This window comes from Odontesthes bonariensis, chromosome 22 (genome assembly GCF_027942865.1).
Source record: "Odontesthes bonariensis isolate fOdoBon6 chromosome 22, fOdoBon6.hap1, whole genome shotgun sequence".
NCBI lineage: Eukaryota > Metazoa > Chordata > Actinopteri > Atheriniformes > Atherinopsidae > Odontesthes > Odontesthes bonariensis.
Window position 1 is genome coordinate 6,769,386 of NC_134527.1, and position 576,716 is coordinate 7,346,101.

At 41.3% G+C, this 576,716-nt stretch overlaps 7 protein-coding genes across 31 annotated transcripts; 3 read left to right on the forward strand and 4 right to left on the reverse strand.

The window, feature by feature from the left end:
• Positions 1 to 3,863: 3,863 nt before the first annotated feature.
• On the forward strand, positions 3,864 to 73,591 carry lrrtm4l1 (leucine rich repeat transmembrane neuronal 4 like 1). Of its 4 annotated transcripts, XM_075456158.1 has the most exons (4): positions 3,864 to 4,676; positions 28,322 to 29,952; positions 35,088 to 35,141; positions 71,933 to 73,591. In XM_075456158.1, exons 1-4 carry the CDS (start codon positions 4,673 to 4,675, stop codon positions 71,996 to 71,998), a joined length of 1,755 nt encoding a protein of 584 aa, XP_075312273.1. In that variant the 5' UTR covers positions 3,864 to 4,672; the 3' UTR covers positions 71,999 to 73,591. The 4 variants fall into 4 exon arrangements, 2 of the variants coding, with proteins under 2 accessions (XP_075312273.1, XP_075312274.1); XR_012768394.1 differs by lacking the exon at positions 35,088 to 35,141 and having other exon boundaries at positions 28,322 to 30,017; positions 71,933 to 72,014; XR_012768395.1 differs by lacking the exon at positions 71,933 to 73,591 and having other exon boundaries at positions 28,322 to 30,017.
• A 20,093-nt stretch (positions 73,592 to 93,684) lies between these two features.
• Positions 93,685 to 146,094, reverse strand: LOC142373086 (putative flavin-containing monoamine oxidase A). The gene is made up of 12 exons (XM_075456154.1): positions 145,683 to 146,094; positions 145,506 to 145,593; positions 143,914 to 144,094; positions 143,353 to 143,467; positions 142,600 to 142,757; positions 141,707 to 141,796; positions 135,967 to 136,051; positions 125,495 to 125,595; positions 116,602 to 116,760; positions 111,185 to 111,271; positions 107,910 to 108,010; positions 93,685 to 97,552 (listed from the first exon to the last, which is right to left on the reverse strand). Exons 1-12 carry the CDS (start codon positions 145,798 to 145,800, stop codon positions 97,204 to 97,206), a joined length of 1,632 nt encoding a protein of 543 aa, XP_075312269.1. The 5' UTR covers positions 145,801 to 146,094; the 3' UTR covers positions 93,685 to 97,203.
• A 3,966-nt stretch (positions 146,095 to 150,060) lies between these two features.
• On the forward strand, positions 150,061 to 172,217 carry vsig8a (V-set and immunoglobulin domain containing 8a). 2 transcript variants are annotated; one of them, XM_075455562.1, is made up of 9 exons: positions 150,061 to 150,104; positions 151,818 to 151,969; positions 152,067 to 152,173; positions 154,463 to 154,638; positions 158,080 to 158,293; positions 159,613 to 159,765; positions 160,910 to 161,032; positions 164,582 to 164,723; positions 170,239 to 172,217. In XM_075455562.1, the coding sequence occupies exons 3-9, from the start codon at positions 152,074 to 152,076 to the stop codon at positions 170,417 to 170,419; spliced, it is 1,089 nt and encodes a 362-aa protein (XP_075311677.1). In that variant the 5' UTR covers positions 150,061 to 150,104; positions 151,818 to 151,969; positions 152,067 to 152,073; the 3' UTR covers positions 170,420 to 172,217. The 2 variants fall into 2 exon arrangements, with proteins under 2 accessions (XP_075311677.1, XP_075311678.1); XM_075455563.1 differs by lacking the exon at positions 150,061 to 150,104 and having other exon boundaries at positions 151,689 to 151,969.
• A 1,127-nt stretch (positions 172,218 to 173,344) lies between these two features.
• Positions 173,345 to 360,526, reverse strand: vav2 (vav 2 guanine nucleotide exchange factor). Of its 14 annotated transcripts, XM_075455542.1 has the most exons (31): positions 359,658 to 360,526; positions 359,198 to 359,548; positions 300,310 to 300,426; positions 226,232 to 226,290; positions 214,152 to 214,220; positions 205,472 to 205,577; positions 205,069 to 205,083; positions 202,546 to 202,644; positions 200,534 to 200,602; positions 200,013 to 200,113; positions 194,510 to 194,609; positions 193,170 to 193,265; positions 187,945 to 188,013; positions 187,703 to 187,789; positions 186,999 to 187,087; positions 186,779 to 186,911; positions 186,366 to 186,380; positions 185,950 to 186,059; positions 185,595 to 185,696; positions 183,943 to 184,031; positions 182,984 to 183,036; positions 182,799 to 182,817; positions 182,202 to 182,329; positions 180,561 to 180,632; positions 180,327 to 180,388; positions 179,957 to 180,073; positions 179,410 to 179,497; positions 179,195 to 179,318; positions 175,846 to 175,935; positions 175,268 to 175,422; positions 173,345 to 173,767 (listed from the first exon to the last, which is right to left on the reverse strand). In XM_075455542.1, the coding sequence occupies exons 2-31, from the start codon at positions 359,534 to 359,536 to the stop codon at positions 173,720 to 173,722; spliced, it is 2,820 nt and encodes a 939-aa protein (XP_075311657.1). In that variant the 5' UTR covers positions 359,537 to 359,548; positions 359,658 to 360,526; the 3' UTR covers positions 173,345 to 173,719. The 14 variants fall into 14 exon arrangements, with proteins under 14 accessions (XP_075311657.1, XP_075311667.1, XP_075311658.1 ...); XM_075455552.1 differs by having other exon boundaries at positions 175,846 to 175,932; positions 186,999 to 187,084; positions 359,198 to 360,526; XM_075455543.1 differs by having other exon boundaries at positions 186,999 to 187,084; positions 359,198 to 360,526.
• A 7,476-nt stretch (positions 360,527 to 368,002) lies between these two features.
• Positions 368,003 to 374,026, reverse strand: LOC142372609 (bromodomain-containing protein 3-like). 7 transcript variants are annotated; one of them, XM_075455556.1, is made up of 10 exons: positions 373,937 to 374,026; positions 371,809 to 372,141; positions 370,656 to 370,793; positions 370,433 to 370,568; positions 370,057 to 370,325; positions 369,840 to 369,968; positions 369,535 to 369,717; positions 368,751 to 368,884; positions 368,387 to 368,661; positions 368,003 to 368,251 (listed from the first exon to the last, which is right to left on the reverse strand). In XM_075455556.1, exons 2-10 carry the CDS (start codon positions 372,004 to 372,006, stop codon positions 368,142 to 368,144), a joined length of 1,572 nt encoding a protein of 523 aa, XP_075311671.1. In that variant the 5' UTR covers positions 372,007 to 372,141; positions 373,937 to 374,026; the 3' UTR covers positions 368,003 to 368,141. The 7 variants fall into 7 exon arrangements, with proteins under 7 accessions (XP_075311671.1, XP_075311675.1, XP_075311674.1 ...); XM_075455560.1 differs by having other exon boundaries at positions 371,809 to 372,138; positions 373,937 to 374,001; XM_075455559.1 differs by lacking the exon at positions 373,937 to 374,026 and adding an exon at positions 373,784 to 373,929.
• A 555-nt stretch (positions 374,027 to 374,581) lies between these two features.
• wdr5 (WD repeat domain 5) lies at positions 374,582 to 380,746 on the forward strand. Its single transcript, XM_075456177.1, has 14 exons — positions 374,582 to 374,766; positions 375,625 to 375,735; positions 375,979 to 376,087; positions 377,220 to 377,293; positions 377,389 to 377,478; positions 377,590 to 377,679; positions 377,824 to 377,907; positions 377,992 to 378,047; positions 378,293 to 378,339; positions 378,440 to 378,515; positions 378,645 to 378,678; positions 379,225 to 379,299; positions 379,407 to 379,494; positions 379,591 to 380,746. The coding sequence occupies exons 2-14, from the start codon at positions 375,658 to 375,660 to the stop codon at positions 379,689 to 379,691; spliced, it is 1,002 nt and encodes a 333-aa protein (XP_075312292.1). The 5' UTR covers positions 374,582 to 374,766; positions 375,625 to 375,657; the 3' UTR covers positions 379,692 to 380,746.
• A 54-nt stretch (positions 380,747 to 380,800) lies between these two features.
• Positions 380,801 to 479,270, reverse strand: rxraa (retinoid X receptor, alpha a). Of its 2 annotated transcripts, none has more exons than XM_075456175.1 (11): positions 478,808 to 479,270; positions 452,166 to 452,279; positions 419,470 to 419,708; positions 404,699 to 404,849; positions 401,693 to 401,872; positions 396,660 to 396,829; positions 391,766 to 391,895; positions 389,530 to 389,662; positions 387,051 to 387,142; positions 385,351 to 385,456; positions 380,801 to 385,237 (listed from the first exon to the last, which is right to left on the reverse strand). In XM_075456175.1, exons 1-11 carry the CDS (start codon positions 478,833 to 478,835, stop codon positions 385,090 to 385,092), a joined length of 1,491 nt encoding a protein of 496 aa, XP_075312290.1. In that variant the 5' UTR covers positions 478,836 to 479,270; the 3' UTR covers positions 380,801 to 385,089. The 2 variants fall into 2 exon arrangements, with proteins under 2 accessions (XP_075312290.1, XP_075312291.1); XM_075456176.1 differs by having other exon boundaries at positions 396,660 to 396,844; positions 478,808 to 479,245.
• Positions 479,271 to 576,716: the final 97,446 nt, after the last annotated feature.

Below are 576,716 nucleotides of genomic sequence, written 5' to 3' on the forward strand. Positions count from 1 at the left end.
CCACAGTATTTATGCCTCAAGCAAATACAGAACAGCACTGACCTTTTAAAACCATTTAGAATGGTTCTGGCCTCCTGATGAATGGCATTGTCCATTATGCACCATCTTTCTTAGCAAAAGTTAGTTGATTTACATCTAGAGGACTCATTTTCAGGACTTTTTCATGAAAGGTCTGAAGCTGATCTTAAAATGCAAACAGCCTCATATGTGTGCCTTTAGGAAAATCATCATTTTGCCCTCATTTGTTGTTTCCCCTGTAATTTCCCTCTGTCACAATGGTCAGCCTCCTTCTCTTCTTCTATTGCCTGACTTGTATTAACACTTACTACCAGCATCAATGTCTTGCCTACAGTCAATAGCCAAGCCTCCATTAGGGTTTTTGATTTTGCATTTAGAAGAAATGAATGAGGAAAGATGAATGAAACTGGTAAAGATGAAAAAATAAGATGCACACAAAAAAAATCTATTTTTGCTTGAGGTGGTTTTTGGCTGTTTCAAAGAAAGACTTCATGGACATCAGGGGGAAGGCAAACACTTAAAGATTAAAATTACATGAATTATCAAGTGTTTTCTGATCTGAGCTAGCAAACAATAAACGTATACGACTGGCCGAAGTCTTCCCTGATAATCCCAGAAATTAAAGTCATTCTTTAAGAAGGGCTCTCTCCATTTTCCTCTATTTCAACTGCACGTGTAATTTTTTAACAACTACTTCTTCTGCTGTCAGTCTTTAAAAACGTAACAGCATTACCTCTTTAGAAGTTGTTGTACATCATCTTCACAACCTAAGCCTTAAGCACTAGCTAGTGCAAAGCAAAAAAGAAAATAAATAAAAAAGAACTCCTGACAAATTATTTCTCAGATACACTTCCCTCGTCTGAGAGTTCAAACTGATCCCTCTTTGCGGCTCAGTTTCTTCAGTCCAGCGTTGGATTCGATCAAGTTGTTAAAACAGTCCGATAAAAAGTGGTTGCTACACATATACAGTCTCTGGTAACTCTTGTTTATCTAGCGGGCTCTTACATCCTCTGAGGCTGAGGGCGGATGTCAGATGCATGCTCTTCAGTACAGCTGACAACAAGACATTTCTAAGCAAAGCTGTTTCATCCGTCTAGCAGGCGGGGCTCAGAGGTTGAGGCTTCGAAGAGGAGGTGTAGTGGACTTCAGCAATAATGTAATTTTGTTCTAAAAATCAGAATGGCTCATTAAATGAGGAACTTTCAAACAAAGGGAGCACTAAAACAATGCCAGGGTTGTGTTTTGGGGGAGTTTCACACTTGCTGGTGACTTTGGACAACCTAATATATGCTCCCAAGGACAAAAAGAAAAGGGATTTTACCATTTTACCATAGCATGTCACCTTTAAAGGAAAGTGGACTACCACGTTCAGGAGGAGGCATCTGCTTAGCCACAATGCTTTAAAGCCCCGCCTCCTTGGGACCACGGCTCTGGTGAACATCTTCGAACATCCAAACACGCTCTGCCTCAACGTGATTTCATAGCAATGTGTAGAACTAGAGTGCAACTATGGGCCTGTCATTTATAAGAAAATACCATCGTAATTGTCAGTGTTAGGGTACAACTCCAGGGCAAGGTGTCATACCTCTCACTATATAGCATGAAATGAGACTCCTAACTACAAAAGTGAACAAATAACACATGACAAATGTCAAAATACTATTTTGACATTTCTCATATCTTTCAAAAGGACCAAGCTTGTCACTCCTCGACCAAAGTGTCTTTTCTGACAGAGGAAGGCAAAATGTTATGTTATGAAAAGAATATATATATATATAGATATATATATATATAAATTCGAAAAGCCCTTTTCACAAGCTGCATGCCTTGTGAAAATTGTGTGGTAGTTTGAGAGCTGAGAGGTTGAACCTGGAGCATTGTCTGGGAGACTTGGTCAGCTTGTTAGGGGACATCCATCCATAAATGAAGAAGTGATGCTGTTAGTGTGTGACTGCCTCAGACCAGATCTTACATTCAAAGGAGTTTTGACCCTGTAACGATTACGGTTCTGTCAGTTTGGCCATGTGATGCAAGATACTGCAGATGTCTCGCCCTCTGCGGGAAAACCACTAATAAGGTTGGAAAACATGCTGCTTTGTATCTCAGTTGCTCAGCCTTTACTGAGATTGGTTTAGTTCTCTTATTATATATCACACATGCACTCTGACATATATATATATATATACTTCTTATATATTTGTTTATACATATATATATATATACACACACACATATTTTAAATTCCATTACAGCGAATAATCTATTTTCGTAAAGAAAGCATTTTAGGCTCTTAAAGGAATAGTTTGAATTTTAAACAGCTTCCAGTAAGGTGCCTGTCTGGTGTGTTGCAGAAAATGCAATAAAGTTAATCGCAATGCCCAACATGCCAAAAAATTGGACAAGCAAATCTATGCTCTAAGTGCAAAGCCCTTCTGAGTCAGTATTTGTTCACTTTTATCTTCGCTCTTTTAGTTTCATACTGTTAGAAAACCCTCAGTAAATAATCAATTAATGTGACAACATAAAGTCAGCTCAGGAGCCGTTCTAACACATTACTCATAGAAGTCTTAGGCCACCTCTCATTTATCAAAGTATTGCCTGGAAAACGGGAAAACAAGTGCAACTATTCATTAGAACATGTGCAAACTGAAATGATATTACAGTATATGAGGGAAATATTGTAGAATTGTATTCTTCAACACAGTCTGAACTCTCTTAGACAAGTTGTCTTTGTAATTCCTTTCAAGTAGTCAGGCTTCTTGAAGGACATCCCAAATGCCTTTTGTTCCGTTCTCTGTCAGGATGATCCCACACTGCTTCAACAATGTTGAGGTCTCATTTCTCATTTCTTAAGGACATCACTTTCAGATACTGTTCATCTGCTGTAAATAGTATTTTAGACTTGTCATTTCTGCTTTTTCCCTCCACTTGTCCAGTTTCCTCAAACTTTTAAGCACACTCTGCACGCCATGCCTGGTTTTTAAGCTAATTACACTTGGGGAAATCACCTTGTTGGTTCAAAAATATTATTTTATGTTATCATGTTATCATAAAACAGATAACATGTTATGTCATCTTTGGTATTACTCATAAATGCAACAAAACAAAAGAGAACTAATTATTTGTCTCTCCAACAGGCTGCTAGTAAGAAAGTTTCTTAAAGTGTTATGTGTAAACACAACACTGGTTCAGCCCTTGAGTTAGGTTCCTTTTTTATGATTGTATGATGCATAGGTCAGAGTAAGGTGACTTAACAAAACCATTCCTCTGAAAACAGTCAGGTCAATGGACTGGGCAGAAAATTAGCAAGAAAGCAGCCAAAGTTCATAGAAAAACTTTAAATGAACTTCAGAAAACCTGGAGAACTTTTGTTCTGAGGTGAGGGTGAGGGTGAAGACTTTTGCACAGCACTGTATACCTATCTGAATCATTTATAATAACTAAGCACCAATCTGAAGACTAAACTTAAACACCTGGAACTGATCACACTATCATGTGCTTATAGAAGGTCAAACTTAATCAGGAAAGATTATGAACTGGGGACATAACTCTCATTGTTTTAGCCCACATTAGAAAGAATCGTCCCTGCAGAAGGTATGTTATGACAAAAAAAAAAAGACTTAATTAGTTGTCTACAATTACCCACATATTCTCTCTTAATTAAATCTGTCAGAAAATATTATTTTCGAAAGTGGCTGTGAAAGCATGTCGAACAGTAGCTCTGCTCTGACAGGCACGCGTGGATTGAGCCCTCCCATCTGCAATAATTATGCAACACAAGGTGGGATCAGGCAGGCTACCCACTCACGATATAATGATGACCACATATAGCCCGTAGCATATCCTCCACAACACCTGCATAACAGAGTTACATAGGGGCGACATAGGTGGGGACGGCTGCTGCTGTTGGAGGAGTAGGTCCACGAGAAAGCAAAAACAAACCTCGCGTTTGGCCGCATCTGCTCGAAGCTGTTCAACGTTGCGTTGAATCGAAAAGCTTGCTCTTTTTTTTTCTTTTCGTTTTCTATATCTCACGCGCGCGCGCGTGCACATACGCGTGCTCGTTTCCTAAGGGCGCGCACACGTCGCCAACCTGCTACCCCAGAGCGCAGCGCAGCGCAGCAGCCGTCGACAGTGCCCGCGTCTGCCGTCGGTGCTCCCTGCTCTGCGCCCCTGCCGCTCCGCTGGACGTTTGCGCAGAGGATATTAACCTCCGCTGCTGACTTCCACCCATCCCCAGCAGCTCCACCGGCTCGTCCTCACTTCTCAACTTGTACGGCTTGCAACTGTTGTTGTTGAGGGCACTTGCTCCTTCACTATGATTCTGACGGGTTGAAGGAAACCTGAACTGCTTGGCTTTCGACATCCAACAGGGGCTTATTTGCGTATGGAAAGTTGCGCTGCGTCATGGAGCATGAGCCCAAACTTTAAAAGCTATTTTATTTCTTTATCGAGATAAATTTCCTTTCTTTCCCTACCCCCTTCCCCTCAAATTTTATTTTAAAATGAAGGCAGGTGAGTCACCCGTGGCGTGAAAGGCGCGAAGAGCTCCACGGCTCCTCAGGTTTTGCAAGAAACGGCGACACGGAAGGAAGTCGTGATCTGTGCGAAGGATTGCGCTGCGAGGACGGAAGAAACGCACCGATGAGAGAACATGGGTAAGTGATACGGGGACTGTGTCATTAAAGAAGAAGAATAAAAGATTGTCGCCATCCTTGAGTGTGTGGAGCTCAGAAAAGATTTCCCAAATCTTTTGAGGCTTATCCATGCGCAGTAACCTGGCATCTGCAGTAGTAGTTCTATATTTTTCTGAAATTAATTTGGCTTGGTTTTCTGTTTATAATTTCAAAAGAAAGAAAAGAGGGGAAAATGCAGTCCTAAATCTTAATCAGTCGTTGTGGCAGCGCAGAATGAGCTCAGTGTAAATACCGACCAATCTGTCCTTGGTAATGAAGCTGCAATGACAGGTTTACTCACAGAGTCTAAACCTGACCTTAAAAATGGTCAAAATGTTGAGATGTGACCCTCAAAATCCCTCCTGCTTCTCCCCTCTAGAGCCCTGACATGTTTTGACTCCATCCCCCCCCCCCCCCCCCCCCCCCCCCCCTCCCGCCTCTCCTCACCCCTCTCCTGACAGCTCTGGGCACCTACAATCACATCCCACACTGCCTATCACCTCCTCCATTTTACTGAGAGTTAAATTCCCCACTCAGCCTTGCAAACCCACACTCCTCGTCAGTGTTTCAGGGGCTTTGGGCTCCGATTAATGCAGGAGGAAAAGTGACTGGTGCCACGGAGGTTCTCAAACGAACTGCGGGAGTTCAGAAATGTCACTGAATATGCGGTGAAATGATGCTGCCACTTTTAAGCAGTCTGGAGCTGCTCTAATAGGAAGTCTGCGTTTCTTTTAAAGCAACTTTTGAAAATCTCAGTGAAAGACTATTAACCGCACCTCAGCAGACTGTCTGCACATGCACACACATAAAACACGAGTAGCCTACGTTTGGCTGCAGAGGTAGCACTACATTTTGTCTTAATCCTTAAATCAAATGCAAAGCTGACACAGGCTGGAGGAGGGATGCATGCAGCCCACACATCTGCTCAGAATTGGAGCATTTTCCCAAGTAATAAGCAGCTTGATGTGGCTAATGAGCACATGCTATTACAGTTTTAATTATGTCACCACAATTACTGTAACTTGAAGTAAGTGGCTGCATTCGTCAGGATATCCACACTTCTGACTGTGGCGCTCTCACATTATCCATCCCATGCTCATAAATAGCCTTGTTTTCATAGAGCCAGATTAGTCATCATTACTGAGGTTGTCCCCCTGAATTAATCAGTAAAACTAGCAAAACGGGATCTCTCATGTCATGTGCACAGTCTGCAGTTGATTGTGTATTTAGTCCAGTTAGCTGTTCAGTAGCTGTTGTGTCTTTCCTCAAATGTCAGATTTCAACGTTTCTTTTGACAACTCATTTCCGTTCAAAAACAGTGGCATGCAACAACATCATTTTTATTAAATCAATAACCAAGGCAAGTGTGCATGTCTAATTTGTGCCCTATGCTGTGACATTTGTATTCACCCCAGCCTCCCACAACAACAAAACAACTCAAAATGCAACATTTTCAGATGGACGTACTGTAAGTAAGAGCATAAATAATGCAGCAGTTGCAAAGCTGGCCTGATGGTCTCCAGCATGCTCCTCTGCTGGACTGGAACTGCTCTCGTTAGAGCAGCGAGGCAAATAATCACAGATAACGTTGCATTCATTCAGTAAGCCATCTGTTTCCCAGAGCAGACAGAGACACTAATTAAACACACGTCATAAAGCTTATAATAGTTAATTAGTAGTTCTAGGATGTTTTGTAAGTTGCCTTTGGCACAAAATCATTCACTTCTCCATTGCTCAGTCCAGATTGTGTTTCTTAGCTTTATTGTCATTATCATGATTAGACTGCTAAGTCTTAATTATGATCTTAGTATGCAGGGCGGAAATCAAGGTCTCTCTGTCTTCCAGATTAAGCATTGACACAACTTGTTGCTGTAAAGTAAGAAGTCAAACTGACAGTCAGTGGCTGCATCTGCAGCTGCTTCAGGCAACAGGGATTGTTCCGTCAGCGTGCAGAATGTTTTCTTATCATGGATCTGACTCAACCCCATCAGCCATTATTTCCTGAGGTTTAGTAATATATTCTCTCCATACCAATCTCTTCGTGCCACCCAACTGTTATAGCGCAGCACTTCACAGTCATTTGCCGCACCTCAAGTTTGAAGGGTTTTGTCCCTGCTGTGGAGAGGGTGCGTTTTCCTTCAAATGTTGAAGTGGACAACAGCAGATAAGGACTTCCCCCAAACAATGTGTCTTGCACATTGAATTTGTGCACTTGAATACAGGCAGAGAGCAAAGTGTGAGCTGGAGCTCAGGGAGCTGGGCTCGCACAATGAAAAAGACTGCAGCAAGAGGCATATGGTGATGTATTGTATGTCTGTGTGACTGAGGCACACCAGAGCCTGCATTTGGTTGCCATGGTTATATATATTCGACCACTGGCTTGTAAAAGTTTTGCTCCATTTGCTGATCTGCCAGCCTGACCATTTGCTAAGATCATTTAGTAGTATTTCTAAAAATGATAACGGTTGTCTGCTTTTCCATCTGCAACTGAATTACAGTCAGTAGAGATCTTAATACAGCTTAAAGGTAATGGTCTCTGACATGGATGTAACCCAACTTTTACTGCTTAGTGACCACAGATGATAGTAGTCACATAGCCACAAGAGGTCACTTGTCAGAGGAATTGAAAAACAGACTATATACAGAGTTAAAACTTGGTTTATTTCTCTGTCACAATAAAGTAAAACAATAAATAAGATAAGCACGGTAAGTCTCCTTGAATTCCAATAGCAAAATTGCTTAGATATAAACATGACAGAGGCCATATTGCATTTTTATATCAATGTATTGAGGAAATAAAGTTGGGAGTCACAGAGGATTTCATACGGAGCCTCTAAGGGAATTAAAGTTAATTTTTTTTCTCAGAATTCTCAGAACTTCAGAAAATGTGATTTTAAAATACTTCATGCAGCTATAGTAACTCCAGCTATATTCAGATGTAATCATTATGCCTAAGCACTTGCTGAACTTTAATTAAGTGCTTGAGAACAGTCGACAACCTCTGGTGCTAAAAAGAAAAAGAAATGCTCGAGCCTGGTTCTAAAACTCCCATAATCCCATAATGTAGACCCCCTTTGAAATTCCTGACTTAACAGCTGAAATAAACATATTTACACCCGAGTACAAAACATTTTTGGTTTCTATAGCTACTTTCCCATTTCGTGACAATTTGAGGGTAAATCTTGTTATATAACTAAGCAGTTACAGCCGAACAACAATTTTTTCTTGACGTTCAACTTTTGCTGTATAATTGGGTTTGGTGTACAACACACCAGGGGAGCATCCATGCTGTGAATCTGACTGGGGGGCCGTCATTGTTGATGCTTTCATCAGGAGTGAGGCTATTTTCTCAAGGAGACTGAACATCCTGAGAGGAGTCCTGTGCAAGCAGAGAGGCGGTTGGTTCATGAGTCACACTGAACAGGTGGTTCCACTCAAAAAAGATAAATAAATTGACTAAGCACTCAGTTGGACTGTCTTTATCTTCGTGACCAGATTTTCTCTTTTTGTGTGTTTTAGTTCACGCACATATTTCTTCACTCATTTCACCATCTGCATGCAAAGCCTGTATATGCACACAGATCCAGTAGGTAGTTCAAATATAGAAATACCCTTAAAATACGACCCATAGAGCAGTATTCTAAAAGAACCTCTAAACTTCCATCCAAGGCTTGCCAGCGGGGGAAAGAGAGATTTAGTCCAGCAGCCACCTCAGTGTATCAGTTAATACAAGCTGTCTAAATGAAAAATTAGTTGAGTTTTGGTCGTGATTTTTAACTCTCTATCACCGTAGCTTTGCACAAAATCAATCCACTGTCTGTAGTTCCTGAAATTTTGTTTCCCTCAGTAGGTGTGCAGCCCTAAAACCTCCACAGTGCAGCCCTGGCTCTTTATAAAAAATGAATCCACTGTGTGTTATAGTTCCAGCAAGTTCATGCACATAAAGTTGTGTAACGACTATTGTATGAGACAATTACCTTGGCCCTTCAGTTCCCCAAGCATTAATCTGATTCTCCAGTGGTGTGTTGCCAGATCTGTGGTGGAGCTGCATTTCAGCTATATGCTTAAGGAGACAACCTTAACCTTTTCTGTGATGACGGCAGAGCAGTTAGCGAGCTAGTTGCTAGTCCGAAGCTAATACATCTCAGCAGGCCTTTTTATGACGTTCTTTTGTTCGGGGCGGGGTCAGCCTTCCCTCACCCTAAATATTCAATCCCGCCATGTTGTGGAAATGTGAATTTAGACCAATCCTTTAGTAAAAAAAACATTTGAGCGTCCAACTTTGCAACCTTTTAACATGTTTTAAGCAACTATATTCTGATGCATGTAAAGTGCTTTCTTGCAAATGTCAGATTTTTCTTTCTCAAACATGATGCGATCGAACTTCTATTAGTTAGGACCATTTTGGGCATCAAAATGGTTGTCGCTGCAGAATTTAGAGAGAATTTTCTCTGTCTTTGAGTGAGTTGCCTCGCCCACACATTGAGTGGAAGACAACCTCTAAGAGAACACCTGTCAGTGCTATCAAAAAGTTGAACTATTTAGCAGGTGAGAGGACGTCACTCATGACAGAGAATGACTTTGGTTTGCAAAGACATGTGGTTTAGGAAAACTAAGAAGTATGAACTTGCACTCCATGCATGTAATTCAGCTGTCACAGGGGAACTTTATTTTGGTTGTATTATAAGTCTCTATATAATATATAAACAGTGCTATTTGGACCTGATTTTTATATATTTATAATTGTGTATTTTTTCAAATGACCTTTTGAGCAGGAAGGAGATAAAAACTCAGTCTGTTTGTATACCTGTGTGTGTACCAAAGTGATTCTGTGAACTTAACATGAGTCTGAAATGGAACTTTTTTGTGTGAATGTTATGTTTCACTACCCCAGCCATCTTTCATCGCAATGTGGTTTTTTTAATGCAACACTTAATTCTCAATAAAGTAAATGCGATCAGTAGCTATTTGTACCAGAATTTAGATTCTGGGTGATGGGGTTGGATTTACAGTACATTGGCATCCTTAACTAAACAACACAGCATCAGCAAGTTGAAATCATATTACTGTTGAAATTCGGTAGTGTACGAAATCACCTTTTTTTTTTTTTTATCTTATCTCCAACGTGTCTTATTTTTGGCCACACTAGAAAAAGTTTTTCAAAAATTCACAAATAGTGAACAGCAAATAGTTGTTTTGGATTCGAAGAAAAATCACATTTTTATTTTTGGATAGAAATGACGTATGACCTTCCTTTAGCCTTTACTGATTAGCCGCATACAAACATGCGCATCCTCCATGATGTCAGCTCCTCGGCATTTACAGCAGCCTTGCCTCACAGTGGCCAGCTTAATCGGCTCAGTTTGTGCTGATCTTTTGGCATCAGCTCTCATAATCGATCAGCAGAGCTCTCTGCCTCACTGCACACATATGGAAACCAGCAACTGGTGTGTGTGTGTGTGTGTGAGGCGGTGGAAAGGCAGTGTCAGTAAAGTTGCAAAAGGTGTGTGTTGTGGGCCTGTGAAGAGGTTCAGCTGTCGCTTTTTGAGAGGCCAAGCCTGGATAGTTAGGACTGAGAGTGTGAAACCTTTCACACAGCTTGTCACCCCATTAAATAGTGCTTTAATGATGCTTTTATATAGTGCTACAATTTCACATCATGAATTGATTTCCGTCAGGCACATCAAAACATAGCAGCTAAATGATGATTTATTCGAGTTTTGGTTGGACTGGCATTTCCAGTAATTGTTTTCAATGTTCCGACAGCATGTATGGCATTTTGTGGATTGCCTATTTTTAAGAGACAGAAAGTTGCACGGACATACATAAACAAAAGGTTCGGAGTCACTCTGTTATCAGGCCAGCCGTGTGGTGAGACAAAACTCAAGCTGAACTCTTCTAACAAGTCACATTTCCAAGTGGACTTCCATGTTTTAGTGAAGGGGGGCTTTTTCTGAAATGGGCAACCTCCACAGACACACAAAATTTACTCATGTATATATTAGTGTTGGCCTTCGAGATACCCAATTGGCCAATGTAAATGTCTTCTTTTGTGCAAATAATTTTTTTACACTCCTGACAACTAGAATATGTGGCTTTTGCAAACAGGCAATAGTAGGTTGTGACTTCTGTGTGTTTTTCCAAGTGGTCTTGCATCCAACCCTTCTCATTAAAGCTGACTTTTCCCACAGCAGGCGGCCTTCGCAGCCTCGCGAAAGATGGTGCAGAACAAATGTTGACATTCAAAATAACCAATTAGCCTTTTTAGAATAAAAGAAGATGTTATCGTCACTACACCGTGACCGCTTGCCAACAAAAGGCCAAATGTGTCCCATTTAAATCAGACCTTTGATCACGCAGATTTGTGACCTGTTCTTTAATCGACCATTTTTCCTTTTTGAAAACTAATGAAATATGGTAGATGGGAGCAAAATACAAGCTGTCTGGGCTCATAGATTTAAAACTAAAAGCTGATCAAGTCATCTGTTTGGCTCATTAACATGATATGAATTGGGCCAACTGGCACACAGTCTGAGCAGCATCTGAGTCACACACCAACATAAAGCCATTGTTTGTTAAGCGTTTCAGGCTCTCTGTTCACCTGAACGATTGTCAGGCATTACAAAAATCTTAAATGCCACCACTGAGCTGTCATCTATCTCCCTTTTCTTGCTCCAAACTGGTGTTATTATATTGTCCTTTAAAAATGTATGAGCAGTCAAACCCGTATAAATTTTTAAATAAAAAGAAAATTTCACCATACGCCCTGAGCCTTAAATGATGCACCTCTTTTTGATGAATACATGAAGCTACCTCCCTCTTTCCCCATACCTCCATCTCTCATACAGACATTCAGAAAAAGCATGAAACATCATCATACCAACAGTTGTGATTAATTCCACTGAATTCCCTTTATTCATGTTGCGCCATTTCACAATAAAAGTCATTTTTAAGGCACTTAAAATAAACAGTAAACACTTTCACTTACCAATTAGACACAGTTTGATTCAGTCTTCATTCAAAATGTATTTATTTGTCATAAAAAGTTGCCTTGCAAAGGAAACCAGTGGATCACACCGGATCTTTGGTTTCATTTAGTCCTCTGTGATGAGCAGGCGACAGCAGAGTGGAAAAGCTCCCTTTTAGGAGGAGATCTCCAGCAGAACCAAGCTAAGGAAGGGCGGCCATCTACCTCAGCTGGTTGCGGGGATTAATGGTGTAATTGTATTTTTTTCTGTTCTTTTTGTTCCACTATTAGCTCTACATTTTTGTAATTAGAGCCCTCTTTTTGTTTCTATTGCAACAAATCACTACAAGTTATCTGTTTCTCCTATTCAGTCGCCTGAAACTCAATTTGTGCCCACAGCAAACGCTGCTGTTGATTAGAGCAGCAAAGCCCGGCTGTCCCGGAAACAAAGATATAGATTTGTCATAATATTTTGTATTTTGTGTCCTTTTTGTTTGCATTTTTGTGTCTTATCGCTTTTTATTGAATGACCATTGTTAAATCGCAAGACCTTACTTGACTTGTTTGGACTTGCAAAGCAGGTCGAGAGTTGCCATTAGTTTAAGCCAGCAAACATTTCCTGAACCTAATCAAATTTCTTACAGTCTCAATGTCATTGCAACACTCGACAACCAGGGCAGCTGGCCGAGGACCTGAAATTGAGTGTCAGAGATGACTTCAAAGCAAAAAAAAGGCTATAAAATCACACTGAAGTGCTTCGTGCCCACTGGTTCGATGATGTGAAATGTCATTAAGAAGTGTCAGTTTGTGCAACTAGTAAAAACGAAACCTGCAAGACCGAGAAACCTTTCAGAGAAAACTGCACGACTGCTGGATGAAAAAGTTTACGCAACCCTACCTTGGAATGAGGGAACTGACCCATAAACAGTGTCCACATGGAAGGGTAATCAAACATTAACATCACTTTAGTTCATGACACAGTCATGATGTAAAAGCACATATGTGAGTGAGTGAAGGTGCATGTGTGTGCTGCAGAGACGGCTTTTTCCTTTTGAGTTTGCTTGAACTCTTACATGATGATGTATGCAGTGTCCCAGCAAGAGCAGCTCTGTCCGTTCTCTTTCTCTTCTTTCCATTATGCCTGAGTAGATGTAGTTGACCATGGTCACCACATCCCCCTCCACTACTCAGAAACTGAGCTAAAAGAATTTACTTCTCATTTCATTTCAATTTTTAATGGCTGCTGCCCCATCAGAGCAGTATTTTGCCATTACTTCAGTGATTAACCAGCCATGCTCCACTTTTCCCCATCTTGTTCCCAAAGTACAGTGCGGCGTGTATTTAGGACTGGCTGCTCCTCCTGTGTGCGTGTGAGTAAAAAAAGCTTTTATCGTAAATCAGCTGTTTTATACTGCTTCATGCTTTCTTTGCTGTGAGTCAATATTACCGCTGACTCCAGTCGTCGTTTTAAATTATGTAAAATAATACGTTTTAAGTGTGATAAAGGTGCTCCATTTCAATATTGTAATGGCAGGGAGCCCAATTAATCACTGCTGCATGATGGGCCCAGTGCCTGCTAATATGTCATGTACTTCTGAGCCCTGAAAGTATTTTTAATTTTATATGCCTTAAACCTGCGTGAACTTACTCAGTAATGTAATATATCACATATGGTGTTGTCCCCCTCAATTATTGCTTACCTAAGCACGCGAATCACACACTTTTAAGCCATTTGGCGTCTGTGTCAGAGAGCACGAGAGTCTCGAAGGGACGGAGAGGCAGGAAGAAATGCTCTAAATTACAGAATCTTACATGAGATAGCACATAATACTGATTTTCCTGCAAACTTGAGCTTCCAGTAATCTTTCTATTCTCATCTTGTTGATTATTCCAGACACTTGTCAGCTGTGACATTTCAGCTCTTAGATAATCAGAATACATCATCTACACATTTTTATGAAGAGGTGATGATAAAGACAAAAGAGAGGCAGGCAAATAAATAATCATAAACAGGGGGCATGATGTCTTTTTTTCCCTAGAGGAGCAAAGACGCAATAAGACAATCTAAAAAGTTAATTCTACTTTTTTTTTGCCAGACATTAACCTTTAAAATCCACCTCTCTTGTTAAAATGTGTAAAACCTGTGCTACAGTAGACATCTTCTTTGTCTAATAAGACAAAGAAGATATATTTTGTTTTCTTGCACATTTTTCATTTCTTTGAAGTGCCCCCAATGTGCAGCCTGAGCGCTGTTGGCCAGCCTACTTGGGCACTCTGGGTAATAGCCTTTGCATCAGTGCTCAGAGCGCCGTGCATTCAAATGAAATATCAACTTGTCGCACGGCCAAAGCAGACGACAGCTGACTCCACTGGGCCTGCCAGGACCCACTCTGTCCTTAGGGGAGGAGCAGTCACACTTTTATGGGGTTTCAAAAAGTTTGCCATCAGAGGCTGACCTTAAGAGATGCAGCTAGGGAAAAGATGTGTTTCATGATATTATGAAATATCTTTAGATGTTATTGTGTATTTGTAAGCACGTTCTAGCTGACATTTGCTGTGTAAATTTAAATCTAACTTGAGCAAACTTCTTTCTTTCTGGGGAGAGGTTGAGCTTTGTATTATACTGAAAAAGAAAGAAAACAACAGTTCTTTAATTGATAAGTAAATTTTAACTAGATTCTAATTGTGTTCAAGCATTAGTTACTGCACACAAGAGAAACAGTTTCCAGTTTGCTTTCTTATTCAGTTAAATTCAATTCAGTTTTATTTATATCGCGCCAAATCACAACAAATGTCATCTCACGGCACTTCAATAATACAGTCCAATTCAAGCCAATTGGAGTCCAATTCATTATAATCATAATCCAATCAAATCCAATTAATTAAATTCAAAATTAGTCCAATTTATACATACAGAGCCAATTCAGAAACAATTTCCCAGCTAAGGACACCAACAGATTGCTCCGATACTTCTCTTCGGTCCAATCTCCCGTCCTGACTGTGCCTGAGGCGACTGTGGGGAGAAACAACTCCCTTTTAACAGGAAGAAACCTCTGACAGAACCAGACTCAGGAAGGGTGGCCATCCACCTGGACCAGCTGGGGTTTGAGAGGACAGACCAACAGATTGAGGAAGATTCTTCATTAACAAGAACAAACTGGAATCTCCCAGATAAATATGACTTAAACCAGCCTGATGCAGTTTCTTTATTCCCAGCAACATATTCAAGCTGCTGTGACCGATTGTATCAAATGCATCTTGTTCTTCATTAAAAGTGCCACTCCACTGGATGAACTGCAAAGCAGTGTTTTTATTAGCAAGAATTACAGCCTTAAATCAGCTTTTAAATGAAGTTCTGAGAATGGCATAAGAAAAAACTACTTGGCATGTAATTCTGATTTAGTCTTTCATTTGCATAATCAACAAAAATGAGCCATTTCAGTTTTGTATCCCATTTCTCTTACAGTTTTATTTCTTTATGCCTTTCAAGGCCTAAATGCTTCCATACTGAGAAACGCGCCGTTACCATCTTTACAGAGTACATTTTACAGGTGTTATTTCCATATATCTCAAGGTTGGTGGTTCATTTCTTTCGTTCTCAAACAGAGTCCATGTCACTCTGCTCTGCAGCAGTAGTGTAAATCCGGTCGACTCCTGTATAAAGTGACCTGCTCTCTCCACTGCAGAGCAGCAAATATTTCAGAAACTGAGCTAATGGACTCAGTCACTAAAATTTAGATAGATAAATTAGATTAATTATTTATTGTCATGTAGATGCATGTAAATACACGAAATTACTCCTCTGCATTTAACCCATCCAGGTTGGCACCTGTTGAACATGCACAGGGTCACACACTCAGAGAGACAGCTGCCGTACACTGGAGCGGTGGGCAGCCATTCACAGCGCCCGGGGAGCATGGAGGTACGGTGCCTTGCTCAAGGCACCTCGGCCGTGGCAAGGAGGTGGACTGCCACCCCTCCAGCGGTCAGTTCCCCAATCTGAGCCACGGCCGCCCAAAAAAATGACTCGCCGTCTAGATTTAAGCTGAAAGGTAAAGCTACAGCTACCAAATAATATTGAGTTTGCTGAAGAGAAAGAAAATAGAAAGATTTACATTCTTGACTACTAACGTCAATCCTGGGACTTACTCATTCCATCTTATATCAACTTAAAAGATCACCAGAAGAGAGAAGCGTTACACCCACGATGCTTTATGACACTCTGTGGACTCACTCAAAGACGTTGTATTCCATTAGTTTTATGTAGGGCTGGGCAACGATTCAAATTTTTAATCTAATTAATCACATGATTTCCCTGATTAATCACGATTTATCGCATTTGTACGCAAAATCCAAAAATGAATCCAAAAGTAGTGTATAGCTTTTAGCATTTAGTTTTATTTTAAATGTGCTGCCATATGAATGAAAGTGCCATAACATTTGTTGTGCAAACACACTTTTAACATCAGCATCTTTCTGTAGTTTTTATGTAGAAGCCTCGCTCCACTGTCTGTTTCCTTGAATGACTTGCTGCTATCAGTTGTGTGTTTAGCCTTTAAGTGATATTTTAGACTGGAACTACTACGCTGAGAAGACAATTCAACTTGGCAGTGTTTACAGATGACTTTGGTTCTGTCGACTCCGCCGTCTGGAAGAACTTTAAAATGAAAATGGCCGAGTAAAAGTTCCGTACCCTTCTCCATGTTTGGTGGATCCGCCGATTACTTTCTTTTCCGGTTCCGCAGCAGACAGCAACAGACTTTTAAAAAATAAAATCCTGTGAGCAACAGACTTTTACAATGATAAAAAAAATAATAAAACGGGTGGTCTGTGGCGTAGTGGGTTGAGCAGGCGCCCCATGTACAGAGGCTATAGTCCTCGCTGCAGCTGGCCCCGGTTCGAGTCCCGCATCGGATGGCCCTGTGCTGCGTGTCGTTCCCCCTCTCTCTGCCCCCTGCTTCCTGTCTCTCTGAACTTTCCATTAAAGGCACAAAAGCCTCTTTTTAATAAAAAAAAAAAACTGCATTAATGCGCGATAAAATATTTATCGCCGTTAAATAATAAACGAGTTGACGCGATGATAACGAGTTAACTTGCCCAGCCCTAGTTTTATGTAAAACTAAATGTAACACGTCTCCATGTTTGGTAGTTTGTCGCGGTAATTAAGTCACTCTGAACACATCACGCCAGCTTTAAAATCTTTACTCTGGCTTCCAGTCAGTCACAGAATAGATTTTAAAAGCCTGCTGATGGTTTACAAATCCCAGAACGGTTTAGGCCCAAAATACATCTGTGATCTGTTCAGAGAATATAAACCTAGCAGAGCTCTTAGATCCAAGGACTCAGGTCAGCTGGTCCAGTCCAGTTTCCAGACTAAACATGGAGAAGCAGCATTTAGCTGTTATGCTGCAAACAAGTGGAACAAACTGCCAGTGGAGATTAAACTAGGTCATTAATTCACTTGTCAACCTCTCATGTTAGTTTTTATTTCATTAGTAAAACAAAAAAAAAACCTCTCTATAGCTCTTCTATATAGCTCCAAGGCTGTTTAAGGATTAATAATAGCATCGTAAACACATTTAATTAAGATGATGAAACCACATTAGCACTCAGCAAAAACATTAACTGCTTAAATATGCGTCTGCTGTGCTAAACTAATCAAGCTAAGACGTCAGTAGTAAATCTTTGCTTTTTACAGCAACCAGATCTAAAACAATAGCCCTGTTTAGTCAAGGTTAATAAATTCTGTACTTTGTAAGTGCGGAAAACTTCCTTGAAACTTGAGCAGCTTTACGTCTGCAATGATTGTACTCGTGTCAGTTTTGTCCTTGTTTTACTTTGCTGTTGTTGCTCAAATCTCCAAGATTTAACAAGATATGAAATCTCCAGAACCCTCTGGCTGTGATTGGCCACGCTCTACTAAGAAGAAGGTGCCAGGTAAACAGATGTGTCTAGCTTACCTCATGAGATCAAATCTGTTCGGAGGGGGGGTGGGAGGTGGGGGCAGATTTAATAACAATGTCTGCCTGTGGCTGAAATGTTTTATTTATAGTGAAGGTTTGCCATTTGTCTTCTCAATTTGCTGAATGTTTTTCCTTTTTTTCTTTTAATTGTGATGTCAAGACTGACATCTTTTTGATAGTAAGATAGAAAAGAAAGAAATTCCTATGAAGGAATATGATGAGTTAAGATTTAAGACAGAATTCACAAGACACTGAAGCTGTTTGCTCATCAAATGCATGAAAGCAGTGGAAGACCTGAGCCATGCCGGTACATAACACTAGATTTAATGATTGGTTCATCAATCTGCGTTGAGTAAATGTCTTGCTTCATTCACCTGCCTCCCAAGGGAGCCCAGCGTGCACATGTCCGGTTGGTATTCATTACTGATCTGTCTGCTCAGAATTCCACAGTGAACCAACATGCTAATTTAAGATGCTGTCATGTGGAGAGAAGCAGTGCTGAATATTGTAGCTGTGAGTGCAAAGCCTGGAGTTTCCTATCATCTGAAATCCGAATAACCCCCTCACTGTCATTTTCTAGGGGCAGAAGCATGCAAAATTTACAAAGTTCTTTTTGCGGTTTGACATAGTGAATCTTCCCTGAGGGTTTAGGTTAGACCTATGGAATGATCCAATTGGAGTGGCATTTGGGGGAAACTGATGGCTGTGTGTGGTTCTGTGGATCCTGGGTGTGTTCCCAGAGTACTTATTAAAGGTGATGGAAGTGGCGGTGCATCTATTGCTTGGAGGACTCAAGGGATTTATTTATAGCACATGTGCTCACATTGGGTTCATCTTCACCCATCTCATATACTTGCCATCGGACTTAATTTACCTCTAATCCTTGTTTTGCTCCTTCTGTTGCTCATGTTTTTGTTCACATGTTCATTAAAATATTCACTCATTAAAATTTCTTCTCTTTATTTGTGTTTGGTTTTAACTGAGTACTGTATTTGATGTATATCTATTTAATTTCCAGTTACAGAACCCATCAGTAGGCTACACTGCTGGGGTATTGGTGCATATATTAAAACCAGACAGTTTAATTGAAAGAACACATGTGCTTTTTGCAATCTGGGACTGTCTGTCATCTGTTGAGCCAACAGCAACCTTGCCTGCAGCTATTTATTTTGAGGTCGTTATATCTGTATTAAAATCTGATTATTTTGTAATCTCAGAACCATATAATGACCTTCTGTCATGAAAAAAAAAACTTTTGTTTCTCGAGATCACAACACGATAATGGCGAGCTCGACAACGAGTGGTTCCTGTGTTTAGATCTGATTTCATTGCTCGTTTTCGCTGTTGCTGTAACATTAAGTCAAGGCAAGCTTGTGTAATACTGTTTGATGTACTCAGTTTAGTATATATCTGCTTTAAAACATTGACGTTGACAATGAGTATGCATAAGAAGTCAACCAGCTCTGCTTCGTGTTAGCCAGTAGCTGCCCTGCAGCAGATCAGAGTTTATTGTGACGGAAAAACACATCTTTCGCTGCTGAACCTGTTTTCTCAAGAAAAAAGCTTTGTTGTGTTGAGAAAATAAGAGAAATTACTTGTGATCTTGAGATAATATCATTAAAAAAAAACATTTTCAAGCACGGCCTCTTTTGGCTTCTATAGTCACCTGTCCAAAGGTAAATTAAACCCCAGAAGAGCATGTGCTCTGCATAACAGAGCTGTGAAAATGCGCAGTGTCATGCTCTGGTGCTCACGCCCTACTTTACACAACAGCTGTGTAATATGCATTAGGGCTATAGCGGTTTACTTCATGGATCTTCCATTCATGCAATTTTGAGAAAAGTAATGGTGTAATCTAACATAAGCTGTAAACCAAGTTTATCAGACTGTAAATTTGGCTCCATGTAAAGGTACATATTTTTTTTCATAAACATGATTCCTAAGTTCTAAAATAACAGGAAACCACATTTGCTACAGGTGAAACAGCATGTCCTGGACATAAAACACACATTAAAGCTAGTTTTGTACAATTTAATTTCACAGTACTTTATATACTCTTCATTAAAGTCCCACTCCACTGGTTATCAATCGTCTAAAAACTCAAAAACTCCTCAATAATTGGCCCATTTAACATTTTTTTGCCATGAAAAACTTCTTAAAATGGTTTGTGTATGAGAAATCTTTCTTCATTCAGTGAATTTGAGTTTTATGAATATGCTAATCTGGCACCACCCACATAGGGTACACAGCGCTTTGGCAGCTTACCAAGGAACCCACTGCTTGACTGCAGGTGCTGCAAAGGAGAGCGGGAAAGACAGAAAACGCAAAGCTATATTCAGGAAGCAGCTGCCTTAAGAATAAAGACTGCAGTATTTTTGATAGGACATGCCAATGTCTCCAAATAAACTTAATCCACTTCTGTGGTAGTTTAGCATCTTTGGGTTGGGCACGGAGGCTTACAGAACCCGCTTCTGTGCTATCACAGCCATATACTGAACATGTCAGGTCTCCAAAAGTAAAACACACTAATTAGTTTCTCTTCCTCGCTTCTACTGTCTTTTCCACCTGACTTATGGTAACTTCTATGATCTGCACTCACCTCTCACTTCATCAGTTCCTCACAGCACATGCAAATTATTTTTAACAGCATGCGCTGTGCTCTGGAATGGTTCCTCCAATCTTCAAGGAGGGGCACATGGGCCGTCGAACCTCGTCTCCTCCGACGCTGTCGGTGCTGCTCTGCAGATTCAGAACAGAATTCCACAGCAGTAGCATTGATGGCTGATTTTTCTCATGATAAAAACAAGATTAATTAAAAGAACAAGACTAAAACTGCTCATTGAGGGCTTCTCTGTGTTCATTTATTAAAAGATATTGTTATGTACATTATTTGCGTGTTAAAACATTTAGATCTTGACTGCACAGGATTTTTCATGATAGTCTTTCATGAATTTGTCCATGTTTCTGACCACTGTCATCTGGAATGCTATCATAATCATATGTACATCACATCCTCCATGAAATACAATGCTCTTGGTTTTTAGGTATTCATGTCATGCACATGACGCATTTTATAACCCTTGTCCAACAGTAAATTATACATGTGCATACCAAATACCATCATTTGGAATCTTTCTGCTCTAGTATTTCTGATTTTTAAATGAGATTATGTGAGTTAGGGTGCTTTCAGAAAGTGAGTTATACGTATGCTACAGTTTTTTTTCCCCACGATGGAATGGATTGTTTTATTGAGTCACTAGTAGAATATATGTGTTTGCTGGACATGTGATTGTTTGCGTTTTAGGTCAGTTCTGTGGTTAGCACACATTAGGTAATAAAATCATATGTAAGAAAACATTCCTTTAAGCATGATGAAAATGACTTTCTTGCTCATTGTCTTTTCATATGAGTAGCCCATGTTCGTTGAAGAATTCTCTTTGTGTGCAAAAATGGGGAACAAATACCTTGAAAGAAGACAAAGAGGTCTGACAACCTCGATCTAATCATGTTATAAAAATACCATAAAGTATACGAGCAACTTGAAGGGCTTTCTGACTGGGAATCTTTAGAATTTTAAGGAAAATTATCTGTACCCTGACAAAAATTGAATGGGTTTTCTCCACAGTCCACCTCTCCACCAGGTGTCATAGAATTTATCTTGGAAGTTGTTGTGGAAGATGGACCAACTGCAATAAAAGAGAAAAAAGATAAAATACTTTGTTAAAGCACTGCTGAGACTCTCCGCCTCGGTGAAGGGCAAATAGCGTTAGCTCCCTGCTGAAATCCCGAACATTTCCTCATTGTTGCCTGTTATATAACACACTACCAAGGTGATAACATATTTGAGAGCACATCTGTTGTGAGAGATGAATGTGCTGGATCTGAGCAGTTCACTCAGAGGTAGAACAGAAGAGAGCCCTGGGTCCAACATGTGTCCCTTGACATCGTCAGACTGTGTTAGGACAGTGGTGCATTTTTGAACATGTTGGCTTTGTACTGCATTATGTAGAATCTGAATCAAACAAGCCTCTAAGGTAAAGGGGGTGGCTGTCAACTTCAATTTAAAGGTTGACAGCCAGGATCATTCCACACTTCGGCCATAAAACTTCTGCTTGCCTTGCCTGTAAGGCTGCGCCGTGCTGTGTCATGCTGCTGCCTCAGACTTTTACAGTTGGGCTTGATGAGAAGCAGGATATTTACTGAGATCATACACATTGTTGTTGTGTCAAAAAGTGCACACGGCTTTTACTCATCAGGACATTAAACAAATCATCTGGTCTTTACCGGGTATGAACAACACATCAGATATTGCATAGTGACATTATTCATTTAAGAAAGAAACTGAGCCAGAGTTTGAAAATTACAACCTTACTGTTTCCACTGTAATTAAGAGGATAAGCAGCAGGCAAGTGCTGCTGATTGAGTGAATGTGATTAAGTGAGCATCAGCATCTGTGAGAACCTCTATAAAAGCAGAAGTTTTGGCAGTTTCTGAAATATTCAGATGTGTGTTGAGACAAGGCAGTGGTTTTATTATGATAAAGTGATTATTCACAAGGGGAAAACATTCAAGGCATTTGTCAATCTTCTCAGAGGTGCATATCAGAAAAAAAAGAAAACTTCAGACTTTTAAATGTTAAGGTTTGTTACGGTATAAATGGAAACGGACTCTTCTCTCAGAAAAGAAAATGGCGGCGCAACGTAGGTTTGCAAAGTTTAATCTGAGCAAAACTACGGAAGCCCAGAGCGGATGTGGTAGGTATAAACTTTTTTTTGATCGTTTTCTCGAGATAACAAGTTAATTTACCGATGGTTTTCGAGGCCACTTTTTTTCCCCAGTCCGCCCCTGTTTATATGTGTTTTATGTATTCGCAATTTTTTTGTCTTGTAGAGATAACTTTCATATCAGCCCGCGTCATTTAAGGAGACGGCTGGCTCGACTGCAGCTCAACAGGCGTTTACACCTCAGTGATCCTGCTGATATAGTCGACTTCATCAGTGACCAGCTGAGGGGACCGGGCCGTCTCCATGGTTACCGAATGATGCACGAGAGGTGCCGTTATCGTTTTCTCGAGATAACGAAATGCTTGTCACACCGGCAGGATTCGCTTTGTGCATTTTCACAGCAGAATTGTCACACAAACGCTCCACATTCCATGTTTGATTCATTGGCTACTTTATTCAGTTTTCAATGATAGGGGGGTAAAAATGGGTACACCTTTGCCAGAAATACATATAAACACATATAAACAGGGGCGGACTGGGGAGAAAAAGTGGCCTCGAAAACCATCGGTAAATTAACTCGTTATCTCGAGAAAACGATCAGAAAAAAGTTTATACGTACCACATCCGCTCTGGGCTTCCGTACAAAACACAAAACTTCCAGAACAATGTCCTTTAGATAGACAAGAACAACCTGGAGATGTTTGGTCCTAATGCACAACTCCAGGCACGACATCTCAGCACGAACTCCGCACACCAACTGTTCAGCCTGGTGGTGGAGGAGGAATGATTTGAGCTTTTGTTGTTGTGCTCATAGAGCAATTTTTTTAAAACACAAAATGCAGCGGAAAGTACATTACAGAGCAAAAGCAGACGTGTAAATGAAGATTATTTTTTTTAAAAAGCATAAAAGAATGACAGAAAAGAGACAAACAGAGCATGAGAGATAAGGTAAATTGGCCTGGTATCAAAAAGAAAATGATTACTGAAGTTATTGCCTCAAAATAGATCTTTGATATAGCGTTGATCAGATAATGGTCAAGTCTAGAAATGCTTATTGCTAATAGTTTATTTGAAGTCTTTTGTTCATAATACATAGGTTCTGGTCCTTTTTGATGAGTTTTTTGTATTCAGATGTATTATTCAGGGGTGGATACGTTGGTGGATACTTTAAACTTGGAATTAGAAACATATGGGATCTTAAGCTATGAGTCCGCCGATATCCTAACCTTAACAGATGCGTAGAATATTTATCCAGATGTGCATCGTCCTTGAGAAGTCTATTTGAAGAATATTTATCTGTTTGAGAAGAGCTACATGTCGGTTAGTAAACTTGAACAGACTCAAGGCTTATGACCTTGGGACTGAAAAGCATGCAGAGAGATTAAACAAAGTAGAGATTTTACTGATAGCGGCTTTAAAGTGAAGTGCATTTGTGTGTAGGAAATTGATGCAAGAACTAGATTTGGGAAGAAATAAAACTTGACGTGCACAAAGGTAACATTTAAAGATGTTTTTATTTACAAAGTCTTAAACCCACCTCAAATATCTTGTTCTTGGCTTGGCAGCATATGGACAGTATCTTTTGCCACTCAGGAAAATGAAAAAGGTGAGCTTGAACTTCTGTCATAATTCTGAGTTCATACATTTTTCCCCAGAAGTCATTATAGGGCCATAAGCTGGAGTCACTCATTCATGTAAGTGTGCTAAGTTTACCTCCATCTTTTTTTGCCAACATGGCAATGGCTGAAGGCTGGATGGCAGTTTGTGAGCCAGTTAGGGAAATCTCTCGGTTTCAGTGAGTGAGCAACATTTGAAAATAATAGTTAAAATAAATATAAGCATATGTTTAAAATATGGGTAATGTTGGCTTGACGCTGTTTTGTTGAACTGCTCTCCACCGCAGTTCTTGTTGGTTTAAACACTAACACCGTTGACCCTCTAAAGAGGTAATTCTACACGAAAACGGTGACTAAAACGGTTAGTCTCAAGTTTCCTTCATACCAAGGTTCAGGGAGTTGTGACCCTCTGCTTAATTCAGACAAAGCACAGTTCATGTTGTGGGAGATTGCTGCAGAGAACACAGAGTGATACTCGTTGGTGTCTGGATAAATACAGAAAAACAGTTTGAAAACTTTCAGAGAGAGGCCAGATGCTGAACACACAAGCCCTTTAAGCTCCTGGCAAAGATATAGGCTCTTCTGGGTGAAAACTAGCCCAACTTCCACTTCATGCAACTCTTCACATGAGAGCTGTTATCCCAGGTATATATGGGCTGTCTGTTTGGCCACCATTTCCATCACTGACCTTTGAAAAAAAAAATAAGAAAAATACTTTCTTCTTTTGGCCCGCTTCTTAGCAGCTTTTAACTTTGGTTTGCCCCTCAGGAAACCTGATTTTCAAAACTAAGGGCACTCTGCTGTCTACTGCCGGTAATACACTGACAGCTGATAAGAACTTCACAGAACCCCACTTAAGAAAGAAAAGGAAATAAGAAGAAAAATTGCCTTTAAGGCACTCTGCCACAGCAAAAGCCATGTTTTTCACTCATATCTTTTTCAGTGCTTTGTTGACATTGAGGTCTGATCGTCTATTCTGATCTTCAAATGCGATTTGTTTACTTGAGGCTGTGTGTTGCTGGACAGATGTTTGCTGTTCTGTGGAGCTAAATGTCACCAACAGATTTGCTACAGCATCCATTTCAGAACTGTTCATGCGTCTTAATCTAATCTATGATGCTTCAATGTTTTCTTGTTGTTGGAATAAATAACACAGGCCAATAATGTGCAAGCCTATGCATGCCGTGTAAGTGGGCAGTTCACAATAAAGTAAGATGCAACACATTTCCATTTATGACTGTAGACTGTCAAATCTGATCAAAGTTGAATGGGAATAGAAGAATGTGGCTGGTAGTGTGAAAGTAGCCAAACTTCTGGATGCTCAGAAAAAAGTTCGACCAAATGAATGTAGTTTCCTGTCACTCCTCACCATGGTGGATACAACCACTCGAAGGCCAGAGACATGGCTGGTTCAACACCCCCCAGAGTGGTTCTTCGCCCACTACATTGGCTCGGTGGTACTACAAGGTCCCCACAGACTTGCACTTGAGCTGTTCTGGCCAAACCATCCACACTGTGCATTTGAAACTTTTCCATTGTGATTGAGTCCAGGACAGCATTTATCAGACTTTAATGAACCTAAATCAGCATCATCGGGGGTTATATTACAGTCACATTGCATGGACATTTCTATGCTTGGGAGACACTTTCCCTGTAAGACAGAGAGCTCTCTGATTATACATTTCAGTTTCTCTGTTCTGCATTTCCACTCCATTGTTTCTGCAAAGTAAAAATAACTCACACGTACTTTCGTGTAGTCAAATAAATCATACGTTCAATCTTTCTCCGCTCTTGCGTGTATACATCTAGATGAAATTAAACTTGTTTGTCAACAGAAACTAATGTGCAAAGAAGGTCAGCTGGTGTCACTCATAAAGGTCATTTTCTAGCCGAAATGTACTGTTTTACAGTGCACCGTGCGCGCGTGAGAGAGGGGAGACGGAAACGGAAAAGATGATTTTTTTTTTTTTCGATGATTCATACAGAAGGTGCTTGTGAGGGATATGCCAGTTTATGGCCTCAGCTGTGGAGAGTATGTACTGTGGGGAGGTGGATGCCTTTGGGCCATGGTGGAGAGCAACGACTCCAGACTTAACTTGCCTGACACCACATCAGGGCTTTGAAGCATATTGTCTAAATCCCTTTGTGCTACAGATACACTAACCTAAATATACTTTGGGCAAGAGCAAAGGTTTTCCACGTCAGCAGACCGAGGAATTTTAGGAAGAAATTTATTATCTTGATGTCCTAAGATTTTTTCTACATTCATCACAACAGTGAAGCTGATCGAAGATTATAAGCTGCATTGTGATGAGTGCTCAGGAGGCAACTAAACACAGACAGAAGTCACAGGTTTGAGATATGTGGCCTTGATTAAATAGAAAGAAAAAAAATTACGTAATGTTAAAAGAAAATTTGTCATTTAGAAGCTTTTTTTAAACATCAGAAACTGATTTTAAATTTGTACTGGTTCTGGACCAGTTAGTAAAAACATTTTAATCCAAGCGAACGATGATGAAGCAGGTTATTCATTGAACTACTGAATAATTTCACATTTATACATTTCATGGCTTTTATTTTTATTCTAATTCATTGAAAGTTAACTATTAATATGAGTATAGATGAGAATCATACTCAATAAGCCTTGTTGATGCTGGTATTGGGGAAAAAAAGCCAAATGTTATCTATTTCTAATAACAAGCGGCACATGTTTACAGTACAGCCCACTGTCTGTACTATAAACAATGGCAAAAGTTTCACATATTTAAAATCTTACTAAAGATACCTTAAAAAGAATGGTATTGTACTGCATTCTTACTACAGAGCGCAGTCTCTCCATAGGCCCATATGTTCTGTGTTGTTGCCGCCATAAAGGCTGCGCATGCATGTTGGGCCATGACATGCAGTCTGGAACGAGCAAACTTTCATGTCATCCTCCACTGAATAAAGTACATTCCTCTGGTTAAAAAGCCTCCCACCCAGAGGCATAACTCTAACCTGCTGTAAGGGCTGCCTGTTAGGTTTCTCTTTCTGTTTTTCTCTCTTTTTCTTTCGGACTTTTCAAGGTTCTGCTGCACTATTTCTTCCTTTTTGTAACAGCCTAATTCTAAGCATTACCAGTGTGAACTTAAGCATGACTGTATGATCACCATCAGCTTTGTTCAACATTTAGATGTGTTCAAATGTTTTGACTGGCAGATGAAGTATTATTTGTATTCGATATATTACCCTGTTGCTTTATAAACAGATGCTAAAGCCTTCCTTCTGAGTTGAATTGCGATGCCAAACGATTCTGAGAAACAGAATATAATTTGTAATGCCAGAAGATCTGTATCTGGAGGATTTAACCTCCAGATACAGAAACAGGGGATTTCATCGGCCCCTGAGGTTGATAATATGTTGAATACCCAACTTGTGTCACGTGTGTCATGAACAGTGCATTTCAAAAAGCCCATTTTGCTGCTGTACACTGCTGCAAACAAGGAGACGCGCACGTGCAAAGTCTCTGCTGTGTGCACCCAAGTAACCTCACCACTTATCAGTTTCACACAGTCCACAAACAAAGTGCTTTTCTCTTTTTAGTTACCTTAACAGAGGGAAAGTTCTTACTTTACCATTTACACTGTGCTCATAGCAGCTCTGTTCCTTTTCCTGTTAGGAAAAAAGAAAACAGTGTCCTCACAATGTGCACTTTGCGCTGCCTGCATAAACACACAAATTACTCAGAAAGAAACTAAAATAAAAAGCCCCCATGCATAAATGACAACTCACTAAATCACAACTCTCCAGACTCACTACCACCCACCATTGCATCTATGGCAGAGGCAGGAATTGGTGTAAAACAAAATATTGAATCATTTAAAGGTTTTAAGAATGGCACCCTGTGAAATTCTGACGGCTTGCCTCTTAAAGCATAGGATTTTGTAGTATTTCAAGCTATTTTCTGAGAAATGTTCTACATAAACACTGAAGTATTCAACCAATTCCTCTTAAAAATGAAAAACAGTTATTAGGCTGAAAATTTTAGGCAACAGACATCGTTCCGTTTCCATCAGGGGCAAACAGTAAATATGACAATAAAATACTTTTATTGGAAGATGCTGGTATGAATTGATCCTTTCAGCAAATAACTTTGAATGTGGGATCTGTGTCTTTTAACAGATTTCATATGCGGGTCCATTTTCAAGACATGCATCAAACTTTAATGATATTTTCTTAGTATTTCTCATTTTAAATCTAGCTTCTATCATTCAGCTGTTTGTAGTATCCTTTAAAAAAGCAACTAAATAACTCTGAAAACGTCATTCACTCAGTTCCCTAATTTGTTTGTCTTTATCTCATTTATATTCCCTCACAGGTCCGCTGCTGTGTGATGGACGTCTGACATACATCCTCTTTCCTCTGCTCCTCCTCTTGCGAGCTCCCCTGTTATTCAGCTTTGGTGAGCGCACCTGCCCCAATAGCTGCCGGTGTGAGGGAAAAACTGTCCATTGTGACTCATCTGGATTTTTAGATGTCCCAGAAAACATCTCAGTTGGCTGTCAGGGCCTCTCCCTGCGCTACAATGAACTTCACACCCTGCTACCCTATCAGTTTGCTCACCTCAGCCAGCTTCTTTGGATATACTTAGACCACAATCTGGTTTCTGCTGTTGACAGTCGAGCATTCCAGGGAGTTCGCAGGCTGAAAGAGCTAATACTTAGCTCCAACAGGATCACATCCCTTCACAACTCAACATTCCATGGCGTTCCAAATCTTCGCAGTCTGGACTTGTCCTACAACAAACTGGAAGTCCTGCAACCTGGTCAATTCCATGGCTTACGAAAACTACAAAACCTTCACCTACGCTCAAATGGTCTCTCCAATATTCCTATTCGAGCATTTTTGGAGTGCCGAAGTTTGGAGTTTCTAGATTTGGGCTACAATCGAATCAAGGCCCTTACCCGCACCACCTTCTTAGGGTTACAGAGGCTGATGGAGTTGCACCTGGAGCACAACCAGTTCTCGCGGATCAACTTTTTTCTGTTTCCACGATTAGCCAATCTGCGATCACTGTATCTGCAGTGGAATCGCATCAGAGTGGTCAACCAGGGCCTTCCATGGACTTGGTATACACTGCAAAAACTGGACCTTTCTGGAAATGAAATTCAAACTCTGGACCCAGCTGTGTTTCACTGTTTACCCAATCTTCAAGTCCTAAACCTGGAATCCAACAAACTGTCCAATGTGTCCCAGGAGGCTGTGTCTGCATGGATCTCCCTGACCTCCATAAGCCTTGCTGGCAACGTATGGGATTGCGGAACTGGTGTTTGTCCACTCGTTGCTTGGTTGAGGAATTTTCGGGGGAGTAAAGACACCACTATGATATGCAGCAGCCCAAAGTATCTCCAGGGAGAGAAAATCATGGAAGCTACACGGACCCATGGTATTTGTGAGGAAACTGACTACTTTCTGACTGAGACGCCTTCACCAACGTCAGAGCTCATTTCTGAAGCCACTGCCGAACCAACATTCGCCCCAACCAGTGGGTCTCCACCTATGGCACCAACCAGCACCTTTGGCCCTCACCTGCCACTCAGACCTCGACCTATTCCTCATCCTACCTTTCCAGGACATATGAGCAAAGAGCCTAAAGACTCAGTGGTACACACTCGACCCACTCACATAACACCCCCAGACGTCGAGCACATGACTCTGCACAAGGTGGTGGTGGGCAGCGTGGCGCTCTTCTTCACCATGTCCCTAATCTTAACAATTGCCTATGTGCTGTGGCGGCGCTACCCAGGTGCAACGAGGCTGCTGCAGCAGCGCTCCATGGTGGGGCGGAAGCGTCGCAAAAAGAGCCCCGAGCCAGAGCAAAACCTCAGCTCCCAGCTCCAAGAGTATTACATGAGCTACAACCCTGCTGCCACAACAGAGGCATTGGAGGTGCTGGGCAATGGCACTGGTTCCTGCACTTGCACAATTTCTGGCTCCAGGGAGTGTGAGGTATGATCCATCGCATCTGCCTAAAAATAAAAACTCTAAATCAAAATACAAGACTCCACAGAGAGGTAAATACTTTATCAAGTATGCCCTGTGAAAAGTCACTTTTGTATCACACTCCAGCACCTTTGAATCCTCCTTCTTTAAACCTCGACTTCAATTGTTAGATGTCTCCAATTATTCCAATTTTTACTATTGAATTGCTAAGTGAAAAAAATTGAAAGCTTTTACGATCCAGCATGAAAAATCAATACACAACATGGCCTCAGAAAACTACATAATAATGACACAAAATAGATTTTTGTGCTCTTTGAGGTTAATGGGGAAGTTAGTTTTTTTTAAACCTGGACCTTATTCCTTATGGACCTTATAACGGGAGAGAACAGGTCAGACACAATACAGCCTCTAAATAAGGCATTATCTGTAGATGTACGTATTTTATGCAAGAAATAAGGTCCAGGTTTAAAAACAACGAACTTCCCCCTTTAAGAGTGCTGCTTTCAAGCAGTACATAACCATGTATTATTTGTTAAATGGGCTCCATTGTCTGCTAACCTTTCGGTGTCATGAATAATTGGACACGGTCTAACTGATTAGGGGACACACTCCACTTCGGCATGTTTCTTCTTTTGTTTTTCATGTGTGTATGTGTGTGTGTGTGTGTGCGTGTGTGTGTAAAAACTGGTACATTGATGTCAGCCAGTATTTGATGTATATCATCCATTGAAACTTTCCAGAGTACAGTATATTCCCTCAGCATGTTGTACAGTGTTACAATCTAAACAGCAAAACTATATGAAGGGATATTTACTAAATTCTTTCAGTTGGAATTCTTTTTACTTATTGAGCTTAGCTGCTTGGGATAAAAGGGTTAAAAGGGAAATGCATTAACTTGCTTATCACAGGTTTGATATTATCTATAGATGTTTCAGGTTTGTGGTCTCCATGGTCTTGTCTATCAGTGCACTATAACTGGCACAGTGGCACAGTGCAAGAATTCTCACTTAGGAAGGTTTATGGGAATTTGCACAGAGGGAAGGCAGTAAAGTGATCTCTATGATATAGCTTGAATGTGGATCCCTCTGCTGTGGTAAGGACTTTATTTATAAAGCAAAGTATTTACACTCCTTAAAACTTGTCAAATCTCTGGATGCAAATCCAGTCTTTAAAGAATAGTGTTCAAACTTATTTTATGTTCACCAATACAGAGATTACAAAAGATTAAAAAATACAGAGATTCAAAAATAATTTAACTTAAAAACTAACATGTATGAATAAACAAATCAAAAAGCATTTACAACAATAACCTGCCATAAGAAATGAACATATCACCTCAAACAGTAAGTTCTCTTTAGCCTACAGACGTGTTTAATTAAAGTGGAAATGCAACTTAATCCACATGTTTTCACTGCATGGCACAGTTTAGCAGTTAACATTCAATCAAGCTCTGTAGCGTGTATTAAGATGTTTTAGAGATCCACCAGATTCTGATTTTGTGTCTACATGGCAAGAAAAAAAGATCTAAGTGACTTTGATACAGGGCTGTTGTTTGGACACGGATGGCAGGAGCTTCAGTCACAAAGACCGGTGAACTGTCATGTTTTTGAAACAGACTTAACTGAGACCTGCATTTTGATTACAACATCAATGAATAGGTTGGAAATCTTGGCTGAAAGTAAATATTTAAAGGCATACTGAATGGTTACTGTCATAGTTTAAAGCCGTTATTTTCTTAAGCTAATATACATGCCCATGTTCCACTCGATGTCGTAAGAAAGTGCTGTATGTGTTAGTGTGTCTGATATAAAAGTCAACAGTTTCACCATCCACGGCTAGCAATTGTGACATGGCCAGGTATCCCTGTTTTGTTGTTTAGTGTAGGAAAATATACATGTAAGTTGATGAGAAACCGGAACCGTTAATAGCAAAATGTGTTAACCCAAACCACCTTTAATTTTCTAAACCTAACCGTACATTTTTAACATCTAATGCAAACCATTATAGGGTAGAGCTAAGAAAAAAAGTTAAAGTAGCATAAAAAATGTTGTGTGGGATGGGTGTTCAACTTGAATGTGCGTGGGATTCAGCAACATGATCCCTTTATTCCCCCTCTTCAGATCCTTGCAAGCATTTCGGGTCAATTTACCATATCAAACATGGTGACAGGATGTCAAACATCGCTGTTATCATCAACATCATTGCATAGCGAGACGTTCGTTTACGTTGGAGTCCTTTAGAAAGGTAAAGGTGTCAGGAAAACATAGAAAATGCTGAATGGTGTCTACACAACCTCTGCCCAAAGCTTGTAGGCCAAAAATGACACAAAACTCAACTAATAAGGAGAAATCCAAGAGACTCTAACATGGATCCATCTTTCTGCAGACAAATAGAGGACCATTCACATCTATTGGGTCATGAGACCGATTGAGAGGGATTGGAACAAGTATATATGTCGGTGGTTTTTTATGTAATATTTTTCTTAGTATGCCTTTTAGTGACCATGAAGCTCATTTATTAGTCCAATGTGTGGGGAGGAGCAGAAGTGCAGCTCTTTCTCAGGTAACTGAGAACTGCCAGTGCAGGACGGGAACAGACTGTGTCAGCAAGAACTGTCTGTTGACACTTACACAGAAAGGAATGTTATAGTAGGGCGGTAGTGCATAAACCCTGCATTACAAAGATTAATGAACATTTGAGAGCTTAGTGGTGCATAAACCATAGTTGCCGGACTACAGTGATGTGAAAAAGTGACACAGTCAATGAATCATCTGTCACCATATTTTTGACAAGTGGGCTACTGCACACTGCTTGGTCCCCATTGTGAGTGAATGGGATTCTTATATGCTGTGGAGGGCTGTTTTGCTGGTACAACAGAGCAATCAAAAATTGGTGGTCAAGCATTGAAAGTAATGGCGTACACTAATACGAGCACGATGCAGAGACATAAACAGCACCACCACAGCTAGGTAATATTCTTAAAAAAGAACATGGCTGTGTAGTTGGAGTTTTTCAAGTTGTCAGTGACATACTTGGTCAGGCTCTGTTTGCACTATTTGCACTCTGTATTGACAGAGTAGAACTTTGATTTGTTTTTTTTTGCACATAATATTGTTTGCACTTGAAAAAAAGAAAGAAATATTTTATTTATTTTATTTTAACTTTTATAAATTTTTAGTTTTAGTTTCAATTTGTGGAAGAAGAAGTTCATTAAAAGCTCATGCTTACATCATGCATGTAAAGAGTTATAATAAAACATTTCAAAATGCAACTGGGTTAAATAAAAGTCTGTTGGTCCAGTCATATAATTTGTCAATGTAGTTTTCTTAAAATCTCATCTCGTCTTGTTCTCGTGAACCCAATGTCGTGTCTCGTCTCGTGAGCTGAGTGTATGATCATTTCCTTTGGAATCACCAGTCACTCTCCACCAAATGATCAAAACAACAAATGAAGGAATATATAATAGAAAATGGTGTTTCATATCTCTGTTAAACAAGTTACAGACTTGTAAAGTCAATGCCAAGATAAAGTAAAGCTCTTTGAGAGGCCCCACAGCTTACTGTTGGTTTCTCCTTTTTGACTTCCACATGCACTGTATGTTCTAATTCGCATTTATTCTTTCATTGGGGCTACAGCAAATGATTATTTAGGTAAACAAGTATTCCATTGATTATTCCATTGATTATCTGAGTTCTCAAATAAGAAATACTGTCAGCATTTAAGTGCCATATTAGAACAGTTTTAATGACACTACTCACTAGCCTAGCAAGCCAGACCCGTACAGCTAAAAGCTGTACAGGAGTCTAGTGACGCTGGATAGCAGTGTGGGCGGGATAAACGGCTGTCTGTTAAGTTCAACGCCACGCAATAGGATGGCGCAACAACCAATCAGAGCGATGAAGAAGTTTTACGTAGTCAACGCGACGGAATGGTTTGTAGTCTTTGGCCTGAAAAGCTGATTTATCTTAAGATCTAAACTCTGTAAATATATAACTTTAGCAACATTTGAAACATTTTCAGGCGAGAAAGTAGTCGTTTAGACCCCCAAGGTGTTGAAAATCTGACAAAATACCGGCTATTTACAATTTTGTTCCCACGAATTCAGCGGTACTAAAGCTAGCCACAGTGAGTAACGCACTTCCGGTTTTGCCGTTTTGACTGCTCTCGTCCCGTTAACGGAATTTCACCGTTCAAATGCCTTACCGGAGAGTTTTGTCAGCTCTGAGACGAAGATCGGCCCGCCATCTTCGGTACATCATGCTCGCAATCGACTGGGGAAAGCCTGTTCGCCGGGCGCAGCCATTGTTTACCTCTCTCTGGAACTTTTTTTTTTTTTTTTTTAACCTCTCTCTGGAACTACACACTGAAACGTCGCACCTCTGTCATCACTAGGTAGCCTGGCATCCGACCCCGCTCCTCACGATTTGATTGGCTCGATTAAGTTTTGATTTGGAACCTCGCAAAACGACCACAAGTGACTAGACTAGCCCCGGAGCAAATTCCATTTGCGGCCGCTAGGGGCGTCTAAATTTCTAGGCTAACTACTCATTGCAATCAAATAAAATGTATATTATCATAAGCTTTTAGATATAGCCACCGAGTTTGCAGGTTCTCCCAGTGTATACGCAAGTTCTCTGCGGTTACTCCAGCTTCCTCCCATCACCGCAAAACATGGAGATTTGGTTAATTGGTGACTTTAAATTGTCCCTAGAAGTGAGTATGAGTGTGCATGGTTGTTTGTCTCTATGTGGCCCTGTGATGGACTGGAGATCCCCGCCAAGCGCCCAATGACAGCTGACATAGGCTCCAGCACACCTGCAACCCTGAGTTTAAATAAGCAGGTATAGAAAAATGATGGATGGATGTAGTGTCAGCATTTAACATCGGTTTGCCTCTTTCCTATCGTCTCTGCTTTAATATTCTGTATTTTCAAGCAACTGAATTCCCAATAAAGCCTCTTTATAACAAAAGTAAAGACGTAAAGACAACTTAAGCGTCAGTCACTGATATTAAATTTGCTATTGTGGTGAGCTAATTTGGCTTTGCAGTGGAGTGTTTTCACTTTTCTTTGTTTTAACTTTACCCAGACTTCAGACAATTCACGCCTTCTTCCCTTATGTTGATGCTTGTTGTTTCCTCAGTTTTCCTCCATGGAACCGCTAAATCAAGCCTGTTGTGCGACAGATGTAATAATTGTGAGTTCAATTTTTCATTATTTCACTACTGTGCTTTTCTGGTACATAAATCGAATTGCAGTTTAAATCTGCTATTTTAATGCTTTGAGACTTTTTAACTGACAAGCGAAAATTCCCTTTCATACTTTGAGTTTCATTAAATCTTTGTACTTCATTATGTAGTGAAACATTTGTAAACTTTACTATTTGTGAAAGTAAATGAACTTGTAATTGCTTTTTTTTTTTTTAAATCAGCTAAAAACTTTATTCATTTCTACAGGGATATTCAATCATGTTGCACAAGCCATATTCAACCCAGATCCTTGCTGTGGGAAAGTAAAGTGAACAAGCAAGTAAAATAATCTGAGGCAACAATAACTTTCCTTACACTGTGTGTATAGAGGGTCAGGCTGACTCTTACAATGCATCTTTATGTACTTTCATAAGTCCTGACATTGGAACCGAACGAGGAATTTTCGTGTTGAGGATTCTGATTCTGATTAAAAATGCTGTGAAAGTAGTTTTAGAAGACAATGATAAACAGTTGTATTGTGAGACCAGATTTGTTTTTGAGGCTTGCACAGCTGAAAGAAGATGAGTGTAGAAATCCTGCCTCCAATCCTGAAAGCAATTTGTGCTTTCAGTCTGGATGTGAAGCATTTCATAAGGTAGACAGTAATCAAATAATCAGTGACTGGGACCGGCTTCCATGTGCTCTCTGAATGAAGGAGAGCTTCAAAGGTATTCAGTGGTGGTTAAAGGGCACGGCCAATGTTAAACCTAAAGCCAATTAGGATGCTATTCCACCGGAGGGTTTTGACTTCTTTCAGAACTTGCAACCTACAGCTCAGTGGCCTGTCTGAGAGTCTGAGATTCCTATCAGTGAAATCATATTTGCTGTGGGAAAACATTTTTACGCAATGAGATGAGCCACAGAACCACAGAACTTCACCTTCATCCAAAATAAAAACCCATTAAAGAAACCATACTTTTGTTCTACTACTATCATGTCTGACTTCAGCCAAGCTGTTTCTCTGAAATGAAAAGCAGAAATATGGTATTTGCTCATCAAATATAGGCGTGAGGGTTGTGAATGAAATCCAGACCAACCAAACATCTGCCATTGCCTGCCTTCCAGCTTGTGCTTATGCATTTGTGCAGTGCAAGGATATTATTTTAATGTCCAGGTCTTCCTAAATGACGTACAACTTGTCTTTAAGAAGTTTGCTATTGAGTCCATCTTGTGAAACTCCAGTGGCCACGGCACAGATAGCACATATAGCTTGGATATTAGTGTAGATGCTTATAGTGTTAGTTGTATCCATATTTCTCAACTTAAAGAAGACACTGAAGGTTTTTATTGGTACAAAAGGTATTTTTACACTTTGTTGATCAGACTTGTTTATACTAGCCTGTAGAAGCTTCGTAAAGGATGGTTTGGTAGGGTAGGATCTTCCTAATCATGTCCTTTGGATGAAAAAAGAGAAGAAAGACTGCTTTCTGCTGCTTTTTCTTTTTAAGGTTTTGTTGGCTGTTGTGGCCTTTATTTGAAAGTAGCTAGACTGAAAACAAGACCAAGAGAGAGGGGGAAACAGGACAAGGAGCCTCAGTACATGGGCCGGCCACTCATCCCTGTGAGCTGAACGGAAGACTGCTTTGTTGTATTCGGAAAACAAATAATAAAACAGTTTGAACAAGCTGGCTTAGGTCATGAAAACAATTTTTCATCACCCCACACACAACAGATAAAAAAGCGCATATGGCCTTTAAATTGGAAGTAGCTGGCTACGTAGCAGCAATTCATACTGACAGTTTGTTCTTTGCTGTGCTTAGATGGAACACATGAGGCTAACAGCTTTATGGCGGAAACAAATACAGTGAAAATAAACTCATCCAAAAGTTTAAAAGCATATTGTGCCGGTGTCAACCCAAGGATTTGAGGTGTTTTGAGAAGCACGATATAAACAATTTTGTTTTTATCATTTAAAGAAAGGTTAAAGAAAGAAATATGTGCTTTAAAAGAATGTCACATTAATGTATAACATATATATATTTCAAGCTTATTTCCAACAATTCACACAAGCAGCAAATTAAATGAAAATCAAGTAAGACCATTTTTAAAAAGGGAAGTGTTCCAATCAAATAATAGAAATAAAAATCAGTCAAGAAAAGCTGTCCAGTGAGGGTCTGTCATAAATAAGGAGAGTTTTGAAAAAAGGTCACCGACTTGCTGACCTGATTTCCTCAGTTTAAAGGATAAGACCGGTTTTTTGACATTGGGCCCTTGATTTCACATTATAGCATGATGTTCTACTCACCCCTGCTTGTTGTTTGTCATTTGGAGCTGTTCCGAAGATATTCGAGAGGCGTCTGGCTGCTCTCTTGAGATATTCGGCCATGAAACGGTTTCCTATGGGCAAGCTCATACAGGCACAAACTATGCTGTTTATAATTTATTAATTACTCTACACTAGAACTTTTAACGTGGAGGTGCGTCGCTTACTTAAAAAAATCCGGGTTATTGTAATTTTGATTTTTTTGTCGTAAAGTGGGTGTTACTGACGTCATCGTCGTGCTACTGCCACAGGCAGCCCACAGACCTGCTGCCTATTTATTCATTCGGCTAAAATTCAAAATTAGTAACCCGGATTTTTTTAAGTAAGCGACGCACCTCCACGTTATCAGTGCTAGTGTAGAGTAATTAATAAATTATAAACAGCATAGTTTGTGCCTGTATGAACTTGCCCATAGGAAACCGTTTCATGGCCGAATATCTCAAGAGAGCAGCCAGACGCCTCGCGAATATCTTCGGAACAGCTCCAAATGACAAACAACAAGCAGGGGTGAGTAGAACATCATGTTATAATGTGAAATCAGGGCCCAATGTCAAAAAACCGGTCTTATCCTTTAAGAATAAATAAATGTCCTCCGTTTTCATTCAGGCTCATATAGTACTAAAATGTCAGATACACTAGGAAGTGAGAGGCCATGAAGAACCTTAAAACTCGACAGTAAGATCTTAAAATCGATTCTAAAACATACTCGGAGAAGGCTAAAACAGAAGCAACATGCTCACTCGTCTTGGTTCTTGTTAAAAGTCTGGCAGCTTAGTTTTGTACCATTCATGGATTTCCGGTACAGACAACTGAAGAGGCTTGTGCAGTAATCAATGTGGGAGGAGATTAAAGTGTTTAAGATGGTCTCTAATTACCACTCTGAAGAGATTAGGAGAACCAGGTTTAGGCAGTGGTCTGTACAGTTTTGTGCCTGATGTGTTCCTCACCACTTTGCCGTTTGACAGCCGGTCTCTGGAGGACAAAAGCTAATTCTCTCAAACACCGCAAATATTTCAGCAGCAATCAGCGTTGGAGTATTGTCTCTCTCTACACAACCCCTAATCCAAATCTCATCATCTCAAAAAACAGGCCTAGCTTTTTCAGCATCGCTGATGTGTGTCACACTCGTTTATTCAGAAGTGTGCCACACTGTTGCTTGTTTCAAGCGTTAAATAATTGAGGAGTTGGCATCAGCCTGGTTTAGTTTGATGAAAGCTCCATCTCGCTGGTGTGCTCAGCTGGCTGTGTGGCTTTTCATTACAGCTGTGTGCAGCACCAGCAGTCTCTGTGGATGGCAATGTGGAGGAACAAAAGGCAGCAGAACATATTTACTGCTATGGCTGGAATTCTGGGAGGTGAAACAACGAACAGAGGAGGCTTTTTCAGCACATGGGGAAACTGTCTCTTTCACTCCAGTCCTAAAGATTCGGGCGCAGATATGTGCTCCTGTGCTGAAAGTTTGATGACCTGATAAAAATCCTCACACTAATGCCACATTCACATCATGTTGTACTTAATATAAATGCGAGCCGTTGTCTTCTGTTGGGGATTTTGGGGAGTTTTTAGCATGTATATCAGAGAGAACTATAAGTGCAACGCTGCTGCCTGGGCAATGTAACACTAATACATTCAACTAATTAAAATGAACACAGTGGTTCCTCAATTAAATCAGACCTCGTGGGGCTAATCATTAATTGTTTTTAAATCGCAATAGTAATTTCAATGTGATTTCAAATTTCAATTTGTAAAACCATAATCTTAATTGTGGTTTACATAATTAACTTTGTCCTAATGGGCTGCAGCAAGTTAAAGTTTAACCCGGTGACCATTTCAAAGGCTATCATGACAACTTTTGCTAGCAAATGAGCCTTTGTTGTTGGTCGTGTTCATTTTTAAAGCTGCAGAGGAGGCAGGTAACTTTTGTTAGTAGATTTAAGTACACATACTGGAAGTACTTCATATAAATTAGCTTTCTGGTCCAGTACACTTCAGATCAAATTTAGCTCTCATCCACATTTTGTAGCAGCTTTTAGCAGCAGAGTTCTGATAAAATGAAGATGTTACACAATGGACTATATAATATATAATATATAACCTGTGATTTTGCTTTTTGGCTTCTTGGACAAAGGAATGTGTCAGCTCTTTATTTTTCATCAAAGCACAAATGACCCATAATCTCTAAAAAAAAAAACAACAACAACAGAATTATTCTAAATTATTGAATAATGAAATTCGCATTCATTTATTTATGTTGAGTGAGTTTGTTGAGTAGTCAGTGTCTTGTTTGTAACAGACAGCACTCAGAGCACTCTCAGTTTGGAGAAGTAGGGAGGAATTTTGACGTGACCCCCAAACAATCAGTTCAGACAGATCATTATTTTGAAAATTGGTACACAAATGCTGCATTTTAAATTCTGGCTCACCCTCTACACATTGTCTGTGCTGCTAACATCCCTGACCTAGATCACATCCACCATAATGCTGAATCACGTCTGGATAAGCAGGGCTCATCACCCTGGTCTACATGCTGGGTGTCTGCTGCGTATGTGTGTAGGGATTCACAAACTGTTCTGTAACTTTAAATCAATTCAGTTTAACTATATAGTGCCAATTCACAATAAAGTAATCTGAGAGAAAGTTCACAAAGTCAATTTAAAATCCAATTCTAAATCAGTCCCCTGAAATACATTGTAAGCGAATTTAAATTTAGTTCAATTAAATCTTCATTATAACTGTAATCACATAATGACAGTTCATAAAAACGCAGCCTTGCTAATGAAACCAGCGGGTTGCATTAAAATGTTCACTTTGATTCCATCTACTGCGCTGAGAATTCACAGGACAGTGGACGACAGTGGGGAGGAAAAACTCTTTCAACAGAAAGAGACCTCCATCAGAATCTGCCACAACTGGTTGGAGTGTGAAAGGACAGGAAAGAGACATTAAAAAACCACAATAACACATCTACTGTGGGAAGGGGGGCTAAAGCTAATTACTGACAACAATAATGGCACATACATACATAAGTAAAGAGGGTGAGGAGAGGCGTTGAGTGGGAGGGAGGAATGGGAGGTCCCCCAGCTGCCTTCAGCATAACTGAAGGGATGGCTCAGGGTCACCAGAACCATCTGTGTAGTCTGAGAGCAAAGTGCTCTGTTGGGAAATTATGGAACAAGGAAGTCTTTAATTAAGATCCAACCGGGCCATTAAGGGCTTTTTTTTATGTAAGGAGAAGGACTTTAAATTCTATCCTGGATTTAACAGGGAGCCATGAGTAGAAACTTAAAACTGGAGATTTCTATTCTCTTCAGCGAATTCACACCAGAACTCTCACAGCAGTGTTTTTGATCAGCTGCAATTTTAAGCCTGATGATAAGGAACTTTATCTTGAAATAACAACTGTATGGAAGCATATTCCTGCATCATTTTGAGAGAACACGGGCACTAATTTGAGCTAAATTACATTGCAATTTGTTCACGTTTTATGTCAGCTCGAACACAAACCTGTTGCTTGATTGCTTTTTGTTTTACCCTTTTTAAAAGAGCAACAGTACTCAGCACAAACACCGGTGTTTTATTCACAACAGAGCCTGTGAGGAGATAATTGCTTTGATTTGATTTAATTTGATTTAAAGTACATTTAATTAAATTGAATGGCTGTACTTTTAACTCCATGTGTGGGCGCTAGGTTGTTGGTATGCATGCATGTCAGGTTAATTGTTGACTCTAAATTGACCAGAGGAGTGAGTGTAAGTGTGGATCGTTGTTTGTCTCATTTGTCTATGTGTGGCCCTGTGATGAACTGGGGACCCGTCCAAGGTGTACCACCCCAAGTATAAAAAAATGGATAGATGAATGGATGAGAGAGTGAGAGCAAAGCGGAAAAATTCCTGAAATTGCAGTGGAAAAGTTGAAAGGACTGTGGGAATGTTTGTGCAGCACAGGGTTTGAACATGGGGACCCTCTCTTTAAGGTAAGGAGTTGAGCAACCTTCTTGCCTGCTTATGTGACATTTCTATTCCAGTCTAGAGTGGCACTGGCACCTGTCGACATCATTTCATCCGTGATCATCGGTGCTGTCACGGTGAAACATCAGTAGCACAGCGGGAGTGAGGAACAGAAGTGAGGAAGGAAAACATATATTTACAATTTTTGAGCCTTTATGCGAAACCGCTCTGTATTTTTCTGTGGACACACTTGTTTTACAATCTGTCATGAGATCACATTGCAGAGTGGTTGCTCACTGGGCAACCATGTTATTTGGTCTCTCGGTCATGGACGGATGGGTTTTTAAAGCGGTGCCTTAGCAGCCCAACCGAATACTTCCTCTGATTTAAAAAGGACAAAATGTTTTCTATTCATCATAATTTGTAGGAAATGTTGCAAACTTCTCAGAGATGGCATCTCACACTGTAGATCCCACTGGGAAAAGATGCCACACACAACAGTAGTGACAGCATTTTTAATCTGTTGTGTACCTCTGCAGCCCATTTGAATTCTTTCTATCCTTTGTGTTTGTAGTTCCCAACGCACAAAAGCTATCACCAGTTCTTCTGCTGTCATTCATTCTGTTTCATGTCTTCAAAGTCTGTCAAATTATGGATTTCAAAGAACAATTAAAATTAAAAAATGGCTGATTTATCCGTTGCCAAATCAGACTGCAAAGTTTAATATGATGCACCGTGTTATGCAGCTGGGTTCTGTTTTCACCACCATGGTGAGTTTCAAGCCATTTCTTTTGAGGCCAAAACACAGCAGTTTGGAACACCTTGTAGTGCTTTGTTGATCTGATCAGTTGAACTTTGCTTCAGACTGTATTTCAGAGACATTCTCAGATGGTTGCTTTTAACAACCCATCTGGTGCGTTGGGTTATAATTTGATTCGGACATCCACTGCCAGCATCTACAGCAAGTGTCTGTCCGACCGATAAGGCTCAACAAAAGGCTTTTTCTTGACATCTTTCATGTTAGATATCTTTATCTCTTTTTCCCCTCTGAAGTGTTTTATCAGAAGGAGGTTCTTTTGAATAAAAACACTATTTTCTTTTTGTGGCCTTTTTGATGCATCACTGCAATAAACAGCAGTGGAAAATTAGGTGTTAACCTATTTTTTTTTGTCAAATCTAGACGCTTGCTAGCCAGTAGCTATGCAGCTGTCCAGTGTAAATGACAAACAGCTGGTGAACATAGATGTCAGGATGCCCCACTTAAACATTCAAGCACGTTATGTTGCGTTATGCTAATGCACAGCTTCGAATCTGAGCCTCAAGGTCTCATCCTGCCAGTCTGTGAGACTTAGCCTACATGAAAGTTACCTCAAGCAGCTGCACTGTGGAGCTGTTAGCAGCAGCTGTCGCATAAAACTCAGTGTGACAGGAAATCATGTTTGTTACAAAACAGTTTCAAGGACCAGAAGTATGAAATTAAATGAAATGAAGTTAAATGAAAAAGTACTGTTATTCCCAATAATGTTGCAGTCAGTGACTTACTTATAATTGACTCATTATCTTAAATAATCAGTCATTGTGTATGGCTTTTGCTGCTTGCACTATTATCCTTTAGAATTTGAGCAGTGGAGATGTCTTTCCTTTTCTGCAAACTAGATTAAGAAAATTAATAATGACTGTAATAGTATAATAATAAAGCAAAATGAAAGACCTTCAACACAAGCAGCAGTATTATTTGATTAGATTCTTTACAGGCCAGTTGTTTCTCCTAATGCCAATCATGTTTAAATTAAAAAGCACATTAACTGACAGGAAAATCCCCAATTCTGTATTAAATCTTTCTCTGTTGTCTGGTTTGACTTTTTAACAAAATAATAAATTAATGAAATGCCTATCTTGGGCAAAGCTTCCTTTTATATCATAGGTCTTCAGTGCTACTACAGTCAACAACTACCTTAAAAAGAACACTTTACTTGATTTACTGCCAAACCGTAACGGACAGCTGCATTCTTGTTTATTCCCCTTTTCTTCTGTCAGAAAAATGTCAACATAGCATTGTCTGCTGACACCCACACATTCATCAGAAAACTAAGTGAATTCACAGATGTGGGTGGACAGTGCTGAGCTTTAAAATATGCAATCTGTGCCAGAGTATGGCTACAACATGAACATTAGGTGACACTATTTACGATGGCTATAATGTTGCTTTAAAAATATGGAGCTAATAACCAGAAAAGTGGTCAGAAAAGCTTTAGTAGATTTGGAACATATCCTCACTGTGCGTTTTCACTCACATGCAATTTCAGGATGGAGCAGTTAAAGGGCTACAGAGGTGCTTCAAATGTTAAATGATCTAAAACACCATTAGATTTTCACTGTAATCGTAAAAGAAGTTAAATAACCCAAGTGAACCAATACAAGGTCTTTTATTTATTTGGGAAATGATACAATGCTTCATATGAGTGTCAAAAGTGTGTAAATATTTCTGGTAAGTGCTGATCACTACTGCACATCGAATTGGAGGAATTTTAATATATTTCTCTGTACAAAACAGCTTTGTTTTCTCACATGGACTGCTTACTTGTGGCATACTTGCTTGTAGCACTTTGATTTGGTAATTTTAAAACATTCACTTGTGTTGCTACGTGACCAAATTTCTCTTGACATGCAGTTCAGGGACATTTTCCTTAGGAATTAGCTTCACTTTGTATAATTCAGAATTCATTGCTCCATCAAGCTTTTTATTGCCCGGATGCAGCAAAACAAGCCCAAGTTATGATACTACCACAGCCAGATTCCACAGACGATATAAGATTTTAATGCTAAAAGTCAGTGTTTATCTCTCTTCAACCATAACCATTCATTTCCTAACCACAAAGTTTTATTTTGCTCTCAGGGGCCCATAAAATAGAGTTTTTTTTTCATCCCTCTGGCAAAATCTTAAGCAAGCCATGAATGGGTGCAATTTCCTGTTTGGAGTGGAGTGGCAGGACATTTTAGATGTTAGTGACCTTTAGTTGTCCAAACAGTTATCCTTGGTTCCCTTATGAGCTATTACATTTACATGTCTTGTTCTTGGAGTGACCTTTGTTGGTCGACCATTCCTTGGAGGGGGAATAATGATCATTTATTTCCTCAGTGTGCACACAGTTTGTCAGTCTGTGGATTAGTGCAGTCAAAACTCTTTAGATGCCGTGTCCTAATATCTTTTGGTTTTTATCATGTCTTTAAGTGTGATCACGTTCTTTAAGGCAGACATTATCAGAAATTAACGCTACACAAGCTGCAGTATGTGACCAGATGTCGGGTCATAGGGTTGGCAGTGGTAAAAAGTTTTGAAGACATGCTTTTAGAGAAAGTCTGCATTCTTACCTGTATCTTAACGGTGTATCTCTGCCACTGCACAGTGACAAATCTGCTTGTAAAAATAGTCGGTGAGAGATGAGCCCCATTTTGGAAGCATCCATGCACATGCATGGAGGAAAATGTTGGCGATACGGAGTGGGGACTGTGCCGATGATGTGTTTTTTTTCCCAGTCTGAGTCATCAAGTGTGCTCCGAGTGGAATCCTCAGGTGGCAGGTGTAGTTTACAGGAAAGTGTGTAAACAATTACAGCCAAGACGGCAAACCGCTTACGTGACTGTTATGCTCTATGTAGATATAGAGATGAATTTGTTTTATTTTATTTATTTCATAGTTTTAAAAAGACTCCATCCGCTATGGCTCCCCACGGCAAGGAGGGGTCGTACTTGTGCCCCCTACCATCTTCCCCAGACAGTTTTGAAGACTGAAGAATGTCACACATCCAGCCCAAGTGCTCACTTTGCATGTCCCCAGCTAATTTACCCTTCAGTCCTATTCCACTTGACAGGCATTTTGCTTAAAACCATTTAGAAGTATACTTTCATTTCCTGCTCCCCCTCCCCTCTACTTCATCAGTACTATTAGGAGATTAAGTGGAAGGAGCCATTCACTGTGGAGGAAGAGCTGGATGAATATACAGTAAGTCTCACACTCCAGTTTCCAGTCAGTTCAGTTGCTCTCAAACTCTTTCTCCCCAGTTCTCCCTCGCAGGCACAGAAACAGCTTTTAATGTGTGCATCGTGAAATCCACTCTGGTCATAAATTATTAAATTCATCGTTTCTATGATCAAGCAGACAGGGTTTTAAAGATTGAATAATTAAAAGCTTTTTATGTTCAATAGAATCCCCTCTGTGTCTGTTAAATGCGGATTTTAAAGTTTCAAGAGCGATCAAGCCACTTTTCGTCAGGCAATCACTAAACAGCTGCTAATAACGACGGAGTGCTTATGAGGGCAAGACACGTTTTCACTGATTGGCCCAAGAGTTTCTAAAGCTGAAAAAAACCTAAAAATATCCTTGTTTATCATCATTTAAAACTGTGGAGGGTTAGAACAGCTACTGGACAACAAGGCCAGCAAAGCCCTCGTGGGAAGTATTTACACTTCTTCAATGTAAAAACCTTTGCCCTTTCTCAATTTCATTGAGACACAATGACAATTTCATGCCCTTCTCCCTTGACTGCTGGGTCGTCCTCAAAAAGAAATCCGCCGAGGGTGTGCTGGATTGTGATGCGTGTACTGAAAAGTTGTAAGCGTGGCTTTTTACCCTAGGTGCTCCACCCTATCGCTCACACAGAAATGCACTCGTATGTTCCCAACACAAAACTCCAGTGTGCGGTGTATTATTATTAGCATCGTCAGAAGCTTGGTTGGGCCCTGCAGCGAAGACAAAAAGGGTTCCTCTGTTTTACCGGACAACCCGACCAAGGCAGGGAAAGGAGATTCTCCAGCAGATTTTTTTTTAGAGTGCATGTGTGTTTGTGTCTTTGACAGAATAAGGGGAAACATTTCCCGATATAAAAGATCCGCCCACTCTTTTGCCCTGAATTGAATTTTCTAATCTGCTACTTGCCCCCCTCCCTCTCTTTGTTCCTCTTGCCGCAGGCGTTGGACTGCATCCTGAGATAACGGTAGCATCAACCCCCCCCAACCTCACTTGTTGTGTCGTAACATTTTCCTGAGTTGAAATTCCATTATCATTCATTTGCTAGTCCTGTGGCATGTTTTGTTTTTTCTCTTTGCTAAAGACTTTTTCAGCTTCCTCCACTAATGAATGCAGGGACACTGTAGCGTCAAACATTCGGTTGATTCATTTAAATGGAGATTTCTTTTTCCCCGATACATCATAGACTATTTCGGAACAACATGCATCTTATGGCGCTTTTCCACTAGCTCGGCACGGCTCGCCACGGCTCGGTTTGGTTGTGTTTCCATTACACTTCGTGCCTCCTCGACGTGGGCAGGGTCGTCGTAACACGGCTGCGCGTGTTGCTGCTCACCCTGTGGCTTTTTGTCGCACAGAAGGCAAGAGAAGAGAGCCAGAGAAGACTCCTGGCCGCCAGACAAAACAGTATTGAAAAGTACCAGAGAGTTTTGTTACACATAGAGCAGTGTGACGCTCAAGATCAAAGACGAGCTTCAAAAAGATGAAGATTGGAGGTAAGCTAACGGTTGCTAACGCTAGCTTTTATTATCTGCGTTATGACGCTTCCAGTGACGACACTCATAGCCCAATCAGTGGAAGGCAGTCGGCTGACGTCACATTTTAGTAACGACTCGGCCCGCTTGGAACCAGGGCTGAGATGATACGGAAAATCGTCCCAGTTGCAGGTACGGTGTGCAAGTGGAAACACGCTATAGCGCACCGAGCCGAGCCGAGCTAGTGGAAAAGCGCCATTAGTTTTTTTTTGAAAAAAAAACAGTTTATTTTTTTTACATTTCAACCGCATTTCTACATCAAACATTCTCCAACTACTGGTCAAGAAACAAGGGAGAATCTTGTTTTTTCATTTAAACAATGAAGCAGTTAAAGATTAATCATGGCCTGACAGCAAAATCCCAAATTATTAGTGGTTGTTTTCAGCTTCAGAAATAATAACAAAAGTTCTCTGTCACATATGTCTTTAGAATATTAAACCCCTACCCTTTAGTCAAAGCTTTAAAGAATCCTCATCACATAAGCCACCGTGCTTTGAGCCAATGCTCACATTTGTATGACAGCATACTTCCAATGACACCATGCACATTTATGGCACATGTTAAGTTTCTTTACCAACTTAGTTTTCTGTAGCTTGCTTATTATTGTAGCACACAAAAGTACGGCTTAAAGGGGAACTCCGATATTTTCAACATTAAGCCTCTTTTCTGAGACGTCTGCAATGTTTTAGAACCCCCCTCACCGCTTTTTTGATGTTTACTGCTGTCTCCGGTATTTGCCTAATTTTGATTCTTCTCAACCTGCTTCAGAACGGCAAGTCATGCGCATGTCTAGAAAGGTCCGTAAAAGCACCATAAACGTCCGTTTTCAAAATAATCAACTCACCGGAGTGGTTACTGGTGTGCACTGGTAATCCAAATCAAATTTCGTGGCGAAAAGTTGCTTCTGTCGTGTTTTATTTGGCAGCTCGTTCATGCTCGCACTATTTTCTTAGCGGTGGCGGAGTAATATCAACGAACATCCAGTACAAAATGTCAAATAAAACACGACAGAAGCAACTTTTCGCCACGAAATTTGATATGGATTACCAGTGCACACCAGTAACCACTCCGGTGAGTTGATTATTTTGAAAACGGACGTTTATGGTGCTTTTACGGACCTTTCTAGACATGCGCATGACTTGCCGCTCTGAAGCAGGTTGAGAAGAATCAAAATTAGGCAAATACCGGAGACAGCAGTAAACATCAAAAAAGCGGTGAGGGGGGTTCTAAAACATTGCAGACGTCTCAGAAAAGAGGCTTAATGTTGAAAATATCGGAGTTCCCCTTTAAGGCTTTGTGTATGATTACTGCGTCACTGCCCACATACTCCCATGCATGCTTTATGTTGCCGTGGTTGTTAGGCAATACATCCACCAGGTGACAGTGTAGAGCTCAGAGTTCACTTCCGACAGTGGAGAAGCTCATGATAATGCACCTTCATAGAAAGGGACGTAAAAATACATCGCGGCATGTGGACGGAGTTGCTAAACTAGCAACCAGCAACTAAACTATACTGCAACAACTATACTGCCCCCACTATTTCCGGTGGTACTGCTCTGTTTGGGTATTTGGATGCAAGGTCACTGAAAATGTACCAAAATATTCACGAAACGAACACAGATGATTGTCGAAGTCTCCGTCTGTATACGTTGAGCATAAATGAGCCAAAAAAATCGAATTGGAATGTGACCCAATGTTGTGGTAAGAGATAGTAATTGATAGTATTTGACTTTTTCTACAAAGTGCGCTGACTTCATCTTTGTAATTTATAGGTGCCGTTTAAATTAATTGAATTTGAATTGAGTTATGACAGCAAAATATTATCTGCTTGTTAAGCTCAATTTTTTTTGTTTTCAACTGATCCCATTACTTATCTTGTAATTATATAATATGAACCCTGGTCCAATTTTTCAACAATATATCCAACTTAAAACGTTCCTTGTTTTACTTTTGCATGATGTATTGTTTTATTGACAATTGAGTTTTGACAACAAGAGAAAATACTGTAAAAGCTGTAATGAGTCATTTGGTCTGAAAGTGGGGAGTCATTTCGAGGGCTATTTAAATCATTTGGAGGTTTGTGACTCATCATTGCAGACAAAAAGTGCCATGAGTCACTAAAAGAAACTTCATGACATTTATTCACAGTAGCTCCTGATGAGGTGCAAATAGCAATGACAGTCTCCCGCAACTATGAAGAGGCCTTGACAAAGTGTAGTGGCACACAGGAAACACTTAATGTTGCCCCGTTATTCTCTGGAACAGCGAAGGGTGTTCAGAAGGGATTTCGTCGAAGCTGATCCGAGTTCACGACTTCCGTCAGCCGTGTGTAGTTGTGTAAACTGTAATGGCACAGGTCATTGTTTGATGCTCCAAGGACTGGTTGATAAAAGAATCCTTCACAATGTTTTAAAGATGTTCAACTGGGTGACTATTTGCATGTGGTATTTTTTTCAAATATTTAAACTATTAAAGATGACAGAATAACTGCGGAATAAAATATCAAGAGAAAACCACAAAGGCTAAATAACATGCATTAAATATCTACATATTGACTTGCAAAAGATAGATCAATTGATTGTGCACATGAAACACAGGTCCTGAATAATGAAGGAGTTTAAAAAAAGATGGGGAAAGTGTTAATTAGCACTGATGGTTTACGTAGATCTGTGAAAGTTATAAAAATAAAAAAATCTCATGCTTCCCACACAGTGAAATACGCAAGAAGTCGTGCCTTAATGTGTCAACATGCAATAATATTTACTAGTAAATACAAAAAGTGTTCAAAAAGTTACATTCTCGATCATCATATCATTATATTCAACTTTCAGCTCCTTGTCACATTGCTGCAATCATTTATTAACAGCGGCATATGACACTGTCACGAGTTGTTGCAATAAGAGCACTAATTGTGCTATGCCACCCTCTGGCTAGTGTCAACAGCCACTCCTGCAGAAAGAGGAGGGAAATGAAAAGGATTTTCCTGCAGCTCTTTGGCAGTTCTTTGGTTTCTTGTCTTATTATGTCAGACAGTCACAACTGATTTGGAACACAGGAAAAAATATTGCATTCGAAACTACGAACATTATAACTGCATGTCTTGCAGTTTGGTCCTCAAAGACATTAAGCAAGGGCAATGCATGTTGGTCACTACACCGTGGCAGTATCATTATTTATATCAACAAACAGTTTTTAAATAAGAAAAGAAATGGTAAAAATAGAACAGGGTCCGCTGTGGTTTGATTCCATTAAAGCAAGTATTTTAAAGAGAACGGCAGAGCAACAAAACCCCTCCAGCAAAGAGAGAAGTTAAGAGAATTGTCTCCAAAGATTAGTAGAACACGTCCCCCATGTTGAGCAGGACTGACTCCCTCGTCAAAAACACATGTGGCACTGAGAAAATGAAAGACTTGTAATATCAGCAACGAAAGGCATATTAACCTCTGCTGAATTGAGTTCTAGCTAAAGAGCCTGTAATTTAATCTTAGCGATTCTGTGTTGTTAGTTTTTAAATAACTTGCAATTCCTGGGCGACATAATCCTTTGTTTAAATGACATTGCACTGACCTCTGTTTGTTGCAATGCAGCTCTATAAATCATACGTCATCATAGGCTGCTAGATTCCTAAAAAGAACGAAAAAAAAAAAAAACTGATTATTGTCAGAACAAAAGAAATCCTCTGACGAGAAGGCTTTTTATCTGAAGCTCGGAGCTGTTTTACGAATAATGCTTTCCTCTTTCAACAGGTACCAAAAATAAAACTGAATGACACAGAATTCACTCAGAGCCAGGCCTGCTGCGATTTGACTCAGTCTGCACTATTGTCTTCAAATGCAAACGCCTTGTTCACAATGTGTGAGAAAATAGTTTTTCCGGAGTGGATTGAACGAATAAGATGAGTAGATACAGCTTGGTGTGAATGGGTACAAATTGGATATTTTGACTCTATTACAGCAGTCATTTCTACTTGTCTTGAAAAGGGAAAATGGATATTTTTTACACCTACATTCACAATGAGAGTGTGGGCCTTAGAGTGTAGAATACCAATCAAAACAGCTCAATTCAGGTTTATTTGTGTAGTTATCCTCGGGTACATTGCAAGACTCTGTGGTATAATAGACAAATATGATAATCATATGTTTGCAAAATAGCAATTATTCTTAAGTTAATAATAAATGGATGAATCAAATTTAAAAACTACAAGTGAAGAAAAAAATTAAATTTTTACTGACATTTGATGTATTTTCTTAACAAAACAGGCTGATCAGCTACATGCTGCAACACCTTTGTGCACCCTTTATTTCACTGAAATGTGATGTCATTGGTGTTTTCTAATAAAAAGAGTCAAGCTAATGTATGTGTCTTGGAGATATTGATGGTAGTAATTCATGTGTTGTTCTCAACATCTAGCTGAAACAGATCATAAAGTACCTTAGTTCCAATACATACTGATATATAGTGTCGCGATCTGCATCTAAGGTTTTTGTCACAGTTGTGTTTTTGTCTTGCCATTTTCTGTCACAGAAAGCACTGTAAACGTGGAGATGAGAGGACCCGAATGCAGATTTATAAAGTAAAACTTGATTTATTAAATAAAAAAAACTGTAACACAAGGCCGGAATTCCAAACAGCAACACAGAGCAAACAAAACCCGAGGAACAAACAACCTGACTGACTGACTGACTGACTGACTGACTGACTGATGTGAACAACAACTTGACTTGAACAAAGAAAAACCTGACTTGGAAACATAGGCGATGAGAGGCTGACAATGAGTTTTAAATGCAGAGGAGGCTGATTAGTGAGTGAAGGCAGCTGAGGGAAGAAGCACAGGTGAAGTGAGTGGTGCTGCTGACGACTGGACAGAAGAGAGACTGAAGAAAGTGAGGAAAATGGCAAGACGACAACACCAACCTGACAAAAACCTAAGATGCAGATCGTGGCATATAGGATATCACTTGGATCCACCAGCACTAAATCAAAAGGCTCAATCGCATCTTGAGTCTATTTATTTCTTGGCCTCTGAAAGATGTGAAAGCTATCCCGTCTGCCCAGTACACATGGGGAGACTGGGAGATCATGTCGGGACTCTTGAGCAATGACAAAAGAACCAAAAAAAGTTTAATGAAGGCAGGCAAATTTAGTAGTGAAAATAAGAATAGCCCAAAAGTAATACTTATTCCAATGGATCGTGTATCGTTAACCAAAACATGGTGCTAAAGGAGGGTCATCGCATCGAGACCTGAAATGAACCCTAATATAGGTAAATGTTCTTCGGTTTCTTAATGTCCATTGATTTATTCTAGGTGCACAACACAATTAGCTTTGAGTTGTTAAGTGTTTACTAATGTTTGCACTGAAACATTTCGAAGCAATGTTATCATTCTGGTGTCGTCCGGCAAGCTCTGACAATCTGCTGAACTCATGAAGAAACAGGGACAGCCACCAGAGCAGCATGCTGTAGCACCTGTCAAACACGGTGGTGGTTCTTTAATGACATATTGGCTCCTAATGGAACTGGCTCAGTGGCATTTTTGAGGATTTCACTCCTGAAGGGCTGCAACACAATGAAAGCAGTAGCTTTAGTAGTAGTCAGATTCAGCCAAGTGCGTCTGAATGTTTTGGCCACATTTCAACCTTCAGACATCCAAGACAACCAAGGGAGTTTTCAGGTTGAAGACGGGAACAGATTAATGATCTAATCACCATCTGCAATTCAGTTGTTTAAGTTCACAACTAAAGGCTTAGACTCCATACCAGACAAAACGATGACCCGAGCTGAGTATCACTAGGGGAAACACTGTCACTTCTGAAGTGACATATTGTGATGTTTTTCCACTGAAAATCAATAGAACGCCAGAGAAAATGTTGTTTATCTGAGTCTGTATTACCCAATTTTAAGGTGCAAAGTATGTTTTATCAAAACTTTAGTATAAAAAAGGTTGTGCTTTCTTTTTCAAATTACTGGAGATGTGGGATTCTAAGCCGTAGATCTACTGCAGACACCACTTTGAGTTGTTGGATACAACACCTTCATTTCAAAAGTAGTAACAAAGGGTCTGAGTACAGAATGTTAAAATTTTATATTTCAGTCTTGTATTCTTATGAATCAACAAAATTCTAGGAATCTGTTTCAAGTCTGAAATATAACACAATTTTCCATCATTTCCTACATTTTGGGCTCCTGAAATTGCAACTCAGAGTTAGCGGTTTTATGTTGAATCCTTCTTTTCCTCCCGACAAAACGTGCTGTTTCACAGAGCCTTCAGAACAGAATATGTACAGTCTGAAGTGGCGGTCAGGCCAAATCCTCACCAAGTTTTCCAAGCATGGTCAAGATCAATGACTGAAGACACTAAATATCCAGCATATAAACCAGAGCGGGACGACATTATGGATAAACAATGACCTATTTTAGAGGCTTAAGTTTCCATTTTACCTCTAATACAATAAGACTGTACCAATAGCTACACAGAAAGTAATTCATTTTCCAAAAAGGTTTTTATCATGATCGTTACATTATGAAATACCCCATTTCAATTTGCATCTTTCTTCCCCCCAGTTGCCAAAATCTCCCTCCAGTAACTTCAGGCCAAAATACTGTCCAAGTGAAATGAACAAATACCAAAAGTGTTTACAACATATCTGTCTTACTTAACCATTTTAAAATTGCATTGCATCATGGCAGGACTGAATTGAATATTATTGAGTCAACGAGTACTGATTTCGACTCCCTGTTAAGATTTAATGAGCCAACCTCTGGAGGAATCATACAAATCCCAAAATATAAATATATTATTATATATATGCATATATATAAGTCACATCATCGTGTTTAGAAATATTCTGTGGGGACGAACACATGCCCAAATGCTCACTGCCACACAGTTTTCCACCATATTACAAAAAAAAATCTCAGATCAGAGTGTTGGTTCCCTTGTGCAACTTTGGTTAATGCGTTATTCATGCTCGTAAAACATTGATTAATTAGGTTGTCTCTGGCTTCAGAAATACAACCCATGAACTCTAATTTGGGGTGACTTTCTCCTCCCTTGATATCTTATTATTTAATTCCATAATTATATTCCATACAGCAAGTAATTGCATTTCATCATAGCAGTTTAATTCCCCATGTGCATATAAAAGTCACTAATAGAAAGTTAGGAAATACAATTGATATAGTTTTGAGGATTGGCAAATGCCTTTTCAAAGAAGTACATAAATCCGGCTGTACAATCTGAGCACTCATTGCCGAGAAGTGCAGAGGAAATGTCTCAAGCTGCTATAAGAGGATCTGCAGAGAGTCAACATCAGCAAAGAAGACCCACTACAAGCTTTTAATCTGAACACAGACACTCTCCTTGTATTAGTACAGCACACTGTGGACAATATAATACAGTACTATTCACTCTGAGAGAAAAAGGAAATTGTTGTATTATATAGTGTGGTTAAAGTAGTATGCTAGAGGTTTATGGTGTAAGACCTGCAATAAGAAAAAGTCCTGCAACATATGAATGGTCTGAGCTGACCTAAAGAGACTGATCTCAACATTATTGAGTCTATCTGAGATCACATGAAAAGACAGATGCAACGGAGATAAGATGGTATCCTCTGAGAACTGAGGCGAGTTCTCCAAGAGCAGGAACAAGATATGTGTTCTGCACCTTGAAGCTGCTTGAAATAACTGAATGCACAAGTACTCATGTGAAGAGCTCTTTGAAGACAAGAGGTGCAAACACAAAACATTAACTTGCTGTTCTTTATATATATATATATATATTAGGGCTGGGCAACGATTAAAATTTTTAATCTAATTAATCACATGATTTCCCTGATTAATCACGATTAATCGCATTTGTTCGCAAAATCCAAAAATGAATTCAAAAGTAGTGTATAGCTTTTAGCATTTAGTTTTATTTTAAATGTGCTGCCATATAAATGAAAGTGCCATAACATTTGTTGTGCAAACACACTTTTAACATCAGCATCTTTCTGTAGTTTTTATGTAGAAGCCTCGCTCCACTGTCTGTTTCCTTGAATGACTTGCTGCTATCAGTTGTGTGTTTTGCCTTTAAGTGATATTTTAGACTGGAACTACTACGAGGAGAAGACAATTCAACTTGGCAGTGTTTACAGATGACTTTGGTTCTGTCGACTCCGCCGTCTGGAAGAACTTTAAAATTAAAATGGCCGAGTAAACGCTCCGTACCCTTCTCCATGTTTGGTGGATCCGCTGATTACTTTCTTTTCCGGTTCCGCAGCAGACTTTTACAAAATAAAAGCCTGTGAGCAACAGACTTTAACAAAATAAAAGCCTATGAGCAACAGACTTATACAATAAGCTGCAGCTGGCCCCGGATCGAGTTCCGCATTGGACGGCCCTGTGCTGCATGTCGTTCCCCCTCTCTCTGCCAAACATGTTTTTTTGTTGTTTTTTTTTATTTTAAAAAATTTGAATTTAAACTTTTTTTAAATAAATAAATAAAACCTGCGTTAATGCGCGATAAAATATATATCTAACAAGTTAACGCGATAATAACGAGTTAACTCGCCCAGCCCTAATATATATATATATATAAATGTAATAAAATGTTGTGCTCTATGAACTCAAGTAATGGGTGTAAAGTATTCATGATCCCAATGAGGGTACCTTTCTGTTAGCTCAGAGTGCAAAATTAATTTTTAAAAATAAACCAGTCTGGTTGGCACCATATGTTTAATGACTGCTTTTCACCAACGCTGGGAACAATATCTGTTTGTCAGGCAAGTCGACTCACACTGTAAGTGTGTGTTCATGGAACTTTAATGACTGTTCATCAGGCTCTGTGTTTGACATGCCTTTTGAGTTTCAGCGTGGGAATATTTGACACGGGATAAAGGAGCGTTGCACGGGAAATGTATCTTGCTGTTGTGCAAAGACCTTTTCAGGGGAAAATCTGAAAGTCTTGTGATCTCTTTCGTGAACCTATGCAACTAAATCCTGTTTTGTCACTTGTGAAGCTCTACCCGTTTACTCGACAGTCAAGTCTTGTTAGAGTTTTGCATTAAAGTAGTGCATTTGGCACAGAGAATTTAAGTATCGAACGGCTCCTAATTTTAGCAGCAGTGTGCTGCTCGGCTTTTTTTTTTCATACAAACATGAGGGGACTTCAATGCTTTTAATTCATACTGTCAGTTGACATTTTTGTTCAAACTTAGGCAATCTCTCTCTGCTATAATGGCTTCCATGATGATGTATTGCAATGCTTGAACATGTTATAACCTTTGAGAGTTTTTCGGCCGTGTCTCAAATCACAGATCTCATTGACTACATGCAGCGAGTCATGAGTGCCAGAATGTTGATTTCATTAGTCAGAAAGTTGAGTGTGGCAGTGGTGGCGAAAGAGGAAAGTGTTTAATATTTCAAATAGAATGTTGTTTAAGTCTGATTAAAAGATAATAATAATGACTAACCAAATATATAATGAGCATAATTAGCATACAGTATTTGTGACACAGCTCTGTCATTCCAGCCAAATCTCTGATTCACACATATTTTAATGTCTCTCTTCTTAGACGATGAAAAAAGTGTGACTAGAAAAGTGGCCAGTTGTGATTGCGTGTGTACCAACGGTCCCTTTCAAGTCTTTGCAAGGCTGCTTGCTGTGCTCTGATTAACCTGAGACTTTTTTAAGACCTAGGTCCTGCTTTCAAAGGCCAATTTGACGACTCTTTTTTTCTATGAGGTAGCTAAGGTTTGCCCAAAAAGTCCCACGGTTTGTTGCTCGTTACATTTTTGGGGGAAAAAAAGACAAAAAAAAACACGGAAGGAGTCAAAAATGTAGCTAAATGCCTGCCAATTAGGAAACACTTAAAAGGATGAACCATCAAATAAAACCAGCTTTAGCTTTACTGTTGTTTATGTGGTCAGTTCCATGACTGCTCATAGCTTGAACACCTTTATTCTATTGCAGTTGTTATCTACAGTAAGTGTTAATCTTCCCAAGTTTGAATGGAGACGACCCAAAATCCATGCACTTTGGAAGAAAGAACCTGTGTACTACCAGACAGAAGTTAGCAGAAGAATCTGAAATACTGTAAAACACAGACTAAATGTATTCATTCATAAGGAAACAGAAACACATTTATTCACAAGTCTTAAAAGTCGATAATGAGATCACAATAAATCACGAGGCATATTGCTAACAGCTATGAGCAATTTTAACAGATTCCTCAGTACAGAGCAACATCTGGTCGGGGTCGGTGGTTTACCTACAGGTTCTGCAATGACATTTTTTGAAGGCAGGCCTCCGATTTTATCAGTTTAATCTCTAAATGATCTTTTTGTAAAGATTTAGTTACGGATACCTCACATTTACTTTGAGAGTTCAGTAGTATAATTCAGATGTCATTGTTCTATCAACAATGAAAATGTGCCTGTGTTGCTTGCAAAAAGACCCAGATTATGATACTGTCACTCCCGTGTTTCAGAGAGGGTATGAGGCTCTTACACTGGAACGCGAAGTTTTGCTTCTTAGTTTCACAAAAAAAGGTTTAATCTCGGTTTCAAAACATTTTTCCAGCCTTCTAGCTTGTCCGCAGGATCTTTATCCAACATTGGAGAAAAGCTTGCTACTCACTACCTGCTCCCTTAGCATACCTGTATCCACATTCCTCATCAGCTAAAGTTATCCACTTTTGTTTGCAAATATGTATCTGTTTAGCTGACTTACAATCCTATTTTAGTTGGAGATTTTAGCTTTCTCTTAGTTTCTTTGGCACCTCGTGGACTGGTAATGTCTTGCCCTTGGAGGAATCTTTGTTGGATGACCTCTTCTGGGGAGGATGACGTTTTCAGCCTGATCTCCTTTTTCTGTACCATCATAAACTTCAGACTGATGGATTCCTCTTATTTTAATAAAACTAGGCACGCACTTACACCTGATTGTTATCCCATTCACTGAAGAAAACTACATTATATATCACTTGCTCTTGCCAGACTCATGCTTTTAATAATCAGAGACATGGAGTGCTGTATAATTCTCCTGGGTAAACACGAATTCCAACGTCTACATGCACTGAGCATTCATAATGGAGACTCTTTAAAGCTTCTTTGAATTGGAGTAGGGAGGTACTTCCCTCTTCAGGTCTATCCAGTGATGTATGATGGGGTTTAAGGTTTTTAGTTAGTACTATAGTAAGAGACTAGTACTCTCAGCTGTATTCTTTGGGCTACCTTTGGGTTAACAGATCAACCATCATCCCGCTCTCAGATCGCTACATTCTGGACTAGGTTTCCTCATGACATCCTTTTACTTATCAGTAGGCAAATATTTATGTATGAATATTGAGAGAATGTAGTGAATAGAAGTCAGCTGAGGTGTTTTTTTTGGTCTCATGAGAGGAGAGGCAGACCCAGAACATGTTGGAACGATTATGCTTCCCTTTTAGCCTGGGAACACCTTGGGATCCTCCAAGAAGAGCTGGGCAGTTTTACCAGAGATAGGTATATCTCCCAAGCAACACTCTGGACCCGTTGCCTTGGTGACCAGGCCAGGGATGAGCAGAAGAAGATATTTGGATGAATGGTTTACTGCTGGTAACTAAATGATCCTTCACAATCCTTGTGGCTCTCTGGTGAATTCCAGGTGCAAAGCGAGTGTAGAGTTCATTGCATTCTATCCTTAGCAACAAGTCCTCCAACTGATTTCAACAAGTGAGGGACTGAGTAGCAAAACACAACAATCGCTCACTCAATGCCAACAAAATCCAGGAGCAGAACCCTGTCGGCCTCTGCGCTGACAAGTTGATGGATGACAGTGCAACAACTGGACTCACATTTTCTGTGTTTGTATTTCTTCACAGCCATCAGACGAGTTTAGCTGTTTTCATCGGATTTCTTTGACAGAAAATGATATATTATTGTGTGTGTGTGTGTGTGTGGGGGGGGGGGGGGGGGGGGTATAAGAATGGAAATTCAATCAAATAGGTCATACAATTGTTGAGTGTCCAGCTGGTGGTTGAAGCAGTGTGTAGAGGATGAAAATGTCAGCCAGAAATACCCGTTTTACCAAAATTCTTTCAACTCTACTATATTTCTAACCCATGTTATGACAGACGCTCAAGTCAAATTTATAGTATTGTATTTATATATAATATATATGTTATATTTCCAGCTACAATCATGTTACTGAATATGTAATTACATCACTCTGATGTTGACGGTTGCCACCCTTGAGTAGGAAAAACAATTCCACACAAAGCTAAAAGGTAGGTTGGTGAGTGGTGTGAAACCACTCAGCCTTGAAGCGTGAGATTGTTGATTCAAATCCCAACCTAAACAATCTTTTTCCACAGTCCTTTCACTTTCCTACGTCCACTGTATTTCAGTGATTACTTACATTTCTACTTCGCTCTCACCCGTTATTATGTAGTTCAGGACAGTTCAGCTCACATGACATGGCGCCATCTGACACAATAGTTGGCTATAAAACATTCCTATTTCACATTTTCTGCTAAGGCTCGACTGGAAATACATTGTCCTCTTTACTTTATTTCATTTAACTGACAACTTCAGTCACTTGTTTTTTTTTTCTTGTTGAACATTTTGACATCAGGAATAAGAGAAGGTTCTGAAATGTTGTGCAATTTAGTGATGATTAAATCTCAGAGAGAAGTTGAGCTGAAATACTTGGTTTCACTTCACCTTGTAAGACACCATCTTTGATAATCCTTTTAGTCATTTTTTTGCACGTAGAATATGCAAGAACAGTGCCGAAAACATTTGACAGAATCCCATTTTTTATTATGTGTGAACTAGCTGCCATTTCTCTCATTTTTTGCAGGACAAATCAAACCATCCATCTGTTGCAGAGAGCTATTTCTCAGTTTTATGTACATCTCTACATACATAATAGGCTCTGATATTAATGCAATGGTGCAAGAGTCACAGTGTGCAGGCTTTAGAGAGCATGTGGAGGTTTAGTACTTTTGCATTAGTAAAGCCTCTGAAGACTTCTTTCATCACCAACACGTTAAGATTCAAAACCATGACACTGAGTTGATTGACAGGAGCTGCAGATTACTTCCACTGTCTGCTAAATGATGCCTCCTAAGAGCTTTCCTGGTCTATGGACTCTAGCCTCACCACTGAAACAAACCCATTACTAGTAGTTCAGCTTTGCTGGAGATAAAGACGTTATATGAATTCATCATTTATTACCGTGATCTTTTAAGTTTGAATAACTGTAAATTGCTAAGGGAACTGAGAACATGTATAACAATCTGATTGGTCCAAAATCCTGTCAATCAACTGTACAGGAGCGCGCAGGGATAAGTATATTTGATTCATAATAGGGAAGCAGTGCTTCATAACTTGTGACGAAACATGAGTTACTGATCACAAAAACAGATCCCTCCATTAGAAAAGAAATGGAAAGATGACGCAGAAAACTTTTGCTGCTTCAAATTAAACTAAACTGAAGGGGAACTATCTGAAAAAGGGGAACTATTTTGCAGCATAAAGAATTTATACAGTTTATAGTCATTAGTAATTGTAAAAAAAAAAAGTTAAATCTGTTAAATGATTTAGTGGCCCCTGGAAGACGACAGATATCTTGGTCAAAAAACCAGACACTAACATGTCTTCGACTAAAGAGATAGATGTAGAGATGGTGAAAGTTTAAACAGCTGAAAGCGTGTAAAGGCAGAAACGGTGGAGAAACAGGGAGTGAAAAATAGCCTGTTAAGATGAGGGAGAAAAAGTTCTTTATGTTGCAGTATTAATGATTTTAGGTGAAATAATCGCTGAACCTTTGTGGCATTAAACCTATTTTGAATTGGGTCTAAATTTATAATTTAAGCCCAGGCACAGTTGTCAGGTAGAATTAATCCTGATTTCCATGCTGTACTCCAAGCACAACAATGCTAACACCTTAAAGTCAATCAAGCTCACCCTTTTTTTTTTTTTAAATTCATCGACACCACAGTTTGTTAGTAAATAATATGCCATTATATGGATGACACGGTGGCACTCGCAGAATGTTCCCTTTTGCTTATAATTTCTCCGATAATACATGTAAAAAGTAATTGCTTGCCCTCCTTATTTATGTTGTTGTTTTTTTTTTTTTTTAAAGACAGTAAACACAATTTACTGCGCGCAAGATGATAAATGTAGAGAAGGGAAAATCTGCTGCTCCTAATGGTGTCATCCATCACCGACATAAATCACAGCCATCATAAATCATAACACTCAAGCACAGATAAACATGCACTCCCACAAATATGCGCACACACTGAGACATTTCATCAGGGATGTGCTCACTTTGCTTCCAGCCACAACTCACTGGACCAGATTTCCTCTGGGACATCTCAGAGCGCTACCTTTAGACCACCGTTTTCATGTCTCACTTAATGCGGACACACAGGAAATTGCTCACTTCATAACTTCAAACGCTGAGAGAGCAGCCTACTCTCACTGGCCCACTTAGCTGTGGTTCAGTTTCTCGCCTCTGCTGAAACATATTTTGTGTTGCTGGAGACGAGGAGTAAAGTGCAAACCTACTGAACGTCAGCTAACCTTCTTGTTTTCGATCCAATGTACAGCATTTAAACGAGAGGGCTGACATGTTCACATAATCGAGCATGAAGACTCGCCATCACGAGCTAATCTTCACCATCCAAAATGCAGGTGGAACTGGAATGGAGTGAATAGACTTCCATCTTAATAAGTGTTATTCACCCCTCACTGTGCTTAACATAAAGGAGCTCCATGCACATTGTAAACTATGGACACTGTAATAACATATTTGTGGAATTTCACTCTTACTATACTATCTGTTTTTTCTTTATTATTGATACCCAGAAATTTTCTGAATGCTCTCATTGCAGAGTTAACATTTTAACTCTAAGTTATAAAGTACGGCTGGAGGCGAAATAGCACACATACTGTCAAGATTATGTATTCATGTATTCATGCCCTCAGCACAGCTATTAATCTGGGTACATATTATTTATGCATTTAAAGCGAAATGGAAATGCAGTCAGAGAACAGCATCTAGCATATTACATTGTATATTATTCTGCACCTTGTCCTTCAAGATGTTTGTAGAAATAAACTCTTAGAGCCTCAAGTCACATTTAAAAAGGCAATTATGATAAGATATTTTCCCGTGATACATTTACACTATCAACAATACGGTGTAATATGCAAGTTAATAGACCGGTGCGACTTTTTTGACCTTTCTCTAAAGGACATTTAAAGGCCTTGGTGAAATAATTTTCTCTGACAACAAGCATTGAGTCTGGTATTCTAAGTTGTATCTCATTGTTTTGAGTTGGCTTTTTTTTTAAGCAGAAGTGAATTAATAAGCTTTATAAACAAAGAAAATTGTCAGGATTGAACATGTTTGTGTATTTCAGGGGGAATCTCAGATAAACAAATAAAGAAAATAAAACTAAGAGATGGATGTCTTGTGGAGACCAAGAGCTTAAGAAGGCACCAGTTGAATTTTTCAATAGTTTTTCTCTTGAGGCACGAATCAGCCTAAATGGGGCACTTTGACTTGCCATTCCTATGTCTGTTTGTGCAGATTAGGGCTGCTCCACTGACATTCATGAGCTTTAAAAAGCATCTGTGTTCAGACATGTACCTCAATACGTTAATCTTACACAACCACACACCTTGTTATATTAACAAAATCCATTCAAGTGCTATTTTGCTTGTCTCTTAAACCATATTTCCAGGAGGAATTTACACATTCGTTCTGGCTTGTGTTGTGTCTTTTCATGATCCCTGGGGAACAAAGTTAACATCCACCTTCAGGTGAACTGGGTGAGAATTCAGAGTGAGCTAATTGGAGCGCTGAGTGGAGTAAGAAGCTTGTGATCCCTTTAAGAGCGTCAGCCTTACAGGATGTCTGTGTTAGTTCCAGCTGTCCTGAATCGGAGCAGACTAATTACACCATGTTTGCACCAATTAGTATCGTAATTAAAAACCTGTGAAGTCATCAGACCAGACTCACTCTTAAAAGTGCCTATTTACTGCGTTTATTATTAAGCACCTTTCAGTTGTCATTATTAATATATTGTTTGTATGCTCCTGGATCAAAGCTATCCCTGCTTTGATCATCTTTTCAGTTTCTGAAGATATTCATGTAGGATACATGCATATTTTAAGTGAAGCAGATATCTGAATTGTTTTCAAACCAGCCCGATGTGTTGCTGTAAATCAGACATCCTCACCAGAATTTATAGTAAGAGAGTTCCAAACGTGCCAACTCGTCCATGGATCTGATAGATGATGCAATTTACAATTTTCTGGCTGTTACTCTGTTATATTGCCAGCACTAATTGGGCTGGTATAAATAAGAAAAAAAAGGAGTGCCTGATATCAGACAGAACTGTCAGTTCTTCACACCCTGTTACCACATGCAGTCTGATACTTCTTTTGCTTTAACGAATAACTGTGAGGGAAGAGATTTGAATTTCCTGAGCCAATAAGTTCAGACACCAGCGTATCCTACTAGAATTCCAACATCTAAAGTTGTCAACTGAAGCGTGTCAACATACTGCTTTTGCAACAGATACAACAAACTGCCATGTTGGGGGAATAGAGAGAACACAAATCATCCAAGTAAGATAAATTTGTTTATCAAGGAGATGATCCACTTTCTATAGCTCCCCAATCTAACTCAGGGTTGTGGGGGGGGGGCTGTCATTGGGCAAGAGGCAGAGTACACCCTGGACAAAACAACCATCCATGTGACCTAACATGAATGTTTTTTGGGCATTTAGAGGAAGCTGGAGCACCCAGAAAGAACCCACACATGCACAGGGAGAACACGCACACTCCACACAGAACGGCCCCAGCAGGGATTTAAACCAGGAGTCCTCATTGCTGTGAGGCAACGGTGCTAACCACAACAGTACCGAGCAGCCCCAAGTAGATGATATCACTCCTAATGGCTCCAGCACACAGTTTAACGGCAAGATTGATCTCACCCTTGGCCCAGAATGGCTACTTGTTAGTCCTCACTGTGCGCTCAGCAGACTGAATAACTTTGGGTCGCTACACCGGTCCAAGGTATGGACCCAGATAGATAATCCCTGTCACAACTTTTCAAACTTTGTCTTAAACTTCACTTTTGTTTCCTTTACCACAAATAGGAATGAAAAAAAAACCTTCCAACTGCACAACACGTGCACTGAAAGTCATCCTACGTGTCATTATAAAATGTAGAATTTATGACAATCTGCACAAAATGAATGATTTTCATTTTGTCCCTATTTTAGGTTTTATCTAGAGACCAGGCAGCCTTGTTAAGCTCAGCTGAGTTTTTAAATTATCCTTTTTTTTCCTTTTTCCTATAAACAGACTGCACCTGAAATACATCATTTTGCATTAGATATTGTAAGCACCCAGTATCCACACCCACCTAAAAACCTTTTTATTTAGCTTTTTCCTATCTTATACAGCAGGGCTTCTGGCTCACGACTTGACTTTGGATTGCTGCTAATTTCATTTTTTTTAAATGAGACGTTTTGGAAACCCAGGGACAGAAATGCTCAATGCTTGACATCTAATAAGCTTCTTGAGTGTTGATTTGAGCATTTTACCCAACCTGAACTCAGTGTTAAGTTACCTTACCTGGTCTAAACCATTTCACACCTCCAAGTGAATCATTACGTTTGCTGGTCAAATTAGGGGGTAATATTCTAATTATTTATGACTAATTATTTCGTATTGTTCAAAATCTGCTGGCACAGTCCTGACATCGGATAGTACTGAATTATTTTTGTGCCTAAGGTGCAAGGTATATTACACATAGAGTAATCAGAAGGTATAGAATATTGATTTGATATGTATTTACTGGTGGGCTTCACAGTGGTGTGGTGGTTAGCACAGTCACCTCACAGCAACAGGGTTCCAGGTTCAACTCCCTGCTGGGGCCTTTCTGTGTGGAGTTTGCATGTTCAAACATACATGCATTGATTTACTGCCTAAAACAACTGACTGAGTTTGGTAAACATTGTTTCTCGATACTTACCGGATCAGAGCATGTGAAGCACTCACTGAGAGGAAAAAGCTGATCCACCAAATCAGCAACATTATTTTGAATTGAAGGTACATCTTGATAAATGGTCATTTATCAAAATGATATACCATGTAATCATACGTCACATTCCTGTAAAAGGTAAATTTGAAAATGACTCGTAATACTGAATGAGATTATCGGGCAGATGCCAGTGATAGAATCCACAACTTGTAACGATATAAGACCTCTATTCATGATAATTAGGTCCTTCTGGACTTCAAATAACTAACTCTTAGAAGGAAATAGCTTCTGATTTGCACTTCTTGCGAGGCCATCTCCAATTGGACTGGTGTTCATGACTGTCCCCTTTGAGAATTCGTTAGGGGACTGATGACAGTAGCCCAACATCAGCCAAGTCATCTCCGAGAACTAAGGGGGATTTGTCTAGTTTGAAACTATCAGGTTCAATGCCAAATGCAGTTTGCTTTTGCTTTTTTCTAATAACAAGTAGCAATGTGCAAAGTTGACTTAAAAAAAAGTATACTGAACACACTGGGCAATGGTCCTGAAGGCGAACACAGTTTTTTCATCTCTTGGCCCTTTTTTGAATAATTAACTTTGGTAACTTGAATATGTGGAGCTGTTCTTTGCTTTGAGGGTAAAGTTGATTCGTTATGACGCAGCATGATAGGTTCTTATATGATCTTCAACAGCAAAAAGCCAACAGCCATTCTACTTCCACATACAATGCTGGCGTTCTGCACTGGTGGTAGCAAGAACCCCTGACCAGAAAATGGGATCATTACTTGTCATTACTTCCGTATTGCAAAGCGTTCTCAGTCAGTAATGTTTAAAGGGACACTATGTAATTTCTTCCCCCATCTAGTGGTGCAATTTTATTTTGCAAAGTCGAAAGAATTTGCTCTCTAGCACCTCACGTTTTCAAATGTGCGTTGCAACTTCTTGAACTACGGCAAGCAGAATGTGTCAAGATTCAAGAAGCTATAGCTTCAGACTCAAGGTCCATACAAACAAAAAGAAATCAAGACACACAATACAAAGGATTACACAATACACACACAACAACACTATAAATACAGGTGACAGATAACATGTCAGATAACATAACATCTCCTTTGGTGTGCAAACAAGGCAATTAGTCATATTCCGGGAGTTACCGGAAGTGACGTCGACGCAGCGTTAGCATTAGCAGCGTTAGCATTAAGCAGCATTAGCAGTGGTAAATAAACTCCCGGTAAACTTACAAACTTTCTAATGCCTCGTTTTGTGAGTTAAGAGCCTGTGTATACTACGGCAGAAGTTTGGAAACGATCAATGCATTATTAGTGGGATAATTTACCAGATAAAATCTATTTAGCATTAGTGGCTGTAATAAGCCATTCGGCGGAAATGACATCACAATGACGTCATTTCCGCTTGCAGGCCTGGCGGAGAAATCGCGATTCGAAGTGCTTTATGTCCCTCTCGGCACTTGGTCGTTTTTCATAGACCGGAAGGACATGGCAGCCTCCATAGAGCTTACCTGCTCTATGTAGATACAGACAAGTTATTCTTCACTCAGGAGGATAAGTGAGATTTTTGAGAGAGATCATATTATACCAATGAGGACTAACTTATGAATGAATATGTTGATTTGAGCTAATAAATGACTTAATTTATTACATAGTGTCCCTTTAACAGTCATGTTGGTCCCCAAAAAAATCATATCGGTTCAACAATGAAGGCCCAGAATGTGTAAAATTGCTATACTTTTTAGGCTCCAAAATGGTTGTGGGCCTTCTTCTTTCTTTTGAAATCGTTACATGACGACGTTAATGTATGACATGAAACTCTTACACATGATCAAAAATTGTAAATTCATCCTATTTTTTATGGCTCTAGCAATGTTTCATTTTTAGAAATGTAAACACAATCTCAACAGATCAGAGAAATATGACAATGGACAACTTTTCCGCTGTGGTCAGCTATGGTTAGGTGTTTTTAAAGAGATGGACGGTTTAGGTCTAACATCAGTAAATACAATCGAACCCTGGCTGGGGGCCTTTCTGTGTGGAATCTGCATGTTCTCCCTGCATATGCATGGGTTCCTCCTACCACCCAAAAACTTGCATGTTAGGTTCATTGGTGTCTCTAAATTGACCCTAGGAGTGAGTGTGAGTGTGCACGGTTGTCTGAGGTCTGGCCCTGTGATAGACTGGCAACCTGTCCTGCCTCTTGCCCGGTTACAGCTGGGATAGGCTCCATTGACCCTGGGTTGGATTAAGCAGGTATAGAAAATGGATGAATGTAGATTGGCATTGCATGGATGCTGCCTTAATAAACGCAACATGCAAAGTAAAAAGTTAGAGTTTCTGCACCTACTTTTTGAGCAATGAGCAACGTTATTTTGAATTGAAGGTACATCTTGATAAATGGTCATTTATCAAAATGATATACCATGTAATCATACGTCACATTACTGTAAAAGGTACATTTGAAAATGACTCGTAATACTGAATGAGATTATCGGGCAGATGCCAGTGATAGAATCCACAACTTGTAACGATATAAGACCTCTATTCATGATAATTAGGTCCTTCTGGACTTCAAATAACTAACTCTTAGAAGAAAATAGCTTCTGATTTGCACTTCTTGCGAGGCCATCTCCAATTGGACTGCTGTTCATGACTATCCCCTTTGAGAATTCATTAGGGGACTGATGACAGTAGCCCAACATCAGCCAAGTCATCTCTGAGAACTAAGGGGGAAGTTTCTGCACCTACTTTTTGGTGACACTCTAACTTTTGGACATGTGGACACGTCTTCTTGAGTAGAATAAATCCTGTTTTTGTTTCTTTTTTGCTTCCAGTACCAATACTTTCAAAGCCTGTCACTGGCAGGTATAGAGAACATCATTTCTCCCTGAAATACACTATAAATGTTTCATTATTGTGAAAGCCCTCATGTGGCATCAGTTTGTACGGTTAAAAATGCAGCGGAACTAGCAGTTGAGAATCGTAGTTCATTTTCTGCCAATGGTACGCTTCTCCTGAGGGAATGTGTGCAGAAGTGAAGCCAATGTCCCTGATGACTAAAGACAAGACGTTCTCATTGCTGTTTAGCATCACATCCTCTTCTCACTGTGGAGTGACCATTCACTTCCTGCAGCTGAGATCAGTAGAGTCTGGGGACAAAAACATCCTTAACCATCCAGTGCATGTAGATGTAAAAAAGTACCAACTGCAATTTATGGCTGAAAACAATTTACCAAGTGATGGGGTTTCGCAAAAGTGTCTGAAGAGGTGTGTATTAAATGACTCCTTATTCACCCGAACACTTGTAGAAAATTACGTTGAAGGAGCAAAATGAGTTTAGCAAATTACAGCTCTGATGTCTGTCAGTGAGGAAAAAGTCTGAGCCGTGCTGAAAGAAATATCCATTATTACAATAACATCCATTAATCATCTGTACCTGCATTATTAAGTAAAAAGGCCACGGGGTAATGGCGCCTTTCCCAGTTGACAATAGCGGAGAGGGAGAGTACAACTTGGACATGTCATCACTGTCACATGGTTAAGACAAAGAAATAGGTGTGAGAATAACTGAACTACAGATAATTAAAAAAAAGGGAACTCCGATGGGAAGACTGGAACTAATTACTTTCAAATAAAGAATGATAAGCTACGTACAGTTATAGTTGGTCTTGTGACCATAACAGAAGAAATACACGTTTGCTGTTACTCAGCAAGATATGGAAAAGAGCAGCTGTTAATATCGACATGAGAGATGTGACTGAATTAATTCGTAATGGTAGCTGTGTGATTGTGTTTGACTTCTTGCTGGAATGTTTCACAAAGCAGAGCATACAAAATTTGAGCTGATCGATCAGTTGATTTCCATAGTTATAGAACATAAACGATTTGTCAATACCACTGCCTGCTGCATTAGCAGCTGCAATGTGATAAAGGCTGTTTATAATACTGATTATACTGTGAAAAGACTTAAATTACCAGGTAGAGGATGCTACGTTTTCTTGTGCCTTCACAGAGAGCTGTGCACTTAAGCGTGTGTGCCTGTTTTCTTGTGCATGTGTTCACTGCACAAACTGAGCTTTGACTGTGATTTGTTTCTGTTTTTCTCCTCTGTTGAAACCATCAAAGGACGGGGTTTTCAAAGTGCGAGATATGCCACAGAACTTCAGGGGTGGCAACAAAAAAAGAAAAAGATTATCTCAAACATTGGTGTTTGATGGCTTGATTTCTTATACCCACAGCAAATGAGAATCATGGCCATGATTATATAGTTTGAATTTACTGGCCCATCTGATGAGACACTTTAACAGACCACACATTATTTGCAAAGAGGTTTTCGCTAATGACAGTACGAGTTCCGGTAAATTTTGTGATCATTTTGTTACGAAGCACCTATGTTTAGTGACCAAGCCTAGAGAAATGTCCGATAGGAAATGAAAGGAATCGCTACAGAATGGTGCTAGGCATAGATAAGGCAGGTTAACCCCACATTGGAGATATATTACTCCATGCTAGCTCATTTCTGAAAGCCCCATACAGGACCACATCTCAGACTTGGCATCTGATGTGGAGGGACAGGTGCTGAGTGGTATTTGGGAGAGCGCTTCTTCAGCTGGACAAGCCTACGTGAAATGTAGAAATGTCTATGTGAAATGTAAACCTGATAAAATCACTTGCCACGAATGCCCATCTCTTCTCAATCTACTATGATGAGATATGCGTTCAGTTCAGCAGCTGCCTCAGTACTCTGAGTTCCAGTTACCATCCTGGGGCAAAATCCTCGCTCGTTTGTAGGATTTGCTTTAGGAGGGTTTTCTCTCCCTCTACGAAATTAAATCTCCACAGGACACAGCACATTGGAGGCATCAACTGGGTGGCAATGTTCGCCTATGTCTCTGACATCTTTGGCCAGATAAACATACAGGATACCTCTCTGCAGAGAAAAGGGGAACATGTTTTGGGGCACATGAAAATCAAGTCTTTGCATTCAGGAAAAAGGTGGAACTGTGGCGGGAACTTGGGAAATTGTTGTGGGGAGAGCAGGTCTACAAAACTGGGTGGTCATCGTAAATCTGACCGGTTTAGAGAGTATTTAGGAGAAGAGATCTTGACAAATCAGTGGTAGGGGATTCCATTCTCTTTCCCAGCGATGGACTGACCTTGCAAGATAACGTTTAAATCAAAGTTCTGCTCCGAGCACACGTGTCTAAGTCTCTGTGTTACAGAGCTCTGCCTCTCGATGACAACAACTGCAACTCAAGCAGGAAAAAAGAAAGGCAGAGATAGTTTTGAGCAGGTTCAAATCAATTAGATTGAAAAGCTTTAGAAATTGCTTAGCCTGGCATAACTCAGAGCATTTGTGTTACTAAGTTAGCACAGATTTACCTGTAGCCATGTCACAATCTTTTAAAGGTCAAGTTGAAAATGGGAGGGTTTCAGGGCACCGGTACTCGGTGTATGCCACTCAGAGGGCTGAGTGTGTGTCTACCTAATTTAGTTTATTGAGGAATGTCACACTAATTTGCAAACAAAATTTAACAAGCCTGGCTTGACCTGTGGGAAAGCCCTGATATTTTAAGGTCCCCGCTTATACATTTACTATAATTTGCAATTTACACTCTGGTGAATCAAATATGCTGTTTGATTAAAAACAAACCTGTCAAATCAATGCATCTTTAATGGCTACAGAGGAGTGACGATAAATTACACTAAGAATGAATTACCTCTTCAATATATTTTCTTATTTAATGAAATGTTTGTTAATTGCAATGCATGTGTATGATAGGGGGAAAAAAGTCAATGCTATTTTGTTAATCATTATTATCATCTTGAAAAATCCTACTCTGAAGTTGAAATATGCCTTTAGATATCTATAAATACAGGTTACTGCTTATTCATGAAAAATAATTTCCAGAAAAGTTGGGAAATTTACTACAATGGCATTTGTTGAAATCTTTAACCGACTCAGGACTATCAGCACAGCCAGTATAGCGTAGAAGTAGAAGTAGCTTGGAAAACTATTTTGGCATTACGCTGGTAGGTCCCCACATATCAGCTCCCCACAAAAACAAAGCTGATTTCTCTGGACACCAGCTCATCTCAGACGGACAGAAAGAATGGATGCATGTTCTGTGCTCAGAGGAGTCCATGTTTCAGATGGGTTTAGGGGGAAAAGGTACCTTGTATTTTACAGTGACAGTATAATGGTCCATGGCCTGGATGACCTGCATGTGTGACAGTACCAATGATGCACAGCCATATGTTGGAATTTTAGATAGATGTATGCTACCATTTAGATGACATCTTTTCCAGGGAGGTCCATGAATATTTCAGCAAGACCATGGCCAGGACTCATTCTGCATGACTTGCAACGGCGTGGCTTCTGAGAGTATAGAGTAGTGTATGTATGCTTGACTGGCATGCCTGGAGTCCAGATCTATCTCCTATTTCAAATGTGTGGCTCATTATGAGAACAACCATGGATTAAGTGGACAGTAAAATCACTTTTATAGCTAACTCTCACTCTCACACCCTTTATTTACTTAAACACACTAATGTAGTTGTAGTTTGCACTCCAGCCATTCAAGGTTTATTGAAAAATCCCCAGTACCAAACAAAACACGAGTAAAAAGACAATGTTTTGTCTGATTCATTCAGATTTTAATAAAAACAATAATTTGAGCTGTGTGTTGGCTTTTCTTTTAGTGTCTATAAGGCATCAGGAGAGCAACTCCACTTCAGGCTTGCAAGATTTCATCATCTCCTTAATTGCTTATCCTAATTTGCTTTTCTGGCACTGTCACAACCCCACTGTACTGTTATTAAATCACATTGTAACCACCTCCTGTGTTAACTGGCACAACCAGCTGTTAAACAGCGTTAACTCCATTGACTTGTTTTCTGTTTATTCCTCTCTTGCAGAATGAGTATACGTGTCCACGCCCCCTTCCCGGTGCCTGGCTGGGAGACGTACCGACTATCCACTAAAAAAAAGGAACAGTTTCGGATGGTGCACAGGCCAAACTGAAACAAGAGGAGTGACTGATGCAGAGAGCCCACCAGGATCCTACTCCCATAAATCAAATTCAAGGATACATTCAAATTCTATCCCACACCAACAAAGGCAACTAATACTGTCTGTATCTTTTTCTCCTAAGATTTTATAGTGTCTTTATTTTTTTTGGCCTGTGGTCTTTGGTTCTCAGCTTTGATGCATCCATCCTGCTTTATCCCACGGCAAATGACGGTTGAGATATGGAGCGCAGCAAAGCCTTTGGGGAAGACTCCTAAGAACTAAAGGATGGTTACAATCAACATGGAAGCTTACTTTAAAGACTAAGGGCCTATTTTCTCCTTCAGGACATTGAGGCATTGTACATATTGTGTTAAGCGTTGAATCATTTATGAAAATGCACAGGACAGGTAGCTCTGACTGCTCTGCTAACACAGCTGTGTATAATTAAAGTGGGTTTGCATATTGGGATTTTCCTTATAAAGCACCATTCTATGATATTTCTTTATACTTTTTTAAAGAAAGACTAATGATACGCTGTGATGGTGCCTCACTGGAGCAGAGAATTTATTTCTGAGCATCATTTGGTGGAAATCAAAATTGTATGAAGCTAACTGTCCCCCAGCCAGCGAATGTTGGCAAAGTTTTTTTTTGTTTTCTTTTATTTTCTCAGTCAATTTGCAATCAGACCTCGACTATCAAGTTTGACTTTAGAGGGCGATAAATTACCATCGAGGGTAAAGTGTAATTTTATGAAATTCTACTGTTGTTAATGTTGTACTTTATGAAGTTGTGTTTCAGCCGGTTTTAGCACCAAATACCAAAAAGAGCCAAATGGATATCTCTTGGCTTTTGGCTCACCCAAATGACAGATCCAGGATTTGTTCTCCTTAAAGAAATCCATGAAAAATCTAAAGAAGCCTCAACTCCTTTCTCGTCCAGCAGTGCTATTTTTTCATCTGTGTAATGTGTGTGTCTTTGTGAACTTGCAATGGCAGGAAGATCTTATCTGAAAGAGAGCTCTGAGCACTGCTTTATATTGTGTAACTTCTGTTGAATACATGCTTCACTTTCCTTAAACAAAAAAAAAAAAAATCAGCCCGCCTCCTTTCCCCTGAAAAGACTGCACATTTTGCCGTGCTTGTGTTGTTTGTTTTTAATTACATTCGAGACCCACTGAGTTGTGGATTGTTGGTTTGAACCTTTAAACATAATCTTTCTACACAGGAAAATGATCATTTTCTATTGTAAATTTCTGCTTTCCCCCTTGAATTTCTTGATATTTAGTAAGCAGCTGTAGTCTTTGTTCACTTTCAACAGTATGTTTTATAATGAAAATAAGGACTTTGCTGTTGAGCAATATCAGTTGGTCAAATTAAAACATTCATTAATCATTTTTTTGTGTTCCAGCGCTATGTGGGTATGTTCTCTGCTGTCCACTGTGATTTAATAAGCTTGTTCTTCGGTTCGTGTCTCCATTCTATCCTGCTGAAATGTGTCGTGTTCCCCACAGATCTCCTGTGATGAACCTGTCACATCAACATTAGCCTCATTAATTTAGAGAGCAGAGCATTGATCTCTGTTCGACCGTTCTGCTCACAGTGACGCTCACTGCGGGCCCCAGCAGCCCTCTAATTATGCTTCCTGTGTAATGTGTTACATATCGCAAGAGGGGAACATGCTTAGTGAATTTGCTCCATATTCGCTGCTTTGGAACACGTCAAGCTGTCAGGGGTCCAGATGGCCGATCAACCCGGCACTAGCTGTGGTATTTTCAAATACTCTTCTACCTATTTTCCTCTCTTAATTCATATCTCCCTCGCTCATCCTGTCTTTCTCTCTATAGGGTTCCCACAACCCACTCAATTTGGGTTTCTCCCCATTATTAGGACATCTCTGCCTGGTCTGACTCCTATTCACTGCCTCTTGCCCATCCGTCATAAAGGGTCAGTTCACTCTGCCCTCTGAAATAGATTTTTCATCTATCTAGCGTTGCAGATGGCTGCACTTCTAATGTCAGCTGCCAATAAAGTAGTAGTAGACATTTTCAACCAAAATTTATCCTTCACAAAAAAGTACTGCAAGGCCGCGGCATGAGACTGGAGTCATAAAGCCAACCTCGACAACCTTGCGTCAAGGTTGTTGGATTTCTGCTCCTAACACAGTGTTAATGAAAGGAATTTTGTATCTCTTAGAGCAAAGAAAGAGAGAATAAAAGAAAGAAATCCAATTTCTCTAAAAGTGTTCGCAAAAAACTGAAACTAAATGTTTCCAGTTGAAGTACAGTGCTGTGCAGACACATTTGGCCAGCCTGCATTTATACAGATATTGCCAGGAAAACAGGAATAAGGTGAAGCAGTTTGTTTAAACATGTGCAAACACGAATGGAAAAAATAAGTCTATGAGGCAACAATACTATCTAATGAAATGGGCACAAATGATGGGTCTTTGTTCAAAGCTGCAAGTAACAAAGTGTCTAAAGATGTGATTTAAAATTGGTTCTTTGCTAAGTTTTCTCCACACATCAGTGTTTCAGCCCTTGAATAAGGTGTCTTCTTTTATGCATGAAATTATGCTAACCCCGAACCCAAAATCTTTGAAAAGCCTTCATAGAACTATTGTTCAAGACCACTTTAGATTACAAGAAAGTCTGGCTGCTTGGAAGCAAAAAGAAATTAGAGGTGGCTCGAGTCTTTTGCACAGTACTGTACTCAAAGTCACTTCTGTATAAAAATGTGGATAATTGGGGGTGGTCAGTGGCATAGTGGGTTAAGCAGGCGCCCTATGTACAGAGGCTACAGTCCTCACTGCAGCTGGCCCCGGTTCGAGTCCCGCATCAGATGGCCCTTTGCTGCATGTCTTTCCCCCTCTCTCTGCCCCCTGCTTCCTGTCACTCTTGAACTGTCCTGTCCATTAAAGGCATAAAAGCCCCCAAAAAATAAAATAATTTTAAAAAATTGGATAATTGGCTCTCTGAGATACCAGTTTCTTATATTAACATGAAACCAATCATACAAAGTAATTATCAGATTTGTAGTGTTTATAAGAAATAGCTTCCAGAATATGAGTGAACTGACCCTTAAAATATAAAGAGTACATTACCCTAAATATATCACCCATATCTTTACCTTTCTCCTCCACGCTCCCTTCCTCTGTATTTGTCCCGTCCACCACTGTTCTCCATGATCTCCACAACTTGGTCAGCATAAGCATTGCCAGCACAGACAGGCCTGTTTGCCTGAGAGCAGATACCATGCATTATTCATGACTTACTCTCCCTGTTGACCTGAGTCCAAACAGTTGGCAGTCTACAATACTTGCACAGAAAGGCCCCAGGAAGAGGAAGTTAAACTATAATGAAAATAAACTGATGTAAGATTCATCAAGCAACTCCCGTGACAGTGTTAACAAAGCAACTTTCAGAAATCATCTCCATCCAGAATCACAGAGGGGAACGAGGAAAGTGTGCTTTGAAGCAAACACAAGCATGGACAGGCACAAAGGTTTGATTAAAACACTTTAAAGACGCTCAGATTCTACTGCACATTACAGAAAACCTCACAGTAAATGAAACAACAGATAGAGACATTGCATAAAAGGCCAACTTTTAGACAGACATGCTTTGTTGGAGTCAGAGAAAAAGAAAAACAGAATCAGCAACCGTTGTGCCTTGATGTTTCTTGTTTCATCCCCTTGAAGGCTTTTTTTTTTATTCCCATATTCCACCACCTCCTCCTCTTGATCTTCACTTCAAACAGATGTTCCACTAATAACTTTGTCTAACCTCACAGCGAGCTGAACCACACGCAAATTGTTCTTTTTATGGGAGGTGTGACCATATGACAGGACATTCCATCTTTTCTTTTCTTTAAATTTGTACAGGAATGTTTATACCTTTCTTTTTTTTTTTTTTTTTTTTTAAAAAAGCTCTTAATCACACCCTATGATGGACTGGCGATCTGTCCAGGGTGTACCCCGCCTCTCGCCCGATGACTCCTGGGATAGGCTCCAGCCCCCCCGCGACCCGACCGACGGATTAAGCGGGTATAGAAAATGGATGCATGGATGGCTCTTAATCATTCACTAGCTCACACAATCTCAGACAAAAGAGTGAGGATTCTAATTTGATGAAGACTTTTGCAACAATTAGTCAGTAACAACTAGGGTGCAGTGGGTTAGAAGCTGAAACACACACGTCCATCAGCAAACAAATTCTTGATGTAAGCACCAGCCCCATGCTCAACAGCTCATCTGTTCCAGCCATCTGCTCTTATCATTGAGGACTGTAAGGTTCACGTTGAGATCATCTCTGATAGTGTCACTGCCAACTGCTGGTCTGATGCTGTCATCTATTTTTGCCACCTTTTTTAAATTTTTATTTCATATCTTCAAACAGGATTAGCCAACACTGTCACAGAAACTACACACCTGTTTGCTTTTGGCTCAGTGACCCTCAGAAAGCCGCCTGCAAACATGTGAGAGTACTCACCCTCTATCACACTGCAAATCTGCTTCCCCACAAACACATGCATCTACTTCGTGAACCTAACTTTCTAAACTACGCTACCATAAAGCAAGAACTCCATCTAAAATGTGTTTTAAAGCAACTGAAAATGAACATAACAGCTGCTAAGAATGTCATATTAATTGCTGTGTTTCAACAAGCAGACTCTGAATGAAAAGATTTGGTTGATGGAACATGTAAGCTTGGTATTTGGTTATGAACAAGGAAGGATAAAATGTACAATGAGATTATTTATTGAACAAGAACTAACCCAACATGCAGAAGTTGTGTTTGAGAAACTGAGTGTACTCTATGATTCATTAGCTTGCCGAAACCATCTTTTGCACCAACAACTTGGATCCTTTTCTGTATGATGTAATCAGTCCCTCACATTGTTTGGAAGAATTTAGGCCCACTCGTCTTGACAACATTGCTTTAGTTAATCAAGGGTTGCAGCCATTTGATAATGCACAGCTTTCTGAAGGTCAAATCTTCAGGTTGAGGCCTGGCCTTTGACTTGGTCATTGCAACAAGTTGATTCTTTTCTTTTTCAGCCATTTTGTTGCCGTGCCTGGGATATTTGTTCCGTTACATAACTTTATTTGAGACTAATTTTAACTGTCACACAAACCTCATATTTGACTCTTTGGTATACTTTAGTGTACAGGAGTTCATCGTCACCTTAATGACAACAAGGTGTCCAGGTCCTGTGACTGCAAAACAAGCCCAAATCATCATCCCTCCACCACCGTGCTTGACAGTCAGTATGAGGTGTTTGTGCTGATATGCTGTGTTAGTTTTTGCTGTGTTTGGCTGTGCATTACATCTCCACTGTGGTCTGTCCAAAGGACACTGTTCCAGAAGTCTTGTGGTTTGTTCAGATGTATATTTGCAAACCAAAGCTGTGCTGCCATGTTATTTGCAGATGGAAGAAGCTGTCTCCTGACAACCCTTCCAAACAAGCTATACTTGACAGTCTCACGAACTCTAACGTTCAACATGCTAACTGAGGTCCGTAGAGTCAGATGTAGCTCGAGTTTCTCTGAGCATTTTACAGTCTGGCCTAGGGTGAACTGCTGGGAAGATTGTAAAAAAATCTTTCTCTTTGTAGAATGATGGACTCCAAATAGTTTGTAAATGGCTTTACTACCCTCCCTGCTGGTCATTGCTGATGTCTTTTCTCCTTGGCATGACACACCTGAAATCTTCTGCTTTTATAGAGGTGCTCACAATTACTGATGATCAGTTAACCAAGTACAGTCTATTAGTACCTCTTGCCAGCTAATTACCCCCTAATCAACTGAACACAGTCAGGGTGGACTCTGAATTTTGGCTTGGTCTTTGTTCAGTAAATATTGAAACAGAGTTGTTTATCTGAGACTGTATTTACCTAACTTTAAGACCTGAAAGGGACCAGAGAATTTGTTTTATTGTTTGATACATAAAACCTTTGAACTGAAGTCTTCACATAAAAGTAAATTGAATCTGTTATCTGTTGGACAGCATCACAAACCTCCAAGTGACCATTCCCAAACAAAGCAACTCCACGCACTGTAGGGAAAATCCTATCTGTATCATCTAACGCTGGAGGAGATAAATACAAACCAAATAATCCACCTGATAAGCAGCAGCGGGGTAAGGCTTGTCAGTAGCTGATAATTATCACGTTACGGATATCTGCAACTCATGCCCTGCTGCAGAAAATCTCTTTTTATGAAATTGCTTGTACTGTACCAATAACAAGCTGCAGATGACTCTGAGCATCCAAGCATGAGTCCAGGGTTGGTCATGACTGCGCCTGAGTGGAGCAGCCACGTAAGTTTCAAGGGATTTATGAAGAAAACAAAAGAAAGCCCTCTCATGACCACATCATTTGGTATGGATACGGTATGTTGTTGTCATGTTTCACAGAACATGGATGAGCAGAAAATGTGAATGTCTGTAGCTCTCCTTTGAGAAGCATATTGATTTTTCCCAGAATCCTTTTCCACAGGGAAATGATTATGTGCAAGACTGCAGTCGGGTTTACATTCAGCCATCGCACAACTTTGCACTGAGCCAAGAGAGAAGAACATTCAGCAAAAACAATATGCAACCCTGTTTCCAAACGCGCTGTGTAAAATGTTGATTAAAAACAGAGTTTAGGAAAACAGCACAATATAATATCAAATATTAAACCGTAATGTTTTTGTTATAAATACATACTCATTTCAATTTAGTGCCAACAGCGCATCGTCAAAGACCTGGAACAGGAATGTTGTGAAAAGCAGAAATCCTTTTATTTTGGTTTATGCAAAGTATTCCATGATACAGTGACCACTGTGGGTAAAACAGTTGGACAGGCCACCTGTCTACTGTGCACAGCCGCTCACCTTTTGGCAGATGGTGCTCCAGTCCTGGTGAAACGGGGAAAATAAATAAATAAATAAATAAAATTTAAAAAAATCGATAGCCACTCAACACCTTTGTCATATTTAGGTTTCATAATGTGACAAATGTTTTCAGTGGCTGACGCATCTGGACAGGCAGCAGGTCAGTTTAGCACCAGGCCCCATATAATACAGAGCCATGTTGTTGTAATTTAGCTACATTTCTATCGGTTTGGTAAAATGAGAAAGGCCCTGAAGAGAATACAGTACTGCGTGAATAGCAACATAATTTTCTCCCATGTCCGTATTTCATTCAACATTAATGGTGCATTCACAGATGTGTATGTTAACCACACCATGTGCCCCAATGCACCCCCATACCATCACAGATGCTGATTTTTTTTTTTTACTTTGCAAGGATAACAAGCCAGATGGTTCCATTCGTATTTAGCCCAGAGGACGTGGCATCCATGAGTCCAAGAAATTCAGTTTTTGAGTCATCAGACCACAGGACAGTTTTCCACTTCCCCTCACTTCATCTTAAATAAGATCAACCCATGCGAAGGAGTCGGGCAAAAGCACGACTGAGTTACTACGGAAGGAAAATGCAGAAATGCCTCATTATGAACAATATTGTACTTAAAAAAGGGGACTACAAATTCAATTTTGTAACATCTGTGCACCAAACAATAAGGAGGAAAATGTCTTCCATAATATGCAAGTATTCTTATTTTGGCACATAGAACCATAGGTAAGCTTCCACAGAATATGTGTCCACTGTCTTTCTGTCTATCTGAGATGAGCTCATGTATGGCTTAATTTCAGTGTCATACAGTTTCAGGTTCCATTTTTCTATAAAGCGGAGGACTGTGTTGAATGAAAATGGTTTCACTCCTGAACCCAGATGGCTATATGTGTGAGGGTTTCTCATGGAGGGACACCTGAGGACTTGAAAGTCGTGTGGATCCAACAGCAGTTTCTGACATGAGCCTGTGCCCGCTGAGATTTCCCCAGACTCCCTGAATCTTTTCACAATGTTACGCTCTGCAGATGTCCAAAGACCTTAGTTCCTTCAATTTTGCTCTAATCAATACTTTCTTTCTTTAAACTGATCAATGACTCTCAGAAATTGGTTAGCCGTGACCAATCCTTGCCCAGAAAAACTAAGCCCTTGGTGAATACTCCCTTTTATAGCCAATCCTGACACCCTTACTTGTCACCAAAATGGTTGTACCATTTTTCTCTTTCCTTGTCTCGATCCCAGCTATTTTTACTATGTTGCTGGTTTCAAATGAAACCAGTTTGATTTTTGCAAACACAACGATCTAGGTCTGTGCGGACACAGAAAACCATTTATTTTAAACTTGTGTCTGTTAAATAAAGGTTCAAATTAATTAACAAATGATAGATTTGAGTTTTCTTGTTTTTAAAAACTTCAGAATTCTTCTGTAAATGTCATTTGCACATACCTCTCCCACAAATGCTTTGCTGTTTATTTTTACAGACGTTGCAAATCTCCTCATTAGTTTGTGGCAGAAATAGATGACAGCATCACAGCAGTTGGCAGTGACACTATCAGAGATAATCTCAACATGAACCTTACAGTCCCCAATGATAAGAGCAGATGGTTGGAACAAATGATCTGTTGAACAGCACTCTTGCGATATGGCGCTTTTTAAAGGGAATGCACCTTCCACCAAGAATTTGTTTGCTGATGGACGTGTGTGTATTAGTTGTTAATGACTAATTGTTTGTGGCCTGAGAAGGGATTTACCACTACAGACCACCCAACAGTAGACCTATGCTTCAATGCAGAACTGAATGATGTAGTAGTCGGACAACGAACACCTCATTCCTGCAACATAAATCTTTCAAAGTGCTACTGGATGAAGATCTAAGATCCTTGAACTAAATCTTAGTAGCACACAGGAAATTACAGTTGTCAGGGAGTCTTCTGAGGCTTACATGAGGGAAAAGTTAATTGCAAATGCTGCTCAGGAGAAAAGTTGATTGTAATTTACCTGGAAGCAAAATGGATCTGGAAATGACAGATGTCATACATTTCAACTGTATAGTGATGATGCTGCTACTCACAATGTCACTATTCAGGATTATTTTAAGCCAACTGTGTGTTCTGCAGGAAAGTATTGAGGCTTAGCAGGTAGGTTGAAAATGACAAAGACGAAAAAAGATAAAGAACAGTGACAGAATGGGATGAGAATATACTCTCCATTTAATCTGGGGAAGAGTTTCTCTCAGAGGCAACACAACAAATCCAATTCTTTTACGCTCAGGGAGGTATAGCCTTCCCTACATCAGATTTAATAGTTGTCACATTATGTGCAGAAATATGCTCCAATATGGCACATTCTGGTCATTTGTATTGGAAAAACATCCCTAAGCTTGAAGTAGTGGTATTAAAGTGACACACACACACACACACACACACACACACACAACTGTGTAAAAAGAGTAATTCCATCCAACCTTATTATCGTGCCATTCTATATGATGTTATTTGTGGTCATTCTTATAGTTCACATCAGCCATTAATGGCCTACTGGTTATGCATTTATTCTGATGGTAATGCATCATACAATCAATCAACAAAACTGTATCTCAACGAGCTACTTTTTATTCCTAACCTTAAACCGTCACTTTTAGTGTATTAACCTTATTGGGAAACCATGTGAATTAAGACAAACAAAGAAGTTGTGATGTGGAAACACCAGGTGAAACCACCTGTTATACTGTGGTGTCAAACTAGTGTCCAATGGTTTAAATGCGATGCATACTGGTGCTGTCTGCCTACCTCCTTCTGCCTCCAGAGGGCTTTGTTTCTTTTTCATTTTTATAGCTGATTATTTTATGGAAAGTCATGGAAAGGCAAAAACACCTGATAGTAGACTGTCATTCATTTTCAAAACCCACTTCAGCTTATTCAGCATTTAGGGGAAGGAGCTTAAGCTTATGCCTGCTGCCACTGGGTGAGAGGCAGGGTACACCCTGGACAGTTTGCTGGTCCATCACAGGACCCAAAATAGAGACAATTTAGAATCACCACTTAACATGCAGGCTTTTCAGACAGTGGAAGAAAGCCACAGTAGATAACCGATGCAAACGTAACACAGGAAGTGCCTGGGCTAAGATTCCAACCAGGAATCTTCATATTGTTAGGCAACAGCACCACACTACCATGTAACCACCACAAAAGTATTTGATCTCGTCTATTAAAATGTCTGACAGTGAGAAATATGAAGTAGAAGCTAGAGGAAAGTTACTGCAATATAGGCTCATACACAAATAAAACCACACTTAAACAAGACTTCATAAGTAAGATGTATATCAGAATGTATGTAAGTAAAACCTCTCTGAAATGTCAAAGATACGGAAAATCAGTCAATATTTTGTTACCATCTCAAAGGCAGCTTTTTCCTATTATATCCTCTATCTCAGCTGCAGCGTCGCAGCAGCAACAGTGTCTTTGTGGATGCCACACACCTGCAAGCCACATCAATCCAGTAAGATATCAGTGAGCATACAGAAACAAAGTTATCAGATTGGTTTACAATGAAAAAGAATGAGGGAATTATTATTTAAAAAAAAAACTGTGACACATGTATCACACCACCAATATCAAGTAAAACCCTCTGCCTCTGCTACCAGCTTGGAAAGCAGGGGTTGCTTTTCTTTGCACCAACCCTGCTGAGGTGGGATTAAAAGCCGATGTTGCGACATACTTTGGTTATGTTAAGCAAGATGCGGGTTTAGATTTTAGATTTTGTTTGCATTTGTGTTTGGAGTGAATCCAACATTAGTTTGTAAGCTACAAATAAATAGGTAGAAACACACTTTACATCAGACATGATTTCTAAACTGCCACTGTGCTATCAAGATGCTTTACTTCTTTTAGAAATGATCACCCTGGACTCATCCTAAAAGTAATACAAAGCTGTTTGTGTTCATGGTCATCTGTGAATATACCCTTTGCTTATCATTGTGCCATGGAAGCATGAACACAATGTAGAAGAGGATTGGAGAAAAACTGAAAGACATTTTTTCTTTGTTTTTTGACAATTATGAAAACATTTATATGCAGTATTTTGCTAAAGATGTTCCTCATGAGGCCCAGCGGTGAACCATCAGTCATGGACGATGACTTTGTTGCTTTTTCGCTTCTCTGGAAATGAGTTCAGCTAATTTGTATGCTTCCTCCTTGACATGAGCATGGCCTCGTGTTCCATGATGGTCCAGAAGCTGTTCTAATCCAGTTTTTCACAAGCCCGTAGGTCAGTCTTGGACTTGGACTTCTTGTGACTGCCCCATTTTTTGGCAATTCTATCAGCAACCTCGTAAGCTTCTTGCTTCAGGTGTGTGTACACGGCTTCATCTTCCATGATGGACCAGAAGCCGTCCTCATCAAGTTTTTCACAACTCTGCACATCGGTCTTGGACTTGGGGTTCTTGTGACCCCCCCATTTTTTCACAATTTGATCAGCGACCTTGTAAGCTTCGTGCTTCAGGTGAGTGTACACAGCTTCATCTTCCATGATGGACCAGAAGCCGTCCTCATCAAGCCTTTCAGTCTGCAGATCAGTCTTGGTCTTGTGCTGCCTTTGACTGCCCCATTCTACGGCAATTTGATCAGAGACCTTGTAAGCTTTGGTGTCATCTTCCATGACAGTCCAAAGATTTTTCTCACCAAAGGTTTCACATGCCCGTTGATCAACCTTGGACTTTCTGGAACTCAGATCAGCCAGTTCACAGAGTTCCTGTTCGAGACACATAACCTCAGACCTGAATCTGTCCTCATCAAGGTTTTTCGAAGTCATCTGGTCCATCTTGAATCCAAGAGTCTTCCTATTGTCCAAAGAGTTCTCAAAACTAGTGGCTACAATATAAGTTTTAAGTTTTACATGACCTCTAGTAGTCTCAGGTACCTTGGTAGGCCAGCAGCTGTCGAACTCAAAGATTTCCATAGTTTCTGTAGCTCTGTTGACTTGAAATGAAAGTTCTGTGTTGCTGGTTACAAGAACAAATAAAAAGCTGAATAGAGCAATGACTCTGTGTGGTTCCAGATGAGACATTCTATGCGATGTCATAATGGCAGAACACGAGCACAGAATGTTCAACTAACTAATGTTCTGGTTCTCCCAAGGTTAGATTTACAACAACGAACTACTGTTTCAGGAACATTTGCTGAAGGTCATTCTGTGGCAGAGCATTTCCTAAATGTTTTGGGTAGTTAAAAAGTCCAGAATGCCAGACTAAGTCCACTTGTGGATTCTTAAACAATATCCACTACAACATCCACTTAAAATCTCAAAGACGCAAGCACAATTTCAAGCACAAGAAAAAAATATGCACATTTGAATGAACACACACATACACAGAAAGGGAACCATAGCCAATTAGTAAAATTGAGAGGGCTAGTCAGCAAAACCAATAAGATGCTTGTTTCCAGCATTCATGCTGTCTGCATATATTGCATATGTGTGTGTGTGTGTGTGTGTGTGTCAATTTGAGGTGTGTGTTTGCTTGAGTGCTCCAGATGTCCTATGAAATTCTTTCTGTTCTTAAGTAATTACAGTTTGAATTATTTTTCCACAGTAAAGTGGTTTGAATATCGACTCAATTAACTTTAGGCCAGGTTTTCTCTCAGGAGAACTAATTGTTTTGAATGAGAATGTAAAGATTCAATTATTCATTAAAAAATATATTAAAAAAACACCTAAAATATTACACATTTCAACAAAAGGAAAAAAAAAAAGCCATATGGAGGTTAACTGATGTTTGTTAGGATCTATAACAGCCATGAGCAATCAAAATGTTGCTAAATAAGCTACATACAGGTAGTCATGAACCGACTTATCATACATGTGCAACACAAACAGGAATTAATTCACAGCCATGACTACTTGCATGAAAAGGCTTCAGAACAACATGAGTTTTTCTTTTTTTATTTCATCAAGGACTCTTCAACAGCTTAGGGTTTAGATCCGTGTAAGCCTGAGCTCACTGTTCACTTTTAGCCTTCAATGTATTGATTTAATTGCCTCCCAAGCTTTCCTTTTCGCATGAAATATAAATTAGTGAGTCATTTCAGTTTAAGCAACTTTGCGCTATTGTAAAACGGCATAAATCAGTCGGACTAATGCTCCCAAAAAAACAAATTATAGGAAATTGCCCTCATTTGCCAGTAGATATTATGAAAGATGCAAGGTTGGAAATCAAGTGATGTTTTCACAGAGTACTCGAGTATAGGGAGGAAGTTAGGGGGGATGGCTGGGCTGACACCTCATGCTTAAAGCTAAAACTGAATAGAAACACTGCAAGTGATCAACCAACGTGTTATGTTTGGTGGACTGAAGCTCCTGCTGTCAGAGGACTGCATCTACTTTGTGGAGTTACACTGGATGGAGTCAAGTTTAAGTGTTGTAAAACACATGGAAGTGGGTTGAGTATTCTCAAAAAGATGTAGCGGCTGAAGACTCAGTCACAACGAAGAAAACACGCTCTTTTTCCATTCTACAGTTTTTAAATCTCAAGGCATCGCAAAAATCATCTGGTCCTTTCCAGGTCTCAAAATCAAGAAGTTTCAACCATACAGAAAAATTTCACTGTGTCATCATTTATTCAACGAGTACCATGAAAAATGCAGAAGCACTGCGTGAAAAACGATGTACACCCCATGATTCAATAGCTCATAGAAGTCCTTTAAGCGGTAATAACATGAAGTTATCATTTTCTGTGCAATGTTATCAGGCTCTCACATCGCTGAGGAGGAATATTGGACCATTCTTCACAGCATTGCTTCAGTTCATTGAGGTTTGTGGGAATTCACTCATGCATAGCCCTCTCAAGGTCACACTAAGGGGTTTAAATTAGGCTGAGAGTTCTGGGCTTTGACTTTGGGTAATCTTTGGTGACTTGACTCTTTGATTTTTCAGTCATTCCGTTCTACATTTGCTGCTGTCACACGACCTAGATCTTTCCTGAATATCTTGTATTGCGTTTAAGGTGGTTGTAGAGATTGTGGGTGTTACCTTGAGGTACTTCTACAATGCATTTGCAGCCTCAATTACAAATATTGACATTTGCCTCATCAAATAGGCGATCTCCTCCTTTTTCCAGTACAAGTATAGGTAAGTTGTTGCTGTTGCCACCTGCATTTTCTGTGTCGGTTCTCTTTTTCTTTGATAATTCTTTTGCTTTTCTTTTTTTTTCTGCGTACGTCTTATAACTGTAAACTGGCTGCTCTGTTGAGGTCTGCCTACATTGCATGTCACTTTAGTGACAGCAGAAGGACATGTCAATGAGGAGGAGAGATGAGGGAAGGGATCAAGTTTTAAGACTGCGTTATATTTAAAGACGGGGGAAAACGGCTAATGTGTCAATTAGATTCGAATTTATCAAGAAGTTTTAGACAAATAATTACATTTAGAAAATGATCTAAAAGAAAAGATTGAACCTTGAACCTACTGTGAAAATCTTTTTCATCTAACTCTCAGTATATTAAAATTTGTATACGGGATTTATAAAACTGATTATCAGCAAAAATACGTAGGTTCCAAGCAAGCTGGGTATTATGCATAGTGCCATCTTTCATCTGGCTTTTTAAAAGGGCACGGGCAGTGAGCGGTGTTCAGAAAACAGATTTCTGTCTTATTTCTATCATAATTTAACAACTGAAAATAATATCCTTACAAAATCAGTGTGCACTACTCGAACAACAATGAATAAATAGATAATGGGTGACTTTATAAAATCTTACTGTGCCTTTGTTGTGCTTTAGAAGCACTGATTCAACCTTGGACCAAAGTGAAAAGAAATGATTATAAATTATCAAATGTCACCTACCCATTATTGATGTATCATTTGGAGTATTCAAAGCAGCCATGTTTTAAGAACGCCACACAGGGCTGAGTGAGTATGAATATATAAATAAAAAGCTGGTATAGTCATTGTGGAGAGTACAGCGAGGCTTTTTAGAAATAATTTTCATTTCAATAAAAAGGGCATGTTTTTACAAAGTGTGCTTGCAATTCACACTCGTATCAATTCGTGTGACAATACAGGGTCGCTGTGGTTAACTGTTGTTCAACTTTGGCATCAGAGTTCATACTGGTAATAACCTTTTTGGTGATTGTAATAGCTGAACAAAGGGTTGCTTGCTGTTAGGGAGTCTAGTCAGCATGCCATGAAAAATTTAAATCTGAAGGAGAGAGGAACACATTTATCAATGTTCCAAAGGCACCAAGAGTATTTATATGCAGTCAGTTATCTTCCAAGGACAGAGCAATTTGTTTACATTGTTTGTTTACATCTGTCAGTCAACGGTACACACAACCTAACAGAGACATAAGGGTCCCGTCTCAGTTTGCTGTACTTCCAAGTTTCTCCTGAGCAGAGTACTAGCTGTGATGAAGAGGTATTTTCTTTAACTGACTCCAGAGTTTGACATAATTGTGGAACCAACAAAGATTGGTCAAAATTCAGGGGTAACAAGTCATATGAAAGAATGGATACATATGACCGGGAAAAATACCGTCGGCCATCTTGTGAGCCGCTACGCCAAGAACATTTTGGACAACGTCTGCTTGGGATCTTAGCCGTCCTTTTGCTTACAAATAGATCTTTAATTAGAGGAGGGAACTAAAGACCAGAGTGAAGCCTCATAACCTAAAGACCTGGGGCCATACCCATAAACGATGCTCACACACAAAAACCTTTTCATGTACGCCTTTTCCAACAAATGAATAATGTGTGCACCTAACGCATTCTACAGACAATGTATTAACACTCAGTGTAACCCTGGCTCGAGGTGGGATTAGAAAGGGGGCCACATCATTTAGAATAAGACTGAACAGTTTTAAGGAGCTTGGATAGTTTGATAACAAGTTTTTTTTTATTCATTCTGATTTTCATTGTCATAATGTTCCTATATTTATCAAATGGATCATGAACCATGCTGTGATGTGTGAGCTGATTCGATCATTTCCATTTTCCTTTGCTCTGAAATTACAGAGCTTATTGTTTGTCGCTTTTTGAATTCAGCAGTTCTGTTCTGTTTGGGATTCAAGAAGTGAGACATCAAATAAAACCGATTTAATTTTCTCTGCTTCACTGATTGTCTAGGTTTAACATTTGGTAAAACTGCCTCTTCAGCTGTTGTGCAAATGATGTCTTGATATGCAAAAACTAATTAGGAGAATGGGGAGTTTCTGCATCCATTCTTGGTAAACCAACCGAACTAAGTTCATGCTAGTTTCCTTAAATTCAACAAAGAGAATACATGTGCACTTTTCTGCCCTTGTACATAAAGATTTTGACTTCTAACTTTTGAATTCATTGGTATATTGGATGTTGTCTAAAATCTACACCAGATAAGAAGCACTGGCAATACTTGAGAGAAGTCAGAAGCTAGGCTAATGCAAAAAGTGAAATAAAGACAGCATTTTTAGCAATAATTTAAAGACACATGATGCATCTAATGTAACCTTATAGGACAGAGATCAGAACAGAAAATCTAAAAGCATTCAGGGTAACTGTATCTCCACTGTTATCATAAACAGTTATGCAGTTGACTTTAGTTTAGTTCCAAATTGCCATCCTTTGCAGAACCTTTGCAGAAGTTTCAGTTAAGCTATCAGCTAAGCAGCTAGCACTGGAAAGGTGCAGCTCAACAACTTTCTCCCTCCTTTGGCTCGCTGGTTCTGTAAGGTCCTGGTGTGGTTGTTAGATTAGGAAGCCAAAATATGTGTTTCTACAAAGTCCATCTCAAATTTCAAAGTTCAAATTTTTCAGAGAAAATTTATATATATTTTTTATTTTCTGTACACGGGTGCAAGCAGACACTTTCGCCCTACCGTGGAAAAAAATAATAATTGGCAGTCACACTGAATGAACATAATTGAGCCATATTGCACTCTCTGAATGCCCAGTCACTGCAGCTGGCCTTCCTCTGAGAACTTACCGCAAGCGCACTAAGGAGTGGGAAGATGCTATCTTCACACAGCTCAGCTCAGTGATTTTCTGCCTTTAGCTATTTTAAGGGCGAGTGAGGCTTATTTTTAACCGATGCCATAAACTGTGCCTCTTTTTTGTTGTAGCATGACTTACACAAAGCTCACATACAAACTGCCTTTTTAGTCCACCAGAAAACAGATGGTGTCCATAATGGCCCTGGATTTGTAAAGGTACACAATACACAATATTGTGTATTGTGCTGTGCTGCAATTGTGCAGGCAGAGTATTTTTATTCTCTTAATTATGTTTGGTCTGAATTCATTTGAATTCCTAGCAGGATATAATCTTGTTTACCAGACTCAGAGGCTACTGCATCTGTACACGGTTGCTCATCAGCTGTTTATTTTCCAACCTCTGTGAATCAGATTTTTCAAATTTGTACTGACCATGGCAAGGCACTTTACATAAATACAGTATGTCTGGGTTTTTTCTCCCTCTTACCCTGCCTTGATAGCCTTACATATAAAAGGAGGGAAAAGAGGCAATGTTAATAAAAAACAAATCTAACAATAGAGTTACTGATCAGTTCATGCTTGGGAACCTCTTCAGGAGGGATAATGGGACTGAATAAAATCCTTTCAGTCATTCAAGTGATGACAAAACTATCACTTTCCCTGTTTTTTTTTTTTTTTATTGCTTCATTGATAAATGTAGGTTTATCTTGAAAAAACTACCCAATGTAGAATAGAAACAACCAATATTGAAACAACAGTGCATTTTAAGTAGAAGATCATAAAGGTTTGATGATGCTTTGACATTGAGAAATACTGTCGGGTTAAGCCGTGCGGATCCACACTGCATTGAGCGTGGCGGTGGGTAAAAAGTGTCAGCATGGCAGGTGAAATCCTCATCCACGGTCGAAAAACAAACCGTGCTCCGGATGAAGGCAGGTGCATGTTCAGCAGCATGTGGGATCAAAAACTTCCTGCCATTGTCACAATGACCTGATCTGAAGAGTGATTCCTGTCACAGCAGGGTTCGCTCCTGGCAGCAGAGTGACAAGAATCGAAAGTTATCAATCAGATACAGCTGAACACACCCCAGTCTTCATCCAGAGCACGATTCGTTTCCAGCCATGAATAGGGATTTTCACCCACCAGGATACTGACATTTTCACTCCACAGTGTGGAGGAGGACGAAGACTTCAAGACGAAAAACAAAAATATGCTGAGCAGTGGGGAGAGGAACAAGCTTCCAGATCTTTTAGACTGTTCGTCATCCAAATGCATACATATGAATTTTTTTTTCTTTTTTTGACTGTCCACTAAGAGTAAGACAATATTAAATGAGTCAAACGCTACACTGGCAACATGCTTTAATATGCTGAGTCAGACAGATGGTGCTGTTATTTTTTATATACTATACTACGGTGATAAGACAATTCAACTTGGCAGTGTTTACAGATGACTTTGGTTCTGTCGACTCCGCCGCCTGGAAGAACTTTAAAATGAAAATGGCCGAGTAAAAGTTCCGTACCCTTCTCCATGTTTGGTGGATCCGCCGATTACTTTCTTTTCCGGTTCCGCAGCAGACAGCAACAGACTTTTACAAAATAAAAGCCTGTGAGCAACAGACTTTTACCAAAAAAAATTAAATAATAAAACATGCGTTAATGCGCAATAAAATATGTATCGGTGTTAAATAATTAGCGAGTTAACGCGATAATAACGAGTTAACTCGCCCTGCCCTAATATATATATATATATATATATATATATATATATGTTCAGTCATAAACCTTTTTCCTTTCATTATTTTTATATACTTTTTGATTAACTAATCAATTTCTTTGTTTTAATCCCCTTTACATTGATTCATTTCTTACCTTTATCTGGCATCCCTGTGCCTTTGTAATGTACCAGGGTTGAGCCATCTACAGTCTACAGAACTATAGCCATTTTGATGTACACTGGCAATATAAGTTCAAGGTCAAAGAAATTGTATTCATATGTTGACCAAATTTTGAAAGGGTGTTGGGTAAACTCACAGTTCATGTTAAAAGTAGTAGTAGACGAGTAGTAGACTCTGGTCCGAAGTGCTGGGGAGGCCTGTGAAAAGGTCACGCAAAAGTCTACAGTTGATTCACAGTGTACAAGTAGTCAATTGCAAATATTTTCTTACGGACATGTCACTGACAAAACAAACTTTACATAATGTATTAATTTATAAGCATATTTCAACTTATCATCTAATGCAGCATCAATGTGACCTGAGCAGATTACAGAAACTAATATATCAAAATGCTCAATTGCTACGAATCAGAGGCTTAAAAAAAAGAAAGGTGAACAGAAAAATAGACCAAGAAATGAAAGAAGCAGAGAGGCAGTAGCCATATATCTGGCCAATAAAGACACCACCAATGAGGGGGCAAAGCCAAAAGTGACAAGACTGAGTAACAAATAATATTTCTGAACCTCGACAAAACAGCAGCATTTGAACACCCTAGAGTGAGAACTATTTGCTGTTGGGGCTACACTGAACTGGAGTACACAGGAGACATGCTCTGGGGGTTGTTTCCTGTCTGAGATCTATCTATTTCAGTACCACAACATCCCAAACTCACTCAAATCTTCTGGAATCTTTCAGACGCTGTCTCATGCTCAACAAATAAACAATAAAACTCGACTTCTATGTCTTTGTTAAATAACTGCTGCATCATGCAAAAGCAGAATTAGTAATTATTGTTTATATCACTGAACATATTGTTGGGATTTCACATAGCTAAAACATTTGCTAAAAAAAAAAAGATAAAACAGCTGTGCTGCTGCTCTTTAGGTAATAAAGAGTCAACAGTGCCACTATTATTGGCTTCAGAAAAATGCAATATTTTCTTTTCAAGCATAGAAGTGGGTTATTACTGAGTTTTGTTGCAGCAATAATATTTCCACATTATTTCAAACTGCTGAAGATGGCTTATTTGAAATTGGGTCAAACCCTCGACCCTACACTGGATTAAGGGGGTATAGAAAATGGACGGATGGATGTAAATTGAGTTCAAAAGGTGGAAAAGTCCCCCTCCCCTGCATGAATACTACCTGCTGGACTGAATTTGGTAGTAAACTTTCAGTTTACATTTCACAGCACAATAGTTGCAGTATAAAATGCTAAGATTAAAAAATAGTTGTGTACAACTGTAAGTTTAACACTGAGGTTTTCAGTAAACTTAAAGGAACATTTATACATTATGACAGTGTACACATACATGCATAACCATCGTGTATAGATGTAGATGTATCACCATGTCTGTCAAAAAATTTTTTGTGTGGCTTCCGGTAGGCTTTTGCAGTGTATCAAGAATTTGGGACTTCTTGGAGACAGTTTCCTACTAATGGTCCTGGATTCATCCATCAATCCATTATCTTGCACTTATATGAGGTTACAAAATACAGTAACAAAACCACAAGTTAAAAGTTTATCCAAAACCAGGTTTGATGTCTTTGAAAACCGTACCAGAAAGTTCCTAAGTAGCATTATCAACTTGACCAGATACAGGGCTGTGTTGAAATTGTCCAATCCTTCGTTTTATCGTCCACTATGTACAGTAGTTAGTCAGCCATTTTGTATTGCTGTTAAACTCACTAAAAGTAATGTACAGAAACTGTACTATGCTAGGTAGCACCAGTCGCATTTATTTAGAAAATCCTAGGCCAAGAACAGACCTCGTCGATGTTGATAATACGATCTGGTGACACGTGTTCAGTTACCTGCTTTTCAATAAACTGTCGCCCTTGGCTTGGAATTTGCTGGTAGTTTCTGACACACCATTGTCCATGCTCTGATAGAGAGGCTGTTGCCTTGCATGAAGCGGTAACATTAAGAAGGCCTGCTTCCAAAGTCATTTATATTCCTCTCCTTGGCAAGTTGTAACTGCACCATTGACAAGTCTCTCCCTGCAGTACATTGTTCAAGCACCCACCTGTGGACTCCTTCCTCCAGCTCTGGCCATCTTGCTTTCAGCCCGCGATGAGCTTTCTTTGTTAGCATATAGTGGTCACAAGCCTAGAGTTTCCTCTCCCGGCTGTAGATAGCAATGTTTACTCCTTGGTTTATGTCAGTCAGTATGAATTAACATTTAAAAACATGTTAGACTTTATATATTTTGATATATAAATCACACTGGACTATAAGTCGCAGGACCAGCCAAACTATGAAAAAAGTGCGACTTATACTCCGGAAAATACGGTAATACTCCTCTGACATTTCAACGGGGAAGTAGATTTTTCTTTTTCTGCCCAAAATGTAGGATTTATTAGAAAAGATTCACTAAATCAATAAACTAAAGTTTTATTAGTGTATTGAAGATAACCACAATTAGTCATGTTTTTGTGGGTGAATAAACTACATTGAAAAAATATATATACATACATATACATATTTAAACCTTGTTCTTAACCAAAAAAAAACTGTAAAAACCATCTATCACCTCAGATTTTGTGTACATGGCATGTAATTGTGAAGATATGGCGCAAAATCCTGAAGCACTGTTGCCTTCAAGTAGTATTTGAAATATGGATACAGCTGCCTGCCCAAATTCCCAAAAGAGTCTACTAAATAGTAGATGACTGAACAAGTGGACAATGTGAAGCCACAGCCAAAATCTTAACGGCAAGAGTTAATTTCTGACATAATCTATACAAGAGGTTTTTAAGAGGCAATATTTTGTCAAGTGTTAAAAGATTATATAATTTTACTCTTCTTAGAAAACACCCGTATTCCCAGATATAAATCAGAACTCAAGGATAGCACAACAGCAAGAAAATCTGGTTAGAGAAATGGGCTCTGGTTTATTTCTCTGAAAAAGAGTTGTTTATGGTCACAAACACTGATTGCACAGCAAATTCTTTAAACTTGGTGTTATGGCCTGAAGGCAAACACTAACACAAGTGCAGGTCTTTACAGAGGCCTCGGTAACTTTAACAACATTACTTAGAGGCTTTTCTGTGGATATTTTTTGGGACAAAAAGAAACGGGCACATAAACAGAAAGCCCACTGTGCAGAGTACAGTTTCATAACAGAAAATGCTAAACTGTCTTTTCTGTTTTTAACTCCTGTACTGTACTTTGGGCTTTGAAACTTTCGTGGCCTGAAAAATTCATTATTGCATTTCATTCCTAATCTTCTTAGCATCAGCATATCAACAAAACAATCTTTGTTCCGGATTTTATATGAATCACATATCTTTCCTTTGGTTTCATGACTCGGGGCTATGGCATCTATATCAGCGTGCTTCTTTGCACAGTGAAATGAACAAAAACATAAAGCCTAAAAAATAGTTTGTTTGCGAGAAGTCAGAAGTCATCGATTTAATTGTGGTCAACTGTACTGACCTCAGCTTTTGTATCTCTCAGAAAATGGTATCTACATTCCCCTCTACCCTTTTACCGTTTATCCTTACATACGTATGGTGCATACCGAGTCTGGCTTTCAGAACCTTAAGCAAGGTTCATGTCATGCTTCTGTTACAATCCATGCGCACAGTAATTTGGCCGAGTTTTTCTCTTAAATGCTCACTATTTCACACTGCTCATGTGTTCGTCATTGACACTAGAAGTGGATCGCACTGGGTGATGAAAAAATAGCAACTGAAAAGGCAAGCTGCCAGTCTCCCATATGGTACATTAACTACATGTGTGCCTTGAGCTTGCACTGATATGTGGGAACCTCTGAACAGAGCTGTGAAGTCCCTAAATAGCACATCAGTCGACTCTACTCTCCCTCTTAGTAGGGACTTGTTAGAAAAAGAGATGCATTCCATTTTTGTATGTTACATTTAACTATGATCTGCAAGAGAGCTATTACTCAAATGTTTCAAAAAATTCAAGCAAGTTTTCAGATATTGGCTTGTTGGCCATGTTTTAGTCTGGACTGGCTTAGGGAGAAACCAGGGAGAACAAGCAGTTGATCCAGTGCAAGCTGGTGATAACAAATAGCAAGGCATGGCACCAGTGGAGTTGTAGACATCCAGAGATTAGTGAGCTTTTGAGATCCTATCTGTAGGAGACACTAGGGCCAACAAAAGTCCTTTGAATCAACTGAAATTTATTGATATAGATTCGATCACTTAATCTGGTATGTTATTGTGTGACCGGTTAATCCATCTTAGACTCATTCAAATATCTGGTTGTGGCTTTGTGGGTGCACAAATGTGGTTGTACCTCTGCTCAAAGCTTTTTACGCAGGTTTTATGGCAATTTAGGAAACAGTGCGAGGCACAGATTATAGAAGCTCGATTTTTTTTCTCTGGCAAACTGTTAAAACACAACTTGATTGCTATAAAGCCTTGAGCTTTCAAACACAAAGTGAAAACTGCCAAAAAAACAAAGAGCTAATACGTGATATTTGTATTATTCATGACAAAAAAATTTAATCATTTCAGGAATTCCTATAACTGATTGAACTGGTTTACACCCTCAATTACAGATGGGAATACAATGATTTACATGCCTCATAAACCGATATGTGAAAATGTGTCAAATTGTGAAAGTGAGACATTTTACTGTTTCATGAAAAATGTATGATCACCTCGGAAAAGTTGGAAAGGTAAGAGGAACTCAGAAGAAACAGCTTGAGGAACATGTTACAAGCAATTAGCAAAACTGTGATCAGGTTAGTAACATGAGTGAGTTTAAAAAGAGCACCTTAGAGAGGCAGAGTTTTTCTGAAGCAAAGATGGGCAGAGGTTCAGCACTCTGGACAAGTTGTGGCAAATTGTCGAGCAAATTTACAATCATGTTCCTCAATTTAAAATTGTGAAGACTTTAAATATTCCATCATCTACTGTACAAAACACTATAAAAAGATTTGGAGAATCTCTCTGCAAGAAATATGGCTCAAAATCAATAACGGATTAATCATGGATCCATGTGATCAAACAAAGACATGATTCTGTCATGGAAACACATCCAGAAATCATTATATGTAGAGAGGAGAGGGACCATCTGGTTTGTTATCAGCAGTCAGCTCAAAAACCTGCATCCCTGAAATGAGGGTGCATCAGTGCGTATAGAACTGACAACTTGTACGTCTAAAAAGGCCCCATTAATACTAAAAGGTATCTACAGGCTTTAGAGTTACATATGCTCCAATCCAGATTACATCTTTTTCAGGGAAGGTCTTGCATATTTCAGCAAAATTCATCTACGCCATCTATTATACCAGCATGACTTCAGAGAACACAAATTTGGCTGCTGGACTGACCTGCCTGCAGTCCAGACATTTCACCATTTACATTTTTTTGCTGCTATCAAATTCAAGTTAAAGGTGGGGTAGGGGTTCTTTTTCTGGAGCATCTTTTTACATATTGCTTGAAATACTCTTCACACCCCCATTGCAACCAATTAATTAAAAGTTTTGACACAAAAATGAAAAGTTTTTAGTACAATCTAGGAAAAACACTATCCAATCATACTGAATGGACCGTTAACAATGATTGGATTCTGATGCCGTCTATCAAACTGCAATCTGCTCCTCCCTCCCCCTCCTTCCCCCTGTGCCCGTACCCTGCTCCGTGAACGAATTACGCGTCCAGAAGCTTGGCAGGAAGCTAAACTAGAGCCAGCTTGGCTAGCACCTAGCATTATTAAACGTATAGTTAGCATATACTAAATACTAAATACGGCAACGATCGATGCTTGCTGTCAGAACAGCGCTCGTGCACCTTCGTGCTCGTGCGCGTTCATGTACTATAGAGGAGTGGCTTCGGGGGGAAAGTGAAGAAAAGGGTTGGGACTTTTGACCTGTGTACTGTATTTTCAAAATGCAGCTTCGCTGGACTCAAAATCCAGGATCTCCTACCCTACCTTTAAGCAAATATTTTTCATGAAATAACAAAATGTCTCACTTTTAAGATTTGATCTTTTTTTTTTTTTTCCGCTCCATTGTGAAAGCATGTGGGTTTATGAGATTTGCAAATCATTGAATTCTGTTTTCCTTTACATTTTACAACTATTACATTTAAACTTTACGACTCCTTTGGGCCACAGATGACACAGTTTGCACATTCATTAAGATGTTTATTATTGATTTGCACAGTTTCATATTGGTTTGCACCAATCATATCGGTTTAGTTTCATAGTCATAATTACTTAATTCTGTGAATACATATTTATTTTTATTAATTTTATGATGTATCTCTTCATTTTATTCTATATTTTTGTCGCTATAGTATAACTTGGTTTATGTGTGCTTACTGTTTGCTGCTGCATCAAAAGAATTTCCAGTTGCGGGATTAATAAAGTACTTCGATTTGATTTGATATAACTCTTTTATAGGTTTTTGTTACAGTTTAAGTATATCAAGCTTGCTTGTCGAGAAAGTGTTTGTCAAGTAAGTTTTGATTGTCATCAATGTATTTTGACGCTGAACCAGGAGTAGAACAGCACTTGTTGTCAGCATTGCTAAAAGCACAGATTTTCTTGTGAACAGGAACATGAGTTTGGATGAGGGTGTATGCTTTGCAGGGCTCTCAACAGTTTGACTGTGCTGCAGAGCCTCCTGATCCTCCACAGTCAGAGCCATGTGGCAGACTTCAGCCAGTACTTCCAGAGCTGCTCGCTGACCAGCTTGTACTGCGCCGCTCATGTAGCCACACCACTGGGTGGCTGTCTCTGTGCCTGCCCAGTGGATCCTGTAAATCCAGAAAAAAAAATTGTCACACAAAGCCACACACTAGGATTAAAGTTGCTTTTGTCTTTGCCTTCACATACAGACCAGCATCTTTACAGTCAGATGCATTGGTATCCCTGAATTGTAAGTTAAGAATTTACTATATCTTTAGAAATAAATTCAAATGTACCAATTTTGTGTGAAAACATGTGACAATGTATCAAACCTTAATCAGGAACAACACAAAAACATTTTACTGTATGTAGTGAAATACAAATGCAGTCATAAATTACACGAGGCTAAATTCTTGGCACTCTCTCGGATTTAAATCAGTTTTTCATAAATAAAAATAAAATCTCCTATACTTTCCATTGATCACGTGACAGGATGTCAGCAATGAATAATAGTTTTTTCATATAAATAAAGGGGCTAATTGTTTCCTGTTTCTTTTTCACGTGGGCGAAGCATAAAACAGCTTTATAAAGGCATCTGAAAGGCCAAATGAATTGATTGTCCTATTAAAGAAGAGATTTTTAGTGAATAGATCAGTCATTTTATTGTTAAAAAAATGTAAGCCCAAAAAATAAAAAATAAATAACCTACCAACACCAAGACACGGTGGAGGTACTGTCATACTGTGGGCCTGCACGTGAGGAAAAAAATATATATCTGGAGATCACCGAGACATTTAAAAAAAAAAAAAAAAAAAAAGGGTTTTAACAGGACAACAACCTAAAGCAAACAGCCAGCAGCACAAAATAATGGCTTCATTTGAAAAGTTGGACTTTTCTAAACTGTCAAACGAGTCCAGACTAAAAGTGATACTCTGGAGTAGATTCAACCTGGGGTCATTTGAACCGTGATATCCAGCCAAGTAGCCCACCCGCAGTTTTTTCGATATTGGCTGAACATCAGCTGAGTTACTGAGTTATCCCGAATAGCTTCGTACAAGGGTTAATGGATCCTGGCAGTATCTCCAAAATTACCACACTAAAATCACATGCCATGACACCAAACTTCTACAGTAGTACAAATATGGTCTGTACTCACAAAACGATGCATTTGGAAGTTTGAAAATAGTCCAGGAGTTTATTATTATCAACACAAGCCTGATAGCTTCTCTGCTGCTAAAGCTGCGTCGACGTCACTTCTGGGAGCTGGGAGCTTCAAAGTAAGATGAGGGTTGATCTACTACTGTAGACAACAAAGCAAGGCTGCTCAATTTCTCCATTGATAAAATAATTTCACAACTCTACAACATAAAAATTCATAAAAAAAACATGTAGAATATAGCATTTACTTTGTTGTCTACAGTAGTAGATCAACCCTCATCTTACTTTGAAGCTCCCAGCTCCCTGAAGTGACGTCGACGCAGCTTTAGCAGCAGAAAAGCTATCAGGCTTGTGTTGATAATAATAAACTCCTGGACTATTTTCAAACTTCCAAATGCATCGTTTTGTGAGTACAGACCATATTTGTACTACTGTAGAAGTTTGGTGTCATGGCATGTGATTTTAGTGCGGTAATTTTGGAGATACTGCCAGGGTCCGTCAGCGCTTGTATGAAGCTATTCGGGATAACTCAGTAACTCAGCTGATATTCAGCCAATATCGGAAAAACTGCGGGTGGGCTACTTGGCTGGATGTCACGGTTCAAATGACCCCAGGTTGAATCTACTCCGGAGTATCACTTTAAATCCCACTCAGTGAACTCGAATCTTTGAGCTTGAATGTAAAGTAATGGCAGAAACTACCAGCGGACTGGTTCAATAATCTTTTAGATTGCTACAAGAGAGGTTGTTAATGTTGCCAAAGGTTGTGTAATAATATTCAAACAAATATTAGGCACATGGGCATATGCATATATTTTGAATTTATATTACATTGTTTCACTATTGTGCATTATTGTATTTGTCTTTTGACAGAGGGTATGTTACTAACATATTGCGACCATACAAAATTGATTCATTCACATTTATTTATGCCCTATAGTTTCCTTTAAATTCAGCGGTGCTCATTTTTGTACCAGGTCTGTATAAATGCTGTCTCAATCTATCAACACACATTTGCATTATCGACTTTACAGAGTACACATGTGATGGTGTTCAGCGATAAGATTTCCTGCCTGATACCATTTTAAATTCACCCTTCAGCAAGTTTGTGTTGGCTTAGGGGATCCATGTCTTGCATCTCCATGTTCAACAAATTAGGTTAAGCCTTTTCAGCCCTGCATGGGTTGTTCACTACAGAAAAATGCTGCCATTCATCCCCCTTTTTTCCAGGTCGAGTGACAACATTAGTCCACTTCATGCACAACAGACTTTAATATACTGCTTTAGTCGGACTTGGTAGACTGCCAGACTTTATCATCGGTAAGATTTCAGCTTCGTTAGTACTGACTTTATGAGACTGCTCTGTGTTGTATGAGGTCTTGCAATCAAGTCAAATGAAAATAACTGTGGGGGGAAAAAAAAGCTGGCAGCTGCTGATCCCAGAGCGGGAGGAGACAATGAATTTGAGACAATTCGTGATCTCCGGGTCAGCCTGGCAGCTGGCATTCTGCTGGATCCACGTGGCATAAATTTTATCATCTGCCGTGCCTGTATGGGTCCAGCTGGATCACTCTGTAGACAACTGTATGCAACCCAAAACATGTGCTGCATGCACTGCCAGTGCACAAACTGTGCATAAGTGAGGAAAACAGCGAGAGAGGTTGTATGCAAAAAAAGACTCCACACTTTTATCATTTACTGCATACCTATTAAGCTTCTTTCTGCGCTCTTGGGATAGAACGCTAATCAGAAATCATTCAGGTCTGCATTTCCACACTCCCAGCAATGCCCATATGTATGTTAGACACGTAGACATGGCTGCTTATTCTTATCATTCTTATATAATTCTCTCTTTTTTTTTTAAAGAATAAACTCAACTCTGCAACAGCCAATAGGCTTCCACACTCGGTAAGCACTGATTGGTGTGATTCAGAGTTGAGATGCTGGAACTGTACATGATGGCTACCCTGTGATCAGCTGCAGCTTGTTGTGCATAGCAACTCAATAATGTGTAATTAATGCAATATGTGTTAGATGTTTTCAGAGAATAATGGTTCAAAACATACAACCCATCGTTCTTGGAATCACATCTCTGTGCTGCTAACAACAGGACATTCTTGTGGAGCATTATTCAAAGGATGGTGTGTCTACATGTCCAGACATATGTTATGTATTCACATCACTCTAGCCTCTAGGTTTCTCTGAAATTACACCAGCTCCCACCTCTGTCCACCAATCACAGTAATGGAGAAAGGCTCCCCCCTTAGCACCTGTGCACTGGCCAGCATCCTTGATGTGTTTTCTGAACAAGGAGTTGGGAATGTGAGCAGCAAACAGGTTTCCTCTAGATACCAAATACAGCGTGCTCCAGTGTAGTAAAGCAGGATGCATTAACCAACCCCATAAATGCGAGCTATAAGGAACAGGCTTCAGATGAATACGACACCAGAGTAACCGGGTAAACGAAAGGTCAGCGTGTCCCAAAGCTGTTGTGAGAATGTTGGGAAGCGTGTTCATTTTATGAAATGCCTAATAACAAACTTCATCACTAGAATCTATAATGCCTTGAAGCCTGACTGAGATGTCAACAAGCTTGGTGTTGACATTCACTTTACCCGCCTCAGCTGAGAGGTGGACTGCAAATTAAAGTCTAAATCATTACCCGATGGAGGTTACCTGATGTCATATGGGAACTTTCTTTATTATGCACTAGTATTCGGGTGATTTGTAATAGATTCATTCATATCACTGAAAACAAAAGATATACACATGACAATACAAAGTGAAAAACATGCATCCAGCACGTACGAAAAAACATTTACAAGTAGCAGTGGAGAAGAAAGAAATCAGTAAACCCAACCATGGCAGCATGCGTAACAAAAGGTTGGGAAACAATATAATGAGCTGCAGCATTAAGATGAGAAGACTGAGAGCTTGTCACATGAAAAAGACCATCTTCAAACTGATTGGTGTCCAATTTAAGCCAGTGAGCATACCAGAAGAGTTTACTAAAACTGATCTTCTTACAGCTGGGATAACTTTATGGCTGTATAGATCTCCGGGATAAAATGGAGGCGACTCGCTCAAAAAGTTCCTGGTAAACCACTGATTTATATTTTACGGACCAAAATGTTTTTTTTTTTTTTTTTTTTTATTAACAGGGGTCCTGACTATCTAGTTCAGTTAGACTTTTAGCAAAAAAAAAAACAAAAAAACAGATCTTCAACATTTTCCCGCAAATTGCTGCCACATCTTCATGTAGCCGACATCTTTCGCTTCTTCTCTTTAACCCTGATTAGTCTGGAATATAAATGTCTTCTATTGCTATATCTACTTATAATCGCCTTTTAAAGCGCTTCTTATAACCTGATACCCCATGTGTTGTGTATCCAAATGCGCAGAATAATCTCAGCTATCGCACAGAAAGCGCAAACCAAGAACTTGGTGCCTGCCAACTTTGTGGACCGATAGTTCAGTGAATCTCAAAACCCACCGCATACCGACGGATGTCTTTAATATAAAAAAAATAATAATAATCTATGTAAATTATGTGACTCAATTGCTGGAAAATCAATAAAATGTGCAAAGCCCGCAAATTCTAACTTGGACAGAAGATGGGATGGAAATAAGAAGTAAATTTTCATCGTGTTCAAACTCTGTCCCAGTAAAAGTTGGAGGGATTCTGACTATTTGGGAAAAATGTTAAGTGTAACCTTTCAAAAAGAGACCAAAATTCATCCATTTACTACATGTGATTCTAGAAAAGTTCAGTTTACTTTGGGTATGCGAAGAATATGCATTTCAGACAAATTTCCCCTGAATGGAAAGGTTGTTCATTTGAAGTTGACGTCACTTGCATGGCTTTCCATAAGAATGTGAGGAAAGCAAACAATACAAACAAAAAAGATTTAGTCTTAAAGTCTGTAAAATGGTCTTATTTGATTCCTCCACCTAACTGATATCAGTTTTCAACAAAAACATTTCCATCGCTGGTTCTGAGCTGGTGCTACAGCTATTTGACTCTTAAAAACCAGCAAAGGTTGGGTTTTCCACAGCCAATAAGCCACCATGGAGTCACACTATTATGTCACATTAAATGAAAAAAACGTAGCTGTAAAAACTGTTTAAAAGCTCACCGCTAATTCGACTTACGTCCATGTTGGAGCTCAGCTTTCCATAGTTCTCTCTTGATCTCGGCAGATTTAACTCTCTGTTTTTTTTATAAATGTTTGGTCGCAACATGGTCTGGTCTGGTTGGTTTCTGTCATCCAGCCAGCCAATCCAGATGAAAGCAGTTCAGTACATATCTCCACAGATTGAATGTGTATTCTTGGAGTTTTCTGGCCCACGCTGAACTGAACCGCTCATGTTGAGATGTGTCTGCCACTTGAACCATGTAAAGTACTCGATTCTAGTCTGAGGTGCTGTAGTTTTCATAAAACTCTGCAGTGGAGTGAGACTCGGTCTTCCTGTCCTCTGGAGAGCCATTTCAGTCATACTATTTGTTTTAGCAACTTCACTTAAAGACACATTCAAAGTTGTTGCAATTTTCTTAACTGAGGGGCCATAATATCTTTTATGCCATTTTTACACATGAAAATGTTCATTTTCAGGAGATACTGCAAATAATTTGTACCCGTTTTTACTGCAGTTGCTGTTCACACAGAGCAGGACGCTTTGTGCTGGAGATGTACTCTCCCAGGGAGAGTTGTCGAGGAGAGCACAGGAGGCAATACATGATGCAGAAATTACAGTATGGAAATTGCTGTGTTTTTTTTACAAGATGTTGAGAACAGCAGATGTGTTTAGGCGAGTGCTGCGTGTATCTCTGCATATCCATTATAGCTGAGAGCAAGATGAAAACACCATACAGGAGAGCAGATAAGGCTAACGAACAAGCACACGCACACTCCCGCCCTCGCACACCAGCATTAAATGCTCCGGGACGTTTCCTCACATGTTCATACACCGTCTCACCTACTGATGTTTCGAAGATTTTACAAAAACTCTGGGTGGAAAGTCTTCACAAAAGTCCGGAGTGAATGTTGCAAACATTTACATCCTCACATGTTGGGCTGTAGCAATACACGAATCTCACGATACGATACGATACGATACACAATATTCAGCCAACGATTCGATACGAGTCGATAGACTTACATCATTTTCTGAAAAAAAGGGACAGTAGGATTTGACATGAATCGTCGCTGATTGGACTGGTGGTCCGTCCCTTGAAGCGGAAGGACAACACCGCCAGACAAACAGAAACAAACTTGAGAGCTATGCACTTTATATAACATTTTTAAGAACTAGTTTATCACCATTTTGTAGAATGTGACCCCCTGGCATTGTATTGTATTATATTAATGTTCTGTGTTTTCACTAATTGGAACGTCTGACTTTTCAATAAAGTTTGCTTTAAAACAAATAAATAAATTTTAAAAAAATTTTAAAAAAATTTAAAATCGATACTCATGGCCGAAAAATCAATACTTTATCGGGAAACAAAATATCGATATATATCGCAGTATTGATAAAATTCCTCAGCCCTACTCACATGCCACTGCTCCGGAACATCTCATGAGTGTGTGAAAACTGCTGTATTTTCTTTTCCTAAGTTGACCTGTACTTGACATAAAATGAATCACTACAGCTACTGAACGCATGTTCTCAGAAACAAAGTTCAACGAAGGAACACGGCACACCTTTTCATTGAAAAGGATTCCGAGGTGAGTTTGCAATCAAAGCACAAGGTGCCTACTTTAAGGAATGCAAAACATGAAACATGTTTTTTAACACATGCCATGTTTCCATATGGGTTATTTCATAGTTTAAATGTCCTCTGTGCATTATTTTGACATCTTTTACATTGTAAAACAATTCAGAGTAAAAGTTAACATACTTTTGTCCTTAACAGACATGCAGTATTGAATCATTTTACGCCAGCAATGATATCCAAGTATAATATTGGTGTGTCATTGGTTTAATTGTCCTCTTAGTACTTTAACAGCCAAAATGTGAAATTCATTTAATCAATTATTCAATGTTGTTTTCATAAAAAACTAAAGGAGAGTGTACTGCTATGGGATTGAAGTCAGTCAGTGAAACCAGGAAGGGCAATTGAAGACTCCCTCTGGGCTAGTGGAACATTGTTCTGCCCTTCGCTATAATCAAACTGCCCCGCTTTATTCACTTTCATTACATTTCTAAGTAGGCCGGCTCAAATCATATACTAGCTGATGGACTAAATACTTTTTTTTAAAATTTTATTTTTTTTAAGGTTCCACATCATGCCATTGAGCACAAAAAGAGACTTTAATATTTTTTTTTCTATTCAACTAATGACGAATATAAGCTGTGTGAAAGGAAGAATTGTAGCAACGACAGAGAAACTCAAGGCTGCTTAAGTCTCCTCCATTCTGTTTTTTTCATTAATTATAAATAAGTGAACCCGACTGTCTGGACTTTAACTGAAAAAGAATCCAAAAGATGAAAACATTTCTGTTAGAAATGTGCTGCAGTGCTTGGGCACATTGTTAGCTGACCCAATTTCATCCAAGCTGTGGCTGTCAGACCAAGACCTCACACTGGACTTCATGGGAGTTCATGGCTGACTTAATGACTGCAAGGTGTCCAGGTCCTGAGGCTACAAAACAAGCTCAAATCATCAGCCTTCCACCTCCGTGCTTGACAGTTGATACGAGGGGTTTGTGCTGCTGTGCTTTTTTTCCCAAATGTATTGGTGTGAATTCTGGCCAAACATCTCTATTTTAGTCTCGTCTGTCCTCTCTTTCTTTATTTTCTTTCTGTGACACCCCTGAAAGAATGGTGCTAAATTGCAATAATTGGGTTGTCCTTGTATAAACAGATGATTTGCTCTTGGCTTTGTGTTGTCAAATAAAAATCTCATTGTATGTGTGATTAAGGGTCCTTTCATTCAAATTCTTGGATTCTGTTAGTACTGCATTTTCCCACTATAGTGTATTCACTCGTATTGTATTTATCTTTTTCCATTTATTTTATTTAATCCATTTACTCCATAATACCTCACTGTGTAACTCATTGTAATTATTCCAATCTACCTTTTCATCTACATTTGTATTTATTCACCACCTCACTTTACATGCACATACTCTGCACTTTAACTGCTTGCATTTATTCACTGCTACACTTTACATATGCACATACTCTGCACTTTAACTGCTTTTTTTTGCACTTCTGGTTAGATGCTAAACTGCATTTCGTTGTCTCAGTACCTGTACTCTGTGCAATGACAATAAAGTTGAATCTAATCTAATTCTAAGGATGGAATGAGTCGTTTTTCGTTGAGGATCTGTGGAAGATATCTGTGCAACTATTTTGCAGCTAGTGCCGCTTCATCCCATTAAATGTATGTTTATTTCTTATCTACTTCATGTCACATTGCTAAACATGTGTTGACCACTTAAGGGACCTTAAAAGGGCTTCTTAAATGTTTGATGCATCATATAGACCTGAACATATTCTGTAACCCAGTAGGGCTGATGTTCTTGGCATTGAAAGTGCTGCACTGCAACTTTGTGCAAAGCAGGACGAACTATTTGTGATAATCATTTCTTTCAAAGCTTTGCTGCAAAATATGAGTTGACAAATACACTTTTGATGTTTGGGTACAGACACCGGCCATTGTACTATACGAGACAGAAGAATCTATAAACATGCCGACACTGTCATAGCTAATACCTTCCCCTTAAAAATCTGGAGTTGGACAAACAAGTGTAAAAACTTTAGATGACAGTTTGTGTTCCTATTCCCAGCCATATAATATTTGAGAGCTCGATTAGTGGGTACTCAGGAGCATTTGATGAGTAGCTAACAACCCCTTTATTATTCCAAGCATGTAGCTAGGAACCCTGTTGCTGATGAAAGCTTAAATGTAGCTTAAACAAGTGTTTTAGACAAGAGTTGGATCAAATTTGAACTCCTAACACCAGGAATAAGTTTAATCTTAAATTAACTTAGTTTAGAGTTACAACTAACTCTTTATGTAATATATTGCATCACCATGGAGAGTTCACTTTTTATTCTAGAAAAAGTAGTAAAAAAGATTAATTCTGTGAGCAATATGTTAATTTGCCATGCATATAAACTCAGATTGAACAGATTTTAACTCACAGAAAGTTCATTGTTGAGGCCAGAACAGGACTTCCTAAGGAATCTTTATGGTATTTCAAGATGAAGGCTAGTGTTGCTAATCCTGACATGGCTGAGTGGATACCGTCCTCATTGTATGAACATACAGATGTACTCTTAATTCTAAGGGTAGTTCTGATGCAGAGCAGTACCTCAATAGTTAGGTATGTATTATATGCACATATATGCAAGTCTAATTCATAAGAAGTATATCAAAACACACACTGTTGCATACTGATGAGAACCTCAAAGCTTGACGTCTGAAATGAACCGTAAATAAACAGTTACACCACTATTGGTTACTCATTCTCTCTACTCACTCTGTAGACATCTCACATGTTGACCAGTCAAGCGTAATGTTCAGCTCAGACAATTATGCTTATTATAAAACCCACAATGTAGTCAGTAATGAATTCAAAGAATGTTAAATCTAATCCCACAATCTACAGTCAATTTGTTCTGCAATTAAACACAGTATGTTTGAAAAACATGCCGCCTTTTTTTTTTTTTATGTGTGTGTCAAGGTCATAGCGTGTCTTCGGGGATCCATTTCATATATGAGAAAAGAATGTGAATAAGGGGCTGCCATCCGCTTGCTGCTGTTTGAGTCACGCTATCTAATAAGCTTTCTCTGCTCCCCACAGACTCAATGTCATTATGGAGATGCATTACCTGAATCCCCTTACCCTCCTCTCGCTTGCTTCTGTTCTTCTTTGTGCATCTCTGAACAGGCCATTAGAAATGGATTATAGGACATTTTCCCAAAAGAAAAAAAACCCTGATGACCTCCTGCCAATCTTTATAACTAGACTTTTATGTATCATTCAAAGGCATAATACCTCCCATGACTCCTGTCAATGATCTGAAGGCACTGTGTGCAAGTGAGCAATGCCTCGTCTGCACAGAGTGGTACAAATATTGTTTCTGTGGTATAAAAAGAGAATAAATACCTTGCATTTAATCTACACTTCAACCAACACTTTTCAAAAAACTAAACTCTTAAATTTTGAAAGATTTTGAAGTCTAACACCAACCAAAATACAGGACTGCATCCCATTACATGGCTATTAATTCTGGTGAAAAGGCAGAGTAAAAGGGACTTGATGATGATGGAGGAGAAAGTGTGATGTGTGTTTGTCAGCAGCAGGATGATTACCTGCCACAGGGCTTTCTCAGGCTAGGATGGTAATATGTTAGCAGGCCCGGTGCCATGACATTGACGGGGCAGCCACCACTGTAGTCCTCCTTCGCCCAGTCCTTCAAAACAAAATAGGCTGATGATAAAAGACTGAATTATTTCACGGCACAGAACAGAAAAGCAAAACGAGAAAGTAAACAAGTTGAATAAAAGGTCCGAATAGATACAGTACAATTTATTGTAATCCAGTTCAATCAAATTAATTTTAATTGTATTCGTAAAATGCAATTTTTCAAAAATTTGCCCATCTTAGGATAGCAACAGATTTTAAGTCTATGAGCCAATCCCTCGTCCCATGCAGAAACCGAACAAAGGGAACAAAAACAGCAATAAATTAATGTAGTGTGCTCTAAGTATGATTCTAAAATGAGGCCAAAGACTTTAAGATTCGGAGGGTCATTTTTTGCTTTCCTTTCCTTTTCTAACTTTGATTTACAAACGCACTTTCAGACAGTGCTAGGAAGTAGACCGTCTCTTTGATTGGCGAGGAACTGTAAAGACAGATTAAATTCATTTAAAGTAGTACTGCATCAAATCTGCACTCTCAAACTGGTAGCCACAATGGGATTAAGTGTAAATATCATGTCTTACTACTCTACACTTATTTACTGCACACTCCCACGCAGCAATCAAACACAGATTTTAAAGAGACATCATAACTACTTAGGGTCGGAGTTGTCCTGCAAAGCACACCAAAGATTAAAGTGATTGTCTTGAAGATGTAATTTCTTTTATTTTTTGACTGGATGGGAAGGAGGTATTAAATAGTAATAATAAAAAGGATTAAGTATGCAGGAGACACAGAGAAGGACAGTAGAGATGAAGATATCAGAGAAATAGAAGAAAGAGACCAAACGAGTGTGAGGGAGGAAGATGGGCATCAATCAAGCACAGAAAGGCTGCAGTTGAGTATGATGAGGAAACGGATGATGAGAGGGAGACAGATGATCCCACTGCAGGAGCTAATGCATGGCGTAATATGAGGTCTGTAACTCCAGTGCAGCAAAGTACCCTTTCACTTAGCAAAATCTAATACTTTTAAGCTATTGTCCAGTTCCCTCGAGTTGAAAATGCATATAATATCTTGCTTTATCTGTTATTATGATCAAACAAAAAAAAAATTGACAGATCTGTTTAGCAATTTCTTCTTTTTTTTTTTTTAGGTACATCAACATTCAGAGGTGATGCAGCAGTGCAGCGTTTGTTACCCGACCACACAGTACGGGGCACCAAAGAGAAGCTTGCACTCTAATTGCAACTGTTGTTGGCTTCTGCTTCAGTATTCCCTGTAATGACCTGATTAATTTAGCCATTAGCTTTGAGAATCCTGAACTAGACTTGTTTGAAGCACTTTGCTGCACATCTTAACAACCATCGCATAGTGTTTCCTTTAAAGTAATTCTGCTCAGATGTGACAGACGTGAACACTGTTTTTTTCCATTACTGAGAAAAAGGAGGGACTCTGTATCAACGTGAAGTGAAGTTTTTTTGTGGATTTGTTCTTGTTGAACCCATTTACCCATAGAATGTTAATATGGGGATGCCACCTGTGTGAACTGTTCAGGATCCAGCCCCTGCCCCTCACAGCATAACCATCCCCCTCCAAAGCAGTCCACCTACGGGAAAATCTCTACTTCGTAAATATTCTATTGCTCTGTGGTAATATTCGCAAACATCAACCTGCACTTTTCTTTTTTAATGGAGATGAAGGGAATTAAAACCCCCTCAGCCTGTTAAGCAGACAAGATAAGATAAGGAGGAGAAATTAAAGTCATGTTTCAAACTTGTGGGTTTCCTCATCTGTCGCCTGAAATAAATCTGGACATGAGTAATTAGCACAAAAGAAAAGACAAAATGGCTACCATTAAATCCAACCAAAGCTTTTACCAATTTGACTTAATTCAGTATTCTGTCATCACTCAGCTTTGAGTTACTGTACCTTAAAATTGTGATTTTTTTTTTAGTTTTAGTATATTGAGTAGATAAAGTAAAAGCATGATGTCACTCAATGTTGCTGCCTCGAGTTTCTTTGAGATAAATTCCCATTGCCTTTCAACAGCACAGAGTATACAAAACAGCTGAGGACTCATAATCGTATTTCTGCATGATTAATGCCGTGTTTCACATTCTATCAATGCATGCTGCATTTCACATAATGGAGCTAAATAGCTACTCTGTTTTAAATGTGACACAACATGATTGCCAACATTGATGGCTCATGTGTGTGCATAAAGTTCAGATTTTGAGGCCCCACCACCCTTTGATGGATTTATCATGACTTATTTCATTTGGTCGTATGTTTTGATGTAAAAAGATTTTCTGTGCTTGAGTCTGCCTCAGTGAACTGATTCTTCTGCTCTACCAGTTTAATAATAAATCAATCACTGCAGATATCATCAAAATGCATCAACATCCTCTCCTTTTTCAATTACATGCATTGACAGAAACAAACTATCTGGAAAATTGGCTAGTAGGTCATGTAGTGAAATTGGATCATCTCAGCTTACAACTCGTATTTAGCTAAATTAGACCCCTTTCGCGTTTTGTCCTCCTTCCAAAATTGACCTTATGGGTCTTTTGTTACTAGAGGCAGAAACTACCAATAGTTATGTTAACAAAATATGGGACCTCTGCTGATCATGAGAGCAACTACATGTGAAGTGTAAGGATGGACCTCCACTAAGAAGACAGTGGCATAAAACGAGGCTCGTATTTTTGTCTTAACCTAACCAAGTAACTCGAACCATAACCTGTTGTTTTGTTTACGAGCAACTAAAACAAAGAGCAAAACGATGTCCATGAAGGTGACTGGTGCGTTGTAAAAAGAATGTATTTTAAATCAAACCATTGTTTTCTAACCATCACCAACTCAGGCTATTGTCCAAAACCCAACCAGGAAGTGGCTAAAGTGTTTAGTAAAGGACTGCCATGTTATATAGAACCAAAAAAAAAGTTGACATATGGTGGTCTTGTGCACACTTCCCACACTTCTTCTTGAAGAATCATTTGAGAAAGACATGCTCATATTTTCCTCCTGCTACTTGTATGGGGTCACAGATTAAAGGACGCCATTGTGTCTTATTTAGGGGTACAAACAAACAACGTATTTAGTGTTTTCAGTTGAGGGCTATTTCTGCTGTACCACACTATGATTTTTCAAATATTTTACTTTATTTTAGTTTTGCACACATAGACATGGAAGTAGAAAACACTTCTACCACTGAAGAACTTACTTTCTCTTCATAATGGATTAAAGATGCAGCCTCGGGACCAAGATATTTGACCAGACTGGAAAGCACGGCTTCTCTTCTTTCTCCAGCCTGCAAACGGTGAGAACAGGCAGTCCAAATTTAGTATCTTCAATGCACATATATTCAATATTCACCACTGAAAACTTCAGAAGCACACTGCTGAGTCATGAATGCATATCATGGTGTAGCAATAGCAGCCCTTGGACTAAAACGGTTGAGAATCTCGACTGATGCGCAAGGTTTCTTTAAATAAAATCCACCAGGTAGCAGAATGACGTTGATCAGCAACTTTATTCCCTTAAATCCTTACAGCACCATGAAAACTGCATTAAAGACATAAACACAAACATTTCATGATTTCGTTCTCACGGTACGTGCAAATAATATGGTGATAAATAAAATCTTGATTACTCACAAAATACAAAAAAATATATATATACACAAATATGGGACTTCCAGTTTAAATCTCATTGACAAACACACCTCGCTGCGCTCTCCAAGGAATGCAAACAATAGATACGATGGTCATTTCAGTCATTAAATGGGCAAATTGGCAAATCCAATAGTCCTTTCTTCAGTCATCAAACGCCTAAGACAAAAGTCAACATTGTGCAAATTAAATACCACGTGGCGATAATAGTCCGACAATCACCAGTATTGTTCACCTGCCGGATGGCTCGAAGGATGTGCCAAAATACGTAGGCGCTACTGTGGCTTTAGAGGAATCTGTTGTTTCTCAGCGTTCCTCTTATTTCATTTGTTTGTTTGAAAGACAACAATGAACAGGAACTAAATACACAAGGACAAAATAGAAAAAAATAACTCCCAAGTTCCCACTCAGTTCACATTTGAGAGAATATATAAAGTGATCAAGTGGCATCTCATGGAGGGATTAAATAGTTCACTAAAACCAACAGAAAAACAGGTATAATCACTGCAAACAAGATTGGAGGATGGACTTCAGAGGCATTTGTTATATGGCCAATTCACTCATTTCACCCAGTGGCTCTGAAGAAGAGAGCCCCCTTCCATATCCTCCGTCGATCCTGCAATGGTCAGCTTCTCTTACAATCCTTTTAGTGAAATACTGTACAAAGAAAGGATTAGTGGTTGCTTGTCTCTCGCAAAATCTGACGACAGTGGTTGGGAGAGGGGTGGATGTTTATCGCAGAAGCCACATCCTCCTTCAGAGCATTTTACCCTCTTGTTTTTGACGACACAGACACAGAGTTCAGGGTGGTCAAAGTTTTTAGCTTTTTGTCAGCCTGCAGCACACATAAGGGACACATAGCTGTATGTGTTCCTCAGAGCTGGACTGCCTAACATTAAATACGGCCAATACAATTACCAGCAGAATCTGGAACAGTCTTTACTGTAGGTAGTAAAACTCAGATTCCATTAGGGCTCGCTTCACAGCAGAGCCTACAAGGCCTGTCAAAACAATACCGCTTAGCTCGCATATCCAGCTTTTTGCAGGCTTTGGTGAGGGGTTAATTGCTGGAAGAATTGCTTGTTCTACAGATATTTCATTTATATAGAACACACACATCTTAATAACTTGTTACTAAGGGCTGGATAAAACAGTGCCAAAACATGAAAAGAGTTCTACTGCAGACCTTTTCAACAAGGGGCATCAGTTCGCTGTCAGTTTGGATAAGTTGTCTGATGCTAGCTATGTAAACTCATTTCATCTTAGCATTCCACATCACTCAGATAACATAACTGCCACTGATGCTAACCTTGCTAACAAGACATTTAACATGTGTCCACATAAATGTACAGTTACAAGCCTGACCTGTCAAAAAAAGTTCCATACACAGCACGACCATTCGTGTTGGTTGTGCATTAGGCGGGAAAAAACTCCTTTTTAAAAGCACACGTGTTCGTATGTACTTAGGCTCACTGGCAAGGAGAAGATGGACAAATACTAAATACTCTACAGTGCCGGTGGGTAATGAGACAGTTGGAAACAATTACAAGAGTGAGAACAAGACAAAAACAAGAACGAAGATAAGAAATGTTCCAAATAAAACAATGAAGAGTTAAAACTGCTGGCTAAAACTTGACACCATGACATAAATGAGAAATCCTGTTTTGAAGTCTCATTTTAGATCTACAAGGCCCATGGCCGCTAACGCATGTCGGTTATATTGCTCTTCACAGAGCCACCAAGGTCGTTTGCAAAAAAGGCTTTTTTACCTCACAGAACAAGGGAGTTGCGAATCTAGCGTGGCCGTAGTCGTAAGCTCAAAAATGGTAATTGAAAAGAGCCTGGTGGCTTTGAAGAGAGCATAGATGGGTTCAGTTCTCCATCGGAAATGGGTATCAGCAAAGAATGATTGCCTTGATGAAATATTTCTGAGTGCCATCTAATCAATTTATATTTCATCTCATTGTACTCTTAACAACCTGATGTTCTTGGTATCATTATTTATGAAAAAGCTAGCTCTCAAGTCATGCAATTTGCTTCTTTTTTTTTTTTCTAGTGATAATCTGATACATCATTCAGCCAGCGAGGGTGATAATACCCAAACAGAACATTTCAGTAAAATATTTACATATTCTAGAAATAAATATTCCAGGACAGACACAAGAGGCAGGAGTCAATCTGAATAACTGCTTGTGACAGCTTACATCAGGGCTACCCAAATCCGGTCCTCGAGGGCAGACGTCCTGCAGGTTTTGGATGTTTCCCTGCTCCATCACACCTGATTCAGATCGATGCTTCATCAGCTGGTTTAACGACCTTTTGAAGAGCTCCATTTCATCTGAATCAGCTGTGTTGAAGCAGGGAAACATCTGAAACCTGCAGGACGTCGGCCCTCGAAGACCGGATTTGGGTAGCCCTGGCTTACATCTTTCAGTACGTAAGAGCAGTGGTCTGAGACTTAGGGAACCCCCAAAAAAAAGACGGATCACCATAAAGCATGTTGACAGATGTCTATCTAGACATCTACATGCCGCTTCAGCTGCCCTCACAGCGCTGCCTTGGAGCCTTGAGCTGGAGCTAAAAGCCTCCATATGCAAATATCTGTGGATTTGGGTGAAGTTGAAAAGCTAATAGGCTTTAAACATTTTTACGTAAGATTAATTTTAGCAATGCAAAGTCTGCAATCCCCAAAAAGGAATCCAAGAAAGTACATGAGAACATAAAAAGGGAAAATCATATGGACTATTAACAGCGGCATTATGTTTTAATGGCCTACACTGTGCATGACTGTAACCTTTATGTCCACTCACATCACATGCTGCCATGCTTTTCTTCTGTGCAGAAGTGGAGCAGAAAGTTGTGGTTAATTATTTAGCACGCTGTGCAGCACGGCCCTGCAGGGTGACAGCCACGCCAGAGCTTTGTAGCAGGTCAAGATAATGACTAAAATGTCAAACAACGCCAGGGGCAGTGCTGGATTTTAACTATTTAAATTTTTGTTATTTTTTTATTTTTTTTATGTTTATCTAATTTTTCAAGAATTGAAAGCACAAGGACTAAACTGACGTGTCAATACAAAAGCAGAGGAGGGAAAAGAAAATGATCTTTGAAGGTAGCGTGTGCAAAAAGTGTGAAAAGTTTACAGCTGTAAACACTAGTAGATTTTATTAAAGGCAAATGTAACCACAGGCATGAAGGGATTTTAAGCGTGAACAACCAACGTCAACAAAGCTGCAGAGAATAATTACAGGAAGTGAAGTATCACACGTCCTAGAATTTCTAGGCAAAACTGTTGTCGACTCCAAACTGTGGAAAAAAAACACACAACTCATGCACTGCTTCTCTTTTGGACCGCTTAAAAATGCTGTTACGTCCAATCATTTTCTTAATCATTGCGAGCTGGCAGCAGCCCGCCTCGATCGCAAATGCAATTTTCTTAATGCTGCTCTCAAGAAACATCATTTCGACAATGCAAATTATGTAGCCTTTGTCTGCACACATAATGGAAAAGAGGCTTAACCTTAAACATGCAAAATAATCAAACGAAAGACTGATAAGGATAGCATTCAGCCGCAGCTTATCCAGATTTCTGTGCTCGTGGGAAACGTTTGAAGACTTCATTTACCTAGCACTCATGACTTCGTCCAAACACAAAGCACGTTGTTTCCAAGAACATGAATAGCTCTCTCCTTTGAAATGTGCCATGCTTGTCCAAAATTTAATGCACCGCAAACCAGTTTCTGTTTCAATTTTTAGATTGAATGCAATAAAGATGTCCATTATTTTGCTCATTTCCGATTGGTTTGCATCATGACTTTAGAACTCCAATTCCAAAAAGGTTGAGATGTTTTCTATTCATTTCATTAAAATAAGATCAGAGCGCAATGATTTACAATTCTCATAAACCAATATTCTACTTTTAAAAGAGCATGTGCAGAACATGTGAGACATCTTACAATTTATTGGAAAACATAATCTCAGATTTGATTTGACTGCAGCAACACATCACAAAAAGGTTTTACAGGGGCAACAAAAGGCTGGAAGAGTAAGATGTATTAAAAGGGAGACAGTTGGAGGAACATGTTGTAATTTATTTAGGTTAAATGGTATCAGGAAAGCAACACAACTGAGTATAAAAAGAGGCAGAGTCTCTTAGAACATAAGCAAAGGTTCAACAATCTGCCACAAACTACAAACTGTTTAACCATTTCCCAATAATGTTCCTCAACGTAAAATTGTGAAGACTTAATTTTAAATGGCTGCAATCTTTGGGCTTTAAAAATAATGGTCTGAGCCAAGAGGAAAACTGTTCTGTGGTAGAACAAAAAGCTAAATTTAAAAACAAGATTGAAAACTAGATCATGGACGCTGCATCCTTCGGACAAAAGAGAATAAGGAGCATCTTGCTCTTTTATCAGCGCTCACTTCAAAAGTCTGCCTTTCTGGTGGTAAAGGGGTGCATTAGTGCCTACAGAACTGACAACCTGCACATCTGGAAAGGTACCCTCCATAATGAAAGGTATATACAGCTTTTACAGCAGCATATGCTTCCATCCAGATGCTGTCTTTTTCAGGGAAGGAGTTGCATGTTTCAGCAAAACAATACTGAACTGACCCGCCTGCAGTCCAAACTTCTCCCTGAGATGTTACACAGTGGTGAGCGAAGCTCTGTCCCAACTTTTTTTGAGATGTGCTGCTGGCAACATATTCAAGATTAAGTCTCAATTTCAGTATTTGACATGTTTTTCTATGTTCTTTTGTGAACACAATATTGCTTTGTGAGATTCACAAGTCATTGGATTCTGTTTTCAAATACATTTTACACAACATCCCAACTTTTTAAAAACCCAGGTTGTACACGAGATCATATCGAACTGCAATAAAAGTAATGTCCTAAGCAATAACGGCATACAAGCTGAGAGCAAATGTGTTTAAAGTTAGGGTAAAAATAAACAGATATTTCCATTACCTCTTTAGTACACCAGTGAGAGGCCTGCTCAGCAGAGATGAAGCCTACAAGAGCAGCATTACCCTGAGGGCTGGTGGCGTCAAAGGTAACACAGAATGGGCAGTCAGCTGAGGATCCTGCCACTATTTCTCCTGAATAGCCCTTCTCCTTCCAAAAAGCCTGCAAAAAGTAAATGCCAAAGTTTACACAAACGCAACACTAAAATAAGTCATTAACTTGTTAATAACAAATCCCCCTCATTAAAGAACTCTTTTTGAACTGAGATTAAGTTTTTATTTTCTTGGTTTTCCTCCTGTTCCCGGCTTCCTGGAGCGGCCAATTATTGATGCAGCTCACCTGTGACGGTCTGATTGCCTACTGCTCTTAAGCCTGGGTCTGTTTCTCCAGTTGGTGCCAGTTTGTCTGCTCTCATGTGGTCTAGTTTGGTCAAACTGATTTGGTCTTGTGGTCAGTGAAGAGCTTTTGTGTGAACTTTTTCTTTTGTTTTTGCATCAGGAAGAGGACTGTCAAACTTGGATTGTTTTCACTGAGTGCTTTTCTCTTCACGACTGGAGTCAACAACCCAGAGCCTGGATGAGGAGCATTTCTCAGTTGTTGTTTTTTTCCTTCAAATCAGTCATCACTTACCTTTTTCAAGCCAGTCTGCACAACCAATTTATATTTACTGACTCAGCCCAGCCTGGTCAGTAAATATTTTCTTTGATGGAAACTTTCACCTGGAGATTTACATGTGCTCTTCCTCTCCGTAGACCATCTCAGCCCTTCGTTATTTTCATTTTTTTACCTATCCGCACTGTGGACCAACACATCTTTTGGACCGTTGCATCTAAATAATTCAATTGAGTCGATCTCCAATTAGGTTCCTGCCATAGAAGAAACCCTAAGAATTCCAGCTTTGTGACAAAGTTTAACACCAAACCCAAACAGAAAAAACAGTGGCTTAAAATTTTGCTCGCCACCGGAGGAGGGCTTGTTTTTTTTTGTTTTGTTTTGTTTTGTTTTGTTTAGTTTCTTAGCTGATGACATCTGGGAGAGGCCTCCTGCAACACTATGTCTATACAACCATAACATCTGTGAGACTGGTGTCCATGTAATGCTAACTGCTTGGCTAAGTACTCTTGCCCGGACTTCTGTCAGAACAAATTGAATTTTTTCAAAGCTCATTCGAGCCTTTTTTTTTTTTTTTTTTTTTTCACTCATTCAACAGTATGCTCGTACAACATATTTCGCTCAAGGGCCTATCACCTCCCATAAGCTGGTAATGTATTCGATTTGCGAGTGTGTGTGGCTTTCAGCCAATGAAACATTTCAGGTCCTTCAAAAATCACTTGACACACATATTGGGGTTTTACTCCGAGGAGAAACATCATGTGCTATGGAGCCACATGGGTTGATGTGGTGCGAGTTGTGATGCATGCTAGCTGAATGGCTTGAACAAGTCATGGAAGAGAATTCAATTCAATTCAAATTCAAAAATACTTTATTTATCCCAGAGGGAAATTAAATGTTGATGTAACTCAATTAAATCAAAGAGTTATTATAGATGCTGATGGCTGTGGGCAGGAAAGATTTCCTGTAGCGGTCCGTTTTGCATCCAAACTGAAGAAGCCTTTGACTGAAGAGACTCTGTTTTCTGATAACAGTCTCATGGAGAGGATGTTCAGGGTTGTCCATAATTCTCTTGATTTTATGCAAAATCCTTCTTTGCATTATTGTCTCCAGAGGTTCCACAGTCGTCCCCAGAACAGAACCAGCCTTCCTTATCAGGTTGTTGAGTCTTTTTAGGTCCCTGGTTCTGATGCTGCTGCCCCAACAGATGACGCAAGAGGAAATGACGCTCTCAACAACAGACTTGTAGAAGATCTGCAACATCTTGTTGCAAACCTTGAAGGACCTTAGCTTCCTCAAGAAGTACAGTCTGCTCTGTCCTTTCTTGTAGATTGCTTCACTGTTGTGTCTCCAGTCCAGTCTGTTGTCCACATGAACACCAAGGTATTTATATTCCTCAACCACCTCCACTTCTTCTCCCATGATGGAAACAGGGTTTGATCTGACCTTGTTTCTCCTGAAATCTACAATCATCTCCTTTGTTTTGTTAACATTCAAGATGAGATGATTGTTCCCACACCATGCCACAAAGCGGTCCACCAGCTCTCTGTACTCAGCTTCTTGTCCATCTCTGATACACCCGACAACTGCAGAGTCATCTGAATATTTCTGTAGATGACAGGAGTCTGACTTGTACTGGAAGTCTGAAGTGTACAGAGTGAAAAGGAATGGTGAGAGTACAGTCCCCTGTGGTGCTCCTGTGCTGCTGATCACCTGGTTAGACACACAATTCTTCAGTCTGACAAACTGTGGTCTGTTTGTCAGGTAGTCATTAATCCAGGTGATTGTTGAGGCCTCCACCTGAGTCTTCTGGAGTTTCAGACTAAGCAGATCAGGCTGGATTGTGTTAAATGCACTGGAGAAATCAAAGAACATGATCCTCACAGTGCTGCCTGCTTTATCCAGATGACAGTGGGTTTGTTGAAGCAGGTGTATGATAGCGTCTTCAACTCCAACTCCATGGCGATAAGCAAACTGCAGGGGGTCCTGATATGTGCTGGTTTGCTTACACAGGTGGGTCAACAGGAGTCTCTCCAGGACCTTCATGATGTGGGATGTCAGTGCAACAGGTCTGTAGTCATTGATATCTGAAGGGTGAGTTTTCTTTGGTACCGGAACCAGACAGGATGTCTTCCACAACAGTGGTACCTTCTCTTGGGTCAAGCTAAGGTTGAAAAGGTGTTGCAGAATCCCACAGAGCTGCTCTGCACAGGCCTTCAGGACTCGGGGGCTGACACCATCTGGACCTGCAGCCTTGTTCCGGTTCAGTCTTTCCAACTGCCTCTTCACCTGACTTCTAGAAACAGAAAAGTGGGAGGGGGAGGCAAAGGGGGCAGCAGCATCTCCTGATTGGGTTGATGACAAACTAGTGGAAGCAGAAGAATCCATGACTGAGGTGGAGGTGGAGATGTTACAGGAAAGCTGTGGGTCAGAGGAGGATGGGATGTCTCTTTGGCTGGGAACAGGATGGGAGGATGGTGAGCTTGTTCCTGAACTGAACCTGTTGAAGAATGTGTTCAGCTCATTTGCTCTGTCCAGACTTCCATCCATCCGATCCTCCCTCTGCTTGAGGCCTGTGATCTTCTTCATTCCTGACCACACATCTCTGATATTGTTCCTCTGCAGTTTACTCTCAAGCTTCTTTCTATACACCTCCTTGCTCTCTCTGATCTTGACTTTGAGCTGCTTCTGTATACTCCTCAGTAACTCCCTGTCTCGCTCCCTAAAGGCTCTTTTTTTCCTGTTCAATAGTTCCTTTAGCTCACTGGTGATCCAGGGTTTGTTATTAGCGAAGCATCTCACTGTTCTGGTGGGGATGGTGTTGTCCACACAGAAGTTTATATAGTCAGTCACACACTCAGTCATGGCATTAATGTCCTCTCCATGTGGCTTACAAAGAGAAATCCAATCGGTTGCATCAAAACAACCCTGTAAGGCTTCTTCAGCTTCCTCTGACCACTTTCTAACAGTCCTTTTTGTGACAGGTAGTCTCTGGACAAGGGGTTTATATGCTGAACAGAGAAAAACAAGGTTGTGATCTGATTTACCCAGGGGAGGTCTTGATTTGGAAATGTATGAATCCTTGACATTTGTGTAAAACAAATCCAATGTCTTGTTTTCTCTGGTAGAGCAGCTGACAAACTGTTGAAAAGTTGGCAGTGTAGCAGAGAGTGAGGCATGATTAAAATCACCAGATATTGCCACAAAAGAATTGGGGTGTTGAGTCTGTATCTTAGCAACAACGGAACTGATGACATCACATGCAGTGTCGGCAACAGCTGAGGGTGGAATGTAAACAGCCACCAAAACAACACTGGTGAACTCTCTTGGCAAATAATATGGACGAAAACTTACTGCCAATAGTTCAATGTCAGGACTGCAGATACGACTCTTCACAGTAACATGTCCTGGGTGACACCATCTGTTGTTGACAAGCATTGCCAATCCACCCCCTTTCCTTTTCCTGAAGCAGGCAGTCGTTCTCTGGTTTGGCAAGGAGGGGTGCTTTAACACGAATGCAGATTTCAATACAGAGGAGAGCAACTGCCCTGTCAGCAGCAAATAAGAATTTGGCTCTCTTGCACATGCAATGTGTAGCCTGCTGGCATTCTCATGTAATAGTAAGTGCCTTAAACAAACCACCCACAGTGGCTTTTGCGCAGTGCACTGCTTTGTTTCCGCATCAAATGGCACTTCGTTTGAGTTCTTTTGTTCAAGCATTTTTATTTCATAAAGATAAATTTCATCCATTAAAAATTTGTAGTTTTTGCATGACTTCAGACTCCGTTTAAATGTGAGCCAAGATGTGCCTTCGTTATGCACATACATTGCTACACAACTACAGCATACATGACACGTTAATGAGTTGTTTTGGCCATATTTCATGCTGTTGTAATGTTCGAATCTGTAAAGGCATTTGATGTTATGTTATGTTAATCTTGCTTGAATGGCAAATGTATGTGCTCCCAGGCTTTTCCCTTTTCAGTGTTGTAAGTAAATAGGACTTATATCTGAATGACTGAATGCAAATACTTTAAAAGGTTGGATAAGCCAGTAATGCAACCGATCTAATGTCTTCATTCCTGCATGAGCATCAAAAGCGCTGGACTCAACTTATATCTTTCCTAAATTAAGAAGCTTTAGTGCCTAAACCTGATGGGGGTATTTAGTTTCCTCAGCCTAACCATTTGATGCTTAAATTTTCCAATCAGCGACTGAAACCGAACATAAACTGTGAGTGAATGAACTCATGTATGTGGGTCATACATACATACTCCACCTCCATCTCCTTTGCTGTCACTTGCTCACCTTTAAGTAAAACTCCAAATCTGCTGCGCTCGTGTCTGATATTTTTGCCACCCACATTCCCGTGCACATAGAAACTTTCTGCTTATGTCAGAGACATCGCAAGTTTATTTTTATCAATAGATCAATTGAAGATGGCGTTGTTGCTCTAATGCTAAAAGTTGAATCCAAAGTGGAGGTTCCAAAAAACTGCAGTTTCTCATATTGCCACTTGAAGCAGGCTCCAGAAGCAAGGCAAACTCAACAGATCCGTTATGCATCAGAGAAGGGTGTGGTCACTTTGATGGACTGGTGTGTACCGTGGGTAAAACCTAACAGTTGTTCAATGTGCCATCTTGTTCTCTCTTTTAAATGTCATCACTTATCACGTCTGTCTTCAAAAACCCTGCGTGGCAACATCCATTCCAAACCTGAGGCTTTAAAGTGGTAGTTCAAAACCTTTTGGGTGATGTCACAGCGGCTATGCACATAGGTCTTGCCCTAGCAAATAAGCTACCACTGGGGAGTGTTGTCAAAGGTCATGGAAGAGACAGATGCAATTGCCAGCCTAAGGCTGATCCAAGGACTCAGATCTTGAGAGGGACAAGCTGGTGCCTCAAAAATTTCCCCCCAATGTGGAGATTATCCAAAGCAAGAATGCAGACTTGACTATTCATGCCGAAAATGCAAAATCCAGAGAATCCCAGGGGGCTGCTCAGCAGTACTCTGAGAAAGAATTCTCCAGCAATCTGTTATCAAAGAGTCTATGATTTCTTCTGGTCATGGGTTTTAATGTGAGATTCACTGAAATGTTTCTGCCAGGGAGTCAGGAAGTAAGACGGGAGTGTTATACAGTAAACTCACTTTTTCGCTCCCATCAGTGAGGGTCGCTGATGGTTTTTGATGCCCTTTTTAAAAGGGCAGCTGGAAATTCTTTCAGCACTTCCTTTCAAGCTGTTCGCAGTGAAAACGGTAATGCTTTTTTCCAAATACCTCCTGGAAAAGGGTGACCAAAATAAGTTTATAACACCAACGACCCTAAAATACTACAACGGATTCAGCCTATTGTCGGCAACTCTATAAAAACATGAATATTTCTTTGAAGACTATATTTCCATTATATTCATCATTAAAAAAAGGGCTTGATAAACTCTACAGTCATAGAGCAATTAATGACTAATTAATGTTTTATCCTGTATAGTCTTGTTTGGTTTGAGAAACCAGTCCCATCTGATCTCAGATTTCATAACATAAAAGTGATTCAGTATATATTACAGGTAAAGGAGCACCTTAAGTTCACATATCTTTGCACAACCCTTTATCCTTTGAAACAAGCACATTTTACAAAAATATATCAACAAAATGTTCGTGATAATACAAGGTCTACAGCAGATATAAGCTTTCACGCCACTGTTGAGCTATTTGGCTCCCTCTCTAGTGTAAAGGGGTTCACATTCAATGCCATGTCTGTATTTTCAAGCATTAATGGCTTTTTTTTCTCAGGTCTTGAAAGTACATCTCAAGGACACCAACCAAGGTGAGAAGCATGCAAATTAGCAGCCCTTGCACTATTCCATCACATTTTTTAATAAGTTAGCATTGATCATGGCCAGTGTCCTACTTCATCTAAAATACTGACACCATGGATTGTGTCAAGGGCACATTTATAAGATGATGTATATTAGCTATTGGAACTGGCTGAGATCAGATCTTACTGCTGATCGGTGTATGCAAACAGCCACAGCAGCACTAATGATCTTTAGCATGGTTGAAAAAAAAAATGATAAAAAAAAGCATTTTGCTTTATTTTTCTCTTGTAAAAATTGCATGTCTCAAATGTTTTGAACATCAAACAAATGGAGAATACAATGACAAAAGATGAGGAGGCTAGAGTTAATTAGAAAATAAACTAAATCAACAGAAAGGACTAGAAATTACAGTAAAAGCTGAGATAGTGTTTTGTGGCTTCTTAAGACATCCGAAGCTCTTTAAAGTTTAAAGTAGTGCAGAAATGCACGTCTATTTCATCCAAAACCACACAACAGCAGACAACACTGGCGAGGCACCACCTGAAGAAAGTACATGCAAGGCTAAATATGGATCCACACCCACAGGAATCTGCACTGCTTTTTCTTTTTCTCTAAAAAAAACCCAACTTAAGGCATTTTGCCTGTATTTGACAGGCAGTGGAGACTGACAGAAGACATGGAGCGACAAGGGTGTGACACACAACAAGCACCTCGCAGCTTTGTTTCGAATTGTGGAAGCTGCTGTCGTGTTGTCTGTGCCCCAAACATCAGGCCACCAGGGAGTTTTGTCAGCACCTGTTTTAATCGATATTCAAGCTTTTGTCAGTCTTGATTCCATTTAACCAGAGTATCAGATGCCAGTTTGTATTATAAAGTCAGCTTTATGTTATTTCTGCTTGTATTTCTATTTTCATGCACTACACTTTACCTTTCTACCCTAAAATTTTACATCTATCTCAGTCAAGAGGGGCCTGCCCACTGGGCTGCATCACATAACTGTAATTAGTAAAAGTATGCTCTTCAATCATGCGTGCGACTGCTGACTCCATGCAGAAACACAGCAAGGAGATGAGAGTATTAAATAAACCTTATCCTCAATCAGGGGACAATATTTAATGTGTTTATCAGAATCTAAATGCATCCTGCCAAGCCACCAAGGCACAGATCGAATAAATGTTTGCATGAGCACTCATGATACTGCTTTCATTACACTTGACAAATTCATTCTCGCCAACAAGGTGCACAGGCATTTTGTTAATTAACTGTGTGGTTGTAAAGTGCAAAATGAAGATGAAACAAATCAAACAGCATGTGCTCAAAGCTCTGTTGTGCAAACTATTGAGATCTATAAATGTGTGTCGAGCCATTTATTTGTTGTCCGAAGCTGTTGCTTACCAAGTCACTGCCACTGCTGTAAAAAGCTGTCCTGTGAGTACTGATGATTTAAATTCAGTGGAGCCGTGTCACCACATTTCTGCATAATGTGGGGCTGTTAATGCAAACCAACTGCAAACTTAGCAACCCTGGCACCACACAGGAGACCTTCGGGACTCGCATATCTATCTGCAATATGCAAGCACTAGTCTAATGTGACTCTTTCCACGACTTTTGGATCATATCGAACTGCTTGCATTAACTTTAACATTAGTGACCATGAGTTTGGTTAATTCCCAGTCACATGAATGAAGAATCATGTCATACAATGGTGATGAAGAAGGCCATACGCTTAGCTTTGCATGTTTCAAGCTACAGAAACTAGCCATTAGTGCAATGGTACAGCTGTCTGTGTTCACACCCGTCGCAACTGTGCTAAAGTCATTGTCAAGCTCAGTATTAAACAGGATTCAACTACAGGGAAGGTGACTGGTAGGGTTAAAAATTAAAGATCAATAAAGAAATCCAAAACGCTCAGTTTAACTGTAAAGGAAAGCTATCCAGCAGGTTAAGTGTAGGGTAGTTCATGGATTAGGTTTCTGTGAATCGAAACATCGACACAGTATTAGACGATGAACCATGTACAGCTAAAAGCTTCTGTAGATGTTTAATACGATACACAAAATATAATAGTTAGTTACGTAAGTAAGTAGATGTGGATCAAAAATTCCCATTGAATCGTTTGAAGATAAACTGAGCTGCATAATGCCACCAGAGGGCGGAAAAAAAACAGGGTCCATCAGTCATGGACGTAATTCAGTAAGAGAAGTAATTATCCTGACTGGAAACAAATCCTCACAAAGAAAAGAAAAAAAACAGCTACTGCCTTATGCATGTGGCCTATTCTACTGCGTTTAGACTTATCCTCTTTCAAATGCCACCAAAACTGGATAACCAATATTGACTGTAATCTATAACTACAACATTATTTGAGAAGTGTGCAAAACTAAACTGTTGACAAATGTATTCTATCAAATGAAACTTTCTTCATAACTTTAATCACATCCGAGTCCGATGAATTATCTTGTGCTACTTACCGTCTGGTAGGTAATAATGAATTTGATCATATGGCCCACTGGCATGTTCTGGGTGAGGTATTCCCTCATGCTGGGCAGGGCTGGCTGGTAGTGGATCTTTGCTGGTGGGAAAACAACAGCAGAGCACAAATTTCAACAGGAGCATTTGTGTGTGTATGTGTGTGTGTGTGTGTGTGGTGCAATATATACCACCATAATATGTGAGGCAAACCTAAACTTTATTTGAGAGACAGAGTAAAAAAAGAGAAAAAAAATTGAAGGATAGCACACTTGAGCTAATCCCTCTATTGATCAGGATGACATTAATGGTTTTGTGAATAAATCCCCTTGAGCTAAAGCTACTCTGCCTGTTGCCTGGCTCCAGAGAACTAATCATAGCACTAACTTCAGTAAAAGCTCCATCTCAGTGATTTGAGAGCAGTTAAGTGCCTTCCTCTGTATCTTATTGAGGTAGTGTACTGCATGTCACGCATGAGGAAAAGCCATGCCGTTTCTGTACCTCTGGCAGATGAAGCAACATCTGGCCAAAAGCCAGGCTTTTAACAAATGAAGCAGCAGAAGATGTGAAACGTAATTTTGAAACTGTCAAGGGCCTGTCAGCAACCTCAAAATAATGTCCTTAATGCTAAACAAAATTCATGACCCTGAGGCAGTAAAAGTGAAAAACAGTGACATGATAAGTAGCACCAAACTAATTTGACACGCTCGCCTCGATATTCAAATAGCAACACTGCATCCTTCCCATAAGACCTGTCAAGTGGTGTCATATCCTTAATCTTACAAGTATTATCAGCTGATGGTAAGAATTGCCTTCTATTTCATTATTTTACAAGCAGCTGTTTACTAAATAAGATGTATTCTTGCATCATTTGCTTTTGCGCACGAAAGTGCACAAATTGGCTTTGTAACTTTTGTGGAACTTCCTCACAAATCGACATCACAGTCATATCATCGAGGCATTAATAATCAGCTACAGATGGATGGCAACTCATGCAACCTAATAGCAAAAGATTAAAGACACAAATCTGACATAGACCAACAGCCGCCGTCTACCATGGCACCTGCTGCATGAAGCGAGGGAGAAAGAAAGCCCGCCAACAGAGCATGGCCTCGGGCCCTGAACAAGAGGGAGCTCCAGAGGAAGTATGACCATCAAGGATTCAACAGGACATTGGTGAACGGTTAGTTGTTGTATGTTTGTAACTTTTCTTAGGATACTGCAGCACTGTCATGCTGGCTGACATACAACCAAAACACGTGTGACAAGAGAAATCTTGATGACGTTACCTGTTATCAAAACCCGGGCCCCTGGTGCGCAACTTAAAGGTAGGGTAGGAGATCCTAGATTTTGAGTCCAGCAAAGCTGCATTTTGAAAAAACACAGGTAAAAATTCCCAACCCTTTTCTTCACTTTCCCCCCGAAGGCACGCCTCTAGAGTACATTAACGCGCACGAGCACAAAGGTGCACGAGCGCTGTTCTGACAGCAAGCATCGATCGTTGCCGTATTTAGTATTTAGTTTATGCTAACTATACGTTTAATAATGCTAGGTGCTAGCCAAGCTGGCTCTAGTTTAGCTTCCTGCCAAGCTTCTGGACGTTCACGGAGCAGGGTACGCGCACGAGGGGGGAGGGGGGGGGGGGGGGGGGGGGGGGGGCAGATTGCAGTTTGATAGACGGCATCCTAGATTGTACGTTCTAGAGGCCACTAAAACTTTTCATATTTGTGTCAAAACTTTTAATTAATTGGTTGCAATGAGGGTGTGAAGAGTATTTCAAGCAATATGTAAAAAAATGTTCCAGAAAAAGATCCCCTACCCCGCCTTTAATGCAATAAACTCAAACATCATACAATATATATAAATACATACTTCCTTTTAGAGACAGTGTTAACCACTCCAGTGTTTTTTTTTTCATTATTTTTCATTTTTTAATGATTTTATTGCCTTCTTGTGATTTTATGTAGCTGTGAAGCACTTTGAATTACCTTGTGTACGAATTGTGCTCTATAAATAAAATTGCCTTGCCTTGCCTTGCTTACTGCAAGTTAGCAACAGATGCTGGTAAACAATACTTTCTCTTTAGTAGTAATTGACAAAGAAGAAGATGTTCACATCATAACTCAATGTGTTTGATTTGTTTTTGGGTTTAAAGACTTTGTACCTATTTATTTGATCAAATAGGAATATGAGCACTTTCATTCGGAATCATTTTAAAACAGTATGAGAGCAGAAACAGTGGAGAAGCAAACGGTTATTAAGTGCTTACACTGATAAAGATGAGTGCAAGTATTCAGGATGACTGAAGTCAGTGAGCCTGCCCCTGCTCTATACTTTGACAAAAGATGACGGTCAAGACAGAAGTTTGCACTGGAACCAGACATGGAGAAGAATATTAGGTTGCGTGTACAGCATGCTGACACAATCCAAATCACCTGCTGTTTTCTGAAGTGCTTTCCTTCCAAAGCTCATCCTTGCAAAACAGCTGCACTTTCATGTGTCTGCACAGATGCTAGTTCCTACCAGGTAACACAAACATATTCCCCCTCAGAGTGCTTGTTCATGGTTTCCATGTCTGTTTTTATATTACTTTCTCAATTCAACCCCCCCTCCCAGCACTTGTTCCTCCCTGAATTCATTTGGGTTTTTTTGGGTGTGTGAACGCACCACTGGAAATCCTCGACGCTCCTGTCTCAATTTCCCATCGCTGACATCCAAGTCAAGTCTCAGCAAGGTTCTCAGAGAGGGGCAAGAAAATTTACATTAATGTCTCACTCGAAACCTTTAGCATCGCACACTTTGAGGGTCTTTGACTGTCAGAAAGACGAGGAGAGTGAAACACGAAAAGCCACTTGAATCGAGATGTAACATCAAAGAGATGATGATTCATAGTTGCAGCTTCCGAATGGTAATTTACAAAAAAAACAACTTTAAAAAGTATGGAAATAGCTACAGCCTTTAGTTTCTAGCTGTGTATGTGCATGCTGTGAAATTAGAATCATTTCTTTCATGCTGAAAAACCAACAGAGCAGTGCCTGTCATAGGACTGTTGTGGAGAAAAGGAAGAAGTAATGACATGCCCAGAATTAATTTTATCTTTTTTAATGTGTGCGCCCAGGATAGTTCTACGTGTAGAAGCCCCCCATCTTCTACAACTCCTGTGAATCAGCCATTTAATCAAAACAAAGATACAAAGAAGAACCTTTCAGATCACAATTCTGGGCCCGCATCCATACCCAGGGCCAAATCTAAAGAAGCGGGTAATAATGACAAATAGATACCATTTTCAATCAATCAATTATACTTTATTAATCCCCGAGGGGAAATTCCAGTTTCGGTCAAGACAGACAGACAACACAGAAACAGACAGGGGAGAGAGAGTGTGACCAAGGCATCGCAGCCCGCTTTGCAGGCGCCGCCAGATAAGAAGGAAGGGGAACAACATTGGGTGAGGGGAGGGAAAAAAATCATACTTCACACTGTACCCTTATTAGGATCTCAAAAAAAAAAAACCTCAGCAAAAAAAAAAAAAAAAAAACCTCAAAAAAAGAAAAAGCTGTCACAAACCATCAGAAACAAGCAGCACTCTTCATCAAGTATTTAATTCAAACGTTAAAGACAAGAGTCTGTGTCTACGAGCACCTTACATCACAGACCCTTTATTGGATTAGCTATACAGCCACAGACACTTACTGAAATTGAAGGCTGTGTAGCTTAAGCAAACGCCCTCTAATTCTCTACACACACTGTCCTTCCAACATTACCTTATAGTATCTGTTGCTGCTCTCAACAAAAAACAGGCTCGGGAGGAAGATGACCTTTTTGGCTTTGGTTTCGAAATTAATTCAACCATATGGGCTTTCGTATTTATGAATCAGATAGCTGATTAAATGTTTCTGGTGGAATAAACAAAAGTGATGTGCTCTGACTGCACATGAAAAACACTACCGTTGCCTGTCTAAGCTACATCTGTTCTGGTCGTTCCGCTTTAGGGAGTTTGTGTCTTGTCTTAATAAGGTCAGTTCCAGAAGAGGAGGATCTTGGGGTAATTCAGCTCTTTAAATGAATCCTAGTTTCAATGACTGTGACAGAAACAGAGCGGTTTGCTTTGGTCAACACATTCAAACTCTAATGACACCCACTGTGAAGTTTCCATCATGTGCCCAAAGTCTATCTATTTTAACTGATGAAGGCATGCCAGTCGCAGAAGCTCTGTAAAATGCTTTGGGAGCAAAGAACTGTTTGTTGGAGGCAAGTCATGTGATGCGTGCGACTTGGAGGATGCGTCTGCCAGAATCTGATCAAACCGCACGACAAACAGTTTGGGTTGCTAACAGAAGCAGCTGTGTGTTTGTTATGCACAAACGCTTGCGGCGGTGCGAGAAAGTTTGCGAAAAGTCTTTGCAGACATTTGGCCCAGAAACACCCATTATGCTCGTCAGGCTGACAAAGAAGGCCAAATCATCTGAAAGAACGTGCAGTCGGTCAAGCAGACGGAGCCCAAATGGAGAAAGTTGTCAAGCGCCGTTACCCAGAGAAAAATGGCCTTAAACATGTAAAACATGTTCATAAGGTCATTTTTTTTTTTTTATCTATGAAGTGATTAAGAAGAAGAGGGTCTCCATTCAGTCATTCAGTTAGTCTGGATAGGATCAATTTGGCTTCCAGTTCTACTGTGTGGAATCTTGGCTTTTAGTTCTCATGTCAAATGTATCAGGATGACTTTCATTCATTTGCTAGACATGATGAAAATAGGGCGCATTCTGTCCTAAAATGAACCTGGAAAACTGATCCAAGCACTCATCACCTCACGGCTGGAGTACTGTAATACCATTTCAGCAGGATGCCCAAATATGCCCCATAAAACGCTTCAGCTGATCCAAAATGCTGCTGCCAGAGGTCTGACTGGCACCGCCGATAGAGAGAGAGAGATACATTTCTCCTGCGTTTGCCTCTCCGCACTGGCTCCCTGTAAAATTCTGAATACATTTCAAAATCCCCCTGATAAAATTCATAGCCAGAAATATCTAAATTCCACCTTATCTGAAAGATCTTTCTGTTCCTTAACACCTAGAATATTGCTCGCTTGTGTTTCCAAGCTTTTAGCTTTCAAGTCCCTGTCGAACAAAATGCCAACAAACATATTCATATAAATGTGATCCAGATTTTTAATTTCCTACTTTTTCTCTTTTACGTTTTTATATCACTGCTATTTACAGATTTTTTAAATTTTTTTAAATGTTTGTTAATGCAATACATTCCTAACTTAAAATAACAGCTTGAAAAAAATTGTGCGGCTTGAATGAGTTTTAATATTACGATTGGCCTGTCTCCTATGCCCTTCGGGGGTCTGAGTTGGAAAAACTGCGCTATGTAACTTTGCTGAAGCGGCCCGGGAGCTGAGCGGAAGTTCTTCGACTTGCTTTCTGGCACACCTACCGCAAAAACAAATAGACCCCTCTCACGCTCCCAGGTACATTTGATTACTCTTACCTTCTCGGTCGACATAGCTTGCACCTTCTGACTCCTCGCCGGTTCGTCAACAAACGTGAAACGTGAAAGCGAAAGGGTGTTGTATTTACGACAGTGTAACCGTACATTACCTCCAAGCCTGTAGGGGGAGCTCCATAGTGGGCTTTTTGAGAAGTTACATTGTATTGCTTTAAAAGGATTAAAGAGCCTTAATCCTTACATCGTCTTTTTTAAAATTCTATTACTATCCTTCATCTCTTGTTTTATTTCAACGTCTCAAAAGAACGACAAAAGACGACAAATGTTAGCACAAAAGTCATACTATTGGAGGATGGTGAGAGAAAAATTAAGTTAATGTTTTCCAATAACAGATTCTAGCCATGGAATGGGAGGATGCAGAAAAGGCATAAAACCCTCCAAAATGTGCAGGGATGATCACAGGTACCTGTAAATGTTTTGCCTGTGTGGATTTCATCCAAGTAGGTTTGGCTTTTTCCCCCACTAACGTGACTATTCAGGCGTATCCTGCCTCCTGTCATAAAAACAATCCCATGGGTCATTCGTACAAGGCAAACACAACCTATAATTAAGAACATGCGACATCTGGTGGTTGTGAGAGCAAATGCCTGTGAAATGTAGAAATGGCATCCATTAGGGTGATGATGGGGATGCAAAAAAGAATGTACTTTAAGTGTATTGAATGCATTTTGTATTTTAATTAAGATTGTTTTCTAACCCCAGCTGAGTTGTTTTGACTCGTCAACCTAACCACACTTGGTTAGGTTACTGCTTAAACCCAACCAGGACATCAGAAAAATGCTTTTGTGATGTGTTGTTGTGTTCTTAACTTAATGTAAAAAAAAACATTTGTCAAAGTCCCCTCCCTTGGGTGAATAATAATACTCCCCTGGGTATAATTGGGCCATCCACCTGCTCCTCCTTAAAAGGATTTTGGGCTCATTAAAGAGAAAGAAAAAGACTGGAGAATGCTCTGAGGTGGAAACACTCAGGCTACGGCTACACGGAAACGAAACGAGTTTTTTTTTTTTTTTAAAACGGGTACGAAAATTCTTGCAACCACACGGCAACGCTGCGGTAAAGACTCAGGTCCAGACGAAAACGGATGAAAACGATGAAATGATGCAGTACACACGCCACTGTGTCACGCCTCACTGTGAGACAATAGAGAAGTCTCACAGCGTCAACACTTGACTGACGCAAAAACGTTTTCGCTGTAATAATGGAAACGAAACGACCTCGTTTTCAAACTTTCCCACTCTGGAACCCATTCTCAAAAACTATCGTTTTGGGGTAGTGGGAACGCCGGCTCTGTCTGGCCGCGACAGCGAAACGATAAGAAAAAGTATCGTTTACAGTGAAAAACGTTTTCGTGTCGCCGCAGACTCAGATAAACTGGCTTTCCCTCCTGCTGGCTGTAGGATGATGATGAGCATTGACAAAAGACCCTTCAGGACCGTTTGATTGGAGGACTTGTTGGTGGGATGTGCTCCTACCAGGCCATAAATTGCCCCCCCACAACACTGAACAGGGTAAGTGGACCAGAGAAAATGGATGGATATCCAACTCTGTATGTAATCTTTAAGATTTTGCATCAAGTGTGAAATTCAGTGGTTGGGTACGTACTCTTGTTTGGCTGAATTGATGAGCGGAACCTTCTAAACCTTTTAAATAACACATTTAACAATGGGACGGCAATTGCATGCCATTACAGTGAAAAAGGTAACTTGTAATTGTGTCAGTGTCTATCTAGGTGCTTTTGAAAACTCATTTCTTCTTATTTTTCCAATCACCAATGGCTATAGGCCCTTTGTTTGTCTCAGTTTCAGACAGAATCATAAAGTATCATATCCACGAATAATACTCATTTCACCATTGACCTCAAAAGGAAGCTCTGGCATTAGCTCTAAAGTTAAGATCTGTCCAGTCTTTTTTCAACGTGTTTTTAATGGTCAACGAAGCTTTACTAAACCACATTTACCACATTTATCTGCCCTTCAGCACTTGCTATATTGCTCATGAGAGAAGCAAAATGCACAGTGAAAGCCCAAATTCTTTTTTCCCTGTGTTTAACCTCGTTCAGATAAGAATCACACTGTATTAATCATCTTCACAACCCTTTAGCTCTCGGTTCATGTTTAATCCCAACATTAGGCACCATTAGTTTCCCTGAGAGCACAGCATGCGCTGACCCAGAATTCTGTCTCACACAGTGTCAGTCGACAAATGAATGCTAATGCACTGCTTACCTGTTACTCACAAGTTTAAACAAGGCTCTGGACCAAAGCGGGAGTGGCAGATACAATCACTTCCCCACCACTGCCCAAGCTTGGTTTCACATCCAAGCAGCTCCTCCTCCACGAAAAGAAAAAAAACAGCACTGGATGGATGTCGCTTGTCCGATTGTCACGTTCAGTCACGATTAATTTTAAAATCCTCTTTAGTCAGGCACAGCGAATCTTTGCGAGAGTTGTCAAGAACTTCAGCGTTACCCACTCGACAATAGACACGCACACACAAACACGCGTGACACAGCCAGACAGCACGCTCTGCCCAGGACGCACTACGTGACAAACAACGACAGGAAAACACTTTGAGACGAACTGCTAAATCAGCGCGCCTAATTGCATCATAGACCAAATGCATGCTGCGAAAGGCTGTCGTAGGAGTCACTGCTTGAAGTCTCAGAACGGGTAAACATGGTAAACTAACATCTTCTCCATGCAAAGCAATCTCAAAAGGCGGGGAGACCAAACAGCTCGTAAATCATTCAGGCGAGTAAGAGAAGTGGCAAGAAAAAAAGAAGAGACGACGAAGCAAGTGGCAGAAGTCAAGATAAATGATGGATGAATTGATGAATGGTGAGCTATATACTGGAGCCAAGAACAGGGCAGACATGATATATTGGGAACACACAGCTCATATCCAGAATTTTGCTCTGATGCCAGCTGACCTATAAAGTATCTCTTCCTCTTTTGTTTGTTTGGTCATCCAACTAACCGTTAATTCATTCAAAAGCAAACGCATGGAGAACTCATTTTAACATTTGCTTTTGATTTTTACTGTCCAACAGAGGCTTGGAAACCACAAAGTCATTGCTGCCGTGCCAATCTGTCTTGTTTCTTCACCTCCTATCAAAGAATATCAAAAATTGAACAAGTCACTCTGACAACTTTCAGCAGCAATCCTTCAATCCTGCTTTAATGTATCCGCAACTTCTTTTGGGAGAGGTGAAATCTCAATTGCTGGCCCGATTTTGGCTTTTTTTTTTTTTGAGAGTTCTTGTCAACCTTCCCTCACTGATTTAAGGCCAAAGTGGCATACGAGCTAAAGCAATCCGAGCTGCATAATTCAACACTGCTCTCAGACCTGTCTCATTAAGGATCCTGGCCATGGTCCATGGCTTGGAGTTTGAGGTTTGACTGACAGATCTGTTGCCAGCTCAGTACAAAAAGGCCCAGAAACAGCCTCAGCCCCAGCCTCTTCCAAACCTGGCAAACCAGCTCTGACTCCACTTTCAACTTTGATCCCTTTATCTCATTCCCCAATTTGTGCATCCTCTACTCCTTTGGTCCCCTCTTTGTTTCTAAGTTTTTCCTACTTGCGATGCTAGCAAAGGAGGTGAAGAGGAGACGGGGAGGAAGAAAAGCTGAGGTAACAGGCATTTAACAAGATGAGACATCCTTGCTTCAGACTGTTTTGGAGCCCCTCGTCACTCCAGCTAAATGTTGCACATGAACACATTAAAGCAGTTCTTGAGCAGTGCACAAACTTTTGGAGTGAGTGTTTCATTTTGGCTTTTTTTTTCTTTCTTTTTTTTTTAAAGGGAAAACTCCAAAATCATTCACCCAGTTCACTTTAAGTGTAAAAAGCACTGACTAAAAGATATCAAAATTCACTAAAAGATCAGAGCCTGATGCCTGACAACAAATTCAAGAAGAAGGTACACAAAACACACGTTCAAAAATGACATTTCCACTCCGTTGATCCAAAACACCTAAAAAGCTGAACTAAAAACCTCTTTCTGAGCGAACATTTGGTCAGTTAATGTCTTTTTTTCCCCCTGTATGAATGAACTTGAACCCCAGTGCAGTTAAACCAGGGAAAGAAAAAAGAAAAAAGACAGTCTATCAACACCAGAGTGAAGATACAGCAATACAGGTGGTTGATGAGAATTACTACCATGGTAAAATGGCTGACATTCCAGAAACTTGTGTAAAATGGTTGGAAATTAAGGACAGTCTTTTGTCACCGTGTATGGAAACGTCCTAAATGAATAAAATACTTGTTATTGAGAGCACCAGCATCCAATTCCCACCTAAATCCCGGTCAAATCTGTTGTAGCTTGTGGTTAATTAGAAGCCGAAGTGTCGGATGCCAGTTCATGCAGGAGGAAATGTCTGAATCAAGGTACATTCTGCTCAGGGGCCGTTTCAAATCATGTTCTCAGTTTGCATGCCAGGCCTTCAACAGAAGCACGCACATTTTTATTTGCAGTAATATGTTCTGTGAATAGCTTCGAAGTGGATTTTCATCATGCCAAACCTTTAAATATTATGTTAGCTAGCTCAGAAAAGACTTTCAGGTCCAAGCCAAAAACTACACCTGTGCTGGGGCCCGTATCTTTCCCTCCCTCGTAGCTTGACTGCAGATAAATTGGTAGTGACGTGTTTACCCACAGCTGACCATAGCAAATGTCCCATTAGCCCCCGTTTAAAGTTTTGGCCTTAACTCTTGCACCGATTTTCAAATCAAATCCAAGCAATTCCCGAGCCCTGGACCTGAACTCCGTCAGAATGTACATAAGCCAAAGTGAGTCCCACATCCTGGAGGTAAAAAAAGATTTAGGAAATTCATCAATTTATCTGCATGGATGCACAGTTTGCCACGTTTGACAGACCTGATGAGAGAGCGGGATATTTGCCTTCTGCACCAGTGAGAATTTCATTTAGCGACTCGACAGAGGTGGGAGACGCACACTGACCTGCCAAATGAGGGGGGCAAGTGACGATCACGGCTCTGCACAAGAAAGTGTCGCTGCTCGTCATCACCCGGGCCCACTCTGCATCCTGTGCAAACATTCAAACACAGAGGAGGTTGTATTTAATAAGCTAAATGCTCAGATTTTCCAGTAAATCCCACCATGTTAGGAGTGGTGGAGCAGTTTCTGAGTGTTATTCAAAATAATGTGTCACAAATATACCACGCACATTTTCTAGGTTTATATTTGAAATTACATTTGCTAAATTATCGCCTTTCTTTAATCGAAATGACTCATTTTAGCCTAACACTGAGGTTAAAAAGGCATTCTTTGTCAGCGTTGATGCATAAACGTAAGCTCAGTCCAAGGAGAATGTGTTCATGACGAGCTTTCGCTGCTCATTAGTCGTGCAGTAAAGAACAGCAAAGAGGAAAAAAAAGTGTGTTTGAAAAGACGTTTTCCAATGGGGCATCATTTATAAACCAAGTTAACATCTCCGTTCTGTTTTTTCCTGTACTGAATGTCACTTCTTGTAAGAGACGCATTGTAAAATCAACTTTAGATGGCAGTTAAGCATTTCAGTTGCATTACACACTTTGTTTCATAATTGGTTAGGAAACCTTGCCCTCACAGTTGCAGAGCACTTAACTGCTTGCTGCCCCATCCTCCTCAGTAATTTAAAGGGAACAGAACATGGGCATTTCCAGGTCTCTCGTTTTGGTCTGAAGCCCTACTGACAGACCTCATGTGTGGGTTACAGGACAGAAAAAGGCTGCCTGGTTCAGACTACGCAGAATTTTTTATGTCAAGAGAGCCACTTTGTCAGATCATACAGCCACAGTCATACATTTTTGCTGTGGCTTAGACATTCTACATGGCAGATAGGACTTTTTTTTGATACTGTGAAGTCATGGATGGAAATTCTTGTGGGGAAAAAAAGCCAAAGCCAAAAAAAAAAAAACACCACACAACAGAAAACAGAAGAACAGTAAGAAAACAATGGCCTCTGAAGTGGTGTGTTCAGATCAAGCTGTGCAGACTGAGCTGCATGAAGATGAGAATATGCATTTGTATGTTTTTTTTTCCCTCCTCATTGTTTGTGGAGATTGCCCCCAGACTGGGTGGAAAGAACATGTGACATGTCAGTGTCCGTGCTCAACACAAAGCAGCTATCGACATCACGTGTAACACACTGAAAAGGAGAAAACTCTGCCAAAAGGACGTGCTCGGCCCATGAACCCTGATAATAGATAGTCTGAACCTGTCCCTCACAAAACCCCTCTGATTGGCCCTTGTATAACTATATATTGGCCCCTGCATAATCAGTGTTTCCCGCAGCGCATTATACTCAAAGCGGCCGCCTTAGCACACTCGCACTGCCGCCTTGCCAACGTTCGCAAAAAAAAAAAAAAAAAAACATTTTTTTTTTTTTTTTTTTAAAACCGAAGTAATAATGCTTTGCCAGGCTCAGACATTAAAAGACAGCATTGATAACATTGAATTGCGACACCTACTGGTTGTTAATGTAAATAGTTAATAATGTAAATAAAAAATAAAAAAGTGTTACAGCTCTTAAACCGCTTCGTTATTGCTCTAACAGCCCCCCCCCCCGTTCCAAGTAACCCCCCGGCCCATTCCAAGTACACCCCCCCCCTCCCACCAACGACTCACCACCTTGACTAAGCAATTTCCTGCGGGAAACACTGTTAATGGATTACAAGGTGACTCTTCATTCTTTTGAATCTAAATGGCTCAGTAGTGGACATGCTGAAACACATTTTCTGAGCTGCCAGTCCTTTTTCATTTAATAATTGAGACTAAAAACATTCATCGGGTCAGTGTGCATCTGACAAGTTGTAGTAACTTACTTTGGTCACTACATCAGCATCGCTGTGCAGGCCTGCTGTAGCACTTCCCCCTTTCAGGAAGATTCCAGGCTGCTGCAGCTGCCGCTAAAGACCGTGGTGAAGTTGGTTTGATATTGGTTTGAAAAAAAAGACACCTTATTTCCTTATTGTGAATATCTGTCGAATTTCCAATATCAAACCAACTTCACCATGGTCTTAGCGGCAGGTGCAGCAGACACATTTCAGTGCATAAAGGTACTGGCTTGATTAAATTCATTCTGGACTCTATATCCGACCACATGAAGACCTCGGGACACTTCGGTTTGGCTTTAGGGACCCTCTACTCACTACCACGTAAGTGTTATGTTGTTTGGAGCTGTAGAAGAGGTACAAAAATAGCGTTTTGTAGCGGTGACATGATATGCCCCTCTGACTTCCAGGCTAACGACTTTTGGCTAAAAACGGTCAAATCGAAATTCTCAAAACACATCCGAATGACATGATTTTGATGTCAACTCAACGTATGTACTCCCAACATCCCGTAAATTGATCTAAAGTGCATTTTACTCCGGATTATCCCTTTAAGGCCCTTCTTGCCTTCTCCCTGAGTTTTGGTGAACTGACCTTTTCTTTTCATGTTGTAAAAATGAATTGGATAGTGCTCTGATGGATATTCTGAGTTTCAGGCCCTTCGTTTTATTCATGTGACTAATATTCACTTCTCCAGAACTTTGTCCCAGAACTTTTCATTTTAAAGAGCTCATTTGTCAAGGCGCTGGATGAGTTTGAAGTGTGTCGGAGCTAAAAAGGTTTTAGATGTGATAGATGTGTCGCTGCGAGGTGGAGAAAAAGCACCGAATGGCTTTCTCTGAGGAAAACAAACTCTCCTGACAAAATTCAGATTTTACCAAGTGGCTTGACTCTGCTCTTCTGAAAGGCTAGGCCGTGATAGGAGGTAATTGATGGTTTATCCGAACACCTTCCAAACACATTTTGCAGTTTTCCTACACTTTCGAACAAAGGCTTCTCAGATGGCTCTTGCACAACAAACCATCTAATGCATTAGAATAGCTTTTTGAAGAGGACACCTGGTGGCTCCTGGGACATTGAAAACAATCTTTTACTTTCACTTCTTTTTTGCACAAACTGAATCTGACATCACACAGAGTAAGATTTGTTGCAGCTGGTCTGATGAGGAACAATTGGAAATGCTGCAAATACAGCATTCAGATTTGGCCGAAGCCAGGTATTGTTCACACTCTGGAGTCTAAAACCCGCCGGCGGGATTTTTGACACTTCTCCAAAGATACATCTGTAACTCTGTGAGTTTTTGTTATTCAAACATATAAGTGACACCATTAAAAACCTTGAAACTTCTAGTTTTCAAATATATATATATATATATATATACCGTATATTAAAATAAATTATATAGCTGGCCCTTTTTAAAGAGAGTGAACAGAAATCTTTGGATTTTCTGTAGTCTCAGACTGCAGCAGCTTCCTAGGCCACACCTATCGCTATTCACATGTAAAGTACCAGGTGATTGAGTGGCTATTCACAGGTGAGAACACGCCCCATTCAGCCAGCATGTGGGGGAAGGCAGCAATGTCCTGCCAGTGACAGACAATTATCACATGGAGAGTGACAGGGGGGTGGGGGCAATCAGGGGTGTTACACACCCATCTAATTAGTATTCAACTAACAGAGACACTGCCTGGAGTTACAATGACTTTTTTACAGTTTGTGTGAAAACAGAAAAACATTTCTGACTGCACTTTTTACTTTTATGCAGCCAACACTTTTGTTTACAAGGTTCAACCTTCAACTGTACAAAAAAACTGTACAGTTGTGTTTCCCCTCAATTTAAATAAAACTTGTTTGTATTACATTCACTTCACTCTCATATTGTTTTTTATAGGCTTTTCAGAATACAACCATATGTGTCACTTTTGCATAGATGTTTACAGTTAGTTGAAATACTTGAAAATGTCAAGGTGGTGACAACTGCCTCAAAGTCTCTGAAAAGGCCAGAGGATTAACTTGAACATAATACACCTTTTCCCATGAGGACTGAAATCATGACGGCTTATAAATGACAGAAAACCAAAAGCACATGTCTGTTTTAAGTCAGCAACGTACCTCGGTGCTTAAGAGTTCATATTCTCCTGAATTATTGCAATAACCTTCAACTTTTTAAGGAGACTTTTTTGCCATCTCAAAGTCAAGACCGACATCTGAAGACTTCCAAGCTCTCAGAGTGGAGAGGGAGAGCTTTCCTTAAATAGCCAAGAATTGCACATTCACCAACATTCTCATGGGACAGGGATGTTGACTTGGTTTTTAGTGTTTCACGGCCCCATCTCCTTTCAACTAGAACATCCTGGGTGTGAAAGCAACCTCACCAACTGGGACATCTGTGTGGGTTTTTGCCTGAGCTGTGCTTCAGCTGAGGTGAAGTGGAAACTCTAAATTGCCCATAGCTGTGAATGCCACTGTGAATGTGTTTGTCTGTCAGTAAGTGTAAGCACTTTGACAGACTGGCAAAATGTCAAGGATGTGCCGTGTTCCTCTCTCAGTGAGACAGCTACGTGAAACCTTATAATTTCCTGTAATTCAGCACGTGATAAACAGGTACAGACAACATCCAGTATTTCTTTGACTCGTTCTTATTCTAAGTCAGCGTATTAGAAAGTAAAGCTGAAAGTGATTATGATCAGTATCTTATTACTCGTAAAGTGTATGTATATAGGCATGTATATAAAAGCTATATTTATCAAGTAAATTGAATTGAATACATTTGGATTTAATAGAAGATGTTTTTACTTGTTTGCTTTCTGTTAAATGTGCCTTAACATGACTCTTGGTGTGAATTGGCGCAATACAAATAACTTGAGTAAAAGGTTCGATTTATCTGCACATATAAAAAAAAAAACTAAAGTGACCTCTTAAATTGCTTCCCCCCCACTAAGCCCCCAGAGATATTAACCCTGCTATCACAGAAGTCTGAAAAAAATAAGCAAATCATCACTTTTAAAAAGGCCAAAACCAAGTTTATGAGCCAAATTATTTTTAAAAGACCAATTAGCGAGGTGGGAACAAGCTCATTTAGACTCCATCAACAATTCATTGATAATTAACTGAATAATTGTCTTGCCTCTAATGAGGAGTCGAACAATTCTAGAGTGTGATGTCCTCAAAATACAACCAAAAGCGCCTACTCATAGATGTTTAACTGACTATGATATACTCCATAAAAAGGCATTAGTTTTGATCACTCTGTAAAGCAACACAATTGATCATTGTAATAAGAAAAAAGTCAAACGTGTGCTGAAATTTAAACTCAATTATACATGCTGGGATTCTAATCTCAGAAAATTTTAATCTATTGACAAGTTATTTCTTAGCTTGTGAACAATAGCTTTCATTATGGTATCCAAGTGTTTTGGGGTTTTTCTTTCCAATTCTTTTGTGTTTGATGGTCTCAGTGAAAAGTTAAAATTAAGACAGCATGACATGTATGTAACTTGTGAGATTGAGATCGTTTGTTATGATGTGTATAGAAACTGGAATAAACTCTTATGAATTCATTTTACACGATGCAGCCATTTACTTCTATCCATTTTTGCCTTGAATGAATAACCCTTACGGCAGACTGTTGGAGTTCGATATTACATCCTCTTATAATCAATTTGTGCACATGCAGTATAGCCACATGGTGAGCAGAAAGAACACTATATTGATAAGGAACACTGCACTTTCAGCTATGGATAAGGGAGACGTTCAGCCGGAACAGACTGTGCGTTCACAGGAGACGGCCTTGCATCCCCGTGAGGAAGCTGTTATCTTAGCGTCGCACCTCATCAGTCCCCGAGTGAGACGCTACTGTACTCTACCTGCCATATGGCCGTCACAGCAGAGCCAAGCCGGACATTCTTCCATCCAACACCTTCTGCCAGGCACTCTGAAAGCTGTTGGGTGCCTCCCTGTGGAGAGACAGATATGACACAGCAGATTGGGCTTAAAACAAACTGATGACCTCCTTTGTATACATCATTGTTATTTTTGCAAAACATACCCTGGTTATTCTGTATTGTCACTAAAAATCCTTTAGTGTAACATTATAGATAAATATGCAAAGATTGAATAAGTGCTAACTGGGGAGCATCTTTTTTTTTTCCAAAGCTGGCAAAGGACAAAGACAAATGGATTAACAGACTAAAGATGTAAGCTGCGTGAGCGTCTTTCAGTCTTGACTTGTTTAAGCCGAGCGACGACAAAGACTTTATCCATTCCAGTTCACATTTAATGTAATTCTGTTGCTGCATCTGTGATTTTGCCATGTTTACAGTAATTCCTCCGGGACGTATCTGAAATACAATCATAAGAAAGCCACTGTGGTTGAAAAATTGGAACAAAAAAAAAAAAAAGTGCTTTGATGCAGGATCAAACCAAAAGCTTCGTTGCCGGTTTCTGAATGGCCTTGTTAGCCCCCCCCCCTGTTCTGAAGGTTCAGATGCAATTGAATGAGAGCAAATCAGTCTGGAAACATGGTTTTCATGCTGAGAGAGGACACAGAAAAGCAGGAAAATCCAATACAAGACCAGAGCCTCAGGTGCCGAGATAGTCGAAATCAATGTTTCAGGGACCAAGACACGCAGCGCTGATACATGACTGTGCTGGCTGCCAACTATGAGTGAAGAGAGGAGGAAATCTTCCGTGGTTTACAGTTCCGAACTAACACTCCACTTAACAATATTCAGTCATGAGAATGATAGGAGATGTGTACCTTTATCTTGAACTCCTGAGCACCACCTGGAGTGCTCTCCAGAAGTGCCAGTAGCCCTCCAGCTGCTGCAGCATACATGAGGAAGAACAAGAAGGACATCTGGGATGGCTCCATGCCAAAGACAGCTCTGCTGCACACTCCGATTTGCTCTTTTATTTCTGCCACAGAAGGGATGGACACATATTGTAGCTCTGAGACACGCAGTAATCATACACATTTCCCTGAAAGGTCAGCTTTCTGCAAAGTTCCTCCTCGAACACCACAAAAAACGCCTGTCTGTTCTCCCACAAAGAGAGCAACTGTTCCACCTGAGAGGATGATCATTATCTGTAATCATCCTGTCAAATGTAGATTCCTCTTTACGGAGGAAGTCAATAAATCTTGCACAGCAGCGAGTCATTTCATTTGGAATAAAAATCTGACCACGTCTAAGAATGCCAGAGTTCCCTGTCAATGCTGCATATTTACTCAAAATGTTGACTGGCCGGTACATGCATGCATGGATGGATGGATGGATGTCTTTTAACATTACCTGAGACAGTGAGCATTATGCCTGCTAAACATCAGCAAGTTAGCACTTCAAACAATTTGTTTGATAATGATAATATTTGACTCGAATCTCTCTTCATTTCCTCTATTTTTCCTCCAGGACACCATGTTCGATCCCTTTCCTCCGAGCAGGAGAAACTCTGGGTTTTCATTTTGAGGAAGAGAGTGTGGAGGAGGTAAAATGTGGCAAATTTAAAAACTGACCTGCGGTCCAAGCATGTTGCTCAAGGTACGAGTGCAGGGTCATGCCGTCCAGTTCGGCAGCACGCGGGGTCTTCGACGGATCCCCGACGCACACTGTTCCACTCAACCTGCCAATCTGAGAGCAGAAAGTAATCGATCACCCCATCGCACCCGCACAGGATGACCTACCACTATGAACTGAAAGCATCCCATTGATACAGGCAACAACAGAAGCATTCGGAGCATTTATGCGTCACTGGAGACTTTGAAGTGCTTTGTTGCGTGAAAAATGTGGTCCATCGATCCACGGGCACGCTTTCAAAAACATAATTGCCATATCAGTGAGTGAGTGAAATATTAGAGAGCACAGGTGTTTGTGAAAATATATGTCTTACAAAACCGACTATCTGAACTGAATATCATCTTGATGCAAATGCAGAAGTCTGCAGAAAATACACAGTTTTTACACAGAGAGCCGAGGCCGTTTAGCTAATCCTTATCAGACAGTTCCAGTTCTGAGAAAGGCAGCTCTGACCGAACAAAGTCCAAAGGGCACAACACTGACACCAGCTGTTGTCTCACCTTCCACAGCAGCTGGGTGAAGTCCAGGAGCACCAGCGGGGACAGAGCAGGGATGCTGGTCCTGTAGACGCGAACTTTGGAAGTCGGCGCACCCACGTGGAGCACCTTGCTCCCGACGTTGTATTGCGGGTAGAGCTCTAGGCCCAGCTCTTTGATAAGATCCAAAAGATGCGTTTGGGTGCTGTGAGAGAAAGTAGGCTATTCTTTAAAAAGCTTTATGATGCTTACAGCACTGTGCAAAAGTCTCCAGACACCCCGTGTTTCAAAATGTGTACTTAGTTTGTTGTCACTTAACACTGACTGATAAATCATTCAAACACAAAGCCACCTAACTTAAGGAATGCACCAGTGTTGCATCTTCACAAAGCAGGAAACTTTGCGACTAGTAGTCTGCCAAATGACATATTATTTACATTTACACAAGAAGAGGACTGAAAATCAGTGGCAGCAGGTCTGATGGAGGGATGAATCCTCCCCAGAGCCCGGAGCTCAACATTACTGAAGCAGTGTGGGATCATCCTGGCAGAGAACGGAACAAAAGACAGCCCACATCCAAAGAAGAGCTTTGGGATGTCCTTCAAGAAGCCTGGAGAACTATTCCCGAAGACTCCTTAAAGAAATTATTAGAAAGTATGGTACATTTATGAGGCCATAAGAATACAGTGGGGCTATAACATTTCATGTTTATGTAGAATTTTCCCTGCATTCCACAGCATAAAAAGAGACTTCAGACTTCACTAAAGTGAATTTTTGAACAAACAGAGACGTGTTTGTGACGGGTTAAGTGAGACTATGCGAAACCACATTCTGTACAAAAGCATAGCCGAGGAGGAAGAGGGTACTGGTATTGATACTGGACTGGTCTGCCTGACCTATCCTCAATGGAGAATGTCAAGAGTTTTTGAGGCAGGAAAAAAAATCCAAAAATGACAACCCTAAAATGATCTGCAACTTGAGCTGTGTTTCCAGGAAGAAAAGGGATGACATAACAACTGGAGCTCTTCTTCCCTTGGCATCTTCAGCACAAGAGCATCCTTTAAGTGTTGTGAAAAGGAATGGCTGCATTACAAAGGCTTCACTGTCGCTACTTTTTTGGGGGGAAAAGTAGCAGGATGTGTGTAGTGTTTTTATTTTTTCTTTATTTTTTCCCCAGCAGCAATCAAAGTCCTTCCACCAGCCCGCAAGCTCTGTGTAGAAAAATGCGCACAAAGAACCATTTCCATCCAGCTATATTGGTCAAGTGTTCTCTAATAGAGGGGCAATTGAGTCCCTAAGCTGTTTGTCTGATTGATATTGACATTCTTAATCCTCACTGAGTCTTAAAGATGGGGTGTTCGTATTGAATTGCTTGTTTCTTGCATAGCTGAATGAGTTGCGGGCAGTCAAGTAACTCCTATAACCTGGATTTAAGCTCACTTTTCTATTTAAGGTGTTTATTTGCTGTCTGAGACTGAACACCTTGTCTCTGAATCGCTCATTTATATTGTCTATCACTGTTTAAGTAACTACAATGATCCACTTAATGAAATTCATGTCACAAGAAAAAAAAATCTTATTAAACAGATAACCATAAGTATATCTTTTTATCTCACCTTCCGACCCACTGCCCCCCAAAGTCCCAGCGATCAACACCATTGGCTGCTGGTATTTCAGAGGACACTGTGCGACCTCCCACTCGATCTGCGGCGCAGAGCAATGCGGTGTGCTTTTACTCTTTAAAATATGCTTACATGTCACAGTTGCTTTCGTTCTTAATCGCTGCAACCCACCCTTTCCTTCCAGAATCAGTATTCTCAGCTTGGCATCCCTTTTTCTGAGCAAATGAGCCGCACTCAGCCCCGACAGTCCCGCGCCGACAATAACGACGTCCCAGATGTCCGCAGTCATGTTGCACTCATCAGTGAACGGGATCACGAAGGGCCCAGCAGGTTGTAATAACAACTGCGTGCAGGCCGACAGGTGGTGACGTAATGTGAAGGCCGAATGCTGATTGGTTGAAAGTGGGCCGCGCTGATAGCAAGGTAGAGTTCACCGCGAAGACAAAAGGCCCATTTATGCCCTATGTTAACTACGGAAACGGACGCTTTCACCCGGTTCCGGAGGCCGTTTCATCAGTCAGTTTGTCCGTAGGTCAAGAGCTTGGCAATCCGGTGAGCACCGGGCGAAACGGAGCAATACCAGAGGAAGTCGTGGGGGCAGTAGAGAGTCAGGAGCGTGTTGGCTCCGGCAGGTATAAAGGAAGAAGAAGAACGAGTAGGAGATTTAAACATGGCGGGAATGGAGGAGCGGTTATGTGAGATGGTCAGGGCACCGTGACAAACAACGCTGTCGAAACAGTTGGGAGGAGATAGGCACTGTGGTGGGTCTGTCGGCGAAGGATGTGCAGACGAAGTGGAATTTGGCGAGGGATAAATTTGTGCGGGCGCACAGGGATGCGTCATCGAAAAGGAGCGGGGATGCTGCAGGGGGACCAGAACATCCAAAATTGCGCCGGCTGGCATGGTTAAAGGTCCACATCAAACACAGGAAGACCTCGAGCAACTTTGACGTAAGTGTTCTTTTTGTGTGCTTTGAGATCCTTTCCGTCCAGACGTCTGTCCAATTTGCATTCATGTCATTCATAGCGTGAAGTTGTTACCAATGCACCCAACTACAAATTTTGCGCACACTTTGCAAGTTGCTCTCAGAGCAGCCCCTGGACATGACAGATCAGCCAGATCAATGAAAGCTCTGCAAGGTGCTGTAAGAGCATTATCACATATGCAAAGCGGCCCTCAGAGCAGCCAGTTAATGTTACACGAAAGGCCAGCAAGCATGCCGCAACTGTATGTCATTTATTTGGTCAGTGTGTGTGTGTGTGTGTGTGTGTGTGTGTTAAATACAGCACAGTCTGTAACTCCACCCGTTTGTTCACTCTACTGTACTCCAGTGTGTAACTGCACCTGTGTGTGTGTGTGTGTGTTTTAAACACCCCACAGTCTCTACGTTGGTTGCTGTCCTTTTTGTGCAACGTATGATTAGAAGCTTCACTGCATTTCATTACTCTGTGTATACTCTGATATTACTTTATTCATGAGTATTGACAGTATAGTGTAACCCTCTATTATTGTTTACTTCTAGGGTGACGTGCATGAGGAGGTGCTATTGGAGAGGGAGGAGCAGCAGGAGGATGATGCTGATGCGGAAGATGACACTCCACAGCCTGAGGGGTCACAACAGCTCTCTGCACCACCCGCACCAACACCACACCCACCCACACCAACACATAGACCCGGACCAAGTAGAGCATCCCACCATTGTAGCACCACACCAAGAGCACCATCACCAGCAGCTGCGAAAAGGAGTAAGGAGAACACAGAGATGGATCCAGTTGGCGCGGCCCTGCTCGGCAGGCTCGACGAGCTGCGGCAGGAGTCCCGCCAAAAGGACCTGTTTACCTCTTTCACCAGCTACCTCAACACGTTTCTGCACGACCTTCCACCAGCTGATGGCAAGAGACTGAAGGAAATCCAACAGTTGATGCTATCTTACAATTAATCCATTTTAGGATTAATTGTAAGATAGCATCAACTGTTGGTTTCTGAGTTCATCACTTTGTGTTCACTCGCCATATTCAGTTGCTGTATTCACTTGTTGGCACTTATTGTTATGTTGCACTTTTTTTAGAAAAAATTTTGTTTTGGTCCCGTTCTGTATTTCGTTACATATGACATTACTTTGTTTTTGCACTTTAACCATGCCAGCCCCTGCCAGGTGGGGTGTTCTGGTCCCCTTGCAGCATCCTTGCTCCTTTTGGAAAAGGTATCCCTTTAATAAATACACTTTCATAACAGTTGTTTGTTGTCATTGAAGTATCATCACACAGTAGACAGGTATTGTAATCACTGCTCAGTGATTTATTAACAGAAAGATCAATACATAAAGAATAAAGTAGCAATAGTGTGAATGACTTTCACAAATTGTGAAGTGTGCCGCGTCGGACATGCTGGTCCTGCCACTCCAGCCTTCCTTCATCTGTCTGGAAGTACTCTTTGAAGATCTCCCTGACAGCCAACCCATCCTGTGTCGACCTCGCAGATGTGATGCGACGGGCAGGTCTGAGGCTGGTGTCTGCCTGCACAATTGCCCTCCACTCTCTCGGCACCCCATCCCTGTCAGCCATTCCCGGGGGGGATGTACTGCCTCTCCTCTGGCAGCTCCTCATCTGTTCTGGCCAGGAAATTGTGGAGAGCAATGCAGGCCTTGGTCACCACTTCTGCAGTCTCCACGGAACACTCCATGTCATGGGCCATTACTCGCCACCTGGCAGCTAGAATGCCGAACGAGTTCTCAATGACCCGCCTCGCTCTGCTGTGCCTGTAATTGTAGACTTTTTGGTCATGGTTGAGCTGTTGAGATCTTATAAACAGAATATATTTGTATTAGAACAACCTAGCCCCTCTACAATAATACAACGCATGTCCAAGACAGACATTGTAAAGTCTCCTTCAGGTTGTGTTGAGGCTTGAACTGGATAAGGTAGCCATGCAATGGATTAGATATTTTCACAAGATATATTGTAGAGTTCTTGCAAGAATGCATTACAATGTAGGCCTATAGCCTATTTTCATAGCATTGAGGCTGAAATTCAATTATGTGTGTGCTTACATAGGTAGATGCCTTTTCTTGCCGTTTGGGTAATAAATGACACGGGTTTACATAAACATTGACGCGCAATAGCGCACGCATACGCACCTGGATAAGGGCGCATGAGATTGATCTTCTGCGGGAAGGCCTCATCCGCCACGAACACAGAAGGGGTCAGGACATCTGTCCCTGGCAGAGGTGCGCACGGCAGCACTGGGAGTAGGGAGCCTTGAAGGAGTTCCTTTCCAAACTTGCTCCTGGAGAGGACGCCGCCATCGCTCTCCTTACCGTGGGCCCCAATGTCGACATAAGTGAATCTGTACTTTGCGTCGCAAGCCGCCATAAGAATGAAGCTGAAGAAGCCGCGGTAGTTAAAGAAACTTGTACCACTATTGGCTGGCGCTTTAATTCTGACATGTTTCCCGTCGATGGCCCCGACGCAGTTGGAATAGTTCCACTGCTCCCAAAAGCCATCAATGATGGGTTGCCAGTGGGTAGGGAATTTGACCTCCTCTTCCAAAGCCACCCACAAAGACACACACACCTCCTTTATTATTGTGGACACCGTCGCTATGCCCAATTTATAGCTGGCAGCCAAAGCGGTGTCATCCCAGTGGACAGGTGGGTCACTGCCAGACGCTCACTCGCACTCACCGGTGCCCTGTGACATTCCTCGTGAAGGATGAGGGGCGTGACCCGGGCGAGGAGGCTGTCGAAGGTCGCGACTGACATCCTAAAATATATTAAATGCTTCTCTGGATCCAATTCACGCATTGGCAAAACTAGCGCCACAAATTCCCCGTCTTCCAGCCTTGTCGCATTGAGAGGGCGCACACTCCATCTTCTTGTGCGCCGACTTTTACGCGTTTTCTTTGTGTGCTGCCATAATAAATACAGAACTGCAACTTCCTCGATTGAGGCCATGTGTCTCAAACCCGCTGCCACCAATGACTCTATATTGCAGGGCTGTCAAACTGGTCCCTGAAAGGGCCGTGTGGGTGCAGGTTTTTATTCCAACCCTGCGACAGCACAGTTGAATTGTTTCATTCAATCAACTGAACTGTCTGCACTGAAGGTCTTACCACTTCAGTTGATTGAAGGACACAAGTCAGCTGTGCTGTCCCAGGATTGGAACAAAAACCTGCACCCACACGGCCCTTTCATGGACCAGTTTGACAGCCCTGCTATATTGACACATTGTCGGCCGCGGGTTTGAGAAACATGGCCTCAATACCGCCCTCTAGAGGATTTCTTACGGAAGTGCGCCATACGGACGGAGGCGTAATAAACAGAAGCTCCGGGAGCAATATGGACCGGACAGACGTATTTCGTCCGGTTCCGTAGGGCATAAATCGGGCTTAAGACTTTTCTTTAAGCGTTTGTTTCACTCCTCTTCAAAGCAGTTCTTTGTCCTATATGACCCCGGCCTTTCCCACCGGGGGGCAAAGCTAAGGAAACAGCAACACACACACAAACACTAGTAGGCTTCATTTCCGGTTGTTTCCTGTCAGTTTCCCGGTGACAGCAGACGGTTACAGAGGCGGGAGTGTGCCTGCAGTGTGTCGGTAAACTATGGACTCGGACTCGGACTCACACCCACCTAATCTTCCATATCTTCTCGAACATCGTCCAGGTTTTCATAATGGTGCACTTTGCTACTGAAACAGCTGAGCCTGTGAGCCTACTGTGCAGAGAGGAGTGTGTGTGTGTGTGTGTGTGTGTGTGTGAACTCCCAGCAAACAAAGCCAAGAAAGACTGGATAATTTTTTAATAGTGGAAGCATATCAGACTTGAAGTGTCTCCAAAACTAATGAATACAGTTTTTTTTTTTATTTTTTTTTTTAAATTTCTGTTTTACCTTCAACACAGGCATTTTTTAAAAGACTAACTTTCTCTTTACCTCTTTTTCTGACAACCAAAATAACTTCAAATTCACGATATCAGTGACAGTATACGCTTGTGAAAATCCACCATCCAATGAACAAGTAATCAACAAATTACTCAGGGAATGTAGTCATTGGCAGAAGATCATGGGGCTGCTATGGCACCAGAGAGCGCATGCAAGTCAAAGAAATATGTTGGCGGAAACTAACCGATGGCGTTCTGAAAAGCAGTGCTTTGGTCCTAGAACTCCCCTTGAATGTTAAGCAGTTTGGAGGAGTGAATACTGTGGATGTGACTATATACATTTTCATTTAGAAAAGTAAAGAGTATGAGTCGGGTCCCTTTAAAGGCTTTAAATATCATTTCTTCCAGCAAAATCCATCCGAGTCCTACACAAATGCCTCCTTAAAGGCAGTTATTCAGAAAACTGCACTGGAATGTGCTCAAGCTTGAAACCAGTGGGAGTGCGGGGTCAGTGAGGGGTTTGGTAGATTTACAGATCTCTCCTACATTGTTCCTTTTATCGGCTGGTAGCGATAAATGAAAATAGTTCCGAAAATTGCCAGAAGCTCGTGGAAAACACGAACTGAAGCCTGGAGAAAATTCACATGAAGGTGTAAAAGAAATGCCTGATATTTCATATACAACTGGAGTGCAGATAAAGCTCTTTATCCTTTGCTTCTAATCCATTTTCTCCGTGTGTCTTCCAGAAGATATCCCACTGTATCTGATTTATAAAGGCTCTTTCCCTGTAGATGTGGCACAGAGATAAACCCTGCAGTTTTCCTTTTCTTTCTTCTCTCAAACATCCTGGTTATGCAGCCCAGACAAAGCTCGCTGTCTCGTGTTTTTGGTTGAATAACCAGTTTTGCGTCACTCTATACCTTGTTCTCTTTATTTCGTCCTTTATTTGTCAGACAAAAGACAACCATATACAACTATACACTGTGTGGTGCATAGTGTAAGCTACAAATTAGAGGGAGTGTTGAGGGGTTTTTTGTTCCCCCATCATTTTTCATTTGGATTAACAAAACGAATAATGGGAGCTCAAACGAATAGAGACACACCTCAGTAAGCTGGCAAAAAATCAGTTGTATTGATTCCAGATAAAGCAGCTGCATGTTGCATGCGCTGTCCTTTCAGCAGAGGAGAGTTCTCATCACATTCTGCACGTTTTGTCTAATCGCGTCTCACTTGTTTGCAAAGATGCTCCTTGGGACACTCATTCAGCTGCAAAGGAGGCTTGTTTCCTCAGGGACACTTTTGTTGATTTTACATTAGTTCCTCCTTTGGTTGGGAGATGGCAAATCCAAAGCATTGCGGAAGGTGTTAAAGGGTGTGAAAGTAGATTTAGCAGCTTAATAGCAGTATCAAGTAAACTCTTTGGCAAACAGGTAAAACTGGTGGTGTCACCATCCAATCAGAAGGCCTCATTTTTAATGAGGAAGAAGTAAAAGGAGGAGCTGCCTGTGAAGCTGGAGCATCAGGTGCTGTTTGTGCCTGTGTTTTCCACGGACAACTCTGTGGGTGTAGTAGCTGCGTTCAGGTGATATCTGCGGCATGGAACTGAACCGTCAGCAGTTTGATATGCCGTGATATGTTGTGTTTTAACGTGATTGCTGGACTAACTTTATTCCATATAGGAGCAGTATGTTCGGGCTCTACGCTGATTTGAGGAGATCTTTCAGCCTTCGCCGCCCACCCTGCATCTTTGTCTTGTTAGCATGCACCGCAGCGCTCCTGAGCACAGGTACCACTACAGGCACACGCACATCTGAATTCAAGCTGACATGACTGCACAGAACTCCCGAGCCATCCCTCATTTCTTTATGTATTAACAGGAAAAGGGAGAGGTAGACCCTGCAGTTTATTGAAACGTGCAAACGGAAATGGAAGAACGGTTTATAAGGCAAACAAACAGGCTTTGTATAATTCTAACGAGCTTCAAAGTCATTGTTCTGTATGAGCATCTTTACTCTTCAACACAGCCTGAACCCTCTTAGACAAGCTTTCTTGCCATTTCTTTTAATAGTCTTTAGGAATAGTTCTCCAGGCTTCTTGAAGGACATCCCAAAGCTCTTCTTTGGATGTGGGCTGCCTTTTGTTCCGTTCTCTGTCAACATGATCCCACACTGCTTCAACAATGGGGAGGATCCCTCCATCAGACCTGTTGCCACTGATTTTCATTCCAGTTCCTGTATCATTTGGCACAGCTCAGCCTTTTCTCCCTGTTTCCCTTCCTTAAAAAGGCCTTCTTGACAGCCGCCCTTCCATGGAGACCATTCCTGATGAGGCTTGGGCCAACAGCAGATGGATCAGCTGAAGGTCCAGATGCATCTCTCAGCTCCTGTGTCAGGTCTTTGCTGGATGTTTTCCTCTTTCTTAAGGACATCACTTTCAGATTCTGTTCATCTGCTGTAGATGATTTTTAGATGATTATTGGGTTTTCCACTTGCCCAGTTTCCTGAAGGACACACTGCACACAATGCTGAGATATACCACATTTTTAGCTAATAGCTCTTTGGGAATCACCTTGTTGGTGCAAAATTCTATTTTATGTCTTTCAGACTGTGTCACTTTGGTATTTCTCATAAATGCAAAGGAAGAAATTAGTCTCTGCAACAGGCTGCTGGTAGCAAACAGTAAAGTTACAATTCAAAATTGATTTGGAATTGTAACTTTGTACCTCTCCCTACACCTCTCCATGGCTGAAGTGCCCTTGAGCAAGGCACCTAACCCCACATTGCTCCAGGGGCTGTAACCAATACCCTGTATCTAAATAGCTGTAAGTCGCTTTGGATAAAAAGCGTCAGCTAAGTGTAATGTAATGTAAAAAAATGTAATGATTCTGTTGTCTGCGCCTGTATGCATAGAAACAACACGTCATTCCTTGACCTAGGTGCCTTATTTATGCTTGAATAATTGATCGGTCAGTGTGAAGTGGCTTCACAGACAGACACAAATAGTATTATAATGAAAAAAAAAAAACAGAAGACAGAAATACACATACTTCAGAAAACGTCCATCTTCAAGGACTTCAGAACATCACTTTCAGATTAGTAAATGAATAAAAATGTCAATGTCAAAAGAAAATGTTTAAAAGCCCTCAGAAAACCTGGAGGGAAGCATGGCTTAGAGTCAAAATATAAAGAAATGAGTGTTGGGCCAAGACTTCTGCGAAATACAGATTGTGTTATATCCTGTGCTTCTTTGTGAGATTGTTCTTCGAGACGACTGTTTACTCCCTGATTTTTCAGGAATTTGTGCTTGTTTTGTCATTATTGTTGTTTATTATTATTATTCCCTGCGATGAGCAGCTCATCTCAAACTCCAGCTCACTAAACAGTCTGTACTATGAACCAACAGCGTTATTTAAAATGCTGTTTCATTTCACACACATTAAGACAGAAGTGTTGGGGTGAGACGGGGAATGAAAGGATTCCACAGATTGTTCTAATAAAACAAAACAGAACACTCAAACCCCAGAAAAGCACAATTATTGTTTTGCATCACATTCCGCTGGAAGGCAATTTGGACTCTTAATTCCATCTTTTCTTATTATGCATGCACATTGATTTATAATAAAAAAATAAGTGTTTTGTGTTTTTTTATGCTGCCTTAAGAGTTAGTCTGCCTCTACAATCCAAGTTAATGCAGAAAAAAAATTCAGTTTTTCCTCTACATCGTTGATTCAGTTTGTTTGCAAACTGCAGAAGTTAGTTACTGTTGTTGAGATTAATGTGCTGTGGGGGGCTCTTGTTGCAGAAGCAATACAGTGTCTAAAGATAGGATTTGCCAAGAGTTACATTAATGCTTGCCCTCTGAGTCTAGGCTTTTTTTTTGGAGTGCTGTAATGAGTATTCGCCTTGAAAAGCTCTTGTTTGTGTTAGTTCAAAACCGCAATTCCTTTAAGAAAAGACCCTGAATTAACATTGATTGTCCACAAAACTGTGCACATTGCACTGGCAATTAAATGAAAGAGATTAGCTGATTCTTGTGTGTTTTTAATTGATTTGAAGAATGCTCTGATTTTCCTCAGAAGTTAAACCTGCACAAGGGATGGCGGTGATGTCCACGGGCCCACAGACTATCCAGAAGGCCGAGGGAGAGAGTGTGACTTTGGGCTGTGCCTACACACCGAGTCCTTTTGACACTGGAGAACTTGACATCGAGTGGTCTGTGGTCAGCCCAGACACCACGCAGAAGGACTACATGGTAAGCAGCGCTTCAGGGAGAATAGAAAATAATCTTCCCCCTACCAGGTGTTGAAATCGGGTCAATCCAACCTCAGATGAACAGCAACGCCTGAGCTATTGCATCTATTGCAGTGTCATTATGTTTTCAGAAAAAAAGAGCCGAAGCAGTGTTTGAAAAACTAAGTGCACCGTTGCACACATACTGCTTCCACAGGAATTGAGAGGAGAGGTAGCATCCAGGTGCTGCTAATTAAATGCACTTGATTTTTGATCATCAGTAAGTGTGAGCACCTCTGTAAAAGCACACGTTTTGGCAGTTTGCTGCTCTGGAGCGTTGCGGTGTGTGTTCACACGATTCCAAGGAGGAATGACATCAGCAATGATCTTAGAGTAGCAATTGTTGCTGCCCATCAATCTGGGAAGGGTTAAAAGGACATTTGCAAACTATGAGAAGTCCATCATTCTACAGCAGAGATACTCATTGCGTGGCTCCTCAAGCTCTAATTGGTGGCTCGCAGTCGCATAGTAGCTTATAACAATACGATAACAATAACAATATTTTTTTCCAAATAAAACACAGCGAATACTGCACAGTATTAAGTATTTTTATTAAGTTTGTGTTTTTGTAGTATTAAGTATTAATTAAGACTTAATGGTGTTTCCTAAAGGGGGCACACTGTTAAACCTGGCAACGCAGCCCGCTTAAACCACCGTCACACTTGACCGCAGTGCATGCTAGCTCCTTTAGCCAGCGCGAGATGCAGGCAAAATGGATCAGTTTTTAATTAAAAAAGGGCAAAAACCAGCACAAAAAACATGCTCATCCTGAATGTCTCACTATGATTACAACAACAAACTACAAATACAACATGAAGAAAGTCAGGGACATGCATGCCAGCTTCCGCTCATCCCAGTATTAAGGGAAATGTGGTCTTAATTGAAAATGCATTGGCTGTGTTGTTTCTTTTTTTGTGGGATGTTTTATATGTAGAAATGCATGTTTGCAAAAGGGGACTTTAGTATGTTGTCATAAAAGTGGCTCTTCCAATGTGGCTCTTGTGAAAAAAATAGTGAGTATCACTGATCTACAGAGAGAAAGATTATTCAACAAGTGGAAAACACTCCAGACAGTGGCTAATCTTTCCAACTCTCCAGCTCAGACTCCACAGGCCTCATTTAGCATAGAAGATGTTAGGGCTGATGAGTTTGGCTCGCTTTGCCGCCACCAGACCTTGAGGCCTTGCAGTCACCGAGTTGACCATCACTTCCTCTGTATGACAAAGTAGAACTCTTGGCCAAAACTAGGTAATGTAATGTGGTCCAAAGAACAGCAGCAAGTCTGTAACAGAATGACTGAAAAACGACCCCGTCAAAGTCCAGACCTCAGCCTGATTTAGGTTCTTTGGTGGGTCATAACAGAGCAGTGCATTACCAAGTACCCGTAAACCTTAACGAACTGAAGCATGATTGGGATGATCAGTGGGCCAAACATCACGCAGAAAACTCACGTCAGTGCTGCTGAAGGCGGTTCTACAAGCTTATGAATCATTCTCTCTCTCCTGAGTTTTTCTCACGCTGCTTCTGCGTTTTCACTTTGCTGATTCTTTAACAAATGATAGGTGTTGTTGTTCATCCGCGGCTGTGCTTACCTGATTCTACAACCTGTAATTACCAGAGTTTTCATTATTTCCTTATACATAAAAACTTTATGCTTTCTTTTTTCAAATGACCGTACTGTAAATAAATAAACGTGTCTGCGCTAAAAAGTTTTTCCTCGTGTCCTTGAGGAGTTTAAAAAGTGATTTTCATGGGTAGACGTTGTGTCTATAAAAAGATCCCTGATATGGAATCTCCAAGCATTCTCCCACTATTCAGTGACTTGTTGAGACTTTGAACTTTATACATGTCTTGTCTGTACCTTTGTGCATCCGGCTGCCTTCATGTGCACTCACTGCAGATATGTGTGTTACTTTATTTGGATGAAATGAATGTTGATTCCACTTCTCCCTTGAAGTAGAACTGGGTTCTATCTGGAAAGAGATGTTTGAAATTATAAGCAAATCATTTGAAAAGCGTGTACCCACGAAATGAAGGAACTCTTTGATCTGCATCGTATGTTTTAGGGAATCGGGATTCAGAAGACAATCAGGCCAGCTAAACGGTTATACAAATCACTACTTAGATCAGTGATACTCACTATTTTTTTCATAAGAGCCACATTGGCAGAGCAAAATCAAGGGAAGAGCCACTTTTACGACAACAAACTAAAGTCCCCTTTTGCAAATTTGCATTTCTACATATAAAACATCCCACAAAAAAGAAACAGCAAACTACTTAATACTTAATACTACAAAAACGCAAACTTAATAAAAAAAATACTGCAGTATACGTGCAGTATTCGCTGTGTGTTTTTTGAAAAAAATTATTGTTATTGTTACCATATTGTTATAAGCTACCATGCGACTGCGAGCCACCAATCAAAGCTTGAGGAGCTGCATGTGGCTTGCGAGCCGTGCAATGAGTATCTCTGGAAGTGATCCTGAAAAACTTCAAAATCTGCCTCCATTCCTCATCTTCTTGTAAAACTCTTAACCTTGTGGTTTACCCATTTTTTCTTTAGAATGATCCTTTTCACTTTTTAAAGGTTTTAAATTAAAACTTCAGGGTTTGAAGGGATTTTTTTTTCCTCTTTGTGGGAAAACAGGGTTTTCCCTGTCCATACGAACGTTAATCACTTCCTGCTACTTTAGAGACGTTACCAAAGTGTGCTAATGGCTCTGGTGCCGGACAAATGTGATAGACAGCGAAAGGTATGCTTTCTTAATGGCGTCTTACAGTAAATTCATCAAAAATATTTGAGGAAGTAAAAAAAAAGAAGCTGCCAAATGCACAGTTTTGTCAATAAGTGAGCGAACAGGTACCCATTTGCATATTCACAAGACAAGGAAATAACACAATTATCATCATAAGGCGCAGATCCAGTAGGAAACCTTTAGGGATTGTGTTTCTGATCTGCAGCTGGTTTCAGCTTATAATTAGAAATATCTCTCTGCATTGTTCTCTGGCTGGTTTCTCACCGCATTGGTCTGCCTGGTGGCGCTTGGCAGGAGGCACACGCCGAGTCTTGTATCTCTGGCTGAGTCTATCTCTGTTTTGTTTTTTTTTGGGTGGAGGGGGGGGGGGTGTTAAATAGCTCCCTGCTGCTGATGGAAAAGAGCCAGTGGGAGTGCAGAGACCGAACTTCACAGTAAATGTCCTGTTAAACTAAAACAATGAGCTACCAGAGATTAGAAAAGACTTCCATAAAGCTCCAGAGCCGGGAGCTGATCCTCAGTCACGGCTAAAAACTTTGCATTTGGTCCTCTAATTTAGCAATTGTGCTTTTTTTTTTTTAATCAATTTGGAGCCGTTTAGAGTCATTTGTGCAACTCTGCTTTGTTTGTCTTTATTTCCCCGTCAGCTCGTGTCGTACAGCGGCGGCGCCGAGTACCACCACGGTCACCACGGTGACCACGCTTTCGCAGAAGGGCTCAGCTTTGCTGCAGGCGACCCCTCCAAGGGGGACGCTTCTCTCTCGATCCGGCAGCTGTCACCTGCTCATAGTGCTACTTACCAGTGTAAAGTGAAGAAGTCACCAGGGGTGGACGCTCGGAAGATGTCACTGGTGGTAATGGGTGAGACTGGGCATCGGGTTGCAACCTGGGGTTAACACCTGTCACCTGGCTGCATTATTTATGTCAGTCACTTTTAACAACCACAGAGTTCAGGAGAATCCGCATGCCACTGTCACCTGCTGGTCCACAGATATTGGGACATTGACACTTTTGGTGGTTTTAGCTGTTCACTGACATATTCGTGAATAATTTGTCCCACTTATATCACCTTTGGTTCCACCATCTGTTTGTGTCGTTCCTACAGCCTCTGATACCTCTCAGTTCCCTTCCTGAGGTCACTGTCACCTGGGATTTCCAATATTATCCCAACTGCTGTCTTCTGCTCCTTGTTAACCACCACTGCTGTGCGACTGGTTGGTTGGCCGGCAGCTGCTTGTTTGTCTGGAACTCACGGTCCCTCAGGATCTTAGTTGTGTTGTTGTCAGCCTCTCTCATGGGATGTGTCCCAGCGGGATTAGGGAGTACGAGCACAAGTGCGGCACAGATGCTCCTGTACACCGTACCAGCCACTTGGCTATGCCTGTTGCTGTGTCCTGTTTAATCTGGCAGTTTCTACCCCTTTACTGCGTGTTGGACAGTCCACAGCTTGAGTTTGCATATTTTGCCATCTGCTTTGACCAGTCAGAGCACGGACAACGGAGATCTGAGGGTGTCTCGGAGTGTCTGCAACCTAAACTATGATCAAACCTCCAGTCAGAGGGAGGGATTTCACACACTTTTTGTTGCGTTGACATGTTGACGTGCTAAGATGTTGGAGGCCTTGAGTTTGGAGCTGTGCGACTGCCTTTATGCTGTTTCCACTGAAGTGCTCCTCTCTAACTGACTTGCATTCCCAATTTGAAATAAAAGATTAATCAGATGAAATCACCTCTCACTTGAAACAAGCACATCACTGAATGAATATTAATGGTGGACCCCTCGCGTCGGCCTGGAACAGCTGCTTTTCATACCGACAACAACACAGGCTGTGCAGAGAAGCAGCACGTCACTTTAAAAACTGTTCTTGGTTTTGTTGTGTGGACAAAAGTTGTTTGGAGAATGCCTCCAGCCTTTGCCTTTTCTTCTTTTCTTCTTTAATCTTTTTTAAATTAGGACTGCGTTTGTACCTTTATGTTTCAACCCTGTGAGTTTAGCACTCGTTTTCATTCCTCCTTTTGCAGAACATCTCTTTTTCAGCTGAGAATACATGGAGATATAGAACTCGAAACGTTGTGTGTGCCCCCTCTCCCTCCAGTTTTCTTTCTTTCTCTCTTTTCTGTTCTTAGATATGGAATCGAAATGGCAATGTTAAAAAAAATCCATTTGCTGTGTGATTGCAGTGAAGCCATCTGTACCTAAGTGCTGGGTGGAAGGTGGGGAGCTTGTTGGCGAAGCTGCGTCTCTGCACTGCCTGTCAGCTGAAGGCTCCCCCCCATTAAAATACACGTGGAGGAGACAGAGTGCAGAGCCCCTGCCTTCTGCTGCCACACAGAGTAAGTCTGACCTCTGTTGACGTCATAATGTTACTACACATCAAAGTGTGTGTGTGCTGGGAGTGTGTGTTGGGTTAGAGGAATGGGGAAGAAGGCTGCTGTGCGCAGAATACGAATGTCTTTCTGACTGTTCGTGTGCTTATTGAGTGCAAAGAAAGCAAAAATTAATTTCTTGTTTTTTTATTTATTTAATCCAGGAGAAAATGAGAAATAAGGACTTTAAGCATTAGGTTTAAAATGGTACTTTTTACTTGCCCAGATGGATCAACAACATATAATTTCCATTTCCTGAATTATTGTTTACTGCAGACTGCATTGATCAGAGTCGCCTCGCAGCGGGGAACGGCACAAAACCCAAACTGCATGCATATATAATGGGGAGAAATCTACAAGCCCCATTTCCATAAGAAGGTTGGGAAATGTTCTACAATGCAGTAAAAACTTTAATATAGGTTTAACTGGTGAGAGGTTAGGGTGTCAGGATTAGGTATAAAAGGGGCATCCACCAAATGATGTGCCAAACTCAGAGAATCAATGTAAGATTGCAAAGACTTTTGGTGCTGTAACATCTACAGCACAATATATTGAGAAAATGATTCAGGGAGTCCGTCCATAAAGGCCAAGTACAGAACATGTACTGACGTTGCCTGACATTAGAAGCTGTTGTGTTACCATGATCTAAACAGCCCGGTGAGCTCAGGGGTACCTTGGAAAGTGAAACAGTATTACACAAGAAGGAGGCCATTAATCAGAGATGTCTGGGCCTGAACTCATCTCAGATGGACAGAAAGACAGTGGACACGTGTTCTGTGAGCCAAATATTAGAGAAACTATCCAGCCTGGACACAGATTCCCCTGGAAAACCTCAACAATTAGTGTTCTGAATTCCCAGGTAATTAATTAGTGGAACTGAAAGGAAGAGTGATATAACCTGATGGTACAGATGCCTTTACGCCAGCCTTTTCAGTGCTATGCTGGCATCATATTTTCAAATCGACGTGAACAAATTACAGATTGATTGAAACTCTTAGAAAAGTTCTCACATTTGCTGGAAATGGAAAAAGTGTGAATATTTAGAGCACCTCATAACGAAGGTACAGCATGTTTTGCTCCAATTAATCGCCTGATGTGCACTCTCTGTCAGACAGTGTGACAGGAGAGCTGAAGATCAGCAACCACTCTCAAAGCTTTGCCGGGATCTACCTTTGTGAGGTGAACAATGCTGTTGGAGCCGAACACTGCCGGATCAACCTGAAAGCCAACAAGCGTAAGATAATACACCCTCACACAGAATGCTCCTGTTCACACACCACGCATGACGCACACATGCGATCATGAGAGAGCCAGATTTTAGATTTCATCCTCTTTACTCTCCTCTCTTTGTAGCTGTGCCACAATCTCCTCGTTGCTCCACTTTGTACACACAGGATTTCAGCTGCAGTGCTCAGTGACATGAGCGCGTCATTCTCGAAGATGACAGGATCTCATTCAACGGCTAGAAATAACCTTATTCGTGTAGGGGTATTGCTTTCTGCTCCTCGTGACTGCCGCAAAGTCCCATAAGAGTAAATCAGAACACGACTCTGTTTGCTTTCGAACGAGCAAATGAAGCGAGAGAAAGAGAATATCAGAGGTAAAGTGAAAATACAGAGACAGAATTCACGAAAAAAGAGCAGTTTATTATTAATGTCCAATCAGCTCTTACCGAGACAGGAAGCAGATGTATAGCAGAGCTGCATCATGTGGAATGAATGTGGCGACTGTGACACAGGCAGCAGAGAGTACAGTCAGTGATTCAGCATGCTATTACAGAGCAAATCATCGCTTAGGTTTAGACTCAAAGAAGCAGACCGCAGTCTTCGGCTCCATAAAATGAGTTTGTCTCCGTGTGCCTCGTGATCTGTGGAGCGGGCCCCTGAACGTTCATCTTATTGAGTCCATAGTGCCTTGACTCAGCGCTCAGATTTTTTGCTTTGGGCACCGAATAATTAATTTTCATTTCAAATGCAGGCTGTCGTTCCAGAACAGGGGTTCCAACCCCGAGGCTCAGGAACTCAGCCAGGAGTTTGCGAGATAATTAACAGGACATTATAGAATACGTTTGCTGCACAATAGTATTTTTGTTTTGTTGTTTTCTCTTGTCCTATATACAATGCTTCTACATTTTTATGCCTATAACAGAAATTTGCAGCTGAACATTGCTGATAAGGTAGCACTGTGAAACTGATAGGCCATGTTGGAACCCAGTGAAAGTGTTAGAGGTCAAATTGTTATTCCATGCAAAGAGAGGCTTTTTCAGCCCCAGATCATAGCTGGGAGTTGTTTACAGGGGCTTTGTGTCTATCAACTGTAAAATACTTTCAGTAGATTAGATCACAAATTTGTGTAAGCAATTTATTCATACAATTTTCTTACATTTTAAGGGCAAATTAGGGTTCCTGTGCCCATGGCAACCCATCTCATACCCACTGATCCACAGTCCAGAATGTTGCAGTTTCACAATCAAGGCTCAGTAATTGTACAGGCGCTACATTTTTTTTCACTGTTCTGTGAATAGATGCAGTTTTATTTTCTATTGGTCAGCATGTCTAACATCTGTCCAGCATACCTCTTATACCTCTTCATACATGACGTCCACTTACCATGTCTTGTTAGTGTTTACTTGGCTACACGAGCTTTAAAGGTGGTTGCAGAGACTGGTGGAAGAAGCTAATCCATGGACTTTTTAAATACCTGTAAATGGTAAGGGTTTTTAAAGGTGACATACTGTAGTTATATATGTTACAGCAAATGCATACCCTGGTGAAAAATAAATGTGGTAGGTAATTTAAAATTTTAGCATTGTACTTGAGTGTACTTGTAGTCAGATTAAGCCTTAATATACTAAAAGACAATGATTTGGTAACTTGCATATTTACTATTTTGGAACAACTAGTTTTGTGCCAACTACATTTTATATTAAAATATAGTATTAGTATATTAAATTTTAGCAAAGCTGAGTGAGAAACCAAAGTTCTTAGCTAGCCGAGCTAGCAGCGGAAGCCTGGAGCTGGCCAAGAAGCTAGCTGACTTAGGTTCACTCAGCTGAGAGCTCGCTAGCCACAATTTGCACCAAGAACTAGCTGCGAGATTGTTTGGTCATAAGGTTGGGCTAGCCAAAGTGTTTCTCAAGTGAATGTACCTAGGGAGCTTGTACCTAGGGAGCTTGTACCTAGGGAGCTTGTACCAAGGGAGCTTGTACCTAGGGAGCTTGAACCAAGGGAACTTGTACCAAGGGAGTTTGAAGCTAGCAGACCCCATACCCCCAGCGCTCAGGCAGGAACTCGGGCAAATGAGAGGGACTTCTGGAGCCACAAGCACGCCAAGTCAGCTCATGTTTGAAAGAGCTTGGATATCTAGAACAATGGGGATAGCTTGGCAGGGATCCACTCTGTTAACCGAGTTCCTGGTTGATCAACCCTTTTGGCTAGCCTTGGGCCGGACAAGTCGGGAGTTCCGGAGCGGTGGGACCTTGAGCCCCCCTTAAGTACTCAGCCAGGAAGTCATGAGCCAGAGCTGGCTGGGAGCCAAGAGTTTGCAAGGAGTACATTTTGATAACTATACTTTTGAGTCTTGTATAATTAATTTAGTTTCCTCTTCTTGAGAATTGCAATCTGATTCAAACATTTACGGATAAATTAGAAGTCCTAAACAGAGTGTAGTAAACTGAGTCAGAGAAACAGGGAGGGCAAGTGAAGCCAACTTTGTGATAGAATAATTATTTCTTTGAGGTGGAGTTGTGGTAAGTATTAAGGGACTACCTGCAGAATACAGCAATCAAACTCTTATATTTTGGAGAATCAGAAATTGCTCCTAAGCTAAAGTTAACTACTCAGAAGGATGCTATGAAAATAAGATTTTCTCAATCTAAAACAACTCAAACTTATAAAATGTTTTCCTCTAACCACAGAAGGTCCTAAAGGCTAAATGCTACCACGTATAACTGTTTGAAATGAGACCGTGGAAAAACGGTAAAGGATTTGCTGAAACTGCGATGAAATTTCTGTTTGAGGTGAGAAATTTGGTTTTCTCGTGGCCCCCTTCTGAGTAGCTTTGAGCTTTAGTTCGCACATGAGCGTTCTGACTGTCTACTACATGTAAGACGCCGACTCCACACGATTACTTCAGACAAATCCCACTTCAGAAGATGCTTCCCTTTCTCTCAGTAACAATGCTTGACGTATTAATCTTTTGATGTTGCTCACTTTAAGTCCTTGTGGATGTGCTTTGGATAAGAGTGATCTAATCTACTGAAAGTATTTTACACTTGATGGACACAAAGCCCCTGTAAACAACTCCCAGCTATGATCTGGGGCTGAAAAAGCCTCTCTTTGCTTGGGATAACAATTTGACCTCTAACACTTTCACTGGGTTCCAACATGGCCTATCAGTTTCACAGTGCTACCTTATCAGCAATGTTCAGCTGGAAATGTATTTCTAACAAGTGAAAAATGGCTGCAGGTTGATCCACTTAAACCGGCCTCCGATGACTTGATGAAATCCATTTGAGTTTGACCTTAACGCTGCTTCTCAAAGAACTCTGACCTTTTGTTCAAGGATTGAATTTGGTGGAGTGATCTTATGTTTAATTGGCTAGCTTCAAAGCTCTCAGTTTCACCTAACTGTTAACACACACTCTATATCCCATAATGTTGAACACTACACAAGCGACAAATGTCAGGAGTGTCTCAGCGACAAGAGCATCGCACTGATTTGGGTTCTTTGCTCTTTACTGTCTTAGAGCTGAGTGACTAATTCCTCATTTTTCATTCTGCAGCCCCGAACAGAGCAGCGGTCATAGTGGGCACCACTGTGGGTTCGCTGCTCCTCATCTTCATCCTGCTGGTCTTCCTTGGGCTTCTTTTTGGGAAGTTAAGCAACAGACATGACTATGAGAAGGAGTTCTCCAATGAGATCAGGTACAACCGTGCATCTCCCGCAGATAAAGCAGAGTAAAGATTAAAGGCGATAAGAGGTCTGAAACTCGAGTCGATGACGTGACCACACTCTTTCTCCCAGTCCCCTTGTGTTGGTGTAGACCAGTTATAAACCAGACATGTTAAAGCTGTTTGGAAATGTAGAGAATGAAAATGCCGGACTTGATTTTGAGCCTGTCAAGAAGCACGTGAATACAACAAAAATGCATAGTGAGAAAAGCGTGTTGAACAAACAAACAGAAAACCTTATTCAGTCATTCAAACCTTGAATATAAGTTTAAGCAATATATTTAAGTAATGTGAGCTTTCACTTGTAGATTTTCTCTGTCTTTCATGGAAGTTGGCAGGCTCCATCGTCTTTACAAACCATCCCCGAGTGTTTCTGCCTGAGACCTACATCATACTGCTCTATTAAATATTGGAACTAGATTTGAATGGGAGGAGCAAAATCCCCCAGAGAGCAATGAGAAAATGCTTCCAGGTGCTGAGAAGTAATTGGGGGCTGGGCAGCAAATTTGTGCAGACATCCCTGCCCTTCCTTTTCCTCCTTCTGTTGCCTCTCCACTGCAGTCTATATGTCAGCCTCCAGAACCAAACTGATTAGATACAGCACCTTGTTTTTATCTAGCTTTGTGTCTGCAGCGCGATCACTCTTGTGTCACCACTGGGTTAAACTTTAATGTGTACTATGCATGGTACATTTCAACCAGGTGTCAGAATGATTTTTTTTTTTCAGTTCTCAAAGCATCAATATCCAACTAGATTTTATTTCCCTTATTTTGAAGGGCTTGCCACTCAAAGCCAATCCAAATTGGCTGTAAAGCTGCCAAACAGGAAAGACCAAATTAAACCTAACTTGGCGCACACACTCAACATCCCATTTATAGAGGAAGCATTTTACTTCTACGCAATGCCGCAATCAACAAAAATGCATTTTGCTCATAACCAATAATTCATGGGTCTAATAAAAGGTGTTGCAACATCTCAACTTGTCATGCAGATGCATTTGAAGCTATTACATTATTGAAGGTAATTTAAAGTTAAACCAAAAAAACGACAACATTCTGAACCATTTGTCACATATTCATGTGAAATAACCACAAACTTGACTACAGCTGATAAAACTGAAAAGTTATGGTGAGATTCCACCAGGAAATCTGAATACCAGTCTTTAAAATTAAGGATATTTCTCTCACAGTAGCTCTGAGAGTCACCATTCTCATCCGTTATCTCTGCTAACTGTTTTGTAGTGCTAACCAGCAAAGGTGGCTAATTAGCATCCAACATGTTGAAAATAAGACAGTGAGCATCTTCAATCTGAAAAATATATATAAAAAATTAATTACTCGTTAAATATTAGCATGTTAACTTCATCATTATAAACCATCCACTGTATATACACCCTATAAGCGATTTAGTGTGCTAATGCTAACCTATAAGCGATTTAACATGCTAATGCTAACCTTTAAGTTCACCTAATACGTTTATCATTAATGCAGAAATGTTCGCTGAGATTTAAGAGCAACATATGCTGCCCTCAAAAGTGACATCTTTTCCAGGAATGTCCATGCATTTTTCAACATGAGAATGCAAACCCAGATTCTGCTCACGTTGCAGAGGCCTGGCTGAGGAGGTCACAAGTACTCGACTGGCTGCAGTCGTGACCAAGAGGGAATTTGTGAAAGCTTTTGAAAGCTTGGAGTCCTCAGTGCAGAGTGTCTGAAGTGTTGTGAGAGGAAATGGCAACTTTACAGAGTGGTAAAACCTTTGCTGACCAAAAAAAATTATGCAAAAACCGGTGCATTTCTTATATTACCGATAAAATGATGAGACAGAACTATTACAAAACTTATTACGATAGGTTTGTACTGTCTGCAATGAAATAAAAGTGAAAAACTGCATTTCTATGTGCTGTTTTGACAACAACCCAACTTTTTCTTATTTTGGGAAGTTTAAAAAAGGCATTTGTGTTGAATGCAGAGGTGCGCGGGGGCGAAGATCTGTGACTGACCCCCTATTCTGACATCTCCGGAAGGACTTGTCCTTTTTAAATAAACATTGTTTCTCAAAAATATATACAGTTCTGTTTCAACTGTGGAAAACAGCCCACATGCTTTCAGAGTAGACATTGACATGTGAGCGGTCTCAGTGTGGGAGGCCAGTGTTGTGTACAGGAGACCAAGAAGCACAATGCTGATGTGGACTTTTCCATTTCTATGACGTACAGAGGTTCAACTCTCCTCATATCAATATAATATACAAAGTCTGTAGGGCAGAGACGGTGAAGTTATTAGTTTGAGCCACGGCAACATTGAAATCTTTTAGGTAGGCGTCTGCTCAAGGTAAAAAAAAAGAAACAAAGAAGAGAAAGACAAAAAACCCATTGCTGGTGAAAAAGTTCAGATGATTAATACTCAGTCAAGGGACTCAAAACACAGGAGCTGCAGTACAGTTTATTTTAAATCAATTAATATGAATGTAACAATCTAAATTGAGTACGACTGGGAAAACAATGACACCGTAACAGATGTGTGAAATGGTAGATTGCTTAGATTGACTTGAACCTGGAAGCCAACAGATGGTTATGTACACCACAGTTGACAAATCCTCTGTATGAACATTTTACATGTCGTCTTTGTTCCCTTTTCAATTAAATATAAAGTTTAAATAATTTCTGGTAAAGCCCATCGGTAAAATCTAGTAAATACAAGCCAAATTCCAAAGAAACTGTGGTACACTGTGTAATAATGTGAATAAAACAGAATGCAATGATTTGCAAAACTCAGAAACCAATATTTCGTTCACAAGAGAAAAATAGAAAGCATATAATACGCTGAAAGTGAGACATTTTATGGTCTCGTGAAAAACGCTGGACCATCTTGAATTTGAGGCAGCAAGATGTTGGGGGAAAAAAAAAATGGAACAGCATCATGTTTCCTATTGTGTTATAGCCAATCTTCTTTTAACAGCAGTCTGTAAATGTCTGAGGACTGAGGAGGCCAGTTGCTGGACCTTCGGGAGAAACATTGTCCCATTCTTGTTTGGACAGGATTTTAGCTCCTTAACAGTCCTGCATCGTCTTTGACGTACTTTGCATTTCATGATGCTCCGAATGCTCTGAGCAGTCGAGCATCCGAAGTCTTCTACTATGAGGCCATGCTGCTGTAATAGATGCAGTTTGATGTTGTCTTGCTGAAATATGCAAGACCTTCCCTGAAAAAGACGTCATTTGGATGAGGGCAGCACCTTTCAGCACCGATGGGGCCTTTTTTAGATGTGGAAATCGCCAGTTCTATGACACCGATGGACCCCCATTTCAAAGATGGCAGGCTTTTGATATGAGTGCCGATACCAAGCCAGATGCTCCCTGTCCTCATTAGTCTGGAGGCCGAGACATCCATAATTTCCTAAAAAGAAATAAAAATTTCGACTTATGTGACCACAGAACGGTTTTCCACTTTGCCTCAGTCCATTTAAAAGGGTTTTGGCTCAAAGAAGACGGCAGCGTCTCTGGATCATGTTCACATATGGCTTCTTCTGTAGAGGGTAGAGCTTTAACCTGCATGGCTCAGTGTTCACAGACAATGATTTCTGGATGTGTTCCTGAGCCTGTGCAGTGCCTCCATGACAGAATCATATAAAATATATGTAAATATATAAATGTATAAATTCCCTTGTGTCCCCCGTGCAAACAGCCACCTGTCTTGTGTACAGTATTGATCCTTACTTCTGAGAGGCTGCTTCTCTAAGGTGCTCTTTTTATACCCAATCATGCCTCTGCCCTGCTGTCAATGACCCTAATCAGTTGCAACACTTTCCTCCAGCTGTTTCTTCATAGCACTCTTTTCTTCAGCTTTTATTTCAACCTTTTTGTGTGGCTTCCATCAAATTCAAGATGAGCTTATGTGCTAATATTTTTCATGCACTTTTTGATATGCTTCCTATGTTCTATTGTGTTTCAAGTAGATTTGTAAATCATTGCACGACGCAGTGTCCCAACTTTTGTGGAATTTGGGTAACATATAGGATGAACGTAATGGTGGCATGTTTCAGTCCACCTCATGAATAAATCATAAACTGTACAACAGTGGATTCTTCGCCGGCTAATCGATGACTTTGTCTGTCTGCTGTTCGATGGTGTCGGGTGGCGGTGGGTTTATCGTGGCTGTCGGAACGGAAGCAGCCGCTTCTTGGGGCACCGCTGATAAGAGCAGAGAGACTGAGCTAAGACGGGGGCTGCAGAACCAAAACAATGAGCTTCCGAAAGACTCTGAAGCTTTGAACATGCATAGCTGAAGGGAAACTATGGAGATAATTAAAGTTTCTGTGGAGAGCTTTTCATGGAACATTTCATGTTACAGCAGATTTAATTAGGTCATTTAATAACAGGTACAAATTACAGGCTTATAAAAGGAGGATTCTTTCCTTGAGTGGTGATAAAATGTTTAAAATCTATTTTTATTATTATTATATTGAGCTACAAGTGCAAATGAAAAGGCATAAAATTCCAAATCCAGTTCATATTGCATGCGTGTTTAATATTTTCAGCTTTTATAGGAAACAATGAGGCAAATAACTTCCCCAGCAGAACAAAACAAATGTGGAAATAGCCTGGAAGTGAGATAACTAATTGCCATTTAATTGAATTTACTGCATTTGGGGTTTCTACAGCAGCTTTTTCCATCTCAGCTCCACAAGAGGAAATGTATTTCTCTCACCAGCAAATTTAGAAAACAAAAGAAAAAAAGACTTCCACAGCAGAAAAAAAACTGCAAAATTCAATAGTGAGTGTTTTCTTTGACGGAAGAGCAGATACCAGCTGGTATTCCAACATTACATAAATGCAAAATCCAATCTAGCATCTGCACTTGAAAGTTGGCAGCATTGTTGACGAGGGAAGAGAAGGCTGCTCGTCAAGTGTTGGTGGTTGAAAGAACCAGCAGCGTGAATATTCTGCTTTGGAAGAAGAGAAAGGTAAAGCCGGTTCTCTGTTAAAGTAGGCACCCATGGGAAGAATCTTCAAATAGGTATACACAAAGATTCCTCTCATACCTACAGGGCAGCATTATTTTGCATAGTAAATACTGTATGCCCACTGTGGGAAGTGTGTGTGTGTGCGTGGGGGGGTTACACGCATACAGAAACAACCAGGGGGTCAACTATCTTTTAGAAATACCTGCAGTGTCAGGAGCGAGCAGGGAAAGGAACCTTGGACACTATAATCTTTAAAAACAGAACCTTATTAATTGGGATGATTTGGTGCTTCATATTACTCTTTGAAATATCTTTTAATGTTTTGGAAAACAAAAAGAAAATGAGTCTTGACTTGATATTAAGAGTGACTACTCAGAACTCTAATGATTAACTTGCAGTGAGCAACTTTGGGTTAAGGTTCCTACAATAAATCAATGAACTACATCAAATTAAATCATGTCCTGGACGATAAAATGATTATTATTTTTTTTTAAACCATCTTTTCTGCTTTGATGTCAAACAGGGAGGACGCGCCGCCTCCTGACAGCCGCCCGGTCAGTCGGCACACAGGCCGGAGCTCCGGTCAGCACCCGCAGGTGACTTACTGTCAGGTGGGCTCCTTAAACGAGGGCCACAGCCGAGGACACACACCGGTCAAATACGCACCAGTCCAATATGATGGCGAGTACGGATATGCAGTGTGACACCCAGAAGATTTCAGCTCCTGCAGGTGTGTCTGAACGTGGGACACAGAATGACAGATAACGCAGTCTCCAAACTGAATCAAAAGAGATATTTATTTCATGATAGACCTCATTTGGAAATAGTCAACCATTAAAAAAAAAAAAAAAAAAAAAAAAAAAAAAATTGTACACAAGTAGGTACGTATTTTTTCCAAGATGAACTGACAAGAGTTGACAGCAATAGTCACATGCAATGGGTTTTTGTCCACTACATAAAAAAAACAACTACACGGTCCATTAACACCCTCCCCCAGTTCCAGCCGACCTCAGTGCTGGGAGTTTGTGGTCCTCGGGGTGAGGGGCCTTCTCAATGGCACACGTCATAGACAGTCAAAAGTTTAGAAGCTAAACATATCAGCATCTTCTGCTCCGTAATTCATTGTGAACCAGCCGGAGCTGACGTGCTCAGTGTTTGCACTGAGAGTGTGACGGCATCTCAACTTGTTTAGATGACTGAACTGTTTCTCGATCCTTTTGCAGCATGACGGTAGTCTTTAATTTAGCTGTTGTTTCAGCAACACACCTTGCTGAGACAGACGTGTTTGTGGAAAATCTTAAAGGGGACATATTATGAGCGGGCCAACCAAACTTTTTCCTGTGTTTGAGAGCATGTGTTGAACTACCGACCTCAAAAGCTCCATAAAACAAGTTGTATGGGGATGTGTAGATGTGAAAATATCTCATTCAGTGATTTCATTCTGTTTTGATTTGCTGGGTAATGCCATACCACAACCCCCCCAGCTCAGAGTAGTAATACCCAACCTGCTCATCTTTATCGCCATACAACTTCAAATCATGCTGCATTAGCTGTACCTCAGAGGTAGAAAGTGGAGCACTTTTGTTCTTGCTTTTTGTTGTGCTACAGCAAATTCCCATCAGCAGTTAAGCAGTTCACTTAAAAGAGGACCCAGCTAATAATGCTCCACCAGCACTTTCTATATCGTTTTAAATCCTGTCTAGGAAATCCAAATTCTTGGTGTTCTTTCTTTCTTTTTTCTTTGTCAGAAGTTGGCGATTCTGATTGCCCACTTGAATGCAGCATCAGTAGCCCGCCATCAGAAGTCGACATTACAAAAATAAATCTAAACATAGGTTGCTTATATAAGCATTATAAGCCAAATTTTTTTTTAACATTTACCTCTTAAACAAAACGCAGAGAAATGACGGACGGTGAAACCGGAGTTTACCGAGCCTAGATGCAGGTTGAGTGGTCCTATCTGAGGTGTGGGCTTTTAAAAACCTGGGCCAGTTCAATGTGTGACTGTAGCTAAAAAAAATAAAAGGTATTAGTTCCGACTGACCAGTAAATGAGAAAAAATGCAAATATCTGAGAAGAAAATGACCAGTTTGGTGTGTGGTAGTCTGAGCTTGGTTTGTTATGTACTGAATGCTCTCTCATACAGCAGTAATGTGGAATAAGGCACACCCCGTGGATAAGAGGGGTGGGGTGAAGTGGCTCACTCCACGCCCTGAGACCGTCTGCTAAGTACAGGGCTCTGTAAAGAGGACCCAGGAGGGTGCGGTTGTATTATCTCTCTGTGGTACTTTGACATTTCATTAAGATCTCAGGAAATGGTGTCTTGTAGAAAAAAAAAGGGGCATAATATGTCTCCTTTAAGGTTGGTTCTAAGGCCAAGAATTGGTCAAGAGACTTAATGTCTGTGAAGGTTTCATGTAATCAAAAATGTATCTCCCCTTTAAAGAGAACCGAGACAACAAAGTTAACAAAAATCTCAGTTTCAGTAAAACCCAAAGTTGAGAGTCAGCCGATTCCTTGATGCTTCCGACAGAAAGCTGCACGCCAGCACTCTGCATTGCATATGTCTGTACATCTGAGAAGTATTTCTGGCACCGGGAAAGGAGTAGGAATAAAAGGAAACACTAAGCACCGCAACGGCAGGAAAATCACAAATGTGATTACGAGCTCCTTCTGTGGATTCGTGTCCTGCAGACAAAGTTTTCCTTCAGATTAAAAATATTCCGACACAGCACCAAAATGGATTTCACACATGAGAAATGATTGACATTAAAGGGGCGGGGATCCCGTCACCTGATCACCTGTTGACAGAAAAAAAAAAGTAAGGCAAGATACAGAAACCGTTACGACCAAACCTCATGCAGACACTGAATTTTGGCTTCAGATGATTAAAAAGAAAGCTGCTGGTTTCAGCTCTCCGGCTTGAAAAGGAATCATGACTGTGTGCAGGAAACGATGAACAAACAATGAACACGGATTTAAAAAGTGTGACATGGCCTTTGGAGTTGAATGTCTTGATGTTTCCCTTTCGCATCCAGCTGATTGCACCCACAGGCTTATGACACCAAGACGGATGTGAACCGTCTGTGCGATTGCTGTGGCTATAAAAACCCTCCAGCTGTCTCTGCGAGTCCCCCCCATCTCCAGTTCGGAGGGGCCGCCGTTTCATGGGCTCCCCTCCTTCCACCAAGTCCTTTCTTTTCCCGTCTTTTTGGGGATGGCGATGTTCTTTTACTGGCTGATGCTGAGGTTCAGTAAGCAACGACCATACTTCGAAGGCACCGTACTGTACATTGGCATGTATGTGTGTGTGTGTGTGTGTGTGTGTGTGTATGGGCATGTGTTTATGTGGGCCACACACGGGCACATGCATACATGGAGAAGTAAAACCAGTCCACAAAGTCAGTTCTCTTCATTGGTGTCAGCCCACAAGGCATCACCATGACAACTAAGGCAATATCTCTCGACATGAAAACACAGCATCGTCTTCTTCTTTTTTTTCCTTTTTAGTTTTTCTCATCCGATTCCCCACAATAATCATTAGCAACGATAATAATCTCTATTCAATAAATTATCTATACTGTACAATTAATTCACCTCGCACAGAACTGCAACGAAGGGGGGGGGGGGGGGGGGTGCTTTCTTTTTTCTTTTTTTAAAGTAAAGCTATGAACAGTCTGCCTCTGCTGTGTCCTCAGTGCAAACGCGTCTGCACACAGCACGCAGAGATAGGCAGACAGCAACAGGTTTTTTTCCTCCTCTTTCCTGTACAGAAATTAAAAAAAAACACGCAAAAAACTGATGCATTATTAAAGGCGGGGCAATGGGAGTAAAAAGTCTCGCTGAAAAGTGAGAATCCAGCAAAAAAAAGAAAAAAAAGTCCTTCCTTTCCTTGCTTTGCTTTCCTTTCCTGGAGAGAGTGAGTCATTTCCTCCGAGGACAGCGGACAGAAGATGGTGCCTGATTTAAAAAAAAAAAGGAGCTGGGCCACCACTTCCCGAGCCTTACTGCACTCCTTCTTCATCCACGTAGGTGGAGGGAAACCATCCAATCTGCAACATGAAATGACAATCATCACACAGGCGCTCGCTTTGATATTAGCCAGAGCAAACACGGAGTGTTAATTGGGTTCATTCGTGTCCCTTTCTGAATGCCGGGCCTGCAGTAAGATAAATATTTCCCCTCACCGCACTGAACGTGCCGGCATGAATACATTAAACTGAGGCCACCCCGGATGCTTCGGTCCGCATCAATTTGCCAGGGGACGTGAATTATTATCACAGATGGCAACTGCCTCACCTCAGTTCGAAAAAAAAATAAAAACACTTTAAGGCTACTTCAAACACTACTTCAGCTGTTGCCAGGCAACAACTTTTTCTGACGGTGAAGCAAACACTGAACTAACAGAGGTAATAACAGGCTGTATTTATGGCAACGCTTTAACCTCCACTTACACCTGTTGGGATCACGGATCCGAGTTTCCTTGAATTTCAGGCAAGTGTTAAAATTGAGGAGCTGGAGCCGCTGGAGATCTTAACGAGTGCAGCATAAAGCAGGCCCCCCACCTTACAAGTGCCCCGCACAAAGAACACAATACCAGGAAGAAATGTGGAGCCGCTGCTTCAGTGGAATTGTAATTGCTGTGACGTGGTCTGCGTTTGTTCGCTGTGAATCTCCTGCCGGATCACATTTTCAGTCCCTGTTGTTGGGATTGAACAGCCTGGTTTTAACTAACCATCACTGAACCTTTGTCCCAGAAACCAGAGTTCGACTCTTGAGTGAAAATTTCTAGTTTTACAGCCTCTTTGAAAAAGTGTTCCGAGTGTCATATCTGTGGGCGACAGCAGTGGAATTCTGCAGGGGGACTAAGAACGTCCGTGTGCACCAGTGACGGGGGATTATTCTGCCAAACTCTGCCGGTCTCAGCTGACCAGCGGAAGGATACGCTGGACAGCTGAGACACGGAGCAAACGACGAGGTTAGGCACAGGGATGTTTTTATCTGACAGCTGATGAAGATGTTTTCCACCTGCGTGCTTAAAGGAGTCAAAGCAAAGGTGGAAACGCACCGCCACAGAATCTAAATGAGCACTTTAACACCAGAGTGCAGAAAAGTTTGGGGAGTGGATGCGCTCTCTGGCTCCACAGCAATGCAGTAACATTGCCAAATTTATAGGCTAATGGGGAATATTCCTAAAATAAAAAGCTGATATCACATCCAGTTTTACAGCCAGCATATAGAGCTGGCGTATCTCCAGGTTTCCCTTTTTCCCTCTAACCACCTGCTTTTAGGGTTTTTTTAATGGTTTCATTGTAAAATGTAATCTCCCCGGTTCCCAGAAAGCCCACATCAGTGCTGCTTCTTTTTCTTTTTTTTTTTTTTTAAATATGATAGCTTGATATATAAGCTACTCAAGCTGAGAGGATGTTTATTTTCGCCTCCTCTTTTTTCTTTTTCCTCTTTCAAACTCAACCTGAAGGTGAAGCTAAATGGGATCAAAACATCCGAAGCCTCTGCTTTCAATCCGGGCTTCTCGGTCACGCCACACTTACTCTCCCATTGGCCTCTCCTTTCCACCAGCCCTGGTCTCCGCCGATCTTGCTGTAGATCTTGACAATGTCTCCTTCCCGCAGAGACAGCTCTCTCATGTCCCGCGCTGCAAAGTTGTACCTTGCCACGGCGGTGCTGACCACCCGAGGAGTGAAGACTGAAAATGGAAGCAGTGACAGCTCAGTCCTTTTCAGCTTTATGCACGATGCGCTTACAGAGATGATGACCAACACCTGGGCTCTGCATATCTGCTCATAATTAGTAACGAAAAACTGTAGAGGGGGGAGAATGGTCGGGACGTTGTTCAACAAGACTGTCGACACAAAACGGCAAATGAGGATGTTAGGAAAGAACAGCAAATGGTTGGTTCACAGGAGAGGAAATTGGTTTCCTTTTATCGGTTTCATAAGGAAATATGATCCCGGCATCCTGCGCAGAACTGAAATGCTGTTCATGAACACAGTGCCACGGAGAAGAAGTAATGAGCATGAGAGCATGAGAGCATGAGAGCATGAGAGCACGTGTCAGTAGGTGCAAGAGGATGGCAGCAGGGAGCGAAGAGGAGAGAAGAAGAGAGTACCTGACCAGAAGGGAGCTGAGCTCTGAGAGGAGGAGAAGTTGAGGCCCTGCGGACTGAGGAAGGAGAAGTTGTAGGAGGCGCAGGTGGCTGCTGAGAGGAGGAGAGACAGAGAGGGAGAAGGATATAAAGGGAGAAAATGTTTGAGGCGCGAGCATGCAGAGCTGGAGACAGAGAAGCAGAGTTCAAAAGAAGAACGCTCTGACGCTATATTTAGTTTGTTGTTCTCACAGAGTGATTTAACAACGGTCCCGTTGTTTTTACACAATCTATGTGTGGCTTTCAAAGAGAATCCGTTCGGGAGCAGTCATTTTATCTAAAAAGCATGAAAAGAGCACTAATCGCTTTCCAGTGGAAGCAGCAATTATTTAATGCCGATGTGTCAAACCAACGTGCAAAAAAACTAGAATGAAACCTCATCACTGGGACAGTGTGCGGCTTAGAATTAATAATACAATGATTTTATGCCACGGTCATCCAAAATGCCCTTCACTATTGACAATAGAAAACACATCAGATGTTAAAAGTGAGACATTTTATTGTTTTCATACCAATATTAGCTCACACCAGTAAAAGGGAGATAAATGGATGATTCTGGGTCATCTCTGCTGTGTTTTTGTTTTCAGCTGATTAAAGACAGAAAACAGAAAGGGCTTGGCGAGCTCATCCCAACATCGATTCTCGTCTCTGTCCCACACAAAGGTGTCTCCGGATTCTCTGGATCTTTGGATGATATTACGTACAGCAGAATATTCAAAGTTTTCACAGTTTTGTGTTCAGGATCATTATTCCGAAATTGTCGCTCGATTTCTTGTTTTTAGCAGGTTGTTGAATTTACGCCCATCTTCCAAGAGACTCTGCCTCTTTGAGGTGCTCTTTTTGTCTAGTTACTTGTTACTAACCTGTTGCCATTCAATCGGCAACACTGACCTTTTTGAGATGGGCTGCTGCCATCCCATTCAGGACCTCGTAATGTCTCACTTTCAACATCTGCTAAGTTCTCGGTGTCCGGTTGGGAAGAAGATAATGGTTTATTTCACCTTTTTGGAATTTGCGTTACATTATCATATTAGAATTTCTCGTCTCATCATTTATTGTCTTGTTTAAACAATCTACCAACAGATGTGAACATGACTGACAAATGACATGACTCACTCCCAACGCGTCGAATGGAACAGAAAGTTTTGCTTTTAAATGGAAAGAGAGAGCGGGCAATGCACAGAGAAATAACAACAAAGCCAAGAAATGCATCTCAGACCCTACAGGCAGATGTAACCGGCCCCCCCTAAACAAACCCGCCTCTACAATCTGGTACGGTCATAGATCCTGCCGACTGTAGATTGTTTTCCTTCATTCCACAGCTGTTTCTGTGTACGACTGCAGGTGTGATACAGCTGCAGCCAGGAAAATGCCACACTGTGCTCCTTTCAGACAGTCGAGATTAAGAGCGGTCGCCATCCGATTCAGCTGAAGCAGGAGGGAAACGGTCTGCCTGGAGTGGCCGTTTTTCTCTTTATGCAAAGCGAACAGAGACAGAGCAGAGTGGGACAGAAGCCAGCGCACAGCCACAGCCAGCATTCATACAGTTTAACACACAGACAGGGCAGCCAATTCAGAGGCTGCACAAACCTCTCACTTAGCCCACTTCCCCTTTGTCACTCTGCATCATTTAACCTTGCTGTCCTCTGTCCTCTCTGAGTTTCTCTTTTTATGGGTAAAGAGAACCACTGGGCCTGGCAGGAACAGGCGACCAGGGAGTCATTTTACCCTCACGTTACACAGCCAAGATGGCAAAGGGGCTGGGTCTGTAAGCTGGACCTGCACATTCTAACATCTCTGATTCAAATGAGCACAGTCATAATCCGTCATCGAGGCAGGCGGATATATTAGGACAGAGAGCAGTCGGCTCAGGGCTAAAACATCGGTGAGAGCATTTCCCTGCCACTTGTTCAGCTCCCGTTCATAATGGCAGCGGGCCTATCGAGGAAGCCTGTTAGTTGGAACATGTGTATGGGTTGGCCGGGTCTGCCTCGTGGAATTCCCAAACCTCTTCTTTCAACCGATTTATTGATTTATTTTCAAATCAAAGAAAGATCCACCCAGAGAGAGTCTCTTGAAGCTCTTCACCTTTCCTCCACTCCCACGGGGTGATGCATGGAAAGAAAACCCAAATCACCCAAAGCTCATGACCAATGTTCCCTCTAATTTTTCATGTGTCTGGGCATACACACAAGCTCCCTGAGCACACTGAGGACCACTGTGAGCAACATCAGATGTGCACGCTGTGGCCACACACCTGTTTCACACCAGTTCAACACCTTGGATCATAGCAAGTTACATGGCTTATTAAAAGAATCAAATCACAGCAGCAAGTTTCATTTGTTTACTTTTAATATAAGCGATTTGGCCCACTTAAAATGAAAAAGACAAAAATTTTGTTGTTCATGAGATGTGTAGTATGTTATCTGTTATATGTGAGAGTCATGCTTGCAGTCTGCTTGCAGCCTGCATGCAGCCTGCATGTTTTGCAGAGTAGACCTTTCTCACTCGAAAAAGAAAAAAATTTCTCCCAGTTTCACCGCTTGTTCTTCTGTTTGCACATACTCAGACAGCCATTCCATCCTAAAAGAACCGCATTCCTTTTTTTTACTTTGGCTTGGTGAGTGGGTGTGTCGCTGGCGCTGCCCGTCCGTTTCGCCATGATAAGGGGTTGGGTCTCTTAACTCCGCCGCACTGTTGTTAGCTAGCTAACCTGCACGGCGCGTATGGGCAGGGCACATATGCAAGCACCATCAATGCTAAGTAAACCGTATCCTATCATTGGCTGAACACCTGTCACTCACTGCGTTATATTGAAAAATGGTACAGAAAAACACATTATTGGTCTAATTAATTAGATTAGATTAGGTCTAGTATTAGATAATAATTAATACGTTTATGGTGAATTTTATTTTATGCGCTGCATAGAGTTTCTTGTGCGCTGAGAAAGTGCGAGCAGCTTAGAGGGAACATTGCTCTTGACCATAAGTCGGAGTCACAACATATGCAAAACAACCACTTCATCAAAAGCAAGACTTTCTATGGAATGACTGGAGGCCGGATGTACTTCAACGGGGGGGGGAGTATTTATTGGTTTTTTTTTTTTTTTTAAAGGAGCAGCTTGATTATAGGAAAGCGCTGAGATTTGATGAGGGGCAGCGCGTCATAAAGGGGTAATACTCGGAGCCGTTGTGCTGTGACTTTGAGGAGAGGAGCTCACCTGCAAGTTAAAGCCATAACCCAAAGAGACTGTTGTTTGCAGCATCATTAACCTGCTTCGTTTGGCTGAAAGTGATTTCTAAGAGAGGTTTACCTGGTGAGCGGGTGCTGGCCCGTGTTAGCGATCGCTCTCTCGACTTGTAGGGGTAGCGCAGTGTCGTGTCTAACAACTTGAAGCTTTCTTTGAGCGAATGGGACTGATAGTACTCCACCAGCTCCTGTTGAATTTGAGGACAAAGAAAAATGGAGGTTTTTTTCTGCTTGGAAAAGTCTTTTTGTTTTTGCAGTTGAATCCTGTATATTTCTTACCAGAAGGCTCTCAAACTTCTTCGCCTCAGTGATGTGAATCCAGCTGTCTTTCTCGATGACTTTGATGTGTTTTACTTCATCATTGAATCTGTGAAGAGAACCCCCCCGAGAGGAGAAGCCATTTATGGCTGCTTCGTGGTGTTCAGCAGTTTATATTTTTGCTTGGATCGTGGAACAGACTAAAATAAAGTAACTTTCAAACATTAAGGCCGACTGTCAGGTTTGTTTACTCAATCATATGGTCCATGCAGGCCTGCTGCACCCGTGTTAAAGCCCTGAATACAAATGTGCAAATGTATTCCCTTCCTTAATACATCACCATAACACAGCTCCAGTAGGAGCTCAAGCATTATTTATCTGTGGGATGAATTCTCTCAGAGGAGAAGCACAAAAAAATAGAGAAAAAAAGAAGGCAATTACTGAATGATAATTAGTTGGAGCTAAGAAATGCTACAGAAAAGGCTGAATGAGGCTCCCTGTTAGAACTTGATGGGGATAAAAACCTTCCCATGACATTTCTCCGCCCTGTGAGTGGTGAAACGCTCACTTGATGCTGATGGCGAACCTCTCCGCCTCGGCTGTCCTCTCTCTGATAAGGTAGGTCCCGCTGCTGTGCGACTTTAAAAGGTTGTCCGCCTGCTGGCGCTCCATGTTCCCCGCAAACCTACAAAGGAGCAAGGAATTAAAATCTGCAGCCTCGAGTTTAGGCTCTATTATTGAGCGACAGAGTGAAGGCTACCCAGATGTAATTCATTATTTTTTTGCTTGGGGTCAGCCTGCTGTTGCCCTGAGTTAACAGAACCCGTCTTTAATATTAACAGATCTAAACTAATTATAAGATAGCAACCTTGGGCTAATGGCAGTGCGGCATGTACAGGGCCATTAAATCTACAACATTTAGAAGTTAATAGTCTTACCAAGGATATCCATAGTAGTCTGCTTCCCTGGAGGACTGCCGGCTGGATAACGACTGGAAGGGCTGTCACGTGTACAACACACCACACGTTAAAGGATGTTGCAAAAATCCGAGCTTTGAGGTGATTCATCTAAACATGCTGTATGCGCCACACAGGCAGTAAAGTGATAACTTCAGAGGAATGAGGGGACTCTGTGAGCTGTAATGACTGAATCCCTGCTGTTTACGGTCTTACCTTTGGGTCCAGGCAGGGTTTAACACAGGAACTGGGGAAGAAGCCGCTCTTCTGTGTTTGTATCAGCTTCCCCTGCAGGATCAAGGCAGGGCAAGTTTATTAGTAGACACCAGGCAAAGGATTGCCTCAGGGCAGTGGATAGATGTACATGAAGAAAAATGGAAGAAACAAAGAAATCTCTGCCATCGTTAGGAGAAATCATTGTACAACACTGCTATGTGTGGAGTCAAATGTGAATCTTTGGTGCCCTCTAGTGGTCACATCACAAGCAGCACTGTGGCACCAGTTCCTTCCAAAACTACCTTACATTTCTGAGGCAAAAGCAACCTGGAAGTATGCCAATTATAGGAAAAAATGGAAAAATTAAAAAAACTGAAAGACGCCATCTTCACATGGCACTGAAAATAGATTCTGTACATCACATTATATACCGATGCAATATGATGTACTCGCTAAGAAGGAACACATCTGTCAAGATTACCCATCAGTGTCAAGCCGGTAGCTGAAGTGCCTTCACTGTCTGCTGCCTGAAGCCATCGATACTGAGCGCTGTGCACCCTCTGACATCGCACGGGGAGATTAAGCTGCCACGCTGTCGAGGGATAGCCAAGTGTAATAGCCAAGATAAATTCCTGGCACCAGAGAGTTGCCCTGAGTCACTTTGTGGAAAAGCTCGTCCAATATTAGCGTGTGCAACTCAATGATTCAGCCGGGACATCAAATGACCCCACAGCGAATTGTGCCACAGCTCCCCATCATCCGCACAAATAACTTATATTAAAGGACCCCCCCCCCCAGGTCTGCAGCTGCTGCACCGCTAAAGTTCAGCGAGAAGACAATTAATACCATCGGTAATGGTGCATGGAGCTTTTCAACTTGCTCATTCCAGATATAATGCTCAGGCATGCTGAATCACTCTCTGTGTGGACACTCCAGGCGTGTTGGTGACCGACTTCACCACACTGAGAATGACAGGGGGGCCTCCGTTTCCTGTGGTTTCCAGGTAACCGATAAAGACCTTTTATTTTCTATTTTGAAAGTTGTCTCTTCTTCAGCAATTTGGGCTTGACATGCTGGAAAATGTTATGACTTCATGTTTGTGCACGAAATAGAACGCTACAGTTAGCTTAGCAAACACAGCCCGCCTCAAGCACCGCAATCCATCTCCCAACAACTCTGAAGCCCAGAGCGAAATCTCGTTAGTTTAATCTACAGGAAAACTAAACGAAAAACATCAAGTTGTTGTCTTTTTTCTTTCATATGCCAGGGTAGTTCTTGGCCATGCTACTGACTTTCAGGAGTCTCTGCTGGATTCTTTCTGGCATCCTCACAGAGAAAACAAGGCTGCAGGAACTCACAGCAAGAAATCACTTTCGCAAAGATTAAGCAAACGAGAACGATTGTGTTAATTAGCTGGCTCGGGAGGTGCCACAAAGTTGGATTTTGGTCTGTGGGGACATGTAACGTGAGCAGCAGCTGTAAGTTTGCAGCTGAGCCTCGGACTCATCGATCATTTCAAATCCAATAAACCTGGTTTCTCAATGTGCCGAAGTAGAGAACCAACATCTGCCGTTGACATGGCAACACGCACACTTTCTGTATCAAAGGGGTGATTGAGTTTTAAATGATCGTCTGAGGTACCTCCCACCACGCTGTATCCGGATCTCCCTTCAGGAGCTCGATAAAATCTCCCGTTTGGAAACAGAGAGGGGTCTTCCCCTGAGGGGCTGGTGTGCCGTGGTAGTTCCTCACCGCCACCATCTTAGGACCTGAAGACACAGCAGAGGTAAGAGGGAGCAACAGATACAGGTTAACGAGGAGGTCAGACGTTGTCTGAAAAGAGTGTCGTTAGCAAACATTAGCAAACGGCAGGTTGGTGCTTGCATTATTATCCTGTACACTTGTAAGATGTACACAATAAAACCACAACATTCAGAGTTCAAAGTCGTGACGAAAGTCTTATCTTACAGCGAGAAACTTTACCGGAGGTATATTTTCTCATAATCACACATATTTGCTTTTATTTTAAAGGACTACAAACAAACCAGGATATCCATCACTGTCACAGATCTGCTTTGTCACCCACTCTGCATGGCTGCTGGTGTTAAAATAGAGCCATCCACTAGATGGCAATAGAGAGCTGTACTGTTCAAAAGCAGCTGCAGTCAAAACAAAGTTCACAGCTGACAGAACATCTGGCATCACATCTAAGTGTTGAGTGATGGGAAGCATTCTTACCTGGTGACATTCCAGGCTCCTGTAAATGAAAAAAAAAAAAAAAAGGTATAAACAATTGATAAAATGCCTTTAAAATGCTTGAATAGTTGTGTGTAAAAGTGTGTGTGTGTGTTAACTGGGATTCTTTTACAAGGGGAGACAATGTCAGTGAGAGCATGTTGTTAATGGACAGAGGCTCTACTCACCAAGTCGAGAGGATCTGAAACAATAAACAAAACACATGGGCTGTTAGAGAGGACTGGCGACAAAACTGATTATCATTATTCATAATAAAGCTTAAGACTCGATGTTAAAATTCCACAGAGAGAGCCTCACGTGGTCTACATTTTTGAGTGTTTTACGTCAAACAAGAACGCAGTTTCTCATACATAATTTGCTCTTGAGTGTGGCTGAGGGAGGCAAACTGCATGCTAACTTTCCACCTGTGGTCATATTATTTCCTCCTTCAGTCACTCTGCCGTATTTGCGCTTTCAGCTCTGCCCTCTAGAGTGATGATATTTAGCTCGGCCAACTACAGTATGTCAGGATTCTGATCTAAAGAACCAGGGGAGGTGTTGAAAGGCTTTGGAACATTAAATATTTAAAGTCTGGCCACACTCAGCTGTGCTGGCTGCGGCGGATGCTTTGATGATCACCAGTACAGGAAAATTTCAGAGAAAAATTTTGACGAACATACATCATTTCCACGTCTATAAATTAACTGTAGAACATAGTCATGCCAGTTTTAGATATACTGAACCTTCAGTTTAAAGTGCTCCAATGCTAAAAGGTTACAAACAACTGGAGCAAATAATCCTAACTATACTATACTCACAATATTAAGAAAAAAAGAACACTGCAGGGTGTGAAATGACAGTCACGGGATTCCTCTCGACTCCCAGATGTTTCCCTCTTTGACACCAAACCGAATGACACAATGAATTAGTCCCATCTTCCCATCCCCCGTGGCGCCCTGCTGGGTGACGTAGGGCTGTGCTCCGTAACAGCAGGTTAACTTTGTGTGAATTAGGGCGGTCGTTGTTCGTGTCATGCACATCTGTGACATACGGCCTCGCTGCTCACATCTAAATGTTGCACGAACCCGCTCGGCCAGGCCAAAACCTTCATCTGAGTAACATTTTGCTTTAAAAGGGAAACACCTACTGATTTTACAGATGGTGATCACTTCCAGACACTCTTTGTGAGCTCCTGTTCCACAGCGAGAGCAGTAGTAGCCCTGATAGAAAATGCCCCTGGAGAACACACACACACACATCAGTAATGCAAACAGGAAGTGTCTCAGACACACATTAACCTCCTGTAAGAGCAAACCATGAGGGGGGCCTGCAGCTTCTTCCTCCATTCTGTAAATGTGGCTGCAGATCCCTCATCGTTTCCTACTGTGTAATTCTTTAAAATCACAAAGCCAACTCGCCTCATTTAAGCCCATGTTCTCAAGAGGTGCGTTTGTTATGGGCGCTGTTACAGTGCATGCGCCGCACGCAGCCATGTAGAGTAGTAAGTGCCATAAATCACGATTGGATCCACTGGGGCTGCAGCACTAATTAGCATCTAGAGCTCTGGTCCCTGCCTCCACCAGCTCTGTGAATTTAGGTCAGCAAAACCATGAAATTTGTGGGTCAATACACTGAGTGGAGTTTAGCCAGCTTACTGTAATAGAGGTGAAAGTGGTGGGTTTGTCCCCGCTGCACAGCGCTCCCACACCAGAGGAAGCGTGTTGCCGCATACAGTGGGTGGTGTTGGATGTTTAAAAATACCCATCAGCCACAGTCACACCAAAGACTGGTATGGCACTAATGAAGGACTGTTAGCAAATGGCAGCTTCTCTCTTGAGTTGTAATTCTGCGGGTTGCTTTTTTTTTTTTTTTAAGCTTGACACCAATTTTATAGGAGATACAATAAATACTACATTCATCAATGATGTACAGCACTCAGATACTGCTGCATATAAGCAGTGATGGAACATAGCAAACACATTAATTCAAGGACAGTAAGTATACTTAGTGAGGTAATATTGTGTTTTTCACTCATTAAACTTCTAAAGCTACCACTAAGTTAGCATCTTCTTGCTCATTAAAAAAAACGAAACAAACAAACAAACAAACAAAAAACATGCTGAACAATTTCATGCCGAATTGTCCCGACAGGACATAAATAATTACAATTAAGTTTTACTTGCTTTGCACCTTTTAGCTAAATAACAGAGTCTTCATCGGCAGAGACAACAGAACAAGCGGAGGACAAATTTCGTGTGTATGCATGACAATAAATCTGATCTTAATCTTAATTTTAACAAACTTCTGCCATTTTGTTAGCTAAAGTTAGCTCCACCAAGACTTTCTACATTTTAACAAGACAAATGATCACATCACAAAAAGCATGACACAAATCAAGTAAGCTTTGTGATGATCAGATATTGGGTATATATTTGTTGGATAGGGCACGGCTAGCCGTTTCCTCCGGGTCTCCATTATGGCACTAAGCTAAGTTAGCTAGTGGTAGCATCATATTTGTGGTCCGATTCTATAAATCGTAAATATAAACGCTTTCCAAACTTTCAAATGTTTTCTCTTAAAATGATTCCGCCGCTGTATCAAACATAAAAATAATGTATTTGCCTCTGTGTTGCATAAAGTTGGCCCGCCTACATAGCCTATTGAATGAAAAATACAGGGAAATCTAGGCTCCTACTGAAGACTTTATATCTTACAGCCTGTTGGAAAGTCTGCATAAAGCTGTATTCATTGTGGGATATTAGGTGCAGATACATCCACATGAGTACTGGAGTTTGTTACCTCAAGAGCATCTTGCAGGCTCGACAGTTGGTGTTCTTATCGAATGTGTGCATTTGGAAGTTATGCTGATTGGCCGTGGCCCTCTCTGGCTTGATGTTGGACCTGGAAGAGTCAATAGTTCTACGTGAAATCAGCTAATCGGGCAAAGCAGCTGATAGGATTTCCATTCAGATATAACTGAAGTTGAATGATAAAAAACATGACAGATTAAGAATTGTTTTTTTTTTTTAAATGCATGAAGCTAAAAGGAAAACTGAAAAAAAAAAAAAATTGAATTTGAAGAAAATCTACTGCACCGCAATCCAAATCTCATTACAGCGCCTAAAAGGGATTTCCTCCATGTGACCATACTTACATTGCCATTTCAAACTGCTCCATCCACTTCCTCTTTGTGTCCTCAGTTTTACAAAAAAACTGGAAGCCCTGCTTCCCTTGCAGGTGGATCAGATAGAAGCCGTACGACCACTGGGGAGAAAAAGTGAGCGTAGAACAGATGGCAGAGAGATGTGTGGATGGCAGAGACAGAGACAGAGACAGAGACGGGCAAAGAAGCATGTGATAACGGCACTTTCAAACGGCTACATTCGTCACTGTAAATGTGATAAGTTCAAGGCAAGACCAGAAGGTATTCTACATGCTATGGCGAGGCGTATGAGCAGAAGCCGGAGAGCCAGCCACAGAGCCGGAAGGTACATGTGCAATCACGGCATGACATCCAAAAGTAGGCCTCTATGTGAGAATGAGTTAAATAAAGGGATCACTTGAGCTTACCATTTTTCCACTTGACTGGTAAGCATGCAAAAAGAAAGACACCAGAGAAAGACCCAGTTACACATGCAAACATGGTCAGACACATGCAGATTCAAAACAAAAAAAGCCATGTTAGACTGGTGGCGCAATGCACTGCTGTATGACTTCATGAATCCCAAATGAGCTTCACTGCATTTACACCGTCTTTCAAGCATTGATGAGCACAAAGCACGTTTGGTACTTCGATGCATTACGCACACGTTCCATATCTGAAATTACCAGCAACGAGCTCCTTCAGCTCAAGGGCAACATATGCAACGATCATACAGGCTGTTTCATCATGTGCACTTGCAAGGCCACCTTTGGACACATGTGTAAGGAAGCGTTCAGCTCCATCTCATTTCAGGTCAAACCGAAGCAAATCGTTTTCTTACCTTTTTCATGTCTCTGTTGTTCGTGGGGTCGTCCGACATTTTATAAGACTGCAGTTCAATAATCTCTTTCAGCTCATAGCAATAGCCTTTCCTCTTGCAGACAATAACCACTTTGTCAAACAGGAAGATATACCTGGAGATACACACACACAAATTCACTGATCAAATTCCCCGATCAGTCGGGGATTACTTACGCTTTTCTCTTCTAATTCAGACTCACCGGTCTTGTTTTGTTCTATTGACGATGGAGCACACTTTCAGCTCTCCGTCTATCTTTGGCCTGCCGTACTCCTCCAGCTTCACCTGCTGCTTCGGTCACAAAGATACACGACACAGGGTGTCAAACAACTGCATTCTGTAACTTCATCGCCCTTAAAGTGAACGTTTAACAGGCTGTCTTTAATCTGGGTTCTATGGCTGTGGTTAGGATGCAAATGGACTGAACTGAAGCACATGAACTAGACTGTGGAAGATCACCTGGGGATGGACATGCAGGTTACGTTGCTAATTTAAAAAGAAAGAAAAAAACAACTACTGTGGTGGACATCCACAGGAGAAAAACGAAGAGCTGCTATTTCTTTGGGAACATGCTAGTCGTTCATATAAATTCATTGCCGGCTGTTGAGTCATTTTTTTCAGCTTTAATGTTTCCCTTCACCTTTTCTCATCTACATTTTCTAAATGCAAGAGGAAGCCCTTGTAATTACGGCCTCTCCCACTTCAAACCACTGACAACAGCTTAAAAGCCCACAATGGATGAATGCCTCTGCTACTAAATAATATCTGAACACGGCATCCCATCTCCTATAATATGATGAAACGACAGTTAGGCAAGTTTAAGGCCTTCAAACATGAATGGATTCAAATCGTCTTTAGCATGTACGTCTTTTGTTCTCAAAGAAGAAGTGAAAGAGGAGTACTTACGAGATTTTCTATTGAACTTTGGAATTCACTGATTTTTTTCAGAGTCTCATTGTCCCTCTTGACTTCGTTGATGTACATGGCCAGGTCCTGAAAGTGTGGATCAAAACTTCTTTTAGCTTTCGGGTTCAAATCTCGATGGTGTCCGCCACATCGTGCTCGTCTTAGACACAGCCTGGGCTTCGGCGTTGTTATGTAACGTTTTCAAATGGCCACTCAGAGAAATGCACACATAGAACTCAAACCTGCATAGCCTCCAGAGCCTCCTTGAGTTGTTGTCTCTCTGGTCGGTCAGTTGAGTGACTCAGAAGTTCCTGCGGAGGGAGAGTGCTATCACTGTTTCGTAGAAAAAAATGTAAAAACACGATGCAAACACTGGTGGTAATGTGTAGCAGTTCTTTCCAGATGCGACACTGATGTGGCAGACAATGAGTTGCTGCTGAGCACCATCAACAGCAACGTCAATAAAGACGACACCTTGGAGCTGAAGCGAGTGGTAACTGGACTCCATGTCCGATGTCCTTTATAGTAACAAGATAATTGTAGTTTTGTTTTCCCCAGCAAATCACGCCGTCCTCCCAGCCGATCAATAACAAATATGTTTAATCGCTTTGAATTTCCTCGCTTATCCTCCACGGGCTTATTGGAGTGATTTATAAAATGCTGGCGAGCAGCAACACCCTGTTTCAGGGAAGAAAGACGCAGTCAGTCTTTTTTTTTAATAAGGAACAATAACATTTTGCCAGCTGCCCGGCAACCTGACAAACCCGTTCAGCACTTTCTGAAATCATATGCAAGTCAGTGCGCAGCAGCTAGTTTTTTTAGACTGCTATGAAAGTGGGGTAGATCAGAATAGTCTGGACTCATTTTTTATCTCAAAGGCAGAGTTATCAACAGTCGAACTGCCCTTAATGAACAGTTAACCCTGACCGAGGCGGGTAAAGCTGGGTGCATATTCGTTTGGACCGAGAGTATCCATCAGCCGCCTTAAATCAGACCCACTTAAGGTGACGCCCGCTCTGAGTTTAAAAAGAGACAATACGGCGAAAGAGACAATCGATCTCATTACACCTCCAGGTTTCAAAACAGCAACTTTACGGATTTACTGGAAAAACTAAAAAACAAAAAGCTGGCAGGTGTTCTGATCCTACATCTCGCCTGTTAACCACTAACTTTACTTCCTAACCTACAGAGCAGTTCAGCCCCTACGACAAACACCCCACATCTTTTTGCCTTTAAATTAAAGTTTTAATGAGCACAACTGCTCCCCTTATACGAGGTGTTCCACACCTCAGTGAGATCAATATGACTGCCTCACAGGTGATTGAAGCTTTTTGTTACCAGAACAATTCATGACACGAAACATTAAAAAGCGATCAAACCACATCTGTGTGTTCCTCATGCCGCTTATCAGCGTAAAATAGCTTTTTAATACCTGTACACTGATCAGTTCTAGTTTGTCTTTTAGCACACAGACATGACAAGCTGAGACTGTAACATGTAACATTTTAAATTCATATCACGTCCCTCCCAGTCGGGTTGTGCCCATCTTGGGCCTTCCAATGACAAACGCCCTCTCATTTGAACTGGAGGTGGAGCGGATGTAGCAATGACAGAGAAGCTCTCGGATTCCCCTGGTTCCAAGGTTCCTGTGCAGCACCAACCATGTTCAGCCAGACTTTTTGTTGATCAATGTCTGACTTCACATGTGCCATGAAACAAAGAAATACGAGGAGAAAAAAAAGGGGCTCATACCGAACAAAGGGTCAATACTACTGTTCCTGGATTTGTGCAGCGGCTTCCATGTTTTTGATACTTTAACAGAGCTGTGCATGCAGAGCCGTTCAGGAAGCTGAATAATTTATCTGTGTCCGAATCTAAAAATAATCAGTCAATAGCAACGACAGCAAATAGAGTTTTAACAAGCCTATTTAAAGCAGACTTTCATCTGGTTCATTTGGTGACTCAGCGAGCAAAAAATCACAAGGGTAAACCAGAAAAGAAAGGACGTATGTAATTCAAGCTGTCTGATACGTTCATAGTTAGTGCATACACTGATCAGCCATAACTGCATTTCCCCCCCAATATCATAACTAGGACGTCACCTCATGACTTTCCAAATAGAAAGGTCTTTAATGAACATCTGCAGCTCATCCAGAACGCTGCTGCTGGAGTTTTAACCCGGACTAAGAGATCTGAACACATCACACCAGCTTTAAAATCTTTACTCTGGCTTCCAGTCAGTCACAGAATAGATTTTAAAAGCCTGCTGATGGTTTACAAATCCCAGAACGGTTTAGGCCCAAAATACATCTGTGATATGTTCAGAGAATATAAACCCAGCAGAGCTCTTAGATCCAAGGACTCAGGCCAGCTGGTCCAGTCCAGAGTCCAGACTAAACATGGAGAAGCAGCATTTAGCTGTTATGCTGCAAACAAGTGGAACAAACTGCCAGTGGAGATTAAACTTTCACCAAATGGAGACATTTTTAAATCCAGGTTAAAAACATTTCTGTTCTCATGTGTCTATGCATGAAATCTGCACGCTAGCTTTAAACTTATCTATACTGTAGCTTGTTTTTAAATTCATTTAAATTATTTTATTTGTTTCCCTTTATATTCTTTTATGTATTTTAATGCTTCTTCCACTCCCTGCTGCAATGCTTTTATTTTATGTAAAGCACTTTGAATTGTTTGTACATGAAATGTGCTATATAAATAAATTTGATTTGATTTGATTTGATTTGATTTTGATAATGCACAGCGTGTCTTGATGCTGCTGAGCCTGATTCAGCAGATCTGTTGAACACTAAGATTTCTTACTTTTGCACGAGCCACACTCATATTAAAGAAACGGCAGTATTTACCTGCTTTCACCTAAAAGCTGGGACGAAAGATACTGCATGATTACACGGCTTTACAAAAATACAGCACATTCATCAAAAATTCAAACTCTGCTGGAGGGGAATTACATCTCAGATGACTGTGCTGAATTCACTTTATTTAGAGTGCGGTACATGAAAGAATGAAGAGTGCTATTCACACCATGACCGAAACAGTGAACACTGCTGCGATGATATCTATGCAACATCAAGTGAAGAAGTGCCTCTGGGCACGATTGGACACGCACAAACACACACACACATAAACACATAGAAAAGCAGGACTTGTCAGTCTGACGTGCCCCGAGGCCGCAGCACACACCACAGTCCTACTGAAATGTGGCGTGTTTAATCTGATTAGTGCACGATTGATTTGACCTGAGAGACTCGCTGCGACTCATGCAGGGGTTCGATTCCAGCGGCACTCTGTGGACCAGCGATCACCTGACGCAAACACGTGCCTCCACCTCAGTCCATTACCCACCGCAGCGTAAACTCATATGCTCATCCATAATTGAGATCCAGAGTTATTTAATCATAGGGAATATTACAGTGGCCAGCTTGTTTTGTAAACCAACACGAGGAGCAGAGCTTCAGTATGAAATACTGGCTGCTCCATCAACTGGAGAGGCCACCTGCTCAGATGCAGCTGTGTATGAATGCATATTCTGTTTACTGTGATATGGATGATCTGATTTTAACTCCACACTTATCATGGCCAAAAGCAGTGACGATAGATCGTGATACATATTTTAATTTTAATTTTTAATCAATAATGTTTTGGTCTAACCAGCAGACCAAATAATTTTTATTAAATGTTTATCATCCCACAACAATGGTATTTCATTCTTTTAATATCACAATTATCGTCCAAACTATCACATCATAACAGTCCTATTTTTTCCTTCCTCCCTAAAGGCCCCATGTGTGCGGGCGTAGCGGTGTGGGACAACAGCCTTTTGGGGTCAGTTCTGGGGTCCCTCGTGTTCTCTCAAAGTCTTCTGGGTACTCCAGCTTCATCTTGATCATTACTGTTCCAGATAAGCGACATTTCTTAATTACATTACAAGCTGACGAACAGCTATTCTCTAACAGACTTCTCCTGTTAGTGGCGATAAATTCTTTTCATTTCTAAGATTACTAAGATCTAAGATAATTACTTGCTTAGAGGAGGCTGCCACTTGCTGGGACGAGTTTTGTGAACCAAACACAGCAGCGACAATCGACGTCTTTCTCTAGGTGCTGATGCAATGGCTAAGTGTAACTGATGCACAGCAGCTTGCACATCGCAGGGCTGCTGACACACCGGGTCTAATGAATAGCAGTTTTTTTTCAACAGGAAATGTTACAGCGGTGTCGCAATGAAAAAAAAAAACGAAACCTTGCAGCCTGCGTGCCTTTCATCTGGCATGAATGTTTGTTTTCAAATGTAACTCCAGACTTTTGTTGAGGGAATTCACGACTGTGCAAAAAAAAAAAAAAAAGCCCTTCCCACTCTGAGTCTGTTGCTCTGACGAGTGGAACGCAATGTTAAAGAACACACAGGAGACTCTGCTTGGGTTGTTTACCTCTTTTTTTTTTGCAATAACTTGACATGCTCTTCCACTGAGGAGGAGTCATGACTCCACTTTTTGTGGCAGTCAGGTGGAGGCACTGAACTGCGTTGACTGGGGCAGACAGAGCTCACAGCTGAGCCTACAGTCTGAGACACTGTTGCACACAAATCCAAGCCAAGAACCAGCTACTGGAACTCACCGTGAGCTGAAGTGAAAGGTCTGCACAAAGACTAAATGAGCCTTCCACCTGACTGCGTTAGTACAGAGGTAGCATCGTGCTGCCAAATGCTAACAGTAGCTAAATCCTGATTGCTAGCTCTGACCAAGCAGTTCCACCCTGAAAAACCAACACGGTTGGCATCTTAGGTTTGTTACATTCTTTGTGAACGCTTGGCTGTTCGTCTTTATGTCTGTGCTGCACTGCAGCCACAACCATGGTGCTGGCGGCCCGCAGACATTTAAAACACAACGACGTGGTTAAAACAGAAAGGTTATGAGGGCTGAAATCCCTCGGGGGTGTCCAAAACGTTTTGCATGGTTCTCCTACACCTTTTTCAAACAAATCGGCGGAACAAATTTATCCAACAATTTGACTTAAAGGTTCATGAGAACGCTGCATCTTTTTTTGGGGGTTCACATTCTACCCACGTTCACAGTAACACACATTTTAAATGTCTGACCATGTGTGGCGCCCCCTCCTCCTCCTGCATGAGAATTAGAGGGCAGAGCAAACATACTGGAAATGATAGGTGAAAACATGCTCGAGCTGAAACAAAGCACATGTAGGCAGACACACGCAAGCGGTTTTAAGTTAAATTTCAGGTGGCACCGTATCGCAGCAGTGCATTTAGAAATGTTATTCTTTCAGCAGTGAAACTGGGACACTTCTGGGGGGGTGGGTTTGATGTTCTTTTTTAAAGGGTGGAAAGAGAAAACTCATACTTCTTTAAGACATGCACAGTATCCACTCAGAAAAATCAGAGTTTTAAAAGACTGTACTGTAAAGCTCTTAAAGAGTGAGATGGTTCCTACCTTCAGTAGTAGGTGATACTTCAGCACCCTCTGCATGGGAACCACCAGCAGGTCCTGCAGCTTGAACTTCCCTTCTTGCACCTTCAGAGTACATTCCTGCGGAACACAAGCAGCAGAATATGAGCTGTAACTTTTCCACTAACAAGCGTTTATTTGTTGTTTAATAATTCATGGCTGCTTTTCTGCTGTTGCTTCCACATATTTACAAGGCGCGCCAAAACAACAACAAGGCCAGTTTTTCTTTTTTTTTTTACTGATAGGGCCCAAAGGCTCTGGCTGTGCCAGAATTTGTGACACGATTATTCTGCATGCTGACAGAGAAATTCCTCCGAGCTGAACTGAGCACATTTCTACAAACTCTGCGTTATGGAAGAAGAAAGAGTCTCTTGTGTCATCCAGTGAGGTACTTCTCGCAGTGGTTGGAGTCCCACTCTACAAACAAGGTGGCTTTTTTTGGGTGTTTTTTTCCTTATAAAGAGTCCGTGAAAAGCCGATTTACCCCGTTACAAAGCTCTGCTATTTTGAGAAGAGAGCATCTGAGCAACTAAGCAACGCTGTGATCATCTCATTATGTTGTCAATAGCACCCAAGGCCATTTGGTTGCACTTGCTAACTGCTGATGTTCCTCCATGCCGCTGTTACATCAGAATTCTGCGATGAGTTCAGCTTCCTCTAAAGCTCGCTGGTTACAGAGCGGTGTGGAAGGAGGAAGCTCTTCACATAGATTCCCATTTAAAAAACATATTGCCCATATTCAAAGTTAACTACAGCTGCTACAATAGAAACATCTAATGTTAAGGTTAAGTTTTTTGCAATTTTTCCCCTTACTGTACAGTAAGAATTGTGTTGGGACTAATGGGGATAATAACAGAAAAAATATGCAAATACACCAGTTTACTACGAGTTTGAATATTTCTGATATACATTGTGAAGAAGTATGTCATAAAAATGAAATAAAGCCTTGTTTACATGACAGGCAAGACAAAGAAATGTATTGATTTCACCACAGAGAAGGAATTGGTCAGATTAGCATAAGTCGTGTAGCCGTGATATAATGTGCTCTGATATCATGCTCAAACAGTGCCGAGAGATTACAAGGTAGCTTTGAGCTTAACATGAGCAGCGAGCACCATTCAACAGATCAAACAAATCTCGACTTTAAGTCTAAAGATTGTTTAAGATGGATATCAGCAAATTTGCACTGTGTTTACACAAGTTTATGTTCACATACAGTCACAGAAAACTGTGGCTTTGAGTGCCTTTAAACCTGAAAAAAGCACAAATGAGGAAAAAAAGTCTAACTTGCACAGATGTGCTTTCAATCACAGGAGGGACCTTACCTCTACTTTAATCTTGACGTCTTCTCGTGTTGCTATTAGCTCATCCAGTGTCTTCTGAGCGTTCTCCATGTGGCTGCAGTACTGACCATAGATCAATAACCTGAAGAGGAGCAGAAGCCAAACATTAACCCGACAAACTGTCACCGCTCATTCTCCCACAGAAACTCAAGGGGAAGGGACACATTTAAGACCGTAAATTGGGGTAATGTTTCATCCTTCTGTCAGTTCTGTTCACATTAAATATCATACAAGGATCTTTAAGTTTACTGTACATGTAGGTGATTACAGTCTGGTGACCTCACTTCCCATTATTAAGCTTTCTTTGAGACATTTTTCCCATCACTGGATGAATAAAATCCCAACATACTCCGCAGCCGAGGCTGTGATTGATATTTGTGCTTGTTGTCTGACAAAGTGGGCTCATAAAACATGTCCAAGCTTGGCGTACCACACGCTTAACCCAAAATTAGGCTTAATAAGAACTAATAAGGCCCCCCTGACTGTCTGAATTGTTAAAGATATACAATCTCTCTTTTTTTTTTCCCCAATACAGATCCTGGGCAAAAAAAAGAAGCGTCCACAATTAGCTGTGAACTGCTTAGTGGTTTGAAGCCTTTAGGCAACATTAATTCCAAGATTAATAACACAATTTGAGGGGTCAAAGTGAGAGTCATTCCGCACCACAGGGGGCAGATAAAGGATCGTGTGAATAAAAGTATGGTCATTAAGAATGTGCAGCAGCCCCAGCCCCCAGGCAATATTTGTTGAGGTGGCATCTTCCTGCCAATAAGTTGTAATCACAGAGTGCTAATGAAAGACAGTGCTTCGTATCAGTTGCTTTGCAGAGGTCCTCTTATCAGTATGGGAGGGGAAAAAAAGTCTCTTAATTTCAAGCAGAGACGATATGAGAGCTGTGTTCATTAGATATTGTATTGGGACGCCGGCACAGATCTTTGGGTTCAGCTGGGAGGGAGTTCAAAGTCATCTTGCCCGGGGGATGCCACTGCACGTGGCACGCATTCCTCTCACTCACTCATCGAGTCAAAGTAGGGCATTGGCACGGCTGGTATAGTGCTACCCTCCCCCTTCACAGAGTTGGCACATCTCTTAATCTGAGTCTTGAGTTGGTGGGGAGAGCTGGCACGCTGAAGTCTAATCAAGCTCCTGATAGATCTGTAAGGCAGGCAAGAGCAGCACTGCCAAGCGACGAGGCGGAGGAAGTTGGTGGACCACAGGTTTTCACGTGCACAATAAGAGCGTAGACATTTCTGGATTATCGCCTAAACTAAAACTGAAGATAAACTGCCTCCTGTTGGCTCATTAAATCAGTTTTAAAAATATCAAACTGCTTCGAACATGCTGCTCCAGAAACAGCAGAAACAAACTAAAGAATCTCTAAACTGACACAGGAGCACATCTTTAAATGAGCTGCTCTACTCTGGAAATGTCCCAAAAATATCAAAAGCCGTGCAACTCCGACTGAGCTGCCAGAGGTGGAACCAAAATGTCCCCCTAAAGAGTTGCCTTTCTGTCAGATCTGTTCATCAGATGACCATCCTGAGATCTGCTGATGATCACCAGAGCTTCACCGTAACCCAAACAGATGTTTGAGCCTCCTCCCCCCCCCCGAAGCGAGGCTCCTGCTTTGCTTAAGCCCTGGGCTAACAAGGCCCTGATTAAGACTTGATCCACACTCAGAGAGACAGCTCCCCCAGCTCCCGCTCCGCTAAGACGACAAAGTGATTGAGATTAATGGCCGTCTTGATCGATTATAAGACAGCAGACGGGCCGTGCAGTGCAGAGAAGACGTAGCGGCACATACCAAAGACGCAAATCATACAGTATAATGAGTTATCAGGACACAATGTGGCATGAAGGTCTTCTTTTGAGAAGCTGCTCCAAGACACGAACGATAAGGGCTCCGAATTTGATTGTGAAAGTTGAAACTGTTGAGATGGACGACACACACACACAAACACACGAAAAAAAAAAAAAACAACCTTGGAAAGGATGTGCTGAATGAGAGTGAAGCAAACAATGTCACACAGTGTTTTGAAGGCATTTAGTGTGTGATGGCTACATCTTATGGAGCTGATTTACACGGTCAGTTAGTTTCTTAAAACAGTCCCACCCCCACAGGGACAGAATTACCTTGCACTTAAAAAACAGTGACAGGACGCTGATGAATGAAAAGGATTCGACCCATCCTCACAGCTTTGGTTTTTAACCACATTTAATTAGTTTTTTTGTTTTGTTTCTTTGTTTTTGCTGCAGCACCAGGCAGCTCTTTGCAAGCTCGAATAAAACACTTTGTATGCGACTAATTAATATGAAGCCAAAGAGACTATAACATCAGGTGCTGGTGGAGACCAAGCCTGAATTTGAAAATGCATTCATCAGGTGGAGATGCACACAAACTCAAATGAAAGCATATTTAGCTACATCCTGGCTGGGTGTCCTAATAGACACCTGGTAGGGGTAAAACACTGCATATAAATGGAAAATCTAAGTATTTAGAGCAGGAAATGCTCTTCAAAACAGGGGGCTGATCCAGTTTCCCCACCGAGTCAGCGATGATTACTGCATTAATAAGCACACGCCTCCCTTACATTTAACTATGGGCAAATGGCAATGGGAGCTAAGCGCGCATCCCTTTCTTCTGCATTCTGATATGGTTTCTTCCCAGTTTTACAACATACCTCGTTTTTGAGTCTTTTTTTTTTCATGGAGCTGAGAAAATAAACTTTTATTTTTATTTCTTATAGTGAGCCAGAAATCAGGGACCGAATATAAGCAAACTTAGAAGCTGATGAGAGGGGATTTAATGAACATTCAGGGAGACAACAAAGACAAAACTTTCCTCACGTGGCCAATTTGGCAAGTGTTCACAAGTGCCATTAGATATCATTGAGCTTTCCATCTGGCAAAGTTAGTCTGTAGGACCACAAAGAAAAAAGAGAAGCAAAGCAGCTTTATCTAAGCAGCAGAGATGTTTGAGAGCATTTCCCTTCGGGTTGGAGAGTAAAAGTTTCTATCCTTCTCAGAGCTGCTGATATTGCCCTTATGTGCTGGCCTCTTCCATAATGAGGATGCTGCCTTGCGTATCATTTCACTGAAAATGCAATTCTGGGCAACTGAGCTCTGGGTGTCCACCCCAACCATGTTGGAGCCCAGCAGGCTGACTCAGGCGACGCAGGAAATCTCCAAGCAAACCAGAAGTGACAGGCCGTGGAGCCAGCTAATATTCTCTGACACACGGCATTGGGACCTCCTCACCTCCACTCAAAGTATCCCGCACACAGCAAATGGAGGAGAACAAAGAGCAAAGACCCTTTCTAAAGTGGCCCACAGCGCGACTATGATTAGGCACCGCCTGGATATCTGGGAGCCAGATTACTCCGGAAATGAGTTGAGAAATGTTGCAAATGACTATATCAACAAGAGGGCACTTAGATGCCCATTTAGTTTATGGAGCTGCCTCTGAGTGCACTTTTCCATCCGGTCTGGGTCCGTCTGTTTAAGAATCGAGAAGATAAACCGGTGACATTTTCAGCATGGCTTTCAGTTCAATGTCAAATACAAAAAAAAAGGGCTTTTCATCCACTGCGGCGACGTGAGAAGAACGGATACAAGCACATTGTTGTAAAGGTCACTGGGACTTACAAGCACAGATACCCAAATTAATTATGCCGAGCCGGGTCCTCAGGAAAAGTGCAGATGCCTGAGGAGAGCTTTGCTGTGTGAGTCCAAATCCCCTGGTTACAGTTGTTTATCACCACAGAGAGACAAGACGCTGCGGCGGCTCATAATGAGGAAGCTATACGTGTCAATCACACACAGGCAGTGAAAGCCTGCGATGCAGAGAATCTGCAAATCTAATGAATCATTGGCTTTAAATAACCCTGCCTCGCATTCGGGAGAATGTCACCAAAAGGTAAATAGCAACAATGAGCTGTGTGTCATCAGCAAATTTGTTTATGAATGGAGGTGTAAATGTTAAGCTGTTTGCACACGTGAACCAAAGTCTGGAAATTTTTCTGCGCATTTTCCACAGGAAGTGCACGTGAGAAGCGCAGCGCTGGCTCATGTTCTCATGCAGAGTCTTCCCAGCCAACCTCCCAGTCCTCTGCAGTGACCTTTGGTTATCTGGATCTCATCTGGGGCTGCGTGCAAGAGAGGATTTTTCAACCACTGCTCAATGAGATTTGGGAGTCAGATGAGCTTAACAAGGAAGGAGATACAATTTGTAGTGCGTGTGCCAGCCTCTGTGTATTAGTTGGAACGTAGTCTCTTATGTCACTCCAGCTTTGTGTGACACGGCCCTCTAGGCTTCCGGAAGAGGCCTGCAATGAGCTTATTACCTATGCAAACTTACATTGCCTAAAGGAACCCCGACTGTTTCAGGGTGGAAGTGTCAGGAAAAGAGGGGCGGGCTATCAGGATCACTGTGCAAAGAAAAATGATGTGTACTTATGTAATGCCAGGGATGGTACACACACACACAAGCAGTGAAGTGTGTGACTCACTATTCCGGTATAAGCTGCATTATTCGAGGAGACTGGGGTTTGGAATCATGACCGAACTCAGCACCTATCATCACCATCATTACCATTACCTAAGAAGCAGTCGCACTTAGCACAGCAGGGAGGCAAATCACTGCTCCCGCCAGAGATGCAAATGATCCGCATGTCGCTCTGCAGCTGGGCAAAACCGAGAGCATTTGAGAGAAATCTTTTCCCCCCTTCTCCGTGTTCTCCGAACTCCACTCTGCTCCTTCCTTTCTGTTCATAATGTCTTTTTTTAAAATTATTATCAAACACGTAAAACATCTCGACATTTTGTTTCCAATTAATTGTGCTGGTTTCAAGAATCTTTCTACCGCAAGTTGACGAAAGGAGGCGAGTGGAAGCTCTGGAGCTTTTATGTTTTCTGCACTTTAAGAGGATTTCTGTTTCCTTCATTTAGACAGTAACAGTGAAGTTAGACAGAAAATTGGAGATAAAGCAGAAGAGGGAAACGCAAGGAAAAGGCCCTACTGGGTGGGATCCAAACTCAAAATACAACACTTGTGGAATGCACCCAAACAACTCTGCTATTAGATCCCATCTTTGTTAATTCCTTTCACAAAATAAGATCTAATATTACAGACAAAACATGCTGTGTAGAGAGGGAGTTATTTTAATTAACAATGAACAACAAATGAAAATTATATCGTGCAAAAACGTATGTGGTGGAGAAAAAGGAGAGACAAAGGGAACAAGACAAGATAATGCAGTCTTGAGCGTATGTACTTTGTTGGTTTTGGTTGAATGGAGAACAATCGGCTGTGTGCTCTCTTTTATTTTAATCGACTTATTCTTTGAGAGCTAATCCCATCAATCCTGATCTGCTGGTACTCAACTCCATGTGGCCTCTTGTAGTCTAAAGGGGGCACAAAAATGTCTCTGCCTTCAAATCCTAACTGGATTTTAGGGCTTTTGGTCAACAAATGCAGGGTACTTACCTTTCCTTAAAGTCAATGAAGATCTTCCCGAGGCCACTTCCTCCACTGACCATGCTCAGGTCGATGGCTCGCAGGAGGGCAAAGTGGACTCTGATAACGTCCTGAGTAAACGTCACAAGAAATATTAGAGCGAGTAACAACATTCAGGGAACATTCAGTTAACAAAGTGTCTTTCACCATCATCCTTCTAATTTCTCTTTGGGAATCACCAGCTATGAAGTGAAATATAAAGAAAAGAGGGACATGAGACCTTTGCACATTACTTTACTAAAGTTATGTCCCTCTGAGAGGCATGAGAAGATGTGGAATCATCAGTTTTCTGTCGGAGCTGAGCCATGACACCAAAATTTCTCCACAGATAACCACCATTAATTATGCAAGCCGTTACAACAAGTGTGTACAGTGTGTAATATGTCACTCATTCAGTTATCCATACACACAGTGAATTCTTCAGTGGGTGTGTGAGGCACATCGAGCCACGGTTAATAAACACAATCTTCTCTGCTTGACCGGTTACTCACCTCAAGGTTGACAAAAATAGCCTCCATTTCTTGTGGAGTCAAGACTTGCTTTAACGGGATCATGTAATTCTTGGGGGGAAGAAAGAAGCAAATTTGGTGACTTGTTGAAGAAGAAAAACAATCATTTTCCTGGCCTACACGATACGAGAAAGACTAAGAGTCCACGATTTCCACGATAAAAAAACGTTTGCATAAAATGACATAATGCTCCGTTTAAGCTTTTGGCAGAAAGCAGTGACAGGCGGCACTGTGAAGGGAAGGGAACGTGCATCAGGTCACAGGCTTCAACACTTGGTGTGCCATAACTACACACAGCTGCTGTGTTAGTTGCACTTGACGGGGGGAAAAAAAACAACAACAAAAAAAACATGCCCGTTTATTTCTCTAACGCCGCTTTAAGGCTGTCACATTTCATCATCATCATCATAACAAATAGATCAACTAAGAAGCAAGAAAAAGATGGCAGGCTTTATCAACCCCAACTCAATTAAGCTTTACGAGTCTTCTGATCATAAGAGGCACATTCATTCTCATTTACTCCCGCGTTCATTCGATGTGGGAATCACAGGACGCACATTTGGTTTAATGAAATTAGCAAAGCGGATGATTTGTGGCGCTCCATCAGACGGCAGATGAACTCTGCCAACACTGAAATTGATGTGTTAGCAGCACTCATCTTTGTTTGTGCATTTGTTTTTCTATTACAAGAAAGCTGGTTGGTATGCATGCATCTGCACGTCGGTGTGTGCGTGAGACTGCCGGCGTTGAGCATGAGCTGTAATCACACTACTTTTCTCAACAATACAGAAAAGTAACGATAACTGTAAAGTCTGCCATACGCTCTGAGGTGGGGGTGGATTATACTGCAGAAGAGCTTCTAACTTTAAGAAAATAAATTTAGTAAATTCTTCAGAAAATGCGATATCATATGCACAGTTTTCCATCTGATGACCTTAACGTGCGCGTAAGGCTTCAGGGATCAGGGCCTCCCATGGGAGCTCAAGCCAATGACAACCGTATCGATCAGCTCCTGTGACATTTGTACTCCCAAATGAACCTGCCGATACTTGACATTTCCATGGCACAGTCAAAAGACTTGAGACAAGGACAACGATGAGGTGGCAAAAGGTAACTCAACATTATATGCTTCTGCATGGATAATAATGCACACTCCCTGTCAAAGGTAAGCATCACCATCTGAGTACTCAGAGCTGATGGGGGTGCGTTTTCAGCCTGGGACTTCTGGGTCAAAGACCCGCCAACTCTTTTGATGCAGAAGATATTTCACAAATCTAACAACTGTGTAACTCTATGGCGTAGTTTCTTCTACGCCTGTGTGTTCTTCACAGGCAGCTCATGCTCTACAGTTTTTAAGATCTGGTTTGTGTTCAGACTGTCCACAGAGTATTTAATCTTTGTTCGATAGGAGATGCAGTATGTGATAGGAGTGGCCAGCTGATGCATTTTGAACAATGCTTGAAAACAACGGTGCTTTATAACAATGTGCTGAATATTCACAGTTATGCGTTTTTAGTTTAGAATATATTGTAACTGACACCTCTCTCCATAACACTGATATACAACTTTGTGGCACAAGCTATGTATACCCGTAACCATTTTTTTTTACAGCCAAATTAAATTAAATTTCAAATAGCACCTAAAATGGCCGACTCCTCACATAGTTGACATATGGACACAAGGACACAGTCCTTTCTCAACTGTTTTTTAAATTCTGTGAATGGTGATTTCATATTTTGATTGGTAAAATGTAACATAATAAAAGAATGTATTTCTTTACTTGGAGTAGCAAGGTCTGTGCTCCTTTGTCCTCTTGAAAAATAAAAAAATCTCACAGCAAAATCTCACATTTTGCTGCGTCAGCCCCTAACATCTATGGCCTTTTAACCCTCAACTTCAGCATCTTTTATCAGCAATTGTCATACTTTTCTAAACATTTTTTTAAATGTTCATGTCAGGAGATGAATTAGAAATAAAATCATTCAGAAGCTCACCTTCTCAATGTCCTCTAAAGTCTTGTAGTACTTGGCTTCAGTCTCCTGGATCTCAACTAGGCAGCAGTTCCTCTTGTCCTCCTCCGTCATACCCATTTTCTACAGTGAGAATTTAGAAAACAAATATTCAAATGAAATTACCTCTTTATAAAACAGGAGGTAACTGTCTAACTATTTAGGGAGTAACACTGCCAGGGTTAGGGTTAGTAGTTAACCATACCCTGGTATTTTACTTCTCAAACTAAGTTCATTGCAGTTCAATGTCATCTAAATTGTTTGACACATTTCAAACAGTATGACCATCTTTTAGCACACTTGGTTTGGTAGTGCAATCCATCAAAGCCGTCAAGTTACATTATGAGCATGAGATGACGCAGTACAGCCTTCCAATGTAATCACCTCCTGTCAATTTACTCTTAAACTGCTTTCAAATGCAACCTTAATATCATCCTGTCATACCGACTTGTTGACTGTGACAGATTACACGAGTCAAGCAGGTTTCAGCATTCAGCTGCAATTTGTTTGATGACATTACCTCACTGGTTATTATCGATGGGTTTTTTTCTATGCAGTCTTGGTAACATTGGATTAGAGTGCTGATTTTTATACTGTTAGGAAATTAATAGAATATTGACTTTAAAGAGAATGAGAGGCATGTAAGTAAGTGTTCGAGTGTGACTATTTGTGGAGGGTAGCTGCTTCAACAAGGCATGTGTATTTACAGTATATGTCAGAAAATCTAAGGTTGATAAGTCAGAATCATGTGACAGGCAAATTGAGAGGTGATGTAGAAGATGCAGAAACTTCTACTTAAAGCATTTCCGATTTCAAACTAGGTCTCCATGTTGGAAGGTGTATATTATGTATTCACAGTGCAGTGGTTTTAGACTCTTTAGACTAGCAGAATTAGGTTGGAAAAAATTGTTATAAAAATTGAAAAGAAAAAAGTCAAATATCCTGTTTTCTTAAATTTTCAGACCATTTCAGTTATTCAAAGCACCTTTGGCAGTAACAGCAGCCCCAAAACCTTTTTTGGAATTATCCTACAGGCGTGGCACACATTTTCTTTGGAAGAGTCTCTCATTCTTCTTTGCAGAATGGCAAAAGTTGAACCAGGTTAGAGCATCCGCACACAGCTCGCCGCTCTGTTAGGTTCAGGCTCATACTCATGCCGGCACAAGAAAACATGGGGGATTCTTGATTCAGGAATGCTGCGGGTTTGCTATCTTGTTGAATTGTACATTCTTACCCCAGTCTGTGATCCTGCACAACATGGGGAAAGTCTAAACTTTCATGAATCTCTCTTCCTCTCTGTCCTGACAAGTCTCCCAGCCACTTTCAGAGAAAAACAACCCCACAAAATGATGCCGCGATTATGGGGTTTGACTGTAGGGATGGTGTTAACGAAGTGATGCTTAGTGCCGCGTTTCTCCCACAAACGCCATTGGGAATTGTGGCCAATTAGTTAATCCTTTGATTCATCATTATCAGAGAATATTCCTTCTTAAGCTGTTCTCACACAGGATGCTAAAGATAAGGGTGAACATGTGCAAATCTCATTCGAGTTTGACACCGATTGCTCGGCAGCCAATAAGATATCCAGGAAGTGGATTGATTTTCCAGCTATGGACTATTAACTATTGGCTAGTTGCTCACCTGAGGTTTTTTTCAGCCTTTATTTAAGTTTGGCAGGTCTGCCTAAAGTAGGAAGTCTGTTTGTGGTTCAAAGTAGCCACAGGTATACTGCAGTCAAGTTGGAAAAGCATTGCAAGGACCAGAGATAAAATTACAATGCAACAGAATTCTTTGATGAGGGTCTGAAAACCTCTGGAAACAGGACATTTCAGTTTCTTACTCTCAATAATGTCACGGCATAATAGATAAATGATAACTAAACCCATGTAACAGTACTGAAGCAAATTAATACAAGTAAGTAAATCCATTCTATTATGAGTCAGAAGCATAACAAAATGTGAAAAACTGAGAAATGTCTGAAAATGTAACATACACATTGTTTGCAGTGGAACAAAAAAAAAAGAAACGGGAACATACAAAGGCTTAATATTGCAACACATCTGCTATGGTGTGACGTTGATATGAGCAGTATAACTAAGGAACAAGTACGTAAGCCATCTGGAGCAGATTTGGCAGCTGATAACCAGTGCGGATAACACATAAACTGGAGCTAACAATGGAAAAATGGAAGTCCAGTCATGGCTTCTTTTCAGCATGTGATTAACAGAGAAGAAGATGTCCGAGAAGTGGGTCAGCCTGACAAAAGTTTATTCGTCATAGGCTTCGTTGTGGCAGCGGGTAGAGCTCACTGACATCAGCTGACACTCAAGTCATCGAGCTGAAGTCACAACTTTGAACCAGATGGGGTCTCTGCTCTGTCACCATGCGCGGGTCACTAAACTAATCGGCGGGCCATTCTCTTGGGATGTTATGAATTTGTTTAAAATTAAGAGGTGAGGGGGCGTTAGCTGACAGAGTGGTGTGAGTCACAAGCACAGCAGCACTCACCTGCATGTATCTGATCTGCAGCATGAGGAGAGCAAAGCAAGTGAGAAGTCAAGTTTATCACAGAGTATGTAATAGACAACTGGTTGGAAGTGTGCTTCGAGATCTCCTGTAATGTAGGAACTGTATGACAATGTGGATCACAGACATAATGTACAGGAAGGTACATTAAAAGTGAATGGAGATGCTTCCTCTAGTGCTATCAATCCATTGCATTCTCATAATGCAATAATAGGTTTTATGGTAAAATGAAATCATGCAAAAGAAACACATTCAGCACAGTCTACGGAGAAGTCAGCGCTTGAGTCGAACATCCAGGCTTCACATTTGTTCAGGCAAACACCTGAGACGATCAAATCATCACCAACTTATAAAAAGGCCGGAAAGTGCAACGCAAAGTCCTCACCATGGGTTGTCGTACTTCCACCTTAATGATGTCCTCATAGATGTCATCGCCGTCGTCCTCGCACGGCACACAGTCGTAGATGTCATCTTCACCCAAGTCGTGTTCACTGCAGCAGAATGAGAGGGTACATCTTAGAACAAACTAATAAAAAACATCATCTTTAAATGTCCTTAACAGCTGAAAGGGCCTTAACTGTCAAACGAATGCAGGCTCATTAACGGGTGACATGGCGAGGTGTTCCGAGCTCTAACAAACCTGAGATGTGTTATGCTATTTAGTGGCATTTTCCTTTAATCTGTTTATTGCTTTGGCTCCCACCAAGCTAAGTGACCTTTAATTAGGCGAGTGGCATGCAAAGCACAGACGGTGAGGAACGATTTCCAGCGCTCATGCTCTGCGAGCTCACGCCGTATGTCGCCCCGCACTGTAAGAGCCATACTTGTTTGGGAAAAGGATTTTGACAAAGAGGAACCCCAGCAGGAAAACACTTTTTGATCCATGTTGATGAAGCATGTCAGAAAAGGTTGCTTTAAGTCCAACAAAGGAAAATGAATTACTGAATAATGTAAATAAAAAAGTTTGAGATGCCTGCTAAATAATGAAGAACAAAGGTTTCTGCTAGATAACAGGATGCCAGTTTTTTTTTTTTTTTTAAACAAAAAAACCCCAAAACACTTTTTACAAAAAAATGTTTAATTGCAATTTGGAAACTGGCACATGGACAGACAATTATCAAAGGATTACTGGAGATAAAACAGTCTTCTTTCTGATTCCTAAGCAAATTGACTGATATTAATTAATAAGTGAACACTAGAGATGAAAAATAGTTATTAGCTTTTAATGTCCAGAGATTAGCAGTTGTATAAGCCCTGGTAAAGAAACAATATGGAATCATCACTCTTGGGAGGATGTTAATTCAGACGTTTTATTCCATTTTTAAGAACAAACGAAATCACAGATTTGAAACAAACATCTTTATTTAACAGCTAAAGATCATGGATTCGTAAAATACAAATCAAAAGAAGAAAAAAAAAAAAGATAAAGTCTCTTTAGATAATGGAATTGTTGGCTCACTAAACCTAAACCCTAACAGGCTGTTGTAGCTGGCAGTTTGACAGGATACAGAGCAGCCAGTGGAAACAATGGAAAAACTGATGAAAGTCCTTCAAGAATGTTATTCAGCTCAGACTGTGGCAAAAGATGTTGGCTGTTCCCGGTCAGCTGTGGCAAAAAATTAGATGCCTTTGCAACCGACGTACAGGTCAGAGAAGACATAAAAAAACTGAAACCAATGTGGCTGAAACTAAAGAATGCACAACAAAATTAATGAAAAACAAAGTGATAGGAAAAGGGGTTGATGTTTGTGACGCACGTCAGGTAAAGGACCAGGGAAGATGGCACCCATTACCTCTACGGTAAACGCACAGACGGGCATTGATATTTTGGACACGAGCCATAAATGTTATCTAATGATTTTGAAGCAGTTGTTGAATAGAATTCTTTTGCGTCACATCTGTGATATTGGCTTTAACTCCAAAATCAATTATTTACTGCCTGCAAGCTCAAGGTATGCAGTTTTGCTCTCTAACCTGTCTGCGTAAGAGCCGATTTCTCTTCTTGAAAGAATAATGCATTCTCCAAACATACCCCCAGGAAAATGAACCCAGCTCTTTGAGCATTCCTGAGACGGATAACTCACTCCTTACAGTCGAATGGGGGCTGTCCTTCCACCATACCGACCAAACTGAGACCGAGAAAACTCGTATTTCACTTTATTGTGCCTGAAATAGGCTATTTTGTGTTTGTTGTTTCAATGCAATATTAATTCTAAATATTTCAAGACAAGATTTATAGGCAGAAGTAGGTTTGCCAGACTTCACGTGACCTACTACATATGCTATCAAAGCTGAAACACTGGCAGTTTGAATAGGGAATGAAAAAAATAAGAGAACACACCGATTGCCCTTAATCAGGTTTTCTGTATTGCAATGCAAAGCTTGTTTGAAGTTTTAATTGAGGTGGCTGGGTTCACCCTCAGTATTGTGCTTCGTTCTTCATTAAGTAAAAGTGGCTCGTGTTGAACACTGAGACATCTGTGTGGGAGGACGGCAACTAACTGATGCAGCCCCATCGGTATCTCGTCTCTAAGTTGCAGGGCTACAGCGTGCTCCTCAGAGTCTTATATGTGTTGGATGGTACAGAGGTTACGGTTAAGCAGATGCTGAACTTAGTTTTCGGTCTAATTCTTCAAAGACAGTATTATATAAGGAAGGTCTAGAGACCCATGGAGATGCAAGACGCGCAGCTTCTCTGCAGATTATATGGCGGAGGAGTCTGAGAAGGTTCTCCTTTGTACAGCAGGATATACAGTCATGTGGAAAAGGAAGTATTTCCTTTTCAAATTTCAAGGTTTTATGTATGAGGATATGACCAGGGTCTTAAAACCAGGCAGACCCCAGATGGTCAACAACACATGACATATTACAATATGTCATAATTCATTTAATAAGTCTGAGATAAAATGCTAAGGAAGGGTGTAAAAAAAAGACTTAAGCACATCCCATGATTCAGTAGCGTGGAGAACCACCTTTAGCGTTAATGACTTGAAGTAATGAAGTTCTGTATGATGTTATCGGTCTCACGTCGTCATATATTTGACAGATGGCCTCACATTTGACTCTGGAATTCTTTGGTACAAAGGAGTCCACGATCGACTCAATGACTGCAGGTCCTGTGGCTGCAACACAAGCCCAGATCATCACCCCTCCACCACTGTGCTTCACAGTTGATATGAGGTGTTTGGTTTTCAGTTATGCTGTGAACAATCTTTCTCTCTGTAGAATGATGGACTCCAAATTGTTTGAAAACAGCCTTCTAACCCTTTCCCAGATTGATGGACAACAACAATATCTTCTCTGATATCATTGCTGATGTCTTTCCTCCTTGACCTGAATGCTCCAGACCTGAAAGCTGACAAAACCTCTTGCTTTTATAGCAATGGTCATGCTTGTAGATGTTTAATTGATCAAGTGCATTCCATTAGTTTGGCTGCTATTTATTTATTTTTTTACATATTTACACTCTTAATACTTATGAAAGCAGAAAGGATCCGTCATAATAATGACATGTAATGTAATATGAAATTTGCTGTAGTTTATCTGAGGTTTCATTTAGCTAGTTTTCAGCCCTGGTAAGGATCATATTTCTTTTTATTCTAATTCATTGTCGGGTCCTCTGAAGTGATAGAAGCAGAACTCTCAGCGTGTGAATGTGTTTTTGTTTTTGAAATAAGAAAGAAGAAGAAAACAGAGATTTATTTCAAGCCAATGATGCAACTAAATGACACCATCTTTCATACTCTCTTTGTCTCTTGGGCTTTGGTGGATATCATCAAATTACTGAAATGCATTTAGGCGTGCATGTTTATATGTGTAAGTGTGTGCTTTTGTATCTCTGAGAGTCATAGAGCATCAATGGGACAGAGAGTGAGAGTCGAGGACCTCCGGACTTGTGATTTAGATCAAATCTTTTGTCTAATGACTAATAAATGACGCAGCGACAGGCCAGAGGGTGTCCAGCATGCTTGCACGCAATCATAGTCTGCGCTCCCGGGCCACGATGACAGAGAGCCACATCAGCGAGGAGGAGAAAGGGAGAATGACTAACTGCATCGGGGTTAGAAAGCGTATGCTATAGAGACTCAGTGACCTTACTGATTCTGTGGAAATATTATCATATATTCTTCAAAAGAACACAAAGCAGTTTTTGTTACTTGACGTGACATCAGGTGTGAAAATATACAGAGGGAAGACTGATGACAAGGAGTAAACATCTCTGCATTTATTTTCACTAGGCTGAGCTTGAAAAATGTGGAATACATCATTTTTGGGTAATGTTTTCTCATGTCAAATGGAGGAAAAGCAATTCAGTTGCTTTCGAAAAGGAGCAAAAACAGGATTAAAACAGAGCTTTTTCACGCTGTAAATGACAGCTTCCAGTAGCTCCAACACGGCACAACACAAGGTGGGAAAATAAATAAATAAGAGAAATAATCCTGAATTAATTAAGAAAATGGGAAATTAAAAGTGGAGGTGCATAAGGATGATTAACACAAAGCTAAATTAAAACAGAGGATGATGGAGAGCATTTACTGGGACACAAAAGTATCTGCTCAGTCACTGTGTTTCATTCAGGCAGTTTGAGGATGTTGCAGTTTCATGTCATCAAGGTGCAACAAACTATTTTCGAATACTAAATTTAAAGATTTATTTATTTAATTGATTGTTTTTCTATGTGATCTGGACTACGAGTCTTTAATAAATCTATCTATCTATCTATCTATCTATCTATCTATAGGTGTAAAGAAATGCAATTCAATGTGACACGTGTATGGCACAAAAATACAATAAAAAGGGGGGCCAAGAACCTTGATCTGATCGTATAAAAAGAGTGGATGGGGAGAACTTTTTCAAACTGCAACACACAATGCACTCGGTTACTTTTTGGGACACATTGCTAATTCCATCCTCTGGCATCAGTACCGGAAAAACGTTCTGTTTTGCACCATTTCACATTTTTAAAGTGAAAGTTGACTTTTGTCTTGTATTAAATAAAATAACGTTCCAGATATCATGCCCAGTGCTCAACTGCAAACTCCCCTCGCCTCAGCTTTTAGTTACCTATTGCGGTCAGTAACAAAAATGATCCGAGGGGAGTTTACAAGCTGTTGACTTTTCTTGGCAAAAAAAACAGTGATGCAAAGAGCTTGTGACAGTGCCTGCTTCAGAATGGAAATCTATGTGTGCTTTTCGCAAAGGAAGAAGTCCCCTGGCAACAGTGCACGATCCACCCCATTTCATGCTTTGTCAACTCCAGGATGGAGTTATTCCAGACGGAGAAGACTTAGAGTTAAACGAGGTGAAAACTTGACATCTGAAGGCCGGAGGGAGGAAGTACGGACCAGGTTTGGCATATTAACCTGTGAGACCTCAATTAGATAGAGAAACGGATACCGTCTAAAAGAAACCAAAGTGTGCTCCACTGATTTTTACTTCCACCGGAACAGCTATGCCACACATTTACAGCGAGCTTTTCCAGGTGAGCTCATAATGACAGATTTCAGGCACCAATCCACCATGCCTGACATGAGCATTTCTGACATAATATTGTAAATATGGAAATCCTCCCACTACCGGAGTGACTTCTACTTAACCTTTAAAATGATACGCATTTAGGCAAAACGCAATCTCTCCCATACTTCAGACAGTGTGCTGGATGCAGAGCAGCCGCACAGGGCCCATCATCTACGGAGGTTTTCGTCAAAATATATGGCCAATTGGAAGTATCATTCAAGTCGTAGCAATGAAAACTTGCGAAATTTGCGTTCCGAGTTTGTCACACCACAGGAAAATGTAGAACTTGATCATGAGATTATAAGGAAATGAGCATTGTCACCTGCTACGAGATGCTGGGGACATATCCACTGACTCACAGATATCAGACCAGCTCATCTGAAGCACACTTACTCAACAAAAGCAAAAAAAAACAACAACTATCAGGCATGCCCCGCTGATGATGTTGCAGAAGATGTTGTTGGCACAACGGGAGAATCTGTATAGAAGTAACAGAGGGTTATCTGTGAACCGGATCCTGCAGAGGCACATGCATTGATCCTCAGCTCTATACGAGCATAAAAATCAGCCCACCAACTGCCCACTGACCGCAGGTTTAAACATCCACAGACACGCTTTTTTTCCTCATTGGCTCTGCAAAAAAAAAAAAAAAATCCACAATCAAATAAAACGTCGGTGAACCTATTCTCCGCATGGCCTTGTGAACCAGTCCTCTAACATTTGATCAGCTAGCATTGGATCCACTTTCAAACCCTCAAGTCAAAATCCATTTTTATAGACTTGCAGTTTCTTGCAGCTGATGTGTTCTGTTTTCACGCCACAAAACGTAATGATCCAATTTCAATACATTTCTATTGTTTAGCTGTAAAATTGCTTTTGTACTCTTCCACACGCTTTTTTTCTCTGTACTCAATATTTGTGAGTACAATAAATGCCGTTCCATTTCTTGCATGCTGCTTTTTTATGACACCACATGCCCTATCATGGCACTATTTCCCACCTCGGGGAAAAGGGATGCTTTTACATCCATAAAACATGACTATTATTACTGTGTTAAGGTTATCATTGTCCCCACCCTCACCCCTGCAGTTCAGTCACGCGCTCATCATAAATCACTCATGCATCAATATTTCAGGCTAATTAATAAGTCTTGGAGAGCAGAGTTTTTGCTAGCGTGACCTATGTTCTAAGTGTGTCCACGTGTATTAAGTGCAGGGCCTGTTGATGAATCAATTATGCTTCTGTCCACCGGTGAAACAAAATGCTCCTCGTAAAAGGTCAAGAGCTGCCCTACTGCAAAACAGCATGATTAATTTAACAGGACCCTGCCCTCTGCACCTACAGGTTACACCAGAGTGCTGTGCCGTGACACCGTGGACCATTTTAAAGAAACAGATGAACTCAACGCGCTGGCTCACTGAACCTGCTGCCATGGTTACAGAGGTTAACCTCAATCAGGGGAAAGGTTGTGAAAACTATAGGATAAAACACAGCAAGCATCAGAGCCTCACGTGCTCACTTCACGTGCTCGTACACATACTGTAGCTGCGGGACTCAATGACACTTGTTGCCGTGGATACAAGCACTCTTTTACATCCACACACAGACCACCTGCTTACATTTCTGGTACTGTTGACAGTTAGGTGAAAAAGAAGTTTAGACTCATGTTTTAGGCATGACTGGTATCATGTTTTTTTGGGGGTTTTTTTGTGCAATTGACAGGCAAGTTATTGGATGTTTTGGGGCTTTTTTACGGCTGAGGGTTGTTCACGTCTCACAATAAATTCTAACAAAACTCAACTCCGTAAGTAGCCAGCTTCCGGGGCTTCTTTAAGTAGTGGCCCGGCCGTCTCTGAATATCAAAGTGACCACAAAGTCAGAAAAAGTATTTTCAGGGCTCATCCTTAGGGACAAATGTAAATGTAAATGTAAATGTACTTTATCTATACAGCCTATTACAGACAATCCTTATGGTGTACCAAGGTGCTTTACAGCAGGTAATAAATAAAGAGAAGAATAAGTCAAAACAAATAAAAACAGTGAAAGCAATAAAATACAATAAAATCGATTAAGATAAAAGTGTCATCATACTACTGGGTATTAAAAGCAATCCTAAATAAGTAGGTTTTTAGCCTAGATTTGAAGAGGCCCAGGTCAGAAATAAGACGCAGCTCGATGGAGACCTTATTCCAGAGCCTGGGGGCAGTTACAGAAAAGGCTCGGTCACCCCAGGGTTTGTATTCTGACCTGGGCACTTCCAGCAAAAATCGATTTGTTGACCTCAGAGCTCTACCAGGATTGCGGACTGTTAAAAGCTCAGATAAATACGATGGGCGAGGCCGTTAAGAGCTTTAAAAACAAAGGTGATGATAAAGTGATGAATTTGGTCATCTGGAAGAGGATTGGAGTAAAGTTGCTATCTCTCCCTTTTGAAAGGAGCCAGTTGAGGTGGTTTGGGCGTTAGAGCCCAAAATAATGTTCTCTTTTCATCCAGTATACTATTATCGTATAGGCCCACGTTCAAAGCTTGCAGGGTCGAATATTTGGGCTTTAATCCAGCATTAGATATCTTGGCAGCAACCGTCGCCGACAGCTTCCGCTAAAGAAGACGATCATGTGTTCAGATGGCATATATCTATATCTATACATATAAATATATGTTCTGTTCTTTCTATTCCAGGCTCTCCTCCTTCCTATCGGTCCGTGATGGACGACATCCATCTCAGAGCGGTTAACTAATTATTCTCCATTAATCTGAGTCAGGCAGCTGCTGTCACCACCCTGAGAGTCTTCCACTCTTTCACACACAGCAAAACCTATCAGACAGTCACCAAAGCAGGCGGCAAGCCACAAAGGCAGGCTGAGAGGAGAGAGTCAGGCCAAAGTCCTGAGCAGTGCCGTTGTCACCATGGCAACAGGCAGAGTGACACAGGCCTTCGTGCTTATGTAATCAAACAATTAGCAAATATTGGGAGGAGAGGCAATCGCAGTTTTTCTTCTAAACACCTCGAGATGCGGTATGTACTGTCCATACAGAGAAACTCCAGAGGATCTCTTCATATATATACACAGATCGCATGTGTGCAGTTATATATATTAAATCCCACATAAGACCAGATAAAACCTTTAAGAAGCACTGCAAACACAAATATTCAGCTTCTCATCATTGCGGTGGGACCCTGTCTCGTGTAAAATGCACCAAACTGTGTCTGTTTGCAGAAAGAAAATAATGTTTCTAATATTTCTAAATGTGATATAACAGCATTCAGAGCTTGTTGATAGTTTCAGCATCTCAGCTGGAGAAAATCCTGAAGAAAATGAAAATCCTCTGAGGTTTCTGGGAACAAACTGAGATCATTCAAGTCAACTTTGGTAAACTGTTTGATATCAGGGTTTAGATCTACTTGTTTATGATCAGAATCCTGTTAGGAAGAGACCAGAGTTGCATATGGTTAAAATTAGGGGAAGCCTCCAGAGAAATGAAGCAATGCCCCCCTTGGTGATAAAAACCAGCCTGCGTGGGTGTTTTTGGTAGAATGCACACTTACTCTGCCAACTCCTCCAGGCTCCGGTACACATCATCCTCATTCAGGGCAGTGTCCTCAGATGGAAAAGGCCTGGTAGACACACAGAAGCACACACACAGTTAAGAGAGGATTACAAAGCACTTCATCACTGCAGAGGCCACGCTGTCCCAGGTAGAGAAATAGCCGGTCGGAAACGTTCACGTTCCATCTGTCGGCTTGTCACTTTTTGCTCCATCACTTCAACTGCAAAATAGCAGGATGTATTCAACAGAGAGACCCCATCATCAGTCACAAACAATGCTGTCAAAACACAGCGAGTGACATAAAAAGGAGCCATTTTTCCCCTCAACAACTTTGCTGGGATTAAGGAAAGAAAACATTTTTTTAGATAAATGAGAAGGTGTCGTATCAATCGACTTTCAAGGATCCTTTGGGACATTGTAAAGTCATGAAAAATAAATGTAGGAAAAAAGGTGATTGCGGTGTTTACAGTTGTAATTCTTCTGCAGCGGAGCGTGACCTCCACTGCTTGCATGAAGCGAGCCGGATGAGCGCAAGACGAACTGAAAACAACAAAAGCATAAACAAGAGTTTTATGTCAGCTCGTTGAGCAGCAATCGATTTCTCATTCCTGCCCCTCACCGCGGCAACAAACGACGACTCCCGAGGAGCAGCAGAGCAGAGAAAAATGGATGATTAATCAATTAGCTCATTACATAGAGGGGAATCATCTCTAATCTATTCAAAGATATCAAATGTCTGAAGCATTATTCAGAAGTGCAGGATTAGTTTTCAAATGGCCAGTAGTGTTAATGATACTTTTTACTTACTTTTTTTTTTCCCAATAGATGGATGATTGCTACAAATTAAAGCCTATTAGCTTAATGCCATGTAGTATTAGAAACAGCTATCAAATTCTGCTAGGTCACAGCCAACGAGGGCAGGAAGTTAGACGAAGACCGTCACGCAACGAAATGAAGAAGCAACCCAGACGTGTAAAAAAGACGTTTTTTTTCATTTAGTGTACAATTAGAGCGCCGCTTACGTTAACGTTCCGCTTTCATTGACCTTTTAATGAATGCTTTTGATGACGGGTCAGCGCAAAATCCTCCAACTCTAAGGATCCTAAGACTACAACAGCTTTGGAGTTGAATAAGTAATCAGTTACAAAGTCATTGTCTATAACATTTTACAGTCAAAGCTGGTGCTTTGGTCCTGAATGGCTGAATTATTAACTGCAATGGCTAAGTCATGCTTCATCATTTAGAGGACATATTTTAATTGTCTGACTTAGAATATTCTGGAAACCCAAGAGAATTTGTGAAAAAAGTAACAACCCTAACCCTTTGGTAGTAATACTATGAAATACTATTGAATATAATGTGTTTCAATATGCAGTAAAGAGTGACATGATACTGATAAACCATCTTCCACTGAAAGGAAAGCTTGTTGTCTGGGGCGCCTGGCCCTCTCGGGTGTTGGGCGGGGCCCCTGCGGGGGGGTTTTGGTGGCGCTCGGGCTCGCGGGGGCCGGTTCCGGCACGCGGCCCATGTCTGGGTGGCGGGGGCCTGGCGGGGCTGGTAGGCTGCTGCCGCCTCTGGTCGCCGAGGGGGGGGCTCTGCCCGATGCTTGTGGGGGCTCTGTTTTTTTGTTTGTGTGTTTGTTCTCTGCTTGTCTGCTTACAGGTGCTCCTGGTGCTTCTAAGGTTGGATTCCCCACAAAAGCCGTGAATCGTCTTCAGTTTTGTCTTTACAGGTGTAGCAGCTGGTTGTCGGATTTTTCATTGTTTTTCATGTTTGTCTCTTCTTGTTTCTGTTCTTTTTTTCTCTTCTTCGCTTTCCCTCTCTCTCTGTCCCCCGGTCCGGTTCGGCACTATTATCATATCATGTTAAATATTGTAACAAAAATAAATAAATAAAAATGAGAAGTTGATGGGCGTCAAGGGGAGCTTTACATTCATAAAGCTTCCCTTGGCATAGCAAATGTGTTTCACATAAACGGTATTCAGATTACAATTCTGCTGCCATATTGCTGGACAGGACAAGGAAAAAAAAAAAGAAAAAAAAAAAAAGAAAGGAAAGCTTGTTCGCCCGTGGTACACGAATGAAAGAAAACAAAGGGGAGATCATGCGCAGACAGAAGCGAAACAAAACCTCCAAGTCTGTTAAACAGAAAGGACACCATTGTGCTCACTATGTCGGGAATGCATAATAACCCAATATATTCAACCGACGACACGACTCATTGTGTAAGATGGAGCACAGCGTATCCAAGAGCTCAATTTTGTCACGAAATCTTAAGTTTCCAGGATTTCAGCTGATACATGTAGGACCTGCCTCTACAGCAAAGTCAATTCCTTATAATAGGAAATTAAATCTTCAGTGTTGGATCCCTTCACTCATAGATAAAAGATGATTACCCTTCTACCTCATTATTAAACTGGGCTCCAGACTGCGACTTCATTTTCGAACTAAGTGCACAAGTGTGATTTGGTTCCGCATACCCCATTTTGTTTTGTCTGTTGTCTTTTCTTTTATCGTGAGCATATAATAACTGAAACAGCAGGATGGAATGAGGCGAAGGTGCTTTAAAAAAAAGACAATCATTTAGATCCTCCTGCATCCCTGCAGCTACAAATTTCTGTGGACAGGACGAAGAGCATCACACTGATTGGGGCAAATATCTGTTTCTTCCACCATAAAACATGGTTTATAAGTTTATGAGCTAAAGTCACTGCAAAGAAAGAATCACCGTGTGTTTTTCATGCAGTGCTCTCTGTGCAACCCCAACATTTGTGGGAAAAACAGGTCTGTGGACTGGACCAGAAAATTTAAACATCTTGTAAAGCAGAGCAACAGCATGGCACAAACTGTCCAGGGACAGCTGCACTAAACAGCAGTGTGTCTGCCTGCAGTCATTTCTCAAAACCAAATGTATCAACTGCCCTGCAGAATATATTGAGCCAAGAATACAACTCCAAATATCTCATTCAGTCAGGAGCAGCAAAAAGTTAGCCCGGAGGAGCCTGTAGTATGAATTTGATTCCCTGTTATAATTTGAATCGATGTTCTTCTAGGTGAATTAGGTGTTGAATTTAGGCTTCTTTGGAAGTTCTGTACCAGCTTCTGTACTAACAATACTGTTTGCAGGTTGCCTTGTATTTTTTTTTACATTCTGGGTCTATATCGTTACCTCGTGCATTCAGTAACTGATGCTTTTTATTGACAATTATGTGCCCGGCGTCGCCATGTGGAAAGAAAATAAGAAATATAATATAGCAGGAAAACGAGCATAGAAACATGCACATCTGTAGCTTTGATGTAGCTGCCTCAGTGGGGCAGTCAGCGGGGAGTTGATGGGGACAGTTTAGTGTCACAGACAAGACCTTCAAAGCTCTCATGGCTCTGAAAGCCTTTACTGTGTTTGATCTTAGTCACTTCCCCGCAGCCTGCATCCTCCTAAAGAGGCAACTGAAGTGGCCCGTAAGAGAGAAAAGGCCAATTGCTGCAGCTCATTGTAAAAGTACAGTGAAAGCATAAAAACAGTGTGCGTGTGTGTGTGTGTGTGTTTGTGAGTGGTATCTATCAGCCGCTGCATAATTAAAGCAGCGGTCACAGAGTGTGTCTGTCTTCGGGTTAATGAATGGTCAGCTAAATAGTCAAAGGTCAGCTCACACACACACACACACACACACACACACATACATACACACAAACACACACACAAACACGCTGAATCCTGTGGTCTCCACATTCTTCTCTCATACATTCACTCTGCGGCACTTTCTCTTGTTCAACAGCTGCAACTTCATTAAAACTTTTATTTCGAAAAGCTAATTACGAGCAATACTTTTACAAAATCTGCCTCGTCTGATTTCTGTTAACTTCTCCCTCACACTTATGAAGCGCAGAAGGGGCCTCCTCCAGAGCGTAGTAACCCATCCACATTTGATGGCCCCCTCCAATGAAGTGTGCATTATATTTTAAGTTATTAATGGAGTCCCACAGGGCAAAATCTAATTACAAAGTAGTTTGTGGAGCAACGTGCACGTATCTATCATCTCGGTGTTGTTTTGTGGAGCCAGGCAGCATCCAGATCGGCAGTTTTCATTTTCCTGAAATGATGCTATGGGGGGTAATTGAACTACGTTCATAATTTCATCAGCACACCTCTGATGAGCCGTCTCCTGGCATTTAATCTCTGCTCTATGGTCTTTCCCTCATGCATGATTAAATCTGTATTGTGTAAACCAGGGAGGATATTGGGCTACAAAGTGATTAGTTTTCTATTTGGAGAATTTGTTGTTTCTTTACAACACTTGTGAATTCCCCAATATTGACGTTATTGACATGACCCCTGATTTAATTTACTTTTATTGGTTGTCAGTATATTTGACAGGAAACTATTCTTGTACAGTAAATAAAGAGAATTTAGGCCTTCCAGAGGTGCGTCGATTGCAAATTTCTTGACCGGTTCAGAGTTCCACTTTCTTAAAACGACAGTCTGCAGATGCTTTAGGTGACAGTAGGTTGGCACAATGTAACGTTGGAAATGCGTGGAACCTGGGAGCATGTGCAGAGAACCTAGGCCCATTTGGTTTAGCATAAACTTTATAAATAATTAAACTTTGAAATGCCTTATCTGGCTGTGTTGGTTCAGCTTTGAGAAGCTCAAACACAGAAAAAAAATGTCCTGGTTACAGGACATTCTCCTCACTTAGGTAGAGCAGTCTTTGTTACTGGATTATTTTGTTTATTTACGTTAAAAAAAAATTCCAATATATCCCACCAACATGAGCTACCATGCTAGCATGAGAGATGGCGAAGGCTACTCCTCTGTCACAGTGCTGGTCGTTCATATCTGAGAACAGCTCACTGTTCTGAAAGAAGCTTGCAGCTCATTTTTTGCCTTATCATAATTACTACTGTTGTAAATTAGAATGGATGTAAATCCTTAAGTAGGTGGAGTGCACATCATGAAGTGACAAGATTGCTTGGTTGTGTTGGCTCTGGGTATGTACACCGAGTATGAATTAACAAAAATGTCACAACAACCTGCAACCTTTGGCCCTGCCAATTGGCAATACCCGTTTATTTTTCAGCCATAAGGTGCTTTTTGTCTTTTCGGGACCACGGAGTAGTGATCATCTAAACCTTAGTTTTCGCAAGCCTTAGTTTTCATACGATGCAGTTTTTAGCAGAATTTTTTGTTTTGGTTCATCCGCTCGGTTTTCGTACAGTTGAAAATTATTTCCTGGAATCAAGCGCCCACACAAAGCAGTGACTTTGTTTCACATTGAGTGAGGATCACCCCGCACGTTCGTCAAAAATAAGACAAAGAAGGGAAGTAACCCCAGATCGGGTCCTTATGGAGGGGGATTCCCCTTCCAAATAATAACCTCTCCCCCGCAGTCTTCCATACGCCAACAAGAGTCTTTAAAAAAGGTAAAAGTGATGTTAAATGTTCATTTATCCATTTCATTAATCATTGATTTATGTATGTAAAACTATAGTTATTCTCTATAAAAATGAATATTTTGTTAATATTTTTGGGTGTCTAGAATGGATTAATTGGATTTCCATTTTTTCTTATGGGAAATATTGCTTCAGTTTTCATACATTTGTTTATTTTTGTCAGACGGATTGATCACGAAAACCGAGGTTCCACTGTATCCCCTAATGCCCCAGTTAAATGGTTAGATGACCACTACTTCTAAAGAACAGCAAAAAAAAAAAAACAAGAGGCAACTTATTCCTGATAAACAGAAGGGTAGGGCCAAGTGGGGAAATTAAGATTGGGCTTTTATGTCCTCTAAACCCATGGTAATGTGTCAGTGACTGCGATATTAGCATTATGGTGCTGTAGGAGGACAATGAACCATCCTGACACTCATTCATGCACATCTAATTGGCAAAGCATCAGATGGATCTGAGAGTGATCGGCTGGTAAAGATGAAATCCGGCCAATTGATGAGTGCCTCTCTCTTACTTTCAATTTTTACTTAGAAAAGGTTCAGAGAGAATCTATCGCTTTGGTTTCTTTTTAAAGCCCTCTTCTTCTGGATATGTTATCCATCTTTCTTCCTGTTACTTAACTCTTACTTTAAGGCCAGGACAATGGACAATAGTGTACATCTCTACAGGTGAAACCTTCCTAAACAAGCAAGCTTAAAATGGAGAAAAAACTTTAAAAGTTTTTTTTCTCAAATTTCACTGCACTGTACCATTTAATCGCTCTTCTCCTCCTCCTGCTTTCAAGATTAAACTGCCTTATAGTAAAGCACCCCAATCCGTCTGTGATCATGTCTGCACGCCCTCCTGGTGTTGGGAGAATTGTTGGCATATGTGTGCTGTACAAAGCCGCAGTGAGCTGGTCCCATTGATCAACTATTGTCGAACAGCAGAACAACACTGTAGCTGTTATGTGTGAAGGCGGCTCAAATAGTCAGCAGTGGAAGGAGTATCATGTCCCAGGACACGACTTCGTTGCTGCAGGGGTCGATAAATTGCTGGAGCTGGAGAAAGAGAGTGCACTTTGCCACTTATTGTGCCATTCCTGTCCATAAAGCTGCTCTGCCAGGGGAGGGGGAGTGCAGGCCATGTAATATATGAGTGCTGCACTTTCTTTTTGTTGCAGGTTTGAGTCATATTAACAATTTTATGTGTGAAATGATCACACAGCATGCTTTCATATGGCCTAAGTGAAAACTAAAGACTAGATGTGCCATGTGATACCTGCATACTAATGTGTGGAATGTGGAATGGAACAGGAGGGCAGGGCGCTAACTAAATTAAGCCGCATATCTACCCATCTATATATATCAAATTAATATGTTTTAATTATATTTTTCACAAGACGAAGACTTCTGTCATTAATCAATGTGTAGATCAACAGTTAGCCGGCGACATTTGATTAGCACCCTAATATTTCTTTATTGTGTCAATTCTATTCAAGCTATTCAAGCTGGGAGTTTTTTTTCCCACCATTTTCTTTCTTTTCTAGCACTAATTAATCTCATTTATTGTTTGCGTTTTTATCATCAAGAGTGATCCAGCAAACTGAAGTGTGCCACTTATGGTATTTGTAAGTCCAGTTGGGTGGTACCATCTAACGGTATACAAATAATTTAAAGCCAGGATCACATGGTGTATCCAGTTCCTGAGGTTTTATTGATTTATTTAACATTATTTATGCTCATGTGTATAAATAAGGGAAACATATAAAGAAATCCTTCCTTGAAATATGCGTATCATTTCAAGCACTCTTTTGTTGTATTTTAATGTGCATTGTGCCAAATATGGGTGTCCACAGGGACTGCAGGCTGGCCCATTTAGAGCCTCCTTTACCATGGGTCCATGCTGCTGTACACACAGAGTGGGATTTGGCAATGTCTTGTTTAAATAAGCAAAGGTTTCCCTGAAAAAAAGATGACATTTTGATCGCAACATATGTTGCACCAAAAACCTCTGTAGTTCAGCAGTAGCAACCTCTTCAGATATGCGCCACCCATGTCACATTTCATTGCGCCCCCACACAACGTCGCATATGTTGGCTGCTGGACTGTTCTTCGATGACACCATGCACAGTATGACAACATGAAGCAGATGGATCCGCTGTAAACTCCCTTTTCAAATCTCGATGCAAGCTTAAGTCAACGAAACAGCAGGGATGTGACAGAAGGGTTGAGGGTTAAAGTGGGGTCTGCTGAGGAAAGCAAAGATAAGCAGCAGGAAAAAAGGTCGGTCGGAAAAACAGGACAAAGGATGACACACTAATACTGAGGAGGAACAGTGAGAAACACAAGGTCGGCTCATGAGAGACACAGAGAGATGGGAACATACAGACTCAAGTCCTGTTTCTGATAGACAGTTGATGCTTTGCTAATAAAATGTAAGCATCAATAGTTCAAACTTTTTTGTAATACCCCCTCTTGCTATGTCCAAAATGAATCCATACATAATATGTACAGATCCCCCTGCCTCGTATAATTCAGTGAGTTTTTTTCAGTGGTGCAAAGCTTTCTGTCTGTTGCTCAGAGGAGAAAAATAAGCCTAAAGAAAAACCCCAGCAAACAAATTTAGAGGGACCTTTTGCCATTTCACACTCATCTGTTTAACATTAATTTGAAAGTTTGAGGACATCGTACAACAAGATTCAGTCAGAATTATGTACATGAAGCAGGTAACGTAAAAGAAGAAATTAAGAGGAGTGCATACTATACAGTAAATATTTGTGGTCATGCAACTGTGTGAACTACTGAGGTGTGATCACAGTGAACAGACAAGATCAATGATAAATCCTGAGGCAATGAATGCACTGAGGAATTTTCAGGGTTACTTTAAAGCTGAATGGATAGTCTGACACGGTGTGTGACTGACAGCATCATGATCCTGGGGTCATTGTCTGAAGCTCCACTCTGAGGTGCAGGGAAAGTTCCTTTAAATCGCTTTCTCAAAAGAAAAAAAAAAAATCTATCATCTGACATGGTCTTCTCATTTGGCCTTTTAGAGAATGTTTTAACATGATGAAAGACTAGAGTCGAATCTGACTTAAAGATCTCTATTTAGAGCTTCACAGCCTTAAATCTTTTTTTAATAAAATATATATATATATAGATAGATATATAGATAGATAGATAGATAGATAGATAGATAGATAGAGAGAGAGAGAGAGAGAGAGAGAGAGAGATTTAATTGATTAAAAACAGAAATATGCTTTTACAAGGTGGGATTTGTCCCTTTTTTAAAATCGAATGACCGAAAAAGGTTGAAGATGAGCTGAAGCATTTTAATAATCTTCTGATCACACCGTTTTGAAGCACGGAGGGCAACTCAGTGATAGACAGATGCACCTGCTTCTTCTGACTCATGAACCATGTCTTTCATTATTGCCTCGGAGGAGCCAGATGATTTCAGAGAAGACCTTGACGACTCCCTCCTTAATAATTCACTGCACAGCCCACCTGACCACGGTCAACATTTGTAACATTGACTGCATGGCTAGAAATATGAAATTAAATGTCAAGATACTCTTTATTTGAACAGCATTTCAATGAATCTGTAGGGCGCTGCACCACAGTAGACGGCTTAGTTCTCCTTGTTCTGGCTTTCCTTCGTGTTTATTTATGAGCTGATCTGAAAACTTTATTGTAAATCTTTTGTATTTTTCGATGCTGCTTTGCTCTGAGTAATGAAACATGAAGAGATGTGCATAGATCTGTTGAGATTGAAAGAATTCAGCTTTTATTCCTCAGCTCTGATGCTGAAGAAACAGCATATCGAACTTAGTTTAATTACTAAAAAAAATGTTCTTGTGTTTCTTTGGTTTTTCTGATTTTCTTCTGCTCTACATTTTAATGCTGTTATCTTGTTTTAGCCTAACTTTGCCTTAATGCCTTCATAACAGTGACAAGGGAACTTTGTGTAACTGCCCTCTTCACATCCTGCTGTTCGTGGCCTTGGATTTGTATTCATCATATGCTCCTCTGTAAATCTGTAAAGCCTTAAGTGGGAATGGTAAGAGGCAAGAAATATCTTAAGGCTATATTAGGTATTAAAATGAGTGTGTGGTTGGCCCCTGTTGGAAATAAGTGTTGAATAACCAGCACTTTTACTGAATTTACTGTAATTGAGAAAGGAGGGAAAATGTTGGAATCATGCAACTCCCACTGAATGGCACAGCTATGAAAACAATATTGCTTCACACTAAAGCAACATAACATGCAAACATGACAAATTACGGCGTATTGATTTGTTTACTTTACATACCGAACGGACCAATCACAGAGTGGCCCAACGCGTAGCTACATTTCCAGGAAGGTGCATATCATTCTAACACAGAGTACCCAGCTGTGCCAGCTCATATTTTATAGGTTTAAATCAAGCTAAACATGAAGCATATGGTTTCCAATTTTCACCTGTGTCAATATCACAGAACTAATTTGCAATTATGAGCTCATTGTTTTAGATAATTGTTTCTTCACCCTTTACAAAAACCCCAATACGCACACATGTATATGCATACATTCATATATTTATAAGCTTCTTTCAGCACATCAGCTCTAACTCATTCAGAGTTATTTTTTCTAACCTCGTCAGCAAGAGGAAGGAAACAGAAACTTGTGTTTTGTTTTCCTTGAAAGGTTTTCCACATGCAACGTTTTCAATAATTATGGCTGATCATTTGCAAACAGAATGCACACGATTGTGTGTTAGATTCATCTTAGCCAAGATAACCATTACCCTTAATGACATGTTCCCTGAGGATTTAGTCCAGTGTAGCATTTAATAAGCTACAGTAATTCAATGTTTTCTTTTTCAGGCCCAGAATCGAATGTGACCTTAGTTCATCGTCATCTCTGATTGAAAATTTGTTCTCTTGGTGTGTTGTGACCAGCTCCCCGCCTCGAGGCATATTCCTTTTTTCTTCTCTTAGAGTGAGGTTGTGTGAGGTCCTTTATGGCAGTCATTCACAGGCGAGCTAAGTTAAAACCTACTCAGAGGGGTAGAAGAAGATCTTTTTTTTCCAATCTAAAACAACTCATGTAACAACTCATTTGTGTGAATGTTGCATTGCGGATTTTTACACCGTGTCACGTGTACAGGAGACAGATGTGTACATTTTGTCATCCACAGAACATCCTGCTTATTTACGGTCCAGGTTGTGAAACACTGCGTGGCAACCCAGACCATGTCTGTCTGATGCAAAAGTAACGTGTTGTAAAAATCCACAATACAGTTTTCGCTTGAAATACAATAACATTTTTTTTATCTTTTTAGATGGAAATATGAAAACATTTCCTTCTCAAAGTCACTTTCTGAATCATTTTCAACCTTAAAGCGCCTACTAGAAATCCGCCCTGAGTCACCAAACTGAGAGCACTGTGACCGCTGTGCACTGCAGGTAAGACACTGACAACTCAAATGTACTTGACACGACCTCACATAAAAAAAAAAGAAAAGGCATATTGGTGTTTTCCTTTAAGTGTGAAAGGAATTTAGTCAGATATATGAATATGCATTTCATACAAATGTATTCTTCTTCGTCAAACTTCCCTTTTTTCTCACACAATGTTAGTCATTGGGCGGGCGGGCATTCCCTTCATGTACACACACCTGGAATTGGTAAATAATCTCTTGCTTCACTTGATCACTGAATCATTTGCTTACACTGTTCAAACAAAGTGTTTTTGTTGCAACTTTTCCGACACTTCGTGAGTTTTTCTTTTGTTCGAATGAATTCGAAATAAACGGGGAACCGAATGTATTCGAATTTTATTTTTGTGGTGAACTTTACTGAATTAACATTGGCTAATTCATCAGGTGTTGGATTACAAAGCAAAAAGTAACAGTTTGAAGCATCTGCCTGTACGGTTTGTGGTCTGTACTATTTACGGACAGCAACTTTTGAATTCTAACGGGTCACTGATCAAACATTTTGTGCCATAGCATTAATTTCACCCTCATTTATGTATCTGTGCATTACCAGGGTCCTGACTTGGGTTCTGAGTGTCCCGATGGAGTATGGATTCTGACACCACACAGCAAAACAGTCAGCAAGGAAAGGCAGCAATAAACTAGCAGTCTGCAAGCTGTGTTGTCTTTATTAATCGCAGGGGACCTGCTCTGTCTCGTGCTTTTTTTTCTCCTTTCATTTCCTGGCACGGCTCCTAATGGGCAGGCACCATCAACGTATTAAGACAGATAAAATGGCTTTTTATGTGGCGTCTGCGAGACACCACGCTCCAAGCACATTGAGCAGATGAAGAGAGATCAGACGCCCATTCCTGCCCAGATAAAGCTGTGTGAAAGATTTCCTCAGCCTCTCCACAATTAGTAAAAAACAGAAATGACCATCCCTGCATACAAAGAGGTAGTCTGACTCATAATGACGCAGTGCTGCTTGAGTGACAGATGGAAATGTGGTGTGGATTAATTTACTCTGTAAGATAGTGTAGGCTAAAAGCTGCGGCTAATTGCTTAAAATGTAAATTTGCTTTTAAATGAGTTAATAGCATCGCCAATTTTAATACGGGCCTACAAAGTGTCTGTATTCAGCTGAACTGAATGGATGAATGGGTGACTCGCACATTAGACACATACCTGATGCCTTTGATTTGTGCGATGCTGTGGTGGGAGATCCTGGACAGAGCAGAGATGACCTGAAATGACAAATATTAAACAGTCAACTATAGACTTACACATTTCTAACATTAACTTCTGCACTTAATAGGAAGACGGGACTATATTCAGATAGTCAGAATGTGATATTAACACCTCAAATCGATAGAAATGGCAACATAAAGATAAAAACTGTGACCGATGTCATGAAATTGTAAGTCATAGGCATTAGTTAACTTCAACTGACAAAAAAAAAAAGCTGTTGCAAAAGGCAACTTTTGGTTGTGCCACTCTCCAACTGTTTTGGACGTTTGACAGTTAAAAGCTAAGATCCTGGTTGCAGTTCCACATGTCCTTAAACAGGGGAACATTACTTGTGTGTCTCTTAGCAACCCCTCTCAGTCATATGCAGCTGCACACACATCTGTGTCTGCACATAATGCAGTCCACAATGTTAATGGTGACATTGAAACACATGATATGGACGGCTGGGTGCCACTTTAGTTTTTATACCACCGTGTAAATGCATTTGACGATTCCTTGTTTGACCTTGTTCTACTTAATTTATTTGTTTGCCTGAACGTGTTTTCAGCACCATTTGTTTGTCCCTATTTTGAATTGATTTGCCAAAGAAAGAAGGAAAGAAATTCTATAGTGATCTGCATTACTTTCTTTATTATGCTAAAGAGTCCGTTGGGCTCGGTCGAAAATGCAAGCTCCGAGTTCCCTTTCAGACTTCTTTATCATTTCTTTACAACCACACTGTACTCGGTTTTTAGAACTGAAAGGTTTAGACTCAATACTACTCACGAGACACACACTGAGTGGGTTTATGGTTCAGTAATACAGATGGCGTGCTTGCAAGCTAATTCAGGAAGACGAGGGAATCACCGACCACAAAACACACCCACACAACACACAAACATTTGACAAAACACAAACCCAGTCTCCCACGCCTCATTACCCACTCCTGGGTGTGTTTCAGGCTGCGACACTGTGGCAGGGCCAGATGTCTCCTCGGCAGGGAGGAGTAAAAGTGTTATCTCAACCTCTTTATGGGCAGGTGTGTCATCCACAGCCTCTCATCCAACTCCCGCTTCTCTAAGCACACAATAACGACGGCTCTGAACCAGTGGTATTTATCATTCAAGTTGAGCCTGCGCTAATGGCTGCCACGACAAGAAAACCAGCACTTTAGGCCCGTAGAGCACTTCTGTTTAAGTGTTGTTGACCAAACCCTAAATCTCTCGGAAAGTTAAGGGGCTGCATAGAGTGTGAGAAGTCCTATTCCTCCTTAATGGGTCCAATATGAAGTTAGTGTACTACCATTACCGTGCAGATGGGCAGCAAAAAGAGACACAAAGATGGAGAGAAAAGCAGAGAAGGGAGGGGAGATGCGAACGAAGCTTGGTGTCTTGGTTTAGCCAGTGGTCAGTGTGTTTAAGAAATCCCTGTGGATCAATCCCATTGTGCTGCTTGGTGGCACTCTGCCCACCTGGCCACGCTGTCGGGAGGGATTGCATATGGCAGACAGCAGTGTCGTCAAATTATTCGGCTCTCATCAGCCTAAATCATCTTTGTGCAAGTGAGACACTAAGATCAATTCGCAGGCATCGTAAGCATGAAATTGCTTCAAAAGCGTGAATTAAACTTGTCAGATGGATGGCAAAATTTGGTATTTAAGAGCAATTAATATTTAATGCCGCCTGGAGTGGGATTTGGATAAACACAGCTGCCCTCAGCTCAGGATAGTCCAGGTTCAAAGGACGGCAGATCGGCTGGCTTCCAGCCAGATGGGTCACAGGGGGAACCAAAGCCTGGCTGGCCTGGAGAGACAAAACACGCGTGTGCCAGCATTGCCAGTGTTAGCGTGACTTTCACACATCACAGGGTAAGGCCTATTAATATCACCTCTCAAATTTCATCAACATTAGGAGTTTGCTCTCGGTTTTTAGTTCATGTTAGCCCTCTATGCCGTGAAGAGGAAGAAAATGCCCTAAAAAACTGGCATGTGAGAAACGCTCATTTATGATGACATTTTTCAGGACAGCTGAGCAAATGAGAAAAAATGCCGAGTCATGCTTTCACTGTCAGTATCAATAAAAGACTGAGTTGGTTGAAAGCTTGAATAAAAAATACGGGAGCTGCAAGAGATATCGTCAGGACTTTTAAATGGAGTGTCCTCTTTAGAGCCGGTCTTCTTAAAAGGCTTTTTTTTTTGTAAACAGACTTCTTTTATGTGTGTCTTAACGTCACTCCTCTTACCTTCCAGCCTTTGCTCAAAGGTGGTCCGAGTGTCTGTATGTGCTTTCTTCTCTCTGCCCATGTTTTCAGCTCTCCTTTCTGCCTCCAATCCACCCCCGCCCCCTTTTGATCCTTTGATGCAGTCAGAGCCTTTGGATCCCTACACATTATTAATTTCCCTCTCATCTCGTACTCCCCGGGGAGTCTTAACTCAGGGCTAGCCAGAAAATAAAGCCTCTCCAACTCCATTAGGAATAGGGAAAAGACAAGTCACATGGTGGGGTGATAACTTTGTTTCCATCGCCCTTAACCATTATCTTACCTTAATCACAACCCCATAGCTCCTGGCGTATCCTTGTACACTTCTGATACTTTTTTGTCAGTTCTGCATGACACTGAAATACAATAATTTGCAGTCTAGTTACCACTAAACAAGCAGAATCTACGGAAGCCAAAGCCCCGTGTTTGCAAACACACGCCAACCTTACACGCCTTCTAGCTCACCACATGTGGCCCCTGTCCCAGCTGGACACTAAGTTGCCCTGCATGTGACTGCCCTGCAGCCAATAAAGAGACCTGCAGGCAGGACGTGGTTCCCCCTGGCAACTGTGACTTGACTGAATATGCACTGTCATAAATTACAAAAACAAACCTGCAGCCATATGCTATTAAGAGTCGGAGGGTGTGGCTGTGATCTGATTAAGATCTGAAAACATAAAGAAGGACGATCCATCCCAAAACAAACCGATTCTGTTTAAATCCGATGCGATCACTCATGGCATGACATTTGTCTTGCACTGCAAATCAATTTGTTGGAAGCCCTCCAACGGAGAGGTAAACCTGAAGTTCATCCTGTTCGCTCTTGAATTTTTTTTCTCATTTTTTTGCCTTCTCCTGGTTCTTTATCCAACAGCTAGCTCCCTAATACTGGGATATATTTATGAGGTGTTCACACATTGATAAGGCAGCATTGCTCTGCTTATGCCAGCCTGTGAAAGCGAAAGCCACGAAGCAATGGGGCACTGAGTGGGAGAGCTGAGAGCAGATGGCCGAGAGGGAACCCTGCATGTCCATCAATAATAGAGGAACGGCTGAGTCTCTGTGTTCGTGCGTCTGTGTCCCACTGCCTCCAGGAGTTTTTTTTGCCCACCCCTTAACATGTTTCTTTTTCTTTTCCGTGTATTACGTACCGAGTGAACACACAAATACACACTTTCATTACACAGCCTGTTTAATATACACAAATCCACTGTATATCATAAATGACACTGCATATTAACATCCACTCTTTCATCTTTCGGGGTGGTCCAAGAGAGCTGTATACCTCTTTTAGTGTTCCACATAGATGCGACAATAAAAGCAGAATTACTAGACAGCAGCAAAACAAAAGAAATAAATAACTTTTTACTTTAAGGGGAAATGGAAAAATGGGAGAAAAGAGCATTAGACCAGCTAGAAATTAACCTGAATACAAAAACACTTGCTCACGCCATGAATAACTGGAATAAAAAGAAAAGCAAAAAGCTAAGTCACGCTTAAACACAGAAGAGCAGCTGTATGGATGTACCATACAGCTGCTCTTCGCCTCCCAGCCCGTTGATGATGTGACCATGTCGCCATGTTTTCCTGAAAGATGACATTTAAAAAGCCTCTTCAGTGTATATGACGGGGTGGAACACTTTTGGGCTTTGGAAGAACTGGGGACTGGTCACACGAAGAATGTTTCCAATATCCCGTTGAATACGTTGAACGCGGAGGACCGAAGCTGTTTGGAGTGTCCCTAATCAAATGTTCGATAAGTGTAAATACAAAAACAAACGCTGAGCCACAGGTGCACTTTCATCCTTCCAGATAGAAGTGCAGGACAAAGACACAACCCAAATCTCATAAACTTTGTTTGACTGCACACACAGTGGCACATCTTTGAACAATGAGCACCGTGCACAAAACCTCTTGAATGACTGCTCTTAGTCTCCAAGGAAATTGCTGAATACTATCAGGAGCCGGGCCTGCGTAAATCCTTATTGCAGTCAGATTGGCACCTGCCACACGGCACTAAATCCCCTCAAAGAGGACCTTGCAGCTGCTTGATTACACGGATTTCACTGCATACGTGCAGAAAGGTTTGCGAGGGGCTGAGAGATCGCCGCTGTTGACCTTTAACACACCCGTGCACTATCAGTGCCAAACTAAACGGCTGGGAGCTTACGTAGCACATTTGTCCCACACACAACTTTATGCACACTTCTGGCTTACATTGACGAATGTGTGTTAGCTGAACATAATGCAGATGATGCGGAGGGTTTTTAAGCCTTTCAGTAATGCATTTCCTTCATCCATCGATACCGTATCGATGCGAATATGTACCAGCGGATCAATTTAAGAGCTTATTTAGCTTCAGGACCTTGGGTATTGATTCGATCTGAACCTGTGCTGCTTGAGGGGAAAAAGGGCAACAGTGGCCAACATGTGCAAATTGCTCTCCAAAGATCGGTTCAGCATGGTCAACACCTGCCAATGTACTGTAGTCAGGTCCATGACCTGTCCCATTTCACGCTAAATCACCAGACATGGGCTTGCTCACTTATGCGTGGAAACGCCTGTATGTCAGAGCATGTCTGCACGTGTGTGCATCAACACACACTCACAAGGTAGCAACATGGGATTGTGCAGGTGCGCACACCTCTGTAGTAGCTCACCGAGATCAATGAAGCAGAGGGCTACAGAGCATGCGAAAGGCAGAGATGGTGCTGAGGGGGAGCTGAGGAGAGCCGCTGAGGACCGGGTATGAGACTGAAACTAAAAAGGAGGACTTATTTTATCAGTTCTTCTTCCGTTTCATCTGAAAGGTGGGAAGTGCCAGACTTATAAGGTGTTAAGAAACTGAAAACATTTCATCTCTCATGTAAAGATGCCTTTGAGATGAGAGATGAAATGTCTTCAAGTAGCAAGAAAAGAAATCTGCACCAACATCAGGACTAAAGATTCTCATGCATATGATTGGCAGAAAAAGTTGAGTTGGACCACAAGTGCCCACAAAGCCACCACTTATGCTGTATGATGACGCAAGTCTCCAATGTTGATGAGTGTAAACATCTAAAAAAATGTATCCGGCATGGACGTAAACATGTCGAAAATCAAACTAAACCTCCTGGACATTGCTTCAAAATGGCAAAAAGCAGTTTTTTAAGTTTATTTTTTTTTGCTGTGGGTTTCTGTTGAATTCACTCTCTTTGCTTGCAGGATTTTCTTTCACCACAGATCAAGCTAAACGGTTTAGACACGAGCGAGACAGAATTGTTGCCACAATAGTTCCCTACCACTGAGTAAATCCACATTCTGAACCAAGCAGCGTTACTAATGACTCCAGATCATGCAACAACGGCACAGAATGATGCAGTTGCACTCAAAAGCACTTTGGGAATTGTTATTCTTACAGCAAATTTGGACCATTGATGACACACTAGGAGCTGCTGAGTTTGGGATGTGGGAGTGTTGGAAACGCTGGCATTTTGGTGACTCAGCAGCAAGAGTTGAAGAAAGATCCCGAGCAGCTTCTAAAATGTGAGCATTGGCTGTTTTCTATCAATAGCTGGATTTCATTGAGAAGGGCTATCTCTGTTTTCTACTTATGTTGAAAGTATGTTTTTGAAAAAATTGTACTTCTAGGAGTAGTTTTAAATGACTATACTTTTTACTTTTACTTGAGTAGATTTGTGAAGATGAAACTGTCCTCTTCCTCCGCTACATTAGGCTACAATGAGCTGGTTACTTTTCTTCTCACCTCTTTGGTATTCTACGCCTCATTATTTTTATCCCCCCGCGTACGCCTCATTTTAATGTTTTATTCTGACAGAGAGAGAGACTTCCGCCAAAGGCTCTACCACCTGACTGTGTTTCACCAATCAGACGTAGCCGTGCAGTCTGGTCACGTGACCGTACTCAATCTCAGCGGCGGGACGGGTTAGCTTTACAGTTTACAGTCGTAGCGCAAAAAAAAAGAAACAGATGAAAAATCAAATCAACGGTGGGAAATGAAGACGCAGACGAGGCCTCATACTGAAAGCATGTTTACCTTACAAAGAGTGAGAAACAGCAGCTACATTATGTGTCTTCTGTGTTTACCAAAATAAACGGACATTTCAGCATTCAGAAACTCAACATCTAACTTGAGGAAACAAGCTTTTTTGTAATTAATTAATTCATTTTAATTTATTGTATCAATTGGATGAACTCTAATTTGCCTAAAGATGATTATTTAGTATTTTTGTCTGTGTGATTGAATGCTTGTGTTAACAAATAAATCAGACGTTACTCAACAGTTACTCAGTACTTGAGTAGTTTTTTCACCAAGCACTTTTTTACTCTTACTCAAGTAATTATTTGGATGACTACTTTTTACTTTTACTTGAGTCATATTATTCTGAAGTAACAGTACTTTAACTTGAGTACAATTTTTGGCTGCTCTACCCACGCCTCCATTTGGTCTGGTTAATCTGGTTCAATACAGTCCATGAAAATGTGACTGATTTCAGTACAACGATTACAACAAGGACTGGATAAATGTCAACGGTGAAGAAAGGAACGCTGATCACAGTTTGGATTGCCATTCACTGAAGGGATAACAGTCCCTTGAAGCACTGAGGCTTCCCACACACCACTCGTACACAGTCAACCAGAGGGGAAACTCAGAGGGATGTCAGTTAAAGTGATAACCAAGAGTTGATGCATTTATGTCCACCCCTCCTTGTGGATGTCAAAATGAATTCCTAAAGATTTCTGAGGTGGGAGTTCAATTAAAGGTCAATAGAGGACTGCTATGTGGTGTGATAAATGTGGCTGAAGGAAGCCTGGATCACTTCAAACGCAGAGGGTTCAATCAAAGAGGTGAGTACAGAAAATCCTCCAATGCCCTCACACCCTGACACACCTCCAGGCAGGAGCACCATGGCGAGCAGGATGGCAACAGGGGCCGCTCCGCGCTCTATCGATCATGCCTGCATTTACACATGTTTTAGCAAAACAGCTCTTCGGGAACATGGCGTCAGCCGACAAAACAAGCGCGGCGAGCGAGCGAGCGATGCAGAACAACCTTTCACCTGCCAATAAATTCTTGAGTCAAACTGTGCTGATGCATCTCCAAAAACAGGGCGCATGAAATTATCTCACAACGAGCTGGTATGCAGCTGCGACTGAAAGAGAGGAATGAATATTATATATTTCAGCCACATTTTCATTATAGAGCAACAGCACAGGGAGCATTCTCAGTTCTGAGTCTTCTCTTGTTTTTGGCAACAAGTTTTCTTAAGATAGACAAGAACTTAGGATAGAATTCAATAATGCTTCCAGTGCAAACCATTAGGCCGACTGCCTTGCTCTTCTGCCGATGCGCTGAGCCTGAAAAGACTCCATTGAAGCAAACCAAAAAAAAAAAGAGAGAGAGAAGGAAGTGAGAAAACGTGCATGTGAGTGCACATGTGGACGACTTTTCAGCGGCCCACTTTCAGCCTCTTCCTAAACATGTCTCACATTGGCTTTTCTGGGTTACAAACAGTCCGGCCGGGTTTCACACCAGCTCTGAATGATGAAACTGTGTCTCTCACGGCTAAGTTGAGCCTTGCAACACACAGCAGTGATGCTGAGAGGCAATTTTGTGCAGCGAAGCAAATTGTGTCGATTAGGTCTGAGTCACAGAATCCAAAAATCTTTCTAATGCGGCTTTGATGCTCAGAGAGGAAACCGGGATCAGCCACCGATGGGCTGATACTGGGTAACTGTGTGTACTGTATGAAGGCAGATATACACAACAAGCAGGCATTACAATTTCAAGATGAATGAAGTTCTCTCTGAATATTCATTTTCAAACATTCCCCAGTTCCTTTTTTATTGAGTTACATTTAGAAGCTAAGCTAACTGTAAGTATCGACTGCGTCAGACTGCACGTCCCTATCGCCGTGGTTTGACATCCGAATATGCTCAGATGTTAAGTTCAGATGGCAGTGGCAGACCTTCGCTTAAGATTGTGCAGTTACTCGCCGACTATATAGCGCAGCGCTACTTAAAGCAACACTCCAACAACACAAAACCCAACTGCAACATTTATGGTTTTGGACCAGACCAAAAATAGTATCCTACTTCCTAAACTTCCTACTATCCTAATCCTAATTTAGTAGGATCTAAAGTCGGTGGGACAACTTTCAAAACGAGGTGGTTTTGACTTAAGAACGACAAGAAAATGTTCTTATGTTGAGGACATCGCTGTCGCATTTGGCTGAGCTTGATAACTTGCGTGCATACTGTGAATTTTGGACAGGCTGTTTTTGTAGACAGCGCTGCCTGCGTGGGGCCACATTTTAAGAAACACCTCTATTCATGTGTACCTGTGGGTAAAGTGGAAGACAATTCTCTGGGTTGTTGATGTTTCTACAGTTGGGTGTGCTGTGCATCTGTGAGTCCTTCTGTTGCAAACTTCTTTTTTTTTTTTTTTTTTTAGCTTGTCAGACTTTAATCTGTTTTGTCTTGCAGCTGTTTGCAGAGCGCTCCCAGTCAGGCAGCTTTACGGAATTGTCTGGTTCGTTTCTGAACAGTAAACAGCTGCTACTGTCATCCATTAGTAGCTACACTCAGCGTTTCTTTTGGTGGCGCGATAACAATACTTTGCATAGCTAAAAAGGTAAAAGTAAAAAGCATTGTGATTTTCACTGTTCTTCTTTAGTCCCACAGACAAAAACCTCATCTTTTTTAGTTTAACTTGACTAATAAGTAATATCATAGTGCTGAATCAGGTAAATGTGTAAAGCAAGCAGACATAGACCCAAAGTGAGCAGCCGTGTGCTGGCCCCACCAGGGCTTGGCTTCTTTTGATGTTTCAAAGTGAGCGGATTCATTCCTAAATTCATCCAGAAAACACTGCTGCCGACTGAAGACATTTTGTCACATAAAACAATATTTTCAAGTTTATCTGCCCTATGTGTACATCAGAGAAGATCCCCGACACAAAGCTGCTAAGGGTGTGTAGTGACACAAGGGTTTAGGGCTTTGAAGCAGGTTGTGGCGATAAGAGCAAACTGGGGATCATGGGAGGAAACAGGATTTTGTTGGGGCTTATACTTCCACACGCTCCTTATCAGACACAGGCACCTGAGCCGGCATATACGTGCACGGATGTCGACGTGCGTGTTTGTGTGTACGTGGTGGTCCAGGACATGTCACTCTGACACATGAGAGAATGAATGGGATTAGACCAACATGCGTAATCCAGCTGGCCTGTGGGAGGAAGGTCTACCCACACCCCTCTGCAGGAGGAGATAAGGAAGTTGGTGAAGGGGGGGTCCAGAATGTGTTTGGAGTAATTGACAATAAATTGGGGGGGGGGTTGGGGGTCTCTGCTGCTTTGATGTTGGCCATCACTTTCCACCACATGGAAGTACAATTCCAAATAAATGTAGAGACCCTTGAAGACCCTTTATAATATTTCAGGATTTGATCCAATTTGGAACTCCATTATATTAAGCAAAGGATGCAACAAACATCCATAAGCCTGGCTGAATTACTGAGCCTGATACAATGACCTCAGCATTTTTGATCTGCGTGGATCTGAGATCTGATCCCCAGCTGATTTTGAGCAACTTTTTGGCACAACTATTAAAGAAATGATAAAACTTCAGGTATGTTTGTTTCAGTGGGTGAAACGTCGTGTGTTTTATCAGTTAGGGCTGTAAAGATGAACCAACAACAATTCTAACCCGATTTCGACATTAAAGATGTAATTACACTGGTACACAGACACCTGGGACCATTAAAAACTCCCATAAACTGGTCGATGGCTCAATTCTACCATTAAATCCAAGACTTAAACTTCCGCTTTCGGTCCACACCACCACACCCAAGTTTTCCCACCAACATGTCCATGCTGAACTTGTCACAAAATAAAGAACGAAGGGAGCAAAGAACTATCAACAAATGCATTTATTCCTTTTGTTGTGAAGCAACAACCAACGATAGGATGCTTCCAATAAAACCAAACCAAAACAACGAATCAGTAATCACAACAAAAACCACATTACAACGAAATTCAACAAGGCGTAACGTCGTTATTTACCGATGAACAAATAACACCCGTTTTAGTCTTTTATTGGAGGAACAATAGAATTTATACGCTCTAATACCGTGGTGCATGTCAAAGCTCCTGCTTTTTGATCATGCATTTTAGATACCTCCCCCACAAACAGAATAAAATCCTGTGCATCTACCTCACCACACACTTGGGATGAGGTGATAACCAATACAATCTAGTTTAGAGCCATAAAAAAGGTAATAGAGTGGAGTTTATGGCCATCATTGATATTTCACTAATGATCTCGATGAATCAAACATAATTCTGGCAAGTGTGCGCTGGCCTGCAGTGGGAGCTCATTCGCAGTTACGGTGTCATTTCTTGTTTCAGTCCCCGTCTTTGTCTGTTCATGCAAGTGGACGGCTTGTTTTTTTGGGTTTTTCTTTTTAACAGAAGATGAATCCTATCCGCTCATGCTTGGAATTCAAATTGGCAGCAGAGATACACGTGATCCTTTTGTCACCCTTGCCTTCAACTCTGCCTCTGTCCGCCTCTCTGTAAAACCCTTATCACACGCCACAGCGCTGACCCGGTGGGAGAGACGCACGTAGCCGTGGCCACCAAATATCGATGAAATAGAAAGTCAAGAGGGAGGCTTTCATGACCACTTGAGGGAGGGGATAAGCTGTGAACTCTGGTATCCAAAACATGAGTAAATAAAGCTTTTACGCTTCACTTTACAAAGCGTATCCTTACATTCCAATAATACACTTTTATCATTAACTTCTATCTGTTATAAATGCTCTTTTTTATTTTATATGCATGTATGAGAACAGCATGTCTTTCATACATGTTTCGAAAAAAATGTCACACAAGATTACTGGGAGGCAAAATGAGCTGAGTGGAGGAGAGAAAGCCGGGTAAGGGAGGAAAAAAAGGAAAAAATAATCACCCTGAAGATAGTTTGGTGTGATAGATGGATTTAGTCAAACAGTGACACAAGGACAGCAGCCACTACCTGGAGGACCGGTCTGATTGGCCAGCAGGGTGTCTCCATGGGAGCGGCGAAAGTGACAACTGAACAAAGGGCTTCCATTAGAGGCTCTGTCCCCATCGCTCTGCCACTATTAAGACCCTGTCTGTGGGACCCCTAATACTCCTGACAGATGAAGAGGAGAACAAGGCAACCGGGAGCAATCTCAACTATCACAGCCGATTCCATTCACACGTCCAAATAATATCAGGAGCAAAAATAGCTACAGCGCAGGCTTTGAGAGCCGTACAACACTGTTACCCTCACATTTGCAGTAACTTCATTAGATGGGCAGATAACTTCAGAGTAAACTAACAGAGTCCATCCAGTGCTGCCACCAGGCTGTGCTGCGCGTAGAAATGGGAAACATCGTCTAATGAAAGAAGGAAACGCTTTGTCGAAAACCCTATAATATAAACCCAAGCATGTCGTTCGTGATGACAAGCAGATAAGCTCATTCAGGAAACCGAAATCCCTTTTTCACGGGAACTTCCTCACTACCTCGAACAATCCCGTACTCGTCAGTGAGAATCGTCACCTTCCGCACTTGAAGGACTTTGAAGAAACGGCAACTTTAAAAAAAAAAGAGAAAACAACATTGCATCAAAAAACATAATGAAAAAGTAATCTGATGATATTCTGAAAGAACATTGCTGTTTCAGAATATCATTAGTCATTTAAGTCATTAAAGCGCTTAATTAAAAGAACCAGACTCCATGCAACAACTGCCTGAGAGCTGATAAAAGCTTAAGACACCGTCTAATATCCACAGAACCTCACGTTTACATTATTCACAGGATCACAATACGTCTGCCTCGTGGCAGCCAACCCCGTCCGCCTTCTGCTTCCGGCTGCGTATAAACCGTGTCCACAGACTGCAGCCATGAACCTCAGAAGTTACATGGGCTTTTTGTTTGTGAGGTCAGCTGTACACGAATCCCTCTCCCCGCTGAAAAAGCCCTCGACACGCCGAATGGAACATGAAGAATGCGTCGATCACAGCCAGAACCAGAACCAAGGCGCTTCAAGTACAAAAGGTCCCCGACTGAGCCTGCGGGGGGGGGGGGGTCAGTTGGATCGGGGGAACATTTCCAACATGCCTGGAAGTTGTTTCAATCTCAGACAAAAAACAAAAAGAGCCAATCCTGTCCTCTACCAAGAAGGTAGAGGACAGTGTTAACAACATGTGAGCATACCAAAAGGTTAAAGTGGACTTTGCACTGGTAACGGTTGAGTTTTGAGTATTTCAAAGTGGTCTTTTTTCTGGTGTGAGGGAGTGTGTGGGCTGGTTAACCCATCTGCGCCCACAGATGGGCATGTTCACATGCTGTGTAGAAGTGTACTCGTAAGAAATCGGCATTGGAACAACAACCATTTGCTTGTAAGATAAATACTCATCGTCATGGTGACATTATCAGCAGGCAAAGGGCACGCTGATAATTTGCGGGTTTGCACGGTGCAACAGGTGGAGCGAGCAGGGGAAAATGAAGCTTAAAGCTGATGTATGGGGCGGGAGGAGGCACGTCTTTCCAACTGGTGTAAGATACGCCTGGCAGAGAGGAAGGGAAGTCGAAGAGTGTGAAAAGAGCCCGGGGTATGAGGGTAGAGGGGTGAGACGCCAAGTCCCACTTTATCCAACAGACTGATGGAGTGGTGTGACATGGTATGGACACAAAATGTATATCTTGGGGCGCATCCTGATCTTGTTTTTACACTTGCATTGACATCAGTTTATAGTACGCAACATCCTCCAGGAACACAGAGAGCTCAATGCTGTTGATCAAATCTGAGAGAAATCGCAATTTTCGATGCGACTCGTTTCAAAACCTTCATAAATCTAAAGTCTTCCCCACATTCAAATGGATTCTCAAACTTCAAATAAAAAACTGAGAGTCGTGATCGACAGTGCGCACCAAAACTGATGTGAGACTACTTTTTGCTGTAGTTTCGGCTGCTTGAGCACCTTTGGATTTGGCATCTGCGCAACCCTACAAAACAAAAGAAGGTGCAATTATTTCAAGATGTGACGTATTACATTTAAAAGTAAAGCAGCCAAGTTAAATCTGTGCAGTTGTGCTTGTGTAGGAATGATGTACTTCCTGTAAGACTGCGGAGTAGCGGCATCATTCTCCCAATAGTGACACCTACTGATTTGGACAATGACTGCAGCACGTCCAGTGCAGTTCAAGCACAGGTACGAACCGTTGGGCAGTGTTTCAGGAGCTTACAGCCTTATATCACATTCACTCACAATGGGGTGGCGTCTTACGTTGCATAAATGAACTGCAGTAGCTTGCAAAGTATTTTCCATGTACTGTAGAAGCGCAAGCTCCAGCCAATCAAACTGCTTGAAGATAGCATGTCTGATTTCTGCAGAATTCCAAAAGTCACACCGCTGAGCGCAAATCTCAGCAAGAGGTCCATATGCCACCGCTCTGGAACATTTCCAGAACATTTCAGGAGTTCAGTGCATGTACGAAAGTGACTTAAGTGAGTCAGTATTAAAACAAATACAACAAAAGATCACGATGCTGTATTTGAATGCCTTTTTGCATAAAAGTTACTGAATATTTAATTAGTGATAGTTTTGCAGTGACAGAACACTCTCACCCCCTTATGACACACCAAGGATGCGTCAAAAAAAAGAAGTGTGAGGGGCAGTAACTACTGTGTCTGCCCAGAGCATGCTACTGAGAACCAAGAGAGAGCATGGAGTTGGGAGGGGGCTGTTTAGGGTGACGGAGAGGGCACTGGATGCTCCACATTACCAGAGTTACAGCCCTGAACTCAGACAAGCTGAGACGCATGCTGGGCAGGGATAATAAACTGGGGTGGGCTAAACACTTCATTCATGTCGACTGTAACCAACAGCAGCTGAATGGGAAATATTCACGTCACTGTTCAGATGAAGTTACAAGAAGGAGAAGAAAGTGTTACTACCTTGCATTTCCACCAACAACACGGGTGCAGTGTGAGAGAAAAAAGAAAAAAAGGAAAAGAGAAGCGTGGGTGTGCAGCGTGTTTACAGGAACTGGATGAAGGCCATTTGGACTAAGAAGACGCTCTTCTTACAGTGTTCCGTATGCACGGAGGGAGGCTGAACATGTGGGAGGGTCCCTCACAGGGCAGGAGGAGGTTTTTCTCGGTTAGATGATGTCACTTTAGTTGAAACGGCCAAAAGCCAGACTTCAAAAGGATCCATTTCTTATTCAATATCCTCTCTACAGTATGCTGTGTGTGTAGGGCACGTGCATGAAAGTGCGGTCGCAGTCAAATGCATGTTACTGTGTGTGTGTGTGTGTGTGTGTGTGTGCGTGTGTGTGTGTGTGTGTGTGTGTGTGTGTTTTCCGTCATGCATTCAGAGTGTCTGATTCTGACAGATCAAAAGGGGCAAAAATCCAGAAACTAATTAATTGGGTTCTCTTTGTGCTGCCACCCCGTATGATGTCCCACAACAGAAAGTGAAAGATTCTTCCCATGGCCTCTGACTTGATGAACTGTGAGAGACAGACACATCAAACCCGGGTGACGGGAGCGTCATGTCACATTGGACGGAGGGGAGGTTGGGGCCCGTTAACCTTTAAGGATGGCCAGAAGCGTCGGCCAACACTGGCAAGTCTGTGTGGGAGTCTCACTTCCAAGTCCCCCACCCCCTTCCCCTTTTCTCCTCAGTTCCACCCCCCACCAACCCCCGCCGCCACCACCACTTCTCACTGAATATTTTCACATTCCCTGACTCCGAAAACACTGTTAACAGCCTGCGCGACAGTGAGAAAGTGCAGAAAATATGTGCGTTGTATGTGTGATGCAGTCGGAGCTCCAGGCTACGCCAGCTCATGAGCCAACATGAACAGACACGTCAAAAAAAAGGAAGAAAAAAGAATAATGCATGCTGATGAGGGACGGGGGCTGAGGCTTGGAAGTTAGGTGGCCACAAAAGTGTGGCTCTTCACCAGTGAATAATTCCCTCTCATGGGGCTGGTTAATGTCTCTGCCGCTGGCGACGTGTCACTCAGGAGCTCCGTGGCCTTTTGCTGTTGCCACTGTTGAGTTCAGATCTCCATCCCACAACACAAATAAAAAACAAAAGTCAATCCTGATCAACTGAGAGCTGTAAATGCGTCTCGTTGAGACTTTTATTTGACAATGTTAACGACATATATCGCACGTTTTCCTGTTATGCCCCCCCGAGTGGTAATTTGGAGTTATATCCGGGTGCGACTCATGTTCTGTAGTGCTGTTTTCTCACCCTGCCTGAGGTGAGGTGGGTCCATTCACCCTTGTCTTTAACAGCTTTGTATGTCCAATATGTGTTAAAATAAAGTTCACAGACTCACTCCCAAAAAAGAATAAATAAACTTTGGATTAGAATTTAATGGCCAGATACTTCTATTAAATGTCTAAATAACAAAGGAACCCTTCTTCGCTGTTTATGGGAATGTCCAAAGATTCAAAAGTTCTGGAAAGATATTGTCAATTGTCTGTCAGCAGTCTTTCATATCAACATCCCTTTAAATGCTAAACTGTGTGTACTTGGAACCTATCCACTGAACTTCAAACAAACAAAGAAACAGACTAAACTACTGGACTTTGGGCTTCTACAAGCTAGGAGAGTGATTGTACTTCATTGGAAGAATACAGAGGCTCCTTCCATGAAATAGTGGATAAAAGAACTTTCAGAGTGCATTGGTCTAGAAAGACTAACATATATTGCTAAGGGAAAACTGAAAGAGTTTGTTCATCTTTGGGAACCATACATGAGCATTATAGAATATGGAATGTAATGTATTTATTTATGTTTGTTTATATACTTATTTATTTTAAGGCAGATTGTTATGACATTGAAATGTATCTGTATTTCAGTTCAAAATGTTGTACTTTGAGTTATTGATATTAGGATTGTGCAAGTTTAGGCATGTGTGTGCGTGCATATGTGTGTGTGAGTGATACTGGTTCTGTGACATGTTGTAGTCACAGTTCAAGTGTTCTGTAAAGTAATAAAACCCAATAAAGATATTTGAAAAAAAAAAGAATTTAATGGCCATCTCCTACAAAGCTGAAAATCCGTGAATTTTCTGCCTCTCGTCCAAACAGAAGCTGGCGTTTATTTATTTTCGACAAAGCAGACGAAACTCGGTGTTAGCTGCAAATGACGGATTCAAAAAAAGATGGACAACACATTTAAGTCTTTAACTTTGTACGGCTGCACTTTCTGACCAAGGCTGAATTCAAATTAAAGTTTTCAAAGGGCCTTTAATGGCAGTGAATATTACAAGACTGTCCATGTTTGAGTACAAAAGAACCGATAAATGATTTCAATTCTTTTTTCTACTTTCTTTAAATATACAGAATATATTCGTATCCAGAGTCAGTGCAATTCCGGTCTACTAAATGCATTCTAATTCAGCATGATAGCATTAATAAAAGGAGCCCAAATGATTGCATCACATCTTGAATCGATCCACCTCAACCTTACTGTCAATTTCTGATGGGTTGAGCCAACTAAGAAAAATAAAAATGAAAAACGTTATGTTTGCTCTAAAATGACGGGGAAATGATTTGCACGTGTAACTTCTATTTATTTTGCTCCATTGCAATATGTCCCACCACTCTCTGACTAAATCCCCCCCCAGTAATTACTGCACAGACAGTCGGCTTTAGACAGTGTTGGTATTCCACACAGCACAATTGGCAAAAAGGTCTCAGTAGACAAAAGATCCAATGCATAAGAACATGCTATTCAAACCTAAAAATCCATTCTCTATACATTCGGGTTCCCCGGGATGCCATTCATCTGTATCCGATCAATAAACGCTGTATAATTCTGTACATCATACAGCACATTCAGAGTATAAAGACAGTATAAACAGTCTTCCTGGTCGATAATCGCAGCTCGGGGAAAAAGACTCACGGCGGCAAAAATCCCCAAAAGATCCTCTCGGCGTCTGAGACAATATTTCAAGCCAGGCTACAGATGTGTGCAATGTGGTGTCGATGCTTGGTGCCGTTTAGTTGTGGGGTGGGTTACAAAAGGAAAAAAAACAAAAAAAAAAAACAGCTCAGCACAGTGACAGATGGCACCAATTTGCCACAATCAGTTCCTATAAGCCTCATTTCGTGGAAGATTTTAAAGTGGCTCTGTGGATCGCACGAGTTCAACGTCAGTTTGCACTCTTCAAACGTGTGAAAACATCGGATGACTTCACATAGATGAGTGCGCTCCCTGTGATGTAAAGGCAGACGCTGTCCTTCCAGGCAGAGGCTGCCAGCGTGTCGGCCCTGCTGTGGCTGCCACGCGCGCCGCCAACTGCCTCACTCACCCGAATGGCACACGTGTTGAAGAGATTGAATTAGGCGATTTGGGATGATGCAGACACAGCAAAGCAAATCATTTGAAGCATTTGTTACAAACGGCGCACGAGCTCTTAATTAAGTCCCCGTGTGGTCCTGAGATGAGGCCCAGACACAGGAGTGAGGATGTGAAACGGGTTTCTTGCCATCGTCTTTGTTATAGAAGAGAATATTTATGTCTCCACAATCTTGACCTTGATGCAGACAGGGTGTGTGTGTCACCAGTCCAGAGGTCTGACATCTTCCAGCCCCTCAAACTGGAAGCATTTCTGGGGAGGGATCCCTTTGTTCTGCACACAGAGAGAGAAGCCCCGCACAAGTGACACATCACAGCCTCAGACAGCTCCCTGTGTGGAACAGACAGAGGCTCATTATGGCTCTCCATTCAGCATGACCCACCAGGGACAGCTCGGAAGAGAATGGGGGAGGGGACACGGAGAAGGGGATCCACCATCAGGCCTCTTTTTTTCCTCGCCAGTTTGAAAAGAGGATGTAGAGATTCCTTAATGGATTAGAAACTGTACAACCAAACCTCACGTCTCACGCTTCAAAGAGCAAAACTTCTGAAAACTGGTCCTGATACCTCGGTTAGAAGTTCAACTCCAGCAGTTGTTTAAAACTCATACAGCAGCAAACAACTGCTTAAAAAGTGGAGATGAAGCGGCGTAATAATAATCATTCAAATAGTGCATTCTCTGTCCCTTCCTCCGTTCTGTGTTGCGACAGCCAGCACTCACCTTAGTGCACGTCAGCCCTTGTGAGGCACAAAGGAAGCTAACTTGGTTTTCTAAATTCGTATATTGAGCCTTAAGGTCTCCATGTAAGCGTTGAGGTTTGCTGTATAAAAATGAAAACACAAAAAGCTGTAGCACTAAACTTCGCCAAAATGTACGGCCTCTTCAGACACGGTACCCGACACACTACTGCCATCAGAAGGGAGGCATATCCGGAGAGGGAAGGAGGTCAGGGTTAGAATGACAGAACATACCATCCTGACACTTCTGTTGTGTAAAGCAAAGCAGCATTAACTTTTTTTTTTTTAATAATGGAAAAAAAAAACTTAAACTTTTCACTTATCTCATTAAATTAAGCATGAAGCCTAAAACCTAAAAAAGCTTCCAGTGTGGCAGTTGACAACTTGTTTGTCTCAGCAGTAGAGGAGACCTCCATTATTAATAAAGGACTTTTTGTAGAAGAGATGGAACAAAAGGCAGAAGTTTCCTTCTGAAGAATATCCCTCAGTCTGAGTTCATCACCACGGGACCTCCTGAGGGTAAAAGTCTCATTACAAGACCCTCTGTCATGCTTGTTCGCACCGTCTCTGTCGGACTGAAAACTACAGGAATGTCATGTGGACTTTTGGAGTTTTGTGTTTTGGCTGGAAGGCACACAGAAACGCAGGTTCGCAGCCCAGGCGAGGTTTGGTCTCTTTTAGACGGATCTTCCAAACCACGGAAATCCATTAAGTCGTCTTTCTTTGCAAAATGGTGGGAAATCGCTGCACATAAGTTAGGTTACTAATTTCATTACTGAACTATGCTTTTTTCCCCCCTTAAAGTCAGTGCCAGTAGAGGGCCTGGGAAAGGCCGTGAGATCTATATTACACTGTGAGACCAAACCGGCAGACGCTGCCCAGTATCATTTAAAATCCAATTCAGAATACAGCGCATAATAGTGTCAAAAGATCTGCAGCAGGGCCACTGAAAGAAAAAAGGACGAACGTATTTTGTCTCTTGCCCTTTCAGTGCCGATAAAGTCATCTCATGAAAGAAACATGATTCTGTCCGGTTTATTTTTGGGGGAATTGTCAAAACCAACTTGTCTGACTTGCTGTCGCCACCGTCACATCCTTCTACACAGGAGTGTGACCTCGTCTCGTTCACTGGATGTCATTTCATCCAGCGTACCTATCAAAGCACGTCACTCAGAATCTGTCTCAAGATCCCAAATAATAAATCCAACGCACACCCGCCAGCGCCGGGCCAGTGTTCGAGGCAATATCCCGCACTTCAACTCTGCCACCTTAATGACGTTACCGGTGTCAAGAATTCCACCGGGTGGGGATCTCTCACACGCGGAAACAATTAAGTTTGACAGCTCGTTTTATTACTGATGTGACGGCTCATCCGTGTGAGGAGACGAGTGACCCGTCTGCCACTTAGACGGTATCCGAAAGGCGCAGCGACCTGAGGTGAGCGGGACAGGTAGACACAGCTCTCAAAGAAAGGACACGTCAACACACAGAAGCAGAGCAGGTGTGCATGCGCGCACGTCTCCTGAGCACGAGTGACACTCTTAATAACCACGTGGAGAGCGTGGAAGAATCTGACACAAGCATCTGTAATCCACGTGGAGTTGGAGGCAACTTGGATCCGATGGATATTACCAGTCCTTTCATCCAGCCTGTGGAGCCCATGACGTCGCAACAAACACAAACGTTACCGTTACTCTATTGAGGATGACATCAGTGCATTTCCTCCCTAATGGATCACTTTGCGCCACTGCGTCACTCACACACACAGCGTGGAGCGGGTGGTGTGTTATCTTGACTGCAGGGAAGGGTCGCCTCATAAAGCACTCAGGATGAGGTCATGTGACCACGAAGCCGCTGACATGACACCACCGGACAGGTCTGGCAACCGCAACCGTCTTTAGCCGAGCACAAAGCGGCCCAGATACACAAAGCGAGCGTTCCAAAACCAGAGTGGAATGAGAGGGGGAAAAAGACAACCACAGAAGACCTTGAATGGGTCAAAGTTGTATAACATCTCCTAATATAGAGAGACTGGACTGAAAATTTGAGTCTGACTGGATGTAATCGTGCAAAATATTGACACACTGAACACAAGGCTTGCTTAATAGCATCATGTCAGTGTTAAGCATTAAAGTGCTACTAAAATACAGTTTACTTTTAACCATATTAAAAGTCTGCACACACATTTAAAAATGGATAAAAGGTACTTTTGGTCCAAATCAGATAAACTGGTGGTTTTCAGGTTAATAATGGTGGCAGCATTCAATTACAGCCGCATTAAATCACTGTTTGAGCCACGTGGAACGTCAGAAGAGTAAGAAGTTGACCGAGGTTTTGAGAGATGCCTCAGCTGGCAAATACACGATTCACCCGAACCTTCCAGGTTCCTTTTAGAAGTTTTCAAAAGGGAGCAGTGAGTAGATAATAGAACCCCCACAAAATCCTCCTCATTGGACCTTCCAATGTCCAGCAGTTACTCTTCTTTCACCTCACATTTTGTACATTAGTAGCTGTGACTTTGACAACCTGCGTGCGGTGAAAAACACTCATATAGATACAGCGTTAGCCAAAACATCTTCTGGAAATAAGTTGTTAGTGTAAACAGAAAGGTGGGGGCAGAGAGACTAAACAACGCAGACAGCATGCTATAAAGCCAAAATAATTAACAAAAAAAGGAAAAAAGCCAAAATAAATAAAGACAAAGCTTTGACACTCTCAATAAAAAGGGATGATGGCGCTCCATGTGCCGGCACTACTCGGTCTGTGCATGAGCGAGCTGTGAAATTAAAAATGTCAAGTCTGAGCACCACAAAAAGAAAGGAAAAAAAGAGTGACTCACTGCGTCTCTGTCTGCATCCCGCAGTCTTAAACGAGGTGATTTTAAACAGCTCGCAGGTAATATGGCTGCTTCCAAAGACAAAAGATGGTTTTATGATGATGCATCAGATTAACGGACACATCTGATGACCAATATTAGATTCTTTAAATAGCTTAAAACACTTTGGCCTGATTAGGCGGTTCACTTGTTGATTACATAGCATCATCTGCAGGCTTCATGTGCACGAACATCCGACTATCCTCAGCTCTCAAATATTCAAATACATTAAGCCTCCATGAGATCTGATTCAGCATCCTGAAAAGCATCAGTTACAGAGCTTTACCTTGGGGGATTAAGGGGTCATTTGTTTAATGGTACACTCTAAAAAAAAAATGCCAAAACCAAGACAGTAGAGCAGGGTGAGCTATTAAGATTATGAGTTTTCTACTGTCATTGTCCCTGGGGAGCAGCCACAGACTCCCATAGAAAAAAATAAAAAAGAGTTCACAATGGAGACCTGTAGTCTCCTGAAAAAAAAAAAAAGCTAAACTTTGTTATCTACATGTCATGATTCTATAGTGATTATTTGCACAAGCAGGAGGCATTTTTTCTGGGGAAGAGCTTTCTAATATGACAATATAGGACATGACAAATTCTTTTTTTCCGAATATTATTTCATTAAATGGTACATTAAGCTAAATGTACCTTAAGGAAGGTCGAGATTCGTATGGCGATGGAAGGGATGGAACTGTGCCTTACAAAACAGTTGAGCAGGAAGAACAGCGACAGAAAGGAAACATAAAAGCGACCTCATAGTGTTCCAGATCGCTGGGCCAAGAGCCACTTCAATTACTTTTTCTCATCTTATTCCCTCCATTATTCCCTCTTCCTCTCTGTCATATCTCCTCTGCATCGACAAAACGCATAAATGCAGTCGGTGGGTTTCGTTTGTTTTATTCCATTTTTTGTTAACAGATAGTGTCTCCTGATCAGGCAGAGTCCAGGAAATGGGATTTATCAAATAGGCACAAGCCAGGAGGAGCCTGGAAGTACCCTGCCTTACATGTTTAGGCTCTGGGCTGTGCAAGTAATATGGGCTTTCCTAATTTCTAATTCATTACATTGTGAACCTCGAAGAGCATGGGGAAACAAGCAGAGAGGGCGCGGAGAGGGGGTGATTGGTGCTTTTCCTGCTTCGTGACATTTCTCCTCCTTAGAGAAATGTACCATACAATCCTTTGCAAAAAGCTCCATGCAGGCATGGTGTGAGATTTTGGGACTCATGACGCTTTGAAAACTACTCGTAAAGTGGGAACACAGAAAGCTTTAGACTGTAATAGTAGAACGAAACAAAAGCAAATCTCAGTCTCCTGCAGATAGGCCTTCAAATTGACTGTACTCATCATTAAATATCTCTAATTGAAGCATGAACCCCGCAGTCAACAGGTTTGTACCATTAGGCCTAAAAGCGGGTGTGCTGGTGCCTGCCAGCGCAGCGCCAACACCGTCTCCACTGCCACTCCAAGGGTTTGAGTCGGGCTTGATCGGGACTCACTCTGGGCGAGGGGCCAGGGATTTTGGTCCGCCAAACAGCACCACTTTGGTAGGAGGCGGCCTCAAAGGCAGGGTTTAGCTGTGAGTTGAGATGGGGGTGCCTTTGCAAACCTTTGCTTGCAAGATGCACTGATCATCTGATGAAACTAAGGCTGTGCTCAGCATCTGGGCAGAAATGAATGTCCAAAGACAGACAGTGACGGTGTCAGCCGCAACCAAGACGTGATGGAGCGTATAGTTGCGGAGCTGATGAAGAGGGTTATCCAGCGAATGACTGTGCAAGTCCACGAGAAGTTGAAAATAACTCAAGAACTATTACAAGGTCGCCAGACTTCACAATCACCAGAGTGGAGCCCAATGGTAGCATATTTTGGGTGGGTTGTGGGGCCCAGCAATTGAAACACAAAGATATGTATTTTTTCTTTTTTTAAATAAATGCCAATAATCAAGAGATATCCCAGCTAAAATGGTTGTTTTTCTAAAACAGCACCAAGCAGTTGAGATTTACCAAATGCGAAGAAAAGTTATCGGTCAAGTCAGTTCACATGTGCAACAATGACAATGCCACAGCCTGCAATTCTATACTTCAATTATTTTTATGCCAAACAGCAATAAAAGCTTATGTGCAACAGAGGAGTTGAAGGTGACAGCAGGCTTTTCTATGGTCGCCGAGGTCGACGTAGCAAACAGGCTATTTTACTGCCGCAGTAATCTGTTGCAGACGACTAATTCATTCATGAGGCCATTTTCCTTAATTTCTCCGAGCAATAAGCTCCTTTGTTAAAGAGAGCCAAGATGAGAAGTTTTGCTCAGATGATACACCCAAGAGCTCCTATTAAAAGCTCATCTGAATAACTCAGATTGAGTGCAAAGATAACAACTAAAGAGCTTTAGAGCTGCCAGGAGATGTGATTCTGCTTTTTTTTTTCTTTTTTTTTTTAAAGTGGCCTGTACTGTAGCTCCTAGTGATTTCTAAATTATTCATACAAAGGGATGCTGAAACATCTTGAACATAAAAACTTGTCTTAAATCCATTAGCGCCTTTGCGAGGAGCCGATGCCTGCTTTAGCAAGCTTCATACCCCACATGTTTGTGAGATCGGCAGGCCAACACCTTTGGATCCAGGCGGTGGTGCCGTACCCATTCAAACGCAGTGATTCACTGATCAATTGATTTGTTCACTGAGATGGTCTCATTCATGTTTGTCTTTTACCAAAAAATTTGGCAGAAAGGGAGAGAAACACTTCTCTTTTTGATTGGTACAAAGGAAAGCTGAAGGGGGGGGGGTTGAAAATACCCAACAAAACATCAAAAGGGGCAGATTTTGTCAGTCCAATCCATAATCATTCTCTGCTGCTTTCTCATGGTGATAGATTGTACCTTAACAACCTCAGAGGAATTAGGCCAGTGGTCTTAACTCTGAGAATCTACAAGATTAATATGAGAGCATATTCAAATGCAGCATTTGTCCTCCTTGGCGTCTTCATCAGATGATAACTACATGAAAAAGTAGCCTTGATTTCGGGGGCCGGTGCTGTCACTTGACCCAACATGGCAGCCTCTTCTGCTGCGAGTACACACATAAGCCCGTGAAGAGCTAAAAACTTCTTGCGTAACCTGAGGGGTGCATCACCAGACGGAGCAGTGTCCTCATAAAAAGCCTGACATCTTCCTGAGGAAAGGGCTCATTTTGTGGGCATGGTGTGGATAAAGCTGGAAAACTGTGTCAGTTCCAACCTCACAAAACTCTACCTTAGTGCCTCTTACTGCCAGCTCGGCTCACACACTGGTGCACACAATATATACAGGCAAAGACGCATAAACCTGACAGCTCGGCTCCTCAGTATGTAGCTTCTGTGCACGTCTGCTAAATGGCTTTAAAAGCCAGACATGGGAATGATCGGTGTTTAAAACAGTTGTGTGTGCATGAGACTCTGAGGCCACCAGATCTGTCGGCACGAGTCCCCTGACAGAGAGGGCAGTGACAGAGGCAGCTGGATGTGTGTCTGTGTGGCTTAAGTATTGACATTATATACAGTCAGTGTGATGAGGGCAGCTGTACTAGTTGTTGGCGCATTCCACTGGGGCTCTGCCGTTCTGACAAAGACAGACCTCTGTAGCCGTTTGTCTGCACTGCAAACCGAGCTAATCAGGACAGTATGCGCTTGTTTTTCATGTTCAATTCAGTGACTGAATGATTAATTTGGACGTTTGTTTCTTCTGCTGTTACCTCGTCTTCTTCTTTTTCCAGCTTTGTTTGCTGAACTCAAGTACAGCGCGCCAACTATTTAGCACAATACTTTACTTGAGCACAATAGCATTCGAACGCGCCAAAGTACGGCTGGAAAAATAAAATCTATGATTCCCTGCCGTCCAAATCAATTTTAGATTTTCTTTGTTTCCCTGAAAATGACAAACTGAAGAAGAAATTCTTAAAGACTATTTCTACTATTTCAACACCGCGAATAAAAAGAATATTAATTTTTCCTTCCAGGATTAATGAATGTACCTGAATTTTCGAACAAACAAACGACTAGAAATCAGATTTCGTTTAAAATAAAACGGCCTCTTTTTGTTTACAATAACACTTTAGTGTATTGGAAACAAAAGTCTTAAAAGTCGTAAGCACTTTGAATTGCCTTGTGTACAAATTGTGCTCTACAAATAAACTCGCCTTGCCTTTTGTAAACATCCTGTATTGGATGCTGCTATAAAAATGGATAATCTTCCTCGTTGAGAACATTGCTATGATTAAAGCTTCCCAGTTTGGCAGAAAAAGGTGCACAGCCACACTTTGTCGGTCTTGAGAATTCGTTTTGCTTTAAATTATATTTCTGCATGTTGAGAATGCTATGTTGTGGCAAAGATGACAAGAAATTGTTTTGTCCTCTACTTGTGATTTGTTTGAACTGAATAAACATCCCCCAGGTGTGGTGATTCCATATTTTTTTCATTTTGAACATTTTCTCAGTAGCAGCCTCACTGCCGGACTCCCACATCTATTAGTCATTAGTTCAATGAGCAGCTCTGCTGCTGACGCAGAACTCATGAGACATCCTGCCCTCCAAGCAGGGCACAGCAGTCGTGCTTAACAGAACTACGACCTCAGCCACAAGCTATTTACCCTGAAAGACTTCCCCCGAGGACGGAAGGTCAACAACAAACCGGGGTGTGCGAGAGAAAAAGGGCTTATAAGTCCAATGCCTGAGGGGACCGATGAAAAAAATAAATAAATGAAAAGTACACAGACAAAGGCCACCTGTAGGCTGGAAAGTCTGCTTGGGGGAAAAAAAACACACGCAGATGTATTCTGTTTGAAGGAATCAAACTGATCAGACTGTTTGCTGAGAGAAGAAGAAGAGCGTCGGGGAGAAAGTGTGTACGCTGACAGAATTTATTCTCCTGTGGAGAGAGCGTCTGGTGCTCAGGAGGAGAAACAGCGGCTCGTTTCGGTGATCTTGAAGAAATTTCACATAATAATAAAATGAAAAGATTTGTCTCATGTGGCAACTGGACTTGAATGCACGGCGGAACTCCAACCGCTCCCGGCTTTCAGTCGTCACTTCTTCCCGTCTGCAGATATGGAAGTCAGAACTCGTAAAATGATAAATGTTTTCATGGAGAACGATGCACTGTGAGTGAAATGCTGCCTGTCAGTTAATGTGATAGCACTGTGTGTCATGTTTCTTTGGCACTGTACATCATTTCCTCTTATCCTTGAAATATAATCATTATGCACACTGAAGCGCACAAGCTGTCAGTGTCAGTAAATTTAAAAAATTTAAATGAAGAACTTCTCATTCTGAGCCCACGTTGGAGCCGTGTGCTGTGGCACTGCATCCCACAAGAAACTCTGAGTCATTCCAACAAGCATGACGCCTCCCACCAAAGAGGATGAGGGAGTGCGGAGGACATACAAAGCCCGAAGACCCCCGCGCACCGGGATTGGCTTTGTAGTTCACACTGTGGGAATGGAAATCATTCCAGAGACAATACATCCAAGGCCATCCGAAGCATTACTCAGTCGAGTGCCTTCCACGGTGGGAGAGGACGGCGTTTCACCGGAGAAGCTCGGTAGCAGCTGGAGTTCAAATGAAACATATTCAGGGAGAAAAAGTCCATTTCAGATTTTCAGATAGGGGAAATATTGAATTCATTGTGAAAACATTGGTTTCATTTGGCAGCACGGATGAAGGGATTAGAGTTCTGAAAGTTTCCAAAGCAATTACTTCTTTTTTTTCTCCCCCAAATTATTCGATGCTCAACAGAAACTCAAACTCTGAGAAAACTTTAGACCGCGCACTGACAGATGTGCAGTACACGCAATACACATCAACTGGTCTGTGGGCTGCCAGCTGTTTCCTGCACAGTATCTAAGTGCATAAGTGTGAAAGCTGTCGCACGTGCACTTATAAAGCTGAGATTCTAGTGATTTGGGTAATGAGAACTCTATACATCCCCACAGACTGCATCATTTGAAATTAAACGTGCCTGAACTCGCTCGTAAATATAACAGATAATGTCAAGATAAAACCAGCCCTCACAGCTTTTTATTGTCATCTCTCTTCAAAGCGTTTCTGAGGTTAAAACAAACCAGCAACACAGTTAAAAATCACACTTCAGGACAGAGCAGGGACAGAGAGATGCACTCAGCCCAACACTGACTATTCATTTTGGGTCAGCGCCTGGATGCCACTTTAGAAAAATCGATATTAACTGTCTGTGCTATTGTTATTACATTTGGACTAAGACTTAGTCAAGCATCACGCTGTGGTCTGATGGTGCTTTTCAGCTCGCAGCTCAGAGCTGGAAGCAAAATTATTCAAATTTAGAATGAAAAGAAAACATTCACTGACATGTTTTTTTTTTTATTATTCCTCAGTGTGTTTGAACATCAGTTACTAAGTCCCAGTAAAACCTGAAGTCTTATCGTGCTGTAATATAATAAAAAATAAGGATAATATCTGAGAAAACCTACAACCTACAGGTTGCCAAGGGACATGCTAAACTAACAGCCTCATTAACCCTTCAAAAGAAACCTTCAACCCTCTTCAGATCTGCCCTCAGCGAGGGAACGGGTTTAAGATTTTAAGAAAACTTCAGAAAACTTTGTGATAAAATGCCGTGTGTTGACCAGTAAACCAAAGAGCAAAAACAGCCGTTGTTTTTTTCCTGTGTGATTCTGTTGCCTTTTCCACTCATCCCTGGCTGCTCCACAGGGGGTGTCAGGACGGAACAATTCCCCCAGGACTGATGTGCTCTCATGCAGACGGCTGGCTCCGCATTAAGCGGGGATGCTGCCGAGCTGCTCCCATCATTTCCAGCAGAAAGGACAGAAATTAAGACACAACCGTTTCCAGTTGAGCAACGTTTGTTTTTGTTTTTTTTGTATTTCCTTCTCTGTCTTCCAAGAACAACACAACAAAAAGAACGGACGTTGTTCGTGACATACTGTATATCATGACTTCTCTGAAAAGCAGGAAGCGGATGTTAATACATACAGTTTGCAACAGAACTGTAATTATCACTAGAAAACAATCTGAATCACTGAGGCAACTTTCACAAAATATATAGTGAACACTAATGCTGGAATACTGATGGTATTTATCTGGCAAATAAAGATCGCACATGATGATAAAAGCGCTGTGAAATTGCTGTAGTTTGTCCTCAAATCTACTTTTTTGTTAAATCTTGATTGTTGTGGGTTTTTTTCCTCTTTAAACGGTAATAAAACCACAACATCAACACAACGCGACAGCAACAATGAAAATGAGGTAATTTCTGATTTAGCTGATCCAACCACATTCATCCCCAAAACTCTTCTCCGGTGTAGTATGAGAAACACTTTTTTATCCTCGACTGTCTCCTTGCTGCCACTCCCAGTGGGCCAGAGAATGACTTCTTATCTGCGGCATGCATGTGGGGTCTGAGCACACGGATATAAACGCACACGAGACCGACACAATAAGCAGAGATGCCGGAGAGATGGGCCGCGGAGATACCACAAAAGCAAGCAGGAACGCATTAATAGTCAAGTGAGATGAACCATGCAATATTAATCAGGGCATTATCAAACATCATCTCAGATTGACTCTCACATGCTGAGGAGCTGCATAGAAATGTACACACACGTTTCCTGAAGTGGGTCTCTGTAAAAGGTAATTGAGCTTAATTGGAAGAAAATGAAGGAAGATTAGTATTTCTGCATCAAGTTTGCTGATATATTCAGTGTCAGGGAAGTGTGGCGGCATGGGTATTCCCTCCAGTGCTGAAGAGTCAACATGTAGCCTAAGAAAAAAATAATATATATATATATATATATATATATATACACACACACACACACACACACACACACACAAAAGGCGAGAAGAGAGTGCACGGGGTTAAAATGCTCAAATGAAGCAAAGAGAAAAACAGCATGTTCCCACGATGCCTCGTCTCCACAGAGAAACAGACGCATGACCACCTCCAGTGGATCACACGTTAGCAGTGGGTGAAGGATGACACTGGCTCAACGAGTATGAAGGCAAGGATAAAGGACAAGGCATCGGCTTAAGCATAACATAAGAAGCTGTCTCCAAGCACTGGCCTTCACTAGGTCATGGCATGCGAGCAGAGTACGAGGTGTGACACTCTGCCTCTTTTCTGCGTGAGTCAGTGCCGTATCTGTGCCATAAACGTTTGCCTCAAAGGGCTTACAATCTGTTGAGTGCATGAGAGCTTGCATCCTTAAACAGCTTCGTTTCGGCTTTGTTTCTAATTAATCTGCAGCAGTAGCAGGCATCTATTACCTCTGGCTCCGATCAGCATTGACACTTGGTTACACTGCTAAGAGAGAACTTTTTATTTACAGCAACACGTTTAGTTTACCAACGGTGATGTCTCTCATGGAGGCAGGAAATAGCTGACAGAAAGAGAAGAATAAAACCGACTTTACCCATCAGCCCACTTTCAGTCCCACTTGTGCTCACTCCTGCAATCCAATAATTGGACAAAGTGGATTTTTATCTCAGTGAGTCGTGTTTAGCAAGAAACGGGTGGTCCAATACAGCCTGCAGGATGGGGTTTAATGCCAATCCAAGTTGTTGTCATAGCTTACATGCCAGATTTCTAAGGATCAGCGATGAGGTGTCACTTTCTCAGGTCACATTTTTAGATGTAGAAGAACAGTCCCTGTTTAATGCAAAACCATGATAGTGCATCCCCTGGAATATCATAGCTGGGGACGAATAGTAGAACTGTCAATGGATCACTTAGTTAAGTTATTAGCTTTGCTCGTTGTCTGTCCTTACAGGACAATGAGTTCACACATCTGCTAACCCTAACCCTGTTAGTTTAAAGGTTCTTCCTTTCTACAGTGAAAACAAAAACTGAAAGGAGTAACACAGGCACTAAGTCTGAATAGCTTCCTTCATTTTGGCCTCTTTGCCACTGTCAAAACAGCTTAATATTCATCCAAGGTGCAAATTTGCAGGTTAAAGTTCACCAAAGTTGAACTTGACACTTTGAATTGTGATGGTATTGAAGATATTTCCTCCATTTTTGTCTGACGATCCCCTCTACCCTCAAGCACAAGGTGGACTGTCATGCCACATCGGCTGGTATTTAAGTGAGTGGATGTGGGCAGTAGCCCACAGCATGTTACACCTAAAATGCCTGTGCACACATCTGCTGGAAGGTGGAGACCAGCGGTAAGCGGCTCGGATGCACAGCAGCTGAATAGAGGGATCACGACGAGGCTGCAGCTGTTCCTCATCAGCACCACCTCTGGGGTCAAGCTGTGCTCCTCTGTACCAGCTGGAGGCTTTGAGTGGGAAAACAAGTTTGTGGTAAACACCAGGCTTTACATGGCATCGTGTCATCTCTCTCTCTCATATATATATATATATATAGCATATTTACTTTTGGAGATAACTTTTGAAGCATTCAAAAAAATATATCAAATTATTCTGACTCCGCTTCTTAATAATGGACATGAGCAATAAGCATACGCATTGGACCATATTCTAGACATTTATTTGCAAAGAACTCCAAATATCTGTGTTTTTAATAAATCAACCGTTTGAAACTTTGTTGCCTCTATGTAAATCTGCTCGCTTTCACATACCCACTCATAAACACTGCTTGCCATCTGCCTTAATTAGCTGTTCAGAAGCTAACGTGATTCTTACTGAATACGATAACGCAGTCTGACAGAATGCGTTAAGCTGGGGCATCCTCCTCATATTTGATTACCCAACTGGCTTGTTTAGCCAAACTGAGCCTTAAAACTTATTACCCTTAGTCTTCTGTGTGTGAAAGAAAAGAAGATTTTTCTTGGTGTAACGTCAGGCTGATTAACTCAGTTTAACGCCTTCAAAAAAAAGGAGAAAAAGACCAGATATGCCAACAAATGGGACTGCTATGTGTTCAGTCACACGTGTGCAAATTGCTCCTTTCACTGCAAATATTGCACTGCAGCAACCCAAGGAAACAAGGAATCAGGAACCCTAAACAGCAGGCTGGAGAAGAGTGTGAGGGAAAACCCGAATGAAGAATATGAGTGTCGTTTGTTGAGGTGCAGTAACTATTTAATGCAACTTCTGCATCTTTCTACATCTCCGAAGGAAACTGTCTGTAAGCAAACTACACCAAAATTAAACTTTAAATCCAATGAGTACGAAGGAGGTCAACTTTAGGTTAATACATCTGTCAAAAGACCCCTGTTAAGTCAGGATGATTAAATAATTAAAGCTGGAGTAGAGACAGGATATTTACCTATGTTAGGCAACACAAATGCTCAGTTTGAGGAGATACAGTATGAACAATACTCCATCACTTCACAGTAAGCTGAATAGAAAGATTACCCATCAGTCATTGTGGCGTGCTTCAGCTCCAAAATGGAGAAAAAAAAAGAAAGAGAGAGAACACTTCCTCAAGAAGACAATACAGTAAATGTATAATTAATCCCCAAAGGGAAATGACTTTATAAAGTTTAGGATTTCAAAAAATGTATGAAGCCAATAGTGACTTGATTTAAGAGGTTTTATATATATATAAAAATATAAAACTAAATGTAGCCAGCTGTTGCTGACATTAAAACTAGCATGTTAGCTAGCTGAGCTAGCATTTGTTGACTAGCACAAGTGTTAGCAGTGTGTGCTCAAATCCTTCAGCGCCAGAAAACATATCAGAGATTATTTTTTTGTAACCAGGGAGATACAAGGAAGAAGTGCTGTCCACATTATCATAAATAGGTAAAAGGCAGCAGTTTTGCTGTTCCTTTTAGCCAGCGCTGCTATGCCTAAGGTCATATGCTGCTCTGTGGTGAAATATTTTATGTTCTGTTTTTCTTTTTTTACTTCATACCTCCACCCTCTATTCTGTACTCTATGCAATTACTGAACCAAAAACACACAGGTTTTAGTGTACAGTACTCCGTGACCAATTGACAGCTGAGGAGAAATGCTGGCTGTATGCGCCGCACTCTTTCATTTCTCCTTAGTGCAGATCCATCTCTTCCTATCAGCTCTCACAAGACTTGAAAGGATCATTTCTTCAATCTGTCTGTGGGCTCGCTTTGAAAGGTTTCCCACAAGAAACTGCTATTTATACAGTATATAAATTCCATATTCACGCCTTCAGACTTATCGTTTTCTTTTACTTCTCCATCACAGCAGCAGAGGAAGTAATTTAGAGTGGAAATATGGAGAGAGTCGGCCGGTGGGAGATAAAGATGCGTGTGCTTCTCCCTCCCTCCGGGGAGAAAAAGGGACGTTATTGCATTTTTACAGATGGGCTCTGTGAGAGCCTGCTGTTGGTTGCAAAGCCATACACTGTTAGAAGTATTAAACTTCCAAATATTGCACCTCATAAGTTGTCATGTCAGAGCTGCTGGTTGTTGCAGAGAATGTGGAAAATGGTTTCAATCAGCTGACTGTTGAGGGATGCGACTGAAGTAGAGAGAGAGAGAAATCTACATGTGGTGTGTCTGCAGACAGCATCGGTGAGAGGAAGACATTAATGAAGGGAAATAAGAAAAGTAATGAGCCATAACACAATATTCAAACTATCCAATAAAAAAGAAAAACCTGCATCTCTCCTGAAATTGTATGAGTTTAATTCATGAAAATATGTATCCACTCTGCAGAAACGTTAGGATTAGCACTGTGTTACACAAGATGCTAGTGTATTTACGCAGTGGAAAATATCTTTATTTAATCAGAGAGAGATCAGAAAGCTGCAGCTGAAGCTCAAACACTTTCAAGCTTAGTTTTGTTCATCCTGCTCAGTTGCTGTGAAAACAAATGGCTACATGCTGCAGCTAATTATCGTAGATAAGGCTGCGGTGAAGGAAATTTTGTGAGTGCAATGGATGCGATCTGCCAAAGCGATCCCACCACTGCTGTGCCCGTTCATTATTCTGACCTGTGGCGATAAGTATTAGTTACAAGGTCTGACCTTGCTGTTGCATCTAGAGACCGACCGATATGAGTTTTTCTAAAGCCGATGCCGATACCGATATTTAGCGGTCTGAGTCAGCCGATGGCCGATGCGACCTGCCGATTTTTTTTGGGGCCGATTTTTAGGGACGATATGCTATCGTATTATCCTTAATTGGCATGCAAAAAAACATACTAGTAAGAGGAGGCCCAACACTTGTAAACTTCACACGATTTATTGAAAATTGAACAACTGTTGAACAACTATTGTTGAAAAAACAACATATGAATTAAATATAAAATAAATAAATAAATACCAACTATAATAATATAGTTACTATATGTTAATGAAAAACATTCATTTTATTTAGATTTTATAATCCATAACATATTTATTTTATTAATTATAAATAACATATGTTCTTAATATACACTATATATTCATGTATATAGGCCTAGTAGAAATATTATGTAGGCTATTATATAAAAATGACTGTAGGGCCTACTCATCGATTCATAACAAGAATTAACAAATGTATGACTTCTTGCAGTCTGTTAGTCTATTAATTATCCATTTTAATGTGTTCAACAGAGTGCAAGAAGACTTCCATGATGTGACAACTTCAGATAGTTACTTCAAAACGGCAGGTTATACAGTTTCACTGTGGAACTTCCATGCCTTAAACGTTCCTATGTTTGCACATACACTTTCCTATGTTTCAACAATATAAAACTCCGTCTCCCAGCATGCTGTGCAGGAAAACGGAAATAGGAACTAGAGAACATCCGTTTAATCCCTCTCAAATTCACAATCAAATCAAGCAATATACATCGCGAAAAACAAATGGACATGGGATGACAATGTTTTAAAACGTTCACTTGTTCTTTGTGCGTGCTCTTTTTGTTAACATTTCACTTAGATTGTCCGTTACTTCAGTTTAGATCGTAACACAGCAGTCCCCAGCAGGGCTCTAAATTAACTTTTTTTCTTTACACTTCCAGCCAAAATGGCTAGTGGATATTAATCTTTCTAGCCAAACACACACTCACTAATGGGTCGACGTGGCTAGTAAGTTTTATTTTCTACCAGCCAAACTGAATTTTCACCAGCATTTGGCCGGTTGGCTGGTGTTAATTTAGAGCCAGCGTTGAGGGGGCTTGCATAGTCGGCGCATTCCCAACGCACTCGTAACCACAACGGTAAGCAACTTTCATTTCTTCTTCAACTCCAATGCAGTTGAAAACAAATGGACATGGGATGACAATGTTATAAAGCATTCACATGTTAGATTAGCGTCCTCTTTTTTGTTATATTTCCACTTAGATTATTGTAACTATAGTTTAGAATGTAAACATTGATGCCTTACCTGTTGACAGTCTTGCTCATTCTTGAAACCTCGCGCTGCGTTCCAAGTAGCTGCCCGCAGATGTGCCTGACTTAAAATCGGCGCGGCCAAATAAGAAAATCGGCCGATGCCGATTGATTAAAAAATAGCAAAAATCGGCCGATTCAATCGGCTGGCCGATCGATCGGTCGGTCTCTAGTTGCATCATGTCACTGAAAGGCACCGTCACGCTCATTCAAACACGACACTCGTTTAACTGCTGTCAAGGTGGTGGAAAGCAAAGAAACTCTGAAAGGGCTTTGTCCTACTGATCAAAAATACAGTGGGATTAAAGTCCCTTTCTGGCAGTTAGAAATCCTCTAAAAACTCATCGGTATAACCAGAAGAAAATAAAGAATGCGAATGGAGATCAATGACTAAGCTAATCTGGCGCCGCCCACTCTGAAACTACCCTTCTAAAGGCTCAGCGAGTTAGAGAGCAGAAGCTCTCTAAGCTCTCCCCTTTTGGTTTTTGTATAAAATTGAAGATGACAGAGAAATATGATTCACAGGTCCACATGGATTCAGTGGGGATGCATTTATTACCTTGACATTCAGCTGCTGCCTTTTCTGTTTCATGCAAAATCTAAATAATTACAGCTGACGGTCTGTTATGGTAGAACGGAGTCTGAGAGGGACTGCCATCCTGTTTCACAGAAAGACAGCCTTATGGCTAATTGATCTGATACGAGGCGATGGGCCTGTGTGTGTGTCTCTGTTGTTTCTAACTGCGAGATAATCATGATCCATTTCCCAGTCAGCCATGCAGGGCCAAGATGTTGCATCCTAATAAAATCCATCAGCTGGGTTTTGTCTGGTCAGATAAGCGCCGCAATTAATTACATTAGAGTGGGGAACTTCATCAGATGGCTGGACCCCAGCTTCCGAACACCTCAGCCTGACCAGCGTAGTTCCCTTAGGAAAAGATATACAACTGACACGTGATCTTTTTTTTTAACTATTAAAAAAAATGTCTGGGCAGGCTGATCGTTCCCCATCTTTTTTCCTCCCTCACTTTATTGACTTAATACCAAAGAGCAGAAGCCATGACAGAGCGAGCGAATGTCTGCATCTATTTTTTAAACACTTTGTGATTTAGCATTCACTTTGAAATCATCACCGTGGAAAACTTTGCATCCCCTGCTCCCTCAGAGAGGGCTTTGACTATTGAGGTAAGAAGGTAATGCAGAAAAAAACAAAAAATGTAAGGAAGGGGGGAGAACGGAGTCTTTGCCAACAGAGTAATGGGGGGGAAAAAAATAGCTTTTTCTATTTAAACATCGTCATTACTGTTTTACTCGTGTGAGGTGCAGAGTGACAGAAATAATGTGCCATAAATAAGATTTGAAGCAGAATAAGAAAATAGACGTTTTTGTGCTCAGCTCTGCTGAAAAGATGAGATCAACAAATGAGCCGCGGTGGATGTGGAGGGCTGGCAACGCTGTTCTGTATTTCTGAAAGGGTACCCAGTATTTTCCTATAGATCTCTATTTAGACTTGAGTTTTGATTCTCAACCCCACCTATTTGATGAGCCGTACTAATTGTGAACACGTATTTTAGTAAGAAATTTTGCCCGACTTTGCAGAGCATCATCATGTCACGTGACATTAAAACCTGATGGCAGCAAGGTGGCTGCAGTGAGGTCAGGTCAGGCACCTGCTGGTTCTCTCCTCCAGCATCACCCACCGGAAACCACCTCTGACAGGCATCATGTGTGGCATTCCTCTGATTTCTAAGCTAAATACCATTTACAGCCTATGTTCATCACTCCCAAAGGTAATGTTATGCATGGGTTTTTATGCATATGTACACCACATGCTACATTCTAACTTGGCAAACAAGTCTTAAAGTTTCTTATTTCAAGAATTGCTGCATGTTTACAGCGTATGAAAACTAACAACGCCCTGGGGTATTATTTTTTTTCCCCCCATTCTTTAGATCTATTTTCTTCTCACCCTCTTGGCAATGTCATTTGACGTTATTCTTAAGTCGACAGTTGTCACTAAAACAGACCGTAAACAAACAAGTCTAGCTAAAAGTTTTTAGCAGGTATTCCCACAAGATCATCCACTGGTGAAATATGCCTGCAGTCTTTTTATACTTCCACTGCTAAAGTCACTTAAAGTTCATGTTTAACATAAAGTCATCCAAAGCAGGTGGGGCACACGTGAAACTAATATTGCTAACAGCACTCGGTTCCATCCTACAAGAAATTGAAACCAGCTCAACTTAATGGGATGCAGCCATGTCGATGTATTTTACACTTGCTTGACAAAGGAATCCATCTGCCTGATAAAAGTCCATTGGAACTTTACAGCATGTTCCGCCCACATTTACTGTCAGAGGAAGCTGCAGAAGCTTTCAGTCGAAGAGCAGCCAATAACTCGGAGAGTAATGGCTGTTCCATATGATTGGTGGTGAGCACCATCAACTGTGGTTCATAAAATTTCGATGGTATGTAAATGAGTAACATAATTCAAGACCATCTGTTCTGATGTACTCCTGCCGCAAAAAATTATTATTTTCCAATTTCAAATTTAATCCTCGTCATTACGCTGCACAATGTCAACAACCAAAGTATCCTTTTCCTATTACAAAGTGCATTATGACTTATCAGGGATTCTAAACTCTGCCAAGTCTTCATGGATATCAAGAATAACCTCATATCTCTGACATTCGGATGCTTGCAGCCCCAAAACAGAGAAATCCTTATGATGAGCCCAATGAGAATGGCGACACACCCCCAACGACAGAGATCATTAATTATTTCAAACGTCTTTGACCCCTCGCAGCCAGTAAAAAAGCAGCCGCTTAACAATTACTGCCACCTGATGAACTCGCAGGACTCAGGGCTTTGTTCTGCATGCACTATATTAATGACACGGGTACACAAGACGGATCAACAGCTGGACTCGCGGAATCGATAAAATATTCAGCCCGCTGCTCCACACCTCGCCGAGCACTAAGGCTGTCCTAGTTGCTTATTCAGAGGAGCAGCGGCCTGTTTGTCCATAATGAGCTTCCTCATTAGAGTATGGAAGGACAGATTTGGAGAACGTGTGTGTCAGAGGGCAGGTGTGTGTCAGGAGGGAGGGGCTGCCGATAGGAGGATTTACTGCATGCTTGTGTTGCCTCGACTGTCCGGTGCATGAGCAGGCATTTGGACAGGCCAAACCTCAACTTTAGAGTCTACGGCTCAAATGTTTGCCTCATTCTTGAGTCCAAAACCCACAATAATCTCAAACTGTGCTTATATTAGTTAAATTAATCCATTTTGTGTTTTATTTAATTGGTTTGATTCTTCTTTTTCCTGCCCCGCTCATTCTCACGCTTCTCTCGTTCTCTTTGTTTCACTGCCCCCCCCCCTTGCTTTTGTTTCCCCCTTTCCTTTCACTCTGGCAGACAGTCTTTTGGGATGATGTAGGGGTTGAAAGTGGGGGCAAACAGTCGGGCTAGGAAACAAATCGATTGTGAAAGTGGGGGGAAGTGGAGCGGCTAAGTGGGGCTATATACGAGCAGAACTACCCGGGCCCCGGTGGAGGAGCGCTTGGAGCACGAAAAAAAAAGCCTACTTAAAACACACAAACACCACTCTGCATTCAAGGGCAGGGGTGGGTATTAACAGTCAGATTATAGACTGAGGTCAGGATTTTCAGTGAACACAGCAGAGGGATAAATCCACCAGATATGGTGGATTTTCCACTTTAGCTTCAGTGAGGTAATAGACAATCCAGTTTTCACTCAGCTGAGGCCAAAACAATACTACCATGCTTCAAGGTCAAATTTCCAAACACATTAACTGTACAGTTGTAAGCCAATAAGAAAATCTTACGAGTCCTGCGCAGCTATAAACAAGCAGGTCAGAGGTTAAACCCTCTGAGGACAGGCAGAATCTGCTCAAATCGCAAATAACATCTTTCACCGCGTTGAAACTGGGCTAGTGAGGTCTGTAAGGGATTCCAGGGCTATCTATATTTAGTGCAGGATGATAATCCACCACACTGTGAAGTCTCAATTCAAAGAGGTCAAACAGGATTGATTTCATAAGGGAAATTAGTCATTATGACAGCAGTTTTATCTACCTCTGGTCTCCAGAGATGTCCTGTTTTTGAGTCAGCCTCTTCCTCTCGGTTCCTCTTCCTATCGCTCATTTTGGCATGAAGCTAAATAATGCATTCCCTTAAGTTTGGTTTCAGATGAAACAAACAAAACTGTTAAATGCAAGAATCAGATTTTGCGGGTGTTCCCTTTAAAATGTACTTTCCATTTATCTATTTATTTTCACTCCAGATCCCCTGGGGCACTCTGTTGAACGGGGAGCTGCTGTACTCCCCTGGCCGGCCCTTCGGAAAGCTGAAACGCTGTCTACCACAACATTAAAAAGATGGGCCTCTTTGGATTGGTTTTTGGATTCTTGATATGGGGACTGCGGGGAAGAGTTCATGTTGCTAGTGGCAGCATTTCCCCTGCAACTGTCTTTGTACTTTGTACGAACAACAAGCGCAACAAACAACAGCGGGTCGGCTGCAGAACACTAAACAAAGCGGATATAATTAACAATGCCTTCTCCCATCCGCCGCCAGCATCAGACTGTGAGTGTTGACGGATGCCACGTAGACATTCATGTCATCTGTTTCAGCCTTCTGTTGACATTGACGGGGTTACTTGTGAGCACTGTGGTTTGCTTTGTTTCAAAGTTACAATGCAGCCATAAGCCTTTTATCAGTGAGCCTCATAGATTGTGGAGTTATGGGGCCATTCTTTTTTTTTTAGGTTAAAAGAATGCTTCTGGCTCTTAAATATATGGCTGTGTTCGAAACCACATATTACATACTTACAAACTGCATACTTCCATTCTGCATCTGAATGTTTACCCACAATGCATTTCGCTCCTGCCCGAGCCGAAATCAGCCGGCCTGAAGCTGATTTCGCCTAAGCTCTAAACTCTGTAAACATTAGCAACATTTGAAACATTTTCAGGTGAGAAAGTAGTCGTTTAGATCCCCAACGTGTTGAAAATCTGACAAAATACCGGCTATTTACAATTTTGTTCCGACGAATTCGGCGCTACTAAGCTAGCCGCAGTGAGCAATGCACTTCCGGTTATTTTCACAAAATAAAATACCCGTTGCCTTTTATCATAGGGAAAGCCATTATGATGCAATTGGTGTTTTTGTTTTGAAAACAGGAAGTGAACCTACCCTCGTTGTAGCTAGCTTGAAACTGCCGTTTTGACAGGAAATGACGATCGGCGACTTCACGTTACGTTGCATCTTGGGTAGTTTGAGTATGAGTAGTAACCTCACGATGCATACCCAACATTTCGGCGAATCTAGTATGCATCCGGGAACTTCTTGCTTACTCAAACTCGCTTAGTAACTCAAAAAGTTAGTATGAGTAGTGGGAGTAGTAGGAGAAGTATGCGGTTTCGAACACAGCCCATGTAACATTCTTTGGGACAATATTTAACATTATTGATCAATTACTTTTAAATCAGTGTTCAGTCCCAGGGCCATAAAGCATGGCATTGGGTGTGGATAATAGCAACATTTGCTCATCGGCTAATAACTTTCTGAAAAACTGAAAAAGCAAAAATAAAGTAATTGATGGAATGGTGTGGTACAGCTAAGGTTTGGGACCAGAAGATAAATCTTTGGTGCAGCCACCCGTGTTGAGGATTATTGCAAATGGATGAAGATGCTTCGTGCGAACTTGTGTTGCGAGGTTCTCTTTACAATTTTCATCACTTTCTCTGAGAGAGTCTCAGTCTTAGCAGTCAAACTTTTCAAACACCTCAGAGATGGGTCATTTTTCACAGCAATGGCCACATCACGGCACTATTTCAAGCAAACATTATTTCTCACGAATTGTGAGAACAGCTGACTGGATGGCAACAGGAAGAAGTCACTTCTGTTAAGGGACACAGAAGCATCATGAGACACATAAGAGAAAAAAAGAGAAAAGATTCACCCTCTTTAATCTGTGTCAGGGCTTAAAGTTTATAGCTGCAAAACTATAATTAGGTACATTTCTAAAATCTAAAATGTAAACATCCTGATGTGATGAGGCTTCTGATGTGCCCTCATACTGCAGGCTCTCTCAGCTGTAGTGAGAGGAAGTAGTTAAAAACACGAACGTCCATAGAGCAACAGTTAACCTCTGACAGAGGAGGAAGGACAAGGAAAAGAAAAGGGGAAGAATAATCACAGCGGGTGTGGACCCATTTGATTTCCCACATCGTGTTGCACATCCTGCCACTCTGCACCCAATGACATCAAGAAGGCAGCAGGGGGCTACAGCAGCCTGTGGAACATGTTTTCTTGCCAATAAATCATTGTCCAGTATGTTGCAAGGTGCCTTTCACTTAATTGATTTTTTTTTCTTATTATTCTGTATCAATCCCAAAGTTACTTGAAGACAAATCTGACCGTGACACTGTGGCAGTGCCAATATGTCTTAGAAAAAGAAATAAAAAGGAAATGTTTACATACAGTTTACAGTGTGGAATAAAAAACAGATGTCATAAATAAACAGAGCATTTGGTCACTCACACATAGGACATCTTGAGAAAACAGCCAAGAACAATTATTATCTTTGTGAAAACCCCATGAACAAGCAGTCATCAGTGTGATGACCCCCCCCCCAAATGTTGCCTCATGACTCATCCCGTCCCGCTGACACATCTCCCATCTAATGTGCGATGCCGCATTAGCCTCACCTCTGTATTTGGTTGATGTCTCGTCATGTCCTCTACGCTGCATTACACCCGCCTCGGCGGCGGCCCATTAGCTCTTACCGTCTCTCACATCGCATGTAGCAGTGCACATCAGTATCTGCTTTTATTGGGAGCAGCCACACCTGTGATTCCCAGATGACCCTCGTTAAAATCTTTACTACCACGGTGTGGAATACTGCCCACTGCTTTTCTCTCATGAGCTCCATGTCAAAAAATGCCAAGCTCCTTATTCAAGCGAAACCATTTGTGGTTGTAATTAAAAATCCATGGCAACATTGGTCCAATACTGGCATGTTTGTAAACAGAGACCTGTGGTGAATAATGATCGACTTGATCATTTTATCAACTGCAGTCCCGAATAAAAGAAATCTGGACGTATAAAAAGCTGGAATTGATGAGTGCTCGACATTTCTTGTTAACTGAGCGCTACTTCAGCCACCTGACTGAGTAAGCTGGATAAATAAAAACCCTCCTGGATTTCCCTCTCCTAGGAATTTATCATAATGACAAGGACTGAACGAGGATAAGAAGACAGGATAAATCCATTTTCCACGAGCACTTGTACAATGTGATCCATTCTACCGCACTAATCTCTTAATACCTTCGTAAAAGCCGTACAGTGTGATATTAATGATGGCCCACAGACATGAGCACTGATCCACTTGGGCACCGGTTGTATTCGCACCAGTTAATGATGCCGAAAGGTGTCGGCATCAAATGTAGCAGCAACTCATTTCTCTCCATTGTCACTTCTTCTTTTAGATTCTATATTAGCATCCATTAATGGGCCCAGACCATGCTGCAGCAGTCATTGCCCCTTCTGTTCCCACTGCGTGATGACATTGATGCTGTCCCCTCTGCTTTGATTCAAGATCAAATCAAAAACGCGCCTCTTCAGTAAATTCACACTGTGGCTGTGATGGCAGATGAACTCAGAGAAATGAGAGCTGCGATATGCAGCGAAGAGCCCGGACCAAAAACGTCCGCGAGCGTCTGGAGGTGCAGCTCAGTGGAGATGTACCCCGGAGGACCGTGTGACTGACATGTGGAGATTGATCTTCATCAGACTGAAGAGCAGAGCAGCTAAGACACAGACATGGGTATCGGGACTGGTGGCTCTATCGCTGATCTATAAAGGATCAAAACCGTAAAGGAGGGGAAAAGTCAGATAGAAGTTTAAAAAGAAGCAAAAGTGAGCCTGACAACAGAGAAGGAAATAAAGAACAGACGTCAGAGAGAATAAAAATCAATAATAAAAAAAAGAAAAAAATGAGCTCCAGACTGAAAGAAACGATTGTACCGACAGGAACTTTGTGTGTCGCATATTTTAAAGGATCATAAAGTGGTTTCGCATGTTTCAGCCAATAAAGTACAAATTGCAAAATCTGGCTTCAAGACATATTATAAAACCTATACTGCTAACCTCCAGCCTGGGCTACCGCTTTTTTTTATGTCCTTCACCTTTAAAACTTAAAATATAGTTGAGAGTAATGATCTGTAGCTGTGAAAATACAGCTCTGTCATAGAAAAAAAACTCTGCTTACACTGCGTCTGTCAGAGCCATTAAACCTTGGAAAACCCGGGACTTTTGTTACTTCTGCCGAACAGTAACAATAAGAATGATAATAATTTATGTTGTTTCAGAGTTTGAGAGCAGAGAATGAACACTGGGGAACATTTAAAAAGGGAACAAGGGAAACAAAACAATTGTACAAGTTTTTTTTTTAACAGAGAAAACTCTAGAAGGATGAGGATTATCGTGTTTTTTGACTGACATGATTTCAAGACATCTCATTAGGGCTTAGACTAACAAAGCAGTTATGTCAGAGTAAAAGAAGCATTTAAAGCAACACCAGAGAAGTTTGTGAACCTTAAAACTATGTCCTCCCGACTCATTTTGAAGTAGTTTTTTTGTTACTTACATTCTCGGGCCTGAGAACGCTCTGGAGAGCCCGGTCTTTTGATAGTTTTTGTGACCTCTTCAAAGTGACAACAAATGTATGTGCACGTGGAAATTTGTTTTTGAGAGCCCTCATTTATCGTCTCTGAAAACAATGCTTGTCCAACAATAATGCAGATAGTAATATTAAAACAAATTAGGACTGGGCAAGTTAACTCGCTAATTATTTAACGCAGATAAATATTTTATCGCACATTAACGCAGTTCTTTTTATTTTTTTTTATTAATTTTATCATTATAAAAGTCTGTTGCTCACAGGCTTTTGTTTTGTAAAAGTCTGTTGCTGTCTGCTGCGGAATCGGAAAAGAAAGTAATCGGCGGATCCACCAAACATGGAGAAGGGTACGGAACTTTTACTCGGCCATTTTCATTTTAAAGTTCTTCCAGACAGCGGAGTCGACAGAACCAAAGTCATCTGTAAACACTGCCAAGTTGAATTGTCTTCTCAGCGTAGTAGTTCCAGTCTAAAATATCACTTAAAGGCAAAACACACAACTGATAGCAGCAAGTCATTCAAGGAAACAGACAGTGGAGCGAGACTTCTACATAAAAACTACATATAAAATGCTAAAAATGTGTTTGCAAAACAAATGTTATGGCACTTTCATTCATATGGCAGCACATTTAAAATAAAACTAAATGCTAAAAGCTATACACTACTTTTGGATTCATTTTTGGATTTTGCGTACAAATGCGATTAATCGCGATTAATCAGGGAAATCATGTGATTAATTAGATTAAAAATTTTAATCGTTGCCCAGCCCTAAAACCAATACATTCTACGCTTTCTGGATGTAGATAACACAACATTATAACAGCAGAGGGACCATTCAAAAAGCAACAACCTGGAGGAGTTGTAATGAACTTTTGCTGGTGTTGGGTAGTGATACAAGGAACAACAATAACATCACACTGAGCACTTGTTCAGGTGCGTGTGGAAGAAAAGATGACACGTATATCACGGTGCGACACGGCAGCTTTTGACGCATTTCCTACACACATGGAATTGATTTACATTCATTCCTGTGTAAGTGAATGGAGACGGCAGAAGGCTTGCACCGCATCTTACACACCCTCAGCGATCGATCCAGCTGGAAGCCGACTGACAGAGGAGGAAAAAACATGCAGGACAGGCGGAGGCTGCGAGATTAACGGCTGAGAGGACGACAGAGACCACAAGTCCGCACGAGGAGGGAAAAGAGGAGAAGAAGTTGGAGGACATTAAGAAAAAAACTGCAGAAGCTTTAAACCAGCACAGAGGCAATCAGATGGTAGCTCTATTAGCGCCTGGAGGCAAGCACTAATGACTGTGAAGAGAGCATGTAGCACACCCTCACACCACGCCAAATGTGCTTCTGAACAAGCCGCGTAATAGTTACACTGGAATATCCCAGACCAGACAACAGGAGTGTAATTGCTGTAGTTTGTTAGTGCACGGCTGTGAGGCACTCTAAGCATCTTTGTTGTCTGCCTGTACATAAAGTCATTTACACACAGAAACACAATTCCCATGATGTTATCAGAGATGCAGGATGGAAACAAAAACATTTGCTCTTAAAAAACACTAAAATTGACTTGAAGTCAAAAGAATTTTTAAAGCCTTAGACATTTCAAAAGTAAAAGTAGCGACAGCTGCCTGCACGTCCATGTGTTCTAACCAGCCACTGCTTTTTGAGCCAATCAGTCGGATGCCTGTTCTTTAAAACTGTCTTGTGTTCTGCTGTTCTCCGTACAGGCTGAATTTTGTGCAACCATTTCTACCACTTCCTGACATTAGAGGAGCTTCATCAGAAGTCTCTGTCACCGGTCTCTAGACTCTGGGGGTCCTACCTCATCCCCTTCCCGCATTCATGCCACCGCTCCTTCAAGATGGCTGTCAAACGTAAATCTTCTAAATCCATTTCTTTTACATCAATACATTTTGCTCCGTCCATTCAAGTGATCGCTCGTCATTGAAATGATTTCAGCCGTCTCCATGCAGGATGACTGAGGGAGTACGGTTCCAGTGCAGTTCTGAAACCCAGTCGGTCTGCGGCTGCCCTGTGCTCGAGCTGCTCTGTCGACCGTTTTAAAAGGACGCAGCCACAGCATGTCCAACATCTTCCCACATTCAGCGCCAGCTGGTCGTCTGAAGCAGCATCAGAAAATAAATACATAAATGAGATTTTCTGTTGTTAGATCTCATTTGAAAAGGTATTGGTAACTAATTTCATAAGATTCAACTCATTAATCACATTTCAATGTAAAATGGCAACAAGTTCAACAAGAAACTCGTTGAAACCGTCAACAGAGAACTTTCCATCTTAATGCAACATGAAAGGAGAGCAGGTGCTTACACGTTTAATGATGAGCAGTCGGAGAGTACGACTATTGTGTTAATCTGATCTCTTCACCCATGCACGTCTGTTGTTGCCAACTTAAATCACCCAATCCTCAACACTCTTCAGACTCACTCCTCCTCATTTCTGTTTCATCTCCATTTCGAGTCTAATTCATCAAACGTTGATAGCTTGTTTCTACGCTCCTCTATGAGTTTGACTTTGCTCTCATCTATCTCTGGTGCTCTTCCTCCGTCTATGCTCGCTTTGACCAAACAAAGCAGCGTCTGACATTCAATTTGACTTCATTTTGGTGAACACGATGGGCCAAAAGCGGACGGCTCAGAGAGCATTTTGACGTCGGTGTGAATCCATTACTGGTGCATTCAGTTAACGCTCTGTGTGTGTGTGTGTGTGTGTGTGTGTGTGTGTGTGTGTGTGTGTGTGTGTGTGTTACACCAGCATCGCTGTGTAATTCATTTGGAAGGTAGCACTTTCAGCATGCTGCAGATTGGTGGCGTTTACTCATTTCCAGTCACCATGGTGATTAACATCTGAGAAAAAAACCACAATCATCTCACTTTGGATATAACTCGTGTTAATTAATGAGCCCGGACTGATTATTCTTAGAGGTGTACTTGTGGCGTCCTATAGGGGTATCCATTATTTTACATAAAGTGCATTTCACAGCCAGCTGTATCAATGATGCATTCTGAAAGAAGTTTACTTTAAACCTCGGCTATGCCTGAGAAATGAGCCTGTAGGCCATTAGCTTTTAAGAAGGCCTTGTCGGTAGGTGTGCCCAAGGCGTGTTGAGGGGAGCATTTTTCCCCTGCCTGGGCCCGGCGTCCGCCAGAGGAGGGATTAAGGTGCCTGTGTGAGGCGCGGTGTCATATCTCAGGTCATAAAATAAACAGAATCGAAGGCCCCAGGCGATCATAATGTTGAGCTGGAAACAAATTGGCCTCACATGACGCTTCCTGCTCACTGCATCGATTCAGTTTCCAGCACGAAGAAGACTCTCCTCTCAATCGGGATCAGGTTTATGGCGGCGGTTGTGAGGGGCTTTTAATCAAACAGCAAATTACTCCGAAGGATTTGTCAAAAAGAGGAGAGCCTCTGCTTTTGGTTGCGTGTGCTGGATGAGAGTCTTAGAAAGTACTTGAAGTACATAAGAACAAAGTACCGGAAAAGCATCACATTTGGAGCTTGCTTGGAGGCAGATTAAATCTTCCTAATTAGCAGGACAATGTAACCGATCCAGATCCTGCTGAGAGCCTCTTAGTTTGACTGGTGAGATATCCACTTAATATAAATCAATCCAGTCCCTGAAAACAGAGTAAACATGGAGGCAAATTAAACCCATTCCCCCGTCTGAACTAAAAAATGTAATGAAAACGCCTTTAAATGCTGTGAGGTGTGTGTTATTCTCCCTGTTACACATAGATGAGATCAGTTTTTTCCCCTCATCAAATATGTTCTGCCTCTTAATTCATCTTGAAATTGACAAGTGCTGTAATTATCTTTACATTGAAGAACATCAAACCAAACACTGACTGTCCAGCCTGTTCCTTGCGCCCCCCCCCTCCCCCCCCCCCTCCGCCCCCCCACAGCAGGCAGTAATGAGTACCCTCGCAGTGCAATTCAAATTCTTTGTTGATGACTTGCCCCGTCTATTCATAACGTGTGTCTACATCAGTCTATTTTCAACCTTATATATATCACCTCCTGCTCGATTCTCAATCATGTATTATTGTTGTGCTGCTGTTCCAGCTGCTGAAGCTTTACATCACAGAGAGCTTAGGGCCTGAATGTTTTTCTGTGCGACACTTTTATGGTTCACAGTTTAATAGACTTTTTTTCTCTCCGTTCTCTCTCCCTCTGCCTGATAACCTAACTCACCGTGCCATTATACAGCACAATTCACTCGCACACACAAACTCAGTGGTCCATTATCCTCATTGCATGCATATAAAACACCCAATCCTTTTTTAAATAAGGAAAGCAAGCAAATAACCCTTTCAAATCAATTAAAGTGTGCCGTGTGTACAGATGCCCCCGAATGTGTGAGCGACTGTGTGTGTAGAAGCAAGTCTGTGTGCTTGTTTGTTTTATCACTGCATTACTATAATAGGTCACAGCGATTATTCCGCTATTACGGCTCATTTAGGTGGTCATTTATGTGTTAATCCCGAATCAACACGAGACCAAACAGACAGCGAGCCGGCAGGAGGCAGCACGGGAAGACTAGTTTCAAAGAAGCAGAAGGCAGAAATGCTACATTTTGCTACAAACTGCACGGAAGCTCAGAGCTTCACTGGACAAAACGTCATATCACGTCCAAGTGCACCGTCATGCAACTCGTCAGTAAAGCTTTTTATGCACAATCAGCAAGAGCTTCCGCTGTCTTCTGCATCAGAAATAACAATCTGACACAAAGCCATCTTGGAGAGGGCGCAGGGGTGGATGGCACCATTACACAAAGAGCTTTCAACCATTGGACTCTGGTTTCAGAACAACATACAACAACTTACGCTCAGGCAATCACACAACATGGCTTTACTTGTGTCACTGTTTATATCTGTCCGTGCCCTGCAGTCCATGTGTGTTCGACAGTGGGTCAACTCATTTTCAGGGATTTTGAGCAGAGAAAACACATGTTCTTCTGTGCAGGTGAAAGCAACATCATGCGACACTTGAGGATCAAGATTTCCCATTTGGGGCAACAAAAAAAAAAAAAAAAAAAATCAACCCATTTCAATTTGGAGCGAGTAAGTTTGGACACGAAACGGTCAGCTTTATTACAAAACCAGGACATTTTGAGAAGAGAATCTCATTCTGCCTCCCATGTGACGCCAAGCATCAGAAATCAGCTGTCAACAAACTGCGAGCGGCGCGATGATGGCACATCAGGGCCGCTGTGAAAACAGAATGACAGAAGACCATCACAGTTACGGGGCATCAAGGGCACGGTGGTTACTGCAGCTCACTGGTTTGTTTCCCCGGAGGCAGCAGACTGAGGGCAGTTGACCTCTTTGCCTGTTCCCTGACAAGGACACGACATGTCCCAAGAGGGGTCGTAACTGTCTGTACACCTGGGGTGCGACGGCGGTTTCCCAAGACAGAACTAGGGCACAAAACTTAACACACACACCCAGAAGAGATGAGAATATTGCAGTTGATGTAGAAGACACACAAGGAAGGCAACATTGATGCTCTGCAGAAGGGAAAATAACTTTTTTATTTCTCTTATTTCAATGAGTTTTTTTTTCTACGATATCGACAGAACTATTTCTTTTCCACAATCTTGGCGTTTAAAAATGGGATTGTCCTGAATAACTGTTAACAAAGTACTTTGAACACAACTCTGTGTGCTGTTCAGGGTGTTGACACTTGTTGTCAGGGCTTGAGGTTCGGTGCCAAACTAAGTTAAACGTACGTTACAGAGTAGAGGTGGGAATGTTTGCTGGCTTGACCATTCAAATGCTAAACGCTCGACGCATCTTTTTTAGCTTTTCATCAGTAAGTGCAACCAGTCATACCTTTTTATTCAGCAATGTGAAACACTAGCCGTTTTTTAAAAGATCTAGCCTCTCCTCGCCACTTTGCATTAGTTACACACAAGTTAGTCACCACTGAACGTCAGGGATCAGAAATAATGGCTACCTGACTCCTTTACTCATTTGCTTCTTGGTTCTTTAATTTTATTTTGGGACTCTCCCTTTTCATGGTGACCTCTGCACCAGGAAGGAAAAAAAAGGTGTCATCACTCTTTCAATCAATCAGCATTCAACAAATGCATTCATTTATCATTAACAGCAAAAACCTGTGGCTCAACACGTGAGTGTACGCAGTCTCTTCCTCCTCTGCCTCGAGCCACATAGAAAGACCAAAAAGTTTATCTATGGGTTTTTATTATGCCCTCACCTGACTTTAGCAACATTTTCTCGTGCAACAGCTTCAACATGCTAGAAGCGGTGTGAATGAATTTCAATGTCTGATGAAATCTGTTCAAGATATACCTCTGTCATGATAAAAAATGTGGAAAACATTAAGGCAGTTGTCAGGTCTTCCAATAGTGTCTTGACAGCAACAAATAAGACACATCTATCAGGGCCGTTTCTTGGGGCTGCGAACTATAGCCTGTCATTGATCTCCACTTTATGGTCCTGAGACAATAGCTCGCTTTCTCCCCCGAAAGAAAAAATAAATAAATAAACACAAGCCACAACAAATGCAGCTACTGTGGTGTGTTTAAGCCTGGGGTTACAACTTCACAGGGAGATATTTCTATTCATTCCAACCCAGGAGGACGCTCACAAATCACAGCCTCACGCATGCTGACGGATAAAGAGCCGAGCCAAATTCATTCACACGCACGCACATGGATACGAGACCTGCTTTACGTCTTCATAATCTGTAGCATCCCCGAGTGCCCAATCTAATCAGAATGGAAGCGATGGACTTCATAAATATGACATAAATATGAAGCAGGCTGATGGTTCTGTGGAAGTCAAGAGGGGTCGGGAACAGGGCAGTGGAACCAAAGCTGACGGTTCCAAATAATCTGATGAGACATATGGAAGTCAGTCCTTAAAGGGATAGTTCGCCTCTTTTGACATGAAGCTGTATGACATCCCATATTAGCGATATCATTTATGGGATGTCATACAGCTTCATGTCAAAAGAGGCGAACTATCCCTTTAATGTCGGAGATCGTACTCCCGAAGATGGTGGGAAGTTTATGGTTTTGATGGCAGGATTCTGCTTGCTGACTTTTCATTTCCCACTGCCCACTTCCTCTGCGAGGGGACCCCTCGTGTGAAGTCTACCTCCAGCTTTAACAATGAGAAAAGCCACCGTAAGGGAGGAGTCTGCTCCCCTCCCCGACTGCAGCAAAAAGGGAAGAAAACAAACACACGACTAAGAAGGTGAAAACAATTCTTAAAATATGTGGCTTCCGCATTTGCATTTAGAAAACGAGAATCTTTTTAAGCAATACAGAGTAAAATGATGATAAAATGACTTTTTCAATCATCTTCCTCCTTTCTGACTGTGACAGCACCCTGCTCCTGGATTATCCGCCCGGCAACATGAGACAAAAAGCACAGATGAGGGAAAGAAACGCACAGAAGAAAGCTGGTGGGTGACATTAAGCATGATGGTGTACATGTCTGTTTTATGTGGGACTCGTCCTTCATTTAACATGCAGCTACATGCATCTGTCCTTCACTGTGCATGTACACATGTCCACGTGCATATGAGGAGTCTCATTAGATTAGCATATGCTGTCCAGAGGGTAAGAAAGCCACTGAGATACCCGTCACTCCACTTCGCCTTCTTGGCTCAGCTGGGAGAAGGAGCGTGATGGACACACAACTTGCCGCCATTATTTCTGCCTCTCAGAGAGTTATTTTCTCTCAGCTCGAGGCTACCGTCTGACCGCCTGTGAACTCTGTCATTCTGCTCTAACCTTCTTCAGAACTGAGCACCCCAGAGGGATTCCGGTTCATCAATTGTTGGAAATGTTAAAGATAGCAAAATTAGGATCTGTAACTGGCAATCTATAGGGGCGGGTGTCAGCTGACATATCTGACAGTACGCTGTCAGCCCGAGAGGGCCCTCCTTTAATCCCTTTCTCCGAGGTTTTCTTCCTCAGTGGTCTGCTCAAGACAGTCTGTCAGGCCCCGTGAGGGCCGGCTATTTTGGGCATCTTAAGAAATCCAGAGATTAAAAAAATAAGCATTTTGGGAATCATCCAACAAGCTTAAAGAAAATGAGCAGTGATTCCTGTGTAAGTCACCACGCTGATCCCTTTGTTTTTCTAGGTTACCCAAAAGCCCAACGTGACACATTTGTGTTTTTTTTGTGGCCTTGGGTCAACAGACAATGCCACTGTCCATTTCCAACGGCTGACGGGCACCATGATATTCAGAGCAGCGTCTGGTTGAACGTGCACAACGTCACACCCTCCAGCTGGCCTGTGTATAAGGAGGCTGAAATAGCAAGGCGACAGTGGAAGAACGGACAAGTTGTGCTTAAGCTGCTTTTAAGCTTGTGAGTAGTTTGTTGTTCACAAACCGCAAGCTAAAAAGAAGTTGTAAAGTTATAAAAGAATGAACCATTGCTTAGCGGATGACTTAAATACATATTTTATTCTTTAAAAAAGTGCTGCAGTCAAAATTTCCGTTGCCCTTTCTTGGCACATTCCTCGTTTGTCTTCATTTTGATCAATCGGTTCTTAAAGATTATCTCTCTAGGATTTCGGAGCACTTCTATTCTGTGATGATTCCCTGGTCTTTAAGGTTGGACAGCTTTCTTGCCAGCACTCCGGTCTTTAGTTCATCCCACAGAGAAGCTGCTGAATGGATTGTCATGAAATATGACAACTTTCATGGTCCCTTAAATTCCTATTAGCGCGATTCCTCTATGCTCAAAACACGATCTTCAATTTTTTTTTTAATCACATTTTATGAAGTATGAACTTCAGTCCACAGCATCTTAAACAGATGTTTAATAGCATATTAGTGCGTGGCCATTCTTTCCACGTTATTGATGAAAAAGCATTTAGTTAAATCTAAGTTCCACTAAGCTGAATTTAATTAAAACATCCTTTTTTGCTCAGAATTCAGAGAGAGCTTAAAAAATGGATGATTAATTCATTTTTACAGCCTTATCAATACTTATAGAGGAAAGTGTGAACAAAAAGTTGTTCCGGCTCCATTAACAGGTCCGCCTGCCAGCCTGTGATTAGTATTATGTGCACTAATTGTCTGGTGCTGAAGGTAAATACTGCAATGCGGCCTTTGCCATCCGCTCTTAGTCTCATTATCTCACAAAATTAGAGGGCCAATTACAGGACATTACCTTGACAGCAGGCCAGCCAAATCCCAGCCAGTGTTAAATCACACATAAAACTACCATCGTGCCCGCACACAGAGCTGAGGAGACAGATAGCATTTGTCAGATGGCCCTTGCCCATTAGCTCTGTTAAGCATTAAATCACATAGCTTGGTATGTATCTTCAACTAATGAAAGGAGCACTACTTGTGTACTGGGTCATCTTAGCTCTCATGGAAACAGCTTTTAAAACATGACAGATAATAATATTTTTACTCTAGTCTGAGGTGGGAGCAAAAGGAAGCAGGCTGATGATGATTTCAGAGAATCCCTTTGTTGCAACAGAACAAGCAAGATTGAAAAGATTACAATGAACACACAAAATGCGAGTAAGCACACGGATGATGAGAGAGTCATTCCCAGCGAGCGCGCTCTTCATTAAAAAGCCAGTTCCAGTAATAGATGGGGTGGGAGGAGGTGAACAAAGGAGGTGGATACCGAGGCACGGCGGCAATAGAGGGACAGAGAGCAGTCAGTACCCCTGGGAAAACTATTAACAGACATGACAGCCACAAAGGAGGATGTGGCAGCGCTGGTCAGGTGAGGTCACAGCGAGGACAACAAAGACATCCTCAGGCATCGCCCTTTTGTAAAGTCAGACAGACTTCAAAACTGCCTGAAATCTAACCTTTCGCCCAACTGGATCCTGATGAGTTAAAGGGAAGAAACACATCATTATGCCTTTCGTTTAATATGACTTCAACCCAAGGTATTTTCCTGTTGTTCTTGGACCCCATTTTCTTATTCAAGTCAGGAGTTTCTTATTTTCTTTACTTTGGCTTCCTTTCTTGGAGTATAATAGCGTCTGGAGCTTGCTAATTATTAGTCAAAATGTTACAATTTTTCTTAATTTGTCCCTCTGCCCCTCACCCATCCCTTATTTCCAGGCTGCACACTTTAAGATTATCCGGATTTCTCTTGGAAGTTTGTTTTAGCCCAGTCACAGTGCAGCTCTTTAGCTTTCCCACTATCATTTAATGTGAGAAATGTATGATCCATGCGCAAATATACAACATTCATAATTTTCTACTTTGAATAGCGCACCTTATAAGGTGTGTCGTGGAACTTTCCTTAAGACCCAGCGTGAAAAATGTAGTGACATCTAGTGGCACGAACTGCAAATTGCAACCAATAAAAGAGTTTTTAAGGGCCACTCTGGAGCCAGCATTGGTTACATCTAGGCTACTACAGTACAGGCTCAGCGTCCAATTATTGATATCTTTAAACCTTCCACGAACTACCATTTAAAACAAGAAGAAAAAACTGCACTCATTCAAGTTTTTAACTTATAATATACTTAAATGTATCTGTCTTTTAACAAAAAAGCGGCATTCGTGTTTCACTGGCAGTGGGATTTGTCAGTACTTTCAGAATATCTTTTAATGAAGGTATTCAGAGTGTTGATATTTCTAAATACCCAGAGATACCGTATTAAAGTTTCACCACCCAACCCATTCGTAGCTACACGGAGGAGGGCCAAGAAGAGCCACATATATCCAAGGTTGGATATAAGTTGCTCTTTGTAGGATAAAGTAAGCAACGACTGCCATGTTCACGTGATTCTACACAAATTTCAAGATAGTTTTGCCCTATAATCGTAAAAGCCTGTATTTTTTTTTTTTTTTAAAAACAACAGCAAAACATTGAAAATTAAATGAGAGGACTAGTGCACATGTGTGCCACATACATACCCAAGCCTCTCCATGTTAAACCTCCCTCACATTTGAAGCATATTGTTGTATTTTTTTTTTTAAGTGATCTCACTTCAGATCCATTCTTGGTAAAGTTTTGAAATCTCTGTCGCCCTTTCTCTTTGTCTGCTTCATGGTTCGGTGGAGCCAAAAATGAGCTCCGATTCCCTTCTGATATCAGAAAGCTCTGCACCCACCCCTCCCCCTCCCCCGACATCCATTTTTCTTTCTCATTTTATGTTTAATTTCAACAAATTGAGTTGTGCTAATCTGCTGCGGTCAGATAAAGTTGTGTCACTATGGATCAAGGACCGAGAAAGAGGACGTGCCCCGAGCCAATCAAGGTAAGTGTGCTTGTCTTTTTTTTTTCTTTTTTTTTTGGTTTGAGGGGGGTTGTCCTCACTTGTCCGCCTGTCAGTCCCTGATAAATGATTCCATGAGAAATATCTCCATTAAATCTCCTTTTATCAGGGAAAGAGGGCTGCTCAGTCTTGCCATTCGTATTGCAATTTATGGGACAGCTCCCAGGCTCTACCAATCAATTCCCAAGTGTACCTGCGCAATTCAGGCCAGATTGGTTCAAATTAGGCTAGGCAGGTTCTAATAATGTCTGTGATGATGACTGCAGCATTGAGATATATTTGGGGGTTTTGCCCCATTTCATACACTGCTGATCTTTTGTAGCCCACAAAGCAATGTCCCACAGTGGCGTTTCCTTTATTGTTTGTAGCACAATAGATTTGAACCCCACGCCTGCGTCTAATGCTGCTTTGTCAGCGTTGTGGAAAGAGAATATTACCCTCACACAAAGACTTTTAATATGAATCCCGGGATTACATTGTTGAAATCCACCCTTTTTTTTTTCCCCCTCCAAACACAACTCAATTTTTTTTCCTCTGATTTACGAAACAATATCAGACAAGGGTGCTTTCCGTGACAAGCTGTTTGTCTCTGCTCGCTCCCGCTTACAAAAGCAAAGATGTTGTCAGTGGCAGGAAGACGAACCTCGGTCCGCCACCTCCGCAACCAGCATCCTCACAAACCAGCTTTTGTGGATTCTGAATTCATTTGTGTCAACAGCAACCCACTGGAGGCCTTATCTATGGGTGAGGCTCTGCACATCTGAGGCACAAGTGTGAGAGAGAATGAGAGGAGATGGCTTGAGTTTATTTTCTCTTCTCTTGGTTTTTAATGTCATTTTATGTGCACGTTTCTCCCATTTAGCCCCTCTGTGCTTCTTTGACTTTATAAGAAGAATGAAGAATTAATTAAGACTTAATCTGAGCTGTCATTTCACTCCAACTCCAACCTTTCAGCTTGAGGCAAACACACCGTCGTCCACGCGGTTTACACACCTGTGTGTATGGATCCCAAATCTGAGAGCAAGGTTTATGAACCCAAAATGACCTACTTGCATTACCATCAGCTGACTCTATGAAGGCTCCCAGGAGAACACAAAAGAGTCTGACACTCATTATTCAGCTGAAGCTTACGGGGGGTGGGGAGCTTTATGAAACTCCAGATCATGCTAAAAGAGTCCGACATGCTGTGAGAAATGATTGGTATAAAACTAAAGAGCGGGGAGGGCTCTGTAAGGTTGACTATTTTCTTGAGGGTGCAAAGTCAGAACAGCACAGCCACGGGTTATATAAATAGAAAGCATTTCTTCCTTTGCAAGGAAGTGTGAGCGAATGAGGAAAAGGAAACATCCTGTCCAGCCCCTTTCGTGAGATAAACTCCAAGGAATTGTAAATAAGTTGCCTCAAAATGGCTCCGCTCCCTCCAGAGCTTGTCCTCATGTGCAGCGCTCTCACATGAGATGACACGGTGCTACAAAAAGGCACTCGGATGTCAGCTTGCCGAGAAAGCGCGCACACACTCCCGTTGGTCCGACCATGTGTCTGTGCGTGTTTCTCCGAGTTTTTCTACCGTACAGCTTTTTGTGATCCCACCCAGAGGCAGAGAGCTATAGCTGGAGTGGATTAGATAACTCCCAGTGATAAAAGAAAAAGGGCGCTATTAAGGTCGGCAGCCCAGGATCGGAGGACACGAAGAGGTGAAAAGGCAGAGAGGAGGAAGAGGAAATCCGCGGCAGTCTAAGTCGTGAGCTGTCTCTTTGTCTCTCATCACTGTCACAGAGGACAACGTCATGGTCTTCCACAGCGAGGAAAAACTGCAGATAGCCACGATGACTGTGCAGCATGTCAACATGCAAATGTAACCAATCCATTTCATACACACTCCGACCATCTTAAAATAATTTCAGGCTAAATCTAAGTGTATCATTTCTTTTGAAAGAAAATTGTATCAAACGCTAATGATGTGAATCATTTCTCCTGTGGCATGGAACCATTGTTGTAGAATGTTCCGCAACTTCCCCGACAACAGGACTTTGAAGTAAAGCACGGACTGGACACCATATCACGACTTCCCACAACGCCATCAACCAAATGTACAATATAGAACATTTCAAATAGCAATATCAAATGAGTTTTGCTCTCAAAGGCTGGATTTGATTTGACTGAAACGGCTCAGTGTTGTGGTGAAATCATACCCGAGCAGCCGTAAGGAAACGAGAGGATGTCTTTGTGGTAAAAACATCCAAATGTTCAATTTCAAGGAAGACATCTTCCATGAACAAACTCTTTTTTTGCCCCCTCATACACTAAACTGACCTCCAGTGAAACACGAGTTGCATTGCATCTCACACAGGTAGGCAGAAGACAGGGAGACGAAAATCAGCATTTTCAGTAAGTAGGTAAGTAACTGTTTCAAAATCCGTTTTCTATACCCAAAGAATCCAACTCTGGAGCCTATCCCAGCTGTCATTGGGCGAGACCTGCCTCCGAAATCCCATCAAAAACAGAATTGTCACCCAACTACTTAAAGGGATAGTTCGCCTCCCAGAACTCGGCTCACAGGACGCAGTAGGGGGTAAGTCAATGTTCATAAACGATATTGCTAGTATGGGACGTCATACAGCTTTATGTCAAAAGAGGCGAACTATCCCTTTAAGTGGAGCTGCAAATATTAGATGGGAACGGTTGGGTGGAGTAGTGGTGGGTGTGTGAGGAAAAAAAGCCACGGAGAATATTCAGGAAACACATAGGACGGAAGGCGGGATGGCACCGATTGAAAACAGGACATAAGGACTTTGAGGAAACTGAAAGCTCCTCATTTCCCCGGGCTACATAAAACTCATTATTTTCCTCTGCATTGCCTCAGCACATAAAGTCAAATATCACTGCGTTTTACCACCAAACTGCTGAGTAATACAAAGGTATCTGTGCAGTTGTTCAAGGCAAATGAAAAGGTTCAGCTGAGCAAAGCAACGCTTTGATACAAGTCGACATGTTTTAGAGGGCATGCAAGCTATGAATGATTCTTCTTAGTTCTGGGTTATTTTGTTTGAACTTTGAAAATCGAAGGATGACTTTGGGTTTGGCTCTTTAGCCTATTGGGACAAACCTGACTTTTTGTAAACTTATTGTATTGAACCGAACTGTATCGATTTGATCCAGTTCAAGGTAAGCTGCAGACCGTTGTCAGATTTGAAGAAAGTTCATGACAAATCAACTATTCACAGAAAAGAATAGCATTGGATTTTTAGAAATATTCTATTCAACCTTCACAAAATACAATTGCAATATGAACATCAATGTAAGGAAGAATAAGGTTAAGTTAACTGTAATATTGGTGAGAAGTTGTTTAAAACAATAAATGTTGAGAGACAAAGAAGATTTGTGCTACTGGTGTATTAAATTACAATTCCTAGGTGCTACGCTCGGTGTACTTTCTACCATTTTCTCCATTTCAGTGAAGCATGTTAGCATGCCAACATTTGTTGGAACTATATTGTGGTCAAATCCCTGTGGCTGTTTAGTAGTCATAAACCTGTTGAGATATTTAAGAAACAGCACCGCATTCTTTGAGCCACAGCCGCTCAAAAGAAACAAAAGGAAGCCCGGCACTGTCTCAACCAGCCATAAGTTTAATTTGCTGTTTGGTCAGGTTTAGGCATTGCAACTACGGTACTTGTTTAGGTTTCGGCAAAACAATACCCTGCAAAGATTTAGGAAAAGACTGCGATTGGGTTTAAAATACACCACAGAATAATATTAATATTTCAGCCTGATGCAATGCCCTCGCCATCAAATCTTGATGCAAAATGTTCCGCCTTAACTAATCAAACTACTGAGGTGAGTGGCTCATTTCAAATATCCATTTTTACTTGTAGTTTATGCCCAACACCCATCATTATGATAAAAGTACATCTACATTTTTACACTTCCCCTTTTACTCAAAGAGAATACTAAGTACTATTTACATGATTCCAGTCACTAGATAATATCGGTGTTAATTGCTTCCTCTTTCGTTTCGGCTTCCGCTTACCAGCTACCACATGGTGTTCCATGACATACGGCTGCATCATTAACAGCACTGTTGTCGGTTACTGTCTCCATAAGCTCATTGTACACCAGCACTGGCAGATTTACACTGCATAAACACGCTGACACACACCTCAGGCAAAAGACGTCACGTTCTCTTCATCCGACTTGCTCGAGTGAATCGGTGTCAAGAGCAATGAATCAGAAGATGGATTGATGAATTCTTGCTCGCGCATGTCCTACGTGAATGCAGCTGAATGAAGTCAAGCGACCTAATGTGTGTCCAGTACGGCTTTATGCAAGTCCCATTGTGGATCTATGTTTGTGAGGCTGTGGCTGTGAGAGAGCCCCTGTGTTTTGAGGCATAGCATCACCCCGTCTTAGCGCTGGCTGCGACTTCTGCAGCGTGGACACCCAGAGAGCTGCGATCAATGCCAGAACTTTCACACCGAGAGAAAAAGGAAACAATTGTTTATGGTCCGTAAGACTTTCTGCACTGGAACGATTTTCTATATCTGGGAGCCAAGTCCTACACATGGCCTAAAAAGAAAAAGCAGGGGGGGAAACAAAGAATGATCCAGGTATTTCAGATGCAGTTAAACATCCTTTAGTGCAGCACAGAATGAGCTCAGAAATCCTTTTGAAAACAACAAAATCGAATGATATTGGAAGGCCAGAAGGAGGAGGTGATATATTACACTGCCAGCAGAACAGTGTGGTGCTGCTACTAGTTCTTTTTCTGGTAATGAAAAAAGTCTGCGGCAGGGACTTGGCTGTAGGGAACCTCCATAATTCCTTTAGTTGCTTGATAAGGTGCCCACGACCGATGAAAGATTCAACAGAGAACACTTTGCTTTCTTTCCATGTCACACAAAGTTTTTTGTAGTTTTCTAATTAACAAGATGTCCAAAGCACCAACTTACTATTCAAACTTTTCCTGCAGGAAATGCAGCACAAACAAGAATGCACTCATCCCAGTCAGCCATGATTATTCAAGTTCTAAAGTATGCAGATGTATGTCAACTCGTACAAATCAGCACCTCACTTTTGTAAATACTGTAGAAAGTTTTATGTACAACGCACACCTGCTCATCTAGTTTCTCTACTTGGTTACTTTTTTGAGTAAAACTGAGACTTCATGCAGTGGCAGAGGTTTCAGAACCAAACTGTCTATGAGTGGAAGATGTGCTCAGTGATTTACTGCAACCGTCTCCGTCATGAATGTGACCCAGTGTGACTGCATGCATGTGTCCGCACAATGCTGCAAACGCACGCATAACGGCCACACTGTTCTACTCGGGGTGGAAACTTGTTGCACCGGGAAATCTGACTGTGCCAGCCGGCGAACAAAGTCTTCACTGTGTGCGCGTGTGTGTGTGAGAGTGAGTGTGTAAGTGAGTTGGCCTTCTGAAAACATACTGCTGTCCATGTTGGGGCAGCGCTGCAAGTGTGGGCAGTCGGTACTTTGGCTTTCAGTGTCGTGCACAGCTTGGCACCTTTTGCTGCAAAGTGCAGATCCCACTGTGCTAAAGTTAACAACAAATGTTTCAGTTTCCAAAGAAACTGGAGTACATAAACAACATGGGTGAGGATTATTTCTACACCAGTGCAGGTGACTGGCTGCAGAGTTAAAACTGGTGGTGTGGAGTATGGAAGGCTTCTAAGAAGTTCTTGAACAGCTTTTAAGGACTTTTGGTTGGACAAAACAATCATTTTCCCAGAGGAAACGAGCACTCGTGTCGTCACCTCTGCCACTTTGCCACAAAGTAGGTGAGGATTCGGGTGAGTTGAGCTCATAATGACAAAGGATGAGTGATGGTACGTCTTCCAGGCGGGTTGGTACATCAGTACCGATAAGCTCTCAGACAAATGGAGCCAGCTTTTATGTAATGTAAAATCACCCAAATGCTCCCCTAATGGGGACAAAGCTGACGGCATCAGACAATTACGTCTTTTGAGTGCGTTTACATCCTGCTCTCCAGTCATGTCCCAAACACTTAAAAGTGTGCATAACCACCATCAAATGTAATCAAAATGCAGGGAAATGCATGAAAAAGTTGTTGTGTGTCCAAGAGTAATGTCGAGAAATGCTTGCAAATAGAATTTTCTGTGACTCTGCGGATCAATTTGAGGAAAACGCGCTGCTTTATCAACAGAAAAGCCTCCTGGTTCTGGTCCGACTAAGATTTAGCACCGTAAACACGCATATGGCACAATGTGGTCCCGGTAATGCCAGCTCGACATGTGGTGCGTGCATTGTGTGTGCTTTGCTGAGCTGCTGCATTGTGCCTCCGTGGGTGTATCCACTCTAATGACCGCTGCTGCAGCGCAGTAACTGTTTGCACGATCATTTTCAAACACAAGTACGCCTCTGGTAAAGACTTTAAAGTTTCCCAGCTGCAGCTTAAGAGCAGTAACCTGAAAGTACCCTGAAAAAAAAAACAATTCATTGTTATCATCAACCATCGCCATAACAGGTAAGCTGTCTTTGACATGTTGCCGACGCAATGAAACTATGGGGAAAGGTATATTGTGGCTGGTTTGTTTATTTCTCATTCTTATTTTGGCTTGAAATAAGAGGTGCTGCTTGAATATTTTGACACCATCCTTACTCCATAATAGCCTGCTCAAAGCCAGCAGCGAGAGCGCCTTACACGGCCACAAATTTTAACATGTCGTGACCGTATATATTGTTCTTTAAGGTATAGAAGAGCAACAAAAAGAGTATGGAAAGGTATCAGTGTCAATAAGCACCCGTATCGAGAAAATCCTAGTGATCACTCCTCGTAATGATTAACAAAGCCTTTAATTGGTGGCCTAAAGCTGAAATGAGGATGCAGAGGTGCATTATCCCAAGGACGGAAACTTTTAGTCTTACAGAAGAAAACGGTATTCATGCAGTGCGTGAAGAAACATTCTAATCAAATGGCTGGCATGGTTACAGCTCAGCCTCCAGCCCTACTCAGGGTGTGACTGAAGGGATTATTGATTGTTGCCATTTAGGCTGACACAAGCAGTGTCAGGCCATTAGGTTGCTATCCTCAGAGCCACTGACTGCATTGAGACCACTCTCCTTTATCACAAAGGGCACTGAGGTACCCAATAGAGCGAACACACTCCAGCCACAACAGAAATGACTGCAATGTCACTCTTCATTGTCCCCGTGTTTGCTTCATCTCCGTTATGACCTTAAACATCTTTCCATTTTGCCTTCTCGTGCTCTTATTCATGTATTCCAGTCCGTATCTCTTTAAATTTCTTCCTCAAGCCTTTCCTCTTTTCCAGCATCACCTCCCCTGTCGAACACTTGACCTTTGTCAGGCAATGTTTTCAGTCTTCGGCTGCTCGTGCCAACTCCCCGTCCCCTGGTTCTCTGCAGGTGTCCTCTCACTTCACCACGCCGTCTCTCCACCTCAACCTATCATGACCGGCTGTCTCCTTTCATCGAGCAAACGTAGGTCCGGAGAAGTTCCCGCACAAAACCAGTTCAAGAAAAGAGCAGGAATGCCATCATTGTTTGTTTTGGGGATTTTCCGATAAATTACGAGGCAAAGAAATGACTTGAAATGATTTACAACAGCAGCAGGAAAACACTGCACCTGAGACGGTGAAAGAAAAGAATGTCACAACTTCGGCTTAAAGAAAATCCACTAATAATCAGAATTGCTGTTCATTAACTTTTCAGTCATTTCAGGGCAGATCCTGAACTGTGAGCTTTGCTAGATTAGAATGTTTCAGTCCCTTTTCTTTCATCACCTAATCCCTGTCTTTCTCCCTCCCTTTCCATGAGCCTTCGGGGGGGCATCCAGAGGCAAACTCATTTCCCTACCCCGAAGCCTCGCTGCTCTTATCGAGCCCGTCTCCCCCCTCTTTGTCAATCTTTCAGCCTAATCTCCATAATGCAGTCTCTGGCAGGGGCTGCGGTGTTTGCTTTGTCCGAGCTTGGGCCCTGGCAGACTCTGGGATGACGAGCAGGTAGCTATAAGGGGACTCTTTCTCGTGGGTAATTGCAGCCCAGGCAGACGGAGCACAGTGTGGGGGTGGGGGCAAGGCATGCCCAAAAAGCTGAGTATTAAGTTCAGAAGACTGTCTCAGTCAGAGTCAGAAAAAGTTCACCTCTGATTGACACGGAACCACTTTGTGTGTGGATTAACGTGAAACGAAGCAAGTTTTGAGAACATTAGCTTAAAAGTATATTGTTTTTACTCGTCAACAATCCATTGGCTGGGGGATACCACGGGGCAACCCCAGATTATCACAGGTTTATAATCTGTGATTATAAATTCATTCTTCTGTCGTTTCACTGAATTTGCATTACTAGATGGAAAACAACCTAAATAAAAGGAAAGAGCTTAACCTGCAGCTTATGCGCTTTATTTGATCTGTGAGGGAGCGTGCTTCTGGCAGATTTGTATGAGGACGTGGAGCATACTCTCAGACGCACCTTTTTCCCAGCAGACACACAGCTGATGTGCAGATGCAGCTAAGATTTTTAACACTGGCTCTCTTCCCACATGGTGTGCCAGAAAGTCCGATTGTAAATTGGCACACACACACACACAAAAGTTTAATTATGCCAGCAATTCTTCTCCTATCAAGGGTTACTTTCAGCATCTGGAGATGACAACATTTTGTCAGAGATCCCTAATGGTGTGTTCAGATCAAACCACAAACTGCACATGCGGCGTAATGATATATGAAATCAGTGGCAGGGTAAGAGCTTCAGTGGCTGTCATCTACCAAGAAATGACTATACAGGAGTCAAGTGAGTGAAGCGATGTAACTTGAACCAACTTAGCACTAGTATTAGACCAGGGATGTCTTCAGGGGCCGCTGTCCTGCAGGTTTTAGATGTTTCCCTGCTTCAGCACACCTGATTCAGATCAATGCATCATTAGCAGGCTTGTGCAGAACTTAATCTTTTGAAGAGATCCATTTCATCTGAATCAGGTGTGTTGAAGCAGGGAAACATCTAAAACCTGCAGTACAGCGGCCCCCTGAGGACCAGCTTTGGACATCCCTGTATTAGACGCTTTTTGACGCAAAATCCTGCACACACCTTGTTTAAATGAGTCATTTAAGGTGTTGATTTACTTCAAGTTTGCCTTGAACACACCATTAGCATTCAAAAAATTGCGAAGCTACAGTTGTGTCCACTTTATTGGTGCCAACCAAGGTAACAAGACCACAAAGATGCACTCCTACGGATGAAGGTGGGTGCAACTGATAACTCGTGTTAGTTTTTATCTAACTGAGCCAAACTGGCCCTTTAAGTTTGAAAGAAAGTAAAGTAACAGTAAAACTGAAACTGAAACTAAACAAGTAATTTTCTGTTTCAGTTAATTAAAGTAAAAGTAAAAACAAAAAGTGCCAACACAAGCAACCCAAAAGGGACTCAAAAGTCCAAAAAGAACTAATTCACCAGTCCAACACAGGACTTGAACCCCATCTTCCTGGGTGAATGTTCTGTCTTTAGTATTCTACAGAGTCTGGTCTGGTCCTGCAGGAATTCATTTCTTCAGTTTTGCATTCAGTTGGTCAGTGATCATTACTATTACATGCTTTATAATTATATCAAGTTAAATCGCTGCAACATTGTCGAGTTGTTATTGCAACATTTTTTACTTGGAACAAGTGCGTCTGTCAACACCGAGTACATAATAACCAATAATCAACATTTCATTGACCATTTTACCGTAGGCACTGTACTGCACCCTCAAAATACTCTTAGTGCTCCTTTAAGTGGGGGAACTTGCCTTTACCTACACACCAGGCTAGTCCACAAAAGAGTTGCCGTTGCTACCTGCTACGATGCACCTGCAGAGAAGTAAATGAATAGAAGCACAGAGGAGGGAATCAGTTTAGTGGCCACTGCAGGGGACATTCATAAGACCTGGCAAACTACCTGGCACTGCACAATGAGGACCCGGGCTCCTCGATTTTTATCAGCCGTATCGAATTACTGAGCCACGTGCCATTCCGAACGCGAGTGGAGAACATCGTGATCATGCGGTGAAAAAAAAAAAAAAAAGAATAATCCTCTGGCAAACAACAGTAGTAGAACAGGAGGAAGGAGGTGGATTAACAGGATCTATGAATGATGAGTGATCTAAAACACCTTTCCATCCGTCTGTCACCATCCCACAAATGTGTTGCTACAACTTTCTGAGATACACGCCATGAGTAATGAGACACGGTATCGTCCATTCAGTCTAATTTCCATTTTACAGCCCTTTGATAGGAGGAAACAGAGACCGGCTCCAACAGAACTTTATTGCCCACGGCCTCGGTGTGTGTGTGTGTGTGTGTGTCTGTTCGGATTGGACTGTCCACCTGTGCCCTGTGTTTCACACTGATTTCCAATATAGCCCCCTGTTGATGAACTGGGCCGCATAAAAAGCAATGACAAATTGAATGGCTTCCGTAATCACTGCCGTCAATGTTCCAGTTGAGTGAAGTGGTTACTTCCACTTCCACAGTTATGCATATCTGACACAGTCTTTTCTAGTCAGACCAAGTGATAATACGCCTTTAATGTGCGTGACTCAGCCTCTTGTGCAGATAAGGAAAAGCGTTCTGGATAATTTTAATAATCTCGTTGCTTGTGCATCTTCACTTTGCTGATGTGCACTGTACATCCTGCTGTGGGTATCGTTTTGCATTTACTCAGATGCTGATGAGAATGATCATGTAGGGGGGAACTTTGCACTTTGGTACCCAGAGGATAGAGATCAGAACCAGCATCATTTAGAGCCCCAACACCAAGGTTGACCCAGCTTTGTCCCGGTTTTAAGTTGATAATCACAAGTTGGCCTTCTTCTTTTTAATCAGACCAACCTTGATGTTGCTTTGGCAGGATTGTGCACCTGAAATTCAGGCAACTAAAACCAAAATCAGAGAGAGCGATCCTCCTCTTCATCTTCCTTGTGAGAAGGCACAGCATAGTCTAACATGTCTATTCTCACATACCAACCTTAAAGTCGAAGACCAGATGAAAGATCCGTCTCATCTCTTATCTCTGCTGAAGGACTGCACTGATGTCAGCAAAGCCCAGGTCTCCAGCCCGGTCTGTTAGAGTGCCTGCCAAATCTTAATGACCGGCTGGTAGTTCTGTCAGCGAGCACATGGTTCATTTACACTCCAGAGCACAACAACTATCTGGCAGAGCTCGCCGTTCCGTCTGCAGCAACTAATACCATAAATGCTTCTCTCATCACTCAATACCATCGTTGACACTGCAGTGGAACCAAACTTTTTGTTCCGATTGAATTATGAAAGCTACATGTCTTTTTCTTTATCTATACCTTACAAATGAACGAAGACAGCAGGAACATTTTATCAGTAATAACTGATGAGCAGCTTATTCACGATAAACCCGCAAAGGATAGTTTGACGATTAGAGATCAATTTTCTAAATGTCTACAAGAATTAATGTGCTGAACCGCTGGTCACAGCATTATGATGACTGCTTATGAAATTGGCATACATTCAAATGCAATATTATTATATAATCTAAAATGTATCCAGAAATAGGCATCCAATTAATTTGAACACAATAAGAATGATTTACGATCTGAGTGGGCTCGCATTTCAGCTTCAGATGCGAGTAATCCCTGTGCAGAAGAAAAAAAAGAAGATAGACTTTTTTTTCTTTTTTCATGCCAATGATTCCTTGGAGAATGTACCTGTCCATCATCGCTGCGCCTGTGGGGCCTCAGGGGGAGGGGAAATAATGAGAACTCACACCGTTTGAGGAGAACTCACAGACTCTTGCTCTGCAGGGGCTCTTCCCATTTATCCTCCGACTTCAGTCGTGATGCGCTGCAAATGTGCAACCGTGACGACAGTGCCACACCCTCCAATGGCCGATGTATCACACTCCAACAGCAACAGAGGCTTGTGATCGCACCTCAGCAGCCTTTTGGGGGCTCGGCACTGCACAACAGTGAGCCGAGACACTTCAAAGAGCCAAGCTGAGCACAGAGCTCAGGCCAAATCGCATTGTCTCGGTCTGTCAGTTCCTCTCGCAGCACATTGTAACATTCGCTGCCACCCAAAACAAAAGAAGGCCAATTATCTCCATAATAAGTTCCAGGCTGAATCAGGCTTCAGAAGTTCAATAAACGACCTTTATATATCTCATCGTCCCCACTGGTGGATTGAATTGAAAATGACGCTAAGTGTCGTCAGAGGGATAATGGCAGCATCAGAAAATTCCCTAAAATATTGTTTCCCTAAAGAAAAATACAACATTTGATCAAGAAATCTGACACGTTTGACGTTATCTTGACCTCAGCCTCTGTCTCAGCAGCCAGGCAAACCAAACCACACTGTGGACCGCATCACATCACCCATGTTAGCTCACTCCTCACTTCGGGCCTTCTGGTCCCTGAACTCTATCCCAGGAAACAAACCGCTGCCCAGCAACCACCTGTTTCCGCGGGGATCGCGGTAAGGAGCTGCTGGAATAACGAGGCTGCGGTGTAGTGGAGTGTGGAAGGGAGAGACGGCAGGGGTCCAAACACAGGGAGGGGGAGGAAGTTCCCATTTATAATTCATGTCAGGAGAAATATCATCAGCACTGTGGCGTTTTGGAATGAATTATTGATCGTGTCTTGGAAGCTTTATGTAAAAACTTGCAGTCGGGGGGGTGGGGGGGTCCTGATGGACAGTTAAGTAAAGCAGGAAGGCACAGGGATGCCATGAAACTGTTTGCAAAGGCAGGAGAGTGTGTCCTCAGAGGAGGCGATAAATCCTCTCTTAGGGGAAAAGGGAGCTGTCGGAGGGTGAGCTATATTGGAGAAGAATTGTGGATGCTTCATAAAAGTATGAAGAGCCATCCAAAAATACAAGGATAACATATCATAACAAACATTCCCCATTACATTACTAATGAATGTTGGCAGAGATACGGTGCAGTAAAAGGGCCAAAAATGAAGACGATTGAGCACTTGGCAGAGGCCATTTACTTGTAGCAGGAAAATGTATCCCTGCCAAAGTCAGCTACTGATCCGCCCAATGATGAGCCGGCACCGGTAACTGGGTAGCCTGCAGTGGCAAAAGAGAAGGCGACCAACTTACAGTAGTTCCAGATAAAGCCACTTAAAATAGCCGGTAGTGGTCTTTTGCCACCACCGGCTGCTCAGTTATGCGTGCCGGGTATCTTGGGTGGGATTAGTAACTGGCTTTGGCAGGGGAACAGCCTCCTGCCAGTAGCATTAAAATCCTAAATTTGGCCCTTTTACTGCACCATAAGCAGATATAAAAGGTAAAGCACCAAGTATCAAAAAGGAATCGTACACAAGGACGAAACAAGTGGAGGAATGTGAAAAATACTTCTCTGTAGTTTTACATGAACACATCGTCAGTATCTGATATGATAGAACAACAAATCCAAAGTAGTTTAAGGCAATCGACACATTTTGCTGTACATCTTATAGCCCTTCACCCTCTACACAGGCAAGTAACGTGATCATAGCTGTAAAAAGCCACTCGGGTCTTCACAGTAAAGAACTGCTGCCGAGGGCATGGTCACTAATGGAAGGTGACCCCAGCTGCTTGACCCTTGAACCTCCCTTTATCACTTACTGCCTCTCTCAAGCCTGAGTCTGTCAGGCACAGATCACCACCTTTCTTCCATTTCAATGTGTGAATCAATATCAACACCATCGCGCCATGAATGTAACCGTCCTCTGCGAGCTAACACCGCAGCTTTACAGTCAAAGATGAACATGATTTAACCGAGAATTGAATCAAATATACTTGCATGCCTGTGGTTGCAGGAAAAAACAAAGAACTTGACTAAATAACAACCACATACAACGCGATCCTGTTGCACTCCACAATCCTGCAAATATATCAAAACTAAAGCAGTAACAATAAGAATGACAATAAGAATGATTAGACAGCAACAAGTTAAAAAAATGTTCAATGTATTTTTCATGTTTGCAGATATTCACACAGCAAAAAAAAACAAATGAGCACGAGGCCGTGAGGAGGGTGTGTAAGTGAGGTCAAAACATAGTTCAGTAAATAGCATTCAGACAGGCCGGCCGACGGTGGCTGCGGCACGTTCCGCATGTGTGTAGCACTGGGCGTGGATGCTAAGCAACTAGCTATTTTCAGCCACAGAGCGCAGAAAGGAAATGAAAAGAGCAGAGTTCAGTGTGCACGGATTTCAGGGCGGCAGGGGAGGGTAATCAAACACCGCCGTCCAATGGCAATCGCGCCGTCTCGACAACAATAGTGGCTCGGTCTTATCACAACACACTCAGAGTGAGAGTGGTGGGAGATGAATGAGTGGGAAGCAGAGGACAGTGAGGAAGAGGAAGAGATGGATGGGAGAGAAAAGCAGCTGGTACAAAGTGAATCAGGGGACCGGTGTGTGTTTGAGCCGAGCCTCCTTCACATTACTGCTCTCCTTTTGTTTGGGCCTGAGCTTTGCGTATTTGATCACAGACTCACGTAAGACGAGATGAGCGGTGATGCCGGTCACAAATGTAGCATGTGAACGGCCATCGTGTTCTCAGTCCTACGGAGAGATCTCAAGTAGAGAAGCTAAAAAGTAAATGTGTGAACATCAATGTGAGCTTGCTGGAAAACGCGCCCGCCGTCACCTGTATTACCTCTGTGGCAGCTGCATTGATTTACAAGAAGAAGAAAAAACACAGAAGGACCAATTTCCATTCCAATGCAGTGTACGAATAAAAATCAGTTCATCTCGACACAGTACCATCAAGTCAATGAGCATCACTCCGAGGGCTCTGACACTTCACGAGTCAGTCAGGACTGCTGCTCAGATGAGATGGAAACTGACGCCAGCCGCTCAGCCTGAATTTCAACGAAATGATGCGACTCAACCCGTTTAATGAAAATGGCAAATCTGTCAGAGAGCCTCCTTCCTTCGCCGCTCTAAACTCACACACGCAAAATTACCAAACTGTTGATAGATGGTTAACAGGTGCAGGCTAATTATGCTAATCATGGCAACAGCCAAATAAACTGATTGCCATGTTCATTTAAATGACAGCAATGCTCCTTTGGTGGCTAATTAAAATAGGTTGGGAGAAAGGAAACGAGGCGGTTGGGTTCTGACAGAGGGAGGTGTTTAAATAAAAGCCATCTCTGGGGTCTACTGTAATAAGCTGTATTTCATTGGTTTAATGATGTCATAATGAATTTCTAATGATGGGGGATGGGTTTAGGTGCAAAGAGGGAAAAACGTGGCGCTATGTGCATGAAACCATAAGAGTTTAAAGCTGCAAAGGAGAGCTAACAAGGGAGCTGGGGCCAACGCTGTACGTGACATCGTTTGCTCCTGGAAGAAATGAGTTAAATAATGAAAATAAAAATCAGTAGAGGACATCAGGTAGGTTATGTGCTCCATCTGTTTCGGAGCTAGCCCCAATGGGAAAGGTAAGGGGAGGTTTGGAAGGCGCAATTACTTTTTGTCAGCACTGGGCCCTGACGGCCCCGGTCTCCCTTTTGCCTGTGACCTGGGAAAAGGCATCATTAGAGAAACCAGGGGCCACGAGAGTTGAACTCTGGGTCTCCCGGCAACGACTGTGGAGGTACTGAAGGTGAAGAAGGGGTGATTAATGTTTATAGAACCAGCAGGTATGAGAAAAGACCCCCTTCCTTTTCCTTTTGTTCTCCGTTGGAATTCTATTATAATGTCATTATAAAGCTTCACCGGATCAGGCTGCAGCTTTGCAAACATTCTGTTTACTTTTGCAGTCGTGCCACACGGGAAAACACATTACACGTCATTGTTGAAAGAGACAGTACTCCGTGTTCCAAGGTGTTTCAATCACGCGAGTGTCGACTAATACAAAAAAAAAAAAAGGTATTCTAGTCACAACACAAGAAAGAAAAACCTTCAGCTAAAACTGTCAGGATGTGTAGGGATCACACAGATTGGATTTATTGTGACTGTAGTCAATGGCAATGCAATAAGCAGACAATCAATGGTAAAAATGAGAAGTCAGGAAGCTTAATCAAGATCCTTTGACAATATCAATAGGTCATCAAACTAAAACCTAAACAGTTAAATGTAGCAGTGCAACTGGAATGGAAAGTTTGATAACCAGATTATTTTAGAAATGATTCGGCTTAACAAATATCTAGTTATTTTCACATCTAGACGACTAAACTTGGACACCAACTTTGCTTTGTTTCTATTCTTTCCCACAGCACTTGAGAGGATTTCTGGAATTGATATCATTTGAGGTTTTTACCTCGTCCCACTTACACTTACATGACAGTACAGGCTCATTCACTGCATTTTTCCCATTAGAAATCCTCCTGACTGGCGTCAGGCCGGGGTCCTGTACCTGTACGCCCTCCTCCCTCACCTGAGCCTGCTGAAAAGTGCACAGATATACCTAGAAAAGGCAGTCTTGAAGGCAGCATATGTTGCTCTAAAATCTCAACGTTTCTGCATTAAGGCCGCCATCATAGAAGTGATACATTTTCCACATCACCATAAAGTCCGTTTCTTTTGGGACTTGTTACAAATAACATTCCGGATGATCGAACAGCATGTGATCCGGGCCTTGTGTCGTGGTCCTTCCCAAAAGCCTTTGAGCCCAGAAATGTCTAAATTGCCTCAAGACAAGGTCAAAACAAGGCTTTCTTTTTTCTTTTTGTGATTTTTAAACACAGTCCAGTTTAAAGAGGCACTTATGAATTTAACTCCGACCCGTAGTGCTTGACAAAGTCTCCCGTATCATGGGCTCATACTGTCTGCATTAAATTCACCATCGGCAGAGGTTAAGATATCATTTAAACACAAAGTTCTATGTTTTCTTGCTGGACAGCTGATTCTACCTTCATTTGATGTGAAAACAAAAGGACTGATGAGAGAAAAGAAAAGAAATTTAAGACAAACTGCAAGACTACAACGCTCCCATTTGTATTCCGTTTATGAGGCACTCTTACCATTTAAATGTAAGCTACATAAGTAGGATCTACTCATATCAATATATTATAATGTGATGTTTCGCCTTAATGGAAAATCAATAGTGAGACAAGCCCACCACCGCTGAGACCATACAAAAGCAATTTCTAAATTGACATATGGAGGGTCTATGTGATTGATTCTGACTGCTGTTGGATTTTAATACCGTTCACTGCGAGCTCATTGACTCTCAGACGTCGTCTTGTGGTTTATCTACAAACTGCCAAGTGAGTCCTTGTCTCCTTTTTCTTCTGTCTCATGTTTTTTCCCTCCTTCTTCTTTCGGGCATTCATCTCAGTCCATACCAGCGAGAGTGGATGCGTTGGATTCGACCAAATACCATCCTCATTGTAATCGATTTCACAGGACATAATACAGTTTATTCACAGCGCACCTCTACAGACTAATCCCCTCGCTTCAGAACAAATAAAACATGTTTGGCCAGCTGAAAAGCTACAACGTTAACATGCCCATTGGTAGCAGCTGTCATTGCCACTTTAATGACATCATAATATCCTCGCCGCTTGTTTGAGCTGCATTCAAGCTAAGTTTAAAAGGGGCAAACACCCTGCAGCCCACCCCTGTGTGTGAAGCTACACACAATTAGGACAAAGGGGTTAGAACAAGAAGAGACACTTTCCGCCGAGGCCAACAGGATGCGCTGATCCTGGATTACAAGCCAATCCTTCCCCCTTTCTGCTGTTACTCGCTGCTTTTTTCCAAATCCACGGCAAGAAAAGATGCCACATCGCTGCAACCTTTTTTTTCCCCAGTGTTGGACACCACAGCTCAGTTTTTTAGAAACAGCATTTTCATCGCCTGCTTAGCCCATTCAGATCTGATGCGAGATACATATAGCCATGCCAATGTTTAGCTGAATAGGTTAAACTATAAAATAAAGCAGGTACAGTCACCATCCCGGGGTTAAACCCATGACCTATTTCCATCCATCCATCCATCCACTTTCCACTACTTATCCAGATCTGGAACAAACAGACAGCAGGCGGTGAAAAGTGACCAGATGTGCTTCTGCCCAGATAGGCACAGCAGCTGGGGTTATCCTGAAGCACTCCCAGGTTTCTGGAATAGTCCAACTGAAAGAAGATGTGGTCAGACCAACCCAAAAGGAACACCTCCTTAAGGAATCCTGAGAAGATGCTGAACCAAGTGGCTCAATTTCATGGAATTGAATATTTAATGACTAAATCAAATAATCAAACTTGCAGCTGTGCACTTATTCCAGGTGCAGGTTATCCTGCAGAGCTCCAGAAATGGCTCTCACAGACTCAAAGTTCCCCCGATCTCCGATAAATTCAAGACAGACCTCTGGGAGTAGTCATCCCATGATTACCCGTTTATTCAATACAAAAATCCACTCCGCTATCACATAAAAACTCGCCATAAAGTTGAGACGATGTGCCAGTGAGGCAGGTACCTTAAAAGCGGAGCCACACACATTCATACAGTACAGCAGCTGCATTTCATTTCCCTTTTTTTGTCAATGATTAAATCCCTGAAACCCGTCATGGACATGACATATTCAAAGGTATTTCCATACGATTTGAACATGCCTTAAAGCGGCTCACAACTTTGCCTAAAACACAAACAGATCCATGTCTGCCTCTCCGTCGCTCATCGGGGGAACCGTGACTCTGCTAAAAAGCTTCTTCAGCATTAGCAAGACATTATAACAGTCTGCTAATGTTGAAGAAACTGGCTCCTGAAGGTTGTTATTATGCAACAAGTTGACCAAATTAATCTGAAGTTTTTGAGACTCATGGGGACTTCATGGAAGGCACAAATGTTTTCATGGCGCTCGCTGCAAATTTTGCTCATGATGTGCTTTGTAGCATGTAAAAGAAGAGAAAAAAAAAACGCCATATGGGCTTAAAACTGTTAATAACCCGGCTTCCATTGGAAGAGGTGTTTAACTCTTATCATTCAGTGACATGAGAGGAGATTGCTGACCCTGAGGTGTTACACAAATGCTCATCCAAGCTCTCAGCACTAAGCCGACAGTTAATGTTAACCCGTGAACTACCTTTAAACTCCTGTTAAGCACACAGGCATGCTGAGCTTTACGTGCACTCTTCCACACACACACACACACACACACACACACACACACACACACACACACACACACACACACACACACACACACAGATGCTTTTTACACTGTAATGAGGGCAAAATAGGCGAGCGACAAACACTAAGATGAACAGTAATATTCCCTAAATGCAGACCTTCCAAGTATGTGCAGTCTGATAACCATGAATTTCACTGTCAAAATCTGAGTTGTAAAAACAACAAAAAAAGCCAAACTGCTTTACAAAATCTAACCAGAAAAATACCAAAAACACCATCTTTAAGGTCACACAGCTATGAATATAACTGTGCTTGGACTTTTTCATCTGTCTGTGGTGTGCAAAGCGCGCTTGGTGACTAATGGTCAAACATTCATTCCTCATTTGTAGCTTTTAACTCACCTTGCCGAAGTCTCTGACATCAAATAGGTCAAAAGGGTCGAACAGTTCGCTGTTCCGCAGGCCAAACTTGTCGTGACACACCTTGAGAAAGGTCCGGATGTTCTTCAGACACAGGAACTATGAGGAGGAGGAAAGGGAAACAAAACAGCATAAATGTCAGCTCAGAATTCATTGAGGTAACTGTGGCAACACTGAAAGGCTAAAATCCTTATTACCAGTGTTCTAACAGCATGATTAACATGGCAGAATTTTGCCCTCTGACATAAGATCCACCGGTCTGTTTAATATTCCACATCAATGCCACAGCATTCTTGTAAATATTTCATTTCCTGGTTGATGGCGGCAGGGCTTTTTAATTCACCCCCCCCTCCTGGTGAATGAGTGATTATCCGGCACCAGAAGGTGAGCAGGATGATCGCTGCTCCAGCTTGATGGTTTGCCTCTCTGATAAAGATGAGGAGAGCCACAGAGGAAAATGTCTCCTGACACCCTTCAAGCAAACGAGGTGTCCTGAGACAAGCCCGCCGGTAAAAGACCTGCCCCGGGGTCCAGGTGGCTTCACGTCATCCTGAGACACTGACCTCAGACTACAAGATGGCAAATCTGTCAAACAACCAAGGAAATATACTACTTTTATGGAAGTTCCCTGTATTTTAACATCTTCTCAGCATTAGATGGTTTGAAACTGTTCAAATCACAAACAAAAAAAAACAAAAAAAACAAAAAACACACAGTGTTCCTCTTTCTACAGTACATTTGCAAGAAACCAATTTAACACTGTCCTTCTATGAATATTATTGGTCTCAGTCCCTCAGCGACACCATCACACAGATAAACCTCCAGGGCTGAGGTACAAACCTGGTACTGCGCTACTAAAAAATTAATGACAACCATCCCTGACCCCATTTTTTCTGAGTGTGAGGAGCACATTAGTTAGCATGCAAATTCGGACGTTGCTCAGCCCCGTTCTTCTCTCTGTGTGTGTGAGCGATATGAGCTGATGAACGAAAGGAAGCAGGAAGATTTGAGGGGAGTGTCCACATGGAGCAAGAGTGCTTGATTGCCTCGATTCTGCTGAAGGCTTTGACAGCACAGCAATGGCTGTTACGTAAGACTGGTGGACCAGCCAGCAGCCCTCCAAGTCAGATTCCAAGTTAACATTAGAGTTCCGGCAGCAGTATTACACCGGAAAGCATCTCCGTCACGTTTGAACTGCACAGAAGCTCTGCTCTGTGGTATTTCAGGCGGGCCTCTCCGGGCCACACCTGAGAGCGCTGCTGACTCATTCTCATTCATGCTGGCACATCTGCTCGGTCTCCGTGTCGCGGGTGTGAGCCCCCGTAAGAGAGCCGCACCGGCTAGTGAAAAGAAACGCCATTGGTTGGCTAGCCAACGTGACATTTGCAGTTCAGCAGTGGAGGTTATCACGCCTGCAGATCAACTCTGGCTGCAGGGAAGATAGAAAGAAAGAAAAAAAAAAGCTAATTTTCCCCAGCCCAGATATGAAAAGGTAACATTTGCTGGAGTGGTGTGGAGACGAGGGAAAGAGAGAGGAGGGGTGGGGTGGAGGGGGGCTCTGCAGATATGGATCAGGAGGGAGGGGAGATGTGCTGGACATTCTAATGTTCCAATGTCCGTTTGGCAAAACCAGAGCCAGGGAAGTGTGAGGAAAAATTGCTATGATCTCAGTTTAAAAAAGAAAAAGGAACCTATTTCATGCGGAGTAGGGAGTGTGTGCGCATTGGGAATAAACTGAACGTGGTCATCTCCGTCGGCTGAAGCTGCCTTCAACACAATCAATCTTGGGTAGCCTCGTGCAGCCAAAGCTAGGGGTGGAATTTCTTCCCTTTTTTCCTGTGCATCTTCCACAAGCAGTAATAACTGAAAAAAAGCACATCCACTCTGCTGTAACAGGCTATAAACCCTAGTTCATATACAACCCAAAAGGATTTAAAAAAGTGTTTGTTTTCCGTCATTTCATGCCTGAAAACATCAAATCCTTTCCTGTTTATATTGTGTCGTCGCTTCGGAGAGAGCCAAGGCACGCTTTCAGATATTAGTCTATCTGTGGGCAAGACTTTTACATGGAGTTTGGACACAAACTGAACCCTTTAAATACTAAAGCAGATCTTAATCGTGTTGGTTAGGATTGATAAAAGCAATCAAGCAACAGTCATCATATGGTTGAAATTATGATAAGCGTCTGTCTGTCTTACATTGAGTGAAAAACTAATAAAAGAAACCCCCCTGTTAACTTCTTTGGAAAATAATTGCTGGCTGCATGCCCTATTGTGAAACATTTTCATACCGATTCATCAGGAAAAAAAAAAATCTAATGTGAAGCAGGTTTTATCAGCGAGTGCAACAAATACAAGCTTTCCTCTTTCAGCTCTGCAGATGGGATCATTACCACACTGTTATATTAGTGCAGGACCTTGTGGTTGTCATTTAATGAGACAAAAAGACACTCACTCCCACATGTGGTTTTATGACTAAAACATAGCATTAAAAGTCAAGTGGAAAGGAAACTAAATAAGATAAGTGTGCAAAAAATACACATTCAGGCCTCACAATCTTTAGAAGAACTACTCAAGTTTTTTTTTATATATTTTTTTTTAAGATGAAAGAAGTAAAGCTCTGGAAGAAAGAATGAATTTATAAAATGAACAACAAAAAAACAAAGAGAGATGTGAACTCAGCTGTACAATGACAGCAGGCTTTTTTACAAGGGGGGAGCATGGGGAGCCACGTTTTGACTTCTCACTCTTGTTGTCAGGAGGGGGCGAGCGCTCGGGCAGACAGGGAAGCGGGAGAAAGGAAAAGAAGAACAGTCAGGTAACAAAGACCCGTCACACCCCTGACAAGCTCCTCTACCATATCACCCCACAACATCACACACAGAATAATGCATTATTCTTCAAACAGGGGGGGTCCTTATCTGCACACAATCCAACATGCTCATATCTGAGGAGGTACAAATTAGGGCTTCCTCCTGAAACTTGAACCACAGCAAATCAAGGAGGTGGGATGCAGGAAAAGTGCCGGGATGATGATAAGGGCGGGGGTTAAAGAAGGAATGTGACTTGTTTTGCGAAAACAGTGGGTCTTTGGTGTTTGGAGGGGGAGAGATGCCAAAAAAGAACTCAGTGCACAAAGAGCAAAAGAGAAGGAGGCTTGCATGTAAGGCTGAGAATTTAGAGGAAATGCTTCCATACTTAATCTGATCGGAACTTAAAACCAGGTCCAGGATCAGTGGATGTGGGAGGAAACGCAGAAACGAGTCAGTCGAAACAAAGCAATTCTGCAAATCAGCACAGCATCGCAAGTAGAAAGGTGTGACTCGGGCATAACGCTGCAAATCCAGAGTCCCGCTTTTGGCTCAGGCTCGCCTTATTTCCCACAGCAGTGATAATACTTTCATTGTCTTGGGAAATAAGCAGTTAATGTTAATCTAATACCATTCATTATATCATTGCAACACAAAAAAGAAAAAAGAAAAGAACACTGTTGTCCATTTCAGAGACACTCACCCCCGGAGAAACATAACGTCACCCTGCAGGTGCTTTTCACGGAGAAATAATTAGCAAGGAGAGAAGAAGAGGAGGAAGAGGAGGAGAGGATGGGTGAGTCAGAGAGACGATCACATACTCAGACGGCCAGTCAGTCAATGAAAGAGACTGATGTTTGTCTGGGAACTGTGAGGAAGACAAATATCCTTTCACACACACGCAAATTGTGTCTATGGGCAGTGAGTCGTTGTGTTCCCTCAGAACATCAGGAGGAGATCTGTCCGCGGCTGACTGAGCACCAAAGAAAGGAGCTCTGATGACCACACCAAGAGACTGGCAGAGCTAAATGTGGCACGCACACATCTACAAAGCAGCGCTAACACGCATCCAAGCACAACTGCTGATAATGGATCTTAAACTCGAGCCGCTTTTATACAAAACAAAGAACAAGTGGGAAAAAAAACAAAAAATGTTTCAGTTCAACAAACTGAAACGGTATTCAAATGTTCAAACAAAAGTTTATCCTCTGATCAGCAGTGATGCAAACATCACATCCAGGTGGACATGCTCATTTCCAACATATGAAAAAAATATCAACCACGGAGGCAAAGAGAGCTTCTCTCTTTTCTTTCTATTGTCGAGCAACTCCAACGTCCTGCGCATTTGTGACGTCAGACATAAATAATCATACTAGAATAGTTTTAAGTTGTTTTTTTTAAAGTTATTTTTAGGAGGTGAAACGGGAATTGGTAATAATGCCAGAGCTGGAAGTTTGATTACTTTCTGGTAAGAAGGGATTTATTTTTGTCAGATATCAGCACTCGCCCTTTTCGAATCAAAGTCAAATAAATCCTCGAGTCTCCACAGCTTTCAGTGGCGTTCTGATCGTCTTTCAGCTTTTGTTGATTATTTAACAAAGATAGCAAATCTACTTGGGCTCCTTTTAAACATCTGCGTTATTAGTTATCCTATTAGTTACTGAACGTTGATAATCAGTGGGTCTACATGATAAGATCAATTTCGATTATAGCTATAGTTGGACAATAAGGGCAATTATCCAAGTATGGCGGTGAATGAAAGGAATCAGAGGCACAAAGTATGTCATACCGCGGTACGATAGGTGGCGCTGTACCCATTTCAACTATTGCTAATAGAGCCACTTCCGGTTGACCTCTTCACCAACAACAACAAACTCAGACATTCGAGAAAGATGGCGAACGAAGAGCAAGATGAAGCTACGTCCCTCTACATGTCGTTTGTGATGAGCTGCTTGTTGCACAAACGCGATGCACAACGGCGCATTCTGCATCGCGTTGCTCGTTTCTTTCTGACGGCGACGACAACAACAGTGGTATCGTCTCATTTGACTTACGGGTCACGACCCCGGGAAAAAAAAATCTCGAGCAAGCACAGAACACAAAGTCTAATTCATCAAGTGCTTCACCGTCTACAAGCACAGAGTTATCTCAGGGTCTTAATCCGACTGCGAGTAAACCGATCCGATCAAGTTTTTAGTCAAACTAAGGTGTACACATGAACTTAATAAATCAGTCTTATAGTAATTTAGCCATTAATCCGATTCTTTACAGTGCCATGTAGCCCCACTGAGTGTGTGTGACTGAAGCGGTGCTGATCCACAATCTGTCTGCCACAAACATCCCCCCCATCTAGATTAAGCAATAACAAAGCCAATGGATTAAGCACTCCTTCCTATCAGTCTGCTGTGTGTTTACTAATCTCTAAAATAAATCAATCTGGAGAGTCTTCATAAGTGCACGCTTCCTTGTCTGTGATCTTTGAATTCCTTTATTTGGAATCGATATCTGCTTTGAGGATTTCAAAGCAGCAAGAGCGTCGCCAGCACTGAAGCACGTGAGGGTTGGAGGAGAAAAGTGAGGAGTGCAGATTCTGTGGACTGATTTCTGTGTAAAGAATTCAGTGTTCATTCTCCAGGAAAATCAGAAAAATGTGACGAGTGCCAACAGTGTGCGATGCTAAAGCGCTGAGGAGGCAAGAGTGACCGGTTTGAACCCAAAAGGGAAAAAAAAGAAAATTGTTTGGTATTTGGAGATCCAACTAGAACATCAAGCCAGTCTCAAACATAGTTTAAGATCTAACAACAGTAGCAAAATAAATGTCGTAACTTTATCAGTTAGCAGTCATTTTTTCCACTTTCTTTTTCATAAATCTTTTATTCCACTTCAGTTCTGATCATAAATACCAAGTTTTCAATTATTTAAAAAAAATGTAACCCTTTAAATACTGGTTTATATGATGTAAACGCCAATTTCTGTAAAAAGAAAAAAGAAAAAAAAACACAAAAACTGCTATATTTTCAATATATAGAATGCAAAGTGGAATTGTTGAGCGGGGATAATTATGGTCTTGCATAATGGATGTCTATGGGAGCCGTTTCTGTATTCTGCCATTGCATAAAAACTAAAAAGCTATAAAAACTGATGTTGTAGCTCATCAATGACATATCCCAGACCTAATAATCCCCCATAGAATATTTCACTTTGCATTGCATACATTGAAAATACAGCAGTTTTTTGTATGTGTGTTTTAACAGAAATTGGTGTTTACCTCATATACACTGGTATTTAAAGGGTTAATTTTTTTTTAAATAATTGAAAACTTGGTAGTTATGATCAGAACTGAAGTGGAAGAAAAGATTTATGGAAAAAAAGCAGAAAAAAATATTCACATATGGTATTTTGGGGATCATTTTAGAAGGGGACAAAAATGTCCCCTTTCAGAAATTAAGGAGGTTTTTTTTCTACACAATGAAAAATTGCATTGTACATGATGTGTGTTTTAAATTCGAAAAAATAGTCAAAAATGCACATCTGAACCAAATATGATGAGTATCACTATTTCCAGTGTGAAATTAGAGGAGAAAGTACACCCCAAGTGGACAAAAATATCCCCTATCAGGGATTAGGGTCAAGATAGAAAGTTTCTTTATGCTGAAACTAAAACACTGCAATTTTGGAGGTGTAGGCAGCTGAGTGCATGTTTATAGGACATGTGCCATGTGACACCCAGCCAGCTGATAAGCAAAAGGTTTCCTCTGTCCCACTTCCAGGTCACACAGATGTTTAAAACAGCGAGCTAGCTCCTTTCAAATTAGCGGCTACTGCATGAATAATACATTGCAATAGTATGCAAATGTGTTAATCTTATCCTATTACCCCTGAAAGCCTGTTAGCAGGGAGGGATTGACCACACTTTTAAATCGAGAACAAACCTTCACGACTGAGGCCCCCGTGGCTCGTGTTAAAATATGGAAGTTAAATTGGCGAAGTACGGTTTTTAGTGAGGTTAATCTTCATTAGAAGAGAAGATAATTCAGCTTGGAGCAGAGACTCTGGTGGGAGAAAGCCACCGTGACTGTAGAGAACGGCTCCGTCATTAAATCAAGACCACCTTCACCTTTACACTGGCTACTGGTGAAAAAGAAAGCAAAAACTGATGTAGGACAAGCCTGAGATCAGACAGACGCAAGGACCAGGGAGAATGCATTAATGGAACAAGCATAACATGCTCGCTACATGGACACATAGGTCATCTGTGAGATTAGAGAAGCAGCGAACCTGAAGTAAGCTACAGAGGAGAGTCCTTCTGGGCGGGTGAAAAAAAAAAAAAGAGAGTCTGTGTGAAGAGAGTGAAAAAAAAAAGAGAAGTTGTATGTCTTCAAGGAACAACACTGTCCTATCTCTACTGAGGTGGAAATAATCACAGCGAGGAGCAAAGGATCTGCTCTCATGGATTATGCTGAGAACCAGGAGATGGGGCTAGGTTTATTAGCTAACCAGTACTGCCAGGAAGAAAAATCACAATTTTGCTACATTTTATGATTGAAATTATGCAACTGGAACAGTTAAAAAACTCACAGTTTATAGAGAGAATTTTAGCAGTAGTGAAGGCACTTTTACCTTAAGTCAGGAAGAAGAGCGGCAACTTGATAAAAACTTACATTTAGGCAGAGGAGAAACTAAATGCCCAGAGTGTGCAATACAGTGACATCTAGTGGCATAAGTGGTAAATTGCAGCCAAAATGTGTGAGAAAAAGTATGGTGGCAGCAAAAAATGTGACAAACGCAATAAATGCAAGATCCACTCTATGCACGGTGTTTGATTTGTCCCTTCTGGACTACTGTAGGTGGATGGAGAAACAGCGAAGACGATGGCTGGAGCATCTTTGGATAGAAATTGCTCATTCTGAGGTAATGGAAACACACCGGCCGAAAGTACCAAGCTGAAGTAAAGTCTCGGTACAATGTTGGTCCCCCATGTCACTTAAGCAACGCGATTCTCTAATCTTGTGGATGGGCTCGGAATCATTGTGGAAGATATCCCTCCCAATCAACAGGGTCACTCAGAACAACTTTACATTGATTTGAAGTGCTCTGCCGCTCTTATGGGACGAATGGATCAGAGAATAACCTCCAGATCATTTCCCTTTTTACGTCAAGGGCTGCGGCGTTCCCTTTACTCTGTCACTCGTCTGTGTGTAGAAGACACAGAAAGTTTGTAAAAACACAAATTTTTGTGGGTCTTTCTTCACGTATCATAAATCACTGCAGTTGAAGCTCAGCAGATTTGCACAGTTGTTCTGCAGATTATCCCGACAGTATGAATCACAACAAATGTCTTTTGCAGCGGTTTTGTCTGACGTTTATCCAGAAATGTTTCGTTACGCAACTTTCATCCAGAACATTTTATGAGGATATTTTGAATACCTGAGCGGATAACTGGTTAACCAATCAGCTACAGACCAAAGAGACAAAAGTCAAATATGGTCTTCATGAAGGAGCTTTATTCATTCATGAATTTTCCACTTGCAAACAGGACGATACATCCACGAGGCCACTTATGGGGCTGAAACAGCTTTGGTCTTTATAAGAGATGCATTGATTGATGGGCCGACTTTTCAACATGACCAGCTTCGTTCGGTTAACACTTTTTTAACCTATTCATTTATTTAGTCATTGATACGCGAGTGACTCCATCATCCGCGCGGCCAACACAGCCACTTAGCCGAAAGCCGCGTTTTGACCATTTTTTTATTCTAAAAAGATAAATTAAGTTTAAAGTTACGTCCTTAAACAAGCTGACAAAGCACCATTACCAGCTCCATCCCCGTGTGCAGTTTTCATGCAATACTGCTCTAAATGTTTAGACAGGGAGGGAAGGCGCAAGCGAAAATGTGAAACATTTATTGAAATGAAGGACAGACCGATATATACCTGACACAAGTTTTCAATTTCAGCTGTCCCGCTAATATTTTCTCAGTCCTTGCTGCCTCAATGGAGCAGTAATAATTCATGAATCTTCTATTTTGTTTCCAGAAGTGGTAAAAACTACATGCAAGATGCAAACTTTTCATTCGGTGCATGAAAGGAGTCACCTTTGCACGACCAGCCCCATCTTCACATGCCGCTTCAAACAGAATAAGCTGAAGTTTTTTTTCTTTTTAATGCTTTCTATCAAATATTGTCATCGCTGTCTGCGGCTGGAATCAGAGAATGCTGTGGTTGTACCCCCCCCCCCCCCCCCCCCCTGCCCAGCAGCGGCTTAAAACAAAATCAAAAAAAAAAAAAAAAGAGAAATCGAGCACAGACTCGGTGCATAATGCAGACCTCCAGGTTCTATCCACTCCTCATATAAATACTACTGTATCCAAGCAACAGACCATGCTGCTGAGACTCAGGAGAGGAGGATGTGTTTGAGACTTTCTCGCTCGGGCTTAGCGGCAGACGCAAGGCGTGATGAATGTGAGAAGGAGGTCCGCCGAGAATCCCAGACACCCATGGATCAATGGCCGTGTAATTTATGACGCGGGACCAGGGACAGGAAGACTGCATCTATCTTTTTCCCTGCTGAGTTTCACTCACAACTAAAGACCCATTGTGGTGATTTAGACCCCCCACAAGATACATTACCTGTTACTTCTTACCTCCCTAAAGAAATGCTCACGTCGTACAAACAAAAGTTAAATATCATTTAGATAAAGAGATCTCTAACTCATAGCTCATTAAGTCTTGCAGGAGTAAATAATATTTCGCCGAGCTATGTTCCCATGAGGCTGGTACACGCAAGGCAGGAAATGAATGAATGATTAACTAGTTTCTGTATTGATTTATGTGTTTTGACACAGCTGGAGCACAGCAAGTTTAGAGCCCACTTAACGAATCAAATTCTATTTTTGCTTGGCGGAATTTAAAAAGATTCTTCGGTGGCTCAAAATCAAATCACAAATTCACTGAAAGGCAAACCCAGACGCATAGAGTTTTTACTGCAAGATGTCTGCCAAGTGTTCATTGAATTCTACTAAACTAAATGCACTCATACTGACAACATTGTGTATTTGGTGCAGTTTGGAAATAACAGAGCGATTCTTCAGCCGAACGTGAAGTAAATTCTTTGCTGTTTTTATTAGTCTTCGAATAAAGTTAAATTAGTTTGTCTTTGATTTCAGAATCTTCTTGGAATAAATGGCGTGGGCCCGTTTCATGGTACACCGGAGTTCTAAAATGTCACAGTTTCAAAACTACTAAAGATTTTTAAAAGATATATCCCAGGTTGTGTGCTGTCCAGAGTAACACTCCCCTTCTGGTTAGTCCGAGCTCTCAGTCAGCTGAGTATGACAGCTGCATTTGTCCAATACAGGGTCTTTAAGTGACTGTTTGCAATCACCTACGAGAGCTAACGTTCTTAAGACAGGTGCATCATCCTTTACGTCACCCTTTTCGGTAAAAGTGTGGGATTAAATCATTCATTTGCAGCTATAGCTGCTACCAGAAGGAATGGATTAGACCAGAAGCTAAAAGCACTGTTAGAGCAGGATGTTTTTCACCCCTTTGTTTGAGGAGGCTATCAGGTACACAGAGGGATGCAGCTCTGTGCGCTTGATGGCAGTGATTATCTCCAAGGTGACTAATGCTATTAACATGGAGAACAGCCTCTTAATTACCCAACTGACTCTAGGGCTGAGCACGGCCTGCTTTAATCATTATGCAGCTCAGATAAACAAGAGTTCAGTCCTTGCACGGCTTCGGAACAAAACGCAATACAGCAATCAGCCAGTTTACAGATTAAGTGATTGGACGGGTGGATATTGTGAGATACAGATTATACCCACTCAGTGCTGCCCTGGACAGTGGCGAGCTCTCCATTGGTAACTCAACCAGAGGGAATGCAATGCGAGTCTACTGCAGCCGACTTGTAAATGTCGACATAAAAAAGTCAACGACTCATGTTTGGATTCTTTCCATGCTGAGAAAGAAGAAAGAAAAAACAAGGATAATTTCAGGCTGTTCATGTAATCAGCTAGTTATGAACATATTTCCAAAAGTCATCCTATCCTTAGAACAAGGACCCTGCCATGTTAAGCCACTGTGTTAAATTAGGGCTGCAACAGCTAATTGATTCAAATCAATTATCAAAGATTAGCTGGGAGCTGTATGTGATATGCCGCATGTGCAAATAAAGGGCATCTAAGTAATAATTGATTAACCAGATAGACAGTTAATCGATTAGTTGTTAGTTTCAGTCATTAGTTGTATGTTTATTTATTTATTTAGCCCAGCTAACAGGTAAAACAAACCCATTTTTGCCATAGAAAACAACTCAAACTTCCAACTTAAAGCACTTCAAATGTGGACTCTTTTTAACCATTTCGCTTTGGCTTTCGATGTTTACTTTGGGCCAATTTTTTTTCCAATTAAAGAAAACTAAAATTTGTGTCGCTCCAGTAACACCAGTAACACCAGTAACACCAGTAGCTCCAGTAGCTCCAGTAGCTCCAGTAGCGTGCAGCAACAAACGTGGACGTTATTCAGTTGAGAAAAAAAAAAACAGCTCCAAAGAAAACTACTGTTAAGTTAGCCACACTGAAAATCCGTAATTTAATATTCGCTCTAAGTGTTGCAAGTTCACAAGTGTAAGTTGCTTTAGATGATAGAAATGCCCTTTTCTCCCATCTTTGTACTCGGAAGCTGCTAACCTGGCTAGCAATGCCAACCCTGCTACCCCAAAAAACAAAAGCGCTCTGAGCACCATCCTCTACAAGTGAGACACCAACGGCTCAAATGTAATTCCCACAACTCTACCTCTTTAGAAAGAAACATGTTCAGCCCTTTAAACTGAGGTGTGGGCACATTCTTTTCTGTGCTAATTACTCACAGCTGTTACTCATAGAGACCTAATTGCAAAACCTTGATGAACTTATTGTGAGTTGGACTTTGTGGAAGAAATGATTCTTTACTTATTTTTCTAAAATTGAATTATAATCTTATAAATTGTCCATTGCTTACATTTAACTCATATTTGTAATCATAGTCATTGATTCCTGCATGAGATTATTTACTTTTACAGCTACACTTTCACCAGTTCTACAAAACGGCATTCAAGACGTGCCTGTCGGACAACAGAAAACATCAAAATATTTTTGTGAAATACAATAATTCTCAATACTTTAAAAAAGTATTGTCAGTAATTGTCTACTGTCCTCCGTCTGCCCTTGTCTGGGGGTCGGTTTGTGGGCACTGGGGTGCGTCCTAACACTCGATGCCCGCATGCTGCACGCATTGGGGTTCAGAACGCCTCCAAGTCCATAACCAAGGGGCCAAACAGCACTCAGTTTCCATCTGTCACCACAGGGAGGACATGCATCGGGCTGGCTGGAGAGGCCATTCACTGGCAGAAGAAAGTGACACATTCATGGTGCTGGGAACAACTGTGCTGGCCAGCGGAGAGGGCAGGAAGGAAAACATTTCACACAGTCTATATAATGCATGCCTAACACGACATTAACATTATGGTTGAGCTGTCTGTTTTGACAGGGTAGCTGTTTGGCACGTTTAAAAAGTCGTGTGACTTGTGTCAGTGCAAATAAGTCACAGTTGGCTTGTCTTTCTGACCCTGATTCGCAGCCTATTATTGACGCACCAACATTTTGGCCTAAATGAAGCATCTTTGTTTACACTTTAGCCAGACAGCTAAAGGTCTGTGAATGCTGTCCTCTGTCACATTCTATCACATGGACACATTTTTTTTTTGGCTCGTATCACGCAGCGTGGCCACAGTCGACAACATTATGCACTGCGAGCGCACTTCCTGTTTATACCTCTAACTGCAAATTACACTGGAAAGCTCGTTGGCGCTGTCCCTCACAATTAATCACTGTTGAGACAAAAACATTGTCACAGCAGAAAGGGGGAGAAAAAGAAGTAAGCGGGGGAAGCATATGAGGGTGATGTGTGTGTTTTTGCAGATTCCTGAGCCGTACGCACAGATATAGAAGGAGCCCTCTCTCATCTTCAAGACAGCTAATTATCCATTTACATCGCTCCTTCTCCATTATCAGAGGAAACGGTCATCAATTACCCACACCTGTCCCAATGATCTCCCCTTTGTCATTTCAGTTGAGATTGAATTAACTGCAGAGGATATCTGTGACCCAGCTGTCCTGCCCGCGTGCATGTAGACTGAAGCTAACTCTGAGACATCAAAAAGCAGAGAAAAAGGGCTTAACTCTTATCTTTTTTAAAGACAGTCGAAGTGAGAATCAGAAGTCTGGAAGAGAAAGAGATACAAAGAGCCTTGTCAGACGGATATAGCAGCGGTGGAGAGCAAGCCGGGATCAAACGTCCAGTTTCTGCCGATAATCCTCCTCGAGAGAAGTGGGGAGGTGGGGGGATGGAGGCAAGAGGGGTGGTGTGGAGAAGAGAAGAGGGGAAGCTGGTTTCTGTGCCACAGAAAGCAAATGTTACTGGCTTTTTCATCCGGCAGGCGAGGAGACGCCAGCCCCTCCACAGCTTTCTAGACAGTCTGGCACACGGGCCACAGGAGGAAACCTTTGGAAAGATCACAGCCCCGAGCCTGGAGCATGGAAAAGCTTTGTGTATATTCTGCATGTGGGTGTGTGAGTTTGGGTGAGAGAGAGAGCGTGTGTGTGTGTGTGTGTGTGTGTGTGTGTGTGTGTGTGTGTGTGTGCTCCTGGCCATGTGTAACTGCTTATGCCTTTCAGATGTAACAGTGTGGCTGTTCTGTAGGTGGGGGTTTTAGCCCACTTACAATGTCTGAAATCCACAACATGGCAGCCGTCTAAACGAACTAAGAACGTTAAAGCTTCTGCATCTTTTTTCATTCCTCCATAAAACTAAGAACATGCATGACCTACTCAGACACTTGGCAAATATTTATAGCACTGTATCATTATGAAGAGTTTTTATATGAGACACCGCGCAACAAGAAGCATTAGCTCTAAAAATACACGAGGACTCCTTATTTTGAGCAAAGCCGTCACATTCCCTCACAAATATAAGTCAGCCATGTACAGGACTGTGTAAAAGGACTGAGGCTACCCTCATTTCTTTAAAGGGGCCTCAAGAAGCCTCAAGAACTAAAAATAAAATGAAAGTCACTTAAATGTTTGCACTTTTCAATAAATCACAGCATCCATTTCTCATTTTCCTGGTAAAATAAACTTTTGCACGGTTACACATTACTGTTGGTGCAGGTATTAGCTAATCAAGTGAGCAACTATTTTGGTTTACAAGAAAAAGAAAAAGTCAAATAAAATCCGGCTTTCCATCATTTGGAACTTTTCGTGGTTCCCAATTCAGGACACGACTAAGCTCATTCCTTCACTTGGCCCACCAGGTCGGTGAAAACCGCCGCTCTCTCTCCATCGTGGCTTTAACAACACTATCATGTCAATCATTACAAAACAACAACATATTTTCAAAGCTTTTCCGCAGTAAATTCCTTTACCTTATTACCATTATAAAAATTACCGGATCCCTAAGGGAATGACTGAGGGAAAGGGGACAGTTTTGTTTCATATGATAACGAAGCCACGAGAGAGATGTGGCTGACATCTTGATGTGTCAGGGAAGAGGCAATGCAGCTAATGAGCTACTGCTAAGTGGCACTCTGAGCGGCGGCTCCAGGAGGGTACCAGAAGGCGTAGACTTAAGAATCTGCGAGGCGGAAACGTCTCGATAAACCAGCACTGTCCTCTCTGTCGCCCCATGACACTGGAGATCACCTGCAGCCCCTCTTTAAAACAGGAGGGAGAGAAAGCTGTCACTCTGGATTTAGCCTACTTTTCAACATGTGAATTAATTTCAAAGCAGATGTGGGGGGGGCACTTCCTAAGCTGCTGAATAACAGAGTGGAGAGCTTCACATGAGAGAGAGAGAGTGTGCGGTGACCTAAGGAAAACTAATAGTCGTCATTTTAAAGCGGATTAGAGCCTTATCATTTTTAAGGACGATTATTCAGAGTTCAGTGCTATTATAAGTATCAGATGAGCATGCCGTGGTGAAAAATTACTCTGCAGTCCGCACAAACTCTGACAACATCGATCCGTCCAACCACACTTCCGCTGTAAGCCAGCATTATCCCAGCACATCGAGGAAATTTTAAAAAAGCCAGGGGTCAGACGTATTTTTATAATGGAAATGGGGAAACAGGCCTCAGGATGGGTGCATCTGATCTAAACCTCACTGTGCAGTTCTGATCCCACAGCGCCACACAGCACTGATAAAGCTGGAAGCAAGGTGGAGCCACCAGCTGCAGCCAGGCTATCTGTGAGTAATTAACATGCAAGCCTATGGCGAGTTCAGCTGATGCACAGCGAGTTTGGGAAATCATATCACAAACAGGCCGTCTTCAAGGACAATCATTAATCATGCCGTCAGCCATCATGACCAGAGTCCTTGAGGTGTTTTTCTAACATGCATTTCCCTGGCTTGAAATACGGGCGTACTGACTGCTCTAAACGTCTTCTTAATGCGGTATCAAGGTTAACACCCATAAGGGAATTTCCTCATGTATTCCTTTTTGCAAACAACTCCAGTGTGTCAGCTTAGAGATGACGCATCCGAGTCACAGGGTAGACCGAGGATACAGATGCGCTAAAGTGCCCCCGAGGGCAGGCGAGGAGGAGGAGATGAGAAATCCGTCGAACCCACAGAGCTGCGTGAACCAAACCTGGGCCATGATGTCACCGCGTGTCACGCCAGGCGTCATCAGTAAAGAGGATCAAAACCCGCCAAACGAGGCCAACAGGCAGTCAATGAAACCGCATGGAAACAGCAGCTCCGAAATTCGTCGCCGGGTGCTCTCACCGGAGCAGAATTCACAATGACGTCATTATCGTGAGATCTACGTAAATATATCAGAAATGTAGGGAGCTCGTGTTAAGGAGTGTACAGAAAGATGAACTGCATGTCAGCTACAATGCGAAAATGGTGATCTGAGTTTCAGACAAGGTTTAGTTGTAGAAATGCAGGTTTAAAGGCTAAAAAGATGAGGAAAAAAAAACAAAAACGGACAAAAATGACCATAGGTTCGCATGATTCTGACCTCTGACCCCGAGCTCGATCGATAAACTAGCACTGTGAACACAGGCCCACGACAAAAAGAAAGCATCTTCCCTCCAAAGCCCTCAAATTCATTAAAGTGAAGCAGATCATGAAAATAAAAAGCATATTTAAATAGAAAATGAAACAACAACAACTGAGCGACATCATGTGAACAAACCCCATTCCTATCAGCCATGTACACACACACACACACACACACACACGCACACACACACACACACACACACACACACACACACACACACACAGTGTCACACTAACAGCCACGGGTGGAGCTGTGGCGAGCAGATGAAGGGGAAGGTAATTATTTCGATAGCGTTGCGAAAGTGGGAGTGTTGAGAGTGTAATTCTATTTGAATATTTGGTCCACTCTATTACACGCAGCGGAGCTGGCAGAGTAATGGAATATTTGATCAGCGCAGGCAAAACACAGCAACTCCAACACTAATATCTCGGAGCCGCACAAGTCAACCGTCTTTCTTTTTCTTTTCAGAATCATCCCGATGTTGAGCAGGCCAGAACAAACTAACCTGACAGAGTATGCAACTCACATGATAGAATAAAAAATGCAGTTTCATCAAGCAGGCCCATAATGCAGAGAGAGCATGCTTCAGTCAGGTACTGTCGTCTGCGAGCTCCATCCTCAACACCCGAGGGAGGCCTCTTCCTTGCATACATGCACCGGGCTGACATCTGTTCAGAAACATCGGCTCCTAAGTGGCTGAAACTTTCCCCTCACACCATCTGAGGTCATGTTCGGAACCTATTTATTTGTGCAGAAGAAGAGAATTTGTTTTGCTCACGCACAAGTCAGGGCTGAAATCTAAATGATATCAGTGTAAATTAAACTTATAACGAAGCAAAAGACAATAAAGGAAAAATAATTTTTCTTAATTTTAAAAAAAATCTCAAGTACAATCTTACCTTCGACGTCACATATATACAATCTCTCTTTTGGGGAATTTTAATTAGCGGTTCGACGTTGTGGTATAACAATTTTTTGGGGTGTTTATAGTCTGCAACACAGACAGTAGTTGCAATTGTTTTTTTCAAAGTGAATTTTAAAATTGAGTTTGCGGGAAAAGGCTAAATTGAAAGATTTCCCTCAAAAAAAAAAAAAGGCTCTCACACACACAGAGACCCAACATGCTCACTGGTTTAATCAGTCACCAGCTGCATTTGGCACTTTTTCAGACCAACAAGACAAAAAATTCTAACAAAAATCTAACAATCTCTCTGAACACATCTTGTATATTCTGCACCCCCGCTCTGCTGCAGACACGGTGAAGAAAGGCCTTGGTCATAATTTTCCTGTGTATGCATCCCATATGTGAAGTGCTTTAACTCTAGAAACATATACCCATGAGCATGTCAGAATCTTAGTGGGTGGGGGCGGGCAAGAACTTATTGAAGGACACTTTGACACGTTAAGGAGCTTTGGATCAAACTTCTGACGACCGCTCTACCACCGGAGCCACGCCTCACAGTGAACTAGCCCCGAACAACCCCCCCCCCCCGCATATGTAGTTCTTTCTAACTCAAGCTGTATGTTTGCTCATCAAAAGTTGTGCTATGTTCACATGAATATTTGCTGATATATTCAAAGCAATACTTTCCGTGTAAGCTGTGTTCAGGTCCTAAATGGTTTGGGCGTGCGTGCAGCATCCCGCTTTAATCAAACCCAACGAAGTGAAATTACATTTCTGGTTATTTCTACGGGCTGACAGCCAAAATATCAACAATCTCTCAAATCACTGATTCGAGTGTGTGTACGTCTACATGTGTGAGTCTGTCTCTTTGCTGCAGGAGCGTGCGTGCGTGCGTGCGTGCGTGCGTACACATTGGCGCATGCTAGTACACCGTGTGCATTCAGTCCGATGCGGCTGAGATAACATGAAAGACAAACAGTCCGTTTAGCCTTATCGAAGAAGTTACTGTGCTGACTAAGAGAAAATATATACAGTCAAATAAACCCCAGATACTATCTCAATAGAGCTAAACACTACACCAACACAAACTTTTATCCCCCTCCACACACACACACACACACACACACACAGCTCAGACAAAGCCCTCAAAGCATCTCCACTCTTTAATGACTCCATAGAACGGTCGATAGAGCAGGCCCATGTATACTCAGGTGAGCTGAGCTAATGTGCTGGACCCATAACTGGGTTTATAGCTCTCAGTGTAAAAGTAAATGGAGCCAAACCAGAGGCAGAATACTGCAAAAAGATCACCTCTACAATTCAGACATGAAGGATTATATTCGAATAAGCAAAAAATGAGTGTTGAGAGGACGAAAGAGGTCGGTGTGTGCGCCGAGCGGTTCTGGCAAAAACACACAACCGAAAGTGAGGCTGCAGCACAGAAGAGTACACAACTATGTAGCCCGAGATTCATTGTGTAATCCAAAATACCAGAGCAGTGCCAGGAATCCATCCCTCCCTGACAGAACAGTGGAAATGAAATGCAGCTCAGGATCAAGAATTACAAACAGCCTCCAAAAGACCAGCAGGTGAATACTGCATGCAGAAAATCTTTGCTCTCACATCTCTTTGATAGCGTTTGGAGTAAGTAACACAGGCCTGCCACGGGCCAGATGTAGCTTATGTGCCTACATAAAAAGACTGAATATACCACAGCGTACAAAGAATGCTATTTATAAAGAACCTTCTAAGAGAACATGCAACCACCAGACACGCTTTGCATCAGGCTTTGCCCACATGTTGAATGCCAGCAAAGAGAAAGCCATTTTTCTCTGTTGAATAAGCTTTAAACTGCTTTCTAACACCAGTTAATACATCTCTGAGCTACGTCAACCTACGACATAACATATCACAAAGCATTTATTTAAATTCGTCTAAAAGGGAATCTTAATTTTCATCCATAATCCCCACTTTATTTGGACAGAATCTAAACTTAAATCCAACAGAGAAGTGCTGACAAGCAGGATGGTGATCAGGAACATATCAGCTATTAAAGCATGCGTTTATCTACAGGCCGAGCACGCTTCGGTTCTACAGCTACCGACTTCCATCAACCGAGTCTAATGCATCTGGCCTTACGTAACAGCCGAACATGGGAGGCCATGAGAAACATATGCTTCGTGGAGTTGCTGACATCATAAGGAACACTGAAATCACTTTAAGAGGTTACATGAGGCGTTAGGGGCGTCGTTCCCCGAGCACTTTGTGTTACATAGCTGTTTGTGGGGCGCGAGTCGTCCAAACAACACCAAACAAAGTCATGCTCTCTTTGCCTAATGACATCACCATGGAACACATTTGTGTAAAGCCTGCCCAGCGGATGCTTCGGCACGCCACCAACTCAATATGATACACAGGTTTAAGCTAACATTAAAGCTAGTTTGGTAGCAATGGACCTCAGGTGGCAGTCACTGTAGCCTCCTCACTCAACATTAAAAAGCATGTAATGGTCTTTAGCAACTACTGTCAGTTATTATATATTACATTATGCCGTTTATGTCTGTATTTTAGATTTCTGACGGTTGTGGCAACAGCAGACACCTCACTGTTAAAGAGCTCTATCAAAACTGTCGTCACCGATTAGCATCAGTTCAGATCATTTGGAACCTCGACTGAGGTAGTAGCAAAGCAAAAGTATCAGTTAGTATTAGGTAAGTGGTGTGGTACCTTTTATAATGGAAAAATATGCTGCACTGTGCAGCATGATAACATGTTCTAATAGATCCCCTCACGATACAAAGTGATCAAAGTGATTCAAACTGATTTATCAGTGTTTTCTATAGGAATACCACAGAACTTGACAAATGTGCTCTTCGGCTACATCTGCGATGGAAGCAGCAGAATCGAAATTAACAGATCAACACTGACAGTGACAGCAGAGATGTTTGGGTTAATCACAGTAGAGGGTCCCCCCCCTCTCCAACAGATGTGAATGTGGAAGTTCCTCAGACTCAAAGCAAGTGAGAGTTGTGTGTGGAGGCGCTAGCTAAACCCAGCAGGAATCCCTGTAAGCTTCTACTTTAAATTATTGTCTTTATTGTCTTATTATAGTCTTTTTTTTTTGTGAATGTGTGTGTTTGTTTTGTTTTAACAGAAGAAAAGCACACTTTAGCAAAAATCATAAACTTGCAATACAAACTTAACATTATTATTAGCATTTTCTGAACAAATGAATTAGGTAATTAGCCACCTTTTACTGTATTCTTTGCAGGATACAGGCTTATCCATTCTCACAGCAGTATATTTATCAAAATCAGCAGAATTACAGGCAACATGCAGTTAGGACCCCTCAATAACATTGCCGAGCTCATCCGTGGACAGCTATCTCCATACTGGTTTGGCGTTTCGCAGCAGGAGGACAGCCATTTGCTGATCAAGCCATATCACAAACGAGAGGCCCCAAAACAACAGGTTTTTGCTCTCCGGGAGGCTACTGATAATTAGAAATATACAACTGTCCATCCATCCGTCACACGGCAGGGAGTCGAACAATGAACCCTCTACTGTACGAGCATGTCCTCGTTGCTTGAGACACACACAGACACAAACTCTTGAAGTGATTTAGGCGGCTCTAATGTGTTTGCTGAGACAGAGCAGTGGATCTCAACCGGAGCAACAAATATGGCAATCACACTCCCAAAGCATTCCTGGAATTCTGCGAGCTGAAAAGACACCATCATGGTGTATCTTTCGATGACTAAGGCTGAATATTTTATACAATATTTTATGGACTAAATCTAACTTAAAAGTTCAACCCTCAAATGAGCAACAAGCATCCGTAAACTAGCAATTCAAGCGTGAGCGTCTAAGAATTCTTATCTTGCTGCTAATTACAACTGAGGCGCAGGCATATAGTGGCAGTGTGATAATAGGGTTTCTCTGCAGCAGAACGTCATTATTCCACTCAGTGTTGCACGATCAGCCAGAGCCCATCAGTCACAGGAGTCACAACATTAACTACCTGATCAGCCCTCAATCACCAGACGAGCTCATGCAGTCGTCATATAAACAAAACACAATCCTTCTCTCTTCAACCATTCCCTCCTCCAGCGTACCTTTGGCTCAGACGCCCTGGGGGAAACAGAGGATGCGTTAAACTTCATTTTGTTCCATTTTTGGAGCGCGCACTAGGTTCATTACACCTCCAGTAACCAATATTAAATGTGTATTATTGCAGCTAATTAAGTACATTTGTAAGTTTTTAATTGTTCCAATGCTGGCAGGCGGTGGTAGAAATCAGAGGGAATATGAAGAAAAATGGAATGTGTGATTGTTCATATCCTTCATCATCGCCCACTTGGGTTGTTGTTTTTATTCTGAGCAATTTCAGATGCAACTCCAGGGCACAGTGCCAAATGAGTGAGAGCACATTATAAAACAGCATGGCGGTGCCGTGAAATTACACATTGTGCCGCTGTGTCCCTTAAAAAAAATTATTCAATTACACTTTCATTACATTTGTCGATGAAAATGAATCTCACAGGCAGTTAGGAAAGGGGCATTAACGGAGTGGGTGGTGGTGGGGGGGGGGGGGGGGGGGGTGAAGAGACACGCAGGCCGGGCATCTTTATTTAGAAGCCGGCTTACAAAATGTGACTGGCAAAGAGTGATTTGCAGCTTGGGGAGAGACGTGGAGAAAAGAAGTGATGCGTGCAGATGGGGAGCAGAGGACGATAAAGAAAGATGGATGGATGGATGAGATAGAAGATAGAAAATGGGGGAAGGGGTCTAACTCATGATGTTTGTGCTGTGTGACAGGCCAAGGACCTCATGGTCTCAATACTTCATGGGAAGATGCTCTTCACTCTGAACTGGATCTGCCTCAGCGTGAGAATATTAACCATCCCGGAGATTCAGGAAAGAAAGTTTGATTTATTAGCTTGAAGTAAGTAAGCCACCGGAGCCAATATGCACTTACCAACTTTCTAAACTTTCCAAAGCTTAAATGTTTAATCAGATCTCATCCGTGAATATGTAGGGTAGAGAACTGATGCTGAGGAAAATGATTCCAAAGGACACGGGACTAATGGCTGGGAAGTGATTTCACCAGTAAAAACAGCAACTGAGAACAGGATGAATGCAATTTAATAATGAGGCCATGATGAAAAGTAAAACTGTGGACGCTGTGTATCTACTCCATATGAGAGTAAATTGAGACAAAGCAAAGACAGGTTTCTGCTGAAATGCCTGAATGATAAAGCTTATTGACAACCACAATCTCCCCTTTCTGATCCCAAGTTATCGTGTTGAAGAAGGCCCAGACGAGTGTTCACAATCAGGTTGAATTAAGACCTTTTGAATGAATAAAATATCCTTGCATTTCATTCTTAGACATTTGTGGGAACTCTTGTGATACTATTCGAGTTTTTGCCTTACTTAAACATCTTGAGTTCATATGGAATTTGCCGTCGTGTTTTTTCCGTTAACCGGACAGTTAGCCTACAGTTCTCTGCCTCATCTAAAACAATCCCACTTCGAAATGCTTGTTCTGCAGTGTGAACACGCAGCGTCCACGTACTTTCTGACATACATCCAGTCATAACGTGAGACATAATCTGTAAACTCTTCTGTGTCAGCCGTCCCGTGGAAGAAGTAAAAATGCTACCAGCGTGCCCTTTCTTAAATCCACTACACAAGCGACTTTTAGCTGCTGCTGATCACACTAAATGTTTGTTTAAAACAGAACTGAGCACCTTGAGGAAAACTTACCTTGGCACTCTCCTGCTTGCTGTGAGAGCTGATGCTGAAGCAGCCTATGGTGTTTCTGAGTCTGGGTGATAAAGTGCCGCAGACAGGCTGAAATCGAGCAATTTGCTCAGCTTAAGGAGCACCCCGGCACTTAAGCCTGGGCCAAACTGTTCATTGTACTGAGAAAGCAGGTGTTTGTCGGAGGCTAAGAAATGTTGCAGTTAATCCATTCTGCTCTTTCTTGTAGCGCCTGCACAGATATCTGGATGTTGTTGAGCTTTAACAAACAGGCACTCTGTGCTATCAGCCCTAGTTATCATCCCGTCACACTGTATGGGGAAGATAAATCTAGGCAATTAAAATTTAAATTGCGTGTGCACTGCCATGACTTCCTCCTTTCCGTGCGTCTCTGCATCTCTGTCTGCCACCCGGCTGGACTGCTTCAATATCATGTTGGAGGCAAAAAAAAAAAGTGCTACCGGGGATGGAAAACATCCTGGTCGAGCAGGGCAATGGAAAATAGCCGTGGATGCATAACACTGGATAATTTTTATTCAATTCTTTATGTTAGGGCGTTTGTTCCTATCAAATAAACACTAAGTGAAAGGAAATAAATCTCACTGCCACGGTAGGTGACGCTGGAAGGCTAAAATGAAGCTGGAAAACACTTTAACGCAGGTTTCATCCAATAGGCCTAACGCCAGAGGTGGGTAGTAACGAGTTACATTTACTCCGTTACATTTACTTGAGTAAGTTTTTGAAAAAAAATTGTACTTCTAGGAGTAGTTTTAAATCACTATACTTTTTGCTTTTACTTGAGTAGATTTGTGCAGAAGAAACTGTCTCTTATTCTGCTACATTAGATTACAATGAGCTCTTTACTTTTCTTTCGCGTTCATTATTTTTATCCCCCCGCGTACGCCTCATTTTAATGTTTTATTCTGACAAAGAGAGAGAGACTTCCGCCAAAGGCTCTACCATCTGACTGTGTTTCCCCAATCCAACGTAGCCGTGCAGTCTCGTCACGTGACCATACTCAATCTCAGCGACGGGACAGGTTAGCTTTACAGTTTACAGTCGTAGCAAACAAAAAAGAGAAACAGATGAAAAATGTCAGAATCAACGGTCGGAGAGCAACACCCTTGGCCCTGTACTGAAAGCATGTTTACCTTACAAAAAGTGCGAAACAGCAGTCTTCTGTGTCTACCAAAACAAACGGACATTTCCGCATTCAAAAACTTAACATCTGGAGGACTCCTGGTGGTGACATGTAGGGAGAGGACGCACATGTGAAGGCTCCTGGTTAACCTTTCATTACCCACCCTTTTGAACGAACTATCTCCACGAATTTCGACACAATTTTTACTCGTTACGGTTAATTTAACTAATTGCTTAAAATGAGCACGTCTAAACACGGGAAATCGGCTAATCTTCAAACTCCGGCCACACGTGCAGCGGGTAAGCTAGCATCATTCGCAGCTAGCAATCCTCCGACATCAGCGGGAGCTCCTGATACACCCGAAAAACCTACAGCCGCGGTGGTGGCTATGGACCAATTGTCTGCTGAATTCGCTAAACAGAGAGCCTCTCTTAAGGAGGATGTTTCCACACTGATCCAGGAAGCCATTAGGCCAATACAAGATTCACTGGATTCGTTGCAGACAACCATGACCTCATTCCAGAAGCGCCTCGTCGCCGTGGAGTCCGTGGCAGGTGACAACTTTGAACGGCTAACAGCGGCGGAGGCTACTATCAAGACCCTCCTGAGCCAGAACCAGACGCTGCTGGACCGGTGCGATGACCTCGAGAATCGCTCGCGGAGATCTAATCTCCGTATATTGAACATCCCCGAAGGCAGTGAAGATGGAAAGGACCACTTAAAATTTATGTCGGATGTTTTGATGGAAACGATGGGCCCCGATGTCTTTCCCACACCGCCTGAACTGGAGAGAGCGCACCGCACCCCGACCTCCCGAGTCGGCCAGAGATCATCCCCTCGCACGTTCCTGGTCTGCTTCTCCAGGTTTCAACAGAAAGAAGCTGCGCTGCGCTGGGCCAGGAACCACGAGCTCAAATACCAAGGTGCCACCATAAGGATCTATCAGGATGTCAGCGCAGCGCTCGCCAAAAAGAGAGCTGCGTTTAACGGCATCAAACAAGCCCTATATCAGAAGAATGTCAGATTCCGCATGCTCTACCCGGCTCGGCTACGAGTGATGTACGGGGACGACACGTTCACCTTCGACACGCCAGACGAAGCCCAGAAGTTTCTCAACCAGAGGCCCGACGAGGACTAGGGCTACGGCTACACGAAAACGAAACGAGGTTTTTTTTGAAAACGGGTTCGAAAATTCTTGCGACCACACGGAAACGCGCTGCTGTCCAGACGACAACGATGAAACGATACAATACACACGCCGCTGTGTCACGCCACGCTGTGAGACAATAGAGAAGTGTTAAAATTGGCTCCCAGCGTCAACGTGTGACTGACGCAAAAACGTTTTCGCTGTAACAATGGAAACGAAACGAGGCCGTTTTCAAACTTTCCCACTCTGGGACCCGTTTTCAAAAACTATCGTTTTGGGGTAGTGGGAACGCCGGCTCCGTGTGGCCGCGACAGCGAAACGATAAGAAAAAGTATCGTTTACAGTGAAAAACGTTTCCGTGTAGCCGCAGCCTAGGACTACGTGCCGCGGTCATGGCTGCACAGCCTGGCGATGATTAATCACCTGAGCTTGACACCTCGTCGGCATAAGATTTTAGCCTGGTGGCCCGCAGGTCTGAGGTATGGACACCCAGTGATGTTATTACCGGACTTATCCACATTATGTTGTACTGTATCTTAAATTCCTCCTTTATTCAAACCATGTTTGTTGCCTTTAAATAGGGAGGTTTTATATATGTTCCCTTATATCTGTACGCCCGCATTAACAGGTATTACGCTGCTCAGCTGTTTTGTTTTTGTTTGTTTATTTGTTTTTTTTTTTCTCACCTTGCTGTTAAGAGGTTTTATTATGTTTTATCATAAGAACTGGGAGCCTCCATGTGTAGAAATGTTGAGAAAATGCTCTACCAGAAGTCTTTTGGAATAGTGTTTAGCCTGCAGCTTGCCTCAGAGAGAGTGACAGGTATAGGCTTAGTTTTAGTTCTTGATTTGTTTTTGTTCTTGGACAAGGTTAGGGGAAGGGACACCACCATATCTTTGCAATTTGTCTTTATTTACGTAAGAGGAGGATTGAACCAAATTGTGCACTCTAACATGATCACTGTTTTACTTTTTCATCTGTTGTTATTCAGTTCTCATTTCACTCTCTTTAGTTAATCATGGTGAATGGTACTGATTCAGGAATGGCTGCTATACGATTCATTAGTTGGAATGTGAAGGGGTTAAATGGACCTGTGAAAAGAGCCAGGATATTTAATCATCTAAAATACCTAAAATGTGATATCGCGTTTCTCCAGGAAACTCATCTGTTGGTTAAGGACCACGTCAGACTCAAAAAAGGATGGGTGGGGAATGTATTCCATTCCAACCTTAATTCAAAAACCTGCGGAACAGCCATATTGATGCATAAAAGAATCCAGTTCAATGCAACCACCATTATCTCGGATCCACAAGGAAGATTTGTGATGGTTTCAGGGCTACTCTACCACAAGCCCGTGGTTCTGGTTAATATCTATGCCCCAAATTGGGATGATGATAAGTTTATTGGCAAAATTATGTCACTAATCCCTGATCTGAATTCACAACAATTGATTTTCGGTGGAGACTTGAACTGCGTGATGAACCCAGCGCTTGATCGCTCCAATCCCAAGCATACAAATCTTTCGAAAAAAGCTAAATTATTATCGGTTCTTATGAACCAGATAGGAAGTATTGACCCTTGGCGTTTTTTGTTTCCGCATAGTAAATCCTTCTCTTTTTTTTCTAATGTACACCACTCATACAGTCGGATAGACTATTTTTTCATTGACCAGAATTTTCTCCCCTTTGTCAAAAAAGTTGAGTATGCATCTATTATAGAGTCAGATCACGCCCCTGTAGTTCTGGATCTTGCGTTCCCTCTATATCAACTAGAGCGTCCCTCTTGGAAATTAGACAGGAACCTCCTGGCCGATGAGAACTTCTGTGGAATTATATCACAAAAAATAGATGATTTTTTGAATTCCAACCAAAAAGAGGGCATCTCTCCTTCTCTCCTGTGGGAAACATTAAAAGTTGTAATCAGGAGTGAGATTATATCATACTCAGCTAGAATGAATAGAATGAAAAGAATTAAGCAGGAGGAGCTCATTAAAGCTACAGCTGCAGTGGATGCTCAGTACTCTGTTTGTCCCTCCCCTGAACTCTATAAAAGGAAGCTAGACCTCCAAACACAGTATAATTTGCTATCAACCGAGAAAACAGAACGGCTTCTATTAAAATCGCGAGGATACTTTTATGAGCATGGCGACAAAGCCGGGCGTTTATTATCACACCAACTTAAATGTCACTCAGCCTCTCAACAAATCCCACAAATTCGAAGGGATGATGGTGAACTAACTATTGACCCAGAAGAAATTAAAGAAACATTCGCCGCATTTTATTCAAAGTTGTATGCATCAGAAATGTCAAATGATCACTCGGACATGGAACATTTCTTCAATAACCTCCAGGGTCCTTCTATAACAGCAGATCATAGGACTGAGACTGAGCTTCCACTAAATCGCTTGGAAATCAGTAATGCAATAAAAACAATGCAAAATGGCAAGGCGCCAGGCCCTGATGGGTACCCCATAGAATTTTATAAAAAGTTCTCTGATAAACTATTACCGATTTTACTTGATATGTTTAATGACTCTTTGTCCAGAGGATTACTCCCACAGACATTGACTGAAGCATCAATTACGCTCCTGCTGAAGCCAGGTAAAGATAGCACAGAATGTGGCTCGTATCGTCCCATCTCCCTTCTAAACTGTGATGTGAAGATCTTGGCCAAAGCCCTTGCTCTACGCTTGGGAACCACAATGTGTGACGTGATATCCACTGACCAAACGGGCTTCATTGCTGGCCGCTACTCATTTACTAATGTCCGTCGGCTTCTAAATGTCATCTATTCTTCTGCGTCTGGTGCTTTACCTGAGGTGGTTATCGCGCTGGACGCAGAGAAGGCATTTGATAGGGTGGAATGGGGATACTTATTTGCTTGTTTGAAGAAATTTGGTTATGGCCCCAATTTTATTTCATGGATCAAACTCTTGTATACGTCACCCAAAGCCTCTGTAATCACGAATGGTAAACGCTCACAATACTTCCAACTGTCAAGGGGCACCCGCCAGGGCTGTCCAATCAGTCCTTTGCTATTCGCCTTGGCCATAGAGCCCTTGTCCATTACACTTAAAACTTTGCCAACAATTACTGGGATTCATAGGGGGGGGAGGGAGCACAGAGTGTCCCTTTACGCAGACGATTTATTAATGTATGTATCTGACCCTGTCTCATGTGCTCCACATATTATCCACGCGCTGAGGAGCTTTGGTGTTTTTTCCGGGTACAAATTGAACTTCAGTAAAAGTGAATGTTATCCTGTTAATGATCTGGCTCTTCAAATACAGGATGGTGCTCTACCGTTTAGAATGTCTAAAAATAGCTTTAAATATTTGGGCATTAACGTTACCAGGGGCATGCAAAATCTTTACCAAGAAAACTTTTGCTTACTATTGGAGAAGGTCCGATTAGATTTGAAGAGGTGGAGATCTCTTCATCTATCCCTAGCAGGGAAAGTGAATTGTGTTAAAATGAATGTGCTTCCCAAGTTTCTTTACTTATTCCAATGCATTCCACTCTATCTTCCTAAATCTTATTTTAAATCTATTGATAAGTCTTTACTTTCATTTATATGGGAAGGGAAGAGGCCTAGAATACGGTTAGAGCTATTACAGAGGCCTAAAAATCAAGGTGGTCTAGCTCTTCCGAATTTCTGTCATTATTATTGGGCCTCTAATGTACAAAAAATCATGTTTTGGCTCCATACTCCTGACGCAGACTGGTGTCTCCTTGAGGCTGCGTCCTGTACCTCCACCTCTCTTAGAGCCCTGATCACCTCCTGCCTTCCCCTCTCTGTTTCACAACACACTAATAATCCTATAGTCATAAACACCCTTAAAATATGGGTTCAACTTAGACGTCACTTTGGGTTCAAGCACCTTCTTCATCTAAGTCCCATCCACAATAATCACCTCTTCCCTCCAGCCAGGTTAGACTCTGAATTTAGTCTTTGGAAGAGACGAGGCATTTATAATTTTAAGGATATGTACATAGACTCTACTTTTGCAAGCTTTGATGATCTGATGCGTAAATTTGACCTTCCTCGGTCTAGCCTGTTTCGATATTTCCAAGTCCGCCACTTCATTCAACGTCACGATCCCGATTTTCCATGCATAACACCATCTTCTGGTCTAGATGATCTGTTGGAATCTCCCTTTAGCCCTAAAGGACTCATCTCAAGAATTAATGATTGTATAGCTTCCTTTAAAAAAATAACACTGGCAAAAATTAAAGCAGACTGGGTGGATGAGCTGGGGGAGGACTTCGGAGAGGAGGTGTGGGAGAGCGCCCTTTTAAGAGTGAACGATAGTTCTTCCTGTGCTAAACTAAACATCATACAGTTCAAGGTTCTACATCGTATCCACTACTCCAAGGCAAGACTGGCCAAAATATTTCCAAACACTGATGCAGGTTGTGACTGGTGTCGGAACACTCCTGCTGATTTAACGCACATGTTTTGGTCCTGTCCAGCCTTGGCAAACTATTGGTCTACTATTTTTAAAACGTTGTCAGAAGCACTGAATATTGACATTCAACCCAACGCAGCTATGGTCATATTTGGTATCACGGATAGAAGGTATGCATCATTAAAGAAATGTTATAAAAATATAATTGCTTTCACAACGTTGCTTGCACGTAGAAGAATATTATTGCACTGGAAGGCGAAAAATCCACCCAAAGTGTCCTTATGGTTTAGTGACCTAGCACAATTTATACAATTGGAAAAAATAAAATATGCTCTCAGAGGGTCCAGAGGCAAATTCTTTTCTGTTTGGGATCCGGTATTAAAGTATCTTGGTAAACTTAAAACTCTGCCCACTTGTTAAACACTTAGCGGCCACCAGGCATTTGTGTTGTGATTGTGATTAATTTCATATGGATCAGATCGTGTTTGGTGCACAGCTCTTATTGTAATATTGTATACATATGGATGTATGCATACTTTTTTTTTTTTTTTTTTTTTCTTCTCTCTCGACTGTGATTAGTTTTAATTATTATTATCTCCTTATCTTATTCTTTTAAAATTAAATTGGAGTGGTGTCCAACATGTTCCGGGGGGGGGGGGGGGGGGGTGTTAGTCAATGTAAGTATATATATAAGTATAAAAATGAGCATTGTATGTGTACTTATATATTATGTCCTTGAAGCTCAATAAAAAATATATTTAAAAAAAAAAAAAAAACTTAACATCTAACTTTATCAAACATGTAGCGGTAAGTTTCCTAAATAAATTTTTATTTTTTCCCCGTGGATAGATAAATATTTGTTTTTTAGGTTACATATGGGTTACATATGTTTTAAACATTCCCTAAGTCTATTATTTTTCTTGAATTTGCCTGGAATATTTTAATTTAAGCCATTTTGTAATTAATTCATTCATTTTAATTTATTTTATTGATTGGATGAACTCTAATTTGCTTAAAGATGATTATTTTGTATTTTTGTCTGTCTCATGGGATGCTTGTGTTAACAAATAAATCAGACTTTACTCAACAGTACTTGAGTAGTTTTTTCACCAAGTACTTTTTTACTCTTACTCAAGTAATTATTTGGATGACTACTTTTTACTTTTACTTGAGTACAATTTTTGGCTGCTCTACCCACCTCTGCCTAACGCACGTGTTCACAGGGTGAGCTGGACAGCTAACGACAAGCGTTGAGCGATTCAGCCAGCTGTTGGTAAACACCTCCATAAGATCCGGCATAATGATCTGAACTCAAGCCAAAAGTGTAATAGCCTTATAATGTAGACAAAAGCCTTCCACAGGTATAGAGCTAACAAGTTTCAGGAGGGCTGCAAGATTAAAGGAACAATGAGTTCTGAATTTGCACCAGTAAATCCTAAAGGAAAATGTCAGGACATCTGTCCAGAAACTGAATCTTAGGGGAAAGTGGGTCATGCAGAAAGCCTATCTGTTGCAATGACCAAGTCAAAGTCAACCTTAATCCAATAGAAATGTTGTGGAAGGACCTGAAGCAAGCAGTTCATGTGAACAAATCCAACAGTGTTCAAGAATTGAGAGCTGTTCTGCACAGAGAAATTGGACAAATCCACCACGCGAACCTTCAGGACTGACAAACTGTTACCAGAGATGCTTACTGGCTTAGAAGGTAGAGACTACAGGTGTGCACACAAAAATCACACCCATAACTGGACCAAAAAAAAACTGAATAAAAAGAATTGATAAATTAAGGACAGAAAGGAGTCAGTTACTCCAAAAACACTTGAGGAAAGTCAGTTAAATAGAAGGAAAATGCGTAAGTAGGCGCAGACTAAAGCTTTTTAAAGTATTGAAAAACATATTTTAAAAGAATATTACAAATTTCACAAGCACTACTGTAATATAAATTATGTAATATGATGCTATTTGAAAATCCAGTGAAGAACAAGCCTGAATTCAACATTCACGTGTCCAGCATTTGGATTCAGAGTAATATCAAATAACAATCACTTCTAAATTAGGCCTCAATAACTTTTAGAGTAATCCTGCTAACAAATTACTGATTAAAATCTCTGGGAGCCCTGGGCTAGCTAGCAGCTCTGAGTTAGATCAGCTCCTGGAGCGAGCAGCACCTGGATAGCCGAAAGCATTGAAAGTGAATACATTACCATTATGATGATAGTGCATTTGACATTGTATCATTCCCTCTGCTCTCCTGAGAATTGCTCTCTGCTTCAAAGATAAATGGCTGATATTTTTAATGGGTTTTATTGTACATACATAAAACACTGGATGGCTGAATTACACTACGTAATTCCAGAGATGGTCAATGCTCATCAGAAAAAGGGAAGGATGAAAAGCATGTACATAGATCTCCATTCACTGAATGAGGAAGAGGTGGTAGTCATATCCTGAGCAATTTTAAAGGCATGAGAGGTTTTCTTCCAGGCCGAAACTTCAAAAATGTATAATATGTTGGTACAGCGGTCGTGGTGGAGGTACTGTGCCTTACTTGACCAAAGCGTTGGACAGCTTGTTATTTGAAATTTCAGATAAGTTTACAAGTTCCGTGTGAAAGCACAATGATCCACAGCAATATTTCAGTGTCCAGCCAAGTAGCAAACTAGAACTTGGGACGGAGAGAGACACAGAAAGAAGAGTAGCAGAGCATCTTGCTTTGAGGAAGCCTGGTATCAAGCAAGCAATTTTTCCCCCCTCGTTTGCAAGCGACATTAGGACTGCTGGAGGCAAAGAAAGTTTGTATAATTTGCTCTGGGCAGCTTTTACAAAGAGTTCCCCAGAAGACTCTTCAGTCATCTTAATGGAGCAGTTTCCCTATGTGGTCAAAGCCAACAGCCAGTCCCCATTTAGCTCCAGAAACACAGGAGGATAGTAGAACGAAAACAGCAAACACAAATGGGGTAATTTAGAACTTCAGGCAAGATCAGCGCTAAACCTTTTCCTCAGATGCATCACAAAGCCACGGGATGGCAGAAAGCTGACATAGGAAGTGCAAGGGCAATGGTAGGAAGGATGTTCTGACAAGGAGCGAAGCCACATGCGGCGAGCATTCCTTAGCGGGTCTTAAGTAAATGATAGAATGAGACGATCCCATATGTACCTTTCAAAAGTGAACATGTATGAAGACGACAACTGAGGCTGAAAACAAATAGACAAAAAGGCATTGGTATTTTCTCAGCCATAAAGATCTTCCTCAAGTCATGTGTGTCACCAGCGGGTTCAAATACCGACGGCTAATCACGACTGTGAATGTTTTATCATTTAAACTGACAAAACAGATCCGAAGTGGAAATCTCCCATTATAGGAGGCTGAGCCACGGAGACAACTTAAAAATATCCTGCTGTATCACACAGGGCAAAAAAAAAAAAAAAAAAAAACACAAACCCCGACCTTTAAATGAATTGGCTACTCAGCTTTTTTTTTAATCAATGCTTTTCAGTGCCACTGATGTGATTGGTAAAATAAATTTTATCAGCCGCCTCGGTATTTCAGGACTAATGATGATAGGGAAAAAATGAGGAGGAATAGCCTTTAGTTTAAAAAAAAAAAAAAGATAAGTTAATGTCTACACTCAGCCAAACCTAATCTGTTGTTTCTGGATGAGTGCAGGTAGTTGTATAATTACTCAGTTTAATGAATGCTGAATGCGGCTGCCCAGAATACAAACTGCACTGCATCTATGAGATTACAAACCTACCCGCCGGTAGCCCCGGCTGAAGCCCCGCTTCCACACACTAATGTGGCACTGTAAACGGCTCAGAAGCAAGCTGGACAAATCAATTTACTAAACATGACTGTGTGAATAATAATTCAGAATGAAGCTGATATGTTACCACTCAACCAGTCAACGCTTGAGTGAACAATCAGCGCAGACATACTACGCTGGCTTGCACAGCGAGAAGGTTACTGATGGGTTTCAATGACCCCAAGTACTCATATTTCAGTGTACAGGAGCGGAACAGTGAAATCTAAAACCAAGAGAAACATCAGGCATTACACCAAATAAACAGCAATACATATAATGTCATAAAACTGGGAAAAAATGAGGTTTTAAAAAGCATAAATGAAAATGAAAAAAAATTCAAATGAGCACTGGCAAATATGAGCATGAAAATTCTGTATTGTGGCACATGAGAGTCCCTAATGTGTTACATTTATTGCAAATGTAGCGGTGTCTGTGAGCCTCACAGCTTCTGGGAGCAATCTGTTTCTCAGGCTGAATGTTCTGGCCTTGGTACTGCACAGCCTTCTTCCTAAGAAGAGGGGGGGGGGGGGGCGACAGTCCATGAGCGTGGTGGGAAGACTCCATCAAGACACTGGCAGCTCTGTTCCTTCCTACATCTGCTGGTGTAAATGCCCCAAACTGTTGGAAAGCTGCTGCCGATGATTTTCTGTGGTAACTAAGCTACTCGCTGCGGAGCCTTCCTGTCTGCAGCAGAGCAGTTTCCGTCTCATCCAGCGACATATAATGTGAGGATGCTCCCTACCGCACACCTGTAAAAGGATGTGAGGACTGTGGTACCCATAGCAGCCCGACTGAGCCTCTTTAGAAAACATTCACTGGCCAACATCTATTGCTACCAGAGGTGGGTAGTAACGAGTTACATTTACTTGAGTACGTTTTTGAAAAAATTATACTTCTAGGAGTAGTTTTAAATCACTATACTTTTTACTTTTACTTGAGTAGATTTGTGAAGAAGAAACTGTCCTCTTACTCCGCTACATTAGGCTACAATGAGCTGGTTACTTTTCTTCTTACCTCTTTGGTATTCTACGCCTCATTATTTTTATCCCCCCCGCGTACGCCTCATTTTAATGTTTTATTTTGACAGAGTGAGAGACTTCCACCAAAGGCTCTACCACCTGACTGCGTTTCACCAATCAAACGTAGCCGTGCAGTCTGGTCACGTGACCATACTCAATCTCAGCAGCGAACAGTCATAGCAAACAAAAAAAGAAATAGATGAAAAATATCAGAATCAACGGTGGGAAATGAAAACACAGACGAGGCCTCGTACTGAAAGCACGTTTACCTTACAAAAAGTGCGAAATAGCAGCTACATTATGTGTCTTCCGTGTCAACCAAAACAAACGGACATTTCAGCATTCAGAAACTCAACATCTAATTTGATCAGACATGTAGCGGTAAGCTTCCTAAATTCGTTTCCCCCATGGATAGGCAAACGTTTGTTTTTTAGGTTACATATGTTTTAAACATTTCCTAAGTCTCTTTTATTTTTTATTGAAGTACTAGAATTTAGCTGGATTATTTTAATTTAAGATAGTTTGTAATTAATTCATTAATTTTCATTTATTTTATTGATTGGATGAACTCTAATTTGCCTAAAGATGATTATTTTGTAATTTTGTCTGTCTGATTGAATGCTTGTGTTAACAAATAAATCAGACTTTACTCAACAGTTACTCAGTACTTGAGTAGTTTTTTCACCAAGCACTTTTTTACTCTTACTCAAGTAATTATTTGGATGACTTCTTTTTACTTTTACTTGAGTCATATTATTCTAAAGTAACATATTCCTCCACCCTAACGTGATTGGTTAAAAACAGCCGGGAGCGCCCAATTTTTGTAAGCACGATTACAGGCTTTAGAGGGAGCTACAGAATTCGAGATTTTTCCTAAACAGCCTCTTTAATATTCTACTTCCAGAATCCCATGACAGTTCAAGCTAATATGACTAAAAAAAAGTTGCCGACGGCACCTTTAAGCTTAAATTGTGCTAAATCTGGACTGATCTCAAACTGTTTTCTTTCATCTGGATTAGTCAGTCAAAACTCACATTTCTGTTTTGCTCACCAGGAAATCAATCGCGAAGTAAACTCCCTGATGATGAGTGATACCAGCAGAAAAAAAAAGCTGTTAAATGAAACAGAGATTCTCGATGTCGTTAATCCTGCTGGCAAAAATAGATGCGTCTCTATTCAACTCTTTGATCAATCGCAATAGATCGAATCCTGAGGCTGCTCGCTTCCTCTGTTATCAGTGCACATATCGACAGGACGGTGGATCAGCGTCAGCAGCCAATTCTGGCTCCAAAGTCAACTGAATCAAATGAGGATGAAGATGTTGCACAAGAGACGTGAGGGTGTTGTGCAACTATAAAAAAAAACAATGATTTCAGGACAGTTGAATGGAAATTAATTATGGCTTTGTAACCCACTGTGCTTCCAACCATTTTGGTGGATAGGATTTGAGGAAAGAAAAGAAAAACAAGTTAAATACCACACCATTTTAAGATCCCTTACTCATCACATGCAGACGCAGAAATGGTCTCAAAGCCTCAGGCGAGGCAAGGCTGCTCTCAGAATGTTCATGTGCCTGTTTGCTTTAACTGCTTCTCCATCATCACACAATCTTTGATCTTTGATCCATGACAATGCTTTGGCCTTTTCCCATTTCTCCTCCTCCTCCTCCTCCCTGTCCCTTTACGCATCCATGTGGAACAACAACAGTAACATCTCAATACCAGCAATCTGTCAATCTGACACAATGCAGTAGCTGTGCCCACATAATGCAAATGACCCGATAAGACTTTGGGTGATAACCTCACGCTAACACATACACACACACGGCTGCCTGGCTCTTTGCATCTTTAAGATGTGTCCTCATATCCACGGGGGCCATATGAGGCAGTAGATATGAAGATGGCCGAGTCTCAGAAGGTGTGGTGGAGGTCTGTGATAAGAGCAGAGCTTTTCCATCTGCTGGAGCTGGGGCAGAGAGCCGAGGCGTGACTCAGTACCAGAGGCCACGCCCAGGAATAATGAGCATATGCTAAACGCAGGCAGTCGAGGAGAATGAGCGGAGACATGAGGATTGAAAAAGAGACCGTGCTCATTTTTCACACATGGCTTTGGCTTTGTTATAAATCCTCGTACAGTGTGCAATAATCCATCTTTCTGATGGTGCCGCTCTCTTATCCAAACCGCTACGTAAATACCATCCGTTATATATCCCACGGGCAGGGGAGCCGACAGAGCAGCTGACCCCGTATGTTTGTGCACGTGTTAAAGGATGTGCAAACATCTGTGAGTGTGAGTCCACGCGCATTAAATCAGAGTAGTAAAGCAGAGCAAATGGTTTCATAAAGGGCAATGTGGGTCAAACTCTTTCCACCTGATGTAGTTGACAGCCCCAGATGATAGACACTGGCATTAATGGCAGCATACAGTAAGACGTCCTTACGTCATGTTAAATGTCCTGATGGAACATCTCCCGTCCATCTGTCTTTCAGATTGCGTCTCCGCGGTCCACCACGTGCCATTGTTGCCGATCATTGACTGTCTGAACCCTAATTGTAAACACAAAGGGTGTTGTTGTCACGGTGACGGCTGAGAGAGCCGGAGCAATCCCCTCCAGGCGTGACTGCCAGTGCGGTACACTCAATTTAAACATGCACAGCTGCCGGAATGGATTCCCTGATCTCATCAGAGGAAAAGACTAAAAAAAAAATACAAATAATTGGGTCCATTCAGTTGGAGTGCAGCTCGGTCGGGATTTTCAGATCTCTTCCCGGTAGACGTCACTGCGAGCCAAAGGTTTCTTTTATTTCTATTAAAAGTCCTGTCAGGCTCTCGGTCCATAAGGCAGAAAGTGCAATTAATGGCAAACACAGAGCAAAGTTCATTATAATTAAAAACATATCAGCGTGAGGTCAAGAGCAGCTAGTAACAGTGTCATCACAAAGCACAAATAAAATTCCAGGCAGCGCTAACAACCTCAGCTGCAGAATGGGGGTTTTCCAAGAGCAGGGAAGCCATGCAAACTTTCACAGGCATGACTCTGGTACTCTAACTGCACTTAAATCTGTAAAAATGAGTCACAGGCGCAGACATGAAATCCCTTGTGAGGCTTCCTCTGGCTGTGTGGTTGAATCTGAGAGTTACACAGAGAGGGGAAAGACCTCCCTGCCCTATAAATAAACAGCGCTCTGTCCTGACTTCCTCTGCGCTCATGCAGCAGGAGCATTACAAAGGCCCGTCAGCTGCGCTCAAACTCACAGCCCACCAATAAACTTGCATAACACCGGGGACAAGCTTGGCTGATCACATCTGAAAGTAAGATGCGAGTGTAAAGAACAACATGATTTGCACTGCCGTTACTGTCCTCTACTCTCATAAAAAAAGAGTTGTAAAGGCACAGAGCCGCGGTTCTCCCACATTAAACGAGTTCTGTAAACCTCTGAAACAAGAGGTCAAAGAATTAAGTTGGTCAGAAGGGGATAACAACAGGATATTCATGATAGTTTGAGGTTTCTTTTGTCCAGCCTAAAAACAGGGGAAAATAAGCATATTGGAAGAGGAACGAATAACTGCAATGCTCAATCATCAGAAAAGTTCATTCATGTTCATCTGTTACTGCTATAAAATGTATTCCAGCTTGCTGGCTTCAAACAATTCGCCCTCTTTTTAAACAAAAAGAAGTTTATGTTCATCAGCATCTCTCATCTGATTCAGAGATACGGTTACATCACAACTTCCCCTCTTGTGGTTGATGAAAGTCTCCTGGGTCCCTTGAAGGGGAGTCATCCCTCCCAGATTCCATGCCTCCGTCCGGCAGCCGACCTCTGAAACCCCACAAAAGCGGAAATGCCCTCGCCTGCCTTCCTCCTTCTGATTATCTTAGTATGACATGAGTGGCCCGGCCATTACGTGCACCAGTTTATTTTCCCTACGCCATCCATTAGAGTCTCCGACTTGGAGCGTGGGGACCAGAACTGGCGAGGAGGGGACAAACAACTGCTGACATAAAATCAGAGCGGTCAGTCTGCCGCAGGGAGATGGGCGAGTTGTGGGAACGCCATATTTCATAGAGTTTCTTATTACAAAGGAGGGACTCCGTATGTGCCTCGAAGGATCTGCCTGTGGGCACCAACAAGCAGGTCGATGCTCACAGATATACAGACCTCATACCAGATATCAAACAGACAGCGATATAAAAGGCAGTGAGTGATGCTGAAACCGGATAATGTTTGGTATTTCTTAAGGATGCAAGACGATATGGTGAGGTCTTTAGTAGAGGCCCATAAAAGCGTTGGCAGAAAAAAGTACTGACTTGCAGATGAGGACAAACTTGGCCGGGCTGCGACTCATTTCAGGGTTGTTACGCAAAGAAGTGACTGCCAAAGCTCATCAAAGAAGGACGAAGTTTACAGGTTTGTTCAAAAATGTTTTAAAAAAAAAAAAAGATATCCTTTCCTTTTTTATTTCTAAAAAAGGTAAAACGAAGCTTCTTTTTCTTTTAATAAATCCCAGTAACTGTAAAATTGGGCCACTGCAACAAGAGTAAAGGCCAAATCCACAAGAGAATAGTCTTGCTGATTATGTCTCTATCAGCATAGGAGATCAGTTGAAATTTATGGGAAAATATGGGACTAGATATCTGCAAAACACATCATTGTGCATCCCTTGTATTTTCACTTGATGATTCAAATGATGTATTATACTGTTACACTGTCTGAAAGATTTGTGAGAATTCTTTCAGACAGACACCACAGTTAAAATCCCATTTCCTATTTTCCTCTGAACATTTCTGGCAGAACGAGGCAGCCACTTTGGATGATCACATGACAACACAAACAGTATGTAAACTAGTGATTTATTTTTGGATGCGATGCCGTTTTGCGGGGAAATGTTTAAACCCACGGGCATGCTTCTATCACCTGTCTCTGGGAGGATAGGTAACGCATCTGCTGTGGTAGCAGAAGTGCCCGAGAAAGCTGGAAAACCCTCCTGCAACTTAACTTTTATACACGCCGGTGTACATTCTGCAATAGAACAGCAATACTCTCCCCCACTTAAGCCCAGAAACAAAACATACCACATTAGATTTTATTGTATACATTGCCAAAAGAGCCAATACAGCTGCTGGCGCTGAGTCATCATCCACATTTAAATTATTCATTAAACCTTAAGCCAGATCCGCCCGCTCGAGTTTTCGGATCAATTTCTTTTTCACCGGCATCGCGATCAGCTCGCTCCCTTTCCTTCCTCCCACCAGCAGCAACCAATCACGGTGTTTGCTTTGGGACAGGTAACTATCCATCACGGCCCGGTGACACGTGGGGCGCGCTGGGAGAAGAATAGCTGGTAAATATGACCCCAGCACACTGTTGAAAGAGGCTTAAGTGAAAAGAATGAAGGAGTCGCCGTTTTAAAAGCAGTTACTTTGTAGCAACGAGGATGAGATGCAAAGGGCTCACGAAAAAAATAACTTAACTTGTTTATCAAGGTGAAGATTTCCAGATGGCACGTGCACTCTGCGTATGGCTGAGCATCCCCTCAAACTCTGTGTTGCTGATCTGTTATACGTGTGTGTCTGTTCTCATGTCAGTCTAATCTCACAGAAGTGTCGGGGGGCCCTGCTTGCTCTGTAATGAATGGCAAACGCAGCACACGTTAGGGGAATGTCCTGAGGAGGAAGCAAACGCCAACAGATGGCTTTAAAATGGAGCGATTGAACATCTCACACATGCACTCTGCATGGGCCAGATGAAAGAGACAAAACGAGACAAACGGCCGACGCTCTCTGGTTTGTTCAGGGGCACCGTTTAGCTGCAAGTGTCTCAACTGAAAGAGAGGGTCAAAGAGAAAAAAGACAGGGTGGGCTTTTTAAGTTAACTGTGAGTGTGTGGTGTGGAAGAGCTCCAGGTGTGTCTGCCGAACATTTCTCACCTTCTCTTCACAGTTCCACTCTCCGTTTCAGCTTCTTGTCCAAACTTTGAGTTGCAATACAAGTTATCCAACATTAGAGGCCTGCTCAGCAGTTCGTTTAGCACAGTTTTTGTCTGAGAAGAGAATAATTACATTGCTTTTTTTTTTCCCCAGCCTCTTGGCACAACTCAAAAGTTATTAGATCATAATTTGAATTCAGCTTAGAGACTATGTCTAAGGGAAAATGATGCTTTACACCATCAACCTGCACTTGCCAGCGGGTCAGAGTACTTTCAATTGCAATAACATTATCAGCAATCAGCAGTGTATTTAACTCTCGAGGACTCATCATACTCTGAACTGCTCAATACACAAGGAACCCCGTGCCTGTGAGTTGTTGTTAATGAAGCTACAATCCAGGCAGTTCAATAACATTCAATACGAAGTGAACCTCAGACCACTGCAATGACAGTTGAGTGGGCTGCTGTGCAAACTGGAAACAGAGCTAATGATGCTGGACAACTGAATAATTTAAGGAGCAGATGTTGCAGTGTTTGCGACAGTTTTCTCCTGCATTCCGGCTCCATCAACTGGGCACACAGCTATTAGCCACACACCGGAAGATGTTTGTGTGAAGTTTAAAGCTGGTTTGCCCTGGAGCTCTTCTGTACAATGTGCTCCGAGAAATAAACTGCAACAGAAAAGCCAATTAATCAACTGCATCATTAAAAGTCGGTACAAAACAAATACAGGGAATCCCGTTTGCCCATCGTATTATGGCGTCTAGTAAGACATCCTATTGTTTTTCTCATTACTGCACTCTCACATTTCCCGGGGCGTTTGCAACTTGTCATTAAAGCAGATGAGAAAATGGAAATGTCTTCTTTTATGCCAGTAGTTTGATGGCGCTTCAGAAGACAAAGTTCTGAGCAGAACCCCGTTTGTTGTCGGAGCCTCGTGGACTTAATTAGCGCCAAATGCCTCAAGGTTACAGCGGCTCTAAAGTGTTTGTGTTCCTGCGCGCTCTCAGTGTTTCATCCTCTGTATCTGTACAAGGCGCACAGCAGAGCAGATCATAAGTTTGCTGTTTCATAACCTTGATTAAAAAACATCCGGAACAAAGAGACTGTGCTCTGAAGAAGAGACAGACTTTTGTTTGTGCCATTAAAAGAAAAGGTTTTTGAGCTTTCAAATGGCGACTCAGTAACCAACTAGACTGCCACGTGGATCCAGGTACAACAGGTACAACAGGTAATTGGTATTTGAAGCAGGACTCGGAAAGAGAAACGTCTAAAAAAAAAAAAAAAAAAAAAAAAAAAAAAAAGGCCTTCCTGTTCCTGAATCTGAGCCCCGGATGCCTCCGTGTTCAATTCTGTCAATTTGCATTAGGTTACATACTTTCTGATTTAAAAAATGGGGCGACTTGTAAATGTTTGAGTATTCGCTCAGATGTCCTTAACCAGGGGTAATGTACAAGTACTCAAGTTAAATATTTCAGCAGTCGTTCCTTTGCTGGCTGGAGATGGGAGCCAAGTCTCATTTAATTAATGGAAGAGGAAGCAGAGACTACAGGAGTGTCAGCAGGGGCACACGGGGCCAGAGGCCTCAAACACTCTGCTGTGCAGTTTCATGGAGCTCCTCCGTGAACAAGTCCCATCGTCTACCTGTAGTTTCTATAGTTATGTCAGAAATGGGACTTGACAGCTGAACTTCAGCCTCAACCTAACCTCCTCAGGGACTTTAACCAGCACATTTACTATAGCTCACATATTCTGACACCTTTGAGAATGCAAGCGCTGTAAGTGTCACAGATACAGAATGACCTTTCTGCAATTCCAAGATTCCTAATCAGGAGAAGATTCGTTCAAACTGACTTTAGACTCGTTTTGGGGATCATTTTTTATTACGAGGCAAATTCAGAACAGGCTGTCTCAGTAAATATCGAGACATTTTGGAGGATAGATTGAGTCTTTGAGCTGTTTGATGATACAGCACCAAAGTCAGAGAACTTCTTTCTAAGAGAAACACACATGCTTTTGTGGTCGTTTTCCGGAAATGTTCATTTGGGCCAAATTGGAGGATCAACTGCCATTCTTTGGGGCGAAAGGAGAAAGAGGTTGGACCCCCACATTGCCTACAGATTTGTTCATTAGTGTGTGAATGTGTGTTATAGAGAGAAAAAACACTGCCGCCTGCAACATTGCTGGATGTGTTTGTGAGTGGGAATGTGGCTTGTGGTATAAAAGCGCTTTGAGGGGTAAGCTTGACTAGAAAAGCGTTATGTCAGTACGGTCCATTTACCATTTATCATTTCATCAAGCAAGCTGCAAGCATGGCCAAAAACCACGAGTAAAATCTGCAATCATGGCAACCCCTCTGAGCAAGCTTTACTTGTTCAGTCTTTTTCTAACTGTTCTGTCATGAACTTTAACATTGAACATGTTAACTGAGGCCTGTGGGGTCAGAATGTGTAGCTCTTGGGTTCTTTTTCTCCGAGCGTTGCACAGACTGGGACACGAACTTCTGGAGAGATTGACAGCCGTCTTGAAAGTTTTCCACTTGTGACTAATCGCTCTCACAGCTGATGTCTTTCCTCCTTGGCATTGTGCCATCACACACCTGATTGCTCCAAAACGGCAAACTGCCAAAATGTTTTTGCTCTTATGGAGGTGCTCACACTTGTTGATCATTGACAAATAAAGCGCATTTAACCAACTGCACCTAGCCGCCACTTACCCCGTACATTCCTACGGAAGCAATAAAGGTGGACTTAATTTGTTGCACGCTTTGGATTAATTGTTCTTAGATTTTTTTTAAAAATTAGGTCGTGCTGACCAGATGTTTTTTCGTTTTTTTAATCTTAATATGTTCTGCTACATTAAACCATAAAACTGATGACAAATTACTTTCTTCTTGCGTGACTTTTATGAGCATTAGGTTAAAAGTACAATCTGTGTCAGCACAACTACTCAATACCGTTAAAAAAGGAAAAAGACTGTTAAAACCACACACACACAGACGAAACAGGATTTCCAGTTGATAATATCACTATTAACATGTTGAAATGGCTCGGACATGTAAATTAGCACTTAAATTTGCTTGAAACGCTCCAGAGCAATGACATGCTCTGATGTTCAAAGTGCTCTCATTAAATGTCAATCAACTGATCGTCCTTATCATTAATAGGGCCTTCAAGTATATTAAGCTTCGTCGACAGCCACGGAAAACAACGTGTCTCAGTGCAGCAGTCAACTATTTTGTATGACGTCCACCCAACAAAATCATGACTGAAAGCCCAAAGCCTGGAGCAGCTATGTAGTTATCAATCAAAGCAGTGTTCAGCAACGCTGTGGACTTCGAAAAGGTTGCCGCTGTGATTACACAAATTCATTTTCAGCATGAGAAAATAAATCAAATTCTGCTGGTCTAAGAGCCAATCACCAGCACCATTTAGCTGTCTAGTTAGAAGTAAGCTCATTTAACCCAGCAAGCCCTGTAATGATGTCTGAATAGTGCCATCACTCGTCCTGACATTTAGACACAATCAAACACCAAAGAGATCCAACAGGTCTGCTCACTGCTTCCAGACCTAAATACACTGCAGCCACACTGGGAGCACATCTCTTATGGGCCATATCATCCCTGTGTAGTCTACAGTCCTTATTGAGCTTTGCTTTGCATTTTGGGAAGAAAAAAAAAATATATAGTGCTGTTTTAAAAAAATAATGGGAATATTTCATCTTCATTCATAACATTCCCAGCCAAGACTTTCATTTGTTCCCCATCTAGATTGGAACACAGATGATCCAGAGAAAGGAGGTGTGGGTGGAGTGTACAGAGAAGAGACGGTGAACGTGGGAAAGATGAATGTCACCATGCGGCACAATTCATCATCTCAGAAACATTGCTAAGGGATGGTCAGGGAAAATGTCGTTCTCAACTCCCCCTCTCTTCCACTGTCAAGGTCAAGACACGCTGGAACAACCATGGAAGGAGAGAACTGAAAGAGCATAGCCACAGGCAGGGAGCAGCAGGTCAAACTCAACCCACATTTAGGCCCGAAGCTAACATTTATAGCCAGGAAAGTGGAAAGTGCTGGGATGCACTTCATAGCAAAGGACCTGGCCTTTGTAAGGGAGGTGTCTGACGGTGGGGACAGCTGAGTCTCAGCAGGGAAAGGAAATCTATCATGTGCCAGAAGCCTTGTCGTTGAGTTAATGAATACATGCTGAAGCACACAGGGGATGGCACAGACCCAGTTTTACTCTGTCACAAATGGAAATATATAAAGAGCTACAACATCTACAAGAGATGAGGGTCAAATGTGAAGGCTGGTACAAAGTGAGTGTGGTTGTATGCTATGGCCAAGATAGCAAACTGAATTTATTTTGATGCTGCCATCTGCAATCTCAGTTCACGAGTTTACAATTTCACTGTGTCCCTCCCTGCAGTGTTCTGAAGAGTATAATAAAAACAATAAGGAAGTAACAAAGTTAAAACAGGGTAAAGTTAGTGTAATAACTTTAAGCTCGAACCAAATCACTGCCCTCATCGTTTAGAATAATAAGGAACGAGGAAATAAAGAGATAAAGAAATGCAGTGGCTTAAACACCAGCCAGTAAAGGCAAGTTAATTCAGTGTGAGCTTTTTTTTTATTATTATTCTTTTCAACTCAATACCTGCATTTATTGTTAGTGAATCGTTTTACACTCTTTTTGCCTGTCAGGTTTTTTAAGCTTAAAACCCAAAATCACTCACAGTTTTCCTATGTTTAAATGCTTAGACCTGGATATATTAAGGCAACAATGACATAGCATGTTGAACACAGTACTAAAAGTTATTAAAGGAAATGCATACCTGATATAAAACCCAAGTGTATAGTACACTCCTATTTAAATATCACGTGATTCTAAATGGTAAGCTCAGTTTCCACTACCGTAATAACCACAGATATACTACCACATCTTTCCAAAATAGTAGCTATGATGAAAAATTTGCATGGTTTTGGGGAAAAATACCCGCGTGTCCGACCGCCGTGTTTTTACATGGCAGATGGGCCGGCCAGTCCCGTTGAGCGAACAAGAGCAGGAAAGAGAGGAAGTGAAGCAAACATGGTTGAATGAAAAAGGCAAATATAAAAAGCAGAAGTTAGACAGCTTTATCCCACAGCTCTAATTCTGGCTGCAGCACCTGCACCTCACACTCACATGGGACCAGTTATGCAGAATGATGTGTGACATAAGTTTGGTTCCGAAAAGTTGAGCTGATAAGACTGCTGAGGGTATTAGAACAGCGTGCGCGCACCAGGAAATACGTCACTTTTGCCATAATCTCGTACATAATCTGCAAGGCACTAAAATGTGGAATTTATCCTCAAAAGTAGACGGGAGTACCGAAGCGAAGCAACACTTGGGATGTGTAAATTGGTGCGAAAACACACCTTGCACATTGACAGCCTGAGGATACACAATACTTAAACCTCTGGTAAGAGTTACAGGGTGTCATGATGAAAATTTGGAGAGGAAAATAACACCTTTTACCCAACTCGGAGAAAGAAAATTACACTCTTTGAACATCACAGCGAGCACTTGACAACAGAATACGCCCATGCATTCTTCTCAGAAATCAGCAGAGTAATGACAAGAATGCAACGCTCGCACAGGGTTTGGTAGGATAACAGTGGGGTGTCCAGACTCCAAGTGCACAGTCTGAGCCAAGCATTGTTGGACTCATCCGAGGTGGGGACGGGTGCATTCTGAACTCTCTGTTCTCCTTCCAGATGTTTCTTGTTGTCTGGCTAAGTGGTGAGGAAGGGAAGGAGGGTATTGCACAACTCCTTTACTCCCACTCTCTCCAACCCACCAAGTGCTGATGCTAAGCAGGAAGCAGGAAGCAGCGAATGTCCCCAGAAACGGAAAGGGGAAAACTTGGATAAACAAGACTAAGAAAGACGAATCCAAAGCCAATTCCATTTCACAGGCATGATCACTATTGTTTAGTTGGAAAACAATGTAAATAAAAATAAAAATCAGCTCAGTCATTGTGGTATTATGAAAGCAGTATTGCACATAGCACACTGTTTGCCTAACAAGTGGAAGTTACGTTGGTGTCAGTTTTCCTTGACACCATTATACTGTGAGGTGTCCAAGCCGACTCTCTCTGAATGGTTTGTTACACACAGCCATCTGGGAGGGGAAAGTGCAGGCACTTTCCAAAAATACCTCTCCAAGTAATTGGATTAATTGTTCATCCATTGAACGGCAACTTTGACCACTCAGATTCAGCGAAGAATGACCAGCACAGCCAGTCTGAAGAGGAGCCGTCGCTGCTCACTGTCACACATAAAACCTGCCGGCAGCCAGCAGTGACAAAGATGAGGAGAGCATATATTTCGGTGAAAGGTGTTTAATGATTATCTGTTAGACTACATTCAAGTATTCGTAGAGACAAATCCTTAAGAATCAAAACCAAGCCAACAAAAGCCAATTACTGAAGAAAAAAAAACAGTGAAATCAGCTGACAAAAGTAGTGAAATTTTATTTCTCGTAAATCCGTCTTTACTATTCGTTTTAAAACCAGTATGCAATATTGTTAGGAGGCCATGTAAGCTGGTACATTTCCATCATTAGACACCTGAACAAAGCCAGTTCAGGTAGGACTTGGATCCATTTCAGAAGTAAATCAGAGAAGATGCATTCGCAATCAATTGAAAATAATGGAAAGAAAAAGTGGCTTCAAACTGGCTAACATCAGGTTATTTAGTCTTCAGCTGGGGCAGGAGTTAGCACAGGAAGGTTGTTTAGGAACAGGGTTAGTACTGACCCACGACCACGGTGTCCATAAATGCCACCGGTTGTCACACTCTTTTGTAGTTAATGCTGCTGATGGGGAATAAATTGATGAGTTATGTACGTCAGCGCGAGTGACACGCTCAATTTCACAAGAGAAAGCTGCTGAAGGCATCCTCTCCATCAGCTTCCCTCTGCCTCCACCTTCGCTTTTCTATCTCTCTTTGTTTTCCACACAAGCCTCCACCATTAATTCTAAATTGTTTAGCTTTCCTGTCCTCACACTCTGTTGCTTTCATTATGCTAACAGCAAGCTGGTGGCAGCTTGAGTGTTTTCCTTCACCTTTTTTTTTCTTCTAAAATGGGATTGAGGATGCTCACCTGCTTTTCCTCCGGCTGCCACTTATGAGAGATTGGTTTTTTAGAAATATCATCAATCAAAGGGAGGACAGCACAACATGCCAGCGTAACTGAAAAGCGTAGGGACAGTCAATTTTGTCTGAGAGAAGAAAAAAAAAAAACCTCTCCCCGTCCGTCTGAACTGACGAGCGATGACAAATGCTGAAACGAGCGCAGACTTCAGACACTACATGAGATGGACACTTAGTAAAAAGGCGGTGATAAACAATAGATCAACTCTTCATCTCATGCATAAACCAACATTGGAACAAGCACACATGTCCGATCATGGTGCTAAAGTTTGTAGTGTGGATGCTGCATTGCACATGTTTGCATTTACATCGTCAGACCGAGAAACGTTTAAAGGAGACAAATTATAAATGCATATACATACACATGATACATGATTTCCATTCCACTTCTGCTATTTTTTTTACCCATCCTCCCTAAAGCCTCCCTCTCTTATCGCCCCTGTCCAACACAAAGGATTTCTTAAACCGCTAAGAATTCCATAAGGTAACTTCCAGAGCAAATTAAATATTTCTCTGCCATTTGTCGTGCCAGTTACATTAGTATGCAATGTGGCGGCTTATTTCAGATACATTCATTAAAAAAAAAAAAGAATCCAGAATACTGTTTTCACAGAAATCTGGTTTAAAACCACCTGGAATACAAATGAACGTCTGTTAACGCCCGACAAGGTGAATCTATTGTCTCTATATCATCATCCACAGGTTAAAAATGTCGTCCTTCATCCCGGGTTCGGTCCCGGCTGACTTGACTGTGCTCCGCCTGTCCTTGAACAGGATTCTAGTGCTGAAGGTTACTGGTGTGGTTGGTTTCTTTTTTTTTTTTTTTTTTAATCATTTTATACCTCGCAGTGTTATAAGATCTGCTTCTTTTTGCCTCTAATCACTCATCTGGCTAATTTCATACGTGGGAAACGAGATTAAATCCAACAACCAAATTGAATTTACAGGCCTTCGTTCATACCGAACGGTTTATCGGAGCTGAAAAAAAAAAGCACAACAAACTGATCCGTTGTGATTTTTATTTATTTCTTGAATCAACAGAAAACTGCAGAAATGCTTTTAAACTCATAATGCAAAGGAATGAGTTGCCCATTTTGCTCATAGGACAGATGCTTACAAGCAGTAGACCTGCTGTAATCGTTTGATAACTAAAATATTGTTTCTGAAAACAATGCGATGGGTTTAAGGATCCAAAGACCACCGGGAGAAGTTTAATTTAAAAGTCACAAAGCAGCAAACACTGAGCTAAAGGTGGAGAAAGGGGAAATAATCTCTTCCGCCCTCTGTAACCAACAACACACTGTTCCACTTTGTTTGCATGATTAACGGAAGACTGAGCTGTGGAGAAGATCAATACGCACCGTCCCTTTATGGGACCGAGTCGAACACTGTAACCCTACCTTTGTGCCCTTCCTATCCCAGAGCTAATTATGTGATATGATCAATACATGTCCGTAATGGGATATTGGTGCTACTTGTGGCGATTCTATGAAAAAAAAAAAAAAAAAAAAAAGAAAAAGAATCCATGCTCATTCTAACACATAAACACGCCTGTTCTGAGCTGCCACCAGGCAGTGACTCTGAGGGGTGCACATTATCTGTTTCTTCTAGAAAAGAGATAGAAGAAGTATGACGTTGTTTATCTTACTCCCACCGAAAGAGGCTGCTAATGCATTAAATTGTGTGTGTGTGTGTGTGTGTGTGTGTTTTTGTGTGTGTACAGCTGGGGTTTGAAATGTCCATGAGTGCGTGTGAGCTTTGGATGCTGCGCCTCTCCCCCAACCCAGATCCTAATCTGTTCCCAACCAAAAGGAAACAGCTACAAGCAGTCTATCGCCACGACAACACAGATCAGACTCGCAGCAGCGGCGCTGCTCTGACAAGAGTGCGGCGTGTGACAGGGAAAATGTCATTAGTGGTTGGTGGAGGTCTGAAAAGAAGAAAAAAAGATAAAGAATAAGAGAACTAGAACTTTCTACTCCAAATTCCAGGTTTTAAGATGTTCTTAGGTCTGGATTGAGGAGAGCTGCAGGGGAGAGATTCAGCCATCTGGCTCAACACAGCAGAGGCGGGACTGTGGCCTCCTCTCTCATATCTCTGCGGAGTGATGGCGCCCAGCAGAGCATGGCTGGCACCGGAAAGATTCAGGCGCCATTACGCTGCATGCCCATGTTAATCACCCTCAACAACCGCTCTGCAGATGGAGCCCCTTTAGAAATCAGACGGTGTCCATAAGGCTCCATGATCTCTTTGTCAGTCACCAGTGGAATGGCAAAACTGGCAGCATGTTGCCATGGAGGATGAGTTTCCCCAAAGTGTAATGTGTCCCCAGAGGTTAGTTAGGTAAGATAACTGCGAGAGGATGCCAACAGAAGGATTCCAGTATATGCACGACATTGTCACAGACGCGAGAATTTTAGGCCATTTTTTAGGCTTGACAATGCTTTTCACTGCCGCAGATTTGCTGTAATCTGCCTCTGCATGACATCACTTAACTCCCTCTCTCTCAGGCGAAAGATTAGGCCAACTCGGAGTTCCCCACATAAACACAGCACTCGCGTTTCAGACTAAAAGCAATCCCTTAGGAATGCAGAAAGAAGAAAGTCGCGTGAATGCTCCACAGGCTTTAGGTGGAGCGGTGGTTTAAATGCAGCTGATAAAAATCCGTGGCTCTGGCTCTCAGGACACACTGGCTGAGTCACGCTCGGGCAACTGTAGAATTCTAAATGAAGGAGATGGAGAAGGACGCAGTGTAGTGCCGTGGAACACTCAATGTCCTTTTGAGCAGAAATCCAGCAGACAGACTGAAGTCTTTATTCCTGCCATAACCTTCCATATATATGTGCAGCAGAGTCCCATATGTGTGTGTTCTCTATTAACCAACAGTGCCAAAAATCAGCTCCGGCACCACATCTTGTGACACATGTCAGAAAGAGTAAAAGCAGATGTGAAGTGCAGTTAATGTGTGTAGAAACTCGACAAATAAAAGCCTGTTTGAATTCCAGATTCACTTCCTGTTGTTCATCCCACTCCAGCGCAGAGCTGCTGCTGCACGTGTGACCATTTATTTGCATCTAATGAATATCGACCACAACTACTACTGGAACCGCTCAACTGCCGTATCATACGTGTGACCTACTTGACCGTTTCCCCACTTTAGTCTCCACTAATGCTGCCTTGCATTCATTCTGCTGAGCAACACTGTATGCTGTGGCGCTTTTACAGCCTCATATTCATTTATTTTACGAGAGCCAACGGCAAGCTGTTAGACGTCATCCCGCTAATGAATGTGAAGCAGAGGCGAGGCCTCGCGTTTCCGCGGCTCTCAGACATAAACATCTTCATCTGGAAGGAATATTTCTCTCGTACGACTCAATGTTCTTTTAGCTTCTTGCTCAATTTCATATAAGCAATAACACAGCATGTGTCACGCGGGGAATGAAATAAAACGTTGTGGAGAAGGTTCGGTGCGAATGTGGGATGAATGCAATAACCATGTTTAAAGAGGTATCAAAGCAGCTTGTGGTGCTAAAAAATGTTAGAACTGCATTAAACGGGAATAAAAACAGCTCTTCAAATGAAAAGAAACAATCTGCTAACACTTGAGTCGCATGTGCAATTAAATAAAATAGCACAAAGACAACAAGTGAAATGAGGAAACTACAAGCCTATAGCCTGATCTTTAGTCTCCTCCAGGTTTGTTTATAGGGCAAGTGTGCAGGTCGTCCCTTTGAGCAATCCTTTTCATAAATCAACGCTACCCAAATGTCCAGTTTGTTGCTCCTGCCGCATGGATTCATTTTAAGAGGATAAATCTCATCTGGCTTATATAAAATTCTCCTGACTGAAACAGAAGCAGCTGGAAGCTGCACCTAAAGCCTCCTGTGTTGATTTTGTGCTCTTGTTTCTGAGTGATTTCTTTTTTTATGTGGACACGGAGACTACTGCGGCTTGATGAGGTTGAAACTACCTCCTGCTGCAAGGCATCTGCCCTACTAAAGCGACCTTGAACAGGACACTGACTCCATACCGGCCCCGAGAAAATGCTCCTCTTACCTCACGGCGAGCGAAGCTACTCGTGAGCGTTGATGCATCCCTATGTCAGCCTCTCAATGTCAGCCTATATTACAAAGTGAGACTCATTTCTAAATAAGTTGGTGTGAGCATCATTCCTGTACTTTCAATCTCATCTGTTTTATAGATGGGACAACACTTGTATATTACAACACTTTTTCTACACATTTCAGGGCAGCATAATGTTTGGGATAATTGGCTTCCCTGGTGTTTGTGATTACTCAGGTGTGTTTCAGTGCTTCATTAGCGCAGGCATAAGATACTTAGGCTTGCTTCTACGATTTAGAGAATTGCTTCTGCGGTTGCCATTGTTCAACGTGTGGAGAAAAGCTGCGGCAATGAAAGTCAAGGTCGATATTATGAGGCTAAAAACCAAGAGTAAAACCATAAGAGACATCGGTCAAACCTTAGGATTACCAAATATCATTGAGAAGATACAATGCGCTGGCGGGCTCTGGAATCGGAAAGGGACTGGTAAGGCCAAGGAAGAGCTCCAGTGTCTTCAGAGGCAGATGTGTCTTTGTCAGAGACTACTATCCACAGGAAACCTCATGAGCAGAATCACAGAGGCTACACTACAAGATGCTAACCTCTAGTTAGCCACAAAAACAGGATGGTTAGATTACAGTTTGCCAAAAAGTCCTTCAAGGATTCTGGGAAAACGTGTTTTAGACAAACAAGAACAAGATGAGCCCGTGTCAGAGAGATGGCAAGAAGGAACTTCCCAAGATCCAAAACACAGCAGCTCCTCTGTTAAACATGGTGGTGGGGTGTTATGGCTTGGGCATGTAGGTACTGGCTTATCACTGATGATGGAAACTGCTGATGGCATTTGCACAATGAATTCTGAGGCGTACTCAAACATCTTATCTGCTCAAGCGTGTGACATATCAACCGCAACATTATTGCAAACACAAACTGAAATGAACAAGCTTCGTGGTTTTACTGTCAACTTGTAGGATGGATTTTTTTTTTATGGTTTAAAAGACCGCTCAGCCTCCAGGATCGTGCCACATCCTCCTTGCCAATTAATTCTGTGATTTGTAGCTGTGCAAACTACGAGCAACAGAAAATTAACAGTGCACACAAGACGTGACTAATTTTGAATTCACTTAATAAAAAAAAAGGAGTTAATAGAATTTTTCACTGTGTTATTTTTTTTTATCTTTTTGAGGTGTTATAGCCACTTGAGACAGATTTATCCTTGCAGGGAGAGGAATAATAAGTCAGGACAGGGTTAATTAGTGGTGCAGCGCAGTGACAAAATATGCAGTAAAAGCCCCAAGCCACTTATGTCCATGATTCAGGGTTCAATAGCTAATTGTCACAGTTTCTGTTAGCATTGGAATCTTTTTATTTATTTCAATCATGCAATTGGTCTATAAATGTAAATTTTAACCACCACCTGCAATATACAGCAGTTCCAATAGAAATTCTGAGGAATCTACATTTTGTTATGGAAAACACCTCTTAAGTGGACCTGAAACTGGGTTCAGCTTCAACAAAATGTGACAAAACCCCATTGGTAGAAATACCAGCTTGCATTAATGCACAGCCTCCGCTTGTGTTCAAAGCAACATCAAAGCTCTAGTTATCCGACTGGACGTGAACTGTGAAACACGTTTTGCTTGCCACTGACAGGTCCGAGACAAAAGTCTACTTCTATCCCGCTCAAGAAATGACACAGTGCTCATATACTAGATCTGAAAAATGTCAGCACTCAAGCCACAAAAATAGCTAAAGTTAGAGTTTAAAGGATGTTTTGTGACCTTAAGAGTAGGATTACCTCCTAAAAGGTTAGACAACCCTCACCTCAAGCCATTCCCTTCTTGTCAATCCCATTAGCTTTCAGTTGCACCAACCCAGCTGTTCAAACCAGGACGTATCTCTAATGAGTTCCATTAACAGTATTACCTGCATCCGGCGAGCGCTGGGGTCACGGGTCAGCGGTAGACCTAACGCTGAGATTAAATTACCCCTGAGGGAGGCAGGGGGGCTTTGGCTGTCTACAGTTTAGTCATCACCCTCCTCCACATTGTGGCAACATACAGAGATTTCTGATTCAAGGTGGGCTGGGATTTAACATGTCATTTCACGGTTCATATGCTCCCTCTGATCTTATTTCTAACCCTGTGGAGTTCAGATGGAGCTTTCAGTGCCGGAAGCATGACATGCAGAGAACTTTGAGAGTACAATGTGATCATGACACTGATCAAGACAGGATTGAACTGGTTTGACCGGAGGTCTCACTGAAGCTTCCCAGGTTTTGCAATTCGTCTTGCAGAGTGACAGCCATTCAAAGCCACTATCTGCCGTACATCTGCAGCGCAACAACCGAATTAGATGGTAAATGGATTTTTCTATTTTAGAGATTTTTTTTTTTTTTAGAAGGAAACAAACAAGGATGAGGAGATAGATACTTGCATTAGTGACCACTCCCAATATCAACATGTCACATGACGGTGAATTGACAGGTGAAAGGCAAAGTACGAAAAGCAGCACCTGAATATGCCAAATTGCAGCCTTGTGGCCTCTTTAAGAACTCTGTTCTAGTCTGACATTATATTGTTTTTCCCCGCCAGGTCAAATCCGTTTTAAGGAGAGTAGAGCGCTACTTTTGGAGAGCTCACTGTAGTCTTTAGACTGGTAAGATTAGCATATAGCAACAAATGCCAACTGAAATAGAAAAGAAAACAAGACAAAAAGATGGTAGGTAAAACAATATTGTCAAATGGCAACTGGCAAGAAATTCATCTCCATATAAACACTGATACTTAAGACATTTGATGGTAGATGTTAGCCAACTTTAGCTTAAGCATCACATTTTTTCAGGCTAAATAATGGTTTAGCTGCATATTGTCAGCTTATTTAGCAAAAAAAATGTATTTCTTGATGTTTTTATATGGATTAACTTTGGTACGTATGTGTGGATTTCTTTAGAAAATTTGTAGGGTTTTCATTTTTTTCCTTCTTGTGTTTTATTTTAACTCGGTGAAATGAACACAGCCCCACTCGCCAATACAAGAGCAATTTTATGCTAACACGGTTTTAAATTATTAGCAACATTTTTGGTAGATCTTTTCCAAATCAGCTCTTGTTACTTGCTGGCAGCGTCAATATTATTGGTGGGAGCCAGACAAAGAGACAGAACCTTAATTACTGTGAGTGGAAGCAGCAGGCTCTGTGTGGGATCTGGAGCCCCGTGGAGTGACTAAGAAGCTTCAGGAGATCTCGATAGGCCCAGCCAGCAGCGATTCAGTCCGAGCACAGGTACTGTAACGTCTCTCACACACACTGCCAACTATAACAAGCAAGTGCACGCACACACATAGAAACAAAAGCCCAGCAACGCATAGATAACCGCCTGAGTCATCCCGAAGGCATTCACAATAACCTCACTAACAAGGGGGGTAAAAAAAAAAAAAAAGAGTGGAGGAGAAGTGAAAAAAAAACACACTGCACAACACAGAAAAGGCCTCAGAGAGCACAGCTCACTCTTGTCTCTCAGACAGAGCCTGAGGCTGTGCATTCCGACTTCATTCTTTGAGCTCAAAAGCATCTGCAAACACCAGTGCTCATCAGACATCCATTTACACGCTCGAGGGAAAACAAATACATGGTCAAAACTTAATGAGGGATTTCTATTGACTACATAAATGAAGGTCAGATTCGTATTACAAGAGCTACCTCACTTCAACTACTGTCCACACTGAAGAAAATCAAACGGCTAAATCTCCACTTCTCCCGCCCCATTTTTGGATCGGTAACTGTTCCGCATGCTCGTCACACGATGTCAGAACAGTAATCCATAATTATGTCATTGACTACACCTGTCGTTGCGCTCCCACCTGATCAGCCTGACGTGCTCTAAGGAAAGAAACAGTCCCGTCAGTCTTACAACCTGCAACTGACCACATCTGTGCATAAACAGACTTTTTCAAATGCTGCCTCACTTGCTAACAACACCCCAGCTGGTACCACTACTTGTCAAAGTGATTTTGCCATTATTTAAAAAACACCCCGACAGTCGCTTCACGGTTTTCTCATTAAGTTTCTTTACGTTTAGAAATAGAAGAAAAACATCCTCGCTGCAAAGGAACATTCATCAGACAAATCTCTTTTTCAGCCACCGGAAAGCACATTTTCAACCATTATTTATTCAGCCACTCTCTGCTAAGTGCTGATTTAGCAGTGGCTTCCATATTTTCACGGCACCATTAAAAGACACAATCCGACCAACTTCAGTCACCTTTCTCAGAGTAGATGTTTATGTCAGTGTCTCAATCAAAGGATGCGCTAATATATTTCTGTATATGATAATAATAATATTAATAATACGCTGTAAACTACAATCCTGACAACTCACCAGGACTGAAGCATTTACACCAGTGTATACGTTTGGCCAGCTCACTGAACAGAAGTGTCGTACTGGAGGACATCAGTGTACTTGCATGAATCCTTGTCGCCCTTAGGGTGACTGATGAGTTGCATTTTTGTTTTTTTTATTTAAAGTTCAATGGAAAAATGTCCCAGAAACAAATGAATGAATTTACACATTACATAAAAAGAAAGAAATGCCAAAACAACCTCTGTCTGGGCAGGAACATGTGAATGTTTTGCATTTTGTGCTCGTTAAATTACTCAAACGTGTTGACAGTACTCAGCAACTTCAGTGCTTTCCCCACGACTTCCTGCAGGCTCAAAAAAGAACAAAAAAGAAAACTCCAAACTTTCTACAATTTGCTTTGTTAACGGCAGCGACTGAACAGAATTAGTGGCTTTGCCAGAATAAATGGGAGCACATCTCTTTTGTCTGAAAGTCACTCTATTATTAACGCTGCAATTACGATGTGGGCCACACAGTATTATAACCAATTATAACACCTACTCTATCCAGCGATCAATCACTGCGTGAATGGACCCATTGAGAGCAGAAGATACTTGTCTAGACCAAATGATGTAATCGCGCTGCTTCAACTCTCCTTCATTTGGCTAATCCGCTGACGCTGTGCCCCGAGTGTTAAAGCACCCACACGCTCTGACCTTTTCCTTATCATAAATCACACACTACTGTTCTGCTGCCAGGATTTTGTTTAACCCAATTTGTCACTGAGGAGACCCCCCTTCCAGCCTGACTGCAGATTCACTCAGAAAGGACTGGGAGCACAATTAGTGGGCGGATCAAAGCATGCCATCCAGACCTCTCTCTCGCCCTGTAATCATGGATGTCAGTAGCCTCTGGAGCTGATAAGCCACGGCTACTGTTTGTTACAAAGCAGAGGGAGGAAAGAACTGGCGACGAGAGCTGCGACTAAGATTTGTTTTCATCAATCTGTGCGTCATTGTTTTTGTTGATCTTTTTAAGGGTTAGAAAATGCGATCTAGAAACGTAAGGCTCGCTCTGTCCGATGATCTGTCTGACAACCAAAAACAACCAAGTTTCAAATACATAAACCGAAACACATAAATGGCAACCAATCATATTTAAGAAGCAGGAGTCCAGGAATATCTGGAAATTTTCACTTTGTACGGAGTGCACAAAAAAGAGAGAAGAAAAAAAAAAAAAAAAAAAGCAACCATCACGGACAGAGTGAAAGGCAGAGGGACAGATGCAACACGCGTGTTCACACATTATTATGACAGAAACGGGTCACTGAAGGTGTGCCAAGAATATCAGACAAATGTGCTGTCAGAGGGCAGTCGCTCTCGTCCGATAGCCGCTTCGGCCTCCTCAGGCATGACATGAAGAATAACCGAAATGCGCTGGCCAACTTTGATCCATTCACCAGCACAATTCTCAGACTTGTCACCGTGCAGTGATGGAGAGCCAGTGGTGTGTCAGATATGACTTCAGGGTGAAGAAAAGTCAAATGAAACATTTGCTGCGACGTGCTTGTAATCCACTGCCATGGTCACGTACACTTCCTGAAGAGCCTTGACACGTCCTCATATTGGTTTTGGAGACGTGAATGAGCAGAAGTGGGGAGGGAACTATGTGGAAGTGTGAGGCGTCCATTATCCAAACCTGTAATCGCACCGACGACTACGCTAATGTTTTGTTTTTTAGTCTAATTATGCAGCACAATGTTTACAGCAGATTCTCTCCACAAGGAAGTTGATGGTATATTTTAGCGTGTTTCCCTTCCACTGCAGTGGTTAATATTCAGAAATGTAATTGTGGATTTCCCGTTTAAAATGTCGTCGCTAGAAGAGTGGTGCTTGTCAAGTCTTGTAAACTGCCAGAGTTTCACCTAAACTTTCAGAACCACACGATCTAGCTTTAGAATTGAGACACAGTGACTTGAACTGGACAGCATCTTTCAACTAAATCGAGCTCAACTGAATTTATTAGAATTTCAAACAGAGCACAATGCCCACGATTGGTACGAACGATGAAACTGAAGCCTGCGATTGTGGTAACAGGTCAGTAACATGACATCCAAGAGAGACTGCGTCTTTCACAAGTTAAGATGGTGATGGGAATCACAACTCTGGGGAAAAACTGTGGGGGCAAGTCGCTCCACCAACTTAAGAATAATGTTCCTAAGTATAAAATTGCAAAAGAATAAGAAATCAGCAAATGCTTAATAATATTCAAAGGAATTGGAGCAACATATTTTTCAGGGGCGGCTTTGCTCATTTCAGTAAAACAATGCAAAGCTTTGCCGTACCTATTTTTTGTCTTTCAGCTTTATTCAAATAAACATGCAATTAAACTGTTGAAAAATTAAAATAAATCAGCGTAATCTGTCACTCTTTCTCAGGGCTGTAAGGTTGGAGGACCTGCCACACCCTGCTGACGCTAAAGAAAAAAAAACGGATGCAAATTGTTCAACCGAGAATGTGTCATTGATTTTCTTGAACTTCCTTAAGTAGACTTATCTTTGCACACCTCTTCTCACAGTTAGACTGTCTAGATAATACTCAATTAACACCCTGTGAAGCTCATGTGAAGATGCTGTAGCTGCAGTGAGACTGCTGATCACTTTGCTAACACCTGAAAGATGGATGACAAAAAAAAAAAAAAAAAAAAAAAACACACCTGGAACTACTGAGTGAGTTTACATGTAGAGGAACATACGGTGTTTTGTGATAATACTGCTTCGGCCAGCACAAAACGGATCAAAATCAGCCCTGAAGACTCCAAACAGCCACCACCTCCACTGCTCCTAACATCCATCTATGAGCTTAATTCCTTTCTTCACCTGCACAAAACTAAACAAAGCCCGTATATCTCAAAGTGCACATTACTGCAGAGCATCTGTAAAGTGACTGCATTATCACAGATATACTAATAGCAGCTTTGTGCTGAGCCTAGAGGTGAGCTTTCTGTGGGTCACAGGAAGCTTTCAGGTCCAAATCTGGGATGCACTGGGAGAACCCACGCAGGGGGTATGTTGTGCAACGAGCTTTCCTAACAATCACAGCAAACCATGGTATCATCTGAGCGGACAGTGATTGGGAAGAAGTGTTATGTTATCACAGTCACATGACATAGCCCCAGGGTGTAAATCAGACCCCCTTTTTCTGCTTGGTGTTTAACTTTTGAGCCGAGCCCGACTCACCTGTGACATCTGGGGTCTGAAGTTGATCTCCTTCAGGTCCACTGATCCGGGTGAGAGGTTGTGCAACATCTGGCACAGAAGCACCCCGTCTCGCAGAGCCTGTGCCAGGTCGAAGACGGCCGCCGAGGGCCACACGACCCGGTGGTTCGGGGGCAGGACCTTGCAGTCTATCAACCACCGTCCGCATTGTCTCCACTCCTCCATCTCTGCTCCGGAGACTCTCCTCGCGAACAAACCCGAGTCCTGGAGCCGGTTCACAGGCGGTGGGGAGCCGCGTTTCGCTGCGCACAAGCGGGCAACTACGGTCGATGTCCTATCGGCTCTGGGTGTCTTGAGCATTCACGTTCAGATCTGCAATCAGGCAATTTCACAACTTCGTGTAAATACCAGCTGGCCACCGCACTATACCCTGACGCATGTCAGCTCTCCTGTGCACGCAACATGAAGCTTTGATACAGACCCAAACACTGATTTACTTCGGGAGACGGCTTCGGTTTTACGGACATTTTCTTCTCTTCATTCTCAAAAAAAAAAAAAAAAAGTTTTTCTTTCAGGCGTATCCAACCCAAAAGGCGTGAACAAAGACGAACAACAGTGGGGAACTAAACAGCTGGATGCTGCGGTTTGTCATATAGCGACTTCGCTGCTGTCTCACTGTCCAGCGTACAAGCAGCAGAGTCTACGTGTGAGTAAAGCCGTGTTTCAACCTGGTTACATACTGAACAAAGCCCGGAGTCACTCACTGCATTTGCATGTCACGGTTCGCCAACCACATGTAAAATTATGTACTTCCACTCATTTCCGAGAGGAGAAAAAAAATAAAATAAAGAAAAGGGGTTTAGGGTTCCGCGCGCGCACACAGAGGAGGCTCACAACAACGCTCGTGTTCCCCCCTTTTCCACAACACAGTCTAAACGTCGCTCTCCAGCAGCGGAAACATGTCCAGAGGGAGAAGAAGAAAAAAAAAAAGAGGAGTCCGTTTGCGTTTATCCAGTTCAATGTGAAGTTAACGTCTCGCGCGTCCACTCACGCCCCCCCAAAAAGCAGCGTTCCCGTTTAAAGCTGAGCACTTCTGAGATTTCGAGCTATCTTCCGTTCACGTCCTCGCTCGCATGTCTCCCTCTCCCTTGGTTTCCTTTCCCACCGAGATGTGTCACGGTCCCAGCTTCCCGGGCTGCTCAGATTTGACTCGTCCACGCTTCGGGCTCGGTTCCTACAGGGGAGGGGGGGCTACCTTCCATGTGCCGGTTATCTCCTGCGAACTTATCACTCAGATAGTGTTTCCCGACTCTGCTGAAGTATATTCATACTCCCAAAAAAAAAAAAAAATGGGAGTTTCAGGGAGTATTTTTGAACTGGGTATCTGAGAGTTGTGGGCGCGCCCCCTGCCGGGTGAAGCGCGCACTGCACGCGCCCACTGTGGATGGTTACCTTTTGCAGCTTGACGTGCCCACACTGATGTTTGTGTGATTTGGCCTCATTGTGACATTTGCAACATAGCTCAACGGTGTTAAAAGATTGCGCTGACCAAGAACAGTGAGCAAAAGATATGAGAAAACACTTCCGATAAGCAGAAAACCTCATGTGCTCTGCTTATCAGAAAACATAAAAACAAAATGTCACAAGGCACGACATAACCAGAAACACAGCAGTGAAACAGAGGACACAGCAATTTTTCAGAAAAAAAAAACACGTTTACAAAACAAAAACACCACTTTGAAAAACAAAAAATAGCTTTTAACCAGTGCTCTGTGATGTGGCTTTTAGATGATTCTTTTTGTATTTTGGTAAATGTGGTGTTTTTCCATTGTGTTTTTGTTTTTTTAATTATGTTAATTGTTGTAGTTTAACTGTATTTCTAACTGTTGCTGAAAAAAAAAACATCTGCTCAGAATCAGACATCAGAGGCTGCTTTGGTAGAAGATACATTCACCCATTTTCTGCTGTTCACCCAGGACTGAGTCAGGACCCACAGTGGGACATGTCCGAAACACTTCTCCTGACCTGGGGTCCGTTTCACAAAGCAGGTTCAACCAACTCTGAGTCTATTCCTGATCTCTGAGTTGATCTACTCTGAGATAGAAAACCCTGAGTTTTCGGTTCCACAAACGCTGATTTGAGTGAGGTTAATCAACTCTGAGTCGGTTCACCTTGAGTTTAGCGCGTGCACCACAACTTTAAAAAGCCAGCATCAATGGAGCCCCGATTCGACGAGTCACCTTGGCAACGGGGAAGAGGAGGGGCTACGATTTTACGTTTTTAGAAATAAGTGCAACACCGTTAAAGGGACACTATGTAATTTCTTCCCCCATCTAGTGGTGCAATTTTATTTTGCAAAGTTGAATGAATTTGCTCTCTAGCGCCTCACGTTTTCAAATGTGCGCTGCAACTTCTTGAACTACGGCAAGCGGAATGTGTCAAGATTCAAGAAGCTATAGCTTCAGACTCAAGGTCCATACAAACAAAAAGAAATCAAGACACACAGTACAAAGGATTATATAACACACATACAACAACACTATGAATACAGATGACAGATAACATGTCAGATAACATAACATCTCCTTTGGTGTGCAAGCAATGCAATTAGTCATATTCCGGGAGTTACCGGAAGTGACGTTGACGCAGCGTTAGCATTAGCCTGTGTTAGCAATAGGAGCATTAGCAGCGGTAAATAAACTCCCGGTAAACTTACAAACTTTCTAATGCCTCGTTTTGTGAGCTAAGAGCCTATGTGTACTACGGCAGAAGTTTGGTAACAATCAATGCATTATTAGTGGGATCATTTACGAGATAAAATCTATTTAGCATTTATTTTTTTTTTTAAACTTTATTAGTAAATCAACAAAATAACAGTTTACAAATGTGAGCATAACGCCAAAAAGAAGATATCCAGGGGGAGCATAGGAATAATAATAAAAAGAAGAAGATGATGCACTTACAAAAAGAAAGCTAATGAACACAAAGACATATGTGCCAAGGAATAAAATCTATTTAGCATTAGCGGCTGTAATAAGCCATTTGGCGGAAATGACGTCACAATGACGTCATTTCTGCTTGTAGGCCTGGTGGGGAAATCGCGATTCGAAGTGCTTTATGTCCCTCTCGGCACTTCGTCATTTTTCATAGAGCGGAAGGACATGGCAGCCTCCATAGAGCTTACCTGCTCTATGTAGATACAGACAAGTTATTCTTCACTCAGGAGGATAAGTGAGATTTTTGACAGAGATCATTTTACACCAATGAGAACTAACTTATGAATGAATATGTTGATTTGAGCTAATAAATGACTTAATTTATTACATAGTGTCCCTTTAAAGAGCTCAGTGCAAATCTCATCCACTCCCAGGGTTCTTACCGCCATGGAATTGTTGAACTATCTCAGCAACTTGAGCCCCAGTGATTAGCAAGTTCCTCCTTAAAGTCCCTTGCCCCTACTTGCATCAATGTAGGAGCAGGGAAATCTTCTTGTCTTAGGTGAAGGCATCTTATATTTATTCTTGCAATAATCCAAAACAAATTGTCTTGACAAATGTTGTTCAGAACATTCTTCAGCATTTTAAAAGAATAGGCTGAAAGCTAATCATGGCAAACTCAAGACAGACAAGCAACAACAGAGGGGCCTTTTGCCCGGAGTGTAACAGTCTTCACGTGTGCAGTATTTACACTTTAAGACAATAATCTTGCACAGTGTAACTGCACTAGCCTTGCCACCTGGTGGAGTTGTCCAGGTGTCTCCGTTGCAAACTACCTTTGGCAAGACGGAGTCTGGATGAAGCATCGGCTGTGTGTTTTACTAGCAAGTGACATTTAACGTGTGGCAACGTAAAAGTCTTGGGTCCAAGTGTTTCTGTAGAGAGAGGAGGCTTTCTCCTGGCAACCATTTCACACAAGCCACACTTGTTCAATCTTCTTCCAGTTGTACTGTCATAAACGTTAACATTAACATGCTGAGGAGATTGCGCTGAGGTTTAACCCAAAATTGGAATCCAAAATTGGAAATTGCCCTTTAACCCCTCCCACATTGATGGGCAGCAACAATTGCTTCTCTCAGATGATTGCCGACATCTCCTTGGCACAGAATTAACACACACCTGAATGTTCCAGACCAGCAAAATGCCAAAACGTCTGTAGTTTTTGTTAAATAAATAATGTAACAGTGTATTATACCGATATAAGCAAGATGACTTTTCATGATGTCATGTAAAACCTTTAGAAGAGGCTGCGCTTGCTTATGGCGAACTGGTCTTCCACTTTTGTCTGCTGCTCCAGTTGTTAATTAAACAATTTAGTATACATTTACTGCCCAACATATTAGAATAAACTGTGCATAAAATGTTTTAAAGAAGTGGCTATGTATAAGCTCCAATTGCAAGTGTAATCTAAAAAATATTCTATAAAGTATGAAATTTAATTGATTTCCATAAAAAAAAAAAAAAAAAAGATGGTCAGCCATCTTGTACGCTGCCAAATTCTGCAGCAGGAATCGTGTTGTTCCTTGTTTTACAGTTGATCATTCACGACACACAGTTTGTTATTTCAGGTAAGTGGCCTCGAGGCTAAGAGGAACAAAAAAGGCATTAGTTGCAAAAATGCAGAGGATGAGATTCCTCAGGAATGAATGATCTGTCATGAAATAGTTTCAGTTTTAAAACTGAGTACCAAGGTGTCAGTCTGAGTCAGAGGGGCCGATATAGATGTGCCTGTCTTACATGTTGTAGGTCCTGCCACAGAGATGGAGAGAAAAAGAGAACAAGATATGCACAAGAGTTCAGTTAGGATTCACATTCAGCTGAATTGTGACGTAAGTCATAAGCACTTCCATCAAGCCACAATATTTATCATGGTTCTTAACAAGGTCCATACTGCGTTGCTTCATAAAGGAACTGACTGAGTAACTGGCTTATTCTGTCATACCATGCCCCAATTCAATCCCAAACAGAGCTCAGAGTTTTACAAATGCCGATTAAATCAACAAAACCATCAATCAGCGTAGATTTCAAACACGGATGGCAACACAGCAATAAGGAAAAACTGTGCGCACCGAGGCATTTAGCTGTTTCAGGGCCCCGAACCAGAGAGATTTACATCAGGCAACAGGAAACACTCACATTTCTTGTTCTGAGTATGAGTAACTGGGACTCTGAGAACCTCAGGGAGGGGTCTCCTGCTGGGGCCCAGAGTCAGGACTAAACAAGGTGAGGCTGCGTTTGAGCTTTATGCTCCTAAAATCTGGAACAGTCTTACTTAATGATTATTTTTTATGGAATGATTTTATTTGCCTTCTTGTGATTTCATGTAGCTGCAAAGCACTTTGAATTGCCTCGTGTACGAATTGTGCTCCACAAACAAACTTGCCTGTGTGAAAATCTGCTGGTATTTACAGATTGTGTTTGCTGCCCCTCAAGTGGACGAAAAAAATCCGCTCACTCCAGCTTAAGAAGTCAATTTGGCTTTGAGCGACGGGGTCGATGTGTTTTCATGTCTCAGATACTTTATTGGAAATAAGAAATATCAATGCAACCCTCTTAATTTCAAAATCTTTGATCCAAACCCAGATGTCCTCCTGTGATCCAACAGAAATATATATCACCATAGATCAGTTGGGTTAAGTTTTGTTTTATTCTGTTGGTGGGTGATCCCCTTGTTCGTCTTACAGTGTCGCTTTTGTAAGTGAAATAATCCCAATTGGTCAATTAATCACTTAATTGCCACTAACATCAATATGCCACCTGTTCCTAGTTAAACCCCCTTTTGTCATGTCTCATTACTCTCTCAACTCACTCATCACCGCACTTCCTCGGCTCCAGATTCCCACAGGGACCCAACATGTTTAGCCAATTTATCCTCGGGCATGAAAGAGAGCGGCAGAAGAAAACCTTGTTTTCAGTGCTCCAATCGCATTTGAAAGAGGATTTGAAAGATTACAGCGTGGGGGCTCTGCGTGTGCAAGTCGAAGCTTGCAGTCAGCATGGAAACAGGAGTGTGCTCACAGAGGCTTCCGGAGTCATTCTGATGACCATGCTTTACTCTCTGCTCTAAGTCCTGAGAACCTGGTTGTTGTTGGTTCCTCTCACACAGGGATAATGTATTTTGATGACTGGTCGTAGCATTATTTGGCATCAAATGTCCTCGTGGCAGCAGCTTCCCAAAGAACACAGAGGATCGGGTGTAAATTTCATTCAGTTTGGGAGTGGGCAGCTTTTTTCTTTGACAGAGACCGCACTGAAAAGCCTTTCTTATCATAGTTTGTACTGATATGGAGCGAGAGAGACAAGATTGGAACATGACCCAAACAGATCTCAGAGGCAAATATCCTGTTAGCTTAGTCAGAAACATTCAATCCAGTCAAACTGCGGTTGGTGATTTTTGGATTCAGAGCCATTCTAGAGAGGAGGGTCTTCCGATTCTCTCGACACCTTCAATCCGTGTTTAAACACCATATACTTTAAATGTTACACGTGGTCCTTTGAGGATTTCCTTCCCCAATCATCAAGAGGGCCGGTGAAAATGACTGTTAATGGAAGCTGAAGCTGTGTCTTAATGCAGCTCATTATAACACAGCAAGATATTCAACTCTCAGGGCAATCTTCCATCTGGAATCCCGTTCTCCTGAAGATGTGGGAGATGCATAAATGGTTGCCCTTTTACACAGTGAAATCAGTGACGTAGAACTAGCCAACGGCGCCATGAGATCGCTTAACTTTTAAGGGACTGTTTCAACAGTCCCATCAACATTAAATATGGCTGATAGGCCTTAGGTCTTCACCTGGGAGGGAACTGTATAATACAAGGTTAAAGAGAGATAAAGGAATAAAGAAAAGTGTCACTTGAAAAGACAGTGACTTGACGCGGAGCAGTAACACAGGAATTCTGGGGTTTTCAGCACCACCGGGCCACAATTTTACAGCAAATATGACATTATGTGACGCTGCACGGTTTCTGTTGATAGTAAATGACGTCTCCAAATCGCCGGTTGTCGAGACCAATAACGGCGAGCCAAGAGATTTCAGCAGAATGCAGCCGGCACGTCTTGTTATGGCTTTTCCTTGAACACGTCGGTGCACTTTCCTGAAAAAAAAAAGATAACATTCAGGAAAAACACAGCGTACAAAAAGCAAGGACATCTGGGAGTGGAAGGTTGCCTGGTTAAGCGCCACAGTGGCAGAACAAATCGGTCATTTTCCACTGGTACACCTTCGCTGGTGTGGAGACGGTCACAGTTAAAGACTGTGAGAGCTTACAGTATCGGTCCGCTCACAGAAGTGATTTTACTGTGTGAATGTGATGCCATGCTGCAAAGTATCCTGCTCAGCGAAACCTCTCCTTCCATGAAGAATGAATTTGAAATAGATTAAGCACCATAACGCCCATGACAAATTGAGCATATTAAAAAGAACAGGCTCTCACTCACACAGAACAGTATCAGCTTATTTGCAACCAGAGGTCTCGATGCATGCTACATAAGCACGAATCGATCACCTAACAGAAGTGCATGCATGTGCACTTTACCTCGTATGTCTTGTTTCAAAGTGGCATTGACATGAAGCTGCATCGAGTTTTTGTTTACTTCCTATTGGGCTTTTACAACGTGTGTGTGGTAGTGAGGGGAGAGGAGCCGGCAGCCATAAATCACAGTAAACAGCCTCGCGTATAATGTGTTTGCAGAGTTGCGTGTGCGTTCTTTTTGCGTTCAGATTCCCACACTGGGTGGTGGCGAGAAGAGGCAGAAATGACAAGCTGCCACTGATGTTGTGGCACTGATCAATCATGACCCGCAGCTGCTTGGGACCGCAGGGTGGCATGTTCCGTGTGGCACGACGGGGAAAGCGGGGTCACAAAGAGCGTATCATCCGCAGCGTGCAAAGTGCACGGACAGCAGGCTGGGCCAGGCTGGCGCACGGAAAAAAGGTAAATGATGAACGGCCCCCGCAGCGTGCGGTTTGGGTTGCTCTCCGTCCAAGAAGCGTGGACTTGACATCATAGTCAGAACACATCCTTTCAGATAAGGAGGTATCAAGCTCAGTTCCACTGTACAGAACATCAGAAGGTGTATGTTAGTTTTCTTTTTTTTTTCATTTTTAAGCAGCACATGATTGCAGAGTGTTGCAAAATAACAGATGCACCATGGTGTAGAATTTAAAACCACATGAAGAAAGCTGAACATGGACCTTGGTGGCCATCTGCTGGCCGTTTCCTGAACAGCGCTTGGTTTGGATAGCCGTCACCACCCCCGAGTCAGTGCTTCACTCCCCCACTTTTCTTCCATCATTGCTCCGACTGCACAGACGCAACGCTTTGTGTGCGTGCTGACGGCAGCACGGTGGTTCAGTGGAGCGGCTGGCTGGGGAGAGCACCAGCTGTTGGGCAGCGTTGGGCTGGCGCCAGTTCCTGCAGAACAGTTGGCCGGCCTGCAGGAAGCAGAGTTAATGTTTGAGTCAGGACTGCTTTGTTTCACTGTGGAGCCGTTTACAGAAGAGCAAAACCTTAATGGCTCACAGTGTAAAGAAATCAATGTGCTCCTGTCATAAGTCTACAGATATCATGCTGATACAGAATACAGAAAATACAGAATTTTCACTGCTACAGAAAGCTGATGCTAAATGATACGACTTACATTGTCCACACTTGGATTTCTTCACACGCACTGTGATTAAAAATAAGAAGAAATAAAATGACTAACAAATCAGTGTCTTGTCCAGCAGAGTATCCTCCAGCTCTGTCGTGTTTTTAAGCATTTGATAAGAAACACTGGAGATTGTTATATTGGGATAACAAAGAAAACAGACTCAGAAAAGACAGGAGTACAAAAATGGTTAAGTTTAATTTTCAACGTACTGAACATAAAACTTTAACAGATAGAAAAATAATCATGTTTAAAATCTTTGAAGATACATATTTTGGTCAAAAAAAACAACAACAAATAAATATAACAGTACAGGGATCAGGAGTCACCGTCTTCTGAGCTGGAGTTAGTGGAGCTGCTGGTGGCTAAATCTGAAGAACTACTGCTGCTGCTGCTCATGTGATGAGATGCAGTCTGACTGCTCTTCTCTGCACAAAGGGAAGCAAAAGAAAACCAAACACCATCACCGATTAAATGCTATGAAGGCTATGAATGCTATAAAAATCAGCAGCTCGGTGCCAAAGGTTTCACGTGAAGGTGGCAGGAGAGGTTTTTGTACTCACTTTGAAATTTCTTGAACCTCTTGTACAGGGACAACTTGACATATTGCTCCAGCTCACGCAGAGTCGACGGCTTAAGGATCTCAAAGTCGATCTCGATCTCATCCGGGTTGCCGCTGCACACGTTGGGCTCTCGTGCCTGAATGATCTGCACCACGTGGCCCAGCTTCGTGCCGGGTAACCGGTTAATGTCCAGGCTCAGCTGGTGCTTTTCATCATATGTCATCGGCAGAGATTCGTTGTCTGAATCCCAGTCGTTGCTACTTTTCCATGGTGGCCTAAAATAAGGGCAGAAGAGTAAAGCGATCCATGTCTGTTTGTGTGTGTGTGTTTGGGGGAGGGGTTAAAGGGAAGTAAAACACCATACCTGGAGCTGGAGCTTGCGAGACATTTGGAACTTGTAGTTCCTTTACTTTGCCTGCTGTGCTCTCTCTTGTCCTTCTTTGGTTTATTCACAGGGGCTTCAGACAGGGCAGCGAGCTGTTCGTGCACACTTTTAAGCTGGGTCGAAAGCCGGCAGAGATGGGTTATTGTGGTGAGGTATCAATAAATCAAATAAAGTGTCAAGAGAAATAGACACACCTGGAAACCAAAAAACAGAAACAAATGGAGTGTCTGCAGCTGCAGGGTAGCTGCTGAGTGACTCAGCAGGTGGCAGGGAACGTAAAGCTCAGAGAAAATATGTATTAAGTGATTTACTTATTGCTTGAAATCAGCTTATGATTTTGTTAGTCAGTCGTATGCTTTGTTCTTGTTTCATTTTTTATTGTCTCTGTGGTATAACCGGGAGCCGAAGAGCAATGCAAATAAGTTTGCTTGTTATTGTACTGCAGAATAAATCTGAAGCAGCTCCTCAGATCTCATCACACACAAACTCTTTTAAAACGCAGCCTGTGCATAATTTGTGCTCTGTAATAACCCTGGTTTTACACGCCGCGCTGCCACTTACCTGAAGCAGCCGGGACACAAAATGACTCAAGCAAATTCTCTCAGATAAAGGCAATATTTTCATTGTATTCAACAGATTTCTGTTTTTTTCAGGTAGTGCAGACTAACAGTACTGTGAGATGAAGCCAACCTGTAAGCATTTACGGGGTCATCTTTTATGTGACGTAAAACTTTGCCATGTAGAGATCTGTGCAGGAGCTCACCTGATCTTGCACCTCAGCAAGTCGGGTGGCACGTCCCTCCGCCAACTCGGGTTTGTCCAAACTGGAGGAACTGTTGCCATTAAGCCCACAGAAAGCTGCACTCGTAGCAGATGTGGGACCAGGCGGCGCAGTCAGCTCCACGCGCTCTTCGGGCATCTTTGCAAACTTCTGCTCAAACACTCCCTGAAGGCACCAGTCGCCCAACGACAGAGCAGAGGGGAAATATAAAGCTGGGCTCAAGAGTCAGTTTTAATACTTTAATTATCAAAAAGAAAAAAAAAAGAAAAAAAAAAATCACAACACACCTGAAGTTTTCGGGCCATACTGACAACGCTATGATGTGAGGGGTTGTATTTGTAACAGTTGGAAAAAATCAACCGCACATCCGCAGCAAACTGCTGCACCTCTTGGTATTCTCGTCCATCCAGCTTTTGCTGCAGTTCAAAAACAGAAAAACAAGTTGAACCACAAACGTGGGGGACTTTGTGGCAATAATTCACAGGCACTGATGGCTCAGTTTACTTTAACAGTGCAGAGATCCATGGGGTATTTGATGATGTCGTGGTAATCGTGCAGCCCCAGAGCTCCAGCGTCTACAGGCTTGTAGAACGGCCAGGCGTAGGCCATGTGTTTCTTGCCCAGCATCTCCTTCAGGATCTCACCGCAGTACTTCAGCTGTTCGGCCAGGCCGCCCTGCTCAGCTTCTTGACGTGGAAGTTCTTTCTCTTCAAAGCCGCTCTTAGAAGGTGCGACCGCTCGGCCGGCGCTTTCATGCCTCACCCTGTTTTCTACTAAAGCAGTCAAACATATTGTCGAGAACGTATCAAACTTAAACGAGTATGTAGTATGTCGCCTGAAGTTGTGTTGCAGTAGCTGTTTACGGACAGAAGTGAGGTACCTGGAGTGATACTTTTCTTCCCTTTTCCTCTGGCAGCGTGGGGAAGAAGCTCCACTTCCTTCTGAGGCATTTGGGCGACTTTTTGAAGGAAAATCTTCTCCAAGGCGAGCGCCATCAGCACGATGTCGTCTGTTGGCTGCAGAGGATGAAGCGGAAGCCGTTAGGATTTAGTATTTGTGAGGGTAACAAGCATCGTGCACTTCCGAGTCGCAGAGCTCCTCACCTTGTTATATATGTAGCAGTTGGTGAACATGGTGTTGAAGTCTTGCATGCACTCACTCGCACTCCAGTAGTAGTTGTTCTCTAGCCGTTTCTTGATGGTACCCATGTCCATTGGCGATGTAATTATCTTATGATAATCCTGATCAAGAAGAAGAGGCAGTGTCAGATGAATGTCCTCTTTTGTTTCCCCTCCACCTTACATCGTTAGGAAGCTCTGCCAAGTCTGACTGATAGGGAGAAGTTAATCTGCGTTCAATTGCTTCATTCCAAACATCCACCATTTTCCTATTCATCATGCCTCCGCCCTCCAGAAGGGCCACTGAAATTTTGTTTCATCGTACATTAAAATACAATATGTAAAGCTCTCTGGGTGACTGATTGTAAACAGTTGTAATCTGTATAAACGACTTTAGAACCATTTAAAACAAAGCCTAAAAAAATATTCTATTAATGCTCTTAAAAGTGTAAACACCAATGTAATTATCTGCCAGAATAAACTAAGCTGTCATTGTTGGATAACATCTTGATGGGACGTGACACCTCCGTACTCACTGTGTTTATGTAGGGGTGTGCACAAGAAACGGGAGGCGAGGAGAAATTGAAAGAGGTGAGCAAATCTTAAGACAACATTAGTACAATGGAAGCAGTTTTACTCCAGTGAAAATAAACTTCACATATGCTTTTACTGAAGGTGACAAAGATCCTTACAGAACAAAGATGTGTGTGTTAGAAAAAAAAAAAAAATCATCTCACTAAAGCATCCGCAGTCAGAGGTAAATGAGTTTATATGTGCAAAAGAAATCGTTATATTGTTGGAGACTAAATCTAATATTGTTACGGGATGTGTGTACAGCTGTCTTTAATATAGAGATGTGTCACAACTGCAGCTGAATAAATAAACAAAGCATTCACAAATGCAACAGATAACCGCTTCCCTGTTGTGTTCAACTGAAAGCAAGATTTTCATATTGATCGCCCACAGCTCAGAGGCAGAAATCCTTTTATTGCACTGGCTTTGATTGGGAATATTTAGTAATGTTCCAATATTTTTTTGGCTGAAACTATGACGAACAGTTCTTCCGTTACCTCAGTGATTGTAGATAAATGATTGGTCTGGCAATCGACTGATCACTCAACAAGTGGAAACTACTCACAGGTAGTCCAAGAGTGACCGCATCGACAGGCTGGTAAAAAGGCCAAGCGAACTGGTGCCGCCACAGGGTTTTGATCACTACTTTCTGCATGTACTGCAGCTGGTTGGTCCTCCGGCCGGGCTGGCTCGGACTGGTCACCTCTGGAGGTGGAGGGTTCTCGAGCTGCGGAGGGTCCGGCTCTGCGGCTGCTGCAGACATGATGGTTACAAGCCGTCTGCTCGTTTCTGCCGTCTTGTGGAAATGATGTAGCGTTTGCCCGTCAGCTCAGCAAAGACTCTGAGGGAACTCCAGTCCACGTCAAACATACTTCTCATTCCACACAACTCAAACCTGCTGATGTAAATGAAAAGTTTCAACGGTTATGACGGTGCAGTTAACGGCCCAAACATGACAGGTATGTTGACAAGACTGCCTACTGGATGCGGACATTTGAAATGTGAGGGAATAAACAAAATAAAAAAAAAAGACTTTACTTACATCGGAATACACTTTAACCACAATTCCACACACATTATCCATCATTCTGTTGGACATGTGGTACCTTTTTTTAATGTTATTAAGCTTGTGAGAAGAATTTAGATCCATGCATTGTTTTATTTACCACCAGCCCATGGGAGCCGTTGATCTACCGCTGCTTTGACTTTGGTCATTCTGATCTAACGTGGACAACACCATGACAAAGATTGCCCAGTCAAAGCAGTTGTAGACCAACTCCCCAGAGTTCCCTGTTGGAGAGACAAACGCAGCGCCACCACAGTATTTACAAGGACATATTTGAGGTCAGAAGTGATTTGTTGAGTATGTGGCCTGTCAGATTTGATAACACTATGAAAATGGCATGAAAAAAAAAAAAAAGGCAGATAAGATGTTGGTCCTATACTGACAAACCAGTGGCCCACACTACAGTTTGGTATTATAGCTGTCAAAATGTGAGGCCATATCCAAGTGTTTTTTACAACACTTATTATAATAAATTCTAAGCAATATTTGATGCAATTGCAACAAGACAAAAAACGATGTTAGATTAATTTGGCTACAACTCTTGCTCCATCTCCTGTAGGTAATGCGTATTTTTTTTTTAAGTTGGCAGTGCCAATTTTTCACCAGCTGATCATTTCACCAGCAACAGGAACAGAAACCCTCCTAATGGGGTGGGGTATGGACAGGATTTTGAAAAACTTGAATGCCAGCAGCCTGTTTGGTGGCAATTCCAGGCCCAAGAGAAAAGTTACAAAAGATATATATATATATATATATATATTTTTTGTCAGCTGCGACGGAACAATAACAGATTATCAATTCGGGTGCTTTCAGTTATCAGACAAGCCGGAGGAGGGTTTTATTAGTGACTGAAATCTTTAAAATCCTTTAATACCCTCCCCCCTCCACGTTACACACCCAAGAACAAACTAAATCTTCGGTCGAGAAAAATGTGCAGTGAAACTGAAGCATGGGCACAGCCTAACTTCATGCCAATGATTAACTATGTCTCCTGCTAATAAATGTCGGTGTGGCGCGACAGTTTGCCTAATATAACGCTAAAATACTAGACAGTTTCGCAAAGTTTTACAATACCAAACTGCAGTAATATGTCACAAGGCCAGTTAATGAACATTCAGCTCGTTAGCTTAACTTGGCTAGCTGCTTTAAGCACTTGTATATGGTGAAACTGACTGGCAGACAAAGGCTGTCATAAATACGCTGCAGAATTTATCATGGCAAGACTCAAATTCACACGGAAAACTAGGGAATTTCGATGCGGGTTTCTTTTGTTTTAATGCGGTCAACCTTCCGCTAACTTTTGGCAGTCTTTCTACCTAAACTCGACCTGGATTTGCCTGGGAGCTAGCTGCATTTTGAGATAACGGAGCAAAAACACCCGTGTGTTCGTTCCACAGCAAGGACCTGGGTAACGAGTACAAAACCAAAAAAAAGAAAAAAAAAAGAACAGCCAAGCACTAAACTTTTTACCAACTCGTTTTCTTATGCGAGCGTGTAGGGAGGAGAGTTCAGACGCTGCCCACTTGAGAAGGATTCACACCTCGCACCGAAACCCAAATAAGATAAATAACCAACTCGCGCTAACTCACACAATGCGTTAAAACCTACTAAAGTGTTCTTCACTAACCTGCAATGGGCATGGCTCGAGGGAGGGACCTCGAACTCTGTCGTCAGTGGCTTTTTCTTCTTCGTGGTTTATTGACGATTCGAAAGTAACGTCTTCCAGCATTACCGCCACCTGGTGAGCTGGCATGCCTACACTCAAGAATTACAGTTTGGAAATGAAATACTTCTTTATTTACAGAAAGCCGCGTTTTTTCCCCACTAATGAACAAAGAAATAGCTGAAATGGATATTATATAAGCCTGGGGTTGAGAAAAGTATTTGTTCCGTTGCACGTTATTCAGTGTAAAATTTGAAGCGACAATATTGTGTTACAAGTGATAAATCTGATTGAGACAAACTATTCCGTATTTTGTATAACAAACTGGTGTGATAAACGAAAATATTACAAAATACTACGGCAAATTTAATGATTGTCATTGGCTTTCTTTTCAATATTTGTGAAATATTATAATATATTATATTATTATTTATATATTATTTTACATGTAATATATTATATGAATATTGGTTTAATATATTAAACAAATATGGAAAACAAAGCCAATATTAATCATGATAATTATCATTATTATTAATAATAATAACCTTTTGGGGTTTTTTTTGCTTTTCCTTCGATAATTGACCCTCACTAGTTTCCGTTACTTCTGAGTGTTACGCGCCTGCGCAGAGCCTCAGCACACCACATTCCCCGCTTCTCACCGTAGCAAATCTGCGATAGTAAACCACTTGAATTAATAGCTCTTCGGGATTGCCTTTGTTTATACACGCGCAGCTCTTCTTCCTGGTTGCTTCGAAGAGTAATAATCTCGACGTGAATCTGCATTAATTCCTGTGAGTATCGGCGTTTGCCTGAATCCTCATTGTTTGAATGGAGGGCCCATTCGTGGCAGCTTGTCAACATCATTAACCTGCACAAACAAGCTACCTTTAGCCCCCCCCCTTTCTCCCTCATAAAACCAGAGGATTTACCATTAAGGTGCATGTTTTGTCTCAGACATCCAATTCCGAATCTTTCAATGTGTATGTAGCTGTCGTTACGAAACGATCACTGCGTTTGCCAGAGTAAAGTTTCGGCGAACGGATTCCGTATCGTCTTTTGTTAGATGTTGCTTTTCCGCAGTTATTACGTTAAAGAAAACAAACAAGATCACGTTAATTCATGCGAAACGAATGCAGTATAGTCGTAACTGACCGTATGAAGTATTTCTGTCTAGTCGTTTCACGTAATTGGAGCAATTTATCGTCTGTCAGCTGAAGCTAGCTCAGCTAGCTAAACTCGAAGCTAAAAGACATAGCAGCCACACGAGCATTTTAACCACTTAGCGACAGAAAATAGCTATGCCGTTTTGCTAATGAAGTTAAACATGACTAACCGAAAACTACGGAGCCCTCAAATGGCTACAAATTCAGACCTATATTATAAATAAATGCCATAGTTTTTTTGAGTGGCTGCACCTCACAGCTGTTAGCGCACCTATTGGTTCAATGTAGGTTTTTAAATCAGTCATATGTACAAATGTGTGTTTTGATTGCACTGATTTTAAGTTTGTAAGTGGCTACCTCTGCTCAGACTTTATATTGATCTTTTAACTCGTAACCATATATTACTAAGTCTTTTTTTTTTATCATCAGAACTTATTATCATACAAAAAAACCTAAATTTATTATGTTGTTTTTTTTGTGTCTCAGGATTAACGTGCAATAGATGGTCATTTCCTCACCATGGCAACAGAAGACAAGAAACCAGAGACTGACACCAAACCTCCAGTTGTACCATCAGCATCCGCCAGCCAAAGCAAGGTGTGAATAACTAGAATATCATTAGGATTTCATGTAACTTTACACTGTGTCTGTATAAGTTTTTCATTTATTTATTTATTTTATCATTATATAAGCACGCATGCGTTCTTGTTTATTCTAACTTTAGCACAATCAGAGGTATTTCACACCTGAGCTGTAAACAATGTCCTGAAAACCTGAGACACAGAGACGAGTGTTTGTCCACATTCAGCACATCCTGTGACGTGTTGTTTGAATTTACAGTCGGCGCCCGCCAAGCCAAACTACAGCCTGAAATTCACGTTAGCGGGACACACTAAAGCCGTGTCCTCGGTCAAGTTCAGCCCGAGTGGAGAATGGCTGGCCAGCTCATGTGAGTTTGTTTTTATTTATTTGAATCCAAGCTCATGTCACCTTTTTAAATGACTTTGATTGAACTGTTGGCTCCCACCTTTAGTTTATATGTAAATCATTTTCCTAGCAAACTGTTTAGTTTACGAAGTGTTTAAAAATACACTGGAAAGCAACATCTGGTGTGTGTGTTTTCTTTTGTCTGATTAACGGACCAAAACCTAAATATTTAGCTTTTTTTCCCCCTTCTGTGACCGAGCACATCAGTTTTTTTACATTTAATTTTTATGAACTCTCGGGTAAACCAAAAAAAATTATCTGATTTATTATGATCAACTAATCACTGCAGCTTTACAGAAAAATCCCATTCTCTTTTCAAGAGTACACTGTTTTATTGTTACTTTTTTTTTTGTTATAGATGGATGGATAGATAGATACTTTATTGGTCCCGAAGGAAATTCAAGCACATTTTATTTACAATTCTATGATGAATATGGGCTTAAAATGCAAACCCTCCACTTTAATTTGAGGATAATTAAATCTTTGTTAGGTGTAACGCCCTCTTTTCTTGGGTACCAATGTTATTTGACAATCGTCCAAAGCTTTTTCACGTACAGGTGATTCCTTCTGTATATTTTCATCTTTAAAAGAGGTAAAAGTGTAATACTTTACAGACGGTAGCCAACAGCTTTATGGCACTTTGGGGGAAACATAAAGAACACACTTTAGGAGTTTGGAACCACAAAAAGTGTTGGATGTTTACGAAATCCTTTCTGAGATGAATAAAACCCCATCTAGTCGAGCCACGGACGTATAATTATCCGGGCCGAGCATCGAGGGAAGACTTCACAGGGTGTGAAACATTCGTACACTCGAGAAGAGAAAGGCCAGAAAAGCCAAAACATCAGAAGAGAACAGCAGCTACGGAACAGATTTCTTTTGACAGGTGACGGTAAGATCGCTGAAACCTGAAATGACGTGAGGAGAAACATACGGAGGAGGTTTGGAGCGGCTCGTGAATCATATTTGGCAGTTTTCAGCCGTACAAACGTGGCTGGAATAAGTCAACGCGGCGACGTGCAGAACTTTCCGTCGCCGTCTTAACGTCTGTGGTCGTCTCGATAGCGACACTGAATGCATTTCTTGTGTTGCAGCTGCCGACAAACTCATCAAAATCTGGGGAGCGTACGACGGCAAGTTCGAGAAAACCATATCTGGACACAAACTTGTGAGTGACAGGCCGCCGTCTTTAGAAAGCTGAGACAGACGCAGGTCTTTATTGCTGACTTCTCCTGCCTTCGATCATTTCCCACAAATCCGCAGGGCATATCCGACGTGGCCTGGTCCTCCGACTCCAACCTCCTGGTGTCCGCGTCGGACGACAAGACCCTGAAGATCTGGGACGTCAGCTCGGTAAGGGGGCTCAAACGGCTTTATATCTGGAATGTGTCGATGTTGAAAGTCCAGTCACGATCGGAGCTGCAGTGGAAATGTGACATTTCACTCAGTTTCTCTTGAATCCAGGGAAAGTGCTTAAAAACTCTTAAAGGTCACAGCAACTACGTCTTCTGCTGCAACTTCAACCCCCAGTCAAATCTCATCGTGTCTGGATCGGTGAGTACAGAGCTTTTTTTATTTTTTTAATCAACAAAGGAAGCCATAAATGGGGCGCAGATGTTGGACCTTTGAGGATTAGAAGCATGACTCCGTGTGGGTTTGAGCAAAACATTTGTTAACATCTTCTTTTTTTCCTACTAGTTTGATGAGAGCGTAAGGATATGGGACGTGAAGACTGGGAAATGTTTGAAAACATTGCCGGCTCACTCTGACCCCGTCTCCGCCGTGAGTTTTAATTCTGTGCCATCACCACAAATCTTCTAGACTTTTAGCAGCGCCATGGCAACAGCAGCCTGTCTGTGCTTGCAGGTTCATTTCAACAGAGACGGCTCCCTGATCGTGTCCAGCAGCTACGATGGCCTCTGGTGAGCCTGTTCTGCGTCACACTAATCATATGTTCTGATAGAAAGCCCGGAGTTGTTTTAAGGAGAACTGGCTCCACATTCTGTGTTTCGGACTTGGGGGAAACGTCGCGATCGAGGGACGGACAATGTTTTTATTTCGCACTGAAAATGATGCAAATGCCATTCGTTTCTATTCATCCTCTGTCCGTTTATTCACCGTGCTGCTTAACGGGTGCTAATTAAATACCTATTCTGTTGCTTTGCAGTCGAATCTGGGACACGGCCTCGGGGCAGTGTTTAAAAACCCTCATCGGTAAGGCCGTTTCTTCACCTCTTACTGTGCCAGCAAACGTCCAAATAAGTCCTGATTTACCCCTCACTTGTGTGCTGATTTTTGTCTGTGTGTCTGTTAGACGATGACAACCCTCCGGTGTCGTTTGTGAAGTTTTCCCCAAACGGGAAGTACATCCTGGCTGCCACACTGGATAAGTGAGTGATGTGATGTGATTTTTCACCTACAGAGGGCAGCATAACACCGAGCTGAGCTGTCCTCTGCAGCTGGACGGTCTTGGTTTGAGTTTTTTAACAGATGTTTACTCTGTTCTTGTGGATTTTCAGCACACTGAAGCTGTGGGACTACAGCAAAGGAAAGGTACGCTCCTCCGACTGATGCAACACGTGTGAAAATCCCCAAACTACACAAGGAAGACACTATAGATTAATTTTCCCGGCACTCACTCTGCAATCTTATTGGACGATTTTAGGAAAAAAGCGTCCGGTGTCATTTCCTTTCAGGAATTCTGTGGACTTTTTTTTTTTATGAAGTTAAAAGTTTAGGAGCTTTGTGTGCATGTGTTGGTTTATTAAACAGCACAACTAACTGACATCCTTCCTGTTGTCTTCGCTTTGGGTTTTTCTGTAATGATTTTTAGCCGTTTCACACCTCAGTTCATACCACCTACTCTCAGGAGTGCAGCGTCTGGTGTTTGTTTTAGGCGTAACGATCCCAAACACACCTCTGAAGAGGGTGTTTCTGATCACTTAGCATTCAGGGAGCCCAGCTCTTCGTTTGGCTGCTTTCTTTGTTTCCTTTGGTGTTTTGAAACTGTACAAGATAGAAATACAAAGTAATACTGCATTTGCAGCTGAGAACATTTCTGACTGCGACTTGACTCTCAAATGTCTCCCAACTTTTCAGTGCTTGAAAACCTACACGGGCCACAAAAACGAGAAGTACTGCATATTCGCCAATTTCTCGGTCACCGGGGGGAAGGTAGGAGCCCTCGTTCGTTCTTTGACGCAGCGAACATGTAGCTTATGTTTGGAATGACTTGCGCGTGCGGCTGTGAGCTGAAGCTAAGCGGCCGCTCTCTCTTGCAGTGGATCGTGTCGGGCTCGGAGGACAACATGGTTTACATCTGGAACCTGCAGACGAAGGAGATTGTGCAGAAACTCCAGGGCCACACGGGTACAGCCAATTTTTTTAAGATTTGAAATCAAATGTAGCATCGTATAGACGGAGCAGCTAGACGTGAACGTGTTTTTGTTCTTTCTTTATTTTCAGACGTCGTCATTTCAACCGCCTGCCACCCGACAGAGAACATCATCGCATCTGCGGCTTTAGAAAACGACAAAACCATCAAGCTATGGAAAAGCGACTGCTAAGCTCTTTTTGGATATTGTGGAGCCATTCAACTTTTATTATTAAATTTTCATTTTTTTTCTACGTTTTGGTGTAAAAAGAGAGGACCGTTTTTTTTTTTTTCCCTTCTTCTTCTTCTTCCTCCTCCTCGTGGATGCTGAGAGCTGTTAGCTAATGAAATTCAACAAGGAGAGCGCGACCCGACCCGACTCATCAGCTCCGCAGCGGACTCTATCCTCTCGCCACGTGCCAGATCCCCTCCGTCTTACTAAGGAAACAAGTGACTTTTGTTTGAAAGCAACGTTCTGGTGCTTCAGTATTTTTGACACTGCATAATTCGCCTTTCTGTTTCATAACATCTGTACAATAAATGTTATGGTTACTGGGCCTTTGGATGATTTCTTTTGACTTGTCTGTAACTGTGCATCTAAACTTTAAAAAAACAAAAAAAGGTGACATTTATATCAGGCTTTAGATTTAGGCACCAAAGGATTATTTTATTTATTGAAGTGGTACCAATCTTGCTTTTTCTTTTCTTTCTTGCTTCTGTCTAAATGTCAGATCTCTGTGCCATTGCAAGATTTGATTTTTTTTTTTTTTTTTAAGGGGCAACAAACCAGGATTTGACTGCAGTGTGAAGCTTCGGAGGGATTATGGTGCAGTTTAAAAAGAGAAAAAAAAAGCCTCAAAGTATGTACCCGTCACAGATGTGTTAATAGCTACAAACAAATAATGATAGAAACTTTTCTTTAAAAAGGGAAAGAATAATCCCAACTGGACAAACCTATCTTGTATAAAAGGAATTCTTTTAGTGTGTTACTTTGTATTACAGCGACCAAATGCAGTTGTTTTAGTATCTGTACATGTTACACTAACACGTGTTGCTTTTGCTTTTTTTCCCCTTTCATTTCTAAAAAACAAATAAAAAAAAAAATGCTTGATTAGTTCATATCCGTGCACACGGAGCACTTCACGGCACCTGTTCTCTGTAGTTCACCTGGGTTTTTGTGGAATATTTGCATCCGACAGTACCGACCTACAACCTAATAAAAAAAAACAACAGTTTTTGTATGTTTCACGCGGAGTCGTGTTGTGATTTTGAACCTCTGAAAGCATCACACAGAATCTGGCGTCAAGTCACTTGTAAGTTTGTTTTTTTTAATAACCTTTTTTTTTCTTCCCCTCTCTTTTCTGTCCATAAAGGTGGAACATCGGAACAACTCACAAAGAACAGATGACAAATTTCCACCTTGTTAAAAATAGACCAAAAAAAAAAATATATATATATTTATATATAATGAACAGAGATACTCCCGTCTTGCAACGACGGGACGAAAAAAAAACAACAAAAAAAGGCAAAGTAAAGGCGACACAAGTTACCAAAGTGCCAAAGCCGACTATTCCTCCCACATTACATTTTCAGTCTGAAATTGAGTAAGCTTTTCCACGACAAATATAACAGCCCACAGAAGAGAAGGGAAAGAACAGAGTACATAGCAAGGGACAAAATTACCTTTGTACAAAAATAGATCTTTTTTCCAAGTGTTTTTTTTTTTCTTCTTTTCCTCCTCAGTTTCTTCTTTTTAAACTAGAACATTGTACTGTCAATGCAAACAAAGAAAGCAGTGATTGTGTCACGAGCTCGGCTTTTCCTGATGACACTTTTTCAACATGGAATTTGCTAAGCTACACGTACATTTCGGAGGGTTTGAAGTCTTCGCCCGTTTCTGTTTTCTGCTTTTTTTTTTTTTTTTGAAGTCTCACGAAGCTGCTGCACTTCTGCTGGTTGATCAGGACTCGTTTCCACAGATTGAAATACAAAAACACACCATTAAGGTTTGGTCTGAAAGACTTTTCTCCCTCTTTTCAAATTTGGAAATACTCAAGGAATAGATCTGCTGATATATATTTATAAATATATACACATATACATATTAACAAAATATAGCTTTATGTTATAAAGCGTTCACGTGGGCGATCATTCTGCATGGGTGATCATTCCTTTATCTCATCGAGAAGTCCCGAGCCCGTCCGAGTGAGCTCGCGCATCATCCACTTTATATGGCTTGAGAAACAAAAAACAGGAGGAGAAACACTTCAATGTCGGGGCAACGCAAGTGTTTGATTGTTTGAAATCAATTTTTCTTGATTAGAATCAGCCTTCAGGAAAAAAAAAAAAAAGTCATTCTCTGCTTGTACTTTTCTGTTTTAACAGACAATTAAGTATGTCCACCCCCAAAAAAACATAAATACTGTAAACTGAGCTCAAGCTGGCAGTTAATACTATCACCTGGATAGGTTAGTACAGGCATCCTCATTGAACATGTCGGGTAACAGCAGATTATATTCAAATTATTGCTACTTTTCTCTGTTTTGACAGTCTGACAGCGATGTTGTGTCTGCTCTAAAGCAACGGCGGCGGTGTCACAAAGCGCCATCCATTTGTCTGATTAAATAGTAGAAAAATTCAAGTACTGTTGCAGCGCTGCTCTTCGTCCACCAGAGGGAGCCCGCAGCCCTTAAATCGCCACTACCTCCCTCACTTTCCCCCCCCTCCAACTTTCGCTCCCGCCCAAAGTGAAACCGTCCTGTGTGAGGTGTGAATCCCATCTGACATTTCAGAGCTGGCTCATAAACACAGAGGAGATCACCGCAGGTTCGTTTCACGAGGTGGAACTTTGTTAAATTTCCTCCACGCAGATGCTTCCTTGAAGTAGGTGGCCACAAACAAATGATTAACGCGTTCTTTTAGCCGCTGCATCAAAGCCAGCGCTCTGTGGAGTCCTGATGGTGCCACCAGCTAAAATATAGAGCTTTTAGACTCTGTTAATCAGTTTTGGTGAAAAATGTCATAAAAGCATTATAAAAATGAGCTTCTGGACAGCTATCTGCTCATGGGTTCATTTAAAAAAATTTGTTTTTCTAAAGATGTTATTTACACGTGTCTGATTATTGACTTTATTAGATAGAGCAGTGAAGCCAAACAGGTAACACGGGTTTGGCTGTGAAATGCAGAGGAGTCATTTCGTTTAAAAAAAAAAAAAATAAATGAATTCATAACTTGGAAACTGTGGGTGGAAACCAATTTTGAGATAGAATGTGATCGATTTTTGGTCTAAAAGTTACCAAGCGTTCATGTTTTTTCGCAATCAAATTTCATCAAGTTTTAAAAATTACAGAGTCATATAAAAAGACGGAAAATAATTACGAATGCATTTTTCTGCCTCGCACTGAAAAATCTGGATCTGATCGGCACACTCAAGACTCCACCCACTCAGTCATGCTGCATTAAAAAACTCAGTTTATCAAAGAGGGATGAAAACACAGTGCTCGGGTTTGGTTTTTGTTGTTGTTGTCATCCAGAGAGTGTCTTGAGAAAGGTGCTTGTGAAAGTGCGGTGAAAAATTATTGTACGGGGGGAGAAAAAAAAAACCTAAAACCCACTTTTCTCTAAGACACCAGCGATTATTTTAGTCCAGGGTTTGTAAACCAGAACAGAATGACTATCAGATATCTGAAAATGTGGACGCCCACCTCACAAACATCCGCTACACACACACACATACACACACACACACACACACACACACACACATTAGGCCTGTTAAAACCGCTCTGTGGACAATCTTTGGAAATGTACTCGATGCATAGTTTTGCAAAAGCTGCAGCATTTGGAGAAAAGCAGAGGTGGAAAAAAATGACCACAAAGACAAAAAAAGAAAAGAATATGGGCATAAAGCACATCTATACATGACATCGAGATATTCAACATTTCAGTTCAACTTAAATGACACTTGGTTGTCCAGAGAAGTGCACAGAGTGTGTGTCTGCTCGTGTGAGTGTGTGTCACCCTCTGAAGAGGAAAAGGACTGAGGCGTTCCTAACTGGGCCAGGGCCAAATTCCACCTCAGAGGTCGATTGCATTTACATCAGCTCTGTGCTTAGGAGCCCGACTCCATTGTCATGAGGTTAAGTGCCAAGAAACAAACAAATAAACAGAGAACGGCTCCGCTGCAACGACATGCGCCTCTCCCACACGCTGTATATGGATGAAGCCTAAACGGATGCAAAGAGCTGAAGGTCTGAGCGATGGCGACAGAGGTAATTGTGCATTCTCCTCTAAAAGAGAAAACTAAAAAAAAAAACAACAAACGTCAATACTGTGTGCGGCTGTAACGTTCTGTACATGTAAATATGAGGTGGGTTTTTTTTTCTTCTTAAAAAAAAGCTGATACCCGCTGCGATGAGCAGAGGAGTTTCTGAGTGTGGTAGGCGTTATCTGGTGTGCTGAAATTCACAGAAAATGACAAGCAGGGAGGGTGGAGAAAAAGGACGACACCGCTTCCTAACTGGCGTGACCTTACGCTCACTTTCCAGTCACCCGAGTGTGTTAGAATGCGCAGAAATGAAGCAGCTTGCCAAAAAAACTGTTCCTGCGCCTCCTGGAGGCCTTTTAGAGCGTCCAGTGATGCTCACGTAGCATGAAGCTAACGTAGCATGAGGGTGGGTAATTTACAACAACCTGTGAGTGCAGAAAGCTGCGTTGATTGTACATAACCAGCTCTTCCAACTCTTTGAGGACTCGAGGGCGGATTAGTCGACTACTAAGACATCCCTCCTGAAGTTGCACAGTGCTATCGCAGTAAGACATGGTTTGGGTTCGTCGGAACTGGGAGGAGACCTGAGGTTTGTGAGCGTTTGCAATCTTCTTCAGCCACCTCTGAGTTCTGCGCCGACAAGCTCACTCTTCAAAAAACTGCTAGTGCAAAGGCCCGACGTGTTAAGTCAAGTCCAACCGAACAGACCAAGTTCTTTAGGCCGCTGGATAAACCCCCCTACCCCCCCAAAAACGGTCCAGTCCCAAGATGGGCCCCAAGGTTCCCAAGGGTCTACGATTGTCCCAATCACAAACGCTGAGTGTCCAAAGGTGACATCATTGCTGTTTTGGTGAATATACCTGCAAGCTTTACCGTGAGTGTTTTGAAACCTGATCGTCTCTGCTTGTTCATGTCAGGGCGGCGGGAGAAGTAAAGATGAAAACCATGGCTCATTAGGTTTATTTTGTCCTTCGTCCGTCCTCATTTCACTCCGACGTAGTTACTCATGTTGATGTTGTGTGATTTCTCATATATTTCTTATTTATATATTTTTACAAGGTATAAAACAGACCCATGAGCGTGACGGATTCCTTGTTCTGAAACACATCAGAGGGAGTCGGGGATAGAGCGGACGGAGGGAGGGACAGAGGGAGGAAGGGAGAGATTCTCCATCCGAAGTCTTCATGGGACCTGTCCTTTGCTGTAGATGGACTTTTTAAAAAAAAAAAAAAACCCTGCTCCTGATCCAGGGCTGCGAGGCGATGCGCTTGAGGAGGGTACGAAGAAGCGGTGGGGACGCAGGGGCGAGGAGGGCTCACTGCTATTATGTCATTTGATGTGGGGCTTCTAGCATCTCCATTAGGAAGGTGTCGATGGGCGTGTCGCCGATCAGTTTGAAGAAGAACAAGTGTTCCAGACACTTGAGCCCGATGGAGCGCAGCGCTGGTAACCGCAGCAACAGCTTGGCGAACCTGTGCAGACGCAAGGCCGAAGGAACAAGATGTTACAGGCATCGATACACACGACTGAATCACACAAAATGATGCATCTGAAATGAGCAAATGCTTGGCGATTTGAATCCTACCTGCCCGGCTGCTCGGGGTACTTCTGTTTGCAGTAAGCCTCTAAAGAGGCGTAGACTTTCTCTCTCAGGGCTTCGACTTCACCTGGGTTGGACAGACCCTTCGAGTCTCCGGAGACACAAAAAGAAACAACTGTAACACAGCGCAGATTGAAATTTTTTTGCTCTTTCTCTTAAGGCTAATTTATGGTCGTCTACGGAGAGCGACGGAGACCCTCCCGGAGACGCTCTCCGTCGCTTGCGTGCGTCGGCCTAAATTCCCATCTATCCGTCGAGGAGACGGAGACTCGCGGAGACTGCAAGGGTTGTGATTGTGATCGGCTAACAACATCATTTCCGGAATCACTTTTCCTGTTTAGCGCCGTCCTACACCACCATTTCTGAAAGAGTTTACTGTGTGCCGGTCAACATTTGGTCAAAATTATTTGCATTTCAAAATCAACAAGCTCCAACTCCAACAACAGTCTTTCTCTCTCGGTCGCCATCGTTCACTGTGAGGAGTGGAACGGAGCCGGAAGGTGAACAACCAATCAACGACTTTCACCAAAGACGTCGCGAGATTGGGTCGTTTAACGTAGCGCCGCCTACTGATCGGGAGGTGAACTGCCTTGCGTATCCGACATCCCGACGGAGAACTTCGAAAGGACGGAGAGCTGACGGAGAAGCATACTGAGGCCTTTACAGTCAAAGCTGTTAAAATCTTGCTAAAGGGCAACATCCATCAGATTATGATGGAACACAAAGAATTACAACAACGGTTTAAAAAAAAAAAGTTTACATTTTCAACATCGGTTCAATCAAGAAGCGTTTAACTGTTCAGCAACAAATAGCTTTCTGTTTATTTACATTTTATGCCATGTTGGAAAGCAGGTTGTAAGTTGCATTGAGTTTTAACCCCACAGGCTCCGTATGAACGCGGGTCACCACTTTCTGGGTTAGTCCAATTAAGGCTGTAATAACCAAGCTGCGCCGATTTCAGCTTCCATTAGGGACGCGTCTTTGATTCACAACATCAACACATCACTGATGAACATTTCTGGAGAACAAAGCGCAGCGCGATTGACCAACAATGAATGAACATTTGTTGCTAATGGCCGAATGAGACCGCGCAGTGTGGGAAAGGAAGGACTGAGGACCCTTTTAGCCTCGGTGGCCCCTCCTCCACACCCCAACCCTTTGGCCCCTCAGTCAGACCGGTCTTGCAAACTGCTAATTAACAAGGAATCAGTTGGAAAAGAGAAGTGAGGCCAGCGGGCCCGGATGCGGCCTGAACAAAATGTGGTACACAGAGGAGCAGTGTGTCTGGCATGAGCAGATCGACAGCGGCCCCCAGACGGACGGACGGGAGGGAGGGAGGCTCCCACATCAAGTCATTAAAACGTGGGGCACAGTCATGGGCAGCTAGAATAAACAGATGCTGTTTGGTTTGATAAGGTTTACATAAAGAAAAGAAAATGACAGACAAGTCGAGAGAGGTCCCAATTCTGGCATCGCATAAATGAGGTCAAGCTGAGACACACAGCAAAGTGACACAAAAAAAATGTATTCCCTTCTTATTGATCTTTTCCAAATATGTGAATGAATACACAGCTTCGGCGCCTGTGTTTGTCCTTTCTGAAACCACGCAGCTCCACCTGAGGTTCCGTTTACAGGTTGGTTAACCTGCTGGGGAACCTGAAAAGCTCTCACGTGTGGATGGTTACCTGGGTTGAAAAGGACGATGGCTCGAAGGCACCCCAGTTCTGTCTTATCCATCTGCATGTCCCTCATCTTTGACACCAGCTCTGTGAGCACTCTGTGCAACAGGGGAGGGAAGGGAAAAAAAAAAAAAAGTCAGATCTGTGGCTCATTAAAATTCAGGACTCAGGCGCAGTTTATTTCTTGGCTACTGTGTTATGTCAGACAAGCAAACAAGAGCCAGAAAAGTTAAGATCACAGGAAACCACTTGAATCTAATTGGTACATTTTTGCAAATGAGTCACTGCTCCTCATGTGAACTATCCAGACTGGTGCGTTCAAAATATGTTTTTTCGACCGCCATCCAGCTCCCATCTATTTAAAAAACAAATGCACACGAGCATACAGTGAGCCCACAGAGGCACAGATCAGTGGAAAAGTTTACAACCCTGCAAAGTAATTATATTTAGTATGTGGTTTTCATAAAAGGAAAGCCACAGAGTAAACACAAGCTGTAATCCAACACCAGCGCTCCCACTGTCTGTGTGTGACATCACCAGTGGGTGTGCCGCAGCGTGGAGCTGCTCGAACTCCTCACCCTTCTTTGACTCGGTCACACCCTCTCCCTGGCGGTGGTTCCCCCCCCCCCCCACTATGTTTCTCTCTGGCCCTAGCACTCGGATAGTAAAGTCAATTGTGGCTCTTAGCTTTTCTAATTCAATTTGCTCCGAGGAGGAACAACAGAGCTACAAGAAAGAAAGAAAGAAAGGAGTGAAGTGTGTAAGTTAATCAGTCTCTTCATTTGTATGGGGCAGAGAGAGCGGAGAGTAGATAAGGATACATAATCAGTTCTCTGTATCTTAATGCTTGCCACAGTTAATGCAGAGATGGAATACGTCCTGTGGCTGTGAATGCCGATGAATGAGCATGAAGCCTGCTTATCACAGCAACTGCCATCTCTCTGTCCAGGCACATATACGAGTACAAGGGCAATTTTCATTTTCAGAATAAAACATGAACGAAGCTCCTGATGGATTATATGGATCAATAAAAATCTGAACTTCTTGGTGGAAAGTTTTTCAGACCGTTCCACATTTTTTGGTTTGTTTTATACTCCTCTTAACATGAATTCAGTTCAGTTTTTCCCCCTTATCATTCCACACACAAGACCAGCACACAGCGAGGCAAGAAAAGGTTTCTGTGGTTTCTTGCAAACGTCTTAAAAATCTAAACCTTGTGTTTTCTTGATACTTCATCTCATTGTCTCGTCTTTAAATGAAAACCTTTGTCCCAGCCTGAGGTCTTAATTGTTGTGGAAAAGGTCCTCACTGAGGATCTGTCACAGAAAAGCGTCCCCACATCACCGTGTTTCACTGAAGGAACTAATACTGCCAGGTTCCTTTCACACTATTGGAAAATTTAATAATTAAATTCATTCTGTATTTCAATCCAGCCTCTCTACCACAAAGGCTTGAAGGTTGGATACTGCACCGATGGTTATGCTAAAAATGGATCTTATTCATTAGAGGATGCTGATCGGTGAAGACTTTTTGTCCTTGAGTACTCTTCCTCCATCTGAACATGACAGATGTATTGTGCTTTTGGACACTTATAATGCTGCTTAAATAGTCCATCCTCATTGCTTGGTTTTACTCTCACATACACAATCAACTGTAAGACCTTATAAAGGTCTACATAGGTTCTCCCTTTCGATGATATTTGATGTATTCAGCAGGGCACAGAAAGAAGAGAGATGCATTAGAGCACGTGGCTTTTGTCATAATAAATGGGACGTTAATAGCCTACTTATCTTCATCTTCTAAGACGAGTCTGAAACCGCACTTGGCTCAGGCGGCACAGAATATAACCGGCTGTATTTTTAACTTTCCAAATAGCTTCTCTCAGTTCCGCTCAGGTTGTGATGCTGCTGAACTCACACAAAAGACTCAAGTGATGTTTCAGTCAGTCTGCCAGCTTGCTGCCTGGAACGTCAATAACAGTCACCAGGGTGGTTCCTGCACACTCACTGACTTCACTTCGGCTGAACTTGGCATGGATTTTTTTGACATTTTCTGAGCAGCTCAGAGTTTCTTCCATACCCATGATCCAGGTGTACATATTTAATATACCGAAGCTAATCAATAACTCCTGTGCTGCTAAGCTCTCAGTGAAGCATCCTTGTGATTTCCAGTCACACTGAAAGAAACATAAAAGTCACATACTGTCAAAAAAAATGAAAGCACTTATGTAAAATATACATCTTCTTAGCTCCATAGAAAGAGCATTTGCACGAATCATAATATAGTTTCCACAACCAAGCCAAATATTTCTTTAATCAAAGTCGTATTATGAAGTAAAAAGTACAAATAAGTCACTAAAATGAACAGGACTTCATTGCAACGTGCCCCATCTTTGCAAACGCCTTTAAAAACAAAATGTTGCTGCTGTTAAATGAATCCAAACAATACCAGGTGCAAGAAAGTTTAGTAATATGGCGATAATGACCTGTCAAAGATGGCTCCGACTCCAGCGCTATGGGCGCTGTTGCGGTGGACGTGTAGCCCCGTCGCCAACAGAATCCCGTCTTTTACCGTTATCGAACGGTGCGAAAACGATGCAATGAGGAGTTCATTCCAACCTGCGGCAGAGATAAGGAGAGGGATTGAGGAGAAGTATGAAAAAAAGGAAAACTAAATCCCAGAAAAAAAGATAAAATAACAAGTTCACATCGCATTCAAGCGAAACTAAACTGACAACAGAGATGGAATTCCAATGAATCAATTACGCTGCACCATAAAAGCCTGCAGCTTTCTCAAGCACAAGCATCAGGTTATTACTAAGACATTTGAATCGTGCTTTCTAAAGAGACAAGCGTGTAAAAGGGATGAACTGCGCCTGCCATTACAATAAAGACAACGGGCTTGATGTGCCAAAGCAGGGGGCCTGACAGAGAACAGAGAGGACACAAGATGCCGCCCTGTGAGCGACAGGGCTCCTTTAACTGTTCTGCCTGGCAACACTCACCTCTTCTCCCCACTTTTGAGTTGGCTATGAGAAGAGCTGAGATGCTTTTATCTGCGATACAGCAGAACTAAAGCGGTTATTTATAGAAAACCTGAGAGCTAAGAGGAGACGAGCTCTGCAGAATAATGTGTCTGTCTACTTTGCTGAAGTCTTTCCATCATTGTATATTCTTTCTTTTCAGTATTAAAGATGGGTATGCGGTGCTTCTTTTCCTGAAGGTGGATAGAGAATATAATGGTGTAATTTGGAGCGACAGGCAGGGAACCAGGGCAATGTGTTGGGAGAACCCAAAAGACCTCCCTGCATGTGACGTTAGTGAATGTAGCAGAAGTGACAGATGATTCACTCTGTTCCATGTCGCTGCCTCTGTGATGCTTAGCAGTTGGCTTGCTTTTTCAGATACAGCTGATGCATACAGTGATTGTGGGTCTGTCTCTTCTCTCAGTCACATAACCAAGAGAGTTATTCATAATAATACAAAGCATTAACGTCCTCGTGTTCTGTTTTGCTAAGAGCTCTCTACACAGATAAAGATTGGGAGTTGGTTCTGGCATTTTTCAGTCCGTTGTGTTTATGTAACTTCTTTTAAGTGCTAAAGTATGTTTGTTTGTTCTTCGTGTCTCGTCTGTGGCCCGTTGAGTAGACAAATCTACCGTTTTTCTTTGAGTAACCCTCACTGGAATCGAACATTTTCCTGAATCACTGCTGATGTGTACAGTGTTTTATTCAAACTCTGTTTTCCCCATCTTCATTATGTGCTTTTTGTGCTGTATCTACAGCACTGCGCACGCTTCTTTATATATTTACAGGAAAACAGGAGCAGCAATTTATTGAAATCTACAAAAATCTATGTAAATACAGTAGAGTTTGTACAAATCTAATCATCAGGGAAATCAATATTAGGTATGACCACTTCTACTCTTCAACACATTCCGGAACTTCTCAGACAAGCTTTAGTCATTTCTTTAAGTGGTCTTCGGGAATAGTTCTCCACGCTTCTTGAAGGACATCCCAAAGCTCTTCTTTGGATGTTGGCCGCCTTTTGTTCTGTTCTCTGTCCAGATGATCCCACACTGCTTCAAAAATGTTGAGGTCTGGGACCATTTCTGATGATAGTAGGTCCAGATGCATCTCTCAGGTTCTGTTTCAGGTCTTTTGCTGGACTTTTCTTTTGTGCTCCGCTTGTCCAACTTCTGCACATTTTTCAGGACACATGCTGACATATGTCAAATTTTAAGGCAATAAGGTCTTTGGGGATCACCTTGTGCAAAAATGCTATCTTATACCTGTCCAACTGTGTTATTGTTGCAACCGCCTGACAGTAACAGAGTGCCTAAAGATATACTTTAAGATTGGTTCTTTTTTTAATGTTTATTTTTTTTGTTTGACTTGACTTGTATGTATGAATGAATTAATGAATGAATAAATAAACACATAAATAATCAAACAAACCAGCAAAACATTCCTCTGACAAGCACAAGGACTAGACAGAAGACAAGTGTGAAAAAGTAAACAATGTTGAAAGAAACACTTTGGAAGATCTTCAGAAAGCCTGGAAATCCATTGCTCAAGAGCACGTCAAAAGAAGAAAATGTAAAGAAATGAGGGGTGGCTCATAAACAGTAAAAGAAATAATGATTCATTCAAACACAACGCTTAAATCTGCATTCTAAGAACTCCATGAGGTTGTGAACGCGTAGAAGCTGTGCTGACGGACCTGCTCGTAGCAAGATGACCTGGTCGTCCAGCGGCAGCTCGGAGAAGTGGGGGATCCTCTTGGCCCACTCCACCAGGGTAAAGAGCTGCTTGTCAGCCGCTTGACAGATGTTTGTCACTGGGTCATTGGGCTGCAGGGAAACAGACACAAAAACAGGTAAATGAATCGGTGTGATATTTTTGTTTTGACCTGTGTGTATGTTTTGGCTGATAGCCTCATCTCGGGATACCGATGAATCACTGTGTTCTCACCCACACATGGACACCAACACGAGTGCTATGCTGTGATCGATATCCTCCAAAGAGGAAGGTGAGTAGGAAGGCAAAACAAACAGTGATTCTGTCCCAGCTTGTGGAGGAAATACCTGCAGAGAGCTGCCAGTAAAAAAAAACAACCTTTGCTCAGCAGACTCTTTCTTTGGGGATCTTTTAGCCGAAACACTCTTGGATAGCTAGCGGAGTTCATTAGGCCCCTGAGAGGCTCTCCTGACATGTTACTACAGAACAAGGGCTGAGGAGCTGAAAAGGGGACTTTATTAGCAGAGCAGAAGGGGCTTTTAAAAAGTAGCACCCTATGTGTTTAACTTCCATGAATGTTTACTCACAGTATTGCCTATTATGAAGATTCCTCAAGTCATGTGACTCGAGTAAACTTCAAAAAAGTCTCCTGTTTCATTCTTCATAAAAGAACAAGTATAAATGCTGTGCCTATCTTGAGACTTCCACATTGTTTCTAGTTCTCAAAGGACTCATTGGCATCAACATTTGTCAGTGGAGAAAAAACCATGAGAGTTTGTTGAATGATAAAACAAGCTGTGCCGGGGCTGGGCTGGCGAACAGACCTCATTGTAGATTGTCCTTTTAGTGCTCAGAATAGGAACACTGACAAGTTCCACTGAGAAATAAAAAGGGTCCGCATGAGCCAGGGTAAAAGCTCCAATGATTTATTGATTTGACTTCATTAGTCCTATGTAAGCATTGAGGGGACATGAATATAAAAGCAGCTCAAAAAAAAAAAAAAAAGCTGAAAATGCTTTTAAAGAGCCCTTTTGTCTCTTTATGTCCTAAATAGCTCTATCGGTATCTCGGCTGTGGTGACACGTGCAATAATCTTGCCTTACCCTCTCGAAATGGCTGAAAGAGAAAAACGCACAATAAAACCCCACAAAAACAAAGCAAAACAAAATTTTATTCACTTTTGCTTTATTCAAGTTTTTATTAGTTTTTTTTTAAATTTTATTATTTTAGAATTTTTGAAACTTAGATAAAGGACATAAATTAAAGTTCAAGAGGCCAAAGCTGTAGAAAAAAAGGCAACAACAGCATGACAACTACAAACCAGACGTGAACAGACTCTGTTGCACACATGAGCCAACAGCACCAGAATTACTGGTCAGATTATAAACAAGGATGAAAGTGCACATTGGGAGGAGGGCTACAGATTTAACAGTCAGGGCAGGTTTGTCTTTTCCCCCCTTACAAATAATTCATTTTTTTCTTTTCAACCTGGGGGACTGCCCCTGGCTGAGTAATGATAATCAAATCAATAATATGTGTGTAAAGCAGCTTTGTCAAGTGTAGAAAAGTAAGAGTTGGATTTGTTTGCACCAACGAACTGCTTCTTCTGAAGTGGTGCTTTTGATCCAGAGATATCATTCTTACTTAAAGAGTACCCTCACCCTGTTAAAAACTACTACAACCCAAGCATACCATATGAATACCTACTAAATCTGAACTCCATGGGGTTGTGGGGGCGGGGGGTGTCCCAAACAATACTGTCAATCACAGAGAAGTAATCCACCACCACCCCAGGAGTGCATATGCTTCATATGCATATGTGTAAACAAGGACTATGTGCACACACTTTTCTGCATAATATCAAATCAAATAAACATTCTTATAATAAGTATCCCTGTGTGCACTCGAACTCTGACAAAAAAAAAAAAAACATTCTGCAACTTCTCCCCGACTTCCTAGTCCAAATCCCAAAAGCTAAATTTCCCAGGTCTCTGGAGAAGATTAGTTCAAGATGAAGAAGAAAACGGATCTACGCTCAAATGGTCTGTTTATTGTACGCGGGACAAAAGCCATCCTGTCCTCTCCTCCGTGTTCCCTCCCCACGGTGCGAAACTCACGGTGACTGCAGAGTATCACAGATGTGCAGCTGAAATATATATATACCATTTACACCAGACACAAAGCTGTTTTTGGAAAACCGAAAGTCGTCTTTTCTTTTTTCCTTCAGGGGCAGCAGAACAACAGGCATCTCATGAATATTTCAGCATCTGATCTCCGTGGGAGACGGTGGTCGGTGCAGCTCAGAGATACGTTTTTTTTCCCCGTGCCGTCTTTCCTCTCAGAAATACACGAACGGGTTCTGCTAATTCACTCCAATGGGCACACTGGGCAAAAAACAAATCAAAACAAGAAGGGGACTCCAACGTGCTCCGAGTCAAGCCACCTCCTCCTCATACGAATACGAGTCCCTGGGTTCTGGTTAAACACGGTAAGCCTCATGAATGTTGCATGGCTATCTTCGCCATGTTTACACTGACCTGGATTCTTTGCTTCTGCTGGAGATGACAGGGAAAAAGAGCTTATACTTTCCTGGGACAATTCTCCAGCATCATATTACTGCGCTTACTGTTGAAGTCACTCAGCTGCGTTTTGGGGATATTATCGGGCCACAATGAATACTGAAGTAAAATGGAACTAAGCAGGAGGAAGTTTCTTTTGGGGCCCTGAGAATAAGATAAGAAATGAAAGTTTGTTTGCCGCCAACTTAAATGTCTTCATTCCAGGAAATTCAGTACATTTATGGCACAGGCGCTCTGCATCACCATCACCCAGCTACTTAGAGAAATGCCAGGCTTGCATACTGTCCTATGAAATTTTCATCACATGGAGGGGACTCAAAAGATATGCCTTTCAATTTTTCATTATTCTGCTTGAACCAGACTTTAATAGCGTGACAACAGAGGGAAAACTGGGTACTCACACAGATCAGTATGAAAATGAATTACTCGAGTGTCCCACTTTTTTTTAAATTTAGATTGAAGACGGAGAACTGTCCTCAAAGATGGGATGACTCATCAGCTAATTACCATCAAAACAACAGCAGTGTTTCCTGCCCCAAGTAAAGGGACACTCAGGAAGCTTTTTATTAGCCTTGGAGGAAATTAATGCACAGGCAGCAGAGCGGCCGCCCAGAAATAACACCAAAAATAGAGCAGAGAAGTAAAGAAACCCTCAGGATTGGTGAATGATAGCATCATCTCCCCTACCCCTCCTCCTGAAGAGAAAACCTCTCCTCTCAGACTGAAGGGATATTACTAACGCCTGTTTAACTCCTGTTCTAGGTCACCATGAGATAAACACACTTTTATTCAGCTTGGCTATACCCCGGTCATTAGACAGTGGCAGGGGCTTATTCATGGTGTACACTCATGACCTGGGCCCTGTGATTAATCAGAGCATGGGGCAGCGCCTCTCAATGGAGGCATAGGGAGGGTATTCAGAGAGAAGGGGAGTCCTTGTGGTCGGAACAGTCGAACGTCGATCCGGTGCCAAAATTGCAAGTTTCACTTCAGTTAAAAGGTCAGCACCCCCAAATCAAGAAAATAAATCCCCCCCAAAATTTGTAGACCTTTCAGTTTCATCCCTTCTTATGTCCCGTGTGACACTTCCTTGTGATGTCGGGGGCAGCATCATTTAGGAGCCCAAACATACGTGGTGCATCTGTGCGTCAGAGCTGGCAGCCGCTCCTGCGTGAGTCCCCACTCCTCATCCTCCTTCATCTCGAATGTCAACTTTCATCTCCTACATTTCCACCTGCCCCGCCTCCCAAAAAAATAGCTCCCACTTACTCTCATAACAGTCCTCACATTATCTACCTTTACTTCACAGAACATTTCCCCCCACTGCAGCAGATGAATCCCTGAGGAACCCCCCCACCCCCCGCCCTCCTCTCTGCACAGCTCCTCTGTTTCCCGTGTTGCAGCAGAATTCCAGAGAAAGCTGTGGCTTTGTGGGGTGCTTTCAGGAACAGTCTGTCTGTTGCATTATTCATCACTCTTCAGTCTCCTCTGTGTCAAAGACAGCCCAGCTGATACAGGGAGGAGAGAAGGAGACTCACAGCTGACTAAAGGAGGTGAACAGCTATACCAGCGCTCCAGACAACAAACAGACACTTCCCAAAGGTCCCCACATAAAAAGGACAGAATATCTTATATTCCGCAACATCTAACAGCAGTCAACATGCACTTTAGACCTGACTTAAAAAAAAAAACATGCTTTATAGACAAGGAAACTGTAAAAAAAAAAAAAAAAAAGAATAAGGAAAGCAAATTCACTGGAAATATTTTATGGTGATGGTCCAATTGCAGTCAAGGCTGCCATAGCTGAAAGTTTATTTTTTTCATCCGACATAACCTAATACCACTACTGTGTCAATTAGTATTTTGTATATATGTACAGATCATAATCTAACTGACATCTCCAAATGTTTTCATCCACAGAAAAACAGATCGATTCTGATATCAGTTTCTGACGTCCTTCGACCCGAACGCACACCTCAGTGTTTGTTATTGTGCTTGTACAAGCAGTCATCAAATTTTAAAGAGTTGCCAATTTAAGAAACTACTCAAAGCACAGGTATTGATGCACGGGTGGCTGTTTGCACTTGAATATCCCTTCTGACACCAATTTAGATGTTAAGTTTCTGATTAGGAACTACGCTCCAGGCAGCCCCATACAGAACTTTCATTGCAAAATATCAGATGCAAGAATCCAAGAGGAATAAATAACCAAAAATTAAGAACAGTAACCAATGTGTCTGTTGGTGGAGTACGGTAATGATGAGTACCAACAAATGTATCGAAAAATAAACAACTCACCGAGTTGGATGGCACACCGAGGTTGCTCTCAATGTAGGTCTCGGTTTTGGGTTCCACCGCCTGCTCGGCCTCCAGGATCTTCTCCACGGGCATGTCCTCGTTGGCGCAGCTGGTCGACTCCACCTCGTTCTCGTTTCTGTCCTTGGCTCGCTGGCGCTCCTCCTGAACGGCTGTATGTAACAAAACTGGTTCCGGTCACTACTGCTGTTTGACAGCGTCAGCATGTGTTCATGTGAGCATGCAAGTTAAATCAAAGAGTCTGACTCCGCTACAAACCTTGACGGTTAAATGCAAAACCCTCAACTTGGTGAGTTTTGAGATTACGAATTGTCCCCGCTTTTTGCATCAGTGGTAAAGTGAACACAGTGCAGATCTCCGTATTGTGTGTTTTAGTGTCTGTAATCAAGTCTGCCTCACTGAACTGGTGAATGACGTATGACCTATCTGAGAAAGTCCAATCATTAATAGCAGTTTAAGCAATATTGATGGGATACAAACAGAGCATTAAACTGCACAAGGCCTGAAAAATCAGCCTGGATTTCCAGTTTCCCTATCAAGGAAATGGGTTTTTCGTGTTGTGTTCGATGACAAAAAAAATCCTATAAAGATCATTCATAGACACATAATGAATAATGTACTTTTTGCTCACTCCATATGCCGTGAATGAAGGTCAGAACATTTCCACAGAAAAGCATCAGCACCAGTCAATGAGTGTTGTGTTTAAAAACAGATTTAAACAGTTGGCTCTGCCCTCTGATCGCCTTGGCAGGTAGAGACAGGAAATGGTTTGTGTGCTGTGCAGACACAGAGGCTCACGGCCGAGGCGAGAGAAACCGCATATCCACCCTCAAGTGAGAAAGTTACATTCGCCTGTTTTGTCGTTACAAAAGGCTATAATTTAATTCCCTCAAAATACCACCGAACAATAATAAAAAAATAAAAAAAGCCCGTATTGTGGCTTTTTCTTCCAACCATGGATTAATAAAATAATGTGTCGTATGATAAAGAACTTTTAGAAATTCAAATTCATTTGGTGCATCTATACCAGTCTATACCTATGGCTAGGTAGCCTTGCTACCACACACACACACACACACACACACACACACACAGACATATCACATATAAGGGGTGAGCAGGATGACCTGTCTTCTCAAGTTTTCCCTCTTCTGGTTTCTATTTCATGTCCTCAATTGGAGAGCCTTGGTCATGTTTTGAGGGAAAGGGAAGCAGAGGTTGTTAGAGGAGAAGGAGAAAGGGGCCCCACTTTAGAGGAACTGCTGTCTGGCAGTGGAGGTCAGCCCAAGGGTAGAATACTTGTGTTGGAGTCACGGAGAGGTGAGGAGGGCTGAAATCATGTTAGCTTTATCCCCCCCCTACCTCCTTCTCTCCTGTCCTGACTGGGAGAGCATAAATTCATTTAATCCTGTTTTTCTGTGGATTCGCTCAGCCTTGTGGGCTACTGCTGCCTTGTTCTCTAACCACAGCCCTCGGGGTGCAGGGGAGGCTTAGGCGGCACGGCGAGTGAGGCAAGAGGCAGTAAATGATAATATCCTTGAAAGGAGTAAAGAGCCCAACAATGACATAAATAAAAAAAGAAAGGAGGGGGGGGGGCAAGAAAAGGTCAAGTAAAATTTGGTTCAGACGGATCAGACTTTAAAAAAAGAAAAGAAAAAAGTGTCCTCACCTCATGTTTGACAATGAAGTTGCACAACATGCGCCTGCATTTTGGATATTTTTTTTTTTTTGCTTTCATCGCTGTACTGTATGTTACACATTATCTTCGAAAAATGCCATGCCATAATGGAGAAAAAGCATTGATTGATATCTTCAATGTGCGAAAGAGTACTTAAGAGCACTGCTGAGAGCAATTACATTTCTTAACACCTACACGGAGTGTTAAAATTCTCACCTCGCTGCCTGTTTTTTTTCCCTTCACATAACAAAACTCTTCCTGTTCTTAAGCACACTGCAGTCACGCTCTGAAGGTGTTTTACTTTATGGCTCCACAATGAATCACAAACGATATTTAGCAACTCGCTGTCTGCTCAGGAGTCGGCTTTAAAATCAGAGATGGACAACGATACAGCATCACTGAGTGATTTTTCCAGTAGTGGCAGCACTCCAGCCAGTCACTTTTGTTGAGAAAATGTGAGATTGTCATGTAAAAATCACCATAGCAACAAGTGGTCTTTCAGTATGACGAAGGTATCACTTAGACAAAGCTTTGGAGGCTGCCAGGTGTTTCCAGGTGTGCTGTGCTTGCCTTCCATAAGAAGCACAAAGAAACGCAGTGGCTGGCAGAGAGAACAGCAAACAAAAGACACATTGAGCTGATTTCTCTTCAACATTTAAAGACGCAAACGCCACAAAATAATGGGTTCAAATAAAATGGGACATGGGGCTCTGAACTGAGGAGTCAACCAAAAGGTAGATTGCTAAAGAAATAACTGATGAGCACAACAAGAGTAGATGACATGTAGAGAAGGCTCCTTGCATTGGAATTTGTTCAGAATGATGGCGCTGCCCATTTAACCATGAATGTCTGACCGTATTTACATAAACACCAAAATGATGGTGCTTCTGGCAATAATGACCAATGACCTGGGTCTGATTAACATGCTGTATTGTGGCCTCATCATGTGGCCGATTAAATCCCTGACTATCTTATTTCTCAAATAGCAGAGTAAGTATGTACATACAATAAGGAATGTGGCGCAAATCTTCACTATGCCGTGCAATTCCAAGACGTGATCCAATTTAGTTATACACTGACAAGCATTTTGATTCAATTTTGGCCATTCAGTAACTCGCAGCGTATGAAAACAATTGCGCAAACAAGCTCACTCACAGTGGCTTTTAGCCTTTTTTTTAATAAACATTCAACTTACATGACTGATCACATGAACCATAATCTATTGCTTCTTTCTTCAGAACAAACACAGCAAACCTTCCCTGACACGAAAAAATAATTACACGTCCAACTGAAAGAAAAGCCCCGTAGCTGCTGTTAAGCTCGCACGAGCGAAATGTGACGTCAACACGGCGCCAAATCCATTCATTCGGCTGCTTGACGAGTGGCGGTGGATGGACCTGCTCACACACTGCTCTCTGCAGCTCTGCTTGTTTTCCAACCGCGCCGCGGCACACAACAGTACACAAACATCTGGAGGTGCACGTCCCCGTGTCGCCAGCTACTGTGACGTCAAGTTTGGAGGGCCATTTCATTTCGTGCATCTGTGCTCTGAAGTTTAAACAAGTTTAATTTGGGTGCAGCACTATGACGATATTTCAATGCGTGGAATCAAAGGGAGTCTCAGGAATTCACCCATCTCAGACAAACTGCCAGTCGTTCCACAGGATTGATCGGCTACCTGAAGCTGAGTCTCAGTACGACGAACAGGCAGTCAAATTGCTCTCCCTACTCATCCTCAATTAGACCTGGAAGTGGTCACAATACGGGTGTAGCTCCTGAACGAGTCTGAAATCGCCCTGATGACATGATATAGACAAACCATCTTAACTGCTGCTCGTCTCCTCCTCCTCTGTAAAAGTTATGCCGGGGCTTTCTTCTGACACAACAACAGATACATACTGTATCCAAATCTGCAGCTGGAAAAAACTAGCTACATCCCAGATGCTGGGACCAAACTTACATGCGACTTTGTATGTGGGCGCTCCCTTCCCCTGCATCCTGTCACAGAAGCTGTACTTTGACGGAAAGATGCTGGATCAAATCTCACAAGTGTTGTTTGAAAACCCTTTTCCAAATAGTTTTTCTACGGAGGATTTCCCAGATAGTTCCGTGAAACAGACTATCAGTGTTTCAGCTTAGGACTTCCTCTTCAGGTTTGAAAATGTTCCTGTCGTGAAAACATGACTGTAAGGAAATCTGAGAAAACAACCCCATTCTCTCTTGAACACCTCAGTAGAGATGATCCTACTGAGTTAATGATGTCAATCACTCGTTTCAGGTCTTATGTAATACAGCATGAAATTAATTTCCTAAACCACAAACCAACATACAGTGAAATAGACAATAAAGCAGGGTATGCCTAATTGTCTATTTTAAGCTGAGCTATCTTGTTACTCACAAGTCTCAACCCAACAGAAAAGCACAGCTTCAGCCGTAATTATAGAGATTAACTGGTGACAGCCGATTATAAAGAAGCTAGACAGTGACGCCCAAAACACTGAGCATGAACTTTCATATGTGGAGTCCATATCACAGAAGTTATGTCCGTTATTTTCCTAAACTATGCAGACATTTTCCCCCCTTTTTTTTTTTTTTTTTTTTGTTCTACTTTCAAAGTCAGCTTTCACGTGACATAGAGACTCAGCAAATAAGTTATATATATACCTGTTATATAAAAATTAAAAGTTTGGACACTGTATTTAGGGGGCCGGTGCACACACCACCACCGCGAAGCCTCACAGTTAGCCGTTCTCTCAAGCCCTCAGCTTCCACACACGCCAAGACCGAATCTGCGACAGTGCAACAGCTGAAAGCATTATATATATATCTCAGGAAATGCAGAACACTTTTTTTTTTTAACCTCAATGCCTTATGTCATGGGACATGCTTCTGGCCTGACACCTGCCTGGTTTATGTCAAACCAGGAGAATTCGAGCTCACTGTTCACTGTATTTTGCAATGATTACAAACGTGAATGTATATGTGTGCATGGTATCTTGCAGGCTCATATCTTTTGCTAATCTTCCTACTAATACACACAGTAAGTATACCGACATGTGCAAAAACTGTCTTATTAAACAGCAGTTTGAGAACACACAAAAGTTGGGAGCACACTACAAAATCAAGCCAATCTGCAGTCTCAGTTTTCAGTGCTTGCCTGGTGAACAGAATCCTAAATATGTACATCACATTTACTCGTTCACTGCACTGCACTGCACTGGAACCGATTACCATAAAAAGAGACTTCATATTGGTTTAAAATATGTATGTAAGTGGGTTAGTCCAGATTTGAGGGTATGGGTAAGTGGGACTTTATCCTCAACGGTATGTGCTGTACCTTCTCTCTTCATGCCCATGGCTAAACACTTCTGGTAGCGGCAGTACTGACAGCGGTTCCTCTGGCGCTTATCAATGACGCAGTCCTTGTTGTCACGACAGGTATAGGTCAGGTCCTTGCGTACAGTCCTTTTGAAGAAACCTTTGCAGCCCTCACAACTGTACACCCCATAGTGTTTACCTGGGGAAAGAGGGGAAACAGAAGCAGTTTATCTAGTGATAGTATAGGATACTTTTTGGGTTGCATTGGTGACAGTGTGTGCCACCCTGTGACCACAAGCTCACCAACATAATCATGGAATGCAATGCAACATAATTAACAGGTATTCCCACTGAGATCACAGTTAAATTTATAGTCCTAATGTTCAGTCACACAAACGCATGAAGGAACCAGCATTCGAGGGAACAAAGGAGCAATTATGATCAGAGGCCCATGAAAGTGAAAAACTGTGTTTGGGGTTTACATTACTGTGGTGAAAGAAAAGAATAGAGGAGCCTACTAAAGGCAAGCTGTAGGGGAACCCCGTTCTCATGTCTGTCCCTTGTTCCTAAAGGCTCTCCTTTCGTTGTTTATGACGGATGAAGTCCATTTGCATTCTCCAGTGTTGCTCAAACTGCGTCTTTGTTCGCTCTCTGCTGGTCAGACCACCAGAGAAGATAAATAAGGCCTCTGAGCGCACCTAAATGAGGCATGACTTGCTATTAAACACTGTTTTTATTTTCCCCCACGGGTGCATGCAACACCGATGACGCAGGATGACAGTATAACCGTCTAATAAATTAGATATCCACCTTTGCCCTAAGGCTAAAAAGTTTTCATGGTTAACCCCAGGAAAATATTTAAACACAGGCTTATTTGTTCGCCGTGTGAAAAAAAAAGAAAAAAGATGACTCTGCAAAGTCTCCAGTGTAAGTCACTTCCTGTATCGAACAGTTAACTGTCGGTTAAATGCTTGTGGTTGGAGCTGTTGTTCTAGTTCTTGACCAAAGGGTAGCGCATGATGACGAGAACTTTGAAACGAGCAAATAATTTATGAAAGGGCAAAAAATAATCAAAACTCATTCTTCTGATTTGCAGTTTTAGACCTTTGTGAGCTATATGAGCATGTTTTGATGTGGGCTCTAAAAAAAGACAAAAAAAACCCCACATATATATTCTTTTCTTTTTGATTGTGAACATCTCCTAAAGGCTCATTTGATTTAAGAAAATTCTTAAAAAAAAGTTGAATTCCTCCAGAGTAAAATAAGAATAATTTGGTCCATACCAAGACTTAAATAAGATGAATACAACATCAGATGTACAAAAACACAATATATTACACTATATGTGAAACTATACAGGATTCAATAGCTTTTAGAACCACTTTCAACAACAATAATCTAAAGCAGCATTTTCTGTATAATGTTGTCATACTCTCACATTGTTGCAGATCCACTCTTCTTTATGGTGATTTTATTTTAGTTCATTGAAGTTTGTCAGCCTTTGTCTCTGTAAAGCTCTCGGAAAGGTCCCACCACAGCATTTAACTCAGACTAAGGTCTGGACTTTCAAAACTTTGATTCTTTTTTCTTTGTCAGCCCTTCTGTTGGAGATTTGCAGGTGAGCTTCGGATCATTGTCCTGCCGCACCACCCAATTTCAGCTAACCTTTAGCTGTGAGACAAATGAGCTCTCATTTGACTGCAGAATACGCCATGTTGTTCTTGTCTGTCTAGAGGACATTGTTCCAGAAGTCTCGTCGTTCGTTCAGATGCAACTTTGCCAGCCTAAGCTGTGCTGCCATGTTCTGCCATGAGAGAAGAGGCTTTTATACTGTCATGAACTTTAACATTTAACAACTGAGGCCTGTAGAGTCTGAGATGTAGCTCTCGGATTCTTATCATAGTTTCTCTGAGTCTGAACTTGGGGCGAACCTGACTTTGGCTCCTGTGAAGATTGACAACTTGAAAGTCTTGAATGTTTTCTACTTGAGAATAACTTTTCTCCATGTAGAATGGTGGAGCATTGTGTTAACACACACCTGAAAGCTCCAGTCTGGCAAACTGTCAAAATGACTGTTTTTAGACAATTAATAAACAATTACATGATGTAATATGTCATGTGTTCTTGCTCATTTAAGGTTTACTTACTGTTTAGACCTTGTGAGGTTGAGATGATTTTTTATTTTGACCTGTATCATCTGACAGAGGGCGTACGCTTTTGTTTTCACACGACTTTTTATCATCACAATGATAATGACATTTGACACATTTTTCTGTGCTTTAGGAGCAACCCTCCAACACTAAAGGATATCACTACCTGAAGGTAATTTGACAGCATCTGTCTATATTTGCCTTCAACCTTCAACTTTGCAGACTGCTTCACAGTAGTGACACCATGACATGAGTGATGGGCTGCACATGGTTTCCCTCAGACACAGGACTGTTCTATTCCACTCAAAGCTGATTTGAGTTTTGGTTTCATCCCACCAATGATCTTTTGCCTCATGATTTCTGCTTCTTTCATCTGCTCTTATGCTGCAGCCTTTGACTGCTTTTCCTACGAAGCAGCTTTTTTTTTTCTGGCCTCCCTGCCATTTTGCCAAGATTTGTGAAAAATTCACTCACTTGTCCTTCCAGGAAGGTCTCCCACTGCAAGAAGCTGCAGTGAATAGTTCTGCCAAAGCAGTCAGTGGGGTTGTTTCCTACCGAAAGTTTAACTTTGGATCTTCTTTGGAGGTTTCTCAGTGCGGTTACAGCGCAGGATTGAGCTGAATGCAGGGCAACTCCTCTTTTTTTTAGAATTTAATTATAATGGAGTTATCCCAGCTGTTGAAAGATTATTACCAATGCCTTTCTAGATCAATGACTCCTCACAGTGCTTCACTGCACTCTCTGGTTAGGGTCTGACATGTGTACACGATTTAACAAGGACAAAGTCTGACATCAGAGTACTTTTTATATTCAACGTTTTTGCTTGTGCAAGGCTTCCTTTTTCCAGACAGCTGTTCCCACCTGATGTCACTCACCTGAGGAGCGGTCACCACAGATGGCACAGATGTGTTTAGTGAGCGACAAAGCTGTGCCTGAGGGCTGGGCTGGCACCTTCATCACGCCGTTGAGGCCCAGTGGGGGCTTAATGTCCTCCGTGCTGCTGACAGAGTTCATCGGAGAGTTCAGCTGGAACATCAACACACATAAACACACACGCCGACAGGTCACAATGCAGACCCCTGAACTCAAAACTGGCAGTATAACACACTTCATCGCACAAGCCCCGAGCTGGAACCTGATGACATTAGGAACAGTTTGACAGCCACATTTGCTAAGAAGACAGGACTTTACCAACATAAACATGGACACGGAGAGTTCTGATGCATAAAGCGAAAAAGGATATCACGTCTGCTGATACGTGATGCTGATGATCAGCAGGCCTGACAGCACCTCTTTTTGCACCGTCATCGCTTCCCCAGTCTCTCTTTCCCTTCCTGCTCACCTCTGTTTGAGGTCTAAATCTAGCGCAGCAAAGTCCTGCACCACTCAACCCCAGAAACTCTTTTATTCATGCTCTCAACAAGCCCCGCTTGCACCAAAATGTTCAGCGCTAGCATGATGCCACTGCAAAATTTAACAACACGGCAGAATAAAGAGACAGCATTTGTTTTAGCAGCAGTACAACTGCTGCCTCGAGTCTATCGTCAATTGTGCACCGCACCCCCCCCCCCCCAGCGAAAAAGAGCTTTGATAAAATTCATTCCGAACTGACCTCTAGTTGCATTCTGCTAAAAAGAAAAGCAAGGGGAGGCTAATTATTATAACTACCAACATGCCTCCTGATGAGATAAATGTTGCCAGGTCAGATAGAAATTGTTCTAAAAACCTAAATGGAACAAATGGAACAAAGGTAAGCTAACCATTAGTACTAGTAAGTAAAAGCAGTAGTTGGCTTGACTAGCCTAAAAGCTTAATGGTATTACGCAGATGGGAAGAAAAGGGGGAATAAGCTGCTATAGACGGTTGACTGTTGGACCAGAGATGGCAGAGTGGCCAGCCATGTCTTTTATCAGATAACCACATATGAAAAAAACACCACAAGAATTCCAAACTCTGTTAATACCAGACAAGACAGATTAAAATCATCATCCATCATAATCCATAATCCACAATCCACTAGCTACTAAAAGATCAGATCAGTTTCTCACACACAGCCACTGACTATACATGGATGTTGGCAGGTAGTTCTAAAACTCAACCCGAAGCACATTCATTAATCAGGGCTTAGGCTGCAAATATTTACAATTTCTAGATAACAAAAGGTATAGCTGCTCAGACATGATTTTTGCTTTTTTTTTTCTCATGTGTAATTACAAATATTCCAAAAGATGGTTTGAAAAGAAGCTGCACCACAGACAACATAAAACAACAAAGTAGTAAAAAATTCAACAAGAGCAGATCAGCTCAAAGAAAGAAAAAAAAAATCTTTCTTTAATTTAAAAAGGGAAATTCCACGAATTTCTGGCCTCCTGTTGACAAAATAATGAAATGATCAAAAATAACTTATATCGCTAATAATGTAAAAATAAAAAAGATTTTGAGAACTGCACGTTTGTTTAGTTTTGTGGACTTATCCTGATTTTTAGTTATGATTCAAACTCTAACAACCCTAATGCAACTCAGCATGTTTCATTAGACCCTCCAGCTATAGGTAACAAAGCTGCCTCAGAGCCACAGAGGATGTAATACTATTGTTCTGGCTGTGTATCGCAAAGGTGAAGCTGATGTGACAGAAGTTAATTTAAACAGGCATTCATGTGTACACACAAAAGTGCACAAGCTTTTTGTGGCTCTAAGGCATCTTATTTCATCTCTTAAAACTGTTATACTCCAGAACTTGATTCCTCTTTAACAACCTCAGTTGGAAAAATGTCAGCGGTTCTTCTCTATTTTAGCTTGGAGCTACCATAAAGCAAGCCTCCATTGAGAAATGTTTCCTAACTCTGTTGCTTAAGCATCAGATCAAATAGAAAATGCAAGAAGTCTTCTGCATTATTTCATGCACACTTCCACAGAATTCAGCATGACATGCGGAGCGTCACGGGATCATGACTCCAGTTTCAGAATGAAAGCGTATGTGGGTTTGAATAAATTACAGTATTTGAGTGATGCATCCGCTGGTGGGTTTGGTGACATGAAAAGGTTGATGTCCGTCAGTGCAAGAAAATGTTCAGGTCACACTGTGGCACCCACTCCTGGCCTGCTCTCTATGACATGTTTACACATGTACACACACAAAGCTGGAAGCTCTGAAAAAAAACTCCTGCAGAGGTTCACATGTAGGTACAAATCCAGGGGAGAAGAAAGTATTTTGGAATCAATTAGCATATATCTATATATATATATATATAGATATATATATATATATATTTCACTCCTGTGCCCTCTTAAACCCAACAAAACCATTTCTAAAAGAAGTTGATAGGACAGAAATGGACTAATAATTTTGAATTATTTTTTTAATTTCCCCCACTGGGGGATGAATAAAGTATTTTTCTATTCTTCTTCTATTCTAATATAACTTCACACATCTCTGCATGTTCATCCACGACCACACAAACACACACACACGCGCGGGCACACTCTCACACACACTATGAGGTCTTACCTCACCTAAACGCCTGTCTCTAGTCTTTTCCCCTGTAGCGCAGCACATGCAGAGCCGACTCCTCGGCAGGGATTGTCACTATCAAACCCTCTGTCTGCCTGACAAAAAAAAAGATTCTACCTCTCAAAGTCTATTTTCAGAGAACCTGCAACTCAATCGTAGCAACATTGCTCCCCGCACTGGGGTAGTCAGGCTGGGGGGTCTTTCTTTCTCTTGTACCCATGGCAATGGAAAGGCGGGGGGATTAAAGTAGCTCGGGACTAGCACTGGAAATAGAATACATGCACCCGCCCTTACAACACACACATGTGACTGTTCACGAGGAGGTATGCCAGCTGTGTGTACAGCCTTGTCGCCTTGGGAAAAACGCTTTGTGACAATCCTGTCTTTGCATGCTGCCCAAGGAGAAGAAGGCTTGGTTCAAACTGTTACAGACCAAGGAAGAGAGACAAATAAAGGACATTTAATATCAAGGACAAAAATGCAGGACCTAAGATTTCCTGCGGAACAATGTTCAACTCGAACGGCCAGAATGCCCCAGCTGAAGAGCGCTTGATGTGCTGCAGGTGTTGCGTAACGCGCTACAGAGGACGTTGGATTGGTACATCCAGTGCAGTGGGGTTCGGTCTGCTTGCGGGTGTCAGATTCCGCACCAAAGTGATATATGTGATGATATGTTCTGTGCCACCTACTGGCTTCAGCAGGCTGCTGGAATATTCAGACATTAGACGAAAGGCGATGAATTAACAGCTTCTCAAATGTAGTTTTCACTATATAGGCAGAGGTTGTGCTTTATTAAATGCCTAATAGAACCTAACACAAAGAAATGATCTTGGCACTAAAGCAGGTCCTGTGAACTATTAGTATGCAATGACAACACACATGATGGTGAAACAAAGTCAGGAGTCATCCCTGGAGTGTAGAGAAGAAAAGGAAAGGAGCTGAGACAGAGGCCTCTTCCTAAGATGGGCTTAGCTTGATTCAGAAAGTCAGAGCCGAGTTTGCTCACGAAGACACTTCAAAAGGAGACATCAAATCCTCACACAGCACTCCTCAATGCACAACCCTCATGTGGAACCTCAGTTGTTTTCTACTTCAAGGGCACCTTCACTTGTGAGGAAGTTATCTTTCAAAATGCTTCATAGAATTCCATCAGAAGGTTTTTCATTATACAGCAGCACAGCTTCACCAGGACCTGAAAGCTCCACTTTACAATCCACTGTTACAGATCCTATTCTCCACCACTGTATCACTGGCTGCAAGCTGCTTAGCTTGAGAATGTTTCTTTTTTGTAACTTTAATGTACTTCTGCTTCAAGGCATGGAACTAAGAAAATCCAATAACGGACTGTAAAGCGCAAGGAAGTGAGCGGAGAGGACACAGGTCTCCTGTTGAAAGACGAAGGAGCCTGACCGGCAGCCTTGTCAGAGGTGAGGACAGGAATCAGGTCACGATGTAACCCAATGATAACCCTGAGTCCCCTTTCACCTCTGACACCTTGTGACAATCACTTCCTTCTAACAGCCAACTTATGTGGTGGGTCTGCAAAGTATGAGAGGAATGAGAGAGGACTTTCTTCTCATCACTGTGGCGTGTTTGTGTATAAGAGTCTTATCTGGACACGCACTAACAGAGATAGCGGATCGGGTTTCCTGCAGGGAGACCCGTTAATGGACCCGGCTCTTCTGTGGCCTTCAGGGTGCATTCGCAGTGAGACACCCCAGGGGACAAAGTCAAATATACGTTTAAAAGACACCTGTTTGAACGCGCACACAGCTCACACAAATTAACAAATGCAAGGGTGTGAGCATGAATGAAATGCACAGAACCATTCATCCTGCCGTTATTTGTAGATTAACGTCAAGGCCTTCTGCAAATAGGACTGTTGCGTAACAATAAATTATCGCTCTCGGGATCAGGCTGGAGGAAGGAACGGTGGATTTTATCCATTACATTCAGGGAACATGTGCTGGGAGACTTGACTGTTGAATTATTTGCATTTGAAACTCAAAAATATGTTTTAGGGCACCAAGATTAAAACTTTACTTTAAAAACAAACAACAAAGATATTGATCAAACCTTTAAGATTACAACAGTCAGTTAATACTGTAATTCAATGTCACTATTTTTGTACATATGGAGTGTTTCCAGATAACGAAATGGGACCTTAATAACAGGGATCCCTCATTTAGAACCGCGTTCACACCTCGACCTCAGTTCATGTACTTTGATGGCTTACAAAAGAAACATATAATCATTTATCAACCATTTACTTAGGTGGCAACATAAAAATCCCTTCATGATTTTTACTGCGGCCCAGCTCTAATAAAACACCGTCTCTGCTCTCTCTCTCGGTGGATGGAACTTAGCAGATGCAGGCATTATTAGACAGCTTGGAGGTTTACAACACTCACCTCATGCTGTGCCACAACAGATAAAATGAATCACTGCAAGCACTGCTGGCACTCTGTGAGTGTGTGTGTGTTTTGACAGAAACTTCTGCTACGCAAAAAGAGAATATTAAGCGGGCGGCATGATCGCTGTGAGCCTGGCTGCGATGGAGTGGGAATACGCAGAGAGCCTCTCAGCTGTTGTCTCACCTCAGCCTGGCAGTGTCTGGGCATGTGTTGGTCTTAAGTGTTTTCAGCATTCGTGGGAGTGCTTGGGTCCTTGGCATGCATGCATTTGTGTATTTTTAATGAGCGTGCATGCCTGCGTGGGAATTTGTGTGCGCATTGGAGACGAACTGGCAGCAAACACCGCATGCACATGTGTGACCGTGTCCTTTTGGCTTTGAGTGAGCGTGGATGAGCATATGGGATGTTTTTACAGGATGCAGCTCAGCTCCTGTGGGCACCGACACTGCAACTCTGCAATAAGTTCCATTGTCCGTCCGGACTGTAATAAAATGTTTCTGCTTTCCTTATATCTGTATGCACAAATATTAACTGGTATCCATATGAAAAAAAACCCAGATATATTTAGTGTTTATATGCGACAACAAATCCTTATTTTAGCAACAAATGATCAGTGGCTGCCAGAATGAGTCCCTACTTTTCTAGAATGAGTCATGTACAATTCCAATTTGACAAGTAAATGACTGGAATTATCCTGCATCAGTATATTTGCACAGTTACTATGGAAGTAAATGAGGAAGTAAATAGCTACTGACAGAAAACGTTTTGCACTTGCACTACAAATACTTATTCAAAAGTTATGGCTGCTTTTGACTAGTCACTAGATACTCTTATTGTGATGAGTAAAAGAAGATGTAACGCTGTCTTACAAACACCAAATCCACATACTATCTGTCCAATCATGTGCATGACCAGGAAGCAAACAAACCCCAAAGTGTTTTCCCAAATGCAGGTTTCTCCTGCCAACATTTTGTATCCATCTGGCATGGTGTACAGGGAAGACAGTTCACAAGTGCAAAGCAAAGTCAGTCTGTGGCACTGCATCATAATCCCCCAAATGCTCATGTGTCGTATATGCCTGTTTTCTCTGTGGTGGATGTGTTCCAAGCTATTACAAATGTCCGGTGAGATTAAAAAATGCTTTCATTTGGAGTTAAACTTGCTTAAAAAAATTTTTTTTCGCTTTTTTGAATACACTCATGGTAAAAAAAAAAGTAAGTGCACCAAGGAGGAAAGAAATCAGCAATGATCTTAGAGAAGTTACTTTAAGTTACTGCTGCAAAAGGTGGTTCTGCAAAGGATTTGCTGTGCTTACAAGTAATTTATTGATTTATTTTCCGTTTGGTTTTAAATACACCGTGTCTGCGCTGTTGTTTTATTATTTTCTTTATAAAGGACTAATGACACGGTGTAATGTGTTGTTTATCTGGAGGTTGTATTTACCGTGCTTCAAAGATTGGCTCGTCATCATTCTCCGATATGTTCAACCTTCCACTTTAAATGGGGGTGTACTCCCTTTGTTTTCCACATGACTGTACATGAAGATGAACAGAGTGGGGTTTTGTTTGTCAAAGAGCACATAATCCAGCAGTTATTCAAAAGGAATTTTTGTGTCAAGTTTAGCAGCGCTTTGACTTCCAGCTCCAACAGACTTTTATCTTGAGAACGTGTAAGTCACTAAATCACTGGGTTCAACTCTAACGTGAGACTAACGAGTAAACAGAATGCTTCCCACCGAGTGAGTAATCGATTAGGTGATCAACACCGGTTCTGGCAGAACAATTTCTACACTCAGCTGTTTGGATGATCTTTTTTTTGGGAAAACAACAGTCTGGTGTCATCTAACTATTCAACTATGGCAGTTTAGGCAACTTGGTTGTTTTAAATGAATAACGGACACAAGGTCGAATCTTTGTTAAGCAGATTCTCTTGATATTGTCGTCTTTCGTTATCTAACAAATAGCTCAAACCTGCCATCTGAGCCACACACAGACACTGATGACTCTTATGGCATATCACACACATATATTTTTTAAAGTCAGAGGTATTTTGAGAACCATGTGCAAGCCAAATGTAAAAAAGATTATTGGCGAACACAGACATCTGACAGCTGTGGTGTAAACTGCGTTTCTGTACATGCCTGCCCCTCTCGTCTCATCTTTACTGCTGATTCTACGCTTTTGTCTGACTTTCTTTTGCTTTAAAGCATTACACATTGCATTATAAGAGAACCGTATCAACAGGTTCCATCCGTATCCAGATATGTATCGTAACAACAAAGAACTAGAATAGGTTTGGGGTAAATATTGTATGTACCTACATCCTATCCTATTCACACACAAGCTTTACATGTGGGTGGCAGTGAAAAATTAGAATGTGTTCAACAGTTAGTGTCATTAAACTTCACAGGCATGTCACAGTATACACGCCTGTCCACAGAAAGTCTTGGATTGCTGTAAGATCACACCAACAGATGCAATTAAACCTTCAGGGGATTATTCCCAGCTCCAAAATAAATACGCCCCAGGGATATTTAACCCACGATGCCTAGAGTCTACATTAGTAGGCTGCTCTGTGAAATATAAACCTAATGTTACCCTTTCTATCCCCTATAGCTGCCACCTCCTAAATGGCTTTACCCATTTGTGGCCCCACACAAGTTAGAACACACAAACAGAGTCCAGCGATATTAAATGACAAACTGTAAAATGAGCTCTCAAATAATGGCCTGAAGGATGTCTGAACAAATAAAGGAGAGTAAGGTTAAAGCAATGGGGGGAAAAAGATGTTGCTCCGAATTTTTCTTCTGATAAGAAACGTATGTTTTAACGTGGTGATTCTGCTCTCTGTGCTTTAATGGATTTTACCTCTTTTTCAAAAACACTTCCTGCATATGTTTCAGTATAAAAGCTTCAGGAAAGAATGCAAATTTGGCTCCAAAATAGCTGGAACAGTTTTAATATGGAACAGATGCAGTATAATTCACTTGTAATACTTGACATAGAGGCCCCTCTCCAAGAGTAGCAGCATTTTCTCAACAAGACACTGACAACTTAAGAGCTGGGCTCTAAGCACAACTAAATTAAATCTCCTCATTAGCTACACTTCCATGTGCTAACTGCAAGGGAAAAAAAGGACCTCTGAATCAGTTTTTTAAATTGCTACCTGGAGACAGCACAGATAGAAAAAAAAAAAAACCTTTTCCTCAATACATGTTAGGGTTGATTGACATTAGAGAGCCTTAATGGTTCCCATGAGAGGCTACACACAGTTCCTTTGTGTGGCCATGCAACCATGACATCATGCAGAGTGGGTACAGCGAGGTCCATCAAAGCCCTGAGCAGCCGAATGGACCTTTATTACTCCTATACAGGCAGGGGCTCAGGTCCACCACTCTCCCTCCCTTTAGCTGGTGCATGTTGTGTTTTGGTTTCCTAGCGACTCCTCGCCCGAACACGACGTACTCAGAACTGGAACATGACATCACCGCCGTCGCTCATTTATAACTTTCTTAAGCGCGTGTTCCATTTCTTGTAAAACATTTACACCTTTTTCACATTGAGGGTTTTTTTGTCCCTGTGTTCAACGCTGGAAACACTGCAGCTTTATATGTATTTTTAAGGCGCACTGAGAGACACTGGAGGCCTGTTGTTAGTTTAGGATCCTCCGGGAGGTTTCAGAGGGAGAGCTGAAGCAGGAGCCAGAGGGGTACAGGCTAAGCCATAAAATGGAAAGTTGGACCCCGCAGTGGTCTGATGATAAAGAACCCCCTTTTTTTTCCCCGCAAAAGACAACAGCCAGACAACTCTCTCTATTGTAACTGGAAGTGTGAAATGTGTTCCAACCCTTGCACATAATCCCTTCCAGCTGCCTGAAGATTTGTGGTGTCTGTGATCGAGGGATGCTCTGTATTGTCAGCGAGTTGAATCCCACAGACAAAACCCCTGATGGGTCTGATCGTAATAAGCACTGTTGTGGCCTGGCAACGCCTCTGACCACATTCCAGCAGAGAGTTCCTGCAATCTCTTTCATATTCAGAAACAGCTAAATCACTTGATATATATATATATAAATAAATGAATATACCTCCACAGACAACAGAACAAAAGACATGGTATGCATTTCGAGTCACGGTCATACTCTTGCAAAATGTTTGCTGATGGTGTGTTTGTACTCACACCATCAAGCCTACAGTGCAAACACAGAAAAAATGCAGATGCTTTTCTGATCTCTTGCACCAACCCAAGCAGATGACCCGAATGCACCAAAGAGGCACAAGAAACTGGTTTGTTGTTTCTCACACGAAATAAAATAGCATAGCTACAGAGTGTCACTGTGTCTGGAAGCTTTGAACGAGGCTGAGGGGGAAGTGCTGCGGTTTGAGATGTAAGAATTGGCTGATGATATAGGGCTATCTCTCTCTTTACATGTGGTTTTGTTGTTTAAGGCTGGAAGATTCCTGTAAAAATGGGACTTTTGGTCATCGTATCTTCCTCTTTCATCACACAGTCTTTTATGCGTTTGATGTGGAGGATGGTTACGCTTTGCTGCTTTTATTATTACCATTCCTTTTCAAACATATCAAAGTGCTGAATCAGAACCAGAGGGATTTATTGATTTTTGCCCAAATTTGACGTTTTCATGCATGGAAAAGAAACTTTGGACTTTAAATTATGCTAAAAAAGAGGTTCTTAAGGGAAGTAATAGAGCAATATGTGCCTTTTAAATTAAAATGATTGTATATGCCGTTTTAATGTATGTGTGTGTGTATGTGTGTGTGTGAGTGGTTAGCCCCGGCAGCGTCTTCCTCTGAGCTCTGGGTGGTTAAATACAGAGGAGGCTGAGCTGGGCTGTGACCTCGTTCCAGTTAAGTGCTCCTGAGAAAAGCCGGCCAGTTGAGTGTTAAGGGGAGTGTTAAGTGGCATACGCCTTCTGACTCAAATCACGTCTCATCAGAAGTGCCGCGCCTCAAGACCACAGGGCACCGCAACCATCTTTAACCTTTGAGTTGTACTTGGAAATCAAACTGCTGTTCTCCACCCTCACCGAGCAACAGTTAAAAGCCTCCACACTCTCAATTATGTAAACAATCACAGTTAACCGCTCAAAGGAGCACCTGTACGACACAAGGTCGAATACTGCTTGAATATTTCAACAAAGGCGTCTACTGTGATACTTGAAAAGGGTCCTGCACATTTGCAAGAACTTAGCACACTGACATTTTGAAATGCATGAAAAGCTTTACAGCTTTTTCCCACTCTGACCCAAACCAGTCCTAAAGCTCGGTTAAAAGGATTTTTTAAGTGAACGTGCTTAAACGTCTAACGTAAAAATATTGTATTTCTAACAATCAAATTCAGAAATCATCAGAACAAGACCAATTCATCTAAAGCTAGTTGTAACTGACACCAACATAAGGAGTGTCTATTTAAAAAGGGGTGTAATGACTGCGAAACTGAAACTGAGACAAAAAACAGGACTTTGACATGCAGGACGGAACTGCAACACATGACTTAACCCTGACCTCCAAGACCGACCGCAGTAGCCACGCTTGCAGCCACGCTCATGTCAGAACTTATCACTTCATATTGGAATATTGGAAGCCACTAAAAAGTTTTTTTTTTTACGAAGATTTATAAAATTGAGGTGAAAAGCAGCCTCTGTGTAGCAATTTGGTGAAAATGACATTATTTAAAAAATAATTAACATCCTTAAAATGCAATGGAAAGATTTCACTTTTAGAATCACATTGGCTACATTAGAACTTTTTTTTTTTCTTCAAATAAGTTCTAATGTAGCCAACTTTAAACTCTCATGCTTTTATTACATGAACGATCATCTGTTATGCTCCTGAAGAACACATTGCCAATATTCACTTGTGTGAAAGAATCACAACATGCACAACTGAAACTACCGTAATTCCTAAAGACCTCTTGTTTTTGTCCCCGTATAGGACCAAGGTGACCGTTTTTGTTTACTATTCTTCCATTTAAGTTTTTTTTCTTTTTTAAGCTAGCAACCCCTAAAAGTCTGAAAATACTTCATGAAATCTGCATTGGTGGCTTGTAAACGCATGTCTACATGTTTTGGTGATTTGCTGCCGCTCAGGGTCTAAGAAAAATCAAAGGCTCCTCTTGGTTGTGCTGGTGCTGTTGTTGGTCCTTTAGTGGTCAAAATTGAAAATGATCTTCTTTGTGATGAAGTGCAACAAAGTGTGAAATAATGCAGACTGTCTAATGAAGCTGTTGTTTGTGCTTCTCCCCTGTGCCTCTGTGCCATTTATCCTGTTCAAGCTTAGTCTTCTTTGTAATGAAGTTGGCTGTCGTCAGCCCCTCCCATCTTAAACTAACTCTGAGAAAATCTGTACTGAATCAAAGTATAAAGTCATCTACAAAGCCTACCAGCTTTTTGGAGAACTGCACATCTTTCACTCTGAGTTGGATAAAACACCCATCTTTGAGGGGAGGGAGGCTGAGAGCTCTGTAGACAGCTCCTTCATGAAGATATGAAATTACCCTAAGCATTCACATGATAATTAACCCCATTATATATATATATATATATATATATATATATATATATATATATATATATATACACACACACATATAGGGTATCATAAGCTAAATGTGCATGTTTAGCCACCTCCCTCAACATCCAACCTGCATACAAAGTATGTCACTGTGGGACATGAAGAGCGGGACAGATTAAAGTGTCTGAATTAAAAAGTGGTGAAAAATCCAAAGGAGAAGGGTGGGGAGAAGGATGAGCGCTTTCGAGCAAAGAAAAATTCTGGCCACTTTCTCAAAGTACTCCTAATCCATTTTATAACTCCATTACATATGGGACACTTTTGTTAAGAAGGTGCAGATAAGCTTAACATCAACAAGGAGAGCCCATCCCCAAAAAGAATTGCATTGCCAACGTAGTTAAACACACTTATCAATAAACACTGAAAAAGGGTCAGCAAACGCATTTTGCAGAGGGAAACTATTTTAATTTCAGATACGGCTCCAGACACAAATTGGGCCACTGCAGGCTTTGATGTCTTAATTGTGTGTGTGCGTGTGTGTGTGTGTGAGAGAGAGATTTTAATACCACAAAAACCAAGGCTTATTGAAGGAACACCAGAAATGAAGGAGAAAATTGAGAAAATGGAGAGTATGTGACAAAGACAAAGCATAATAACAAGAAAGGGAAGCTGGAGGAAGGAGGACAGCCAGGGAAAAAAAGAAGAATGAAAGGATAAAGAAGAAAGTAAGATATGGCGGGTGAGCGTGACGAGCATGCTTCAGCTATGGACGAATGAGTGACAGAGCTGAAGCACTGTGGAATCCTTGTTGAATAGGGCTTGATTGACTGTGCCATGAGGTCAAAGCAGGGCCTCTGTCTGCTGGAGCCTGGATTAGGAAAAAACCTATGTGTATATGTGCAAGTGTGCAAGTCTAAGTGACTGCAATTTGCACTTCTGAGACATTCGACTGTGGTTTGTAAGACATGATACAAAATTGGTTGTCTGGTGGGTTTGTAGGGCAGCTGCATTTTCCTGTGATTTGAGAGCGAAGACAAAGAACGACCCCATGAAACCGAAGGGACGCTGAACGTAGTGCTTTCTCGCCCAATCCTACAACATCTAAAACTTTTTATTCATTTGTTATCTTGTTTCAAGTAATAATTCAGGGAAATACTCATTTGATGCCATGTTGAGAGTTAAATTATAAAACTAATACTTTTTTCATTAACATGGATGACAAATTAGACCAGAACCATGAGGCAAACACTGGCCAATGACCATAGCCAAACTTTCCATAATCATTTGTTCAAGTAATACTCCAACATTTTTTCACAATAAGTGATAGTGTTCATGGTGCAAACATACTTAATGCTGGATAATTTATTCAAAATGCATCTAAAATTTGGCAAATGATTACTTAAAGACATATGACTATCTATATCATACAAAAAAAATAAACTCAGATAAATCAGACAGGCAGCATGTCTACAGACCTCATTGTGTGCCTTCTCACATCGAAATTAATTCTAAAAACTTCACGGCTCGGTTACTTTGCATTGAAAATAACTTAAATAAACTGCCATGCCTCCTTATAAACCACATTAAGACCATTTATTCCTCTTATTGGTCAGATTTGTCCAGGCTCGTAGCAAGAAGGAGAAAGTTAGTGCGGTCTTCCAGACCACTATGTGTGCTCTTAACTGGGATAATTATCTGGGCATTACATCAGCCAACTACATTGCCAGAATATTGTATGGTCTTCAACGAACCGCACTGAGAGTATTAAAATGATTCACACTTTGTCGAGAAACTGCTTTCAGACCACTGAGCAGAAAGTATTACCATCAGCACTGGGAGCTGAAGACCTTTTGTTTAGCTAAACCATGAAGAATACACCTGAGAGTTGGGTCAAATCATATACCCTGATGGGACAGAATAAGGTCCAAAAAGTCTATGTTTCTTTTTTCTTTTCAAATCATATTTCCACCTTAAACAAACTTGCTGCAGATGAGCAGTAATTTAGGCCTTATCAGAGTGCATTAATGTGTTTACTCCTGCCCAAACAAAGTGAATGAAGATGTCAAACTAACAACCTTTCAAATAAATGGAATGCGACACCTGTGATAGAACCCTTACTTGTGACAACCCCCTCGACCTGCCATCAGAGCTGCATGTTTACAAGTTACTGCGGGATGGATCAGAAATGTGCATCTTCTTTTCTGCATCCACATATTCGCCCAGACTTGCTTTGGTGTTCTACGCACACTCACAGACTGTCTTGGATTTCATTTGCTACCGTTTGTACTTTACATCCAGTAATGGTGGTAATTTAGCGCCTGAAAGGCATTTCACCTTTGTGTCTGGCCCGATTGCATATGTATTCATGAGAGTTTCCCATTTCAAAGCACAAAGGTAGGAAGTGGGTATTTAACTGAATCTGGCAGAGTGATCTACCAAGCTTCGCACCCACAGTTCACGGCCGATTGCTGCATTATTAAGTTAAAATAAATAAGTATGCCTAACATGACAGTGATTGGTGCTGCACGACTGCAAATCCACATTATTCTTAAATGAATGGGGTACTGGAGGAACTATAAGACAACCTAGAACCTCAGCCATACCCAAGTTTTGCAGCTCTTTGTAATTTCTTTGTCAATTCATTGAAACTAATTTGTTTTTGTTTTAATGGACACATCTTAACGTATTTATCTGGGATGTCGTCCATATTTTCACTACAACTGACCCTGAGCACAGAGGAATGTAAGGTTACCGAACCAGTGAGGAAACTGTGACAGACCAATGGGTTCATATTCACATACCATCATTTTCTGTAATAATAATGCTCCCACGGTTGGACAGAAGGCTCCAGTAATAGCTGGCTATTAGGCAAGTCTGGAAGCTTTCCTTTATTCTGGTTGTTCGGCCATGTGTGCGCTGTAATGACTCTCCCCACTTGTGTGCTACCCATAAACCATAAAAGATAATAATAGATGTATTTGTATTTAAACTGAGGAGGGAAGACCACACAGCTTTACGCCAATGCTGATAGACCACATTCCATTTTTTCCCTGTTTAGTAAATCTGAGCCATAATGGCAAATAATGATATGCATGGACAAACTCTAAATTTGCATATTTAGCATATAATGCATATCTTTAACAATGTGTGCATGCAACGGCGTGCACATAAATCTGTTACAGGCCTCACCTGGGGGCTGACGCTGGGGCCATAGCCCATGCCAGGAGAGTTCATTGAGTGGGGCCCCATGGGGGAGCTAATAACGGAGAAGGGCGATGCCAGGCCATTCATTGGTGAATTCAGGGTGCTGATAGGAGAGTGGAGAGAACCGGAGGGCCCCATGGAGGTTGGGCTGAGCAGAGACGGGTGCATTCCTCGATGGGATGTGGGCGAGCCGAGGGGTGAGGAGGTCACATGTCCCGATGAATCTGTGAGGAAAAATAAAAAGATTGGAAATCGAATTCTTTTATCTTGGAAGTCGTTCGTGCCGAAGTAAATTTTGTCATGAGAAAAATGATTTCAAAATGAGACAGTCGAAACCTGAAGCAGCATGACTTTGCCATATCAAATAAAACTATGAAAACCACTTTGTTTACGACACATTTATTTTCAAAAGGACTTTTTCACACTTGAGCTAATCGTAGTTTTTTTTTTTTTACCACAGCTGCTGGCACAGAGAGTCTAGCACATCTGGTGAAGTGTGAGTGCAGGTGTTGAATCTGAGCACTGTCCAGGAAAAATGGAAAATTCAGCTCATATTAAAAAAAAAAAAAAAAAAAAAAAACAACACAACAGCCAAGTGGTGGCTGAGGATATCGACACAGTCGCTCTGCTACTCTCTCTGCATCTGTCCCTCAAACTTCGAAAGTGCTTCCCACAGGAATCTAGGAGGTCAGCATGTACAATACATCTACTGTATAATGCATGTGGTTGATGAGTCGGGTAGTAGCCCCGGGAGAATTAAAAACATGACCTTGCACCACGGCTGAGGAGAAAGCTGCAGCGAGAGTGTAGTCAGAGACAGCGATAAGGCTAAGGTCATGTGTACAAGAGCTCATCTGCTTTTTCTGTCTGTATTCTGCCTCCTAGACTTAAGACCCTGTCTTTACCTCGTCTTAGCGGGCTATCTTCCCATCAGCTGTCAACACAGAAGATATGAGAAAGAGGGGAAAAGACGTACTGACATATAGAGACTTTGGCAACAGGGTTCCGTGTGTACTGATAACTACTCCCTCCGTACTGTTACATCTTTCAGCACTTCTGTCCACTCTATTTTACTACGCATGCATGACTCTGCTACTTCTGTCTGCAAAAATGAGGCATCCATCCTTTTCTTTTCTGCACTTCCCTAACCCTTACCCATTCTTCTAGAGTTTTTAGTGTATTAACCTCTAACAAAAGGGTGCGGCAGGCCATTCAGTCCTATAAACCACTCAAATGCAACTTGAGATGTTGGGGTATGTAGTGTGTAAAGAAACTCTTTAAGTTATTTTTGTTTTTATGAGCATTAATTCATTCACAGGAGACAGTTTAAAGTCATCCCGATTCGTGAACTGTCCAAAAATACCCTCCTCTTATATCCTGCTAGTTTGTGACACTGACACTTTGCTCTCCCTGATCTTTGCAGTGGCAACATTGACACTCGTTATGTAATAAGTGGGAGTGTGGGACATCTATCACACTCCCAAGTTCCATAAGCGATCAAGTTCCTCTTTTTCCCCTCAGCAGAATAAAAGTGAAGGATGACTCCTTCAGTTGACAGCTGAGTAACGACTTTGGTTCGCACCAATATTCCTGAAGTACAGCTGTTTTTACAAGATTTATCTATTTATTTGTAATCCATGTGTGTGTTCTTTGTGGAATGTTTCTGCTATAAAATACTTGGTGAATGCCCAACAAAATAAGGAGATTCTTCCCATCATTGTCTCTCCACCAGCAATCCTCAGAGCACCAACCAATCTGCCAGCTGAGCCGAGCCAAGCCAAACACTTCCTCCACATCCTGCTTGCTTCACGAGCACTTCCTGCAACCACACACACCCATTCCATCCTTTTTGGAAGGCAAACAAACATTCCTCTAATAAATGGCTAACAACAGCTCTGCAACTAGATGTATTAGTTCAGTGTTTAATCCTCAGACTGATACCCCCCAAGCTTCTATCCCTCTGATTACATTTCTTTCTTCCCTAAAATGTGCCCACACATGTTATTCCTAGAAAAAAAAAATTAAATAATGAATAAAAAGCTTTCCCTGAGCCAGCAATTCCCATAACCCTTCTCCAATTGGGTTTTAATTCAGGCAGTTAAAGTGAGCTGTGGTATTAGGGTTGCCAATCTGCCACTGTGGGTCTCAGCAGGGGGGAGCTTAGCTGACAGCAAGGCCCCACCTGGAGGGGGACTGACAGAGAACAGCTGGGAGGTAGAACTGACTGCTCACGTCTCTGTATCTTTCCTCCGTATGTAATTCCGCCTCTTCAGTTGTTTTGAAGAAGAGAAAGAACTAGAGCAGGACTTTTCCTTTCCAAGATGTTCTTGTCACCATGTGGTCTTTGTGTATGTGGATGGTCGTGTTTGGGCCAAGCCCTCTGAACATAAAGCCTTTCTCGTAGAAAGCCTGCATGCATTTCTGTGTCCGTTTATTTTTGTGCAAGAAGGGTAGCCTGTGTCAGATTACAGCTGGATGAAAAAGACTGTCCTTATCCTCCTTGGAGTGAAAAAGAGAGGAGGAGAACAGACACAGAGAGAAAGACATGAAAATGCAGAGCACTTATTAGGATGGTACAGAGAGAGAAGAGTAGAGATAAGAAGAGACTCTTCCTGAAGTCGTTTTCCATCTCAAGCTGTTGAACTGGAAAGTGTATCAACAGTCCTGAGAAACATGACAAGGTCTGGCAGCCGTTTGCACAGCCTTGCAAGAAGCATAAAATAAACAAGCTTGCAAGATGAGATAAGAGACTGCGTGAAGCGTATCAGTGAGCGAGGGAAGGCCAGAGGAGGAGGGCCAAATAAAATCATTCAAGCATCCAAGAAATGAGTGGCAGCTGTCCAGATCCCCCGAGTGTCAGCACAGAAAAAGGCTGACTCAGGGTTAAATAGGGGCTGAAAAACCTCTTTGGAGGATTATTATATGCAGTCACTTCCCGTCAACTGGTCTTCATCGCCGGGCACACAAAAACACAAGTGGCAGCGACAAATAAGCAAATTAGATCTCATCCTACTGGCGGACGCAGACAGAGTTCTCCACTTCTCACTTCTGTACTCCATTCAAGCTTCTCCAGTTTCCAAACAATGACTCCCTCCCTCTTGCCTTTCTTGCTCTTTTGTACTGCTGTTGGATGTGATTACACAGAGGAAATCTGCCAAAATATGCTCTGGCTCTCACAGGCTTGTGTGTTTAGAATGTGATAAATGGATGATGCAGATGAGAATAAAAAAGGAAAGATAAAAGAGAATTGTCAACATAAAAAGAACAGCATATGGTGTTTTTTCACATGCTTGTTTACATTTCTCAGACAGGGGAGCTGCTGCGGCTGTGATTAATGGCAGCACATTTTTTTGGGGGGGAACAAAAAAAAATCCAATTTGTACAAAGCTTAGTTCAGGTTTGTTTAGAATGAATGCGAAAGGAATGTTTGCAGAGGCTTGATTGTATCACGGAGAGATGACACTGGTTGCAGTGAACGACTGGTCTCTGCAGGTTGAAAATGTTTTAATGAAGAGCGTGAGGCAACAGTCCACTTTAAGATTAGCATAAGCCCTTCAGAGTGTGTAGGTTGCACATCAGTCACAAGTGCCTCAAACACTATTATTTCATTTCACCAGGTCGAATATATAGAGTTGTTGTGCTGTGTGACGGCTGAGTAATGTACATGATTTATGAGGAAGACACATTAGCTTTGGCAGGGATAATGTTGCTAAATTAGCCAGCTGGTATATATTCTGGTATATATTTATCTGGAAAAGTGGCTCCTGAGTAAGTTCAGATTTTACTTCACGGAAAAAGCTGCAAGCTAGTTTCCCTATAGCCAAGGGCCTGGCCCCAGGATTCCTCTGTTGCTTTTAAATCCCCTTATGTTCTTATTTAATTTATTTATTTTTTAAACAATATCCGCAGCTAATCTGAATGGCTTGTTTTCTGTTCACGGCAACATTGTAAATAAACCTTACACCAGGTGAAGATTCCTTCTGGCTTCATGTGTTTTTTCCTCCACCCCTTGGCCAGTTCTTACGTGTACCTTTACTATTGTGGTAGCAGATTAAAAAAAAAGAACTAAAAAAAGAAGTGGTCCACTCTGTTACTTGGAAACAAGCTCACTGGTTTTGCAGATGGATGCCAAAGAGAGCCGTTGAATGACTCATTGACAATCTGCTTGATCCGTGTGCTTTTTCTTCTCGGCGTGTGCATTATAAGCAGTGTGCACGATGCACATACGACACATGGATTTTGACACTTTTCCACCACTTAAATCAAACCCAAATCAAACATCCCACAAAATTCTGGATCAATTTAGCTCGATAGAACTGTAAAGAAATATATATATATATATTTTGAAAGGTAAAACACCCTTTGTTCAACTGCTGATGAAGGCTTACAAAATAAAAAACAAAAAAGATTAGAGAACCGCTGCTCCCACAGAAAGACCCATAAAGACAACAAAGTACTCAGCTGGCTGCAGAACTAACACCAATGGTTTTATTTCCAAGCCAGCACGTGAGCTTGTGTTAGCTCTGCCACCAGCAAGGGATAAAGCTTCGCAAATGGAAAACCCCACCAGATAAAACAAGTGACAAGAGTATCTTTTCCCGTCTTCACCCCGTTGTCTCACAAGTGGCGTCTGCAGCTTTGCAAGTTTGCCCTCTCAGCAGCTCCTTCACCTCCTGACTACCAACCACCACTCTGTTTCATCTTCTCCTTTCTAATCACAACCATGAGCCCATACGCAGGCAGACAGATGCTCGTTTCTCACTCCACCACAAACCCCACCTCCTCTATTATTTACCAGCGGAACTGTGGAGATTTTACAGAGCACAAGGATGTTGGATGCAGCAAAAAAAGAGAATGAGATTGAGCTCATAAATCTCAGCAAATCACACACTTTATGTCCAGCTGCCATTTTGTCATTAAATCTCTTCAATCCTGATCAGTGGAATCGACTGTCAATGGGCAGAAATCATAAAAGCTCGGTGTTTGGAGCGAGTTTGAGCTCATAAAAGGATGTGTACGGATCTAGGTTAATACCCCTATAGCTTCTGTTCAATCCCACATTCCTCTGAGACTTTGTTAGGTTTTCACTGAAGCCACACACACACACACACACACACACAAAAACAAATATCCAGATGGGCTCTATGTAGGTCCTTGCACAGACAATGTGTTTGCAATGCCATCTTGCCAGCATGAGCTTGGCCAGAGGATGATTGTGAGAAATCAGCTAGGAGACCAAAAAAAAAAATTATTTCATGAACTGGCTTAAATGAAGCCCCCATGAGTTACTCGCACCAACACTGCAGCACATGAGCACGGTGTGGCTCCTCAGAACGAAAGCCTGATTAAACTGCAGCCCGTCAACGGTAACACAGCCCCACTTTTAAAAAGATTTCTTCTCCCCCTTCTGTTGATTTGAGAGGAACAAGCTGTTTTTTTTAATGAATTATTTTATGATCATTGTTCACAGGGACACTGTAGGAGAGGCAGGTGAGTCACTTTTTGAAGCGCAGAGAGCGGCACAGCGCAGCCAGCATGAAACGCTCGTCATTACCATTTCTTCCGGATATTTTCAGAGGAAGGGGGGGTTTAGCAAAATACCCCAAGAGATTCAGTGTGTTGTGTAAAAAATAAGCCAAAAGCCCAAAATAACACAAGAGTCGGTGTTACAGCTTCATCTTCAGAGTTTTTACCTCTGATGTCTGTATCACCATGACGACAGCTGGCTGATATTTCAATCTTCTATCAAGCTCGTTGTTTGTGTGCTTGTGTGTGTTTCAACAGTTAGAGCATTATTCCTCAGCCGTTAGTTTTCAACATGACACTATCTGCGATGTCAACATGTTGCTCAGGCGCGTGTGTGCTCATTAACAGGGAAACGTCTATCTACTGTTTTCTACTATATAAACAGACTAATCCTGTCCCTTCAGAATGTAATTATCTGAGTCTGATGTGTTTACTCAGTTGATGGGTGGAGGTGGTTCAGGGAAAGGGTTTATAATTGGCTGATGACCCCGACATTGAGGTGATGTAAAATATGTCCAGCTTTGGCCTGAGTGATTTATGAGGGGCACCTTTAGGAAAAATAACAAAAACTGTTGTTTGTTATTTAGCAGTTTTCATTACCACTTAACTTATAAAACGTCAGAAATGTGGACTGAGAGTGACTAATCAGAATTCCCCCGAGTCGAAATTCACACATTTTCAATACGCAGTGATATAAAAAGAGAGAAGTCTGCATTTGAGGAGCCGTGGCCGGTGAATGTAAAAGCTCATCCCACTGGCAAGCAATTCATCTGTGATTTTGATACCTCTAAATGGATGTATAATGTATATAATTACACCTTACTGATGACTTACTTCTGCAACAGCTGATCAAAGCATTTTGAGTCACTCTGTGCTTTTCACTTTCATTATGTGCTGCTGACATTTCAGTGAGTGGGAGAAATACATTGAGAGAGGCAATAAATAAAACAAAAGACATGGAGATTCTTACAGCTTACACTTCTAGAAAGGTGTTTTAATGAACAGAGTGTACACATCGTTTCTAGGTTTAGGACAATTTGAGAGCAGTGAGCTGATATTGGAGTGGCTGCAGACTGACAACTTGGAGGATTTCTCTTTCTACATCTTACTGTGTGATAATATATCATTTATACATTGATCAAAACAATATAAAAAATTCTAAAAAATTACAGATGAAAACAGATTTTCATGCAAAACACTGCACAGAAAAATCCAAGGACAAATGAAATACTGGAGAAGTAGAAACTCTTAATAAAAGTATAAATTCACATAGTCTGACTGATGAAGATTTTTATCATCTATGACCAGCATAAGGGTAAAAAGAAGGATAAAATACCATGCAAAAGTACTGAGCCTCCAACATTCATTTATATTTTGCTCACTTATAATCTTTGAGAGTGGCCTTGAGCAATAGTTTTCCAGACCTCCTGATGGTCAAGTTTTTCTTTGGACATTTTTGGGCTGCTTGTTCACTTAATAAACTCATTTTAAACTGTATTTCTAAGGCACTCTGTTACTAGCCTTTTATTAAAAAGACTCATTATTTGGTGCAATTTATTCAGTTGCATCAATGAAAAAATGAAAAATGTCAAAGATAAGAGGGTTTGACAGATGTAGAATAGTGTCATAAAAAATACATACATCTAAAGCAGAATGAACAGTATCTGTAAGAGATGTCCTTGAGGAATGGGAAAACAACACAAGAAAGACACGACACAGGACCAAAGAGATGCATCTGGACCTTCAGCTGATCCATCTACTGTTCACTGAATCCTCATCAGAAATGGGCTCCATGGAAGGGTGGCTGTCAAGAAGCCATTCTTAAGGAAGGGAAACAGGGAGAAAAGGCTGAGCTGTGCCAGATGACACAAGAAGTGGACTGAAAATCAGATGCAGCAAGTCTTGTGGAGTGATGAATCCTCCCCCTCAACATTATTGAAGCAGTGTGGGATCGTATTGACAGAGAAAGGAACAAAAGGCAGCCAACATCCAAACAAGAGCTTTGGGATGTCCTCCAAGAAGCCTGGAGAACTATTCCTGAAGACTACTTAAAGAAAACAAAAGAAAAGTGTGTTGAAGAACAAAAGGTGATGATAGGAGATTGACTTTTAAGATTACTAAAATTGGACAAACTCCGTTTTTGTCTTAAAGACTGTATTTCCATGTCTGTCTACACATGTTTCAATAAATGGAAGCATCCTTTTGCTGCTCTTTTTTTTTGGGCAACAAATAAAGGAATGAAAGACCACTCAAGATTTTTGCACAATAATGTAAACCAACAGCAACAAACAAAAGAAAAGCGAGCACAGTGGAAATATGAAAAGAAAAAGAAAACAATTGCTTTTCAACTCTCTTTGGGAGCTAAATCAAAGCCTTTGTTTTGCTTTTGCACAGCACTGTACACAGCAGAAGAAAACAATTCTGCTCATTACTTTTAAATCCTCATTAAAGCAAGTCGGGATAATAAAAAGTTGCACAAAGCCATGTAGTGACAAAGGCTTTAGCCATAGCGGCAACTCTTATTAGGGCGAGATATGATCGTGCATATCTTTGTGACAGCTCTAATCAAAAGTACCCAAACCCTCCTAATGCCGTCTGTTCATGCCCCTATCTGCCGACATTCATGAACCAACCTGTAGACTAAAACAGAGAATGTAAGAGCAACATACTGTACACAATGAACCTTAATGTTGGATACAAGGCCGAAAAAAAAACAAAACGGGCCACCTCTAATTTCACAGTAGGTGGGCTGCTAACAGCCATCATTTGATACAATGTGTTGATATAACCAGATTTTTTTTGCCTGCTGAAACAACTGTCCTCATTAAAGACTTAATTCTTTCCCTCCCAGCCCGTTTGATTTTTTTGTGTCTCTCATAGGCTTTATTTTCTCTCCATTTAATTTCCCCGATAGAATGCGGATGAAAGCTCCAACTCCTGAGGCAATCTGGTGCCCTCTGTGACTCTTAGGTGTCTGAACAGGCCATGGAGCCGTGGCTTGCTGTGGCTAAGTGCCAGCTAAGCCACAGATTACTGGCGCTATTGCTAACTGTGAACCGACTGCCAACACTCTGATCTGTTGATATGGCCTAATTGTTCTCTTTAGCTCAGAGGTGATATACCATCTCTCCCTGGGAGCTCAAAGCCACAGTCCCAACTGGCCCAAGACGAGGCTCAGCAAATGCTGCAGCCTGAAAATACTACAAAATATGTTCCATGCTACTTCAATGCCCTCAAACTTCAAGAAAAAATGATCTTTTACTTCACACCTGCAGCCTGTGGAAATCCAGTGCTACTGACACTCAATGCTTAACAGCAAAATCAATATTCAATAGGGAGCAAAGTTTTGATCGTTAGAAAGATAATTTTGCTCATTGATTGAACCAATAATTCAGAATAGTCCCAGCTGCAAAACTGCACAACGGTCATAGAAAGACACTCCCAATTAATGGCTTTGGAGTACAATTTGGTGAAGAATAGTTGAGCTAAACTTTAATCTTAACAGCATTAGGGTTTATTATAATTCAATTAAGTATTAGGTTCTTATTAACTTACTTTACAGCTTAGAGTAAGTTAGGCCACTTGAATTAATTCTAATTTGATAAAATGCCATCAAACCAATCCAACCTCAAATGGCCTCAGGGATGAGCCCCCGCTACACACATCAGCACCTCATTCGTTTGCACAGCAAAGACCTGCATTTTTCCCCTCAATAAGGAGGGAGGTGGTACATCAACTAATACATCTGAAACAGCCAAATGGAGAGAGACAAAGAGAGCCAGAACTATGAGGCTGAAAAGAAGGAGATGCAGCGCACAGATGAATGACAGTCAGCACGGTCAGAGTATCACACCGGCTGTGTTTTGGAGAGCGGCTTATGTCATGAGCAGCAACTGACAATACCAGTTGATCAAAGACATGGCGTGGAGCGATAATTACCCTTGCAGCCTGTGGAGCGGACGTCGGGAAGACAAGATTACAACTCATGCTCCTCTGCTCTATTTGGAAATTGATTTCCTCTGCAGAATAATAGCAGATGAGCAAGTAGCAAGAGAACAGTAAGCTAGTAGACTCCAGGATGGGATAGATTTACAGGCTTTCTGAGCAACCTTCGAGGCCTTTGCATGATTTTATAAAAATGTTATCCTTATGAAACCCCTGCCATTGAGTAAATGCTTCTTTATTGCATTATAGCTTCAGATTAAAAAGAGCAGTCATCCTTCTTAAGGCCATCTGTTATGCCCTATACTGCTTTTTGAATTAATGAAACTGTAGAAATGCAAAGGGAGCAAGGAAGCTCTGATTCATCAAACTTCCTCTCTGGTAGAGCCCAGAGATGAAAATCACAACGCAGCCCCTTATCTGCCTCGCTCACTGCCAAAACACACTCGAAGGTACATGGCTGGGCCTAGACACCAACAGATAATAACCTGCCAGACAAACATAACATGGAGGGTAATTTTGCAACAGCAGGTACAAGGAATCAGATAACTACTGTTAATAATCACCGTTGCATCCGAACACCGCCAGTTAGGAGTCTGACACGGTGATATCGTCTCTGTTTCAAGCGAGCGTCCATTTTCTACAAGGTTCAGAGCTGGAAAAACAGGAGTTTGGACAAAAATATTTTATTTGTCACATAAAGCATCGTGTTGCCTTGAAAAGGGCGTTCATTACAATCACCGTGAGCAAGAAAGATAAATGTGAAAAAGTAATGAGAGAAGACTGCACAAGGTGTGTTGTGTTCTGACTAAGTGACCATCGGTCTGTGCAGATTAATTCTGTCAGTTCCTACGATGGAAAAACAAACTCACCCAACCCTTTGGTGACATTACGATGAGGAATTTGTCACTTGATGACTTGTTTGGAGGCAGCGGTTGATTGATGACTTCAATTTGAACAAAGGAATCAGTGACACACAGAACAAGAGCGCCTACTATGTGCGTTTGATCCTGCACAACACCTGGATGGGGCCTAAGGCAGATGTCAGCTGACAGTGCCTCCTGTCCATCGCGGACCCCCCCCCCCCTCCTCCCAGGGATTCACAGAAGAAGCATCCAGACCATGAAAAATGGTTCCAGTCCTCTTAGAAAAAACTACCCATTTTTACATGTGATTTAGGATATCTAATCCTTCTCAATTTGTGTCAGTTTAAGACACAAGAAGCTGGTTCGCATTTAAGTTTTGAAACAAAACAACAGTCTTTTCTTCACCCCCCAACAGAAGGCTTAAATTTATTGAGTACATTACAAGCCTTTGAGATACCCTCCCACCTTCTTTCTTTTTCGTTTTCTTTTCTATGTGATTATCATTCTTTTGTTGTAAGCTGTGAGGTTCTGGTGTGTCTGTAATGAAATCCAAATGGTAAAGGTTCAGTCTCCTGGCCCTGAAGTGGACGGATCGCCCAATCTACTTCTCCCTTTGGGGAACAACCCTGAGATAAAAGGGAAAGGGGAGGACGGTTAGAGATAGATTGATCAATAGATAAACACATAAAAGTGAAGATGGAGAGATTCTTAGATAGGATATTCGAATAGGGGAAGCAGAGGAAGAGAAAGCGCGAGAAAATCTCACAGAAAGCTTGAGACCCTGGGGGCCAGTCGGAGGGGATGAGATGAGGGAGGGGGGTGGCGGCGATGGGAAACTATGTGTGTACGTGCTGCAGGAAGAGGCCTCCAGAAGCCGGGTGGGAATGCACACGCTTCAATAAGAGCCGTGGTTGTACGTTCTGAGGAGTGTGGGGGAATGCGTGTGTTCTTTGTGCGATTGTCACTGAGGAGTGTACTTTGGATCAGTGTATCAACGAGCAAACAAATAAATAAAAAACCCTGCCGAGTGGAGGCGGAGGCACGAAGCATCCAAGATAAGTAAACAAAATCATGGAAATATGGCTGCATTGACTGATGAGGCCCGACCTTACCACCCCCACGCCTCCATACTCCCCTCTTCTTGCTCTGCTGGACACAGACAGTATGTCCAGTACACACAAAATCAATTATCTCTTGGCCCATTATTAACAAAACAGTCTTATGGACGAGTCAAACAGCAACCGTGAGCAGAATGCCTCATTTCAGCCCCATATATCATTCAGCTGGCACGCTCCAAAGGAGCTCCTCAGAAACACTGCTCGCAAATAAAACAGCTGACAGGGAAATTTACAAAAGGAATTTCATTAAGATTCATCTTTATGATAGGGATGTCTGCAGCGCTGATCTCTTTTACAGTGTTTGCATCTCATGCAGGAGTTTTTTTTTAAGGGAGAAAAAATGCAATTGATTTTTAGGAAGAAGTTACAGTAAGTGGAATAAAGACACTGCTCTCCGCTGCAACTCTAGCAGGGCCCATTCTTCAGGGGGTCAGAGGGGTCAGAGGGGTAAAAAAAAAAAAAGAGCACAGCGGTGGTCAACCAAGGTATTGTGTGCATCAGAAAATCCTTAAGTGGATCTGACATCCATGTGGATGAGAGCCTGTACATGTATGTCTCTTCATCTCTCCCCGGCACTCATGCTCTCACATCTAATTCTTTCCCCATCATTCCTCTCTTCTGTTCCCGTTTCCTTCAATTTCTTTCCACATCTTTCCCTCTGCCTTCTCTACTCATCAGAGGGACTCCCAAGAGGTGGAGGATAATCCCAGTTCGGAGCAGCGAGTCTTTCATGTCCTGGGAAGACACGCTGGCGAGAATGCTGCCAGCTCTCTTTCTACTCTACAGATACCTGCAGCTTCCAAGCCTCCCTGCCCTCCCTTTTTCTTCCTCTGTTTGTGTTGTCACACAGGTTTATGTTCTCTTTTATTATGAAGCCAATTGCTTCTGTCGGGAAACGTGGCTGACAGCGCAAACAACACAAAGACCGCAAAGTCTGATCCACCTCCAGGTGCGAGACTTAAACAGAACCACTGACTGAAACTGAATCTTCTGTATCCTCTGGACACTTTTACAGAGCCCAGGTTTGTTTCAGTACAGTAGTCGTAAAACTGCTACACTGTGGATCATATGTGATAACAGCTGTTTAATTAGGCTTCATTTTTACAAGGTCACTTGACTTTAAAGGTAGGGTAGGAGATCCTGGATTTTGAGTCCAGCAAAGCTGCATTTTGAAAATACACAGGTAAAAAGTCCCAACCCTTTTCTTCACTTTTCCCCCGAAGGCACGCCTCTAGAGTACATGAACGCGCACGAGCACGAAGGTGCACGAGCGCTGTTCTGACAGCAAGCATCGATTGTTGCCGTATTTAGTATTTAGTTTATGCTAACTATACGTTTAATAATGCTAAGTGCTAGCCAAGCTGGCTCTAGTTTAGCTTCCTGCCAAGCTTCTGGACGTTCACGGAGAAGGGTACGCGCACAGGGAGAAGGAGGGGGAGGGAGAAGCAGATTGCAGTTTGATAGACGGCATCAGTATCCAATCATTGTGAACGGTCCGTTCACAATGATTGGATACTGTTTTTCCTAGATTGTACGTTCTAGAGGCCACTAAAACTTTTCATATTTGTGTCAAAACTTTTAATTAATTGGTTGCAATGGGGGTGTGAAGAGTATTTCAAGCAATATGTAAAAAAATGTTCCAGAAAAAGATCCACTACCCCGCCTTTAAGTCAAATGTGTTGTAAATTTCAACCAAATCTTAAAAAAAATTCTTTCAAGCTTTTTTTAATGAACAAACTGAAAATGTGCTAAAAACTGCCAGGTGCTGGTTTACAAAAAGAAACACGCAGCTACAGAATGTCCGATTCTTGTTCGCACCTCTCCATTTAGGCAGTAAAAAGACGTGCCATGCTGAATATGTCACGTAAACAAATTAGTACCAAAAAATGACCACAGGCCTCATCCAAACATCAAGCCGGCATGTTCTGATATGGTGAGATTAATAGAAAGCAGTGCGTGTCTCTGAGAGGCTTATGTGATGTTTTCCACTTCAGCAGCTGGAGGTTTAAGTGAGGAGTTAGCCCCTGTTCCAACCTCTTATCCCCAACTGTCAAAAATAATTTGTGAATGGCCTGACCGCATCCCACAAGCCAACAATTCTTAAGTAGCCTTTACAAAGCCGAAATGTCAAAGTTTAACAAGTCAGTGCTAATGAACTGTAGGGGATGAAAAATAAATCCTGCCTTTAGAAAATTCGGCCACATTTTATCCATTGTCTGCCTGAAAAGGTTGCATTACGCTCCTCCCGCCGCTGAAATTTAAAATTTGGTGACAGGAGTTTGGTAAATCTTAGCGCAAGTTATTACGAGCACTTTCTCTAGGGGTCACTGAAAGCAGTGATAGTTATGGAAGGAAGAAATTCAACTTTTAAAAGAATCTGTATGAATACAATAAAGCGTTACTTGAATTCACAACGACAGATCACTAATCAGGGAGTCGGTGGTTTCGTGACACCAGCAAGTGTAATTGTAAAAACATTGGAGGTACTGATCCCTCTGTGCCTCCTTTTCTATCATCGGCGTGTGAGACGGAAATGGAAAAACCCAATTAAACACAGTCCAGTCTACAACAACCCAATTCATCTTTCCTTTCCCTTTAAACTCAGTTTCAGTAGCTATCCAGAAGGAGCCCAAGAATCTTTATCACGAATCGCCTAAATTGAACAGAAAATTGTGAATTTCAGTCATGGTTTATTACTGTGTTTTCAATAAACTCAAGTCCAAGAAAAAAACCACACCACCTGAAGCACACAAGAGAATTCAGAGAACTAAATAACACGATTGTGCTCAAATAGATGCATAAGAAAAAAATCATGTGAGCCTGATATCCATTAAGGTCTATGGTCAAGCACCAAGTGCTTTTTACTGAGTCCTTTTGTCTGTTCTACTGCTAATGCAAAGAAATCCAACAGACTTCTGGATTAATCGAATCCTTGTGACGCCTCTGAAGCGCCACTTACTGTTATGTTTCTAATAAGAAACGCTGCCACACGTTAGAAGGTAACGTATCTGAATGTGAGAACATGTGATCCTATTCTCAGCTGCACATACAAACAGGAAAGATTTGACACTTTTAATAGGCAGAAAGATGACTCAGTCGTCCCAAGTCTGACCGCAGAACAATGATCCCTCAGTCCCATCAAAGGCTGTTTTGCTGTAAGAGACTTTTTTCCAATGATGCAATGATGCAACACATTTTTGTGACACATGTGCTGGGAAAGTTATATTCTTGATATATTTAAGTTTTTTTTTTTTTTTCTTCTTCGTCTGCACTTCTCGCCGACTGGATGCCCGTCATTCACGTGTTGGGCTTGGCTTCACGACAGAGGCCAAATAAAGTTGCTGTTAAGATTGGCACGGACAGAAACGGTTGAGAAACACAGGTGTCGCTCATTGGCTCACACCGATGTGCCCATGGCTGTGGAGCTTCACGACTGGTGGAGGAAAGACACCACCGCTCTGGGAGGAAGCCACTAATGCCAGGCATGTTTGTGGGCTTGGGGTGGCTGAGGTGAAAATGGGGGGGAGGGCGAGGAGGCGCGGTGGAGAACAGACCACCTGGATCACAGGCCTCAAAGGCCAGCCTGACAGAGTCAATCTGAACAACAGTGAACAGAAGACAGCCAGTCTGCTGACTTCCCCTCTTTCGCGTTTTCACTGGCAGCTTTCCAAAAAACACATGCTGTCCAGCAAGACTTTCAAAAGGAACTTCAGCCCGGGTTTTTCCACCACGTTAAGGGGGATTTTTTTCCTTCGCTTACTGAAAAGAGGAAGTGGATTCAAATACTAAAAAACACCAAGAAGGCAACATTTTGGTTCTTAAACTAATAAATGGAATTATGTAATAATAAATGCCAGTTGTTAGTACACTAGCTGCTCTTAGTCATCAGGGGGTCATAATTGAGAATTAAAAAATAAAAGGAATGAAAAGTACTAGAGGCAAAACGTATTTGCCAATAACTCCTTCAACATAATCAAGCACAAAATATGTTGGGGTGGCTGTATAAGAAAGAATATGCATGCTGCTGAGGTGATGCATGCATCACACATTAATCAAACCCCAAGCCTCCGCAGACTAAGCCCTTTACAGAGTCAAGCTGGCCTGAGCTGACCCGGACAATCCGTCTCAGTCAAGTCGAGGAAAAAGCTTGACATGTGCTGCAACAGGAGGCATTTCTTCACTTTAATCTAATTTTTTTCTTCCTCTCTCCTATAATCCACACCCTTTCTTCCCCCACTATTCTGTCTTTCTGTGCTTGACGAAAGTTATTTTTCCTGCCCTCTTGACCCTGAATCCTCCCCTGCGAGGTCACTCTGCCATGACTAACAAGGGTCCTGGGGGTGAGGAGGATGTGGATTCCTCTTCTTATTCTTGACGCCTCCAAGGGTGCTGCATGGAGGAGGGGACAGACAAGAGAAAACATCCGACTTCCCCAGAGGAGAAGGGCTCCGCTAAGTCAGCAGACTCCTGGGAGGAGGCCTACTGACAGATAACTCCCGTACACAGACACAGTTCCTCATTACCACACACTTGCTTCAGTGTTTTATCTGGACACAAATCCATGTGATAGGTAGAGCGCAGAAGTCTAACTCCCCATCAGCCTTTAGCTGAGAAAGACTGTCCTCCAGCCATGGGAGTGTCAGAGCAGGGCAGTGAGGAGGACAAGACTCCAGCGGTCATCTGTTGCCCGGGAGATAAGTTGTAGATTTTTCATAAACACACACGCTGATATACAAACACAGATCCCCACACAGTGAGACAGGATTAACATCCCAATTAGACCAGTAAGCTTCAGCCTAAGGGCCTCTCTTTCTTTAAAACTCAAAAATGATATCGAACCGTATGTGAAAATAGACTGTAAAGATGCAACTTCATGCAAGATAGCATGTTGTGTAGAGGCACGAACAGATAAACATAAAGATGCCACCCACACTCAACATCCATATTTAGACATGACTTTCCTCCTACTTACCACCATCTCAAACATAAAGCCAAAGAGGATTGTATACAAAAGGCAGATAAAGCAACTCATTTTAAATTCTGTTAGAGGTTGATAATAACATATATAATATTAAATCAGTGAACATTCAACAAAAGCCAAGTTTTTTGTTAAAAAGTTCAAAACCACAAAGAAGTCACCTTGCAACAGAAGAATCAGCAAATCGTCAGATCTAAGAAGAAGTTGGAGCCAGCAAACTTTCAGTGTTGCTACACAACTGAGAATGAATAAATCGACTTTAGCAGTGTTACAAGTGAACTCCTTCAAGACCGTGGCATCTCATTTTGCCACCCATCAATTAACCTACAAAACCACAACTCGACTCCGACGATAAAAACAATGGTCTGCATATTCAGTGCGGAGTACACTGTGAAGTGGCAGAGGCGCCATCTGACAGAGGCTCAGACGAACCAGCCAACGTACCGCGCTGCGCTGCAATGCACTGCACGGCCTGACACTGACTGATAGCTGGCTATGGATCCTGAGGGGCATCGAGAGTTTAATCACCCATAACCGCAATTACAGACGTACACATCAGCCTCATAAAGCACTGAAACGAGATGAGCGCCTCCCTCCTCTCCTCCCCTTAGTGCACATCAGCCAAATTCCACTAACGCTCTCGGAGCAGCGAGGGAGCTGTAGGCATTACCTCAGAGAGCGAGAGGGAGAAATCCCAGCCTTGTGCACTGCATTAGAGGGAGAATTGTGGCACATTAATTAGTGATTTTAATACGCTTATGAGCAATAAAACAAGTCATTATGCACTCTCCGTGTGGAGGAGTGCCGCTCGTCGTAAAAGTGAACAGGTGTGTTGTGTTTCTACAGAAGATATGTGAAGATCTAAAGGAGCCTTGAATTGAAAGACTCAAAAGATCTGGGCGACTGCATCAGTGAAAGCACAAAAAGACAATATTAACATATCAAATAGGCAAAGCCACATACACACAAATACACCTAAAGTGTGCGTTTGGATGTGCATACGAGCACACAATCTTAATGATCACATAAAAGCTCATAGTACACCGCAAGACAAGCCTTAGGATGGATTAAGATGCAAGGCTTTATCGGTGGGTTCCCACAATCCCCCGTAGAATATCTCAGCTCTATCTTTCTATTTTTTTTTTCACTCTACTCAGTCTTTCCATTCCCGCCATACCTCAGGGATAGTTCTGGGAGAAAAAAAAAAAGAAGAGGAGGGGAAGGGAATGCTGGAGGATGGTGGTAAATGTGGGGGGGGGGGGGGGGGGGGGGGGGGGGGGGGGGGGGTGTTTACAACAACTTCACTAATGGACAGGCAATGGGCAGGAGGTCAGTTCCTTCTACAACTCTACTGTTTGACAGCAACACAGCAAACAAGATCCAAAGTCGCCCTTATGGTCATAGTAAGTGCTTTACAGCGGATGAGATTAGCAGCAGCAGGTGAACAGGACAGACTCCTGGGGTTACCCGGTCAAACACAGAGGGCCGACAGCATTGGGAAAGAAGCATCACATGATGAAGAGATTACAGCATTTCTATAATGACTATAATGTGCAATGAAAGCAGCATGTCTCTACATTGGAGCTCTCCTGTGGGGGAAGTGCAGGGTGCTCAGAGATGTACTGACATCCACGTCCAATAAACACCCACAAAATTTGCTCACATGACAAAAAAAAAAAAAGAAAAAAAGTGAGACTGAGCATAAATAAGTCACTTCAGACTTCAGGTTGTGTTTATAACAGAGTGGGAATCCAGTATCCAGAGTCTGAAATGATGCCTTGAAGTTCTGCTCCCTAAAAATCCAAACATGCTCTAACAAGAGAACATGCCAAATCCCAAATGAACAAGTGGAGAGGAAAAGCTGGACTCAATGATGCAACAATCATCACAGATGTGCACTCCCCTTTCTCTGCCAACAGAGGGCCAGTTTACACCTTTCCACTCCGATGTTGGAGTGCAGATCAGAAAGTAGCTTTGGAGAGAACCTTTGATCCCCTGAGGTGGTCGGGGTGAGCGGCTGGTCAGGAGATCAATGCCGCAGTTAGCTCATGACACAGCGGCTGCGCTACGCTGCCTCACACATAAATAAGCCCTCCGCCAGGGGCGATTAAACTATATGGACGTGAACCTCAGAGGATAACAAGCCTTTTTTTGCCTCATCATCCTCGCTCTCTAAGGCCTGAGTGTGTGTCTCCGCTACAGTCAATGAAACCTTCCAGAAAGGTCTGGCTCGCTATCCACACAATAACGCATGATGAAGAGGGAGACCCGCCTTGTGTGTGAAAGGTTGATGTCTCATTCAAGCCAAGGGGAGAGCTGCGAGTGTGTGTACATGGCAGGCAAAAGGATCTATAACACAGAACGCATTTGTTGGCTTCGTTGGCCAAGAAGTGCGCCCACTGCCACATGATTGAGGAGTAACCGTGTGGAGAAAAACAGAAAGAGGGAAAAGAAGGGGCTCTTGTTGGAAAAACCTTTCTTAGAAAAGACAAGGGGTCGGGATGGTAATTTGATTCATTATTAGTTCAGCCTCAGTTACACTTCGAACACACTCTGCTCATCACAGCGTAATGAAGGAAAACAGGAGGGAATATCAACCGCTGTATCACACTTTGTAGGCCTCTTAGAGACTACAATGAAAGCAGTATAAAATGCGCTACTTAGGGTATTAAAAAAAAGGCACATAAAACACACCCTGAGTATTTTCAGCGGATACGTTCCTTGTCATGTGTGATTGGAGGTGTCCATGTTCCCATTTTTTTAGGCTTGCCTTCCCTTCTACTTCCCGGCTGCACACAAACAGGAAGGTAACCTTTGTCTGACCAGTTTATAGCACTGAGGGAGTGAAAACATGTAAGTAAACAATCCTCTTGTTGAGAATTACATGTTCAATTCAGGACTTTGAGATACATTTATACAATATATGCAAAAAAGCAGCTGGTTTACTTCAGACATGACTAAACTGAAAGAAAATATTAATAAATAAATAAACTGATGAATAGATTGTGATTGCATGTAAAGCATGAAATCCAACGCTTAGAGTGGACGTGGCATGGTCGTTTCCAGTCATTTAATTCTTAATCTTGGGCACTTCTGGATTAGCTCTGTACCCGTCATAACTCAAAATAGTTTGCAATTATTTTAGGACAAGAGAGAGCTTTCTCTTGGTTGAAGCCTCTTACTGAGTACCAGAGGATTTGGGGGGAGTGTCTTGCGATTGGTTGAATTTTTGAATGCTTTCCGAGGGGGCTGGGAAGAGGATGTTTCCGACTCTGGAACGTGCACTACTCGAGGGTTACATCTTTCGGAAAGCTGCAACTCGTAAACAATGGAGAAACTTTGACAAAAACACTTCATTTTTTAGCATGACAACACTTGAAATCCAGCCAAACATGTTCGAGCCCGAATCGAATCCAGAATGTGACTGAGCAGCATGAAAAACCGCCACAACAAAGATTACAGCTGGACACCCCTGTTTGATACATATCCTGCAACTATGCAACATCCCAGATTATGTAGTATTTCAGCTCTGTGTCGTTTAAACGTTTCCCCATATACTCCCGTGTTAATAGGTCCAGATGTGGGAAGTGAAGAGCGAGAAAAGGTAATGTTGCTTCCGCACTCTTCTATTGTTCCCAAAGGTTAAGTTGCTAATCGCTGTTCTTCACACCTAAAAGAAGTGTTCGTGGGGTGATAAATGCAAACAAAAGAGTAATTAGCCAAGAGTTTTGGTTGCCCTGTGAACAAATGATTAATTACATATCAACACAAATCACTGTTAGTACTGTTCTTAGCTGCTGCTTCACTAATTGTAGCCATGATGTTTGTACTAAAATGCATTTGTATGCCCACTGCCAACACAACACAGACATTTGAAGAGTGCCACTCACTGCTTGAGGTCCAGACTCGTGTCCTTTTAGTGCTGGAACAGTCTCAACTTTTAGCTTTAATCTTAGGCAAAGCCAGTGCCATACTGCCAGTGTCTTCATAAAACTGATGTCGATTAAGTGTAGTGAACAAATCCAAACATTTCCTCAAAAGTGTTGCTGAGCGTGAAAAACTAACTGCATCCATTGATCCAAGTTCGGTCTTTAAAGAACCTGAAATGGGTCAACCAATCAGAAATCTCAAAAACTAAATTCAGTGTTCTGAGAAGTTGCGATGGATCACTCGCTCTGATCTTAAACGGTGACGATGGGTAATGTGCAAACTGTGTGGAACTATTTTGTGATTGTGGACAGGTTTTAAAAAGAAAAGGTCTTTGGAGCTAGAGTGCAAGACTACTGGATAAGCTGGCTTCCATCTGCATAAAACATATGCATACCTCTTTATTCTTTTTCAGCTTTGGTTGACATTTAGGTTGATACAACATCGTTTTACCAATGTAGATAAGCCAGAAAAATATGGAAAAACAACCCATGGGCACTTTAACCATTTTAAATTACATACCAAAACACTTGCATTACATTAAAAATGGTTTCCAATTAGTCACCAATACTGGGCTTAAGTTCCCAACACGCTCCTCTTCTGACAGCGATGACAAGAAGAAGCTGCCTGCATCACTCAGACTGTAAGTGCAGTTTGATGCATAGTACAATGTAGGAAAGCAGACATCCAGAAGTATTTAGATCAAACATGTTGTTTACCACCTCTTCCATGTAAATATTTTATTCTCTAGAAGCTGCAGCTTATTGCATTTTTCAAGAATACTTCGACAAATTTCTGAAATTAAGAGAAGCCTCATCTGCCGCACCACGAGCACCATCCAACAACTGACGTTTTGTGTGGGCTGGAAATGGGTTTTCCCCATTTATTCAGTAAAATTTGTTCTGCCAGTTTTTTTAGATGATGCACGGCCTCATTGCATGGGAAACTTTCCTGGCATGCCTCAATATTTGATATGGCAGTCTGCGAGCACTCCCCTGCCATTTTGAGTGTCATTCAGAGCTGAAATCCACTGGACGTTCAGTGTATTTCTTGGTCCTCCTCAATGTTTCCGACTCTGCCTTCACGTCAGTCTGATCCGTCACAAATCCCAACAAAACAACTCTGTAGACAGACAGTCGTGCAGATACGTTGTGGGTGTGCTCGTCTTGATATGCGTCTCATGCTGAAGTCTTCTGTCACATTCTGTTTGTGGATGTTGAATAGCTGACAGAAGAAAGATTCTGATCCAACATCCTCGTGTTATTGTTAGAAAAAAAGCATTTTAATTTTTAACACTGTTTTAATGCGTCTTCCTTTTTCGTGGGGACCTCATCCACACAGATAACGTGAGCAAAACAGGTGATTACATCGGAAAAATTACATTTTGGGAAGTTAAATACGCACATTTATTCTTATGGCCGTTGGGGCCAGTTGTCAGCCGGGCGACTTCTCATTTCGCAAATCAATCGGCATTACAAAGAGTGATGACAGTATTTTCGATTTGGGCATAATAGTTATTATTTTAAATTTTAAAAAAGGCAGGTTTAACTACATGAATGCGTGGGCTTTTTGTCAGCAAAGGAAGCCCACTGACAAACCCTGTCGAGTTGCACTGTGGGAATTATACAATTATATGAGTTTTTGGCATATCCGAGACTTCCCTGATTTGATCGGAAGTTTTTTTCTGATCTGTCTTTTACACAATATGAAACTGGATATCAGTTTACATTTGATGTAAACTTATCTGAAAGACTTCTGTGAAAACCTACAACTCTGTCCTCAGGCTCGAGCTCTCTGATATTTTTCAGTGCAGTGATTTGATTTTATTACATTTTCGTCAGAATAAACCTTTTACAATCAGATATCCATTTTAGATGTTCCCCTAATAAAAAACTACTTTGATCTTATCGTTGAGAGCTATTCTACCTTATGTGAAAGCTGCATTTACAAAAGTATGTAAGTTTTATAGATTTGAGTATTTGCAACATGACCACACGTTGTGTAAGATTTTAAGAATGTCTATCTATGCTTTGTTCGGTTGGCTCAAACACAACTTGCCGACAGCACAGTTACACATTAAGTGACAATCTGAGAGATGAAAGATCAATCGGGTATTTTCCCAACAATTAAATCAGGCCAAAGTCAACGTCTCATCTCTCCCTCAGATAGTATCAACATCTTAAGACACAATGACTCATGGAGTTGGATAACAAAGTGCCATAAATTAGTGGTATCAGTGCTGTTTTTAGTATGCTGCACAGAGAATGGGGCTATGATCGTTATGTAACGAACTGTGTTGCTGTGCTTAGGCACCAGTTTTTTTTCCCCTCCCACACACTAAATGTGTTGAGCTCACAAATAATAATTACGTGGACAGGTAGTCAGAGGCAAAAATCAACAAAGGCTTAATTACCACATTACACCCAGCCAACTATCAGCAGTAATAGACTTGTTTGTTTTCACCATAAGCTTTAAATTCTTCTTTAACCCCTGTTAAACCCACACAACCTTTGCTTGCAGATGGAGGCGGAAAAAACCCCATAAAAAGCTCTTGTTCTATTAAACATAACAATGTCAGAACATAGCGTTCTCTCATCTCCTTAAGCGTTGCATGTGCATCTGTACGCACATCGACAACAATATGTACACCTGCAGGGAGAGTTTGTGTGCGTCTCTCTTTGTTGCGTGTGCATGCGACACTTGATACCGTCTGTCTGCTTGTCTTGTTTCAATCCAGCCGCCATGCCACCCACCAAAGTCTGAATAATGGAAGTGGCGGTGGGTCGGTGGTGGTTGAGACGCCGCCACCGTAAAACTAGCCCGGCTGTTGTGTAATCATCAGGCTCATACACGCGTGCCCTATCTTTGTATCACAATACACGGAACAGATGGCAGAGAGGGTGTTAAATAAACATAAATACATGCTCATTATCAGCTTGAGTTACAGGCAGCTGCTGCAGCTCATTTTGTCTTTGACATAGATGTTCAATCAGATCCCGATGACTGCTTCACATAAGAGGGTGGAAAACAAGTTACAGAGAAGAAGCCAAACAAGTCCTTTTGGATGTTGTGGCAATGTTGGGGGTGACTCTTCTTCCATGCACTTGCCTGGTTGGCATAACATTCTGTCTGCCACAGCTGGCACACAGCCTTTTAAATACAGTACATGCACTACATACGCAGATGCCGGCCTACATGCACATTTGAGCACAAAGACACAGGCTGATCCTGCATTACGCCTGCCAAGGCTTTTCTTTCTGGCATTAAGCTCTTGTCCTGATGCCACCGAGGAGATCGCAACATGGCAAGCATTAACAGATAGGAACTAAATGTTCCAGGTCCTCTAAACGATTTCACAATGTTTTGGTGCAAAACTCGTAAATTATTACTCCCTGCTGCTCTGTGCAGCCTCGGGGGGGAATGAGCCATGCAGGTGAGATTAAGACACTCCCATGGCCCATAAAAGGTGTCGGAAAAATGGAGAAAAATGTCACTACCAGTGCTCCAAGTAATTTCATTACACTTTGTCTCGTTTCTGCCACCAGCCGCCTTGTAGAGGATGAAACGTGGATATTTCCCATTTTTGCTCAATGAGAGAAGAATTAATGATTATTTTTCCCCACCATTCCAAGTAAAACAACTATGACAACTCCTGGTAGTTCAGTATATTCAAGAAGTTGTTCTTACCTTTTTATTTTACATCATCATCAACATCATGCCCCTTTAGCTGCCAGAAAGGTTTATGAAGCTGGAAATCTCGCCTGTCTGACTCCTAAAGGTTTGGCTAACTGAACCACACAGACCATATGACAAACAACAACTACGAATATGTCAATGTTTCAACTTTGACTCTGCAATCTATTATCATCTCTGCCACCCGCTTCTGATATTACCACCCCCTCCTCATTTCAAAGTCATGCCACGCCTGTACTGTGCAACCATGTTAGTCAATTAGCTCAATGTCACTGCCTGTAATGGACTTGTGGACACAAAGCCCCTGTGGCGGTTGGTGCGCTGTTTTCCACAGTCCCCACTCCATCACACAGTCACATTGACAGAGCCAGCTGCAAGAGCAGACGCAAAAGGTCAACTTTCTGCAACAGCTCCCCCACAAACGCCCCAGGTCTCCCTGTACCCAGAGTGCATGGAGGGTGGGTCAGACTACGGTCGGGTTAAAGAATAATTTCAATTTATAGCAGTTCCTGTCACAGCAAGTGACTTGCTGAGCTGTCAGACAATCCCATGATTAGGCAAATTCAGCTGGATGGAGGCATGGTTATACAAAGGCAAAGAGTAAGGTGATTTTCACCATCAGCGTGAAGCTGTTTCATATTACGTTTAAAGATTAAGGCTGGGCTGGCAGACAAGACGACCAACCCCTCACCAGGAGGAGGATTACTTGACAGCTTTGAGTGCTCACTGCAGCCAGCTACAGGGAAGCCAATGTTGAGTTAGTTACACTTTGTTATACACAGAAGCCTATGTGGGGTACAGATAAGTACAAAGTTGATAAATTGTTTTGGTCATGTGCAAATGTAATCGGCTGTGCTCAGTCCCACCGCTCATGCTAACATATGTGGAGCCATATGTGGAGCTGATGTTTAGTTAAATGGAAGAAGAGTTGCAATTTTAAAATCAGTACATTTTGTGTTTCTTTGTATTCTTTATCATCTACTGGCAACTACTTGGTAAACATCTACTAACTCTGCTTTATAAAACCTCACTTAACTTGTTTACAGCCTGCACGCTCTTACGGTGGTGACACAGTAACGTCATGCGAGCCCAACTACTACAAGAAAGGATGGCTAGAAAGGGAGCCAAGTTGTAACAAACTTGTACGAGAGTTAATGAATCCTTCAAGAAATGACAATCAACACAGTCCTCACTTTTTAGACTTTGAGACCTCCTGCATCCAAGTTGTTGTTCTGTTTGTTTGGTCAAACAGCAGCTAAAGCTTTAGTGTTGCAACAGTGGTCACGGTCCACGCTCCTCGAGGGCAGCCAGCTTCTCAAACCAACAGAGTCCCGACAAGACATTTCCATTAGCCTCTGCATTACCATCACTCCCACCCTCACTTTCTCCACGCAACTCAAGGAGCGCCACGTGGGAGTTGCAAACACTTCTCCCCCACTTCCACCTCTCACATCCCCACATGTACTGGCCCGCATTAGCACACTCGGGTGGGCCTGTTGCTGTGCAGCTGAGACGTGACATTGGAAGGTCAGGACTCCGCCACCATGCCTCCACCCACCACACTCATACACACATACATCTTTGACCCTTCGTTCTCTAACCGGCTCCCCTAAGTTCCCAGTTTGCCCTTTGCGGAAGCGCAAGGGTGGAGTCTGGGAGGGCTGGGGTGGCAGGTGCAACATTCCGACCTTCCACTTCATGAGATCAGCATTGGTGACATTCAGTTCAAGCGCTCGGTTGCACTGCTTCGCCCTCCCTCCCCCTACCACCAAGCCAGCTATAATGCCAAGCATGTCAAATCACTTTAGCATCAAAATACCAACAGTCATATCCTCCTCTCTGCCCCAACATCTCTGTCTGTCGGTTTTTCTTTCTCAAACCTGTTTCTCCTCCTTGGGGGGTAGGAGTGGGATGCACAGAGTCCAATGATGTGCAAATGCCTTTGCCCTTCAAATTCCAATTGACGAGGATGGAAGCTACTGACCACTAGGAGCCGGAGCTGCTGCTGACAGCACTGAGCTCCAAGCCTGCTCTTAAAGGACACTTGAACTTCCTAACACCATCTTAACAAACGAGAATAAACAAGAAAGGATGAGCGAAAGTGCTGGATCTCATTACAGTGCAGAGAGATATGTATCATAATAATGAAAAAAGAGGGTTTAATTCCTGATACCTAATGTCCAAATATCAAAATAATGCGCAAATAAATGATAGCCCAGAAAAATGTTCTTGCATTTTTTTGCTGTTGCTCTTCATAGCAACCAAAGCAACAACGGATACTGTAAGCAAAGCATAACAACAGAAAGCGTATGGTTCAGACAGAAAATAAGACTTATGGGAGAAATAAATCTCAGAAATTGGCCTCTTCCTTTGGTCTGGCCTTATCAAAATATCTGGCCCCGCTGCTATTAGCAAATCCAGATGCTCAATGCAAACTTTGCCGATTTTCCATCATATTAACAAACGGAGGAAAAACAAAACAGGCGCCACGATGGATGGCACTTCTCAAAACCATGTCTTATTTCGCATACTTGTTGCTGATAATGGTTTTCTTTAATAAAACATATGGCTTGTCCATTGCATCTGTGTGATTCATCCCAGCCTGCGGCATATTTATCTGCACATAAAGAACACAATTCCGCTGTGTTTGTTTGCACAGAGTGCAGCGTGTCGTGAAGCAGCCTTACTGCTCCTCTGCAAAGCCGACACACATGCAGCTCTTTCATATCTTGATGCTCCAATGTTTATCTGCAGTTAGATGAGGCCAATGTCCCTCAACACTTATTCAGCGTCACTGATGTAAACATGGTGCTTGAGGTCTGGCTTACGGAGCCAGAAAAACTGCAGTGACGCTGCAGGCTGATTCTGGTATTTTTAAATCAGTGGGCCGTAGGAGAGACAGAATCAGCAGTGAAGATATCTGGGTTAGGATGTACATCCTCATTTATATTCATGCCTTTGGTTAATTTGCCCATATATTCCAGAGGAACCTAACACTCTTCACTGTGATTAACATACTGTTCTGTGTTAGGCAACATGGGACCTGGAGAATGAGAACTTGCTTATTCATGTTTAATTGATGTTAATAAAAAATGCAGGATTTCTTTTCTTTTTTCTTTCTCCACTGTCCCATTTGAAGATGCAAAGCCTCACACAATGTACTGTTAATCGGACTCAAGGGGTCAGGATAAACTCAAGAGGAGCACTGGATTTGGTGGCACAGTAGGATTTCGACTCATCATAATGTAAACTGCTTCGGAGAGAGTATAGCACGGGCTAAACATAGCTAAAAATACAACAGAAAATACATTTAAATAAAAAACAAGAGTCTTCTCTGGTTTTAAAAGGAAAACATGAACAACAGAAAAATCATTAGATGTTAAATTATGCTGTACTCCTGATAATTCACATTTAAATGTTGCTTCCTTTGCACAAATATGACTTGATTTTAAACTCATTAACAGCCTCTGAGAATTTACTCAAACTCCCCCAGTGCTTTATTTCTTCCACCCCTGAGGTTGACAATCACTGTGCGATGGCAGTGATGTGACCACTTCCTGTGTCCCCCATGTCCCTGGTTGCCTGCTCTCCTGACTCTCCACTAGCTTTGAGCTGCAACAATGAGATAGCATTTAATTCTGACAGTGCTGTTGGGGGATTAACGGCTCAGAGAGTTATCAAAGGCTTAGTCGCTTTGATTTCTAGTGACCAGCCGTGAATGGCTGCCATCAATCTATACCACCTCTGCAGATGCATCCATGCTGCTGCTGCTGCTGTGGCAGCTGGGCACCAATGGCCATGTAACTTGGAGGAAATCCCACTGGACACGATGGACTGAGGTATTCATGCATGCTTTGTCTGATTGACAGACTCACTGAGAGATTATGAGAGGGCAACACAAAGAGAATATACTCAAAAATATCTGGACGTGTAAAATTTCTTTCAAAATCAATACATGTCAAAGTTGTGCTGTGACTACACTAAAAGAAACTCAAACGTGGCTTCTTAACGCTGCTCTCATGGATATCAATATCAAGTTTTATATCTGACCATCTATAATCATGATAAGGGCTGTGCAATATCTCATCGGTTCTCAAATTGATTAAATGCCGTTACAAAGAAAAACTGCTTCAAGACTTTTACAAAAACAATCAAACAAATCAAATCCAAAGAAATCATTTTCAGTTTGGGTGAGGATATATATATATATCAAATAACCAAATAACTTAACTGAATAAGAGGTAATAACGTTTAGGTCAGATTTTAGAGCGTTAACATTGTTTGCATGTTTATGTGTAAGGGATCGGGGCCGTGATCTTACAGCTCTTCTTTCCACCCAGTTTAAATTTTTCAATTTTCAGGGAGTTCATATTCACCCAAATGAACACCACAAGGGGGCAACACATCTTGGAACATATGTCATGCTCAGTGATAAGTCTAAAATAAATTCAAGCAGCTAATTAACATAACAGTTTGGCAGGTCTTATCTCAATTATGACAAACTCCAGCCCTGCAGCCTAAAGTAAATCACATACCGTTTAAAAAAAAAAAAAAAAAAAAAAAAAACTAAGATTATCTTGTTGCTGCTTGAGCTGTATTGTTGTTGTTAGACATTAAATAATCGCTCGTGTGTCCCGATAAAGACTCCAGCGCCCATAAACAGCAGCATGGTGTCCTCCAGCCTCTCTGGCCCCTAACCTAGCAGGAAACAGCCTGGGAGAGCGTGGACTCTGGCCAGCCAATTAGAGTGCAGGAAACGGGGAGCACGCTGAGAATAACGAGCCCCCTCTCAGTGACCCTCCTCACCTCTGCAGGACCCCGCGATGGGAAATATGAGGAGCCAGGGCCCACTTTAACCTGACGTCCACCCCCTCCATTACCTACCACTCTCTTCCAGAACCGCTCTCTTTAGCCTCGCTCACACTCTCTACCCCGACTGTTGGTTTTAAACCCTGCTGTGTGACCACAAGGTCTACAAACACATGCTGCGTCTCTCCGGAGTCCCACCACATGGCTTATTACTGCGGTGGTGATGCTCGAAAGCAACGCTGAAAAACAATGGGTGCATAAACACACATCACTTGCAAAGAGCTGGAGCTCCATTCTGCACGGAAGGGCTGCAGAACCTCTCTCCAAGCACAAACAGTAAACGAGCTGCACAGTAACTCGCAGGGTTTTTAATGCATTGAGATAATTCTGAGGCATGGTAATGAAGTGGGGCTATGAGGCGTAGTACACCTAAGGCGTAAATCTCATCACAGAGATGCATAGTCAGTTTCAATTTCAGGTGCATTACTCAAGCACATCCAAAGCTATATAATGAAAAGAGGGGGAGTCACTAACACTAACACTAAACATCTACGTCCAACACCCCCACCCCCTTTTCTCTCCAGGCAGAATTGGTCCTGTCATTTGGAATCTCCAAACACAGACCATATGTGAGTTCAGCCCTGGCAATCAGACTGCATTGTGGAGCAGGCGGTTGAGTTCATCAGGAAAAAATTAGCCCGCCGCTCTGCAAGCCTCGCTCCTATTGGCCAGTCACGCGGCCCGCTCCGTTTGAGGGCACCCCAGACATTCCTGCGGATAATCTTTTCCATTCCTCCGCTCAGCTCGGTGAGGACAGACCAAATCACAGCACAAGGCCTGCATTGTGAGGGTCTTTTCAGAAAGCCCTGTTTTCAATGCCGTCTCTCTTTTACATTTTCCGTCACGCTCACCTCATCCACCGCAATTCCAAAGAAGATGAAGAAGAAGAAAAAAAAGGGAAAAAACATATTTTCCCATCATGACTCTAAATGATTGCTTTTTTGAAATTGTCCTGTGGAAAACTTAGGAACAGCACGTTTCTCACGGTCCCTTTCCAGTAAGAGTTTGTTTTTGAAAAGCCCAAACAATGTAAAACCACTGAAACCGGAGTCCGGCCACATCAGTGCGCCGCCTGGAGTTCAGCAGATCGCAGCTGAATACGGCTCCCCCTGGGTGAGGCTTGCCAGCCTTCCCAGAAACCTCCATGCTTGGTCACCGCTACACGCCTCGTGCCTCCCAAAGCAGCTTGTCATTGTGGCTGTAGTCGGGCAGCTGGGAACGCAGGGATTGGAGGACAATCACACAATCTAGGGACTTTGGTGGATTTATAGAAACACATTCCATAATTAGACCCATGATTATTACAGGGTCTATAAAATGTAGACTCTGGCGTGGCTGTCCACCCTGAGCAGCTATGGTCACTGTGCTCTTGGCTGCTGAACACACCACTGAATTACTTGAACATATCTTGTACTCAAGTGACAAGAAAAGACAGTAACAATAAACTTTGTCAACACAGTCACTGATCCTTTTTATCTCTATTTGCCGCCGAGTTTGAGACAGACAAAATAATCAAATGTGACTAGGAACCTAGACTGCTACAACTCTTAAAATAGCCACAACACAAAGAAGGAAAAACCTTCGGTACACTTCAGCAAGACTACACTTCGAATCCAGATGGTCCCGACTGTTCTGGAAACACATCCACCCTCACCACAAGCTGTGACAGTAAAATATGTTGCAATCAATCAAGATAACTCCGTAAAGCACACAAGGATGGGGGCGAGGTTGGCTGTTCACCTCCTCATGCTGAAACTTGTCCGTGTAAAAGTATCTGCCCGAGCAGGAGAAGGGGTTTCATTTTGCCTTCACTGAGTCAATAAAGAAAACTCCTCTCCCTCCAGTGGGGGTAAGAATAGATTTGAATTTTGTCTTGCTTAAACTTAAAAGAAAAAAAAAAGTCTCAAGGGACCGACAGAGGCTGCTGGGAAGCCGCGGGTTCTGTGTCCGATGCTGAAGTCATCACTGAGCAGTTAAGGTGGTCCACAACTCAACCTTCTTTCAAAACCACTTTACAGTGTTTGAGCATCAGCCGTCAAAGGTGCTACATTAGGCAAATATCCATTCACATTTCCACCGTTTCAGTTTTCAGAATCTTTTTCAAGCTTTTACGCACGACTGACTCTCTGAAAAACTCTTGCTCCACTCAAAACTACACCAAGCCAAAGCATTTGGATTTGATCAGTTTCATTGTGTTAGTATGTTAGATCATATCTCTTTTCTTTAATAAAAAAAAAAAGAAAAAGGGGACGTTTTTTATTGACTGTATAAGGGCTTTTAAAAACTTAAATCGATCACATTATATTGTTATTTAAAACACATGACACAGAGCCTTGAACTGCTTGCTTTTGGTTGTGTTGGCACTCCTAAATAGGAATTATGCTTCTTTGCTCAAAGAGCAACAAGAATCTGAGCTTTGAACGTAAAGTGTTCTTTTCTAATTTGCCCTTAAAAACAGGGAGTAAAAAAATTTCTTGAGCACATAGACTGTATGAGCTGAATATTTCAAAGTTTGCTTTTAAAGTTTTTCAAACCAATGAACCACTTCAACAAAGAATTCCACCGATGCCACTAAGAGCACTTAAAATAGAAATAAATTATGTTGAGCAAACAAAGGGGGAGCCTCATACACTTGTAGGGAATTGCAAAATGGAACAAAGACCAAACTGAGCTGATTCAAAACCAGATGAAGGATGAGAAGCATATGGTTTCTATTAGGAAATGCTTGCGTTCTCCAATATATAGCTAAAAAAAATAAACAAATCAGTTAAAGGAGATTTATTTTTAAAGTTTCGCTCAAAGACATTTTTTGTAATTATCTGACATACCAAGAGGTTCTTGTTCGTGGACAAAAACTGAAATCAATTAGAGGCTCTCTTGGAAATTTTCGTACGTTTAAGTGACTTCATCCTGCCACACAAGTCATGCTCTGCTCACATGATGGGCAGCGCAGCTGGTCACAGCAGTGACGCTGCAGAAGCAGCGAGCCTCAGGGATGGAATGATAAATGTATCGACATTAACCACATGTTCAGCGCAGCTTAGACCCCTATTCATTAGCCTCCCGCCTGACAGTTCAGCTCAGAATACCCACTGATGTAAGACTCTGCCTGCTTGTGAGGGCGGGCCAAGTGGCGGGGAGGAAGGGGCCGATCTGAAAACACCTCTGTTAACTTGTCCATCAGAGGGGCTCCACATGCAAAGACACCATTAATCATAAAAACCAGACTGAACGCTGCCTCAGAAAAGGCCCCACCGCCACACCTCTGACCGGAGGCACTGGGGTGTGCAGTGTGCAGTGCAGCAAGGAGTAGCAGTTACCAACCCATGACAACACCAGCAGTGCTCAAACATGTCCTGTTCTGAACTGCTTTTAAATAAAGTTTGTGTTTAATTTGTTAGAAACAAACAAACCCTGAAGAAACAGGGATTCATTCAAGTAAATACTTCACTGGCCTCTGAACAAAATGTAATTTTGATCTACCTTTCATGTCATAAAAGTGAGGCGGTGCCATTTTTCATGATTAGACAATCTCATTAGGTGCGCCGGGTCATGGGGTGAATATAACAAGCGTCCCATGACCACATTATCTTAAAAATAAAAGAAAACAACAACAACAACAACAAAAAAAAGAACATCCTGTTGCAAACCTGCAGCTGGCCCATTCATGAGTGTATCCCCCACGTTACTTTCATTAAAATGGCACATTAACCTGAAAGATATTCTACCCTGAAGTAGCAACAGGTTTGTTTACACAGTTACCTGAGGACAGGCGACGCTGATGGAGGGGGCACACACCGCTGAAACACGAACATGCCTCAGCCGAGCGACCTCGCTGCATGGGAGGAGCCAGTGAGCACTGGGGCTTCAAGAACCCTGTAACAAAAGAGATGAGGAGAAATTAAAGACAGAAACAGAAGAAAGAATAACACGGAGATAAATCATGCGTTTTGAACAGGAGGCCGTGTCCACCCCTCTGAAACCCACAGGGTGGAGAAGAGTTGAAGAAATTCCCACAAGCACTGTGCCACCATTAGACAAAGCCAGCCTTTCATTTTTTTCTGTCTCTCCAGCCAGATGGACCTCACTCTAACCTCGCCACTGCTCAGGTCAGCTGTGTATGTTTCCAGGTCGCAGCCTCCAGACTGGGGACAGAACCTACAGAACATCGGGCAATGCTTGCCTGGTGGAAGTCAAAAGGCAGTTGGGCACCGGCGTGATGTTAACAGCAGTCTGTTGGGCAAAATGCCAGAGTAGGCCGGGGTGCCTTGAGGGGTTGGACGACGCCGTCTTACTGTCTGTCTCTGGGGTCACAAGGGTCACTTTCAATAGGGACGTATTTATTTGACACAATGAGGCAACTGTGGAGGCTGTAACCCCTCAAGCCAAGACTCACCACTCACTGACATCATTCGGCAAAGAGAAAGAGAAACAAACAAACCCAAAAAAGTAAGGTTCCTCAGTAGCTTTTTAAAAATATTCTACAGCACTGTAACTTCATCATAACTGATTCCAAAGAACATAACAGGCAAATGTATCAAAAAGTTAGAACCAAAAGAAAAACAATTTAAAAAACAATCCTTAGAAAAAAACATCTCAAACTGAGTGCCTTACACAAACTTCATGTGGCATACGAGTGGCATTTAACTTCCTGGCTGACGGTGTAGCTTCTAGCCAAAGTGGAAACGCACGTGTGCACTTTTCTCTTCCCAGTCAGAAAAAGAGACGCTCCATCTTCTGTGACTGGGCGGCTTGCGCGGCCCTCGTTGGCATTGGGAGACCTCAGCAAATCCCAACTTTATTCACTTCTTCTGGGGACCTTTGAATTTCCAGCAGATATCGAGAGCAGCAGGGGAAAGCCCCCCCCCCCCCCGCCGCCCCGCGTCACTCTGTTCTGAGCCCAATAAAGCTCCTTTATTTCCACCATGAAAAACATGTCACTCCAGATGAGCTCAGAGAATGACATTTAAAACAGGCAAAGGGATATTGAATTAGTTCCCCATGATAAGCTGTCTGGGATGCTGATATTTTCCTGCTTTCCTGGGCACGCAAGTGCGGGTGTGTGCATGCACGTGTGCAGTTATGTAGACGTTCAACGAGGGGCAGCCTTTACATTTGATGCTTTCTTCAAAGCTTTAATTAGTTCAGAACAGGGACTGGTATAGTAGAGCTCGAGCATACACGGACAGACCGAGACCATCCTGAGCACGACAAATTAAATAAAACAGATAAAGAGGGCATTTTGGCTGTCTCGTTAAACAAGAAGATCATTTATCTTATTGTTTATGAGCACAATAACATTATTGTACTCATAAACAACATCTGTTGTTATCAGATGTTGGAAAATTGCACAAAATAGCAGTGACGCCTCTCAAACACGGTTTTTATGGGTATCATTAAAAGTAATGGCATGTTGGAAGCCCTTGAATCAAACGTAACAACAATTTATATTGATAACTCCACATAAGAGCTTGAACACACAGACAAGATTGAAGTTCTGAATAAACCGTGAATGGGTTGTCAATCCAATGGGAATAGTTTGCTCTGAAATACAATGAAGTGAAATGTTTTAACACTAAACGATTAATCAGCTGAGGCAATTTCAATATGATGTGGTGGATTTCTGGCAGTCTTCTTGTCATCACCTCAATACAACAACCCAAACTGTTTATTACTGTGCCAGCATGCAATTACAACAATCCAGATACAGAATATTGAGTGATATTTAACGAAGCAAATGGAAAAATCAAGAAACTATTCCAAAGGGTGGCTTTCGTGTCATCAACAAGCTCTTTCAATTATAGATAATGATTAGTCAATTGTACTTTACAAAATGAAGTTTAATTAGTGCCTCAAAATGGCCTCTTAAAGGAACATCAAAATCAGTCGAGTATTCCATCTTTCGATCAGCTGTGCGCCAGGAGAGTACTCCTCCCTCTTATGCGTCTCAGTGTTGAAGAAATTCTGTTCATGGATGCGGTCGAGAGAGAGAGAAAAAAAACAAGGCTCACTACTCTCAGCCACATTTTCCCCATCTTTCCCAAATAATCAATTCTCCAAGAAACACAGTACATTCCTGGTTGTACAAAGGGGTTGAAGGGCAAACAATGACACATGGTATGAGCTCTGAGCGATGTCACTGAACATTAAGGCATTAACATATGAGCCCGGCCTCCTAGTCAAGTTGCACTTTTCCAAAATCAGGAGTAAATTAAGGAGACAGCAGCTCCCCCCACAAAAAAGCCTTACACTGCAAGCCATCCACTGGAATAATGTTCCCACGGGACAGAGTAATGCTAAAGTACAGGGTTGGAATTTCACCTAAAGCTTGAAGGGAGCACAAGAAAATGGGACAAATTAGTTTGAACCTAAACATGATCGCAGCATCTCAAAAAAACTTTATTCTTTGCTATTTCTAAAGTAAACACATTTCCCTACATTATGTGAAACTTTTGTCATTTGCTTTAGATTCATTACTGGAGTAATACCAACCAGTTCCAAGAAATATATTTACAAAGATCATGAAACATCCATCTATGTGACAGCTGTAAAAATATAGGAAAAACCACAGACTGGAGAAGTGTGTATTCATCTTATCCTGCTGGCTTGATACTCAATCAGTTTCAGAGGGGTTTTACTTTTCAAAAGGCCTTGAAGTAAATGAAGAAAAAGTGCGGACGTGTATTTGCAGGTTCAGGATATGCTGTCATGAGTGGTAAGGTTGGTACATGTCTCGTCATTAAATCTTCTCTAACACACTGCATCATAATATCTTGGCTCGTATACTTGAGCGGGACCTTGATTGCAGAAATGCTTGATCTCGCTCTTCCCTCCTAAGCAAAAAGGACTCCATTGGCTTTAATAAGTACATGAGCCAAATCTTTTGTAGGGGGGCTCAAACCTTCCTCCCACAAAAAGCCAAGCCCCATTATCCTTAGCAGCGATCATGGGGGATCAGAGCAATGTAAACATGCTGGGGGTTTCCTCATTAAAGTTAAGCTGCTAATGAAATCACATATAGCATTTACAGCCTTGTGCAAATGAAGGCAAGCTTTTGAGATATTCCACTAATGAAAGAAGGGCTTTTATTGATGGAAGGCCTATTAAAAGAAAGGGTTGATGACAGGGTTCTAATGAAACATACTTGTGTAAATTTGCCATTGTTGCAAAACTCACTGATGAGAACAGAGTTGAGGCGTTCTTCACCAACAGACGTTTTGCATTTGTCAGATCCATCAGCGAATGCGCTTCAAGGCTTTACAAGATCCCACAAACATGAGTCTTTTGAATCGAATACATTCAATCATTGATGAGTGTTTAAGGCCGAGTTCTCCTGACAATTGTTCATGTTCAATGTTGCTCCGGAGACCAAGCTCAAAGTTCATTGGGCCTTAAATGCATCTCCCAGGTGCAATAAAAAGAAAACAAAAAAAAACCTCTTCCCTCTTGGGACTCTAGGGGGTAAGGTCTTGGTTGAGTGCAGGGAGGGTGGAACCAGCAGTGGCCATCAATCGCTACGGTTACCATCGTGAATGCCATTCACCTTCAGTCATATACTGAAGTAGGCCTCAGAGGTCCACGTGAGGAAATGAAAACCTGTTTAAAAGAAGCCCCCACCCCCACTGCCTGTCCTCCACAGCAACCTTGAAGACTCAGTTGTATTCATCTAGTGTTTGTGAACGTGTCCCTGAGATACTGTATCTATCATACAGCGCTAGATTTTCTGTGCAGGGCAAAATAAAATCCCCCCATTCACTGCTTTCGGTGTCCACTGCGGCTTTTCAATATTAATCATTTGGACTGAAAATTTTGAGGTTGAGGATATTTGGACAAAGAATACAAGCAAGTGAAAGGCTTTTCCTTGGCCTTAAAGAACTTATCAATTCCAAAAATAATTGTCATTCAAAGATTTCTATAAGCAGTGCAGCTCCAGTCAGCATCATACGTCACACTGACTTGTTTCCTCATAAATGACAGCCATTGAGTATGCCACTCAATGATAGTGTATTGTGCAGCTGACATTTTCCACTGATATCCACACAACACACACAATTACCACTCAAGCCCAGGAGCTGCTGATGCTACTCTTATTATTTTGCCGTTATTTTTTACTGTGAGGAGTCAAAAAGCACCTCAGGAGCCATCAGCTGCTTATCAAACACTTGAAGCGCTGCATCTCTCTCTGATCCCGATCGTCAGGACGGAAAGCATTCAGCGTGCTGTTGCACATATCTGCTCAATCAGCACTCTGTCTTGCTCGCCTCTGGATGATATCCATTTTGAAGAGAAAAAAGGAGTCATATTCTAAGATGCCTCCAAGCTCTTATTTATCGCTATCAGAGCAAAGCCTGAGCAGATCAGTCACGACAACAAAGCAAACCTCTGGAACCACTGGAGGCAGTACCGATATGCTGATCATACTCTTATGCTTATTAGAAAAACAGCTTTGACATATTTTACACGTTTTATGGCTCACTGCCCATCTGCATTGATAACACACAGCTTCTTTCAGTTTTTAACCACCATCCCTGGGTTGAATCTCCCTTAGTAGCCAATCTACATACAGTACAGGTCAATGGGGGAAAGGTGTAAAGTATGAGGTGTCAGATAAAAGCGGCCTTTTGATTTGGAGTAATTTTAAAACAGTATTTCCCTATTATAAAGGCTTGCAAATAGCGAAAATGAATGCTAAATTACATTCCTTCCGGGCTGCTGATTTTTTTAGAGTCACAATTTGCTCTGCCTTGGATCATGAGGGCAACATCAGCAACCTGAGGGCTTCTTTTAGTCGGAACAGAAGGTTAGATAGAATCCACAGGAAAGGGCACCCAATGAAGACCTTGGCAGGAGGACAACATTTTCAGGTTCAGCCACAACAACACTAATCATAGCAATCACAGCAGCAAAACGTTCCTTCTTAAAATGACAATGAGAATGTCGCTATGACTCGTCCTTGCTTAAAAGGACAACAAAAGCGACTAAAATCTGCAACTTGCATCTGCTTCTTGAGATGTCGCTTAACCAGCTGCTGCAGAGGTCTGGGCTGGCAATAAAAAAAGTTAACTGGACAGCTTTATTGAATGACTTATTAAGCTGTGTTTTGTGAGGCCTAAACTGAGGGACTTTTGAAATGAACAAGAGCACCTTTCTGCAACGGTTCTTTCAAAAGAAGAAATTGTGTCTGCACTTTCACATAGCCTCAGCAAACCGCCAGCTGCCCTGGTAGGGCATTCAAAACAACAAAGCACCTACAGAAGAGGTAGAAATGACAAAGATGACCTTTGTAAAACAGACTTCAGGACTGTAACTATTGAACAGCACATGTCTATCTACAAACCATAGATGCTTCCAGCTATGACAGCCGTTTTCAAACTGCTAAAACCACGAATGGAATGAGTCTTAATTTGATCGACACTAAACACACCAACAAACTTGCTGAAAGTACGTTTATTGGAAAACAGCCTACAAGCAAAGCTTTGCCCAAGGAGGCTTACGGGTCCAGATCCCTTGTTCTGCTTAAAAACTCTTTTCGGTATCTCAAGACGTACACACCTGCCGGCATAAAAATCATAAAGTAGAGTTAAGAGTTAGCAAAAACATTCTGGGACTAGTTGAATGACAGATGGATGCGTTTTGGCCTCCATTACACCCAGCTTCTCACGTTCAACTTTCCCCAAAAAGATGAACTGCCTTCTCCTGGATAGCATAAAACATTACATGGCAACGGTGTTAAGCGGAGATGGCATCAAAGCTCTACTTCCTGATTATTTATAACCGTCATTTGTCTTACTTGCTGTGACGCGATGAAGCTAAAGCGGGCAATTGGTGAGCAGCCGCAGACAGACATGGGGGAGGAAGATGAACTAAAAGAGTGTGGTTAACGAGGTTAGAGAGGACGAAAAGAAAGGGGCTGGTTCAAAGACTACTTGTGCACGCCAGAACTTTTCTCCAGGGCAAATAGGGGAACAAGGGCCTCACTGCAGCCCAGCAGCCACTGCAGCTCCTCAGGCAAATGACTCTAATCAAATTTGTGTGATTGGACTCAAAAAAGCCACGAGGGCAAAAGAAGCTCCTTTCACCCAGGAAGGGACACAAGAAAGCATTCAAAAATCAACTATCCCTCTGCTGATCTGTACAGTAGCTGTTCACATGACAGACTATCTGCCCACACCGGCAGCCCTTGGCAAAGCACACACTAGCCCCATCTCAGCTTTGAAATATTACCAGCAGAAAAGGAGAGATAAAACTTAGTTTATGGGCTTCCTCTAATGGATCGCGGGTGGAAATTCATCCAATATTTTGCAGGATTCACCCTGGCCTGCACTGCTTCAATCTAAAGTCAGAACTACTATTTTTAACTTTGATTAATGGTTGAAATTGGATACAGTTCTAGCACTCATTCATGGCCACAATTCTCCTTGATTGTAGTTGACGTTTTGGAGCGATCAAAGAAAACTACCTCAGGCAACAAATGTTAAAATAAAACTTGGCTTCACATTCTGGAGATGAATATTCTGTGATGGAAAATCTAATGCATCACCAGAAGTCCAGAGATGCTCCGAGGCAGAAAGTGAGGTTGGGAGCAGCGCAGCGACCTGTGTCCCACCCACTGCCTGCCTGAATCCTGGAGCACGCTTCCCATTAGCCTGCTAAATTGAGTCCACACGCCCACGCTTCCATCTCTACAGAGTTTTCTATTAACCTCCCCCTCCCACCTTAGCCTTCTACATCTTCCATCCAAATACTGAGGATGTAAACATGAAAAGTACAAACAACCGAGGTCAAAAAAAAAAAAAAAAGAAACTCTGTACAACTCACACTAAAGTGAAACCTCAATAAAGTTCATTCATTCTCAGACCGTTGAGTGAAAAATCAGGCATCTTCAACTCATTTTGCTGCTTTTATTTATTTTATTTATGGATTTCCTCTCATAGAAGAAGCTTTTCTTTTTCTGGAAAAAAGGTTTAAGGTTCAAACATTCCAAAGTTCTGTATGTACTGTAGTTACATCTCTTGGTGTTATATGTCAAGTCATACAAACTAATTCAAACACTGGAACTATTTTGCTGCATGACACAAAAAGGAAAATTAGTACTCCACTCAATTTTCCATTCACTTAGAAGAGAAATCTGTCTGTTGTTCTTTATTTACTCAGAAAACAAACACAGGAAAGTATGATGTGGTTGAGACTTGAGAGGCAAGTCTAATTATTCATGTCGTCAAAAGCGCAAACGTGGACCTTTCCATTTGATTAAATTCATTTTCTCTCAAACTGACAGAAATAAAGTGGCGACCTGGTTGCACGTGCTGGCGTTCTTGCCAACCCGCGCCTACTATCTCAAGTGGGTCCATGTCTGCAGCCTCCATACTCCAAAATTAGGGCTTAGAAGTAGCTTTGCAACCTCTCTTTATTGGTGCTTCAGAAGTTCTGCTGCGACTTGTGGGCAGTCTGAGAAATATGTAGAACAATGTGAGACGTAGGTGAGTCCTGGTTGGATTGGTGCTGTTGTTGGTCCTTTAGCTTTGCACTGCTGCGGAGAAGACTAAAGTCGAAGTAAACTTTAATCTGCAGATCTGTGAGATTGATGCACAGTGATATCTACATGCAACTACCAATGGCGCCGCAAAAAGCTACGGTTCCGATGCGAGCCGCCTCTGCTCAAAGCTGTTCAGCACGCTGCTCTCCCGGAAACCCTCACTCCTGAGAAAGGCAACAGTAATGACAGTCCCCTACTGTAGAAAATCATTCTAATTTTCTAAGCCAATGCCGTTATTCGAGTCTTCCGATGAAAATTCCACAATTTCTCATCTTATTTTTCCATCATCATTCATGTAACACACATGAACCAGCAAATACAAACACGACTTCAAGACCACTTACACTGATTCAGATTCATTTAGGCACACGTATCATCAGAAGTTATTCAAATGAAGTGGGACAGAATGCAAAACCGCAAACAAAAACATCTGGAGCTGCACGTGCACTGCACGGGTGTGCACTGAACAAAACCTAAACAACTGGAAAACAACAAAATTCATTATAAAGCACAATAAGACAGACCACTTACAGGATGGCTTTAAAAACCAGGATTAAGTGCACTAAAATGCCTTTTTGAGTCAGAGACATTAAATATGAATGGGGGATTTCAAAACCAGTAATGCTGATTCCAGAGCAGTGACTGTAAAGCTCCATTAGCGAGTACAGGAATTCAGAAGGAGGGGGTGGCTATGTAATCCAGTGCAGGATTCCAAATCCATCGTAAATTGGTTGTGAACTGCAAACCTCTGATTCACTATCACCACTTCACAAAGAGCCAAGCTGACCTTAACAGTGCTTAAAGAGCAAAGACTGTTATACAGGAGTTTATAAATGTATACATTTCATGGTCAGGTTTCAAAGTACATAATAAGGACTTTGAAACAACGGATGTAAAAAGCAAGCACCTTTTCTAAGCTATAGTCCTTACAGTGATAGAGTGCACTTATCTGGTTTGTTTTGATCCAGAGGACCAGCAGATATATACAGTTGAACTCGCAATGCATATTATCTACAGGAGTCAAAAGCATGACATTTATCTTAGAGCTTTGTTATATTAAATATCATTAAATATGTAAATGATAAAAAAGGGAACATGGATACCAGATTTTGACATAAATTCCTGTACGTATTCTTGGAGATGTTAGTGGTGATATATTGAAAAAGTAAAGGTCTGAAGAATAATCTTCTGCAGAAGCTCCAGGAAAGCTGTGGATAAGGATCTCAAATAGCTTTTTGGCTTCATGTTATGTCAAAACTGTGAAATACTTCCATGAGCCAAATCTAGCAGAGCATTTAAAGTCCCGCCTATGGACTATGCAGCTAAGATATACAGCTTTCCTGTAACAGCACTTCGTACCAAAAGATGAGACATGAGTCACAGCAGTGGCGCCAACAGAGAAGAGGAGAAAGCAGTAGCGGGTACTGAAAATAGAAAAAAAAACAACTAACTGCCGGCTAACAGAACAGAGAGAAAAATAAGAGTTTAAAAAACAGTAATTACCACAAAAGCAGAAGCTCTTGGCAAGAAAATATTACCTTTCCCATCCATCCACTCCCACACAAACACTGCATTCAACAGCAAAGATATGAAATGAATGAAAGAATAGGAATAATGCTAAATATTGTTGTTGCTTTTCTTCAATGGAGAAAGTTTAGGGGCAGGAAAGGACTGAAATCCAGTACAGAACTTGCAACTCTTGTTCTAGACCTGTAAGTAAAAAGCTATTATTGTTATCATAAAGGATGCAGTTTATGTTGTAACTTGGATTTCTCAGTTAATACCGCAATGTCAGTTTGCTGTGGTTATTAATGCGATGCTGGGCTGCCATCTTGCCCATTATCTGGCGCAAGATCACAAGTAGAAAATTAGCACTCTGCAGATTAGTCAGCTGTTTATCTTAATGGCTTTTCATTTGAAATGAAGGGAGGGTGGGCTTGTAAACACCTTTAAATTAACCAAACTTGAAAAATAGCCTGTTGATGATAAGTTTTAGCTTGGAAACCTCAGTGTGATTTTCCTAAAATGTAATTCTTTGAGAAAACACTAAAACAAACTATTTGTATTGATACAATCCTAAACTGTGAACTGGTATTTGGAGTGAGAGAACAGAGATGTGTTCACTGGGACAGTGAAAAAGCTCGGCCTTGTTGAGTTACAGTACTATTCCATAGCCTGAGTGATCTTCTGTGCTCTTCAGGAATGGATGCATGCCATCCATTCCAGCACAGCGTTCCAGTTGTGGGTGTGCCAAGTTGGCTTTAACAGAAACCTTCACCTAGATAGGGCGCTATTCATTCATCTAAACAGATATCGATCTTATCCTAAAATCTAAACCTGTTATTTCGCAAAGCAAAAAGCACAGACCCAAAACCTGAGGGCAATTTGTCTATTTGCCTTCATCTGACAGCAGACCACATTAAACTGCTGAACCTGCCAGAAATCAAATTGTTTGGTGAATTTGGTCAAAAGTGATGTCAGTGTTCAGTGAGGCCTAAATCTTTTTCAAGAAGAGACGGCATATTGAGTAAAATCAGACTATGATCCAAGTGTTGGATCATAACCCAAGCACTTCACTTGGGTTATGTTTTATCCACTAAAGTCTAATAAATCCCAGTCGTATAATTTGAAATCACAAAGATTCAAGACAGAGACATCACAATTGAATCCATTCAGACCGAAGCTTTCTTTCCAAAAAAGTCCTTCTACATCCTTAAAACTGTCCACTGTTATTTGTCAGCCTCTAAAGAAACTAGAAACATGAAACGTGACAGATTAAACATTTAGGTTTGATTTTAAACGGTTCATGTTGCTGCTATTTCTTATCAGCATAAAAACAAATAACCAAAGAGCAAATGTTTGGTTATGAATGTGTGGAAACTTTGCCTAAAATGTGATGTGGTTTGTTAATTGTTTTTACTGCAGAATTAAAAACTTCACATGGAAAATCGATCCCTCTAAATCACATTCAGCATAGCAGTCCAGAGGTTAAACATTGAGCAGCATGTCTTGTACAATAAGATGACTCTGCTGTCCAACTGGGCACAAAGTTGCTGTCTACTGCCATGACAACAATGTTAGCCATGTAATTGAAAGATTGAACAAATCCTCAGATTGTCAAAAAACAAGGCATCAGCCAACATGGAGGTAAGCAAAATGAAGAAGAGAGTATTAATAATTATAGTTTATGAAAGAGAAAAAGAGGAGACAGGCAGAGGGAAATAAAAACAAAAAAAAAACAAAAAAAGAAAACTAGGTCAAGTCACATGACTGGGATTGACTGCAGGCAGGATTAAATATCCTACAGCATGTGGTCATTAACACAACAAATGTAGATTCCATTTTATAAATGATTTCTCTTTCATGGGGTCTATGGCTCAGCAGAGCGAGTGCGATGATGCACTGTGCGCTGGGCGGACTTGACTTGAGCTCTTCCCCTTGAGATGGGAAACTAAAGCCAGAGCTTGAGATAGCATGAAAATGATCATAACAGGATGGGACACTGTTCCAGCTTTAAGACAGCTCCATTGTGACAGGCTAATGGCTGTAACATACACTGCCCATTATCCTAGCGAGACGCATAGGACAGTGGAATGTTAAAAAAAAGATGTCACATCTTCCAGCTCCTTACAAAGTGACGGCTAAAGTGTGCCGTGATATGCTGACCTTTGGGTGTGTGAATGCATCTTCGTGCTGTTGCTTATGTCTATGAAAAAAAGCGTGGAATCCACATAAATGTGCAAACTACAACACTAATGATTAAAGGCTAATACTGCACAGAAGAGAAGATGAAACACTCAATGAAAAAAAGAAAGAAAGAAGAAACTCATGGTGAGGCCAACGGATGGTGAGGCTGACCGATGCACTCTTATTGGGACTCGGAGCTTGTCCATGTGGAAGATCAAATGTGAGAGTGGGACAAACATACACTCTAACGCAAGGTGGCATGTCACTGGAAGCCAAATGCCACTGCCCTCCCCTCCACCGTCCACCCTGCTGCATCCAAAGGGGAAACTACAACTGCCAATCAAGCACAGGACCGCAGGCTAAGCTGGTCATAAGCTCAGTGAATCCCCTGAAGCACAGGACAGCGAATACCAATCATTCATTCACAGCTGTGGTCAGAGATGACTTTTACACGTGCACGCGTGTATATGTGCGAGACTGAGAGATAAAGTTGGTCACTCGACTTAGTCCTGTCCTTAACTCTTTATTTTGAAAACTGAACTCTTAACGGGATATTCCCCACTGGAACTGAGCCAATCAATATGATGTAATGCCACTGATGACCAGGACCAACACGTGGCTCTTTTCTCCAATCGTTTTGACCCGAAAGGCTTTCAGGGTCACAGGCTCTGTCATTTCTGTCACTGCGTTTTAGAGGCCGCACAAACCAGGCTGCTGCTGAGGTGAAGACCGGTTCCTCTGCAACACTGAGGAAATAATGCAACTGGGTAACCCAATCTGACAAAACACCCCATGTCATAGGGATGTCCCTGTTAAATGAGTGATACTACCACAGCATGCTCCAATTCTGCTCTGATTAGGAACAGCTATTCATTGAACATTGAATATTAAAAACAGAAACTTCAAATTAATCCACCTCTGTTTGATTTTAGACTTTCTAATTCTTAGCAGTAGTTTTGTTTAAGTTACCCAAAGACCAATGAAAGGTTGAATTCTGAGGAAGCAGATTTCCGGAGCAGTTTCCAAGATCACAAACACGAGAGAATTCATCAAATTGTTTGTGGCCGTAACATGATAGCTTAGACCAATCAGCTTCTACAGAAGCTATGGGCAGGTGTTCAGTGTGTTCATAATTGAATGAGCATTTCGTTGATATGATGGGATTAACATATTAAATTAACAAATTCAATTTTTCCTGACCGATAACAATTTCCATTTTTTTTCTTCCCTTTTTCTTTTTAAAGGTCTGATTCTAATTTTCATTCCAAGAGCTATTTTCATCAACATTGACGTTCTTGTCTTTATTGTTTTAACTGAACAGTCATGCATTCATGTATTTAACTGACAGACAATAAAAGCAAATCTCTGCCATCCAGAGGGTTGATTTGGTGATCAGAAAAAAAAAAACAACAACAACAAAACAAACCAATCTAATTGTAGCCGATCAGGCTGAAAATTGTCGAATTCCGATAAGCCGCAGATCACTCGATACATTTCTGATTGAACTGTTTTTACATGGGACATTCTGCATGGTTCTGTAGAGCAAACAAATTTGCACGGAAGGTTAAACAACTGGCACGAATATTCTAAATAAACAATTCACGGTGTTCAAAAGAAGGCAACTTCCTTGTCATCCATAGCCATTACAACACTAGAGGTTAAAGCAACTGGAGGTGGACTGTGGCACAGTTTCTTTATTTGTGCACCATTTAATGGTCCACATATCCTAAACTATAAGTGTAATTCTAACTGTCGACACGACATCTCTACTTCAAACAAAATGGACACAAATGTAAACATTTACACAAAAATGCAATTTTTCAATTTTTTTTACTACATCAGGTGTACTTGCATTACTTGACAAATGCATTTGTTTCTATAGTTGTGACTGATAAAGAAGGAGAAAGTTTTTTTCCTCAGCATATCAACAAAACGAAACACAACTTAGCAATGTTTTTATTTTGACAGAGCTTGTGTTTGCACGGCACTGCAAAGTGCCCGTCTTTAAGGTTTATGACAACTTTTATCAAAGAAATACAAACAGTCATTTTACTTGGATTTTATGAGACGCATTCATGATGAAAGAACCCCGGATAACCTTAAGAGGTTCATTTGAAGTCTCACTGTGGATATCTGGGGTCAGAACACTGGCCCCCGGGCGCATTAGAAACAATCGCTACAGCAATAAGACTCGGGTTTATTTGGATACTGTATAGAGTTTCAGGTCAAAAGGCCAGGCACCTTTTCGAGGGCTACTGAAATGCCACGGATGACATCACTGCACGTCTACTTGCAGATGCCAAAAGATCTGATGAGCCAGTGAAGCATATGGCTGCTCCAAAAATAATAAACCTGCCTTCTGGGGTAAAAAAAACCTATTGTCTCAAATATTGTTTACTGACCAAGAGAGACAGTCAGTCAGAATGGTTTAGGGCTGAGCAGAGGTGCCCCCTCTGAAAAAGTGGGGTCCAAAGCAGCACGGTTAATTTGGATCAAAGGATGGGCAAATGGACGAACAAAAGCAAGGTCACCCTGCAGGGGCGCACAGACGTCCGCATACACAATAACCTGAAGGCATGGGGGAAAATGTTTCCAAATGTAGGTTGAAGTAGAGGTTTTGACCCTCGTGCTGACAGATTCAGATTTTAAAGGAAGCATGACCCCCCCCCCGTCAAAATGCGACTCCAGGGGAAAGTCCTGGATGTCATAAGATCATATCATCAAGTAATGTCTGCATTCATCCTTTCTTTAGTTTGGATGTGTATCTGCTAGAGTTGAAACATTAGTGGATTCATGAGTTTAATCGGATTTTCCCTTCTTTCTTCTTAAAATGACATTGCGGCGCATACCGTCAATCCTCTTACTTAGGAGGCAAACGCCTGTTGGGGTTTACACAGTCCAACATCCCATACAAACACATGAAGCCAACTGTATCATCGACATCAGCATTCCTAGAAAGGAGAGAGCAACTTTTCAGCTCAGCCAGGCAGAAAGATGTAGGCCAACTGCAGAGTAACATGGGAGAAAAACAAAAGCAGCTCAGCGTCCTCACAGAGGCAGAGATGACCAGCGGCGTGTCCGCTGCCTCATGCAGATGTAACCAGATAATGAAGGAAACCAGATTCACATTAAACAGGCTCTGCGAGATGCTTTGTAACTGTTAACCTGACAAATAATTGAAAAGCTCTTTCATGTTCTTATCAAATCTGTAGAGCCTCCTTCCATCTCTCATTTGTCATTTATCCCATTCTTTCTCTCACTCCTCCGTCGGCCTCAGCCCAGCCTCCTTTCTTTCTCCCTCTGATCGCTGCCATGCTCCTGCCGGTGCACTCCGTTACTCTCAGGGGGGGGGCATCAGCATCATGAGTCCATCAGAGGGAGACTGTGTTGCATCTCTTTTGATCAGCACAGTCGCCACATTAGCATGTACACTTCTGCGCCCCCCCCCCTCTGCTCTCTGTAAGCTACCTGCCTGTCAGGAACCCGCGAGGAGCCTTGCCCAGGTAAGACAGAAGGCACACAGAGCCCCTCTGAATCTTAATCACTCATGAACACAGGCTTGCTTCATCAGTGATGAGAGGAGAAGCCCTCTTGTGATCTTGCTGCGGAGACAGACAAAAGCCTCGCTGTGCATCTCTAATGTACTGTAAAGTAGGTGAACGCAGCAGCGGGGAGTCTGACTGGTTCAAACCACCACATGAAGAAAGTAAATATGTTTTTTTTACACGCAAAGGTGGCATGTTTGTGTTTACATCAACTGACGGAGGCTTTCTTCTGTCTATATGTGAAAAAGGAGGAAGCTATGCTGAAAACAGAAACAAAGAGGCTTTTCTTTGTGCTAAGAGTTAAAGTTTACAGGTTTTTTAAATTTTTTTATGAGGACCGCCCTCTCATTCCTCTGCCACTTATTAGCTCGATCCTGCACATAGAGGAGTCGGTCACATGGGCCCAATTTGGCCCGCTATAAAGTCTGCATTTCTTCAGGAGTATTTACGTGCCTGCTGCAGCAAGGTAAGCGACTTTGAAGATGCAGAAAACAGGACGGCAAAGAAAAGAAAAGGAGGAAAAAAAAAAACACAACTGAAATGAAAGGAGGGGACCCTTAAATTCCAGGGAATTTTTCCAGATGTTGCACAAATATTCTACTGAGGCAATCCAGATGTGCTCACTCAGTTTATTCCCTCCTTCTGCTCGCTATTCCATGGACTTCTCCTTCCTCCCCTTTCTTCTCTACGTTCAACCCCTTCAAGTACCATCTCACTGTTCCATGATCGGGCCTTTTTAAAGTGAAGGCTTAACTAGGCCCTAGGGCGCTTTAGCATCCATTAGGATCCTGTAATAAACATCCACTCTCATTTTCTGCAGCCCATATGTGTGTGTGAGTGTTAACGTGTGTCAGAGAAAGGATGCCTGGTTTTATCACTCTTTGGTTCAATTACAAATTAACTCTGTTAATAACATCAGCAAAAAAAAAAAAGCCATGCACTGAATGAAGCAAGACCTAAATAAAAACAACATCCGCCCTGCTTCCTTTTCCCCAACTCCACACTGATCCGGTTTGTTTTTGTCCTCCCATTTCCATGCCTTGTCCCCTCTCCTCACCTCCAGACAAACATCGTCATGTCTGGCGAGGCCGCTCTCCTCCCACAGAGGGTGACCCAGTCACAACCTCTGACCTTAACTCTCTCAGACAGCACAGCGATGTTCTACTGCTCCACCATACATGGCTCCGCATACACTGGTCATAAAATCGGTGTGTTGGGGGCTTCCCTACCAGATGACGGGAAGTCATTTCGGCTCAGGTGCTGGAGTGGGTTGGCAATTCAATCTGCAGTTACCACGCAATGAGCGACTGCATATCAACCAAAAACTGAAGAGCTACCTGGCACGGGAGGACACATACATACTCAGTTACACCAAACTCTTTCTGATTCTCAAAAACAAAATCTGCCGATGAGAAATCAAGCATCCCGATTGCCAAAAAATACGGCAAATGCTGTGTCTAAAATATGAATATAACAAGAAGCAGTCGATCTGAGGACGCCAACTTAAAAGGAGAACAAAGTGATGGACTGATTTTTTTAAAAACCACAGCAGTGGTTTAAGATCTGTCCTCTGTAACCAGAGACCGTCTCCTTGTTTCCCCGTCCAGGGCTAACAGAGAAAGCATCCTAATGTGACACTTGAACTTGTCGGAGCCGTTTGTACATGCTGTCAGCACTTTGGTATGCAGAACACTGATGACAAAGACATGACCAGCACCTGCACGCCTGCCTGTCTCTGTCTGTCTATTACACCTGGTCGTTCAACTTTCTTCTCCTAAATAGCATGAACAATACTCTAGATTCTACATATGTATATATATATATATATATATATATATATACACATATATATCCCCAACAGATAAACTTGGGGCTGTAACACAAAGCCATGCATATAATCCATTTTACCTGGCTAAGACTTTTATTCTTGGCAGCATGAGGGTTTTCTCACTCTAACTTACATGTTAAGTACTCCTAGAGCCAATATAAAAAGAGAATCAAACCCAACAGTCATTTGTTTGAAAAAAGGAAAGTGCATAGAGTTTATATTGGTGCAATTTACTCTGGCCCTTTTATATTATGTGGCTTTGTTGTCTTGTATTAAATGGCTCTACTCTGCAGTTTTACTGCAAGCCCTGTCAGAAAAGTTAATTTCCCTCATGGGGCAATAAAAAGTTAAAATAGATTATAATAAATTAATTGAAATCTGTGGGCAGAGGAAGGGAGGGAATATGACCTTGCTGAAATGCCTCTCGGTTACAAATGGCACAAGTAGAGATTACACGTGTTTTAGGTTTTATAATGTAATTTAAGGCGGTACAACAGGAGCAGATGACAAACTTCAAGTGTTGCTGTTGAGTCGTTTTTCCAGATAGGCAGATAGCCCAGCCCCCCCTCCTCTGTCTCCTCTCTTTAACACCTTTCACCTTTCTGCCGTTGAGAACATTCCTGAAACCAGACGGTCACAGCAAGGTGTTTAACCATAGGTGACAAAACCCTCCAGACTCCTGTAAATGTGTACATGCCTGTCTGTGTGTTCACTAACTTACAGGTGTGTGTGTGTGTGTGTGTGTGTGTGTGTGTGTGTGTGTGTGTGTGTGTGTGTGTGTGTGTGTGATGTGCCAGTCTGGGCGGATGTATGAACATGCTAGACCTTTAGGTGTCAACAAACAGTTAATCACTCTTTCACTACTACAGGCGGAGCAACAACCCACAGAGGAACTCTGTTATCTCACATGCGATCATTTCCTCTCATGTCTCTCCTGCTTGGTAATTTGTGAAAATACGGCAAAAGCAACAACTTGTTAGACACAAATAAATTAAGGCTGTGCACCTAAGTCTGAGCTGACCTGTGTCGGTGCTGCTACGGGTGCTAATATCAATCTTTATCCTCCATCGTACGAATAATCTGGAGTGTTCCATAGTTCCTGTAATGGATCTTGTGTTTATCATAATTGCATTCACAGCCTTTACCCTCACAGACTAGTTCAAAGAGCCTGATGAAACTTGAAACTGAATCGAGTTGTTTTGTTTTGAGGATACTGAAGTCGCAGAAATCTGTCTAAGGCATGACGTAACGAGAGTTTTTCCTTAAAGGATCTGGAAGTACTCCCAAGGGATGACAGCTTTAACTGTCCTCAATCCCAGCAGGTCAGATTTTAAGGAGGCCTGCAAAAAAAAGAAAAAAAGAGAAGATGGAAGAAACTTCAAAATAAACAAAGATACGTGCTGGCAATAACCAAGATAAAAGAAGAGAAAAACTGCTTCTATTCTGTAAGACTGCTGCTGCAATCTGATATTCTGTTATCCTGAGCATCGGGGCTGAAGCTGATAAAAATGTAAAACCCGATGAGAGCGACAACACGGGGCCTCAAACATGTTTAAATGTATACTGAGCTCAGTCACTATAGACACAAGAACAATACAGCAGATGGCTACTGTGCAAGTGTTATTAGCAGAGTAATAATTTACTGCAATTATGTTTGTTTTTTTGTGAATGTCGAGGACATTATAAAAAGTTATTCTCAGGTATACGGACCCTTTCGTTCTGATAAAGCCGAGTGTAAAACAACAGAGCACCCAGAATTCCTAACACAGGGACAAAAAAACAAAAAAAACTCGTTCCGACTGGTCTTGTGGATGAGCGTTTAACACTAAGTGAAACGGCTACAGATTTGATGTGATCAGAGCTTATTTTAGCATTATTCATTCAATAAATCAACCTTTTTATTCCCATCAGATACGCCCATTTGACTGAAAATCTTTGGAAAGGTTTCTTTAGTGGTAAAGGTTGGATTGATTTTCTAATTTTTCAAACAGTCAAAAGAAAAAAAAAAGAAACAGTTTAAGAGAAGACACTTGTTGCAGCGGCAGTAAGGTTGACAACAGCAGGTGCCGCTAAAACATTAGCCGTTCTGCAAATTACTGTCCGTGCTCAGATAGAAGAAATACCTGAAACAAACACAAGAGCCATTCAAAGTGGACAAATGCTCAGAGTGTAATAATGTAATCACGCTGGACAGTCCCATAGAAGTGAATTCTCCATGTATGACAACTTCTGTGTTCAAAGCAAGCATAACTCTTTTCTCTCAGGAGGAAGAAATGTTCCAGTTTCAACTCTTAACTGGGATTGGTCTCAAACTTCAGAGAAAGTCTTCCCCTTTTGGGATCATGTCATGTTTCCCTGCCAGTAAAAATCTTTACCTGAACAGGGTAATGCAAAGTAGAAGGTATGTTCAGACAGCTGTTTTGCTCTTTGTTGAGTTTTTCTTGGCAAATACTTTTAAGTTGCCCTTTCATTCATATGACAAAACTTCAAAGAAACTACACTAAACGCCTTTAACGGGTTTTAGTCGTCTGTCAGAAAAAATAAAAAAAATAAAGTGAATGAGAGCAGCTTTAATAGGAATTTGACTGTATTTTTACTGTATTTTTGACTGCATTTTACCAAAAAAAGGACACTTTTTTGGAAGATGTTTGGAGCCCATGTGACTCTCGTTGACCATAAACATGTACACGGAATTCTGCCCTGAAGTGCGTTGTCTGGGTGTTTTAATTTGACACTGAGAAGCTCAATTTCAGACAATGTTTCGACGGATTAACACGTTAACATGCATTTATGTCATTTCTTTGTAAACACCCTCACATGTGAACTTGAAAGTCAACTGAAGCAATAAAGCTATGCTTTGCTTTCGTAAAATACTGCACGGAACAGACAAACCTGAGTAATATCTGTTTTAAAGCCCTATTAATGTCGAACGATACAGGTTTCGGAGCAAGATATGCTGCCATCCAGACGATGTGGTTTTAAGAGAGGACTCTGCTTATTTCAGCAAGACAAAGTCGAGCTCCATTCTGCTCGTATTACAACAAAATGGCTTTTGGAGCGGAGGAGTTTTAAATCCAAACTAGCCTGCTCGCAGACTAAATATATTACCAAGTGAAAACATTTGGTTTGTTACATGCTGAAAATAAAAGGACTCCCTGAACTGTCATAAAAGTCAGAAAAAAAACTTTATCCCACAATAACAGATATATATCTATATGTATAAAAAACACACAGACACTTAAGTTTCCGCAACACAGTGGTCAGATATGCATGCATGCATAAATAACTGTCACACTCTCAGAACTGCTGCCGTCTGCTTACACCCAAACACACAGCCATTTCTACACAATCACACATGCGTACGGAACATAACAGAGGTGTTTTGCATGCTGTGGGATTTCCGTGGCCCTGTGCCCAGCAGTGCGTGAAAGCCCAACCTGCCCTCCCCCCGGCATCTGGCAAGGTGACAGACAATCGTAACAGCGGTTGTGGTGTTGGTGGGCAGAGAGAAGGGTGTGGGGCACTCTGGGAGCCCTCCTCTAACTGTTTGCGACCTCAAAAAGAGACTGTGACGGAGCAGCATTGAGCAGTCTTAATTACCTCGCTCTCATCTAGCTGCTTACATGTACATACACACACTGTGTGTGTGTGTGTGTGTGTGTGTGTGTGTGTGTGTGTGAAAAAGACAAAAAGACAGGTAGACCACTGTTTACACAACCTCCCAACCTCTCAGCTGGAGTCCTTAATTTGATTTATTTCCTTTCTTTGAGTACAGAAACATGAAAACATATCATTTTAGCTTTTGATCATGTTACACGCTAATAAGTCTTCAGCCGGTGAAACGCACACATATCATTCCAACATGTAAAACACTGCTCCACGACAGTCCGACCTACCTGTTAAACATTGTCCGTTTTAGCTGTACTGAAATTAATCAATGCACAAAAATAAACAATAAACGTTTTCACATGGGATAATTACAGTTAATGTGGAGAAACACTGAATAAAAATATAATGACACAAGTGGCATTATATATGTATGATTCACTTCATTCATCATCCCTGCCAAGCAAATCCCTGTCAAAGCCAGCTTGCTCATAATATAACTAATAAATACATCATAACTGCCAAAAAGCCAAGATACACTTATTTTGCTTTTTGAAAACATGCCAGCTTGAAGTCTGCGAAGGGGAGGAGGGTTGTTAGTCTCCGTGATTTTGGCAGCAATTTAATTTCACCCCCAAAAAAAAAGTGCAGTTTTCTTTCCATCTCTGTCTTTATTATTTATATTCTATGTGCTCACTGCCGTTTGTCTGTTTGTACATTTATCTGTCAGCACGATGGATCAAAAAGTACAACGCAGAATTTCGCAAGACTTGGTGCACAAATGGAACGTGGGCAAGAGCTCATGAAATTCTGGTGTGGACTCCTAATCTGCGATCTAAGGATTCGCACTCCAGGTGCCCTTCCCAGTTTCTTTCTCTCTCAGTGTGGATAGACTTTCTCAGCCAGGCTAGTGTAGGGCAAACCGACCTTCCTCTCAATACAAATTATGAGTGTGATCTGGTCAAATCCCCACAGAGACTGTGTTTCCACTTCAAAAGAGTGGCTGTACGCATCCTGAATAATGCCAGCCCACAAAAAAAAAGCTATTCAGACACTCAGAGGACCTGCAATAAACCCTTTAACCAGCGGTGCTTAGAAGACTCCAAAACCGAGGGGAAAGTACTCACAGCGGCAACTAAGCTTCTGTTCAACAAAAACTGTGAATGTAAATGTTTAAAATAATCACTTAATGTAGGTGTTGATAAAAAAAAACAAGCCAGGCATGCTTTGGTTTTAGGATGCAAAGCACGAGAAGTCCATGCAAAAAGAGACGTCACCTTTAAATCTGAGAACTTGTGATGGCTATTTTTCACTGCTTTAGACCAAACTTAGACACATCAATCACTTCTGTTCAAAGCCCATGAAATCTAAGAGGAAAAATGCATGTCAAGTGATAAAAAATAAGAAACAAAATAATAATAATAATAATAATAATAATAATAAAGGGCAAAAAGGATGAGAACTAAATGCTACTATCTTCAAATTGTTTAGACAGACTGATCGCCAAAGGCAAATTCCTAAATTATAGAGCATACTGGGGGGGGGGTCAAGGTTTGAGGTGCAAAGTTCAATACGGCCATTATCAATAAAGACCTCCTGCGAGCGAGCGGCTCTGTGCACAAACTATCAGCGAGTCACTCCAGGATTAGTGCATCAGAAAGCCTTCAAGCACTTTCTGATTCATACTATGTTTAGAACATAAACAAGTGTGGGCTGCCAAGGAGAGAAGAGAGACTATGACAGGCTAAAATATGCACCGTTTCATCTGAAGCCAAAGAGGCTTCTTCTTAGTCATGAGGTATAATTAATGCCTCACACTGATCAGCAAAGATATTCCAGGAGGAAAGCGCACACTGGTCCACACTGCTCCTTTTCAATGTTCATAACCGAGCACAAATCCATTTTTCTCTCGTATAGTTTGGGTCGGATGATGGCAATGGGTGAGGGGTGGGAAAGCGGAGGGTGGGCACATGGAAGGCTTGCAAATTTTTCTTTGATTTGCTTCAGTTAAAGGTCTCATGGGTGAGATTGAGAAAGAGAGAGAGAGGAAAAAAAAGGAGAGGAAAAAGAAAAAAAGGGAGCTGTCACTTTAAGCCATTAAGTCTCGCTATAAAACTCCTCCAATAAAAATGACAGCTGCAGGCCCTTTTTCTCAAAAGGAGAGCAAAAGCATCACATCAGGAACACAAAACTGGACGGCCGTAAAAGACAAACTTGGCCAAATGCTTTTGGCAGCGTAATTCCACCAGCCCACTCCCACCACCATACACACCTCCCAGCAGACACAACCTCTCCCCAGTATTACCTTTGTTCCTGAGTTACAGCCAGAACAGGAATGTAGCCCTTGGCCCTCCCACCCAACTCCAGACACACACACACACACACACGCACACACGCACACACACCACCATGAATCTCACTTTCTCATCAAAGACCATGAACTTCAGTGATTTTAAAAGTGAGTGTCTGAGTTTGTGCGACTGGAGAATCTCACGTTCCCACAGACGGAAAGCACAAAAGCGTCGACTTTCTCTCGACCCAGGAAAGGTTTAACTCACCTCCTTTTGCAGGCAACAGAACCGGCCTCAGAGTCAGCAATTAGGCATGTTTTTAAAGTGCTGAATGGGGAAAGTTATAAAAGTAAATAGAATTCTGTAAAACAAATCGTTAAGATGTTGAAGTCGAATGCAAGTCTGGGCACCCTGTGCAAACTAACTTTCTGTGAAAGCGATTGGCCACTCGGGCAAAAGACGACCCGAGTTCTAAAGGCCATGAAAGTTCAAAACGAGAACAAAAGAAATCACAGCAAAGATTTGGGCAATGGGGATTGCTGTATTTTGGACTTAAATTGTATTTCGGTCAAAAGGACTGTTATGGTCATGCCAAAACCTTAAACTTCGAGTTCTTGGTAGTCTCCAGTGGATTTTGAGGTACTCTATGAATGCATTCTTCCCTCAGGAGGAATGCTGCAACAACGCGAGACTAAGCATGATTCGCCCGTCCCCGTGCGGAACAACTGAAGAGGAGTGCTTTTAATTAAATTCTGTGCCCTCGTTATTCAAGCACACTTTTGGTCATTGCAGCCAAAACATTTTTAACATTTTAAACTGATGCGGAATTTCATAATGTAAAGAGAAAGCAGGGAATGTTGCGTTCCGATGACTCAAATGAAAGTCATATATGCGCATGTGTGGCTGCACAGTAGAATCATGCAATGGCACTTCCATCCTCCAGCGGCTCTTTTACATTGATAGAGGAGTTCAGAATTGCCTTAAAAGAAAAATTCTTGTTGTACTCCGGATCTTAACTTGACTTGCATTACTTTTCGCCACTTTTCCTACCTAAAAACTCTTTCCTCTTGTACTCTTCTCTGGCTTTGTGAACATTAAGGGTGCTAGGCAGCTGCCCAGAAGCTGCTGGTCGCTGAAGCATAGTTTCCTTTTTTTTTTTCTTTCCCACTCTGAAATTGTACAAAGCAAGAATAAGACACTAATCTAGCTTCAAATTTGGACAAGTGTGTTTAATCTTATGCGTTTTTGGGGTGAGTTTGTCTTCACTTATACCTGTATACAAAAACATATGCATGATATTGACTGACCAACTTTACATTACTTAACATATATATAATTTCAAATAATATAGATATGTCCAGATGCAACAAGTCTAATGTTTGTTCTTAAGTTTTCTCATTAAAACATTAAACTTGTTCAGAAAAAAAGATGTCCATTTCCTAAATTTTGGAACAAAACAGCCGGACGGGAAGACCTCTAAAAATCAGATACATGCGATAGCGGCTTTACACTTTATGCAGTCGCCTCTGCCAGGTTTCTGTCGAGGTTATTTTGTTTGGTTCAAGACTTTACAGTCTGAAACATATTGTACAACAACTACAAAAACCGGTTGCAGAAGAAATATATGATCAATAAAACAGGTAAAGAGTAGACATGAATAACAAGCCACTGTCAAAAGTTGCGCTTGTAACAGAAGAAAATCAATATCTACATAAAAAACGACTTAAAAAAAAAAACGCTTTTGAGCTCAGATGTGTTCGACAACTCTCTTTTCCTTTCACACTGTTTACACCACTGACAGAGTGTCAGGATCACCCCCATTATGCTTTGACTAAAGGACACATTCTCCTTTCAATGTCATCCCTCCAGTCTTCATTGCTTAATGTCAGATATAAAAGGGGCCAGTTGATGGTGGGTTCAGGCAGCACATTGGCACACAGTAGTAAGCATAAGCATGCGGTGCCAAAGGGGAGGGGGGGGGGGGGCGTCATCACAGCCAACAGCCAATCTATAATTGTAAAATGTGCTCACTGTCATTTCAAACAGATGCATATGAGGATTTCTACGGCAGGACGACATTAGATAATTACACTGAGTAAGCTGAAAATCGATAAATTCAAGGTCCCTGCAGATGGTGGCGTCCTTGAAGGGGGCCAATTAACAACTGGTGCTCAAGCGCAAGTTTGAATACAAATGATGATTTAAAGACAGAGAAAAGAGAACAAGTGGCGATGAGGAAAAAGCTGCTGAGACAGCAGTGGCGTGCAGGAAAAGAGGCGATTCAACACAGTCGGAGGAAGAGTTGAGCCTTACCCCGACCACTAAGGCTGTAAGATAAGACTTTCTCTCTGCTTATGCTGTTACGGGAAATTCTGATGCACGTTCAGGCAGTGTTGAATCACTTTCAGCATGGACTCACAATGCACTGCACCTGTAATAACAGCCTGTCAGTCTGTGCAACAGTGGCGGTTTAGCGTATTTCTGGGAAGCCACATGAAGGGATGTTGTGGGTGCCGGCGCCAGCGAGCAGGGCCTGTAACTGAAGAAAGCCGCCCCGGTGTCTTAGAGGTTCCCATGAATCTCCTCAGTGCATAAAGGCAGCTGATGATATGTTAAAGTGAAACATGACGCCTTCATGAAAGAGCAGCAGACACAATACCGGGGCTCACCAACAGCTCGCCTCTGCTCAAGGGGACTTACAGTAGCATTCAGTATTAATGGTTTGTAACTGGGTGTGTTTAAGCTGGAAATTCAAAAGACCAATTTGTAAAAAAACAAAACAACAACAAAACAGAACAGATTGGACCTTAAATGCCACAATCATCCACTAACAAAATTAATTTACATGGGAGAGAGAGAGAGAGAAAAAAAAAGAGTTTCTCAGATGTGCTATATTTTCCTTTAATTCTCTTTTTCTGGATAAATTAAGCATATTAAAAATTAACCTGATATCTGCCACTCTCACTCTAGAATAAAGAAAAATATCAAAGCCAAAAAACCACCTGGACAATTCCCGTGCAAAATAGTTGAATCAAAATTAAAATAGTCTAAATTTAAACTCTTGGGCAACGTACAGAGGTCACCTGTATACTCATGGGAGGTCATCGCTTTTCTAAAGCCGAGCACAGACTTCGCTTCATGAGTCAAGCAGCTCGGTTTGAGGTCTGCCTCAAGTCGAATTAACACACTCTATGGAAGATTTGCAAACCACTTATTAAGGGAGCAAATGTAGCCGCAAGTTAAATCACGTAAAAAGCTTAAAGCTTCCCCCATGTTTTACAATTAGATGCCTTGATTTGGAAATATTCACAAGGCATATAAGACAACTGAACAAAAGAAGCCTAACAATGAGTTACAACTTCTTTGTTTTCTGCGTCCGTGGTGAAATTTGTTCTGTCCAATTTCGTCTCCGGGCGCGTGGACACAAAGCTTTAATTGGTCCATATTTGTACTTGCAAATATGTACTGAACAGGTCAACTATAACAGCAGTTGGCGTAAATGATAGAAGTTCAAACGGAAAAGTTAGAACGAGTACGTTTCAATGCAGCGCGCGCGATGTCTGCGCTCAGCAAACCGCGAGCGCTGTCAACTCCGTTTAAAAGTGAAATGTCACCAGCTCATATGGCAGCGTTTGGCATCCAACGTGGCTTAGATATTTGACTTTAGGGACACATTGTGAGTCCTTGTCTGCAAAAGTTAAAAAAAAACAACAACTGGTGGCCGCTCCAGCGCGTCAACGGCTCCAAACGTGCATTTGGCAACTCGCTCCACGCGCTGTCAAGAGAAAAAGGGGCAACCGAAATAACGCAGCGCGAGGACACCTCTCGCACTGGCACGACCTGTGGAAGCGCTATCAAAACCACCTCGCTCATTACACGGCAAGGCTTTGTCATTAAACAAACAAACTCACCCAATGACAGGAACGGTTTGGTTTCCATGTCTGACTCGTAGGTTAGCTCATGCCAGCTGAGACAACCGCGTTCAGGAGTTTCTGCACAGGCGGCTGCTCGAGCGGAGCAAACCAGACCAGGGCGCTGCTGCTGCTGCCGCCGCCGCCGCTGCTGCGTGTGGACTTCTCGAAGAAGACGAGACTTGGCTCTGAGCGGTAAAAGTGACAGGTCGATGTCTGATGGTATCTGAAGATAACCTAATGTCTCCACCTCTGTTTGCTCACTCAGCTGCTGCGCTCTCACTCCTCTCCTCTCCCTCTCGTGCTCGGTTGTACAACAACTCCAACTACTGGAACAGCACAGCAAAAGGGACCCGCGCAGGGGGTACTCCCACCAACGCAGCCCAGACAGCAGCGACACGGCACAGATAAATGTAAAGCTGCTGGAACTATGCAATTGACAACTCCAAAGATTAGAAATAACAGCAATGATCTGCACACCTCAGATCATTGCTGGGGGGGAAAAGACCCCACGGTTTCCCACCAGGTGGAGGTTTTCTTAGGCACACAGACCCCGTTCAGCTGAGCGGCAGCTACTTGCTCTTTTGGGTGCTTATCTCCTGTTATTTTAACCTGGTCACATGTGTTAAAGGAGGACTGTTGGCTCAGTGGACAGATTTTTCTACAGCCTTTCCTCGCTGCTGAAGTTAGCCCATATTTTCCTGGAAGCTCCCAGAACATGACAAAAGAAAGACGCTTTTGTCATGTTCACAGCCGGATTGAGGATTAATGGATTAAGGATTAATGGCAATCTAATCTATCTGAATCTGATCTCAATCTGCTAATGAATCTGACCTTTGTTCGGTTTAGCTTTTACAGGACTGTCTGATGTATTCAGAGACTGAAACTCAAGATCTGAATGTTTTCAGAAAAAAAAACCCACTGCAAAGCAACGGATGTCTTGTACAACAAAGAAGGACGGTCCTCTCCAGGAGTTTCCAGCAAACCCCCACTTCTTTATAAATTGCTAAGAAAATGGGAATTTGGTTGTGGCGATTCCTATGAGATTTAAGTTCAATATTTGATGTGGCCACCTTCATTCTTTAACACAGCCTGAACCCTCTTTTAATAAGCTTTCTTGTAATTGAAGTAGTCTCCAGGAATTGTTCTCCAGGCTTCTTGAAGGACATTCCAAAGCTCTTCTCTGGATGCTGACAGATGCTCTACCCTTCGTCAAGATGATCCCACACTGCTTCAATAATGTTGAGGTCCGGGCACTTGGGAGGATTCATCCCTCCATAAGGCCTGTTGCCACTGACGATCAGCCTAATTCTTGTGTCATTTGGAACACCAGCTTTTTCTCTCTGTTTCCCTTCCATCAGAATGGCTTCTTGACAGCCGCCCGAGACCGTTTCTGATGCATCTCTCAGGTTCTGTGTCAGGTCTTCTTCCCCTACTTTCTCCTATTTCTTAAAGACATCCCTCTCAGATATTGTTCATGTGCTTTAGATAGTTTTTTTTTTCTTAGCCCTGTCACTTCCTCTTTTGTCCAGTTTCCTCAAATTTCAAGGACACACTGCCCACCATGCTGTGATATGCCAAGATTGTGGCTAATAGCTAAATGCGAATCACTTTGTTGGTGCAAAAATACTATTTTATGTCTGTCAAATTGTGCCTTTACACTGGCTGCCTGTCCATCAGAGGATAGACTTTAAAGTTCTGATGCTGCTCTATAAAGCTCTGAATGGTCTAGGACCAGAATACATCAGTGACCTCCTGACCCAGTATGAACCTTCCAGACCCCTCAGGTCATCTGGATCCGGTCTTCTATCAGTTCCCAGAGTCAGAACCAGACATGGAGAAGCTGCATTCAGCTTCTATGCTCCACATGTCTGGAACAAACTCCCAGAAAGCCTCAGATCAGCTGAAACGCTCAGTGTATTTAAGTCCAGGTTGAAGACACACCTATTTTCAGCTGCGTTTGAGTAAAGCTCCAGATCTGAAGCTTGAGTTTCAAAACTTAATCACATTTTAACTACTGATTTTATCTATTGTTCTTATCTCTTTCTTTTTTGTTTAAAATTTAAATCATGCTTTTTATTTCTACTGTTTTAATGTCTCTGTAAATAAATCACCTTGTTGTTGAATTGTGCTGTACAAATAAACTTGCCTTGCCTTGCCTAGAGCTACAATTTAAAATAGATTATTTTCTAAGTTTTCTGACATATTTACATACGACACTGTCTCAACCTTTGAATTAGGCACCTTTTTCTTGTTTTAGGCACCTTTTTGACCAGTGTTAAGCGGCTGAACAAACATATAAAACAAACAAAATCACCACATCAGCGGAAAGGAGTGAACTGGAAAGAAGTGAAAAAGCAACCAATGCCGAAAGAAAAACTTTGAAAGACCTTCAGAAAACCTGGAGATTTGTTGCTCAAGACCACTTTAAAAGATGTACATTTCTTTACAGAAAAAAATGAAAAGAAATGGGGACTGGTTCAAGACTTTTGCAGATTACTTTAGAATAATTTATGAAGCACTGTCAACCCTCAAAGCCTAACAAATTCAGATATTGGAGCCAATTCTAAATATAAAACCTGAGCATTATCATTACCCAGTTACAATGTGACATTGTCTTGAGCCTCTTCCCCTTCAGACTCCCCTTTTAGAAAAATGCCATCGCCGTGCTTTAATGGATTCCAAGCTCGGTACATTTTACAGCTGTGACTAAAACAGACTCAGCATTTAATGGGGTTTATTTCTGATGCATTCATTTCAGAATACCAGCAGCTGGAAATATTTTGTTGAACAGGTTTAATAACTAATGCTATCATTAGTTTTCCAGATCTCACTCTTGTCTTGTGTATTTTGGAATCTTACAAGTGTCTCTAATCTATAGAGCCGGTTTGTACAGCTTTAGTTGTGGAGTTGTGACTCACTAAAATTGAGGATGTTTTGGTGTTTCGGGGCTTTTAGTTAGAGTGCATAAAGCAACAGCAATAAAAAAAAAGTTCATCACCAAGAAATATTGTCAAGATGGGAATGTTATTCACCTGCATGCTACATCGGCCAATGAGATCCATTCTAATACTTGCTAACATGGCATTAACAGAAAATAAATCAATTCATTTAATGCAGATGGATAAAAAGTTTGCAGCAGATTCTCATAAGACCCCCTGGGCTAGCTTTATAGTAAGCAGCAGCACACTCATTTACATAACTTGCACTGCATAAAATCAATGTGCAATCTAGATCATTCCTAATTTGCTTATGTTTATGCTTTAGACACAACAGTTTATGGCTGATTCCAGTCCCAGCTGCCTTGTGTGCACCTACCGAGGAGGGTGACAAATGTCTTTGGTCCAGACTGAAGGAGAGCACATCGAATGCAGCGATGCGGCATGAGAATCTGCCTCCTGCAGCCATCCTCCAGGCCCCTGTGATGAGCCTGCTTTTATTCAGCACTCGAAAGCGTTCACCGCGTTTGCACTGAGGTGTGATACATAATTAATGCAGTGCATGGCACATGAGAGATCAAAGGCAATTGTACGGAAAAGTAAAAAAAAAAGAAAGAAAGTAAAACCAAGTATGAATGGGCATTGATTCAAGGTGTGTTTTTGCACGTGTGTGCGCGGCAATTGTGCGTGGATTCTGTGTAGGCGTGCAGATGTGCGAGGAAAGAAAAAACAAGCTCTTAAAATGGCTGATTGTTCTTTGGTTTTAAGTGATTATTTCTCTCATCTGTCCTTTACAGTATATAAGGACGCTGTACAATGGGTTATTTGGTTAAGTAAATGCTTATCAGAGAAGGGTGGAGGAAGTGTATGTGTATATCTGTATTTGTACTCAGTTCAGAAGACACTTTTGCCTTTGGCTCTCACTCTGTAATGTAAGACAGACATAATAGGGACCTTTTAAACACCTCGATCTGGACGAGTTGTCTCATCTTCCCGCTCAATCGGGCTATTTAATCCTCGTCTCGGGCCATGATTAATAGCAGTCTGACCCTTCACCTCCATCCATATAAGTTCTCCCAAGGCTGTTTTTGCTCTCATCAATGCCTCACACCTCAGCCTTCAGAGGCCTTGAGTCTCCCTCTAAATTGCGATATCTATTGGCTCAGTTATGTCTCTTCTTTCTTGCCATTTGTGTCTCTCAACTTTATGCAATCTGTTTTGGCCTCAGGGGAATGAGAGACCACCACTGCTGTGCTCCGTTTTGCTATGGTTGCTTTGACAGCTCTCCTACTCCTCTTTCTCCCTCTCTTAAACTGGGTGATAAATGAGACAAGGACCCTTTGGTCTCCTTTGTACTTTGACCATTCACAACAAGCTAATTCGTAACAGTTATTATGGCCTAATTCAGTGGCATTGACAATGGTTTCCTGTTCTGAGGAATGTACAGATAAATAAAGTTTTTTTTCAATAAATTGTTGGGTCAACAAAAATGCTGGATGATAAATGCTACAGAAAAATGCTTCACTATCAGTTTCAGAAGGTCATGATCAATTTTAGATCTATGGGATTTAAATCTCTCTTTTTTTTTAACTATGTTAAGCCACTTAAAAAAGAAGAAAAAAGCAGGAGACGTTCAAACTCAAAGGTGACTTTGTGGCATTGCTCCTCTTTGTATCTGATTCCACTTAAATGTGACCAGTTGATTGAAAACAGAGGAATACGCTAGGATATGAGGAGCCCGAAAGCATTTTAAGATCATTAGGCCATTTGCGGAGGTGTCCAACATTGTCTGCCCTGAAGGAAGGTCCCAATCGTCACAGCCCTGGGTTCACATTCCTTAACCCCTGGGGTCAGGGCTTTGTCTGAGGATAGCACTGGCAACTTCCCCTGCGGAAATCAACATGAGCTGACGCGGTGAATGCTGGAGATGAACATAGAGGCAGGAAAGAGGACCATAGCACAAATAGAAGCAAGTACATGCTTTAAAAAAAAGGGCAAACTCTTGGGACAGATGCTAAAGTATCATATCACGGTCTGTGCATGCGTGTGTAATTCAATATATTTACAGTATCACTGCAGAGAGTATACTGTACGCTCTGTGACAACCTGATACCACACAAATGCATAAAATGAGCACAAACTACACACTGTGTGGAGCTGTCACATATTTTGTTGAAATGACATGCTGGGGACACAAAACTAGTGCCAGCAGAAAGTCAATCAGTGACTTTGTTGTTGTGGACACACAAAATGTCAGGTCACGGTGGGAACAGCAATGGCCTCACTTTGAGGAAGTATGCAGACTCAAGAAAAAAAATCAAATTGCAAAGGCAGGAGGGGAATGTGGTGGAGAAGTATAATAGCAAGACTTTTAACTGGAGTACAGTTTTGGTGTTTGGTTAGGTGTAGACAAACCACTAGTTATGTCAAATCATGTCACCTAGAAATCCAATTAAAGTCAAAATCTGAGATTTGTACTAGGGAATCCTCTTGTTCCAAGGTGACAGTGCAAACCACCGCAACGATGTGCAATCTACACTTATCTACCTTGTTGCTAGTTATGATTTTGTGCCTTTTAAATTAGACTAATGTCCACAGTATTGACCTGAAGGATCATTTCAGTAGCATATGGGATCTGAAAATGATTCCTTTGGGTTCAGAAATAATACTCATATCTCTGTTGGCACCATCTCAAGTGGTCGTAAGAAGTCCTGCTCATTTTAACATCAAGTTTGCCTGACTTTGGGCCAGCTTTAGTATCGGAGCACAAACTGTATCTAAGGTGTGCTGCAGTTGGTTAGAACATTAAAAAGTAACTAATGCGAATGATGTGAATTCAGTTGTTGAAAAAAGTCTGAAAATTGCAAAAAGTAAGAGCTGTCGTAGACTAAAAGATTCCACAAACCCCCAAGGAACTGGCATGAATGGAAAGTAATGGATGTGTTAACTGAAAGAAAAGATGAAAAAAATAAGCGCCTATGTTTACCGGACGAGATCTTTCTTCATCGTCTCTTTTACATTTTTCTGTAAAGCAACAGTGAATATGCAAACAATTCCTGCTTGGTGCTCCTGTGGTGCTCCTATAAAGGACATTTCTTCCTACGTGTACAGTTCCATCCGCTTTGTTTTCACAGTTCATTTCATGGGGGTTGATAAAAGCCTTTATATCTGCCCATCAAATCAAACCAATGGACGTGATGAGCCACACACGGGATGAAGCACAAAAAAAAAAAAAAAGGGTCTACAGTATTTCCCCAATTGATTGGAGCCCATTCTGCTGAGGGCAGTTGTCAATACCGTACATTCCATCAACTGTATCTCTGATGCGCCATGTTGGTTTTGAATGCTGCTTCCTGAATGATGACATTTCTTCCATGGGAATATCTGCAGCACAGGCATGCATCATTCTTTAATATCATATTAAAGTGAAATTGGTTACATTTAAATAGACACAACGATCAGTCTTGTCAACTTTTGGCAGAGGCTGGTTTCATCATAGCAGGGTGAATCACCCTCCCTGAAGAGCATCAGCCTCTTACTTACTATTGGGTCCAGCGTTATTGCATGATGATGGAGCTACTGCTGCTGGGGCTGACAGATTGAGAGGGTGAATTATTGCTGTGCAACGGGTTGAAGGTGTTGTCAAACACTCCTTTTTGCAGGCATTTTTGTGAGACAAGCTGATTAGATTTCATTTTCTTTGATTTCTTGTGATTGTTTTTCATCAAATTCTGTGGTAAAAAAAAATTGCGTTGTATAAAACAATTGCTCTCTGGAAATAGAAAAATAAAAGGAAGTACAAAAATAGATTTTGGAGGTGCCTCCTTTTTAATTTTTTTTTTTTTATCTTGCATTTTGCCTTGCAAAGCTCGGCTGTCATGGTGCATTGCCACTGATCCTGCTTTCGAATCCTGCTTTGCAGCGTGGTGCCTAGCAATCAAACCACATCCTGCAACAAAACTCAAGTCTTGCTCAGTCCCATACTCTGAAAAATTGAGGGGGGGAATACATGATTACATCATTTATATTTTCATCTTCCATGACAATTATGTGCTGTAGCAGTCTTCAGCTGTGAATGTTTGCAGGCGAGTTATCTTCAGTGCAAATATTTGGAAACTTTCCTCATCTAGAAATCTCCAGACACTAAAATAGCATAAAGGTAAGTTGAGCTGCAATAACAGCTGATCTTAAAACTAAAATGACACAAGGGTTTTAATACAACTGCAAACCTCAAAGAAAGCTGACATATTGGTCACTGGATGTGTCCTCATTGACTTCCTCTCCAGTTGTTACAGTACAGCTGGGAGGGAGTGCGACACTGTTGGACTTCAGCTGGGTAAACACTTCCTGCTGAGGCCAGAGATCTTGTGTACACACAGGGCACAGCACACGCTCATCGAGTGGGGCCTCACAGCCGCCGCGAGGATGGATGGTCTAACCAGGCCAGAGTCCATGTGGGCACAGCAGTCAAAGTGTGACAAGAGACCACCCCTTCTGCTGAAACTTTTAAGCTCAGAAGAAGAAATACCAGGTCGGGTTTAATTGTGGATGCTGTGGTTCCACAACTGTTGGTTGCACATACGCACGTTAAGTGATTTTAAGACTGTCTGAGAAGGAACTGAGGAGTCTGGAGCTTGAAAGAGACATAGAGTCATTTTACTAAAAAAGAACAGTGGAGTAACAGGACACCTCTTCTGTGGCTTCCTGCTTTCTCACCAACAGACTAGCGCTGACAGTTGCTCGTACACAAGCTCTAGACCACAGCTAATAATAAACCTCTGCGAGGCAGACATTGCGGATGTGATAGAGATGCTAAATTTTCATTTGCCAAAATCAAAGTGATTTTTCTTCAGTTTGAAAGGAGGCCTGTGGAGATATCAGGGCTACCATTAGTGTGTGTGCAAGTCTCAGTAAGCCTAGGGGATGCAGAGGGTAACAACAATGCTATTTTTCTGAATTAAGCTCCTCATAGAAGCTCATTTTGCAACACATGACACCTACTATTGAATTCTTTTTAAAGATTCTATTCAGACTTGTTTGTTCGACTCTATTTGGGCAAATATGAAACAATACTTTGCCATGAAATTTTGAGGAACATTAGTCTTTCAGCAAATGAAAAAGAGATGAGCTTTCACTCCACACATTGTCATCACATGCACTTTCATAGGATCAGTTTTATCTAAATTCATGACTTCTAATTTTGAGGCATCAGTGCAGTACTTGTGACACTACCTTTATGACCAGATTTGGAGTATAAAAAAAACTGTCTGAACATAAAAATTGCCTCTCATTCCAAAAACCATGTTGGAAAACAAATCCTGTGGTCATGAAAAAGATATTACTCTGTTTAGGGAGGTTTGAATTGCTGCTCTGCATCAAGCAAGCAAACCAGCTAAAGAGATTGCTGAAACTTCTAAACTTGGGTTGAGAGCTGTTCATCGCATCATTAAAACAGTGGTGGACAGTGGTGAACCACTGCTTGATGAGGAAATGTGGTTGGAAGAAAAGTTTTGAATGATTGTGATCAGAAATCCCTTGAATATTTTCACAAAAATAACCAATAGTTCCACACACTACACTATTTGACAGTGAAAATAAGAATTTTTCCACCCACACAGTGTGAAGGATATTTGGAACAACCAGCTGTCAGCCTCAAGTTAGTGAGGCTAGGCTTTAATTTTTCCGGGAGCTTAGAAGTTGGACTCAACTAAGGTCCAATCTTGTCAGAATTACCCTGTTCCGGAGTGATGGGATAACAACAGTGGTGGATAGAGTCCTGCACTCACAATGCCTGGTGCCTACTGTACAAACCTGTGGGAGAAAAGTTGTGATCTGGGGTTGTACAACTGGTCAGGTCTAGGTTCAGCAACATTATGTGCCCAATTATGTGTTTTTTGCTTGAAATACTTCTTTTCTTCCCTGAGATGGCAGGGGCATATTCCAAGACAACTATGCTAGGATTCATTGGGCTCAAAGTGTGAAAGAGCGGTTCAGGGCGCATAAGACATCATTTTCCCACATGGAGTGGTCACCACAAAGACCAGACCTTAACCCCACTGGAATCTTTGGGATGTGTTGGGGAAGACTTAGCACAGCAGTCCCACTCTACCATTATCAGCACAAGATTTTGTCAATGAAGTAATGCAGCTCATGTTGAAAGTTAATTTTGTGACATTGCATAAGCTTTTCGAAACTAATCTAAGGCAAATACACCCTTTTATCTAAGCTAAAGGATGGCCAACAAAATATGCTGGTGTAGGATAAAATGTGAATATAGCTGTTGTTTGATAAAGCATGCTGTTTGATGGCAAACACGTCAGGTCTGTCATCAGCCACAGACCTTAAAAGCAGTGTAGACTTCAAAACACATTCAGAGGAGATATGCACATCCAGTCAAAATGATTCATACCCATGTTATATTTATAATGTTTTTTTTTAAACCACCAAATCCAAACCCCAAATTCTTAATTATCTTCCTTTGTATTTTGTGGCAAACCCTTTACTTGCACTTATAAAAATGAAATAGCTCTTTTAATCACAAAGCATTTAAAGGTAGGGTAGGAGATCCTGGATTTTGAGTCCAGCGAAGCTGCAGTTTGAAAATACACAGGTAAAAAGTCCCAACCCTTTTCTTCACTTTCCCCCCGAAGGCACGCCTCTAGAGTACATGAACGTGCACGAGCACGGAGGTGCACGAGCGCTGTTCTGACAGCAAGCATCGATCGTTGCCGTATTTAGTATTTAGTATTTAGTTTATGCTAACTATACGTTTAATAATGCTAGGTGCTAGCCAAGCTGGCTCCAGTTTAGCTTCCTGCCAAGCTTCTGGACGCGTAATTCGTTCACGGAGCAGGGTACGCGCACAGGGGGGGGGGGGCAGATTGCAGTGTGATAGACGGCATCAGTATCCAATCATTGTGAACGGTCCGTTCACAATGATTGGATACTGTTTTTCCTAGATTGTACGTTCTAGAGGCCACTAAAACTTTTCATATTAATGTCAAAACTTTTAATTAATTGGTTGCAATGGGGGTGTGAAGAGTATTTCAAGCAATATGTAAAAAAATGTTCCAGAAAAAGATCCCCTACCCCGCCTTTAACATGTCTCAACTAGGATTTTGGACCACTCCTCCTCTGGGATAGTTGCCAGGTCTTTGAGTTTGGAGGGCTTCCATGCTGGTATCTATAGGCCAAGGACCATTGCTCTCACAAAGTGGCTAATTTTGTGCAGTTTTCTTTTTTCTTGTGGAAAAAGTGGACATGCACACACACATAAATGATCTACCAATAACATTTAAAATTTACTGAATACGGTGTAGATTGGGTAATTTTATAGTTTCATGGGTCAAATAAGAAATAAAGAAACAAACATATTTCAAAATCTTTCATCCAAGAACAGCTTTATCTTGTCAGCAGACTACCGGAGAGCCGCCCTTCCTTCGCACATTATCTGCCTGAGAATTGTGAGCACAGCGCTGGCTGTGTTTGTGTATTTGTGTGTCTGAGCCACACTCTCACCATGATTTACAGCTTCTCTCACACTCTCCCCTTCTGTCTGCCGGTCAACTGCTGCGGCGCAAGCGGCTACAACGAACGGCTACAAAGCACCATAAATCTGGAAGCTTCCTACCACTGTCTCCCACTTCAAGGGGAAGCCTGTCCAGTTGCAAACATGATTAAGCCTCTTCCTCTCTGTCTGCAACCCCCTGAACTCAGTCGCCAAACTTCATTCTCTATCCCGCAACAAGAGGCCCTGCTGCAGGGAAAAGCAGGGCCTCCTTCACACCTCTGAGGCATGGATGCTTCTAGATTTCCCATTCCTTTCCTACGCAGGAAATAACTTATAAATTATAACGTAGACATTGGCTTTTGGTTGTTGGAAAACTGAATACATAACAAAATGAAATGCTGATAAAACTGATCTGATGGACTGCAGAGGAGTTTTTTTATAACTTATTTAAGCACAAATGCAAGAGAAGAATACTGATAGTCTAAAAGTAAACAGCTCTTTCAAACAGTTGAAGTATTCCTCCCAAACAATATGCCAACTACAAAAGCTAATACTTTTCTCTCTCTTTTTGAAAGTGTCTCTCCGCTACCAATGACAATGTAAAAAGAAAAGAAAAGTTTTCAAAAGCTTTGAAACCACAAAAGGCTCCTTCAAGATGAGTGAAGCGATAGTCCCGCATGTCAATTTGTAAGGAGGTTCTCTTTGTGCTTGGAGGGTTCTAAAGCAGGAATAGAGATGTGTTGTCATTGAGCTGCCTGAAAACATCTCTGAAATTTAAGATGAAAAAGGGAGGAGGGTGTGCTGTCAACAGAGCGGGTCCTCCAGTGAACTGGGGCAGCACACTATGACATAAGCCTTCAGCTAAAGCCCCTGCCCAGAGGGCAGACACACAAACTTAAGACACATATTCACACATACGAGCTGACAGTCTATCCAACTGCCTACTTAAACTCACACACACACCCAGACAGGCAGATATGGCTAAATACGCTCGTCCAAATGTGGACGCACTCACGTGCATGCTAATTATTCATGAAGGAAGGCTCACAGATGCATGATCTACTCAGACTTCTCATATTGGGTTCTAGCTGATGACACTAATGCAACACTTGCAAAAATTCATATGGTAAATCATGCTGTGCAAAGTTCTTCGAGGACTGATGTGGTAAAAATGACTTTTAATGACGTGCCAAATTGTTCCAACTGCTATGCTTGGGTGGCTGGTAAATTTTTTGATACATTTAGTTTAATCAGTTCACTTAACTTTTTGACCGTATTGTTTGTCTTTGTCAAACCATGCAATCAGAGCAGTCTCACAAGAAAACAACAGGTGCTAGCTACATTCCTTCACATGTCCAAAATGAAGCAGTTTCGCAGTCTGAATTGGGGTATAGGCTACTTGTTCTTGTAGTTGCACAAAATCTGTTCATCAGTGTTGTTCATATCCCTGGAAGAAATTCACATTCACCCTATTTTTCACCTCAATACATTTACTGTTGTTTGTGAAGTGATATCTAGGAGCTGAGCAGTCTTAGTTTAAATGCTGCAGAAAATTGTGCTAATCTAGATTCTCTTTCTCTTCTTTGAACTGGAGCAGGCAAGATATTACACTCGCACACTTGAGTCCAACTACGGTCACTGCTCGACCGTGCCATTTAACTGGACCACCATCTTTGTGTCACTATGCATGTGCATGGAGGAATCTGTTTTGCCAGATGATGCTGCAGTTGACATGTAGTCATAAACTGACTTTCATTCAAACTTTTTGATGTGTGTAGCCTTCTTGCAAAAGAAACAGAAAAATATGTCAATGAGAGCAGCTTTAGTGGGAATTTAGCTCTACTGATATACACTTACACTGCTGATTTTACAAAAAGATGGAAATTTGAAGCACATGCCCAGTTTAGTTGAACATATACATGCATGAATGTTTTGATCCCCAACCTCATAATCTGGATGTGCTTCTCAGTGGCAATGCAAACTGAGCTCTCACTACAGTTGTGCAACGATCGAATGGCTGGTAACAAGAGGCCTGATAACCCATACTAACACCTAACACCTCCCACAGGATATCACAAGGAATGCGCTCATAAGCCTTCTCCAAGTCCACAAAAACACATGAAGACTGATTGGGCAAACTCCCATGCACCCTCCAATATCCTTGTGAGGGTAAAAGCTGGTCCAGTGTTCCACAACCAGGACGAAAACCGCCTTGCTCATCCTAGATTTGAGGTTAATTCCTGCTGCACCCACTTCTCTTCAGCACCCCTGGCATAGACTTTCCCAGGGAGGCTGAGAAGTGTGACCCTCTACAGTTAGAATACACCCTCTGGTCCTTCCTCTTAAAAATGTAAAGATGAGAAAATTGACATGCTGCTCTTTGGTAAACTACTTACATTTCCAACCTTCTGCCATACCTTTTTTTATGCTGCTATCTTGACCAGAAGAGAATTAATTCATGTTATGAACCAACCTTGACTGAAAGCGAAGTAATAAAGTGAAGAGTTTCTGGACAACATTGGATTGAATGGGACTCAAACTATTTTCTAGTTGTAATGGTCATAGTTGTTATAAGTTCGGTCTATTCTGCTGGGAACAGCTGTGTCCTAGCATTCATGTGGATGTTACTTTGACACTTACCACCCACTTAAACCTTTTTGCAGATCAGCCACATCCTCCTATATTGCAAAAACACTTCCCTACAGTAGCAGTCTCCCCGAGCAGGAAAGCAGTGGGCTCTGCAAAAACAAAGGAAGGGCATGACAAAGAGCAAGAACACGAAAAAGAGTCTGATGTATTCGCCTGGCTTCCAAACTCCTCAATTATACCAACCTGATAGGATCTGATGGTATCTGTGGGGAGCAAGCACAATCCACAAATACCCCACCCCACAACCTACAGGGCCCAAAGTATCTACTTCTAATGTCCTGGTAGCAGATACTCCAGGACACTGTCAGATGTTCTTTATCCAGCATGTGGAGGCCATATGTTACGAGTTGTATATTGTACTTTGTATTGTACATCTAAAAAGATACAGTTTCAAACATGTCCAACATACAGAAGAAAATTAATACACATCTGCAGCCTGCTTCAACATAGGAAATCCTGTATGTACTACTAGACAGTGAATAACTATATACAGCATACTGTATACACAAGTCTATGGCCTAATGTAAGCAAAGAAGGAGTGCAGAAACATATTCTAGAAAAACGCATTAAAAAATACTACAAACTATGACTAAATAATAAACATCTGAACAATTAATTTTCATTTCTTGCATTGCAGAGTCTGATAAACAGCATAAACAATGCCAAAATGATTACATCTGCTTTCATTTTTGAAAATATAAAGCAAATGAAGCTATTTCCAACCGTTAAGATAGGCTATATGGGTATCACATATCTGCTTTGAACCTTCAGTCAAATACTTGTAACGGTGTCACTGCTAGTTAACATCTAATGACACATTATATGCAATCTTATGATAATAACTGCAAAAAAAGAAGAAAAAAGTGAGTAAAAAACAGCATACGAAGTGGCTATATTATACATGCTTGTCAACGCAAAAGTATGAGAGAGAAACTAGTGAGTGCTTCTCGTGGTTTCCCTGCAGTTCAAAAGGCATAAACCACTTCTGAATATTTCAAAGATTTGTTCTTAAAAGATAACAACAGAAAGCAAAAACTGAAAAAAAACAGCTATGTTTACTGAGCTGATTTATGTGATGTCTTTTTAAATAGGTCTTGGTTAGGTGTGTGCTGGGCATCAGACATGCTGTTTTGTTCTCTCAATGGTTTGAAAATAAAATAAAAGTTTTTGCTCTCCTGCCCTTTAACACCTTTCCTTTACTAGTTCAAAAATGCTGATTTTATGAACCCATAAGCTAAAGAAAGATTGATACCAGAAAGACACATGAATGAATCTCTACCTACTCCCATGCTCTTTTTTGCCACTAAATACCCCCCCTTTCCATCAACATCTGAAAGCATGATGAGGCCATTATCTCATCATTACAAGAATGCCATGAATGACATCTCTACCGCAGTACCTGCACCTGTTTGACATATCTTTGGCGCCTACAGCAAGCAGCAGGCGTGTTTATTTTCTCAGCTGAGGGGAGAGAATAAAAAATGAATAGAGCAACGCTGTTTATGCAAATCTAATTTTAACATACGTCTTATGCCATCCTTGCTTGGCAGCACACAGCTGAGACTGTAGTGCAAGTAACGGGGCAAAGGCTTAACATGACGGATTTCCTCTGAAATAATAATGCAATTGTGCTCACTGTTTGTGGCGAACACAAAAGAGCACACGAATGTCAGAGAGTTTGGAGTTAAAGTGCAAAGAATCAGGAGGACTTTAAGGCTGGACATTTTTAAAAAAAAAGTCCTTAAAAAGACTTTGAGGACTTTAAGTTATTCTCAAACATTTTGTTTCAAAGGCACAGCGCTATGGACCGACAACTGGCTCATTAGGCCCTTTGTTTAATTTATTAACCAGATGTGGTTTTGATACAAAAGAAAGTATCCAGGCTGGTGAAAATTGCAATACACTTTTTAACAAGCACCATATGCCAGGTAGCTTTCTGGAGGCTGCCCCTGTTAGTTAAGCTCCACCAGGTGTCTGTCATGCAAAATTTAATCAAGGGTCCCACTTCACAGCCATTTTGAGAGGTGGACTCAGGCTGTACAATTAATACAGATTTTTTTCCCTTTTATCTATATATCTCTTTTGTCAAGCTAGCTTTTAAATTTTATGGATCGAGCCATTGGAACTGCCTGGAGCCCCCTCAGAATAGCTGAAGTTATAAAATCTTTAAACATGTCATTTATAACTACCTTGTCGGCTGGACTTTTAAGCTTGGACTTTGATAATGGGTGGTTTACAGATCTTTTACAGTTTATAGTCTTTTTTTTTATCCACTTCTTATATTTAATTTTTTACGTAGCACAAAAAACAGTTTCTTTCAGAAAGACTTTAGGAAACCTGGTGGGGTAATTTAAAGTTTGACTGCATTGTTGGAAGGATGTTTAATTGGATGAATTGATTTAACACAGCAGTATCATAGAGGAAAATGGGGTTTAAGTCTGACTTAAGTTCCTTTCACGTTTGTCCTTTGAAGTCAGGAATGATGTGCCTTCATTGCGGAACTGGGGGTCGAAGTTAATCTGCCACTGATGTGCCTCTGAGCCAACAAAGGAGGTAGTATCATAGGGAAAATAGGCCAGCTATGTGTATGCTTACACGTGTAAAGCAGGCTTTGTTGACCTTGCCACTCTGACAAACTTGGGGGATATTCCACGAAAGTAGCTAAAGAAAGCCAGGCCGGAAAGCGTCGCTTGAACTAGCGCCATCTCCCAGTTAAGCCTCAAGTCGTTCCACGAAGACATTTTAGCTGCATCTCGGTGAGGCTAATCCAAGCGAGGCTTACATAGCCTGGCTAAGTGCGTGACGAGTGGATGGTGGATGGCAGCTGAACAAATAATGCTGATGGAGCTGTATGAGGATTTTAAAAGTGTCATCACCAGAAATGGTAATACAGCTGTGATCAATAAAGCGAAGAAAAACGGCATGGCAAACAACTGCAGACAGACTAAACGCGTAAGTTATTAAAGTTTCATACCATTGTCAATTGTTAGACATTTATTTTACTGTCCTCATGTATTTATACTCTCCTCTTTGTGTTATAATGTGTTTACATAAAGCATGCTGAATTGTCTCTGTATGAGATGTACAGCACAAATATACTGGCCCTGCTCACTTTATTAATAACCCAATAATCAACACGCATCATCATACTTTGTGACTATATTATCGTGAGTGTGTGACCCACATATTAATTTTTCACTGTTACATCTCAACAGGAGATATCTTAACAGCCAAAAGCGTACCTGTCAGCAAGTGAAGGTAAAGTACAGGAACATATTTCAGAGTGGTAAGTAGCCTTTGAAGAAATGTGTTTGTCCAATAAAGAGAGCACCAAACTAGATATGGAATACAAGAAACTGAAAATAAAAAAGATCAAGCTAGAGATCATGAAACTGGAGAGGGATGTTAGTATAAATTCAGATAAAGGAGAATTTGGTGTTGTGAACTGTATTTCATTCTGTTTTCTCTCCACAGCTTGAGAAACATGTAATAATAATTAAACAATTCAACACAACTTGAACTCAAACTTGTCATTATTGTACGGTTCATGCAAAGTGTTAGAAATGTGTTTTTTACATTTATATTCACAGTGGGGTGCCATGACCTAAACGTGTGGAAAGTTATAAATCATCTCTGTCCATTTAGCCTTCTTACACTTGCTCCGACTTAAACTGCTACTGTGTCAATGCTAAATTATGAAAAGAAGTTCTAACTCAAAGGTCCCAACAATAAGGATCAAAGGAAATATGTGTCCCTGTATAGGTCCCTCACTGTGTCAGGAGAAACTGAGTCCTTTCAGGCACTAGAACCTCCAGGGACTCAACGAAGAAAAGACTTGAGCCTGAAAAGTTGTCTATAAGACAAAATGTATCAAATATGAAGTATACTATTAATTTAAGATGGCTCTGTCAGAAGTCAGCCATGGTGCCTGAGAACTTTAAGCAATGAACCTGTATTTCATTTGGCCAAAGGTCATTTCTATCCGTGCCCTTGTTTTAGCATGTGCATGTGCATGTGCATGCCCTTGTTCCTGGATCAGGATATGACGTGAGGAGGTACGGCCAGCAGGCATAGCCTCTGTCCCCAAGCAGGACACCATTGAACTCTCCTGCAGAATAAGAGAAATGTTGGATGGATATACATGTGTTAAGACTTGGCAATTTGATGCAATATGTGCCTTATATGGCTATCTATAATAAAGTATGACGAGCACTTTAAATTCCTTAAGATGACCTCTACACCTGACCTCTCATTACATTACCAAAATTCTGCCTATGCTACACCTTACTTCAAAAGTACACTCCTTCGGGTAAGTAAAATTCTTTCGCCTTGTGCAAACCTCTGTGCCAGTGAGGATGCTCGGAAGATCCTAGAATCATGAACTGATCCCGGCCATTTAGCCTCAATGTTGGAAATGAAATTACCTCCATCACAGATCATCTGTATGCACGGAGGATATGAGTCAATGATGAGGTTTCACAGGGCAGAAATGTAACATTGCTCAGCATTACTCAAAGGGGTTGATGTGGTATTTTTCAAAATGAGAAATCCAGTTCAGAGTCTATGGACAATTATCCCCAAGTGTACCTGTACATTTAGGATATGGAAAAATGTTCGGTTTACATAGTCAGCCTCCACGGGTCCAGCAGGGGCCTGGACAATGTGACAATGTTTAAATCCAGACTGAAAACAATTCTATTTAGATGTGCATATGACACCTGAAAGTATTTTATCTGCACTCTTCACTTTTAAATAAATTAATTAATGATTTTTTGGAATGATTTTATTGCCTTCTTGTGATTTTATGTAGCTGTAAAGCACTTTGAATTGCCTTGTGTACGAATTGTGCTCTACAAATTGCCTTGCCTTGGATGCGTACATGGGTACAGTGTAGTGCACCGATAATATTAGTGAAGCCTGAGGGAGATGATGAACTTAATGCAAATACTTCAGCCAGTAGGTTATTTTACATTATCGGCTACTGTAAATGTGGAGCAGCAGCCTGGAAGGACAGAGGTCTCCCCCCACCCCCCCAACCCCCGACATTCGCAATACTGACTCTCCCGCTGTTCAAGTCTTAACTCAAAACCCATCCGTTCAAGTGTGCTTACCTCCATTGATTGCTCCGTTCTGTGTATTTTTAATATGGTATGATGTTTTAATTCCTGCGTTTTATCTAATATCTTGTTTGTACAGTGTCCTTGACTGTTTTGAAAGGAGCTTTCAATAATTTGTATCATTAACATTATCACCTGTCCCCCATTTTTCTGAGTCTGGTCCTACGTGGGTGTAGATCGGATGTTTGTTAGGTATTGATTAGTTTTAATGAATACCATGTTCTCTCTCATTTAATTTCATGTTCAATACGTGTGTATAGTTGCGTTTCTTTAGTTGCACTGGCACCGACTGATTGATTTTTCGAGACAGTGAAAGTGGTGATATGATAACCACAGTTTTTGTTTCGTTTTTTAGACAAGACAAGAGTTGCGGGAGCGCAGCATTCTAGGTGAACATTTCTTTCCGGAGTCTGTTCCAGCCGGTCGGACATTTTTTGAGTTGCAGCTAAGCTAAGCTTCAACTTTAGCCAGCCTGCCCGGGACCAGGCTAGTTCAGCAGCATAAATTACCATATGGTTACTCAGCGGGCGTTCAAATAAGCCACGTGGAATACCCCCCAGCTCTTGTCACTCAGCTGATTCCGCAATGCCGACTTGATGTGTGTTAACACAGGTGGATGTGGTTTGGGTTGAAAATGAACATTTTCCAGTGTTAACCATGAAATGGCAAAAACAATATTTATTTTAACAGAAAGGGACTTGGTTTTCAACATGTGCTCTTTGAGAAGGTCACTTCTTATACATCTTTTTTTAATACCCATAGATGCACATTTGTCCCGAACTGTAGAAAAAAAACTTATTTGAACAAGTTGTGATATCCAGGGATGCAAACATGCCTGCAGGGAGTGCCTTTATGAGTGATAGAAGGTTTACTGAAAATCGCAAGACTATATCTTAAATGCAAACTCTCTTCTGCATTCCAAGCTAGCCAGTTCAGTCACGTCAATATCTAAAGAAGGCTACAGTGTCTTTACTTTATAACTTTAAGGCTTAGCCAAACCCATGTTCAACAATGTTCGTCACATAATTCACAATTCATGTCATACGTAGGGCTTAGAATAGTATGTTTCAGGCTACCTTCATATTTACAAAGGTAAGTGCATTACGCATAGTATTATGCGTAATGCCTAATTATGTATGAATACTGTATGAATTGTGCTCTATAAATAAAATTGCCTTGCCTTGCCTTGCCTATTATCCATTAGCATGTTAACTGATGCTAGCTGGATGAGATCGCTTTCTGCGTTCGCATCTGTCACAAATGTCCGAACACCACAATCTATCTCACTTTCAAACAAAGATACAACTATAGGGAAGATAACTATTAAAACTGAATATTACAGACCAGCAGATTCCTGTTCATCAGTTTAAGTTTCTTTGAATCATACTGATGCAATGCAGTTGGCACAGGTATACTGTAGAGGCTTCTGTAGATATTTTCTGATACTCCCCAAAATAATATTAGTGTGCCCAAAACTGAACTACAGAGGTGGAAGGAGTACAGAAAATTTGTACTCAAGTACAAGTACTGTTACATTGCTTTGATTGTACTCAATTACAAGTAAAAGTTCTAGTGTTAAAAATATACTTAAAGGGGAACTGCGGTATTTTCAACATTAAGCCTCTTTTCTGAGACGTCTGCAATGTTTTAGAACCCCCCTCACTGCTTTTTTGATGTTTACTGCTGTCTCCGGTATTTGCCTAATTTTGATTCTTCTCAACCTGCTTCAGAACGGTAAGTCATGCGCATGTCTAGAAAGGTCCGTAAAAGCACAATAAACGTCCGTTTTCAAAATAATCAACTCACCGGAGTGGTTACTGGTGTGCACTGGTAATCCGTATCAAATTTCATTGCGAAAAGTTGCTTCTGTCGTGTTTTATTTGGCAGCTCGTTCATGCTCGCACTATTTTCTTAGCGGTGGCGAAGTAATATCTACGAACATCCAGTACAAAATGTCAAATAAAACACGACAGAAGCAACTTTTCGCCACGAAATTTGATATGGATTACCAGTGCACACCAGTAACCACTCCGGTGAGTTGATTATTTTGAAAACGAACGTTTATTGTGCTTTTATGGACCTTTCTAGACATGCGCATGACTTGCCGTTCTGAAGCAGGTTGAGAAGAATCAAAATTAGGCAAATACCGGAGACAGCAGTAAACATCAAAAAAGCGGTGAGGGGGGTTCTAAAACATTGCAGACGACTCAGAAAAGAGGCTTAATGTTGAAAATACCGCAGTTCCCCTTTAAGTACTCTAAATACTTGAGTAATCTAGTACTAGACTACAATTCACACAGGCTCACCAGAACTGGACAATAGAAGATTGGAAAAACGTTGGCTGGTCTGACGAGTCTTGATTTGAGTCGCAGTCGAATTAGTGGCGGAACGGAAAATTTTCGTTTTCCGCGTCAATTTCAGCTAAACGGACTGGATATCAAATTTCCACTAGTGCCAGCCGCTAGTACCGGGTTACAAAATAACTGAAATTTAACGCTTTAACGCAAAATTAGCTTTTTAGGCAAGATTAATGTGCGTACGCTCTTATACGCACGTTCTATAAATATTCTAAATATTCTATAAATATGTCAAAGACAGTGAAAATGCCTTGTTGGTGTGAGAGGTCAGAGGAGAATGGGCAGACTGGTTCCAGGTGATAGGAAGCAGAGGTGGAAAGAGTCCTGAAATTTTGTACTCAAATTTTCACAAAGTACTCTTCTCAAAAAGTACTCAGAGTATTAATTACTTTTTAACCAATGGATGTTTTATTGCATCGTTAATAGCAGACATTTGATTGAATTCACCTGTATGAAATATCCACCCCTGCCGACCCCTGGTCTCGTGCTATATGTCAGCAGAGAGCTGGGAACCTGAATATTAATTTGAGATGCAGCTCAGCACTGTGCGCCAGGTTTTTTTTTAACCAAAAACAGCTCACCTTAAACAGTGAAATTACTGCAATGATATGACTATTATGAGGCCAGAGTGTAAACAGATGGCACACATATGAACACATTCGCTTCACTGACTCCACCCGTTAGCTCGCTCCGTCTTATTATCAGGCTGACCAATGGCAGCTTTGCAGACTTATCTCAGCCAAATTAATAACCTTAACACATGAAAAATAAGAAAACAATATCATACAAGTATAGTTGTAAAACCTCTAACTGCAGTGTGTTTTTTGAGATAAGACGTTGAAGTCTTGTAAACTGATTTCACCGTGGAGCTCAAACAAAGTTTGCACTGCATCTGGATGCTGTCTCCTCAGTCCATCTCTGCTCCGCTGTGCAGGTGTGTTTCCTTCAGAAACCTGAGATGCTGCAGCAGCGGAGTTGGCCTTTCCTTACACGTGTTAGATTAATTGGCCCGGGCGCGATCTGACGGCCAATAAGGATTTGCATTGGAAAAAAAAAATAATCTGACGGTTTGAATATTAATTCAAATTGTGGGCGTACTCATTTTTTTCTTGTTTCTTATTTTGTGTCTTAGAAAAGTTCTGAAAACTGAGTACTTTGTTGGCTTGAAACAAAAGCACACAGCAGTGTTCTGCTGAGGTGGTATTGGTTTGATAAACTTTAAGCAATTGTTTTTCTGACACTCTAGCATACGTGATAAACACAACTGCAGCCATAGTGGAAAAGACATCGCCGGCTAACATTTTACAGAAAGTACAGCTGTGTACATATAAGGTGTGACAGATCTGAACATGCATCCGATGGCATCAGGGTCGAGGGCAAATCAAATAAATAACATTTTTTTTTTCTTTGCAGAGACAAATTCATCATATGAAGGTGAAATAAAGAATACACTTAATGAGCCAGCTAAGTTCAATAGAGGGCAATCTGCAGTATTGACAGGTCTATCTGATAGAATGCAGTAAACAGGCTGTATTAATTATTCATACTGTATCACTTTGACTGTGACTTCAGTGTCTGCTGTGTGCTCATCTCACTCTTTATGATCACTGTGGCTATCAAACCATCACAACTTCCCACCTATCTCAGAATACTTCTAGAATTGAACTTATTGTGTCCTTAATTACACTTATCTATTCCTCAAATAAAGTAGTTTAGTATTTACTATTAGGCCTGGGTTACATTGTATGGCAACACAAATAGTTTGATTTAATCAAATGAATGATGTATTTGGTCTTTTATTACAACACGTTAAACTTGATTTCTTACCTTGCTTTCGGGATTGTATACATGTATTCTATACAATGTTATTCCCTTGTAAGGATGCATTAATAAAAATCAAAAAGCACTTGTGTTGCATCTCACTAAGGATCCAGACACAAGCTCAACATCAAAGCGTAATCACCCATCACATGTCCACTTGTTGTTGGACAGATACCTCCACTCTGACAGCACTGCTGTCATTTCTCAGCACAGCCGAGAGACAGAATCAAAAGCAAGCCCAGAATTTTTTTTCACATGATTTATTTTCTGCCTCTCTCTCCATTCTGCCCGTTTCCAACAGATTTCACTGGTGGGTATCCCATTCTTCTCCAGAGAGGCCCCCGTTTTTTTTTTTTACCACGCTCTCATTTTTTCTCCTCTTATTGGGAGTTTGCCACTTCATCAGAGCACGCAGGAGTCATCAGTCTGTTCAATTCATTGTACAAATGGGGTCAGGCGCAGGTCAGCTCCCAGAATTGTCCAGAGAGGAGAGGCCCTGTCCCAGCTATGCCCTGCGGTGTGCGCACCCTCACCTCACTGCCGGCCTGTCCTTATCTTCTGCTTCCCCCACTCCTCCTATTCAGGACCAGAGACACTCTGGAGGTCAGCAACCTATTTGCGAGGACACTTGGCTCTCCACAGGGGGTGAGATATCCTTTACAAGTGCCCCTGTCATCTGGACAGTGAGTAATGAAGCTATCTTTGTGACAAGTACTGATGAGTAGCCCCGGGCTGGTTTGGGATCCATTGCTCCACTGCTAATGATACTAACTGTGGCTGTGACTCCCAAACCCCTGCCTTGGCAAATTTTTAATGAGGCACTAATCACTTGTAGATTCTCAGTCACAAACACATCAGCTTTCCTTTATTAATAAAACTGAGGTTCATACAGTCACCAGCAGCAAGTAGCTGCTGGCACCTCAGGAACGCTGGGTTCCCATGGCCTGATGCTTCATTGGCATCCGCACAAAGGAGGGTAATGAATGGGCCCAAAAGGGCTGATCAAACATTAACACGGACAGTTAGTCAGATGGGAACGGCAGCACAGATTAAAAGATGACTGAGTTTTAGCATGGCACATCTCATCCTCCTCTCAGTACAGAGGGAAAAAAAATCTTTACATGGAAAGAAAACATTAAAAAATAATGAGACATGAATGAAAAAGAGCATACTACCATGCTGATGTCTTATGATTTAGTTTGTTTGAGCAGGGTGGCCAAGTCGTGCAAGAGAGAGAAAAAAGAAAAAGAAATAAAAGGTTTACGGAGATGCAGAGCTAGACACAGAGCAGTCCTGCTCCACCTCTAATATCACGTCAACTGGAGCAGGAACATTCATTATTCACAAGCTCCATGCATGAATTATGTAATGTGATAGGTCATTCCCAACACATTAGATGCAGGAGGTTTAATAGAAGGCAAATAAGAGCCTATAGCGGTGCAACTGTGCAAGTCAAAATAAATGTGTGATTTTCTGTAACAACAGTCTTATTGATCAGAAAGCCTTCATTTAAAAAAAAACAAAGAATATTCTCTTTCTTCTCATAAAATCAAAATGGAAAAATCATCTTTGTCCTATTGTATATTAAAAAACAATGCATGAAAAAGCAACAATTACAGGCTTTGGTTTCTGTTTATAGCTGGTTTAATTAACAATTAATATTGTTTCCCATCCAAACAATATAAAAAATTAATTCTTACTAAATAAAAACGCCACTATTCACCCTAAGATCCAAGTTCATTTCATCCAAAACTGCTTAATCCTCATATGAAGATCAAGGCAAGATGATTTTTTTTATTGACCCTTTCATACTTTTCAATTTTCTGTATGCACAGAAATACAAGGCAAATACATATCTTAAAACTTCTGAAGTCCTTTTAGGTAAGAAGGGAAAAAGAATCACAAATTATAATTGAACCATCTGCAGAGACTTTGTGGTGAATATTTCAGCAGCACTCGACTAACTGTTCCATCTGCGAATGAGTAGCCCTCCCTGGTTTTCTTTCCTCCTACTGTTTCTCATAATGCGATTTATCAGTGGGTGGATTTTGGTCCTTTGTGTCTTTAGTGTTGGGGATTTCATTCTTTAATGTGCCTATTTCTAAATATATCTAGTTTCCTAAAGAGGGAGAATGGGGGAGAAAAAAAAGCATGTTTTTTTCCCCCTCCTGTTCTCCCCACTCCCAACCTGAAGCGCTTATAGCCTCACACCAAAGATGAGAGAGAATATTTAATCTTATAAGATGAAAAAAAAGTGTCAGACCATGCCTTGTGCATGTAGTCAGGGAGGCCACAGCTTGCTGCTGTTTCTCTTGTGTTTGCCTGCTGTGGACACATGGGAGGCAATCGGACTTATTCTTTTGTTTACATTTGTCATCCTCTTTGCTAGACCCACAACTGTATTTACTTGCATAATTCATCCCTATTTTCTTGTGTTGTTCATTGTTGGCTCAGTAATTGCTAATCTGCTCATATCTGCAGGAAAATATTTGTACAGCATTCAATTTGTCGCACTTTGCTATAATCATCACATAATTCACAGATGATTGTTGGAATGACTACTTTGTGTATGTATTTTCTGCAAATGGATGACACAGAGCTTTCAAAGCCTGCGGTTGCCTTGACCTCCCCACCTCCACCCATTTGCTCCAAGAGTACATTATTCACTGAAAGTTACACGCTGTATCTGTGACCTTACATTTACCTATTTCAATACTACTCTAATATAAAACATAAGAAAGAAAAAAGCTATTGTATTTTTTTTTTTCACACGTGTTTTTCACAAGGTTTCTATTTCAATGGTTTGAAAGAACATTTGAAAAAATAGATAAGCTTAGCCACAATGCCAAGGAATAATGAGGTATGCACAAGTATTTCTGGACAAAATTAATCATGTTTTCCACAGCAGGATCGAGAGCAGAACCACATGACAGACTTTCAACCCACTTTCCCATTCAAAAGATTATGCTTCAGAATCAGGGTGAAGAGAAAATGAACCTCGTGGGATTGTTTTATTTCAATTCCTTTTCAGTGTGACTTGAGCCTTCATCTACATCTGCGCATTGTTGGCCTGAAACATCTTAGAGATTGAATTTAACTGAAACAGAGCAGCTCTGCAGAAAGAACCCTTCTAACCATTTTTCTGCAAGCAGACAACACTGAAATCACAGGTCAAACATATGGAAAATCCCTCTAAAGCATGACAGGAGACATATAAATGGCCGCTAAGCCTGAACCAATGAAGGGGGCACAGACACAGCAGTGTGTGTGGAGTTGGAGGGGAAAGCAGAACGATCCTGTAAAAACTCCTCGTCCAGGAGTCCATAAAACTTTCCCCTGCACACAGTACAGCATACATTAATAATGGGACTGGAGGTTTTGATTATTTTCCTTTTATCTTATCATTAAAATAGTGTTTTAATTGACTGAAGCAAATGTACAATTACAATTCACTTGGAAGTAGAAATATATGTTAAAACTGGTTTTCCAAGTTGTTGACAAGGAAATGCCAAATTTCCAAATATCTATTGTAATTGTTACATACTGATGAGAAACAATTCAATTATTTCTTTAATGACTATGAGACGGTAGAAAATTCAGTCCAAGATATATCAGTCCTCTTCACTTTTCTACCTCTATTCATGAACTAAAGGTCTATTAGTTATGCAGAGAGGGAATGACTCATGTTGTGTTTGAAAAGAGATGAACATAACTCCGTCCATCTTCCCAGTCCTGGTCTCAAAACAGTAAGGAGTATGACAACAAGGCATGTCAACCGTTTCGTGCATAATTACTGCTGAGATGGATGTCCTGTGTGCACCCAACCGCTCTCATCCATTTTTCTTTCAGATGAATGAGGAGAGAAGACAGTGGCCTGTCATCTGCTGTATCGCTACTGGCAGCAATAGTAAATCTCCAGCTCAAAGTCACCCTCACTTCAAGATGGCAAGGGGAGGCGTTTCTTAGGGGGAAAGTGGCTGTTATGAGGCAGATAGAGGGTTCCTTGTATACATTCACATATAGCCCACCCACGAAGATTCTACCACAAAGGTATACAGCAGTGATTTCATACAAACATGAAACCCTGACACTTTAACTGTAAGATAAATATATATTTTTGTCAAGTTCCTAATTGTGTGTAAATCTTTTTCCAACAAAAAATAACGAGCTTCTCTACAGCAATCAGAATCAGAATCAGAATCAGCTTTATTGGCCAGGTTTGACTAAACAAACAAGGAATGTGACTCCGGTACAACTTCACTCACAAAGTACAACACTCAACAATAACATAAAAGAATAAAAATTAGAAATGCAGAACAGTAAGAGTGGAATGCGAAAGACAACCAGTTAACCTCTGATGCTAAAACTGGTTTATATAAGGCAATCTCAAGTTTTTTAAAGATAATTACAGATATTGTGAATTCACATCATTTTGATTGCACAGACAAAAAAAGAGCTTATTCCTGCCTCAAAGTTAAGACCACTGTTAATTACTTATAAAACGATTTCCACAACTATAATTATAGGCTACGCTGCTAGCTTAAATGTTACTACATGGCTAATGAACTAATGAACCCATTATCACCACCAACTTGTCACATACTGGGATTTGATTGATGAAAAATGTATTTATTGTATATTTTCACTTCTAACCGTGATGTTTTCTGAACACAAAGCAAGTGCTTTTAATGCCACACAAATTAGTACGGTAAGAAATCGAAGAATTTCGAGGTTGAGACAAAAAAACTAAATGAAAAAAGTACCAATGAGGTTGGACCTTAACACAAGTTCCAGGAATAGGAGTTGGGTATCTCTCCCCCTCCTCACCTCTGACCTCCTGACAGAGTAAATGTTACTGGTTGTTGAGTAGACATTAGAATGAGTTTTCCCTGTCACCGTTTACTATTGATGCAGCTAGTTTATTGGTAACGGCCGCAGAAGGATATCAGGTAGGCCTGATATATAGCCTACTGTGGCTCAGAGGAGTTCCCTATGAGGTAAAATCAGAAGGGAAGGACTCTCGACTGAGCGACATATGTGACAAGACAGGAATAAGAATGTGTTTTGGATTAATGTAAAACTGCAAAAGCCAAAGGGAAACATGGAGTAGGTGGAAAGACTGGACGATTGTTTGTTAGGATTAGAGTAGATTCACTCGGTCAAAAGATTCCCTTCACGTCACAAAGGCCTGGCGAAGAATGGACGAGGGAGCAATGAATATGGCTTAAATTACTTTTATCTGTCATTGTTTGTTTGATGCCATCATCTATTTTCAGCATGCACTGCATTTTTATCACACACTGATGAACATATTAGGGGAAAGGTGGGATTCAGTATCTTGCTCAAGGACACTGCAACACAGGGAGGGGCTGGTGCTTGAACTGCAAATCTTCCTGTTATAGGACAAGTACTCTACCCACTGAAGTTCAATAGTATAAGCATTCAGGCTGACAAAGTTATCAGCTAATAATGTATGCTGCTGTTACCTAAACCTTACTCTCAGCTCTGAGATGTGTGGCAGTTTATAATGCATAGAACAAATAGATAATAATAATAATCAGGGCAGCTGATTTTCATGGACTTTTCACACAATAAGTTCCACCCGCTTGTGCTCAATTCATTTCCAGGGGGACATGGGCATTGGGTGTAAGGCAGGCTGGATGGCCGGGTGAGAAGCACAAGCTTTTTTTTGCATTTTCAGGTGAGAAGAAATTAGGTTCCTTTGTCATTTTCCACTTCAAGTCAGGCTGCCCAAATTTCTTTATACTCCCCTACTTTCTTCATTAAGGGAATCTATGGGTCAGCCACAGAAAGTAGACTTGTATGTCTACAATAACTTGAGAAAATCCTTGTGTCCACCACGACCAATCAGCTAAATCAGAATAGGAAGAGTGGATAAAGGACAGTTTCTTGCAGAATTTCTCTTCAAAACAAGCTTCTGTGTTTTTCTTCGGTCTTCTCTGCTTTTTTCTTTTTTTCACATTGTTTTGAACAGGAGATTTATCAAGGTGTATGTATTATTGGTTTGCACGGAACAGATTTTTGGGCAGAACACAGGGACCCTGCTGATCCTTTCAGATATGTGCATGTCACACAGACAAAATACATAAGTGGATGCGTTAAAAAAAGATGAACTTTAGCTTAACTTTATAAAAAGCGTTTTTTAAAGAAGCCATGCTTATTTCAGGTTTTCGCTGAGAAGAGGTTGTTTTTCTCCCACGGTTAAATTCTTAAAGGTATTATATAATTTGTCACACTCAGGATTTGGACACTAGCTGTTGACGCTACCGATGTATATGATGGGGTCGAGGGACAAAAGCCCCAGCCTGACTCAGATCCAGTGCTGGTTTCCTGCATACATCCCTTTGAGGGATTTTTCTTTCCAGCTTTCCAGTTGAATCCCTGAATTATGCCTTTGCTGCTCCACTCCCCTTTGATAGCTGTTAGTTCTCTGTGACTTTGACCAAGGTAAAAAGTGCACAAAGGAGGCTGTACTTCTTTCTGCGATGCTTGGTCTGTGTATATCTGGCTGTTACCCAGCGGCATCACAGCTGGAGTGTAGATGTTTTTGTTGGGGAAATTGGAGTATTAAAGGTTGGACAAAGGGTTATCACAATGGCGTACGTCTGTGTTTTTTTTTTGTTGCTTAGTGTTTTTGTTGCTTGTTGCTTGTTGTTACTTCCCTCCAGATTATTTCCCAAACTGCATCTTTCTTTCTAAGGAACCACCGTTCTATTGTCTTTTTCAATCCCAGAGGACTGAGAGATAAAATCCCTCCTTGGTCTAGGGATTCTTTGAAGATATGGTCTTTTCTCAGAGTCACAGCTCCAGGCTTTGTGGCTGAGCTTCTGAAAGTTTATCCCTTCTCTCTCTTTCCCCGCCTTCCTCTCTTACCCTTTATATGTTTCTCATTGCAAGATTGGAACCACTCTCAGCAGGGTGTGATGGTTTATGAGGTGGCCGCACGCTGAGGAGGTGAGACTGGCAGCTATACACTGCCAAAAGTTCCTTCACATTTTCATGCTAGCTGCTACCAATATGTACACTGGATATAATTTGCACCAGCTTGCCAAAGCCTTTTAAAGCACCACAAATTAAATGAGTATGAATTTGCTCTGACTGTACACTGAAGAAAAAAAGTAAACTCCTATCCAAAATAAATCACTTCAATTTTTAGCCACGGTGCTAAGCCTACGTCTATGTAGGCTGGTCCACCACGGTGGTGTGAAAACTAAAATACCATGAGAACGATGTACTTTACCCACCCAGTCTCACAAGTACACATGTTTTAAGAACATTTTGTCCACATTTGGAAAAAGTAGCAGTGTCATACTTAAACTTCAGTGTTGTATTATGAGAATCCATGACTTGAAATGTGTTTTTGAATTAGTACATTTCAAGTCAAAACCATGTATTTTGACCTCCATGTGTATACAGTTTACCATAACCACGGGCTTTTAACTCTCTAACATTTTATATAAAAACTTACTGAAATGAGAATGAGCATATTTCAAATAACAAAAAAATGATATCATCATGAAACATAGATCCAAACAACTGTTTTTCTCCCCAATAAACACAAGCTTTCTGTGTGGGTACTTGGAGCCATGTATTAGCTTCCTACTGGTTTGATATATTACACATTTGTAAGGCACCTGCAGATGTAAACACAGATATGCACACTGATACGTATTTGTGTGAAGGCAGTTCCTAGAAAGCAGCAGTTCAAATGACCTGTTGCAGACAGTTGCATATGGTGGGCTGGCAAAGAGTTGACAGGGTGTGTGTGTATGTTGCAGAATTTGTGGCTTGAAGTGGATAGGCCATGGTGTTTGTCTAACCTTATCAGGGGTTGTCATCCTCTCAAGTTGGTGCGGACAGGATTTCAGGGAGGAAACTCCATTTATTACCTTCTTGTGAAGCCAGCCTCTCCATAGCACGAGACTCATGCTATGAAAACAACCATTCATATGCAATGTTATTCGAGCAGATTTCAAGCCGGTTCTGGTTATGTAATTTTGACGTATCTCAAAGTCTGGATAAGTTGGGAGAGAGGCAAAGAAAGACAGAAAGGGATTTAGGTAACACCCTTATGGAAGAGGCAGAGCTCACGACAATTAGCAGAGGTTTTGGTGATCAAAGAGGGTGTCAGAATTGGACTATCGACCACAGACTTATTGTTCCATGGTAGGACCGATTATGTCATCAACTTTTTAGTCAAGCTACAGTTCATTTTGAGTGACATAGCTATGCTAAAACAAGCGTAAACAAGCATAAAAATCATTTTAAAACTTATCCACCACTATTACAGCAACTGCAATTAATGATGCTGATCTACATCTTGTGTTCAAAATTCTGCAAAATATTCAATGTGCTGCACAATTAAGTTATAATAATGGAAAACACTTTGCACCCTCTCTGTTAGACGATATAATTAGACAGTGAAGTTTGTTTAGTCAGGTTTCCTCAGCTCCAATGCAACAATTACAGTACAGGAGATCATTCCTGCCCACAGCGGTAACATTTCACAATGACTTTTTTTACATTGATTAATTACTAATAAATGTTGTTGACTTTCTTATGCTGCAAAATTATATCCCTTTCATGAATTAATGCATTATTCAGTCTGATTGAATTTATATCTTAATATTACAGATTATGCAGGTATTGTTACAACCACTACAACCAATGACAAATCCTTCTCTTGTTCAGATTGCCTCTATAATTAGTGTAACCCCTGGAGTGTTGAACAAGCAGCCCGGTGTCTTGGGAATTATGTAGCCATTTTATATTTCTTGGAACCACTATTACGTATCACTTGTATTAGCCTAAGGAGACCAGTTCCTCACACCAGGAGGTCTGCGAACGACATGCAGGTTATGTAACTGCTGTATTAAACACCAAACCACACTATTTTTCCCATTCCCCTGACCAGGTATTTAAATTTCAAGACCTGACGAGGTGGCTTTGGGGTATTCACGTGACAAAAGAAAACTTTGTTTTGATAACAAAGGTAAAAGAAGACAGGAGTCGGACTTGCAGATGAATGCAAGATGCTTTGAGGGCCTTTTTAACCAAGCCAACAATGGAACATCTCTTCTATCTTTTCAGTGTTTAATACTGTGTCTTCAGAATCTGTCAGTGTTATTTATGGGAAAGAGAGGTCATTCTGACTGTCTGTTCCTATCTCCTTCCACAGCCAACAGGCCAAGTTTTGTCACTATCATTGTCATAAGTACCAAAGACACCGAACTACTAGGCAAAAACTAAATCGATTCCTTTTTTCTTAATTTATCCACATGGTCGACCTGTTTCCCTTGTGGAAAACCAACCCCTTCTGTGCTGGAGAGTTATGCCCTCACGTGCATTTGTAGAAATGTTCTAGCTTGCAGTTGGATGTGGTCTTTGTGGTGTATTTGCAACTTTTTTGCTCTGGCCCTTTTGTTGCTGCATATTTTTTTATGTCTGTTTGGTAAATAGGCGCCCTTAAATTCCCATCTACACCTCATTCAAAAAGCAGGCTGTGTCAAAAAGAAAAAAAAGAAGGCACGCTGGAAACATGCTCTTTTGTGAGCTTGCTTTACTGCTCGCAAGTACTGTTCTGTATGCTTTGGGGGCAAAAGTTGAGTGTCAGAAGGGGGAATTTCTTGGTAGAAACTCCTTTCTTTTTTAACTCTAGCACCAGCAGCAGTAACAAAAACAACAACATCCTCCAGACTTTTGGACAGTCAATGCTCTGATTCACATTCCCAAGGCGTTTGATGATATGTGTTTGCCCCACGCATAACGGGCGCTAACTGGAGCTGAGTGGGCTTTTTAGACAAAAGTCCTCAAAGTTCTTGCGGTTGATATACGAGGTTGTTGCATGATTCAAAAACATGCGGCAAGTTCACATCAGCGTTGGTGTCGTCCCACTCATCTTGCATTGCGGGATGCAGGCCAAGCGTGCCTTGGCCTGCTGCCCAAAGGAAAATGAGCGAGAAGCATTGTGATTGTATCTTCATTGTTTACTGCATAATTCTCCACCTCAGGGGTGGGGTCTAAGAGTTTGTTTTCCTCCTTTTCCCTTTCTGTTTATGGAGTATAAATATAATAATGATTATCAAAAATTAAAGAGAACGAACTCTGGCTCTGAGCTTAAAACCCACTGAAATGCAAATAAAGGATGAACAGATTCCTGGGGGTAGGTGACAAACTATTTATTTTTCAAAGTCAAAAGACAATGTATAAACCTATTGTGTGTAGAATGTTTTGTAGATTAAAAAGTTCATACAAGGAAACCTCTTCCCTCACAAGCCACGGGGTTAACTGTGAAAGCTCGGACACACCTGCAGTCTTCTGTGATATTATCGACACGCACTCTATGTTCCCCCTCCTGTGAGGTCAAAATATTGGTTCAGTGTGTCAAGCACATCCAGACAAGACTATGCAACATTAATAGAGAAAGATATAGTTTCCAGAGGGGAATTTCTTGTAATAGTTACTCAGAAGTGCAGGAATACATATAATGTCATATTTTATTATGGTTGCAAAGCAAGAGAGCAGCAAGTTGAGATTTATCTGCTCTCTGGGGCATGGATGCACTGTGATTCTTCTGAGGCATATTTTAGCAAGTCTTATCTGCACGTTAGGTGAAAACTGAGCATCGTTTTGACCACCCTCCTGCACCACCTTTTCAAAAAGGTGTGTTTGCAATTGGCCTCTGGTGGCATCTGTTACATTCTCTAAAAATCTTTCGAGAGACGACATCTTATATCTGCTGTTGTTAGAGCCATGATGTCTCTGTGACAACACATATCAACACATGAACTGAAAAGAGTAGCAGGTATGCAGGAAACTCGAACACTGACCAAATCAGCGCACATTTTCCACCTTTAGGGGATTGTGGAGGAGCAGCTCACTGAGGAAGGTAATATAGGAAGGACATTAAAAGCGCTTGAAATTCACAGCGACGGGAATAATGAGACTGAAAGAGAGAGGAATTTAATGGAGCAAAGAAGGTAAAGCAGAGGAACAGGTGATATTTGTATAAACATTAAAAGGGGAGTTACAGATGTTATAAGGTGACATCTGCAATATGTCACAAACAAAGAGGGCCTACATTTCTTTTGTGAAACAAATAAGATCCTGACAGAGGTAGAGAGATAAGGATCTATTCTAGATAAAAGCGACCTCAAGGTTCAATTATCAGAAAACAGGACAGATTTATATGTTAAAAGAACAAATTGGACTAACTAAACCTCGTAGACATATACTTTGGAATTGGTTCCTTATTACACTGGACATAGCGATATAGGACACAGAGTTTTAACAGCTAGAACCAGTTCATCTGACTAAAAGAGGGATCAGTATCAACTATCTGTGGCCAAACTGCAGATAAAAAGAAATATAAGTATTTGAGAATAAATCCTCCCGTGAAGTCACAAAACAATCACTCTAGTGTGTGGTGGTCTGAGCTAATACGGATACTCAAGCGATTTACTATATGTTTGATCATTCTAATAATGTGTTTTAAGGCTTGTTTAGTACTACTGATCTCAAGAGAAAGACCCTGTGGAAGAGAGGGGTGGAGTTTGGTAGAGAGGGTCACTCCACACGCTATGGCAGGTTGATGTTAGCAGAGGTATAAATTCAAAGTGGAACAGAAAGCTGTTATCTTGTTTTTTCTGTGTTATTTTGACAAAAACATGTTCCACAGCCATTTCACGAGGACCTCAGTCAACCTGTGACAAAAGGGCACGAAATATCTCTTTTAAAACACACTGCTTTACAGCATTAAGCCATTACTTTGCATAATTATGCAAAAATCCTAATTTTTATAATTGGTCATAAAGCACTTAGAAAACTGATGCTAAAAAGTTCATATTTAACACCTGGGGGCTTAAACGTGATTCAAAAGTGATTCGTCCTCATTCTGTTCATGAAAAAAAGATCAGAAAAGGCTTTATTCAGTTCTTTTACTCCTTTTTGGTATGTGGGTGCTTTTCAATTTAGTGGAATTTCTACATTCCAATTGTAGAAATGTCTGAAGTTACCCTCGAGAATGAATCCTAGATTTGTTTGCACTCCTTTTTCTGCATTGCAGTGCATTTCCTCCCAATCAAAGAGGGGATTGTTACTCATTTTATGGGTGTTGCTCTTCTGTGTGACCTCCCAACCCCATGTCCTCCCCACCCCCGTCTCATACCCAGGAGCCCACCAAGTCAAGCAGAACAAAACAAACAGCAAACACACACACCATGACCACAGCTAAGAGCTTCGCTGCTTTGTTCGCAGTTAACTTCCAAACTTGCATCAGTCCAAATCTGCACTTCCACTCCAAACAAAGCACTTAAATCAAATCAAGCTGATACCAGCAGGTAGAATCATGACACAACACACTTTATGTGTATCAGCTACACAGGATATGGCCATGCAATTTTTTCACTGTGGCTTCAGGACATACAGCTTTCAGAAAGCTGCAAAGGAAGCTCTGCAACTCTTTTAGCTTAAATGGAAGTTTTCACCGTCCAACTTTAAGACAGTTTAGGAAAACGGATTTAAAAAAAAATAGATATTGTATTAGACTAAAAAAAATAAATAGAAATAGATAAAGCTGTCTGTAGGCACAGTCTGGGCTACAGATAATGGAAGATAACAGGTGATTAGGTGCTTACTTGTAAAGGGAAACATAAAACAACCTGAGGTGTATTGTCACCTGAGGTAACAGGCACAGTGATTTGTTTATGGTTAAATAGCCTTGTTTATGGAAAACTGTGACCTTTTCTCTGGACCCTCATTCTCATTTATGATCTTAGTTCTATTATCAGTGCATTTGCATGTTTGCAGCAGATTTGTATTAATCTACTCAGTCATCAAAGTGCAGTCGCTGTGTTCAATAGTCACAGAAAAAAGCTTTAAGCGTCACTATTAATAAAAATGATTTTCAAGCATGTTTTACTTCCTCTGCTCATAGGTTTTCTGTCATGAGCTAAGGTTTACAGTTTAAACGAAGCAGTAGCTAAACAGCAGTGTCAACCTCCCGTGGTCGCCCGCGTGCAGGATGTTGAAAGTGTAAAACAACAAGCTGGCAGAAGAAATACAAGAAAACAGAGAGTATGACTGTTGCACAACAGCATGCAGTCATGCTGAGAGTGGGAGCCGGCAGTTTCGCCTCATCTCTCCTCCAGGACCGGACAAAATTCCATCCCCATGCTCAGAGATGAAGAGCAGTTTATTTCTTTTAACCCCTCTGCCGATCAAAGCAAACAATATTTCAGTGTTAAAGTAAAGTTGCCCACAGACAAGTTGAGTTGAGTTTTTTTTTCTTCTTCTATTTTTACTTGCTCTGAACATTTTGTTTTTCTGTGGCAGAAGTCACACTTTCCATAGCTCTATTTCCGTCGATGGGTTAAAGTGCAGAGCAGACAAAAGAAAAAAAACACTCAGCTGGCTAACTTCCTGTTTTCTCACATGGTGCCTATCAGTTTAGAGCAGTGCCAAGAAACAAAAGGGGAAAAAAAGGGGTACATACTGTTTATGGTTCATATATTGCACTAGTGAAGCAATGATGATAACAAAAAGTGCAATCCTTGGAGCTCTGGAGTCCAATATGAGGTATTGTATACAGCAAGAAAATAAACTATGTATTTCTTTGGGAGGAAAATTACACCTTTCCAGTTACATTAGAGGCTAAAAGTGAAAACATGTATGTATAATTCCCTCAACCCCCATGTCTGTCTCAATACCTTTTAGGGAAGGTGTACGGGCAGCTAATAATGGACTGCGCTCCAGCAGACTGCACCTTTGAGAGCTTTTAAAGTTACTGTGTTTTCACAAGGCAAGGAAATAAATTGAGTACCTCACGAGAAAGAAAATGCCCCAGTTTCCGGGAAAGTTTGAAAGCAGCAGCACGTCTCTCACATCTTACCAGTATTCTCTCAGCCGCTTGCTTGATAACTATTCTCCCCTATTCATTACCTCTCCATGACATTACTGATGAAATGAATAAATCACAGTGCAAATGCAAAAGCTTGTGGGTTTAATTTGGGTCACCATGTCATAGTGGGTTGAAACAAGAACACACGGTCGAGTTTACACATCATCTCAAGTTTTCCTGCATGACACAAGCTTCTCCTTTTAGTTTGAAGATCCCCATTTTGTCTGGGGTACCAGGGCAGGACTTGTCACCTCCGTAACCAAGACAAATGAAAAGAAAGTTTTTGCTTTCTGTGGTATAGTTTAGAGTCTGAAAAAAAACAAAGCTGAAAGAAGTTGAGTTTTGATGTCCTTTTCTTGTGTTTAAGTTAAAAAATGCCACAATTCACCAGTTTTAGGAAATTGTGTTGAAAAGACATAGATAAAATATTTCTGATTGATGTAATGATGCAGCAGGATAAAAAAATCTTTAAATATTTTATTCAGCCTTGAGTGCTATACACGTCATATTAGCGTCAATGAAGCATTTGAACAAGCTGATGCAGAGTATGAATAAACAGTATATGTTAGACAGAATATTTAATGCCAAGGGATGTGAGTAAAAAAAAGTAGTTGGACAGGGGTCCACACAAATGGTTCAAAGTATGAACAATGGACCGATTAAATGGATTATTTCGTACATTGGATGTAGAGCAGACAACATCTTGATGTAATTGCGCAACATTCAAGTTGGAGAATGAAAATAGTTCTGTTATACGGTATGTATATCAGTGAAAACGTTTCCAATGACAGACTCAAAACTTGTACCATATGTGCATTATTACCAATTCAAATCCATAAGTTTATTTTCCTAAAACATGGAACCACTTGCAGGTTCCCTCAGTCTTACTATTTCAGTTATACTGTATAAACAGCCACGCACATGTGCAGAGCTGCATGCACAAAGTGAATACATTTACAAGTTAATAATACACGATACTATAGAGTTGAGTCAAAAGAATTACCCCTTTGATTTGTAAGCAACTTATCACAATCCGCATTTCACAGTTAAATGGTGCCTAGATAACGCAACAGTCAATTAAAGAAAATGTAATAAAACAACACATATTTCTGCTCACGTGACAAGGCCCTTCGTTGACTGGAGTAATTAAAAAGTAATCAAGAGTAAAGGAGAAAGACAAGTTAAGTTCTTACGGGGCCACAAAGCCTGCGAAGGTCAGTGAAACTTTTGACTAACACGGGGAGAAAGAAGTTGATTTCGAACTTAACTTTTTGTTGCTGTTTTTATCATGATCATCTTTAATTCATAACCATCTCAACAAAACCCTGACTAATAAGTCTTATTATCAATATGCTCCAATTACACTCTCAAACTAAGCTAGATGCTTTTATGAAGCTTTTATAAATGGCTAAATCAAAACCAGGTGCCGCAACTGCGTCAACAGACATCAAAAGGCCCTCGGATGGGGGTGCCCACGATACAACAAGAGTTTGCTCGGCCTCTAAAAGCTGTACACACAAAGGTCAAGGCACATGGGTCACAAAATATACCTCCCATCCACTCAACAGGATGTTTCTTCATGAGAAACAGTGTTCAACACATATTTATAATATTAACAGCTATGTAAATTAAGGTGCCCTTCACATATATTTAGAGCTACATCGAAGAAAAACTGGCAACAAGTTTGATGAGTTAAAACCTCTTTATTACAAGATGTGGATCTTAAAAAAATAGATAAAAAATAATCGTGCAGGGTTTATTCTGACAGAAAAACTTTACTTTGCACTGTTTACTATAGGAAGCCCTACTGTTAAACACGTACAAAACCCTCGATTCAAAGAGCCCTCTGTTAACTCCACTCCATCAACAGTCTTCACCAAGCTAATTACATCATGTGATCGTGATCGCATAAAGAATTCAGCCCCCATCTTTCTAGAATATCACATGATCAAACACTGAGGTGTTGCCTGTGTGTGTGGAGCCATTGCCTGTCAGCGATAGCCATGTGGTTTTGTTGACTGAGTCCTTTGAGGAATGCTGATAAGGCTCAGCGGTGTGATCCCCTGAGATTGCAGGGCTCGGCACATAAGCGGAGATTCATCAAAACATATGTGAAGTGGACTTGTGGCTGATTGAGTTCTTGATATCCTCTACTCTGGTCTTCATTAGAAGGAGGAATGGGGGGAAGGCGGGGGGGTTCACTACCACAGGGACTGCAGTGCTCCAAGATTCAGTTAGGTCAGGCAGACTGGAGCCACTGCATTTATTCAGCAGAAATGCTCTTTGATTATTTTATATATGACTATACTATTAGAGGTCCTAGACCACAGCATTTTTATACATTTTCTTATTATTATAACCATTTTTAAATCATATTACTAAAAATCAGTGGGAATTGAATGGTCTCGTCTATGCATTTGAGTAGAGTGTTTGAGAAAATGGCATTTTTTCACGTTTTTTTTAAATTGCCAGCTCTGTTTTTCTTAGGCTGTCTTATCACAGTTCAAAAATGAAACTATGTATATTATCATCTACCTTTACTTGTTAGCAAAGAACAACAAGAAAACTATATGTGTTTTTCAAAAATCAAGGAAACTTTCTTGGTTGGACGGGAACTTCCAAATTGTGTCCTTAGGCAAGGAAAATCTTCTGTTTTGCACAACTTAACTGAACACAACACACAGCTGATATGGCTTTAAAATAATTGGTGGCTGTTTGCTGGCTACACTTTGCTGTACTTTAATGGAACACCTTATGATGGTAGCAACTTTACCGTGACAACAAATGCAGTAAAAGATAAAAAACTAACAAAATAAATCAAAATGCCTATTGCGACAACCTCAATCCATCCTCCATCTGCATTGCCTTGGACATGCAAAAGGACTGCGGGAGCTTTGAGAACACAGAGGAGCCACAGGAAATTTCCCTCCCTTGAAATTTCACGTAACAAAGGACCTCCAAACGATTCTTAAAATCGAACAGTCCTATCTGTGAAATTCTATGACGTGCCATCCTCGAAAGGTAACTGCTTAGGATCCATATTTGACTTTGAGAAACACCTTCTGTTTTAACGTTTTGCCTTGGGAAAAAGTAATTTATTTCTTTTATTTACCAGCTACACTTAAAAACAGCCTGGTATTACTCTGAAGGTGTCGTATACTGTTGTTTGCCTTGACCCCTTTAATGCAACAAAACATCACAGTGGCAAGAATTTAGATGAAAACACAAGATGAAAACATAAGAAACTCAGCTTTCAGAGGAAGACATAGTTTATGACCTTGGTATTTATGGCATTCATGGGGCAATGAACCTACATTTCTTAGAGTAATCTTTAGATTCAGAACATGCATTCATTGCAAGATTTAATTTTGTTGACATGGAAACCAATCCAAACTCTTTTCAAAGATAGAGCAGGTTCTTTGAAGTTTTGACTGCACTCAAAATACAATTAATCCAATTTTAAGGTGAGTTAGATTAATTCATTCACTGAAAAAATAGCCAAAAGCAAGGCTTGATGTGATGTGGTGAGTATTTTTTTTTCATCCCTTGAATACTCCAGAAAATGTGGTATAACACATTAGAGGTGACAAGTGGAAAGAGCTGTGGCAAGAGTAAAATCAATAGCACTCTCAAAAGTGGTCACAGTATTTGGTCACTTTGGGTTAGATATTCGTTTAGCACAGGTGGTCCTGAATGGAGTATTAATTTTACTCTATGTTTACTATAATCACTATAAACATTTTGCAAATGGATGTAAATGTAATGTAAAATATTTTGAATCTGGTGGCAATGTAATTTTCTTAACAGCATCCACTTGTTTTTCTTGTAAATGATAAACATTGCCTGCTTGCTGCAGCTGCCTGTAAATCCTAGGTAAAATGGGCCAGAGATGATGATATAAGATTGCTACAGCATAATGGAGTAGTATCAGTCCTTTTTCTGCCTCAGAGCACATTGGAAAAAGTATCCAGATGGTCCACAGAGTGCTTTTCATTTATTAATTGCCATTTTAGGTACCTGTTGAGTTCCTTTTTTCCTAGAAAAACTCAATGGCAGAGGTTAATTTTCTAATGACCACTCTAATAATTTGTAGTTCCTGCAGGTGGATGTTGGAACAAAGGAGACTGAGGGTAATAAAGTTAATGATGGTAACTGTAAGAAAAACAACACAATTATTTTTAGGGGAAATATTACTTTGTTGCTGTACATTGTTCTCATCTTTATAATAATAATAATAAAAAAAGGAATCCTTAAGAAATTAAAGCTGCTAAGCACTGACTGAATTTCAGTGAGTACACCTTGTGTTTTGTGGTTCTTAGTCTCGTTGTTACATCTGTCAGCATGTCTTAGTCCCAGTTTCCACCATTTTCACATCCCTCATGTCAGCATACTGTACTTAAATTCCCTGTGTTTTTAGGAGAGCTCTGCTTAATGAGCTACTCTAATTCAACAGGAAAAGGAAACGAGTGGTGTGGTGTAAATGTGCTGCTGCTACACATATACAATATTTATGGTTTGAGTGGCCAAACTGCAGCCAGTCATTAGAGCACTCACTGCCTCTATGCCATCTCACTCTTAGGCTCATCACAGAGCGAGTTACTCAAGATGTGTTCCAGTGCAATAAACATGAGCCCATCATTATCAACAGTCCTGACACCACATGTAGGAATCCTTGTAAAAGAAGGAAAGTGCTCCCTCCACTAGGTCCTTAAAAATGAAGAAGGTGCCATGAGTCTCATTAAAATCTAAATATTTTGTGCTAGATTGAATAAGATTGATTGAACCTACAGGGATAAATAATTCTACTTTATGTCTGTAGAAACCCAAAATATGTTTCCTCTCAAAGTTTCTTGAGTTGCCATTTTTCGTCTCTTGAGATCAGGAAATACGTATAATCTCAACATTCTTTAAGTAACTGTCCAGCAACGCACTGCAGAGTCAGTACATCTAATCTGCCTCCTGCACAAGAAGACATATCTTGCCAGTGCAGAAGAGGAGGGAAGTATGAATGATATACAAGGGAAAGTGGATGACCGCCTTGATTAAAATATTTAAACATAACAGTGTGTGCCTTATGTTTCTTTAACCTTTTTGCCTTCTTCTGTCAGACTCCTTGAGGACTCACTACGCTGGACAGCTAGCCAGAGCTTTTACACTTTGCAAGTCAAATCGGTTGAAAAAAAGACTGACAGAGTCAGACTTTAGCGAAGAGGTGCAGGTACCCGAAAATGGAAGATTTTCACCAGATGTGTCTAAAGCTGATGACATTACTGTAAATTACAAGAGTTTGTTTATGGTACCACCTCACACTTTATTTTGTTTTAACCTTCACTTTTGTTTTCCGTTGCTATTTCCGTTGCTGTCACTGTTTAGGTTTAGGCACCCAAACAACCTGATTAGGTTTAAGCATTCCAGTGCTACAAATCTTCTCCTGGCTGATGAGTCCTGCGTCATCTGCACAACAAACAAATGGGATACAGGCATGAATATTCTCGAGTCAGATTGTGTGCCACAGCAGAAAATATATATATTTTTTAAAAATGTACAGCGCCAGTCCATACGAAATGTAACATAATGTTTGTTTCTGTTTTGGCCATTCCTCATTTTAACGAGCCTGGTCTCATAAAAAGTCGTAATTATTAGACTTGTTGTGTGTCATTGCCGTCATTTCATGCTATGTATCATGAGAGCATAAAACCCTACCGTACTTGTTCCCTAATAATGTGGCGTGTCTGTTTTAACAACAGAAAATGGAATGCCAAGTGGCGCGCTGTTTAGATTCATTGCGATAACATCAGGACACATCATGTTAACTATGCATCTGGGTTGTGAAATGGGTCTCTCTCCGGCGACTAAGCTTGTTTAACTTTGAATCCATGGCTCCAAACATTAGGAAACATTTGAAGCCTCTTGTGTTTTTTTTTACTTAATGCAACACTTTGCCACCATGTTTATTCTGCTTTGCAAGAATCACTGCCATCTTCAACTCTGGCAAACCAATCATCACTGGTTGACATAAAACATTTTGCGAGTACCAGTGCAGGAGTGTGACCACAGATACCAGATTGCAACCTCCAGTTTACTGCAGGAGAAACACAAAGATTTTTTTGGCATTAACAGGATTATTTTCAATTAAACTCATCTGACCCAAGAGGAAATATTGTTTTATATGATTAATACTGTAAAAACTATTCATAAAAAACAATGTAAAAAGAAAAGCTTTGATGTAATGCTCCCAGTTAAAAGAGATTTGCAACCATACCAACCATACGAAATGTTGAGAGACAACTGGATGTAACACCAGAAAAGAAGAACACATGAAAGGAAAAAAATCTTTCCACAGCAGCATGTTAGATACAACTGAGTATTGTATTGACTCACCAGACGAAACTGGGTAAAAACCATCTTCTTATTGATTCAACCTACAAAATTCACCTTAGTCGTGAGGAGAGGATGTCAATAACACAGTCAGCTGAAGAAAGATTTCCCCCAACTGTTCTCTGTATTGTAAACAGTGGTTCACTTCTCATTGCTTCAGGAATGCAGCTCCTCATGTTGCATTTTTAACCTCATTCATCATGTACAATGTGCTGAATAAACTGTTTCTCATATTAATTTTTCGAATATTGAACAGATCAAAAATATATACTGTATATATGTAACATATTGAATAATTTCACCATAGTAATTGAAAATAATTGAACAAGATGAAATCGTCTCATGAGTTTCATGAGTAATAATAACTAAATGGATTAATTTTGTTGGATGGAAGCTTTTTGAAAACTGAAATGCTCTCATATTTCTAAATGTATTTAATTCTGTTTTCAAATAATTTATAAACATAGCAATTCTTGCATTTGCCAATTATGTTTTTGTCCTTATCAAACAAAGGTAAAGGGAGAAAAAAAAAGGATGAAATTCTGTCTTTGGACCAGTCATCGCAAAATTTATGTCCTGAGATCAAGTTCAAATGCTTCTTTATGTCAGAATTTTACCACAGCACTCAACAATGATAGATATTTAATTGGTACCAGTAAAGCAAAGCCAAGGTTCCCATAAATCTTTTTAGGCTTTGAGGGCCAAGTTGAAGTCCCACGCCCTTTCAGTAAGCAACTGTCCATCTCGCCGCTTTCTCTTCCTTGCTTTGTTTGTCGTCTGGTTGAGGAGTGCTTTGTGACACCATTTGTCTCCATAATAGGTCTCAATGAACAGTGCTTTGGTGGACCCACCTGCAGGAGTCCCGGTGCTGGTTTCTGCTCACCGTGGGCCTCCCAAGACTACCCATGGAGGAGGAGGCAATTAAGGTCTGGGGAAAGAGCCATAAATCTCCATAAACTTCAGCTAGCCACTCTCCCCCCCCCGACTTTCACTGGACACTCAGATAAAGCACCTCCTCCTCCATGTCCCCCAGATGGGCTCCAGAGGAGGCGAGGAGAAGTCTCGATTGTCTACAACTGAACAGCTCTTTCTCAAAGTCTTTCTGCTGTCAAGCTCATGATTTGTGTTGCTGTTTTTTTTTTGTTTGTTTTGCTCGGAAACACTTGTGAACTTTTCTCGCTCAAGAAGCATAAACTATTTATGTTGCTCAATATTTTATAAGGGGTCTCAGTGTTTACAAGTTTATAATTATGCAAATCAAATTCAGTCACCTCCAAAAGAAGCATTTGAGAAATTTTACTGTTGTAACAAGTGAAAAGTGATACAAAACTATACTTGTTCGTGATAGTTTGAAGATAAAAGCGAAAGCTACAGCAGAGCTATAAATTATGGAGTCTTTTTGATGCACCGAAAAGCATTTTCACAACATGTTGCATAACCTGAAACTTCTTTACGGTGAATATGTAATGAGAGATCACCTAATGGTAGAGTTCAAGGGAAGAGGCTCTGGTCTCACTAATCAGACAGGATGTGCACCGGAAAACATCGCTCTGAAGTAGGAAATGCCTGCTTCCTTTTTATCTTATTCTTAAGGACAAGATCCTCTGCAAAGCTGCTGATGTATGGCTTCAGTGCCAGCACCTACAGACATGTAGATGTGTGTGTGAGTGATTGTGTGCGCACTGATGTGTCTGTATATTACAGGGAGAGAGCATACTGTATCTGTCATCAGCTGTTTTCACATATGAAAATCCCCATTTGAATATGTGAATATTTTCTAGATGTAGCGCAGAACAGGCAGCTGTATACATGTCAGAGGCTTTTCCACTAATGTAAATGCTATGCTGGTTCAGGCAACGAGGTGCTGCCGGGGGGGAATGTGGACTGCACACAAGAAATGCTGTACACAGAAAGCCGGTTTGTAACTCTGGCATTAATAAACTGGGTCTATGGCCCATCCTTAAAAATGTCTCCTAAGGACAGGTGTTACAGAGTTCAGTGTATCTTAAGTTTGATATTTTCATCGACATTATGCATGTGACCCTTTCACTTTTTTATTCAATATTTGCTTCATTGTTTTATTGCTATGAGCACAAGTCCCACAGCATTTATTAGAGCTGGGAAGATGAAGGTTCCATGAAATAGATGAAGATAGTTTACCATAAATAGCTATATCACTAATATAATTTAACACACTGGCCCCTGCGCTTATGTGTATTTTATCTGACACTTTACATAGCAAATATATATAGTTATTCCTTTAAGATAATTTTTGATATGACTATAATATATATCTTTATGTATATATATATCTACACACATATATCTACACATATATAGCATAGATATATATATGTATAAGTGCTGTGTGAAAGTCCACCCCTTATTGTTGTATATATTTTGCTTCCAAAACGCCACTATTAAATCTATCAAGCAAAAAAAAAGAAGAATAAGAGAGCACTGAAGTTGAGAGATGGACCAGTGTTGAGTCACTGGTACATCAATATATACAGCAATATACTGTATAAGGAAATGAGGTGTGGCCCAAGACTTTGCACAACACTGTAGGTCGCACCATCAATATCTTTTTGCTCAAATGTAGAGTGAGCACTTGATGTTTTTGCACACTGGAATTTTGTGTTCATGTATTGATCATTTTGTCCTTGATGGTGTTTTTTCTTTTTTTCCCATTTCTGTGTGGATGTTTTCCCATAGGCTTTTCCACGGAATTATACATTTATGATCTTTTTGTACTAAAGAGAGTCACTTGGATTTCATGTTATGGAAATTGCAATGTTATGGACTATGCGCAGCATTTCACTCTAAGAGGTTTGCAGAATGTGATGGTGCACTTACAACTACTTCGTATTTGAGATGACTTCTCATAGTTAAAAATTATCTGTATGATGAAGGTCTAGTTCTGAAACATAGCAAATAAGTGTTCCTTTCTCTAGTTAGATGTGTTCTGGAATTTGTTCTGTTACTATGGTTTTGTTCATCCTACTATGCAAAAAATACATATTTAAAGTTGTCAACAGAATTCCTGGTACATTTTGCACCTCCTAATCTTGCTTTGGAAAGATTTTAGATGACATGACATGAAAAAATGAAATATGAAAAATGAAAAGTCAAAACACATCTGAGTATACTCTAAGGCCTACATTATTTGAAAAAAAGTCAAACATTATACTCAAACAATTTTTTTTTTTAATGCAGGTCCAATCCTGGCTATAAAAGAACCCAAAGTGTTGAAATAATATCCTGAGTTTAAGTGTTTTCCTTAATGCTACTGATGGGTTGTGCTAACAGATCTCTCATCAGATGCCGTTGACAGAGATGTGAAAGGTGATGACCTGATCTGTGACCTGTCTCTCATCCCCCTCCTCCACACAAACAAGCTACCTGTCTGGCGCAACTCACCCACATCAGGAGGGAAACAAAACAGCTGTCTTGAAATGTGTGTGTGTCTATCACTTAAAAGTCCTACCTTTCATTGACCTGGAGACTCACTGTTTCTGTGTGCTGGTAAAACCGCGTGTGGAGGTGGCAGCGCAACTCATTCGATCCCTACACCTCTCTACTGTTCTTTTTTTCTCTCCCCCTCCCCGTTTCTTCTCTTTGCTGGTGAGATATCACTTTACTGGGTCACCAGATTTCCCAAAGTCACAGCGAGGACATGTTGCTCACCTTTTGACTTCTTTACCTTTTGAACTTGGGGAAATTTCCCCTAATGTAGAGATTAGACTGCCAGCTGTCATTCTCACCTCCCACTTATTAGAGAATGAAACCATGTGCGGGAGAAGGTGCGCATAGTGAGAGTAAAACTGCAACCACAGAGGAAAACTGATAAGCATCAAGCTGTACTTGTAGAGCAGCTCATCTAACATTAATGGCAGAGTAATTGGTTTGTAACTGTAACACTTACTTGGCCATCAATAATGACCAGGGAGGTGAGTATAGAGTTACTTGCTGGGGATAAGGGGGCTATTGTGCCTGAGCTCAAGCCGCAGGATCAGCTGAATAGGCCGGCAGTTATGTCGGACAAATATTTATATAGTGTCATGTTACAGGAACATTCTAACTAGGGGAGACAAGAATAGGCAGGGTGATTGAAAAGTCAGAAACACGTGTTCTACAGTTTTACTTTATCTAAGGGTCTACTTTTGAATCATTTACTGATCAAAGCTGAGGAAATACAATACTGAAAGGTACTCCTGACACAGAAAGCATATATATTTTGCAATGCTTTGGTTTGCTTCTGGAAAGCAGTTCCGTTATGTGCATAGACGTTGTTAAGCTTGATTATCCACCCTGCTGGTGATTTATGTTGACTGAGGCTTCAGGAGAAATGATTATACATGGACAGGCCGTCTTATTACTTGAGAACGTACACATAAAGTTTTGAGTTCTCAACAGTGACCTTTCTACCCAGCTTGAGGACAAGTGCATTTACAAGGATGCTTGCTTTTATAAAAAGGCACCTAAATCAATGGACGCACCAGTGTTGTGTCTGCATATAACAGACAATGTAGCAAATAACTAATTTTAAATGGTATATTTCTAAACTGTTTCCGTTACTTGCTGCCTGTCATAGATAATGTGTTCCCATTTTCTTTGTTGTATCTAAGAAAAATACCAAAGAAAACACAACTTAACCAACATAAAATTGTATTTTTGCACCTAACACATCCTTTCCAAAGAGTCTGAAACTTTGTATACCTCAGCATGGTTTTCTGTGTGTCCTTAAAACATTTGAGAAAACTGGACAAGTGGAGGACTTATGGAATTATGTATAGCACATGCACAGTATCTGAAAGCAATATCCTAATCAAATAGGAAAAAATCTAACAAACACCTGACAAGGGACCTGAGAGTTGCATCTGGCAGGTCAGTTGATCCATCCACTGTTTGCAGTAGCATCAGAAATGGTCTCCATGGAAAAGATGCTGCCAAGAAGACAATTTCAACAAAGGGAAGCAGGGAGGAATGGCTGAGGAAGTCATCATATACAGTTGAGGAACAAGTTGCAGCTGGGGAGAGATTGAAATTTGGCTGCAATGTCTCAGAAAAAGAATGAAGCTCACACAAATCTAATTGAGCAAGAATTGTTTAGCCCAGAGGATGTAAACTAATCTTGACAAAGCTAGATACTGAGAATGTTGCCATGTGGCAGTAATAGAAGTGTCACAATGACTAACACACATTTCTGATAATGGGGTTGTAATTTGTGCAGCTTTCCCCTAAAATGAGGCTGAGTACTCTGTTTCCTGGTTCTATCCAACAGCTATCTTTGTTGACCCAGTTGAGTCTTATTGATTGCATGTTTTTTAATTCCAATTTTAACTTTTTCAGCCAGCACTATTAACTTCACAGACTCTAATGCAAATCCTAACGCTTGTGTCCAATGCAGAACTTTAGATAGAAGGCAGAAAGACATTTCCCATGTTTATGAGCCAATATGAGATGTTATGCACAATCAGATTTCAGTGAAATCTTATCCCGACAGTGCTCTCAGATTTAAGTCACTTGCAGAGAAAATACAACTGTTTTCTTTAGAGAACTGCATTCTGTGTTTGCACTCACTGTTGCAATGGCATTGAGCAATTATGTTGTACAATTCTGACATAAAATATGTGTTCTCTTTTAAGACCTCACAAAGCTTTTAGCTTTGTGTCGTAAATGAACTGGGTCCTTGGAAAGCGTGAAAAAGAGGTTTTTTTTGTACTGTGATGAAATCTAAGGAGTATATATTTCTCTCAACAAAATGTGGAAATAAAGACAAACATAGAGACTCGGTTTTTGAGGTTAGATTGAGTTGCCATGTGACACTCCATCCCCCTCTTCACTTGGCCCAAACAGCCTTCTAAACCTCCCCTGAGAGCCACAGCTGTTGGGGACCTCTCTTTGAACTCACAGCAGGAGATCTGCAGCACCCCCTGGCCCTAAGCCGTCCATTCTCTCCACTGACTTTGCAGTTTGTAACCATAGCTTGACGTGCACTTTTAAGAGGGCTCAAACCTCCCATGGCAGCTGCTCGGCTGGTAAATGGATCCACACGGGCAGATCACCTGAGAGCACCAGGGGTAGATCTCTGGAGAGCTGCTCATGTGTCTGACTGCCTGCTCCATTTGCAAAGGATACCAACAAGAAGTGGTGAGAGCTTAAGGAAGTGAGCACAAGAGAAAAAAAACAGCAAAACTTACAACCTTCAAGGTGACTGATTTAGTTAAAGACCTTGGACTGCTTTATGTAACAGGACTACATTGCGTAGATGAAGCAGGAATAAAGCCATGCAGCATTCAAAAAGGAGGTAGAAAAGAAAGTTATTCATAAGATTTATACCGTCATGAATATTTAGAAGTAAGGTTACATTTGTATTTCTGCTTTGTAAAGTCTGTCCTCAAATCACATCATCCACTCAAAGGGTCGTGTTTGGGAAATTATGATGGTCACTGCTGACTGTAGATTTGAATGTGTCCTCCTTCCAAAAACAACCCCATTGTTTATTCATACAGGCAATAACGAACTACAACTATGTTCAAAGAATACGCAACCTCTAGCGATTGTAAAAGTAGCTGGATGTCAGATCTCCAAATGGCATCCGTTGTGGTGACACATAAAGTAAAAAGAAAGTATTTTAGCCTTGATGGTTTTTAACTCTCACCATGTAGCTTTGATTTCTAACCCTAACAATAGTCATCTCTTTGCCTAAACCCAACAAGGAAGTAACAAAGATGCTTTAGTAAAGTGTTGTTGTATTACTGATTGAACATAACCCAGAAGTAAAAAATCACTTGTCATATCTGGATGTTGATTTCACTTCCATTGTTTGAAAGTGTAGTGCAGAATTGCACCATCCAACCCCCTTTTCCTTCTTAAGAGTATTTTGAGGCTTGTGCAAAGGAAACACTGGATGTATGTTCCGATGTAAAAAGACTCATGAATCATACTTCCTTTCTGCTGCTATGGTAGTTTAAATGATGCTTCTATGGCTTATGGGTGATGGGTTTGAATGTATAATCAAACAGTGTATTTAGTCATTTTATTGGTAGTTTAGATATAAAGGTAAAGCTTATCAAATGAAGGTTCATTTGAGCAATGTCATACACTGTAAACTTAGGGATAACTTTATGGCCCGTACAATTAAGTTTTGGCAGTTTGCTGGTCTGGAGCATTGAGGTGTGTGTTCACACAATGTTAAGGAATAATTCAGCAATAATCTAAGATAAGCAATTGTTGCTGCTCATTGATGTGGGACGGGTTATAAAACGGTTTCCATCGGAAATCCATCATTCTTCAGTGAGAAACATTATTTACAAGTAAAAAATATTTAAGAAAGCTGCCAATCTCTGATTGGAAAAAAGTTTATTTCAAGGTCAAGCTGTGCAGTGCTAAAAAAAAATGCAATGAACTAAGAGATACATTAAAGACTCTACAGACCTCAGTTAGTATGTTAAATTTTAAAACTGACTTGTATGACTTGCAGGAGAAAGCCTGTCCTCTAATTAGAATATGGCAGAACAGCTTAAATATGCAAAGCAGTATGTGAACAAACAAAACATGACATTTGGACAGACAAGACAAAGGTGAAGATGTTTGGCTACAATGCACAGCACCAAAAGAACCAAACAAACAAAAAATCACAGCATATAAGCCCAAACATTTCATACCAACTGCCAACCACAGGAGAGCTGATGATTTTTGGCTTTTTTTCAGCCACAGGACCTGAACACCCTGCATTCATTGAGTCGACCACAAACTCCTCTGTATACCAAAGAGGCCATCAGTCTGACAGCTAAAGATTGGCTGTGTCAAATCTACAACGTCTAAAAATGAAAAGAATCAAGGTGCTGCAATGGTCCAGTCAAAAAGATGTGCACAAACAAATGCCAACAAACCTCTATGAACTGAAACAAAGTTGTAGTGGGTAAAATTTCCACTGAACTATGTGAGAGAGACTGATAACAGCACTAAAGAAAATGTTTACTTTGAGTCATCGCTACTAAAGCTGGTGCTACAAGCAAATTATTACTGGTATGTACTAACTTTTTTACACTCTGCTTTGCATTTCGGCTTAGTTTTAGTGATTCGTTATTCCCCATCTGAAGCTGTGTTCATCTAACTTAGACCTGGTAATGACTAGATGAATGTTTTGTGTTTTTTTTACACATAAAAGAAACTGTGTTTTACATTTTACATGACTGCATCATGATAAAAAAACAACAACATTATGTATGGATAAATGTAAGCTAAACTTAATAGTTTAGGGCTCTTACAAGCATATTAAAACCCTAATTTCAGCTTGGAATTTTCTTGTTTAACAATATTTTTGAAAATGTTTTTACTGCACATTGTGCCTAAAATGTAACTCATGTAACACCCTTAATATGCTTTTTCTTTGTGAATTTTCACTGCCCCCCCTGTATCTGGATATTAAATCAAACAAAGATTGGAATAGTTATGTAGTGGCAGCTGGGGCATGCCATCTGGGAGAGACAGTCATTAGGAAGCGGTGACTAATTACTCCATGGTTCTTTGGGAATACAGTGAGTCTCTATGGGACTAGTTCAGTGTCAAGTTTCTACTTCAAACAACCCCAATGCCTCTTTTTCTCTCAGTTTATCTCTCTTGGGTTTACACCTTCTTTATCCATCCAGTGTATCCTTACGAGACCGGATTATGAATTAGGAAATCCTGTTTCCCACACTGTATGAGTTTGGGGAATGCTGCTGTGGCAGAAAAATCTATTCATGCTGGGTCAGTGACTGTCAGGACAAATTCTATTTCAATAATCTTATCTCTGCCTATGGAGAACAGATAAGATCTTGAGTCTGACATGCCTGAAGAATGGTCAGGTTGGACCAAGTCTTCCTTGTATCTCTTTAAACTATTTGCAATCATCTTAAGTGCTCTCATGGCCATGGCACATAAAAACAAAGCATTGTTAAACTTTAAAACCGAATATAATTAGCTGGTTTGCAAGACTGCACTCTCCAAATCATCACCAAAATTCAATCCAAAAAGACCCCACCCCATAACCCAGAGGGCCCAAATAATCTATTGCTTAAGTTGCAATACCAGACACTACAGCAACTGTCATGCGGACTCTCAGACTAATCACAGTTGGGCAGGTGGATATAATATATTTAGCCTGTATTTGCAAGCAGTGACCTTGCTTGTCAGGTGGCTGAAAATGACGGTCATGAAACCATGGACAGAATCTAATTTGTCTTCATTCCAATAAAAATATCAAAACACAAAAAGACAGCAGCTATAAACTCTCTAATAAACATCCCTCTTATCAAGCTGATTCAGAGAGTTTACTACCGGTCCTTCACTTCACTTCACCACCATTACTGCTATTGATTGCTGTCAGTTTTAAGTGATATATTTTTTCTCTCTGCTCCACTTGCTCTGACTGCTTACAGTCTTTTACAGAATGAGCAGTTCTCTTGTGTTAACGTGGTTGTTTCAGCTGGATGAGATGCTTCTATTATCCGTTGCGTTACGGCTGTGATGGCTTGTTATAGATGAATAACACCCTGTCAAAGAACATTGTCCTCTTTCCCAAAACGTGCCCATGTGATGTTTGTTCCTGCTGGGAAATACAGTCAATAATTATGTCAAAGAATATGTGACTTCCAAGAGCAATGGGTAAAAATGCTTTCACTTTCTAAATCCTAACCTCGTAATGTTATTGCCTAAACCTTACCAGGAAATGACGAGAGTGTTTTAGTAAAGTGTTTTCGTGCTATTGACAGAGCACATGTTGGTTTCAAACTCCTGCAACGCAAAGCCCCAAAGTAGTTCAAGGTTCAGTGCTTAGCTGTGCAATGCACAGCCCATTCCTCCTTAGAAGGACTATATGCGTTTTTGAACAAAATACTTCAGAATAACATCTGCTCCGATTTGGAAATGCTCACATGAGTCATGCATACTTAGGCTACGGCTACACGGAAACGAAACGAGTTTTTTTTTTAAAACGGGTACGAAAATTCTTGCAACCACACGGCAACGCTGCGGTAAAGACTCAGGTCCAGACGAAAACGGATGAAAACGATGAAACGATGCAGTACACACGCCACTGTGTCACGCCACGCTGTGAGACAATAGAGAAGTCTCACAGCGTCAACGTTTGACTGACGCAAAAACGTTTTCGCTGTAATAATGGAAACGAAACGACCTCGTTTTCAAACTTTCCCACTCTGGAACCCGTTCTCAAAAACTATCGTTTTGGGGTAGTGGGAACGCCGGCTCCATGTGGCCGCGACAGCGAAACGATAAGAAAAAGTATCGTTTACAGTGAAAAACGTTTTCGTGTAGCCGCAGCCTTAGGAGAGGCACTCTAAAGAAAGTCGTTGTGAGCTGTATTGAATGGTACGAACAAACGACCCGTATGACCCTCTCCCTTGGACGACATGTTGATCAAAGCGCTATTGTCAACTTAAGTTATCATCTTTAACTTGATAGGTCTTGTTTACTTTTAAGTCGAATCACTTCCTATCTTTGAAAAATGGGATGTTTAATTTCTTTGCACTTATGTGATATGCTGAATGTGATCCGGTGTGATCCAAGCCAATGTTTAGGCTCCTCTGGTGAAGCTGGGGAATTTTTACACAAGAAATAACAGTTTTCTGGTATTATTCTGCTGAAAATGCAGATTGTAAAGCGAAAAAATGTTTTCCTACGTTTCATCTAATACAATGGTCTCTTTTGGATTGGAACCTATCTCAGTTCGGTGAGAGGGAACGTACACTCAGGACCGACAGCCACGTCACTTTAGTATCAGTGGTGTACTTATGATTTATCCAGGTGAGAAGCCATGTCAGGGCACATTTGAAATAAAAGAAGGCCAAGTATATTTCCAACATCCATGCACGCAGAAGTGTGTATTATGTGTATAACGCAGAATGCGTACATACATTTCCCCTGCCATTCAACGTTTGCTGTTAGCTACAGTTTGATACTTGTGCAAATATCTACATTTAAGTACAATTTTCAGCAAACTGTTAACGTGTTCAAGCATTCTGTTTTCTTTTTTTAAAAAGAGATTTTCCCGATCACAATCCATAAATTCTAACTTTTTAATTGACATGAAATGCATCATTATGCTGCCTTCTACTGGCAATTCTCAGGTTCAAGAAACTGAGAAACACCAGTTTTGATAATAAAGTGTTGGATCACCTTGAATGTCTGTGTAGGTGTTCATTACACCACAGACTCTGGTTTAAATTCACAAAACCTGTGAAATTTACTTCAGCGTCACTATGAGGTCAACTTATAGGTCAACTTGTATCATCCTTATGGACAAAATCTAGGGCGGGTTAAATCTGGGACATTCAACCATTCATTGAAGAATATTTGTGATAACTGGTTATTTTTCATCAATAAGCACAAACATTTCAGGTCTTAATTCTAAGGTCTTAAATACAATTTTTCCTCAGATATTATCAAATGCGATGACTTTCTCGTCAAGCTTGGTGGGGAAAGTGTCATGCTAACATGATTAACTAAGATGCTGAATAGTTTTGACAGTTTTGACAAACACAAGCCAGTTGATAATATATTTCTCTTATCAACAGAACACACAACAGCTATCAAATAGATGATATCGAAAATAGATATATTTGAGTCATAAACAGGTTGTATATCAAGAAGCAAACTATTACAACAAAACATTTTCTCTTAAAAAGTAAGAGAAAATGTACCTGAAAAAGTACGTATTTAAAATCTATAGCAGCATGTGGGTGCTGCTGTGTGTGTTTGAGCTGCTGGTTGATGGCTCTGGTAATATGATGGGTGCTGCCATGGTGCCTCCTTTCCTGGCATATTTCAGCACCGAGACTGCTTATTCTGGAAAAGCAAAACAGAAATCCATCACACAAGCAGACTTTCGAGAAATTTGTCTTCATAGCACATTACAGACAAAAGAAAATAAAGATACAAGCCACAGAAAGATTAAAATGACTTTAATACAAATACAACCACTTGTAATTGTAATAATACTCTCTACAATAGTATATACTATTAATATTAGTATTATATTAGCATAGTAGTATGCTATTATTCTATCTATCTATCTATCTATCTATCTATCTATCTATCTATCTATCTATCTCAGTTCAGTTTTTATATTAACAATTTATTGTAATACAATCATAATCCTATCAAATCCACTTAATTAAATTTCAAAAGCTTATTCCCCCTTCCTGAGCATGCACATGGCGACGGTGCAAAGAAAAAACACTGACAGACACAGACTCTTTGTCTATTCATCTGTCTATCTGTCTATCCACTCATATTCTGAACCCATTTGCTAACTGGCTAGTTATCCCACCATATAGCACGACCTTTACTGTGAACAACTTCTACCAAGTTAAAACTATAGTAAGCAAACTTGAGAACTCTATCTGTGTCTTGACATTTTGTACTTACATTCCGGGACTGAGTTTGAATGCTACTGATGACAATGTGTCATTCTGGTAAAGTAATGACATTTAAAATAGCTTTAACCTCTTTGAGAGTTAATCCACAGCTAGCTAAAAAGTGAGCTGGTGGAAAAAAAAGTAATCAACTGCCTCTGATGGTCTTACCAAAAAAAGGGGGTTCTATGGCAGAACAGTTTTATCCCAAGCTTTACTCCGAACTCTGTTCAATAGGTCAGAGTTCATCCCAACTTCCTTGTGTCAAAGATCACCAGCCGCCACTGAAAATATCCAAATCTCCAACAGCTCATATACGGAGACTGGACTTCTATTGTGTCATTGATTTCAGCTGAAGTGTATAACGTGGCCATATTGACTACATGCTCACCTTTGTTTATTTGTCTTGCTCTTCTTGCTTGTGCCACATAAAAAAATGTTTTGTAGTTGCCATCCCTTAACCTGCAGTAATGCCCCGCTTTGATCGGGGATTGGTCACTTGAATTGATTGCCCGTTATTATGAGGGCCAACACACAACATGTGTTACATGTTTTGCGAAGTGGCAGCCGTGATAATAAATATACTTGGGAAGCCTTGTCATGGTAGCATAGTATGTCTGCATGTACTATAACAATTTAAAAAATCATTGAGCTCAGCCTCCTGAAGGCAATCGTCTATTTGTAGACATATAGAAGGATGTTCATGTCTTTTTACTTTAACCTTAAGGAGCCCTTTAATGATACATTTGAAAAGGATTACACATTTTATTTTCATTTAACATTTGGAAAGTTTTCCATACTGTACAAGCTCCATGTTTATCTTCAAACAAGTACTGTAAGTACAAATTTCCTCTGAGATCAGGTTGGTGTGAGAGAAAGAATGGAGGGAGGCGGAGGCTGCAAGGCAGCAATCACACAAAACACATTTGGAGGTCATTATGGAGTCAGTCATGCTGAGTGACTCGTACAGGCTGAAACACTGCTTACAGTGTTTAAAGTGGATTTGATGAAAGCTTTCTTTCAGTCCAGCTCATTAGTTTGAGCCTTGGATAGTACACATTCTGAGATTACTCACTGTGGGCCTGCACTGATCCGCCCATGCCAAGTGGTTTGCTTTTCATTTATTTTTACATACATAAGTCAAGCTGAACACAAATCTAAGGCAAAACACACAATATGTCCAAAAAAGCAAAGCACATGTTCAAAACATCAGTGTTCAATTTAAGAAATAATACACGAACAAAATTTGGTCCATCTTTAATGGATAAACTGTAGATCCATCTGAGTTCTTATGGGACCCACTTTGTCAGTTATTGCAAATCTGTTTTCTAAACAAATTGGACATTTTTATGTCTGAATGTTGTTCATCATACCAAAATAAAAAAAAAAGGATTCAGGATCAATGTCCAATAAAAGAAATGTAAAAGGAATAGTCAGTAAAACTATTGTAACTCATCTCGGTCTCATGGTATGTGTGACGATGTAGGTATGGAACAAAAATCATGTGATCACAGTTGGTGTATTACTTTTTTAATCACTTCCAACATGACTTTTAAAATGTTCCTTTACAGATGGTTTGCTTTCATGGCAGCACCTTGTTCGTGTCTTTTACAGAGGAGTGGGACTTTTTGGATGAGGAAAGTTTGTTGTGAAAGAACCTATTTTTTAGACTAGCCATGTTTTCTCTACCACCCTCAGCCCCCCCGTATTGTAAATGACATTATAATAATTTCAGTTAATAACTCTGTTAGTGCGGCGCGGATTTATCATGGTCACCCCACAGCGAGGAGATATCTGGTTTGAATCTTGGCCTGAGCGTGACATTTTCTCCCTTTGTCTGTGTGAGTTTTCTCTGACTGCTTCTGCCTGTGGCTTAGAAACCATGCCAACATATTTTACATAAACTAGTTATTAGATTATGTACAACTGGAGTGACAAGAGAAAATGACATGCAATCTCATGACAGATTGTAAAAAAAAACCTACATCAGTCCTGGTGTTTTTAAACTATTTCCATTTCTTAAAAATTGAGCTTGACAAGGAGGGATGGGTTGAGAACAAATGGTCAAAGAAAGAGAAATTCTTCACTCAGATTGAGTTATATGGAGGATAAGAAGGAGATGTTATTAAAAAAATACTGACAGCCATGAGGACTGGAGGAAATTTAAGAGAGTCTGGAATTTCCAAATACTTAGTAAAAAAAAAAAAAAAAATTCCATAACAATCATTCAGAATCATTTAAAAGGAGGAATGAAACCAGACAGGCGGATAAAATGAGTGCAATACCAAGGAACACGCAATACCTGATTCATCTTGTCAAGCCTAATCTTTTTTTACCTGCACTTATTCTTGACATATTGTGGCTTCTTTTGTTGAGCTTAAACACTCTGCACTGTTTAAAGTCAAAATGTTCTCACCAAGAAATTAAGCAGAGGATCAAGCCGTGACAGAATCCTCATTCACATTGTCTTAGTTTCCTGGGAACAACAATCTTCTCTCCAAGTTATATTTCCTTTTTTCTTTTCATTACAGCAAGTTAGACTTTAATTACTCAGTCATTGCTGTCAACAACAGTGGAAAAAAAGACTAATTTATATGTCATTATAACGTGTTATGATGTATGTCATTTAAATGAAGATTGATTGGACTTCATGACTTTTGTTCTGACATGCACAAAAATGTTTCTTTTATTATACTGCTGCTTTGTTGGCAAGTTGATATTATTTTGGCAGCACTTAACAAATTCCCACTGGGAAGGCTGGAGTATCAAGAGATTAGGTTGTGTCTGTGCTGTTTGAGGTCATGCCACTGTTTTGTTTGAAGATCCCTGTCCAGCTCAGCTGTTTGGCCTCACAGAGGCTACTTGAAGACTGTCCCTGTCCTACAATTGGTCCTCTGCTGTGTATGTTGCTACTGGTTACCGTTTTTTTCTGAAAAAAAAAAAGTGAATTCTTCACAATTAAGATTAATGTCCTTGTGCAGCTTAAAACTAAATGCTTTCTCAGAAATCAGATGCTCCTAACATCCGCTCAGCAGCAGATTTGTCATATTTTCCCAGAAACCAAATGCTCTTGATGTTTCCGAAAATCTATTAAAACTCTTTACAACAAAGGTATAGCCTGAGTGCAGCAGGTTATTTTGTGGCAAGCTCTCCCCATTGTCCACAAGAACAAATTTAGACACAACATATTTATCAGCAGTTGAACATATATTCAGTAAAACTGTAAAACTGTTTTCTCCTGTTTGGAGCATTTCAAAATGAACCTCTTTAGGGTTTTAGACTGTTGGTGTGATGCCATAAAAATGATCTTTGGCTCTGTTTGACACACCAGTGTGCTCATTTCTCCATCTGTAAGGACTAAAGAAAGCTAAAGCTCACTTAATTAAATGCATCATAAAACTTTTATCTTGCCACACAAGACTTAGTTAGAAAATGGCCATTGCTGGTCACGCTGCAAAGATGACATTTAGCCCGTGCACGTATTTAATTGTTAAACACTAGAGCCATGTTTCTCCTCTGCTCTCGCCTCTTTGCAGCCTCGCGAGCCCATGTCCGAGTGTATTCATGCGCGTGGAGTGATGCAGTCATTCACAAACGTGACCCTGGGCCCTTACACATGGACGACGAAGCAGGCTCCTGTCTGACTCAGCTCAGGTCCACACAGTGGGCTGTCAAAGCCTATCATCTTCATACACTCCTGCAATCAATACCTCACAGCCTCCTGACAGAGTGTGTTAGTGCAACACACTCCTCCTTCACTCTTGGTCTAAACCGGAAAAAGCCACAGACGAATAAAGTGAGGGCGAGCAAAGAGTCAATGTTTGTGTTTGGAGTGACACATATTTCTTTCTTTCCTCTGTTAACATCGTGTTTGCAAAAACGACTCAGAGTGATCAGGATATTTCACAAATTTCCACTGTCTGGAATTCTAAAATACCTTTTATCTGATGCCACGAACATGGAACATTAATTTTCTCCAATCAGAGGAAGTTCCAGGCAGGGATATTTTGCAAGTGTAACACGTTCTTGCAACAATTCTTGCACAAAGACAGATTAACAACCTGGAGCGTGAATGATTGAGCCTTTCCAAAAAGTTTTGAAATAAAGCTCGACTGAGGAAACACTGACACTGAGTGTATATAAAAATCTTACACACACAATAGAGCTTTATAAAGGTTTTACTCAGATGTGACTGTACAAGAACAAAACTAAAAGCAGAGTGAATAAGAACTGTTGTCTCGAACATGAATTGAACTCTTTTGGGGTGACTTTCGTGAGTTATACTTTCAAATCGTATCATGTCTCACTCAGTGCCAAACAAAGCCAAAGTGTTACCTTTTCCTGAATCACTGATGAGTTGATGGAATAGTCCTGGCATGGACCAGCCCATCAAACACAATCAAACCCTTCATTTTCAAACTTAGAGCATCTCTTTCTCTGCAGGATCCATTGGGGCGGAGTTGAGTCCTCTTTATTCTATTTACTCTTTTCCACATAGTTTGAGTTTTTTGAAGATGGGTAAACTGGTGTTAGTGAAGCAGACTTTGGCTGATCAATAGCTAAAACCTTCAGATTAGATAAGATACTGTTTTTTTCTTTTTAGACAGTGAAAATGTTATGCTTTGACATTATAATATATAAATAATACTGTTAAATTCAGGACACAGAAATGGGAAAGACGGTGGAAATTAGTGGCAATAAAGCATACAAAGCCTTAGATACAGTACATGGAAGCATCAATAACAATCATGGATGTAAGCTGAACAAAGTGACCTGTGACCCACAGTACAAAATGTCTCAAAGGGCTAAATATGTATGAAGCAATCTCAAGTGCGGTCATGATATTTTGTGTCTGCATTCTAGCCTGCCATTAAAACTGCCATAGCTGTTGCAACATCAATTGCTCACATTCCAGGGCTTTGTGCCAGATCCCTTTGAAAACACACATACAGTGAGAGACACACAATCACACGCAGACAGACACACACGCAAAGACGTGCTTGCAAAATCAATCATCTTCAGTCCCATTTGACTAACAAGCACACACGAGCTTCTCGGTGGAATGAGGATCTCCCATCCTGCTAAGTTTTGGGCCACGATTATTGTTCAAAAATGTTTTCTTTTTTGTTTCTTTTAGATGTTTGAAATCAAACAATTGGCTTTTTGAACTTTCATTTATGCTCAAACTCAGAAATATCTAGAAGATTATAACAGACCTAAACTAGTTGCTAGAAACACGGTGTTTAGATTTGAATACTTGCAAAAAAATAATCAAGTGACTATATTTAAATGAAACGAATTTCTAATCAAGGCCGTATAGGTTCATTAAGTTGTTTGAAATAGCCTTCAGGGTCAAATCTGTGCTGCTATCCGTTAAATTATAATATGTAAAAATTAAACTGCTTTGGGAGCCAAAAAATAGGACATCAAAATTATTAAAGATTAAGTTAAAAATAAGAGGCATCGATATAACGAGCACAGCTGTCCGCAATAAAACAATTGTTAACTTACCTAAGCCAACGTCGAGACAGAAGGGGTCCATAGTGAGCTAGCTCTGGGAGACAGATTCACAGATTTATGTTCTTCCCTGTCAGGTGCAAATTTGTGCTGCAAACCAGACGATGTCTATCTCAAACTGCTCTCTCTCAAACTCTTTTTCCTCCCTCTTTCTGTCCAGCTCATTTCCAAAGAATGGACAGTCCCTTGCTGCAGATCAATCTGTTGAGAGCTCCCCATTCAAAGCATTAGGAAATCCTGGCTTTCTTCAGTTTGAAGGCAATCAAAAGAGCGCAGTGCATTGCTGAACTCTTAAACAGGACTTTCTCATGCTCGCTGGTACCTTCCAGTACAATGCCATCGCTGCCAGGCGTTCAACACCACTTTGTTTCATGGTTGTGCTCGCTGAGGCATCATTCGAGAACACAATTGTAAATATTATCAGGGCCTCGCATACAAATGCAATGTGCAAAATTACCATAATCAGAGCAAAAATCTTGAGTGGTAAATCGCACTGCATTTTCTTTTAAAATGCAATCAGTAGTATTGTCTCATAAAGAAATAGTAGAATCTAATCACAATGATGAAGAGAGATGCTGATGCTATCCTGAAATATAAAGAAAAACTTTCAGTTCCAAACTTCTCCCAGAAGTCATCCTTCATTTAAAAAAAAAAAGTCCCACTTCCAGTGTACTAAAACAGTAAGCAGGACATTTGTCAGATAAATCTTTAGGGCTGGGAAAGATCAATGATATCATTCCATCACATAAACTGTGACATCAGGCCATGGACATATATGAGCCTATTTGATATTTGGACATCTCAAGGTTGATCTCAAGTCCCTGAACTGTCCAATTCACTGATTCATTTCCATGTTCATTGCCAGAATATAAAAGGCATTTTTCTTATTTTGCTACCTTTTGACTTGGAATCTAAAAAAAATCACAAGGTTTTTTATAACTGATTAACATAACACACTTGTGCTTTAAAAAAAGGCAAACAATTTTTAAATCTTGATTGTGCATAAGTGTTCCTCTCCACAAAATCAATAATAAGGCCCCTTTTGGCCACTATTGCTGCAGATCTCTGGGGGTTTATCTATATTAGCTTGGCCCATCTGACCACTGAGATTTTCTACCCATTTCTCAAAGCAAAACAACCTTGGCTAAAACAGGTTTTCTTAAGAAGTTGCCTGCATTTAGAACTATTCATCATTCCTTCAATTGTGGACAACTTGCTAAGCGTTGATGATGAAAATGATATCCACAGCACAATGGTTCCAAAATGCTGTTGAAATGCAACAACACCAGAAAATGCTCAAGGGGCTGAATACTTTTTCAAAGTAATGAATCTAGAAATGTAATAATCTACAAACAAGTTTTCCTCCCTTGCATCTAGGGGACCAGTTTATATTCACGACTCATTTTGTGAAGGGAAAAATAGTTTGGTTTGGTCGAGCTAACCTTCTGGTCATGACCATTTCCTCCTGTCCATTATCTCTGTAATGGACTTGGTCCTATTTATACTTGGAAAATGCTTAGTATGCCACTAAACCTCCAAAGCATTGAGTGAGTTATTACATTTTATACAACTGAATGAAAAAAAGAGTTCCAAAACATACCAAGCTAAAAAGGCCACATCCTGCCACATTTGTTAGCGCAGCATAAAACATGTTGGAACCCTAACTTCATTTATGCTTTATCTAAATTATGTCTAATACATATGATTTATAGCAGTGTATCATGTATATCTCTGTCTCTATGATTTCATCTTCATGTTAGCTATGAGGATAAACCATTAATGCATATGAATATACAGATTATAGAGCTGCTGTTGCTACAAATTGTCCCATGTTCTCATATTTTGTGTCATGAAATGGATTTCTACAATACATATAAAGAATTAGCTCAAAGGCAAAAGCAAGTGGGTCGTTAGAAATCCACATGTTCCCACAACAGTCATATTCACAAGCAGGATTTTATTTCTGACCCAAGTACCATCAGTATAATTACATTCAACTGGGTTTCTAATAGCCTTCATTGTAAGGTGTAAGGCCTTTGAGCCGATTTGTTTGTTTTTTCACTCAAATGGCAGTGATTTAAGAGTTCATTCATTCATTTTCTCTTAGAGCATTTTGCCGCGGTCAATGCGGCGCATGCAGCTGCTTCTAAACCTCTGCAATTTTTATTTGTTTCAATGAGGACTTTTTAATGGAAGTACATGTTTACTTATGATTAGTTCATCAGTGCAGATAGTACAAGGATTTGATAAAGTTCAATATATAGTCACTATGGCCCCTGTCTCCTTTGATTAGCCAGCCAGATCACCTTGACCAAGCATCATCGCAAGTAGAGCAATTGACACAGGAACTAAGAGAAAACATCCAGGATAACAGTTAAGCAAAGTCAGCATCAACCTAAGGTTATAAATCAAGCCTTCTTCTGGTGGGATTAGACCTATGGCGCAGCAACAGGTAACAGAGACAGTTCGTGCTTACATCTCTAGAGAGACTGAATCCACTCCGACTCGATGAACAAACATTTGTCATCTTTACTGTAGTATTAGATGTGTCAGAGGCTTGAGAAGCTGTAAATATTCCCGTAATATAGCAGCTAGCAGCGTTCGAATGTTGCAATTGCAACAAACCTTTTGAAAACTGAGCACTATGCATCTAAGTACATAGAGCATACAGTATACAGGACAACAAATGAAGCATTGAGATGCTATAGTTCTAGTGAGCAAAACAAAAATGTCATGTAAACATATTGTGTGAAGTCTATTTGGACCCTAGGGCCTAGGCAGTGGATTTCCAGTGTTATCCTCCCCTTTTGCCATATTTGTAATATCAGTACTTGAACAATGAGTTTCTCTCTGGCCTAAACATGTCAGTGACTGTCAAATCGCTTTGAGACATTGTGCTTTAGAAATACCTTTTAAGCATGTACTATCATATTAAATTTTAAATGTTAATTTCCTTACTTTTCTCATCACAACACTAGCTGCCTTGACGAGCAGTTGTTGTTAGCAGCTGTGAGATTAATATTTAAAATTAGTTTTAGATCCATGCTGATTAGCAATTTATGTTTTTATTTTTTCGCTTTCTGAATTAAAAAAATGATCACCGATAGAGCAGAAAAAGTATTTTCTTTTGCTGATCAAACCTCCTCTGCCCCCCTTGAGTCAGTCTCCCCATGATGAACAGCTGGCATTCATCAGGCAGAAACAGGATTAGAACGGAAAAAGAGTTTAAGAAAGCCAGCGTGTTTTCGCAATAAGTAGCCCATCGTCGCCTCTGTAAGTGATTTCAACTGTTTGAAATCACTTACAGTATTTTGTGTGAAAGCATCTGTGGTTGTAGAAGTTTTCGCAATAAGTAGCCCATCGTCGCCTCTCAAAGGATGATCCATGATTCATTTTGTACATATAAATGTCTGTCTATTAAAGTAGAGTAAAATGACATGATCACTTATTGTTTAATCCACATTAAATATACAATACCCCCAAAATAAATACAATGAAATAATAATGAATAATAAAACAAAGACTCTGTAGCCAACTCTAACTTTGACCCATGAGGTGAATTTCCATACAATTTCCATTCATTCCAGTATGCTAGGAATGATGATTTAGAGTATGACAAAGAATTTTGTTAAACCACTGAAAGCTTACATTATGCCATGCCATTTTCCATACTTATAACCTCTGCATCCTCAATTGCAGTTTGAACTGGGGGGTCACAACTTTTTCACACCAGCAGAAGGTAAATATTCCCTCTCTGATTCAACAGAACTAACTCAGTTTGGTGGGACAGACTATCTGTGGATTCCAGCAGCTAAGTCAGAAAGACTCAGGTGTGAGAAACAAATTGGACAAGAAGAGGATAAGGAGAAAGTAAAGACTGGCTGGTAGTTTTATTTGTGCCAGGTGGAAGGGTGATTAGGCTGAGCCAGGGGCTCTATATGTCAATCATCTTAAAAGCTATGGTTAATACAAGTGCCCATCCTTCTTTAATTAAATTTTTTGGCCTGAAGGAGGTTCTTGGCCACCGCTTGGGGCTCTGACATTACACACTCCACATGTGCAACTGGGGTGGGGGTGGGGGTGGCGGGGGTTGGGAAATGAGACTGGTGGGGGGGACATTTGAGACTGTTTAAACAAATCAGTGAAGAATATCAGTCACCAAGGACCCTGCAGGAGATGCTGTTAGTTTGTTCCCTGCTGCAGAGGCATTCGTCACCACTGAGAGACCTTCTCTTTTGACCTAAAAGATGTGAAATGAAAGGAGGGATGTTTTTAAATGCAGTACCTGCATGATTACTCCTAGAATAAACGCTTTCTGGCAGATTATTATGATCACATGTCACTGGCATTTAAGTCGAAAGCAGCTGATACGCTATCGGCTGTCTTCGAGACCTTTGACATATGTATAAGTGCAAGGCTGTGTGGAGCTGTCCAGCAGACATGCACGTGTAAAACCCAGATGGTCAGATGTAATAAACATGGCCAGTGTTTTTGGCTCACATAAAGGGCATGGTGCTGGTGTTTTATTTCATCAGGGCCTCGGGGCATGAATGTGTTCACCCAGACTCTCAAGCGGGATTTACAAGGGTGAAGAGGGAAGTCTATTTCCACCTTGTTTGAAATAGTTTTATTTCTTAAAACGGGGTGTGTCAATGGGGAGGTTCTGGAATAATGGAGGCCATGGTGAGAGGGGAGGAAATTCAGGTGGCTTCCTATTGGTGCCGGATGTTTTAGTGAGGCAACATGGCAGGGAAGGCCTTGTGAGAAAGGTCTGTTAAGAACTTCAGTCAAGCAGGCTTCACTGTTTAGCAAGCAACCACATCTGTTTTCACTCAAAACTATCAGGGGCCGGCACTGCAGGCAGCTCAAGTCCATTATTAAAGGCTTTCTGGGGCCTGCTGAGGGACGGCGCAGACGCAGTGATTTATCCGTTCTTTGCTGAGTGGACGAGGATAGAGTATGATGAATATAGACATGGAATTCCAATCAGTCAGTCTTGCCATGACACCTAGCCAGAAGAGGTGATGAATTGAGGTTGTTTACTTCAACAGGGAGAAACTGTGCTTCACACCCTGGATTAGAGAGGGAATTTAAGGCTACAGCTACACGAAAATGAAACGAGATTTTTTTTTAAACCGAGTACGAAAATTATTGCGACCACACAGGAAAGCTTCTGTGTGTATCAGGTCCTCATGGCAATGCCACGCTTGCTGAAAACGATGCAGTACACACGCCACACCTCTATGTGCGCTGTAAGCCACCCCCACTGGTTACACCAGAACAATAGAAGAAGCAATGCGCATGCGTGTAAGCCCCTACTTCTACCAGCGCATCACCTGTAAATTCCTTCAACAACGCCGCTGTAGTTAGCAGTGTCTGCAGCAGTGCTACTATCAATGTTGTGGGGTCCACGATGATCGCTGTCTGTCCTTGATGTGTTGTCTTCTTCTTCCGGATTTTGAATGGAAGACGCTTTTTGTTCTGGTCACTGACGTATGTGTATACGTCACTGGCGTTGGTCATGTGGCTGTGACGCAGATGTAAACAAATCCGTTCTGGCTGTAACAATGAAAACGCGAAAGGCGGCGTTCATAGATCTTCCCACTCTGGAACCCATTCTCCAAAAATATCGTTTTGGGGTACCCAGAACGCCGGCTCCATATGGCCGTGACAGCCAAACGATAAGCAAAAATATCGGTTATAGTGAAAAACGTTTCCATGTAACCAGGCCCTAATTATTAAAGGCTACAATAGTTTTTTTTTGTCTTACATAATTGAAATCCAGACAGGAAGGCAGAATCTGTAATTAGGGGTCAACTGTTTGAAATCACTTACAGTATTTTGTGTGAAAGCATCTGTGGTTGTAGAAGTTCTGAGTCCTAAACTTTTTAGACAGTGCCAGTGTATGATCTCATGCATGTAAGGCAATACTACACGGTTGTGTTGTACTCAGCAAACTGAATTTTGAGAAACTTCTTAAAAAGAGTTGAATAAAAAAAAAGAGACTTGTACTCTAGACTTTATAAAGACTGGTGAAACTCATGGAAACCTGAAAGACTAATTCTGAGCCTTTCATTGGGCCCGCCTTACTTCCTCCAAGTGCCAAAGCGGGCTTTTAAATAATTTGGGGGGAGCCCTCTGGAAGCTGAATAATTCACTGCAGCATGATGAGGTCTCTAGCCAGCTGGGTGTTCCATTAGTAGACTCACAACTCGACAGCTCTATTGCATGGCAGTTCCAGCAGAGGGAAGGAGTGCTGGGAAGATGAGTGTGTCTCTGTGAGTGTGTGTGTGTGTGTGTGGGGGGGGGTCAGCCCGTCCTCACTCTGCCCACTTCAATTACATCAGCCACAGGCTCTCTGAAAAGAGATTCAGATACCGCCTGCCCATTTTGCTTCTGACAAGCCTCCATCCACCACACCCAACACGTGACAACCAGTCAGCTGTTGTAATACTGCCTCAAAAGACCCTGGTGCTGAATATCTCAGAAAAAAATGACAGTGCTGACTCTTGACGTCTAATTCCTCTTGTCACATGACCTAAATAGACAGTGATTTAGGCAGAAATTTGCTGCTGAAGTGAAAGACCCTATTCCTTTGCAGATGGCTGCCATCACTGGGCATTTTTTCTACAGGACAGAGTATTGAAAAATACTGCCCTGCTGTGGCATCATCACCTGTTTAGCTCATCTAAGCTCCCCTGGCAGAAAAAGTTATGACATGAATGGAAACAGCAGATCAAAAGCTGCTTGGCTATGACTAAAATCTACTTTCTTGTGAGGCTTCAAAGAAAAATAGGATTTTCGGCTGAGGGGTATCAGCCTGCTCACTGTCTCTTCCACATTCTAATTATCCGTGAGTTGATAGCCACGGTATGAAAGGTGAAACAAGTATAGACTTGTCAGGGAGTTGTCCTATGATACAAGTATTGTAGGAACTCCACTGTTTCTTCATACGAGACATACCATTAATTTATGTGCATTTTCTGTATGGCCAGACTTCTGTCAGATCCAGATACCACTCAGATTAACCTTGCCTGTGTTCCCAAGGGTTGTCTCCCTGTCTGTGCGTAGTGCCTGTCAACTCTTGCCCTGAGTGACAGAGTAGCCATCCTTACCTTGTGCTGCCAGCTAGCCTCATTCATAACATCATCACCTTCACTTGGCCATACCATGCCTCTTAAAGGAGATGAATGCCTGCCTCCCAAGGACAGCTGGGTAATGGTCCTCATCTCAACTTCAAGACAGGGGTGCAATCACCTGTCATTCTCTACCTACTTTGCATGGTGCAAGCTGGGAGAGATAGACAATGCAAAGAGGAAGAGGAACAGAAAATGGATAGAAGGAGATCCATCACGGGCGTGTACTACAGACACTGCAATTTTGAGTGGAAGCTGACAGAAATTTCGGTACAAATGCATCATGACCACTGGCTGTGATTTGCTTATGTTCCGATGACTTTACAACTTTTTGAAAGAATATCCAGGAAAATGTTGTTATGCCAAGAGTTTTACAAGCCCTGTAGACCTTTATTTTCTTTCATTTAATTTGGTTTCTTAGGTACTGAAACCAAAGTTAATTGGTCAGGTTGAGGAAAGAAACTGGTGTGGCTTTATATACACTGTCCTTGGGCAGTGTAAGAAAGAAGTAAAATGATACCTGACACACAACAGTGGAAGTTGGTCAAGCAGTCCTTACAAAGTCTCTGAAGTTGACAAATTAAAGTGTCTCAAAAAATGTAACCCTATAATGGAAAAAAGGTAGATTTACTTCCAGTCACACAGAACAGCAATAGAGCTCAGTCACTATCTTAGAACTGTTTTTCTAAAAGTCAAAGAAAAGTTAATTCAGACATTGGCATGGAAGTACGTTCTATGAGTTTTACAATAGTTGAATTATAGAATTATGAATTGAATTGAATTATAGAGTTGGACTATCCAACAGATATTCATCCATTTTCTGTTCAGGACTTTTAGGGAAGGTGTATTTCTTAAAGAGATTGACTTTTGAAGGTGACCAAAGGCCGACTTAAGGGGAAGTGTGGGACCACAGTAGATGTACAACCCAGCTTAGACAATTTAAGAATTTAAGCTTGGTGGATTGAAGCGCCAAGTTAACAATTTTGTATTGCAGTGTATATAGACTGTATGAGTACAGTGCAGGAGTTACTACAGACAGATTACATCTGGAACACTGTTAGCATCTTAGCTCACAGTGTCACATAGGTTGAACTGTATCCAGGCCGTATTGGTATTAACAGTTATGCCACGTTTCCATGGCGGTTGGCAAATGGCTTTCTCAATTTTTACCACATTGTGGTGGTAGTAAGTCATTACAACCAGCTGCAGGATAAACCAAAATAAACAGTTCAATTTATTATAGTTAAATGAAGACTGGAAAAATTGGAAATTCTTGCCCAGCTGTCATGATTCTGGACAAGAACAGACTAACCCAGTGGGCAGACTCAGACATGGTAGAACAGTTTAAAGTGACTTTTATTTATAGTCAATGAGCATAGATATCATGTGAGTGCAGACTGACAGCCCACCCATGTACAGGTTCCCAGCATTCTGTTGGAGAGGAGAGATTGGTAAGAGGTCAATCTGGAGTGGTATGAAGAGGGAACAGAGGAGAGTATTGTTTCCTACTTTTATCGGTAGCTCCAAAACTGGGGTTGGCAGGTTTCCAAAACATGTGTTTGAGAGACAGTGGAGAGTGGGCAGGCAGGTGGAATCCAAACCAGCAGAAGTGTCAGAGTTCAGGTGATTCCTTGCAGATGAGTGTTTCCCTCAGTATGGAGTGAAGCGATCAGAACAAAAGCTCTCTTCCAGAACAACAGAACAGGGTATGCGGGCAGTAGCTCAGCGAAACAGGAACTCTGAAAAAAAGCCAAAACAGGCACGACCAGGAGAGGTTCTCCAAAAAGTCAGCTTTACTCGGTAACTAGCCTATGTTAACCATAACAGTAATGAAAATCTGACGGAGAAGAGCTGCAGTCTTTGTCCTGATAAAGCCCACTGCTGATTAGGAGATGCCGCACAGGTGAGTGACGTTGCCAGCAGCCAGGGAACTCCTCCCATGGAACTTTCCACCTACAGGATCAGCCCATCTCTCCACCTGGGAGTCAAGCAGAAACACAAGAAACCCTGCCAAACCACTGCTCATGACATCATCTCTTGTTGTCATCTATTTGTTGGTGCATTACATACTAACATTAAGCAAAATGTGAGACAAAACAGAGCCAGTTATTTATCTTAAAGCTCAGGACACTTGCACAATGTAAGCCTAGACCTCTGATTAAAATTCAACATCTGCCAAAGTTCTGTGAATCTTTCATTTCCCTCTGGGGCACACGGTGCATGAGTCTACAGAACACTAATGAACCTATAATGAGCTACAAATAGCTCTCCAAATGTTCTGGTTCCTCCACTGCTTCCTGTGTTCTTAATTAAACATTGTCAGCTGAGTATATGGTCACAGAGTCATATGCAAAGTAATGATACTCTGGTCAAAGGTATAAAAGACTACAAAGAGTTTGTGACACATTTCTACGTACAAACTAATCTAAGATCAAACCAGAGGAAGCAAAAATACTGACATATTTTTTTGTTACTATTAAAATGTGAGACATGATGGCTCATAGATAGGGGGGAGGAGCACCGCGACCAAGAAACAAGGCCAAATCTTAGGAGATTTAAGCCCTGATGCCGTTATTATTATTACTGATGACAGCATATCCATGACTAAATGCACTTCCTCTTTGGAAGATTACTTCTAAAATCCCTTAATCCATCATCAGTTAGCTGTTTTCCAAACACCACGATAGTCTCTGTATGTGAGGCAATCTGCTTTCTAAAGGGTTTGGACTCAGCCCAGCTATGGGCAGAGGGCAATGATGAAACAGGGATGACAAAATACAAATATAGGACAAGGGGAAATAGGTTAATAATTATGCCACAATTCATCTGAGTTTTCTACCCTTACTAATTTCATGGTAATTCATAGCATTTCAAAGGTAAACTGACATGAGAGACCGACGTTGGTATTTTTAGGTCCTTGCTTTCTGAATGACAGTGCTCACTCTCTAATCCAGAGATCTAGAGTGTTTAAGATTAAGAGTGTTTAAATCCATTGCAATTTGTGAATAGAAAGACAAAAGATAATATTTCTGAACACAAAAGGCATTGTACAAATATAATAGATCAAGTACTTGAATATATACCAGGGCATCAGCAAATGCTTTCCTTGCTAAACTGGTATGCAAAGACAAGGAAAAGCATGCTGCATTGTCCTTTGTAAAATTTCTTAAAATGTGGTTTAATTTACTATTAGTTGGGATGAAATTTGGTTATTTAACCCCCTTCCAAATCAAAACGTATCAGTCTTGTAGGATACACTTCAAAAATGGCATTAAATGTTTTTGCTGACCATGTTTGGTTAGATTTATTACATTTGATTAAATGAAAGGAAAACTTCAAAGGTGGCCTTAAATACACCCTCTCACATGCAACATACTACAAATATCTATTTTTTGGTCCACCAGAAGACAAGACATCATAGATTGGATCAGGCTGCCAGCCAAGAACTTAATCTTAAAAATTATCCCTCAAAAAGTCAATCTGCTGCTGATATGCCTGAGCTGATAAGGGAGGTAGTAACAGAGGTGGAATGATATGGCCCCCCGTGTGCTTACACATCAAGCCGGCATAATGGAACTTGCCACTTCAACCAACGGTGCTTTCGTCATTCAGCTGATTCCGCAACGCTGGCTTGATGTGTGTAAGAACACAGTAATGCTGAGCCTGTTTGGCATGTGTGAATTACAAGAAGGTACAACGATGGGTTAACGAGGACGTCTTTTTTGCACTTACAAGGTGCAACCAATGTGTGAAAGAGTCTAATGACCCAAAGAAACTGCACAAACTGTATAAACACACACGTAGTTACACTGTGGGAGAAAGTATCAAAAGTATTGGCAACATTTCTGACTATTTTTCATTAAAAGCACCAAACATTTCATGCTCCAGCTTCTGTAATGTGCTAAGTTGCTTCTTTGTGTTGTACTGTTTTATTCTCAGGGATCTGAAGTGTTGGTTAGTCAAGCATTGTGACGGTGTCACTTTTGGCTATGGGTCTCCATGGTAATGGAGAATTGCCACTTTTTTTTTTGGGATCTTTCTATACTAACAAAAACGTGTTGATTGTGAGTTAAACAGCAGTTTTAAGGGATCTCCTCAACTTGTAAAGTACTACCTTGATGACTGAGCTAAGATAACTGCTGCTTAGACCAGGATCACAAGAAGAGCAAATACTTGCCAAATCTAAAACAACTTCATCCATCTATAACCGCTTAATCCAATTTAGGGTCGCGGGGGGGCTGGAGTCTATCCCAGCCGTCATTGGGTGAGAGGCAGGGTACACCCTGGACAGGTCGCCAGTCCATCACAGGGTCACACAGGGTTGTAATGTAACCCTTCTGTGGTTAAGAAAAAATCTATTGAAAAAGTAACAACAACAAAAAAGCAACACAGTAATAACTGTGTGATGCACAAGTGACAGACTGTAGCTAAATGAAATATGTTTGACATTAAAACAAATGTTTTTTTTGTATCTGTATTGACCAACATGAATATCTTATTAACCCCCAATTGTTTTAATCTCTAAATTCCCTTTAATTCCTACCTAATTGTAGCATTTGATTTCTGACATGCATATTGTAGGTATGGCTCATAGTGTTCACCGTTCACATGTTCCCTCACATTCGGTATTGATTTGAATGAAAACGACATATGCAGCAAGATTACTTTTCCATTCATCATGACTGTGGATAAGAGTAATGCAATATATATTGCAATTGATCACACTGGCAGAGGAGGAAAAAAAGCACCTCTTGAGAGTACCACATACCCTGATTCCGCTGTTGTAAAGGGATAGATCACTTTATGGATGAATTAAACAATAAGAATGGAACTAATGCACATAATCGTTAAGGGATATGACAGTGAAATGTGTGCTATAGGAAGAGATTTATGCAGCTCTCTTCATGCCGTGTTCATCATTTGTATAATTAAAATATGCGCCCTTTCATAGTTTCCCTTTGTGTCAAAAGTTATGCTTTTTGCATACTCTAGCCCTTCGTGAAGCATGCATTTTCTTTGGTTTGTATTGACCTCAGGCATCTAAATGGAAGGAAAAGGTTTTTGTGGTACTGGCAGAGTAAAATAAAGGGGTAGATGAGGGAATAAGTGATGGCTTAAACAAAACACAAAAAAAATACTGAAATGCGTGTTTTTCCAGCACTTCATAATGTGGCCTCTGTAATAACATAAAAAAATTTGAGTTGAAAAAAAAAAGAACCCCCAAAACACTAGGCATGTAGATTATGGCTGCTCCAAAGCAGACAGAGATAAATTGGTTTTCCAGATGAGAAAGCACTCATCCTGCCTTCATCCTCTCCTGTTTTTTCTTTGATACTTATTATGTGTAAATGAGCCCCTGGCAGTGAGCTCACTGCGTAACAGCATTCAGTCCAGGAAGGTCAGAATCCCACAGAAAGCCCAGCACAGCTGCCAAAAAGGCGAAGAGAAAAAGGAGTGATGCCAGGAGCTGGTACTGCACCCATGGGGGCCTACTATCGAATCCTGTGCGAAGGCCGTTCTCTTTGATAAATACTGATGTTTGTAGATCTGTACTCTTGTACTCTTGTGCCGTTTGTTCTGCGACACCAATATGCCCATCACAGGCCTTCAATCGTGGCTCTCCTCATATGTGCCACCTTTTATTTTCCCTGTTTTTCTACCTGTGTTTATTTCTAATGTCTTGCAGGGATTTTATGTCTTGGTACTTTATGGTGCTAGTGAGTCCTCTCTTTGAATGCTAGGTGAGCCATAACAAGTCAGAAATGACAGAAATCTTTAAAAAAAAAAACTTTTTTATTACGATACTACACAAGGTAGAAGTGTCCTCTTATTATTGGCACACTGTAAAGGAAGAAATGCATCCTTGTTACAACCTTTGGCAAAATGTAAAGAATCGCTACTCTTGAATACTGTTTAATCAACGTTTTTATAGAAAAAAATACTGACAGAAAACAAAATGATTTTATTTAAATTCTGCATTTTTTTTTTTTTTTTCTTACAAAGTTCATAAAAGTGATAGAAATTAATGTTGTTTTTTGTTTTTTTATATCAAGTAGAGGAAAAAGATTATGGAATGATGATGAAGAAAAAAAATACAATTAGTTTTTTTTTGTATTTCTGACAGCTTGAAGGAGAATTTTAAGCAGCTAAAAAAAATCCTAGTTTTGTCCAAACTATAATTTGAGGATACAAATTAGCTGAATGAGTATCCACCAGGAGTGGGGAATCCATAGTTTTTGCCCAGGGTTGGATAGTAAATGTCAATTAAAGGAACATAGTAAATGGACTCTGACTGTTTTTATGTGGTCAGTAAAGTCAAATATCAATAAATGCATTTGCCTACAAATTCAATTGAGTTTTTAAGTTCCCTGTTTTTTGTGAACTGCCTGTTTCGATGTTGAATTCTTCCAGATCCTTGAGTAGATGCTTGTTGAGCGCTCACATGCCTGCTTTATCATCACATATGGAACTCTAGACAAGCGGAGGTCAGGCAGAGGCTAGCATCTTAAACTGCTCATTTGGAAGGATAATAGATTCACAGGAGAGTGCTTAATGCACTGGCAACGAAAATCCAGTGCCAGTGCAATCATTTCTTCTGCAAAAAGAAAGTAGCTGAAAGAAATGCAAAGTCATTTATAAGTAGCACAAGACACACAAAAGAAAACATGTAATGACTAGAAAGAAAAAGGCTTTACGATCAACTTACATGGTGGCCCCCGCAAATTTTGCCCCGAGGATCAGAGGAAAAAAATCTGCATGGAAGTATTCTTACAAAATGACTACTGTCTAAAACGATTGTCTCTTGAAACAGTGACTGACTCGAGTTTCCGTGATGAATTGTGTAATTCATAGCTTATGTTCCATTCCAAGTTAAATCACAATCCCCCTTTCTTTATGTATCATTTTTATTTCCCTCACCACTCCTCTACAGCCCTCTGGCTGGCAAACATGTGGTTAATGTGATGATGGTGTGCAGACCCCTCAGTGCAGGAGGAGGAGGCGTGTGTTGGGATGGGGGGAATAAACCTCACTCGACTTGAATAACCAAATAATTGGAATTTCTAAAAACAATGGTTTCCTGACTTGCCCACGACCCCTCACCTTATCATTTGAGGGTCACGAGGCCTAAACTTGAACCCGCTTACTTCAGAATATTTGGCTAGCTGCCACCTAGGGTTAACCTTGCAGCCTACAGCCTGCCACAAGAGTTACAGGCCTGTCAGTCCAACTGCTCGGATAAGCCTTCCCGCAGGACGGCAATTGCATTTAGTTTCCTCCCACTCTCCCTTCTGGTCTTTTCTGTGGTTATAAAACACAAGTGATATGATGTTGCATGAGCAACACGCTAAAAGAGCGAAGACCGATTACGAAATCCAACATGTGTGTCTAATTTTGCCCACCGTTCAGAACCTGATTGATGAGCGAAGTACACAGTTTATACACTCTTTAAAATACAAACAAACCAAGGTTATAGATTTTGGTTATAAAATTTGTAGCTGTCCTTGTGAGTGAAGCATTAAGACTTGGAAATAAATATGGAAAGCAAATAATATGGCATTTTTCTCACAATCGTGAGATCATTGCAAGGCAAGAAAATAAACAGCAGTACTTGCCTTTTCACATTCAAATCATACAACCTTTTTAGTCCTTTTTACTCGAGTAAAAAAAAAAAAAAAACCTTGAATATAGGCAGACATCTGGCTCTTTAGTCCAATGTAAAAGTATTTAGTCAGTATTCAGTCCCACATCAAATGGTCTTCAGTGAAAAACTAGTTTAAATCTGGTACGGCTCGGCATAAATGGGAATACAACACCTGGGTGTACGCGTTAATTTTGACTCACGATGCTGCAGTTGTGGCTGAAAGCTGAAGGCTTATTCTCTGTCCCACAGTGTGATGCTGATGTGCACGTTCCAGTCAAAGGCAGCAAACTAGCCTCACCATCTCAGAGAGCCGTGATGATCAGAAACGGTGGTCAAGTACAGCCTGCGAGACAGTATAATGCGATTCCTTCATGTTGTCACAGTGACACTGTTGTTCTCTGAGAGTTTGAGGTATACTGCGCTGGTGAGTTTTAGGCCTCAGAGCACTGATGATATACCAGCCAAAGCTTTAATCGGTTTAATTGGTGGGTGTATGAGTGTTTAAACACGCAACATTACTTCGGTGTAAAACCTATATCAGAGAACTTACCCAAATGTGTTGTCCCTTAAACAAAAAGCAACCATGTATATTTGTTTTTTAAATGAATCAGTTTGTATAATTGCTTTGTTTGCTATCCTCAACTTTAAAATTTGACACATGCGTGGGCCAGAGCTCAAAGTGCAAAAGTATAGCCACCCAGTGCTCAGAGACTGTTGGCTAAAAAATGGTGCAATTTTGCCAGATTGCAGAACCTTCCAAAACTGTCTTAAGTTTCATCTGTAGAGTATGCAAACAACAAAACTGAACTGAAATGCACTCTGCTGTGTGCTGACATCTCTCTGTGTTTGACTTGGCTGTAAGCAGTGGAGAGATCTCATAGTGAGTATCATTTTTGTTTCTACAACATTCTACAACATAGAAAAAAAATCTACTGAGCACAATTTTAAGGAGATTTAAATCAAACTTAATAATGATAATCTTTCCATCCAATTATGTACAAATATAACCATTTGCCTCCGCTGATTTGGACCAAAAACTGTGTGAGAAGAGCCAAAGAGCAAATGAAAAGATAGGCTTACATTCTTTAAAGAAAAAAGAACCCATGTACATTCAAACAAAGTATTCATTACTGCACTATATCTGGCTCTTAATTAATCAAGTCCATAGTCAACAGTTAATGTATCACTAGATTTAAAGCACACATCCAAAAGTCAAACCTCACCCCATGACAAAGTGACAGCTATCTCCCTTTTTCTAAAATGCAGGATGAGTATAACATTCAGTTTTAAAATAGTATGGCTGAATGTTTGTAACATTGTTGTAAATGAATGAATTGGACTAATTTTGAATTTGATTTGATTGGATTATGATTAGAATAACTTGAACTTCGATTGGCATGAATTGGACTGTATTATTGAAGTGCCTTGAGATGACATTTGTTGTAATTTGGCGCCATATAAATAAAACTGAATTGAACTGAATTAAATACTCCTGTTTTGTCGGTCACCTTGCGCTCCTTAACACAGATGATAGCGTTAAGCTTGAGCTTTCGATGCAAAATTATATATAACAATGTATTTGGGGGGGTAAAGGGCAGGAGGCATTCCATAAAATGAGGCCTCACTTCCAATAAAGATATTCTGCCTTTTGTCAGATCCTTTGAAAAAGGAAGAAGAAACAAAGAAATGGGACGGAACATAGTTTCTGAATGATTTCAAGGTACTACAAGCGTAATGTGGAATCAGTATAACCTACAGGGCCCTGAAACCATGATGTTGACAGAAGATTTTTACAAGATTGGAACTGAGAGCAGAAACAACTGAAAAGAAAAGGCAGAAGAACGTTGCTTTCACTTTCACTTCTTTAAAAAGTGCCTGTTTTCGTTGCTTTCTGCAGCAGTGTTCCAGCACATTTTTCTAGCTTTTACCACTGTCTTTGATCTCACACCCCAAGGAGTACATTGTTACATTATTAGGCATAGATTTGTCTTTTTAACACACCTTTGATCTTATCGCTTTCAAGGTAGTATGGCTAAAGGTAATGCACTGGCTCTGTCCAAATGGGCTTTTTAAAGAGTCAAAACACACAATTAACAACGTATTAGAAACAATACGTTTTTATCTTTTCACATGAAATGCTTCAGTTCAACGGAGAATTCATTTGTAAAATGAAATGTGTTATTTTTATGGATTTTGATGGAATAATACATGTTCCAATTTTTTCTTGTAACCAGCGTGATTTATTGATCACACAACCTATTAGCTATGGTCATGTAAAACAGAGTATGGCCTCCTTCTATTCTAAGGTTTCACATGTCAGGACATAACAAAAACCATCCGGTTCTTACCAGGTCAATCTATTGATATTTTAAAGTTTAAACCTTAGAACTGAAGGAGCAAAAGAAAATATAATTACAGACACAGGAACCATGTGAAAGTGGATCCATTAGAACCTGACACTCATAAGAGCCTTTTTCTGTCAAAACTTTTTTTTAAATTTTGCCTTAATTATAATGTCTTATGTGGAGAAACTTATAGATTAACAGTTGTGTCAAAGAAAGGTTGAAATCACCTCCACGTGACTCAAAGGCGATTTCCATGATCAAGATAATAATCAGCAGCAATATTATTTCACACTGATGGAAAACACAGATACTCCATTATTACTGCTTCAGAGCAAACTCCCCTTTCCACTCAAGTACCATCTCTGCGAGTTAGACAAAGAAGGTTTTGTGCAACCAGCCTGCCCTGCCGCCAACAACAATATGATGTAGAAGCTCTACCTGTCTGCACACTTCCTGACATGTGTAAGGTTGCTTTTATATACAAGATAGGACTGGTCTTGGATCAGTTTGACTAATATGATTAATGCATCTGTGCGCCTTGCTGTCTTTAATTAAAGGGCTGCAACTGTAACAGGGTTCTGGCTCCTGGCAAAGTTGTGGAGAGAAAAGCGGAAGGGTTGAGCAGCTCTATAATGCAAAATGTGTACTATGAAAGGGCCGATATGGGAGAATGTTGAAGGGCATGAATTCAAATGTGCCTAAACTCACATTCGAATATCATATGCAAAGTGCTGCCTACATGCTAATCAGACTCTAAATCACACATGTACATGTGCACACATTCTCCACAATGTCGACTTTTCAAGAAAGGCTACTTTGTTTTGAGCAAGACAACCATGAATTTGAGTTAAACCAGCCTTGAAAATTTTTGCACAACTATTATTGCAGTAGTGTACGGACATAGGGAATACAGAAATAACCTGTGAAATCCATACTTTTACTTGTGAGAAGCAGAGTCCTGGCTGAGATTTGTTTGACAGACAGTTGACTTGGCAGGAAAGACTATTGCCTATGAGTGGAAATTCTCCCCTGTGCCATAATATTTACCTCAAGTCATCATCAGGAAGATGAAGGCACAATAGTTGGCAGTGTCTTGCTTTCTAAGCTGTGCCCTACTCTGTTATTAAAAAACACTAAACAGGCATATATGACAGATGATGAGGAAGACAGCACAGCAAAACTCACACGAAAAAAAAAAGGCTTGTAATAGCCCATCTTATTTTTGCCCACTCCACAAAACCCGACTTTGCAGCAGTATTAGGCTGTCAGTAGTAAGTGTGGCGCCACAGACTCACAGTCAGGCTCCAAAATATGGGGCGCAAGGGAGGGAAGAGGGGGCAATGGGGAGGCTGGACAGACAGTGTGTGACTGTGTTAAAATAAGCTCATGGTGCTGCTCATATTATTATGTCTTGCTGGGAAATGGAAACATGAACATTTCACTATAAGTTACTCATAATTTTTACAGCACACTCTAATTAATGCTTTTCCAGCATTTCAATTGGATTTACATTACTGCCACAAGCTTCAGAAACTCTGTTCTTTGCTCAGCTGGCAGACAAGCTTCCAGTAATGAGTTCTTACATAAATAAAATCAACTTGATGAGGCTCCTGTTTATCACCCCTTTTTTTTCTTTTTTCCTGTCTACTACCTTTCACTCTGTCAGTCACATTCGTTCGCTGACTTTCTCTCCTCCCTCCAGCTCCCTGCTGTTGTCTTTGGTGTTAATCAGCTAAATGATAAGGTTTGACAAATGGTTCAAAGAAGCCTGTCAGCAAGCCATCACCACTGCAGGGGACAGAAAGCAGCCACCACCCACGCCATCATACGCCAGCATTGTGAGAGGTTCGTAATAGATGGTGTATGGCTGTCAAAATCAAACCCTTAAAATATGCTTAAAATACCCTTAAAAAAATGCTTCCATTTTATGATTATGAAAAACTAAAGCGTGCATATAATCTCAGAGTTTTTCACATTTGATGTTTCTTCAACTTGTGCCTTATCAGCACACCAGCCCATGTTTGGAGTTTGGAGGGGTGAGTGGAGAATAAGTTACCTGTCCTATGTCTTGTAGACCAAACTTTCAGTGTGCTGAAGTGTGATACCCCTCCTACCCCCCCTAAGTTTTGCCTTACATGGCACCTTTTTTCCCCTGTAAAATGCTGTTCTCACTCACTGTTTGGAGAGGTTTATTTTCCAAAACTTCTTTGTGAGAGTAAGGGGAAAAAGAAATTTAAAACACTGTTTTTCAATCAGTTTGCATCAGTGTGTGTCTTCTGGCTGACATATGCTGTCATTATATTTGACCATGTTTATGTAAAGGTTGAGATTTAATCCATCTCCTGATTTTCAGAGATGTCAAATGGCATTGTGATACTCTGGAGTCTGGACTGCCAAGATGCAACAGTCCTGTTTGGTACGGACAAAATAAATCACTGTTTACTGCTACTTGGAGTCACTGCCTCCATATGGAAACTAGACTCTGATGTTCTCAATTTTTTTTTACTTGCCTGATACACTGAGTGTACACTCTCCTGAAAGCTGTTTCTTTCATAAGAATGAATATAGATAGCGTAATACAAAATCATGATAAGCCCCAAAATGTGATTGTACTAATTTCCATCACTTTAAAGAGAAATATGTTCCACTAATAATAATATCACTCTAATAATACAAGATGACTAGACATGCATGACACATGTATGCTGACAACTGTTGGTAAAGAGAGACATCTTGTGAGCATTGGCATGCAGTACATGGTTCATGTCATCACTATAATGACTTCCCATCAGATGTAACATCCTCACAGGCTCTATACTAATTATGATTATTGCAAACTATTTTCTAAAGTATTTTGAACAAGCAGCAGGTTTGCTGAAACAGATATACTTTATTTATGTCTGCAGGTTCCCAGTGGAGCATCATCACTTGAGTAGACAAATGTGATTAATGGGTCTTTGGACTTCTACGGGGACAACGTTCTAGTAAATAATATATACTGCAAAAATATAAGTTGTACAATATATATTATGGAAAAAATAGTCAGTGCAGAGAGTCGTTATATACTGAAAAGTTAATGCACTCTGCAGGAATGACCTATTTCTGCTCTTATTGCAGCAGAGGTGAAGAAGCCTCTGGTTGAAGACACTTTGTTGTTTAATGTTATTCATGCTATGTACAGAGTGTGCAGTGTTTTCAGTTATTTTGTGAAGCTTATGCAACATTCCTCTTTCAACAGTCAGCTCTTTGAGCTCCGAAGCTGTCTCACAGAGCAACCCAACCCAATCAGTTTGTTCAGTTCCTTTAAGTTGCTGTCAGACTTTATACCTTCTTACAAATAGACTCAGTGCTGCATTTCCAATGTTCCTGCAGTCCTCCGCCAAAATTGTGTTCAAGTTTTTTTCTAATTTTCTACTTTGCCTTCTTTACATTCAAGATAATAAAATTGTTCCCACACAATGCCACAAAGCAGTCTACTATTTTCCCATCATCAGCCTTCGGTTTATCCCTGATACTGCGGCTGTAGAGTCAGCTGGTGAACAGGAAAGCAGAGGGCAGTCAGTGCTCCTGTGCTGCCGACCACCTTCAGAAAGAAACCTTAATTTGCCCAAACTGTGATCTGTCTTTCAGATTGTCAATAATCCAAGAGGTGATGAAAACTTCCACCTGCATTTTCTGGAGGTACTTATATAGCAGTGTAGCGTCATGTACGCTGAATTAAAAGCACTGGGGAAATAAAAACATAAACCTGCTGCCTGCTTTGTCCAGCTGAGAGTGGATATGCTGAAGTAATTAGACGATGGCACCTTCAACACCAACCCAAAGACAGTAAGCAAAATGCAGTTTCTTTTTTTACTAAGGTTGGCCACAGCAGTCTCCACAGCAGTCTCCACAGGACTTAAATAAAATAGAATGTTAGCGTAAGTGATCAATATTTGTTGTGGACAGATGGATTGCACTTTTTAGGTCTCAACAAAACTGGATGTCTTCCACAGCCCTGGAACTTTCTCCTGACTTGGAATAAAACTGAGGATGTGCTGTAGAATCTCACAGGGGGCAGACACCATGTGGGGCTGCAGACTCTCAAGCTCCCTTTTTGCCTGACTGACAGAGAGGGACAGATTGGAGGGAAGTCCCAATGTCTCCTGATGTGGAGGGAGAGGCTGTGTCAAGATCCATGATTGAGATGCAATGTGATGCTGAAAGAAGTGATTGACTTAGATAATACGCTTGCACCCTCTGGTGGATGTAGCGTGCAAAAATGCTGTAATCAGACAATGACATTGTATTTGAATAATAAAAAAAAGGATGGTCACCACTTATTGCAAATTAGGTTTGTGAGAGTCATCCTCATCTGATTTGCACTGTGAATGATACATAAATGAAAACTGACGTCAACAAAGCAGACATCTAAAGATCAAAATGTTCCTGCCATTTATAACGTAAGCAACAGCAACAGTGAAGGTTGAGCTACAAAAAAAGTCTCTGGGAGAGCTACTTGTGAGAATGCCAATCAAAAGTAAGAGCTATTTAGGATTATTTACCAGATTCTAGAGTGGTGGTGTACTGTTTTCTATGTCAGTAACACCTACAAAAGTTGGTAGAATCGTTACCACGAAACTCGGAGTCAGAGGTTTGAAAATGAAACAACTAAACCTGCCTGGTGGATCTTGAAAAGAAATCTCCTGGACTGAAGATGTTAAAATGGAACTTTTTGACTGCATTGAGCAAATTTATGTTTGTAGAAAAAAAAAAAAGTGTAGAGTTTCATGAAAAGAACACCTTTCAAACTGCATTATTGTGAGTTACTGCTAGAGGGAAGAATAGGTTCAAATGAATGGCAAGCAAACGCCATCAGGATAATCATCCCAAACATACCTGAAAATGCTCAATGGATTATCCCAAGAGGTGCAAGGCAAAAGTTTTTCCATGGCTTTCACAATCGACAATCAACAGCACAGTCAACCGAAATATACTTGAAAATTGAAAAGACTTGAAACAACCCGAGTCTTTCTACAGTGAGAACAGAAGAAACTCCTTAAATCAAGAACTGACAGACAAGTGGCTGGTCACAAAAAATGTTTTGAATTTGTGATACCTGTCAAAAGTAGTGTTATTACTATATGTACCGACTATGCATAATGTCCAAAGCTACTTTAACACTGCTATAAATATATATATAATGCAGGTATTTAGATGTCTAAAAATATTAGTTACAATGATCAATAGCAACAGCCTCTACAGTGAAAAAAAAGGTCTGTGACTTGTATAAAACCTGTTACTCACATTCTACAGGAGAATGGCGACCAAGCTGAGGGCAGGATCGTAAGTTAGGAAGTGACAAACCACTATGGTAAAGCACTGGTTGATATCAGAGACAAAATTACATTGATGATTAAACAGCCTATGACAATGCTTATATTCATCTTCTTATTTATTTACCATAGAAACGTGTTGATGACTGTGTTCATTGAGAGTTCATAACTTGCCGTACTCAGTGTCTTTGTTTGGACAGACATCTACCATTACTTTAGGGTAGAGCTTGTAACAGAGTCCTGTTTAATAAGAACTTTAGATTTTTTGCAATGATACACCACCTCCCCGTTCTACATCTCCTCTGATGACTTGAATGTGATAGGAGGGATGGGATGAGTCATCATCTGGAAATGACAATTACTAAAATACCAAATAAAAACCTTCTTTTTTTGGTCAATGTTGGGCATCTATACACACACACACACACACACACATATATATATATACACATATATATATATTACATGACTTCATGTTGACTTTAAATGAATGTGAAAGCAAATTTAACATTGTTTGGCATTCAGAGAGGCTTCAGCGGGTTGAGCTTTTCTTTTATTCAATTTGAGATCTTTATTGTATTAGGGTTAAGACTATTTTTGTCTTCAACTGAGAGGTCAAAAATACAATGTGATTTCACATGAATAAAAGAAATTGTGCACAGTTTATGGGGGAAAAAAGATTTCTACATAAGTAAATGATGTTTTTTGACTCCGAAATATAAAATGTGCAGGTATGTTGTGGCTGTAAGGCAAGTGGAGGCATTCACAGTTTGAAATATATAATTACAGATGCACTTAATACATGTAACAAATATTGCTACAGGCCAGTTGCTTGTGACAGCGTATACTTCAGTAAGTTTTCCATTTTCTTTTGTATGCATTTTAATTGTGACCAGCAGCAAGTTGCTGAAGTATAAATTCTGCACATGTGCCATTAGACAACCCAACTGCTAAACAGATGCGGTTCATGGCATAACACACGGTCCACTTGCATAATATACGATAGAGCACTTACTTGACCTTTCAGACTTTAAAAAAAAATCCATTTTAATTTAGCAGCTTACATACACATCCTCTTAGTTTAATGATTTTTAAATGTGTTTAAATTTTCTTTGATCCTTAATGAGTATTAAAAAAGCAGATAAACCAAAAAGGGGAAATAATTCAAGGTACAACTGTTGTGTGATATAAATACCACATTTATAAAACTATTTTATAAAATAAGAATTTTGGTGTGAACAGTAACACATACTGTGCATAACAGTATATGTGTATATTCCTTCCTTTCTCAACATTGATCATATAACCATTCACTGCATTGTGCTGATAATCTCTTTTATTGAAATGCACATGTGGACTGTTTAGTGCTTCTGTGCACAAGTTAATATGTTAATGATCCTGGTTAACATTTAAAAATCCAATCCTCAACCCCTGAAATGTTCACAGATGCTTTTGGTTGGTTCGATTTAACGTTTTAATTTGATACTTGAGTCATATCGGAGCCATTTTAAATTTGTAAGATCAAAACCGTTATTGGGAAAAAGTAAAACTAATGCACGTCTCTAAGGTCAGTGGGGGTGGGCTCCCTATTGACGTGATTAATGGAGAATTCCTTGTTAGCTAGAAATCAGCATGGTGACAAACTGTACACAGAAAAGAACTTTGGGAAATGGGTAATAATTCAAGCCTGTGGTAAGATGGGTAATAAAAATCTAAATACATTAGCTAGCCTTGAATATTTTTATAAGAAACTTAAAAAAAAAAAACATTATTGAAGAAGATGCCCCCCAATTAGTTTTACGATTAAATTATATCAGGTAACTAATGCATTTCTGAGTCCAGTTAGCAAATGTCCAAAGATTAAGTTTTCAATATTTGTTTTACCAGAAAAAGCTAAAATATGATGTCTGATGCTTTGATTGTGGCTTGAAAATCTGCCGTTTATGATGCCATTATCAAAAGGATCCTTATCTCAAAGGTATATCATAAAAATCCATCCATCTATCCATTTTCTATACCCGCTGACTCCGTCGATCGGGTCGCAGGGGGGCTGCAGCCTATCCCAGCGGTCATCAGGCGAGAGGCGGGGTACACCCTGGACAGGTCATGATAAAAGTCCTTTATCATAATAAAAGAATCATAAAAGAAAGAAACTGAGTGTTCAGTGTTTTAATAAACTAAGTGGCTTAATGGCAACAGTTTGTACTTAGCATGAAGTCTTGAGATTCGCCTTGATTTTTCTTATTAAATGGCCGAGTCAGGCGCATGTTGTGCAACTGCTGTGCCTGCACTTGTGTGAGACGAGCTCCAGAGAATATGATAGACATATAAAAAGAAATATAGAGCAGGGTCGCTGTGCTGGTATCCTGCTGATTGACCTCGGTGTCTTCAGATGTAGCTGTGGCAATCCATAACAAGTACTCAGTTTAACAGAAAAATTGCAGTGACAGAGGTTAGAAATACATAATCAACACAAAATCAGCACATTCTTTAGTAATGGCTTCCAAATGGACTAAGTACAGTCATATTAAACCACAGGACTTTAAGCTTTTAATCTCTGGCAGTCTAAAAGGGAAAATAGCAACAAAAATAACAAACAGCCTCTAAAGCAACTCAAAATCAAATGAAGAATTCAATCTTCAGCCACAGCAGATGGCAATGTTGCTCTGTTTTCAATACAGGGGAGGAAAGGCTGTGGAAAAATCCCAGCAAGCAGAAGATGGCAGTCTGGTTCCGTTATACTGTTGGTTGGCTGACTGGGAAGACGCTCCTGAAGAGATGGAATACTCCAACATCGAACACACAGGAGGATGATGGCAACAAGAATACGATGTCACAACCGGAGATGGCAGTCTCGCCTCACAGTTGGCTAAGAGCGGAGGAGAACGAGAGGAACGACTGGATGGAAAACGAGATATCAGAAGGATGAAATGGGAGTGAAGGTTGGAGGTTGCAGAGAAGGGCAGAGTGTGTGAGCAACACAGATTAAAGGGGCTGGAACACATGAGGCCAGGGGGATAGACGCAGAGGGCTACTTTCATACAGATGAGGATGCAGTGGAGAGTGGGTGGGCATATTTGTCTGCTTCTGCCACAGCCTTGGAGCACTTTATCCACAGGCTTACATGAGAATTCAATTTAATTGCACTATTAATGTCTTTTGATTACATTGTGAGTGACTCACAGTCATGCTCAAAGAGTCCTCTGCCCAGGTGACATTGTTTCCTAAAATCAAAGCTGTCACAGGAAAAATGTGTTACAAACAGCAACAGAATCCTCCCCATCTCACCCCAACACCTCTCCACTCACTGCGATACATCGTAGATAGCACGCAAAGCAAAGCATATCTCTCTATGTGCATTCAGAATCATTTGCATGCAGAAAGGGGGACAAAAACAAGAGGCTAAAAGCAATCATACTCCCTCAGCTTGTCTGTCATGATGTGACTCGCATGGATTACTTTGCCGTTTTCATGTTCAGGAATGCAACAGACTGGCAGTATTGTGCAATTAACCAGATGACCCCTTAATCATGTCATCTTGCTGTGTCAATATCACTGACAGAGACAGGCAAATCTGACTACACCTATAACCTAAAGCAAAATATAATGGAAACCTAATGAAGTGTTAAATGTCCTAATATTCTATATTTTAATGTTAAGCAGAGGCAGCTAGGAAACTGAGGTACTCACCGTAGACATGCGTGAAAAAGAAAGTACAAAAAGCTTCATCGGCAGCATCTCACAGCTACAAATCAGCCCTCATGTTGTATATTTTACAAGTATGTGATGCTGTTTTCCTCTCAGTGAATGGTAGTTTTACACATCGATGAGGGAAGTAGACTTTCTGTTTGTGAGCACAGTGTCCTGAAGCTGGTCATTAATTTTCATTAAGTGCTGTCAGTAAGGACCATTAACCAGGCTGGAGAATAATCACCTCCCCGGAGAACTGACCTGTTTATGGCACAGGTAAGGGTTACTAGAAACAGTCCACCTTAGTGACAGAACACTCGTAGCTCACATGCTACTTTGAGGATTCTCTAATGATTAATTTCCATTTCGGACAGTCACTTTGCATCATGACCACCAAGCAGGAAAGTACTCCCCTGAAAAGGAAAACAATTGTGTCCATTTATTTCTATGTACTTGTGTCATGGGGTAATAGATGCTGTTCCTATATGGAGGAGGATTTTGCTAATAAGGCTGAAGTCCCACAAATTAAAGGTTCTCGAGAAAAGGCAAGACGATCATCAGTAGGTCAATTCCCAGTGGTGATTAAATATTGCATGGCTCTCTTTAATTCATAATGTATGAAACAGACAAAGGTCAAAGTAGACCACTTACTTTCGATGAACTAAGACTAAACTCACAGCCCAGAAACTTCTGGATAATTCTCTGCATTTAAAAGCTTAAATAAAAATATGCGAGAAGGAACCTTTTTTTTTTTTTTCAGCAGCATACGTTTGGTTTTAAAACTCATAATATACCTCATGCACCTGCTTGGCTCCAAAAAGAAAGTAAACTAGAAAAAAAAAGGTTCTGGTCTCTGTCCCAGTGTATAACTTACATTCGCTTTGACAGGGCTTCTTGGCAATAAACTGCAACTTACAAGGTGACCTTGAGCAGCGCTTTTCAGCATGCTGGTTTTAACATTGTGAAAGAGTGTATTTTGAGCAAGTTCAAGTTCAAGTTCAATTTACCTAAACTGAGCTGTTTTTGTCCCCAAACATAACTTATCCTGAGTGTAACTAAGTTCAAATAAATGCAGTGTCTCAGAATTTGAATGCAGATCTTCAAAATGTAAAGTGAATGCCACCAGTCATTACAATGATTTCTAGACTAGACACAAGATGTTTATGCAAGTAATACCACTGCAATAAGGTCCGCATTTTGCCTTGTTGAAACTTTTGACTATGCCAATGTCACTCTCCCGGATAAGGTTAGAGGCACATTTAAGCTTGGCTGCATCCATGTGTAAAACTAGAGTGTTTAAAGTGATCTCTGGGCCAAGCTTTTCTGTGTCACTGTGTCACATACTTGTTGACATTAATCTACTAGAAAAAAAATCAGAATATATGGTTATATAACATTTTAGGATCTATTGGTTGGAATGCTGAGTCATGGTATGTGTGAAATAGTGCAAAACATTCCTGCAGCTGAAAGCAAAACGCAAACCTGACAAAAAGCAGTGTTCTAAAACAAAAGTAGTTTCAGAAGAGATAAATAAAAGGGATGAAAGGGCAAATTGAGGGCCTGCCAGCTGAATCTGAAGGATTTCATAGAAGACTCTGGGAGAGCGCTTTTAAGTTTAACATTTCTTTTGGCCTTGGCACAAGACAGCTTTTGACTGGCTCTGTCCTCATCTGTGTCACACTGAGCATGATGCTATCTGTTGTGGTGCTCCCACACAAGAGTCTACCAGACTTAGCAGGTGTCTGTTTTGTTAGTATGATTTCTAAAAAACTTCCTTTTCAGGTTGTTTTCTTTGTTTTTTGGGGCAGCTACTTCACAAATTTGACCCAAAAACAGCAGGATTTTGCCAGTAAATTAATTCTAAAGTCTGACATCTTTCCAACCTTTTATTAAGGGAGACACAATGAGTTTAAGCAAGTATGTCTGTCAGATTACTTTCCACTCTTTTTTTTGCAAGTCCTCCATTATAGGGTTGAATCTCTTGGTACAAGGCTGGAACCCTGTGTTAACTAATGGCTCACTGCTCCTGGTTGGCAGCCACAGCCTAGCTGTGTGAGAAGCATCAATTGAGCATTTTTAATATTGCTAAAAGCAAAAGAAAGTAATGGAAAGTGAACACATCATAATTCCAAGACTTTCACTTGCATATGATCTAAAATTTAGCATCTTTTTCTTAAGACTCATTCTCCGGTTTAGACATGTATGACTGAATTATCCCAGTTTTAGTGCTGCTGGCCTTTGTATAGTGTGACAGAAAAAGAGCAGGCAGTACTATGTGCTGGTGGGGGGAGATGTTAGAATATTCATAGATCCCCATTCCCTGAATGAAAATCAGCTTGAAGGGTCATGTCAGTGACATTTTAGATTGTATAATTTTGAAGAACACAAATGAGCGTTTAGGGGATTAATAACGGGAGGATTGAGACTTTCCATCAGAGTTCATCACAAAATAAAATATATAAAAAATATTCTGTCTTTTTGCACAAGCATATATTGTTTCCTAAAGCAAAGAATTTTAGTTTTCTGCTAAAGTCAGAATGATCATTTTCAAGTTGCCTGGGCTCATTTAAAGAAGAATGAAAAATATGCCCCTGTAAGAGAACTACTTTTGAACACTAAATTTGATGATAGAGATCGGCTCAGTTGTATATGTTGCTGCCATTGTCAGTCGAGCCACACTCACTAAGCCCAAAGCAGATTTCTTTTGCTTTTTAAACAATGGTAATTCTACAAAATCCATATTTACTGGCTCTTTCTTAGGTCATGATTACTGTTAGAGAGAGATTTCAAGTTTGCAAACAAGTTTTAAAGGGTTTCAACTGAAATACGAATGTGAGACATGCCTGGTTGCCTGTTTGGATGATATCTCCGCCTGCCACCATTGTTGTCTGGTTAGCTTTGGTTTAGTTTGGCAAAAAAGTTTTTGCAATTGGTCAGATTTGACCATTAGAAGACCAATAGAAGTTAAAACTTCTACTTATCTTTTTTTTCCCTCATCTTTGCTCTGTGCCCCTGATGACAATATACACAGCTTGAGATGCATCCAGACAAGTTGCACGAGCAGCATTACAATCAAGCAGCTCTATAACATAATGCTATCCTCAAAAACAAGCGATCATTACAACCAATCAGTTGATTCCCAAGCAAACTCTAAGGTGATTATAATAACAGCCCTCTTGACAATTGGGATCTTTCTGGTTGCAGAAAATCTGCAACAGACTGGATCTGTAGGATTATGTTTACTACTTTCTTCTCACTATTCTGTGCATGGATTATACTCTGAATATGTTATGCTCTCCAAGTCATTTGGTGAGGGCTGAAAAAAAGGATTTGGGATTAGATGGTCTAAATCTGCTCGGACTCTGCCATTTGGAGGCTATGTCTATCCATTATCCATCAACGTGTCAAAGACAGTGCAAGGGAGCAGATGTCTATAGAAGGCCAGCCAATTGGTTTGATACAGGTGAAAAGTGATGTATGATTGCCTTAGCAAACCTATCAGTCTCTGTCTGCCAGAGGGCTATGGTCTAGAGACACTGCAGCCACATTAGACCTTGATTTCTTTGCTCTCTATGGACTTCCCCTCAATGTTACTATCTCAGTCTGGAATTCGCTCCCCATGTTGATGGACAACCTCCCTGGCCTCACTTCTTGTTTGAACAAACTAATAAAAATACTCAGAAGCAGCAGTGAAATCCTGTGCTGGTATGCGCTTAATGGCAAGTGTTCAACAGTGACAAAAAGAACACTGTGACTGGAATACAATTATGTCTGCTGGGAGAAACAAAGGAGAACTAGCCCCAGTTGGAGTGCAGAAAATGACCTTTATGAAAATCGCATCAAACCACACGGGACATGTGGATGTTATATTGGATGTTAGTATAGGTACACGTGAGGAAAAGAAAGAATTACACATGCATATATTTTATCCTGCATATGGATGCATGAAACTGTGGGATATTGAGATTTTGGGCCATCATCTCGATATGAATACTTTTCTTTGTCCTGACAATGTAAACATGTCCTCATTCATTCAAAGGCTATGTGGGGTTTGCTCAGCATACCATTGCAACCACCAACATACTTCCAGCATATCCACTCTAAACCGTCGTTAAAGTTAGGCTAAATTTAAGCATGACCTTTTTTAAAAATTCATGTGTTTTATCCTATATGGCCACATGCCTTATTAACCAGCAAACACATTCACACCAGGAGGCTGGAGAGCTGGCAGTGGAATCAGAAAATGATGTTATTGAATATAGGATATTTTTAGTTTTGCCTTGAACAGCATGGTTCTAATCTTTTTTGGGACCCTTTGGCTGGGCAGAGACAATGGTATGATGGAAAATACTACTTGTCAAATCTCCATATGATCCTCACAAGGCATTGCATGATGAGGGGAGAGACACTGTCATTTTTCATCTCAGAAATGTAGGAAGTATATGTAGCTATGCTGTCTAGGTATTTAAAATGACAATATTCTACTCTATAAGGCTGAATAAGGGGCTAATCTAATTAGATTTGGCAATGTAAGCTTAATGGAGGGCACAAACACACTTACTTTTGCATTCATGTTACAAACTTTCCATTTTATAAAGTATTGGTTGGTTACTGTTGTGAGAATGTCTGAATTGAGAAGAAAATAAAGGTTTTTAATGAAGATCAAGAGGAGAAACAGACACATCGAAGCCGATTTCAGAAACTAATTGTACTATGTGTGTGTGAGGTTAAGTATCACTCTGTTCAGGTATCCCGGCCGTATGAAAATCCAGCTGCAATACGATCTGATCTATTCTGTCACCACTATACTAGATGCATTCATGAATCAGTTAAAATTATTGTGAATAAAACATCTCACATTGGTGATTTTACTTCCAAGAGTGACTTCAGTTTCCATCCATGTGAGCTAAATTTATTTCAAATGAAGAGGTTATTGGGCTTACCTCAAACAACACAAGTAAGTTGAACAAATGTAAATGTAGTGGAAGAGTCGCATTACTACTTCTAATCAAGAGTGTATTTCAGAGTAAGATTTCTTGTTGTCATGCTCATTATACTGCTGTCCCACCAAAAAAGTCCCTGCTTTAAAGCAGATCTGCTGTGCTCACCTCAAAACTATGTTTACGTTCTCATATTCACAGCTTCTTGTCAAATATGCTTTCCTGTTTAAAGCCCTTTTCCTTGCACAGAGGCGTCTAACATGCATACACTTATGAAATCTTGGATTTTATGTCCTAAAGCTACTTAAACACATCTTGGAAGGGTGAGGGGGCACATTCAAATGAAGGCAGTGAAGTCAGTAACATATCTGACACAATTAGCCAGGATTCTTGTGTCACTGAAATCCAAAAGCAAGCAGAGGAAATCCAAGAGAATTTTCATGAGCAAACGGATGAGGACGGAGTGGGATCAAACAGGATAGTCGGACAGTCGGACATGCAGCACCACGTCACGCGTTGGTGTCATCTGATGTGTTAAGTTTTTCTAGTCTGTTTTTTTGTTGGTGCAGTATGTAACTTATCACTCCAGGCCCAGACTTGTCACCATGGTAACCAAATCCATAGAGAAGCAGCTTGATGTGCTTTCTGTGCCACTGACATGTCATTTCAACATAACCACCACCACCGTGTAATGCAGTGTTACAAAGTCATGCTCATTTCATACATTTTTGGGAGACCAGGTGGGTTTTTACACAGCACACATCAGCACACACCCAGGTTGAATGAATAAGCAGCCTCTACTTGAGAGTTTTACTGCAACATGAAGCAGGGTCCTAATGCACTTTCATTATTAACACATAGAGAACATTTGCAGTTCATAATAAAATTGCATCTCAATTGCATTTTTAACATCTCGTGACCCTTTGGGAGGAAGCCCTGTGTGCGTTACAAATAAAAGAAGGACTAATTACATGTTGGAAAATGATTTAATTGAAGCTAACTTTTTATGGCCTTTAATTAAACTGAATGTTATAGTTTTGCTTTTGAGTTTTGCTTCCTTGACACAAATTGTTACATGTTTTTTCATGGTTCCTGAGTAGGACATAAGTTTTACAAGTAAAGATACTGTAATAACAACACTAAATCTAGGCCTTCCCCCTGGGTGGTGTAAAAAAATATTTAGGAACTAATCAATGCAATGTCATTAGGATTGGACAGGCCATCACTGGTCTCCTCTTGCTTCCTTTCTTCCTTACATTTTGTAGTTAAAGTTTCAGAAAAGGCTACAATATGGCTTCAGACTAGAATAAAGGTACTTCTCTTTTGTTGCATTTGCTATCTAAATGCTCTAAATAAATTATTTTGTTCTGGAGCAACTATCTGTCTTAAAGAGAGGTTCTTGTAACTTTATTGTTAATCCTTAACAACTCCAGAAATGAGCTGTTTCTTTCCGTTTCAGTTTTGGATAGGTCTTTAGTTTTGGTCCAGAGGCTGAATGATACTGCCATGACTAAAATGAAGGTGGCATTTGTTGAATGTCATATCTGTTATATCAAATCTGTAACTTGAATATTTTACAGAACAGGTTTAAGACCAGTTGTCTTTTCTGCATCCGAAAGTTCTGCATGTGCATGTGCACAAGATGAAAAACATAGCTTTTTGCTGGAGTTGATCATATTCAGATTTACCTGATGACGATGACAAAAAAAAAACGTTGAAGAATACATTTTCTTCTGTGAAATTCTCAAAAGGATTTCTCTCAAAAAAGAAGCAGGGCTCAAGAGGTTGACAGCAGGCTCATGACAAGAACATTATGTAATCAGGTTCTAATGTAATCATGCTCTTGTCCTCCAACAAATTGACACTATTTCAGATACATTAAATACAGCAATATCTCCAGAAACTGCTGCTCGTACTCGTGTCTCTTAACTGAAGCCCGGTGTGCCGACACGACTTTCATTCAGGCAGTCTGGTTTTTACTTTTCTCTTTCTGTGGGAGATCATTGTACATGAAAGTAAAGCTGAAATTACTGAAAGATCATTTTCTTTATGTTACTGAATGATTTTGTTAGATGACGCTGCAGTTATAAAACCAGGATCATAAAAATTTCAGATACATTAAGCAGTCCAACAAAATAAATATATGGCCCTTTATATAAACATGTGTGAATGAGAGCAGTTTCATTGGGGATTTGGCTGTATTAATATATACTATATATCTTATATTACTGTTCCCTACTGTTAACTTGCCTAACCAAGAATAAGTTCAATAAGAAAGTTGGCATTTCATAGCACTTATCACTGGGAAAGGGTCTAGACTTTCGTGTCAAGAGGTTTGGAACCAACCATCAACAGGCAAACTTTATCTTCTGCGTGATTTCAAAGAAGCAGCGGCACAGTAAAAAGAATCGCTAAGTTTAAAAGATTGATCCTTGTCCTACACACACAGCAGTTATGTAGTCAACCCATAAGCCCAGCTCAGGTGGGAAAAAAAACTTGCAGAGCTGCTCTAGATAAGTTAAAAAAAATGTTACTAAAATACTAAAATAATACTAAAATACCACTTTTCGTTCGACTCTATAAATTTTACATTGACGTGTAATTGTGACAGTTGCTCACCACTGTGATAGTGATACAGCTTCAGTTCTTTAACAAAGGATCCCAATCATTATTGTCCTATTATGCAAGTATCACTCTTTTTCTTGTAATGTCCATTTTTTTCTACCTGGAGCACAGCCTCACATCAGGCTCCATCCTTTCTATCCCACTGAGCTCACACAGTTTTATGAAATTAAACATGGTAATTTTTTTTTTAGGTTTTATGCTCCGTGATCTTGATTGAATTACACCTCCGTGTCCGCAAACATATGCTTATCATTTTTTTTCAGCCAGGTGAAATGGTTCTCATTTTTCCCACTGTGTGGTTCATCAAACATGCCATGTCTCACCTTAAGGTCGGAATTCTTTATCTGTCTTCGGGGAATGTTAAAACAGGCAGACCATAGGATTGTATCTCTGTTGTGTACATTGAATTTTTGTTTGAACAAGATGTAATGACATCGTCTGCTAGTTGCCATGGTGCTCGAAAGAAGCCATGGATCATTTTCTTCCCTAGATATCTTTTGTAATCTCTGTAATTTTGTCCACATAACTGACATTCAGTAAGTTCGTTTGACACAGTGATCCTAACTAGTTTTGGAGTGAACAGCTTTTTATTTTGGCTCTCTCTTTCTGTCTTTCCTTTCCTTTCATTTCTATCAGACATTTGGAACTTGTACTTTAACTCTATTTAGGTATTTCAGTTATGAGACGCTGGCATTGGTAATGCTTTTGGTTCCTGGTATGATATAGTAATTAAGACTGAATAATGTTAATGTATAATGGCTGTACAATACTGCAACACTGTAGAAAGACATGGCATCTAGCTCATCTTATTCTGACTTTCAGCTTCTGTTTCAGTCTAATACCATTAAATTCTTCATTTCAACTGCAGTAAATGCCTTGTAAAGTAGTTTAACTTAGACTACACCTAACAAACTTACAAACTTATACATATCCATCCCGGGAGCCGAGGACCTTGTCCAAAGAGTCATTGGAAGGGAGGTAAGGCAAAACTTAGACACGTTGCCAACACAGGCCAAACACACAGGGACAGTCATCCATGGGCAACCACACTTTAAAGCTAATTTACAATCATAAAGTTACTGAATGTATTTGGAGAGGCACTTCACATGAAAAAAAAAAAAACAGACAGTCAGCCAGCAGGTTCAAACACAGAACCTTCTTGCTGTGAAGATGCAGTGTTAACCACTTTTCCAATGTGCCACCCTAACAAAGAATCGGAAGAAAAAAATGTGCAAATCCTCTCAAATATGTAAGCTAACCTTGGGCAACCCTGAGCGAACTTAGTGGCATTTTGACTTGAAGCTACTGAAGAGACTAACTACAATTGTGGATGCTTCTTAATAAACAACACTGGAAGTGTATATGTCTACAAAAGTCCTTGTTACCCATTGAAGCAGTGGGGGTCTTAACAGCTTCAGCATTACAGCTAAATTCTGAGGTCCAAAGTCTACATAAAAAACCAAGGTTAGACATGGAGTTCTCATTCGTAGAAGTGATATCGTAGAGGTTTCTTGTGAACAATCAAAGTAAAAAAAAGAAAAAGAAAAGCTACTTCCATCTTTTCTGCTCAATTGTACAACTCTGAACAAAGCAGAGCAAATGTTACTGTCAGATTTGAAAATGCCCCCCTGCTAACGGTGAAATAATGACAACTTTGTCAAGCAGTAGGAGCTGTCAGGCCTAAGGGTGCATGACAAAGGCAATATGGAGGCCGTGGTGATCAATACTTCACTCTGTATGAAGCAATAGGCATTAAACACTCCTCTTTCTACTCCCCTAGGACCAGAGCAAACATATCAATCAAAACCCAATCACCCATGCTCACTCCATACACACACACCTCAAGGCTATACAGCTGTCTCTCAAGAATCTTTAAAGAAAAATTAAAAAAAAATCTCAATGGCCTCTATATTAAAATCATTTAAAATGCAGACATACTTTTTATTGTAAATGCTTGATTGGCTTTCGTAAAAGGTTAAAGGCTGAAGGGAGGAGTGCAGTAGGGATAGATTCAGTAGGGGGGATTTTTGCCTCCCTCTGCGGATGAGTGTATGAGCAGAAATCTAGCAAATGACTGTTGACAGTGCAGGGGGCATTCATCAAGAGAACAAGCCACATGAGCACCGAGACCAGAGTTAGGGGCTGGAATGAATCTCGTAGAAACAAATCTAATCTAAGCACTGCCAGAGAACCCATTTATAATGTTAAGATCACAACACGAGTCCTAGAGAGGAGTTCAAGGAGGAGGGGACGGAAGAAGAAGAGACAGAAGGGCTCCAAGATAAAAAAATGAATGTACAGACTTTTGTAGTTTGGTATAGTCTTTTGAGGCCTTATTTTGCTACACAGCTATTAAGAAACAATGAAAATTATTTTGAGGAGTCATGTTGATATTAAAGAGGTTCTGTCAATGAAGCTCCCAAACACCATGGAATTTTAGCCCTTTACGAAGCACAGCCTCAGTCACACTGCACCCATTTCTCAGCATACAGTAGTTCTCTTGGGGTAGGTGGTTCAGCTGGTGGTTCAGCTGGTTCATATATCAAAATGCTCAGCCATCCACTGCAGGCTCGTCTCTGGGATTCCTGACTGTATGTGGGGATTTTGCCTAAAGCCTGATTTATACCTCTTTTAACTGCCCTTGCACTTGCGTCTTGCGCTTGCGTTAATGGCTCGAGACGTTTAAGCTCAATTTATGGTCGGTGACGCAAGACGCAACGCAAGACGCGAGCGCAAGCCACTGTCTACATCACATCACATTGAAAAAACCCGCTGCTCCACCTACTGTCGCAACCGCCGACAAAGCAAAATGAAGCATAAACGTCTCAAGCCATTAACGCAAGCGCAGTTAAAAGAGGTATAAATCAGACTTTATGCTTCATTTTGCTTTGTCGGCGGTTGCATGTGCTGCGTGGCGATTCACCGCCAGGACAGTAGGTGGAGCAGCGGGTTTTTTCAATGACGCCACAGCTTCAAACAGTCCGGGACCGGCATGTAGAGGTTGCCGGAGATCTCGGTCCACGAATTGGCACTCATCTGAAAGTCCTTGTACTTTCATATCTTAGGTTTTAAGTATCAGGACATGATATTAAATCATCTGGCCTCAAACAAACAACAACGCATGACACGTTGCACCATGTCAATGTTAAACAAAAACCAAGCCAATAAGCAGAACCAGTGTGTGAAAAAACAAAACGCACATCCTGATTTAACAGCTTGAAGAACCAGATTTAACGGCAATAACTTTAATTTAATTTAATTGTTGTGGAGAAATGTTGGTCCCCTGTTGTTTACAGTTATGCTTTAGTTCATTGAGATTTGTAGACATGTCTCTTAAGGTACCTCCCCAGCTCTAGGAACATCATGGTGACTTTGCATCTTTGCATTTTTTATTTTCACTGAGACACTGAACACGATGAATAATGTTTAGATAACCGTTATTCTAAAAACCTGGGCCCAGCTGGACACTTAATTGCCTATTACAAGGGATTTTATTACCTTTACCTCAGCAAATATTCCTTAGCTGCATCATACTTTCTAAAACAGCGATATCACAACCCCAGTGCAAGCCTCTTCAAAGCGAAAGGC

Bases quoted from the DNA above. Each gene is read 5' to 3' on its own strand.
- lrrtm4l1 (XM_075456158.1), top strand. The intron at 29,953-35,087 runs GTATGATCCATC...TTGTTTCCTCAG, and splicing joins CTGGCTCCAGGGAGTGTGAG to TTTTCCTCCATGGAACCGCT. The intron at 35,142-71,932 runs GTGAGTTCAATT...CCTCTCTTGCAG, and splicing joins GTGCGACAGATGTAATAATT to AATGAGTATACGTGTCCACG.
- LOC142373086 (XM_075456154.1), bottom strand. From the start codon at position 145,800: ATGACTGCGGACATCTGGGACGTCGTTATTGTCGGCGCGGGACTGTCG. The intron at 145,594-145,682 runs GTGGGTTGCAGC...TCTGCGCCGCAG, and splicing joins ACTGATTCTGGAAGGAAAGG to ATCGAGTGGGAGGTCGCACA. The intron at 97,553-107,909 runs GTAATCATCCTG...CTGGATTTACAG, and splicing joins CTGAGAAAGCCCTGTGGCAG to GATCCACTGGGCAGGCACAG.
- vsig8a (XM_075455562.1), top strand. From the start codon at position 152,074: ATGTTCGGGCTCTACGCTGATTTGAGGAGATCTTTCAGCCTTCGCCGC. The intron at 154,639-158,079 runs GTAAGCAGCGCT...TTTCCCCGTCAG, and splicing joins CCACGCAGAAGGACTACATG to CTCGTGTCGTACAGCGGCGG. The intron at 158,294-159,612 runs GTGAGACTGGGC...GTGTGATTGCAG, and splicing joins GATGTCACTGGTGGTAATGG to TGAAGCCATCTGTACCTAAG.
- vav2 (XM_075455542.1), bottom strand. From the start codon at position 359,536: ATGCTCAAGACACCCAGAGCCGATAGGACATCGACCGTAGTTGCCCGC. The intron at 200,603-202,545 runs GTGAGCTTCTGA...CTTCCCCCCAAG, and splicing joins CTTTAGAGGACATTGAGAAG to AATTACATGATCCCGTTAAA. The intron at 187,088-187,702 runs GTAAGTACTCCT...TTGTGACCGAAG, and splicing joins AAAGTTCAATAGAAAATCTC to CAGCAGGTGAAGCTGGAGGA.
- LOC142372609 (XM_075455556.1), bottom strand. From the start codon at position 372,006: ATGTCTGCAGCAGCCGCAGAGCCGGACCCTCCGCAGCTCGAGAACCCT. The intron at 370,326-370,432 runs GTACCTCACTTC...TGACTGCTTTAG, and splicing joins GAAGAAAAGTATCACTCCAG to TAGAAAACAGGGTGAGGCAT. The intron at 369,969-370,056 runs GTAAACTGAGCC...TTTGAACTGCAG, and splicing joins TGGATCTCTGCACTGTTAAA to CAAAAGCTGGATGGACGAGA.
- wdr5 (XM_075456177.1), top strand. From the start codon at position 375,658: ATGGCAACAGAAGACAAGAAACCAGAGACTGACACCAAACCTCCAGTT. The intron at 375,736-375,978 runs GTGTGAATAACT...TTGAATTTACAG, and splicing joins CATCCGCCAGCCAAAGCAAG to TCGGCGCCCGCCAAGCCAAA. The intron at 377,294-377,388 runs GTGAGTGACAGG...ACAAATCCGCAG, and splicing joins CCATATCTGGACACAAACTT to GGCATATCCGACGTGGCCTG.
- rxraa (XM_075456176.1), bottom strand. From the start codon at position 478,835: ATGGAAACCAAACCGTTCCTGTCATTGG. The intron at 391,896-396,659 runs GTGAGTTGTTTA...GTTTCCCTGCAG, and splicing joins TCGGTGTGCCATCCAACTCG to CCCAATGACCCAGTGACAAA. The intron at 387,143-389,529 runs GTCATTATCGCC...CCTGTTGCACAG, and splicing joins GTCGGAGCCATCTTTGACAG to AGTGCTCACAGAGCTGGTGT.